The 559050-nt window shown below is 45.0% G+C and overlaps 48 protein-coding genes, 2 long non-coding RNA genes and 1 pseudogene across 78 annotated transcripts in view; 27 read left to right on the top strand and 24 right to left on the bottom strand.

Moving 5' to 3' along the window:
* The window catches only part of rpl35a (ribosomal protein L35a), a 3741-nt gene extending 509 nt beyond the window's left edge, over window positions 1-3232 (top strand). Inside the window, exons 2-5 of the mRNA XM_008426764.2 lie at window positions 289-325; window positions 499-651; window positions 719-863; window positions 3146-3232. Coding sequence (XP_008424986.1) covers window positions 315-325; window positions 499-651; window positions 719-863; window positions 3146-3169 — 333 coding nt within the window. The 5' untranslated portion in view covers window positions 289-314 and the 3' untranslated portion in view covers window positions 3170-3232. The remainder of the gene's footprint in view (window positions 1-288; window positions 326-498; window positions 652-718; window positions 864-3145) is intronic.
* Window positions 3233-4090: 858 nt separating this feature from the next.
* On the top strand, window positions 4091-18160 carry abcc5 (ATP-binding cassette, sub-family C (CFTR/MRP), member 5). 2 transcript variants are annotated; one of them, XM_008426762.3, is made up of 30 exons: window positions 4091-4225; window positions 4539-4692; window positions 5425-5516; window positions 6286-6441; window positions 6510-6654; window positions 7512-7745; window positions 7830-8003; window positions 8455-8602; window positions 8682-8830; window positions 8904-9011; window positions 9613-9776; window positions 9852-10050; window positions 10123-10194; window positions 10273-10397; window positions 10469-10541; window positions 11594-11797; window positions 11873-12016; window positions 12095-12188; window positions 12265-12434; window positions 12510-12656; window positions 12951-13080; window positions 13157-13439; window positions 13523-13709; window positions 14437-14526; window positions 14620-14809; window positions 14892-15051; window positions 15335-15413; window positions 16274-16387; window positions 16455-16619; window positions 16701-18160. In XM_008426762.3, exons 2-30 carry the CDS (start codon window positions 4603-4605, stop codon window positions 16800-16802), a joined length of 4188 nt encoding a protein of 1395 aa, XP_008424984.1. In that variant the 5' UTR covers window positions 4091-4225; window positions 4539-4602; the 3' UTR covers window positions 16803-18160. The 2 variants fall into 2 exon arrangements, with proteins under 2 accessions (XP_008424984.1, XP_008424985.1); XM_008426763.3 differs by having other exon boundaries at window positions 4103-4225; window positions 4559-4692.
* Window positions 18161-18732: 572 nt separating this feature from the next.
* rnpepl1 (arginyl aminopeptidase like 1) lies at window positions 18733-29108 on the top strand. The gene is made up of 11 exons (XM_008426766.3): window positions 18733-20190; window positions 21338-21478; window positions 21584-21735; window positions 22559-22675; window positions 23558-23793; window positions 25216-25329; window positions 25443-25555; window positions 26312-26420; window positions 26489-26716; window positions 26788-26930; window positions 28209-29108. The coding sequence occupies exons 1-11, from the start codon at window positions 19702-19704 to the stop codon at window positions 28509-28511; spliced, it is 2145 nt and encodes a 714-aa protein (XP_008424988.2). The 5' UTR covers window positions 18733-19701; the 3' UTR covers window positions 28512-29108.
* An 875-nt stretch (window positions 29109-29983) lies between these two features.
* dvl3b (dishevelled segment polarity protein 3b) lies at window positions 29984-46473 on the top strand. The gene is made up of 15 exons (XM_008426767.3): window positions 29984-30409; window positions 31483-31552; window positions 32355-32488; window positions 32570-32655; window positions 32725-32866; window positions 35045-35141; window positions 35405-35474; window positions 36766-36905; window positions 37030-37106; window positions 37232-37299; window positions 37383-37463; window positions 37537-37671; window positions 38400-38567; window positions 39085-39270; window positions 40036-46473. Exons 1-15 carry the CDS (start codon window positions 30246-30248, stop codon window positions 40329-40331), a joined length of 1914 nt encoding a protein of 637 aa, XP_008424989.1. The 5' UTR covers window positions 29984-30245; the 3' UTR covers window positions 40332-46473.
* Window positions 46474-50413: 3940 nt separating this feature from the next.
* LOC103475276 (olfactory receptor 11A1-like) lies at window positions 50414-52933 on the top strand. Its single transcript, XM_008426769.3, has one exon. It carries the CDS (start codon window positions 50557-50559, stop codon window positions 51508-51510), a length of 954 nt encoding a protein of 317 aa, XP_008424991.2. The 5' UTR covers window positions 50414-50556; the 3' UTR covers window positions 51511-52933.
* Window positions 52934-53276: 343 nt separating this feature from the next.
* On the top strand, window positions 53277-55068 carry LOC103475308 (olfactory receptor 11A1-like). The gene has a single exon (XM_008426831.3). It carries the CDS (start codon window positions 54046-54048, stop codon window positions 55006-55008), a length of 963 nt encoding a protein of 320 aa, XP_008425053.2. The 5' UTR covers window positions 53277-54045; the 3' UTR covers window positions 55009-55068.
* A 448-nt stretch (window positions 55069-55516) lies between these two features.
* LOC145554740 (uncharacterized) lies at window positions 55517-56299 on the top strand. Its single transcript, XR_014090731.1, has 2 exons — window positions 55517-55821; window positions 55893-56299. It is a non-coding gene; the product is annotated as an uncharacterized LOC145554740 (long non-coding RNA).
* A 2662-nt stretch (window positions 56300-58961) lies between these two features.
* LOC103475309 (putative olfactory receptor 1F12P) lies at window positions 58962-59900 on the bottom strand. Its single transcript, XM_017308209.2, has one exon. The coding sequence runs from the start codon at window positions 59898-59900 to the stop codon at window positions 58962-58964; it is 939 nt and encodes a 312-aa protein (XP_017163698.1).
* A 1862-nt stretch (window positions 59901-61762) lies between these two features.
* On the top strand, window positions 61763-62777 carry LOC103475310 (olfactory receptor 11A1-like). The gene has a single exon (XM_008426833.3). The coding sequence runs from the start codon at window positions 61787-61789 to the stop codon at window positions 62741-62743; it is 957 nt and encodes a 318-aa protein (XP_008425055.1). The 5' UTR covers window positions 61763-61786; the 3' UTR covers window positions 62744-62777.
* A 2174-nt stretch (window positions 62778-64951) lies between these two features.
* On the bottom strand, window positions 64952-67353 carry LOC103475312 (olfactory receptor 10A3-like). Its single transcript, XM_008426834.3, has one exon. It carries the CDS (start codon window positions 66246-66248, stop codon window positions 65319-65321), a length of 930 nt encoding a protein of 309 aa, XP_008425056.1. The 5' UTR covers window positions 66249-67353; the 3' UTR covers window positions 64952-65318.
* A 905-nt stretch (window positions 67354-68258) lies between these two features.
* Window positions 68259-70808, top strand: LOC103475275 (olfactory receptor 5BS1-like). Its single transcript, XM_008426768.3, has one exon. The coding sequence runs from the start codon at window positions 68360-68362 to the stop codon at window positions 69314-69316; it is 957 nt and encodes a 318-aa protein (XP_008424990.1). The 5' UTR covers window positions 68259-68359; the 3' UTR covers window positions 69317-70808.
* Window positions 70809-72730: 1922 nt separating this feature from the next.
* Window positions 72731-89582, bottom strand: abcg1 (ATP-binding cassette, sub-family G (WHITE), member 1). The gene is made up of 15 exons (XM_008426771.3): window positions 89474-89582; window positions 88104-88371; window positions 80325-80442; window positions 80107-80239; window positions 79726-79776; window positions 79504-79649; window positions 79164-79287; window positions 77627-77741; window positions 76533-76669; window positions 76352-76453; window positions 75359-75527; window positions 75147-75247; window positions 74628-74786; window positions 74430-74548; window positions 72731-73876 (listed from the first exon to the last, which is right to left on the bottom strand). Exons 1-15 carry the CDS (start codon window positions 89534-89536, stop codon window positions 73648-73650), a joined length of 2034 nt encoding a protein of 677 aa, XP_008424993.1. The 5' UTR covers window positions 89537-89582; the 3' UTR covers window positions 72731-73647.
* A 1271-nt stretch (window positions 89583-90853) lies between these two features.
* Window positions 90854-95917, bottom strand: spcs2 (signal peptidase complex subunit 2). Its single transcript, XM_081614342.1, has 5 exons — window positions 95802-95917; window positions 93745-93828; window positions 93443-93602; window positions 93197-93332; window positions 90854-91583 (listed from the first exon to the last, which is right to left on the bottom strand). Exons 1-5 carry the CDS (start codon window positions 95838-95840, stop codon window positions 91397-91399), a joined length of 606 nt encoding a protein of 201 aa, XP_081470468.1. The 5' UTR covers window positions 95841-95917; the 3' UTR covers window positions 90854-91396.
* A 521-nt stretch (window positions 95918-96438) lies between these two features.
* On the bottom strand, window positions 96439-101434 carry rnf169 (ring finger protein 169). 2 transcript variants are annotated; one of them, XM_008426775.3, is made up of 6 exons: window positions 101051-101430; window positions 99227-99294; window positions 99059-99151; window positions 98890-98990; window positions 98728-98821; window positions 96439-98050 (listed from the first exon to the last, which is right to left on the bottom strand). In XM_008426775.3, the coding sequence occupies exons 1-6, from the start codon at window positions 101331-101333 to the stop codon at window positions 96983-96985; spliced, it is 1707 nt and encodes a 568-aa protein (XP_008424997.2). In that variant the 5' UTR covers window positions 101334-101430; the 3' UTR covers window positions 96439-96982. The 2 variants fall into 2 exon arrangements, with proteins under 2 accessions (XP_008424997.2, XP_008424996.2); XM_008426774.3 differs by having other exon boundaries at window positions 99059-99294; window positions 101051-101434.
* A 970-nt stretch (window positions 101435-102404) lies between these two features.
* Window positions 102405-106002, top strand: lipt2 (lipoyl(octanoyl) transferase 2). The gene is made up of 4 exons (XM_008426776.2): window positions 102405-102491; window positions 102934-103248; window positions 103320-103446; window positions 105584-106002. The coding sequence occupies exons 2-4, from the start codon at window positions 102940-102942 to the stop codon at window positions 105841-105843; spliced, it is 696 nt and encodes a 231-aa protein (XP_008424998.1). The 5' UTR covers window positions 102405-102491; window positions 102934-102939; the 3' UTR covers window positions 105844-106002.
* An 845-nt stretch (window positions 106003-106847) lies between these two features.
* On the top strand, window positions 106848-118313 carry pgm2l1 (phosphoglucomutase 2-like 1). Of its 4 annotated transcripts, none has more exons than XM_081614340.1 (14): window positions 106848-107178; window positions 108703-108956; window positions 109040-109146; window positions 109296-109380; window positions 111644-111727; window positions 111913-112109; window positions 112215-112404; window positions 112477-112574; window positions 112642-112849; window positions 112928-113021; window positions 114229-114358; window positions 114839-115028; window positions 117060-117193; window positions 117269-118313. In XM_081614340.1, the coding sequence occupies exons 2-14, from the start codon at window positions 108708-108710 to the stop codon at window positions 117369-117371; spliced, it is 1869 nt and encodes a 622-aa protein (XP_081470466.1). In that variant the 5' UTR covers window positions 106848-107178; window positions 108703-108707; the 3' UTR covers window positions 117372-118313. The 4 variants fall into 4 exon arrangements, with proteins under 4 accessions (XP_081470466.1, XP_008425000.1, XP_081470465.1 ...); XM_008426778.3 differs by having other exon boundaries at window positions 106850-107178; window positions 108703-108870; window positions 112663-112849; XM_081614339.1 differs by having other exon boundaries at window positions 106850-107178; window positions 108703-108870.
* Window positions 118314-118511: 198 nt separating this feature from the next.
* On the bottom strand, window positions 118512-120468 carry LOC103461610 (olfactory receptor 8A1-like). Its single transcript, XM_008403873.2, has one exon. It carries the CDS (start codon window positions 120450-120452, stop codon window positions 119538-119540), a length of 915 nt encoding a protein of 304 aa, XP_008402095.2. The 5' UTR covers window positions 120453-120468; the 3' UTR covers window positions 118512-119537.
* Window positions 120469-122890: 2422 nt separating this feature from the next.
* On the bottom strand, window positions 122891-181543 carry LOC103475284 (olfactory receptor 52K1-like). Of its 3 annotated transcripts, none has more exons than XM_081614341.1 (2): window positions 181163-181543; window positions 122891-126095 (listed from the first exon to the last, which is right to left on the bottom strand). In XM_081614341.1, exon 2 carries the CDS (start codon window positions 126068-126070, stop codon window positions 125123-125125), a length of 948 nt encoding a protein of 315 aa, XP_081470467.1. In that variant the 5' UTR covers window positions 126071-126095; window positions 181163-181543; the 3' UTR covers window positions 122891-125122. The 3 variants fall into 3 exon arrangements, with proteins under 3 accessions (XP_081470467.1, XP_008425005.2, XP_008425007.2); XM_008426783.2 differs by lacking the exon at window positions 181163-181543 and adding an exon at window positions 131461-131583; XM_008426785.2 differs by lacking the exon at window positions 181163-181543 and adding an exon at window positions 129977-130462.
* Window positions 130462-131789, top strand: LOC103475313 (olfactory receptor 10A3-like). The gene has a single exon (XM_017308087.2). It carries the CDS (start codon window positions 130735-130737, stop codon window positions 131686-131688), a length of 954 nt encoding a protein of 317 aa, XP_017163576.1. The 5' UTR covers window positions 130462-130734; the 3' UTR covers window positions 131689-131789.
* Window positions 135082-136320, top strand: LOC103475283 (olfactory receptor 10A3-like). Its single transcript, XM_008426781.3, has one exon. It carries the CDS (start codon window positions 135361-135363, stop codon window positions 136300-136302), a length of 942 nt encoding a protein of 313 aa, XP_008425003.2. The 5' UTR covers window positions 135082-135360; the 3' UTR covers window positions 136303-136320.
* On the bottom strand, window positions 138214-139579 carry LOC103475314 (olfactory receptor 10A6-like). The gene has a single exon (XM_008426836.3). It carries the CDS (start codon window positions 139151-139153, stop codon window positions 138230-138232), a length of 924 nt encoding a protein of 307 aa, XP_008425058.2. The 5' UTR covers window positions 139154-139579; the 3' UTR covers window positions 138214-138229.
* Window positions 141307-142659, top strand: LOC145554670 (olfactory receptor 11A1-like). Its single transcript, XM_081614882.1, has one exon. It carries the CDS (start codon window positions 141585-141587, stop codon window positions 142512-142514), a length of 930 nt encoding a protein of 309 aa, XP_081471008.1. The 5' UTR covers window positions 141307-141584; the 3' UTR covers window positions 142515-142659.
* Window positions 146192-147520, top strand: LOC145554681 (olfactory receptor 11A1-like). The gene has a single exon (XM_081614896.1). It carries the CDS (start codon window positions 146464-146466, stop codon window positions 147388-147390), a length of 927 nt encoding a protein of 308 aa, XP_081471022.1. The 5' UTR covers window positions 146192-146463; the 3' UTR covers window positions 147391-147520.
* Window positions 148786-150561, top strand: LOC145554667 (olfactory receptor 11A1-like). Its single transcript, XM_081614870.1, has one exon. The coding sequence runs from the start codon at window positions 149067-149069 to the stop codon at window positions 149994-149996; it is 930 nt and encodes a 309-aa protein (XP_081470996.1). The 5' UTR covers window positions 148786-149066; the 3' UTR covers window positions 149997-150561.
* Window positions 153672-155244, top strand: LOC145554659 (olfactory receptor 11A1-like). Its single transcript, XM_081614842.1, has one exon. The coding sequence runs from the start codon at window positions 153946-153948 to the stop codon at window positions 154870-154872; it is 927 nt and encodes a 308-aa protein (XP_081470968.1). The 5' UTR covers window positions 153672-153945; the 3' UTR covers window positions 154873-155244.
* LOC103475282 (olfactory receptor 11A1-like) lies at window positions 156279-159134 on the top strand. Its single transcript, XM_008426780.2, has one exon. The coding sequence runs from the start codon at window positions 156542-156544 to the stop codon at window positions 157481-157483; it is 942 nt and encodes a 313-aa protein (XP_008425002.2). The 5' UTR covers window positions 156279-156541; the 3' UTR covers window positions 157484-159134.
* Window positions 165885-166905, top strand: LOC103475315 (olfactory receptor 52K1-like). The gene has a single exon (XM_081614705.1). It carries the CDS (start codon window positions 165964-165966, stop codon window positions 166903-166905), a length of 942 nt encoding a protein of 313 aa, XP_081470831.1. The 5' UTR covers window positions 165885-165963.
* On the top strand, window positions 168536-170271 carry LOC145554641 (olfactory receptor 52N2-like). Its single transcript, XM_081614819.1, has one exon. It carries the CDS (start codon window positions 168969-168971, stop codon window positions 169902-169904), a length of 936 nt encoding a protein of 311 aa, XP_081470945.1. The 5' UTR covers window positions 168536-168968; the 3' UTR covers window positions 169905-170271.
* Window positions 172871-174797, top strand: LOC103475285 (olfactory receptor 52N2-like). Its single transcript, XM_081614800.1, has one exon. It carries the CDS (start codon window positions 173854-173856, stop codon window positions 174781-174783), a length of 930 nt encoding a protein of 309 aa, XP_081470926.1. The 5' UTR covers window positions 172871-173853; the 3' UTR covers window positions 174784-174797.
* LOC145554658 (olfactory receptor 52N2-like) lies at window positions 178973-179995 on the top strand. The gene has a single exon (XM_081614841.1). The coding sequence runs from the start codon at window positions 179022-179024 to the stop codon at window positions 179955-179957; it is 936 nt and encodes a 311-aa protein (XP_081470967.1). The 5' UTR covers window positions 178973-179021; the 3' UTR covers window positions 179958-179995.
* A 2546-nt stretch (window positions 181544-184089) lies between the features above and the next one.
* Window positions 184090-185028, top strand: LOC145554476 (olfactory receptor 52N2-like). The gene has a single exon (XM_081614266.1). The coding sequence runs from the start codon at window positions 184090-184092 to the stop codon at window positions 185026-185028; it is 939 nt and encodes a 312-aa protein (XP_081470392.1).
* Window positions 185029-187478: 2450 nt separating this feature from the next.
* Window positions 187479-189943, top strand: or55e1 (odorant receptor, family 55, subfamily E, member 1). The gene is made up of 2 exons (XM_081614265.1): window positions 187479-187946; window positions 188042-189943. The coding sequence occupies exon 2, from the start codon at window positions 188055-188057 to the stop codon at window positions 189060-189062; it is 1008 nt and encodes a 335-aa protein (XP_081470391.1). The 5' UTR covers window positions 187479-187946; window positions 188042-188054; the 3' UTR covers window positions 189063-189943.
* Window positions 189944-190010: 67 nt separating this feature from the next.
* arrb1 (arrestin, beta 1) lies at window positions 190011-224036 on the bottom strand. 4 transcript variants are annotated; one of them, XM_081614263.1, is made up of 16 exons: window positions 223826-224036; window positions 211322-211352; window positions 208223-208283; window positions 208101-208145; window positions 207797-207993; window positions 207456-207515; window positions 207317-207384; window positions 207085-207220; window positions 204204-204288; window positions 204053-204125; window positions 201162-201299; window positions 200991-201074; window positions 199403-199426; window positions 199142-199212; window positions 198386-198434; window positions 190011-192996 (listed from the first exon to the last, which is right to left on the bottom strand). In XM_081614263.1, exons 1-16 carry the CDS (start codon window positions 223843-223845, stop codon window positions 192885-192887), a joined length of 1254 nt encoding a protein of 417 aa, XP_081470389.1. In that variant the 5' UTR covers window positions 223846-224036; the 3' UTR covers window positions 190011-192884. The 4 variants fall into 4 exon arrangements, 3 of the variants coding, with proteins under 3 accessions (XP_081470389.1, XP_081470388.1, XP_081470390.1); XM_081614262.1 differs by lacking the exon at window positions 223826-224036 and adding an exon at window positions 214679-214754; XM_081614264.1 differs by lacking the exons at window positions 200991-201074; window positions 201162-201299; window positions 223826-224036 and adding an exon at window positions 214679-214755.
* A 2576-nt stretch (window positions 224037-226612) lies between these two features.
* On the bottom strand, window positions 226613-241480 carry atg16l2 (ATG16 autophagy related 16-like 2 (S. cerevisiae)). Of its 2 annotated transcripts, none has more exons than XM_008426790.3 (18): window positions 240782-241480; window positions 240231-240288; window positions 240091-240151; window positions 239442-239515; window positions 235533-235784; window positions 235390-235455; window positions 235231-235320; window positions 234826-234879; window positions 234652-234757; window positions 231206-231311; window positions 231049-231119; window positions 230906-230977; window positions 230712-230832; window positions 230522-230627; window positions 229967-230116; window positions 229842-229889; window positions 229529-229630; window positions 226613-229144 (listed from the first exon to the last, which is right to left on the bottom strand). In XM_008426790.3, exons 1-18 carry the CDS (start codon window positions 240906-240908, stop codon window positions 229051-229053), a joined length of 1758 nt encoding a protein of 585 aa, XP_008425012.1. In that variant the 5' UTR covers window positions 240909-241480; the 3' UTR covers window positions 226613-229050. The 2 variants fall into 2 exon arrangements, with proteins under 2 accessions (XP_008425012.1, XP_008425014.1); XM_008426792.3 differs by having other exon boundaries at window positions 234652-234754.
* Window positions 241481-241598: 118 nt separating this feature from the next.
* wdr62 (WD repeat domain 62) lies at window positions 241599-259102 on the bottom strand. Of its 6 annotated transcripts, XM_081614170.1 has the most exons (33): window positions 258803-259101; window positions 258619-258719; window positions 256793-256884; window positions 256164-256284; window positions 255923-256090; window positions 255223-255360; window positions 254958-255140; window positions 254732-254892; window positions 254466-254655; window positions 254068-254199; window positions 253072-253235; window positions 252288-252379; window positions 252047-252172; window positions 251865-251935; window positions 249703-249824; window positions 249560-249635; window positions 249385-249496; window positions 248872-248935; window positions 248703-248798; window positions 248543-248634; window positions 248042-248094; window positions 247753-247950; window positions 247616-247686; window positions 247399-247541; window positions 245889-246002; window positions 245491-245814; window positions 244037-244177; window positions 243682-243827; window positions 243542-243618; window positions 242616-242794; window positions 242196-242303; window positions 242022-242119; window positions 241599-241937 (listed from the first exon to the last, which is right to left on the bottom strand). In XM_081614170.1, the coding sequence occupies exons 2-33, from the start codon at window positions 258700-258702 to the stop codon at window positions 241734-241736; spliced, it is 4140 nt and encodes a 1379-aa protein (XP_081470296.1). In that variant the 5' UTR covers window positions 258703-258719; window positions 258803-259101; the 3' UTR covers window positions 241599-241733. The 6 variants fall into 6 exon arrangements, with proteins under 6 accessions (XP_081470296.1, XP_081470293.1, XP_081470294.1 ...); XM_081614167.1 differs by having other exon boundaries at window positions 243542-243827; window positions 258803-259102; XM_081614168.1 differs by having other exon boundaries at window positions 243542-243827; window positions 254466-254652; window positions 258803-259102.
* Window positions 259103-259206: 104 nt separating this feature from the next.
* Window positions 259207-267275, bottom strand: LOC103475289 (scavenger receptor cysteine-rich type 1 protein M130-like). 3 transcript variants are annotated; one of them, XM_081614172.1, is made up of 9 exons: window positions 267156-267275; window positions 264673-264793; window positions 264380-264412; window positions 264005-264292; window positions 262232-262555; window positions 261858-262154; window positions 261424-261474; window positions 261253-261325; window positions 259207-261175 (listed from the first exon to the last, which is right to left on the bottom strand). In XM_081614172.1, the coding sequence occupies exons 1-8, from the start codon at window positions 267243-267245 to the stop codon at window positions 261276-261278; spliced, it is 1254 nt and encodes a 417-aa protein (XP_081470298.1). In that variant the 5' UTR covers window positions 267246-267275; the 3' UTR covers window positions 259207-261175; window positions 261253-261275. The 3 variants fall into 3 exon arrangements, with proteins under 3 accessions (XP_081470298.1, XP_081470300.1, XP_081470299.1); XM_081614174.1 differs by having other exon boundaries at window positions 267107-267215; XM_081614173.1 differs by lacking the exon at window positions 261253-261325 and having other exon boundaries at window positions 259207-261252.
* Window positions 267276-267828: 553 nt separating this feature from the next.
* Window positions 267829-274591, bottom strand: rffl (ring finger and FYVE-like domain containing E3 ubiquitin protein ligase). 2 transcript variants are annotated; one of them, XM_008426806.3, is made up of 7 exons: window positions 274192-274591; window positions 271911-272091; window positions 270986-271183; window positions 270639-270881; window positions 270354-270558; window positions 269534-269557; window positions 267829-269459 (listed from the first exon to the last, which is right to left on the bottom strand). In XM_008426806.3, the coding sequence occupies exons 2-7, from the start codon at window positions 272088-272090 to the stop codon at window positions 269272-269274; spliced, it is 1038 nt and encodes a 345-aa protein (XP_008425028.1). In that variant the 5' UTR covers window position 272091; window positions 274192-274591; the 3' UTR covers window positions 267829-269271. The 2 variants fall into 2 exon arrangements, with proteins under 2 accessions (XP_008425028.1, XP_081470292.1); XM_081614166.1 differs by lacking the exon at window positions 274192-274591 and adding an exon at window positions 272179-272456.
* A 186-nt stretch (window positions 274592-274777) lies between these two features.
* Window positions 274778-292113, bottom strand: LOC103475317 (uncharacterized). The gene is made up of 18 exons (XM_081614820.1): window positions 291883-292113; window positions 291614-291809; window positions 291282-291367; window positions 291096-291189; window positions 290865-290993; window positions 290121-290307; window positions 289877-290046; window positions 288570-288682; window positions 287771-287887; window positions 286326-286499; window positions 286081-286216; window positions 285208-285360; window positions 285026-285118; window positions 283533-283642; window positions 282905-283063; window positions 281135-281428; window positions 277433-280981; window positions 274778-274798 (listed from the first exon to the last, which is right to left on the bottom strand). The coding sequence occupies exons 1-18, from the start codon at window positions 292078-292080 to the stop codon at window positions 274778-274780; spliced, it is 5979 nt and encodes a 1992-aa protein (XP_081470946.1). The 5' UTR covers window positions 292081-292113.
* Window positions 292114-299367: 7254 nt separating this feature from the next.
* eif4h (eukaryotic translation initiation factor 4h) lies at window positions 299368-307697 on the bottom strand. 3 transcript variants are annotated; one of them, XM_081614711.1, is made up of 8 exons: window positions 307556-307696; window positions 304719-304912; window positions 303779-303843; window positions 303585-303681; window positions 302357-302440; window positions 301942-302091; window positions 301407-301522; window positions 299368-299843 (listed from the first exon to the last, which is right to left on the bottom strand). In XM_081614711.1, exons 1-8 carry the CDS (start codon window positions 307603-307605, stop codon window positions 299838-299840), a joined length of 762 nt encoding a protein of 253 aa, XP_081470837.1. In that variant the 5' UTR covers window positions 307606-307696; the 3' UTR covers window positions 299368-299837. The 3 variants fall into 3 exon arrangements, with proteins under 3 accessions (XP_081470837.1, XP_081470838.1, XP_017163626.2); XM_081614712.1 differs by lacking the exon at window positions 302357-302440; XM_017308137.2 differs by lacking the exon at window positions 299368-299843 and having other exon boundaries at window positions 301383-301522; window positions 307556-307697.
* A 799-nt stretch (window positions 307698-308496) lies between these two features.
* On the bottom strand, window positions 308497-327083 carry LOC103475293 (anoctamin-7-like). Of its 2 annotated transcripts, none has more exons than XM_008426811.2 (25): window positions 326999-327083; window positions 326462-326547; window positions 326247-326371; window positions 321619-321670; window positions 321257-321372; window positions 320836-320943; window positions 320628-320764; window positions 320483-320540; window positions 316392-316502; window positions 316154-316319; window positions 315712-315802; window positions 315482-315578; window positions 314775-314918; window positions 314559-314696; window positions 313705-313809; window positions 313466-313568; window positions 313019-313130; window positions 312802-312856; window positions 311542-311639; window positions 310170-310318; window positions 309880-310085; window positions 309662-309807; window positions 309453-309543; window positions 309189-309308; window positions 308497-309095 (listed from the first exon to the last, which is right to left on the bottom strand). In XM_008426811.2, exons 3-25 carry the CDS (start codon window positions 326334-326336, stop codon window positions 308961-308963), a joined length of 2628 nt encoding a protein of 875 aa, XP_008425033.2. In that variant the 5' UTR covers window positions 326337-326371; window positions 326462-326547; window positions 326999-327083; the 3' UTR covers window positions 308497-308960. The 2 variants fall into 2 exon arrangements, with proteins under 2 accessions (XP_008425033.2, XP_081470897.1); XM_081614771.1 differs by having other exon boundaries at window positions 309880-310100; window positions 310188-310318.
* A 724-nt stretch (window positions 327084-327807) lies between these two features.
* Window positions 327808-343460, bottom strand: LOC103475292 (anoctamin-7-like). Of its 2 annotated transcripts, none has more exons than XM_008426808.3 (23): window positions 342931-343460; window positions 340362-340413; window positions 339988-340112; window positions 339697-339804; window positions 339489-339625; window positions 339357-339414; window positions 338878-338988; window positions 338640-338805; window positions 337573-337663; window positions 335982-336078; window positions 335340-335483; window positions 335124-335261; window positions 334954-335049; window positions 334720-334822; window positions 333678-333789; window positions 333461-333515; window positions 331271-331368; window positions 330294-330418; window positions 329986-330206; window positions 329783-329913; window positions 329614-329704; window positions 328785-328904; window positions 327808-328678 (listed from the first exon to the last, which is right to left on the bottom strand). In XM_008426808.3, exons 1-23 carry the CDS (start codon window positions 343018-343020, stop codon window positions 328595-328597), a joined length of 2553 nt encoding a protein of 850 aa, XP_008425030.2. In that variant the 5' UTR covers window positions 343021-343460; the 3' UTR covers window positions 327808-328594. The 2 variants fall into 2 exon arrangements, with proteins under 2 accessions (XP_008425030.2, XP_008425029.2); XM_008426807.3 differs by having other exon boundaries at window positions 329986-330191; window positions 330276-330418; window positions 342931-343457.
* A 2793-nt stretch (window positions 343461-346253) lies between these two features.
* On the bottom strand, window positions 346254-373179 carry ece2b (endothelin converting enzyme 2b). 2 transcript variants are annotated; one of them, XM_008426814.3, is made up of 19 exons: window positions 372934-373179; window positions 365140-365226; window positions 362647-362782; window positions 360993-361208; window positions 360790-360914; window positions 359756-359902; window positions 359608-359673; window positions 358976-359164; window positions 356907-357049; window positions 356135-356249; window positions 354829-354939; window positions 354654-354752; window positions 354448-354525; window positions 354222-354325; window positions 353386-353496; window positions 353228-353295; window positions 350595-350785; window positions 350384-350479; window positions 346254-349282 (listed from the first exon to the last, which is right to left on the bottom strand). In XM_008426814.3, exons 1-19 carry the CDS (start codon window positions 372964-372966, stop codon window positions 349106-349108), a joined length of 2292 nt encoding a protein of 763 aa, XP_008425036.1. In that variant the 5' UTR covers window positions 372967-373179; the 3' UTR covers window positions 346254-349105. The 2 variants fall into 2 exon arrangements, with proteins under 2 accessions (XP_008425036.1, XP_081470597.1); XM_081614471.1 differs by lacking the exons at window positions 365140-365226; window positions 372934-373179 and adding an exon at window positions 363215-363550.
* LOC103475294 (uncharacterized) lies at window positions 363554-367102 on the top strand. The gene is made up of 4 exons (XR_014090500.1): window positions 363554-363647; window positions 364913-365125; window positions 366243-366363; window positions 366667-367102. It is a non-coding gene; the product is annotated as an uncharacterized LOC103475294 (long non-coding RNA).
* A 10510-nt stretch (window positions 373180-383689) lies between the features above and the next one.
* On the bottom strand, window positions 383690-386042 carry sst1.1 (somatostatin 1, tandem duplicate 1). Its single transcript, XM_008426816.3, has 2 exons — window positions 385788-386042; window positions 383690-384081 (listed from the first exon to the last, which is right to left on the bottom strand). Exons 1-2 carry the CDS (start codon window positions 385926-385928, stop codon window positions 383863-383865), a joined length of 360 nt encoding a protein of 119 aa, XP_008425038.1. The 5' UTR covers window positions 385929-386042; the 3' UTR covers window positions 383690-383862.
* A 12630-nt stretch (window positions 386043-398672) lies between these two features.
* LOC103475319 (uncharacterized) lies at window positions 398673-400914 on the bottom strand (annotated as a pseudogene). The gene is made up of 4 exons (XR_014090566.1): window positions 400730-400914; window positions 400470-400654; window positions 399360-399569; window positions 398673-398793 (listed from the first exon to the last, which is right to left on the bottom strand). The product of XR_014090566.1 is annotated as an uncharacterized LOC103475319 (transcript).
* A 4227-nt stretch (window positions 400915-405141) lies between these two features.
* LOC103475298 (uncharacterized) lies at window positions 405142-442482 on the bottom strand. Of its 3 annotated transcripts, XM_017308390.2 has the most exons (53): window positions 441630-442482; window positions 441362-441453; window positions 435642-435698; window positions 434231-434320; window positions 434067-434111; window positions 433656-433700; window positions 433448-433510; window positions 431600-431653; window positions 431499-431525; window positions 431336-431410; window positions 429442-429504; window positions 429303-429338; window positions 428719-428766; window positions 428523-428597; window positions 427832-427876; window positions 427692-427754; window positions 427077-427121; window positions 426221-426274; window positions 426104-426145; window positions 425687-425768; window positions 425015-425050; window positions 423401-423565; window positions 423174-423266; window positions 422996-423091; window positions 422806-422876; window positions 421374-421562; window positions 420573-420741; window positions 420409-420501; window positions 420076-420180; window positions 419895-419989; window positions 418424-418574; window positions 418076-418189; window positions 417838-418005; window positions 417605-417694; window positions 417394-417528; window positions 415287-415385; window positions 415097-415186; window positions 414860-414996; window positions 414146-414272; window positions 413993-414073; window positions 413203-413304; window positions 413081-413128; window positions 412826-413014; window positions 412622-412752; window positions 412466-412538; window positions 411754-411825; window positions 410793-410918; window positions 410621-410719; window positions 410261-410479; window positions 409662-409833; window positions 409415-409529; window positions 409117-409292; window positions 405142-408314 (listed from the first exon to the last, which is right to left on the bottom strand). In XM_017308390.2, exons 4-53 carry the CDS (start codon window positions 434276-434278, stop codon window positions 408230-408232), a joined length of 4821 nt encoding a protein of 1606 aa, XP_017163879.2. In that variant the 5' UTR covers window positions 434279-434320; window positions 435642-435698; window positions 441362-441453; window positions 441630-442482; the 3' UTR covers window positions 405142-408229. The 3 variants fall into 3 exon arrangements, with proteins under 3 accessions (XP_017163879.2, XP_008425040.2, XP_017163878.2); XM_008426818.3 differs by lacking the exons at window positions 441362-441453; window positions 441630-442482 and adding an exon at window positions 440817-441000; XM_017308389.2 differs by lacking the exons at window positions 441362-441453; window positions 441630-442482 and adding an exon at window positions 435872-436119.
* On the top strand, window positions 441215-479714 carry col4a4 (collagen, type IV, alpha 4). Its single transcript, XM_008426817.3, has 47 exons — window positions 441215-441348; window positions 445827-445966; window positions 446118-446160; window positions 449982-450053; window positions 456174-456308; window positions 456396-456440; window positions 456519-456635; window positions 456713-456781; window positions 456856-456891; window positions 456964-457026; window positions 457314-457349; window positions 457534-457575; window positions 458077-458157; window positions 459412-459456; window positions 459618-459680; window positions 459753-459797; window positions 459874-459927; window positions 460057-460117; window positions 460180-460284; window positions 460937-461089; window positions 461161-461250; window positions 461364-461521; window positions 461598-461667; window positions 462960-463066; window positions 463147-463330; window positions 463755-463820; window positions 463893-464000; window positions 464080-464148; window positions 467128-467277; window positions 468121-468300; window positions 468397-468555; window positions 468623-468766; window positions 468887-468994; window positions 469488-469666; window positions 470024-470087; window positions 470694-470768; window positions 470853-470960; window positions 471045-471152; window positions 471839-471910; window positions 473378-473515; window positions 473604-473711; window positions 473799-473954; window positions 474531-474779; window positions 474856-474972; window positions 475640-475828; window positions 476027-476313; window positions 477450-479714. The coding sequence occupies exons 2-47, from the start codon at window positions 445920-445922 to the stop codon at window positions 477684-477686; spliced, it is 4992 nt and encodes a 1663-aa protein (XP_008425039.2). The 5' UTR covers window positions 441215-441348; window positions 445827-445919; the 3' UTR covers window positions 477687-479714.
* Window positions 479715-481152: 1438 nt separating this feature from the next.
* exoc3l2b (exocyst complex component 3-like 2b) lies at window positions 481153-530116 on the bottom strand. 2 transcript variants are annotated; one of them, XM_008426821.3, is made up of 15 exons: window positions 529832-530116; window positions 511270-511773; window positions 510494-510735; window positions 495538-495788; window positions 495192-495458; window positions 494998-495116; window positions 494164-494278; window positions 493952-494062; window positions 493482-493582; window positions 492850-492966; window positions 491251-491386; window positions 489964-490086; window positions 486161-486316; window positions 485368-485489; window positions 481153-483839 (listed from the first exon to the last, which is right to left on the bottom strand). In XM_008426821.3, exons 2-15 carry the CDS (start codon window positions 511734-511736, stop codon window positions 483554-483556), a joined length of 2613 nt encoding a protein of 870 aa, XP_008425043.2. In that variant the 5' UTR covers window positions 511737-511773; window positions 529832-530116; the 3' UTR covers window positions 481153-483553. The 2 variants fall into 2 exon arrangements, with proteins under 2 accessions (XP_008425043.2, XP_008425042.2); XM_008426820.3 differs by lacking the exon at window positions 529832-530116 and adding an exon at window positions 523784-523909.
* Window positions 530117-537411: 7295 nt separating this feature from the next.
* On the bottom strand, window positions 537412-541645 carry LOC103475300 (claudin-1-like). The gene is made up of 5 exons (XM_017308098.2): window positions 539587-541645; window positions 539257-539421; window positions 539065-539146; window positions 538813-538926; window positions 537412-538713 (listed from the first exon to the last, which is right to left on the bottom strand). Exons 1-5 carry the CDS (start codon window positions 539801-539803, stop codon window positions 538620-538622), a joined length of 672 nt encoding a protein of 223 aa, XP_017163587.1. The 5' UTR covers window positions 539804-541645; the 3' UTR covers window positions 537412-538619.
* A 153-nt stretch (window positions 541646-541798) lies between these two features.
* LOC103475301 (presenilin-associated rhomboid-like protein, mitochondrial) lies at window positions 541799-547512 on the bottom strand. The gene is made up of 9 exons (XM_008426824.3): window positions 547356-547512; window positions 545218-545389; window positions 545018-545158; window positions 544883-544931; window positions 544174-544266; window positions 543824-544044; window positions 543641-543742; window positions 543455-543552; window positions 541799-543098 (listed from the first exon to the last, which is right to left on the bottom strand). The coding sequence occupies exons 1-9, from the start codon at window positions 547430-547432 to the stop codon at window positions 542975-542977; spliced, it is 1077 nt and encodes a 358-aa protein (XP_008425046.1). The 5' UTR covers window positions 547433-547512; the 3' UTR covers window positions 541799-542974.
* Window positions 547513-548774: 1262 nt separating this feature from the next.
* LOC103475302 (nucleotidyltransferase MB21D2) lies at window positions 548775-558335 on the top strand. The gene is made up of 2 exons (XM_008426825.3): window positions 548775-549184; window positions 553383-558335. The coding sequence occupies exons 1-2, from the start codon at window positions 548938-548940 to the stop codon at window positions 554645-554647; spliced, it is 1512 nt and encodes a 503-aa protein (XP_008425047.1). The 5' UTR covers window positions 548775-548937; the 3' UTR covers window positions 554648-558335.
* Window positions 558336-559050: the final 715 nt, after the last annotated feature.

Here is a 559050-nt window from a genome sequence, read left to right as displayed (position 1 = left end):
TGGGTAAATGCTAGAAAATGAGCAGCCGAATTTACCTCCAGTCAGTTTCGGTTCGAGTGGATCCTCATTTGAAACGAGCTCAGTTTCCAAATCATAGCAGCCCGGAATAAACGATCAAACAGCCCAGAGCGGAGGGAGGTTTAGCATTAGCTTCAGATTAGAGATGCTGCAGAACATCTGGAGGTTCTGCAGGGTCAAGACGGGTTTTCAGATCAGATGACATCCAGCTCTGTGTCTGCATCTCCATGATTTGCTCTAATGTGTGTGTGTGTGTGTGTGTGTTTGCAGGTGAACTCACCTGAAGAGGACAAACGATGCCTGGAAGGTGAGTTCTCTGGTCTCGTTTTTTTCCTGTAGGGTCTGAATGAAAATCTAACTTTTTTTCTAAAGATTCCCTCATTTTTCTGCCGAGGTTTAATAATTTAAAAGAAATTCATGAACTGGTGTTAGTTTGTGGGTTATGATGTGTCAAATGAGCCGTTGACCTCTGACCCTCAGACTTTGGAGTAAGGCCATCTTCACCGGCTACAAGCGTGGCCTGCGGAACCAGCGCGAGCACACGGCGCTGCTGAAGCTGGAGGGCTGCTACAGTCGGGATGAGGTCGACTTCTACCTGGGCAAACGTTGCGCCTACGTCTACAAGGCCAAGAAGTGAGCGCTGCCGCCCGCATCATGACGCAGCCACCGCCGCCTCAGCTCAAACTGTGTGTGTGTGCAGGAACACAGTGACGCCCGGTGGGAAGCCCAACAAGACCAGAGTGATCTGGGGGAAGGTGACCCGCGCCCACGGCAACAGCGGCATGGTCAGAGCCAAGTTCAGCAGCAACCTGCCGGCCAAGGCCATCGGACACCGAATCCGGGTGGTGAGTTCTGCTGCGGTTCTGTTCTGGTTCTGATCAGACTTCAGGTTCTGTCTGGTTCAGGTGGAGTCGTTTATTAGTTGGGATGACGCGGTTCCAAAACTCGCTCTACACCAGCAGCCTTGACATTCACCACAGAAGAGCTGAGCGATAAGTTGGATCAGGATTTATTGTAACAACGATGATAAATAGTTTTTATCTCTTTGGTTTCAGTTAACTGTAGGACTTTCATGGCCATCGTAGCTCCACAAACGCAGCTGTTGGAAAACATCCCTGTGTGTAACCAGCTTCTTTAGGCCTCCAGGTGCATCAAGGTGTGATTTATGTCACTGAACTGCTCACATGTCCTCAGATGGTCTCGGATATTTATTACAAAATAGTAAATCTAACAATCCCAATGATATAAACTGTTTTGTATTATCAGGATGATTTTTAATGTTTCATCGTGTGAACAAACTTATTCACGTGATTTTAAATTTGCAATCATGTTTTTTCCACATCAGTAGAATATGAACAGTTTTCTGCACTTAACGCAGCTGCTGCAGCGATTTGGTTCACATTTTCACTTTTCAATCCAGAAACCAATTTTTCTATTCATACTATTTATAGCAGGGGGTCCAAAGTGGGTCCTGGACGTTTTAGTTCTCTCCCTGGTCGTAGTAAAACCTTTTCAGTTTGTTCCTCTTGGGCCTCTAACGAGCCATTACTCGATCCAGGTGCGTTAAACCAGGGAGAGACCAAACCATGCAGGATGCCGGGCCTCCTGGACCCACTTTGGAACCTCCAGGACCCACTTTGGGCCTCCTGGACCCACTTTGGAACCTCCAGGACCCACTTTGGGCCTCCTGGACCCACTTTGGAACCTCCAGGACCCACTTTGGGCCTCCTGGACCCACTTTGGGCCTCCTGGACCCACTTTGGGCCTCCTGGACCCACTTTGGGCTCCACTAGTTTATAGTTTCTGGTTAAATGATGCGACTGAAAGAGAAAAAGGCTAAACAAAAACATTTATTCAAAACTGTTCTGTAAGATTCCATACAGGATCAAATTCAATCAGTTAAACAAAAATCAGTTTGTTCATAAAAATTGGAAACTTAATTTACCAGTGTGAGGTTTGCTTAGCTGCCCGGCTTTTCTGAAATAAAAATAAAAATCATAGAATTATTCAACATGGTGGATTCAGTAAACAACTGAAAGTCGATTTTTCAGGATTCCTAAGTGCAGAAGTTGTGATTTTGTGTAGAGTGTGAACTCGGTCAGAGTCCGCCGGTCACAAACCTGCAAACACTGGAGAGTTTGTTACGTCATCAACTTTGGATCCTCAACATGCAGCCTGGTGGACCGGTCAGCGCTTTGGCTTCTGCGCTGCTTTGCTGAGATATTTTTCTGCTCACATGTATTTGACAGAACAAAGTCTGGTAGTTTTCACACATGTACAGCGCAGAAAAACAACTAATTTTATTATTTTGCTTTTAAAAACTGACATTTTTTGCGATATTTCCACTTTTGCATTCAAAGCATGACATGCAGCAGTGAATTGTGGGTAAAGCACTTGGTCAGTTGAAGTTTTAAACGTCAGCCCAGCGTGCTGAGAACCAGTCGCAGATTTAAAGGAATCTGAAGTGAATTTCTTACTGGAAACAATCGTAGTTCTACAAATATTGAATTTAAATTTCTAGTTGATTGATCAGTGATCAGTTTGACTCCCATCTTTTGAAACCACAATCTGAAAATTGGACTCGCATCTGTTTCGACTTTTAATGCTTCAATGTTTGACTGAACCAGAATTTATTTATTTATTTTTCAGTCATCCGATTAAAAAAAAACTCTTGTTCTTTTTCCTCCAGAATTTCAAACGGCTGATTCTGATTTTCTAAATAAACCTCCAGCTTTAAGCTGCAATATCTACAGATTTTCTGTTTAATAAAAAACATCCAGAAATTATTAATCTGTTGAAAAATATTTTAGAGATGCACAATAAATATCGGCCGATTTTAACAGATGTTTATTTCTGTCCTGTTGTATTTTCTGCTTTTGTCAGAAGTTAAGGAAATATTTAAAATCAATAAATATCGGTATTGGCCCAGATTTTTCTTTCGGTGCATCTCTGGTTTTTATACGTTTCTGAATAAATTGAGTTTGATCAGATAAATCCTGATTTTATTTCTGTAGAACCAGAACTGGTTTCATGTTCTGATCCGTCACAGCAGGAATATCTGGTGTTCTCTTATTGTGAAGGAGCCGCGGTGCTTTTATTCTGACGGTGTCTCTCTCTGTCTCTGCAGATGCTGTATCCGTCTCGGGTGTGAAGACGATCCATCATGTTTGTACAGAAATGATAAAAACGGATCAATAAACTGATCAGCGCCAAACTGCTGTGTGTTTTTGTTCTTCTAACCGACTCGGTTCCACATCACCACTTCTAAAAACTGCTCAGTGTTACAATCTTATACGAAATGTTATTATATATGTTTTACCACTTCAAGGACTTTGTGTGAACTTTGAGCCCCTGAATTTCCTCTTTGGGTCAATAAAGGCCGTTTCTGTTCTCATGTAGAAAATATTGACACAAATATTGGCTTTTCAAACATCAATACGACTTCTGTTTTGATTAATCCGAATTACTACGTCTAGAGATTTTAAAAAAAATTAACAAGTGAATTTTCACCAAAAAACTCAAATTTTTAGATGAATAGATATTTTAGAAAAACAAGAACATTTGAGTTTGACATTTTTTTTTAGATAATTCTCCAAATTTCTGACTTTTCTAGTTATTTTTTGTCTTTTCAAACTCAAATTTTCTTGTTTTTTCTATAATTTTTTCCCCCAACAACTTTTAAATGTTACTTTTTTAGGATAAATAGTTTTTGTTTGCTATTTTTCATAAAAATTTTGAGACTTAAAAATTTTTTTCCTACAAATCTTCCAACTTTTCAAACATTTCTGCGTTTTTCCTATGAATTTTCTTAGATTTATTGGCGGAAATGTCCTGCTTTGTTTATTTCTACCGGTTTGTTTCCCGGCTGAAGATGCCTTCACCGGCCGCAGGGGGCGCCATTGCGTTATTTATACAGGATCTTTCAGGAATAGGATTTATTTCAGTGTTTCTGTCCAAACTGACATCGCAGAAGAAGAGGCTCTCTTAACTGTTCTCTACCTTAAATCCTCTCTGAATCACCTTAATAAAAGTTTAATTGATATAATTTTCCTTAACTTCCGGTTGTGACGCATATTTCGCGTCGTAACTCCATTTCCCATGATGCCCCGCCCCGCCGGCGCTGAGCCGCAGCATCACTTGAGCGAAGCTGCAGGAGGACAGAGAGCCGCGCGGACACGGACACGGACACGCGCGCACCCACGGACAGGTGAGAACCTGCGCAGGTGACAGCGGTCGACTGTTTGATCTCTGATGGGGTTCGAGCGCGCGCGCGGACGGCTCCGGTCATCAGCGCATCATCACAGGCCTTTATTTTGAAGGAGTCCTCCGTAGTACTCTGTAGCATCCGTACACAGTGTTCCAGCTGCTGTACTACAGTACCTGACACACACCTGGAGGTTCACCTGAAGCTGAAATTTGACCCCTGACCCCTCCGCGGTGTTAATGTGTTTCTCTTATGTTCTATGAAGTTTTATTGTAATATTCAGATGTTTTTCTTGGTTTATTTGCACGTTTTCCAGTATTTCCCCCTGTTGTTCAGCGTACCGGGGTCAGAGGTCACGCCTCCATGTGGTCTGATAGACGATGAAACAACATGACTTTGGAAGGAGCGAGTCGGGTCTACCGCAGAACTCCTGCGACGCTCCGCCAAGGTCAGAGGTCAGCCAGAACCAGGTGAGAACACATCACAGCAACCCGTCCAATCAGAGGAGAGGACAGATTTAAACCTCTTGAATGCTTAAAAAGATTTAAATTTAAAGTATATTCCTCAGAAAGGTCACCAAAAACATAGATTCATCCCTTTAACATGAGCAGAAAGATGCTCTGTGATGTTGATTAGTTTTTCAAAATAAAAGCCTGGGATGAGGAGTCTGCGGACAGGAGCTCAGAACAAAGCTGAAGTCTGTTTATATAAGAAGCCCCGCCCACTCCGTCACGCTGAGCGCAGAGCCGCGAGCTGATTGGCTGGGGTGAAGAAGCTGCGAGGCTCTAGATTGGCTGCTTCAGAGCGTGAAAGCGTCACGGGGCAGGAACGTGAGCTATGCACGTGCTCGGTCTGATTGACTCCATCTGAGCATGCTCAGATCATCCCTCAGCCCAATGTGATGCTCTTCCTGTCTGTGTTGGGACCTTCAGAACCAGAACCTGGTCCCGTCCGTTAGTTGTATAAACAAACTCGGAACCAGAACCAGTCTGTTTTTTCTATCTTTATGAGGACAATTAACTGTGTAAACACATTCAGATCCAAAACTCAGTCCAGTCCATGAGGACCGTAATCAGCTTAAACGCACTCAGAACCAGAACCAGGTCCAGTTTTGATGACAAAACCCAGAAATGAGCATGTCTTTGATTGACTTGCTGCTCAGGTGTGTGTGTGTGTGCGTGTGTGTGTGTGTGTGTTTCCAGATTATCCTCCTGGGTTTGTCTGAGGACAGACCAGCTGGTTGCCATGACGACGAGCTGGCAAAGGGCGGAGCCACAGAGCAGAAGGATGACAGGTGAGGAGCATGTCTGACCTGTGAAAGCTTAGCCCCGCCCCCAAACACATGTAGAAGCCAATACATACTGAGGGGCGTGGCCAAGTGTGGGTTAGACGGGGTGTGGTCAGGACAAGGGATAGCATTATTGCTAACTTAGCAACGTTGTAACTATATTTAGCAACTTTCAGACAATTTTAGCAGCTTTTTTCCCACAAGCAATAATTACTGACAAATCTACTAACTTCAGGAACAAAACGGCGACTAGCGACAAATCTGGCAATTTATTTATTACAATAAATCCCTACCCTTTTAAATAAATAAATTTAATAAATCCCTTTTCTTTCTTACGAGCAACAAATCTAGCAATGTTTTTTTTTTAAGTGACTAGCGACACATTTAGTGACAATCTGAAAAGAGCAACTTGCGAAATCTAGTGATGTTTTTTCTTCAAAACCAACCAGTATGCAGTCATAAAAATATATATATATATATATATATATATATATATATATATATATATATATATATATATATATATAAACAATTTAGGTGAAATCTTTTTTCTTTTCTAATTACAATTAGCAACAAATCTAGGGAGCTTTTGAAAAGAGCAACTTGTGACCAATCGAGCGACTCTTTTCAAACCCACACCTCTCCTCAGGTGTGTATCTGTCCTCAGGTGTGTATCTGTCCTCAGGTGTGTATCTGTCCTCAGGTGTGTATCTGTCCTCAGGTGTGTATCTGTCCTCAGGTGTGTATCTGTCCTCAGGTGTGTATCTGTCCTCAGGTGTGCCCACCCAGTCGACAGCGCGGGTTTCTTCTCCTTCATGACGTTTCATTGGCTGACTCCTCTGGCTCTGCAAGCTCGCAGGAAAGGGCAGCTCCTATTGGAGGACGTCTGGCCTGTGGCGCCGAAGGAGCGTTGCCATGACAACAGCGTGAGGTGGGTGGCACTCCGGCGTTTTCCGTGTGAGTTAGCTCAGCAGCTGAATGGTTGTTGTGGTTGTCCAGGCTCAGGACGCTGTGGGAGGAGGAGCAGAGGTCCAAAGGAACCGAGGCGTCCCTATGTTCGGTCGTCTGGACCTTCTGCCGGGCCCGGCTCCTCCTGTCCATCCTCTGCCTCACCGTCACTCAGATCGCCGGATTCAGCGGCCCGGTGAGTCTCCACCAGCTGACATCACACACCTTTAACGGTTACCTTTGCTGATCGCTAGAACCACAGTCTGGGTCTGTGCCAGTAGAGTCCAAAACCAGTCCTACCCACACCTGCTTATTGTTTTTTTTTAAAATAACATACACCTACTTCCTGCTTTAATCTCCACACCTACTTCCTGTTTTAATCTCCACACCTACTTCCTGCTTTAATCTCCACACCTACTTCCTGTTTTAATCTCCACACCTACTTCCTGCTTTAATCTCCACACCTACTTCCTGTTTCGAGCTCCACACCTGCTTCCTGCTTTAATCTCCACACCTACTTCCTGTTTTAATCTCCACACCTTCTTCCTGTTTTAATCTCCACACCTACTTCCTGTTTTAATCTCCACACCTACTTCCTGTTTTAATCTCCACACCTACTTCCTGTTTTAATCTCCATACCTACTTCCTGTTTTAATCTCCACACCTACTTCCTGTTTTAATCTCCACACCTACTTCCTGTTTTAATCTCCACACCTACTTCCTGTTTCGAGCTCCACACCTGCTTCCTGCTTTAATCTCCACACCTACTTCCTGTTTTAATCTCCACACCTACTTCCTGCTTTAATCTCCACACCTACTTCCTGTTTCGATCGCCACACCTGCTTCTATCTTTTCCCACACCTTGTCCCAGTTTTTAATTACCACACCTGGTTCTCGTCACCTTCTCACCCTGTTTCAATGGCGTCTTACGGCCTTGTAACCATCTTCCACAACCATTTATCCTCCTAGGTTCTGGTTCTGGTTCTCCCCCTGGTTTTCCTTATCATGCCGTTCTGTGTTCTGAGACTCACCGCCGCTCTGCTCTCTCTCCAGGCGTTTGTGGTGAAGCGTCTGCTGGACTACACCCAGCAGGAGGAATCGGACCTGACCTCCGGGTGGCTGCTGGTCCTGGGGCTCCTGACCACGGAGCTGATGCGGTCCTGGTCTCTGGCTCTGACCTGGGCCCAGAACTACCGGACCGGGTGCAGGCTGAGAGGAGCTGTGCTCAGCTTGGCCTTCGAGAAGATCCTGCGACTGCGCAGTGTCCGGGACAAGTCTGTGGGCCAGGTTGGTTCCCGCACCGCTTGGTGGCTTCACAGGAAGCGAGCGGCGCCGCTAACGGGTTTCCCCATGGTTATTCCTCACACTCAGCTCATCAACATGTGCTCCAGCGATGGGCAGCGGATGTTTGACGCAGCGGCGGTGGGCAGTCTGCTAGCGGGTGGCCCCCTGTTGGCCGTTCTCGGTGTCGCGTACAACCTGTACATCCTGGGTCCAACATCGCTGCTGGGATCCTCCGTCTTCATCCTCTTCTATCCCTCCATGGTGAGGAAAGAGCTGGGAATATTTTACTAACTCGGAATTTGATTCAAAATCAAACTCATAATAATTTCTGCTTTAATCCTGAAGGTCTTCTGCAGTCTGCTTTGCAAAGCAAAACAACAAATAGAGACACTAATGTGTCCAGTATATTACTGTCTTTTCATTTATTTTATTTTATTACATATTGAAAAACAGAAATGACCCATAAACAATAGAATAGAATGTACTTATTGATCCCCAATGGAAAATTCTTTATGTTGACAGCTGCTCCATGCAAATATTGGCAAATACAAATATAACCATAAGCAATGTAAAACTCATAAAAATATATACATAAAATAAATACTGGATCATAGTAAATTGGAATCAGGATTTTTATGCGAATCTGTGTTTGGCACAGCGTAGTGAGTGGGATCCCGCAGGAAGGCGACATGATCTGCGTTTCTGCTTCCAGATGTTCAGCTCCAGGATGACGGCGTACTTCAGGAGGAAGGGCGTGGCCGTCACCGACAGGCGAGTGCAGAAGATGAACGAGATCCTCAGCTACATCAAGTTCATCAAGATGTACGCCTGGGTGAAAGCCTTCTCGGGGCACGTCCAAAGTACGAGGCCTCCTGACAGCCCTCCTCCTGCCCGTTGCCGTGGTAACGCAGGCCGTGACCCGTTTCTGCTTCCTGTCAGGGATCCGGGACGAGGAGCGCCGCCTGCTGGAGCTCACAGGGTATTTCCAGAGCATCACGGTGGGCGTGGCTCCCATCGTGGTCGTCATCGCCAGCGTTGTGACGTTCTCCACCCACATGTTGCTAGGATACGACCTCACAGCCGCTCAGGTTCCAAACGCCTCCATATGTCAGACCTCCACTCACCTGTTCACCAGCCTGTTAACTCCGCCCTCTTTTCCAGGCCTTCACTGTCGTCACGGTGTTCAACGCCATGACCTTTGCCCTTAAAGTGACGCCAATTTCTGTCAAGTCCCTGTCGGAGGCTTCAGTGGCCGTGGAGAGATTCAAGGTACAGAAATGACCATCGGACACATCCTGCCAAATACCTTTCACTAAGCCGCTAATGGCACAGCTAATTTTTAGCTCAGTGCTAAGCTGAAAATTAATTCTCCTAGCATTAGCTGTGGTAATTTTTGGCTTAGCAGTTTAACACTTTTGCTAACTTTGAAAACAGTTCTAAATTCTAAAGCACTAAATTTACTCTGCTGTTTTGAAAACTTTCTGTTGAATAAAGTCTTGGTTATCGACTGTTAATTCCTCAAGCAGTTACATGTTTGTATTTATGCTCTTATTTTGAAGAGGGTGAAGCGTTTTTACACAGCGGTTCCATTTCTTCTGCACTTTAGCATTAGCTTCCAATAGATAGCTTCTACTCGATAACATGTTGATATAGCTAGCTTTTGATGTAATGCTTGTAAATACCTGTTGATGTGAAGCTTTAGCATTAGCTTTCACCAGATACCATGTTGACCTCGTACATCAGCGTTAGCTTCCACTTGATCCCATGATGTTGTAGCGCCACCTACCTGCAGAGTGACTGATCAGGTTGCTGAGGAGCAGAGCTGTGGTGCCAGATTCAGCTAATGTGACCGCTCTGTGTCTGCGTTCAGAGTCTCTTCCTGTTGCCAGAGATTGACAGCGTCCGAGCGTTGCCTAGCGACCCTCTTGTTGCCGTGGAGATGTGCGGAGCCTCTCTAGGATGGGAAGGCGCAGGGCACAGCGCCCAGGCCAGCCCGTGTGTCCGAGCAGCCGGCCGCCATCGACAGAGAGAAAAGTAAACCCAGACGGACCTGACAGAACCGCCTCGGTACCAACTTCAGGTTCAGGTCCAACATGTCCTCATGTCCAGGTGCAGAGACGCAGGTGTCCTCCAGGACAAGGAGGAGAAGGAGGAGGTGACCGGTTCCCTGTTGGGTGGAGACGCAGATTCAAGTCCTGAGGAGGAAGATGGGGATGAGGAGGACAGCTGTCCCCCCCTCCTGACGGCCCCCCATCCCTCCCAGCGTCCTCAGAGCACCCTGCACTGCATTACCCTGAACGTCCAGCAGGTGGGTGTGTCTCACTCTGTGCCTCTGTCCACCGTCCTGTCCTTTACTCTCTGCGTCTCTGAATGTCTCCAGGGACAGTTGCTCGGTGTCTGCGGCTGCGTCGGCAGTGGGAAGACCTCTCTGATCTCAGCCATCTTAGGACAGGTGACGTCTCCAGTGTGTCCCACTGTTCCCAGCAGACAGCTGGTGGGGACTGGTTTTGACTGGTTGGTGTGTTTGCAGATGACGATGCTGGAGGGCAGCGTGGCGGTCCGGGGGAGGATGGCCTACGTCGCTCAGCAGGCCTGGATCCTGAACGCCACGCTGAGAGACAACATCCTGTTTGGACGGGAATACCAGGAGGACAGGTGAGGCAGAGACACCTGGACTCAGGACTGGGCGGTCCACAGGTAGACTCACCGTCTCTGTGTCTCTGCAGGTACCAGTCTGTCCTCAGTGCCTGCTGCCTCAAACTGGACATGACTCTGCTGCCTAATGCTGACCTCACAGAGGTGATGTCATTTCCTGTTTCTCTGTTATGCAAATTTTGAACAAACTTTTAAAAAGAAAAAGCGAATTAGCCATGTTTCCGTTTACTGGTTTGGATCGAATGAACCAGGCTACCCACGCTAAGTATGGCTGCAGTAAACAGGAAGTAAAGGTTGCTAACTAGCATGGACCAGAGTGAGTCCTCCGCTTCAAGATGGAGGTCTGTACTTTTCAGCTTTTGGTGCCTCTGGTAAGGCACAGACCCACCAGTGGAGGGAGCTTTCTCTTTGTGATACTTACATGAGCATGATGGAAGACAACTGAGTTAAAAACTTCTTCAGGTTTTTTTTATACAAAGACTTTCCAAGAACATTCACAGCAGCTTTAATCGAACTCCAGTCGGTTTGCCTAGAAAGTCTGGTTTGTTAGCGGATGTGTGAATGCGTAATCATACCAACAAAGCGATCTCTGGTCCGTCTACAAACCTCAGTCTCGGTTCGGTTGAAGTGAACTCTGGTGCGGTTTGAAATCAGACCACTCCAAAAACAGGAAGTGGACTACAATGTAGGGCATGTGGGTAAACACAATTCAAACAAACACGCTCTAATGTTGGTTTCTAACAACCTGGTTTCATTGAAGGTTGTTGAGGTTAGGAACCAAAGGCAAATGGTGACCCTTCCCAGTCGGGTCTTAGGACCAGAACTGGACCCAGTTAGAACTCGTATCATATTCACTCCATGAACGACCAGCTCCAGAGCTCATTGTGACACAATAGCCGGTACCTCAGTCCTGTTTTTCTACTTTTTTGTTCCTTAAAGACCAAACTCGTCAATAGTTTGTATTGGTTGAGTTCATACTGTCCTTTGGACTGTGGGTTGATTATTCATCAGGTTAGGAACCAAAGGAAAGTGCTGGTCGTTCCTAGTTTAGTCTTAGAACCAGATCTGGACACAGCTAAATTTAGATCTGCTTGATATTTGGACTATGTTGCAAAATCATTGGTCACTTCTAATCCCTTTGACCCAAACAGCAACATTAACCTCGTCACTCACCTCCAACGCATCTGTCCAATCAGATCGGAGAGCGCGGCGCCAACTTGAGTGGCGGCCAGCGGCAGCGGATCAGCTTGGCCCGAGCGCTGTACAGCGACCGGGACGTTTACATCATGGATGATCCTCTGAGCGCTCTGGACGCCCACGTGGCCAATCACATCTTCCGCAACGCCATCAAGAAGCAGCTTCACAACAAGACCGTCATCTTTGTCACCCACCAGCTGCAGGTAGCCTTCCTCCACACTCTGACAGATGTCCGTCCGCTGGATAGGGTTACCATGGAGATACCTGTGTGTCCGCAGTACATGGTGGACTGTGATGACATCATTCTGATGAGGGAGGGGAGCATAGTGGAGCAGGGTAACCATGACGACTTGATGAAGCTGAATGGAGACTATGCAGCCATGTTCAACCACTTCCAGCTGGGGGACCCACCCGTCATAGAGGTACCAGTCTGTCTGAGTCCATCTGTCTTGAGTCCATCTGTCTGTCTGTCTGTCTGAATCACCCTTTCCATGTTTCAGGTCCCCAGCAGGAAGCAGGGTGGCTCTCAGAGGAAGCCGGCCGACACCAAACCAGGATCCGTGAAGAAGAGTTCGCCGGTTGTCAAAGACAACGGTACTGACTTCATTACCGACTCGTCTAGCCCTAACCCGGACTGTCCGGTTCTGACCATGTTCTGCTGTTCTCCAAGGTGAGGAGCAGCAGTACGGGGCCGTGTCCTGGCCCGTGTTCAGGGTCTACATGGCGGCTTGCGGAGGCTCCGCCCCCTGCCTGCTGATCCTGGTTCTGTTTGTTCTCAATGTGGGAAGTGCGGCTTTCTGCCACTGGTGGCTAAGCTACTGGATCAACCAGGGCAGCGGGGTGGGTCGCCTGACATCCTCCTCCTCAGATCACCTTCATCGCCTCTTCCTCTGACTCCTCTCTCCTGGTTTCCAGAATACCACGGTAACCGTGGGCAACAGCTCAGCAATGAGTGTCAGCATGAAGGACAATCCCAAGATGCAACAGTACGCCGTCATTTATGCCTCTTCCATGGGAGTGATGCTGATCTTCAAATTCATCCGAGGAATCGCCTTCGTCAAGGTCAGAGGCCAGACTCCTGGTCCGTTGTTAGCAGTGGTCAGCACTGCTGTGAAGGAATTAGACCCTAAGGCCTTTGAAGACCATTTTAGGTCAGAGTGAAACACGGTTCTCCCAGTGAGACTTGGCAGCCCGGATCTTTAGCATTCCTCAGTGTGAGGGTACCACAACGTGAGGAGCAGCATAGCGTCTTTCAGGAAGTCTGTTTGGTCTGCGCGGTCCTTTACACCAGATTAAGCCCAACAGACTGCAGGTACCGTTTCTCCCAGTGGTAACACCATGGTTGTGTCTTTCTAGGGAACTTTGAGAGCTTCCTCTAAACTGCATGACCAACTTTTCCACAAAATCCTGCGCTGCCCCATGAAGTTCTTCGACATGACTCCTACAGGACGGATCCTCAATCGCTTCTCCAAGGACATGGATGAAGGTAGGTTAGCAGGACTGGACCATTTTCTGGGGTTCTGGTCTTTGCTTGACTCGGTTTTGTCTCTGTCTCATTCCAGTTGACACCCGGTTGCCCTTCCAGGCGGAAATGTTTATCCAGAACGTGATCCTGGTCTTCTTCTGTCTGGGTGTCATCAGCTGTGTTTTCCCATGGTTCCTAGTGGCTGTTGGACCTCTGGTCTTGGGCTTTGCTGTTCTCCACAGCGTCTCTAAGGTCTTCATCCGGGAGCTGAAACGTTTGGACAATGTGACGATGTCGCCTTTCATGTCCCACATCATGTCCAGCATCCAGGGCTTGACGACTCTGCAGGCCTACGACCGTGGCCAGGACTTCCTCCGCAGGTCAGGGTCAGAACCAGAACCTCTGCCCTGACATCCAGATCTCATGAGGTCAGGACTTGATTACTGTGTTCTGGTTTATTTAGGTACCAGTTTTTACTAGACCAGAACCAGGCTCCCTTCTACCTGTTCAGCTGCGCCATGCGCTGGCTGGCGGTTCGTCTGGATATCATCAGCGTGTCTCTGATCAGCATGACGGCTTTGATGATGGTCCTGATGCACGGACAGATCCCCCCTGCCTACGCCGGGCTGGCCATATCCTACGCTGTCCAGGTAACTGAAACCTTTAAGTTCTGTCCTGTAAACCTGTTCCAACCAAACAGCAACCAAACCATCATATTCAGTAAGATCTGTGTTAACTGGGTCGTCTTTCCTGTATGAAAAATCTCTTTGAAGGAACAAGTGTCAGAACCGCTCTGTCTGGTGTCTTTTTCTAGAACAATGTTCTCCAAGCCCTGAACCATCTGATTCAGGTGGTTGCTTGACGCATCTAAAACATGCGGTTCTTGAGGACCGGGACTATGGTCCACTGCTCTAGAAAACAGGTTCTACTCAGTCCATCAGCCAGGGTCTTTTAGTGCGTTTCCACTTTCTTGAACTGGTTCAGTTCAGGTGCCTTTGAACTTCAGTACTTTGTTGACAGTCGTTTTCACCAGTTTGGGGAACCAAGCTTGGTGCCGCCAACAGTGGACATTTCACTGGATAACGAGATAAGAGCTTCTTAAGATAATTCAACCCCAAATAGTATCCACTGGTTCTGTAAAGGTACGAGTGGACCTTCTGATCTTTCAGGACTTCGGGCTCCTCTGCAGTTTGTCCAGGTTGTCAGAATCGTTGAGTTCTTCTCTTGCTGAACTCGTTTATCTGTGGTCCGGTCTCGGCACCAGGAGATGTTTTCGTTGCCGTTGTTGGGATCGGCTCTGAACCAGAGTTTAGGGATGTGTCTGCTGGACTGTTGGGGTTGTTTCGGATCCTGAAGGAGAACCTCTGTCTCTGCCAGTTAACAGGACTGTTCCAGTTCACGGTGCGACTCGCCTCAGAGACCGAAGCTCGCTTCACCTCTGTGGAGAGAATCCATCACTACATCCAGGTACTGGGAGCAGTTTCCTCACTAACTGGGAACACTGGTGTTCCTAGTGTCTCTGATGAACCCAGATGTTGGACTGATTTCTGTGTGCTTCAGTCTCTGTCCCAGGAGGCTCCCGCCCGGGTTAAAGGTCAGGCTCCTCCGCCTGACTGGCCCCAGCAGGGGGAGCTGGTGTTCCGGGATGTGGAGATGAGGTACCAGGAGAACCTCCCTCTGGTTCTGAACAAGATCTCATGCTCCATTAGACCAAAGGAGAAGGTCGGCATCATCGGCAGAACCGGATCAGGTAGGCAGGGCATTTGGGACGGTGAGACAGAGGAACTGGACCCCAGAGATCATGTTTTGAAATCAAGGGTTTGGTCCTGCAGGGAAGTCGTCTCTGGGCGTTGCCTTGTTCCGGTTGGTGGAGCGCACCGGAGGCTCCATCCTGATCGACGGCATCGACATCAGCGACATCGGATTGGCCGATCTGCGCAGCAAGCTGTCCATCATCCCGCAGGACCCGGTTCTGTTCAGCGGGACGGTCAGGTAGAACTTCCTGTCTTGTTTTTCTCAGCTGTCTCTTTCAGTCGCTCTTCTGTTATCCTGGCTGAGGGTTTTGGATCAGTCTGGTACGTCTGTGTGTACCGGACTGATCCAGTGCACAGACGTAACAGATCATGATTCATGTCAGACTGAAGGTTTTCCTAAAGCAAACAGTACATCAGTCGGATCTAGAACAAAACCTTTAACATGTCAGATTGTGTGGGAAAGTGAAGGGGTGTGAAAACTTTCTGCTGCTCAGATCAAACCAGAATTTCTGTTGCTGCAGGTCCAACCTGGATCCGTTCAACCAGTACAGAGAGGAGGAGATCTGGGACGCTCTGGAGAGGAGTCACATGAAGGAGTCGGTGAGTGGATCCTCACCGGAGCGGGGGAAACGTTTACATGTCCTGGAAGAGTTTCTGTTTCTGAGAGAAGAATGATATGATGATGCACCACCTTCCTGGTTGGACAAAACCTTTTGTTATTTCAAGGCGTTCAATCAGGAAGTAAAATTTAAGTAAAAGTCATATTTAATTTTTATAACAACCGAAGGTAACACGGTTAATATTAATCTGTCTGTCCTCCTGTATGTCCTCCTGTCTGCCCCTCCTGTCTGCCCCTCCTGTCTGTCCTCCTGTCTGTCCTCCTGTCTGCCCCTCCTGTCTGTCCTCCTGTATGTCCTCCTGTCTGCCCCTCCTGTCTGCCCCTCCTGTCTGTCCTCCTGTCTGTCCTCCTGTTTGTCCTCCTGTCTGCCCTCCTGTCTGCCCCTCCTGTATGTCCTCCTGTCTGCCCCTCCTGTCTGTCCTCCTGTCTGTCCCTCCTGTCTGCCCCTCCTGTCTGTCCTCCTGTCTGTCCTCCTGTCTGCCCCTCCTGTCTGTCCTCCTGTCTGTCCCTCCTGTCTGCCCCTCCTGTCTGTCCTCCTGTCTGCCCCTCCTGTCTGCCCCTCCTGTCTGTCCTCCTGTCTGTCCCTCCTGTCTGCCCCTCCTGTCTGTCCTCCTGTCTGTCCTCCTGTCTGCCCCTCCTGTCTGTCCTCCTGTCTGTCCCTCCTGTCTGCCCCTCCTGTCTGTCCTCCTGTCTGCCCCTCCTGTCTGCCCCTCCTGTCTGTCCTCCTGTCTGCCCCTCCTGTCTGTCCCTCCTGTCTGTCCTCCTGTCTGCCCCTCCTGTATGTCCTCCTGTCTGCCCCTCCTGTCTGCCCCTCCTGTCTGTCCTCCTGTCTGTCCCTCAGGTGTCTCAGCTTCCTCAGAGGTTGGAGTCGGAGGTGGTGGAGAACGGTGAGAACTTCTCGGTGGGGGAGAGGCAGCTGCTGTGTGTGGCCAGAGCTCTGCTGAGGCAGTGCAAGGTGAGACAGGACCATTGTCCCGCCCCCTGCCTGTGTGCTCCCCTCTGATTGCCCGGTTCTGATCCAGGTGTTGGTTCTGGACGAGGCCACGGCCGCCATGGACGCGGAGACGGACTTCCTGATCCAGGAGACGATCCGGAGCTCGTTCCAGGACTGCACCACGCTGACCATCGCCCACCGACTCCACACCGTCCTGTCGTCCGACCGCATCATGGTGCTGACCCGGGGACAGGTAGGAGCCAATCAGAACGCAGAACACCTGCTGCTCTCGAGACCCCGCTGTGACACGCCTGCCTGTCTCTGATTGGCTCAGGTGGCGGAGTTCGACGAGCCGGCCCAGCTGCTGGCCAATGAGAACTCTCGGCTGTGTTCGATGCTGGCGGCCGCAGAGAGCAAAGTGTCCGTCCGAGGATGAGGAGGATGATGAGGAAGAAGCTGCTCTCAGAAACCTCGGTGCTGCTCGGTTTCCATTTTATTTATTCATGTTGAACTCGTTTTGACGCTCTGAGGAGGCGGCACCGTGTGACTGGCTGCATGCGGAGGTGGGTGGGGTCAAAGGTCAAAGCCTGTGGTTTCCCGTCTGTACAGGTCAGGGGTTTGCAACCTGTGGCTCCGGACCCAAAAGTGGCTAAAGAAAATGCAGCAACAAGAATAATTTTTTTAAATTTAGATTTTATCAATTTATTAGGTTTATTTTTCTCACCATTACGTTGGAAACTAAGTGCTGCTTTGGTTTACGTCACATGACACAATATTGGGGCAAAAGATTTATAAAACTATGAGAATACACTTTTAAAAGAGAATTAAATCACATGAGAATAAAGTCAATATTCTGACAATAAACTTGTAATATTACAAGAATGAAGTTGAAACATTGCGCTTTGTTGTCATTGTTACATCATTTTATTTTAAAAGATGTTTATAGCGTGGCGCTAATACTCTGTGGTAACACCAACATCCCCTGGAATAAAATTAATCTATCCTGGGGTTTTAAATGTTAATTAAATGTTTTGGGGTTTTTTCTTTGTTTTAAAACATAAAAATAAAAAAATGAAATGTTGCTTCCTTAAGAATGGCCACAATTTTCCTATAGTATCTATTTATTTAAACGTTTTTGTTGTGTTTTCACTAAAGATGTAACATTTGCAGAGTTTTATTTATTTAGCTGGAGTGATGGTTGCAGACCCCTGGTATGAAGCATCTGCTGATGTGAAGTTGTTAATCCAATCGTCTTAGTTTTACTGTCGGAGGAGATCGGCAGAGACGCTTCTGCGTCTCCAGCTGTAGCAAATGATGACGTAATCATCTTTGTTATCCGCGTCAAATCCGTTATAATCAGCCTGATGCGCTTTAATGTGGAATGTAGAGAGCTTTTAATAATAATTTAAACGTCTGAGGTGCAGAACCTCTTTGCCTTTAAAGACTTTTGGCCTTTCAGAGGGAGGCATTGCCGCCCCCTGCAGGACAAACACTGTTACTGCACAGGAATCGGCCGTCATGATGCAGTTTCTGCTGTGTGCCTGTAGGGGGCAGCACGCACACGGTACAGAGTCACTGTAAATGAGCCGCTACGTGTTGAGAAGCGGAGCGTGGACCCGCTGCTGCTGCTGTGACGTCATGAACACGTCACCGCCTCGGTCATTGCAGAGCGATGAGATGTTTTCACTCTGAATCTTCTTGTGATAGATCAGTCTTTGTCAAAGTGTCTCCGTGTTGGTGTCTGTATTTTTATAAGAGCATGATGAACAAAATCAGTAAAAGCATTTTAACACACTCCTCCCGACCTGTGCCTTCATTTTGGGGTAAAACTGCGGGTACGGTGGCCGACAAGACCAAACGCAAAACCAGACCAGAGGCTTCGATGTCTTAATAAATCTGTTTTTTTTTTTTAAAGATCGAGTGAAAAGCAAAACAGAATTAAAAACTTCAGCTAACACTTCAAAAACACAGCGTTATATGTTCTGTCTACTTTCCAACACACATATTTTAGTAGATTTGAGATGAAAGAGCTGAAATATACATTTTCAATTTCAAAGCGTTATTTTAATTTTAAATCTTATAACTTTTCTGTTTCAAAAACATTTTTCAGTGTCAAATCTTTTGTCCAAACTTTATTTTCAGATATATATTTTTTTCTTTTGAACAAATTTACGCTCCTTTGTAGCTCCATACTGAGACGTGCGGTTCGGTCAAACAGGTAAGTGGTTCTGGAAGAGGTTCTTTTCCTTGTTTTTTGTTTAAATTTGTGTTTTCTTTTTTCCTTATTGGTGATAGTTGAACCGTAAGGAATTGATTTATAATTTCTTGGCAGGATGGACAGACCCCTGGATGGAGGTTTGTCCCCCGCAGCCTCTCCCGTCTCCCGGCTGTCCTCCTCTCCTCTCCCCGTCCCCACAGCGCCCTCTGGCGGCCAGCAGAAACTTTCTGGTACTTCCTGTTTGTCCTCCGCGGTCCTCCGGTCTCCGTCGGTCTTTGTCGGTCTTTGTTCTCCGGGGACACTCTGTCCTCTGGTCCCGGTCCACCGGAACCTTCCCACCCCTGTGAGCCGGACCGGGAGCGAAGGAGCCGGTGCTGGTCTGGTTCCGTCCAGATGGATTTTACTTAACGGTCCGGAACTCTGTCTGCGGGGCCGAGGCTCGCTCTGCAGGGAACCGGGTCAAGGGGACGGAACCCTTTAACCCAGTTCGGTTCGGCTCCGTTCTGCAGAACTCCTTCTGGCGTTGGGCCACTGCCGGACCTATTCACTGGGTTTTAATGTCGTCCGGACCGGAGAACTGGGCTGGACAGTTCGCTAAACTGTGTTTGGATCAGAGTTCAAGTGGGAAAAGTTCTGCTGCAGGTGAATTGGACTGGTTATCGGTTCGGTAGGCTGACTGGGTCCCGTAAACCAGACTACAACCGGACCGGTTTAACAGGGCTGGGTTCTAGTTCGAGGTTCTGGTTTATTGAAAATGGGTTCAATCTGGACTGGGTGTACTGGTAACCAGTAGATGCACTTCCTGGGTCGAAGGTCAAGCTTGTCCTGAACTAAAAAAACATCTGGTTCTGTTTTGGTCCAAATCAGGTAAAGTCAAACATAGTTGGGTTTAGTCCAGGATTTAGGAAGTTTAAGTATAAAATCGGGTTTGGTTCTGGTAACTGGGTTAATCCCAGTCTAATATGGGTTTGGTGTAAACCGGTTTCAGTCCAGGTCTAATCCAGGTGTGGTTTTGGTCCGAATTGAGATAATCCCGGGTTTGAACCCAGGTTTAACCTGGGACTGACCTTGGATTAGGGCATCTGCGGCCCGGTTCGGTTCTGCTGTCCAGCAGAACATGGCAGAACTCACGCAGACCTCTCCCTCGTTGTGCTGCTGCCGGAAGGCGCTGCCGGTGTCCGGCGGACGCTGCGCCGGCGAACCCAAGCCGCCGTCGGCCGGTCCGAGGTCCGGCGCCGCGCGCTGCCCCATGGTGGACGTGGCGTCGGCCTCCAACTTCAGGAGCTTCCGGCTGCGCCACTTTCACCTGGATCTGCGGCTCAACTTTGCAGCGAAGGAGATGAGTGGCTGGCTGGTTCTGGACCTGGTTCCGGTCCAACCGGGGGTCAGCGCCCTGGTCCTGGACTCCCACCCGTCGCTGTTGATCCACTCCATAGACTGTAAGGTTCCCGGGGACGGAAAGGAGGAGCCGGCGTCCCTCACCTACCGGGTCGACCCGTTCACCGATTACGGGTCTTCGCTCGTCATCAGCCTGCCGGCCGGAGCGCTGCGACCCGAACAGCTGATCCAGGTCACCGTCCGATACACGACCACGGACGGCCCGGCGGTGAGAACACACACCACTTCCTCTGACTGGTTCAGGTCCTACTGCATCACTGGGTTCAGACTGGTTCTAGGCTTTGTTTCAAACTGGTTTCAGATTTAGTTTAAAACTGGTTTCAGATTTAGTTTTAAACTGGTTTCAGATTTAGTTTTAAACTGGCTTCAGATTTAGTTTTAAACTAGTTTCAGATTTAGTTTTAAACTGGTTTCAGATCTAGTTTTAAACTGGTTTCAGATCTAGTTTTGGACTTGGATCTGTACTATGTTCACACTGTTGGAACAGGTTTGCGTTGCGTTCAGACTGGTTTGGAACTGGTTTCAGATCTAGTTTTAAACTAGTTTCAGATCTAGTTTTAAACTGGTTTCAGATCTAGTTTTGGACTTGGATCTGTACTATGTTCACACTGTTGGAACAGATTTGTGTTGCGTTCAGACTGGTTTGGAACTGGTTTCAGATTTAGTTTTAAACTGGTTTCAGATTTAGTTTTAAACTGGTTTCAGATTTAGTTTTAAACTGGTTTCAGATTTAGTTTTAAACTGGTTTCAGATCTAGTTTTGGACTTGGATCTGTACTATGTTCACACTGTTGGAACAGATTTGCGTTGCGTTCAGACTGGTTTGGAACTGGTTTCAGATTTAGTTTTAAACTGGTTTCAGATTTAGTTTTAAACTGGTTTCAGATTTAGTTTTAAACTGGTTTCAGATCTAGTTTTAAACTGGTTTCAGATCTAGTTTTGGACTTGGATCTGTACTATGTTCACACTGTTGGAACAGGTTTGCGTTGCGTTCAGACTGGTTTGGAACTGGTTTCAGATTTAGTTTTAAACTGGTTTCAGATTTAGTTTTAAACTGGTTTCAGATTTAGTTTTAAACTGGTTTCAGATCTAGTTTTAAACTGGTTTCAGATCTAGTTTTGGACTTGGATCTGTACTATGTTCACACTGTTGGAACAGATTTGCGTTGCGTTCAGACTGGTTTGGAACTGGTTTCTGATCTCTGTCTCAGCCTGGGTCACTGAGGCAGAAAACTCCGGTCAGAGTTTCTGGATGTTTGGACCCGTGTTCCTGCTGAAGACCAGATCTTCTCCTAATGACTGACATCCTGTCCTCTGTCTGACCTCTGTGTGACCTCTGACCTCTGTGTGACCTCAGATCTGGTGGCTGGACTCGGAGCTGACCTGCAGTCAGTCCCGTCCTCTGGTCTTCACTCAGGGACACTCGGTGTGTAATCGCTCCTTCTTCCCGTGTTTCGACACGCCGGCGGTGAAGAGCACCTACTCCGCCTCCGTCCGGGTGAGTTCTGCTCGGTTCTGTTCGGTTGGGACGGGTCCGGTCAGCGAAGTGAGGCGTGTCGGTTGGGGAAGACATGTTGAAAACTAAATGGAACTTCCCGCTCAGGTTCCGGACGGCGTGACGGTTCTGATGAGCGCGTCCCGGAGCTCTTACTCCAAACTGGACCGGATCTTCCAGTTCTCCATGGAGTTCCCGGTCCCGTCCTACCTGGTGGCGCTGGTGGCCGGAGAGCTGCAGCACGTGGACATCGGGCCCAGGTCAGAGGTCACCTGGACGCTCCCGAGCGCCGAGAAAAATATTCCAAATGTTTAAATTTATTCTCAACTCAGAGAATTAAAATTTTGTCAATTTTTGATATTTTTTCTGGGGGGGAAAAAATTACAAAAATATAAGGCAAAATATTCTAAAGTTAATTTTTTTTTCATCAAATATAGATAATCATCAGATATTCCTTAGAAATAAACATATTCAAGTACTTAAAAAAATGAATAGAGAACAAATTCAATATTTTTGTCACTTATTTTCAAAAGTGAAACTCATAAATTTGTCATGCTTAGTAAAATATTATAAATTGTAATATCTTGTAATTTTGATGATTCTGTCCTCAAGAAAAACAATATTTGAAAAATAAATTGTGTAAAAGATAAATATGGGAAAATAATGACTTCCCACACTAATCAGTTGAATAAGTCCAAACATTGGTGAGTACATATTAACTAATAGTGACACTAGTCTTTAGCGTAGCATTTATGCTAACAAGGAAACATTTAGCACAGTTAGCTTCTCCTAAATACATGTTTCCAGATAAAATCTAAACTTTAATCTAAATTTACCAAAATATCATGCTAACATTCTCAAAGTCAAGCTAGCATAGCTTCCATTTCTGTTATGTTTCTTAGTTATAACTTTTTCCTGACAATATCTGGTCGTCTTTTTCCTTCTATATATAAAGGTTAACATTTAATATTTAGTGCATTATATCAACAACTTTTTAGCTAAAGTGAATGCTAATCATCGTTAGCCAGCGTTTTTTTTCTTGGGGGTAAAAACATGTTTTTTTTTTTTTACTTTTTTCTGCAGGAGTCGTGTTTGGGCCGAGCCTTGCCTGCTGTCCTGCGCCGTGAAGAAGCTAGGGGGCAGCGTGGAGCGCTGGCTGGGCGTGGCAGAGGACCTGTTTGGACCGTACCTGTGGGGCAGGTGAGTCTGAAACCCAACGGACACAAACGTCGACCTGACAGCAGGGGGCGCCGGGCTCAGGGGGGGCGAGTATCCAAACTTTAGACTTTTTTTTTTTTAGGTTTTTGTTGGCCTTTATTTGAAGGCAGTTTGACAGGAGAGAGGGTTTATAAGGGAGGGGGAAATGTCGCCAGGCCGGGAATCGAACCTGCGACCACCGGCATGAGAACTAAGACCTCATTGTGCTTTGCCCCTGCGCCACCACAGCACCCCCAACAAACATTAGACTCAATTAAAATTAGAAATACTTCAACATATTTTTACTCAAGTAAAAGTAAAAATGTTTGGCAAAATATCTAATGAATTACTGATTACCTCATCAAATTATCAATTAATATTCAAAAATTACATCATCAGACGGACCAAAATATAAAGTTAAGCAGAAATTTGGGTATTTTAAGGACCAAATGGCAGAAATTGTATCCATCCATCCATTTCCTAACACCCTTGTCCCAGGTCACCTGGACAGCTCACCTGGACAGCTCACCTGGACAGCTCACCAGTCTGTCGCAGGGCAAACAACCATGGAAACTCACACACACCTAGGGAGAATTTAAAGAAACCAGTTAACAGTCATGTTTTTGGACTGTGGCAGGAAGCTGGAGTACCCAGAGAGAACCCACCACGCACAGGGAGAACATGGAGACTCCTCCAAATCAGTTTGTTTCAATGAAAACTGATTAAACTTTAACACAAACTGCAGGTGTGAGTCTGCGTTTGGTTAAAACATGTTTGTCATTCAGAGGGTCGAAAATCCAGAAATTTTACTCAAGTAGAAGTAAAAACACTCATAAAAGTGAATCTTTTTCAGAAAATGTAACTAGTTGCTACCGAACTCTGCAGGTGCGACATCGTCTTCCTGCCGCCCTCCTTCCCCATCGTTGCCATGGAGAACCCGTGCCTCACCTTCATCATCGCCTCCATCCTGGAGAGCAGCGAGTTCCTGCTGATCGACGTCATCCATGAGATCGCGCACGGCTGGTTCGGGAACGCCGTCACCAACGCCACCTGGGAGGAGATGTGGCTGAGCGAAGGCCTGGCCACGTACGCGCAGCGCCGCATCACCACGGAGGCGTACGGTGAGGCCACGCCCACCACGTCTACTCAGTCTGGTTCTACGCTTTATTTCACGTTACATGTAGAAATCCTGATTGCCCTTTCTGATCCATTTGAAGGTTTGTTGGAGTTTATTTTTCTCAGTTGCACTTTATTATTTATTTTTACTGCTGACTCAGCAGATTGAAGTATCAAATAAATCTGTATTTTATTGCATTTATGTCAGGGTCTGACGCAACAAATTTTATTGGACGATAAATTAACCCAGAAGTTATTGCAGTAAACGATAATATTATTGTTTTGAAACCATTTTAAACCTTAAATAATGATAATGATGCAATAACTCATTCTCAAATATCGATAAACTTTAAATTCTAATGAGCATTTAACACTGAAACTGGAAGACATTTTAAATTTCAAAATAAATGAAACAAATTAAATGAAGTCTCTGTAAACAGAGACTTTAAAAAAAGGTTTAGTTGAGACCAAAACACCAAACACAACTCAGTCACATGAAATCAGTAGATTTTGCTATAATTGTTTTTTTTTTTTTTCTTGGGATGATAAAAATGGAAGATTTTATCATCTTGATCGAGAAATGAGACAAAAATGAAAAATCATGCAAATGAAAATGTTTGAGCTCACTTTATAATACTGCTGATACATAATTATCATGTGACGTCACACTCTGTAACCGACAGCCATCTTGATAGGCAGTTACTATGACAACAATAAACAAGTCATAAACCATATCAGTACATTAAAGCTATTGGAGTACTCTACCTGCCTAAATATCAGTGATATTTACTGCAGTACTTACTACCCAACTAGTTAAAGTAGCTTAACTAATGTAGCTTTTATCTGCTAGCTAGACGGACATGTAGCCTACGTGTTTGTTGCTACGTGTTCTTACTCTGTCGGTCACCAGAACTTCGTCATTCACACCAAGAGTTTGTCCGTACTCTACAAATTAAACACTGATTGTCTGCATCCATATGAAGCTCTTCTTGTTCACTAAACCATAATGGGAGATCAGAGGCAGTTTGTCCACATCGTCTAAGATATTTTCCTTCCCCGTCTCATACGGGTCGATCCCAACAGCAGCCATTTTGTCCTGGTATTGTTCTCTAACACACATTTTCTTATTGCTGGTATTGAAGCCATGGGTCCGCTGTGCTTTGTGCTGCACTGGCCTACCAAGATGGCGCGGATCCCTTCCGGATTTATTGTGACAGGCGTGTTTATGTCTGTGTCTAAAATGAGAAACGTTTTATCGCCATTCAGCTCTTTTTCTGTATCTGATTGATATCAAACCTCAGATATCGGAAGTGAAATCAGTGCGTTCAAGGCAGGGCTTCATGTCCGGCCACATGGGTCATCAGGGATTATCAGAGGTCACCAGGGGTCATCAGGGGTCAGGGTTTTACTCTGAACTTTGTCTCCAGGTGAAGCCTTCACCTGCCTGGAGACGGTGGTCCGATTGGACGCTCTGCACAGACAGCTGCGTCTCCTTGGAGACAACAACCCTGTGAGCAAGCTGCAGGTCAAGTTTGAGCCAGGTACACACACACACACACACACACACACACCTACACACACACACACACACACACACACACACACACCCCGGTGTGCAGCTGTACAGGTGAGGGTCCTTCCTGCTCCCCTGCAGGTGTGAACCCCAGCACGCTGATGAACCTGTTCACCTATGAGAAAGGCTTCTGCTTCGTGTCGTACCTGTCTGAGCTCAGCGGCGACGTCCGGCGCTTCGACAGCTTCCTCAAGGTCAGTGATGCATTTAGAGCAGGGGTCACCAACTCCAGTCCTCAAGGGCTACCACCATCCTGCAGCTTTTAGATTCACCGCTGCTCCAAAATGTCTGAATTCCCTCCCCAGCATTCATTCCTCTCTGCAATAGGCTGGAAATGAGCAGGTTATTTGATCCAGGTGTGTTTGAGCAGAGACACATCTAAAGGTTGCAGGACGGTGGCCCTCGAGGACTGGAGCTGGTGACCCCTGATTTAGAGGCTGTTCCTCTGTTAGGACGGGGCTACATGTAGCTACATATGTAGCCCCGTCCTAACAGAGGAAAGCAGAACCGCCTCCTGGCCCTGATTGGTTGTTTGTGGTCAGCACTGTGAGAAGGCAGAGGAGTTTCTGACAGGTTAATAAATAAGTACAAAGACATGATAAACGTCACGTACTGCAGCTTTAAGGTCGTTGTCTTCATGTTTCTGTGGGTCAATCTGGATGCTGCTAAACTGTTGGGCTCTGTCAGGTTGGTGGGGATCAGGTCTGGGCTTTGACTAGGCCACTCCTGAACCTCCACCTTGTTGTTTTCAGACTGTCTCTGTGAACTACAGAGATGTTCAGAACCAACACTGATTTTGTATCTACGCACAGACTAACGTGTGTGTGTGTGTGTGTGTGTGTGTGTGTGTGTGTGTGTGTGTGTGTGTGTGTGTGTGTGTGTGTGTGTGTGTGTGTGTGTGTGTGTGTGTGTGTGTGGGTGTGTGTGTGTGTGTGTGTGTGTGTGTGTAGGACTACATCTCAGAGTTTAAGTTTCAGAGCGTTGTGGCTCAGGACCTCATCGCCTACTTCCTGCGGTGTTTCCCGGAGCTGCAGGACGCCGCCGTCTCCCAGAGGGAAGGTACGCCTGGCAGGTTTCACGCTGCTGCCTTCCGCTTCCTGCTTGGTGACATCACTTCCTGTTCTCAGGTCTGGAGTTCGAGCGCTGGCTGAGCGGTTGCGGCCCGCCGCCGTTTGAGCCTGACCTGTCAGCAGGGGGCGCTCTGATCGGGCCGGTGCAGGAGCTGTGCGACCTGTGGAGAGGCGGCGACCCGCCCGACCTGCAGGCACTCGCGACCTTCGACCTGTCGGCCTGGAGCACCTTCCAGGTGGTTCTGTTCCTGGACCGGATGCTGGACCACTCACCGCTGCCGCACGGTGCGTCTCTTAGCGTCGGCGGCAGCGCCACCTGCTGTTGGAGCGCCGCTGACGGCCGCTGTGTGTTTCAGACGTGATGGCGAGTCTGTCCGCCTGCTACTCGGCGCTGTTCGACGGGCTGAACGCCGAGGTCCAGATCCGCTGGATGCAGATGGTGGTGAGGAACACGTTCTACCCCGACCTGCCGCGGGTCCGAGCCTTCCTGCACAAACACGTAAGAACAACAGCCGACGCTTCGCTGCAGCTCCGAACCAGAGGAGCCAGAGTCTGAGTTATCTGAACATCTTGCATCAGGAACAGGCTACTGGTGTTGGGTCAATGCAGAGCTGAGCACTGCTAGCTAACAGCAGCGCTAACCCTAAAGCACTAATCATAAACGTTAGTTCCGCTAATGCTGAAGGGCTAAGCCATCATGGTATTTGGTAGAAAATAATGCTGTTGATAATGACTAGAGCTGGAATCTTTGAGTGACTCTCAGCTGTTGTAAACGATTAATCGAGTAATCGGATAAAAACAATTATGAAATAAAATATTGGTAAATCTTCCATAACACCAGTATTACTATCGGATATCAACATCAGTCTATTTTTTCCACCTTTGAGCTTCCCTACCAGTTACTTTTTTGTAGACCGGGGGAGAAACACGGGATATTTACGGCTCCTCCGTTCAGAAACTCATCTACCAGCCATGTTCCGCCTCCCGTTTGTTCAGACCGGGATGATATAAGTTTATTGTGCGGTTCGTCCGTAAAGCTGCTCTTACCCTGTAAGCATCAACCCTCAGCCGCCCGCCGTGTTCAGTCTCTCCGCTCACCTGTAGAAATCCTCCTCAGCTTCTTCCCGCCGTTCAACCAGCAGCTCCGGAGCAGAAAGGCTGCCGGACTCCCGGCATCGCGCCGGTCATTTTAAGGATGTTTATTGGTCCCACAAAAACGATGAAAACCCGGAATTATCACCAATCAGTAAAATCCCCGCGGGCCGAACTTGAAGATTGGACGTTATGCCGCTAACACGTAGCTTCCGTCAACAACTCAGAGGTGGAAGTCAGAGCTCCGCGCAACGCAGATAATGTTCCGGCTGAAACACGGGGCGCTAAATGATAAAACATAAATTAACGAAGCTTCGAGGCAGGAACATTTTCCTCGAGGAGTTTTAATAATCGAGGTACTCGAATCACTCGAGGAATCGTTTCAGCCCTAGTTTGATTAGATTTTTAGACACGAAATGATTTTTGGTTTAGAAACAACTTTTCTGTTAGCTAATGGAGCTAATTTTTACTTTAGCGCTTTGAATTTTATCCAAGAGGGGCAATCGCTTTCACACATAGCAAAAATGCTAAACGCTCTTAGCTTCCCCTATGTACATTTTCTGGACACGCTATGGCTAACCTCATTGAAACGCTGATGCGCTAAACCAACAGTTAGCTGCGCTGCTAGCAGCTTAGCGCTGCGTCAGTAACTACCAGGACATGTTTCTGTTGTTCCTCCCTGCAGACTTCCAGGATGTACACAGTGCCGCTCTATGAGGACCTGGTTGCCGGGGTGATGAAGTGCGTTGCCGTGGAGATCTTCTACCAGACACAGCGCCGCCTGCATCCCAACCTGCGACGGACGCTGCAGCTGATCCTGTTCCCCAACAGCTCGGCGCCGGCCAATCAGAGCGGCCCGGTTCCGCCCATCCTGACGGGCTCCGCCTCCTCCGGCTCGCCGCTGCAAAGCCCTGCTGCCACGGTGCCTGCCTCCGCCGCCGGGACGACGGCCGCCATGGCGCTCCGGGACGTTAATGTGTCGGCATGACGGCCGTCCGGGCCCCCGGGGACCCTGACGGGTCAGAACCAGAACAGTTTCCTTCATCATGTCCGCAAACAGCAGAACTTTCTAGAACTTCATGAAAACGATGCGACAGATTTCTCTTCTCCTCGGTTTGAGGAACCTGGGCTGGATTCTGATCCAGAACCAGAACTGGACCTGAACACCGGAGCGGCCTTATCGCCTCACTGTGAAACAAACCCGCTAACTGGACCCGGTCCAGCCACGTCCTCAGGAACCTGCAGACCCTGATCACACCACTGAAATGAAATGAAACCCGATCACATGACCAATAATCTGTATTGATTATCAACCAGCTTCACTCTGCAGACGGTTAATTATTCTATTTATTTTCCTCCATCGAAAACAAAAAAATCATGTTTTTTTCTGAAGAAAATCTTTAACTTTCAGAAAACAGATTTATTTATTTTGAAGGGCTCCTTTAATTTCCTGCGTTTATTTTGAAGTCAGACCGGAAATACAAGGTCTGACATGTTTAACGGGATCTTTGATGTCTGAAGGTTTTATTATTTAATACACAGGAAGCTGGTGGCTTTGCTTTCACAATAAAAGCTTTGACTCGTGTTCCACTGCTTCAGATTTTACATTTTCATTTCTCTTTTATTAAACTGATTTCTTATGAACAAACAGAAAACCTTTACAATCTTTTAACTGTCTAGAACTGTTTATTTGATCAAACTTTGTTTACACTGAACATTTTGTAAACGGGTTGAAGGTAAATCTGAATCAGATCCGGTTTGTGTTTTATGTCTGAAATTATTACTTTTTTGCATTTGTGCCATAAATTTTAAAGACATGTAAGCAATCTTTATAACTTCAACTAAACTACAGAACTGAAGCTGTTTTCTATGATGACGTATCAGGGCTGTCATAGACGAGGACAGGAAAAGGAGTACATTTCCATAAAACACTCAAAAATGTTTAATTATTCTCAGAAAAACATGGAAATTTATGGATTTCAAAAGTCAAAATATTTCAACTTTTGAAACTCAGAAATTTGCAAATGTCAAATTTTGACTAATCTCAAAATATGAGGGGTTTTTGTAGCAAATTTTCAACTTTTGGACCTCAGAAAATGTCCAAATGCTGAAAATGTTTGCCTTTTGAAACCAAGAAACTTTTTTTTTCTAGAAAACTTTTGAGATTTTTGACTCAGAAATCTCCCATTTTTTCCCCTGGAAAATTTGAGTTTGTTTGGTGCAAATTTACTGTCTAAATTGCTGTCGAACGTTTCTGGTGCTGAAACATCAGATGAACCTCAGAGTTCTGGAAAAGCAAACATGTCAGTCGCTTAATGAAGAAATATTAAACATAAACAGCAGGAATTTATTTTCAATAAATAAACCCGTCCAAATGTTCCTAATTCCAATCGAACAAGTTCAACAAAGTGATTTTATTTGGGTTCTTTAGGCTTCATTTAACCGGGGAGACCTTTATTTTGAAGCCCGTCACCGGAAGTTGCGTGTTTTAACGCGTGCAGTGTTGACTATCGGGAGGAAAGCATCACCGGAGCCCCTCTGCGGCTGGACCGACACATCTGGACCGGAACCGGCCTGGGACCAGCCGCAGCTCCTGGAGGTGGGGGCGGGGGCAGCGCACAGGTGAGGCGTCACGTGACCAGACCTCCGGAGCTTCACGGGGCGCGCGCAGGTGTGTCTCAGCATCCCCGTCGAAGCGCGTGCGGGGCTCCTCGGGGCCAGCATGGCGGAGGAGACCCGGGTCATCTACCACCTGGAGGACCAGGAGACCCCCTACCTGATCCGGATCGGCGTGCCCGCGCAGCGCGTCACCCTGGCCGACTTCAAGCAGGTGCTGAACAGACCCCACGCCAAATTCTTCTTCAAGTCCGTGGATGATGACTTCGGGTGAGTCACGTGACTGACGCCTCCATCAGGAAGATGACACAGACCCAGATGGGTTTATTGAGCATCAAAGGTCACGTGTTCCAGCGGGGGGGAGGCGATTCAGTCACATGATCAGTGATCAATAATCATGAAGAACAAGAGGAAGAGCTGATGAACACATGTATGGATCAGCAGGGAGGCTTTGTTTGTTTGTTTGTTTATATAATCCTCCTCATGCAGCTGTGATTATGTAACTGATGAAAACAAAAGCTTTAATATTCCCTCCGATGAGAGGATGACTGTTGGCGGTGAGCTCATGAGGATGACGATGATGATGAGGATGACGATGATGATGATGATCTTTTGTCTCTAGGTGTGGCAATTTAAAAACAAGAGAATTATGACTTTCAAAGATCAAATGTATAGTTCAAAACAGATAAGAAAAAAAAGGGACACATTTCTGATTCCTTGTCTGTCAAGAATTATTTGCGGCTGTTTTCCTACCTGATAGTCCGATAGACTCAACCAAACCCCCGTGAGCAACCTGTTCCCTTCCTGACCTCTGGGGGCGCTGTAACAAGAACCACTGAAGGAAATGACACTAAAACACCTGAGTGCAACTTCCTTCACAAAATGGAAACAAAGATGGAGGCGTCAGATTTCAGTGAAAGTCTTTTGTCGTTGGCTAAAGATCACAAACCATTTCTCCCGCTAGCGCTAGGCTAACATGTTTGCTTTGGTTGCTTTCTAACCGAACCAGAGTTAGCGTCAATCGAATACAGATTCAAGCTAACGCTGTAGGACCAGCGTTAGCTCGTTTGTGCATTCACACCTCCCCAAGCGAAGCGGACTTTCTGGACAAATTAACCAGAGTTGAATTAAAGCGGACTATACTGGCTGCTGGTGGGAATATTTTCAAGTTGCTAAAGCGGTTAGCACACCCTTAGAGTAGATGGGGCAGGTTTTACTACAACTTAATCAGACGAGATGGCAAATATTTTCAGGATGTTTCATATATCTTGCTGCACCTCTAGTTATGACATGATAGAGATGAAGATGATGACAGTAATGATGATGATGATGGTGTGTTTCAGGGTGGTGAAAGAGGAGATCAGTGACGATGAAGCTCGGCTGCCTTGTGTCAACGGACGGGTCGTCTGTTGGGTCAGAACCGCTCAGAACCTCTCAGATGGACGATCAGTCATGAAAACATCAGGACGTCCAGTTAAACACCCAGTTCTCTGAATCTCACCCGTAGAGGGTTTTGCTAATTGAAAAGTTCGATAAGCTAATCATAAACTTTACATTTAACTAACACCTGCACCGCAACACAGGTGGAAAAGGCCAGGAGAGGAAAAGGAACTGCTGCGTAAACAGATTTCAAAATAAGAGCATGAATATAACCAAAAGTTCAACTCAGATTTTTTACTTTATTCAACTAAAAGTTTACAAAACAACCAAGTAAATTTGTCTGGCACTATGAATTTAGGCAAAGCTAAGAGCATATTCAGAGTTAGCTAAACTGCTAATCACTAAATTAGCGAATTAGCGTCAGCGTGTCCAGCCACTGGTTTTGGAGGCTGCTAGCATCTTGCTGTGAGGTTTTAGCCAGACCTAAACATGCTGGAGGACGTGTGGAAGGTCAAACACTGGAAGGTTTGTCCGCACATCGAAACGTTCGATTCCAGATTCCTTTAAAGACCTTTAAACCTTTTACCAGACCAGAAGCTGCTCCAGTCTTCTTCCTGACTGCTTCTCTGTAGACCTCACCATGACGTCACTGCAACCGTCAGGATGACGGAACTAAACGTATAAACTTTAAACTGAACAAAATTCAGAAAATTATACATTTTGATTACATTTTATTTAATATCTAATCTGAATATGTCCTTATTTTTTCATGACTGTCTCATTTGGACATGTTGAGACACCTGGACTCTCTAAGATCCTGTCTTCTTCTCTGCAGGTGGTGTCTTCAGACGCCTGTCCTCCGGACTTCAGGGGGTCGGACACGCCCTCTGTGGCCACGCCCTCCAGCTTGGCCCCGCCCCCCATCGAGAGGACCGGCGGCATCGGCGACTCCAGACCGCCGTCCTTCCAGTGAGTTCCTACACGGATTAAGCTCCAGTAGTGCTGATGCGACCGCGCGCTGACAGGATGTGATGTGTCTGTCCGCTTCAGCGCTGCGGCCGTCTGTCACGATGACCTGCAGGGGTCAGAGGTCAAATCGCCTGCTCCATCTTCAGAGAAGCAGCGGCGGAGAGACGGTAAAGCTCTTCAACCGAATCAAACCGAATTCTTCCTGCTGTCTCTGATTGGCTGCGGTCCGCATACAGGAGGCCACCTGAACGGACACGCCCACCAGGCGGCCGACCAGAAGGGGGCGGGGCCAGCCGGCGGCGACAGCTCGTCCAATCAGCAGAGCAGCGAGTTAGAGACGACCAGCTTCTGCTCGTCTGAGGAAGACTCTGGAGGAAGGTCAGACCCAAACAGTTCTGGTCCGGTTCTGAGTCCACCTGCTGACCAGCAGAACCCTGGGTATCCGGGCTGCGGCGGTTACCCAGGGTGTCATTTCAAATGGGCGGCGCTCTAAAGCTTATGTAGCATGTTTCAGCAGCAACGCAGTTCAAGGTGGAAATTACATAGTTATTGTATTGTAATATGTCTTATCTGTCAGTTGTGCAGTGAGGCGTATGGAACAGGGTTAGTGCCAAAAATAAATAAAAGAATTTAAACTTTTTTCTCAGAATTTCTTTTTTTTTTTTTCTCAATTTTGAGTTTTTTTTATGAGAATTCTGACTTTGATGTAAACATTTTGACTTTAATCTCAGAAGTTGGACTTTAATCTGAGAATTCTGACTTCTTTTCTCAGAATTTTGAGTTTTCTATGCAAATCTTGACTCTTTTTTCTGAAAATTTTGACTTTAATCTCCAAATTCTGGCTTTTTTTCTGAGAAGATTAAAGTCAGATTTCTGAGAAAATAGTCAGATTGATTTATTGTTTTTTTACTGGCCCTAATCCAGATGCTTTCATCACTTCATTATTATAATTTCCAGCCATTCGTTCTGTCCAGATTTACCATCTGATTTCGTCTGGGGCAGAATTATCATGCATGTCTCATGTCAGCGTCAGAAAAACGGCGTTATGAGCGTCCAGACTGCTGTGAAAAAGCCGGATTAGGGTCCCATTTTCCTGTGTGAAGGTTGCCTAGATTACCTGCTTTCTGCGGATGGAGCATTTTAATTGACGGGGGATGTTGGCAGAAGGAGCGGATTACCTGCAGCACCAACAGATTTATTTTTATAAACTTTATAAATCTGCACCCTGGCAGATTTCAACGGTTCTTTTGTTGTTTTCGTCACTTAAATGTTCCAGAAAAAAATGTTGAGCTCCATAAAAAACAATCTAAGAGTTTTTTTAGTGACCTTTTAAATCATATTTAGACCCATGGTTTGACTAGGCCACTTCAAACGCTGTGTTTTGTTCTCTTTGACACTTTTTGATTGTTTTTGTTTTTTTAAATCATCAACAAACTGTTTTGTTTATTGTTTTATTTAATGATCTTAAACAAAGTTTGATAAAAAAGCAAATACTTTTTCACAGCAGCGTACTGCTGCTGGTCAGTCTGGAGCATTTCCAGTTAGGGGTGTGTCCCTGAATGCATCGCGGTGCGTTTGCTGCAGCGGCTTCAGGCTGTAAACCTGTTGAAGTCAGAACTCCTGGGAGAACCTGAACTCTTTCTCTGGTTCTGGTTCTGTGACGTGTAAAAACGGTACTGCTCCTTTAAAGCCTCTGTCATGTGACCCAATGACCTCAGCAGCAGCTCTCGCTGTGATTGGCCCATTCCTCTGACACACATTCACCTGCCTGCAGGTCATTTTTTCTGCCCCAGTAAACCTGTTCACGCCCTGGGCTCTGATTGGCTGCTGCGTGTCATGTGACCAGCGCTGCCTTTTGTGTTGTGCTGCAGATAAAGCCATCCCAGCTGATCTGAGAGCAGAAATAATGTGTTCCTGATCGATTTCCTCATGTAGACTCTGATTTCCATCAGTGATGGACTCCACCTGCTGCCAGATTTACAATCTTTACACGAACATTTTAAACCTTTTTCTAATTTTTAAACAGGTTTGGAGTTTTGCTGTCCTTTGTTTAATTATTTGTGAAGTCAGATTTTCCTCTCTTTGGAAATGTGTTGATTTTTTATTAAAAGTGATTCATTTCTGACAGGTAAGCAGGTTTGTTATTTGTTTTCAAAATTAGAAATTTGTTTTTTAAGACCTGAATTTGTTTTTTATTAAATAATTATTTGTATTTTGATTTTTTTTAATTCATTATTTTATATATTGATGTGATCTTTCCAAGTTGCAAATATATTTTTAGGAAATTATAGCAACTTTTTGTTAAGTCTCTGACTACTGGGAAGAAAATGTGGATAATTTGGAGCCACAGTGAATAATTGGGGCTTAACTATGTTTATATATTTATCCTTTTAAAAAGCTTTTATTTTTATTCATCTTTGGTTAATTTTACCATCTGCTTCAAATACATGTTTTAATTAGGATTTCCTGATTTTATATTTATATAAAATCTTTGTTGCGTTTTTAGATTTGTGTTTTTTTTGACCAATCAAAATTCTGCCTGTGATGTCAAACCAGATTCAGCCAATCAACAGGCCAGAGCAGCTCCTCGCCAAGACTCATCAGGCGACAGCGGCGTCGCCACCGAAAACCAAAAACTCCACGGATGGAAAAGGTAACCACACACACACACACACACACACACACACACACACACACACACACACACACACACACACACACACACACACACACACACACACACACACACACACTGTGAGGTCCTGGTTGTCTTTATAAGTGTGTCTTTATGACGCCTGATGCAGGGCGGCTGTTTCCGTCTGGACTTCCTGTCACTGACGTGTCCCTCGTCTTCCTGTCCTGTCTCTCTGTCCACCTGTCTCCCTCTCTGCCTGCCTCTATCCGTCTGTCCGTCAGTCGGCGTCTTTCAGCAGCGTCACTGACTCCACCATGTCGCTCAACATCATCACTGTAACCCTCAACATGGGTGAGTACAGAATGGGTCGGCAGCAGATTGGATCAGGACACACAGAGCCTTGGTTAGGTCTACTGCTGTCAGGTCAGGGTCGGGTCCGACCGAGTTCAGAACTGGCCTAAACGGTCTAGATAAGGACAAAGAGAGTCCAGAACAGATCCTGTCAGCCTGAATCCCATTAGTAAAACCCAGGAAAATGTCACAAATGTCTAGTTTGGGTTCATCGGCATCTGCTCCCCAGGTGTTTTGGGTCTGGGTCAGGTCCAAAACATCCTAAATTAGCTCCATCATAGTCCAAACTTGCTCCAGAGGTTCCCTTTGAGTTTCAACTCGGTCCAAACATCCTAAATTAGGCCAACTGCTGTCCAAATCTTTTTCAGAGGTTCCTTGAATCCACACTAGGTTCAAGACACCTTAAATTAAGTCTGTTACAGTCTAAAACTGCTCAGTGTGTTCCCTTTGAGTCTCAGCTTGGTCCAAAACACCTACAGTTTTCCTTGAGGGTAACCTAGATCCAAAACAGCCTAAATTACATTGAGCCCAATTCAAAACGTCTCCAGAAGTTTCTTTCAATTTAAACCAGATCCCAAAAAAACCCAACTTAAATTAGGTTTATTGAAGTTGAAAACTGCTCCTCATGTTCTGTTTGAGTCTAACCTACGTCCAAAATATCCTAAATTAGGTCTACTGCAGTCAAAGATTGGTCCAAAGGTTCTCTTGGACCGGATCAGGCCCACTACAGTGTAGATTAGGTCAGCTATCTGTCCAACACAGATCAGGTCCAGTTGGGGTTCTCATTCAGGTTCGTAGGTAGATGGATCGTATCAGAGTTCAGAACAATCCCTAAACCTTCCTGGTCTTTAGATCAGATCCAATAAGGTTTCAAACAGGCTAAATACTGTCTGGATCAGGTACAGTAGAATCTGAACCAGGTTCAGAACGGTGAGAATCGGATCCAGTAGAGTCTAAAACCGGTCCTCAGCAGCTTTGGCAGTAGAATGGATCAGGGTTCTGCTCAAACATGGCGGTTGGTTTACAGTTTGATTGGTTCTCTCCAGGTCCTCTGAACCCAATAAGACCAAGAACTAACTGGGTCGTTAGATACTGACCGCAGCGTGATCTGATGAGATCATTTAAACACCCAGTTCAGAGTTCTGGTTCTGTCTGGTTGCTGTGTTGTTGGGTTGAACAGAAGTTCTTCAGAAGGAGACCTTTATTTCATGAGATGTTTGCATCCTGAGTATGGTGCCAGTGAGGTTTGACTGTTCTGACGATGGTCAGACTAACGCCGCCTGTTTCTCAGAGAGGTATAACTTCCTGGGCATCAGCATCGTTGGTCAGAGTAACGACAGAGGAGACGGAGGGATTTACATCGGCTCCATCATGAAGGGAGGAGCTGTAGCAGCAGATGGACGCATCGAGCCTGGAGACATGCTGCTGCAGGTAGGGCCGACACCAGGTTCTGGTTTGGACCGTCTAGGCTGAAGCCAAGACTTTCTGGAGCTCTTTGGACTTCAGAGAGTCCTTTGTTACTCTGGTGATTCTCACTGTGATTCTGTTCACTCAGGTGAACGATATCAACTTTGAGAACATGAGTAATGACGACGCAGTCCGGGTTCTGAGAGAGATCGTCCACCAGCCGGGGTGAGGCTTAATTAAAACCACTGACCACTACAGTCTGTCGTCCTCTGTTCTGCAGCTCAGGACGACTTTTCATCCAGACACAACCTTTGAGACTCAAGCTGAGCCATTTCTCCCCTTCCTTCTAGTTCGGTGACATTAACTGTGGCAAAGTGTTGGGATCCAAACCCGCGAAGTTGCTTCACGCTGCCCAGAAGTGAGTCAGGCAGGATGTGTTGGTTTGGTTTGATACTATGTGATCCAGCTCGTTCAAACGGTCTGTCCTGTAAAACCGTGCAGGTGAACCGGTCCGCCCCATCGACCCGGCTGCCTGGGTGTCCCACACGGCCGCCATGACCGGGAAACTCCCCCCACACTACAGTACGTCTCGACTCTGCGCCTCTCTTCTATCGTTATCCCGTCCATCACATTTTAACTTCCTGCTGTTCTCCAGGTGTGCATGAAGAAAACCACCTCAACATCCACAGTGACATGACGGTGGTCGTCAAGGCGATGGCCAATCCAGAGTCAGGGCTGGAGGTTCGAGACAGGATGTGGCTGAAGATCACCATCCCCAACGCTTTCATTGGTGAGAAGATGTACTAGATCTGGATCTGAGAGTCTGAGAAATGTCTCATTCACATCAGTCCTGTTTAATCCACTTTTATCAAACTCTAATTCATTTGCGAAGGTGTGAATCGAATTCTTATGTGGACCAAAAAACTGAAATCTGGTCCATCTACAAACCTAAGTTTTGGTTTAGTTGAAATGAATTAGAAAATGGATGTGAACACCAAGCGGACCGGAGACCGCTCCAAAAGCAGAAAGTGGACTACAGCGCAGGGCATTCTGGGTAAATACAACCAAAAAGCTAGCCTAGCAGTAGCAGGAAAAATGGCTAGTGTCTTTCTCCAAACACAAAAGAGAAAATCTGATGCCACTTCATTTTTGTTTCCTTTTTATGAAGAAGGAAGTTGCACTCGGTGTCTTAAGAGGCTTTTGTGTCGTTTCCTTCAGTGGTTCTTGGTGCAGCGCCTCCACAGGCCAGGAGGGGAACATGTTGCTCAAACGGTTTGGTTGGTTTGACTCAGAGCAAAAAGAATGACCTCCACAGCAACTAAAAATGAAACAAATGTTGTTTTGGTCCCCACTCTAGCCGAGTTTACCGAACTATCAGGTGGAGAACCACCTAAGATTCTCACCAATAAAACATTCTGTTTAACCAACATGAAATAATCTCCGTTGTAGTTCTGGGGTATAAAGATTCCAGTCAGAACTGTGAAAGGAGACGGATATCTTTACGTTCTATCTGTCCAGGTTCGGACGTGGTGGACTGGCTCCACCGTAACGTCGAAGGTTTTACCGACCGGCGCGAAGCTCGCAAGTACGCCGGAAACCTGCTGAAAGCCGGATTCATCCGACACACCGTCAACAAGGTCACCTTCTCAGAGCAGTGCTACTACGTGTTCGGAGACCTGTGTGGAGGTAGGAGCTGGGGCCACAGAGCTGTCCACACTAGAGACCTAACTATAGTTATTGCTCTTTGAAATAAGAAGACCTTTAAATAGTCAGTGTGCTGAGATCACCTGGAGTCTGTGGCGTTTTGTCCTCAACTGATGTCCTTCTTAAAAATAAAAGGGAAACCTTCAATTAAATATGTTAATGGAAAGATAAGTTGTTTCAGTTCCTCTAAAGTGGTTGGTTGGTTGGTTGGTTAGTTGGTTAGTTGGTTGGTTGGTTGGTTGGTAAAACTGTTGCTGCTTTGGTGCAGTCTTGAACCTGCAGTACCGTCAATGAACACAAGATGGCGACACAGAAAAAACCAGTAGATCATGTTAAACTGTTTTATGTAATTAATGTCACTTTCAGAGGTTTATTGTTGTAACTTTATACATTTTTATTCAAAAGGTCTGGACTCTACTGTAGTCTGATGATAAGAAAATAAAAAGCAGCGTTTCTAACAGCATAAATGTTCCTGTTTCGCTGATGCTGCTCCTTTCAGATCTGGCTGCCATGTCTCTGCTCGACCGCGAAGACGGATCCTCTGGAGAAGCAGGAGGAGGAACTGACTGCGACCCCCCAGCCTTCCCCTACCAGTACCCCATCCCTCACCCCTACAGCTCGCCCCACCCGCTGCACCAGCTGCCGGCCTGTGGGGCAGGAGGAGGCAGGAGTCATCACAGCGAAGGTACAGGACGTTTTCTTATTTTTCATAAGGTTTGTGTCAGTATGTGGCATCCTGTATGTATTTGTTTAGCTAACACCGCTGCTTGATCATGTAAGTGTTATATGTTTCTGTATTTCCTTCATTTGTTGTACTCCAGAATCAATGACCAGAACGTGAAGAAAGGAAACGAACTGCAGCGTAAACAGATTTCAAAATAAAAGCTTGAAGCTAATTACTTGAAGAATTCTGAACAGACAATAACCAAAATTTCAACACAGATGTCAAGTAAATTAGTGCTTTAGAATTCATCTGGATAAATGTATTCAGGGGAAGCTAATTGTGCTAATCTTACAATTTAGCCAAAACGCTACACAAACAATTAGCTCCACTATTAGCAAATGCATTTATTGTTGTTTTTGTGACCCTTTCTTTAAAACGTTTTGCAGCACTGGGGGCCTTGATTCACAGTAGTCAAACAGACAACGCAGGAGCAATGGTTTTCTGGCTGGGAATTGAACCAGGGACTAATTGCCTGGGTTCCCCGCCCTGCCGCTTCACCGTGTGTCTGATCAGTTGCTATCTTGCCATCCGTCCTTGAATACTGAAAAGAAGTGACTACATTTGAGGGATAAAAGCAGATTGAATTGAACATCAGATTCAGTCGTGTCTGATATTTTAGCGCTCCCTTTATGAATAGGAGCTGTGTGATGGGATCACGTGTATGGGACTCAGAACCTCTCGGGTTCTGATTGAAACGATGACATCATGTGTTCATTGGTCCTGCAGGAAGTCGCAGTAGCCAATCGGACTTCAGCGACGATCAGAAGGAGGGAAAAGGAGAAACACAGCAGGAATCTGCCAACCAGGAAGCGAACGCTCAGCACAAGATGGCCGACTGTCTGAGTGATGGCAGCGCTCAGGGACCGCCCACCTCCTTCTCCAGTTCCCATGGCAACAAAGACATCCCAACACCGTCTCGAGGTCAGCACCGCGACTTTTCATCGATCCAACCGGAAATCTCTCGACAGTCCTTCCGTCTGGCCATGGGAAACCCCAGCGACCTCTTTGTAGATGTCATGTGACCCAGTGACGATGATGTCATATCCTGACTAAAGCTGAAACGAACTGAAAAAGATTGAGGCACATTGAGTCACTGTGAAGACCTGGACCTGAAGAAGGCCTGGATCTGACAAGAACGAGACCGGGCTCTGATCAAACCTGAAACTAGACAAAACCATCCTGAACCCGACTGAGAACTAAACCCGACTGAGAACCAAACCCGACTGAGAACCAAACCCGACTGAGAACTAAACCCGACTGAGAACTAAACCCGACTGAGAACCAAACCCGACTGAGAACTAAACCCGACTGAGAACCAAACCCGACTGAGAACCAAACCCGACTGAGAACTAAACCCGACTGAGAACTAAACCCGACTGAGAACCAAACCAGACTGAGAACCAAACCAGACTGAGAACTAAACCCGACTGAGAACTAAACCCGACTGAGAACCAAACCAGACTGAGAACCAAACCAGACTGAGAACCAAACCCGACTGAGAACCAAACCCGACTGAGAACCAAACCCGACTGAGAACTGAACCCGACTGAGAACTAAACCCGACTGAGAACTAAACCCGACTGAGAACTAAACCCGACTGAGAACCAAACCCGACTGAGAACTAAACCCGACTGAGAACCAAACCCGACTGAGAACCAAACCCGACTGAGAACCGAACCCGACTGAGAACCGAACCCGACTGAGAACTGAACCCGACTGAGAACTAAACCCGACTGAGAACTAAACCCGACTGAGAACTAAACCCGACTGAGAACCAAACCCGACTGAGAACTAAACCCGACTGAGAACCAAACCAGACTGAGAACTAAACCCGACTGAGAACCAAACCAGACTGAGAACCAAACCAGACTGAGAACCAAACCAGACTGAGAACTAAACCCGACTGAGAACTAAACCCGACTGAGAACTAAACCCGATTGAGAACCAAACCCGACTGAGAACTAAACCCGACTGAGAACCAAACCTGAGAACTAAACCCGACTGAGAACCAAACCTGAGAACTAAACCCGATTGAGAACCAAACCTGAGAACTAAACCCGACTGAGAACTAAACCCGACTGAGAACTAAACCCGACTGAGAATTAACCCGACTGAGAACTAAACCCGACTGAGAACTAAACCCGACTGAGAACTAAACCCGACTGAGAACTAAACCCGACTGAGAACCAAACCTGAGAACTAAACCTGACTGAGAACTAAACCAGACTGAGAACTAAACCTGAGAACCAAACCTGACTGAGAACTAAACCAGACTGAGAACCAAACCCGACTGAGAACTAAACCCGACTGAGAACTAAACCAGACTGAGAACCAAACCCGACTGAGAACTAAACCCGACTGAGAACTAAACCCGACTGAGAACTAAACCCAACTTAGGACAAAACCTGAGAACTAAACCCGACTGAGAACCAAACCCGACTGAGAACCAAACCCGACTGATAACTAAACCCGACAGAGAGCTAAACCTGAGAACTATACCTGACTGAGAACTAAACCCGACTGAGAACTAAACCAGACTGAGAACCAAACCCGACTGAGAACTAAACCCGACAGAGAGCTAAACCTGAGAACTAAACCTGACTGAGAACCAAACCTGAGAACTAAACCTGACTGAGAACCAAACCTGAGAACTAAACCTGACTGTGGACCAAACCTGAGAACTAAACCTGACTGAGAACCAAACCTGAGAACTAAACCTGACTGTGGACCAAACCTGAGAACTAAACCTGACTGAGAACCAAACCTGAGAACTAAACCTGACTGAGAACCAAACCTGAGAACTAAACCTGACTGTGGACTAAACCAGGTTTACCTGGCTCTAACTCGGCCCTGGATCTAACCGAGACCTGGACCTGGATCTGACTCGGATCTGGACTCTCTGAACTAACCAAATCAAAGCATGTGCTGCTTTTCTCTCTGAGCGACGTTCTGAGTCTCTCCTGCATCCTGGGATGGTTGTACATTATTCCTGACGTTCCTGTTTGTAAATCACATGCTGCCGGTTACTGAGCTGATTATTGTTTATATTTATTAATTATTTATTTAACATGTTTATTTATGAACTGTTTGTTCCAAACATTTACTGCAGAAACCGACGTGTGGATTATTTATAAGTCCTTGTTCTCGTCTCCTCCACGCCAGAGAAGCAGAGCTGTAGCTTTTCCTCTACATTCCAAAACCAATGAAACGGGTCAGCGAAAATTATTTTACATAAAGGTTAAATACGGTACCAAATCACAGACCGAAGGCTCTCAGACATTTGGGTTTTGTGAAGAACAAAGACTGTGATCTGTTTAGTGAAAGCAGTTGTATAAAATGTGTTCACTGTGTTATATGTACACAACCAGATAGTAAAACCTTAAATGATGAATTAGATTTGGAATAAAGTTCACATAGCTTTCATAGAAATCTGTGTATGGCTGTGATTTCCTCAGATCTTTAAAAGTCCGTGGTTTTTACCTGTTTTGACACTACAAAAGGTGAAAGTTTCAAATGAGAAGGAACAGATTAATTGTGACTGTTATTTAATGCAAACACCCTAATTATGCCTGCGTGTTTTTTTTACATTAGCAGAATAGCGACAACATTTTGCACATATTTCTAATGGAAATGTAGCTACTGACTGATTACAATGTGAATGTGGCACTTTGAATTGAAATGTGAATGATGGGAACAAATAACATCAATACAAGGTCTGTTTTATTGTGTCTCCTTTTGTTACTAAGGACAGCAACTACTGTATGCTAGTAGTTGTATACTAGCATACAGTATACAAGACCTATTACATGCTACCCCCTCATTATTCATTTAATTTATTTTTTGAAATATTTCTATCTTACATAATTGTTTTCCTCGTAATTTTGGCCCTATCTGCTTTCCATACCGTGGAGCGCCGCAGGGCGGTGCTCTGAATGGGACGCGGCCGGTCTCCATCAGCTGACGCGCCGCTTCTGCCGCCGACATCTTACCCCCGAAACGGCGGAGACGCAGAGTCCGAGTTCCACGGTCAATCACTCCGATAAAGTGATGACGGGCCCCGCGGAAATGAAGGACGGGGTCGGGGAACATCGTTGCTGCCACCGGAGGAGGTGAGGAGACGGAGGGAAGGGGACACCGACAGTCCGTTTGTGCGTCTGTCTGCGCTGCAGTGGCGGACTGACCGCCAGACAGCTGCGGTAAGGTTAGCAGATAGCCGCTAATGGCTAGCCCGAACTAGGTTTAAAAATGCCAGATTTTACTGTAGCGTAGCTCATCAAACCGGTTCTGACTGCTGTGAATTAAAACACGGTCCATTTTTAATCTGGAGAATCCCCCCTCTGGTTCGGCACTCAGGGAGAGTAGCTAACTCAAATAATTCCCATTATTTGGTGAATTTTAAGGTACTGCATTGTGGTTAGCGTTGTGTTTAAAAGGAGCGTCAGCTACGTGACTGGGCGGTGACTCCATTCGCTGTGATTCAGTCGTGAAGGGAAACCCGAACCAAACAGCGGCTCGGTGTCTCAGTGTGAGCCGAAATAACCGCCTCAGCTCCCGTCACCGCCCGGGGAAACGTCCGCGGGGAATAAATCAGCAGTTTTCCGGTGTGATCAGATTCCAGGAGGCTGGATGTTTTTCCTCAAGGCCTCTTTCAAAACCTGACGATGTTCTGCGAGGCTCATTTTATTCCAACGTTCAAATATATTAAACCAAATCAAACTGCTGCTATTCCTTACATATGGAAAGCCAAACGTACCAAATAAACAATAAAATATTACTGAGTCAATCTGTGAATAACCGTGATGAACTGGATTAGATCATTTTGATGATGCTTTTGGTATTTAAATGACCAGAATTTATTTATTAATATCTTTAAAATAAGTTTTATGTCCGTCTACGGTGTTATCAGGTGTTGAAAATTGGCATGTTAGCTTTAATGTGTAAACAGAATATATCTGGTTTACACCAATGTCTTTTGTATTTTAAATATTAAATAAATAATAAGAAACATTAAATCCCTGAACGTGAACATTACTGACAACGATTGTGATTCATAACTTCCCATATTTTTTTTAATTTAAAACCCAAATAATCATTAAAAACATGATCATATTGACATGTTTCTGCATGTTGGGATATGAGATATTTATTCATAAGGTTGTAGGGACTCGGATGAAACCGACGGCGAATTTTACGAGGGAAAAAAATCATAATAAAAAAATCTAATTTGAGATTCAAAGTTGAAATTCTATAAATTGGATTTGGTCCTTAAAGGTGATATTTAGATCTGACGTGATCAATGGAGCAGGAGAATCTGAACAAAATGGATGTTTTTAAGGTTGTGGGCAGTTTGTAAATTAGTTTCATCTGATTTTTATATGTTTTTAATAATCTGATTGAAACATGAAGATCAAATCTCCCAGAAACAGACTTTAAAAACATGTCGTCCTGCAGCAGAAATAAAATAAATCTAAATAAAAAAGAGACAAGTACCTCCTGCTAAATATGCTTGGAGTTTTTTTTTTTAACTAAATCTGTAATTTACTAGAAATGATTTTATTTTGCACATTTTCTACCTGTTTTTTCTTATAATCTGTGTTTTCTGTGTACATTTTGCTCGGTGAACTGGATCGATTGGATTTTGACATCAGAACTGACAGGAAACGACAAATCTGGAAACTTTTAGCAGATTTGGCGTCTGCAACATCGAACTATTATATGAAACATGATCAGAAAAGCAAAACATCAAGGCAAAAATCATGAAAAAGATGCTTATTAACAGCAGGGGTGCACCTAAACCCTGCAGGAGACCGGATCCGAACCTCCCTCCTCCCCCGGCCTCCATTTGAAAAACTAGAACCGGTCCGTCTGCTGCTGCCTTCAGGGTCTGTTTGGAAATATCAAACTCATATTTCACGTAGAAACTTGATCAGATCAGGGGACTTTCCATCTGCAGCCTCCAGGGGGCGGTGCTGCGCTGCAGCGAAGCCTCCAGAGCCGGTTCTGGTGAAAACCGGACAAAAACAGGCCCGGTTCTGCTGCGGCGGTTCAGAACCAGCTGGCGGTAGACGCCTGCTCAGGAATCAGACGCTGACGCAGCTTTACAGCCGCTGCTGCGCAGGGAGCCTGTTGCCAGGCAACAGCAGGGAGGCAGAGGAGGGAGAGTGATGTCACCTCAGTCTGCAGCGAGGCGTCCGTTTGGTCCCTCACTGTTTCGGGTTTAAACGGTTCTGGTTCTGTCTTTATTCGTGTTGATGAGATGAGAATAAATGGAGGATCGAAGCTGGAAGGATTTCACTTCCTGTTTCCTGCTGAGAGGAAAACGGAAGGAGGCCGAGGCGTCTCCTGCAGGTCCACCTCGGCCCGTCGTCTGGCAGCCGCCGCCGCCGCCGCCGGGTCGCCATGACGATGAACTCCGACTGACGGCGTGAAGAGGAGCGGGTTTGGTCCAGGTTTGTTTGTGGCGTTTCAGGGGGGATTCTTCCGGCCAGCAGGCGGCGCCGCTGAGCTGCAGCTCTGTGGTTTTTTTAGGTTTTGATTTTTGTAACGTTGGATGAGAAAATCAAAACCTAAAGAAAATACAGCGCTGAGTGGGAGAGCAGCGGGAACCCGGAGTAAACGCCTGGATCTCAGGGTGTCCAAAGTGTGGCCCGGGGGCCGTCTGTGGCCCTTCAGAAGGATTTTATTCGGTCCCTCACCTCAAGTTAAGAATGGGAAAAACACAAAACAAAAGACTATTTTCTTTTTAATTATATATTGGTTCAGAGTTTGTGTTCTTGCCATTGACAGAAGTTTATTTCTCTTCTAGTTTTATCCTTTTTTCTGCATTGTATGGTTTTTTTTATTTGTGGAAATGTTAAAAATTATTTTTTAAAGTAAAATAATACATCTGATAAGAATTTTGTGCACTGTTCACTGGTTAAAACTTAATAAAATAGTAAATTTTTTCTTTTATGCAATAAATTCTGTTGCCTGCCGGTAGTTTAAATTTTCCAGTTTAAACCAGTTAAACCACTGGTTTAGTCATTCTGAGGCTGAATTTATAGGAATATGAAAGATAAAAGTAAATAAAAAATTCAAATGTCTTGCAGCCAATCAGAGGCTGCCTGTAACTGCACTGTTTAACTGAATCTTTGGGGGTTTATTGAATAAAATGTTCTGCTCAGATGCCGTTGTTTGAGTTTTATTCAGCATACTTTGTCTTTCTGTAGATTAAATCTGTTTCTTCCAACAATCTAATGGAAAACAATTCAAGCTTCTTGATTTTAACTTAAAATTTTTTTATCTTAGTAGTTGGTTTGATCTATTTATTTTATTTTTTCAAAATTTTTGGGGACATTTTTAAAAATTAAGTAGTATGGATAAAGAATAATACTCAAAATGTCCCCATACACTAAAGTAAATATTTAAAAAGAAATTAATGGGAAGCTCATTTTATCAGATTTAATTTATTTGTAGAGTTATATTTATTTTTTGACGCTTTTATTTTATAAAACTACGTATTTTAATTTTCAGCTCCATGTTGTATTTAAATGGGTCTCTGGGTCTGCAGCTCAGTTTGATTCATGATGGCGGATCGATTACGTCATCATGCAGTAGCCTGATGCAGCCACCAGAGGGCGCCGCGCTAACAGCTGGATTTGATGTTTGTCTCCGGAGCAAACATGAGTCACGGAGTGAAACATAAAAATGTTTAAAATGCCTTTTATTATTTTAGTTTAGTTCAAACATTTACATTCAAACACAATGATGCACATTTTCATAAACATTTGTTTGAAAATTATGAAGAAATAAACTTTAGACCTACATTATTCTTCATTTTAAAGAGAAGATTTCTCAATAATTCATGTATAAAAACCAGCTTTAATTTCCACTTTTCTCAAAGATTCCCTGTTTTTAGATTATTTTGACGATTAATTGGATAAAATGCAAAAGTTGTTTAATATGAGATTTTAAAACCTAAACCAGGACATTTTTTGAGGAAGTGCAGCTTAGAATGTTTTCCCTCCTGATAGTCTCAGTTTGATTTGTTTAAAAAATCTGCTCCAGCTGCTGCGGTTCTCTTCCTCCTGCTCTGAGTCAAACCAACCTGTTCCCCTCCTGGCCTGTGGGGGCGCTGCACCAAGAACCACTGAAGGAAACGACACAAAACCTCTGAAGACACTGAGAGCAACTTCCTTCTTCACCAGATGGAAACAAAATGGAGGCATCAGATTTTAGCGGTTGGAAGATTTCTCTTTAGTTTTTGGCTAAAAACCACGAAACATTTCTGCTGCTAGCGCTAGGCTAGCATGTTTGTTTGGGTTATATTTACCCAGAATGCCCTGCGCTGTAGTCCATTCCCTGTTTTTGGAGCGGTCCGTGGTTTACTCGCTGTTCATATATCAAACCAGAGTTCACTTGTTGGTTGGAGTAGCATTCACACCTCCCCAAACAAACCGGACTTTCCATACAGACGGACTGGAGTTGGTTAAAGTGGATCAAACAGTTCCACAAATTGACCCCAAGCATCAAAGAAAAGATGGATTTAATCCAAACTTTATGCTTTAAACTTACTGAGACCAGGTAAATGTTTTGGATGGATCTGTTAGTCAGACACAAACGGGGTCACAGAGGTCAGTGGTGTTGATTGCATCGTGTTTATTGTGTCCTGTCTCTTTAATGAGCCCCAGAGGAGCTGCTCTGGAACAACACTGAGCCCAGAGGACGCAGTCTGTGCGGACGTTTGGACACTAACGGGACAATTAGCATGCATCAAGCAGCACAGGAGATCTCAGCTGTTGCTATGGTTACTGCCGCCTGTTTGTTATGAATAAGTTTTGTTTCAGACTTGAGGAAACTTCAGTAAGCCGACAGGTTGTGTCAGAGCTTAATGTGGATGACGCCTCTGCTTCTTTCTGCAATATAAAATCCTAAATTATGGAAAATCTCATGGGATCCCAACTGGAGAAACTGGAGAAAGAAAAGAAACATTTTATTATCATGGATGATTTTCTGCCTGTAGTTAAGAACGTCAAAGGTTTTCTGTTTGGATTCGATTAGTCAAGACCAAGACCAAGACCAAGCTATAGTCCAACATTTATGGGTCAATAACTGATTAAACTGATTACAAATGAAGGACAAAACATTTAATGGCAACGAGGAAAAGGAAACCAGGAGGATTTACTGAAGGAGCCGCCGACCAAAACCAGAACGACCCAAAACCAAACGGAGAAGGAAACCAGATCTAAAACAAATGATTTGACCAAACCGGTTCCAGTCGGACCTACAGAACTGAGTTGTCGACCGGTAATTTCTCATCCGAGCGGACAGAAGCCACATGAAGGGTCACTAATTTTACCGGACAGTAAACTGCCCCAGTAATTTTTGAGATAAATTGTATTTTGAGATCATTATCACATAAAAAAGCTTCATTTTGTAACGAACACTTCACACTGAAATATCCTAAATGAAACACGACCAAAAACAAAACAAACATAAAAACAACTGAAGCCGTGAATCACATGGATTATGTCTCTAAGCAACATTTCTCATAAAAATATTAATAATCAGAATGGAATTGATCAAATTCTTCATTTATCACGTAATAAGCTTATTGTGATAAGCAACTGTTACTACGCAGTTATTACTGTGTAATAACAACCAACAAGATTAGTCACCATAGCTGTGCAGACGATACACAGGTGACCTTTGAACCCAACCAACCGCTGAACTGATGCTTGGAACAGATAAATGTGTTGATGTGTCTAAACTTTCTCCAACAGAAACTGAAGATTTTATCTGGACCTAAAGAGGTTCCTCTTTAGGAATTATGGATCTAGAATTATAGATCTGGAGTCAATGCACAGCTTCAGTTCTTCCAGCTGGAAACTGGAAATCAGGCTGACCTCTGACCTGACCTCTGACCTCTGACCTGACCCTTCAGAGCAGAACATTTCCAGAGCAGCGGGTGGGGCGAGCTGGTCCAGAACCCTGTTGGTCCAGAACCCTGCTGCTGGTCCAGAACGCTGCTGGTCCAGAACCCTGTTGGTCCAGAATGTTGCTGCTGGTCCAGAACCCTGCTGCTAGTCCAGAACCCTGCTGCTGGTCCAGAACCCTGTTGGTCCAGAACCCTGCTGATCCAGAACCCTGCTGCTGGTCCAGAACCCTGTTGGTCCAGAACCCTGCTGATCCAGAACCCTGCTGCTGGTCCAGAACGCTGCTGATCCAGAACCCTGCTGCTGATCCAGAACCCTGCTGATCCAGAACCCTGCTGATCCAGAACCTTGCTGCTGGTCCAGAACCCTGCTGGTCGAGAACTCTGCTGGTCCAGAACCCTGCTGCTGGTCCAGAACGCTGCTGCTGGAGTTCTGACTAGAACCAGGAGAACAGACCCTCTGAGTAAACGACCAGAGATTCATCTCAGGCTCTGCAGGCCTCAGTTAGCAGGTTACAGTTCATGACTGAACAATCAGAAACGGACCAAAGTGGCATCAATCCCACCGGCTCTTCAATCCGCTTTAACCCGACTCCAGTCATTTGCTTAGGAAGCCCGTTTGGTTGGTGAGGTGTGAACACTAATCGACCTCTGACCTCTAGTAATCTAAACCTCGGTTTGGGTTCAGTTTGAATGTGAACGCCAAACGGACCAGAGACCGCTCCAAAAGCAGGAAGCACAGGGCATTCTGGGTAAATACAACCCAAACAAACGTGTTAGCCTAGCGCTAGCAGCAGAAATCCTCCAACCGCTAAAATCCTCCATCTTGTTTCCATCTGGTGAAGAAGGAAGTTGCTCTCAGTGTCTTCAGAGGTTTCTGTGTCGTTTCCTTCAGTGGTTCTTGGTGCAGCGCCCCCACAGGCCAGGAGGGGAACAGGTTGGTTTGACTCAGAGCAGCTGGAGGTGGAGCAGATGGTGAAGTTCTGGTTCCAGTAGAACCGGGTCAACCGGACCATCAGCAGGGAAAACATTGCTTAGTTTGGCAGCATTTTCCGTTTCCAGTTGGAATGATGAATGATGACAGAGTGACAGGCGACATGTAAACCCTGCAAGTAGGTGAAGTTTAGAAACATGAGTATTACAGTAAACCTGAAAATGGAAGAAATGTTGCTGTTTGGGTCCCAAATGGAACTCAGTGTTCCGGACTGGGAAACATCCGTAGCTCGTCAGTTTGTCTGGGAAGGATTCTCTCTCTCGTTGGTCTCTGCTGACCTTGGAGGATATAAAAGCTTCATGCTGTAACTCGGCTCCTCTCAGCTCGAAGCTGCAGCATCATGACTAACTCTTCACAGGTCCTATATTTCACTCTGACTGCCTACTTTGACATCGGGAGTTTGAAATACCTGTACTTTATGATGGTTATGTGTTTCTATGTCCTGATTGTCGGCTCCAACGTCCTGCTGATCGCGGTGATCTGTGTGAACCGGAGCTTACATGAACCCATGTTCCTGTTCCTCTGCAGCCTGTTTGTGAACGAACTGTTTGGCAGTTTGGGTTTGTTCCCCTTCCTGCTGGTCCAGATCCTCTCTGACGTTCACAGGGTTTCTGCTCCGCTCTGCTTCCTGCAGATCTTCTGTGTTTACAGTTATGCAGCAGTTGAAGTTTTGAACTTGGCCGTCATGTCTTATGACCGGTACGTGGCCATCTGTTTCCCTCTGCAGTATAACTCCACCATGACGGATAGAAAGGTTGCGTTGCTCATTGCCCTGACCTGGGCGTTGCCGGTTCTGGCCACTGTGGTTCTGGTGTCGCTCAGCGCCCCCCTGCGGCTCTGTGGGAACGTCATCGATAAGGTTTTCTGTGGGAATTTCTCCATCGTTAAGCTGAGCTGCTCCAACACCAGCGTGAACAACGTTTACGGTCTGGTTCTGACCGTCGTCTCCATCGTCGCGCCGCTCGTTTTAATCCTCTACACCTACGGAAAGATTCTGGAGGTGTGTTTCTCTGCGACCAGACAGACGCGGCAGAAAGCCGTCAGCACCTGTACGCCTCACCTGGCCTCCATCCTGAACTTTTCTTTCGGCTGCTGTTTCCAGATCCTGCAGAGCAGGTTTGACCTCAGCAGGGTGCCTCCGCTGCTGGCCATCGTTTTGTCGCTGTACTTCCTGACCTGCCAGCCGCTGTTCAACCCGGCGCTGTACGGCCTGAAAATGGCCGCCATCCGAGACGCGTGTAAACGTTTGTTATGTGGGGAAAACGCGGCTGCAGCAGCAGCTTCTCCTGCCTGACGGCTCATCTTCTGTTAGTCGTTTCAAAACTCAGGTTTCATGTTTTTGGCTAATGAAATATTAGATAAGGAATCATTTTTAATAAGTTGATGCTGACATTTTTCTCTGTATTGATGTTTCTTTGCTTTTGCGGATGTTTTAAAACAGGGACGTCAAACTTATTTTCATTTCAGGTCCATTAGAAACCATGAAGGTCTTCAAAGGGCAGCTGTGGCAAAACGTTCTGATAAAACTGTTAAACGGTACCGGGACAAATTTTACATTTATCATCAAAGTGATTCATAAACAGCTGTGGCCCTGCAGGCTCCAGACTGACAGAGAGAGAACATAAAGGTCATATTTGTCCTTTTAATTGTATTTTATTAGTCAAATTAAATCAGTTTGTGTTTTTATGAATTACTTGGATGCTAAAGACAAAATCTTTAAAGGTACCATTTTAACAGCTGGCTAATCGTTTTATCGTTTTATGTTTAAGGTCCGAAATAAAAAACTTCCACACAATATACAGGAAATGTTTGGTGACAGAGAGGGTGGTTATGATTTAAGAGGTGAAGGATATTTTAAAAAACAACATATTAGAACAACCAGGAAGAGTTTGTGTTTATCTGTTTGGAATGGATTGAATGATGAGATTAAAAAAATTACAAATGTAAACCAGTTTAAAAAATTGATTAAAGCAGAACTCATTTCAAAACATGCTATATAACATGTTTAATAGTTTATAATGTAAATGATTATATAAATAGTACTTAAAATAATTGTACATAGTTAAACATAATGAAAAATGGAAACAAGTTGTCTCTTGTTGATGTTCTGAAAGTTAATTGATAAAACAAAGACAAGTATGAAAGGGGCAGGATATTATAAGATGCATCTTCTACCTGCTCCTTTTCGAACAGAAAATATAAAATTGCATGTCACATGGGCAAAATAATTTGTTTTACATTTTATTTCTTAAGTTTGTCTCATTCTATTTTGTTTTCTTGTTCTTTTTTGACTGTTTTTAATGTCTGTTCGAAATAAATAAATAAATAAATGAATGAAATCAGTAGTTTTTGCCACATCTGGTCCTTTGAGGACCTTCATGATTTATGATGGAGCCTGAAATGAACTTCAGACATCCAGCATCTACAGTTTGCATTAATAATGTTGTGCTTTTGGCTCACTGGATAAATGATGAAAAAATGAATCTCTTCCTGTTTTTTCTCTATAAAACAATAAAATCAGATCCTGCAGAGCAGGCTGGACCTCAGCAGGGGGCCTGGTTCTTCAAATGGGTCCAGAACCGAACATTAAAACATTTATTAAAATGAATATGCTAGAGTAAATGATTTACTCTCAGCAGTGAACAAATGCAGGAACTGGTTTGATTATTTGGTTGGTTTATTATTTGTGGAAGCAATAAAAACAATTATTCAAGCAGGTTAAAATAAACTTAATCAGCTGGAAAGTCATGAAAATGCAGAAAAAATCCAGAATGTTTGGAGCAGTAAGATTTTTGTTTTGAAAAATGAGAAAGAAAAATAAACTGCATGAGTTTTACATTTTTCTATAAACCAGCGATCGCATCATGTTGAGCAGTTTTAATTTGTTGCAGTTTTATATAATTATTACACAATGAGCAATAAAAACAATGAGCAAAACCAAACCTTCAACCTTAAAGCTTCTTTTTGTCATTTATTTATCTTAATTTGTAGCAATAACAATAAAAACATCCAAACAAAATAAGGGAATTAGCATAAAAAAGCATAAAAATAATATAAATATCCAAATTTCACAGTGAATGTTAGAACCTTTTACATGAAGTGACATTTGAACAATAGTGTGTTCAGATGTTTCAGATGGAAACAGAGTAAAATTCCCCCAAAAATCCAATTTCAGAAAATTTCTATAGCAAAACATGGAAATTTCTGAAAAGTCAAACATTTGCTAGAAAAACCTAAATGATTTTTTAAAAACCTATAGTCACTATTGCATTAATCAGTTAGAGTAAAGATAAACACATGGATGAGTTTCTCTGGATCTTTCAGAGACATTCTGAATGTTCTCCAGCTGATAGAAGGCCGACTTTGTAACCGTCTTTATGTGGCTCTGAAGGGTCAGGTCAGAGGTCAGCCTGATCTCTAGTTTCCTGCTGGACTCATTGGGTCCAAACATAAAAACTTAAGTTTTTTTTGTTTTTGTAAACAATAAAAAGAAAATTGTGAATAACAAAGCTCCAGTGTAATCATCCCTCCACCAAACTTTCCCCTGTGCAGGGAGCAGCCAGGCAGTGGTTGCTGCCCATCGTTGTGCTGACGTTGGAGGCGGGATGCTGGGCGTCGCTCTGACTCTTTAAGTGAAGCTGAAGCTGATCTGAGCTCAGTTAGCTGTGGCTCTGATCCAACGGCTGCTGGCTGCAGCTGTGAGGCGTTTCCACCGTTTACCTCTGGATTCCTTCTTTATGTGGTGGAAAGGATTTCATTTGTTTCACTCTGTTCATTTCTATAAAGATGAGCTAGTTTTTCTGAATAGTTTCTCCAATAACTCACCTCTATGGTTGTTTTACAAACTAAACTTAGGATGAAATTAAATTCCTCTCAGGTTTTGTATTTCACTCTGACTGCCTATGTGGACTCTGGTTGGCTGAAATATTTCTGTTTCCTCATCGTCCTGTGTCTGTATGTCCTGATTATCGGCTCCAACGTCCTGCTGATCGCGGTGATCTGTGTGAACCGGAGCTTACATGAACCCATGTTCCTGTTCCTCTGCAGCCTGTTTGTGAACGAACTGCTCGGCAGTTTGGGTTTGTTTCCCTTCCTGCTGGTTCAGATCCTCTCTGACGTTCACATCATTCCTGCTCCTCTTTGTCTCCTGCAGATTTTCTGTATTTATACTTATGCTAGTGTAGAGTTTACTAACTTGGCCGTCATGTCTTATGACAGATACGTAGCGATCTGCCGTCCTCTGCAGTATAACTCCCTGATGACTTCACAGAGGATAGTTTTCCTGGTGCTCATCATATGGCTGCCTCCATGTTTGGCGGTCGGGGGAACGACGTTCCTGAGCTCCTCTCTGCAGCTCTGTGGGAACGTCATCAATAAAATTTACTGTAGTAATCACTCCATCATCAGGCTGACCTGTAATGACCCCACAGCCAACAACGTCTATGAACTTGTGATGACTTTCCTCACAGTCTGTGTTCCTGTTTCTGTGATCCTCTACACCTACCTGAGGATCCTTCAGGTGTGTTTCTCTGGGTCCAAACAGACCCGGCAGAAAGCCGTCAGCACCTGCACCCCCCACCTGGCTTCTATAATCAACTTCTCCTTCGGCGTTTCCTTTGAAATATTGCAGAGCAGATTCAACATGGACACGGTTCCCGGTTTGCTCAGAATACTTTTATCTCTGTATTTTCTGACGTGTCAGCCGGTTTTTAACCCGGTTCTGTACGGCCTGAACATGTCCAGAATACGCAGCATGTGTAAAAAGCTGCTTCTGAACTCTGTGAGGAAATGATCAGCATGAAGAAGGTTTTTATTTTGGTTTCTGGTCAAATTAATACTTGATCAAATTCACTTCTTTGACTCCAAAAGAGATTTTAATTATTTGTTTATACAATAAAAAGTTATAAGAATCATAATTACTATTGCAGTTATTTATAAAGAAATACTGAGGTTAACCTTTGACCTTTTGAAATAAATATAAGTCCTGTATGGTAAGTAGTAGATTATTCCTCGTCTGATAAATAATGAACATAAAAGCTGCAGGTGTTTGACTTTAGGTGGAGAATTTATTCAAAATAATTGAATCAATTTTAGTGTCAAATTGTCCATCAAAAATGACCAAATAAGGTAACACTTTATTTGAAGGGGTGTGAATAAGACTGACATAACATCTGTCATAAACATAAAGAAGTCTTCATGAATGTTTATGACAGTTGCCATGAAGTGTCATTCGGTAAATAATGACACTTTTAATGCAAAGTTGCTCTAAAAGTTGCATTAAAAGTCCATTAAAAATGCCAACTTTGTTTGGCGGGATGGTGTTCCACCCTCCCCAACTCTGTTCACCCGGCACCGTTGATTGGTGGGCGGGGCGAATGGCTTTACAGTTGGGTGGGCTGCTGCAGGGTGCCTGCGTCTTTGTTTCTCCTACTGTTGCTACGGTTGGCAGCTACATGTCGGCTTGTGGGTTTGGTCGACTCGTCTGCAATCTGTTGCTCTGATGGCGTTGGCGGCTGCAGGTGGGGTTTCTGTGGCGTGCGGCTTCCGTCTGGTTTTCACCTGCTGACCCGCTTCCTCCCGGGTTACGCTGTGTTTCCACCCCTGGGTAAGCTACCCGTTATTTAGGTTTTGATTTCTTTTATCTGGATCCACTGTTAATGGGTTTTTCTGTTTCAGGCAACTGATTGTTTGGAGCTGCAGCGCTTTGGACGCTCTGCTGTCTTGTCTTGTCTTGCTGTTGTTTTGGCCGCTCTCAACTAAACCCGTTGCGGATTGGGCAGGCTGTGTGGGCGGGGCGTTACTCCTGTGGCCCCATCGAAGGGCATTTGGAAGCGGATGACAACGATTTGTTCCATTGTTTTCTTTTAGTTTTCTTTTGTGATTGAAGTTACTAATTTGTTTTCTTTTTGGTTTGATTTACTAATTTCTTTTGCATGTTTTGTTTTATTTCCTTTGGAATAATTGATCTTGTCTGTCTTTTTTCCTTGTGTGTTCCTTTTGTTCCAGGGACCAAGTAGTGGGCCTGAAGCCTTGTTTTTAAAAATGTTTTAAAGAATTGTTAAATAAAATATTGTGCACTTAAATCTGTGTTCCGGTGCATCTCGTCACTTTTAAAAAGATCTCCACCTGCTGGTCACATTTGCATGATTTTGTAAATTATAAGTTCATGCAAAGTTTGCAGTTTTAATGGACTTTTAATGAAACTTTTAGAGCAATTTTGCATTAAAAGTGTAATTATTTACCGAATGACACTTCATGACAACTGTCATAAACATACATAAATATTTCTTCATGTTCATAGCAGGTGTTATGTCAAGTTTATGACAGTGTCAGGTCAGTCTTATGCACATCTCTTCAAATAAATTAAGCATACAAACTAAACATTTTTTTTTTTAAAGAAAAACTGGAGTAAAAATGTCTGCAGCTATATTTAGGTTTAAACTTTTAATTTGATTAGAAAGGATGTTAATGTGTCGGCATCAGGATCCTGACTGGAGTTATAACATCTCAACCTCCTGGAAAATCACCAAATTAAGTCACTATATCAATTATAGCGAAGGTGACGACAATGTTTGAGTTTTTCCTGTAATCGTGTTGTTGCTGGGGGTCAAAGGGCACAAGGGCGCTGTGGCTCATCAGCATGTGGCTCAGCGGCTGAATAACTGAATATCCTCTGGACAGAGAAAACAAACGCTTTGTTCTCCTTTGTGGTCTTTTGTCCTGTTTTCTCTTTTTGAGCCTCTAAATTACAATTCATGGATCCGGTCAGCTGGTCTCTGTCCCTGTCAGGACGCATGGAAACGGGATGGAAGACCGTGTGTCTGTCCACGCTGTCAGAGGACGATGTTGTTTGAGACCACTGGCATATCGATAAATTCAGAAAATGTCATCAGCTGTTGTAGCAATAGTTGAGCTGCCAGGCCGGTGTGAGGCGATGTGCCGTTCCATCAGTTCGGACTCCGTGGTTCTGTTTGCTGAGAAAACAACCTGCACAAGTTGCAAACTTGATCCTGTGGGACTGACCACAAATGTGGCTGTTTGGATTTCACCATCAAGATGAACCACTGAGACTTTAAGGCAGAAAGAAAATTGAAAAAAGATAATGTAGTTACCATCAAAAACAACCAATCAGAGCCAGGAGGAGGGGCTTAGTGCTGTCAATCAGGCTCATTTACGCGCTGCTAAATGTGTTTATGAGAGTAACAACTTACTGTTTCAGGAAAACCGTTTATTCGCCATCGGCAGCCATGCTAACTACCATTAGCATTTGTAGCAGGGCAGGCTATGTTTGCTGTAGCAGAGAGTAGCGCTAAGACTCTCCCCCTGGCTCTGATTGGTTGTTTATGACTTGTGCAGTTAGTACTGGGAGCACTGGGAGGAGACAGACACACTCCACTTTTTTAGATTATTTATTATACTGTCACAACATAATGATAATCATGTGAAAACCCAATTTTTTAAAATAAAAGTTACATTCTGCAGTTTTAACTCTTTTATCAACCGTTTCTCCTCTCCATCAAGAGGTTCTGTGTTTTTTCCAAGCCACAGTTGTTATTACTTTTAATAATTTATCTTTTCTGGTTAAATAAAAACGATTCTGAACCAACAAGGACTGAAAGGCGACTCAGAGAGGAGGAATCCATCACTGTTAAAGTCGCCTGTAAAGTCAGACCCCCTGCGGTGTAAAAGGCCTGACCTCTGAACCCTCAGAATATTTAGCTGAACTGCAGCGTTTGGTCATAATCATCACAGTTGGTGTTGCAGAAGCTAACAGACCTGAAAACAATGAAAATGGTTTCGTTTAGGATCTGCCACTAACAAGGCTCCGATTTCAGTCCAATAGAAAACTTTGTGGTTGGAGAAAATGTGGATGATCATTGTGTCCAAAAGCTGGACCAGGTTCTGACCCAAGTCCTCTGGTTCTGACCCAGGCTCTGATCCAGGTCCTCTGGTTCTGACCCAGGCTCTGACCCAAGTCCTCTGGTTCTGACCCAGGCTCTGATCCAGGTCCTCTGGTTCTGACCCAGGCTCTGACCCAGGCTCTGACCCAGGTTCTGACCCAGGTCCTCTGGTTCTGACCCAGGCTCTGATCCAGGTCCTCTGGTTCTGACCCAGGCTCTGACCCAGGCTCTGACCCAGGTTCTGACCCCGGTTCGGACCCAGGTCCTCTGGTTCTGACCCAGGCTCTGACCCAGGCTCTGACCCAGGCTCTGACCCAGGTTCTGACCCAGGTTCGGACCCAGGTCCTCTGGTTCTGACCCAGGCTCTGACCCAGGTTCTGACCCAGGTTCTGACCCAGGTCCTCTGGTTCTGACCCAGGATCCCCAGTTTCAACTTCTAAGATACAATAACTTTTTTTACCACAGCGCCACCTGTAGGTGAATCTCCAACATAAAACGAGTTGCAGGATTTGTCTAAATTAATGTCAACAGGATTAGAATAAACTAATGTAAGGAATGTAATTATATAGAAAATGTACTAATAATAACTAAGTTACTGTTTGATTTTATGTGACAATAACAAACATTAATTTAAATGTTGATTTTTACCATTTAAAAACTTTGATCTTAGATCTTTGTTAAAGGTTTTTTCACCGTATGCAGAGTTTTGCTCTCAAACTGCAGAAGAGATAAAAAATAAGAAGGAAAAAGCAACTGATACATTTTCACAGTGAATAAATGAACGAGAGGAAAAAAAGGAAAAATCTTTGTGTTGCAAAACTTTCTGTTTATTTCAGACAGATTTTTACCTCCTTTGGACAGAGAAAAGTCTCTTCCAGGCCTGTTGTATCTTGGACAGGTTGAGTCCGTACATCACAGGGTTAAACAGCGGCTGACATGTCAGGAAGTACAGGGACAGGAATATTTTTACAATATTTGGAACATACTTTGTGCTGAACCTGCTTTGTATAATGTCAAAACAAACACCAAAGAAGAAGTTAGTGATGGAGGCCAGGTGAGGTGTGCAGGTGCTGACAGCTTTCTGCCGGGTCTGTTTGGACCCGTAGTAGCACACTTTGAGGATCTTCATGTATGTGTAGAAAATAAAAATCACTGGACAAACCACTCCGACGGCAGTGCTCACAAGTCCATAAATATTATTGCTTGTTGTGTCTGAGCAGCTCAGCTGAACAATGGAGTAATTATTGCAGAAGACTTTATCGATTACGTTTCTGCAGCGGTGCAGAGAGAAACTCATGGAGGTGAAAATGCTGACTCCGCAAAAGGCAGTTACCCATTCAGCAACAATGAGAGCTGCGACTTTCCTCACCGTCATCAGGGAGTGATACTGCAGAGGACGACAGATGGCCAGGTATCGGTCATAAGACATGATAGTCAGGTTAAAAAACTCTACGCTCAGATAGGTGTGAAGACAGTAAACCTGTAGGAAGCAGAAAGGGACAGAAACGGAGTGAAGATCCGAGAGGATCTGGACCAACAGGAACGGGAAGAGGCTGGTGCTGCCGAACAGCTGATTGGCACACAGAACACACAGAAACACATACATGGGCTCATGTAAGCTCCTGTTAAACCCGATGACCGCACTGAGCAGAACGTTAGAACCAACTATTAAAATATACATACACAAGACAATCAGGAACAATAAGTACTTAAACTGCTTGGTATCAAAGTAAGCCCCCAGAATCAGATATGGAGCAAGAGTTGAGTTTAACATCTTCTGCATTTGTTGGAGCTGAAAGGAAAAATCACAGTGTTTAGGAGAAACTGTGAGAAATTCTTATCACAGCCTTCAGTAAATGTATGTTAAATCAGACATCAGCTGGAGAAACACAGCAGGCAGATTGAGGGATGGCAGTTCAGGTCCCGGAGTGGACGACCCAGTCGGTTCCTCTGCTTCTGCTTTTATCCTCTGGTTCCTGCTTCCTCCCCAGGCGGACATGACCGTCGAAGGGACGTTTTCTCTGTCCAATTAGTTTTAACATCAAGGCGGGTTTCATAAAAAAAACCCTCAACTTCAGTTTGCAGACAAAACAAAAGTTGCATCAATCAAGCAAGTTTATTTGTATAGAACATTTCAGCAACAAGGCAGTTCAGAGTTTCACATCATAACGACACAAATACAGTCAGAAACCAGGAGATCAGATTTAGCCATTATTTCACATCAGTCTTTAATTTAGTGTGAAGCATCTCTGAACAGGAGCAGTTTTAGTCTAGATTTAGTTTGTCGTCCTGGTTCTGGTCAGAACTCCAGCTGCAGCGTTCTGGACCAGCAGGGTTCTGGACCGTTGGTTTGTCAGTCAGACCTGCTGCAGGAATCAAAGCCACTAAATCCTGAATGAGTTTCTCTGGTTCTGAATGTTCTGCAGCTGAAAGAAGGTCCACTGTGGAACCGGCTTTATGTGGCTCTGAGGGCTCAGGTCAGAGGTCAGTCTGATTTCTGGTTTCTACCTGGAATAACTGAAGCTGTGCGCTGACTCTATATATATATATAACTATAACTCTAGATCTATAACTCTAGATCTATAAAGAATCCGGGTCTAGAGTTGTAGATCTATAACTCTCGCACAAGGTCCAATCACAGGATGGCAACCCATTCACCCTGGGTTAGCGATTCATTCTAATGCAGGCACTCTGTACTTTTGCGAACATTAGCAAAGAGATGCTAAGTGGTAGCATCTCTTCAAAAATGACCAATGACTAAAATCAGCAATGTCGTTGAAGAAATGTTTCCATTTACTTACAATTTTTTGCTAAGCTATAATATTTTTTATGTTAGAATATCTCAAAAATGTATCCAGCAGTTTTTAAATGCTACAATAATAAGTGTGATCTGCACTACATAAAAAGATCCCATTTATTGTTGATAAGTATCAGTTATTGAAACGCTGTGAAAGGTGAAAAGCCAGTCAGGTTGTGCTGATGTTTGAGCTTCAGATTTAACTTACCCCAAGATCAAACCCAGCACTGATGGTAAGTTAAATGGTTTTCCTCAGTAACAGATCCCATAAGCTAAGCTAATATCTATGCTAACAACAAGAAATGAATGAAATAATCCTTGTAATGGTTCATTGGGTTTGGTTGAATGTAAACGTTACATGATCCGGGTTTTGGGTCCCATAAGGAGCAGTCAGTCCCAATAATGTCGTATTTGTTAGGGAAATGGGTCTTACTCTGCATCAAAAACAAGGATACACACACACACACACACGCACACACACACACACACACACACATATATTTCTTACTAGTTCTTCATTCGTAGTGTAGATTAAGATTGTTTGTGTAAAAGTTTAATATAAAACTCACATGAACTGAAACTTTTGGGTCAATCAGTTGTTGAAGTGTAAATATGGTTTGGTGAGTTGATTGATTATTGGTTGTGTTGCTGTGGGCGTTTCTCTGATCTGACTCTTTAAGGGAAGCAGATCGGAGCTCAGTTAGGAGGCGTAATGCCATTCCTGACTTCCTGCTGACTGTACAGGTTTCCATATTCAACCCTTTGTTGTTTTTAATTAGTAAAGACACACGGATATTTGTGATTTAGTTCCTCCTTTATCTTGTCAGCATGTAGCATTTTTCTGTGATCAGTTTTTCAACTCAGTCATCTTCATGTTTGCATTACAAACAAAATTAAGAATGAAAATTAATTCCACTCATGTCTTATATTTTACTCTGAGTGCATTTTTAGACACAGACATGCTGAGCTACTTTTTCTTCCTCATCGTCCTGTGTCTGTATGTCCTGATTATTGGCTCCAACGTCCTGCTGATCGCAGTGATCTGTGTGAACCGGAGCTTACATGAACCCATGTTCCTGTTCCTCTGCAGCCTGTTTGTGAACGAACTGTACGGCAGTTTGGGTTTGTTTCCCTTCCTGTTGGTTCAGATCCTCTCTGACGTTCACATCATTCCTGCTCCTCTTTGTCTCCTGCAGATTTTCTTTCTTTATACTTATGGAAGTGTAGAGTTTGCTAACTTGGCCGTCATGTCTTATGACAGATATGTTGCGATCTGCCGTCCTCTGCTGTATAACTCCCTGATGACTGCAAGGAGAATAGCATTTCTAATATCCATCATATGGCTGCCTCCTCTTTTCTGTGTTGGTTTCACCGTATACCTGAGCTCCTCTCTGCATCTCTGTGGGAACATCATCAATAAGGTTTACTGTGACAATCACTCCATCATCAAGCTGGCCTGTAATGACCCCACAGCCAACAACATCTATGAACTTATCATGGCTTTCCTCACAGTCTGTGTTCCTGTTTCTGTGATCCTCTACACCTACCTGAGGATCCTTCAGGTGTGTTTCTCTGGGTCCAAACAGACCCGGCAGAAAGCCGTCAGCACCTGCACCCCCCACCTGGCTTCTATAATCAACTTCTCCTTCGGTGTTTCCTTTGAAATATTGCAGAGCAGATTCAACATGAATACTGTTCCCGGCTTGCTAAGAACAATATTTCCATTGTATTATCTCACCTGCCAGCCGCTCTTCAACCCGGTTCTGTACGGCCTGAATATGTCCAGAATACGCAGCATGTGTAAAAAGCTGCTTCTGAGAAAGATTTAGCTGTTTCTTTAGACTTTTTAAACCACTGGATCCTGATCAGAAGCTCAAACCACCTCCAGTTGTTGATGTGGAGGAGCAGCAGCTCTAAACCAAGTTTCACCAAATGATGGAGCCGGTAGAAAATGGGGTATGGTAACTTTTAATGCTTGTTTAAGATTTGTTAACTTAGGTGTGAGTGGAGGACACAGCCAAATCTCACACCTGCAGAGCAGCAGAGAAAGTCAGGCTGTGTTGGACAATTATTGGTCCATGTTTATGTAAAAATGATTTTTGTCTCCATAAGATTTCACATAATATCCTTACTATGAGTCAAACTGATTCAGGGCTTTTTGTGACTAATTTTCTTTGAATCTCATTGGAGATTATCAGTAAGAAAGTAGAAAAAACATTTAAAATATTAAATTTTAGAAAGCTATGATGGAGCTCAATACTATGTGCAATTAGTTCAGTGATAACATTTAATAAGCCTTAAATACATTTAATAATCAGATTCTGCAGATATTTTATCAGTTTTGTAGGGATTATTCTCAAAAACTAAGCATATGATGTGAAGTTAGAGAGATGTCAAATAAAGTGTTTGGCGTCATTTTATTTCAATGCTTTGCAGCAGAATACATAAAAATCTAAAATCTGAAGATTTTGTTTTTGAAAGTATTTCAATGAAATATAAATGTTACACATAATCCCCTGAAACGATTTTTAAGCGTTTTATCTTTTTTTTTGTTCTTTCACCATAAAATCAAAGAAATTCAATTTCTGACTTTTTGTTTCTTTTTAGTCTCATTGTTGAATTTTGTGAGCTGGGTCTCACAAACAATGAATAAATATTTTTTTATTGATATTGTAAAGTGTATGAGGAAAATTGTCATCAAGTCAGCCCATCAAAAAAGCAGAAGTAAAAAAGTACATTAAAACAGATAACATACATACAAATGGGCATTAATCTTAAAAATGTTGTGTATTGGTAGTGGTAACCATGGTGACTGCTTTGGGTAATTTTCAGGTTGCTACTTGTTTCACTGTACTTGAGGTAAGAGTTAATATTAAAGACACTGTAATAACACTTAATGACATCTTTATAATTGTTGCTACTTGTTTCACTGTACTTGAGGTAAGAGTTAATATTAACAACTCTGTTATTATGGCATTTCACAGTGTATTAACAGTTAATGACATCTTAATAACTATTAAGATGAACTAGTTCTACTTGTTCCAATTTACTTGATGTAAGAGGAATTATTATTAAATCATCTTACAGTGTAATAAAACTTAATAAAATCTTTATTATTGGTCCTACTTGTTCCACTTTATTTCAGGTAGAGGAAATATTAATGACTTTGTTATTAAACTTTTGAAACTGTAATAAAACTTAATGACTTCTGTAACTAGTCGAATATTTAAGGGAAAATATTAATCACACAATTATAATGAGCTTATAACTGTCACTGTTAGCACTATGTCATTTACTATGTCAAATGACATAGTAATGTAGTACACAAAGATATATAACATTTAAAATTTTGATAAGGATTATTCTTGGTTAAAGTCAAATTGTTATAACAAAGATTTTGTCTTAGTTAATGTCAGGTTGTCATAACAAAGACATGTTGAATAATGTCAACTTTACATTAAAATTACACTTTATGAAAACAGTCGTAAATATTCATGAGGACTTATTCATGTTCATGACAGGTGTTACGTCATGTTTCTGACGGTGTCACGTCAGTCTTATTCACACCCCTTCAAATAAAGTGCTACCAGTTGGGGTCAAAGTTCGCCTATGGCCATTTACACTGATTAATACATATTCAAAAAGAGTAAAATTTTTCCAGAAAAACATTTTTACTGTAGGGACTCTTTTGTTGTGCTTTCGGCTCTTACTAAAGAAAATGTAATTTGCAGGTGCCAGTCCTTTATAAATGTCATCCAACCATGTTCTATTAGAAACCTGGCATCAATATTATGCTCAAAGAGGAAGTCATTACCTATCAATCAATAGCTAAAGATTATAGCTCAATCAAGTTTATTTGTATTGATATTTTAGCAAAAAGGCAGTTCAAAGTGCTTTACATGATTAAACCATATAAATACAAAGCAATAGAAACACCATGCAGTCAACAATTGAGGAAACCAGTAAGTATCACATTTTGCCATCATTACAAATCAAAATGTTGATTAATGTTTCATTTATTATGTTTTGATAGCAACTTTACCAGGTGTTTCAAAGATTTCAAAGTTTTACGTTTTGACTCTTTTGCAGTTTTCTGGGAGTTTGTTCCAGATTTGTGGAGCACAGAAGCTGAAAGCTGTTTCTCCATGTTTGGTTCTGGTTCTGATGCAGAGCAGAGCAGTAAAAGTCCAGGAAATTAACTAATTATCAGAGCCAGATTACATGACGTGGTGGTAAATAATTACTAAGGGATTAATCTGTAAATATATATGTACATAAAGAATCAAATTAAATGATTACTTCTAAAATGTAAATAAATATCTCAGGGTTTGATGTTACTCTGAAGGCTGACTCTGTGCTCCAGTCACATTGGAAACAGACCAGATCAGCTGAATATAAACATGTTTACCTCATTTTTTTCCAAAACAAACGTTTCCACATTTTACGTATTTTGGACAGTTTCAGCCCGTACATCACAGGACTGAACAATGGCTGACATGTTACATAGTACAATGACAACAATACTCTGATAATATTAGGAACGCTGCTCATGTTAAACCTGCTCTGCATCACCTCAAAGCAAATACCAAAGGAGAAGTTGATGAGCGAGGCCAGGTGGGGGGTACAGGTGCTGACGGCTTTCTGCCGGGTCTGTTTGGACCCAGAAAAACAAACCTTCAGGATCCTCATGTAGGTGTAGAGGATTATCCCTACTGGACCAAAAACACAGAGAGCAGTGCTAATAAGGCCATAAATGTTATTGACTGTAATGTCAGAGCAGGCCAGTTTCACTATAGAGTAGTTGTCACAGTACATTTTGTTAATGACGTTTCCACAGAGCTGCAGAGAGAAGCTCAAAGATGTTGTACAAGAAACTACCAGGAAGGCAGCTATCCAGGCTGCTGTAATAAAAACTGCAACTTTCTTCAAGGTCATCAAAGAATGATAGTTCAGAGGATGACAGATGGCCAGATATCGGTCATAAGACATGATGGCTAAGTTAAAAAACTCTGTGCTTGCATATGTGTAAAGACAAAAGATCTGCATGAAGCAGAGCGGAGCAGGAATGATGTGAACGTCAGAGAGGATCTGGACCAGCAGGAAGGGAAACAAACCTAAACTACCAAACAGTTCGTTCACAAACAGGCTGCAGAGGAACAGGAACATGGGTTCATGTAAGCTCCGGTTCACACAGATCACCGCGATCAGCAGGACGTTGGAGCCAATAATCAGAGCATACAGACACAGGACAAGCATAAACAATAAGTATTTAAACTGTTTGGTATCAAAGTAAGCAGCAAGAGTGAAAAATGGGACCTGTGTAGAATTCAGCATGATTTTCCTTATTATTCATGAAATATAAAATATATGTACAGTGAGTCATAGATTAAATCCTCATTCTTGGAGATTTTACCCACAAAACATCATTGATATTCATCAGAAGAATCAACATAAATATCTAAAATAAAATTCATGACATTATTTCACAGACACACTGATCTCCACCGAACTGAACACTGAACCTTCCTCTGCTGCTCTTTAACCTGTCAGTGACCTACAACATCAACAGGATGATGTCATCATCAAATGGACGCTTCTGTTTCCAGTTGCTATGGTTGTCAGCAGAGCAGGGGCGGATCTACAACTGAGAGCCTCGCCACCCCTGCTGCCACCCAGCTGGCGACAATGAATTCAATAAATAGTTATGGCAAATCGGACATTAAGCGCATGGAACTCTTTTTTCCGTTAACATTGAATGCAACACAATGTAACCTGACACCTACTGCTGATTAGCGGGAAGTGCGAGAGAAACTATAAGGACAGAGCGCGAGGCAACAGCATTGATATGGATGAATATAAATTACTGGACTGGACATTACATGACTTATCATGCGTCATTGCTGTCCATTGGTCAGGAATATCTGTGGTCAGGAAAATACCACAATCACCTATAGAAAATGACAAAAGGACGTAATATTTAGTGGTTAATTCAACCCTATGACAGACATAGATAACAAGGTTCAAGGATTTCAGATTTAACAGGTGAGGAAAAAGTTTTAATTTGAAGAAAATATTGAAAAAGTGATCAGTGAGTTAGTTATGTTAGCCTAACTGTTGTTAGCCCGCTATTGACTTTGTTACACTTAGCATGTGCTGGCAGTTCGTTGTGTTTTGGTTCCGTTAGCATCAAACAGGTCAACCCGCCACCAAGTCATCAGTAGAGCAGCTGTTCAAATCAGCTAATCAACCGCCGCTGTGCTCAGGTGAAAATATATTAATAATGTCAATAAAGACATCAAGCCTGACAGCATAATGGTGTTTTTGCCACTTTTTCCCCGCCCACTTGGGAGTGGCTGCGTACGCGTTGTTTTGTGGAAATTGTAGTCGGCCGTTTTATGGAGCTACGGATTCATGATACACAACATTGTAAGAACTGTGATGTTGCGAGCTGCACATTATGTGAAAAAAATAAAATATATATATATATATATCATCTTTAATCTTTAATCTAACTCCAGTCCACTCTAATCCAACTCCAGTACACTTTAATCCAACTCCAGTCCACCTTAATCCAACTCCAGTCCACTTTAATCCAACTCCAGTCCACCTTAATCCAACTCCAGTCCACTTTAATCCAACTCCAGTCCACCTTAATCCCACTCCAATCCACTGTAATCCAACTCCAGTCCATTGTAATCCAACTCCAGTCCACCTTAATCCAACTCCAGTCCACTTTAATCCCACTCCAATCCACTGTAATCCAACTCCAGTCCATTGTAATCCAACTCCAGTCCACCTTAATCCAACTCCAGTCCACTTTAATCCCACTCCAATCCACTGTAATCCAACTCCAGTCCATCTTAATCCAACTCCAGTCCACTGTAATCCAACTCTGGGCTGATTTAATCCAACTCCAGTCCAATTTAATCTAACTCCAGTCCGTAAACTCCGGTCCGGTTGGTGAGGTGTGAACACTAATTGACGTCTGGTCCGGTTCGATTGGCGGTACCAGAGACCGCTCCAAAAGCAGGAAGTGGACTACAGAGCTTGTTTTGGAATTGGTTCCTGTTTGGTTTTTAGTTTGTTGCTGAATTGAGCCAAACAAATAATTTTAACTTGACTTAGAGAACAGAGCAAATAAATCTCCTTTTAGCAAAGATGTTGTGCCTTTCTGTGAGTTTAGGGAACATTCCAGGTCCAGGTCAGACGTTCAGGTGAAGAGCAGCCAGTTGGGCTGGACCAGGTGAGACGGTGATGATGCTGACTGGTCAGCGGGGCGGTTTCTCTGAAGGGCTGCAGCTATAAGTAGAGCGTCAGGCTGCGTGGCGCTGTGCAGACGGAGCTGGTTCTGTTCTGCAGCTGCTCCACATGGACGATTTGACTCTGTGCAGGAGTGAAATGTGAAACACGGATCATGTTTTCTGTCTGATTTACCGTGAAGCAGGATGATGATGATTAACTCCACAGAGGTTTTGTTTTTCACACTAACTGCCTACTTTCACTCTGATGTTCTGAACTATTTGTATTTCACTGTTGTTCTGTGTCTGTATGTCCTGATCATCGTCTCCAACGTCCTGCTGATCGCGGTGATCTGTGTGAACCGGAGCTTACATGAACCCATGTTCCTGTTCCTCTGCAGCCTGTTCGTGAACGAACTGTACGGCAGTTTGGGTTTGTTCCCCTTCCTGCTGGTCCAGATCCTCTCTGACGTTCACATCATTCCTGCTCCGCTCTGCTTCCTGCAGATCTACTGTGTTTACACCTACGCTCACATCGAGTTCTGCAACCTGGCCATCATGTCGTACGACAGATACCTGGCCATCTGCCGCCCCCTGCAGTACCGCGCCCTGATGACGCCGTCCCGGATCGCCGGGCTGGTCGCGCTCACCTGGCTCTTCCCTCTCCTTGAATCTGTGGCAGGAATATTAATGACCGTCTCTCTGCAGCTCTGCGGAAACGTCATCCATAAAATCTACTGTCACAACCACTCCATCGTCAAGCTGGCCTGCGCCGCCACCACAGCCAGCAACGTTGGAGGAATAGTTTACATGTTCACCATAATCCTGGGGATTATCGTCTTAATCCTTTATTCATATGCTGAGATCCTGAAAGTGTGTTTCTCTGGGTCCAAGCAGACCCGGCAGAAAGCGCTGAGCACCTGCGCGCCTCACCTGGCCTCCATCCTGAACTTCTCCTTCGCGTGTTTCTTTGACCTGTTTCAGAGCAGGCTGGACGTGAGCGCGGTTCCCGGGGCGCTGCGGGTTGTTCTGTCGCTCTACTTCCTGACCTGCCAGCCGCTGCTCAACCCTCTGCTGTACGGACTCAACCTGTCAAAGATCCGCAGCTTCAGCAAGCGGCTGGTTCTGGGTCGAGCTGAGCTTCCTGCACCGCAAAAACACTGAACGGTTCTGGTTTCCAGCCCAAATGTGTTGAGACTGAAACTTGATCTGATGATTACAGATTTAGCTGGACGATAAAGTTATTGCAATAAATGATAATATTGCTGCTTTTAAACCATTTTCAAGTCATAAGATGCTGATTGGATCCTCAAAGATAATTAACTTTAAATTCCAATGAACATGTAACACTGGATATGAAAAATATTAAAAATACCCAAAATAAATAAACAAAACAACAAATAAAAGAATCAGAGTCTCTGTAAAAATGATCCTTTAACAAACCTGAGACAGAAGCATCAGACTGAAGACTTTCATCATCATCCAGTTTTTGATAAACAATAAATTATTGTGCAAACGGGAATCAGAGAAAACGAACTTAAAGTAACTTTTCAGCAGGAGCTTCTTTTAGGTCAATAATTCATGTTTTAAAATTATTGGTTCCACTGTTTGATTATTTCACTTACATCAAGACGTTTCCCCATAAAAATGAAATCATCTGCCAGTGGATCTAAAATGTCAACCTTAAAAAATTATTTACTTAAAACAAGCAGCTGAAAAGTTACTTTTCTCTTATTTCAGGTGAACTAAGACTTTTGCTCTGGAAACTAAAGTACTTTGTAATATTTTGTGCTTTTTGCTGGATTCTTTGAACAAGTGTTTTATAAACTAAAGCTGCTTTTACCGTCTGTCAGTTGAGATAAACTGAGTTGAAATCTCTGTTGTTGGCCTGGTTTCGTGTTTTTCTGCTGTTTCTGTCATGAAGATTTCACAGCAGCTGAAAGTCGCAAAAAGTTTGACTCTGTCACCCGTTTCTGAAAGTCAGGCTTCCGTAGAGAGAAATATTTAAGCCTTTACTTCCTGTAATTTTGTTAACTACAACTTGTAGAGAGTAAAAATGTATTGGAGAGTCATAGAAAGTTAAGTGGAAGGAAAAAGAGTGGTTGGCAGTGTGATAACAAAAAATGAAAATCCAAAATTAAGCATCTCATAAAGTTTTGATATTACATGAGAGCAATAAAAAAGCTTAAGGCAGTTCAACAAAATATTAACGAGACTTTTGTTTTGGTGTAAAATGAGTGCATAAAATGTCTTTAGCAGCAAATTAAAAACTATATTTGTAAATGAACTGTTCAGGTGAACGCTCCTAATGTTGATGGATGGATTCTCTGTCTCTGTTCAACGGCTCCTCCATGTTGTTGTGATTTTTTTGTTTATTTTGCAAACAAAATCAGTAATACTCTTTAAAAAATTTCAAATATTTGTACATCATTTTGTGATATTTTTTTCTAAACTCAGAGAGGAAACCAGATTGGAAATAAAAACATTTCTATTCTTTAAAGAACTTAAGTAGATTTCTCTTTATTACTCACCACATCATAACGGAACATCAAGAAAAGCAGAAGTAAGAAACACCGTCACCTGCTGGTGGGAGTTGGTATTACTGAACGTTATTTTTTATTTTATTTTATTTTTTTACCATTTTTGCAGAAAACTTGCAATAAACTTCCAATTATGTCTCCTAATTATTAGCATCGGAAATGTGTGGAAATTTTGATTTTGCGTGAATTTACGAAATTATGAAAAACTTAAATACATAAAAACTGACTGCTAGGGGAAAAATATAACTAACTGATCCTATTTTGTGAGTTTATAAAACAAACATGCTGAAATTCTAATTTAATTATTTGTTTCATGTTTTTACGTGAACTGTCAGCAAATTATGGACGAAAGATTTTTGACTGTCCTCAAAACAGCGACAGCAAAAGAGAAAACGGCTGTTTGTTTGTTTGTTGTTACATAATTAATTACAGTTTTTGAAAATGGTTTCTTCTGTTGAGTATTGATCCCAATCGATGTAAATATAATCACAATAATATTTTGACATTTTTGAATTCTGCACCTAATGATGGAAAAACTCAAACTGCGACAATAACTTATAAAACCTTAACTAAAAATGAGTAACATTTAACAATAAAAATGATCAAATTATCTGTAAAAACTGAGTATAACTGAATAAGTGAAAAAGTGAAAAGTAAATTAATCTATAATAAAAACAGAAAGTCCTGCAGGAACAGGAACAATCAAAAGAAAAACTTCACTTTATTTGTTTTTAGTTTGGCTGAAAGTTTTAAATGTAATTTTCACTGCGCCTGTAAACAAAGTGAGCTGTTTCCCCTGTGAGTCTGCGGGGACGTGGTTAATGTCCTGAACCCCGGAGGACAGACGGACATGTTGCTGCTCTGTCCGCTTCAGAGGGAAAGACGGGAGCAGCTCGACTTCCTCTGGGATCAAGATCCAGCTGGAATGACGCAACTTCTCCAAACAAGTTTCTGCTTTTGATGCTGAATCTGATTTATTTATTTATTTTTAATAATCTGGAAATAGTTTCAACTGTTTTCTTCTGACTGAAAAACTCTCAGGTGTGATTAACCCTATCTTCATTTCTGTTAACCATAAAATTGCATGAATAGAAATTACGAAAATAAATTTGCTTGATAGAAACACGGCAATTTCAGAAAAACTAATTTTTTAATAACGGTTTTGAATTGAAATGAAGTGTTTGTTTGTTTTTTTCAGCTGTATCAAAGCTGATTTATTTTTGCTAAACTCCAAAATAAATCAGCAGTTTTGCAGATTAATTTTTGCAGTTTTTCACATCACGAGTCACATGATCAACAGCCGGATGTTACTACTGGCGGAAACGACAAAGACAACAGGAAGTGGTTGGAGAATGATGGTTTTTTTTCATCACATATTTTAAAAGTTGTGTTGAATCCATCGCTCTTTTGTGAAATGGCCGACTACAGCCTCCCCTTCACGCTGCATACAAAGTAGGCGGGGCTTGATGCTCCAGCGCCAACGTCTCCTCTGATTGGCTGATAGATGACTGCTGAAAAAGGAATACATCTCATTTAATTTAAGATTTTTAATGAAGGGATGAAGACAGACAGACTACTGTTAAACTAAACTAAAGATCCAAGTGCTTAAAGCTAACCAAGAAATAAACTGCTGAACTCCAGTGGTAATATTCTCTATTAAATATTTCTCTTACAATTTTTAAAACAAATTTTGATGAAAAGCTTAATTTGTGGGGGTAAAAATAAAACAAAAAAAGTTGAAAACCGTAAAGCTGATTAAGGTAATTAAAACTGTCAGACTTCCTGAATAAAAATCCCAACCATCCCAGCTCAGCTCTTATCTAACCTTTTCTATTTGTTTTGTTATTTGTTATAATTTAAACCTTTACTAACGTCTCATATATATGTTTTCCTTATGGTCATGTGCTGCAGAACATCATACATTTATTTAATCTCTTTGTTCTCAGAAATATTCCATATATGATTGATTAAAATTTTAAGTAGATTCAAACATTTTATTTATATATGAAATAATAAAAATTGGGCCGTCAAACTATACTGAGAAGAAAATTTATTTATTTGATATGTACATATACAGTTTTAATCAGATTATCGGATATATAATTGTTATTTACAGGAAAGTAATTTAGAACTTGTTCTAAGGAGGAAAATATAAAAACTAAATCATGGAGCAGAAAATGAGGAGATAGAAGAGAATAACAGTAACTGATGAACATACACGGACATGCGCTGACGGCGTTCAGCCACCAGGGGGCGGAAAATCACCCAAAATTGTCAGTTTCATCTTCTGAAGGCAAACATCTCCACCTGCTGGTCAAAGGAACATACTGCAGCTTAGCTTGATTCATTCCAAATAGGTTTGGCGTCACGATGATGATTCAGAAGATTTTAAATTAAATCTTTACAAAAGCTATAGCTGTATTTTATATCCTGAAATGTATTTATTAACCATCAACTTGATGAAATCTTTAATCTGGATTTAACAAGCAGCCATGGAGAGATGGAGTTATTAAAGATCTGAACAGGTATTTGCAGCCCCTTCAGTAGATTTGTGTGGCAACTTGACCGGAGGACAAATTTCAACCCAAACCAGTGAAAAGATGCTGATGCTCAGCAAACTCCACATCCAGCAGGGCAAAACTTCACGGAGAAAAAGAATGAAGACTCTGGACGTGAGACACGTTTATTTCTGAGACAGTTAGCGTGAGTCCACACTTCTCTGGTCACAGACTTACCCATAATTCACTAAAATCTCAGAGAAACTCTCCGGATCACAGTCTCAGTTCAGAGAGGCATTTATTCTGAAGAGTCCAGGCTGTGGCACAGTAACACCTTCAGAAACCAGGAGACCCGCTCCGGTCCCTGCAGAACCCAAACCGGACCAGCGTCTCCTCAGCGGAGTCCAAACGCAGGCCAACAGGTCGGGTCCGGTCCCCTCCTGTTTCTGGTTCCGGTCTACCTCTCAGAGCTGATCTTGTAGCGCAGGACGAAGTAGGCAATGATCCGCAGAGAGAAGAAGAAGATGGCGAGGACGATGAAGTCCAAGTAGAGTTTGGCGTCCAGCATGTCCAGCTCCTTCAGGATGGCCTCGGACTTCTGGAAGTGACACGCGTCGTCTTCGTCGCAGTGAAGATCCGGTCGGTCCATTCCGTAGATGGACAAGATGGCACCCTCAAAGCCGTACCTGAAACACAGCAGCACTGACGATGATTGGCTTTGGTTTTAGCATAACGCGTCAAATCTTAAATATACACCTGATATACAAAAGATAAAGGAACACAATGCTTTACTACTAATTGTCAACACTATGACAACCAGATAACAAGGTCAGGAAAAAGTTTTAATTAAGAAAAACAATGATGGAGATAGAAGTAGGCCGGCTATGCTAGCTTGACTTTGACAACCGTAACATATGGATGTGCTGTGGAGTTCAGTGTTTTAGTTCAGTTAAAAATAAATGAAAAAAAAAGGCAACCTAAACACCAACTCTGACACCATCAGTAGAGCAGGTGTTTAAATGAGCTAATCTACCGCCACAGTGTTAGCTTAGCTAGTAGCAGTGTTAGCTAATCTACCACAGCGATCACTTAATAATCGTAAAATAAAACTCAAGCCTAAAAACATAAAACTGTAACATCCTGAATGTTCTGTTCTTTGTGTGGGAACTGTCTGAGAGTTTTTGGTGTTGAGTCCTGAAACATGAAATATAAAGTTATTTTTGTCAACAGCGCCCCCACCTGACGTAGGAGATGTAAGACATCCACTGCAGGTACCAGGGGATGGTGTCGAAGCTGACGAAGAACCCAGAGAACAACAGGACTGGGATCGCCGTGACGGGTCCCACAAACGTCGCCACCTGCAGTAAACGAGCACACCTGAGCGCGGTCTCCATGGAAACGCACCAAACGGCGCAGACAGGAGGGCAGAGAAGCGACCTGCAGGGAGGTGGAGGCGGCGCCGATCAGCAGACCCAGACTCTGAGCCACCAGAGACGTAAGGACCCCCAGAGACAGGAAGAGGAAGAACCGGCCGGCGTCCGGAGGCTGAGCCGTCATCCAGTAAACAATGCTGCAGTAGACCACCGGGAAGACCACCTGCCAGGAAGACCACCCCTTTATTCAGGCCGTTCAGCTACCTAAAGTATCCAGACTTTCTCTGAGTGAAGCTGCGCCACCAACCTCCTTAAAATCTAAAGAAATTGGTGTCAAACGTTTGTGCAGCAAAAGTTTTTGTTTATACCGCTTTCAGTTTAAAGATCTTACCTCTGGAAGCCTTTCATTAAGATCTTTAAAATGTTTGCGGCACAAACACAACAGCGCTCATTGACACCAAATTTGTAGAAACACTGGGTTAAATTATTTCAAAGCAAGTGGGATTGGAAGAAAAAGCGTTTCTGTTGGTTTTTCCGGTCAGGTTGAGAAACACCTAGATGAGCGTCTGCTGCTGCGAGTTACCTGGAAGGGGAGGTCGGCCATGGTCTTCGCCAGGTAGTACGCCTTCAAACTGTACCAGTAGTTCAGGTGTTCCCTCAGGAAAACGCCCAACTCCAGAGGAACTGAGCATGAGAAGACAGAAACATGGAGGATAAGAACCTGCTGCTCCTGGTTCCTGCTGGAGGAACCAGTTTCTCTGGTTCTTCTTCTGCAGACTGGACCCGGCGACTCACAGGTGAGCACTGTGGGCATGAGAGCAGCGAACATGAGGAACAGCATGGAGAAGAAGAGGAAGCCCGAGTTGCTCAGAACCTTCTTGGCTTCGTTGCCGATGCCCAGGTACAAGAGGCCGATCAGAACCCCGATCCCGATGTGAGAGGAGATCCTGAGGTGGGTCAGCACCTGCTCAGCCAATCACAGACACCAGGCACAATCAGCCGGTCATAAAACTGAAAATCTACATAACATGAAATGTGAAGCAGCTGCTGCTGAGTCCAGATGCTTTTGAACGTGTTAAAACGGCAGAATTTATGGCTGTATAAAAATAAACCTGCAACCTTTTCTATCATTTTTCCACTGATGTTTGGACATTTATCCTGGATTATCATCAAACATTGAAAGGTCAAAGGGGCAGCATTATGTTTACCAGTTTATAGGATAATAACTGGTTGTCATAGATATATCAAACATGACTTAAAAGAAATTTTACTTCCTGATTTCACGCCCTGAACTTGGGTTTCTGTCTCTTTAAGAAGCTCCTGCTCTTCCTGAAGCTCCGCCTCCCAACATGGCTCCTCTATTAACCCTTCACCAATGTTTTCCCAGCACTTCACTGAGCAGTAGCTCCTGTAATGAGCTCAGCAGTTCCAACAGCTCTTTGCTAATTGCTGCTGGCTAGTCTGAAGGAGCTGAGAGGGGGAGGAGCTGCGGAGATTAAAGGTTTTCTCAAACATGCAAGAAAAAATCAAGACAGCACTCCAGGTTTATCTTTGTTGAGGGAAAAACATTACAACATGATGGAAAACTAAAAGAAAAGTTGATCTTGCATGACACGGCTACTTTAAACATTAATTTCTGTTAAAGGAAAAATGAAAACTCAGGTTTTGTTTTATATTCAGAAGGAGGAACCTCTGGTGTGGAATCAGCTAACCTGTTTGTTCCCTAAATGCTAATTTAAGTGAAAGTCAGACCATCATAAAATCTGAGTCGGTGAGAAGTTTCCTCACCGAGTCGCGGAGGATGCTGAGGAACGTCCGCCTGAACAGGATGCAGAACTGAGTCTTGCAGCTGGCTGAGAAGCTGTGGCAACCTTCAGACGAAGAGCTCTCCTATCAGGAGCAGAAACATTCAGCCGACAGAATCTGATCTCATTCCACCGCCTGATTATTCCTCTCCTTTGGTTTCTACCTCCTGCCAGAGGAGCGGATGCAGGTTGGCGTCTCCGTTCAGCTCCGTCTGATGCTCTTCCTCAGACTTCCTATCCTGAACCGCCTTCACCAGTCTCACCATCTGGTCCCCGTACTCCCCGGACGCCACCTCCATGACTGCAGAGAAGACAAGTAAGTTAATGTTTTAATTTATCTGGAAAAAGTCATTTTAGGGGAAGCTAAGAGGCCTAAATGTTTTCTAAGTTAGCCAAAATGCTAAAGCAGTAAAAAAAATTTATCTCTGCTATTGTGGATTAGCAGAGGTGTGCCCACCACTGGCTACATGGAGTAGCTATAGTTAGCCAATGACTATCTTGCTGCAGAAAGCATTTGGAGTGATTTTGGTTTAAAATCAGGACTGAATCTTATAATCAGAGATGATCAAACCTGCCTCTGGATTCTCCAGTCTATCATTTCCCAAAGCTTCTGACTTGTAGGACATTTACAAAAACAGCTGCTAGTTAGGGAACCTTTAGCAGAAACATCTGAACTGACGTCCTTTAGTGAGGAGAAGCAGTTATTCTGTGTTGAACTCTTCAAACATGTTAAGTATCTCAGGATACTGGGAGCCAGGCAGCTGCAGTAGGAGCAGAGGGTTGAGAATGGAGATCCCACCAAAGATAAAGCCAGTAAGACCATCCCAGTCTGCCAGGCCAAAGTCTAACCTCTATGCAAAACTCAGATAAGTCAACCAAGACAATATCACGGTTCTACCTTCAGAAAACCGTGGTAGATCTCGTCAACTAGTTTTTGTACTTGGTTATTTAGCTAGCTACCAGACCTCAGCACCAGTAATAGGCAAGATGTCTTCCACCCAGGCACCTCAATATGCAAGGACAAAATTCTTAAAGTTAGAAGAACATCAAGGTCTGCTTTCCAATACCTGCCAAAAAGTTTATCTGAGGTGAACAACACATTGCCTCCAAGGTAAACAAAGTTGTCAAGCATCGGACAGTAGGCCAGAACTGTTCTGATTCCTTCTCCTCAGGTCCAAACTGAGATTCTCTTTCTGCTGTCTATACAGTATAATGGGTCTTGGAAAGGGATTCATGCTGTGACTGTTGGTGTTCTCACTGAAGTCGGCCGGGTTGTGGTAGGTCGGACAGTTCAGTCCGAGTTCCTGCAGGTACGGAACCAGACTGGACACCTTCCCCCTGTAGATGCACTGACCCTGACTCAGCACATAGAGCTGTAACACACAGACAGAGTCCAGGCAGGTCAGAACCTCTACTCACAGCAAATCAGTTCATAAACAATATTCAGACACTTATTGAAATGTGTTTTTGTGAGAGACTAGTGACCTGTCCAGGGTGTACCCGCCTCTCGCCCGAAATGTTCTCTCACTGGAGATGGGCACCAGCACCCCTCCCAACCCCACTAGGGACAAGGGTGTTAGAAAATGGATGGATGGATGAAATGTGTTTTATTTATGTGCAAAAAAACTCAGAGTTTCTTGGTCATTTGATGCAAAGTTTAAAAAATGGAAAAAAAATTCAATAAAGCAAAAGAAGGAAGTTAGTGGCACCACCTAGTAGACCAAACTTTATATGGGCCTTACAGAACAGCGTCTGCCTTCAGGCTAACCTCTTTGTTCTCCTTCCCTAAATCCTAATTTAAACATAACTCTAACATTTTTTCCCCTGTTTTCTCTGTTTGGTGTTGGTATTAGAGTGGTGTTGGGTCTGAAAGTGATGTTGCAACTTAGGCTGGTGTTAAGTCTTAGGAAAGTGTTAGCTTTAAGGGAAATGTTGGTCTTTGGGAAGTATTGGGTCTCTGGGAAGTGTTGGGTCTTTGGGAAGTATTGGGTCTCTGCGAAGTGTCGGGTCTTTGGGAAGTGTAGGGTCTTTGGGAAGTGTAGGGTCTTGGGGAAGTGTTGGGTCTTTGGGAAGTGTTGGGTCTCTGGGAAGTGTTGGGTCTTTGGGAAGTGTTGGGTCTTCGGGAAGTGTTGGGTCTTTGGGAAGTGTTGGGTCTCTGGGAAGTGTTGGGTCTTTGGGAAGTGTTGGGTCTCTGGGAAGTGTTGGGTCTTTGGGAAGTGTTGGGTCTTCGGGAAGTGCTGGGTCTTCGGGAAGTATTGGGTCTCTGGGAAGTATTGGCTCTTTGGGAAGTGTCGGGTCTTTGGGAAGTGTCGGGTCTTCGGGAAGTGTTGGGTCTTTGGGAAGTACTGGGTCTCTGGGAAGTATTGGGTCTTAGGAAAGTGTCGGGTCTTTGGGAAGTGTCGGGTCTTGGGGAAGTGTCGGGTCTCTGGGAAGTGTTGGGTCTTTGGGAAGTATTGGGTCTTTGGGAAGTGTCGGGTCTTTGGGAAGTGTCGGGTCTTTGGGAAGTGTCGGGTCTTTGGGAAGTGTCGGGTCTTGGGGAAGTGTCGGGTCTTTGGGAAGTGTCGGGTCTTGGGGAAGTGTCGGGTCTTGGGGAAGTGTCGGGTCTTGGGGAAGTGTCGGGTCTTTGGGAAGTGTCGGGTCTTGGGGACATATTGGGCGTTAGGGTGGTGTTGGTTCTCAGATGAAAGTTGGGTCTTAAAGCAGTGCTGGACTTAGGAAAGTGTTAGTGAAAGTGGGTCTTAGTGTCTGCATCTAAATGGTGTATTGAGTCGGTGAATTTGTCCTCCTCATCTTGCCTTGTCAAACAGCTCAAAGAGTTTGGCGCTGGGTTGGTGGATGGTGCAGATGACCGTCCGTCCTCCTCGAGCCAGAGCTTTGAGAAGAGAGACGACTTGGAAACAAGACGAACTGTCCAAACCGCTGGAACGCAAACAGACGCAGGAACGAAGGTCAGTGTTTTCTCAAAAAAGACAATCTGAAGTTCCTCGTGATCCAAACAGTTCAAGCTTCTGCTCAAAGAAATCAACAGAACCAGATGGACGTTCACTAATAATTTAACTAACCATAAAAACTGGAAATTCAAAATAAATTGAAGAGAACTGGTTAATAAATCCATCTGAGGAACCTTCAGCTCACCTGGTGGGTTCGTCAAAGAACATCACCGGAGGATTGTTGACAAGCTCCAGAGCGATGGCCAGCCTCTTCCTCTGGCCTCCGGACAGGTGGGAGGTTCTGGTTTTAGCACAGTCCAGCAGACCCAGAGCTGTCAGGATCTCCTGGACCTGAACAGAAGCAGACCTGCTGCTCAGATTCTGAGGCAGAGTTGGAGCAGTGAAGCTGTTTGAAGCCGAAACCCACCATCTCCCTCCGAGCCTCCACCTTCTCCTGCAGCTTCAGGTTGGCTGAAACCTGCAGAAACACACAGATTTCACCTCCAGACCTGAACTGGAAACCCGTTTCAGCTCAGCAGAGAGGGACGGGGACTGTACCGGCTTCATCGCTGAGACCGGAAATGTTCTTTTGTTTGGTTGAATTTCAGATCAACTGGAGGGTTTTAGCTTTTTCACCATTAGTCAATATTAGAAAAATGTTAAATAAATCATAAAACGTGTTGTTTTTGTCAACTTTTTCTAAAAAACAACTGAAGGTCTGTTCCAAATAGAAAACAATGAAAAAAGAAATACAGTAATAATTTGTATTATTTTGACTCTGGGAAGCTGTGGCTGTGGTTGCTCCTACCATCATGGCCTCCTGCACGGTGAGGTGCGGCAGCAGCATGTCGTCCTGCATGATGTAGCAGGAAACCTTCCGGAAAGAGCGCAGGTCCCTGGGTTGACCGTTGATCAGGATCTCGCCCTTCATCCCCGTCTCCCTGTTGGAAGGACTCGGTGAGTCTGAAACGCTTTGGGAAAACTCGGACCGCCACAGGGCGTGTGCAGGAAGAGCCTCCTGCTCACCTGTATCCCGCCAGGATATTCATGAGCGTAGACTTCCCGGCTCCTGAGGGCCCCATGATGGCCACCAGGTCCCCGCTGGTAAATTTCCCAGAGATGGCTTTGAGCAGAGTTTTGTAACCTGAAACGAGGCGGAACAATGAATCTGCCGGTTCCCAGCAGCACCCAGAGCGGCTCTTTGTCCTGCAGGCCGGCTCCGGTTTCACACCGCTTCCCCTCTGACTGGGCTCAGCGGTTCCACTCCACCAGCCGAGCTCTGATTGGCTGGAGAGTTCATCAGACGAGAGGACAAGATCTGCTTCTGAACCAAACCAGACAACTGGAGGGGTTAAAGGTCAAAACGCACAAAAATAAACAGAAAAGTTCATTTCAGAACCCATCCATCCATCCATCCATCCATCCATCCATCCATCCATCCATCCATCCATCCATCCATCCATCCATCCATCCATCCATCCATCCATCCATCCATCCATCCATCCATCCATCCATCCATCCATCCATCCATCCATCCATCCATCCATCTCATTAATCTAAAACCCGAATAGAACAACGATGAAGATGATCTTCAGTAACCTCTGCAGTTTATCTGCTGATGGAGTCTAAACACTCCTTAATGGGATTATCATGTTTAATCTGAGAACGGGATTAAATCTCCGCTGGCCGACAGTAACCTCTGCAGCAGCACCAGAACCTGTACACCACGCTACGACTGGTACAAAACCCATAAAACAGAGAATACTACACCCTGTACTGTGGTGGTACTACAGAGTACTTCCCTGTTCTTGATTGGCTGTTTGCCTGTGGGGGCGCTGCACCAAGAACCACTGAAGGAAACGTCACAAAAACCTCTGAAGACACTGAGAGCAACTTCCTTCTTCACCAGATGGAAACAAGATGGAGGATTTTAGCGGTTGGAAGATTTCTCTTTAGTCTTTGGCTAAAGACCAGGAGACATTTCTCCTGCTAGCGCTAGGCTAGTATGTTAGCTTTGGTTGTATTTACCCAGAATGCCCTGTGCTGTAGTCCACTTCCTGCTTTTGGAGCGGTCTGTGGTCCACTTGGCGTTCACATTCAAACCGAACCAGAATTCACTTCAACCAAACCCAGACCGAGGTCTGGAGGACCAGAGGTCACTGGATCGGTTCGTTTACGAATTCACACTTCCCCAAGCAAACCGGACTTTCTAGTCAAACGGACTGGAGTTTGATTAAAGCGGAGTAAACAGAACCGGTGTGAATGCACTCTACGTTCCTAGTAGGACAATAAAACAACGATATCTATCAGGACAGAGCCGTGATCAATAGAAATACATCTGATAGAATGTTAACTTCCATCCAGAACCGCAAAGCATTCTGGGGCATGTAGGCAGAGGAAAGGCTTTTGCCGCTCAACCTTTGTTTTCGTCTGATACTCTCAATTGAATTTAAATCTTCATTTGAATTCAAATCACTTGGCTGAACGATTTGTACTAAGCTATTGGGTAGCAATGGATTTTTTATTTTACTATTTTAATTTGAATGTGTGCCGTTTGGGGCAGAACCGATCCGGTTCAGGTCTCATCAGGTTCTAACTCTAGAAAAAACAACAGTTCAAGACCTGAGTCAGTCTGAGGAAGATGTGAGCGGATGAGAGAAAAGCCATGAAAAGTTTGGGACGTACAGATGGAACCAGAGGAAACGCCCGTTTCAGCTTTATTCACACCTGAGCAGGTGAGGAATGTTCCCACTGAAACCAGGAGGGTTTACCCACAACAGAAACAAAGAGCTTAACCGCTGCTTCCAGAGAAATACGATCTGTGCCGACCTTTATTCCAGAGTCGCAGAACAAAACCGGCAGCAGCAGCCAGGGATTCGCAGTGAGACGAGTTTCCTGCTGCTGAACGCAGATCAGAGATTCAATTTTTAGAAAAACTCTGAGAAATGTTTCTGTCAGGTTGTGAGAAACAACCCGACTTTCTCAGATTTCTCCTCTAAAGATGCTTCACTCACAGATCCCTTCTTCTACACGCGAAGAAACCGAAGCTGCTCTGCATCTCAGCAGGGTTTGGTTGCCGTGGTAACAGGTCAACGGGGTGAGGTGATTAGATAATCCAAGAACATTTACATGAAACCTGTCAGGAAAACCCGCAGAAGACCTTCACCACTCAACTGAATGTATAAAACAGAAAACTGTTCAGTTCAAACATCATCGGTGAGCAGCTCAGCCTGTCAGACCAGGGGTCAAATCAGGGGTCATCCAGGAGATTCAGCTGGTCTGACTGGACAAGAGAAAGAAGCAAAGCAAAGCCAAGAAGACGGAGACGAGACAGGAAGATCAGGCAGAGCGGATCAGAGCGAGACCAGAAAGGAGCAACGTGAAGACAGTGGGGGAGAAACGCTGCCGGTCAGAGACTCGCTGTGGTCACTGCTGCTGTCAGCCTGACCCAGAGCAGCTGTTTGAATGGGTGAATGTTGTATGAAGCCCTTTGACTTCAAAAGTCCTAACATTATTTATCATTTTTTACTAAAAAATGGCGTCAGTATTCAGAACGTCACATTCGACCTTCTGATTACTTTAAACTTTAAAGTTTACAGTGTTTAATAAAATGTAATGATGGAGTCTCAGGAGTGACTTGCACCTTTTAACAGGATGTTTTATTCATAAGTTTGTTTTGAAGTTTGACTTGTTGACCTGGCAGGTCAAAGTGCTACGACTTACAATTCATTTACTCTGTTAATGTGCAGGAACAGAGATTTTCAGCTCCCTGGTTGCCGACTCGACTTCCAAGAGTCTGAATCTCTGTTTCTCTTTTCATTTCAATATTTAACCACTTCAACCTGTAAGAACTTAGACATTTATATTCCAGTTCAATTAGGACTAACCATTCAGATGTACAGTGGGTGGACTTAGCCCCGCCTCTGAGGCGCAGCTCCTCCCCCACTTAGCTCCTGCAGACTAGCCAGCAGCAATTAGCAAACATTAGCACATTAATAGAAAACACTTGGTGGAACTGCTGATCTTAGCGTTGCTGGTAAAAACGTTGTTAAAGGGTTAATAGAGCAGCCATGTTGGGATGACTTCCTGGAGGTGGAGCTCCAGAAAGAGCAGGAGTTTTTAAAGAGACAGAGGCCCAATTTAAAGGCGTTAAAGCAGGAAGTAATATTTCTCTTAAGTCATATTTGATGTACACAGAATTTTGAGGTGATATAGTTACTCAACTGTACTATGAAGTTGCACTTTGTGGCTGGAAAACACATAATTCTGCCCTTTAAACCAAGTAACAAACTGCAGTGATGTAATTCCTGTATAAATCTCTGTTGTCTAAACTTTTGCAATCATCCTGGATCGGTGAAAGCATCGGCGTTTGAAATGCAGCTGAAAGCCGTGCAGGCGGGTTTCCAGGCAGGTTTCCAGGCGGGTTTCCAGGTGGGTTTCCAGGCGGTTTTCCAGGCAGGTTTCCAGGCGTTTCCAGGTGGGTGACGCGGCGGGTTTCCAGGCAGGTTTCCAGGCGGGTTTCCAGGCGTTTCCAGGCGGGTGATGCGGCGTATCGCTGCTCAGATCCAGACACTCTGCTCTGCTTTGTTCTGCTCTGAAAAGCTGAAACTCAATCCCAACGTTTCTGTTCACATTCTGGGTTTTACAGTCACCGCTGCTCAGAAAGAGTCTTCTAATAATCAGAAGACTTAATAAAGCCCACTCAGATTATAATCTGACAGTTGGATCAACTCAGCGTTAGCGGTTTCTGGTTCTCTCCAGACTCATCAGATTGTTGTTTTCCTTCATCACAGAGAAATTCCTCTCAGCTGTGGGTGGCAGAGCTTCTTAATCTGACCTGCAGCTATTTCCAGCAGGAGATGCTGAGTGAGATTAACAGATTACAGCCTGTTAATCCAGCAGGAACACACCAACAGAGTGGGACCGGGACAATAACAAACCGCTGCTGGTGGCGTCTTCGTCTCCTGCTGGTTCTCCGTGCTTTCTGAGCTCAGACTCTGGAACAGATCGGAAATCCACCCATCTTTGATTATTCCCTGAAAATGCAGATTAGGAATACTTTTCCCATCCTGGTTTTGGCGCCTCTTCAAGCACGGCGCCCAATTTTTGCGCCACTGGTTGTAGTTTGTTGTTGGACCACAGATCAACAGTCTAATATCGTCCAATCAGATCAATTCATTCTATTTACATAAAAAACTGAACATAATCTGATCACGGCTGGTGTGGATCTGCGAGGTGGAGCAGATTCCAGTAAGACGGTTCTGTGTGGCGACCGGTCCAGGTAATCAGATCAAAATAATTCAATCCAATCACACAGACTGATCCCCGTTTGTTCCTGCTCCTAATGCTGTCAGGTTATTTACCTGAACTGTCTGATTTACAGCGTTCCTCCTCTGAACAAGCACAGGGCGACAGTGGAAAGAACAACTCCGGTTCAACAGGAAGAGCCCTCCAGCAGAACCAGAACCAGACTAATGGAAGGTTTCTCTGTATAAGTTCTTCTGAACTGAGATCAACTCTCACACATTGTGGTGCATAGAAGCAGCTTTCAGCTTCTATGCACCACAAATCTGGAACAAACTTCCAGAAAACTGCAAAACAGCCAAAACTCAGAGAGTTTCTTTAAATCTAGACTGAAAATCAACACAGCTGCTTTTGGACTCTGAGCTACTGGAAGTCCTGAGCTGTAATGAGCCGTCCGGCCGATCCGAACGAGGCGGCCGGTCCGAACCGTCTGTCTGGTCCGAACTGTCTGGCCGGTCCGAACAAGGCGACTGATCCGAACCGTCCGGCCGGTCCGAACGAGGCGGCCGATCCGAACGAGGCGGCCGATCCGAACCGTCTGGCCGGTCCGAACGAGGCGGCCGGTCCGAACCGTCCGGCCGGTCCGACCAAGGCAACTGATCCGAACCGTCTGTCCGGTCCGAACCGTCTGGCCGATCTGAACCGTCTGTCCGGTCCGAACCGTCTGGCCGGTCCGAATGAGGCGGCCGGTCCGAATGAGGCGGCCGGTCCGAATGAGGCGGCCGGTCCGAACCGTCTGGCCGGTCCGACCAAGGCGACTGATCTGAACCGTCTGGCCGGTCTGAACCGTCTGGCCGGTCCGAACCGTCCGGCCGGTCCGAATGAGGCGGCCGGTCCGAACCGTCTGTCCGGTCCGAACCGTCTGGCCGGTCCAAACCATCCGGCCGATCGGACCGAGGCGGCCGGTCCGACTGAGGCGGCCGGTCCGAGCCGGTCGTGTTCACTCAGCCTGTCATGAAACAAAATCTACTGGAGGATAAATTGTCCCAAAAGTTATTGTGATAAATGACAATGTTGTTGTTTTGAGATATAATTATAATATATATTATACAAAATACTTATAATAGCATAATTATGCTTAAAAATAAATAAGCTTTAAATTCTAATGGACATTTTAGGCTGGAACTGTTTTAAATATCCAAAATAAAACAACAAATAAAATGGATTATGAAGACTGTAAATAAAATGATCCTTCAAAAGACGAGACTAAAACAACAGGCTGAAGACTTTTCATCCAGTTCTTGGTAGAAAGAGAGAAAAATGATAAACCAAACAATTGAGCTTGTTTTAATCTGTCTCGTGATTAACTGAGTTATTGATTATTGGACTGAACGGCTTCAATCTGCTGTTCTTGTTTGGTCTAATTCATCTCACTGTGCCTGCAGGCTCCCATGATGCATTCTGATCTGGTGGAAACGCAGCGCGGCGTCTGGATGCTGACGGACTGTCGGGTCAGTTCAGACTCCAACACTAAGATGCTCCAGGCCGGTCCTGGCTGAAAGCCTCGTGTTGGTTGCTGTCCTGTCCCACGCGGTTTAACCGAGCGAGGTGACGGCAGTGACCTGAGCAACATGGCTGACCCTCTGGAGGAGGGAACTCCAGCCTGGTCAGGGAGGAGATGAAGCACACAGATCATCTTCATCCTCTGCATGCTGGGCTCACCGAGCATGAGCTCATGAATAAATCTGAATCAGCTCAGTGACCGAACGTCATGACTCTGACCAAGAAGCTCCGTTTCCATTCAGCTATAAATAAAATGACCAAAATAAATGATCTAAATGGAAACACTTTGAAAAAACACAGAAAAAGTGGGGATCAACAGCTGGGGATCAACAAGTGGGGGTCAACAAGTGGGGGTCAACAGGTGGGGGTCAACAGGTGGGGTCAACAGGTGGGGTCAACAGATGGGGTCAACAGGTGGGGTCAACAGGTGGGGTCAACAAGTGGGGGTCAACAAGTGGGGGTCAACAGGTGGGGATCAACAGGTGGGGTCAACAAGTGGGGGTCAACAGGTGGGGGTCAACAGGTGGGGTCAACAGGTGGGGTCAACAGATGGGGTCAACAGGTGGGGGTCAACAGGTGGGGTCAACAGGTGGGGTCAACAGGTGGGGTCAACAGATGGGGTCAACAGGTGGGGGTCAACAGATGGGGTCAACAAGTGGGGGTCAACAGGTGGGGGTCAACAGGTGGGGTCAACAGGTGGGGTCAACAGATGGGGTCAACAGGTGGGGTCAACAGGTGGGGTCAACAAGTGGGGGTCAACAGGTGGGGTCAACAGGTGGGGATCAACAGAAGGGGTCAATAGGTGGGAGTCAATAGGTGGGGTCAACAAGTGGGGGTCAACAGGTGGGGTCAACAGGTGGGGATCAACAGGTGGGAGTCAACAGGTGGGGTCAACAGGTGGGGTCAACAGGTGGAGTCAACAGGTGGGGTCAACAGAAGGGGTCAATAGGTGGGAGTCAATAGGTGGGGTCAACAAGTGGGGGTCAACAGGTGGGGTCAACAGGTGGGGATCAACAGAAGGGGTCAATAGGTGGGAGTCAATAGGTGGGGTCAACAAGTGGGGGTCAACAGGTGGGAGTCAACAGGTGGGGTCAACAGGTGGGAGTCAACAGGTGGGGTCAACAGATGGGGTCAACAGGTGGGGTCAACAGGTGGAGTCAACATGTGGGGATCAACAGGTGGGAGTCAACAGGTGGGAGTCAACAGGTGGGGTCAATAGGTGGGAATCAACAGGTGGGGTCAACAAGTGGGGGTCAACAGGTGGGGTCAACAGGTGGGGTCAACAGCTGTTTTGTCAAACAGCTGCTGATTTAGCGGCAGCTGGTTCTTCTGGGTCGCTGATCTCCTCAGAGGAACGTTGTCTGGTACCACTGTGAAGGCAATGTCAGTCCAGGCTGCTGAGGTTCCTCCACGGTGGTACAAACTATCAGTAATCAACTCTCGTCTCCAAACAACTAAACCAAGTCCTCTGACTTTGGGTCACTGGAGCGGTTCTACTGACTCCCTGAAGTCTCTTCTTCATGGACGTGGCATTAACCGGTTCTTCCTCAATCAGGCCTAGCCAGATTCATCTCCATTTGCAGATGCTGCGCAGTTCCTCCCTGTTTTTAGGAACCACCCAGAGGTGGTACCAGCTGGGCCAAGCTAGTTTGATTGGCAGCAGACTCCATTAGTGGACTGGAACAACAACATCTGAACCAATCATGCGACCACAGCAGTTGACGATGGTCAAACTTTGAGGTCCAAACCTTTTAATCGGTCCTGACGGCGTCAACTGGACGAGGCAACGAGAAAATATACCGAGAGAAGCTGGCCGCCCAACGGTATACACGCAAAATGACATCATTGGCGTGCCAACCACAGCGATGAATGGACCAATGGAGTCACTCCCAACTTGACCAGAACCAAACCAGACAGTCAACAGGTGAGACTTGACAACGTCAGTAAATCCTGACCGTAAAGTTATGCGTTTCCGTCTCTGCCAGGTTTGACTCTTACCTTTTTTCCTCCACCAGGGTCCCTCTCTGATTGAGTAAGAGACATCTTTGAACTCTATGTTGACAGCTGGTCTCCGTGGTAACGAGGAGAACCTCTGGGCCTCTGTCAGGGTGTTGTCCACCTTCTTCAGGGGTCCGTCCAGCTTCTTCTGGTGTTTCTGCAGCAGCGGTGTCTGCTGGGTTCCCCTTGGATGCTTGTTGGTCCCCTCCTCCAAACAGACGCACACCGTCCGGGGGTCCAGCATCAGGTCGGGGGGCCCGTTGGTGTTCTGCAGGCGAGAAGATGTTTCTTTCAAGCTCAGTCTGTTCAGCGCCGCCATTTTAAAAAGAAATTCAGAGGTTTTCTTTAAACTGCTTCAAACATAATTCTTCCAGTTGTGGATGGAAGACGTGAAGTGAGGTTGGTGCAGACTTCATGAGGACGTGTCGGTGCGTCAGCTGGAGAAGAGCAGTGAGCGCTCAGATTAGCAGGCTCCTGTTTATGTGGGACGCTTTGAGGCTCTAATCTGTCCAGGAGGTTACTGCTGGACAGACCGAGCTGGTTGCTGACCTGAATCAGCACCTGAGAACCGAAACATCACATACACCTGGAAAAAAACAATCGGCACATAGAGGAAAAGATTTTTTACAGCCAAAGATTAACTTTAGCTTCTTCTCTTTGTGATCAATCCCTGCTGTTGCTGGAAGACCGCAGTAGGGGGCGCACTGTGGAGACGTTCTACAAAGATGAAGACTAAAAAAAAGACAGATTATGCTAACTAACACTTCTGCACTTATGGGAGCTATAAACGCATTTCCTTAACACTGCCTCTAGTGGTCAGCTTTATGTTGCACACTATGAGAATGTCGCCAGAAACATTTAGAAAAAGCACAAAACGGATAAATCAGAGACTTGGGAGTTAATCTAAAACCAGATTTAACGACTCAAAAGCCACAACCCCACCTGCTGATGTTTCAGTTCAGGTTAAAGTCTTAATTTGTGTTTATTTGTGTTGCAGTGTTCAGGCGGTGGACAGTGGACACCTGTCCTCTGGTGGGTCAACCTGTCCATGAGCCACTGAGCGCGCTCAGTCTGCCAGAGGAACCTTCTGCAACGATTCAAACTCTGCTCAGTCTGACTGCTCTGTATCCTGATTACTAGAAATTATTTTCATTTCTAAAATACTATTAATAAGAAAAAACCAAATCAGATTCTGTCTCATATTAGTTTCTGTCTGTCTGAGGAACTGAACAGCTAAACTGTCAAGATGAGACAGAAACTCAGAGAACTGAAGTCGGGTTCAACCTTGTGTGTGTGTGTGTGTGTGTGTGTGTGTGTGTGTGTGTGTGTGTGTGTGTGTGTGTGTGTGTGTGTGTGTGTGGGGCACTCACCATGATGATGGAGTTGGTCACAGTGGGATTGTGCACAGACCAGGCGGCCATCAGACAGGCCATGGCAGACAGACTGCAGCTCTGTGAAGCTCTGCTTCTGAGGAAACTCCCCTCAGCCCGGCGCTGGGAAAGACTCCGCCCCCTGAGCTATAGCCCCGCCCACTTTAGGCCACACCCACTTCATGCTGATTATTGTTTAGGATGAATATGAATATCTATCCTAAAAGAGTTGGAAGCTAATTTAATTTCAATGCTGAAACCAGTGGTGATTTTTCTATGTGCAGCTGCCAAGAGCAGCTTTAGCATCGGGGGCTATTGCACACGCATCAGATAACATCAATAACAATAATAATAATAATAATAATAATAATAACAATAATAATAATAATAATAATGAAAACATATATATATATATAGTGTTTTTCAAGTTTTCTATCTAGCCATTTAATATTTAGTGAGCTTTATGATCTATAAACAAAATAAACAATTGAATATTTAGTTAACAATTTCAATATTTAGTAAGTAATTAAATATTTAGATTGAAATTAAATGTTTAGCTTTCAAACTAAGTGTTTAGAAAATATTTAGTTTTCTAAACTAAGTGTTTAGTTGGTGAGATAAGCTAAATGTCTGGCGTCTGAACTAAACGTTCCGTTTAGGAAACATTAGTTTTTTGAACTAAATATTAAGAAAGCTAAATATTTACTTAGCATGCTAAACATTTAGCTTCTAAACTAAATGTAATTTGCTAACTAAATATTTAGTTAAACTGAATACTTCAGTCTAAATATTTGGCCTGCATACTAAATATTCAGGTTGGAGTTAAATGTTTAATCACACGAGACATATTTTATAAACTAAATATTTATTTTCAATCTAAACATTTAGCTAAGTTTGAAACATTGACATTTATAAATGAATAACATAACATTTCAAGATATTGAAATGAACCTGAATTAAACATGTTTAGTTTGTTGAGCTTAGAGCTGCAGGACAGGAAAGTCCAGCTTTTTCACCATCAATAACCCAAATTATTGCCGTTAAGTTTGTTCCAATTCGTCTGTCAAACTTTATTCTCACAATTCTCAGCTGCAGCTTTAGACATTTCTCAGTTAAATCAGAATCAGCAGCCATTTTATTTTAAAAGCTCTACATGCTGATTTCATTGGTGAGAAAAATAAATTAGTTTCTTTCAGGAAAGTTAATCTTTTTAACTCGTTATTTACGATACATCTACCCCCCAAAACAACATGCATGTGAAATCTGGTTGCTCTGAGTTGATGCATTAAATCTTCATGAGCTTCACTGAGGTTTGTTTAAATGTGAGCTGCAGCGCCCCCCGCAGGTCCACAGGCAGAAAACAAAGAATCCACTCAGAAAGCCTTTAAACATCAAGTTTATTTCCTTACAAAGCTGCAAACTCCAACTGAAAAACAACAAAACATAAAACATTTAGAATAAAATAAAGGTTTGGTCGACGTTCAGTTCAGAGACGAAAATGTTCTCTCCACCTGCCCAGGTGTGTAGCCCCGCCCACCGCTGCATGCCTCAATGTGACCGGGTCTTCTGACCAGGAGATTAAACGAGTCACTTTACGGAAACGCATCTTAAACTCAAATTAAACTGTTGTGGAGGATGACGCTGATTTTATTCATTCTAACAGGAAACTACAGATGAACTGCTCCAGTCTGAGGAACCGGAACAGGAAGTTCAGGCTGCGAGGAAGAGGAAGATGAACGCCTCCCCCTGCTTCAGGCTTCCTTCCTCCTGGTTTGTTGGTTTCAGTTTGACTCCAGGCTTCAGATTCTGCCTGAACCTGCAGGTCGGCTTCATCGGGTCGGAGGAAGCTGAGGATCAAACCGAATCTGATCTGGAGACCAAACTGAAGCCAGCACAGCGTCGGCGCCGGCTCTGATCACCTCCTCATTTCGTCTTCTTCTCCGTGGCCAGCGTGTCGTGCAGCTTGGAGACGTAGGCCTCAAACTGGTCCATCACCAGAGTGCCCGACTCGTCGAAGAACGTCGACACGGACTTGGTGAACTCGGCGTCACGCAGGTTCCTGGTCTTCCCGTCGGTGAAGAAGACGCGGAGCGAGTACTGGTCATCGAACCTGGAAGAGAGTCGGAGAAAAAATGAGCTCAGTCTGAAGAAACAGAAACACTTCAGTTCCTTTTTCTATTTAGTTCCTGTTTTCTCAGTCGGTGGAAGAAAACAAGCTTCTTTTGCCACCTGCTGGTCCAGTCGACCCGGTTCTACTGGAACCAGAACATCTGCTCCACCTCCAGCTGCTCCGAGTCAAACCAACCTGTTCCCCTCCTGGCCTGTGGGGGCGCTGCACCAACAACCACTGAAGGAAACGACACAAAAACCTCTGAAGACGCTGAGAGCAACTTCCTTCTTCACCAGATGGAAACAAGATGGAGGATTTTAGCGGTTGGAGGATTTCTCTTTAGGCTAAAGACCAGGAGCCATTTCTGCTGCTAGCACTAGGCTAGCATGTTTGTTTTGGTGTTGTTTACCCAGAATGCCCTGCTCTGTATTCCACTTCCTGGTTTTGCAGCGGTCTCCGGTCCGCTTGGCGTTCACATATGCATTCAAACTGAAACAGATTTCACTTCAGCCGAATCCAGCCCGAAGTGTGGAACACCAGAGTTAGCTTAGCATTCACACGTCACCAACCGAACTGGACTTTCTAGACAAATGGACCGGATGAACCCAATGTGTGATCTGATGTGCAGCAGGTTCTGGTCTGAAGAGCGGGTCGTGTCCGTTTGGTAGTTTTCTATTTGGCTATTTAATGTTTTGCATTTAATGCAGCGCAGCATGTTGTGTAGTGTTGTGCAGTGTTGTGTAGTGTTGTGTAGTGTTGTGTTGTGCAGTGTTGTGCAGTGTAGTGCAGTGTAGTGTAGTGCAGTGTAGTGTTGTGTTGTGCAGTGTTGTGTAGTGTTGTGCAGTGTTGTGTAGTGTAGTGTAGTGTTGTGTAGTGTAGTGTAGTGTTGTGTTGTGCAGTGTTGTGTAGTGTAGTGTTGTGTAGTGTTGTGCAGTGTTGTGTAGTGTTGTGCAGTGTAGTGTTGTGCAGTGTTGTGCTGTGTTGTGCAGTGTTGCGCAGTGTTGCGTAGTGTTGTGCAGTGTTGCGCAGTGTTGCGCAGTGTTGCGCAGTGTTGCGTAGTGTTGTGCAGTGTTGCGTAGTGTTGCGTAGTGTTGTGCAGTGTTGCGCAGTGTTGCGCAGTGTTGCGCAGTGTTGCGTAGTGTTGTGCAGTGTTGCGCAGTGTTGCGTAGTGTTGCGCAGTGTTGTGCTGTGTTGTGCAGTGTTGCGCAGTGTTGCGTAGTGTTGTGCAGTGTTGCGCAGTGTTGCGTAGTGTTGCGCAGTGTTGTGCTGTGCAGTGTTGCGTAGTGTTGTGTAGTGTTGCGTAGTGTTGCGCAGTGTTGTGCAGTGTTGTGAAGTGTTGCGCAGTGTTGCGTAGTGTTGCGCAGTGTTGTGCTGTGCAGTGTTGCGTAGTGTTGCGCAGTGTTGTGTAGTGTTGCGTAGTGTTGCGCAGTGTTGTGTAGTGTTGCGCAGTGTTGTGTAGTGTTGCGTAGTGTTGCGCAGTGTTGTGCAGTGTTGCGCAGTGTTGCGCAGTGTTGCGCAGTGTTGCGCAGTGTTGTGCAGTGCAGTGCAGTGCAGTGCAGTGCAGTGTTGTGTAGTTTGCAGCGTAATGTGCTGTGTTGGTGCTGCGCTCGGACCGTTTGAGGGAGGACGACAGCTGCCAGACGTGGTCCGGATCCATCCCGGCCGGGTCTTTCTGCATGGCCACCAGGAAGATGTTCTTCTCCTTGTAGGACGTGTAGAGAGTCAGGATGCCCATCATGATGAAGTACGTGATGAAGGCGAGTTAGGGAACGTTCACCGTTTATCACCAAGTTTTAAACTTTACATTAGCGTGCTGCGGGGCTGTGGGAAAACCCGGACCGGAGCAGGTGAAGGATATGAGATGACGCAGCAGGCCAGGACGGGTCTGGACTCGGGGAACGGGTACAGGTAGTCCCAGACCAGCGCCAGCATGGCAAACAGACAGGAGACGGTGCAGATCAGCAGACGGCCGTCCACCAGCTGGAAGTTCTCCACGTAGCCGTACTTCTCCAGCAGCACCTGCAGGGGGCGCCGCAGCCACAGAAAAACAAAAGGAATGATGGTTAGAAAATAATCTTTCTATAAAACAAACATTCATTAGCAGCAGCTTTCTAGCCAATCGGCAAATAAGCCGACGGTTGCCATGACAACAGGACCAAACCTTTTTCGCCGCATCGTCCAGAGAGTTCTTCACCGCGGCTCCGTCCCACTTATCGATCTTCACCGGCTTCTCGTCGATCCGCCACTGAAACGACAAACGACCCGGTCAGGAACCCGACCATCCAATCAGGACGCAGATGGGATCCTGATGGTCCACTCAGGACGCAGATGCACCGCCGCTCCTCACTCTGGGTTGAAACATCCAACCTGCCGTCCATCAGGGCTCTGGCTCTGACCCCAGAGTCCTGATGGACCCAGAATGCCGTCCGTCAGGGCTCTGGCTCTGACCCCAGAGTCCTGATGGACGGCTCCGGTCAGAGCCTGCAGCCGAACCTCGGTGAGTTCGCTGCCCGCGGGTCTGCGTGGCGTTTCAGAAACCAGCAGCCTGCATGTGTCACTTCCTGTTTCCTGAACACAGCTTCATCATCACATCTTGTTCGTTATGAAATTAGTTCAAAGCAGAAACTCTGAGTTCAACGACGCATCATCCTCTGATCTCAGCGCTGAAACATTTTTCAGCCAATCAAACATCTTACTTTACATCTTCACTCGCTTCAGGTGATCATTGTGACTGAACCAGAGAATTCATCATTCATTTTATTTGTTTTGTTTATTTAAAATGTCTAACAGTTCCAGTGTTAAATGTTTATTGATCTTTGAGAATGTGTTCTTGGATTATTCTATTAGTTGAAAATTGTGTCAAAACAACATTATTGTTTATCCCAGTAACTTCTAGGATAAATTATCGCGACAGATCTATTTGAAGCAGATCAGTTTGTTGACATGGTTCCATCCTGGGCTTCAATAGATGATTAAATGCAGTTCAGGGATGAAAAAAAACTAAAATTAACATGTAAAAAAAAAAGAACACACTCACAGAGTTACCTAAAACTGAGGTAATAAATAGTTCTGAGCATCACTTTAATCATTATCACATTAGCAGCACAAAATATTGTAATAAAACATTAAGTCCATATCGCCTGGCTATACTCACTTCTAACCAGAATCATTTCAAAAGGAATGATTTCCCTGAAAAACTACATATTTAATATTCTCATTTTATGTTCTGTATATGGGTTAATCAGTTTGTTGCTGCCATTTTCACATTGCAACAACATTTACAAAACACCTCGTTTCACTGTTCAGCATTATTTGTGGCTGACTTGACAGGTTATCTACAGAAACAATCTTTGGATTTAAAAAAAAGGCTGTTACAAATAAATGAACTGACTGATATACTTTGAAAAGGGTCAAAAGTACAAAGAGCCTTTGTTGGATCTTGTATTGTTGTATTCAAAACACTAGTCATGTATTTTTTTGTTTTGTGAAGTTTTCTCCAGCTACCAGAGGCTGAATCCAAGTAAAAGAAAAATATGATCTTACTAAAATTTATTTTAGAAAGTTATTTACCTTTCAAGTTAAACTTTTTTTTAAATGCACTCTTTTACTCCTGGAGTTTTGCATAATTAATATCTAGTCAATAAATTGCATCTCAATAAGTATTTTTACTCATCTGCTGCAGAAGGCGTCATATATTTTAACTGAAAAGCTAGATAAATTTGATCCTTTTGGGATTCCATATAACTTGATGAAAAACTGATGCAAACATGTTGCATCGGCCTGTTTTCTTAAACTTTGAAACCGATCAATTCCACGGATTATACCTTTGGTGATGGTTATTGTCTCTTTTGCATATTTGGCAATCTGTTCCAAAATAAAATAAAATTAGTGATTTTTTGAATGAAGTCTGGCGCAGTGGTTCGTAACAGCTGCAAACACACACAACGAATTTCAGTCCAACTTGATTGATCTTCGATGCAGGAAGAGAACAGGAAGATTTTCTAGATTCAACAGTTTCATTTCATAAGTCTAAAAATAGTTTAATTTCATTTAAATTTCTTAGATTCAGCTCACCGGAAACCCAACATTAAAACTGTTGTTCTGAGTAACACCTGAACTCTCAGATCTGGATATTTGAACTATAGCTGAGAATAAAGCCATCAGCTTTCACCCAAAAGCAGAATAAAACAAAAAAACGTTAAAACTTTAAATCCTTACTTTCTCCAACAGCCCGCTCTTCCCGTTCCGAGCCGCCATCTTTAGCCTTCCAAATAAGGAAGTCGTGAGCTGGACCAACCTGATTGGCTCAGAATGCTCAACATTTAAGTCCCGTTAGTGCGTCTGCGTGGCGAGCGTAATTGCGTCATCATGTAAGTTGGACAACCAATAATGAATCAAACCGGAATATAAAAGTCAATTCGTTACATTTACCCGCTTATGGTCGCGGAGGACAAAATTACTAAACTCCTGGCAGCTTTAACATTGTTTAAAAAGTAAGTATTAATTTCAAATAACTGATTGGTGCTGATAACATTTTCAGTTTCTTTGTAAATAAGTATTTTTGAATTTGAATGTTGGGAGATATGTGTTTTACAGAAGGTATCTGACAGTAAGGTTTTATCTTAAATGTAAAAAAGAGAAAAAAAATCTAAAAATATATTTCTCATTTTTAAAATTCTATAAATGCTTCCTGTAATTAATAGTAAGTTTTTGTTATGTTAGGAAAAAATAAAAAAACACTGAAATAGAAAAAAACCCATGTAAAAACAAAGGAAATTTCAAATTAAAGTTAAATACATTTAAAAAAAACATTTTGAATTTTTGCTGACTCGTTAAAAAACATGTAGAAGACAGATTCCTGTTTTAGGAGGTTTATTTCATTCCTGCAGTTTCTTCTTCTGCTGTTTTACATGATGTACAGAAAGGAGCTTTATGGCCAGGATGTAGCTCCTTTTTTAATCCATTGCAGTAAATCATGAGTTTCATTGCGTGTTAGAGAAGCACCGATTCTCCAGCAGGTCCGTGAGGTCCAGGTTGCACCGCGTTCATCACAGAACCGGAACCGGGTTTGGAGCAAGGCTGTGACCCCAAACAGGAAGCTCTCTCTGCAGCGTTCTGATTGGTTGAGGGGAATAAGGAGTCGGGTCATGTGACACAGCGGCTCCTTCAGGACCGAACTGGTGCGTCTCCAGAACCGATCAGCTGATTATCGGGACTCAATTGTTGTAGTTTGATTGAATAAAAACAGTGTATTGATGATCAGAACCGGAATAAAGAACCAGAACCTGCTGTGGTTCTGTCCAGGTTTTGGTTCTCTGCTGGTGTTTGGAAGAAACGTTCCGCCTGGAAAAACTTTCCTTTGGTCTCTTTGCATATCTGCGTGGCCGGAGCCTGACTCCTCACAGCTTCTTGCTGATTGGCCGGGACGTCCTCAGGCCCCGCCTCCTGCGGTTCTGGGTGGACCTCCAGGACCGCAGGAAGTAGCGGTCGGGGCTGGCCCTGCGGACCTCCAGGTCGAACTGTCTCTGCAGTCTGAGGGCGAGCGCTCGGTCCTGCCGCTCCTGCTGGACGGGACACGGCGCCTCCTGCTGGCCGCTGGGCCGGCTCCTCTTCAGCGCCGGGTCCAGAGCTGGATCCAGGTGTTTGGTCTTCTGGTTCCTCTTCTTGCCCCTCCTTGAGGTAGACTGGTTGCAGATGCCGTCCCACTCCTTCCTGGGACTCAACGAGTCCTTTGGCACCAGTTTTCCGGGTCGGAACCCGGAGTTGTTGCACGGAGAAAACGAGTGTTTCCGTCCGAACGGCGCTGGGCCACCGCCGGGTTCCAGGGCAGCACCGGCCGACTCCAAGTCCGAACAGCCTCTGAGGGCGGCGCCGCTGCCGTAGCGGACGGCGGGGACGCGGATCTTCACCGACTGTTTCTGGAAGCCGTCCAGGTCTGGCGGCTCGAACAGCAGCCGCCTCCTGTTGGCCAGCGCCACGGCGCCGCGGTGCTGCAGCGCCTTGGAGGCTCCGCCCCCTTCAGGCTCAGGGGCCGGGCTCGTGAGCGTGGCCCTGGTGCTGACCTTCAGCCCCTGCCGGTCCAGCTCAATCTGCCGCCACTTCTGCAGGACGGCTGGGCTCGCCTCGTAGCTGGTGGCCTTCTGCAGGCTGCGGCTCAGGTTGCGCGGCGTCGCCTTGACGACGGTGGGCTCCAACAGGCGGCCGTCAGGCAGCCGCTTGGGCGGCGTGCACGGCGAGCAGACAATGGGCTTAAAGTGGTTGAGCTCCTCTGAGATGCTGTCGTTGCTCTCGGGGCTGATGGAGCGCTCGGCGCGGGCCGGCGGCGGCGGCAGACCCAGAGGCGCCGATGACGTCAGCACTGCCCTCCAGGTGAGCCTGCGGTCCGGCGCCGTGATGGGCGCCGAGATGGAGCGGCTGTTCTCCGACGACAGCAGGATGCCGGCTGCCGAGCTGTGGCTGATGCCCACCTGCAGGACGGTGACGGACAGCGTTACTGCAGGTAACCCCAACACAAAGGTCAAACGATTCTGACATCATGACAGGATGTGCAAAACACATGAAGGACATTTTTGTTGCTCTTGGCAGCAGCTTTGTGCTGCTCATGTAAGGAAAATGGGATATTGGCTCTCAGCTATCTAGTAGAGCCATATCTGCTAGCTAAGTATCTAGCTACTTAGCTAGCTAAAGAGCCGTATGCTAGCTGCTAATGGCTTGCTTGCTAGCTATCAAGAAGGTAGCAAGCAAACTGGCTACCTAGCAAGCATTAGCATCATGTTCTTGGTAGCCTTGAGTCAGTGAGTGAAGATGTCTGCGTGCGACTCGAACTTTTGCTTTATAGAATAATCCACCACAACAAGGCATATTTAAGGCCAACTTGTATTTTTTAAAAATGAATTTAAGACAATTATGAATAAAATTTAAGACCTTTATCTCAACAGAGGTTTACAAGAGAAATGGAACGAAACTGTGACATTTCACGACAAGTCGAGTTTAAAGTCAACTTACATTTTTTTTAAATGAATTTAAGAGTTTTTATGTCATTTTAAGGATTTGCTGACATTCTGACAGAGTCGGGTTCGAACGCATCCGTAGGCCTGTGATGACAAACATGGACTGATTTACTGTCCGGTACTGTCCGACCCACCTGCTCCATGACGGCCGCTGGCGGGACGATCGCCTTCATCTTCCCTCCCCGGTCCTCCAGGGGGTCGGTGCAGCTCCGACTCCTCCGGGAACCACTGCGGAGCAAACAGGAGGTCAAAGGTCGGACTCCAGGAGTGCCGATGCGTCAGGCGGCTCCGCTCACCTGCTGACGGCTGAGGAGTTCTTGGTTTTCCTGATGAAGGCGGAGATGTTCCGGATCCTCCTGCTGATGGGCTCCTCGTTCTCAGAGTCAGACAGAACCCCCTGAGAAGAGCGGCGGGTTGAGGAACAGAACAGGAAGGATGGACGGGTTCTGGATCCGTTGGACTCACCGGCTCCACCGCGCGTCGAACCGACAAGGATTCGTCCTTCCCCATCAGGCAGCTCCACCTCCGGATCTCCTCCCGGTCGTCGGACGCCAGCAGCTGGACAGGAAGAGGCGGGACAGATTCCTGACCATATTCGGGGCGCAGAGACTTCCTGAAAGCTCCCAGACTCACCTTGAGCTTCGCAGCCGGAGCCGCAGGAGCGTCCGCAGACTTCGGCAGGGTCGGACAGACAAAGACGCCTGGAAAACAGAGACGCTGTTCCTGAATATGATCCAACTAGGCCTCCGTAGCCGTCAGAACCAGAGAGCCAACAGGATTCTTTCTGCCTCCTCACCAAATTTAAAGGGGCGGTGTCATGGAAAATCTACTCTTTGAGCTTTACGTTATATTCCCTCATCATAAACACGTCTCGAGTGTTGCCTTGATTCATTCCTGCATTTTCTGCTGGTAAAACGTTGTTAAAGGGTTTTAATAGAGGAGCCGTGTTGTGATGACTTCCTGAAGGCGGAGCGTCAGAAAGAGCAGGAGCTTCTTAAAGAAACAGAGGCCCAATTTTACGGCGTTAAATTACAAAGTCAAATTTTTGTTAAGTCATATTTGAAATATATAGCATTAAACTATGTTGCAGTTAAAGATAACATAATTACTTGATTACTATAAGATGACACTGTGTGCCTGGAAAATGTTTTTACTTAAAGGGCCAGTGTGATGTGTTTTTCAAGTACCTAGTGCCATTTTATAGCATAATCAAATAACTATTAACTTAATTTGTTATAAAAATGCTTATATATATATATATATATATATATATGTGTGTGTCAAATATGACGTAAAAAAAAGTTTTTACTTCGTAATTTAAAGCCTTGAAATTGGGTCTTTATCTCTAAAAACTCCTGTTCTTTCTGAAACTCCGCCTCCAGGAAGTCATCATAACATGGCTCCTCTATGTTGTAAAAATCTTTACGTTTTTAACAGCTTTTCACTGAGCAGTAGCTCCTGCAATGAGCTCAGCAGTTCCACCAGCTGTTTGCTAATTACTGCTGGCTAGTCTGAAGGATCTGAGCAGGAGAATCAAGAGGGAGGGTTGAAACCTTTTCTGAAACTGTAGCTCTGAGGAGGAGCTGCTAACTGCAATCGGTGCACCTCAAGTTGTTTCACCTTAAATAGGCATCTAATAACATTATAATGTATGAATAATATGTGTTTAATGCAAAAATACAGCATAATAACAACTGAATCTCGTCATGCAGCTGTTAAACTAAAAGCAAATTATTAATTATTTAAATTAGGTAACAGTTTCCTTATTCTGAGATATTTAAAGATTTAGCTCCTGTTTCCAGGTCTTACTTCCTCCGGTAACTGGGACCAGAACTCCCAGTGGCTCCACCACAAACCTCGACAAATCCCAACAGAGAGCAGTACAGAGTGCTGTAGTACTACAGTACTACTGTAGTACTACTACCAGGTCTGTGTAACTGAGCTCCTCCTGTGTCTGTACATGTCTGGACAAGTCCTACATGATGCAAGCTGAACAGGCTGACCAGAACCGGTCAACAAACCAGAACGTATGACCAGAAATGTCCGTTAAACTGCGCAGAAAGTGTTGAATAAACCAGAAAACCCGAGAAAAAGCCTCAAACTGCGCAGAAAGAGGATAAACCGGGGCAGCAGCTCCTCACAGGACAGTCATGTGTTCACCTGATGTTTTCATTGATTTATCTGGGACTGATTGGTGGCTATCACATTCACACCGAACCGTCCGGAGCCCAACACGTCCGCAGTCCGAACGGACCCGGACCGCTCCGCAGCGGGGCAGAACCCAGGCTGCTGTAATAAACAGCAGGAATTTCACTGTTTATTACACACAACTTTATTAAAGTTCCGAATAAATCAGTTTATTCCCGGTTCTTTTCCAGCAGCTCTTTAGAGGACCGAACCCCGGCGCCGGAACAGATCAGCGCCTTGTGAGCTGCTCTCTCCCTGCTAAACACTCACCTCTCCGGCTCTCGCTGTCCCTCTTTCCCGCTCTGCTGCTGCCTCTCTCGGGGTCACTTCTTCTCCGGATTCGCTCCTCTCTGCCCGGGACTCTCCGGGCCAGGCACCGGGAACAGGCCGTCCCAGACCCAGACCGGCTCTCTGAGCAAGCTGAGCACTTCTCCGGCGGTCCGGACCCGGAGCGGCACCGGGCGGCTCCTGCCGTGCCGGGCCGTGACCGGGAGGTGTCTGCGGCGGTACCGGCCTGAGTGGATCGCTGTTCGGCGAACCCTGCGGTCGCCATCTTGTCTCTCAGGTCCGCTCCGAAAACAAACCCCGCCCCCTGCCGAAAACAGCGCGAGCGCGAGCTGGACGCGCGTGCAGCCCGCCAACGGAGGAGCCGGGACACAGCGGCGCGAGCCTACTGTGGCGGGAGTCAGAGTTTTCAAAATAAAAGCACAAATTCCCAACATAATATGATACGACGCTGGAAGAACATACTCAGAACTGAAATTATCCCAAAAATGTATACATTCTGCATCTAAGTAAAAAACAACAACAAAGAAAACGTTGTATGTGCCAAAACTCCTCAAGTGGTAAAGTTTCAGCTTCACCTGGTTCAATTTCTGCAAAAAAAAAGAAAAAAAAAAGAAGTGCTTTTCCTATCTAATCATGAATCGGTTAATTTAAAAAAAAATAAAATAATAATAATAATAGTCACCAAATCAGTCCTACACTCATTTTCACATATTGATGTAAGTATTTTTAGCTGCATGCTAAAGAAATGCTATGTTGCTGCATTTTAGGCAATTGTTACGTATAAACACGGAGTCATTTATTCGGAACACAGTAAAATGTTTATTTTCTTATTAAAACGGAATTTAATTAATTCTTTATTGCATCTTGAGTTGAATTGAATGACAATATACTCGGTCTATGTCTATCTTTTATTGCATTTCTAATATTGTATAAAAGGCTTAAGTGGTTAACTGAACAATCTACACAAAGTGCATATTTATTTTATTTGAAAAGTCACAATAATCAATTACTAATTGAGTCAGTAGTTGCTGCTCAATGGATTTAACAAATCCAATGGCTGAAATTGAATTATTGGGTGTTTCACTGAAGCAGAGAAACAATATGGTGTAGAATTTTTTTCAAGAGGCGTAAATATTGATTATCATCCCAAATTTTTGATATCGGTGAATTAAACCATAGTGCTGAGGAGCTGTTCCTGGGGCCAATGGTGATTTCTCTTTGAATTGCTCTTTTATGTTTTTCCTTCATATAAAACCACATGTAAACGTCCCCGAGAGCTCCATCTGTAATTCAAAATTGAACAGCTTTATTATGAAGGCCTCTGTGTGTTTCCGGTTGAAAGTGCGGCGGTAAACCGGAAGCCCACGCGGATTCCACAGCTGGCAGGTAGAGGACTTGGGCGAGCACGCGGTGACGTTGACAGGTGAGTCTCCTGGATCAGGCTTGAGGTTCACCTGCTGTCTTGACCGGACCAGAACCGAGCTTCTAGTTCTGCAGCTCAGAGAATCAGAGTTTCCTCCTGAATCAGCTGTTTTCTGACTGCAGCCGGTGAAACCAGGCAGCCGAACTCAGTGTGAGGTTCTGCAGGTTGGATTGGACCTGTTTGTTCCCACTGCAAGTTCTGGACCGGTGCGGTACCGAGGAAAGTCTAAAAACAAGTAGAATCTCAGGGGGATTCTGTATGCGTCCTTCACTTTGGCTCTCCAGCTTCTCTGAGCTGCAGGAACTTGACCCAGAAATGTTTTCAGCTTTTCCTGACAAAACATGTCAGAATATTTAGAAGAATCCTGAGATGACCCGTTTCTTGTCAAAATGAGCCAAACCTCTGAACTTGTTGGTTCTGACTAGATTTGGTCCCGTTGCAGTTCTGGATGCAGACCGCCAGGCCCCTGGTGGAGGTGGTCCGTCTGGGCCTGGTGTCCTATCAGGAGGGTCTGAGGCTGCAGCAGGTCTACACTGACCGGCACCGGTTCGGTCCGGCCCACACGCTGCTGCTCTGCCAGCACTCGCCAGTCTACACCACTGGGATCCGGCACAAACCGTACCCGGGTCCAGTACTGGACCGGCTCCGGCTGCTGGGGGCCGACGTCCACCACGCCAACAGAGGAGGACTCATCACCTTCCACGGACCGGGTCAGCTGGTCTGCTACCCGGTGCTGAACCTGGGGAGCTTTAAGAAGGTTGGACCTGAGCAGCCTGAGATCCGATGGCGCCTCTGGTTCTGGTTGTGACGCGGGTTCTGTTCCCTCAGAGCGTCCGGTGGTACGTGGGCCAGCTGGAGAAGACGGTCATCGCGCTGTGCAGCAGGTTCGGCGTGGAAGCAGCGACGTCTCCTCACACGGGAGTCTGGGTCGGAGACAACAAGATCTGCGCCATCGGTACGACACAACAGACTTACTTATTTATTTCTGTAAATTTAATTTTATTTTTCATAAACTCATTTATTTATTTATTGGGTTTGTTCTGTATATATTTTTATGACTTTAGCACGATTCTCAGGGGGGCTAATGGAGCTACTAGCATTTTCCAGAAGGGGCCTTGGGCCCCCCGGACCCTCTGTCGGAGTTGCCACTGTCGCCATGATAATCATGCGTTACATTAAATATGTCCATATTGATGTTGAGTTTTATGGCAGATATTTACTCCTCTGTGGCCAGATAATGTTTTTGTTCATTGATCTGCAGTAGCAGCTCTAAAACTCTGATGTTTGTTTCTGTATGGTAGTTCTGTTTCACTTTGATGGGTTTTTATTTGCCTTTTTTCTGCAGTTTTGCTTCTTTTCATGGTTCTTTCAGACAGTTTTGCTCCTGTTTGCTGTGGTTTAGTGCGTTTTTATGGTGGTTTTCAGTCTGTTTATCAGTTTCTGTTTATAGTGGTTTCTTCCATCTTTACATTCAGTTTTTGATGTTTTTTTTATGCTGCTGCAGTTTTACTTCTTCTCATGTTTTTTTGCTTGTTATGGAGGTTGTGTGATTCTTTCCAGCAGATTTGAACCTTTCAACAGATCTTTGCAGTGGTTTAGTCGTGGATGTTTAAACTAATCAAGTGGTTTCTTTCCTCTTTGCGTTAATTTTTTTGTCTTTCTTTGGTTATTTTGTGCCTGAGTATGATTCTTAAAAATCATACTGATTATTTTTTGCGTTTTTACTTAGTTCTTTGTCTCTTTCCAGCAAATTTTGTGCCTCTTTGTGGAAGTTTTGTTCTTTTCTACTTCTACTTTTAGATCATTCTTTCTTTCTGTGATTTTAAACCTTCTTATTGGATCTCAGGCTCAGCTGAAAGATCCAGGCACAAAATAAAAGAGGGTCTGAAGTCGACCCACCAAATTGGGCTCATGAACCCTGAACTAACACCTGATTGGGGAAACTGTGTGTCGCGCTACAAAGCAGCAGGTGTGGTGACATGATTCTGCTGCTACAGAAATACGGTGGCTCATGGTTGCAAACAGCTAAATGAACTGCAAACACATGAATGATGCAAATGCAAACAAAAACCAAATTCAGCAGAAAAACACTGCAACCACAGGAAATGGAAACAAAAAGGAAAATACCACAAATGGCAAAAATGACAACAACTCTGCAAAGTCACTTCGAAATCCTCCAGGCCACTAGGGGGAGTCTGGAGTCCATCAGATTACATATAATGCAAAAGACTGGATGTTATGAAATAAACATGACATAAAAGTCAACTTTTCTCTATTTTCTGTCTGTGTCTGGTTCTATATAGCTGGTGGTCGGCTCCCCTAGTGGTCTGGAGGACTTCTGCTTGGTCTGCAGGATTTAATACTTGCTGCTGTTTCTGCATTTTCTTTTCTTTTGCAACATTTTTCTGTTGTAGTTATTAGAGAATTTTTCTATTGGAGACATGAAAACATGTTGTCAGCCTGCAGTTTTTGTCGGATGTGAACAGAACAACCACCTGAGTTTAGAGAACTGAAGGCGATGGGCCCTGATGAAAGCTGAGAGTCGTGGGGTTCAGCTCTTACCTCAGTGATGTTGGGTCACGTTGTTGTTTCACCTTCAAGTCAAACAAAATTGGCGTCAGTCAACTAACTCTACTACATTTATGCTGGTTGGTGCTGCAAAAATAATTTGTGCTGCTTTTGTTTGGAAGTTTTATTTGATTTTGTAAACGTGGGAAGCACTGGTTGACCTCTGGAAATGTTGTTTTCGTTAATATTTTTAAAATGATAAGATATGAAAATGTTTGCAGCTCAAACATTTGAACACCAGCACAGTCTGATTTTGTGAAAGTCAGGGGATGGTGGACCTTTTAAAATGAAAGCGGCACAAACAACAATGTTTGCTGCACAAATAATTGACACTCAGATTCTGCTACTCCAGCTGCTGACGGTCCACTGGGCCCGTAATCCTGGTGGACTGAGTGGTGATGTGACAGAATAAAGCAACCTGTAACCAGTCGGTTTGCGGTTTATTCTCCATCGTGGTTCTCCTGTCATCAGCCTTTGCAGAGCCGATGGAAGCGCCTCAGTTTGACCAGCGTTTGTGTTCCCAGGAATCCACTGCGGCCGCTACGTCACGTCTCACGGCTTGGCTCTGAACTGCAGCACGGACCTGTCGTGGTTCCACCACATCGTGCCGTGTGGGATCGAAGGCAAAGGCGTGACGTCGCTGAGCAGAGAGCTGCAGAGACACGTCAGCGTGGAGGAAGCCGTCCCTCACCTGCTGGACGCCTTCAGGGAGCAGTTCGGCTGCCGGCTGGCGGAGGCAGAAACGCCAGAACCCGACCGGAACGGCGGCGCGTCGTCTGCGTAGAAACTTTCACTCATGATGCTGTTTTTCTCCTCCACTGACAACAAAACATTTTTAAGAATCATTAACACTAAAACTGAATTATACCTCCGTTGTGTTTTTCATATAAAATAAAGAGATCAGACGATGAGCCTGTTGTCTGATTCAGAACAACAGATGAAACCTGCTTGTTATGTGGAAACATCAGTCGGTTTAGTTTTCAGAGTTTATATTTGTATCAGTATTTTATGTTGAACGGAACCATCAGTGTGTTTCACTGGGATCAGGAAAAGGGCAGCTAACGTTTCTGCAGACCCCACACATCCTGGACACAAACTGATTAGACTTTCACATTCAGCTCAGAGCTACAGAGACGGTTTCTCCCTCCTGAATGTCTCTGATGGACACTTAACGGACAAGCAGATCAATAATGGGAATATTTGCACTAATTCAACGTGATTCCCTCTTTTGTAAAAACACTGGAAAATATACAAAAAATTTTTTTTAAATATTTTATCCTCCTTATACATTTTAAACGTCTTTATTCAAAGTAATTAGAATGAAAGTATAATTCCTTGCCTGTCTGCACAAAGCTTGTGAATAAAAATAATTCTATTTTATTGTGAAAGGATCCGGTTCAGTTTCATTTTTGACTAACATTTTTCTGCACTGAAGTCGGTATCTGATTTAAACAAACATGCCACTTTTGTCAAATAATATAAAACGCATTTGATCAGTTCTAGATCAGAATCCAGTAATAACCATACTGGTCACAATTGGATTGAATTCTACAGAAATGTTATTTTCTTGAATAATTTCAGATCAGTGAGACCTTTATATTACACATAAAACGTTTTTTAATTGGTATTTTCACCAAATGCTCCTAAAATATAAATAATTCAGTGTAGTTCTGAAGAGTCAACGTATTTTACAATGTAATCCATATCATATCTGATGTAGCCCAAGTATTTAAAAAAAAAATGGAATGATCCTTTAATTATACTACGAATCGGAAGCCAACTTCATGGAAGGTGCTAACAGCGGCTAGCTGTGGCTAACGGTACGTTAGCTGCCTGGAGGAAGAGGCGGACGGTGCTGACGCACTGCAGCTGCAACAACAACCCGGCAGTGACAGCGTGCTGCTGGGGGAAAGGCAGCAAAGCACAGACAGCCGGCAAACACAGCAGCTGTTCCCTCCAGTCTGATGGCTGAGCATTAGTTAGCCCGCTCCGGTGTGTTGGCATGGAAGACACAGCGGGAACCGGAGGAACCGGGGACCTAAACGCGAACCTGGGGTGGCGGAGAACCGGGGACCCAAAGCTGGACAAGGCGGTGCAGCAGTGGCTGGACTGGGACAGGGTGAGTGTCTGTCTACCCGTTAACGGCGACTCGGGCTCCAGGTTCTGCGGTTGTAGCCTGGCAGCGGTAACCGTTACCCGGGAGTTTCCCTGAAAACGCACAGCTTCACCGTTGATTCTCACACAAACGAGCTGAAAAACACAAAGAGGATTAAAAGAAACTGGGGAAACAAATATGACGCCTCCTGGAAAAATCGGCGCATTTATTTTCTAAAATAGAAACACTTTAGGTCAGAGCTTTAATTGGTGTTTGTTTAGTGCGTTTAAATGAGATGTTAAGAAAGATGAGATCACTGTTGAACGGACATTCCTGAACTGAAACAATGTATGCCGAATTTATCCTCAGGTCAGGTTAGTACAGAAAACTCGCAGACAGCACTGCTGGTTCTGATTGTTTCAGTCTGTGGACTAAGAAAGCTAAACCTCTGGGTCTGAATATGGGGGCTCTGAGTTAGGGCTCACCAGGGTTAGTGGGAACAGATTAAACAATGTGTGGGTAATCAGACAGCGTGACTAAGCTGTTTGAGTCATTACAGGCCCAGTGTTTGGATTTATTACCATCCTCAGCTCCAGCCTGCAGGAAAAGCCTGGAACCTGCCCCAACAGAGGCTGATTGAGGTGGATTAATGTGATAACTGTTCATGCATGTTCATGTTGTCATTTCATCTGCAGAGGCTCCAGTCATCGTTTAGGACAATCAAAATAAATCAGCATCAGTTTCATGTTCTGAAACTCATCAGCACACATTACAGCAGACCTGGAAGTAAAAGCAGTTGTTGCTGTTAAAGCTGCAGTATGTAACATTTACATATTAGAACTATCACAGTGTAATATGAGACAGATACACCCACTCCTGACAAAAAACAACCAATCAGAGCCAGGAGGAGGGGCTTAGCGCTGCAAGTCAAACTCGCTGCTCAATGTGCTACTGGCAAAGAAACAACTTATTGTTCCAAAAAATCATTTATCCACCGTAATCGATGGCCAAGCTACTTACACACTCACATACACACACACAAGGATGATTGACAGCGCGAAGACCCTCCTCCTGGCTCTGATTGGCTGTTTGTAGTGAGCGCTGGGTAAAGGCAGAGCAGAACGATTTATTTATTTTTTCCACAAATTACATCTCATCCCACACTGTCACCACGTAGTGACCGTTTCAACAAATATTTAACAAAATATGTTTTATAAAAGTTACGTACTTTAAACCAGATTACGAAATGAGACCAAATGAAACTCCTGATATTCCCTGATGTCCAGCCGGCCTCCTCCTGCAGTCAGAGCTCTGTGGGTTAAAGGTCACCGTGACCTGCTCTGTAAATGTCAGCAGCTGGGAAAAGCTTCCCTCATGTTCGGATTTCTATCTTTATCCTCAGAGCAGAAACACGCCAATAAAAGCCAATCAGAAGGGAAGCAGTCTGAAACCAGAACCAGATTGCAACTGGTTTGGGTCCAGTTAACCTAAACTGGTCAGAACATTATTCTGAACTCGGTGTCATCAGTCTGTGTTGACCTTCTGCAGAACAAATGGACTCGGGCTCAGGTGGAGTCTCTGGTGGCGGCGGGTCGCCTGGAGGACCTGCGGTCCAGACTCTGCAGCCGGATGAGCTTCGGTACGGCCGGACTCAGAGCCCCGATGGGAGCCGGATTCAACCGGATCAACGACCTGACCGTCATCCAGTCCTCACAGGTTACTCACCAGTTCATACACCAGTCCAATCAGGCTGCAGACCAGTAAAACCCACCCAGTCAGGGTCCAGACCAGTTACTACACCAGTAAGGACTGTCTCATACTGGTTGCAGACCAGTGTAACTGGTCCCGTTCCTGCCCATCTGACCTGTTGCTCCGCTCCTTTCAGGGCCTTCATGCGTACCTGTGCAGGTGTTTTGCTGACCTCGGCAGCCGAGGTGTCGTCATTGGATACGACACCAGAGGTCAGGAGGAGAGCGGCTGCAGCAGTCAGAGGTGAACAGCAGGAACTCTCCATCTGGTTTTGTTTCCAGGGATTTGGTACAGAGATGGAACGGCACCCAGACAGGAAGTGCAACAGGAAGTCCGTCCCCTGGACGCGTCCTGCTTCCTGATCCAGGTCTCTGTGTGTTTGTGCCTCCCAGGCTGGCCAAGCTGACGGCTGCAGTGATGCTCAGCAGAGACGTTCCTGTCCATCTCTTCTCCTCGTTCGTCCCGACTCCTTACGTGGTGAGGAAGCTCAGTGACATCACTTCCTGTAGAAGTGGCGTCACTGTTAAAGGAATATTCTGCTGATGGTGCATAAACAGCAGCAGTCTGAGCGCGCTCAGTCCGGTCGATTCTCTAATATCTCACACTGTATTCGCCTCCCTGGATGATTTATCTTTTCAGCTCATTTACTAATCAATCATGATCGGCATGATTTTTTAAAGTCAAAGTTAAAATGGATTTCTACAAAATAATTTAAATCAGATAAAAATGTGTGACATGAAATAAGTGATTCCATAAATATTCAGGCCTTTTTAGTGAGTATTTATGTCACTCATTGTGAGGCTGCAGCACCAAGTGACTGGACTTCTGTTGAATTAGATCAGTCAGTTAAATACTCATTTCATGCTGCATATTGTTTTATTTATGTAAAAACAATATACATAAATATATGTATATTTATGTATATAAATATACAATATATATATATATATATATATATATATATATATATATATATATATATATATATATATATTAAAAAAAAAAATTCCCTTCTCACCCTCCGCGGGTGGTCTGTTTCATCCTCTGAGCTCTGTCCTCTACCAGAGGCCTGGGAGCTTGAGGGTTCTGCGCAGTATCTTGGCTGTGCCTAGAACTGCACATTTCTGGACTGAGATGTCTGATGTTGTTCCTGGGATCTGTTTGAGCCACTGCTCCAGTTTGGGGGTGACTGTCTGCCCCGAGGGCCCCGATGACCACAGGCACCACTGTGGTCTTCACCTTCCAGGTCTTTTCCAGTTCCTCCCTGAGGCCCTGGTATTTCTCCAATTTCTCATGCTCCTTCTTCCTGATGTTGTAATCACTTGGTATTGCTACATCCACCACAACGGCTTTCCTCTGTTCTTTATCCACCACCACAATGTCCGGTTGGTTCGCCATTACCATCTTGTCTGTCTGGATCTGGAAGTCCCACAGGATCTTAGCTCGGTCATTCTCCACCACCTTTGGGGGTGTTCCCCACTTTGATCTTGGGGCTTCCAGTCCATATTCTGCACAGATGTTCCTGTACACTATGCCCGCCACTTGGTTATGTCGTTCCATGTACGCTTTCCCTGCCAGCATCTTGCACCCTGCTGTTATGTGCTGGACTGTCTCAGGGGCCTCCTTGCACAACCTACACCTTGGGTCTTCTCTGGTGTGGTAGATCTGAGCCTCTATTGCTCTGGTGTTTAGGGCCTGTTCCTGGGCGGCCAGGATGAGAGCCTCTGTGCTGTCCTTGAGTCCAGCTTTCTCCAGCCATTGGTAGGTTTTCCTGATATCAGCCACTTCCGTTATTTGTCGGTGGTACATCCCATGTAGGGGCTTGTCCTCCCATGATGGTACTTCCAGCACCTTGTCTTCTGTTCCCCATTGCCTGAGACATTCGCTGAGCACATCGTCCGTTGAGGCTTTGTCCTTGATGTATTTATGGATCTTGGATGTTTCATCCTGGACAGTGGCTCTCACACTCACTAGTCCTCTGCCTCCTTCCTTACGGCTCGTGTACAGTCTCAGGGTGCTGGATTTGGGGTGGAACCCTCCATGCATGGTTAGTAGCTTCCTAGTCTTAACATCCATGGCCTTCATCTCTTCCATTGGCCAGGTAATTATTCCGGCAGGGTATCTGATTACTGGTAAGGCATAGCTGTTTATTGCACGGATCTTGTTCTTGCCATTGAGCTGGCTTCTCAGGACTTGCCTTATTCGTTGGAGGTATTTGGCTGTGGCTCCTTTCCTTGTGACCTCATCGAGGTTGCCATTTGCTTGTGGTATTCCCAGGTACTTGTATATATATATATATATATATATATATATATATATATATGTATATATGTATAAATAAATTTATACATTTTTGTATAAATCAGTTTTTGATTTTAAAACTTTTTTTTGTCCAGAAAGCCAAAATGTTGAAAGCCAAAATTTCTAAAGCAATAAAAAGGTCAAATCTCCAGGAAGGTGAATATTTCTTTAGGTAGTTCCGTAATAAATGTTCCTGCTGTTGTTAAATGTGTGGATTGGTATAAATTAGCTTTGTTTGGAGTTTTTTTTTTGTTTTGTTTCTTTTACTGATGAAACATCTGACCTGGAATTAGCACCTCAGATCAGATGCTGAGGAATTGGATCCTCTGCAGACGAACTTCTGTAAAAACAGGAAGTCTTCTGTCAGCTGTGGAGACTTTCTGACCCGGGTTGAGGTGTCTCTTTACCAAACTGTTTGTTTCCACGTTTTGTTTCCCAGCCTTACGCTGTGAAGAGGCTGGGAGCCGCATCTGGAGTGATGATCACTGCGTCACACAATCCCAAAGAGGACAACGGCTACAAGGTCAGGCTGAAGGATCACTCAAACCAAACACAACCTCCTGCGGCGCTCATCCGGTCCGGAGAGTCTGTCCCAAACAGAAACCTTTAGATGTGGCTTAATGAATCCGTGTGATCCGGATCCAGAACCTCATGCTCTGTGGATCTGAACCGTCTGGAGTTCCAGCGTGTCTCTGTCTCCCCCTGCAGGTGTACTGGTGTAGCGGCGCTCAGATCGCCTCCCCTCATGATAAGGAGGTGCTGCGCTGTATAGAGGAGCAGCTGGAGCCCTGGAGCGCCTCCTGCTGGGACGAGGAGCTGGTGGACCGCAGTTCGCTGAGGACCGACCCCCTGACCCAGATCAACAGCTGCTACATGGACGACCTCACTTCCCTCTGCTTCCACAGGTAACTTCCTGTTTCCTCCCTCTGTTTCCCCCCAATAACTTCCTGTTCTCTCCCGACTTCCTCTGCTAACTTTCTGAACCCTTGACCCTGTTCTGTGTTTTCCAGGGATCTGAACAGCAGCTGCACGTTAAAGTTCGTCCACTCGTCCTTCCACGGAGTCGGTCACGACTTCGTCCAGCAGGCCTTCCGGGTGTTTGGCTTCGTCCCGCCCGTTCCCGTCCCTGAGCAGAAAGACCCCGACCCAAACTTCTCCTCTGTTCGCTGCCCAAACCCAGAGGAGGGAGAGTCTGTCCTGGTAACCTGGATCTCTGTGGAGTCAGAACTTCCTGGGTTTGCTCCGTGTTTATTGTCCTCCTTTGTTTTCCAGGAGCTCTCACTCCTCCTGGCCGAGCGGGAAAACGCTCGGATCGTCCTAGCGACCGACCCCGACGCTGACCGGCTGGCCGTAGCCGAGCGATCTGACGAGTATGCGACGCTCGCTGCAGTTAGACCCCCGTCCTGCAGGGGAAGTCTAGCTGGATTCACCCAGCAGGTTATGTGGGTCTGCTTTGAGTTGCAGGCGCGGGTGGAAGGTGTTCTCAGGAAACGAGCTGGCTGCCCTGTTGGGATGGTGGATGTTCTTCAACTGGAAGGAGAGCCATCCAGACCCAGCGGACACCAACAGCGTCTACATGTTGGCCACCACCGTGTCATCCAAGATCCTGCAGGCCTTCGCGCGCATCGAGGGCTTCCACTTTGAGGTCAGAAAAAGCTGAAGGCGACTGGCTCATCTGATGGATCTCTGCAGAAACAAACTTGTGACATTTGTTCTCCAACAGGAAACTCTTCCTGGCTTCAAGTGGATCGGGAACAGAATCCATGAGCTCTCCAAAACCGGAAACAGGGTCATATTTGCCTTCGAAGAGTCTATAGGTGAGAACTTTGATGGTCTGCTGTCTCTTTAAATCTCTCTGTGTTTGTGTGACTTCCAGAATCGTCATTGGTCCAATCAGAACCAGGATCCTGATAATCAGTGGTGGTCGCAGCTCAATACATCGAACTGCATCTCTGGCTCATTGCTACCACTTGTTGATGAGCGACTGTTGCTACGTTTCGTTGCTAAATTCATTACAATCAGACTGTGATGTAAAGCCTAATTCACACAGCAAGATCTCTACGGCTAATTTGTCCAGATTTTCCAGTTTCAACAATCTTAAGAGACATGCCTGCCATGTGTTCAGAGTGATCTGGTCCGCATGGAAGGAAGTCGGGTGGGACTTCTGTGACCTAAAAAAGAGGATATTCAACATGCAGGATTTTCTCAGCTCGATGAAATGTAGCCAGGATGAAAGCAATGTGACAGAAACACAAAGGGGAATTGAAAATACAGAAGACAGAACAGCTTCCATGGTGCAACGGAAAGTCCAGTGGAAGTTGGAGATCATCCAAGACATTCACTGTTGAATATCGTCCACTGACTTTCGCCATTGCTTCTTCCTCGTCTGCCATCTTTGTTTACTCTGAACTCATGTTTGGTTTCGAGAGGTTTTGCAAGATTTCCCGTCTGATAGTTAAATGTTGTTGAGTGAAATCAGTTTGTATGGCTGAACACCACACACTGTAAAACCAGGCCTGTTATAGCTAAGGTTTTTTATCACCCTGTGTGGTCTCAGCTTTTGAAAATCAGCCAACAATTTTAAATTCTTGCCATTTGAAGACAGCATAAGACAATATTTCATTTCAGTGCCACCTTTGAGTCCAACTGAATCAACTTGTAGTTGCATTAATCCGTCACTAGGGAGCACTGTAAACACTATGCTTCTTTTCTAGTATCTAACTTAAAGACATTTCCTGTTTTTTTGGGGGGGGGTTTAAGCAAAGAAATTTTCACAAAGGAAACTTTTGTGACTCAAAAGCTAATAAATGCTACTAGCCATGTTCTGATTTTCACTAAATTAAGAAAGTTAAGAAGCCTGACCAGCTGAAGTGGTGACACCTACTGGCAGATTAGCAGAACTACACCTAATAACAGGCTGCTGTATAAAGTCTCTTCTGGCTTCTCTTTATGGTTCATTCTGTGCATAAAAAATTGTGTTCAAACTGTAAAACAATCTGACTCAGTCAAAGTCACTGTGTGCAGGTTTCCTCTGTGGCAGCATTGTTCCTGAGAAAGATGGCGTCGGCGCGGCCGTGGTTGTGGCCGAAATGGCGGCGTACCTGCAGACCAGGAAGTTGAGTCTGAACCAGCAGCTTCAAAACATCTACAGGACGTAAGAGACTGCAGGACGCAGCAGCAGGTTGGGGGCTGAGGTGTAAAAATACGAGGAGGTTTGGTTCATCAGAACGTTCTCCCATTTCACCACCAGATGGTGGCAAACAGCAACAGTTCTGATCTCAGATCAGCCTCTGCAACATTAATATAAACATCAGGGTTTCAAAGCAGTGAGAAAATCACCTGAATAATCGGTAAACATTTAAAAATGTGCTAAATTACGCATACAACATTTCTTATCAAGGAACAGCATCATAATGGCAAGTATGAGTGAAATTCATATTTGACACGCAGTAATTTTTATACTCGAGCAACTCAAGTATGAAGGTTTAGGAAAGTGCTTATCTTTTAAATGTAACTTTATTTTGACTCTGAAGTAGGTTGTTCTGTTTGATGGCTGGTTTGAGACGTCGGTGTTTGAGGTCTGTTTTATTCTCTTATTTTGACACTCTAGTTTTTTGTCACTTCCTGTCTATAGGTATGGTTACCATGTGTCCAAGACCTCATACGTCACCTGTAATGACCCCCCCACCATCCAGAGGATCTTCAGCCGGATCAGGAACTTTGCCGGAGACGGCTCGTATCCAAAGGCGTGCGGCGGCATCCGGATCGTCCACGTCAGGGACGTAACCACGGGATACGACAGCAGCCGGCCCGACCTCAGATCAGTGAGAGCAGCTCTTCTTCTTCCACTGTGGAGGTTCTGATCTTATCCTGATTCCTGGAGCCGGTCTTCCTGAACTGAGCTGATTGTGTTTTCCTACAATCAGCTCAGTTCAGACCTCAGTATGATAAAAATGCTGTATGATATGTTGGAGCGTCACAGACCATTAAATACGGGTCACTAAGGTCTCTGCTTCAGTACTTCTGAATCCCAAAGATAGATCAGCAGCACCACTTGTGCCCATCGGTGGTTGCTAAATGCTAAATGGCTACACCAACATGGTACTCAGCAGAAACTAAAGCTAAAGTGCCAAACTCTGAATCCACCGTACGTCTATGACAGAACATTCTACAACATAGCACATGGTCCTCAGTCACATTTGTCATTACAGACATGTCTAAACGGTTTGAGTCTTTGGAACAGACCTTATAGTTGTCTATTTTGCCAACTCTGTTCCAGATGTCAAACTGTATTCCCCTGAAAGTTTGATAACCAGTCAAGTAAATCACCACTTAAGAATTTAACTGGAAAAATGTATTTAAGCTAATGCACCTAGCTGGTTAGCTAATTTAGCGCACTTAGCTCTCTAGCTAAGTGTGCAAACTGGTTTCAAAGTTTGCAAAAGTGCAAAGAAAAATTAGCTCCTCTGTTATATTGACAGCTTAAGTGCCCACAGTTGGTAAAGAGGCAATTTAGCTGTTTGGTTCGTGTGTGTTGGACCGCGTCACAAAATGAGCTAACTCTGCAGCCAAGGTCAAACTTCATTCAACTGAATATTTACAAAGCAGTCAAGTAAATTTTGTTTTAGAATTCATCCCTAAACGATTTATTTAGGGACACTGATGGGTATTTTTCTCGAACCTTCATTAAAAGAACCACAGACAACGTATATGAATTTTATGGCTAAGCTTTTGCAAAAGGAGAAGACTCAGCAAACTGCTCCTCCAAGCCGTTCACTGAGCGTCTGAAGACCTTTGGTTACAGCTTGTCTTTTATTATCAAGCAGAAACAGGGAGGATAGCTAAAGAAGACAGCAGAGACAAATTATTACTGCACACAGGCAGTTTCTAAGATAGGGAGTATCCCGGTTGATAAGAAGGAACTCAAGGTCTGGGAAACACACAGTTAACTGTTTCACATGAAGACAAACAGGCAGATGGGCCTTCAGGTCAGTTTATACACACAAAGGAAGAGAACACTTTAAACTGAAAATCTCAATAATCTATAGACTGAATGTTGATTAACTATTGATTAACATTAGACTGAATATGAACTAAAGTAATAACAAAATGATAATACCAAAAAATCTCTAACAGCCTTAAACATTTTCAAACTTAGCAAATCTTAAAAGTAAAAACTAGCTCCACAATTAGTGGATTAGCATGTTAGCATAAGTGAGCCCACCACTGGAAAAAATAAATTCAGCCATTTGGTTCAGGTGTGTTTGACCAGGAAGGTTTCAGGAGCCCAGACTTGGAGAACCGAAGTTAGACTCTAATAAGCTAAAGTAATATGGAGTTTTTCTGCCACAAGTTTTCAGAAGAAAGATGTATAGACATATATATATATATATATATATATATATATATATATATATATATATATATATATATATATAGAAAGTCCTGCTTTCAAAATAAAAATGTAAGCAAAAGTATTAAAAGTTTTGTGAACAGAAGACATGAAATCCTGCTTTCAGACTGAAAATGTGCTTTTGGATTATGGCAGAAAAATTCCCCCGTAAAGCAACATTAGACTGGACTGAGTTACTGGTCCTGAAGGAGGTTCTGTTGGATCCTGGGGTGTTGTCGGGTTCGGACTCAGTTTCACCAGAAAACGACGACCAGGCAGAATCTGTTGTTGTTTTTTAAAATAATTTCAGAACCTGGTTCTGAAAGTGGTTGGACTCCTGAAGCTCCATCTCAGATTGTGGTTCTGCTTGAGGGGTTTCAGTTCTGATCCGAGGTGGTTCTGAGTAAACTTCCAGGAAGTTGAATCTGAAGCCGTTTCCTGTAACTCTTGATTCCTCCGACAGGTGCTTCCCGTTTCCAGGAGCAGTCAGATGATCACCTTCACGCTGCAGAACGGCGTCGTGGCAACGCTGCGGACGAGCGGCACCGAGCCAAAGATCAAGTATTACACCGAGTTCTGCGCCGCACCGGGAGACAGGTCAGCTGAGGATTTATGTCATGACAGGTGTGGGCGGGGCCTCTGTGACATCACTGCCGTCTCTCCGTCCTGCAGCGACGTGGCCCAGCTGGAGGTTGAGCTCCGGAAGGTGACGGACGCTCTGCTGGACGAGTTCCTAGAACCCGACAAGAACCACCTGATCCGCCGCTCCGTCTAGCACCGCCTCCTACTTCCTGTGGAGACATCACTTCCTGCAGCTGGTCTCTGTCCTCTGATTGGCCGACAGGTGATCAGCTGTTACACTGCAGAAACAAAGGTTTATTGATGTGTAAAAGTAAAGAGAAACTCCAATGTTTCATTTAAAATATTAGATTTTATTTTATCTTTGAAATTTTCTTTAAAAAATATAAAAAATTCAGCTGGAGATCATTTTTTTTCAAGTTTTCCAGGTTTTAAAACAATTTAATTTTCTGTAAATGTTCAGTGCTTTAAGACTTCTGATGTTTTGTGAAGAGCAAAATTAAAAAAATTTTTAAATGAATATCAAACCAAAAACACAAAACAGCTGAAACTGGTCAGTTTTTGCTTAAGAATTTTATTTCTGTTAGAAACTTTGTGCCGACTCGTCAGAAATCGTTTGTTTTCAGAAATTGGTTGAAATGTTTTCCTGCTTTGATTTACTGTTGATCAACATTAAAATGGAAAAGTAAAAAAAAAATCCAAAGAAATTGAACTGAAATATCTGATTTCATTTGTTGACTCTTACTCAGGTGCATTCTGGGATTTTAGTGCATTTATAGATAAGAATAAATGTTTCCTGTGTTTTGCTGCTGAAATAAGACTTTGTTTTTTTCTGATAGTAAAATGAAAACCTGATTTTTTTTCCATCTCTGATAATATTTAATTTTTTCCAGATGAATTGTGAGAAAAGCCGCAGAATGTTCCTTTATCAGTGTATGAAGCTTTAGATGTGGACAGGTTGTGTATTTTTCTACTGGCAGAGGTGCAAATATATTTGAGAACTGTATTCCTGCTGCTATGAGATGCTGTTGAAGACTTTTATTTTGGTAAAGATTCAGCTTCCTGTTGCAGTTTCACTTTTATTTCAATGAACGCCGAGATTCTTGTTCCTCTGAGCTACAATAAAATAGAAAACTTGTGTTTGGCCTTCTTTTGTGTTCATTAGGTGACCATCTTTATTTCAAGATGGCTGCCTTCCTTATGCTCAGTCTGAGTACAGAGTTCAGTATAAACTGTAAATATTAAATAAACCAGACTTCAGAGGAGTTTGGAAATTGGGCCAAATTACTTTTTGACTGATTTGCACCAGAATATGTACAGACTAACGTATGAAACAACCCAGAATGATCTGTGGGAATATCACAGTCCAGTATGGATAAACACCAAGAACTGGTGAGGCACAATTAGTCCAAATTAATTAATGTTCATTTATATTACTTCACGTCATATGTGTTCATAATAACCATTTCATAAGCAAAAGAGAAAACTTCATTATTTAAGAGTCATGTTTATTAATGTTTGGTAAAATTACAAAAGGTTCATAATTTCTATCAGCCATCATGGTGACGGACAATTTCATGATTTGGACATAAAGATTCTAATCGTTTTAAACGATATCCTTAAGTCAAAACCAGCTTCGGTTTATTGACAGACTCTGGCTGTTTCAAATTTTGGGAATTATAATTTCAAAGTTCCTTCTACAGAATTCCGAATAAAATCTGGATCAATGGTTTATTCCTTTGCTCAGAAAATGCAGTTAGTAGATGCACCGAACAGGAGCAAATTTTATAATCAGTTCATTTTTAATGATACATTTGAAATATATATATTCAGGTGTAAATTGTGTAAAATGGTGATAAGCAACTTTTTTTTACTGAAGTGTTGCACATATACACACATCTTTCCTCTGTCTCAACAAATATGTCAATATTTTTTACAATTCTTTTATGAAATTTTGATTAACTATGAATGTTTATAATTTGGGTATCTCCGAACATGGTCACTTTTTATAGAATGCCAGATATAGAACAAATAATATTTTCAGGGATTTCTACTGTATTGTGATTGTATTGGATTTTTTAAAACCGAGTCCATATTGTAAAATATGCTGAAATCACAGTTCACATAGTTCCAGATACAGTCATGGTTGTCTGGAAATATCTTTGGGAGATTTAAGTCAAAGTAGGAAATTTTAATAAATTGTTGGAAATGTATTAAATACGTCCTACATCCAAAATGCATCCGGATGGGAAAACCTTTGAGCAGTAAACACTGTCCTGAGTGCGAACGTGAGACCCGTTGATAACAGCTTACAGGTAAACTTTGTTTTGTGATTTTACTTTAAGAAATCTCTATGACGGTTCTAAGGTCTAAAGTTGATCCAGAGGCTGATTCGGGTCCTGATCTGCTTCAGGTTCATGCCATAGATGATGGGGTTGATGATGGGCGGCACCACGAGAAACTCTGCAGCCAGTGCGTTCTGCAGCGCCGGCATGGAGCTGCCACCATAACGAGAGTACAGAGTATCAAACAGCAGTGAGGTAAAGAAGACGAGCAGAGAGACCAGGTGGGGCAGACATGTCTGGGCAAACTTTTTCCGGTCTTCCTGAGAGCGAGCGGCGGATCGGACCAGTTGGACATATGACACTAGGATCACTATGACTTGCACTGAGTGCAGAAACATTAAAGTGATGCCGTACAGATTGCTGGCGGAGGTGTCGGAGCAGGACAGCTTCACCACCTCCCAGTTGGTGCAGAAGATCCGGGGAATGTGGTGGCTGCAGAGCCGAAGTCTGGCCATCAGGCCGAGGCCCACAGCTGTTTCCACTAATGAGAGACACCAGGTGAGCAGCAACAGCAGCGCCACCTTCTGACCAGTCATCAGAACCCAGTAACGCAGCGGCTGGCAGATGGCCAGGTAGCGGTCGTACGCCATGACGGTCAGACTGCTGAGCTGGCAGAAGATATAAGTGTAAGAGATGAACATCTGAGTCAAGCAGCCGGTGTATGTGATGACATGAGCGTCAGCCAGAAGGTCGCTGAGCAGCTTCAGGTAGAAGCTGGACGCTCCGCAGATCCCAGTGAAGCACAGGTTGCACATGAAGACGTACATCGGCTGGTGGAGGGTTTTATCCAGACACACAGTGAGGATGAGGGTGAGGTTCACCAAGACGGTGAAGAGGTACGACGTCAGTGTGAGAGCAAAGTAGATCTGACGGTTGGTCAGCGAGTCGTTCAGACCGTGGAGGACAAACACAATCTGAACGTTCTCATTCATGTCCAGGAGACGCTGACGGTTTCAGAGCCGTAGAACGCTGAAGCAAACCCAACATGTGTCTCTGTGGTCCGAGCAAACCTGCAGCCATACAGAGTCACTCTGCAAACAGAAACACCGTCGTTCTGCAGAAACTACAGCCGAGGAAAATCTAAACTCTTCCTAAAAATCTACTGCAAACGTTTCACACGACAAGTAAAGTTCAACAGACATGCAAGAATCATTCATGATGCAAATATCTTGTTCAGGATCAAACAAAAAAACAGATTTCACTGGTTTTAGAATCTGCTTGTAGAGGGACAGAAAAACAAACCCTTTGCTTTGCTCAGCAGCTTCAATCAAACCAACTTTAGGAAAATCAGTTTCAGTTCAAACAGAATCACTTCACATCAGACCAGTCAGTTCAGAATCGACAGGAGAGCTTCAGTAACGCAGTGAAACTTTGAGTTTATCTGCATTTTCATTGGTTTTTCATGGTTTTAAAGGATTTCTGCTAAAAAGAAAACAGAGTCAAAACATCAGTAAAAACATCCTAATGCAAAGCTGTGAAGAAAAATAATCAAATATGTGACAGAAAACCAGTTCAGTTACATTCAGTCCCTCAGTAACTTCTCCAAACTAAAACAGATTAACAACACAGCAGCTCTGCACATACTGCAGCAGAGCTTCAGCTTTTATTCACCTGAACTCGACAGGTAGACGTCTGACTGAAGCCCCTCCCCCGTCACTGACATCACAATTTACTCCTATCAACAGTTTCAAAGTTTAAACAACTAAATTTTACTGAACAGACTGAAAATGGAGTTTATATGGCAGAAAAAAACCTTACTAATGTTCTCCCAGATGGGACATTAGTAAGGTTTCTCTGGACATGAGAAAGTTTCAGAGTGACGGAGAAAAGTTTGATGAATCCAGGAGGGTCAGCTCTGCTTCCCCATGAGGTCGTTCTGTTTGACCGTACATCAGTTAACGCTGGGCGTTAACTCCCGGATTAAGAACGGCTCGGTTCCGTCTGGAGACAGAAAATATGCTGGCTGTCGATGAAGACCACCACAGACGCTCCTTTAATAAACCTTTGGTTCATCAGTGCTGTACTTCTCGTCTCCAGGTCCAGCTGTCCGTATTGGTCCCCTGATCAACACCTTCGTTCTCAGATTTTCAGTCGCGCTTTATAAGATGCTGAAAGTCATTTTTCAGGATTTCTGATTTTTTTTTTTGTTTGGCCAGATCTTTAGTGGGATTATGTTCTCTGTTATATCACTGAGACATTCAGAAAGCAGAGCCTTCATTCTCATCCTTCCATCCATTTTCTTCCGCTTATCCGGGGTCGGGTCGCGGGGGCAGCAGCTTCAGAAGGGAGGCCCAGACTTCCCTCTCCATCCACTTCTTCCAGCTCCTCCAGGAATCCCAAGGCGTTCCCAGGCCAGCCGAGAGACATCGTCCCTCCAGCGTGTCCTGGGTCTTCCCCGAGGCCTCCTCCCGGTGGGACGCGCCCGGAACACCTCACCAGGGAGGCGTCCAGGAGGCATCCTGACCAGATGCCCGAGCCTCAACTGGCTCCTCTCGACGTGGAGGAGCAGCGGCTCTACTCTGAGTCCCTCCCGGATGACCGAGCTTCTCTCTCTAAGGGAGAGCCCAGCCACCCTGCGGAGGAGGAAACCCATTTGGGCCGCTTGTACCCGTGATCTCGTTCTTTCGGTCATGACCCAAAGCTCATGACCATAGATGAGGGTGGGAACGTAGATCGACCGGTAAATTGAGAGCTTCGCTTTTTGGCTCAGCTCTCTCTTCACCACGACGGACCGGTACAGGGCCCGCTTCACGGCAGACGCTGCCCCAATCTGCCTGTCGATCTCCCGCTCCCTTCTTCCCTCATTCCTGAACAAGATCCCCAGATACTTAAACTCCTCCACTTGAGGCAGGACGACCCCCCTGACCCGGAGAAGGCACTCTACCCTTTTCCGGCTCAAGACCATGGCCTCAGATTTGGAGGCACCGAGCCTCATCCAGGCCGCGAACCACTCCAGCGAGAGCTGCAGATCACGTTCCGATGAAGCCAACAGGACCACATCATCCGCAAAAAGCAGAGATGCGATCCTAAGGCCACCAAAACGGATCCCCTCAACACCTCGGCTGGTCTAGAGATTCTGTCCATAAAAGTAATGAACAGAATTGGTGACAAAGGGCAGCCTTGGCGGAGTCCAACTCTCACCGGAAACGAGCCCGACTTACTGCCGGCAATGCGGACCAGACTCTGACACCGGTCTGGTCCGGTGTCAGACCAGAAAGTTTGACACCGTCAGAACCCTCCTCCCAGAACCCTCCAGGACCTGCTGAGGATGTAGAGCTGGTCCAGTGTTCCACGACCAGGACGAAAACCAGAACCAATCCCCAGAATCTTTATAAACACTTTATAAAGATTAATTACACGCAGATTGAACTGATGTTTTCAAGACTTTATTGACATGATAATTCTCTGCTTTCAGCAAATGAACAGTAAACAAAAAATTTTCACACATCAATTAAAACATGTTTAAAACAGAATTGTGTTATTCATGAAAAGCATGTTTAATTTCTACTGTTATTTTCTAAATGTAAAATGATAATGAGTGGATGGGCGGTTCTGTCACTAACTCCCAAAGTGAAGGCCGTCTTTCCATTTCTTTAAAATTATATTGAGTTTCTTAATTTCACTGACCAAGTTCTGCTGGCTCCTCCTCTTTTTAGCATCCACACATCAAACTTAACGTCACTAACCCACCTGGCTCTGATTCCCCTCAGTGACCTCTGACACCGCCCGTCTTCTCCCAGAATGCATCTGGTCCCCTGGCAGTACGATACGACCGGACCATCAACAGAAAACTAACAAAAAACAGAAAAATTTAATACAGTGGTCTGAAATCAAACCTGATTCATGAACTATTGGAAACTGAGTCACTTAAACTGGTGCTGATAAACAGAAGATCACGATCAGCAAAATGATTATTAGTTATTGATTTCATCACTCAGCAGGATATTAAGGTTGTTCCCGACAGAAACATGGTTGGATGACAATAAAACATCACCTGTACTAAATAAATCAGCGCCTCCTCATAACATTTTCTAAGTGAGAACAGAAAACGGCACTGCTGCCATGTCAGGATTTAATCCAGATAAAAGGCTATAAACAAACTGACATAAACTTCAGATGAAACCAAAATGTGTGAAAAATTTCTCCACCGACTTTAATGAGCTTTTATATGCATTGATTATGACTGTTTAATAATTGTAGAAGATTTGAACATCCATGTTGACGAGCCTGAAGACAGAGGGGCAAAAACTCTGTGACGTTCTTGATGATGCTGGTTTGACTCAACATGTCAAACAGCCAACACACGTCAGTGAGGGCCTGAATATTTCCAGTGTCTCTGTAGCTGATGTCGCCCTGTCTGATCATTCCTGTTAACTTTGAAAGTACAATCAACATCGACTCACTTAGTAAAATTAGTCCAGTTTTCCAGACAATTCAGCAGAAACCTGTAATCAGATCAACTCTTCCAACTCAACATGGGCTGGTGGAGAACCTCCTTTCTAGACTTTCAGGTCTCACCCAACATGCTTTTGGGCGCTCAGGAGAGAAATGGGTGATCCATTTTCTCTTTAAAGGTAAGAAACATCAGTTCAGGTGATGAAACGTCAGATGGGCCGTCCTGGCCTTGATCAGACAAGGCTGCCTATCAGCTTCCAGAAAATCCGATGGACTGCAGGAGATGCTGGAGGATCGGCGGAGTGAAGCCCACACCAGCTTTGTTTCCATTTGAAACCTATTTGGGAGCAGTGAGTCTCTGTCCTTCTACAGTGTTTGCTGGGACAGTGATCTTATTGTTGTTCTGTGTCTGAGGCCTGACGTTAACAGTGATCAAAAGATTAGCAGCAAAAAATCATTTCCCAGCTTGATTAAAACCCCTTAACATGCACTGGAACGCCCACATGCCGTTTTTCCATTGTATTTTCCAGGTCTGAGAGTTAAGAGAATAAGCACGACTCCATTCTGTCTGAAACGATGATGACATTCCCAAAAGACCTTGTGGTTGTCAATGAAGGTCACTGAGCTGGCAGAGATTTTTCTGAATTTCGTTTGGCCATTAGCTCCAGTGTGTATGATTAGATTCTCAATGTTCGGCCGATCAGAGGTTAGTGGGATTATTTTCTTGGCGTCACTCAGAATGTAGAGAACCTTCATTCTCTCCAAAACAGTAGATTCCTTTTACCTACAATAAGACCTTTTGGCATAGATTTTGGTTTCTGGGTCACTTTGGGAGAAAGCTGGTTGATGTTTGGAGGCCAGATGTCTGTTGTAGTCAAACCTTTTTCAGTGGTTTCCAGTTGGACACATGATGGGATGTGTTACGTCTCGAGCTGGCTGATGAGTCTTTGGTACCAGGATGAAGGATAATGTAATCTCCAGCTGCTTGGTGACTTTTTTTTGGTGCAGCTGGTGGAAATGAGGTGACGTCTCTGTTCAATGCCGGCCCCGTTGTATCGTTTAGGTTGTTCCCGTTAGACGTCCAGTCAGATCTGATGGATGAGATTTATTTTTCGGTTTAGCTCTGAGGCAGTTCCAGGAGTGTGAGCTGCTTGATCAGGGGCTCAGAGGATTTTTATTTTGGAACAACTGGAGGTGGAAGTGGTTTCTAATGGTAGGGAAGGACCTGGACGAAGTGTTTCCAGTGCGTCAGTGTGTTGAGAATGTGCTGCCTGATCTCAGTGGTTCTAATGCCGTAGATGATCGGGTTGAAGCAGCTCGGGAACAACAGGTACATGGTGCTGAAGAAAACCCGGACGGCTTCAGGAAGTCCGCTTTTAACTCGATATGACAGGAAAGCAATGAGAGCTAAGGTCAGACTGAAGGTGAGGACCATGATGTGAGTGATGCAGGTGTGCAGTGCTTTCACACCAGAGCTGCTGGATCTCAACACAGAGCTGAATATCGCAATGTAAGAAGCAGCGATGACAAAGAAGTCAAAAACAGGAATGAAGAAAATAGCCATCAGTCCAGCCAGGTTGTTGATGGCGGTGGATCCACAGGCCAGCTCCACCAAGGCCATGTGCTCACAGAAACAGTGGTTCATCACATTCCTGCAGAACGACAGCTTTCCTGCCAAACTCACAAACAGAGAGATGAGGAGCATGTTTCTGACAACCAGCGGGACGATAAACTTCAGGAATCTCTGCAGCGCCATCAGTTCATGGTAGTGAAGTGGCGTACAAATAGCAAAGTATCGATCCAGAGCCATCCACACCAGGAAGGTGGTCTGAAACGCTCCAAAGAAGTGAATAAAGTGCATCTGAACCAGGCAGCCAATCAGAGAAATTCCCTTCCAGTCAAACAGGAAGCTGAGCAACATGTTGGGAACAAAGAACACTGGGAGGCAGAGATCAACACAAGCCATGCCGGCGATGAGGATGCTCATAGGCTGATGAAGGCTCCTCTGAGAAACGACGACATAAACCAGCAGGGAGTTGGCCAGCAGAGCCACGATGAACATGAGGAGGAACGGGACGAAGAGGACCGGCCTCAGGTCGCCCAGTTCTGCAAAACCGTTCAGGATAAAGTGCTGCTGTGAAGAGACGTTCTGCATCGTTCAAAGCTTTCATTCAGCCAATCTGCAACGAAATGAAGAACAAAGCAGAGATGACAAAAACATGTTTGTTTCCCAACCTGAAGATACAAAATTACAAAAGAAAACACAGAATAATTGTGCAGAAAAAAATCAACATCCATTAATTTATGTCAGGTTGAAATATATTATGTGTTTGGTCATAATCATAAAGTACAAAAATGGAAAACCCCTTATGATGAACAAAACCTTTGGAGTCAGTGTTCCCTCGCATAAACGTGGGTCACCGGGGCCCCACTCTGGAGCCAGGGCTGGAAGTGGGGCACATGGGCGAACGCCTGGTGGCCAGGCTTTTACCCACGGAGCCCGGCCGGGCACAGTCCAAAGAGGAGACATGGGTTCCCCTTCCCATGGGCTCACTACTTATAGGAGGGCCCAAAGGGGTCAGGTGCAGTGTGGAATGGGTGGTGGCCGAGGGCAGGAACCTTGGCGATGTGATCCTTGGTTACAGAAGCTGGCTCTTGGGATGTGGAATATCATGTCTCTGGTTGGGAAGGAGCCTGAACTAGTGTGCGAGGCTGAGAGGTTTCGGATAGAAAGAGTCGGCCTCCCCTTAACGCAAGGCTCTGGTTCTGGAACCAGTCTCATTGAGAGGAGCTGGACGTACTTCCAGTCTAGAGTTGCCCATGGTGAGAGGTTCCGGGCAGGAGTGGGCATACCTGTTGCCTCCATCTTGGTGCCTGTATGTTGGGGTTAACCCCGGTGAACGAGAGGGCAGCCTCCCTCCACTTACACGTGGGGGGATGGGCTCTGTCATTTGTGTTTACGCGCCAAGCAACAGTTCAGATTACCCACACTTATTGGAGTCTTTGGAGTTGGTACTGGACAGTGTCCCTCCTAGGGACTCCCTTGTTCTGCCTGGGGACTTTAACGCTCACTTGGGCAATGGCAGTGAGAACCGGAGGGTCATGGTTGGGAGGAACGGCCCCCCTGAAATGAACTCAAGTGGTGTTCTGTTGTTGGACTTCTGTGCTCGTCACGGATTGTCCATCACGAACACCATGTTCAGGCATAACGGTGTCCATATGTGCACTTGGCACCAGGACACCCTAGGCAGCAGTTCGTTGATCGACTTTGTCATCGTTTCATCGGATCTGCGGCCATATGTCTTGGACACGAGGGTGAAGAGAGGTGAGGAGCTGTCCACTGACTACTACCTGGTGGTGAGTTGGTTCCGGTGGTGGGGGAGGAAGCCTGTCAGACCTGGCAGGCCCAAATGTGTTGCGAGGATCTGCTGGGAAAGTCTTGCATCCTCTCCTGTAAGGCGGAGCTTTAACTCCCATCTCCAGCAGAACTTTGAACACGTTCTGGGTGAGGTGGGGGATACTGAGTCCGAGTGGACCGTGTTCCGTGCCTCCATTGTCGAGGCGGCTTATCGGAGCTGTGGCCGTAAGGTTGTCTGTGCCCTCAAACCCGTTGGTGGACACCTTCAGTGATGGATACTGTCAGGCTGAAGAAAGAGTCCTATCGGGCCTCCATGTCCATCAGAGACCCCGGAAACAGCTAATGGGTTACAGCAGTCCAAATGGAATGCGGCTCAGGTGGTCGCTGAGGCAAAAACTTGGGCATGGGAGGAGCTTGGAGAGGCCATGGAGAAAGACTTCCGAACGGCTTCGAGGAGATTCTGGTCCACCATCCTGCGTCTCAGGAGGGGGAAACAGTGCAGCACCAACACTGTTTATAGTGGGGATGGTGTGCTGCTGACCTCGACTCGGGACCTTGTGGGCCGATGGACAGAATATTTCGAAGACCTCCTCAATCCCATCAACACGCCTTCCATTGAGGAAGCTGAGCCTGGGGACTCTGGGTCGGGCTGCAGAGTGGTTAAAGGGCTCCTCGGTGGCAGGGCCACGGGGTGGATGAGATTCGCTCAGACTTTCTTAAAGCTCTGGAGGTTGTAGGGTTGTGTTGGCTGATATCGCATGGACATCGAGGGCAGTTCCCCTGGATTGGCAGGAGAGTGTGGTCCAATTACAGAGGGGTCACACTCTTAAGCCTCCCTGGTAAGGTCTATTCAGGGGTCCTGGAGAGATCAACACAAACACTGGTTTGTGATGTTTTATTACAAAATGCGCCACATTATTATGTTATATTTTAAAGAGAAACCTTTGCATAGCAAAATGTAACAGTGACCAACATTATGCATCAATTATTACATTATGCTGTTTTACTATATTTTAAAGTCAGATTTTTTTACATTTTTATTTCATGGGGTGGTATTACTGAAATGGTTTTTATAACTCAAACACTGTCCTTTCCTTGACTTCACATTGAGATCAGTTCAGTTCATTTTGTTGTAAATCATCAGAAATATCATCTGAATGAGTTTCAAAAGAAAAAAAACATCTAATTTACATATGGAGGTAAAAACTAAATGCAGTTTGGACATAAAGAGTAATTCAGGTTCATGTCACATTGACTGCATCAAGAAACTGACTTCTTGAAAACCCACTGCTAAACATCAGCTAATGAAATAAAAATACCTCAAACATTTTTTGTACAAATATTCTGCTTGTTTTTTCAGGGTTTTCCATGTAAAATGAATAACCAACATTTTAGCTGTCCTGCAATAACAGCTCTGGAATACATTTCCCTATCATGAACATAGTAATAGAGCCGCTCAAAGAGGAAGGAAAGTTGGTCTAAAGTTGAACTAAATGAGGGATTTTGTCAGTTTCTTGGATAAACAATGACAGAATCCTTCTTGAACAATCAGAGAAACAGCAGAGCTCTCTGCTCCTTCTGCACGTCGTCGGCTTTATGTGAGACAGAACCAGCAGAGAAACAATAAATTACTCTGTTGGTTCTTCAGAATAAAACTGCAGAAGAAACGCTGTGAAAGACAAAAATCCTGGTGAGGATGAGATACATTTAACTCACAGAAAAATGATGTTCTGCCTCAGTGACTCAGTATCAGCAGCAGATCCTTAAACATGGGAACTAAAACCTCAGCAGCAACAAACATACACAACATTTATAACATGAGATTAGTTCATAAACAGAGATTGTCTCTGTATGTTTCAGGCATGAATTATAAACCAATTCCTTAGAATTATTTGAAAATATTCTTTGTTAAAGAGAAGTTAAATAATCAAACCAAACACTTGCTGAGGACATCCATGAATCTGGAAGAACAGGAAAATAAAGAAAAGTTGAGGCAGCACAAAGAGAGCGATCCTTTTTCTGAGAGCAAATATTAAACATCAGTCACAAGATACAAAATTGGCCCCATTAAATGTTTTCCTGTTTAAAGTTAAAGCATCAGAATCATGTAATTAGGAACCTGAATCATTCACATCAACAACCAGAGCAAAAGGTGGAGATGGAAACCTTCATCAGGTGGAACTGGAGGAGCTGCAGACGGAAACCTGCAGGCTGTTGGACCAGAGAGACGATCTGCTGGCTGAACCGCCGACGCTTCGTCTTTATACCTTCAGCCTGAAGCTGCTGGAGGCTGGAAACGCCCCCAGTGCTCGGGTTTTACCTCAGAAAGTAAAAAATACACTAAAATAATTGGACACTGTAATCTGTTCATTGTTAACCAATGACATCGAAATTATTTTACTATTTTTTCCTCTTTCTTCTTATTTCCATTTGCTTGATTCTCTTCTTGTGTCCAATTAGCTGTAATCAGACTGAAGCCAGTTGGAAGCTGATTTCTCTTCCTGTTCTTCATCAGAAAATCTGAAACTTTAACGTGACCTGGGTGTTTTAACTGCAACAAGTTTAAACCATCACAAGCTTTAAAAACATCTGTTTGCATGTCAGATGTTGTACATTAACTGCAGTTCTCATTTTAAACAGCAGGGGTCGCTTCAGAAAGCAGGTTTAACAAACTGAGTGGAAGGAAGACCTGAATAAACTCACCTGTGATACTCGGGGTTTTCAGTTTCAGGTAACTCAGCTCAGACCTGATCAATGGAGCAGATTCACCATGGCAACAGGGGGAGATTAAACCTGAAATCCACATTTCTCACCACTGGAGTCAGAAATTTTAATGACGACATAAGAAGAATATCAAAACATATTTAATCAGGAAAAAAATTATAAAAACAATAAACAGTAATAATATTTGCTGCTACAAAATATTGAGTTAATTTCCATGATTTTTTTCCTGAAATTTTCTGAGATTAATCTCAGAATTTTTGAGTTTTTTGGTGGAAATTAACTTTTTTTTTATCTAAATTGTCCCTAACGCACCGTCACACAGAATACATTAAACATTGACTCGTCTTAAATGTGCTACAGAGAGAAACCGGCCTTTCCTTTAGTAAAGTTACAGAAACACAAAATGGTTTCATTCCTTAATGTTGCGTTGCTCTGGGCAACCAGAGAACAACATGGACCTGGTCGTCATTCAGCGTGAGAGGAAATAAAAAGCTGCAGGCGTTGCAGCAGCCGACAGTTAGACTGAGGTCCAGCTCACCTGGACGGATCCTCATTCACTAAATGAGTCAAAACACAGGAGTTCAGCTCATGATGCTGCTTCTCAGTTTTTAACTTGCTCTTTTTCCAGCTTTACAGAATTTGTAAGATTTTAGATTTGTTTGTTCTCATTATACAAAGGACATAGTTAGACTTATAATTCATCAATTTCTTTTCCTTGCCTTCTCACTGAATGAGCCATGCTGAACTCCACTTCTTCAGCTCTGACGTATTTCATTCTCGGAGCGTATGTGGACGTTGGAAGATGGCGGTACTTGTGCTTCCTGGTAACTGCGGTATTATACCTGATAATTGTTGCGGTCAACGTCCTGCTGATCGCGGTGATCTGTGTGAACCGGAGCTTACATGAACCCATGTTCCTGCTCCTCTGCAGCCTGTTTGTGAACGAACTGTACGGCAGCTCAGGCTTGTTCCCCTTCCTGCTGGTCCAGATCCTCTCTGACGTTCACAGGGTTTCAGCTCCGCTCTGCTTCCTGCAGATCTTCTGTCTTTACTCTTACGTAAATACTGAGTTTTGTACTTTAGCCGTCATGTCTTATGACCGGTACCTCGCCATCTGCTGTCCTCTCCAGTACCACGCCGTGATGACGCATCATAAAGTAGCAGTTGTGATTATTCTGACCTGGCTGTACTCCTTTGTGAAGTTTCTCATCACTCTGCTGCTGACCGTCCGCCTGACTCTGTGTGGAAACGTGTTGAACAGCACGTTTTGCCGTAACTACCTGGTTGTGAACTTGGCGTGTTCCGACACCAGCGTGAACAACGTCTACGGACTGTTTGGTACTGTAATCACAGTTCTGGTCCCGCTGCTGCCCATCCTCTATTCCTACACTAAAATCCTCAGCGTTGTTCTGTCCGGCTCCAAACGGACCAGGCAGAAAGCCGTCAACACCTGCATGCCTCACCTGGCTTCACTCCTCAACTTCTCCTTCGGCTGTTTGTTTGAAAGCCTTCAGAGCCGATTCGACATGGTCTCCATACCCAACGGGCTGCAGATCGTCATGTCTCTGTACTTTGTGATTCTTCAGTCTCTTCTCAATCCCATCATGTATGGAATCAACCTGACAAAAATAAGAAATGCATGTAAACAGCTGTTCAGTAATAGTTTAGTGGATGATAAACTACTTGCATAAATGTAAATGGCTGTAAATATTCTGCGTTTTTAGCCTTTAGCAATAAAATTAAAATACTGAACGAATGTTTCAGATTCCTTTTTGTGATGACGAATGACTGAACTTTAGATGTGGGTCCAATAAAACCAAACTAAAACTGCCGATGGAAACTTTAAAAAACTTAATTAAAATCCATGTTTTACTGAAACATTTTCCATGAGTGTTAAGCAGTTTGATGTGAATAATGAGACAAAAAATTCCACACCTGCCTTGGATCAGGACAGAAATTTCTTAAGTTCGTCTGGAGGACCGGGTTGGTGGTTTTCTTCTTCTGGTGTTTTAAAACCAGAAGACACCGCAGAGCTGACAGACGGAATGTTTTCTCCATTAACCGTTTCTGAAACAATCTACTTCATCTGACCGAGCAAAATGCACATCAACCGAAGAGAAAAGATATTCTCACTTTAGTTCAGGCTTCTGTCTGACAGGCCTGACAAAACACAAAACTTCATAAAATTCATCTCAACTAGCAAATGACGTCATCTTTACATAACTGTATTAGAATTTTTGAAAAGAAAAAACCCTTCTTAAAAATTAAAAGCTGTGAAATTTTGACATTTCCAGTTTTATTTGAAATCAGTTTCCAAAAATAATCTTGGTATGTTGCTAGGCAACAAAGCTTTTTGATTAGTAATCTTATCATAGTCTTGTATTTCTTTTAATTAATGTCCATTCTTTGTTTTTCACATTCAGTTGTCTACGATTCCTTGCATTGCTGTAGTGTTTGGTTTTTATCTTTATTCAGCTCTTTTTAGTGGTGGTTTAGTTTTTGGCGGTTCCCCGTTTCAGATCTGCTTCGATACACCTGAGCCAGTCAAGCTCTGAGTCAGGTTGGTCCATGCTGTATTATTTTAGATTCATTACTAAACTTTTTGCAAGAAGATGGATGGATATTTATTCAGCTCTACTGGTCAAGACCAAGAGATGCTGTGTCATCTCTGGACGTTCTCTTCCTCATAGCTTCTCAGAGTTTGTGGAAAACAGATTCTGTCCAAACCCGCTTAAACCTGGGGAGATATCCTAAATCTTATATTACAGCAGCTAATAAACCTCGTTGTGCAGAATGACAGAACACATTTTAGTTGGGACGTGAAGATAACTGCAGGAAATGAAATGCTTATGTTTACTGTAGTGTGAAATGTAGAAATCATTTCTGGGTTCAGGCAGTTCATCTAATATTCACGTTTGTGAGGAAGCGGGTCAAAGGCGTACAGGTACAGGGAGAACGTACGAACTCACCAACGTCGCCTCAGAGCTCGAACCCAGAACAGTTTTCTGTTTTTCTTTAGGGGAACAGAGCTAACCACCAGACCACCGTTCAGCTCTATCTGCACCGACCCGACGGGAAAAAGGCCTAATGTGAATAATTTAGGGTGCATCATTCATAATCCGGTGTAAACAAACTCCAGTCCATTTTTACAAACTCCGGTCCGTTTGGTGAGGTGTCAACATTAATCGACCTCTGACCTCTGGACCTCTGGTCCTCCAAACCTCAGTTTGGGTTCAGCTGAAGTGAACTCTGGTTCAGTTTGATATGTGAACGGCAAGCGGACCGCAGACCGCTCCAAAAGCAGGAAGTGGACTGCAACGCAAGGAAATCTGGGATACCACAACCAGAGCTAAAGTGCTAGCCTAGCGCTAGCAGGAGAAATGGTCTTTAGCCTAAAGAGAAATCCTACAGCCGCTAAAATCCTCCATCTTGTTTCCACCTGGTGAAACAGGAAGTTGCTCTCTGTGTCTTCAGAGGTTTTTGTGTCGTTTCCTTCAGTGGTTCTTGGTGCAGCGCCCCCACAGGCCAGGAGGGGAACAGGTTGGTTTGACTCAGAACCACAACAGCTGGAGGTGGAGCAGATGGTGGAGTTCTGGTCCCAACAGAACCGGGTCAACTGGACCATCAGGTGGAAACAGCCTTAGAAAAGGAGGCAGTGAATGTTTTCATATTTTCATGAATCTTCTGATTAATTTGAGATGATACGATGTCACCCAGTGACTGAAGCTGTTTGAAAACCAGAGTGTTCAGTTACTGTGAGAAACTGATTCTTTCCATTTGGACACGGTCAGAGTTTCTGTAACTTTCCTGGCACATTAAACATCAGATCTTTCCACTCTGAGCTGCTGGGTCTCAGTCGGAGGTCACTGGTGTGATTGCATCATGTTTACTGCGTCATCTCACCCTAACGAGCCCCAGCAGGGCTGGTGGCTCCCAGAGGATGCTGCCCATGAGGCGCTTTGGACACCAACAGGACAATTAGCAGCAAGAGAGGACACTCTGTCGTCCCCCTGGGCCCCGCGGGGCGGCTTCAGGACATTCAGGACCAGTTTATCCTCCCGGGTCCGGAGCGGACTCACGGTCTGAGGAAACACTTTTGTTAAAAAAAACACAGAAATTTATCAGAAAAATTTAATCAAACCGTTTTTCAGGAATATTTAATTCATCTCATTTTCATCAGACATCAGAAAGTCTCCATCTAAACCAGGAGTTTTCAGTTAAACTCATCCAGTTCCCAGTTACTAACATTTCCTCCCAGTTAAAGATCCGAACAAAAGTCAAACTTTTGTCTTTCATGGTCTTATGTTCACAACTTCTCTGTAAATCTGCACTTTTTAAAGAAGAACCAGCTATATTATAAAAAAAACCCTGAGAGTAGAAAACATCTTAAAGTACAAACAGAGCCTAAAAACACTTGTTTCTAAATACAAAGATAAAAAACAATAACATCCTTGTAAAACATTAAATAAAAATCAACTTTTTTAGGTGGGGATAAAGAGAGTTTGTCCTTTTTGATTGAAAAGCCCAAAATCTGGACTCAGACCTGAACCTTCAGAGCCACATAAAGACAGTCACAAAGTCGGCCTTCCGTCACCTGAAGAACGTCTCCAGGATTAGAGGACTAAAGTCTCCTCCAGGTATTTATCTTTAATCAGACTGATTACATTGACTGGTTAAAAACTTCACCAGAGGAAACTTCACAAGTTTTAGAGAAAGAAGGTAAACGATGCCACATTCATTTAAAATCTATAGATAAAACTGAAGATACGTTTTCCATTGGAGATTCTACAGCAGTTTGTGGATGTGGATTAAAAAACACAGAGGATCAGTGGGGACAGAGTGAACCTCCATCCTCCAAAATGTAAAGTTAGTGTTGAAGAATTTGTTCAAAAACCCACCTGAGGAACGATTGTTTCTCCAGGCAGGAGAAACTCTGATGACATCGTTACCAAGAAAGACTTTCCACTAACTTCCAAATTGTATTTGGAAGTTCTGGAAGTTGATCCAACATGATCCATGTTGGATATTAGCCCAGGCTAGAAGTTCATCCAAACTTTCTGGATGCTTTCTGACCTGCTGTAACACGTGTGCAATCTTTGAGACGTTTTGGTCTCCACGCCCCCTCCTGGTTGTCAGTCAGAGCCGGTGTGTAGCAGAGTGTGTGTTTTACTACAAACTGAAGCTCTTAAAAGCAGCAGAGCAGAACCTGAAGCCGCAGTCTGAAGCAGCTGCAGGAAACCAGTTGAAGGATGTAAAGTTCACTGGAACGGGGAGGAATGAAAAGTATCTGCATGTTTTCACGGTTCTGAATAATTTTCCTGCACCTGAAGTCTTTATCTCACAAAAACTGATTGTTATTAAGGATGAATGTTTCCCAGGTTTCATATTTCACTCTGAGCGCCTACTTTGACATCGGCCCATTTAAGTACGTCGTCTTCCTGGTTATCATGTGTGTTTATATGTTCATCATTGGCTCCAACGTCCTGCTGACCGCGGTGATCTGTGTGAACCGGAGCTTACATGAACCCATGTTCCTGCTCCTCTGCAGCCTGTTTGTGAACGAACTATACGGCAGCTCATCGCTGTTCCCCTTCCTGCTGGTCCAGATCCTCTCTGACGTTCACTCCGTTTCTGTTCCGTTCTGCTTCCTGCAGATCTTCTGTCTCTACATGTATGCGAACGTTGAGTTTTACAACCTAGCCGTCATGTCTTATGACCGATATCTGGCCATCTGCCACCCTCTGCACTACGGCACACAGATGCAGATGAGCAAAGTCAGCAGGCTGGTTGTGTTTTCTTGGTTCATTCCTCTGCTGAACATAATTGTGATGATTTCACTGAACGCGTCCTCTGGGCTGTGTGGAAACGTAATCGATAGAGTTTTCTGTGCCAATTATTATGTGACCAAGCTGCTGTGCAGCGGAGCGACGGCCAGTAACGTCTACGGACTGGTCTACACCTTCTCCGTGCTCCTCAGCCTCGCCGCTCTCATCCTCTACACCTACGTGAGGATCCTGAAAGTTTGTTTTTCTGGATCCAAACAGACGCGGCAGAAAGCCGTCAGCACCTGCTCGCCTCACCTGGTGTCGGTCCTGAACTTCTCCTTCGGTTCTTTCTTTGAGATTCTGCAGAGCAGGTTTGACTTGAGCACACTCCCTGCTGCCCTGCGTATTGTTTTATCTCTGTACTTTGTCACCTGCCAGCCATTTTTTAACCCGCTTGTGTACGGGCTAAAACTGAGAAAAATACGTCTGGCTTGTAAAACTCTCTTCTTTCATCGTAGAAAACCTGCTTCGAGATTTTAAGCAAATTTTAAAGCTTTGTAAACCAGAATGTTAAATAAATAATCTTCTGTGTTCGTGTTAACTTGTGTTTTGGTTGTTTTTTAAACAACGATGTTATATAATAAAGTGTAATAAAACCAACCTACACTATGAAGGAATGAATCTCATCTGAAAACAAAAATCATAACCTTCGTGGCAGCATGAAAACGATTTTATTTCTTAAGAGTTGGAATTAAAATTAACATGAATAATAAAGCAACATTTTCAGAGGCAAACTTTGAATCCCTCTAATAATTTGATAATGATTTTTCTCATGACACAAGAGGCAAAACCCTGAACCTAAATGGAAATGAGGTCAATCTGTGTGAACAGTAAGAAGATCCTCCAGCAGCATTTCTGTTCTCTGACGTTTGTTGATGTTTGGATTTTAGGAAACAGACGACTGGTGGAGGGCGGAGGGTGAAGTGGAGCTGCAACAATGTGCGACAGTTTTCAAAGTATTGGAATATTTTCCTAAATGTCTTTCTCTATGAAGGCCCAACTGGCTGGACGGCTCACGAAGCATTACACAAAAATCACCAAACATAAAAAATAACATTGAATTAGGCCAGTTTGTTTCTTGGCCTCTGAATGTCCGTTCAAACTCCGGACATGTTTGTCCAGAGTTTGTCTCCTCGCCGCCCTGCATGTTTCAGGTGTTTCCCTGCTTTAACATGCCTGATTCAGCTGATTCCACCTGTCAACTAAAGTCACCTGAACTGGAGCCAGGAAACACCTAAAACCTGCAGGGCGGCGAGTCTGGAGGACCAGTGTCGGGGACCGCTGGTCCAGATAAAGTCCTGCAGCAAATTAAATACCATTTAGCAGAAAAAGTCCTGCAGAAAGTAACAGAAAAGAGAGGAGATGAAATATTAAGCGGTGGCAGACATCACATGTTGGTCCAGGACAGTTTGAGCCACTTGGAGAAATCTAGTTTATCAGACAGTAAATCACCAAGCAGCTCATCAAGAGGGAGAAACGTTTGAGTCTAAATGTGTTTGAAGGGTTAATGAAGTCCTTCACCCTGAATCTGTCCACACAGGGACAAAGAACCGGCCTTGACTCGTTACACTGATACTAAACCCAAAGAGATGCAACTTGCTTTCCCTCGGTTTGGCCTTCCTCAGCCACCGTCACTGATTATATAAGACTGTTATTACCAGAGGTTTCTATGGCCCCTGTTAGCCTGGCTAGCATTAGCCAGGCTAGCATTAGCCTGACTAACGGGCCTTTTGTCCAGATATCGGACCGGACTCACGGTTTGTCGTTTTTCTGCCCTGCTGTGGTTTCCATGTCTGGATCTGATCCCATCTGAAGGTTAAAACCAGTTTAGAGTTTCCTTTGTTGGTAAACAGAATATTAATATAATGATAATTATTTCACAACAGACAATGTTTGTTTCATAATTCCTGTGATTTTACCATTAAAACACGCTGAACTGCCTCACTGCTGAAATGTGATGACAGTAAACTGAACTTGTGCTGCTGAAATCTCAGAGCTGAAGGAACCGATTCAGCTGTTTGGTGTTTAAATGGACATTTTAAAATAAATAGAAGATTGGTCGATTATGACTAATCTGGCTCAGATAGTTTGGAAATGACCTTTTAACCCTTCCCATATTGGTGAGTAGCAACAGTTGCCTTTACAGTCATTGCTGATGTGTTTTCAGAAAATAACTCCGGTTATTTGATGATTATCAGTTAATCAATGTATCTGATCAGCAACAACCTGATATTTTTATCTGTTATTCTTTATACAAGCAGATGGATTTTCTTTTTAAAATCAAGATTTTGTTTTATTCCAGAAACATTTACAAGGAAAATCACTTTATGAATATTGACATTTGTATGATTACAGTTTTATTTGGGTATTAAGCTGAACAATATGAACAAACACCAAAAAGAGCAGATTACTTTTGACCAAAGAAAAGAGTTCTGCAGGTGATCTGGATCTTATTCAGTCTGAGTCCATACAGCAGCGGGTTCAGAAGAGGCTGGCAGGTGACGAAGTACAAAGATAAAATGATACGAATCACGTTGGGAACTCTGCTCATGTCAAACCTGCTCTGCAGCACCGCGAAGAACGAGCCGAAAGAGAAGTTAATGAGCGAGGCCAGGTGAGGCGAGCAGGTGCTGACGGCTTTCTGCCGCGTCTGTTTGGATCCAGAAAAACACACCTGCAGGATTTTCACGTAGGTGTAGAGGATGAGAGCGGCGAGGCTGAGGAGCACGGAGAAGGTGTAGACCAGTCCGTAGACGTTACTGGCCGTCGCTCCGCTGCAGGACAACGACGCAACGTAATAATTGTTGCAGAAAACTCTGTCGATGACGTTCCCACACAGCGCAGAGGAGACATTCAGCGAAATCATGCCCACAACGGCAACAAATGGGAGACACCATGACAGCAGCACCAGCTTCACGACCATGCTGAAGGACATCTGTGTGCCGTAGTGCAGAGGGTGGCAGATGGCCAGATATCGGTCATAAGACATGACGGCTAGGTTATAAAACTCAACGTTTACGTACATGTAGAGACAGAAGATCTGCAGGAAGCAGGACGGAGCAGAAACAGAGTGAACGTCAGAGAGGATCTGGACCAGCAGGAAGGGGAACAGCGATGAGCTGCCGTACAGTTCGTTCACAAACAGGCTGCAGAGGAGCAGGAACATGGGTTCATGTAAGCTCCGGTTCACACAGATCACCGCGATCAGCAGGACGTTGGAGCCAATGATGAACATATAAACACACATGATAACCAGGAAGACGACGTACTTAAACGGGCCGATGTCAAAGTAGGCGCTCAGAGTGAAATATGAAACCTGGGAAACATTCATCACCTCTGCAGTTAAAGACGAAGGACGTGAATGATCGAGGTTCAAGTGTTTCAGTGAGAAACTATAAGGAATCTTCACAACAGAGATTTATTCTTCATTTTCCAGGTTTAAAATCTCATTTTTGTGCTGCAGAGACACAGACTGAGGTTCACAGCAGCAGAAGCAGATAAACTCCAGGGAAAACTCACAGGCATGAGAGAAACGCACCAAACACAGATTTAAATCCTGACAGATCGATTCATTCTCCTGCACAACATTAAAACAAATGAAACCTCTTTAGAAATTTCACTGGAACAAAACGTTAAGCCATTACAAACAGTAAAACAGTTATTCAGGAAAAATCAAACTGCACAGGAACAAACCTGATTTTTCTCTACAGCCATTAACAAAGTTATGGTTAAAATATTTCCAGCTGACTGTGGTACCACAGGCTGGAGCCTCAGTGTGCGGCAGCTGAAGCTGCTCTGCCTCCTTTAAATGCCACGCATGTCCAACACAACTGAAAAACACACGTCAGTTCCTGAACGTTTCCATGCCACGGCCTCCAAACAGCGTTAGCTTCTGACCCGGGAACGCACAGACAACAAAATACGTAAAAAAACATGTTTTTATTCGCTATTCAGTAATTATTCCATCCGTTTAGCCTCATACACTGCAAAAACACCAAACCTTACAAGTACTTTTGTCTGGTTTCTAGTGCAAATATCTTAGTGCATCTGAAATAAAACAAAACCAACTTAAAAGTAACTTTTCAGCAAAAAATAGGAGCAAATAAATGAAATAATTTGACTGCAAAACTATAGTAGTAGTTTTTAAAATCAATATTATGTAAATTATTTACTTAAAATGAGCTTCTACATCTTGCTGAAAAGTTTCTTGTAAGTTAGTTTTATCATATTTCAGATGTACTAAGATATTTGCACAGGAAACTAGACTGAAAACATAAGAGTGGGGGGGCGAAGATGGAGGGGGATGGGGGGGCGGGGGTCAAATGAGAGATGGTTGGGGGGGCGAAGATGGAGAGGGATGGGGGGGCGGGGGTCAAATGAGAGATGGTTGGGGGGGCGAAGATGGAGAGGGATGGGGGGGGTGTCGAATGAGAGATGGTGGGGGGGGAGAGGGGTCTAGCGAACCACTGAGCACTGGGGGGCAAACAGACGGTGTATTGCAAGAAGGTTGAGGAGGTCTGACTGTATGCCTGCCCCCCCCCTGCCCCCCCAGATATGCTATTTTATTTATAGAATTATAAATAATTTCCACTATCAGTAATGTGTCTACCAGAGGATTCCTCTGGTCATTATCTTTCATTAGAGCCTCATTGATGACTGTATGTTGAAGCACTGAGGAGTTACAGTCATTTGGAGTCTGTATATCAGGTGTTGTCCACGTGGACAACTTGGAGACGCCGAATGGCAACTTGGACACCTGTACATCCTCATAAATAAACATGTCCAAAATGACATTTATTTCTGTGCTATTTTGATCAATCTTGAAATCCATAAGCAGAATACTTTAATCTACAGATTTATTGTATTTTCCAGTCCATACATTCAATTTACAAGAAATAAAAATGAAAAATCTGGGTGAAGCAACATTTTTACAATTTTTGTGTTACAAACGTAATAGCTACAAACTATTTACAGTTAGAGTATTTTGGACTGTAAAAATGGAAACTCTAGCTTGTCTTCTTCATAAAGAGCCTTTGCATGTACTCCAAATTGTTCAAGAACAGCAGCTGATTTAATCTGGCTACGCCTTTTCAGCCATGTTTGGTGATTTTGGTACCACTAGTTAAAGGGCTAAATATTCATTTTCAACATTTTAGAAAGACAATTTTTCAGAATTTTTTACCGTAAATGTAATCAGAATATTTAAAAATAAAACGTTTGCATGTTTGGCATGCAGGCAGCCCGTATCGATCAAGCTGCTGCTGCTTCTCCCTGGGGAAGCGTCAAAAGGGAATCTGTATTGTATTGTTGTGTTATACTATTACCATTATCATTATTACTGCTGTTGTTGAGCTTCATATGTTATGGCCTTCCTAAACTTCAACAAACTTCCGTCAGTGACGTCCCACTGCAGCTGTGGGTGTCTTTCAGACTCCATAAAAGACGGTGGACATGAGCGTCTGCTCAGTCGTAGGGAGGGAGAAGCCGCCGACGTTTCCACACCAACTGGGAGAAGGAAACTGTGTTTTAATGAATCTCCAGTGTTCAGAGAGCTTCATGCTGCAGATGTTGGCTCTTATTTCCAGTTACTGTTGACTCAAACCTTCAGCCTGATCAGGACTGAGTGATGAAAATCCTCTCAGATTGTTGTCAGTATTATTACACTGTGTCCAGCATGCAGGATGGAGTTTGTGGTTAAATTCAGTTTTGTTGGTGAAATTCTTTAACTAGAGGAAGTTTTTTCATGCTCTAACTGAAATGTCATGATGGTCAACACTTCACAGGTTTTATTCTTCTTCCTGACTGCTTATATTGACTCTGGGGTTCTGGCGTATTTATACTTCACTGTGGTTTTGCTTTTGTATATTTTAATCATCGTCTCCAACGTCCTGCTGATCGCGGTGATCTGTGTGAACCGGAGCTTACATGAACCCATGTACATGTTCCTCTGCAGCCTGTTTGTGAACGAACTGTACGGCAGCTCAGGCTTGTTTCCCTTCCTGCTGGTTCAGATCCTCTCTCATCTTCACTCAGTTGCTGCTCCGTTCTGCTTCCTTCAGGTTTTTATTGTCCATTCGTACGGGGCTGTTGAATTTCTAAACCTAGCGGTCATGTCGTATGACCGGTACCTCGCCATCTGCTACCCCCTGCAGTACAACACCAGGATGACGCCAACTAAGATCGCAGCGCTCATCGCTGTGAGCTGGCTGTATCCGTTTGTTGTGATGTCCTTCTCTATGACTCTGATACCGGTGAAGCTGTGTAGGAACCAGATTAACAAAGTCTACTGTGACATGCACTCTCTGGTCAAACTGGCCTGTTCGGACGCGGCATTAACCAACATTTATGGACTTATTGCTACGTTCAGCACCATCTTCATCTCTTTGCTCCTGATCCTCTACAGCTACATCAAGATCCTTGCTGTGTGTTTCTCTGGGTCCAAACAGACCCGTCAGAAGGCTGTGAACACCTGCACACCTCACCTGGCCTCCATCTTGAACTTCACCTGTGCGGGAAGTTTTGAGGTTTCCCAGAGCAGATTTGATATGAGTTTTCTGCCAAATGTTCTGCGGATTTTTCTGTCGCTTTACTTCCTGACTGCCCAGCCTCTTTTTAACCCGCTGATGTACGGCCTGAAGATGTCAAAAATCAGAAATATTTGTAAAAGTCTAATTATGAATAGAGACTACTGACATGGTTTTTATTGTATTCAACAACCAATACAAACTGACATATTATAGAAACAATACTAAGTTTAGTGGCAGATTTTGAACTTTAAATCAATTCAAATCAGTAATGAAATAGTTATTTATTTTTAAGCAAAAGATAATTATAATATATCAAAAATATATATTTCATATACAAAAAGACTATAGAATGTTCAGTTTTTAAGTCAGTTTTAATGTCTATCAAAATTGTAACGGTAGAGAAATAAATGGCAATAAAAATCTTCCTGGAGAAACGCAACTATCATCCGACTCTTCTTTAAGTTCTGTGTTTCAGCCATTATGATTACGAAGAGAGATTAAATGTTAACTGTTTACCTAACTAATCAATGGACTTGATATCAAAATATCTGGTAAATAAAGAGAGGCAGAAGATAAAGATGACTTCTTCCTTGCTCTGGCCTAATTAAAAGCTGTTCAGAGTCTTTATGCATAGAGGTGGATCATCAGACCTACAATTTTTGGAACCTTTTGCACAAAATGGATGGATAAAATATTTACTGCTGAATTCACAAAATTAAAATGCAACTTTTAGCCAAGAGGCAGGGCGTTACGTTTTATTTCTGACAGATGATAATACGGTTTTCATGCTTCCTCAGTGAATAAAAGTTGATGAAATTATACCCAAGAATGAATGAGAGGTGTGGTGTTATCTAGAATGAATGTAAATATGTGTTTCCCCCTGTATATTCTTACAGGAAATAAATAAATAAATGTAATTTAATATTACTCTACATTCCTCGATGTATGTTCAAGTCAAAGCAGTTAGAGGTTCATTAGCCTGCTAACAACAGTGCCTGGACATCCACCTTTATTCTTAAAGAAAATCATGAACACATTTGAATAGATCTGTGGCAGTAGATTGAGCCCCAAATCTGTGTCCTAAGGCCTCTCTGAATGGGCCTTAGATATGGTGACCTATTCAGGTTGTTGTTCAGGGTGTCCGGCCTTTCACATAAAACTGGTGTTCATAGGCCTCAGGTCTCTCTGGAAAGATAAGTGGGCATGAACGATGGATGGATGTTCCAACATGACTGACCAACATGGTCATGTGCACCAGGGTATTTGGACCTGGAGGGTTATGAAGAATCGTGAGGATTCATCAAAACTTGAAAGTTAACACTGACTGATGCCAGATTCCCTTAGAGGCATTTAATGGTTACACAAGACCTTTTGATAAAAGGACCCAATCACTTCATGGGGCTTCTGAAGCTGCTAGAAGACCAAAAGAAAGTTCCATGGGTGGTGTTAACAACGTCCTGTTTAGACTCAACCAAGATATCCACATCTGTGCTCTGAATCTTAATCACAACTCTAGCACTTGGAGTCTAACCTCTCTAGGCTTTACCATTCGAGCAACAAGTTCAAGCATAACTATGCAGGTGCCAAGGCCACTGGCACCATCATGCCTTAAGAGGAATATGCATAAGTAGTCTCAGAAGAACTACCTTTGAACAACTCACACCGGTAGCATTTTCTCACCAGCTAATAACCCTTTTCGAATCTGTTGTTTTCAGAAGTGCAAACCAGACTCCCACATCTCACAGGGCAAAAGCTGTAACTTGTGCACTGACCACACTCTTCTCCCCAGACCCCATGTCTTCATAAAAGTAAATAGGTTCCTTCTGCATCAGAAGACCAGGAATCCTCTCAAGACCTGACAATGTCTCCTCCTCATGAATGGAAACCTGGACTTACCAAATGGCCCCCATTTTTACTCAAATTTTCAATAACTCAGATCAAGCAATAGGAGAACACACCACTTTAGTAGGAGTGTGTCTTGTAATTGGTGGGTTACTGGCTTGAATCCCTGGTCGGTCTGTCTCAGACATTGTGTCCTAGGGCAATGCACTTCACCAATCTTACCTGCTGGTGGTTGTCTGAGGGCCTGGAAGCGTCGGTACATATTAGCCTCTCTTCTGTCAGGTTTTCCCAGGGTAATATTGTATCTTGTCACCATCAGCATGTGAATGTGTGATGAATGAATGACTTAGTGTAAAGTAAAAGTCCTCTGGGCTTCATAAAACACTCGACAAGTACAGGCTATTTACCATTTATCAACTCTCCTAAGCTGTATGAGGTTGCCTCCAGCTTCATATGCCCTCCAATTACCCCTGTCCCCAGGAAGTGCACTCTGAAAGGACGGAACTGTCACTTGGGCCACGAAATCCTTTTAACAACCAATTTTAACGGATCCGAAGGTCATTGGAGGGCACATCCTGTGTTGTTGGCTTAATAAGCAAGCAGGTAAGGCAAGTGATGCAGTCAAATTGAGACACTTCATCTACCAACTCCATTACCTAAGGATGTAGCCAGAATCCTGTTTGTGAACTTCAGCACCATCATCCCTGACATCCATTATTGTCTTCAGTGAATCACTTCAGTGTTTTAGGAACAACTCTTTCCCTGGACTTAAGATGGCCCTCACACCAGGAATTATTCTGCAGAAGGCCTAGTAGAAACTGGACTTCCTGCAGCAACTTGACTATTCATAGGTGCTGCTGGTCATCTTCTCCAAAGCCATTATTCAGTCTGTCCTGTGTTTGTCCATCACTGAACGGTTTGGCTCATCCACAGAATGGGTCCAGTCTTCCTACTTCAGTCTCACATGGAGTTTTAGATGACCCAACTCTGTGCTCCACATGCTCCCAACAAAGGGTTTAAAAAGGAGAACCTCTACATCTCCTTGTTCTCTGTTAATCTCTCCAAGATTTGACTTGAGATCTTCTCAGATACTGTTCCTGAGCTTTCTCGAGGATTTCTTTATGATACCTACTATATTACCCTTTGCTTTTGAGTGGCTTAAAGGCTGACTGCGCCTTTATCAGGCTGTATGCCCGAATGGTCTGAAGACAAACAGATACACCTTAACCAATGGAATTCAACAGAGAACATCTGCATCTCCTTATACTCCCCAAGGAGTTTGATGATTGCCCACTGTGTGGATCTTCCTCCAGACACAAATGAAACTCTCTTTGCTTCCTAAGGTGTTTCAGGATAAACCTAACCTGTAACTCTCTGTGCTGGACTTCCTGCAGTAACTTGACTATCCACAGTGCTGCTGGTCATCTTCTCCAAAGCCATTATTCAGTCTGTCCTGTGTTTGGTCCAGGATCAGTTCAGAGGATGAACTGATTCTGTTTCTAGCTTTTGGTCCCTGACGGTTCAGAGCCAAACAGACTATGCACTTCCCTTTGGGATTTGAAGGTGACCATCCTAAACAATCAACCTTTTTATTATGTTATTGTTGTTACCCTTCCAAGATATACCCCAACACTCCACCAATAACACCCCTCAACCCAATAAGGTACAGTAAATAGTATGGATGTGATGGACAGATGGATGTATTAATATTCTTATTACTTTCATTATTAGTGAAGTACTATGAACATTACTAATATTACTCGTGGTTGTGTTTACGTGATGGCAGGAAATGCAGAAAGACAACCTCCCTGATGGGTCACCTGGCTACATTTCAAAATAGATTTTATTTCTTTCTTTCCTAAACTTTCTGAACTTAAACAAACTTCTGTTAATGATGTCCCACTGCAGCTGTGGGTGTAACAAAATAAAACACCACATACACACTCCCATTTTGGAGGAAGGGGAGAAGTCACCGGTGTTACTAAGAGGACTGTGGGAAGGAAGGTGTTGGTCTCTGTGCGTTAATGAATCTCCATTGTCCAAAGAACTTCAACTGGAAAAGATGCTGTAGATGTTGACTCCTTTTTCCAGATACAACTGACTCAAACCTTCAACCTGACTACGACTGAATGACTGAAAATGCTCACAGATTGTTGTCGGTGTTATTACAGTGTCCAACATGTAGGATCGATGCTGCGGTTACATTCAGTTTATTTCACTAAAGGAAACTTTTAACATTAGAACCAAACTATTGGGAATGTGAAACATTATAATGACAAACACTTCACAGGTTTTATTCTTCTTCCTGACTGCTTATATTGACTCTGGGGTTCTGGCTTATTTATACTTCACTGTTGTTTTATTTTTGTATATTTTAATCATCGTCTCCAACGTCCTGCTGATCGCGGTGATCTGTGTGAACCGGAGCTTACATGAACCCATGTACATGTTCCTCTGCAGCCTGTTTGTGAACGAACTGTACGGCAGCTCAGGCTTGTTTCCCTTCCTGCTGGTTCAGATCCTCTCTCATCTTCACTCAGTTGCTGCTCCGTTCTGCTTCCTTCAAATTTTTATTGTCCATACGTACGGGGCTGTTGAATTTCTAAACCTAGCGGTCATGTCGTATGACCGGTACCTCGCCATCTGCTACCCCCTGCAGTACAACACCAGGATGACGCCTAAAAAGATAACTGTGCTGATCGCTGTGAGCTGGCTGTATCCGTTTGTTGTGGTTTCCTTCTCAATGTCTCTGATACCGGTGAAGCTGTGTAGGAACCAGATTAACAAAGTCTACTGTGACATGCACTCTCTGGTCAAACTGGCCTGTTCGGACACTGTCATGTCAAACATTTATGGACTTATTGCTACGTTCAGCACCATCTTCATCTCTTTGCTCCTGATCCTCTACAGCTACATCAAAATCCTTGCTGTGTGTTTCTCTGGGTCCAAACAGACCCGTCAGAAGGCTGTGAACACCTGCACACCTCACCTGGCCTCCATCTTGAACTTTTCCTGCGGTGGGAGTTTTGAGGTTTCCCAGAGCAGATTTGATATGAGTTTTCTGCCAAATGTTCTGCGGATTTTTCTGTCGCTTTACTTCCTGACTGCCCAGCCTCTTTTTAACCCGCTGATGTACGGCCTGAAGATGTCAAAAATCAGAAATATTTGTAAAAGTCTAATTATGAATGCAATACACTGACATAAATGCACCGAATTAAAAATCTTCAAAAATTAAATAATTTAGAAATAATTACAATGTTTTACTGGCTGAAATTGAATTTTAAAGCAAATTAGGTCTATAATCAGACACTGATTTGTTTTTAAGCAGCTTTCTGTTTGAGAGGATAACATTTTAAAAAACTCATCTTTACTCTAATTTATTTCAGTAAAGTGTTTTACCAACACAAATACACTGAAGAAGGTATTTTTGAATGTATCCAGATGAACTTGTTTATTTTGACGCCTCATGTGACTGAAAATTTTCCCGACTTCAGAAAAGTTTCACTTCACATTTTCGAGAATTATACATTTTTAAATAAATTTTAATGTCTATCATATATTGAATTAAAGTGGAGAAATGAAAATAAAGTAAGATCTTCCTGGAGAAACATGACTGTTGCCTCTAAATTTTATATTTCAACCACTATGTGTTTTTTCGGTGTTTTACAGAGTCCTCTCAGTAACTGATTGGGGGATTTATTATTTATAACCCAATAATATGGACATAATTTACCAAATATCAATGATTTATTCCTTGACTAGACCTGTCTGAAAGTCTGTTACAGTGTCAACATGGACAGTGGCGGATTAGACCATTAAATCTAAATTTAATACTGATGAATTCACAAAATCACACCTCAACTCTTAGTCAATCTTTAAGCGATAACTAACATAAAATAACCGATACTAACAACTGTATTTGCCTCGTGTGTTAGTTTGAGCGCATTAGATTGATTTGTTTTGAATGCAGTATTATGTTAGTATAAATGAGTCAACTCCTTTTAATTATCTAAACTTTTATGCTCCTGAAAGTACTTGGTGCAGAGAAGGAGTAAAAATCATTTTTCCTTCAGATTTATTCTTTAATCTCAGCCCTAGTATTAGCTACAGCTGTTCTGAATGTTTTACCTTAGTCATCCAAACTGTAAAACACTAAACCTTACTCTAATATTTTTAGATCAGGTCTAAGATTTACTCTCTGAGTTTTAATTAAATCCTGGTAAAGTAATCATAGTGGGGGATTTTAACATCGTTATAGCCTAATTTGTTTTATGCTATCCTGTTCTAAATGGTGTTATTGTAAGAATCCACAGACCTACCCACTCCTGTCATCATGTTAACATATGACACAGCTATGAAGAAATAGCAGTACTTTCCCATGATACTGTAATGGCTGACAATTTCCATCACATCTTGAGTTTATTTCAGCAGAACCATAATGCTGTATAATAGTTTTGTTGTATTTTCTGCTGTTCCAAAACTTCCCAACCTTCAACAAGCTTCAGTTAATGAAGTCCCATTGGACATGAGAGTGTCTTAAAAACGTCATAAGGACCACAGAGGAGACACCGCTCCGTTTAGGAGGGAGGGACACTGATGATGTTCCCACGCTGGCTGTGAGGAGGAAGGTGTCTCCTGTGTTTGGGTGAATGTCCAGTGTCCTGAGATGATGTTTGAGATGTTGGTTCCAATCTCCAGTTACTGTTGACTCAAACCTTCAGCCTGATCAGGACTGAGTGATGAAAATCCTCTCAGATTGTTGTCAGTATTATTACACTGTGTCCAGCATGCAGGATGGAGTTTGTGGTTAAATTCAGTTTTGTTGGTGAAATTCTTTAACTAGAGGAAGTTTTTTCATGCTCTAACTGAAATGTCATGATGGTCAACTCTTCACAGGTTTTATTCTTCTTCCTGACTGCTTATATTGACTCTGGGGTTCTGGCGTATTTATACTTCACTGTGGTTTTGCTTTTGTATATTTTAATCATCGTCTCCAACATCCTGCTGATCGCGGTGATCTGTGTGAACCGGAGCTTACATGAACCCATGTACATGTTCCTCTGCAGCCTGTTTGTGAACGAACTGTACGGCAGCTCAGGCTTGTTTCCCTTCCTGCTGGTTCAGATCCTCTCTCATCTTCACTCAGTTGCTGCTCCGTTCTGCTTCCTTCAGGTTTTTATTGTCCATTCGTACGGGGCTGTTGAATTTCTAAACCTAGCTGTCATGTCGTATGACCGGTACCTCGCCATCTGCTACCCCCTGCAGTACAACACCAGGATGACGCCAACTAAGATCGCAGCGCTCATCGCTGTGAGCTGGCTGTATCCGTTTGTGGCGATGTCCTTCATGGTGTCTCTGATACCGGTGAAGCTGTGTAGGAACCAGATTAACAAAGTCTACTGTGACATGCACTCTCTGGTCAAACTGGCCTGTTCGGACGCGGCATTAACCAACATTTATGGACTTATTGCTACGTTCAGCACCATCTTCATCTCTTTGCTCCTGATCCTCTACAGCTACATCAAGATCCTTGCTGTGTGTTTCTCTGGGTCCAAACAGACCCGTCAGAAGGCTGTGAACACCTGCACACCTCACCTGGCCTCCATCTTGAACTTCACCTGTGCGGGAAGTTTTGAGATTTCCCAGAGCAGATTTGATATGAGTTTTCTGCCAAATGTTCTGCGGATTTTTCTGTCGCTTTACTTCCTGACTGCCCAGCCTCTTTTTAACCCGCTGATGTACGGCCTGAAGATGTCAAAAATCAGAAATATTTGTAAAAGTCTAATTATGAATAGAGACTACTGACATGGTTTTTATTGTATTCAACAACCAATACAAACTGACATATTATAGAAACAATACTAAGTTTAGTGGCAGATTTTGAACTTTAAATCAATTCAAATCAGTAATGAAATAGTTATTTATTTTTAAGCAAAAGATAATTATAATATATCAAAAATATATATTTCATATACAAAAAGACTATAGAATGTTCAGTTTTTAAGTCAGTTTTAATGTCTATCAAAATTGTAACGGTAGAGAAATAAATGACAATAAAAATCTTCCTGGAGAAACGCAACTATCATCCGACTCTTCTTTAAGTTCTGCGTTTCAGCCATTATGATTACGAAGAGAGATTAAATGTTAACTGTTTACCTAACTAATCAATGGACTTGATATCAAAATATCTGGTAAATAAAGAGAGGCAGAAGATAAAGATGACTTCTTCCTTGCTCTGGCCTAATTAAAAGCTGTTCAGAGTCTTTATGCATAGAGGTGGATCATCAGACCTACAATTTTTGGAACCTTTTGCACAAAATGGATGGATAAAATATTTACTGCTGAATTCACAAAATTACAATGCAACTTTTAGCCAAGAGGCAGGGCGTTACGTTTTATTTCTGACAGATGATAATACGGTTTTCATGCTTCCTCAGTGAATAAAAGTTGATGAAATTATACCCAAGAACGAATGAGAGGTGTGGTGTTATCTAGAATGAATGTAAATATGTGTTTCCCCCTGTATATTCTTACAGGAAATAAATAAATAAATGTAATTTAATATTACTCTACATTCCTCGATGTATGTTCAAGTCAAAGCAGTTAGAGGTTCATTAGCCTGCCAACAACAGTGCATGGACATCCACCTTTATTCTTAAAGAAAATCATGAACACATTTGAATAGATCTGTGGCAGTAGATTGAGCCCCAAATCTGTGTCCTAAGGCCTCTCTGAATGGGCCTTAGATATGGTGACCTATTCAGGTTGTTGTTCAGGGTGTCCGGCCTTTCACATAAAACTGGTGTTCATAGGCCTCAGGTCTCTCTGGAAAGATAAGTGGGCATGAACAATGGATGGATGTTCCAACATGACTGACCAACATGGTCATGTGCACCAGGGTATTTGGACCTGGAGGGTTATGAAGAATCGTGAGGATTCATCAAAACTTGAAAGTTAACACTGACTGATGCCAGATTCCCTTAGAGGCATTTAATGGTTACACAAGACCTTTTGATAAAAGGACCCAATCACTTCATGGGGCTTCTGAAGCTGCTAGAAGACCAAAAGAAAGTTCCATGGGTGGTGTTAACAACGTCCTGTTTAGACTCAACCAAGATATCCACATCTGTGCTCTGAATCTTAATCACAACTCTAGCACTTGGAGTCTAACCTCTCTAGGCTTTACCATTCGAGCAACAAGTTCAAGCATAACTATGCAGGTGCCAAGGCCACTGGCACCATCATGCCTTAAGAGGAATATGCATAAGTAGTCTCAGAAGAACTACCTTTGAACAACTCACACCGGTAGCATTTTCTCACCAGCTAATAACCCTTTTCGAATCTGTTGTTTTCAGAAGTGCAAACCAGACTCCCACATCTCACAGGGCAAAAGCTGTAACTTGTGCACTGACCACACTCTTCTCCCCAGACCCCATGTCTTCATAAAAGTAAATAGGTTCCTTTTGCATCAGAAGACCAGGAATCCTCTGAAGACCTGACAATGTCTTCTCCTCATGAATGGAAACCTGGACTTACCAAATGGCCCCCATTTTTACTCAAATTTTCAATAACTCAGATCAAGCAATAGGAGAACACACCACTTTAGTAGGAGTTTGTCTTGTAATTGGTGGGTTACTGGCTTGAATCCCTGGTCGGTCTGTCTCAGACATTGTGTCCTAGGGCAATGCACTTCACCAATCTTACCTGCTGGTGGTTGTCTGAGGGCCTGGAAGCGTCGGTACATATTAGCCTCTCTGCTGTCAGGTTTTCCCAGGGTAATATTGTATCTTGTCACCATCAGCATGTGAATGTGTGATGAATGAATGACTTAGTGTAAAGTAAAAGTCCTCTGGGCTTCATAAAGCACTCGACAAGTACAGGCTATTTACCATTTATCAACTCTCCTAAGCTGTATGAGGTTGCCTCCAGCTTCATATGCCCTCCAATTACCCCTGTCCCCAGGAAGTGCACTATGAAAGGACGGAACTGTCACTTGGGCCACAAAATCCCTTTAACAACCAATTTTAACGGATCTGAAGGTCATTGGAGGGCACATCCTGCGTTGTTGGCTTAATAAGCAAGCAGGTAAGGCAAGTGATGCAGTCAAATTGAGACACTTCATCTACCAACTCCATTACCTAAGGATGTAGCCAGAATCCTGTTTGTGAACTTCAGCACCATCATCCCTGACATCCATTATTGTCTTCAGTGAATCACTTCAGTGTTTTAGGAACAACCCTTTCCCTGGACTTAAGATGGCCCTCACACCAGGAATTATTCTGCAGAAGGCCTAGTAGAAACTGGACTTCCTGCAGCAACTTGACTATTCATAGGTGCTGCTGGTCATCTTCTCCAAAGCCATTATTCAGTCTGTCCTGTGTTTGTCCATCACTGAACGGTTTGGCTCATCCACAGAATGGGTCCAGTCTTCCTACTTCAGTCTCACATGGAGTTTTAGATGACCCAACTCTGTGCTCCACATGCTCCCACAAAGGGTTTAAAAAGGAGAACCTCTACATCTCCTTGTTCTCTGTTAATCTCTCCAAGATTTTGACTTGAGATCTTCTCAGATACTGTTCCTGAGCTTTCTCGAGGATTTCTTTATGATACCTACTATATTACCCTTTGCTTTTGAGTGGCTTAAAGGCTGACTGCGCCTTTATCAGGCTGTATGCCCGAATGGTCTGAAGACAAACGGATACACCTGAACCAATGGAATTCAACAGAGAACATCTGCATCTCCCTATACTCCCCAAGGAGTTTGATGATTGCCCACTGTGTGGATCTTCCTCCAGACACAAGTGAAACTCTCTTTGCTTCCTAAGGTGTTTCAGGATAAACCTAACCTGTAACTCTCTGTGCTGGACTTCCTGCAGTAACTTAACTATCCACAGTGCTGCTGGTCATCTTCTCCAAAGCCATTATTCAGTCTGTCCTGTGTTTGGTCCAGGATCAGTTCAGAGGATGAACTGATTCTGTGTCTAGCTTTTGGTCCCTGACGGTTCAGAGCCAAACAGACTATGCACTTCCCTTTGGGATTTGAAGGTGACCATCCTAAGCAATCAACCTTTTTATTATGTTATTGTTGTTACCCTTCCAAGATATACCCCAACACTCCACCAATAGCACCCCTCAACCCAATAAGGTACAGTAAATAGTATGGATGTGATGGACAGATGGATGTATTAATATTCTTATTACTTTCATTATTAGTGAAGTACTATGAACAATACTAATATTACTCGTGGTTGTGTTTACGTGATGGCAGGAAATGCAGTACGACAACCTCCCTGATGGGTCACCTGGCTACATTTCAAAATAAATTTTATTTATTTCTTTCCTAAACTTTCTGAACTTAAACAAACTTCTGTTAATGATGTCCCACTGCAGCTGTGGGTGTAACAAAATAAAACACCACAGACACACTCCCATTTTGGAGGAAGGGGAGAAGTCACCGGTGTTACCAAGAGGACTGTGGGAAGGAAGGTGTTGGTCTCTGTGCGTTAATGAATCTCCATTGTCCAAAGAACTTCAACTGGAAAAGATGCTGTAGATGTTGGCTCCTTTTTCCAGATACAATTGACTCAAACCTTCAACCTGACTACGACTGAATGACTGAAAATGCTCACAGATTGTTGTCAGTGTTATTACAGTGTCGAACATGTAGGATCGATGCTGCGGTTACATTCAGTTTATTTCACTAAAGAAAACTTTTAACATTAGAACCAAACTATTGAGAATGTGAAACATTATAATGACAAACTCTTCACAGGTTTTATTCTTCTTCCTGACTGCTTATATTGACTCTGGGGTTCTGGCGTATTTATACTTCACTGTTGTTTTATTTTTGTATATTTTAATCATTGTCTCCAACGTCCTGCTGATCGCGGTGATCTGTGTGAACCGGAGCTTACATGAACCCATGTACATGTTCCTCTGCAGCCTGTTTGTGAACGAACTGTACGGCAGCTCAGGCTTGTTTCCCTTCCTGCTGGTTCAGATCCTCTCTCATCTTCACTCAGTTGCTGCTCCGTTCTGCTTCCTTCAAATTTTTATTGTCCATACGTACGGAGCAATTGAATTTCTAAACCTAGCTGTCATGTCGTATGACCGGTACCTCGCCATCTGCTACCCCCTGCAGTACAACACCAGGATGACGCCTAAAAAGATAACTGTGCTGATCGCTGTGAGCTGGCTGTATCCGTTTGTTGTGGTTTCCTTCTCAATGTCTCTGATACCGGTGAAGCTGTGTAGGAACCAGATTAACAAAGTCTACTGTGACATGCACTCTCTGGTCAAACTGGCCTGTTCGGACACTGTCATGTCAAACATTTATGGACTTATTGCTACGTTCAGCACCATCTTCATCTCTTTGCTTCCAATCCTCTACAGCTACATCAAAATCCTTGCTGTGTGTTTCTCTGGGTCCAAACAGACCCGTCAGAAGGCTGTGAACACCTGCACACCTCACCTGGCCTCCATCTTGAACTTTTCCTGTGGTGGGAGTTTTGAGGTTTCCCAGAGCAGATTTGATATGAGTTTTCTGCCAAATGTTCTGCGGATTTTTCTGTCGCTTTACTTCCTGACTGCCCAGCCTCTTTTTAACCCGCTGATGTACGGCCTGAAGATGTCAAAAATCAGAAATATTTGTAAAAGTCTAATTATGAATGCAATACACTGACATAAATGCACCGAATTAAAAATCTTCAAAAATTAAATAATTTAGAAATAATTACAATGTTTTACTGGCTGAAATTGAATTTTAAAGCAAATTAGGTCTATAATCAGACACTGATTTGTTTTTAAGCAGCTTTCTGTTTGAGAGGATAACATTTTAAAAAACTCATCTTTACTCTAATTTATTTCAGTAAAGTGTTTTACCAACACAAATACACTGAAGAAGGTATTTTTGAATGTATCCAGATGAACTTGTTTATTTTGACGCCTCATGTTACTGAAAATTTTCCAACTTCAGAAAAGCTTCACTTCACATTTTCGAGAATTATACATTTTTAAATAAATTTTAATGTCTATCATGTATTGAATTAAAGTGGAGAAATGAAAATAAAGTAAGATCTTCCTGGAGAAACATGACTGTTGCCTCTAAATTTTATATTTCAACCACTATGTGTTTTTTCTGTGTTTTACAGAGTCCTCTCAGTAACTGATTGGGGGATTTATTATTTATAACCCAATAATATGGACATAATTTACCAAATATCAATGATTTATTCCTTGACTAGACCTGTCTGACAGTCTGTTACAGTGTCAACATGGACAGTGGCGGATTAGACCATTAAATCTAAATTTAATACTGATGAATTCACAAAATCACACCTCAACTCTTAGTCAATCTTTAAGCGATAACTAACATAAAATAACCGATACTAACAACTGTATTTGCCTCGTGTGTTAGTTTGAGCGCATTAGATTGATTTGTTTTGAATGCAGTATTATGTTAGTATAAATGAGTCAACTCCTTTTAATTATCTAAACTTTTATGCTCCTGAAAGTACTTGGTGCAGAGAAGGAGTAAAAATCATTTTTCCTTCAGATTTATTCTTTAATCTGAGCCCTAGTATTAGCTACAGCTGTTCTGAATGTTTTACCTTAGTCATCCAAACTGTAAAACACTAAACCTTACTCTAATATTTTTAGATCAGGTCTAAGATTTACTCTCTGAGTTTTAATTAAATCCTGGTAAAGTAATCATAGTGGGGGATTTTAACATCGTTATAGCCTAATTTTTTTTATGCTATCCTGTTCTAAATGGTGTTATTGTAAGAATCCACAGACCTACCCACTCCTGTCATCATGTTAACATATGACACAGCTATGAAGAAATAGCAGTACTTTCCCATGATACTGTAATGGCTGACAATTTTCAATACACCTTGAGTTTATTTCAGCAGAACCATAATGCTGTATAATACTGATATAACTTAGTTTTGTTGTATTTTCTGCTGTTCCAAAACTTCCCAACCTTCAGTTAATGAAGTCCCATTGGACATGAGGGTGTCTTAAAAACGTCATAGAGGAGACACCACTCCGTTTAGGAGGGAGGGACACTGATGATGTTCCCACGCTGGCTGTGAGGAGGAAGGTGTCTCCTGTGTTTGGGTGAATGTCCAGTGTCCTGAGATGATGTTTGAGATGTTGGTTCCAATCTCCAGTTACTGTTGACTCAAACCTTCAGCCTGATCAGGACTGAGTGATGAAAATCCTCTCAGATTGTTGTCAGTATTATTACACTGTGTCCAGCATGCAGGATGGAGTTTGTGGTTAAATTCAGTTTTGTTGGTGAAATTCTTTAACTAGAGGAAGTTTTTTCATGCTCTAACTGAAATGTCATGATGGTCAACTCTTCACAGGTTTTATTCTTCTTCCTGACTGCTTATATTGACTCTGGGGTTCTGGCGTATTTATACTTCACTGTGGTTTTGCTTTTGTATATTTTAATCATTGTCTCCAACATCCTGCTGATCGCGGTGATCTGTGTGAACCGGAGCTTACATGAACCCATGTACATGTTCCTCTGCAGCCTGTTTGTGAACGAACTGTACGGCAGCTCAGGCTTGTTTCCCTTCCTGCTGGTTCAGATCCTCTCTCATCTTCACTCAGTTGCTGCTCCGTTCTGCTTCCTTCAGGTTTTTATTGTCCATTCGTACGGGGCTGTTGAATTTCTAAACCTAGCGGTCATGTCGTATGACCGGTACCTCGCCATCTGCTACCCCCTGCAGTACAACACCAGGATGACGCCAACTAAGATCGCAGCGCTCATCGCTGTGAGCTGGCTGTATCCGTTTGTGGCGATGTCCTTCATGGTGTCTCTGATACCGGTGAAGCTGTGTAGGAACCAGATTAACAAAGTCTACTGTGACATGCACTCTCTGGTCAAACTGGCCTGTTCGGACGCGGCATTAACCAACATTTATGGACTTATTGCTACGTTCAGCACCATCTTCATCTCTTTGCTCCTGATCCTCTACAGCTACATCAAGATCCTTGCTGTGTGTTTCTCTGGGTCCAAACAGACCCGTCAGAAGGCTGTGAACACCTGCACACCTCACCTGGCCTCCATCTTGAACTTCACCTGTGCTGGAAGTTTTGAGATTTCCCAGAGCAGATTTGATATGAGTTTTCTGCCAAATGTTCTGCGGATTTTTCTGTCGCTTTACTTCCTGACTGCCCAGCCTCTTTTTAACCCGCTGATGTACGGCCTGAAGATGTCAAAAATCAGAAATATTTGTAAAAGTCTAATTATGAATTCTGAATATTTTAAAAAAGCATAATACATAATAAAAGTAATGTTTTTAGAGCCTGATGTTGACATTTATATCAAATCCAAGATTTTATTGGTTCCATAAATATGGCTTCCAGAGGATTCATAAAACATCTTTAAAAAGATTTATTTTAACCGTAGTTTTTTTCTCTAACAGGTCTTAAGCATAAAAAGACAGAGGAAAGTATTTTAGAGAGAAAGTCAGAAGAAAATCTGATCATTTTAACATAATGTAAAACCAACTCAAGGTTGTTTTTAGTTTTTATAAAAGCTGCATCTATAACTTTTAAATTAAATCCAATGTCTATCAAAATGGTGCAACAGTGGAGAAAAATATGAGAATAAAGAATTTTCTTCCTAGATAAATGTTTCATCTGGCTGCTTTCCAACATCTTTAGATCAACCATAATGTTTTTGTTTTTTTTTGCAGATTCTTCTCAGAAAGTTATAGTAGAGAAATTTATTGTTTATAATTTGCATATAGTTCACCAAATTAATCAACATGACATGTCCTGGTAAATAATTATGCATGAAGCTGTCAGGTAGCACAGTAAACATCGGTGGAAATGGTCGTTGTAGCATTTCATAACACACTGGTTCTGGGCTTGGGCCAAAGATTTACACTGAGGGAAACCAAAATGGAAGCTATGAATCCTGACTCTGCTTGTAGTTTACAGTTTTCGCTGAGGTAAAAACCAAACATCAGAAACTGTGTGCTGTGTGCGTCTTGTAGATTCGTCTACTTTCAACCCTGAGATCCCTTCAGAGCCGGTGCACAGATTTTTAATTTCCTTGTCGACCTGGTAAAAAAAAAAAAAACGTTCTTTGTTTAGTAAAGTCTGTGTAAATAGTGTAATCTTCATAGAGCTCGAACATTGACCTTTTGAAGGTGACACTGTGTACGACATGTTGGTCCCAAGGCCTGGCACCGTAACAAATTCTTCTGCATGATAAACTGTCCCAGAAGTTACGGCGATAAATGATAATGTAGTTTTGACACAAAGTCAAGGAATATAATGGTAATAAGGGCATTACGCAAGAATACGTTCTCAAAGATCAATAAATCTTAATTTCTAATGAACATTTACCACCAAATTAGTAAACAAAATAACAGAAACAGCAAATCAAATGAATTATGAAGTTTCTGTAAACAAATCTGTCCTTAAAAAAAGGTTTAGTGGAGACCAAAGCACCAGACTGAAGATGTTCATCATCTGGTTTTTAGCATAAAGAGAGAAAAGAGAAAAACGATAAATCATGCAAATAGAAATTATTAAGGTTGTTTTAAGTTATCATGCCAATAATTGATTTACTGATTATTGCAACAGACATATTGGTCACCTTTAAACTGCTGATATGAGGATGTTTCAGGAAAGATGTTCTGTGCATAAAAACAGAGGGTCTCCGTTCATTCCAGGCCCTAATTGCATCATACGGTTTATTGCACAGATCTGGATGAATCTTAGCTGAATCATAAGAGAGTTCCCAAAGAAATATGAACAGTTCAGATCACACAACTACTGCGTCTGGTTTTTGTTGTCACACAGGACCAGTCGATATGGAAAAACCTCCAGTTGAAGGTTCTGTTAACCCAAAACTCTCAGAAACAGGACACTATGAAACTCAGTATTTACTGTGTTCTGGTAAAAAAAACATCCCAATAGTCGTCCCACATCTGCTTTTTCTTCAGACATAGACTTCCTGTCTCTAATAGGAGTGAACTCATGATGAACTTATATTAGTCTCAAAGCCTGTCGGATCACAGAATGGGGTCAGTGGGATGTTGAGGCACTTAGTGCAGAGAGGTGGCCATCTTTCATCAGTCAGTGACCACAGACCTCCAGCACTCTTGTGCTGTTGAGATTAGCCAAGAGCAAAGCAAGAACAGCTTCATGGATTTGGTTTTCACTGTGAGCAGCTGAAACTTTTCTCTTGTTTGTTGTGAATCTTTGGGGCGATGGTGGTGATGGTGGCAGGAGTTCGTCCTGTAGCATTAGGGTTGGTAGTTCAAGCTCCGGTCTTTGTTGTGTCCTTGGGTAAAACGCATCGCCGACGCACTGGCAGGTGGTCAGAAGGGCCGATGGCGCCGGTGCCTCTGTCTGACTGCCTCCGGGCAGCACTGGCTACAATCCAGCAGCTATCAGCATGGTAATGTGTGCATGAATGGGAATGACTGATTTTATTGTAAATCGTTTTAGTTTCCCAAAAAGCAGATATACACATCTAATTTCATTTCATTTTCAAAGCCAAACTATCAATCTGACATCGCTGAGTTTTCATTGTCCATACAATTGCGCAATTTGACATTTAAAAAATAAATTTGCTTAAAGGAAACAAAAAATTCTTTTAAAAAATTCTCGTGTTTCGATTAAAAAATGTTGCCCCTTTGATGAGGCTGTATCAGAATTGGATTATTTCACAAAACTGCAATGGAAACTTTTTCCTTATCACACGAGTCCCATAAACAACAACTGGATGATTCCGCTGGCGCAAACAACGAAGAAGACGACGACAGGAAGTAGTTAGAGGATGATGATGCAATATGATTTTAAATAACTTGTCGCGTGAACAAATGTGCTTATGTTTGATTTTAATTGGGTTTCTTATTTAATGGAAACACCGCAATTGCAAACTTTTGTTTTTTCAACACGTAAAACAGACATTTATTAAGGAAATTCAGCTGAGAAGAGAAACTCCGCTGTCATTAGTCGAGTTGTCAGCTAAACTCTGATGACACTTTTAAGATTCTATAATGAAAGGTTTTTATCATGCTGCTTTTATTAGACAATCTTCTCTTCCTCTTTTTGGCTAAAAATTCAAAAAGTGAAGATACAGAAAGAAGGATTTTAAATATGCCAGATTAACATGAATCTTTGGGGTAAATTACCTAAAATGATTTGAGACTTTAGGAAAGTTAAGTTTCCAGTTTGATAGAAACCTAATGACTGATTGTCTATTTCAACTGGCAGACGTAAAGGTGACTGAAAAGAATCTTCAGATGATGTTGCTAAAACTAAATGAATTTAAAAGTTATATGGTGAGTTGCATCACCATATAATAAAGTTTGTCCTTGTTTTGCCATCCTTCCTCGGTTAAGCACAGCGGAGAATAAACACCCAACGCAGCAACTGGGAGCTGACTGGTGGTTACCATGGCAACAGCAGAGCATCCTCTCCTGGTTTCTCCCACTGCTGGCTGTACTAATTGTCCTGCGTCCTAATGTCCACACAGAGACGCCCTCTGGGCCCAGTGTTGTGCTCCAAATGGTGAAACTGGGGCTCTCCGCAGGGGCTCATTACCGATGCGACACAGTTAGCATGATGTAACCGCACAGATGACCTCCAGCAGTGACCTTGACAGCACCCTGCAGCTCAGAGTGGTTTCATCTGTTACTGAGGTTTAATGACCTAGAAAAAGAAAGTAATGGATGCAATCTGAAAAGGTCGAACAGAGCGGGCCTTCCACAAATAAACCTCACACTGCTACTCTGAACTTCAGCTGCCATTTTATTTAAAAATTATTTTACTTGTACAGTCATGGCCAAAAGTTTTTGAGAATGATTCAAATGTTAATTTTAACAAAGTCTACTGCTTCAGTTTTTATAATGGCAATATGCATATACTCCAGAATGTTATAAAGAGTGATCAGCTTAACAGCAATTAATTGCAAAGTCAATATTTGCCTAGAAAATGAACTTTATCCCCCAAAACACATTTCAACTTCATTGCAGCCTTAAAAGGACCAGCTAACATCGTTTCAGTGATTGCTCCATTAACACAGGTGTGGGTGTTGATGAGGACAGGGCTGCAGATCAATCTGTCATGGTTAAGTAAGAATGACACCACTGGACACTTTAAAAAGAGGCTGGTGCTTGGCATCATTGTTTCTCTTCTGGGAACCATGGTTATCTCTAAAGAAACACGTGCAGTCATCATTGCACTGCACAAAAATGGTCTAACAGGGAAGAGTATCGCAGCTAGAAAGATTGCGCCTCAGTCAACAATCTATCGCATCATCAAGAACTTCAAGGAGAGAGGTTCCATTGTTGCCAAAAAGGCTCCAGGGCGCCCAAGAAAGACCAGCAAGCGCCAGGACCGTCTCTTAAAAAGTGTTTCAGCTGCAGGATCGGGCTACCAGCAGTGCAGAGCTTGCTCAGGAATGGCAGCAGGCAGGTGTGAGTGCATCTGCACGCACTGTGAGGCGGAGACTCTTGGAGCAAGGCCTGGTCTCAAGGAGGGCAGCAAAAAAGCCACTTCTCTCCAGGAAAAACATCAGGGACAGACTGATATTCTGCAAAAGGTACAGGGAGTGGACTGCTGAGGACTGGGGTAAAGTCATTTTCTCTGATGAATCCCCTTTCCGATTGTTTGGGACATCTGGAAAACACCTTGTTGGGAGAAGACGAGGTGAGCGCTACCACCAGTCTTGTCTCATGCCAACTGTAAAACATCCTGAAACCATTCATGTTGTTTCTCAGCCAAGGGAGTCGGCTCTCTCACAGTCTGGCCTAAAAACACAGCCATGAATAAAGAATGGTACCAGAATGTCCTCAGAGCAACTTCTCCCAACCGTCCAAGAGAAGTTTGGTGATGAACAAAGCCTTTTCCAGCATGATGGAGCACCTTGCCATAAAGCAAAGGTGATAACTAACTGGCTCAGAGAACAAAACAGATTTTGGGTCCATGGCCTGGAAACTCCCCAGATCTTAATCCCATTGAAAACTTGTGGTCAATCATCAAGAGACGGGTGGACAAACAAAAACCTAGGAATTCTGACAAAATGCAGGCATTGATTGTGCAAGAATGGACGGCTATCAGTCAGGATTTGGTCCAGAAGTTGATTGAGAGCATGCCAGGGAGAACTGCAGAGGTCCTGAAGAAGAGGGGTCAACACTGCAAATATTGACTTGCTGCATTAACTCATTCTGTCAATAAAAGCTTTTATTACTCATAATATGATTGCAATTGTATTTCTGTATGTGATGAAAACATCTGACATACACACATGAAAACCAGAGGGCAGCAGATCATGTGAAAATATAATATTTGTGTCATTCTCAAAACTTTTGGCCATGATTGTAGGTTATTTTTTGGACACCTCTTTTGAATTTTGAAAGGATTTTACCGTTACTTGATAGCAACTTTTGATGACTGTACCTCTGCAACATGACTACAGTTCCCATAATGCTTTTCAGCACAGGATGTCTGGACTGTGCATGTTCCAGGGCTTCCAGTAAAGCATGTTATGATCTTACAGTATGTGGTATCCAGCATCCTCGTTATGCAGTACAGGCCTCTGGGTTTGGGTGGGATCATGGTATGGGCTTGTCTCGTGGTAAAGCTCATTTCCTTTTTATCTACACTACTGTGTTATAAGCATTTGACAGTGGGGTTACTAAACTTCATAACTTCTTATTCATGCTGCCAGTACTTTGGCAGAAAATAGCAGGACCTCTGATCAGGTCTCAGGGAAAGTTGTTCCTCTTTGCATCTTCACCGTTTTCTGGTCCCATCAACTCTCTGCTGGTTACATCTGGATGCTTCTGCTACTGGACACCTTTAGACTGATCTCTGTTCCAACTAACCCCTCAATCCAGCGACCTTCTGGTCATAGTACACACAGAGTTTCTGCATTTGGGCCCCATTCCTGCCTCTGAGTTGGTCCAAAGACTCCAGGACCTTCTACAGGCTCCTGCCGTGGCTGTATGAACTCTCAGCAACCCTCAAAGTAGCATTTGCTTCCCAACACATTCCTTCTGTTATGTAGGTTTCAAAGGCATTTGGGGATATCTGCTTAGATTGGGAATTCTCAAAAAACACCAACAAACTTGGATGTAGGCATAAAGTGGGAAAGTCCACCTTGACAGAGGTGGACTTCCCCACTGTGACATGAAGGGATTGTTGGAACATCCAACCAGCTCTGACGGACTCGCTACTGTTAGTCTGCTGCTATGCAGCTCCGGTGTGTTAATGGGTGAATGACTGAATGTAGCATAAAGTCCTTTGGAGTTCTCCGGACTAGATAAAGAACTATAAAAGAGCATGCCATTCCTACTTTTCGTTAGCATACCAAGTACTCCAATGTCACTTCTTCAGAAGAGAACAACCGTCCACAATGAGCCTGGTTCTGCTTCTGCTGGAGATTTTTTCCTGTTAAAGAGGAGTTTCTCCTCTCCACTGTCAGTAGATGCTTGCCCACGAATGGCTTAAATAATAAATTGAACATGACTGTGTTATGTAAATTGTAGCATCAGTCGGACTGGGTGTGTGACCAGATTGAATTGACTTTTCATTTTAAAATGCCCTGAGATGATGTTGTGAATTTACACTATAGAAATAAAGTAACTTGAATCAAACACCAAATTAAAAGTTACATATTTGTGGGCTTTTGTTCTACAGTTAGGTACAAATATTGACCAGTTTTAAAAAACATAAATTTGTTGATCAATATGCATCTTTAATCACGCAATGTTTGGTGCAATCAACAGATTGAAACATTCCTTGTTTTTTTGTTTTGTTTTGTCTGGTTTATATCTGATAAGAAGAGTCTGGCATCAACAAACATCCTGCTTTGATCTGGTTGTATTTGTTTCAAACATCCACGATGCTTTCATTTTACACTGTGTATTTTGTCAACAGTGACATATGGACGTTTTTAATCCATTTTTTATACTTTAGGATCCAGTGAAGCCTTTGCTGTTTAGCGTCTCGGTTTTGTTGCTCAGCGCTTTGTCTCCGTCGGGAGTTGGACCTCCAGCAGAATCAGAGTATAAAGCTGCAGCATCAGAGGTTTTTACAGTAAGAGATATTTTCACTTTCCAGCTGTCCTGTATCCTGTACTGTAGGATCCAATCTGTGGTTTCAGCTTTGATCTGTTGGGTTTTAATGATGCTGATGAGCTTTTCCAAACAGTCAAAGGATCTTATTGTAGTGGAATATTCTCCACCTGCTCCTCAAACTATTGTGTGCATTTAGTATTAATGTGGATTCCTTTGAACTTTAAATATAGTAAATATTTCACGTTACTGACTTGTTTCTTCTAAAAACTTCACATTGTTTAGTAAGTATTGATGCTCAGCTCTGCAGGTTTCCAGATATAATATTCGTCTAAAATCTGAGCTTCTCGTTCCTCTCATGATTGTAGATCTTACATGATAATCTCTCTGCTTTGCTCCGTTTTCTGATCAGTTTCTGCGTTTGACACAAAACCAACAGGGCTGAAGGTGAAGATTCAGGCTTCTCAGTTTTAGTGACAAGTTTGAACCGATGGTAGACAGTAGTCAGAAAAACAACAAATAATGACCTTTTTCCACGATGTCAGTTTATTTAATAACTCAGTTGTGGTTTCTATCTGACTTTCTCTTTGTTTGGTGCTCAGGGTTTATGGCTCATGTTTGCTTTCCTGTGTTGCTTCTGTTTAAAAAGGTTTGCAGACATTTGTTTCTCCACCGCCCCATGAAGGTCCAACCACAGCATTTCTTTAAGATTGAAGTCTGAACTTGATCTTAAACACAATGAATCTTTTCTTTTTTCAGCCATTCTGCCATAGATCTGGTCTGTGTTCGGGATCGTCGCTCTGTTGATGACCCAGTTTGGGACAAGCTTCAGCTGTGGGACTGATACACAAACACTTGACCCTACAATACTTTGGTTTAAAGTTTAAATTGAGGGCAGCGGGGCATCCTGGAGCTTTGGCTGCAAACAGTGGTCACAGGGTGAGGAGGTCTCAGTCCTTTGAATTAAATGTGTTGGAGCGGTGTCCAAGAATCGATGGACACCAACCCTTGAGGCCGTTGAGGGACACTGCTCTGCATGTTTGAGATGTTTCTCTGCTTCACACACCTGACTTAAATGAATGGTTCATTAACAGATTGTTGCAGAAGTTAGAGAGGGAATGGCCCTTAAAGATGGGCTCCGTTCTGCATCTTCTGTCATTTATGGGTCGTATTGTCTGCTGATTGACTGTCAGTCCAAATTTCGTGTTTTTAACTTCAGCATAATTCATGTTGCTATGTGCAACATGACAGATTGACAGATTTTCAGCCTTGCACAGATTTTGTGTGCCCCACTGGTATCTTCCAGTTTTGGACTATAAAGCTTTTGTTTTGCCTTTAACCCTCCCTGTCTTAGCGAGACGCTCAGGCAAAGCGCAGCAGATGTCACAATCAAACAACGAGAAAGTTATGGGTATGTCCTGTCAGTTTGTCAGTTCCCATCTTTGAAAAAGCGTACGCAGGGTCAGTGCAACCCTGCCAGGACTGCGCACAGAGTAAAAAAAATTCACACAGAGTCCACTGGACCCACTCTTGGGACTGCAGGAGGGTTTAAAAATGATGTGAAGTTTTGTGATGTGAAGACTTGGCATGAAAGTCAACTAAAAACAAAAGTATATTGATATGTTCATAGTATTCATGAGACTGAAAGAAACTAATGTTTCTGTCTTTGTTTTCAGGCATCAAGGCTGTAACAGGCAGGATTAAGTAAAAAGAAGATGCAGAACGTCTCTTCACAGCAGCACTTTATCCTGAACGGTTTTGCAGAACTGGGCGACCTGAGGCCGGTCCTCTTCGTCCCGTTCCTCCTCATGTTCATCGTGGCTCTGCTGGCCAACTCCCTGCTGGTTTATGTCGTCGTTTCTCAGAGGAGCCTTCATCAGCCTATGAGCATCCTCATCGCCGGCATGGCTTGTGTTGATCTCTGCCTCCCGGTGTTCTTTGTTCCCAACATGTTGCTCAGCTTCCTGTTTGACTGGAAGGGGATCTCTCTGATTGGCTGCCTGGTTCAGATGCACTTTATTCACTTCTTTGGAGCGTTTCAGTCCACCGTCCTGGTGTGGATGGCTCTGGATCGATACTTTGCTATTTGTACGCCACTTCACTACCATGAACTGATGGCGCTACAGAGATTCCTGAAGTTTATCGTCCCGCTGGTTGTCAGAAACATGCTCCTCATCTCTGTGTTTGTGAGTTTGGCAGGAAAGCTGTCGTTCTGCAGGAATGTGATGAACCACTGTTTCTGTGAGCACATGGCCTTGGTGGAGCTGGCCTGTGGATCCACTGCCATCAACAACCTTGTAGGTCTGATTACAGTCTTCCTCATCCCTGTGTTTGACTTCTTATTTATCGCTGCATCTTACATTCTGATAATCAGCACCATGTTGAGGTCCAGCAGCACCAGCGTCAAAGCATTACACACCTGCATCACTCACGCAATGGTGATCACGGTTAGCTTAGCCGTGGCTCTCATTGCTTTACTCTCATATCGGATTAAGAATGAACTTCCTGCAGGCGTCCGAGTTTTCTTCAGCACCATGTACATGTTGTTCCCGAGCTGCTTCAACCCGATCATCTACGGCATCAGAACCACTGAGATCAGGCAGCACATTCTGAACACACTGACGCACTGGAAACGATTGGTCCAAATTGAACCTTAGTGTTCCTAAATACTCAAATAAAGATGCTGCTGTTGAATTTAAAAACACGTTGATGGGAGACGGAAGGCATAAATATTTCAAACACTAACATCACTACAGATCGTTATTCTTTGGTTCAAGCTGGGATTAGTGGTTAGCATTATGTGGTTATATATTAAACCAAGTGGTTCAATTCAATTAAAAAATACTTTATCGATCCCAAAGAGAAGCTACATGTTGTAACTGATGGCTGTGAGCAGAAAGGGCCTCCTGTAGCAGTCTGTATTTCAGCGGCTCTGAATAAGCCTCCAAGAGACACTCTGTTGTTGCATCACAGTCTGATGAAGAGCATAATCAGGGTAGTGCATAACCTTCTATGTATGTTAGAATATTTATTTTCTTCCTTATTTTGTAACTTACTCCAGTCCTAGTTCAGCTCCTCTGTGTCTATTATTCACATTTCACCCAAAAATAATCAAATAATCAATCATGTTGGGTAAAATATTCCAGACGGTCATGCCAAGGCCACCATCTGTTAAGTTCAACCCTGCAGCGATCGCAGGGACGGGCGAGCAAACCTCCTATGAGCTGCCCCCGAGTGACTCAGGAAAGGAAACGTGCTCAAACTTTTCTTTAAACTGTTGGAGCAACTGAACATATAAAAGGTCTGAGTCAGTGGGAGTCTGGTTTCACAGCCAGGTAAAGGAGGTATGAGCAGACGTTCAGTAACAGGTGAAACTATCAAAGCTGAACTGCCAGCAGATTATCATTTAAATTCAAATCATTTCTGTTGTTCTAACTTTGGTCTCACTCCATTTGTTCTCCTTCACATCTTTCAGGGATTTGAGTCTAACACAGAAACATTTAATGATCTTTTTCAGTGTTTTAGCATGTGTGTGTTTTGAGATCAAAACTTCTCTTTTTAACAGGTTTGTCTGATGAGAAAATTCCTCTTCTGTGGTTGTTTCAACATGCATGTTTAAAATGTTGCTAATATGTTTTCTTTCAAAGTCACAATCTGAAGTCACTGATGTAGTTCAGGGGTCAGCAGGGAACCAGAACTTTATTCCTTTAAGCATACGTTTCTGATGTGCAAAATTAGTATTTGTGGTATTTTCAATTTACAATACAATTATGTTGGTAAGTTTAATTTGTTTGCAACTTGTTCAGCATTGAGCTGCTTTTCTTCTCAAGTTGGATGTCATATTAAAGAAGATGAAGGTGTTTTCCTGCTATCCTAAACTCTGAATGTTTTCAAAAGATAAAGAAGTAAAAACTTCCAATGAGAAAATGATTGATTACATTTCAAATCTTCAGGATCACTTTTCACTCTCCACTGTTTTTGTTTCAGTACAAAAAGAAGAAATGTGAGAAACTGTCGGTGCAGAAAGTTTATTTAACAAATACTTATTGTTGTGAGGTATTTTAATGACAATACAAGTTTATATAGATGCAAAGACACTTATCTAACAAGTTAAATAAAATACATGTTGTAAATAACTCATAACCTAGCCTAAAAATCTTCAGGTAAAAATCAAACATAATTATCTAGAGAAAACCTTCTACAAATCAAGTGATGGGTTTTGCTCCATCAGTGATAAAATATCACAAAACATAATTATGACTTCTAAAAAATGTCCAAATTAATTTTTCATGAAACCAAAGTATTTTAAATACATGTTAATATCTCTTTTTTTTTCCTATGGAATATGGAGAGTTTCACAGTTGGCTTAGATTGAGGTTTTCTTGTATTTGTTGTGCTGTTTATGCTGAGGGGTTTTCTACAGTTCATTGCATTTATTTGATTCAGGTGTGTTGGCTGCATCTAAATGTTGCAGAGTAGTTTTCAAGGACGCTAATGACAGGACAACAGGCCATGAACAGAAATCTGTCAGTGCGATAGTTTCCAACTGCAACTTAAAAACCAAAACTTTAGGATGAGGCAGCATGTCTTCAACATCAGAAGTAAATCAACTGCTTTCATTTATGTATGGTTGGTTGGCTGGAAATGAATATTGACCTGTTGTTTCTTTGTTTTCAGGCTGACCCTGAAGCTCTGGACCAGGACGGTTTGGTAGAAGACGATGATGGAACCATTGAAGGGAAACATTTCTTCACATGAATACTTCCTCTTCAGTGGCTTCAGTGAGCTTGGAGCTCTGAAATCCTTCATTTCTATCCCCTTCCTGATTCTGTTCTTTGTGTCTCTGTTTGCCAACTCCCTGCTGATCTATGTGGTCATTTCACAGAGGAGCCTCCACTCCCCGATGTACATCCTCATCGCCTGCTTGTCATTTGTTGATATGTGCCTGCCACTGATTCTCATCCCCAACCTGTTGCTGGACGTCTTGTTCAACGCGAGTGGGATCTCTCTGAGCGGCTGCCTGGTTCAGATGTTTTTGATTCACATGTTAGGAGCTTGTCAGTCGGCTCTTCTGGTCTGGATGGCTTTGGATCGATACTTTGCCATCTGCAGGCCCCTTTCCTACCATGACCACATGTCTTTACCTGGATTCCTCAGGTTTATCATCCCTGTTCTCATCAGGGATGTGATCATGGTGTCAGCGGTTGTGATTCTGGCAGGTAAAGTGTTGTACTGCTTCAGGAATGTGATAAACCACTGTGTCTGTGAACACATGGCCTTGGTGGAGTTGGGCTGTGGCAGCACAGCCATCAACAGTCTGGTTGGGTTATTAGGAGTTTTTGTGGTCACTGTAGTTGATTTCTTGTGCATCACCGCTTCATATATAATCATATTCCGCTCTGTGCTGCGTTCAGGTAAATCCAGTGCTAAAGCTCTGCACACCTGCTTCACTCACATCATCGTCATCATCATTAGTTTGACCTTGGTGCTCACAGCTTTCCTGTCGTATCGGATGAACAGTCTCCCAAACGCTGGTCGTGTTTTTGTCAGCATCATGTACCTGTTCCTTCCCAGCTGTATAAACCCGATCATCTACGGAGTCAGAACCACTGAGATTCGACAAAGTATCCTCAAAGTGCTGTCTTCTCATCGGTAGGTAAGAACTGTGAAACATTTTTTAAAACTAAAAAATGAATTTTAGTAAAGTACTTTTTCAGTCATCCTACTACATCTCAAAATGAGAGGATCCGGTTTGGTGGCCTTAGGATCGCATCTCTGCTTTTTGCAGATGATGCGGTCTTATGTGGGCTTCACTGCAGCGGTTTGCAGCCAAGTGTGAAGCTGATTAGGATCAGTGCCTCCAAATCCGAGGCCATGAGCTTGAGCCAGAAAAGGGTAGAGTGCCTTCTGCGGGTCTGACACTTCGAAGAGCCTCTGACACGGGGGACGATGCAAGGAATTGAACTGAACTTGGACTACAAAATTGCTACAAAATAAAAAGCATGGTGGATTCCTAAAACTGATTAGCAGGAAGTCATGACCTTGTTTAGCAGTTACACAGCAAATGCTGTGATGAGACAATAAAACATTACAGACAATAGAGAAGAATGAACAGATAAAGATATCTATGCAGCAGCGAAAGAATAAATCTACAGTTTGCATTCCTAGACCCACAAAATATAGTTAACGGCTAGAAAGATTGGATTTTGAATGATGTTCCCTTTAAGTGAAAAATCTACAGGAAGCACCAATTTCTTTTATTTGACTAATTGTTGGAATAACCAATAGAATACTTGATTACTACAATGTGGAGTCTAACACCATTTTAAAGCTAATGCTAAAAACATCAAGCTAGCAGACTAACCCATAGAAATGCATTAGAGTGGCATCAACAACAAACTGACCAATTCCAGCCAATATTTTATTATACCACAGAACCAAACGGCTTCTAAAGGCATCAGTCGTCGACACTACATATTGTCACATGATTAACTTAAGAGTGCCTTTAGCGTGGAATATTCCACAAATTTCACAAAGTGCTGAGAAGACAGAAGGAGTAGTTCGACACAGAGGAACATCATTTTTTAACTCACCCCTGAATGGAGGGGACACCGGTAACCGCCTTGGCACCAACATCAGGAGCTACAATGGGAAGCCAAGCTAGGCTTTGTGTTTTCTACAATGATAATGAAGTTCATCATGAGCCCACCATTTAGTCTTCTGATCCCGGCTGGAATCAGATGGCACCTGACTCCAGCCGGGCTTTAAGCCTCATGAAGCCGATCTTTATTGGACATTTAGTGTCCGTGTTAATGGAGCTAATAAATGTCCAGAAAGGAACCAGCTGACTCGTCTCCTTAATCAAAACCGGCACAAAGCTCAAATTTTAATAGGGCAGGGAAACCCCAACACCGACCCACAACCACCAGAGACATTTACAGTAAATGGCATAGAGAGCTGAGCCAGTGGATGTCTTTGCTAGCTTTGATCATTTTCTAAATGAAAACCTAAAATATTATGTGGCCCAAAAACGTTTCACTCGATCAAACAAGTCAGAGTTGTAAGGAAGTGGTTGTTTTCACTCTGTATGATGAGTGAAGATGAAGAGTACAACAGGAGTGTGTCACATTTTAGGTAAACCCCATTTGAGATATCGGTACAAGTTTTACCAAGACTGTAACTGTGTTAAAATCTCCAATCTTATCGGATTTTTTATCATTCAGACAAGAAGTCTGAGAACTAATCCAGAGTGCCATAAGATTGATCAAAACTGGAAAAACAAGAATGGAGGACATTTGAAGATGCAGTTAGATAAAATTGATGCATAAATGATCTTTCATCTTTATTGGCTCTGAATGAAAGGTCAATAAAATGTTACGTTTTGTGTTGTTTCCTATCCCAGCTTTTACGTCTCAGGTTGTAAAAGTTCAGAGGTTTGCTCTAACTTTTCTCTAACCAATAGCAGAGCATGACAGAAGATATAAAAGTGCTGAGTCAGAGGGATTTTGTTCTCACAGCTGGATGAAGGAAAGATGCCCAGTCAGCAGAGACGGTCGCTACCAAACTCCAAACAGGTGAAACATTCAGATGTCAGTGGATCAAACGTTAACTTCCAGTTTAACCATTTCTGATGTTTTATCTTTATTTATTCTCCTTCGTTTCTCTCAGGCACTCGAGTCTAATACAGAAACGTTTTTCTGTTTTCAGCATTTTTGTTGATGTGATCCAAACTTGAGAAAACTTTTGGTCTTCTGAAGGTTTGATTTATAAATTCCTCTTTTTCAGTTTAACTGATATTTTTATTTTTAAGTGCTGCCACAAAGTTTAGTTTCTTTTCTTTGGAGTTTTGAAATTTGTAAAGTTTGGAGTCCAGCAGGAAACCGGAACATTAACACAGTATATGAGTTATTTTAGATTTTAATAGCTTACAACCCGGTTATGTTGCAGAGTTTGATCTGTTGTTTACCTGCTCAGCCTTTAGCTGCTTTTCTCCTTTTTTTTTAAATCCACGTAAAAACATATGAGAATACAAAAAGGGGTGAAATCTTTTCTTGTATTTTTGTTTTTCACTTTTTGAGGACTTTATTAAAATGTAAGGATTACATTAAACTGGAGATTTACGTTCTTCCGAGCGTTCAGTGTGTGAACAGTTGATCAATGTGGGGAGTCGGTTACAGCCGTCAGCCTTCAGGCCGAAACATGATTTTTTACAGAGTATTTTACAGAAACAGGAGTTTATCTTAGCACACATTTAATAAGTAAAATAAGATTTAAAGACAAAGTCACTGTGAAATGTTATTGTGGACATAGATAAAAATTTGTGAAACTTGTAAGATGAATAAAACTACAAGTGTCAAATGCCAAAGAAAATGATGTAAAATCTAATTATTTCTGTGAAGGTGAAAAGTTTTATTATTGAGATGTAAAACCCATGAAATGTTTTGTGCCTATATACCTGACTAACCCCACTAAAAGAAGAATTTAATAACCCAAAACTCTGTCATGTTTCCTCTAAGATGGCATTAATTTCTCCTGAGACTAAGGTGTTTTAAATGTTTGTCTTAATAGTTTCTTTTTATCTGGAAATATCAATTAGTGCATCACAGGCGAGGTTAGCAACAGAGTCTGTGTGCTGTTCCAAATGTTTATATTATCATTATTATCATTATTATTATTATTAAATTAGCTGTTAATAATTCCAAAACGATTTTCTTTTTTCTTGAGAAAAGAAAAGGTGTGAAAGTGTTCAGATGATAAATTCTTTTTGCTGCTAGAATAATAAGTTAGTTTATAGTAAAATGTGACTTTTCATCCATCTTTAAAAGCATCTGTGGATTTTCTGTTCACGAAGATGAAACTGCCTGAAATTTAATGATTAAGTTCATCAAAGTGTTCACTTTATACACTTTAATCTTCATCCTGCCTGATTTTGCTCTGAGGCGGTTAAAGGCCTTCAGATAAAGGAAGATGTGAGCAGAGTGCTGAAAAGCTTGGTGCGAAAATCACATCTCCACAAATCCATCATGTCTGCCCGTTCTCTTTACAAACTCAAGTTTCAGGTCAGAAATTTTTATCCAAACCTTGAAATAAATGCATGAACTTGTAATTCTTGCCCAGAATGGTGAACCATGTTTCTAGACAGAGGCGAGACTCAAACATCCAGCTGGGTGTCGGTGCTCTCCCCTGTGAAACGTGTCCCCTGACAGATGAAGGAGTGATCTTTGTGGTAGGGAATCCTTCAGCGGCTCAGATTACTTCACCTTTTTAACATTTCTGAATGTTTTCTTCGTCAGGCCGCCATCTGGAGTTTGTCCTGTTGGGAGCCTTTAATGCCCAGGTGGGGAATGATAAAGTTACCTGGAGAAAACAACAAGGTGAACCTCCGTAATTTTAATCTGAAGGAATGGGTGGAGGCCGTGAAGAAGGACCTTTGGTTGCTGAACCACTCAGTACCCTGGAAATGAAAAGCAGTTTCCATAGATGCTGTTTGGTTAAATGGATGATGGGTGGATTGATGGATGGGCATTGAGAAATGAATATTGACCTGGTTCTTTGTTTTCAGGCTGACCCTGAAGCTCTGGACCAGGACGGTTTGGTAGAAGACGATGATGGAACCATTGAAGGAAAACATTTCTTCACATGAATACTTCCTCTTCAGTGGCTTCAGTGAGCTTGGAGCTCTGAAATCCTTCATTTCTATCCCCTTCCTGATTCTGTTCTTTGTGTCTCTGTTTGCCAACTCCCTGCTGATCTATGTGGTCATTTCACAGAGGAGCCTCCACTCCCCGATGTACATCCTCATCGCCTGCATGTCATTTGTTGATATGTGCCTGCCACTGATTCTCATCCCCAACCTGTTGCTGAATATCTTGTTCAACGCGAGTGGAATCTCTCTGAGCGGCTGCCTGGTTCAGATGTTTTTGATTCACATGTTAGGAGCTTGTCAGTCGGCTCTTCTGGTCTGGATGGCGTTGGATCGATACTTTGCCATCTGCAGGCCCCTTTCCTACCAGGATCACATGTCTTTACCTGGATTCCTCAGGTTTATCATCCCTGTTATGATCAAGGATGTGATCATGGTGTCACTGGTCACAATTCTAGCAGGTAAAGTGTTGTACTGCTTCAGGAACGTGATAAACCACTGCTTCTGTGAACACATGGCCTTGGTGGAGTTGGGCTGTGGCAGCACAGCCATCAACAGTCTGGTTGGGTTATTAGGAGTCTTTGTGGTCCCTATTGTTGATTTCTTGTGCGTCACCGCTTCATATATAATCATATTCCGCTCTGTGCTGCGTTCAGGTAAATCCAGTGCTAAAGCTCTGCACACCTGCTTCACTCACATCATCGTCATCAGTTTGACCTTCTTACTCACGGCTTACTTGGCGTATCGGATGAACAGTCTCCCAAACGCTGGCCGTCTCTTTGTCAGCACCATGTACATGTTCCTTCCCAGCTGTATAAACCCGATCATCTACGGAGTCAGAACCACTGAGATTCGACAAAATGTCCTCAAAGTGCTGTTTTCTTATCGGTAGGTAAAAACTGTGAATTATTTTTTTAATACTAAGAAAATTTTCTACAAATGTCAATAAAGTACTTTTACAGTCATTCTGTCGTACATGTACTGCTTCATTCGGGATCATTGTTTGGTTTACGACCCAAACTAGACCAAGTTTCAGCCGTCAGACCAATTCCCTCCCTCTGATAAAGAAGTCACATTCCACTCAGTTTTTTGTCCTATAGCCACAAAACAGATCAAATCTCCAGTCTTAGTTGAAATCAAGTTTTGTTCTGATATCCGTATCACCATAATTGGCCATCATGGTGTGCACAAACTACGAATTTGGGAAGTCCTGACCAAACGTTTTACATCAGTAGGACTAGATAAACCCGCCGGGAGACCAAACCCTACTACCAGCCCACAGGTGACCTTCCTAGACGACATCATGATGCACCCAGGTGCTCAAAGATGGCGACTGTGCATCAGTGTGTTAGGGAACAGTCTGTTGAATGGATGGTTTGGTGATTTCTCCAGTATTTATCCACAGATGGTCCATAAGCATGTGTGAGGACAAATGTGCATCAAGACAGCAATTCTTACCAAGCCAGCAGAAATTCTTGACTATATATGTAGTAAACAAATTATAAGTAAATTGTATTATTTACTTGGATTCGACTCATTTCCTTACATTAAAATGAACATTCACAATCAGATCAACATACGTTGCAGAATCTCTAATCAAATATTGTAAACAAACCACAATAAAAATTTTAGCGCAAGTTTGCAACATGGTTCATGAAACAATTGAGTCTTGTCCTTAAAGTGAAGTCCTGCATAGAACTATGAAACCTAGAGCAAGGTAGATGTCAGTTTTACCATAAAACAATCAACAAATGATCCATTTCTGATTATGTGAAAGTTTGTAAGTTGGTAGAAACCTTTGACCTGCAGATCAGGATATCTCATCATGAAATCATCAAAGCCTCTGTCCAGAACAAACTACAGACTTTAACTGCTAAAGACAGCTGGAGTTCAGATTGGTCCAATCCAGTGACAGATTTTGGTCTACTCTCCTTTGCAGAGTTGTGTTATTCAGTTGCATTTAAGGGTTTTTGAGCATGATTTGCCTGTTTAGGGTTATGCCACATCATCTCAATCAGATTAACATCAGGACTTTTCACGTTAATCTACAGAACCTTAATTTTTCTGCTTTTAGGCACTCAGAATTAAAAGTTTGAAGGAAGTTGCAGAGTTTATGTTGTTTTTTTCTCATTTCCCTTCCCAGCATTTACACTTTTGGAGTTGTAATAGTTCGGCGATGAGCTCTATTTTGTCTTCAGCCAATGGCAGCGGGCCAGAAGGTATAAAAGTGCTGACTCAGAGGAAGTAGTTTCTCACAGCTGGGTGAAGAAGAGATGTTTAGTCTGCAGAGACGTTCAGTAGCACACGTCCAACAACAGGTGAAGCATTTACAACATTATGTTAACTTCTAATTTAACCACTAGATCATTTCTGTTCTCACTCAGGTTTTAACTTGTGTGTCACTTTATCTTTCAGGGACTTTAGTGTCCGATACAAAATCACTATTTCTTCCTGTGTTTTCAGCATATTTGTTGATGTGAAGTCAAACCCGAGGAAATAACTTCTGCTTTTTCTAAGGTTTGTCTGACAAAATGGTCACTAAAGTTCTACTGATTTCTCTAAAGTTCTGCTAAAAGGTTTATATCAAATGTCTTTTGAGGTTGAAATCTGAAATCACTGGAGTTTTGAGTTAAGCAGGGAACTGAGTTTAGATTTTATTTTAGTTTTTAACTGTTGTTCAGTTTTTATTTATTTGAAACCAGCTCAACCTTTGTCTGCTTTTCTTCAAGATCATAAACTCAAGTGAAAGCAGAAGATGATGCAAAGTCATTTTTCTTTATTTTTAACTTATTATAAAAGGTAACAAAGAGAAAAATTCCAATGAGAAAATATTGAATAGATCCCAAATTTGTTTCTTTTTCAACAACTTTTCTTGTTTCAGTGAAACAGGTGAACTAAGTGTGAGGAGATGGAGGTTGGGGAGTTACTTAAAGCAGCTTTCCATCACAATCGCTTCATTTTGCCAAGAATTTTACAGCAAGAAGGAGTTTTTCTTGGCATAAACTCACATATTTAATAAATCACGCTGAAATGTTGTCAATATAAGTCATGCAAATTCTGAAATGTCCAAGATAAAATTATGGATATAAAATTCCAAAAATATAATTTAAATCTTTCAGACATCCGTTTCTGTTAAAATAAAAATGAAAGATTTTGTTACTGAGATAAAAAAAAATCTGTGATGAAGCAAATGAAACATTTTTTTCCTCCATTTCTGACCAAAAAAAGCTTTTTTTTCCTGCAAAGTTAATTTCTCATGAGACTGAAGTATTTTAAATGTTTTTATTAATAGATATATCTATTGATTTAGTTTTTTAAAACGTTGCAGATTTACAGCTGTTATTTATCTCCTTGCAGATTTCTTTAGTTTCTTGCTTTTCCAGGCACTGCACCAGATTTTAGCAATAGGTAATCCACCAGTTATTGATAAATTTGTTCAGAACATGAATAGTTCTTTGCTCTCAACTCCAAGAATAAAATGTTTTATAGTTTTATTTTATATGTGTATTTAAAGCCATTTGTGAATGTCCTGCACAGAAAGATGAAACCGTCTGGAATTTAAGGATTATATTTATCAAAGTGTTTTCTTCTTTTCTGTAATCTTTGTCCTGTCTGATTTCGCTCTGCGGCTGTTAAAGGCCTTTACATAAAAGGAAGCTGTGAGCAAGGTGCAGAAAAGTTTGGCACAAAGAAACTAAGATATCAAAATATAAATTGATTTTGAAGTGTAATCGTGCTCCTGGTGAGAATGAAATGCATTTGGAGAGAAACTAATGTTACAAAAAGCTTTCGGTTTGTCCTCCAAGCAGCGTAAGCCTCAACTGTAGAGGAAGGTCTAGATAACCTAAACCAGCATAACTACAAGCTTTAATAAAAAATGAAACAGGTTTTAATCTTAAAAGTAGACGGGGTGTCTGCCTCACTGAACAGGAGTTTAAAAGATCTGCCTCCTGTTTTACGTTTAGAGCCTCCAGGAACCAGCAGTGATCCTGTTTTATGAAATAAGAAAGGTTCAGTTAGGAACATCTGGACCAATCAGATCTCTCATGTATTGTACAGATTGATTATTAACAGCTTTATAGGCGAGAAGAACAACTCCTAATTCTCTTTTGAAGGTTTATCAGAAATCCTGGTGCTGTGTTTTAGGTCAGCTGAAGGATTTTAGGACTTCTTTATAGTCCTAAAAGAGCCTTGAAACAGTGAATGCCTGGGCCATCTTGGCCAGACTGGTCAGTCAGCTTCCTATAAGACTCAGGGCTTTGGATACACCAGTTCAGATTACGCATACTTCCAATAATTTGGTGTCTTTGCAGGGCTGCCATCTGGAGTTTTATCTTCTTGTGAGGCTTCATTGGCTAAGTGAGGAATGATAAAGTTACCTAGATAATACAACCAGGTGAACCGACTCCTTAATCTGAAGCAGAGTCATGTCCTGTTGTTGAATATCTGATCTTGGGTGATGCATAGTCAACACTATATTTATCATAGAAGCTTTTATCTCGTTAGGATCTGGTCACCATAGGACTAGACGTCAAAAATCAGTTCACCTACAGACATTTGTCTAACAAAGCGACAGAAGGTTAAATCAATTATTGACTGGTGTTAAATTGGAGGTGTAAATGACTTGAGACATTGTGAACCCAATCAAGCTGTTTTGATAAGCTACAAACACATGGAGATCTCTTTGCCTAAGATGTTCCACTTAATCCTCAGAGTTTTGTTCTTGTTGTAGTTGGGAATTGAAATGGGCCATCTTCAAGACTTTGTTGTAGATGTAGCTTCCAGGAAGGTACTGGTTGTCTGTCTTGTTGGAAGTTGGACAACAGGCAGGAAAGGAAAACAAAAGGTTTGTAGTAGTCAACCATCCAACAGACCTTGTAATGCAAATGACTGACCTCAGGTGTGCGGAAACTAAAGCAAAACGAAACTAAAGGGACGTGTGGAGGCCGTGAAGAAGGACCTTTGGTTGCTAAACCACTCAGTACCCTGGAAATGAAAAGCAGTTTCCATAGATGCTGTTTGGTTAAATGGGTGGATTGATGGATGGGCATTGAGAAATGAATATTGACCTGGTTCTTTGTTTTCAGGCTGACCCTGAAGCTCTGGACCAGGACGGTTTTGTAGAAGACGATGATGGAACCATTGAAGGAAAACATTTCTTCACATGAATACTTCCTCTTCAGTGGCTTCAGTGAGCTTGGAGCTCTGAAATCCTTCATTTCTATCCCCTTCCTGATTCTGTTCTTTGTGTCTCTGTTTGCCAACTCCCTGCTGATCTATGTGGTCATTTCACAGAGGAGCCTCCACTCCCCGATGTACATCCTCATCGCCTGCTTGTCATTTGTTGATATGTGCCTGCCACTGATTCTCATCCCCAACGTGTTGCTGAACGTCTTGTTCAACGCGAGTGGAATCTCTCTGAGCGGCTGCCTGGTTCAGATGTTTTTGATTCACATGTTAGGAGCTTGTCAGTCGGCTCTTCTGGTCTGGATGGCGTTGGATCGATACTTTGCCATTTGCAGGCCCCTTTCCTACCATGATCACATGTCTTTACCTGGATTCCTCAGGTTTATCATCCCTGTTCTCATCAGGGATGTGATCATGGTGTCAGCGGTTGTGATTCTGGCAGGTAAAGTGTTGTACTGCTTCAGGAATGTGATAAACCACTGTATCTGTGAACACATGGCCTTGGTGGAGTTGGGCTGTGGCAGCACAGCCATCAACAGTCTGGTTGGGTTATTAGGAGTTTTTGTGGTCACTGTAGTTGATTTCTTGTGCATCACCGCTTCATATATAACCATATTCCACTCTGTGCTGCGTTCAGGTAAATCCAGTGCTAAAGCTCTGCACACCTGCTTCACTCACATCATCGTCATTGTCATCGGTTTGGCCTTTACGCTCACGGCTTTCTTGGCGTATCGAATGAACAGTCTCCCAAACGCTGGTCGCATTTTTGTCAGCATCATGTACCTGTTCCTTCCCAGCTGTATAAACCCGATCATCTACGGAGTAAGAACCACTGAGATTCGACAAAGTATCCTCAAAGTGCTGTCTTCTTATCGGTAGGTAAGAACTGTGAAATATTGTTGTAAAAAAAGACCACAATAAAGGACCTTTTCAGTCATTCTGCTGCTGTTTTGTTTGGGATCATTGATCCGTTTGGACCAAACTTCAGCCGTTGAACAGAATCACTCACATTTGACTGAGCAACACAGAGGAGGTTATGGCTCACTGGCTCACTCCTTAAATGACAAAAAAGCTCAAATCACTGGTTTTTCACCATACTTGATATACAAATATATCGATAATAATGGATCAAATGAAGAGTATGTAAGTTTTTTTCTTTTCCATTTAAACTTTAAAGAAAAAGTACACAAAAATAGCGAGTTGTGGTAGTGGAAGTTTCTGAAAGTGACTGACTAAATCCCTCCCTCTTTAGGGGATCAATAAAGAAATATTATTATTACCATTATTATTATTACTACTACTCAGCGTAAGGTTTTCATTTTGTTAATTATAGAGAATTAACTCCCTCTCTGGCAGCTAATTTTTGTAAATTACTCTGTAGCGTCAATCTAAAGATACAAGTCTTAGGAGTGTCTGTGTCCAGGATGTGTGGGGTCTGCAGAGATGTTAGTTGCCCTTTTCCTGTCTCCAGGCCTGTTCAAGTCCTGAATGATCGAGCTAAAACTGAACATTTCCACTTTTTTCTCCACCATTTATATGTTGGATGTCTCAGGCTGTCAAAAAGTGTCCATATAAGTAACAAAAAAATTTAATCAAGCAAAATAAATTATTTTTCCAAATCAGTTTTTTTTTTAATAAAAAAAAACATGAAACTTTAACAGAAACTGCAGGTGTGTCTGTATCTGGTGAATTTTTGGTTCAAACATGTTTGTTTTTCATTCAGCGGGTATAAAATCCAGAAATCAAACTCAATTTAGAGTAGCAATACTTTATAATAAAATTACTCACATAAAAGAAAACAGCACAACGTAGTAAAAATACTCTGGAAAGTTGTTTTTTCCAGAAAGTTATTCAAGTAAATGCAATTGAGTAAATGTAACTACTACACAAGTATACACAAAACCTCCTTTAAACTGAAGAAAATGAAGAAAATCCAACGATAAAAAGCAGACTGGAGAACTAAATTAATCTATTTCACATATTTAGTCTCTTTCAGGAATAAAGCGATCCATTAGCTGTATGAATTTAGCGTACGTTCGTGTTATGCTAGTCCTAATGATGGCGGCTCCCACCAGGTTACTTACCCCACCGGGAATTTCCGGTCCGGCATCAAAACTGCTCCAACTCCGGTCCAGCTGTCCACTCCGGCTCACGGTCCGGTTCTTCAGTTCCAAAATCCAGGAAAACATCCAGAAAAACTTTATAGCTCCAGCTATTTAGTTTTTTTTTTTTTTTTTTAAGTCTACAACAACATAGAATCCAGCTTCTTCCGGCGTGAACAACAGTCCGTATCAGCGGCCACGTACAGCTTCGTTATTGTTCCCACTATAAGTATTAAAAATAAAATAAAATACTTTGTACAATAGCGCTTTATATAGCGTTCCGTTCATTCACTTGTATTCTGTATTAGCTTACTCGCCGATCTGTCACATCCAAAATGGCGGGCGCTGTGACGTATCGCAGTTCTTAACCCCCGTTTCTTTTCCGCCCCCCCCCCTTCCCCCCAAAGCCATCATAGCCAATCAAATTGCTTAAACTTGATATTAACCTTGACTGACCAATAAGGTAGAAGCAACCACAAGGATTTACTGGCGGTAGTAAATGGCTGTTACTAGCAAAAAATATTTTAATGTGTATGGCTATTAAAGGGCATAAATAATAAATGTTTAAATGTAAAACACCAAAAGTTAAGTATTACTGTTTGAGGTGAATAGGTGTACCATGAATTGCAGTTAAGGAAAGATTTAAAGTGTGTGAGAGAAACCAAAGATATGACTAGTTTTCAGAAAAAAAACAGACAAGTTAACAATCAAAGCTCTTTATTTCTTCGTTTTCTCAAGGTTAGAATGTGAGAGAGAGAAAACAAACTAAATAAAATTTTTTACATTGAAACAACTTTTTATGGATTTTGTACCAAAGATTGATTGATTTTACCAGAAGAAATAAAGTTAGCAACACAGGAAATAATTTATTTTCAAACTGTATAAAATGTATAAAAAGATTTTATTGGTGTTGTGTTAATTATTTTTAGCATGTTTTAAGTTATAATCTTAGCAGCCAATGGTGACTTGACAAGAGGGTATAAAGGTGGAGATTCAGTGCGTTTCCTTTGACTGAAGTCATCTTCGGTCTGCAGACATTCAGCATCAAACTCCAGCCAGCAACAGGTGAGACATTTAGAGCCGAACTGTCAGCAGAGCTTCAGTAACTCCCAGTTCAACCATCAAATCTTTGATTTTGTCTGCTTATTATTCTCATAATGCAGGACGGTTGGTGTCTACAACAGGGCAGCTGATCTGAAGGACTTTGAACGTTATAATTTATTTCTTCAGGATTTGTATTGAAGTGAAGCTAAAATACAAACAGCTGCTTCTTCTGCTGCTGCTCTTCCTTGTTAATTTTTGTAAATTTTTGTTATTTATATATAACCTGTTTCCATTTTTTTTCTTTTTTATGCAAGTCAGAAATTTGGAGTCAAAAAGGATTTCTTTAAAAATGAAGCTGTCAGTGATTATTTTTTGTCAGGGATCAAATTTAAATTCGCAAGAACTGATAAAACACAAGATTTTCTGTTTTGTGATCATTTGTGGATCTGTTTTGCTTCCAGATCAGTTTTATGTCCTTCATGTTCTCTCCCGCCGTTGTTGCTTTGTCAAAAGTCATAAGTTTATCCTTCAAAGTGCAAACGCAGGACATAAAGTCCTCATAAAGATACAAAAACGCAACTTTTTAAAAGCAGGAACGTGTCAGTGGCCTGGTTTTGTTGAATATTCAACACATTTAGGGTGAAATTACAGCCTGGATGTTTCAGGCTGCAACATATTCTGCATCTTATTTTGTTTTAAATTTCAGCTTAGAAATTCTGTATCTTCAGGTCTCAACTAAGATATTCTTCAATATAATAATTAGTTATTTTCTACAAACTCCAAAGATACAAACTTGTGAAAAAAAGACCAGTTGAACTCAATTAAAAACTGACCATAATGTAACTGGAACACTGAGAGTGAAACTCAGAAATGACTGGATAGAACTGCAACAATTTATTGGCACATAGATATGAATTCGTTTGAATCGGCTGGAGAGGGAAAACAAAACTCAGTAGAATAGAATAAAATCTTTATTCTCATTGTCACAATGAAGCACAACAAAATTTAGGTGCAACTCGACAGATAAAAAATATTAAAGTTAACTTAAAGACAAAAATAGGCAAACTAAACTCTTGGCAGCAGTCACGATGGTGAGGGCTAATGGGTTAAAACTGGTTTTTATTTTGTTGGTTTTAGTCTTTATAGATCTGAAATGTTTGTCTAACGTGTCTTGAAATGTGAGCCGAAGCTTTCTGACATTCACAGTGCAGCAGAAGGGCCTCCATCGCTGGAACAAGTAGAATAGAATAGAACAGAACAGAATAGAATAGAATAGAATAGAACAGAACAGAACAGAACAGAACAGAATAGAATAGAATAGAATAGAATAGAATAGAATAGAATAGAATGCATTTTATTATCATTAAACAAGCATACAACGAAATTAAAAGCCCTTTTTCCAGTGCAGACATGTACATTAAAAAGAAGAAGTGCACGTAAAATGTATATTTACAAAAATTTACCAAATTTAGAAATACAGAATATGAATAAATATAAAATATATATAAATATTGCACAGTAAATATCAGGTACCAGTGGAGGTGAGGGGTGGAAATAACATGAGTGAATTTAGGATTGTTACAGCTGTTGGGAAGAAACTGCTTTTGAATCTGAAACATCTGCAGACATGAGGCGGACAGCATCACTGCAAAGAAAACTAAGTGATTGAGTTTGAATTGGCTGGACGTTTCCAGGGGCCAAGTTAGGAACGTCTCCACTGGGAAGAAAAATCAGATCATTCAACTGGTTTTTGAAAAGCTGTAATAAACAATGGATGGATGAACATTGAGAAATGAACATTGACCTGGTTCTTTGTTTTCAGGCTGACCCTGAAGCTCTGGACCAGGACGGTTTGGTAGAAGACGATGATGGAACCATTGAAGGAAAACATTTCTTCACATGAATACTTCCTCTTCAGTGGCTTCAGTGAGCTTGGAGCTCTGAAATCCTTCATTTCTATCCCCTTCCTGATTCTGTTCTTTGTGTCTCTGTTTGCCAACTCCCTGCTGATCTATGTGGTCATTTCACAGAGGAGCCTCCACTCCCCGATGTACATCCTCATCGCCTGCTTGTCATTTGTTGATATGTGCCTGCCACTGATTCTCATCCCCAACCTGTTGCTGAACGTCTTGTTCAACGCGAGTGGGATCTCTCTGAGCGGCTGCCTGGTTCAGATGTTTTTGATTCATTTCTTGGGAACATGTCAGTCCTCTCTGTTGCTCTGGATGGCTTTGGATCGATACTTTGCCATCTGCAGGCCCCTTTCCTACCATGACCACATGTCTTTACCTGGATTCCTCAGGTTTGTGATTCCTCTTCTGGTCAGGAATGTGGTCATGATCGTGACAGTGGTGATTCTAGCAGGTAAAGTGTTGTACTGCTTCAGGAATGTGATAAACCACTGTGTCTGTGAACACATGGCCTTGGTGGAGTTGGGCTGTGGCAGCACAGCCATCAACAGTCTGGTTGGGTTGATGACCGTGTTCCTGGTCACTGTAGTTGATTTCTTGTGCATCACCGCTTCATATATAATCATATTCCGCTCTGTGCTGCGTTCAGGTAAATCCAGTGCTAAAGCTCTGCACACCTGCTTCACTCACATCATCGTCATCGTCATTAGTTTGACCTTGGTGCTCACAGCTTTCCTGTCGTATCGGATGAACAGTCTCCCAAACGCTGGTCGTGTTTTTGTCAGCATCATGTACCTGTTCCTTCCCAGCTGTATAAACCCGATCATCTACGGAGTCAGAACCACCGAGATCCAAAAACACATCTGGAGGATGCTGTCATCTCGCAAGCTGTGACTTACAGCTGAAACACGATTTACATTTTTTGGTTCCATATTGTTTATTAATAAAAATGTTTCAAACGTTTGCTTGATAACATTTCAGTGTTAAGAGGATTGTGATGTTTGTAAGGAATCACTTTAAGTGTAAACTTTGAGCCCAGGTCACATTTATTGTAGAAGCTGTTATTTAAGCAGCTCAGAGACTCCCAGCAGGAGAGACTAATGAAGCAGAGCAGAAACCAACGCCAGAGGAACATGAAGGCTCCCAAATCAACTCACCTTAACATCTGCAGAGGAGGAAATCTGACCTTTTCTGGTTCAACATCAGGAAGGAAAACGTACGGAAACCTCAGTGATGATAAACACATTTTATGAGTTTAACTTCACCTTTATGCTGGTATGGAGAATAAACTCTGGAGAATCTGATTTAAACCTCCTGCAGCCAATCACAGTGCTGCTGCCTTCAGGGTCAGCCGTCCTGTGGGACGTCTGGACGTCGGCTATAAGACGAGCTGAGGGGAGACTCAGCGTCCTGATGAGGATCCAGCAGCAGGTAGGACATTTAACTGGGTTAATGTTTCAGTTTCCCTCTGAACGTTTCCACACAGAAACTGGAGTTTATTGATTTAAGCAGATCAGAGGTCAGACCTGGTTTTACCATCAATACCTGATCAATAGCTTCATGTTTGCTCAGCTGCTTGGTTTTAATTTAAACCAGTCTAACGAACCAGACACAGTGTTGTGGTGAATTTCTCTGGTTCTTCTATTAATCCAGTTAGTGATGGAATCAGGATTGTGTTCACATTCTTGCAGTTTTGTTTCTATAAAACTGTATTTTTACTTAAAGTTCCTAATTTAATGTAATTAGGGTTTAGTTAGAAGTTGAGTTTTTTTCCTTCATTTTTTAAATTAAAATGCAAAAAGTAAATTGAATTTAACAAATATTTATTTGATTTTCCTGCATAATTCTTTGTCGATGTTAGTTTACATGATTATTTGTGAAGGAGGCGGTTTTGTTCGGTCACTTTGTGTTTTCTGTCGACTTAACAACGATCCCAAAAACTAAAGAAACATTTTAACACGAACTTGCAGAAGGATTTAAAATCTGAAGTCACGACCGTCACGACCGTCCCAGAACTTATTGCGATAAACAATAATATTGTTGTTTTAAATGCAAAACTGAAGTTTAAAACTCCAAATCGTTTCTAAATCTGGGTTTTGCAGTTTTCTTGACCAGGTTCTGGTTTTGATCCAGAATGTTTTTTCATTTCCTGTTGATCCTAAACAGGGATTTTATTTTTCCTTCTCTCTGCTTTTATTTTGAAAATGAAGCTTTGATCAAAGTTAAAACTAAAAATGATCTAAATCATATTTTAAGCAGTTTTTTCTGTCTGGTTTGAGGTAAAACTGATGATTCTGTTAGTTAATAGATTTTATTTTGTCTGTTTTTTATTCTGAGCAGTGAACTCATCACCAGAATGACTGGAAACCAGCAGAAGAAGAAACACTTTATATTTATATTAATTATCTAAATACAGACAGTAAATCTAGTTCTACCTCCTGAGACGTGTTTCAGTGTGAAATTAAATTAAATAATGCAGATTTAATTCATGCGAACTGACAGGAAATAACTGAACCTTTTTATTTTTCTGTTTCGCACCAAGTTCTTGTATTTAAGCAGTTTTATGATAAATGTTTCTGTAATAGTTTGAAGGATTTATAGATGATAAAATCTGTTCCACTGAGTTTAATATCTAAATATTCAGAATGTATTCAGAGCCATAAAATCATAATCATTATGGGGGGAAAAAATCTGAATTGTTTTATTAGTATCTGCATCCTGCTGTGATTTTGTTGAATAGATGTTTTATTATTTCACAGACTAACAAAACTAAGTAAGACTTTAATATTTTTATATAACTCGCTTGCAGAGTTTGGTAGTAAAATTACATTTACTTGAGCAACTTTTTAAAAAAAGAATAATTTAAGAGTATTTTTACTTTTACTTGAGTTATTTTATTATGAAGTATTTCTTCTGTTACTTGAGTAAAATTTCTGGATTTTGAGTAAAAACAAACATGTTTTAACCAGAAATCCACCAGACAGACTCACACCTGCAGTTTCTGCTAAAGTCTAATCAGTTTTTTTATTGAAAGAAACTGATTAGAAATATTTTGTTTTGCCTGATTTTGTTATTTTGTATTTATCTAAATTATTTTAATTTCGGTCCTTAAAATACAAACATTTTAACCCTTTAACTTTATATTTTGGTTCGACTGATGATGTGATTTTTAAATATTAAAAGATTGATCATTTGATCAGGTACTTCAGTAAACTTTTTACCAAATACTTTTTCACTCTTCCTGGAGTAAAAACATGTTGAAGGTTTTGGGTTTCCTGCCCCCTCAGCACAAAACGGCAAATAAAAATAGATTCTGTTAGTTAAATTGTTCTGAAACATCTCAGAATGAGGAATGTCAGCAAAAAAAACCAGATTATCTGAATTATCTGGTCAGATTGGAGAAAATCAGACAATATTTTCACAGAATCATCTGTGAAAACCTGGGAGTAGTGATGAACCTGAACCTTCAGCGTCACATAAACACAGTTACAAAGTCGGTCTTCTATCACCTTCCACTGAGAGAAAATACTTTCAAATGCTGTTGGTGGTTTATGAATCACTGAACAGCTTAAAGATCTGCTGCTGATCAACCTTCCAGATGAAGCAGCTTTCAGCTTCTATGCAAACTTCCAGAAAACTGCAAAACAGCTGAAACACCGAGTTCCTTTAAATCCAGACTAACAGCTACATGTTTAGAGTCGCTTCTGAAACTAAATGAAACGTTGATCAACATTCTGATGTGTAACGACGGCAAAATGTAATGTTTACCAGGCAACGTGTTTTATGAGGCTGTATTTCTGTTTTGTTGTTTGGTAAAGCATTTTGAAGTGTTGCTGAAATGTGATATACAAATAAGGTTGATTGGTTGATCGACTGATTGATCTGTCCAACCTGTTGTTGTTTCCAGGTGAGGCGGCGCCATGTTGGACGCTCCGCTCAACAGGAACTTGTCCCACTCCAGCTTCCGGCTCAGATGTTTTCCGGAGCTGCAGGACCGCCGCTGGACTCTGGCGCTGCTGTTCTTCCTCTGCTTCCTGTCTGTGCTGCTGGGAAACTGTGCGCTGGTCTACGTGATCCGCAGGGTGGCGCGCCTGCACAGCCCCATGTACGTCCTGGTGTGCCTGCTGTGCGTGGTGGACGTCCTGCTGGCCTCCGTCATCCTCCCCAACATGCTGCTCAACCTGCTGTTCGACTGGAGCCACATCTCGCTGGCCGGATGCCTCATCCAGATGTTTTCCACGCACTTCCTGTCGTCGCTGGAGTCCACGCTGCTGTTGGTGATGGCGCTGGACCGCTACGTCGCCATCTGCAAGCCGCTGCGCTACACGGACGTCATGAGCTCCTCCGCCCTCCTGAAGCTGCTCGTCTTTGCGCTCCTGCGCAGCGTCTCCATCATGTCGGCGCTGGTGGTTCTGGCCGGTTCTCTGTGGTTCTGCGGCTCCAACGTCATCCAGCACTGCTACTGCGACCACATGGCGCTGGTCCGCCTGGCCTGCGTCAGTACGCAGAGGAACCACGCGGCTGGGCTGGCGGTGATCGTCTGTTTCGTGGGTGTGGACATCCCCGTCATCTTCTTCTCCTACGTGAAGATCGTGCAGGTCGTGGTGCGAGCGGCGGCGGCCAGCGAGGAGCGGCTGAAGGCGCTTCACACCTGCAGCACGCACCTGATGGTCATCGTGTGTTTCTACCTGGTGGGCACCATCACCTTCCTGTCCGGCAGCCTCAACATTCCCATAGCAACGGGCATCAACACCCTGATGGGCGTCGCGTACATCCTGATCCCCGCGACGGTCAATCCCATCATCTACGGCGTTCGGACCACAGAGATCCGCCGAGGCCTTCAGAGGATGTTCAAGCTCAGAGAAAGGAAGATCTCGTCTCTGACGGTTTCTTCTGGAAAACGACAGACTCTGAGAACATCCGGTTAGGAGCCCACAAGTCTGACTCTTCAAAAGTAACGCAGTACAAAGTGTTCATGAACCAAAGGCCTCCATCTTAATATCGTGACTTTAACTAATACTGAAGACAAATTAGGAGCGTCCTAAGTAATCCGGCTCTCAAGGGCCGCACCTGATTGGACCAGCAGGTCATTGTGGGCGGATCCCAGTGTGAACGTTAGAGTTTCTCCATAACAGGAAGTGTTTTCAATGACATCAACTATTGGTAACAAATAAAAACCATTTTAGTTGTGCTAAGCCTGAAGCACTAATCATAAACATTAGCTGGGCTAAAACTAAAGCGCATTAGCTTCTGATATTTAGCAGAAGCTAATGCTAAAGTGCTAAATTCCACCATGTTGGATATCCAACATGGCGGAAGAGGAAGTGGAACTGCTGCGTGAACAGTCCTCATCCACTTCAAAATAAGAGCATTAACATAAACATTAACTAGTTGAAGAATCTGCAACAGTCAATCTAAACCTAGACGTTTAACTTTATTCAACTGAAAGTTTGCAAAACAATAAATCAGCATTTTAAAATGTATCTGGAAGATTAATGAAGTGGAAGCTAAGTGCTAAACGCTAAAGTTAGCCAAAATGCTGAGGAAATAATTAGAAGTGTGCCCACTGCTAAAATGAATGCCCATCATTTCTCCTTTTCTTAGATTAGGACTAATTTACTCCTCTGGCATCAAACTTTCATTTATTTCTTCAGCGTCACACGCAGCTTTTTAATAAGTAATGCTCCTATTTGATTGTACACAGATATTGATGAGCAGGAAGGTCTTAATAACACCATTATATTTAAAAACTAAATCAATTTTGTAAGTGAAATAATGTGAAACTGGAAAAAGCTGTTAAAAAAATAAAAAAGTTTTGATCACAAATGTCATCAGGCTGTGTATGAATATCATGGCTGACAGTGAAAACACTCACAGAGCTTCTAATAGTGTTTTTATTAAAGACTGTGGGGAATATACAAGTTTTCTGACAATATCAAAATAAAAGACAACTGGAACTAAAGTATAAACAGATATGATGCATTTCTTCCTCATCCTCCGACTTCCAGTCTCCAAGACAAACTGGTGTCTGTCCGTGTTTCAGACCCAAACACCTGCCAGACTTCAGGAAAACACAAGTTCAGGAATCTCACTTCATATTAAAATCAGCAGATAATAAACAGAAACCGTCATGAACGGCCACAGGGCTGACGAACAGAAAACTGTTAACATTCAACACACAGCTGAGCAGTTCACAGATCATCATCAGGAGGAACAAATCCTGCTTTTAAAAAATACAACTCACAGGAATCTACAGTTAATTATAGATTACATTAATTATTTTACTATATATTAATATGTGGAAAATATTGTCAAAACTTAAGCAATTTAAGGGGTTTCCATCTTTTACTTTATCTGCTGTTCAGGCCACCACCAGCAGGTGGCGGTAACACAGCAGGTTGTGCAATGTTGTGACAAAGTATTCACCCTACACATTTTTAATAAGTATTTTATCACATTTAATTGAACTCATCCACTTATCAGACAAAGATGATTTCATTTTACTGAGGGGAAATAACAATAATAACCACCTGAACCAGATCAAACAGTGATGCCACTCCATGTCTGTTCACTGCCACTGAGCTTCTGCTCAGCAGAAATCTTCTAAATCACAGACGGGATTTTTCTAAATCACTGTGGAAGTATGGGAATTGTTTTAGAACCAGATTTTAGCTTGAACTTTGACTTGGCCACCCCAGAGCTTTGGTTTCTGTTTTACATGTTGATCAATAGGGCTGCACAGTGGTGCAGTTGGTAGAGCTGTTGTCTTCCAGCAAGAAGGTTCTGGGTTCGATTCCCGGCCCTGGTCTTTCTGCATGGAGTCTCCATGTTCTCCCTGTGCATGGTGGGTTTTCTCCAGGTACTCCGGTTTCCTCCCACAGTCCAAAAACATGACTGTCAGGTTAATTGGTGTGTCTAAATTCTCCATAGGTGTGTGTGTGTGTGTGTGTGTGTGTGTGTGTGTGTGCATGGTTGTGTGTCTCTGTGTTGCCCTGCGACAGACTGGTGACCTGTCCAGGTGACCGTTAGCACCAGCAACCCTCCCGACCCACTAAGGGATGTTGATCAATATCCTGCTGCAAAACCCAAAAGGGCTTGAACTGATGGTCAGAGCTTCCTTCAGGGTTTTTCAGAAAGCAGAAATTATGGTTCCATCAATTTTAGTAAATCACCAGAGTAACAGGAGACCAACAGCCTGACACCAAATCCAGCCGTAGCTCCGTCTCTGAAAGGCTGCGTTGGTTTTACTCCAGATGAAACGGGACCAACTTCCACGTTCGACTCATCAGGGTGTCAGCGGTAAATGTGAGGAAAACCTTTGTGTTCTTCTGGATCAGCTCTGGTTCTGGAGTTGGAACTCTCCCATTTTCTCTTTTTTCGTCATCAAGCATGACCTCTGACCTTAACTGGGGCAGTGAGGTCTGCAGAGCTTTAGGGTCTTTTCCCTCCTGACAGTCCGGTAAACTCGGTGCAGCATTTGCTGCATTTCAGCTGGTGCAGTTCGCCTCCTCCTGAACCGTCAGGTGTTTGTGTAGCAGCAGATCACTGAGACCCACCTCCTGAAGCTCCTGCAGAGAACGCACGAGCATCAGAACCAAAGCTGGTCTGATGGTCTTTTCCACCACATGGACTCTCGGCTTCATGTAACTCTCGATAAGCCGTGGTTTCAGGGCGCATTAAGGAAAGACGTCCAATGAAACGCTGTTCCAGCTGGTCAGCAGGATGAGGCTTCCTGTCACACAAGCCTGAAAACACCAGCAGGACGTCTGAGCAACACAACAACCAGCCAGAGGAGGCGCTGGCCTCCGATTCGCCCAATCACAATCCAGTCTAGAATCTGTAGGCAACCTATTAAAGTTAGGGTGGTCATAATCTTATGGCTGGTTGGTCTGCATACCAGCTGTTGGGACCATACATAAGAAATGTCATTAATTAAGGCCACTTTTCACTGATCTTGCAGGACTGTCTTCACCTGGATGTCAGAACCGCGGCTGGGTTTTAAGAAGAACCATGAAGTACAGCAGAACTGTGTGGAGTTGGACTCGTAACGATCTCTGGTGTCATTTAGGAGCAACATGCATGTTCCAGTGGGTCCCACAGCATTTCTTTAACTATACCACTGCTTTGGTTTTTCTACGACTGGTGAGCTGGGCACAGCTTTCAGAGCTGGAAGATTATTTCAACCCAATGATGATGATTTGGGAAATGATCAACGTGTCGGAACAAACCAAGGATAACTTCATTATTCATGAGCTCAATAAACAATAAAATACTGATATATTTCATGCACTGGTTCCTTGCTGATCGTTGGGTCGGTGCCTCTTCACCACCTGCAGATGCAAGCTGAAGTCCCTGATGTTGATCTGGGGGGGAACCGCTGCAAGTCATCCGAATGTGGCAGTGTTTTTGTTTTTAAAAGACCCTTCAACATAAAACACTGAAGCTAACCTCAACACAACTGAACTCCTGACCGGTCTCTAATGGAAATACGAAGAACAAAGAGAGGCATGCTTCCAGCGACCGCCGGCTCTGAGTTCCTGCTGAGGCTCGGCCTGACGACACAAGGCTGCGGTATTCTACACCCTGCGGGACGCAGAGAGAGGACGGATATGAACAAACACACAAACACGCCACCACCGAGTGTTTGGAGGGTGTCCAGACTGTGGCTCGGCCTACAGGTAACCTCTGCCGGCTCCACACTACAAACAGCAGCAAAACAACAACAGTGACGGCCGCGGCGCCCGTCGCCTCTATCTGTCGTCGGGTTTGGGTGAGTCCAGCGGTTCCTCGTCTTCCTCCTTCTCGTCTTTAGCGCCAATGAGCCGCTGGCGGGCGAAGTCCTCGAATATGATGTCATCATCACTGAGGGACGGAGAACGTGACTGAGGTTAGTTCAGAGCTTCGGTGCAACATCATCAATCTGCTGCCCACACAAACAAACCGCTGCCCAAAAGTATTCATACCCCTGGAACATTTAAAGTTATCGCCTAACTCCAGAAATATTTCCTCTTGCTGCAACTGAAACTACGTGGGTCAGAAGATTAAAAAAAACGTGTTAGTCCCACTTTTATGCAAATGATCATTTTGACCTGCTAAATATTTTGGGATTTTGTGACTTTCCTGCGTTTTCATTGATCCAAATAGTCTAACCAAATAAACACGGTTTAATGTGCGCGGATGACTCAGAGGGAACAGCAGCAGCTTTATGCACTTGGTTTGTATTCAAGTCATGGCTGCAACAAAATGCTAAATTAGGACCTGTGATACGAATTATGGCTGAGTGCAACTCAAGAAACGGCTGCAAGGGAATAATCAAAAGTCTTCAACTCCCAGTGGCCGCAGCACAAAACATCATAAAAACTAAAATCAAAGAATGTTGCAGAAAGTCAAAGAACAACTGGTGATGCAAGAAGTAAGTAAGTAAGTAAGTAAGTAAGCTTTATTTCTATAGCACTTTTCACAGACCAGGATCACAAAGTGCTGCACAAAGTATAAAAATAAAACAATTTAAAACAACATACAAACAATAAAACACAGTAGTACACTAAAAGCAAGTTTAAAAAAGTGGGTCTTAAGTTGTTTCCTGAAAGTGTCTATACAATGTAGAGATCGAATGGTGCAAGGTAGCTCATTCCATAGGCGGGGCGCCACAGCTTTAAAAGATCTGTCTCCACGAGTCTTAAAAAAGGTCCGAGGAACCGTCAACAAGTTCAGATTCGACGACCTGAGGCTCCTAGTCGAAACATAAGGCTGTATGAGGTTCTTAATGTAGTCTGGCGTCTGTCCATGAAGAGCTCTGAAAGTCAGTATCAGGATTTTATAGTGCATCCTGTAAGATACAGGCAGCCAGTGCAGGCCTTTGAGGATGGGTGTGATATGTTCCCTCCTGTGGGTGCAGGTGAGCAGGCGTGCAGCAGAGTTTTGTACTACCTGCAGACGCATTAACTCCCTCTTATTAAGACATGTAAACAGACTGTTACAATAATCCAGTCTCGATGAGACAAAAGCATGAACAATCATCTCAAGCTCACCATAAGTCACCATTTTACGGAGTTTAGAAATGTTCCGAATTTGGAAAAAACAGTTTCTAACAAGCTGATTTGTGTGCCGCTCCATCGACATTGCTCCATCCATGAAGACACCCAAGTTGCACAGGTTGCTCTTAACTGTGCAGCTCAAGTTCCCAAGATGCTGCTTAATTCCAGGCACAGCACTGTCAGGAGCAACAATCAAGGTCTCAGTCTTACTGGAGTTCAATAATAGGCTGTTTTCAGTGAACCATTTTGTCACTTCGGCCAAGCAACTAGTGAGAGCGCAAAGTTTATGCGGCTCACTAGGCTTGAAAGAGCAGTACAATTGAAGATCATCGGCATAGAGATGATAGGACACCTCACTAAACTTCTGAATGACCCTGCTTAGAGGAAGTAGGTACAGCAGGAACAAAACAGGTCCCAAGACCGATCCCTGCGGCACACCCCACAAAAGCCCTGCAGAATCAGACACTACATTTCCCACTGACACACTAAAAGTTCTACGAACCAGGTAAGAGGTGAACCATTTCAAAACGCAACCCGACATACCAACCAAATGTTGGAGCCTATTTATCAGGATGCCATGGTCCACTGTGTCAAACGCCGATGACAGATCCAATAAAACCAGCACAGAACATTTACCGGTGTCCGCTGCTATCATGATGTCACTGAACACCTTCACCAGGGCTGTTTCAGTAGAGTGAAACTCACGATACCCTGATTGAAAAGTGTCGAAAATGTCATTCGCCTGCAAAAATGATCTAAGTTGGATGCAGACCACCTTTTCCAGGACTTTGGCCAAGAAAGGGATCTTGGATATTGGCCGGAAATTCTTGAGTTCAAAAGAGTCCAGTCCCGGTTTCTTTAACTGTGGCTCCACAATGGCATGTTTAAAAAGACTAGGAAACACACCGCTAAGCAAAGACATGTTAAACATTTTTGTAATATAGGGCCCAATGGAATCAAAAACCCTCATAAACAGTTTAAAAGGGAGAACATCTAAAGTACCAGAAGACGGTTTCATTTTTTTGATGATGATGAAGATGTCTTCCACAGTAACGGGCTCAAATGAGGTCCAGCTCTGAGTGGGAGGTTCAAAATGCTGTAAACTATGGCAAGGCGGCAAGCTGTCCTTTATTACTTTGACCTTATCAATAAAGAAATCCAGGAACTCATCACAGGTAATTGTTGAATTATAAAGATTTACAGCAACAGGTGACACAAGAGAGCTGATAGTATCGAAGAGCACTTTAGGATTTCTTTTATTTGAGGCAATTAGACATTTAAAATAACTTGCCCTGGCCTCCTCAATCCTCCTATTTATGGACAATATTAAGTCCTTTAAATGCAGCCTGTGGACCTCCAATTTAGTAGATTTCCATAAGCGCTCAGTCTGGCGGCATGTTCTCCTCAGAGACCTAATTTCATCATTTATCCATGGGCAGAGACTTTTCTGTAGTGCCTTCCTAGCCTTAACTGGCGCTACTTGATCCAAAATATCAGCACATTGGCTATTAAAACCATTCACAAAACAGTCCGTTTCAGTGAGATTATTAAGAAGTGAAGGATCAAACTTATCACAGAAAAGCATGGCTGTCGCCTCCGTGATGATTCTCCTCTTTACCTCAGTAAGTACAGGCCGAGGTTCAGACGGCACCATCAAGTCAAAGAAAACACAGTGATGGTCACTCAGAAACACATCCTCCACACACACATTGGTAATTTGCAAACCCAATGCAAATACCAGGTCCAACGTATGACCCTTGTTGTGTGTGGGACCTGAGACATACTGTGTAAAGTTAAGCGACTCTGTCAGCGATATAAGGTCTCTTGCTGGAATAGAAGTAACATCATCAATCTGCAAATTAAAATCACCCACAATCAAGACCTTTCCCAATCTAATTATAGAAGATAAAAAGTCAGTAAAATCCTGAAGAAAAGTCCCAGCAGAGCCAGGAGGGCGATATATCAAAATAGTATAAAATGTATCTGAGGAACCAACTTCCATCATAAGGATTTCAAAAGAGGTGATGTGGCTTGTTTCTGACAGTCTACATGTGGACCGGTCACGGTGCACAGCAGCCAGTCCTCCTCCACGGCGTCCTGAGCGAGGCTTACCTACCGCCAAGTAACCAGCAGGACAAAGCTCATTTAAGTGAACAAATTCATTTTCCCTCTGCCACGTCTCTGTGAGGAAGAGGAAGTCCAAGTTTTTCCTAACAAGGAGTTCATTAATAGAGAACGATTTATTTGAAATTGAACGAGCATTCAGTAATCCAATCCGATTTTGCGATGACAAAGAGGTCAGATCAGGAGTAAAGTCAGCTGGGCACATCGGGATCGGCTGAAGACATCTCCCACGGTCACGTGGTAAACAGCGGTACTGGCATGACCGATACTGCCCTCCTGTTGTATGAAAGAACCGTTGAAATGGACCTTGGGCCCGGGTAACTCGTCCATCGTTGGTCCAGCGATGTCCACTTCTAGCTCCACAACCCGGACGAGTGGCGTGACGCGTGGATGGGGCAGCACCACCAGCTGTAAGGCCGCGTACGAGTGGGATCTGACGCAGCCACCTGTAGCTCCGATTAGCTTTAACCATACGCCTCACGCCACGCCTGATCCGAACTTGGACACCCGCTCGGCAGCCTCTTCTCCTCCTCTTCGGACTTCCCGGACGTCGCCGGGAAGTCCGGGAAGTGCAGGAGAACCAAAGCATCAGGCGTCCGGTGGAAACGGCGCAGCGGCCAGACGGTCCAACAGAGACGAGGCAGAAACACACTTTTCAAGTAAGTTTGCACCAAGTCTTGGGTAAATCTCTGGGGAAAGAAATCTGGCCTTCGTTTGAATCTAAAATCGAATGTTTGATGCTAAAAAGTAAAAGCGTTTATGATTAAATATGGTGGTGGAAACATGACGGTTTCAGTCAACAGAAAACCTAATTACAGTAAACAGCAAAATAATCATGGTGAGAGTTTCGCTGCTGTGTTACCTGATAAATATTTTTACTCATTACTGAGAGATGAATGGATTATTTTGGTTTTGCCATTTCCTGTTGATTAACTTTAAATCCTCTTCCACCTGCAGTTTGAATAATTTGGCATTTTGCTGCTGCCGTCTGTAAATCTGTCAGATGTTTCTCTGTTAGAGACGGTTGAGGTGAAGATCACCGTCAGCCACAGGGAGTATGAGCTTCAACACCTCATCCCCGCCACGCCTGGAGGCTCACAGCCATTTCATTCCCACCATGTGATTGGCTGATGTGCTCTTCATTTTCACCTTTTGTTGAACAGGTGTCTCTAAAAATGAACCTTGAAAAACCAGATTATTCAGACAAGAAGCACCAACATCACAGCCTTCATCTTAAACCTTCAGAGGAAGGTTGTAGGTTTGATTCCAGATTCCATGTCGACACACGTTAACCCAAAGCTGCCTACGAATTGGTGAATGGGTGAAACCCGGTTTGAACATGGCTGTCCATTTACCTTCTTAAAACACCTGATAATCTTTGACTTTGTCCAGACAACAATACATGTTTGGCGAGTTGAGAAGAAGGCAGAAAGCGAAGTGGAATCGATATCCAGAGCAGATGCAAGTCTAGCCTGATGAGAGGATGAATTTTAAGTGAACAAACACAGAGATGCTTCTGCTGACTCCCGTTAGGTAATATAGGGATGAACACACATTTTACATATGTAGAGTAAAGCCTTCGATAAAACCCGCAGCGTGCTGCACACCATGAGCCTGGACGCATTTTGAGAAAATGAAGCCAACAAACCACAATCTGCTTGTTTTCAACATTTAACTGATGGTAAATTCATGCGCAGGCTTAATGAGACTCATTAGACCGAGTCGCGGCTTGTTCAATTAAAAAGCTTCCAAAGAAAACATCAGAAAGGGCATTAAACTGAAAATAAAACCAGTAATGAATCCCTCTGAGCAAGGCAGACCTCCTAATAGGGTCTTAAAGCAATCTCACTATCACAGTAATAATCAGAGAGATCCAGAGTGGCTGCTGACAGCCAGAAGAGTTTCCAGTTTAAAGCCCATTTCCTGCAGCTCCCACAGCAGCACGCATTAGGATGCATTAAGGCTGAGTCTCTGGAGACGACTTCAGAGCTGCTAATGCGCTAACGGGCCGAGAGGAAACCCTCTCTGCTGCCAGCACCGTCCAATCAGAGAGCCAGCTGACGAGCAGGAAAGACGGGAGGGCTGCTTACTTTGTGTCAAACTCAATCAGGTTAGTGTCGATCGGAGCTTCATCTGGAGCTGCGGAGAGTCAGAAAGAGGCAATCAGAGCTCTGTCATCACATCACAAACCAACATGATTCACTGCTCTTCTCCATGCAGGGTTTCTTCTTCTTTTTTCTAAGACAACGTTGGCGTTGTGGGCAGGATTTCTGTCAACAGTGCAAACAGAAGTGAGACACACCGGATTCGTTATGGAATCCGATCCGACAGAAAAATGTTTTCACCGTTTCTGTTGACATTATATTGACATTCTACAAATAATCTGCAGGAGAACATAAAACTCACTCTAAACACACATTTCAGTAATGACAGCCGTCACCGTATTACCAGTGTAGATGCTAACATTAGCAGATGATCACACATCAGAACATGCTAGGATCGTTATACGGCAGATCGCTTCCATGTGGGAGAAAAGGAACCCCAGACCATGAATATTAACCATAGTAACTACTCATGTATTCATATAGAGGGCATCAACAACCAAGAAATAAGATGTCAGATGGGAAATAACTTTTGGTTTTCAGCCTTTAAGGTGAAGGAAATTCCTCCTGTTTGATTTCTTGGGGGCTTGTCCGGGATCATCAGGCTGTTTTCTATCCAACGATGTAATCTAAGCCATGATGGAGAACTTTAGCAGATTTAACAGTTTTAATCCAAAAGGCAGGAAGGTTTTTTATTGAAATAATTCAGTTTATTATCGAGTCAGAAATGTGAAGACATCTCACCGTCTCTGTAGATGGACTCCTCCAGCGGCTTCGGGTGCATTAATGTGAAGGGCAGCTCAACAGAGACGTCACTGGAAAACAGATCATCCAGGTGCACTGAAGCTCATAAAACATCACTTTTCAACTGCAGATTCATTAAGGGCTTTTATTAAAGTGGATGCATGTCACCACCAGAAAGGCGGTGCAGTAAGATGTTCGGATGACCTTTGGTAAATCTCAGCATGAACGTTTCCATCCGTGACAGAGTGAAAGGTTGGTTACCTGGAAGCCAGATCTCCGAGAAGCCTGAAATCAATACATATTTAACATCATCAGTTTCAGAGCAGCATCATTTCCAGCTGTTTAAACTGAGTCGTCTCTTCATTTCATGTTGTTATGACGCACTTAGTCACTTCTACAAGCTGATTCTTTCACCAAAGAGTGCATGTTAGAAACTGGAGTCAGAGATGAGAGAGTTTTCTCTTAGGAGCTATAGCTCAGGGGTGAGCAGTCCTGGTCCTGGAGGGCCGGAGTTCTGCAACTCTTAGACGTCTCCCTGGTCCAACACACTTGAATCCAGCAGCTGAATCTCCTCCTCAGTGCAGTCTAGTTCTCCAGAATCCTGCTAACGACCTCATTATTTGACTCAGGTGTGTTGAAGTAGAGACGCATCTAAAAGTTGCAGGAGGCCCTCGAGGCCTGGAGCTGCCCACCCTGGAGCTAGCTCCTTTAGACTTAAAGTCGCAGAGACCCAAACTGTAACTGTGGCTCATTTTCTGAAAGGATGCATGAAAACTGCAGGATATTTTTCTTTTAATAACTCTAAAGCTGAATATTTATTAAAAGTAATTAAGAACTCCAGAATCAGTTCCCATTTTCCTTTCCTGTGGTTCTTCAAAGTTTTCCTAATTCACCCTGAGAAACACCAGGTTTTCAGCTAAATCACTCTGTTTGATCTGAAATCCTGTTTCCTGTTAAACGTTTAGAAAACAACTGGGATCAGATTGCATCAACCTGTGGCAGGTTGTCTTTAAACGAAACCGATGAAGTTTCAGGATTTCTCTGTGGAGCTTCGTCCTTCCTGGACTGATGTGGCGTTGTTGGCAGGATTCCCAGATTTATTCAGGTTTTTATGCTGAAGTTACGCAGCCTGCCATGAAACTCGGGTTAAAGATCCAACACGTCCCAATGGTTGGGTTTCAAGGCAACGCCTGCCGCCTACAGCAGGGGTGTCCAAAGTCGGTCCTGGAGGCCCGGCTGGAGGCCCGGCTGGAGGCCCGGCTGGAGGCCCGGCTGGAGGCCCGGCTGGAGGCCCGGCTGGAGGCCCGGCTGGGGGCCCGGCTGGAGGCCCGGCTGGAGGCCCGGCTGGAGGCCCGGCTGGAGGCCCGGCTGGGGGCCCGGCTGGAGGCCCGGCTGGGGGCCCGGCTGGAGGCCCGGCTGGGGGCCCGGCTGGGGGCCCGGCTGGAGGCCCGGCATCCTGCGTGTTTTATTCTCTCTCTAGTGGTGGCAACAACCTCCTCAGCATGTCAGTGTTCTGCTTAGGCCTCTAATGAGCATCATGTGGTCCAGGTGTGCTAAACCAGGGAGAGACTAAAACATGCAGGATGCCGGGTCCCCAGCCAGGCCTCCAGCCGGGCCTCCAGCCGGGCCCCCAGCCGGGCCCCCAGCCAGGCCTCCAGCCGGGCCCCAAGCCGGGTCCCCAGGACCAACTTTGGACACCCCTGATCTACAGACTACAGATCAAAACCAGCGTTTTAGCTCATCCTGATGCATTCCCGGTAGTGTTTATTAACGTGTTCATTCCCGGTAGTGTTTATTAACGTGTTCTTCCCGGTTGAATGAGTGAAAGTAGAGCTGAGATTCAACCCACCCGCCTCGTGACACCACCAGCTTCACTTTGACTTTGTAGGACACGATGATGCCGAGGATCTCCCTGTTGGCTCCTTCTCTCAGGCTGCCCAGGAGAGCAAACACGCCGTCAGACACCAGCAGCCACCTCTCCAACTGACAGTGAAGGCACCACGAGGGTGGCGGGACTCACAGAGTGCTGGAGGCCAGGTTGGTGTCTTCGTGCTTCAGTTTCCCGTCCAGGGCGAGGCCGCGCTTCTCCCGGTTGTTGGCCAGGAATGGAGTGAGGGTGAAAACTTTGCAGAACGTTGAGCTGGGAGCCACAACGTCACTGCAGACACAAAGGCAGAGTTACTGCTCAGCCGCCGGCGGGCAACACGTTCTGCCATGCAGGCCGACGAGGAGCCGAAGGAAGAAAAAACTAAGACCAAGCAAAGGAAGCGTCCTGGTATCGACCGCAGAGACAAAACCTGAAAGGGATTTTCACGACGCGCGATGGGACCAATGTAGGACGGAAACCGGCACACTCAGGAATGTTCTCTGAACATTTTTGAAAAGAACATTTTTGAAATTAAGAAATTTCCAAGTTTTTGTAGAAAATTTCTGATGTTAATTTCAAAATCATATTTTCTAGCAAACGGAGACTCTGAGTTTCTGCAACGGCCCAAAACGCTGCAGCAGGTTTAGCAGGTTTTCTGTTTAAATGTTTTTCAGTTTCTTTTGGGCTCGTTTGAATAAATGTATTTTCAGGAACAACTGGATTTGGGTCACTTTGTTTCAACACGTTTGCCATTTTTATCCAAGTTTAAGAGAGAATAAAAGCTGATTTTCAGTAAAAGTCTCTGGATAAACTCGGTTTTATCTTTTATTAAAACCTGGTTAGAAAACGTGAACACTTTGTTTTATACTTTACATTTTCCCATGTAGGAAAATTAACATTTTTAATTCTGCGTCTGTGGGCCCAAACCGGCCGGTTCTGGGTTTCCAGTCAGTTTACGGGTCTCTACTGGGTCTGAGTGTGTTTTTAATTTAATGCATATTTTAAACTACATCTGTCACAATAAGTAATTAATCCATTAAGTGCATCATAAATTAAAATGTGCTCAATAATTTCCATTCTGGTTTCTTCAGTTATGACATTATCAATTTGCTGTTAATGGTTTAATTTCTGTTTTATTTACTGTTTTTGATTTTTTTATAAAATTAAAGTTTAATGGTTTGAAGTGACAAACTTTCATTATTATACTTTTTTATCAATATATTACATGAAAATGGTCCAAACGAACAATATTATCACTTATCACAATAATTATTTGGGCAATTTATCAACATTTATTGTCATGACGGGTTTATTATAAACTAAATATTTATTTTAACAAAGTACTTCCATTTATTTTGATTCAGATCCCAGTTTGGACCAATTAGCTTCTAAAATATGAGACTCTGATGCCTGATTAAACTAAAATAACATTAAATGACACCAACCTGCTGGCAGGAATTAATATTAATGATAATAAAATATTTCCTTACAGCAAACTCTAGCTCAGTGGTTCTTAACCTTTTTTGAGGTACCAAACCCACCAGCTTCATATTCACTGAACCCTTCTGTAGTGATAAATAAAATATGATTTTTTTTCCTCCAAATTCAAGACATAGGGGTGACCTAACTAGTCTAGTCGGGTCACTGCATGATCACCAAGTCTTCTTAAAGGTAGAGTCTCTGAGATCAGTTCTTCAACATGTAGTCAGTGTTTTCAGTAAAGCTGATCTGACTGTCCAGGAACGACCCAGGTATTTAAAATCTTCAACAAGTTGGCCATCGGGAGAAGCTGGAACCACTTTAAGGTCTTTACATCATTTAATTAGCTCTACATTCTTAAGAGAATGAAAAATTAATAATAAATAATAAAGACTTTGCGGTATTCTGATTTAGTAATGTAATTATATTAGTTGTGTTACCACCCCCACGCCACTAGAGGCAGTACCAACCCCGAAAAGATGCGACTAAGGAGCAGATTTAGAAGTTCACCGAAAGCTACAGAATTTGGTAAAAACTGTGAGTTTTGCTGAAGTAAATAAAGACACAAGTTCAAATCCCTGCTGAGAGGAGCTCCTCCAATCAGGGCTCCTCCACAGCTCTGATTGGCTAAGCAATGTAACGTGATCCTCTGATTGGCTAAGCAATGTAACGTGATCCTCTGATTGGCTAAGCAATGTAACGTGATCCTCTGATTGGCTAAGCAATGTAACGTGATCCTCTGATTGGCTAAGCAATGTAACGTGATCCTCTGATTGGCTAAGCAATGTAACGTGATCCTCTGATTGGCTAAGCAATGTAACGTGATCCTCTGATTGGCTAAGCAACGTAACGTGATCCTCTGATTGGCTAAGCAACGTAACGTGATCCTCTGATTGGCTAAGCAATGTAACGTGATCCTCTGATTGGCTAAGCAATGTAACCTGATCCTCTGATTGGCTAAGTAATGTAACCTGATCCTCTGATTGGCTAAGTAATGTAACCTGATCCTCTGATTGGCTAAGTAATGTAACCTGATCCTCTGATTGGCTAAGCAATGTAACCTGATCCTCTGATTGGCTAAGTAATGTAACCTGATCCTCTGATTGGCTAAGCAATGTAACGTGATCCTCTGATTGGCTAAGCAATGTAACCTGATCCTCTGATTGGCTAAGCAATGTAACGTGATCCTCTGATTGGCTAAGCAACGTAACGTGATCCTCTGCAGCAAGTGATGGCAAAGCGGGGCGTCATCACGACTTTCCACAAGTGTGTCTTTACCTCCGCGGTCAGCAGAGGCTCCGCCGAACCCCTGAGACCGACTCACTGAACCCCTGGGGTTCGACCGAACCCAGGTTAAGAACCACTGATATAAAGAGAATATAGAAAATTATTTTAAACTGTTTGTCAAAAGACTCCGTCCTGGATTAGATTCATCTGTGAATCGGCTGCATCTTGTTCTTTGGTTTGTAATCAGAGACTAAATGTTGCTGAGCTGAACTTTGATTTGAGTGATTGGAAAATGTTTTCTGATCCCAGTGTTTGTGTTTGTACTGAGTGAGACTCACTCCGACTCTTCCACGGCGACGGGACACTTGTACTGCGCCGTGTTGAACAGGCAGATGTCCGCGTACTGCCGCACTGCACACACACAAACCAGAGTTAAACAATCCAACATGGCCGCCCGCCGCTGCAGGAGCCACAGGAAACGGCCTGAACCTGAGATCTTCATCTTCTTCACCGTCTTGTTGGTGTTGTTGGTGACGTGAACGTTGACGCTGATGGGCTCGCCGTGGTAGTAAATCTGAGACAGAGCAGAAGAACTTCCATCAGAACGACGTCTGGACAGGAAGCTACTGTTAGCGCAACCTTCTGGACAGGAAGCTACCCTTAGCGCAACCTTCTGGACAGGAAGCTACTGTTAGCGCAACCTTCTGGACAGGAAGCTACCCTTAGCGCAACCTTCTGGACAGGAAGCTACCGTTAGCGCAACCTTCTGGACAGGAAGCTACCGTTAGCGCCGCCTTCTGGACAGGAAGCTACCGTTAGCGCCGCCTTCTGGACAGGAAGCTACCGTTAGCGCAACCTTCTGGACAGGAAGCTACCGTTAGCACAACCTTCTGGACAGGAAGCTACTGTTAGCGCAACCTTCTGGACAGGAAGCTACCCTTAGCGCAACCTTCTGGACAGGAAGCTACTGTTAGCGCAACCTTCTGGACAGGCAGCTACCCTTAGCGCCCCCTTCTGGACAGGAAGCTACCCTTAGCGCAACCTTCTGGACAGGAAGCTACCGTTAGCGCCGCCTTCTGGACAGGAAGCTACCGTTAGCGCAACCTTCTGGACAGGAAGCTACCCTTAGCGCAACCTTCTGGACAGGAAGCTACTCTTAGCGCAACCTTCTGGACAGGAAGCTACTCTTAGCGCAACCTTCTGGACAGGAAGCTACCCTTAGCGCAACCTTCTGGACAGGAAGCTACCCTTAGCGCAACCTTCTGGACAGGAAGCTACCCTTAGCGCAACCATCTGGACAGGAAGCTACCGTTAGCGCAACCTTCTGGACAGGAAGCTACCGTTAGCACAACCTTCTCGACAGGAAGCTACCCTTAGCGCAACCTTCTGGACAGGAAGCTACTGTTAGCGCCCCCTTCTGGACAGGAAGCTACCGTTAGCGGCGCCTTCTCGACAGGAAGCTACCGTTAGCACAACCTTCTCGACAGAAAGCTACCGTTAGCGCCGCCTTCTGGACAGGAAGCTACCGTTAGCACAACCTTCTCGACAGGAAGCTACCGTTAGCGCAACCTTCTGGACAGGAAGCTACCCTTAGCGCAACCTTCTGGACAGGAAGCTACCGTTAGCGCCGCCTTCTGGACAGGAAGCTACCGTTAGCGGCGCCTTCTCGACAGGAAGCTACCGTTAGCACAACCTTCTCGACAGAAAGCTACCGTTAGCGCCGCCTTCTGCACAGGAAGCCACCGTTAGCGCAGGAAGCCACCGTCAGACCGAATATCTGGAGACTTCAATGTGTCGCCAACAAATAAATAAAGTTTATCTAAAACAACGCCCCAAAGCTTGAGGAATAAAATAAAACGTTTTTAACCAACTCCACTAAACCAGTCAGGCAGCAGCTAATTTATGTTTATTTGAGTCATTTTGTTAGAGAAAATGTACTTTCAGGAGTATTTTTTACTTCAGTAATTTCATTATGAAGTATTTCTGGATTTTCTTCCCACTGAATGAAGAACAAACATGTTTTAGCAGAAATCCTCCAGAAACGGAGACAGTTAAAGTTTTATCAGTTTTTTATTGAAGGAAACTGATTTGGATTGAATGTTTCCTTTACCTGGTTCTGTTCATTTCTGATTATGTTATTTATATTCATTATTTTCATTTTGGTTTGTAAAATACCAAAATGTCCACTTAACTTTATACTTTGGTTTGTCTGATGATGTAATTTCTAAATATTAAAGAGGATCCGTTATCAGTCGATATTTTACTAAACACTTTGTTGCTTTAATCTGAATAAAAATATGATGAAGTTGTGCGACTCTTGCTTCAGAATCACTTTTGGCTAAAGCTAAGCTAACAGCTGATTCTGAGGCGACGCGTCCGTCTGTGAATCCACTGAAATCAGACGACCTGGAGGGTTTTCTAGCCGAGCAGGTTCACCTCGTTCATGCATGAGGGCCTCAGCGCTTGCTCAGCTCGGCGCTCAATGCTAACCTCTGAAAGCTCAACTACAGCAGCCGTACGCCGTCTGGCCCAGCCAAAGTAAGAAACCATGACTGGAGGTGTTGAGGATCTGAGGACGCTCCACTGCCCAGCAGGAGGCAAAATGTTTTTCTGTAAACCATCTCATCATGTGGCGCTGCGCGTTGCTTCAGCAGGCGAACCACAGAGAAACATGGACACAACATGCAGCAATATCTTAAAGGGGCAGCGCTGTCTTAAAGGGGCAGCGTTGACACAACATGCAGCAATATCTTAAAGGGGCAGCGCTGTCTTTTCCAGCCACAAAGCTCCATTTTAAAGCACAGTACAACTATTTTAACATCAGTTGATAAAAAAAATGCTGTATATTTCAAATATGACTTAAAAGAAATTTAATTTTGTAATTTAACGCCTTGGAATTGGGGCTCTGTCACTTTAAGAAGCTCCTGCTCTTTCCTCCATGAAGTCATACCAACATGGCTCCTCTATTAACCCTTAACGACGTTTTTACCAGCGTTTCACTGAGCAGAAGCTCCTATGATGAGCTCAGCTCCACCAGCTGTTTGCTAATTGCTGCTGGCTAGTCTGAAGGAGCTGAGAGGGGGGGAGGAGCTTAGCCTCGAAGGCGGGGCTAGGTCCAACCAGGCGTTCTGTAAAGCTGAATGGTTGCCATGGAGATTAAAAGATTTCCCAAACGTGCATGAAAGAATCAAAGCAACACGGCAGAGAAAAACTTTATAACATGATGGGAAGATTAAAAAACGGCTGATTCCACATGACATTGAATAGGTAAATATTTTCCCTGGCCTTGTTTGACTGCAGCCCAAATCAAACGGCTAAAAGAACCTCAGCGTTTCATTGGCCCAAACTGCCCAGGTGTCTCAGGTGTTACCTCCTTGTCCAGCGACGCCTCCAGGTGCAGCGGTTTGTCCGACATCAGGAACTGCCTCGTGGTCTCGGCCGTCGGCTGCGGGCCCGGTTTCTCCGGGGCGTACTGAACCTTCCTGATGACCAGGCGCACCGAGTTCCTGAAACAACCAGAACCAGAACCAGAACCTAATCCCAGCAGCCCGGCAGGAATCCGCCGTCCTGCCTTACCAGGGGCCCGACAGCGACTTTTATACCTCTTGTGGATTTTCTCCTCCAGGTTTTCCGCGCAGAAAGCTTTGACCTCAAAGTCGACTCCGCAGGCCTGAGGACAGCAACAGGAGGAGACGTCGGTTTGACTCCTTCTGATCAGAGGGGACAGAAACATGAAGCTACCTTCCCGGTGTCCTCCAGTCCCGGCTGCAGGGTGACGGAGCACGGCAGGTTCAGAGGGATCTGGAAATAAAGAAATGTGAACTTCACTCAGACATTCATGACTCAGCAGCAGGAGGAACAGCGTCTCTTCTGACTCCAGAGCTGGCAGCACCTTTAAGGTGAGTGGGCGGAGCCTATCTGCCTTTTAAACAGCCTGGGTCCAGCAGATCAAACATCTACAGTGGTCAGCGTCATTTATGAAACAGATGGAGGTCAGAGTGCAAAACCAAGTCTTTCATCTCTAAAAAACCAAGCGGAAAGTGAAACTTCTTGACAGACCAGAGCTGCGGTCTCTTCGGTACCTCGAAGGTGAAGGGGTGGGCGTGTTCCCCCAGCTTTTTAATCAGGCGTTCCTGAAGACGAGTCAGACTCTTCTTCTCTTCAGGCAGCGGAGGAAACGCCTGGATGTTCGCCACAAACAGGTCCTTCCTGAACGTCAGCCCCAGGACGTCCAGGTCCTCCCGGCCGTACCGGAACGCACAGGTCAGCGTGACGAACACTGGACAGAGCAGAAAGATCAGCAGCTCCAGGACACATCCCAGAGGAACCCCGCCAAATTAAAGAGCGCTCCGGTTCCTCACATCCAGCGACACTCAGGGGCCTCACCTTTCCTCTCCTTCAGGTATTCTGGGTCAATTAACACAACACCATCTGCAGAAACACACAGAGTGAACACAGGAGCCTGATGGTGCTCAGGGTTCATCTCACAGCCTGAACTAAAACCTCACCGACGGGCTCCACCAGGTCCACGTGGTCCACAAAGTCTCTCTTCCCCAGGTAGACCGTGAGCTGGAGGAGAAATAAAACCTTCAGCTCCATCTTCTGATGTGAAACGTAAACCGAGCTAACGCCGCAGACGGTTTTTACTTTGCTTCTATTTTATGTTGTTTTATTGTGCGACATTTGGTTAAAAGTAATTTCTGTTCATGTGCTTAGAAAATAAAATATATGATACATTATGTTTTGGTATGACAAGATATGCTATGCTATGGTATTTTATGCTATGGTTAGTTGTGCTACGCTAAGGCTTTTTATGCTATGGTTAGCTGTGCTAACCATAGCATAAAACCAGCTATGGTGTGGTTAGCACACCATAGCTGTGCTGTGCTATTCTATGGTATTTTATGCTATATTAGCTGTGCTATGCTATGGTATTTTATGCTATGGTTAGCTGTGCTATGCTATGGTATTTTATGCTACATTAGCTATGCTATGGTATTTTATGCTATGGTTAGCTGTGCTATGCTATGGTATTTTATGCTATGGTTAGCTGTGCTATGCTATGGTATTTTATGCTACATTAGCTATGCTATGGTATTTTATGCTATATTAGCTGTGCTATGCTATGGTATTTTATGGTATATTAGCTGTGCTATGCTATGGTATTTTATGCTATGGTTAGTTGTGCTACGCTATGGCATTTTATGCTATGGTTAGCTGTGCTAACCATAGCATAAAACCAGCTATGGTGTGGTTAGCACACCATAGCTGTGCTGTGCTATTCTATGGTATTTTATGCTATGGTTAGCTGAGCTATTCTATGGTATTTTATGCTATATTAGCTGTGCTATGCTATGGTATTTTATGCTATGGTTAGCTGTGCTATGCTATGGTATTTTATGCTACATTAGCTATGCTATGGTATTTTATGCTATGGTTAGCTGTGCTATGCTATGGTATTTTATGCTACATTAGCTATGCTATGGTATTTTATGCTATGGTTAGCTGTGCTATGCTATGGTATTTTATGCTATGGTTAGCTGTGCTATGCTATGGTATTTTATGCTACATTAGCTATGCTATGGTATTTTATGCTATATTAGCTGTGCTATGCTATGGTATTTTATGGTATATTAGCTGTGCTATGCTATGGTATTTTATGCTACATTAGCTATGCTATGGTATTTTATGCTATGGTTAGCTGTGCTATGCTATGGTATTTTATGCTACATTAGCTATGCTATGGTATTTTATGCTATATTAGCTGAGCTATGCTATGGTATTTTATGCTATGGTTAGCTGTGCTACGCTATGGTATTTTATGCTATATTAGCTGTGCTATGCTATGGTATTTTATAGAATTCAACCTTTATTTAATAACCAGGATAAAATCTTCTTGAGATTAAAAATCTTTTTCCAAGTGTTGTCCTGGCAAGTATCAGCAGCATAACTACAGTATTTACTTACCGATGGACACAGTTTCACTCGACATGCTATGCTATGCTACGACATGAAATCGTATGCTATGCTAATTTAAGCTATGACTGTGCGATGGTTGAACTACGACAGCTTTTGTGGCGTCAGAATCGCGTTGTCAGTTTTTGAACGAATGGAAGGAATGAGAGAGAGAGAGAGAGAGAGAGAGAGAGAGAGAGAGAGAGAGAGAGAGAGAGAGAGAGAGAGAGAGGCAGAGAGAGAGAGAGAGAGAGAGAGAGAGAGAGAGAGAGAGAGGCAGAGAGAGAGAGAGAGAGAGAGAGAGAGAGAGAGAGAGAGAGAGGCAGAGAGAGAGAGAGAGATCCGATTCCTCGGATAATTGTAAAAATATGCTATAAAGTACTCGATTACTAAAATATTCTTTTACAACAGCCCTGCTTTGTTGGTCCGTATGGGGCCCTCTGTCTGCTCTGAGTTTAACTCAGTGGTTGTTGCCCTGAGACGCAGCATTTCAGTCCAGGTTTCCTGCTAATCTGCTCATCAGCGTGAGTGAAAACCGGGAGACTAAAAACCGTTTAATCCCATTTAAGCAGCCGAGTGGAAACGTTACGGTTTTCAGTCTGGGTGTCAAATATGAGTGAAAATCTAAAATCTGTCTTCTTTAAGCACAGCTGACGGCATGTTCTTCTGTTCTGAGTTCAGTAAAATCCAGAAAAAACTGAATTATAAACTGTAATCTGTTAAAATCTGGTCCAGAGGAACTGAGGAAACGGGACGTGAGGATGAATTATGGATGAGATCAGCAGAAAAACCAAATCTGGCTGCATAACTTCAAACATTTCATGTTTATTTAGACATGAAATTATGTTTTACTAAACATTTTATTTTGTTGTTTTAGAAAAAACATGATTTTATATATAAATATTAAATTAGTGGACTAAACCAAAACCATTTTATATTTGAAAAATATTTCAGTTTTCAAATATAAATATTTATAGAAAATGAGGATAATATTCAATGTTATTGGACGGTTTCAGTGTAGGTCAGGGATGTCCAAACTGCGGTGCAGGGGCCGTTTGTGGCCCTTGGATTGATTTATCGGCCGGACTTTATTTTTATTTTCTCGGCCTGTCGGTTCTTTAGACTCGATGATTTTGGCCCCTGGTGTAGATAAATGTTAAGTATTTTAAATAGTTTAATTTTAAGATTCAAATTAGCTTGTTAGCGTTGTACAAGTGCAAAGAATAATCATTCTTTGATGGTTTTGTTACTATAGTAACAATCTGATGATACAAACTCAAACTTTTCTTTGTGTTTTGAAATTCTGAGGAACTTTAAATATTTATTTTAACAGATTCCAACAGTTTTTTTTGTTGCTCAGTTTGTAAAAATGTCATTTATTCAGATTTCAACTAGAAGAAGCAAACAGATCCTGATCTCTCAGCAGCAAACTGTGCCGCCCACATTCTAATGCCGCCCTGGGCTTCTGCCCATGAGGCCCATTTCAACCATCTGAACCTTCAGTTCACCAACATGTTCATTTTATAACTTCAGTTCATTTAGTTCAGTGGAAATGGAGTGTAATACTTTTAATACTTTGCTGCCTGCAGGACTCCGGGCCTCCAGAACGCGTCGCCTTGAAATAAAATGGAGGAGGATTTTCTGAGACTCACCTTCCCGTTGGGACTGGCCTTCTTAAACACTCTGTGGGCAGACAGAGACGGAGACGGAGACGGGTCAGGAACCAAATAAACCAGATCAGTTCAGTTCAGATCAGATCAGTTCAGTTCAGATCAGATCAGATCAGTTCAGTTCAGATAAGTTCAGTTCAGATCAGATCAGTTCAGATCAGATCAGATCAGTTCAGATCAGATCAGATCAGTTCAGTTCAGATCAGATCAGTTCAGATCAGTTCAGATCAGTTCAGTTCAGTTCAGTTCAGATCAGATCAGTTCAGTTCATTTCAGTTCATTTCAGATCAGTTCAGTTCAGATCAGTTCAGATCAGTTCAGATCAGTTCAGTTCATTTCAGTTCAGATCAGTTCAGTTCAGATCAGTTCAGATCAGTTCAGTTCATTTCAGATCAGTTTAGTTCAGTTCAGATCATTTCAGTTCAGATCAGTTCAGTTCAGTTCAGTTCAGTTCAGTTCAGATCAGATCAGATCAGTTCAGATCAGTTCAGATCAGTTCAGTTCAGTTCATTTCAGTTCAGATCAGTTCAGTTCATTTCAGATCAGTTCAGTTCAGATCAGTTCAGATCAGTTCAGTTCAGTTCAGATCAGTTCAGATCAGTTCAGATCAGTTCAGTTCAGATCAGATCAGTTCAGATAAGTTCAGATCAGTTCAGATCAGTTCAGATCAGATCATTTCAGTTCAGTTCAGATCAGTTCAGATCAGTTCAGATCAGTTCAGATCAGTTCAGTTCAGTTCATTTCAGTTCATTTCAGTTCAGTTCAGTTCAGATCAGATCAGTTCAGTTCAGTTCAGATCAGTTCAGTTCAGTTCAGTTCAGATCATTTCAGTTCAGTTCATTTCAGTTCAGATCAGTTCAGATCAGATCAGTTCAGTTCAGATCAGTTCAGATCAGTTCAGATCAGTTCAGTTCAGATCAGTTCAGTTCAGATCAGTTCAGTTCAGTTCAGTTCAGATCAGTTCAGTTCAGTTCAGATCAGTTCAGTTCATTTCAGATCAGTTCAGTTCAGATCAGTTCAGTTCAGTTCAGTTCAGATCAGTTCAGATCAGTTCAGTTCAGTTCAGTTCAGATCAGATCAGTTCAGTTCATTTCAGATCAGTTCAGTTCAGATCAGTTCAGTTCAGTTCAGATCAGATCAGTTCAGATCAGTTCAGATCAGTTCAGTTCAGTTCAGTTCAGATCAGATCAGTTCAGTTCATTTCAGATATTTCAGATCAGTTCAGTTCAGATCAGTTCAGATCAGTTCAGTTCAGTTCAGATCATTTCAGTTCAGATCATTTCAGTTCAGATCAGATCAGTTCAGTTCATTTCAGTTCAGTTCAGTTCATTTCAGATCAGTTCAGTTCAGTTCAGTTCAGATCATTTCAGTTCAGATCAGTTCATTTCAGTTCAGTTCAGATCAGTTCAGATCAGTTCAGATCAGTTCAGATCAGTTCAGTTCAGTTCAGTTCAGATCAGATCAGTTCAGTTCATTTCAGATCAGTTCAGTTCAGATCAGTTCAGTTCAGTTCAGATCAGATCAGTTCAGATCAGTTCAGATCAGTTCAGTTCAGTTCAGTTCAGATCAGATCAGTTCAGTTCATTTCAGATCAGTTCAGTTCAGTTCAGATCAGATCAGTTCAGTTCAGTTCAGATCAGTTCATTTCAGTTCAGATCAGTTCAGTTCAGTTCATTTCAGTTCAGTTCAGTTCAGATCAGATCAGTTCAGTTCAGTTCAGATCAGTTCAGTTCAGTTCAGTTCAGATCAGTTCAGTTCATTTCAGATCAGTTCAGTTCAGATCATTTCAGTTCAGATCAGTTCAGTTTAGTTCAGTTCAGATCAGTTCAGTTTAGTTTAGATCAGTTCATTTCAGTTCAGATCAGTTCAGTTCAGATCAGTTCAGTTCAGATCAGTTCAGTTCAGTTCATTTCAGATCAGTTCAGTTTAGTTCAGATCAGTTCATTTCAGTTCAGTTCATTTCAGTTCAGTTCATTTCAGTTCATTTCAGATCGGTTCAGATCAGTTCATTTCAGTTCAGTTCATTTCAGTTCAGTTCAGTTCAGTTCATTTCCGTTCAGTTCAGCTCAGTTTAGTTTAGTTTAGTTTAGTTCAGTTCAGTTCATTGGCCGCCTATTACCAAATTGTCTAATTTATTTTTACAAAATGCTGTAATCAGATGGAAAAGATATTAAATTATGTAAAACTTTGCCAGAATTTTAACATAAATTCAAACGTCTGAATCATTTTCCACAAAATAAAACCAGTTGCTGGGTTTCAGTCACGTGACCCGGATGACGTGTGAAATCCAGACGGAGGTCCGGAAGCGGATTTCGCTCAAAACGGAGCGAAGTTGATCACAACAGTAGCTGATGCCCTAAAGAGGCTGGAAGGCCGAGACATCTCGAAAACGTATGTGTATATTTAGGATATGATCCGTGTGATCTCTGTAAGAAAGATTTCTCTAATAATCTTGAGGCGATCAAGGTAACCAACTACCTGGAGCTGCAGACCTCATGTCACACGACGAGCCAGAGGAAAGTTTTCAATCCCTGCAGAATCAATCGTTTGGTTTCCGGTTGGGTCAAACGTTCAGGATTTAGATGGACGTCGACTCGTTTCTGCCGGGTGAGAAGCGAGTCGTGCTACGACAGTGGTGTCAAACATATTTTTATTTTGGGCCGAATCAAAAATCTGAATGTTCTTAAAGGGCCGGTTGCACCAGAATCTATTGATAAAACCAATAAAACTGTTAAAATATCAATAAATAGCTGTTCCTCCAGGATTTGTGATTATTTTAGTGTTTATTTTTGCAATCAAAATGACAGATTTTGTGGTGAAAATTAAGAAATATTTATAATTGTTTTTTTTTTTTACAGTATTTGCGATAATGTATGATGTCAAATGTGACTCTATCACTCGCTGTATCAGTTACGGATTCAATGTTTTTGACCAATTTTGAGAAAATTAGCAGTAAAATCAGGACAAAAATTTGGAAATGTGTTGACTTTGTGTGATTATTGCAGATTTGTGAAAAACTGGAAGGACTCATTGATGTAATTTGGAGTCCAGAGGGCCACATAAAAGCTACGGCGGGCCAGATTTGGCTCCCGGGCCTTGAGTTTGACACCTGTGTGCTACGATAACGAAGCTATCGCTACAACAAACTACCCATGTTATTTTATGAGCTTGAATCTCCTGGTAAATAATTTATTTAGCTTCTTTAAACCCAAATTCATGCTGGATTTGAACGTTAATGTTGAGTCGCTGCTGGATCTGATGCAGGTCAACGATTCGCTCTGATCTACAGAAACCCAGAGTTCAGGTCTGTTGGTGTCCAGACATGAAGTAACGGCTCACTGTGACTGTGGCTGGTAGGTTGTCCGTCCATCCATCCATCCATCCATCCATCCATCCATCCATCCATCCATCCATCCATCCATCCATCCATCCATCCATCCATTTTCTTGCACCCTTTTTCCCTCAGTGGGGTCGGGAGGGTTGCTGCTGCCTCTCCAGCCAACGTTTCGGGCTAGAGGCGGGGTCACCCTGGACAGGTCACCAGTCTGTCACAGGGCAACACAGAGACACACAACCATGCACACACTCACTCACACCTAGGGCCAATTTGGAGAGGCCAATTAACCTGACAGTCATGTTTTTGGACTGTGGGATGAAACCGGAGTACCTGGAGAAAACCCACCATGCACAGGGAGAACATGGAGACTCCATGCAGAAAGACCGGGAATCGAACCCAGAACCTTCTTGCTGCAAGGCAACAGCTCTACCAACTGCGCCACTGTGCGCCACTAGGTTGTATTTAACTCATTTACCTTTTTCATTTTTTAGCATTAAAGTCCCACTGAATAAACATTATATTTTCTGTCCGTCACTCCGCTCTGAGCTAGCTGCTAACAACGTTAGCGCTGCGAGGACAACCAGGCTGCGGCATGAAAACAATATATCTGACCTTACATATGAATGTCTGTGTTTCTAAGTAACTGTCCAATAAAATATCTGAAGATACGATTTAAATGATTGTTTCCTGTTAGAAAGTGGTGCTGCAAACTGAGGAGATCCACTTTTCTCCTCTGTTTTCGGTAAGTTTTTTTTAAAATGAACTGATGGTTGGAGCCAACAGGGGCCCTAAAAGCTGCTGCTGCGGCCCTGCAGGGTTCAAACCAGGCTGGTCCTCCTGCTGTCCCTCCCCGCCCCCCGCGGGCCCGCGCCCCGCCCCCTCCTCTGAGGTAATGCGGTAATAAATTAGCTCCAGCGGCTCCATTAGCTCGGCGTGTTACCGGAAACCGGAAGACTCCTGGGAGCTCAGCGCCATCAGCCGCTCGCCGTAAACTCACTAATTATTCCAATTACACTTTAACTCCTCGGATCCCTCCGCCCTGAGCCGCTGCACCGCCTCAGATCCCTCCGCCCCGAGCCGCTGCACCGCCTCGGATCCCTCCGCCCTGAGCCGCTGCACCGCCTCGGATCCCTCCGCCCCGTGCCGCTGCACCGCCTCAGATCCCTCCGCCCCGTGCCGCTGCACCGCCTTAGATCCCTCCGCCCTGCAGGAGGAAACTCCTGTTCACTGCACTTCTTGTTGGATCTCCTGTAGCTGTCAGTATTGCAGCGGTGCAGAATAAGCTCCTGATTTTCAAATAGGAAACATCCAGATTAATTAAATGTTATTTAAATTGGAACGGCTGAAAATGACTTTATGTCTGAATATCTGGATGAGCTGGAATGTCTTTATGGATTACAGCAGATTATGTTGGAATAAACTGGAATGTGATGATTATAGTGAATTATTTAATGTTTAAACATGGAGAATATTAGACTGAGTTGTGCTGAAGTGTCATTATTTAAACTGGAATAAATCTGGTTTAAACTCATTTAAAGATTTTAGATCAGAAATGGATCTAGATTAATATAAAAGGAAAATTAACATTTAATTTGATGGTTTATAGTTTGGTTGGACTGAGTTGGTTGAAATTAAACAAATTTGGTTAAAAATGCATTTTTAAAGAAAGCAGAGAATATTGGTTAGAGTCGAAGTGGAATCAGATTAATTACTGCGGAGTTGATTGGTCTGCAGACAGAAGTGACCTGATCGTGGAGGAAACGCTGCTGCCGTCCGTGGAGGAAGAACGAAAACACATGAAAGATTCATCAGACTCAGCTGACCACAGCAGACAGGAAGTGATTAGAGCCTCAGATCAATCACTGATCAATGCTGGTGTGAGAACCAATAACTCCTGACGCACAGACCAGTGAAACATTTAAAAGGTGGATTTGTCCAGCAGACAAGCCAAACAAATGATCCGCCATGTTTAGTGTTGTTGGTGCCAGCAGGGGGCGCTGTGGCAGAGCCACAGGAAGAAATCTGGCATTTTCAGATCAAAGAAACTTTCTAGAAAACATTTCTGAAAATGTTTGGCTTTTTGCAACTCAGAAATTTCTGAGAGAAATTTTTTAATTTTCAAGCTCAGAAATGATTTAGTTTTTATGATTAATGTCAAGACTTGGCAGAAATGTGCTGCTGCTTTTTTATTTTCTACACCGCCTCAGACTCTACTGCACCGTTGTAAAGGAAAATGTCGGCCATTTTTTTATTGCAGAGGCAGAAACAAGCTACCAGGATGATGAGTAATTTCTCAGAACTCAGCGAACTGAATGAGGATCATGGAAATTATGTAAATTAGGTTTGTTACTCATTAATCCAAATGAGTAACAAACGTGGAGGATTCCATCCATCCGTTTTCTAACACCCTGGTCCCTTAATGGGGTCAGGAGGTGCTGGTGCCTCTCCAGCTAACGTTCCGGGTGAGAGGCAGGGTCACCTGGACAGGTCACCTGTCTGTCGCAGGTCTGTCACACCTAGGGAGGATTTGGAGAGGCCAGTTAACCTGACAGTCATGTTTCTGGACTGTGGGAGGAAACCGGAGTACCCGGAGAAAACCCACCATGCACAGGGAGAACATGGAGACTCCATGCAGAAAGACCGGGAATTGAACCCAGAACCTTCTTGCTGCAAGGCAGCAGCTCTACCAACTGTCCCAAATGTGGAGGATTATTACAGAAATTTAAATTATTTCAATGTTGAAGAAATTTCTGGACTTCAGGTTGTGTCCCAGTTACAACATCTTTAAAAAACTAAATACAAAGTTCAACTTTGACCCCAACATAATCTCTGCTGACAGATTGAGGTTTCAGTGTCGTTTGAAGCAGAGCTGATTAGAATCTGTGGGTTGTGACTGTGGCGTTCCTCAGGGCTGTGTTGTCAGACTCTTATTCTATGTTTACTACATATTGACCGTTTTGTTTCTTCCCATGTTGAAATAATGAGCTGATCTGTTGATCTGTGACACGTTTTGGTGAAAATCCCACTCCGATGCAGTGGAGCTGCTCAGTGTTTCATTTCCTCTGACATCAGCCGCCCGGCTCTGCACTTTGACCTCTAATGGCACAGATGGCTAAAAGTCAGAGACCAATCAGAGCGCTCCGACCAAACGGGACCAACTGATTCGCCGACTCTCTGTCTTCCTCAGGTTTTAACCTGCAGCTGTTTTCCATCTGCTGTAGTTACATCAGCTCAGTCAGGTGATCAATGGGAGCTTCTGTGTTCAGATTGATCTGATCGATCAGGACGCCCAACACTGAGGGAACACTAACCGCCGGATCGATGGCTGATGTTTGTGTCAGCCTGAATGGATCCTGAAGGCTCCCTGGACGCTGTGGAGTCGCATCGGCCCGTTTACGCCTGATCAACGGACGGCGGATTCGTTCACTCGACCTGCAGCTCCCAGAGTCTGCAGGACAGAAAGACGCCAAGCTGAAGGTTCACTTCCTGCTTGGCAGCAAATCTCCCACCAGCTCCAGATCCAACACCCAGAACCTCAACCACGCTGACGCTCACGGAAGAATGTTTCTGTTTCCAGGAGGATTTTTTTCTCCTCCCGTCTTGAAAAGCTCAAACTTCAGCACCAGAACTTCACTGAACCGGATCAGAACCTGGATCTGTTTTCACACAATCACAGCTAAAGGCTGAAGATTTTGTACAGATTATTCAGACTGTGAGTAACTAAGAAAAAAATATGTGGAAAATGACAAAGTTTGATCATTTCTTTCTAAATTTTTTTCTATTTAAAACATTAAATTACATTTCAGGCCGAAAACTTTGACTTTTTGGACAATTCTTCCCTCTGGTTTCAGATGCTGTGCAGCTGGAAGAACATTTGCTCTTTCTTTCACGTTAGCATGTCAGAAGGTCAAAGAATGCCTGAACTTTGACCCCAAATCCCAGAGGCTTCAGGATGCAGAGAGAGGAACTTCAAACGTTCGTATCCCCGACAGAATTAAAGAGGAGCAGCAAAAGCAAAGGAGGTCAGTTAGCAGAGATGGAGTCATCCAGGTTCCTGTGGAATACATCACTTCTGCTGCCTGGATGTCGAGCCGTTAGCATGTGATGCTAACGTTAGCATGTGATGCTAACGTTAGCATGTGATGCTAACGTTAGCATGTGATGCTAACGTTAGCATGTGATGCTAACGGCCACAGCTAGCCTGATTCTGTTGGGGGATAAATTGTCCCAGCAGTTTTTGTGGTAAATAAAAATATTTTTGTTTTGAAACAGTTTTTAAGTAAAATGTTGGTAATTCAAGTTTCCCTCTCAAAGAACAATAAACTGTAAATTTGTAAAGATCAAACAGGAAGTGGAAATTAATTTAAATATTTTAAAAAAACAGAAATAAACAGCACAACCAAAACTAAATAAATTATAAATATTGTGTTATTAATTGATTTATTGTAACAGGTGAAGCCACAGTGTCTTCAGTCAGAAGCTTCTTGAGATTTGCTGCAAGACTGACTGCTACTGGAGATCCTTCCTGCACACACACATTTTTAAAGATAAAATAATTTATGATATTTCATCTGATGATCTGTTTCCAGCTGAATTCCTGCATTAGTTTAGACTTTCCTCCATGCAGAAATAAGAACGTCTCCGTTCTCCGTTCTATCACGTCTCAGCGGATCTATGGAGAAACTCTACGTTCTGCTGATGAGGAGCAGCATCCATCCAGCCTGCCGCTCCGCTGGCGGCCTGACAAACTGCACGTTAAGGTGACTGCAGCACCGAGCGACTGCAGCACTGACTGACTGCAGCACAGAGCAACTGCAGCACTGACTGACTGCAGCACCGAGCGACTGCAGCACTGACTGACTGCAGCACAGAGCTGTGAGCCAAAAACAGGAGGAAGGAGCAGCAGGACAAACACCAGGAAATAACCCAGATCCTCACAGCCTCCTGATGATCATTTATTAAATGCTTCAGTGACAAACTGTGATGGTGACGATGTGACCATCAGCTGCAGGTTTCTGCTTCGTTTACTGGTTTTAAGCTGCAGAGACCAGCAGCATGCTGGGATGTCACCAGTCACACCAGTAGACCTGATTCCCAGTTGAGGCTCTGCTGAAGTTTGGATTAAAGCAGCTTGTTGTTGTGATGATTGCAGAGCCGCATCACTCTGAGCTGCTCTGTATGTCGGAACCGTCGCTCTGAGCTCATTAAGATTCTCCCGACACGATCGGCTCAGATCATCGAGGCCGAGAACACAGAGACACGGAGAGTCAGAGAAACCCGAGAAGGCCTGCAGACACAGACCCAAACCCAGAGGCCCAAACCCAGAGGCCCAAACCCAGAGGCCCAAACCCAGAATCCCAAACCCAGAGGCCCAAACCCAGAGGCCCAAACCCAGAGGCCCAAACCCAGAGGCCCAAACCCAGAGGCCCAAACCCAGAGACCCAAACCCAGAATCCCAAACCCAGAGGCCCATCCCAGAGACCGAAAGCCAGAGGCCCAAACCCAGAGGCCCAAACCCAGAGGCCCATCCCAGAGACCGAAAGCCAGAGGCCCATCCCAGAGACCGAAACCCAGAGGCCGAAAGCCAGAGACCCAAACCCAGAGGCCGAAAGCCAGAGACCCAAACCCAGAGGCCGAAAGCCAGAGGCCCATCCCAGAGACCGAAAGCCAGAGACCCAAACCCAGAGGCCCATCCCAGAGACCCAAACCCAGAGGCCGAAAGCCAGAGACCCAAACCCAGAGGCCGAAAGCCAGAGACCCAAACCCAGAGGCCGAAAGCCAGAGACCCAAACCCAGAGGCCGAAAGCCAGAGACCCAAACCCAGAGGCCCAAACCCAGAGGCCCAAACCCAGAGGCCCAAACCCAGAGACCCAAACCCAGAGGCCGAAAGCCAGAGACCCAAACCCAGAGACCGAAAGCCAGAGACCCACCAAAACATCCATAAACCCACTAAACACAGAGACATTACAAGGTCTGCAGAGACCCGCCCATGAGACTCAGAGAACCAGGTGAGTTCTGGACCAGACTCGGACCCGGCTCTCCAGTTCTGAAACAGCTGCTGCAGATCCATGATCCAAATGAGGCCCGGTTGGTGCTGATAGGTCCCACAGTCAGGCAAGAACCGCACCAGTACCACCATGATACCAGGAGGAGAACGGAGGAAAAGAGGGAACCGGAACAGAACGACTGTTTTAACTAACAGGAAGTTCCATGAGGATAATGGATTTCAAAGTAAGAGCTCAGTCAGAAGAACCTTTTGGTAATTTAAAGGCCTCTCCATGCCGACGGGTTTCCTCCCATGCTAAAGAGCGAACATGCGGCGCTCCGGCATCAGGATGGAAGCAGAGCATGAATTATTGATCCAGCATCTCTGACATGACAGGAAACCAGCAGCGTCATGGAGACGGAGAAGGAGCGGGTCTGGGTTCTCCTCTCCCGGATCCCTGGAGCGAATCCCAAACATCTTCACCATGTTCAGTCGAACGGCTCAGTTTGTCCAGATTCAGTGATGATGAGGTGCTGAAACGGTCTTTAACCCGTAGAACTCCATCCTTCATCGGCTCTTCGCTCTCTGGATCCCTGATTCTTCCACTGCGGCCCGGTTCTCCATCCTCCTCTGGCCCAATGCAGCTGGACTTCAGCGTCTCAGTCTTTGGGTTCTTCTGAACCGTTCAGCTCCACTGACAGGTTCCTCAGATCATCTGCTTCTCTCATTGGTTTGAATCTTTCTGATCCAACAGGAAACGGTTTACCTCCACAGGAAACTCTCTCCATGGTCCAGCCCCAATCAGTCAAGGCGTTCCTCAAGGCGTTGTCTTCAGACCACAGCTGTTTATCAGTCAAATGATCCAAACAGCTCAAATTATCCCAAATTTCCTTCATATCTTTATGAAACAACATTTTCCCACCCATTGAGTTCCCACCACACAAACTCTTTGCTCAACTTTCCGCTGAGAGTTCAGGAAACTAACGCCCCGCCGACACAAACGCCAACACCGCTACATTTACATTAAACACAAATATTTAAAACATGTGAGCCCAAACACCAGGATGCAGCACCTCTGAAAACAATGCAGTAGGTCTGCCGGGCCAATAGGTGGCGCTGTGTCAGAACAAAAACACAGAACAGGGTTTGATGATCTGCGTCTTTTTGAAAATGATCGCATTGTAGCTCCATCTCTCACTCAAACAAACAAACATGGCTCCGTTCTGTGGTTTTTGCGTTGCTGTGACTGCGCTACAGCGCCACCGAATGGCCTGGAAAACCTACTGCATCATTTCAAATAGGTTCTGAATCCTGCCGTGTTTTTTTATTAGTTCAGAAATGAGCCTAAATAAACTGATACTGAATTCTACGTCTCAGCCAGTTCCCTTCATGGTTCTACTCCCCAGATCCTCTCTGGTCTCCTTCACCCTTTCATTCCTGCGCTGAACATCTGGACCCGCCTCTGTTCTCATGCCAGACTGGAAAACATCTGGAACATTCCTGAATCCATCCTCTGACTCACCAGCAGTTCACTGCTGTTGATGCTTCTCTTGGTTACTGCTGAGGTTTTATGGGTTTTACTGTTTGCTCTTTTCTGCCCAGATGAAAATGTCAGATTTAGTAATTATACATTAACACGGATTAAACCGGATGTTTAATCCGTGTTAATACCAAGATTAAAACTTTCCTTTCTGATAAAGCTGATAGACCGGCTGAGTTTTTCCAGTTCTGCTGCTTTAGGCTGCTGGAGGACCAACTGGCCACTTTCTTCTTCTTCTACTCTCCAGTTTGCATCGTTTTCTCTCCAGAGAAGCTACACCTGCTCTGCGTTCTGATTGGCTACGGTGCTGCCATCACCTAATGTTCTCCTTGTTAATGTTTTACTGTTCATGAACATAGAAAATAATCCTAGATCAGTTTTATTCCTTCTGTTTGTCTCTTCAAACCTCCAGACGGCTGCTAGTACTGAGCCCGGTTCTGGTTCTGGTTCTGCTGGAGGTTTCTTCCTGTTAAACGGGAGTTTTCCTCTCCACTGTCGCCCCCTGCTGGTCAGGAGGAGCGAACCAGCAGGTTTCCAAGTTTCCTCAGATAGAAACTTTGACACTAATTTGAATAATTAACTTAAAGCATTGACTGGTGGCTGAGATCAATCTGAACATGTCTGACTGAGTTCAAATGGCTTTTCTGTGAACTTCCTGGAGAAACGACGCTACAGAAACAAACTGAATTCATTTAGCATTTTTGCTGCAGCTGCAGCTTTAGCATGGAGCTAACGCTGGATCTCTGGCAGAACTAGAACATGAATAAAAGATTCTCATCTGCATAAAAACGGACTTTTAGCTCATTTCATGCCGTTTGTCGTCATGTTGGAGGAAATGACGTGATAAACAAACTCAGAGCCCTGAGGAACCTCAGAATCTGAATATTTAACAGATTAATTCACTGATTGACCTGAAGTTGACCTGTTTGGATCGGCCTGCAGAAATATGGTGGGAATGAGCTGGAAGGAAAACCTGCAGAACTCTGCCGGAACCGAACCTGCATCCTCAACGTTTCCCCAAAAGAATCAAAGATTGAACAGGAAGAACCGAACCGGGTTCAGGCACTGAGGCTAGTAAAGGTTTGGATCGGCACCAGAAACGATCAGGGGATGGTTCTGGAGTTAAATGGACCTAAAGACGTTTAGATCACATTTATTCACCAACTCAGATCCGTGGGCAACTTTGGGTTCAGAGCCGAGAGGAACCAAACCTACAACCTTCTGCCTGCAGCTCGGACCGGACCGGACCGGACCGGATCTGAGCAGAACTTTGGTTTTCTGTCCAGGTTTTACTGATTTGACTTGAATCTCAAAGTTTGGTGTTGTCAGAACCTCCAGAACCTCCAGAACCTCTGACTGATCCATTCAAAACAAAGCCTCGGTTCTGTTCCGCTCGTGCATTCAGACTTAAAGGTCCAGCGGTGACACAGCAGCGCGGATTCACCGAACCGAACCGAACCCGTCCTTCAGCTTCCCGTCTCAAAATGAGACGCAGAAATTAGGAAAATATCACGCAGACGTCACTGTCCTGCAGGTTCCGATCCGTTACGTAACACCACGGCACCGCGCGCGCCCGAACAGAACCGGAGCAGAACCGACACAGAGAAACGGAACAAATCCCACCTGGTTCCTTTATCTCCCATCCTGACGAGCCGACGGAGCCGGACAGCGAGCGATGGGCGAGGAAGAGGAGCAGGAGGAAGAGGAGGGGGGGGGGGGGATGCCGTCACCGTGGAAACAGAGGGGGGGACGTCTCACAGGAAGCCGCCGTCAGATCAGAGGAGGAAAAAAACCTTCTGATGTCTGAGACACGCCGCTCTTCCTCCTCCTCTTCCTCCTCCTCTTCCTCCTCTTCCTCCTCCTCTTCCTCCTCCTCCTCCTCTTCCTCCTCCTCTTCCTCCTCCTCTTCCTCATCAGCAGTTAAAACATGAGGCTCGTTTTATTTTTGTCTCCAGCTGAAAACCGATCAGGTCAAAACAAAGGAATCATTTTATTCATCATTTATTATTTTAAAGGTTTTTTTTTCTGTTTCATCAGATTTTTGACATTAGAAGCAGCTGTGCAGATCCATCCATGCTGAGGAAAGACCTGCGGAGAACCGCAGGGCTGTGCGTCAGGACCTCACGTTGTTCGTTACGGAATTTCCTCCTACATGACGACATGACGCAGGAATTAAGGTGAAATGTTAATCAGTGTTTGGAATAAAGATTTAAATGAACAAATAAAGACAATTGAGTCATTTTTATGCAGATGATAATCTCTTCATTTTGTAATTTTCTCCTGAGATCCAATGAAAACTTCAGCTGCTGCAAATATAGAAATTTAATTCATTTATATTTTAAATGATTCTGCTCAGTATATTTTTCTCTTGCATATTTTTAGTTTGAATCTGTTTGGATTTGTTTGACTCTGCTGAAAATAATAAATATTATTTTCAGGCTCATTTACCTTAAATTCAGACGAAACTGGTAAAAAAACCAAACATGTAGATTTCAGTACAAATTAATCTGCAGTTTATGTGAAAAACAATCCGTTTTAAAATTCGTTGCGTTTGGATGATTTTCACTGACGGGTTGACTGACGCCCCCCCCCCCCCCCTCCTGCTGCTACTCCTCTTCCTCCTGCTGCTCCTCTTCCTCCTGCTGCTACTCCTCTTCCTCCTGCTGCTCCTCTTCCTCCTGCTGCTCCTCTTCCTCCTGCTGCTACTCCTCTTCCTCCTGCTGCTCCTCTTCCTCCTGCTGCTACTCCTCTTCCTCCCCCTCCTCCTCTTCCTCCTGCTGCTCCTCTTCCTCGCCCATCGCTCGCTGTGAAATGATGGAAACTTCTGAGCAGAACTGAAAACATTTTCACAACCAAACTGATTTCAAAGAGTAAAAGCCGACAGATGAAGCTGCTGCTGCTGCGAACGGAGGAAAAGTTTGCAGTAAATTAAGGCGCGTCGAAGGTCAAAGGTCGCCTGTTTGGAGGCAGCAGCTGGTCCCTCATTAACGATGTTGGTGTGAAGCAGCCTGCAGGCCGAAGCTCCTCCTCATCATCATCATCATCACCTGATGCTTCAGCAGTTTGTCCCGGAGGCGAATCAGTTCAGATTTATTAAAATCATTTTTCGTTTTAATTGGACAGAAAACCAAAGAGGAATAACGGCCATTTTATGATCCACTGGAGGAGAAGAAGAAGAACGAATGAAGCATTTCGAGTTTTTATTTTAGAGACATTTAGACAGAAACGATTCAAAATGAAAGAAAAACTTATGAATTAGAAAAAAAACTAAATTATACTTCAGCTAAAACGGTTTACCATAAATTAAAAAAGGTTATTTTATTTTATGAGTTTGCCGAACATGGAGGCTTTGGAGATGTTTTAGAAAATCACAAAGATTCTGGATTTTAATTAAGCTTCATGTATAAAAATTTGAAAGTGTAATCTTTCACTTTTTTCAGGTTGTGGTTTTGTAATCAACAGGAGTTTAAATATTATTTCTGTCGTTTTTTCAGCCTCGTGTTTTTTGTTTCGACTCGTTTGAAACCAGCAGAGAAACAAAACAAACCGGAAACATGAACGATGCAAACAGAAAACCAACAGGAAAATCCACCAACAGCGGCAGATAGAAAAGCTGAAACTCTGAAGTCCTCCAGGCCTCTAGGCGGAGTCTGGAGCCGGTTTTTAACCCTTTATTCATGCCTGGGAGTTGATGTTTCTGCTGTTTTTACTAGAGCTGCAGCATTTCTCCTGGTTCCTGGTGGCAACATTTTTTTTGCTGCATTTGTTTTTGAGTTTTTTTCATTCTGTGTTTTGCCATTTGCTCCGTTTTTACACCTTAAGAAGATGGAGTTACTGATTAATGAAGAGGAAGATTTGTTCATGTCTCGACAGGAAAAGCTCCTGGAAGCGAACGGCGCCGTTATCTGCTGCTGCCGCCGGTTTGGGTTAGAGATGGATCCATCAAACACGGTGGGTTTGGACCAGATGATGCTTTAAACTGCGCATGGTGTCCTGGCTAGGCTGCACGGTGGAGCAGTTGGTAGAACTGTTCTGGGTTCGATTCCCAGCCCCGGTCTTTCTGCATGGAGTCTCCATGTTCTCCCTGTGCATGGTGGGTTTTCTCCAGGTACTCTGGATGGGTGGATGGATGGATGGATGGATGGTTGGATGGGTGGATGGGTGGTTGGGTGGTTGGATGGGTGGTTGGATGGATGGTTGGATGGTTGGATGGATGGATGGTTGGGTGGTTGGATGGATGGATGGATGGATGGGTGGTTGGATGGATGGATGGGTGGTTGGATGGATGGGTGGTTGGATGGTTGGATGGATGGATGGATGGATGGATGGATGGTTTCCTGGCTGTAGAAACACGTTCTGATCATTTTATCGCTGGTCCAACAGAGAAGAACCAGATCAGCAGAAACCATCTGTGGGTTAAATTCAGGATTTATTTCTTTATTTCCGGACTCATTAAGTTGAACACGGCTTGCCATACAGTCCCAGTTAATAAGCTGTATAAATAAATGAAGGATAAAATCAGATGATCCCTTTAAACCCGGAAGGTCCAACAGAACCGAACAAAAGGCAGAGCAGCAAAAATACAAATATTTCACATCATCTTCCCTTTTCAACCAAACATCATGAGAACAGAACCATCAGCAGGCCGGACAGAACCAGAACCGGAACCAGAACCAGATGCGTTTAATCCGAGAACCCTAGAGTCCAGATCGGATGAAGAACCAGTTCTCATCTCCACAGCTGGTTCTGATCCAGTTTAACAAACACACAAGATGAAACCGACCAGAAACTGGTTCCAGAACAGAACTGGGTTGACTTCAGAACCTCTTAAGTTTTCCTTAATCGGTTGAGACCTGGTTCTGTAGAACCTACCCGATCCCAGCCAAGATCTGAACTGGAACCAGAACCTGTTTTGCAGCACCTGCAGAACCAATGAGCTTTGAGTTGAAGCTTCATGAAGCCCAAACCCGGTCCAGTTCTGATCCGATCCGAATGTTCTGGTCCGACTCGGAGTAAAACCAGCAGAACCGGTTTCAGCCGCCAGGGGAAGCTGAACGCTGTGGAGCAGCGCCCTCTGCTGGCAGGACGCCGAAACGGCACAACTCAAAATTATTTTGTTAAAGAAATGTAGCATATTTTCAAACCCAGCAGCAGGGGGCGCTGCAGGCTCCTGATGGATTCCAGGAAATTAAAGATTTATCGGCTGAATTTAGTCGCGGTAAAAAAAACAAGGAACAATTTGCTACAGGACGCAGCGGCGCCGCATAAGATGGTGCAGCATGTCTGCCTGGCCACTGGGTGGCGCTGTAGCGCCGCCACAGGAGCCATGAAGCAGCGAACGGCGCCATGTTTGTGAGTGATGCGCCTGCGGGAGCTGAGCCCAGAACCTGAAACGGGTCAGTTCCGTTAATTCATCATCATCCTGCAGTATTTTTTATTTCCCCAACATTTGAGTCGCAACCAAGTAAACAGGATTTAATCAACACAATGTTTCTTTTCCTTACGCCTCCTGGTGGTGAAGGCGTCGAACTGCAGCTTCAAGCTGCCTTCATTATGTAAATTTAAAACTAAATACAAATCTGCATTTTACTTATTTATAATTAAACGTGATTAAAACAGCTGAGATAAATTGATCTCATCTCCATGTCAGGAGCTTTGATCTCATCATTCACAGATTAAACTCACGGATTGTTTTGTAGATTTAGAGTCTCTTATGTTTTATAAAATAAACTGTTATAGTTGGCAGCGACGCCTGACTGGAGGACTCATTCTGAGACTCGGAGCGTCGCTGCTTCCTACCTCCTTAAGGAGAGCAGTGCCATCTAGTGTTTGTGAATACAAATTGCAGGCTGCAGTCAAAGTCCGGGACAATTGGGCTAAAAATACGCGACAGTTGGCAGCTAAAACCAGCCTGGAGCCCCGATTCAAAAACAATCGTTCCTGGAAACGATCCGTGTGGACGTCCTAAAACCTAAAGTCGTCTCCGTGTGGACGGGGTTTTGGTCTGCAGTTCATCCGATGTTCATCAGGTTTTCAGAGCTGTAATTGTCGGTCAGAATTAATCAGGAATTGCTCCTCGTCGTCCGTCATGTCAGATGAACTCCATCAGCTCCAGCTGGTGAGTCCGGTCTGACCGTGTCATGACCCGGTCCGATCTCAGGAGAACCACATGGGACCCGCCTGCAGCTCTGGCTGTTAATCAGATTCCTTCAGCACCAATCAGAGCAAACTGACTGTCTGCTCTGTAACCCTGAAGTCTGAACGCTGGTTGATGCTCCGCCATTTTTATCCCTTAAATTAAAGAACCAGTTCAATCCGGGGGAACTTTTCGTTCGTTGGAAGGTTCTGTCCGTAAAGTGCTGCAGAAGACGAAACATTCTTCTGCCTGATTTCCACTCATCTCCGACTTCCAGAGACTTCAAGTTTAAACAGAGTTTTACCTGTGTCAGGTGAGCACACCTGTCCAGTGAACGCTCCTGATGTCCGTCTGGTCCACTGACTTCTGACGAAGCACCAATCAACACATTCGCTCAAAAGTCAATAAAACCTGCTGGTATTTTCCACCCTGGGAGTTTGTTCTGCATCTCAAAGCTTAACGGTTTTCATGTTTAAAAAGCTGAAAGTTAGTAAAACGTCAACGTTCCCTTGTTAAATCTGTTACCGCAGCAAAGGCCTGTTAGAAAATATTTAAAATCTCCAAACTTCCCTGTTTCCCCTCATGAACACGGAGATGAGGGGAAACGTTCCCTGAATCATTTCTCAGACCCATCCATCCTCAGGCCGTGAACTGCTGCTGGATTGGCTGGTTCAAATGCGTGTCCACAGGAAGTCCCGTGTGATTGGCCGGTTCAGATGTCACTCCAGAGGACGGCCCGCCGGCTCCTGTCCACGCTGACGAAGTGTTCTCCGGAGAGAGACCAGGACACGGCGGTGATGGACGAGCTGCAGGAGGACGGACGACGAAACGGAGACGCCAACGTCAGGAAACTGATCATAGCTGCTGCTAAATACTGAAGATAAACATTTAGCTTCCCAACTAAATATTCAGTTAGCAAGCTACGCCTTTAGCTGGAAGTTAATTTAGTTAGCAAACTAAACGTTTAGCTTGAAAAACAAGCGCCGTTTTTCAAGCTAGCTTGCTAAACATTAGCATTGACATTATTTTGCATTAGCTTTGCTCTGAAATCTCCATGGAAACCATCATGGATGCCGATGGCTCCTGTTGGATTCCAGGAGCCATCCTGACCCAGATCGGTTCAGGTGACCGATCTGGACCCAGGTAGCGAGCAGAACCCGACCTGATGACCTCATCAGTCAGCTGATCACCTGTGCTGGTCGGGGAGGCGGGCCTCCAGGCCCCCGGTGGAGACGTTCCAGATGTAAACGGCTCCGTCAGCGGACCCGGCCGCCAGGTAGCATCCGTCCGGGCTGCGGAGGCCAAACATGACGGTTAGAACCAGCAGAACCAGCATGGAGCTGCTGCTGTTGTCATGGAAACAGCAGTTTGGTGCTGAACACAAACTGCGATCAGAACCTGCTGTCTGGTGGTTCTGGTTCCATCTAACTAAAGCCTGGTGATACTCTGGTACCGTTTCAGGCCCCGGTCGGGTATTGGACCGATGGCTGGCGCCAGACTGACCTGATGACCGCCTTGGTGCTGTCGCCGCCGCACTTGAAGCCGTCGGCTCTGAAACAGACACAGCCTGCGTCACCAACAGGAAGCCAGCCCAACAGGACCTCGGAGCAGAACCGGGCCGGCTCTACCTGAAGCACATCCGGTCGTTGGTCCAGCGCAGGTCCAGCAGCTGGAGGCAGTCGTCACGGCAACAGCTGAGCAGCTGGCGCCGGTCGGAGCTCAGGTCCAGCGAGGTGACTCTGCCCTGAGAGGGAAGCTCCTGAACGCAGCTCACCGTCCTGATGACCAGAACCGGGTCAGAACCGAAACCAGACCAGAACCGAAACCAGACCATTTAGCTACGCTAATGTTAAACCACTAAACATAAATTTTGCAGACGCTAACACTAAACAGCCAAGTATAACAAAGATTTGTGGGAGCTAACGCTAAACTGCTACACAGAAAGAAATTAGCGGAAGCTAATGCTAACTGTTAAGATGCCTCTCTCTCTCACTCTCTCTCCGTTTGTCTCTCATCTTCATCTCCTTCCAGTTGATGATTGAAATCAAAATGTTGCATGAAACAGATGAGCAAAGTCAAAAACACATTTATCCATAAAATCTGTAACGTTTTATGACAATAATCGGTTTAATAAAACGGAGGCCATGTTGGAAATGGCTAATATGAAGATGAGGAAGAGGAACCTGCTGTCCCAGACTCTGATCTTGCAGTCAAAATGTCCGCTGATGATGCGGCTGTCAGAACAGACCAGGTCGCTGCAGAACGACGCCACCTCCCCCTGCTGGACACCTGCAGACACATCGTCCGCCTTAAACACCCCGGTACATCTGCAGCAGCTCGGCCAATCAGAGGAGAGAACAGACGGACACTCACAGGCGGCTCTGTTCAGGTCCCAGAGCCGGACGGTCCGGTCGGTGCTTCCTGTCACCACCTGGTGGGGGACGCAGGTGAACCTGGCCGCCGTCACCTTCCTGCTGTGACCCGTCAGAGTCACCTGACCCACAAACACACATTTAGATTTCCACCTTGACCAGGCCGCTGCGGCGGGTTTCATTTTGGTAGGTTACCTTGGGGACGGAGTCGTCCAGGCGCCACAGCAGGGCGGACTTGTTGTGCGACGCCGCCAGGATCCTGCGGCCCTGCGGACACAAACAGGCGTCAGCAGCGTTCCGGTGGCGCCAGGTGAGCTCCGGCTGAGGCGTCCGCTCACCGTGTGGTCGAACTCCACGCAGGTGATCCCCTCCGTGCTGCCGTCCAGCGTGGCTCTGTGAGTCAGCGAGCCTGGTGACATCATCAGCCAGGTCACAACCACAGGAAACAAGAAACAGACCCGGGTCGGTCAGCTGACCCAACCGGAGCCGCCTTACCTGCCCGGACGTCCCACAGCTTGATGACCCGGTCCGTCCCGCCGGTGGCCAGCAGGTCCGAGCCGAAGCTGAACCGCACCGCGTTGATCCCTTGCTCATGGGCTTCCTATGGAGGACGCAGCTGTTACTACGGCAACACCCACCAGTCAGCATGTAAATGCATGAAGGTCGGAGAGGGGCATGCTGGGATACAGCTGAAGATAGAGGAGCTCTTTATGGGGCGCAGAAACACTCAGAGGACGTTCGAAGGGCTGCTTCGAATTACCGACCGCAGAGACGAGACAGGTCAGAGACCCAACGAGGTCCAACCACAGAGACCCAACGAGGTCCAACCACAGAGACCCAACGAGGTCCAATCAGAAACCCAACGAGGTCCAATCACAGAGACCCAACGAGGTCCAATCAGAGACCCAACGAGGTCCAATCACAGAGACCCAACGAGGTCCAACCACAGAAACCCACAACGACGTCCAACCACAGAGACCCAACGAGGTCCAATCAGAGACCCAACGATGTCCAACCAAAGAGACCCAACGAGGTCCAACACAGAGACCCAACGAGGTCCAACACAGAGACCCACAACGAGGTCCAACCAGAGACCCACAACGAGGTCCAACCACAGAGACCCAACGAGGTCCAATCAGAGACCCAACGAGGTCCAACCACAGAGACCCAACGAGGTCCAATCAGAGACCCAACGAGGTCCAACCACAGAGACCCAACGAGGTCCAACCACAGAGACCCAACGAGGTCCAATCACAGAGACCCAACGAGGTCCAACCACAGAGACCCACAACGAGGTCCAACCACAGAGACCCACAACGAGGTCCAACCACAGAGACCCACAACGAGGTCCAACCACAGAGACCCACAACGAGGTCCAACCACAGAGACCCACAACGAGGTCCAACCACAGAGACCCACAACGAGGTCCAATCAGAGACCCAACGAGGTCCAACCACAGAGACCCACAATGAGGTCCAATCACAGAGACCCAACGAGGTCCAATCACAGAGACCCAACGAGGTCCAATCACAGAGACCCAACGAGGTCCAACCACAGAGACCCAACGAGGTCCAATCACAGAGACCCAACGAGGTCCAATCACAGAGACCCAACGAGGTCCAATCACAGAGACCCAACGAGGTCCAACCACAGAGACCCACAATGAGGTCCAACCACAGAGACCCACAATGAGGTCCAACCACAGAGACCCACAACTAGGTCCAACCACAGAGACCCACAACGAGGTCCAACCACAGAGACCCACAACTAGGTCCAACCACAGAGACCCACAACGAGGTCCAACCACAGAGACCCAACGAGGTCCAATCACAGAGACCCAACGAGGTCCAATCACAGAGACCCAACGAGGTCCAACCACAGAGACCCACAATGAGGTCCAACCACAGAGACCCACAATGAGGTCCAACCACAGAGACCCACAATGAGGTCCAACCACAGAGACCCACAATGAGGTCCAATCAGAGACCCACAACTAGGTCCAACCACAGAGACCCACAACGAGGTCCAACCACAGAGACCCACAATGAGGTCCAACCACAGAGACCCACAATGAGGTCCAATCAGAGACCCACAACGAGGTCCAACCACAGAGACCCACAATGAGGTCCAACCACAGAGACCCACAATGAGGTCCAACCACAGAGACCCACAATGAGGTCCAATCAGAGACCCACAACGAGGTCCAACCACAGAGACCCACAACTAGGTCCAACCACAGAGACCCACAATGAGGTCCAACCACAGAGACCCACAATGAGGTCCAATCAGAGACCCACAACGAGGTCCAACCACAGAGACCCACAATGAGGTCCAACCACAGAGACCCACAATGAGGTCCAATCAGAGACCCACAACGAGGTCCAACCACAGAGACCCACAACGAGGTCCAATCAGAGACCCACAACGAGGTCCAACCACAGAGACCCAACGAGGTCCAACCACAGAGACCCACAATGAGGTCCAATCAGAGACCCACAACGAGGTCCAACCACAGAGACCCACAATGAGGTCCAACCACAGAGACCCACAATGAGGTCCAATCAGAGACCCACAATGAGGTCCAACCACAGAGACCCACAATGAGGTCCAATCAGAGACCCACAACGAGGTCCAACCACAGAGACCCACAACGAGGTCCAATCAGAGACCCACAACGAGGTCCAATCAGAGGGAACTGCTGGTTAAATGGGTTAGAAAATATAATTGGTTCCTGCAGTTCTTCCTTTCACCACCAGATGGAGACAAATATCAGATTCAGATTCTGCCTGTTCCTTTAACTTGATGTTATTAAATATTAGACGTAATGACCTGAACATGATCGATGTAAATTCTTCTGAATTTACCGTTTGCAGAACAATAAAGGATTTTTCTAAAATGGAAAAATAGTTTTTGGCTTTAATTTTTTCTTTCAGTGTTTCATGGGATGAATCACTGAGATCTGCAGAGATTTTACTGTAGAAACAAACAGTAATATTCCTGTTTTACTGTTCAGCCCTGAATACAGAGCAGTTCACAGTCCACTGTAGGACGACGGTAATAAAACGAGATGATGCTCATCAGGTTAGATCTCACTTGCTTTAAGAGACGATGAGGAACATCATATCATTTATTCTGTCCTGAAATGTCCAACCTTAAAAAGACGCAGCAACTTAAGCCGTCTGAAGTCTGATGGCTCCTTCTTTTCTCACCATCTGAATGGATTCCAGCAAGTTTGATGAGCTAGTTGGTCAATTAGCCTCGAATAATTAACATTTTAGATTTTGACCAACTGATGAGGTCGTCCTGCAGCCATTTCACCGTCACAGTTTGGTGTCAGAAGGTGGGATAAGTCCCGCTGATGACGCCCTGCCTCATCCGTCAACTTCATTATGGCTTCAGTCATTAATATGATTGGACATGTTGACCAGAGGCTTTAACTGGGCTCGTTCAGTCGACCCATTTCTCCTCTGCACTGCAAAAACACAAAATATTACCAAGTATCTTTGGTCTAGTTTCCACTACAAACACCTGAGTACACTTGAAACAAGACAAAACCAACTTACAAGGATACAGAAGTAAATAATTATCCTAATTCTGATTTTAAAAGGTTTTGTTCCACTGGCAGATTATTTCAATTGAAACAAACATTTTTAGGGAATTATTGACCTTAAACTTCTTGTTTCATTTGCACTAGAAACTAGAACAAAATTACTTGGTTAACTTTTGTTTTCAGGCTTCAGAGGCTCCTGCAACCGATCCTTTGTGTAAATTTAGTCTGTCAGAAGAGATTAAAAATAAAATAATCTGATGCATAAATTAGGGTTTAGCTGGAAACATCTACAGAAAATGTTCAGGCCGACAGTAAAGTCAGAAAAAAAGCGTTCAGGGATGGAGGGTCAGCAGGTTAGGACAGAAATGCATCATGGGAACTGGAGTTTTACCAGGACTTGCAGCGGTCTGACAGGAACTCTGGCTGATAGACAGATTCCAACGGGAAACGGCAGGTCCTCCTCCAGGCTGCGGACCGAGTGACCCCTTCTCTTCCTGCTGAGGTCAAGCACTTTCCATCAGAGACACATCAGCCAAACGCAAACAACCCAAACAAAAAAACTCACTCAAACATCTCTCTGATGGAGGAGAAGAACCTCGGCGAGGAGGCCGACGCCGACCTGAGGAGAGGGCTAGCGTTAGCTTGTTGCTAAAGTGTCCATCAGGAAGGCAGCAGGTTTGGATTAGTGAGACTTTACAGAATCAGATGTATGAGAAATATAACCTTTAAATAAAAAAAATCTGTTTTCTAACATCTTTAAAGAGTTTGATTAAAAATTTCACTTTTCAATTCGACTCAGTTTCCCTCTAAATTTTTACAGTTTTCCTATGAAACACTGAATGAAGACATTAAATTGTCCATCCGTTTTCTCTCAGTCTGGGCTGAACTAATGATTCTGACACAGCCCGTCATGTGACAGCTGAAAGGTCGCGGTCGGAAGCGGAGCAGTGGAGCAGCGGAGCGGGTCGACCTGAAGAGGCGAGTCGCTCCTCGGCCGCCGGACTTGTCCTGATCCTCCGGCTTCGGAGACGTGGACCTGGAAGTCGGAGTGCTGGGCGAACTGGAAGACAACGTTCTGAGGTGACTTCCATCCTGTTAAACCTCATTGATCGTTTAGTGAAGTCCTCACCTGTCGACGATGACCTTTGACCTGGCAGCCGTCTGCAGCTGCTTCTGCACGGTTGCCTGTCGAGCTCTGATGGAGACAATCATTAAAAAATCTCTTAATGCCTCGTCTTGCTGCAGCAGGCGTGGAGTGGGAGCGTTTCCCACCTGGAGCGCCGTTCGTTGCGGTGGTTCATGCGGGCGGCGGCCTGCTTCTTCTGGTGCATCATGTCCTCCAGGACGCGCTCCTCTTTCTCCTTCTCTTCCCTGAGTTTGGACTCCGCCTCCCTCTGGCGCTGCAGCAGCGCATCGTACGCCGCCTTCAGCGTCTTGTTCTTCTGTCTCACCTGCTCCACCTCATCCCTCAGAGCCCGTTTAGCTTCGGACGCCTCTGCTAGCCGACCGCCCTCCTTCTGTAGTCTGAGAACAGAGGAGGAGAAGCGTCTTTAGGCCGATTTCCTCCTGATGGTGCAGTTGACCCGGTTCTATCAGAACCAGAACCTCCTTCAGCTGCTGTGGTTCTCTGAGTCAAACCAACCTGTTCCCCTCCTGGCCTGTGGGGGCGCTGCACCAAGAACCACTGAAGGAAACGACACAAAAACCTCTGAAGACACTGAGAGCAACTTACTGTTTCACCAGATGGAAACAAGATGGAGGATTTTAGCGGTTGGAGGATTTCTGCTGCTAGCGCTAGGCTAACACGTTAGCTTTGGTTGTATTTACCCAGAATGCCCTGTGCTGTAGTCCAGTTCTTGCTTTTGCAGCGGTCTTCAGTCCCCTTGGCGTTCACATATGCGTTCAAACCGAACCCAGACGAGGTTTGGAGGACCAGAGTTTGATTTTTGGTCTGATTACGCATGGACACCCCCCCAAACCAACAGGACGTTCTAGGAAAACGGACTGCAGTTGGATTAAAGCGGACTGAACTGGACCAACCCTGAGAGCCTCCTGTTCTCACCCGTCATCGAGGACGAAGATGGAGGAAACAATGACACAGCTCCCCCACACCAACATCTAGAATAAACCTTTAGAGCAGGATGCCGGCCCGGATGAGCAAATCTTTCTCTCGCATGTCGTTGCCCCCTAGTGGTCCGTGGGGTACTGCATGTAAACGACCATTTATTTGATGTGACGTGAGCTCAAAATGCGACAGTTTAAACCGAAAAATGATGGTGAATAAATGTTAAGACCGGGTCCCTCAAAGAAAAGCTAAAGGTAACAGTGGAAAGAAAATGGCAGGATGAGTTATATGGTCAGAGGAATCCAAGTCTGCAGGAATATTTTTCAGTTTCTCAGGGTGAGTTGCAGAACTTTTGCTTTTTTTAACGTGTTATGATGCGTAGCACGGCACCGGCACACAGATCCAGTCCGACATGCGGTGAGCAGCTCTGCGCCCCGCGCTGACTAACTGCACCTTAACACCTAAAATGAAATAAGTTTATGTCAGGCTGAGAATCCACACTTTGAGTCGACTTGGTGGTGGTTTTCACACATCCAGTCACATTCACAAAACAGCAGAACTATTTTCATTAGGAAGAACAAAGATGACAACAATAAGCGAGTTAAAAAAACTAACATTTTCATTTCAGGTTCTGTTAAATCAAGACGTTGTTTGGATCCATGAGTGTTTGCTAAATGTTCAGGAGGAAAAACTGCATCAGGTTGTTAGAATCAGCACCAAACGAAAGTAAATTTAAATTAAAGGTTGTTGGTTGAAGCAGCTGCAGCTGCACCGTCGGAACAGGATGTCCAGGTGCAACAGGTGAGCTCAGGTGTGTGTGTGTGTGTGTGTGAGGTGAGCAGGCGGGCTCAGGTGTGTGTGTGTGTGTGTGAGGTGAGCAGACGGGCTCAGGTGTGTGTGTGTGTGTGTGTGTGAGGTGAGCAGACGGGCTCAGGTGTGTGTGTGTGTGTGTGAGGTGAGCAGGCGGGCTCAGGTGTGTGTGTGTGTGTGTGAGGTGAGCAGACGGGCTCAGGTGTGTGTGTGTGTGTGTGTGTGAGGTGAGCAGACGGGCTCAGGTGTGTGTGTGTGTGTGTGTGAGGTGAGCAGGCGGGCTCAGGTGTGTGTGTGTGTGTGTGTGTGTGAGGTGAGCAGACGGGCTCAGGTGTGTGTGTGTGTGTGTGTGTGAGGTGAGCAGGCGGGCTCAGGTGTGTGTGTGTGTGTGTGAGGTGAGCAGGCGGGCTCAGGTGTGTGTGTGTGTGTGTGTGAGGTGAGCAGACGGGCTCAGGTGTGTGTGTGTGTGTGTGTGAGGTGAGCAGACGGGCTCAGGTGTGTGTGTGTGTGTGTGTGAGGTGAGCAGGCGGGCTCAGGTGTGTGTGTGTGTGTGTGTGTGTGTGTGTGAGGTGAGCAGACGGGCTCAGGTGTGTGTGTGTGTGTGTGTGTGTGAGGTGAGCAGGCGGGCTCAGGTGTGTGTGTGTGTGTGTGAGGTGCGCAGGCGGGCTCAGGTGTGTGTGTGTGTGTGTGAGGTGAGCAGACGGGCTCAGGTGTGTGTGTGTGTGTGTGAGGTGAGCAGACGGGCTCAGGTGTGTGTGTGTGTGTGTGTGAGGTGAGCAGGCGGGCGTGGGTGTGTGTGTGTGTGTGTGAGGTGAGCAGACGGGCTCAGGTGTGTGTGTGTGTGTGTGTGAGGTGAGCAGACGGGCTCAGGTGTGTGTGAGGTGAGCAGACGGGCTCAGGTGTGTGTGAGGTGAGCAGACGGGCTCAGGTGTGTGTGTGTGTGTGTGTGAGGTGAGCAGACGGGCTCAGGTGTGTGTGTGTGAGGTGAGCAGACGGGCTCAGGTGTGTGTGTGTGTGTGTGTGTGTGTGAGGTGAGCAGACGGGCTCAGGTGTGTGTGAGGTGAGCAGGTGGGCTCAGGTGTGTGTGTGTGTGTGTGTGAGGTGAGCAGACGGGCTCAGGTGTGTGTGCGTGTGTGTGAGGTGAGCAGACGGGCTCAGGTGTGTGTGTGTGTGTGTGTGTGTGGTGAGCAGGCGGGCTCAGGTGTGTGTGTGTGTGTGTGTGGTGAGCAGACGGGCTCAGGTGTGTGTGTGTGTGTGTGTGTGTGTGAGGTGAGCAGACGGGCTCAGGTGTGTGTGTGTGTGTGTGTGAGGTGAGCAGACGGGCTCAGGTGTGTGTGTGTGTGTGTGTGAGGTGAGCAGACGGGCTCAGGTGTGTGTGTGTGTGTGTGTGTGAGGTGAGCAGACGGGCTCAGGTGTGTGTGTGTGTGTGTGTGTGAGGTGAGCAGACGGGCTCAGGTGTGTGTGTGTGTGTGTGTGTGAGGTGAGCAGACGGGCTCAGGTGTGTGTGAGGTGAGCAGACGGGCTCAGGTGTGTGTGTGTGTGTGTGTGAGGTGAGCAGACGGGCTCAGGTGTGTGTGTGTGTGTGTGTGAGGTGAGCAGACGGGCTCAGGTGTGTGTGTGTGTGTGTGTGAGGTGAGCAGACGGGCTCAGGTGTGTGTGTGTGTGTGTGTGTGTGTGAGGTGAGCAGACGGGCTCAGGTGTGTGTGAGGTGAGCAGGTGGGCTCAGGTGTGTGTGTGTGTGTGTGTGAGGTGAGCAGACGGGCTCAGGTGTGTGTGCGTGTGTGTGAGGTGAGCAGACGGGCTCAGGTGTGTGTGTGTGTGTGTGTGTGTGTGGTGAGCAGGCGGGCTCAGGTGTGTGTGTGTGTGTGTGTGGTGAGCAGGCGGGCTCAGGTGTGTGTGTGTGTGTGAGGTGAGCAGACGGGCTCAGGTGTGTGTGTGTGTGTGTGTGAGGTGAGCAGGCGGGCTCAGGTGTGTGTGTGTGTGTGTGTGTGAGGCGAGCAGACGGGCTCAGGTGTGTGTGCGTGTGTGTGTGTGTGTGTGTGTGTGAGGTGAGCAGACGGGCTCAGGTGTGTGTTTGATGCATTGTGGAGACCATTTTCCTGACACACATTACGTTGTGAGGACCAAAGCCTGGTCCAAACAAGGGGAAATGCTGTGTTTGGGTCAGGGGTCAGGGGTCAGGTTTAGGATTCAGGTGTAAATTGAGTTTTGGTTTAGGGTTAGGCTGTAGAAATGAATGGAAGTCAATGGAAAGTCCCTGAAAGACGGTGTGTGTGTGTGTGTGTGTGTGTGTGAGAGAGACTCACCTGGTCTGTAGTTCCTGCAGGTCACACTCTTTGACTGTGATCTGCTGCTGCAGCTCCCACACCTTGTAGGCCAGCTGCAACGACACCAACGGTCTGAGTTCAGCTCCCATCAGTCGCCTCCAAACTGCAGGCTACATAAATCTCATGTCCTGCTGCAGCAGATGAACTAAAACATGGAGTTAAATTCAGGAAACGATCCCTTCAGGTGTTCCTGCCTGCAGTTCAGAGAGAAAACCTCAAACTGAACAGAAAGTTTTCGTCTTGCTGGATGACTTGGAGCTGATCCTCCGTTTAAACTATGACCAGTTCACCGGCTCTGGCCTCAACTCAAACGTTGGTCCACTTGGACCTGAATTGTTCTCCTGTCTGTGTCTCTGGACTCTGCTGCCACAATGGAAACTGGAATTACAAGCGAAACTTAAGCCAAAGTTTGGAAATCAGGGAACATTTTCCTAACTGATCAGAAGTTGGGAAGACTCTCTGGAGGCCGGGCTTCCTGGTCCACCAAACCCAGAGCTTCAGTCCGCTCTGTATTCTGACCAGTTTGAGCCGAACTTCAGTTGTCAAACTCGACAGGATCGTTATATTTTGTTCATCTTAGATAAATAATGACGCGTTTCCCGTTTATCTGCAGGTGAGCATTTCTCACCTCGCCTGTCGTCTTCTTCAGCTGCTGCAGAGAGGAACGGGCGCAGCTCTCAGCGGGAGGTCTGGATGCAGAAACCAAACACACCGTCAGGCACCGACACACCTGCACACCGAGGAACAGCCGGAGCTCAGGTGAGTTACCTGCCGGAGCCGCTGAGGAACCCTTTGGTCAAACTGGTTTTCTCCAGCAGCCCAGTGTCTGAAAAGATACCAGACTTGGGTCAGAACTTGACCAGTTTCAGCTCAAAGTAGTTTAACGGTTAGGAAACTGCAGGAACACCTGTCACCGCCTGCACCGAACCCCATTCAGAATCCGGCCCGTTTTAGACCCATTTCCGCCAGGTAAACCTCCGTGTGACCAGCTGCTCAGGGCAGATGATGAACCAGCTGCAGATTATCTGTCACACATGAGTCACTTCCTCGATAGAGGAAGTGAACCAGCCTGTGGTTTGGGTTTTAAACCACTTCCTGTACCAAATGTCGGCAAAATAGTGGAACTTTCTGTTTGAGATTCGGTTCGGTTCTCAATTCTTTCGACTGCTGCAGATCTGGTTCTGCAACGGAACCAGACTCTGTAGAGATAAAGTCAGATTTAAGGTAAAAAACGAGTCGTTTGAGTGTGCCGTTAAATCGGCCTTTTTTTGAATGGAGTTCGGCGCCGACTGGAGCCAGCAGTTCTCCGAGGTTCTTACAGAACCGGATCAGGTCCCGGAACATGGCGCTCTGGATCCGGTCCCGGTGCTTCAGCTGCTGGATGATGTGCCCCCTCCAGGTCTCCGCGGACCGGCTGCTTCGCCGCGACGCCCCGCCAGGATCCATCCCGAATCACTGCCGCCATGATCCGCGCTGACCGAGCCGCCTCATGCCGCTCCCCGCTGAGGGACGCTCTCACACCGGCCTGGTCCTCAGGGCCTCCCCGCTCCTCCGGTGCCCTCCATGGTCCCCTCTGTTGTTTGTCGCCTTCAACTTTATTTTAGTTTTTCAACTTTTTGTTGTTACTTTCACATTCGTCAGTTGAATGGGGCGGGGCGATAGTTTATTCCAGCCAATCAGAGCCCTCTTCCTGATTTGCCATAATAGGCCACGCCCCCAAAACTTCATCTGCCAGATTTATTTCTGAATACAGGGACAAAATATTTATGACAAAAGAAAAACCTTTTGGCAAAACAAACAAAAGAAACCTTTGGCTATTATTTTAGAAAAGTAACAGTGTGGAAAAATAAATCCAAAAGGGGAAATGATGAAAAAAAATTAACAAAAAAAGGGATAAAAGCGAAGAGGCATGAATTAGGACAGATTCAGGTTTGGACGCCTGCAGTTTGTCTGAAATCTGCTCTTTTCTCGGTGCTTCATCATCATCATCATCATCCTCCTGCTTTGGGTTGACAGAACCATAAAGTCCGTCTCTGCCTGATGTTTCGTTTTCTACCTGAGCTGCAGCAAAATACAGTTTTCTGAGTAAAATCTGAATTTTGAATCCTCTAACAGGATAAAAATCAGTTCAAAATGTTCATTAAAACAGTTTATTCCGAATTTAAACGACAGTTTCAGTTTCAAAAACAGTGATTTAAAAAGTCAAGATAAAATACTGCTGGTAAAACAATAAGGTGCTTTTAGTCCGGGGGGTTGTCGGCTTCGTACCGTTCAGATTTTATTCAGTTTGTTTTGAGTCATCTGAACCAGAAGCTCAGAGTATTTCTCCAGCAGCGACATCGTCTGCTCGTCCTGCGTCTGACCAGAGGGGGCGCCGCTGCACGGCGCCGGCAGCACAGCCTGCAGCTCCCTGTGAGCGGCGGCGGCGGCTTCCTGCAGGACGGAGCAGCTCTCTGATCGCTCAGAGCCGCAAACCTGCTGGGAGAAAACGGAGAATCAGAGAAATCAGACCAGTGATCCAAATGGTCTAAACATGGCCGCCGTCAGAACGACGCCAACCTGGCGGTACAGGAGGACGGCTCGCTGTGTTGCCTGGCGCAGAGCGATGGCGGCCTGCTGACACCGCTGCAGGCTGACAGGCTCCGCCCCCTCTTCATCTGAAGCAGAAAGACAAAAATAAAAACCTGATTTCAGAGCGAAGAGCGTCTCCATGGAGACGATCCGAGGACTCACCTGTCAGACAGGTGCCACTGTCTGCCTGGGGGCGGAGCCTCTCTGACATGGGAGAGGAGGAGGAAGTGGGCGGGGCAAAGATTGACGAATCAGGTGCAGCAGAAATATCTAAAAAATAAAATAGTTACCTCGCACTTCATCCGGGTTCGTTTCCAAACATTTTTCAGTTTAAAAATATTTTCAGATTTCTAAAATCTGAGGCGAGCCGGATCGGACCGAACCGAGGTCGGCTTCAAAGTTAACATTTTAATCTTTTTTTTTTCCTCAATCTTTAGAGAACTGACAAAAAAGAAACAAAACAAAACTGGATTTTACTCAAACTCTCTTTCAGTTCATCAGAACTAAAAGTTTAAATCAATAAAAGCTTTAAAAGACGCCGGGGAGACAAAATGGCCGCGCTGACAAACTACGGAAGCTCACCTGGATCAGTCGGGCTTCCTGGCTCCGCCCCCTTCAGTCCCCCAGGTGGCGCTGGGGGGGCGGGGCTCTGGATTAGTGTCCTGTTGGGATTGGTCGGCGTCTCGTCGAGGCTGCCGGCGCTCCACCCACTTCCTGCACGCCGTGATGTCACTTCAGGGGGCGTGGCCAGAACCTGCGTGCTAAAAAGGACAAAACTGATAAATAATAATGTTTAATAATAATGTTTAACTTTAAAACAATGTTTTTAAAGTTAAAATCCAGGGTTCAGACACTTTCACAGAAAAATTCAAGCACAAAACAGAAAAATAACATTTAATTCCCTGATATTTAATATTTATCAATTATTAGTAATGTCTTGTCAGTTTTCTACATTCTGCAGCAGGAACAGTATGAACTAAAATATATCTTCAAATCATACTCTGAATAGGAATAATAAAAAATATGTTTGGCAATTTTTTAGAATTTAGCAAATTGAAATAATTTTGGTAAATATTAAAAACGTAAAACGAGAAAAGTTTGTTCTGCTTGAACTTCAACAGCGAGAAAAAAGCTGTTAGGTGTGAAAACATCTGGTTTCAACTGTAAACGTTTCCAAATTTAGTCAAACGTTACATTGAACTTCACTACAAAACTGTGCAGTTTGAATATGAAGCACTTTCCAATCCTTGAAAACATTGAACCCAAACTAAAGCATTTTCAAGGATTTCAAGGACCTGCATGGACTCAGAGTTTAACATGATCGGGCCGCCGTAGATGGGGGGGAAAACAGGAGTTTAAAACCCAACTTAAACTAAATATGAAAAATAATCTCAAATGTTTAAAAAAAACATTTTTTTTTAGAATCAGTTTTCTAGTTTTATTCTAGAATTAATTTAGAAATTAATTTCTGGAGGCTGCTGCCATGTTGGGTGACTGGAGCTTCATACCTGCTGCTCTGCTCCTGCTGGGAGTGGGGCGGAGCCTGTGGGGATGTGGGCGGAGCCTGTGGGGATGTGGGCGGGGCCTGTGGTGATGTGGGCAGAGCCTGTGGGGGCGTGGGCAGAGCCTGCATGGATGTGGGCGGGGCCTGTGGGGATGTGGGCGGGGCCTGATGGTTCTCCTTGTTCTCCTCCAGGGGGCAGCAGGCGGGTTTGGCGATGTCCAGGTACGCCAGGCGGGACTCCTCCGTTACTGAAGACGCGGCGCCGCTGTTGGCCGTCCTGGACGTGACGTCTGATTGGTGGAAACAGAAACGGGTGAGGCAGGGAACCTGACTCAGGTGAGTCAGAGAGGAAACGCCCAAGTTGTGCTCTGTCAGATGATTATCAGACCGATTTGGTTCTGATGCGACTGATTGGAAATCATCTGCTGATCAGGAGAGAAACCTTCACCCAGAAGCCTCGGCTGCACCGTGAGAGACACGCCGCGAGCCGCTCACACACCTCCCAGCGTCTTCTTGCACCGCAGCACCAGCACCGTGTGTCGTCTGCGGGCCGCCCGCCGCCGGGGCTCATGGGAAATCCCACAGGAAGCTCTCCTACTCAGGACCGCTCTACCTCCCACTGCGGTCACACAAACACTCCCTGTTGGCGAACGGCACATGTGAATGTATCTGGAGTTCCTCAGGGAGGCGCTCCCGGCCCCCTGCTGGACGGACCACAAACTGATCCGTTAAACCCGACCGGCGCCTTCCAGTTCTGATCGGTATCGGCACCATGGGGGGGACCATCCGAGTGTTCAGAACCGGGCTGAGCTCAGTCACGCCAACCTCCATCTGATCTGAAGCAGAACCGGTCCAGCCGGTCCGGCTGCCTGCGTCCAAACAAAAGAGTTCCTGAAGAGGCTCAGGTCCCTCAGAGTTCAACGAACCCGGGCAGAACCGGACCGTTTGGGTCAGACGAGCTGAAGTTGGCCTTCAGCTCATGAATCCAAACAAACCGACCTGCTGCTGCTGCTGCTCACCTGCTGCCTGGTTTATGACCAGCAGGTTTAACCAAAGAAAACCTAAAACTTTTCCTCACTTGTTTTTTATAATATTCTGTAGAAACTATGAACTTCAAGCAGAGAGTTGAAGGTCCTGAAGCCACCAGAGTAACATTTAAAGATTCTTTATTATGTTAGCCCTGAAATCCATCCTGCTGTGTATTTGAGTCCCTGGGGGGGCAGGAAGGTTGAATCTCGTCTCTCCAGAAGTTGCTTAGATACGGTTTTATTTTGTTTGGGTCACATTTTTCAGTCCGTTCTACATTTTTTTAACCATCACATCATAGTATTTGCTGCCAACATGTTCCTTTAATCTGCCATCTTCATGTCTTAAAGTAATTTTATAACCCAAGTTCAAGGAAGCTAAAAGTGATTCAAACTATATTTTAGACATTTATTGTGTGTGACATTCTGGCTGCTGTTTTGCTAGCAGTAGCATCACACCTTTGCTAACGTTAGCAATGTATGCTAGCTGTTAGCTCCTCGGGGACAGAACAGAATCATTTGTTTTAAATTATTACGTAAACAGTCCAGCATCATTTTCATCTTGGGGAAAACATGATCCAAACGCAGTCAGTGACGTAGCATTAGCATTAGCTAACTCACTAACAAGCTGTGGAGGCTGGATGGCCTTAGCTTCGTTAGCTAATTGACTTGAACCCCTTCAAGCCAGCAAAATGGCCGAAGGGGTTAAAGTGGAGGTTTAAAGAACCAGTAAAGCAAAGTGAAGCTAAAATAACCAGGATTCAGACTGAATCACTTTAAACCACAACTGAATGAACTAAATGTGGAAATGAAGGATTCATGCGTTCAACCACTTTAACCGGTTACGATTAGTGAATATGTTCAGTTCTACCAACAGTTAAATAGGAATCCATGTAATAAACGGAGACCGGACCGGATCAGAACTCACCTTTATCACCGTTTTCTCCCCGAGTCGAACTCGGAAACCCGATGGCGCCGCTGGGCTCAGATCTCATCTGGAGTTCTGATCCAGTCTTCAGGTTCGAGTTGCTCTCCTCAGAGATCCTGCCTGTGATCCGGCCGGGTCGGACCCTGGAGCACACCAGAACCAGGTCGGTATCAGTGCGGCGATCGGGCAGCGCCGGGCCGCGGGGAATGGACCGCAGTCGGTCCTGGAAGCGGGACAGGAAGCGGGTGGAGATGCTAAGGCGCGGGTTCAGGAAGGGCTTCTCCTGGGCCGGCCGCAGCGCCGTCAGGTCCGTATTGAAGCGTTCTGCAGAACCGCACGGCACTCAGAACGGGAAGCAGCAGCAGGAATCGGGTCGGGTCGGGTCGGGTGGTTCTTACCTTCAGCCAGGCTGGAGGCCAAACTCTCAAAGTGGTTCTTCAGAGAGTTCCGGTCCTCGTCGTCCTCCGGACCCAAACTGCCCACAGAGCTGCACTGGCTCAGGGAGTCGGTGTCTGACGGAGAGGAGCAGTTCGGATCAGAACACATCCTGCAGCAAAACGCACTTCTGCTCCTCAACATGACGCCTTTATTTTGAAAACCCAAATTAAACTCCTATATTTTGGTTCTAAACGTTAAATTCTGCAGAACCTTTTGTGTTATTTTTTGCTTCAGGCAGCCATGATGGATTCTTTGAAAGGCGACAGATTCTGTTTCCTTTAGCGGGTCAGTTGTGGCTCAATACGTTTTACACAAAATCATTCTTAGAGATTTCAAACCAGCTGCTGCTGGCCACGCCCCCAACTCACGTCAAAATGGCTGCAAACAGATGCACAATCACATAACCGTTTGAAAAGCAGAAGTGGAGCCTCCCGCACAACCAATTAGAATGCAGCAAGTGGTTTCTGGATGGTGAGTCAACACCAAATGCTTCGTCTTCTCCAGCAGCCATTGTACAGCAGGAAAACCATCTGACCAAACCTGCTATAACTCACCTTCGGTTGCTAGGTAACGGGCAGCTGGGTGGACTTTGCTTTCAGAAACGGCAGAAGGACAAACCGGGCGAAACTGGAGAAGAACCTCCGGCGGGTGGAAATGACAGCAGCTCAGGTTTAAAGTATCTCAGCCTCATGCTGAGCTAAACACCATTAAACGGAGGATTTTAATGAGTCCAAGGTTCGATTATTATGGTCTGTTAACACGTCAGGCAGCAGTCACAATAACTCGACTCTCCCAGGATTTAAACTTCTACTAAAATAAAAAAGAAATAAAAGTTTATTATATAGTCAATCTATGAATAAAGTTTCATATGGACTGAAATTAAACATCAGCTTCAATTCTCCACCATCGATTCTGTCTGGGTCAAAGGTCACGTGAGGGCAGAACATCCCCCAATTCGGTTTGTTTTATTCAGTGTGGAAAGCGAAACTCCAGATGCTTCCTACATGTTAATAATTCTGGCTGGCGACCCCCCCCCGCCCCCCCTATGGGCCCTCTGGCTGGCGACCCCCCCCACCCCCCATGGGCCCTCTGGCTGGGCCCTCTGCACCCCCAATGGGCCCTCTGGCTGGCGACCCCCCCCACCCCCCATGGGCCCTCTGGCTGGGCCCTCTGCACCCCCAATGGGCCCTCTGGCTGGCAACCCCCTGCCCCCCCCATGGGCCCTCTGGCTGGGCCCTCTGCACCCCCAATGGGCCCTCTGGCTGGCAACCCCCTGCCCCCCCCAATGGGCCCTCTGGCTGGCGACCCCCTGCTCCCCCTATGGGCCCCCTGCTCCCCCCATGGGCCCTCTGGCTGGCGACCCCCTGCCCCCGCATGGGTCCCCCCCCATGGGCCCTCTGGCTGGATCCTCGGTCTCTTGGATCTTCAGGTTTTGGTTTGTAACTCTGCAGATGGACCGGCGCCCTTTACCCGTGTCGTGCTGCGGCTCCAGACTTCCTGTCGACCCTTCGGAGCAGGCCGAGTCCGGACTGGGGTGCGTCCTCCACACAGGCTCCGCCCCCTGACCTCTGACCTCCAGCGCGGGATCGGCCCCAGCCTCCACCTTGAAGTCCCTGGAACAGGAAGTCCAGGTTCAGATCCAAACAGAACCGGAGCGCCGGGCCGGGGCCAAAGGGGCGGAGCTTACCTGTCGGACAGGGAGGGGCTGCAGTCTGATTGGAGGATGAAGGTCTGGTTTCCCCTGGATGTCTGCAGCACCTGAACGCCACACAGAGTTCACACACACACACACAGCTGATGACATCACCAAGGTGTCCAGCCCACCTCCTCCTCCTCTTCGTCTCCCAGCAGGCTGTCCAGGCTCTGAGGTTGGAACTCTTCCTCCTCCTCCTCTTCCTCATGGCTCCCGCTGGCGTTCAGGCCGGAGCAGAAGGCCAGCGGGTTCAGAGGCTCCGCCCACCGGCTGCGCACCTGGCTGGGCTCCGCCTCCGATTGGTCGACAGAGGAGGCCTCGGCGTCGGCCTGCAGACAAAACCCGACGTTACAGAATCCACACAGAACCAGTCCGGTATCCAGAACCGGTCCGATGCGGTCGGGATCAGAGGGAACCCACCAGCTTCCGGAACCACATGGGCATCTTCCCGTTGGTCTCCAGCTGCAGCGTCTCTGAAAAACAAAGTTTAGTTCATGAATGTGGAACCTTTCAGCAACGAGGCAGATCCAAGTAATCTAAACGATCCAAATGATTCACCAGCTATGAAACAAACATTTAGTCTTCCTGATGGTTCCAGTTATGAATCTCCAGCCCTGATCTAAAGCCACCATCGTGATAAATCTAAATATTTTAGGAGGTTTTCGTGGTGAAGCTCAGAGAAGCAGAGATTCTCCAGAAGCTGCTCTGCCAGCAGCAGGTTCTGCTGCGTGGAAATATATTCAGTTTGTTTCGTCTACGTGACAAAGCGTTCTGGATCCAGTCTGCACTTCCATGTCCTGATCACTGGGGAATGTTTGAGTTTTTTAATCCCTCCATCTATATATTTTATTTTTAAAAACTTGTTAGAAATAAATGAAGTTATTCTGTCTCCTGGGTTCTGGTCGATCTGCTCAGACTCACCAGCAGGGGGCTCCGGTCTCCCAGGGGTCCGCTGATCCTCCTCCTCCTCCAGAGGCAGCTGGGGGGCGGGGACAGTGATGAAGGTCTCCCTCCTGGAACACAGACAGAGCAGCTGAAGCGGCCGACGCCCCCTGCTGTCGCCTCCGGGAACGCCACCCACCTGATGCTGGGCTGCTGGGGGCCACTCGGCCCCGGGGCCCGCCTCTTCCTCATGGTGCTGCTCATCTGGGGGTCCAGGCGCCACACGAACACGCAGCTGCAGAACAGCAGACGGTGGTCAGAGCGGGGTCAGAGGTCACGGCCGGACGGGCTGCCGTGTCGGAGGTTACCTGTCTCCAGACGCTGAGATCAGATGTCTGCAGTCCTGGCTGAACCGCATGCAGCTGACCAGCTCTGAGCAACACACAGAGGTCAAAAGGTCAGCAGGAGCCGCCGTCGTCTGCAATGGAGTTAGCAGCCATCCTGTTTGGGCACTATTTCCTTCCACTCAACTTTCTACCAATACACTGAAACCTGTTAGTAACATTGTGGTCATAATCATCTGAATCACTAGAAACTTTTCCGTCACTGTGTAACGTCTATAAATGTAAAAAAATATTAAACTTTTTTTTTTTACCATATTCTCATTTTTTAAATATGAAAACCCATCAAACAAACCAGTTCAGTTATTCTGTGGAGTAAAGAAGCAACTAGACTTTGAGTAACTTTACTGATTTAGTCAGAAATGCATCAGTTCATGTTGGAGTGAGACCTCTCGTTCATAGACCAGCTTTGATGGGTGCAGCTCTAGTTTCTAGAAGCTTCAGTCGGAACATTTCTGTGCTGATCTTCCTCTTCCTCACCTGAGTGACCGAACAGCGTGGCGACGCACTCTCCGGTCTCCGCCTCAAAGATGGTGATGTTCTTATCAGAGCAGCTGGTGGCGAAGAACGATCCGGACGGGTCCGAGTGAACCTGCAGACGGCCAGAGGTCAGCCAGAGGTCAGCCAGACCCCGGACTGAGGCGGTTCCTGTTACCTTGAGCAGGGCTCCCTCGTCGCTCGCAGAGCCCTTCAGGCTGCGCTCCAGCTTCCCCGTCTCCACACTGTAAACTCTGAGGAGGCAGCGCCGAGTCAGAGGGTCAAAGGTCAAACAGGCCGAGCGCTCCGGTCGGTCTTTACCTGACGTTTCTGTCCTGACACGCCACAGAGACGCGCGTCCCAGTCGGGTCCAGGTCCATGTCGTACAGCATGGTTTTCTCCACCACATGGTGGCGCCGAGAGAACAGCGACCCGTCTGGCGTCTGGGAAAGAACCAGAACCAGAATCGGACCCAGTGGAGCGGCGCAGCAGAGCATCAGGCTCAGGAGCCACGAAATCCTTTTAATGAGACTAAAAGGTTCTGGTGCTGTAAAATAATCATTTCAATATTTACTAAAGTGCAGCTACACAACATGCCCAACGTCTCAGCAGCAGCTTCCATCATCATCACATCATTTCCTCAGCATTGTGGCTTCATTCCAATTAATTTAGTTTCATTCTTATCCTGGTCATTTGATTGATTTTACCCTATTTGTATCACTAAACTTATTCTATTGGTTCAACTCCTGATTGACTAAAACAGACTGAAGCTGCACCCAGCTGCAGGAAACAGGAAACATGAAGCTCAGCGTTCCTGCTGCTCAGACAGCAACACCTTCCTGAGACGCAGCGAGACGCAGTAAAACGCAGCGAGACGCAGTAAAACGCAGCGAGACGCAGTAAAACGCAGCGAGACGCAGTAAAACGCAGCGAGACGCAGTAAAACGCAGCGAGACGCAGTAAAACGCAGCGAGACGCAGTAAAACGCAGTGAGACTGAGTAAAATGCAGCGAGACGCAGTAAAACGCAGTGAGACGCAGTAAAACGCAGCGAGACTCAGTAAAACGCAGCGAGACGCAGTAAAACGCAGCGAGACTCAGTAAAACGCAGCGAGACGCAGTAAAACGCAGTGAGACTCAGTAAAACGCAGTGAGACTCAGTAAAACGCAGCGAGACTCAGTAAAACGCAGTGAGACTCAGTAAAACGCAGTGAGACTCAGTAAAACGCAGTGAGACTCAGTAAAACGCAGTGAGACTCAGTAAAACGCAGTGAGACTCAGTAAAACGCAGCGAGACTCAGTAAAACGCAGTGAGACTCAGTAAAACGCAGCGAGACTCAGTAAAACGCAGCGAGACTCAGTAAAACGCAGCGAGACTCAGTAAAACGCAGCGAGACTCAGTAAAACGCAGCGAGACTCAGTAAAACGCAGTGAGACGCAGTAAAACGCAGTGAGACTCAGTAAAACGCAGTGAGACTCAGTAAAACGCAGTGAGACTCAGTAAAACGCAGTGAGACTCAGTAAAACGCAGCGAGACGCAGTAAAACGCAGTGAGACGCAGTAAAACGCAGCGAGACTCAGTAAAACGCAGCGAGACTCAGTAAAACGCAGTGAGACTCAGTAAAACGCAGCGAGACTCAGTAAAACGCAGTGAGACTCAGTAAAACGCAGTGAGACTCAGTAAAACGCAGTGAGACTCAGTAAAACGCAGTGAGACTCAGTAAAACGCAGTGAGACTCAGTAAAACGCAGTGAGACTCAGTAAAACGCAGTGAGACTCAGTAAAACGCAGTGAGACTCAGTAAAACGCAGTGAGACGCAGTAAAACACAGTGAGACTCAGTAAAACGCAGTGAGACGCAGTAAAACGCAGTGAGACTCAGTAAAACGCAGTGAGACTCAGTAAAACGCAGCGAGACTCAGTAAAACGCAGCGAGACGCAGTAAAACGCAGCGAGATTCAGTAAAATGCAGTGAGACGCAGTAAAACGCAGCGAGACGCAGTAAAACGCAGTGAGACTCAGTAAAACGCAGCGAGATTCAGTAAAACGCAGTGAGACTCAGTAAAACGCAGCGAGATTCAGTAAAACGCAGTGAGACTCAGTAAAACGCAGCGAGACGCAGTAAAACACAGTGAGACGCAGTAAAACGCAGTGAGACTCAGTAAAACGCAGCGAGACTCAGTAAAACGCAGTGAGACTCAGTAAAACGCAGCGAGATTCAGTAAAATGCAGTGAGACGCAGTAAAACGCAGCGAGACTCAGTAAAACGCAGTGAGACTCAGTAAAACGCAGTGAGACTCAGTAAAACGCAGTGAGACTCAGTAAAACGCAGTGAGACTCAGTAAAACGCAGTGAGACTCAGTGAAACGCAGCGAGACTCAGTAAAACGCAGTGAGACTCAGTAAAACGCAGTGAGACTCAGTAAAACGCAGTGAGACTCAGTAAAACGCAGCGAGACGCAGCTGTTGTGCGTTCAGGGTCCAACCTGCTCGGCCGTCTGAACGTAGATGCTCTTGTCGGCTCCACAGCTCACCAGCTGGACCTCTGGACTCTGACCTGAACCGAAAACAAGCAGAAGCTGAAGGTTCCCTGAACGCATCGCTGGCTCACAGGAGATTGAACCGGAGCAGCCAATAGGAGCGGGCGCCTTGCTGGCCCCGCCCTCACCGGTGAACTTGACGGCGGTGATGGAGGCGGAGTGGTCGTTCAGGGTCTGCTGGAGGTTGTAGTTCTTCTCCTGGTTGAAGACGTGGATGAGCCGATCTCTGCTGGCTGAGGCCAGCAGCTTCACTCCTGAACGTGTCGCAGGAAGTAAATAGGAAGTAAACAGGAAGTCAGCCTTTCTACAGGATCCGGTTCTGCGTTCAGACATTACCATGGCAACGTGGAGCAGCAGCTTGAATCTCACCTGAGGACAGAGGAGAAAACTCCAAACAGAGAACCTCGGAGTCGTGAGCCTCGATCTTCAGCAGCTCAGTCAGGCTTTCCAGATCAAAGATCCTGAAAACAGGAGGCACCACTCGGTTACAGAAACGGATCCACATGGCGGCTCACAGGAAGGAAACCTGATGAACATCAAGCTACAGAACAAAGTCTCTGACTCCTCAGGAGAACGTAAAGATTTCATCCTGATGGCGTTTCTAAACTCATCAGCTCATCAATTCATCGGCCAGCTGGTTTCCCTAATTTTGGGAGATCAGTGATCAGCCAGTATTTATATGTAAAGCTGCTCTTTTCTACCTTAACGGTCTGGAAACCAGCCTCTGTCCTTCTGCTCTGCAGCGAGACGTTTGACTGATGTCTGATCAACTGCACTGTTCCTGACTCAGCGTCTGTCTTGCTACATTTAGCAACAGATCAGGCAAAACAATAAAAAATAAAAAGCTATCAGTGCAGCTGATAGGAGGTGAATCAGTTCAACACTTTAATGCCAAACAGAAAAGGACGAGTTTCAGCAACATTTACCGAATCCTGGATGAAATTACATTTTGATTTTGAACAACTGTAAAAAGAAAAGTAAATAAATCATAAATGATTAAATCAAATCTCCACATCCAGACCGAGTTTCTCTGAACTGCGGCGAACCTTCAGAACCTGAAGTTGCTCCGGTTCTGTTAGCTAACGGCTAAAGTCCGGTTCTGATCAGAAACATGAGGCTCTGCATCTTGAGGGTCTGCGCTGCGGTTTCTCACCTCAGGTTCCCACAGCGGTCTCCGGCCGCCAGGTGCTTCCCGTCCGGACTGATTCCCAGCACCCGGATCCCGGCCTTCCCGTCCGGCCCGTCGGCCTCGGCCCGCTCCCCCGCCGCCTGCAGGCGCTGCACGTCTTCCCCCACATACAGGATCTTCAGCAGGTCCTGGAAGCAAAACGACCCGCTGCAGCTTGAGGAGGAACCACGAGGTCCACTGACTGGACCCGGCAGAACCAGAGAGTCAGGCAGAACCGATTCTGGTTCAAAGCCAACTCCCTACCGGCCAGAACCCATCAGGTCCTCCTGGATAAAACCCAAACCGTAAGAGAAGTTTGTTGGTGGATAAATATCTATTCTGACTCAATAACCGCTCACTCTCTTAAATTCACAGCTGGACCTAGAATCGGTCCAAGGGAGCTGCAACACCGTCCACTGATTGGAGGACAGAAAACGTCACACTGGCATGACGCAGCGTTAGCCTTCTGGGTTCAACCAGCTCTGCCAGGCTGAGTCTGTTAGCGCTGGAAACGCTCCTGAAAATGAACTGAACTGCAGCGAACCGCACCGCAGCGGAGCAAGGCTTCACTAAGCCAGGATTTAGGCCCAACATTAGCTAGCAGCCCGGCTAGCATCCCAGCTAGCCGCTCAGCAGGCAGTACAGCTAGCAGCCCGGCTAGCTGCCCAGCTAGCTGCAACAGTCCTGGGATATTTTTTTTTAAATTAAACCGATGTTCTTTAAAATCCGTCTGGCACGAAACTGCAAAGTTCAGGTTAAAATGAAAGAGTAGAATAAGCCTACTTAGTTTCAAACTGATGTTTTTAAGAAGTTTACAAAGATTAAAAATACCAAATAAGGACATTAAAAAAAGAATCATAACTAAAGTAACGTCCAGTTCAGCTTCGACTTTCCTTCAGTGTTTTAGCTTGAATAAATTTTGATTAATGGAATCATTTGAAGCCACTGTGATGAGCTGAGCCTGAACCGGTCCGGTCTCACCTGGCTGTACTGGTTCCTCTGCCTGATGGGGGCGTCAGAGTGCCACAGTCTGATGGTGTTATCAGAGGAACAGGTGAGGAAGGACGATGGCGGCAGACGGGCCTGAGACGGATCCTGCAGCTCCGGATAAACCTGGAGGACAAAACATTCCCAACCGTAACTGGATCAAAACTAAAACATCATCTTTCAGTTTCCTGATTTATTAATAACTTCATAACGTTGATATTTGATCGACCCGGTTGGTCCAGTCCAGGTTTCTCTGCTTCCAAATCTGAACATTTTCTGCTGCCGTTATGACATCAGACCTTCGTATCGGTGATTTAGATGAGAGTGAATATGAACCAACAGGAAGATTACTGATTGATGATCGATCAGAATATTGATGATGCGTTCCTGACCTGGATGTTCCACACGCAGCTGCTGTGGTACAGAGCCGAGTGCAGCCTCCCGGCGTTCTTCACGTCCGCCACGTCCCACACGTACACGCTGTGGTCCGTGTACACGCAGCTGAGCCGCTGCCCTCTGGGGTCAAAGGTCAGCGCCAGGGTGTCGGGATGCGCCACCTCGGAGCCGGCGGGGGGTGGGCTGCTGGGGGAGCAGCAGGTCAGAGGTCAGAACGGGTGTGACGGCGCGGGGTGAGAGGGCGCGGCGGCGGCGCTCCGACCTGTGCGGCGCGCTCCGGGTCAGATCCACGCCCAGGCGGTGCGGCCGCGGCAGCGTTCCCACGTACTGCAGGTCGGCCGGCCGGAAAACCCGGATCACTCCGTCTGCGCAGCCGCAGAACACCCAGTCCTCGCTGACCGCCAGGCCGCTCGCCGCCGCCGTCTGCAGGAGAAGAGGCGGAGTTATCCCTGGAACGCCCCCGACATGCCAACATCACGACCTCTGACCTTCAGGTTCACAAAGGCCTCCAGCTGCCGGCTGCTGTTGAACAGACACAGGACCCCGGCGGCGGTGACGCAGTACGTGTTGCTCGCCGCTTGGCCACGCCCACACGCCACTCCACAGAACACGCTGTTCTTATGGTCGCCTAGCAACCCAGACCGACCAATCAGCGGCACGGTGCTGTTCACCTGGGAGCAGAGAAGGAGCAGGTGAGAGCCAGGCGAGCGGCAGGGAGCCGGGCTGTGATTGGCTGAGGAGGCGTCAGCTGACCCGCCGGTCCTTGGAGCCGTCCAGGTCCCAGAACTTTACGTGTCGGTTTCCCGCGGTAACGAAGTAGCTGCTGTCCTGGGAGACGGAGACGGAGAAGACTCTGCTGGACACCTTGTTGGTGGCGATGATGGAGCCTTTCTGCTCCGGGTCAAAGGTCGAGGTAAGGCAGAATGTTAGCAACAAGTAGGGATGGGAAGACAAACAATGACATAATAATGCAGCAGAAAACCTTCAGCCATCAGCATAACTCAAATATAAGAATATTTATCACCATCATAAATGAAATGTAAGATTTATATGAACAGAAAATGAAGTGATAAAACTTGGACTGACCCACTGACTGAGCCAAAGAACATGTGACTAACACATTTAATGGCAACTTACCGTTTAAAAAATTAACCAAAGACATTTTAAGACTTTATAGATACAAGAATTTAAAGCTGCACTGACATCCTGGATATCTGAAGAAACTATGGTAAGTCTTTTCTGGAGGGATATTTTTCTAGAGAACCTGTTTCTTTCACTTCCTGTCATCAGGATCGGACAATCAGGTTTTGTCAAAATGTGACTTAATTCATCAAACGTACAGATTTAACTCCCAGTAAGGAAACCTGGGTGTTTTACAGGCTTTAAAGGAAACCAGCCAGGATTCAGAGCTCTGTTTGTGTGTGTGTGTGTGTGTGTGTGTGTGCGTCCTCACCCTCCAGTCCCACACACTGATGGTCCGGTCATGCTGGAACCCCACAGAGACCACGTAAGAGCCGCTGCAGGAGAACGCCACGCAGGCCACGCCGTACTTATGGGCCTGGACCTCGGCCACCTGACCTCCACCCACCTCCCACACCCGGACGCAGGGCATGTGGCCGCTCTGGAACAGCAGGGGGCGACGTGAGGAGACCAAAACCACCCAAACACCAAGAGGCGTGCGGTTTGTCCCTCACCTCTCCGGTCACCAGGTGCTTCCCGTCAGGAGAGAAGCTCAGGGCGGTGAAGGGCTTCCTGGAGGCGTTGATGATGTGATCCTGCTTGTTGTTCAGTGGGTCCAACAGCACCACCACACACCTGGAGGAGGAACAGCAGCATCATCACACGCTGCTCAAACCTCGGCAGCTGCCACCGTTTATGTGGCAGTTTGGATATGAATAAGTTCATTCTGAACAAATCAATAAAAATATTAAATAAAACAAAAAAACACCAATACATGTACATAGAGAACGCGTCACAGAACGCGTGGCGGCTGAATGTCTCCACTGGAACCCCCCGTCTTCAAATCAAACTAAATTGGTGTCAAATGTTTGTGCAGTAAAAGTTTCAGTTTGTGTCGTTATCATCTTAAAGATGTTTATTAATAAAGTTTACAGATTTCATGATCAATATTTTCAAAACGTAGGCGAATTGATTGATTGGCACCAAATTTGTCTGAAGTGAATTAGGTGAGGTTGACCTTTAATGACCTCTGGACACATTTAACATCTTTGACATTTTACTGCGACACAAACGTTTGACACCAGTTGAGTCAGATTTGACGAAGACGGTTTGAGGAGGAGATGGAACCTGACGCGGCACTCACCCTGCAGGATAGGCAATACGGCCAGAGTTAGGGTCAGAGGTCAGGAAGCTGCTGACCACCGGGCTGATCCCAAGAACCTTTTCCAGAGTCACCTGAAGCAAACAGACCAGACTGCTAAAGATCAAACCGCTAAACCTGCTGGTAACCAAAACAGGCCTGACTGAAGACTGTCACCGTTTACAGACATGCTAAGCTAACGGTTCCAGAATGTATTTCACAGTGGCGTGAACAACTGCTAATCCACATCACCTGCTGTTGCTGCTCATTTTAGCTACTTTTTAAGCTTAAAAACAAACATCTAGAGCAGAGGTCCCCAAGCTTTTTCCTCTGAGGGCCACATAACTTTTACCTTCTCTGGTGGGGGCTGGAGTCAGTTTGTAACAGAGAAAGTGTGACACGTTCATCACCTGCGCTGCCGATTTTTACCCAGCAAGCACATGGGCAAATACCGTTAGTGAAACGGTCACTGGGACTGACTAGTATATATTCCATTGAGGGAAAGTAACTTTCACATATGAATTCCTCATATGTTAACATAAAGGCTCGTTTTGAAGTATAAGCTGTTCATAACAAACACGTGTGTTCATCTGCTCTACCGCTAGCAAACAACCATACTGATTAAATAACATAAAAGTCGAGCAGTTCCCTAAAAGTCCAACAGATGGCAGCACAAAACACCCACAGTTTACAGGACACACTTCCTGCTACAGAGCCCCCTGGTGGTTGAAGAAAAATACACATATAAACCGGAAAATATATAAAATATATGAAAACAAATCTGAATGGTCTCTGGTATTGTTCAGGGGGCCGGACCAAATGTGGAGGCGGGCCGGATCTGGCCCGCGGGCCGTAGTTTGGGGACCAATGGCCGGATCTGGCCCGCGGGCCGTAGTTTGGGGACCAATGATCTAGAAGAATCTCATGACAGACTGTCGTCTCGGGGTCAGGATTTAAATACAAAACAAAAAAACTGAAAAGGAATTTACAACTTGGTGGAAAATAAATAGATTGATACAAATTTCAGATAAAGAATAAAATCTGTAAATATTTTCTTCATCCTTTCCAGACTTGAAAAAAACTTGAGCGCACAACAATGAAACTGATGATATAGTCATGGTACTATTAGGGGTAGGCGACAATTTCTGACCTCCATGTACTAATTTAACTATTTAGGTAAATAAAATGGAGATTGGTGAGCCTAAATAATCCCAATTTAAAGTTATAATATGGGAAAATATATATATATTTAATTGTTAAACTGGCTTCAAAGAGGATAAATAATTGTCTTGCATGATGAGGATGGAAACTCTCAATGGCATTATGCAAAAAAGCTATTGATAACTAATATTTCCAAAGCTTTAAAAGAGCCTTTTGTGTTCAGTGGATGCAAGTGGAAAGGTGAAGGAAGCCCAGATGTTGTTATAAACTGAAAGCATAGATATGATTTTAACTGGTTTAAAACATGGGAGATGTGGAAAATACAAACACCGAAGCTGCTCTCAGCTTGAAAAGAGTGAAACATCCCTTTAACTGGATCCTGAACCCGAAGCTGTTTAACTTCGGATGTGAGGGAGACGGAATTTACCGCAACACCGGTGGCCTACATGTGTGTTGTTGTTTTAACTTTCCCTTGTTGCTGCGTTAAACTATTTAACCAACTTTTTTTTTTTTTTTTTTTAACTCGGACAATTGACAAAAGCTTTTTCTTTTTGCTTTTCAAAAGATAATTCGGTTCTAGCTTCTCAGAACGGTTAGAACATCTCAAAAACGCCGCGGAGCCAAAGCTAACGGTCCTAACTGCTAACGGTTGTAGCTCAAGACTGTACCCGGGCGCTGGAGCTCTTCCTCGGCTGGCTCTGCCGGCTCTTCCGCCCCGCTGGCTGCCTCCTCCTCTCCGCTCTATCAGCCATACCGGCAAGTGGCTAAACTTTCAAAAGAAAACAAAAACATAAATAAAACGGCCTCGGAAATGGTTTTAATGCCCAGCAAAAGCGCAAAAATTAATCTCACTTGGTTCAGAAAGTTTTGTTCACAACAAGCTTCTGCTGGTCGCCATGATGGCAGCAGGAAATTTGATACCGATGTAGGCGGCGGGACTGTGGTTCAAACTGAGCCCCGCCCACTGAATTGACAACCAGCCAATCAGCTACTAGGGATTTATTCAAGTGAAGCTACCAGCCAATGAGGATAAAGGAAAAAATCTTTGGAACTCGTGAAAATCTATCATAGCTAAAGTGCCAAAACAAACAACTGCCGTACTTCATTATACCTTTGCTAAAAAGCTGAATATCTGATAATGTCATCAGATGGAAAAAAAAATTATTTTATGTGCAAATTGTGATAATCCAAAGACTAAATAAGAAAAATTGGTAGAAAAAGCACTTCTTTTGAACATAAAACGTTTGAAACCAACATTACAGATACTAAAAAGACATGTTATTTGGGGGCGCTTTTCTCTGCACTCAAGGACATTTTACAATTAAAAGAAACAGTACAACAATGAAATCACTTGAACAGAAAGAGCAAAATGCAGCTCATAGAATAAACAATTGCCAACAAATGTGTTGTGATTTGAAACGCTGGAGTGAATTGATATTTCAGAGTTGAGATCAGTGGTGGGAAGTAACGAAGTACTTAAGTACAATTTTCGTGTATCTGTACTTTACTTAAGTAGATTTAATAATGGCTACTTTCTACTTTTACTCCACTACATTTTACAGTAAGTATCTGTACTTTATACTTCACTACATTTCTACAAAACTGTCGCGTTACTCGTTACATCCAAATCGCGTTGTGCTTTTTTTCCGTTAAAATGTGAAGTTCAGGGACTTAAGGTGGCGCCGTAAAATCCGAGCAATAACGTAACTTACGTGTCTGTTGTCACCCATCGCCTCCACCTTTACTCGCACGCGGAGCTCCAGACATGCGCAGTGGTTTCCTCTGAGCGAGTCTAATCATCAGTAATATAATAGCTGCATAAATTGATATGGCTACATGTAAAATCAGCAGCGCTTTGCTTTCACAGACGGTGGGACTTTGTCCAACTTTTAGCGTCACTTGGAAGGAAAGCTTAAAGAAAGGTAAGATCTGTGGACGTGATGCTAGCTAAGCTAGCTGTACAGAGACACATGTTGCATCTGCGATATGGGACAACGCTGGTACATTCAGGAACGATCCGATTCTTGTGGACTGATCTTTACTGATTACATTTATTTAAGCTATAAGTATTTAATAACTAGTTTTTTATGGGAATGTGGATCTTTCAGATCAATTTGAGAAGCAATTTTGATAAGTAAAGTAAATTTTTTTGTGTCACGTAGCGCGGGGTGCTGGTCTTGACTACAACTCTGCTACGTGGCTCCTTGGTTGCCTGTCCTCCCCCACCCACCTTCTTTCCATCCCCTTTCTGTTGGATTTCTTTAAAAAATAAATGCCACTAGCAGCAAAAAAAAAAAAAGAAGTTCCTGTTATGTTTGGACATGAGACAAGATGTTTCCATCCCTGAAACTATGATGCATAGAATCACATATCTAAGTCTAAACCATGTTACAGAGAGTAAACATAATAAAAACATGCTTTATCTGTGGCATTGTTCATTAAAATGGCACATTTCTAAAGTATTAAAATTAAATACGATCGGTTCACTTAATGATATTAGCGATTAGGTAACGCATTCAGCAAGCACTTTTACTTTTAATACTTAAGTATTTTTAAAAGCCAGTACTTTAAGTACAAATGCTAATGTGGTAGTTTTACTTTTACTTAAGTACATTTTCTGAGTACTTTCTCCACCACTGGTTGGGATGATAATGAATCGCAGAGACGATGACAGTTTTGGTGCCGTTTAGTTTAAGGATATTTAGGGTGAACCAGGTTTTTATTTCAGAGGTGGAGTCAGAGAAGGTCATGGGTGGAAGAATGGACAAGGGATTAGTGGTGATGTAGCGCTGGGTTTCATCAGCATGACGGTGAAAATCAACATCAGATTCACACAATATAAAGCACCAAGGGAAAAACGTAGATGAAGAGAAGCGGTACCGCAGAGCGGCTGGTACCGCACGGTTTTGCAGCTGAATGGTTGCCATGGAGATTAAAGGATTAATCTAACATGCATGAATGTATCAAGGAAAGGAATAACATCATAACATGTAGAAAGATCGAAGCTCATATTACTGCCACTTGCACAGGAAAATATTTTTTATAGGTGAAAAACTAAATGTAATTGATTTAATAAGCAGCCATATGTGTTACGACTGAGGTGAGGAGTTCAGGAAACTGAACATTTCCTCTGAGGTCAGGGTGAAGCGAACATCTCCATCAGCAGAACTCGTCCATCGTTGCTGCATCTTCAGCTCACTGGCCTGACTGCTGCCACCTGGTGGGCTGCAGAGACATGGCAGCACAGTTACTGAGGGGTTTCTACAGCTCAACATGTGCAGGAGCTCTGCAGCGAGGAATACCTGGTAGGTGAGGAAGGTGACACTCAGTACAGCAGCAGGAGAACCAGACAGAAGATAAAAACTGGTGTAAACACTGAAAGTGAACCAGAATCAGACAATTATCAGGAGAACAAGTGAGCTAGCTGGTGACTTCAGCTGGAGCAGATCTTCTCCTCCTCTGCATATAACCACCTGTGAGACGAAGGTTCCCATCTGTGGTTCTTTCTGGTTCCACTCTTGGTTCTGGAAACACGAAGCAGAGGGAGATTATTGGCTGGATGAACCATTTATGACTTTGTATTTTTATGATTTAAAGAACTTTGGACTGCCTTGTTGCTGAAATGTGCTATACAAACAAATTTGATTGATTGATGTGAAATCAGGACCGATAGCAACCTCTGGTTTATTTAGCATTGACAGACTGTTGTTCCTTTGGAAATTTGGAAAATCCAACATTTTTCCATAATTGTCCGGACCGGAAGGAAAATTAAAGCGAACCTTCAAATGCTGCTAGAGGAACCTGCTATCTTCCTCTACCAGCCTGACATGTTCAGGCTGGTAGAGGCTGAACATGTCTCTACCAGCCTGAGACCCAGTTAGAGAAGAAGTGCCACTGTTTGACTCACCTAAACAGTTGAGTTTGACGGTTTCAGTTGAAAATACTTTAAAAAACCGACATTCCCTGACAGAAGATACTCGCTTAATGCAGCGATTATAGATCAGAGACATTTCTTGCTGGGATGTCTCTGTGTTTCTTTCCATTGAAACAGCAGAGCCACAGCCCAGCCATTTGCAGATAATCTCTGTGTGGTTCGGGGTCCACTCATTGTGTTCCGAAAGCGTTCCCAGTCGCCATTTTCCCTCCTGTTTTATCTGGAGTCTACCTTCACAACGCCTGGGTCCCTCCACCAACCTCAACGGTTCTAAAGAGAAAGCAGAAAGTCATCAGCAAAACATGGAGCAGAAATTAAATCAACAGTATCTGTGGCTCCTCCTCTACCTGAGCAGGTGAGTCCAACAGCTTTTCCAGGTGAGCAGGAGTTTCTGGCTGAGTCGGACCTTCTACAGTCCAGGAGAGAAGACTCATTTCCTCCACACTGGAACTGTGGCGTCCATGTTGGAGCCTCCACCTCTCCATAGAGCCCTCCCGTTAGGACTGTAGGAGACCCACAGTGAAACTCCCTACACACCACCTCTGCTTCCTGGTGGTCAAAGTCAGCTTCACACACTGAAGACCAGCTCTGGTTAGACTGGTCAGACTGGGAGACCTTCACCTCCAGTCTGCCTGAACAGCCATCTCCCCCATTCACCAATTTGACAGACTCTGCAGAGACAAAGAAAATATTTTATCCACAATGCTGTGCATGAACGGTTTCTGCTGACCATTACTGTGCTGACCAAGGCCAGGGAACCCGAAAGCTCTCTGGCTTTAAGAGCTGAGAGCTGTGTGGGCCCTCAGAGAGCCCCCAGGAAACCCACACAGAGTGGTGGTCCATGAAGCCACAGCGGTCAGGGAGAACCCGGGCCGGCCAAGCAAAACCCGGCACCCAGAGATCCACCGCTCCATCCAGGCAAAACCCAAATCCCTTGACCTCAAACCCTATTCCACCCCATCGTCCTCGACTCCAGTGCTACCGTTTGTCTGGAAGTGAATGGATCCTAACCTTTGACATCATAGGGACTCCCCAACTGTGTGAAAATCCCTTCTTCATAGGAGCACATGATGCCCATTGGTTAATGGTAACAATTCAGGGATTCCCAGTTCCCTGCTGGTCTGGTTGGTTTTTTGTGTGCAGTTCAGTCCTTGTTCTCCATGCGGCTGTGGTGGGTTTCCAACACTGCACTCACATTATCTTTGTAGGAGTTATGGCACTTCACATCATGCCAAGCAAACCACACTGCTGGTGAATTTTTGGAACATCATTGTGAGGGATTAGCTTTAGAAAATTATGCAAACTTTACACAATTGGAGATAAAATAGACCAGGACTAAGAGCTGGACTATAAATCAATGACAATATATATCGAGGTAGGTACATGATTAATGTCAGTAGATTATATGTCTAGTGGAATATTCAATAATTTCATTGAACTCTGATCCAGAATCGCACAGCATTCTGGGGAATGTAGGCAGAAGAAAGACATTAGCTGCTCAACGTCTCACAGTTAGCTAAGCTAGGCTGCTGAAATCTTCACTCACTCTTTGGTTATCTAGAAACAACCTGTTGAGTAACTTGTGTAGCAGCAGTTTCAAATTTCACCATTGAGCCTCATGACTGCTTGAAATTAAAACAACAACATGGAGGAAGCAGGAAATGTTTGGTAGTATTTCAGATTTTTAAAATCAAAAAAACAAATCAATAATTATCCATAATGACCGATATGAAACGCCATATCGTCCAACTCTACCGGGACTTTGGAACAGACTCTTAGCTAACGCCAAACATCACCAACCTGACAGGAGGAGACACACAGGAGTGTGAAGACGTAAAAGTGATGCCGTCACTTCTGAGATAAAACCAGTCAAGAAGAACTGGTCACATTCACTGGTCAAGAGAAGACCAGTTAATATGGTCTTCCCTTGACGTCTTCTCAGACGTTCTAAAACTGTAAGTTTTAGTTTACTGATTTATTTGACCTGTCAGGAAATTTGATTCCTTACATTTAACAAAGGTTAAATGATGAAACTGAGACCCAGATCCAGTCTTCACATAGCTCAGCATCTCAGTCAGACTCAGCAGTGAGGAAGAGGTTGATGTTTGTGACAGACTTACCTGAGCAGGTGAACCATGCAGAACCAAAACTTTTTTCTTTTTTTGCACAGTCCTTGAGATCAGATCCAGACAGAAGACACTCTGAGGTGATCATCCATACAGGGATTAAAGATGAAGGCTCATGATCTCTAGCTGAAACAGCTGAGCCACAGTCCAGCTGTCTGCAGATAATTGAAGCTTCTTTCAGGTCATAATTAAAACCTTCGATTTCAACTGGTCTCCATTCTCCCAGATTCAACTCCCATTGACCGTCACAGCGTCTGGATCCTCCCACCAACCTGATGGACTCTGAACAGAAACCAGACAGAAGATTCATCATTTTACTGTTGAACAAACTAAGTTTGATTTTGAACTCAAGTCTAGAACTGAACAAACCTTTCAGGCTGCGGGTTTCATCTGCATGAACACCTGGGACAAATGTCAGGAAGGAGAATCAGAGATGAGACGATCAGGATCTGAACCACAGTGAGATTTTCCTTTTCTGGTCATTTATCTCTCCTATCTCAGTACATTTCAGCACAACACATCTCATTAGCAACAACAGAAGACTCTGCCTTCAAAAAAAGGGAAAGCAGCTGCAGACAGAGGCTGAACTTTGGATGATATTTCTTGCATGACTTTGCTGAACTGAGCCAAACATTGTTTAATGTTGCTGTTTAATCAGCTACTTGAACAGCACAGCCACAGCAGGAGCACCATCAGGGTCTGGTCCATGTTCAACAAGAGGCTCCGAAAGGAAGACGTTGGTTTCTGTCTGTCTGTGTTTCCAGCTTTTATTTCAGATCTGAGCTGTGAATCAGAAAGAAACAAAAACAATTAGAGCTGAAGCAGCCTCGTAGGGCCCTGGCAGCTCAGCGCCGCTCCGGCCTCATGGCGGCCGCCTGTTCTGCCACCCCGTTCCTGTAGAACCGTCTCACAACATATTCGACTAGGCAATTTGGCGAACCTTCAAAACAGCCTTCATTCCAGGTCAGTACGAGTCCAGCAGCAGGTCTTTAAAGTTAGGATGGAAACCAAGACAGGAGTTATTATCACTTCCTGATTTATGGCGAGAACTTCCTGTAGGATTTTTAACATGTCGAGTGGTTATCAAGGTTGTTATCAAGAGTTAGTGGATGCATTTTAAATGTTATTCATCCACTGCGGTGCTGGAGGAGACACCAAATAATATGAGTGGGCGGGGCTTAAGAGGTGTCATTAATGCACCACACCAGTGTTCAGCAGTACTTCCTGATGACGCACAAAAAATTGGACTGGTTTGTTTATCAGGAAAACATGAATGTTGGGGGCGTACTCGAATTCCAATATAATCCTATTGGCCTGTTTAGAGGTTAACAAAGGTCATTGACATTCAGTTTGGTGTAATTCGGATGATACATGTGTTATTTAGAGCCAACCGTATGCGTACAGCATTCAGCCACCAGCCAGTGACGAGAGGACTCAGCATCATGTTATTGCTGACCTTTATGAATCAAAGAGTAAAAGGAAGACACCCGTCAGCACCCGTCCTGTTTAAGGGGGGCGGGGCTAATGTGATGTCACCAAGTGACCATGTGATCAGCGCAGCTCGGTAATGACACACAGTGGAAGTTTTTACACCTTGATGTTTTATGGTCATATTTTGCTCTGCTGCAGCCAAAAGATTTTGATAACTTTTGATCCTCAAAGCCTCAAGACTGTGCTGAGTGATTCTAAAGTCTGCATGTGAAAAGCTGTAGGAGGATTTCGCTCAGATACAACATGTCCAAACGAGACAAAAGATGGCTTTGATCCAAAATGGCCGACTTCCTGTTGTGTATTGACCATGTCTCCGAGAGACTTTTCTTGTAGGTCTTGGCATGATATATGTGCAGCAAATTTTACAGGACAGGACAGGGTTAGATGACACCAGAATATGACCACATAGGATTGTCATCCAACATGGAAGACTCATATCAGTCTTGATGCAACTCAGCCTGAAAGTTATTGGATTTTGTTTGGTCAAGTTTGCTGTATGGCCACGCCCCGTAAACATGCTCAAAAACTCAACATTTTGATAACTTTTAATCTCCCATCCCTTAACTGCATACTAACAGAAAATGAAGTTGAAAGCTCAAAATCCAAGGAGTTTGTAAAAGTGAGTAAACATGAAAATAGCCAAACATTACCCTTTGACCTAAAATGGCTGCCTTCCTGTACTTCTCCAAGAGACTTTTTTCCCCCCCAAAGTTTGGTGAGTTTCGCTAGATTGGCAGAATATAATAAGAAACCTTTTGATTACAAAATACCTTCTTAGCTCTTTCACTGCTCTGGTCTATGGAAGAAGCAGCTTTTTCTAGTTTTATCAGCTGCTGATTTGTAGATAAACAGCAGAATCTGAAAAGATAATTTCAGAATATTGAGTTACTGAGCTGATGTTGGTTGCTTCAGTTCTGGGTTATGAAGAATGTAAAGGAAGAAATTATTAGGTCATAACACTGGAATGAGAAATGTCAATGTTTTCTAAAATGGGAGTTCAGCTGAGGTGCTGAACTGGAGGCCTTGGTTGCTTTAGGCAGCTTTCCCTGGGAGGAGACTCGTGGGCAGAGCCAGAACCCACTGAGAAAATAGGGTGTTACACAAAAACCAGCCAATCTCACGTCAGTGATCCAGTGCCTTGAGGCATCTAGGGATAGAACCAGTCCAGACTCGTCATGTCCCAACAGAACAAATGTTCTGGTTTCTGCTTGATGGTTGAATCCCTGAACCAACATCCAAACGCTCCGTTTCTTACAGTAACGCCCTGACTGAGTAGTTTAACTCAGGAAGGAGTGGAGATTTCCCCCATGCAGAGGTTGTTGGTGCATAAAGATAATCAGGTTTCAGCATTTTCTGTCCACTGATCCCGAGTTGGTGAGCCCTCAAACGCTGCCGTCCATCTCTTCCTGATCAAATAACTTTCTCTCAGTCCAATCATTCACAAATAGTTCAAGATAGTTCAGTTCCTGAACAACATGGCGAGATGAGAGGCTGCAGAAACGCAGCCAGAGCCTGTAAAATTTTACCAGGCAGCACCAAGCACAGGGAGGAGACACATAAACACAACGCAAGAGAGAAAAACTCTGCTGAGGAAGGGAAACAGACCTGCAGAGAGACGGGTCTTCATGTGTTCAGGCAGTTCGGATCAACATACCTGCAGCCGTCCGTGGAAACGCTCCGTCTGCTCAGGCTGGAACTCTGAGCTCACATCAGCAGCTGCAGGCTCCGCCTCCTCCCGTCCCATCCTGGCACCTTCTGCTGCTCTGCATCTGGACAGTTCCCATTTATTGTCAGCATTGCCAGGTAAATCCATTTAGGTCTCATCATAAAGGTCGTTTCTGTAGGTGTGAAAATTGTCCTGGGAGTTGTTGGATCCAGCAATGGGAGAAACAAAAAAAGAAACAAACAGCAGCTGGAAGCTAAAGGAAAAAGAAAAAACTCTGAATCCCAGAAAAGGCTCAACAATCAGATGAAGAAAGCTGCTGGTTCTGTTCTGGTTCTGTTCAGGGACGACTGTAGACTCTTTGGGGATTATGATGCAAAGACTGATTTTACATAAAATTAAGGAAATTACAGAAAAGTGTCTTCCGTCAGAGGTTTCTTCAAAGTAGTTGGAACAGAGACTGCTACAGGAAATGTCCTACCAACAGCCTTCAGCATCTAATTTAACTCTGAAGAATATTGAATTAATAAGTTACATTTAATTTCCTTTTCAGATCAATATTAAATTGAATAAAAGGTTCCAACAAATACTTCCTCCAAAATACCTTCAATTTTATTTTAATCATTTTTAAAACGCTGCCTGAATGAAAACACGACGACTCAGATCCGTTTCATTACAAATTTATTCTGCGCTCAATCCACAAACTAAAATCTTCTACAAATAATCCCTCTGATTCCAGGATAATCTGGACGTTTATTTAGCTTCCAGCTTCATTTGGAGTATCTACAGAGGTTCTCAACCTGTGGCTCGAGGCCCCTGTGAGGGCCGGACGCTGGATCAGTTTAACTCTGCAGCTGGAGGGTCCGGTTCTGATCCAAAACCAGCAGGCAGAAACGACAGATTTAACACAATCAGAGAAAAATCAAAAGCAAAATAAAACCCCAGAGAAGGAAGTTTAAAGTGATTCAGCATCAAAAGGTTTTAGTGCAAACAGAAGAAGAAGAAAACTTCACACTGGCTGCCGGTAAACATCATAAAATCATCTGTTAGACTTCAGACATTCAGCAGAACCTCCCGGTTCCTAAAGGTCCAGAGCAGGAAGGAACCCGCTCTGAACATTCCCAGAAAACTTCTTTATTCCCTTTAAATGCAGTAGGGCCACCTCTGCTGCCCCCTGGTGGCTCGGCAGTGAAAACCTGATCAGATTCTAGTTTCCCTTTCGTTCAGCGATTCATTAAAAGTCGTAAGAGGTCAGAAACTTCACTTACACATTTTAAATCCCATAATTTCAACATAAATAATGAGAACAGATTGGTTAGATTCAGACTCTTCCTGTTGAGCCCATCATCTGAGGCTGGGGGCGGGGCTACACGGCACACCTGGAGCGTGTTACCTGAGAGCTGAATCAGTTTATTACAGACTTTTAAAAGGTCCTGCATCCGTTGGTTCTGTTGGGAGTTACCAGCACCCCTGGTGACAGGTTTCATAAGGAAATGCCGAGTCACTGGTTGCCATGGTGACTCCCTCGCAGCATCAGAACAGTTCTGACCCGTGAACAATCTGGAAAGCAAACTGACTCTGGAAAAAAAAAAGTGCTGGTTTGTTCAGGTAAAGTCCAACTTTCTGTCTGGTTCAAAGACTCTTCTTTGTGGTTCTGAGTGAGTAACGGGTCGGATAGCAGCACATGCTACAGACTCTGTTGCCATGGAGACGCCCCCCTCCACTGGCCGGTTCCAGTAGCGGGTCCGTTACACCTGGACTGTGGGAACGGTTCCCAAAAGGCACTTTGAAGGAAGAATTAACCAGAAACATTAAAAAGCTCAGAGTTCTGACCCGGTTGGGTCCAATCGTGACCCAAACGTGATTCAGATTAAGGCAAAGCGGAGAGTCTGAGCAGCTGCAGGATTCCTGCTCCATTTGTTCTGGGTTTCTGGTCCAGGACCTGAAAACGGGTCGGATCCGATCTCACAGTGTCACACTAGTACCAAACGCTTCGATCACAGCAGAAGAAAAGAGGAAGAAGTCATCAAGTCTCCTCAGCAGGTTCTGGTTTGCAGCTTTAGAGGTTCTGAAGAGGAGGCGAGGGCTGGTTCTGGAGAACCGCGGCTCAGGACCGGAAGACGTGCACGGCCCGGATCACGTACTGCCGGCAGATGGGACACTCGCTCATCCGCTTGCCGCACTTGGTGCAGGTGACCATGTGACCGCACTCCAGCAGGACGCAGTCGATGGGCGAGTCCATGCAGATCTTACAGAGGTTCTCCTCCTGGCCCGGCGCCGGCCCGCCGCCGCCACCTGCAGGAGGACCGGGACAGCGTCAGACATGGAACCATGCAGCGGTTCCCCCGGACCCACAGAACCACACTCACCTGCAGGGTTCACAGAGTTAGCCGCTGAAACAGAAAAACAATGACATCATCAGAGAAGCAGCCAATGGGATTCCGCGATCCAGAAAAACATCAGCTCTGCTAATGATGACTATTTAGCAGAAGCTAATGCTAAATCACTCTAACACAGTGGTTAGCAGAAGCTAATTTTAGTGAAAGCTAATGATGAAGCACCAACTAGAATTCAAATTACATGTTTGCCATTGACAGACAACAAGCTGCAAGTTAATTTTGTCATTATTTCCATGTCTTGTAAAGCCCTTACATACAACATTTACATCTTGTTCTCTACTGTCCATTTTATTTTGTTGCTGTACGTTTCTTGATATACAAAAAGTTATCGGGGGAAAATAAGAGAGAAACTGTATAAACAGTCTTCAACCACTTCAAAATAAGAGCAGGAATATAAAAGATCAGCTGCCTGAAGAATTCTTAATAAAAAATTCAAAATATATATTGAATTGTATTAAACTGAAAATTTACCAAAAAAAGCCAAGAAAATTAGAGCTTTAGAATTTACTCTGAAAATTAATTTGGAGGAAGTAAAGTGCTCGAAATAATTTTAAAGGTAGCAAAAACGGAATTAGCTAAGCCTTTATTACGGAGCTAATTAGGAGCTAACAATTAGCTAATTGCTAAGCTAACATTAGCTCTGCTACCAGAGGGTTAGCATAAGTGTGCCACTGAGGATCACCAATCAAACACTTCCTGCTCAGTTTGGAACAGAACCTGAACCTGATACTGGATCAGAACCATTAGAACCCAGATGTTCTGATGGTGAAACTTGTTGGTCTCTCCTCACCCAGCAGGTTCTGCTGGTCCTGGTACAGCCGGGTCACACGCTCCATCAGCTCCCACTTCTCACAGCAGCCTTTGTAATCCACGAAGTTCCGGGCCAGAATCTCCTTCAGCTGCCGGACGCTCAGGTCCTCGATGTCGTCCACGCTCTTCAGGTCCGACAGCGAGGCCCGGCGCCCCGACACCGGCGCCTCCTCCGGGTCCCAGGCCTGGAAGACATGAGTCGGTTAGCAGAACCGGGTCGGTCAGCGGAACCGGGTCGGACGTCCAGATCTTCTACGGAACTTACCGGGTCGTCGTCCTCCAGCTCAGCATCAGAGGGTGGAGTCTCTGAGTCAGGGGGCGGAGCTTCGGGCTCCGGAGTGGGCGGGGCCGGACTCGATGCATCAGAGGACGAATCAGAAACAGAGATGCGAGGAGTCGGGTCCGGAGGGTCAGAGGTCACGGTGGGAGGCTGGACGATAGGGGTGTCGGGGGCGGAGCTGCCAGAAGGCGAGGACTGCCGACTCAGCACCAGCTCCACCAGCTCCTCCTGGGGGACAGGAAGCACTGGCTTAACTGGAGGGAACCAACACGTCCACAACACCTGCAGCCGCTCTCTGATTGGCTGCTGCTGAAACCACGACGACACGTCACCTTCTCTCTGCACAGGTGGGTGGAGACCTCATGCAGGTGCAGGTAGTCTCTCAGCTCCTTCACCTTCAGCTTCATCAGCTCCGCCCGCTCCAGCATTTTGCCATAGAAACGCTGACAGGTGTGACAGAGGCGTGGCCGCAACCCCTGCTGGGCGGAGCAGCCGCTGCAGTAGTTCTTCTTACAGTCAACACACACATGCTGGGGGACGGGTGGAGACAGGTGGGGACATAAGTGGACAGCAGGAAACTCAGCCAGTTTAACATGAAAAATCAGTAAAATCAGAACTGTCAAACCGAGGCTGCTCCTCCAGAGGGCGCCATTTCACCTGAAACATTTCAGTTTTACTTCAACTAACCGTCAGTTTCAGCTTACACCATTTACCACCTGGAGCAACAAACTCAACTTCCTGCATTTCTAACTTTAATCTGTCTGTTTAACCAAACTCAACAGATCGGCTCCTGAACTCATCGGATCGGCTCCTGAACTCATCAGATCGATTCCTGAACTCATCAGATCGGCTCCTGAACTCATCGGATCGATTCCTGAACTCATCGGATCGATTCCTGAACTCATCAGATCGGCTCCTGAACTCATCAGATCGATTCCTGAACTCATCGGATCGATTCCTGAACTCATCAGATCGGCTCCTGAACTCATCAGATCGATTCCTGAACTCATCAGATCGGCTCCTGAACTCATCGGATCGGCTCCTGAACTCATCGGATCGGCTCCTGAACTCATCGGATCGGCTCCTGAACTCATCGGATCGGCTCCTGAACTCATCAGATCGATTCCTGAACTCATCAGATCGATTCCTGAACTCGTCAGATCGGCTCCTGAACTCATCAGATCGGCTCCTGCATTGAGAGTCCATGAGGTTCAGGAGAAAAACCCTCCAGACTGCAACTGATGGGGGCGGAGTTACCTTCCTGGCAGGTGTGTCGAAGGAGCCGCCGCAGGCCTTACAGGTGTGCTCAGGTGGAGGCGGAGACGGCTGGGAGTTGAAGGCCGAGTTGGTGTAGGACTGGTGTCTCCTGTCAGCTCGGCCTGACGGGTCCACATCCGTGGAGTCCATGCAGAGCCAGTTACAGCAGCAGGCAAACATCCTGACCACAACAAGCAGAACCGTTAGCCCGACCCGGGGGGTCACAGATCTGGACCGGACTCCTGGTCCAGAACCATGAAGCACTCACGTTATTCCGTACACAGGAAGCCTGACCAGAAATGTGTCATCAGCTGCATAGGAACCAAAAACGAGGTGGGAACAATCCCAACGCAGAGCTTCCCTCAGAGCATTATCAGCCTGGCGAGCTCCAGGCTCCATTCTCCCCCCAAACCCCCGCCAGGCTTAACTCACAAATTATGATGCCTGCTTTCACACATCCAAATTCTTGTAACTTAACATTTTTTGACTCAAAAACACGGTGGTCTGCACCGTGGTCTGCACTGCTGGTGGACTGCACTTACACCCCAACCACCAAGCCTGTCGGAAGGGGAAACCCTTCCGACAGGCTTTGACTAGGACTAGGGGCAACCACCTTCATTATGAATCCTGAGCATGAAGCAGGCTAAACAATGCGTAGTTTGGTGTATCCCAGAGTTACTTCAGGAGTTCTGGTTCAACTAAACCCACCGGCGCTGGATTGGTAAACCCATAGTTTCTGACTCTGGATTGAAGAAACTTTTGTGTAAAAAGCCAATCACATTGAAGCAGCAGATCAATACACATCGATAAATTAAACTGGGTCAATGTTAATCAATATTGTTTTCCATCTTGTTGCCATTTGTTTCTAGAGGTCATGGGGGGTCATGTGATATTTGTTTGGTCACGTGACAGAAGAAACGCATCAACCAGCTTCATGCTAACCAAATTAAAACATGATTCTACACGTCTGCATTCAAAACATGTCACAAATCATGATGAGCCTCTACCGTGCTTTATAAGTAGATTGTCTGACCTCTGACCCCCCCTGTTAATTTTTAGTTACTATTGTTTCTGTTTATTCTGTCATGTTTTAGACGTATTACTTTACTGTCCCTGGTTTTGTCATAGGAGCTTGAATCTTACCGTTTGTCAGTCAAACCTTTTGTCAGACAAAGATGGCAACTTTCAAACAAATTAGTTGCCAAAGAAAAAAGAAAAAGGAAAACTTTAGAAAATTTGGAAACTATCAATCTAAAGATTTTAGATGATTTCAGAGAAACCTGAAGGGAAAGGAGTATAAGGCTGACCTTTGGACGCGATTCTGTTTTAATATTTGCTCTCAGGACTCATTTATGAGAGATAAAATATTTTACTTCAACTATAGTTCCGACTTTTATTACAACTGAAAGACCTTTATCGCTTCCATTAAGCACACCGATATCTCTTATGTGAATTTATTTACATAACTTAATGGCAGGAGCCCATATTACATAGTTGAACAAGAAATATCACTTCTATTTATTGGTTATAAAATTCCTTATAAGTTTTTGTTTTTTTTAATTAATAGTAATTTTGTGAAATCTAATAAAAACAGATTTATAAAGTGGGATTTTACAGGAATTCCCCGTTCATTACCATACAGGCTGAAACGGCTGCTGTCATTAAATATAAAAGCAGATCCGTTTTACCGCAAACTGGTTTTGTTTACAGATGACGTCACGCTAAACCACTGAGAGAAAACTTTTACTTTCATTTTTTTAAACAGAAACCGAACATTTGACAAGACCTTTTAAAAACGAATACACCTAATGAAGTCAAAAATGTCCTTGGATAAATTCGGCTTGATATTTTAACGAAGATTATCATTATTTAGTAATTATTATGCAACACTTATATCCATCTAAAGCTGATGGAGGAAACTTAATACAAAAATGTTATTGTTTTACCTTAATTTCAAGTTTTATTTAAGCCGAATTATAACATATCCGCATCTTATCAGTCCTAAGTCAGTATGAACGTTTTACGTGAACAAACTTTTTACCGAAAGAACAAAATATTTAATGGAGTATTCTCTCAATGAAGTCCGGCTGGTGAGTCTGGAAATTACCCCAGGCTGCTAACAGGCTAACGCCAGGCTAATTAAACAAGTTTATAAACACCGAAGAAGAAGAAAACCGACTCAAAACAATAAAGAAGACTAACTTAGATCAGAGTCGGGGCGGTTTTAAAGTAACCTAGTTAAGATTAATAATAAAAAAGAAGCTTAAACCGAAATGCTTACCTGTTGGAGACAGGAAAGCCACCGCTAACAGTCTGCCTTGGCTAACTCAAGCGACTATTTAATGCTTTTAACTTGAACTAACCAGCAGTCTGAGCCTCAGGACGGGAATTGGTTAACGAGACTAGTTAGCATGACGAGCTTTGAACACGGAGGAGCTCAAACAATAAAGTCAAAGTGAAGGCAACGAGATAAGAGCAGAACCAGGAAGTTTTTAACCACGCACGCGCGCGCGCACGCACACACACTAACGCACACCCTGAGGCGTGTGAGTGTGTGTGAATAGGTTATACACACACACACACACACACACACACACACACACACACACACACACACACACACACACGCACGCACGCACACACACACACACACACACACACACACACACACACACACACACACACTGACGCAGTGTTTTTCAGCACTGGTCCTCAAGTCACACTGCCATGCATGTTAGGCAATCCCCTGCTTCAGAACTCAAATTTCAATTGATGACCAGCAGGGTTTTGCTGAATTGTAATCATCTGAATGGGATGTGTTGAAGCAGGGGAACATCTAAAACATGCAGGTCAGTGTGCCTCGACGATCAGGGTTGGGAAACACTGCACTAACGCACACATTGAGGCACATTAGAGTTGGGAGCTAAAACTTTAACATTCATAGTTTTCAATTTTTTTATCCAGGGGCGTTCCCAATACTATGCAGTACAGGGCTGAGCTGCTGCTGTCATTAAAATGACATTAAAATATATATTTATTTTCCAGTAATGCAAAAATAAAATTACAATCTGATCCAATCAAGCTTCAGTCATATAGTTCTTAAAATTATGATGCTGGACCAAAGTGCAACCCATAAAAATGTGGAAAGATAAAATGCATGAAACAGAAAAGGCAGTCAATAAAACCTAAAATAAAATTACATATGTAGTTTAAGTCATGCACAAAATTTAGAAAAAACTAATATAAAACCATGCCATGCGGTGTCAAAGGTCAGGCCCATTACAAGAGGCATCATGGTTACTAGTTACTTGTAAAAATGTTACGCTTTATCCAATTCTAAAAGTAGAATAGGAGGGAGATTTTTGGTCATAATGCATTTATTAATGCAGGCCACTGCAAGTAGTGGTATTGGCTACAATAAGATTCAATAAGATTCCTTCTGTTGAGGAAGCTGAGCATGGGGACTCTGGGCTGGGCTCTCCAATCTCTGGGGACGAGGTCGCCGAGGTGGTCAAAAAGCTCCTCGGTGGCAGGGCCCCGGGGGTGGATGAGATCCGCCCGGAGTTCCTTAAGGCTCTGGATGTTGCGGGGTTGTGTTGGCTAACGCGACTCTGCAATATCGCATGGACATCGGGGGCAGTTCCCCTGGACTGGCAGACTGGGGTGGTGGTCCCCCTGTTTAAAAAGGGGGACCGGAGGGTGTGCTCCAATTACAGGGGGATCACACTCTTAAGCCTCCCTGGTAAGGTCTATTCAGGGGTCCTGGAGAGGAGGGTCCGTCGGATAGTCGAACCTCGGATTCAGGAAGAGCAGTGTGGTTTTCGTCCTGGTCGTGGAACACTGGACCAGCTCTACACCCTCAGCGGGGTCCTGGAGGGTGCATGGGAGTTCGCCCAACCAGTCTACATGTGTTTTGTGGACTTGGAGAAGGCGTTCGACCGTGTCCCTCGGGGGGCCCTGTGGGGGGTACTCCGGGAGTATGGGGTACCGGGCCCTTTGATACGGGCTGTCAGGTCCCTGTATGACCGCTGTCAGAGTCTGGTCCGCATTGCCGGCAGTAAGTCGGGCTCGTTTCCGGTGAGAGTTGGACTCCGCCAAGGCTGCCCTTTGTCACCGATTCTGTTCATTACTTTTATGGACAGAATTTCTTGGCGCAGCCGAGGTGTTGAGGGGATCCGTTTTGGTGGCCTTAGGATCGCATCTCTGCTTTTTGCGGATGATGTGGTCCTGTTGGCTTCATCGGAACGTGATCTGCAGCTCTCACTGGAGCGGTTCGCAGCCGAGTGTGAAGCGGCCCGGATGAGGCTCAGTGCCTCCAAATCCGAGGCCATGGTCTTGAGCCGGAAAAGGGTAGAGTGCCTTCTCCGGGTCAGGGGGGTCGTCCTGCCTCAAGTGGAGGAGTTTAAGTATCTGGGGATCTTGTTCACGAATGAGGGAAGAAGGGAACGGGAGATCGACAGGCGGATTGGGGCAGCGTCTACTGTGAAGCGGGCGCTGTACCCGTCCTTCGTGGTGAAGAGAGAGCTGAGCCAAAAAGCGAAGCTCTCGATTTACCGGTCGATCTACGTTCCCACCCTCATCTATGGTCATGAGCTTTGGGTCATGACCGAAAGAACGAGATCACGGGTACAAGCGGCCGAAATGAGTTTCCTCCGCAGGGTGGCTGGGCTCTCCCTTAGAGATAGGGTGAGAAGCTCGGTCATCCGGGAGGGACTCAGAGTAGAGCCGCTGCTCCTCCACGTTGAGAGGAGCCAGTTGAGGTGGCTCGGGCATCTGGTAAGGATGCCTCCTGGACGCCTCCCTGGTGAGGTGTTCCGGGCACGTCCCACCGGGAGGAGGCCTCGGGGAAGACCCAGGACACGCTGGAGGGATTACGTCTCTCGGCTGGCCTGGGAACGCCTTGGGATTCCCCCGGAGGAGCTGGAAGAAGTGGCTGGGGAGAGGGAAGTCTGGGCCTCCCTTCTGAAGCTGCTGCTCCCGCGACCCGACCCCGGATAAGCGGAAGAAAATGGATGGATGGATGAAGATTCAATAAGACAACTCTCAATTGTAAGTATATTTGTTTATTTAGTTGACAGCATCATTTTAACAGTTCTTGCATGAATTCCCCCTCCACCTCTCAAACAAAAAAGACAGGCATATTAAACAGAAGCTAAAATAATAAAAATTAAATGCAATTTTAACAGTGATTCGTAAACTAAACTATGCTCAAATTATTTACTCCCAAACAGAAATCAATAAAATTTTCTAAATTAATATAGAGCTGATTCAATACAAATATTTAGTCCATTTAATCCCATCACAGAGACACATTAAAGTCAATTATATACATTTCAATTTGCCTAATTAAAGAATAATACTTGGATTGAACAAAACATAACTGCAATGCACAGAAAATAGGACAAGCATACAGGTTCCCCTCCAGTGGATGTTGAGTTAGTTACAGTTTCGAAAACTGTAGTGACGACAGAGCTGCTGGTAGTTTGGGCAGGAGTTGAATTATGAAGGACATTTTTACTAACAGGAGCAAGTGGAGTTCCATGGCTGGTGTTGGTTGCAGCTACTTGTGTAGTTACAGGAGTGGTGTTGGTCACGAGAATTGGTGTCGTTACAGGAATGGTGTTGGTCACGAGAATTGGTGTAGTTAAAGGAGTAGTGTTGGTCACGAGAATTGGTGTCGTTACAGGAGTGGTGTTGGTAACGAGAATTGGTGTCATTACAGGAGTGGTGTTGGTCATGAGAATTGGTGTAGTTACGGGAGTGGTGTTGGTCACGAGAATTGGTGTTGTTACGGGAGTGGTGTTGGTCACGAGAATTGGTGTCATTACAGGAGTGGTGTTGGTCATGAGAATTGGTGTAGTTACGGGAGTGGTGTTGGTCACGAGAATTGGTGTTGTTACGGGAGTGGTGTTGGTCACGAGAATTGGTGTCATTACAGGAGTGGTGTTGGTCACGAGAATTGGTGTAGTTAAAGTAGTGGTGTTGGTCACGAGAATTGGTGTTGTTACGGGAGTGGTGTTGGTCACGAGAATTGGTGTTGTTACGGGAGTGGTGTTGGTCACGAGAATTGGTGTAGTTAAAGGAGTGGTGTTGGTCACGAGAATTGGTGTCGTTACAGGAGTGGTGTTGGTAACGAGAATTGGTGTCATTACAGGAGTGGTGTTGGTCATGAGAATTGGTGTAGTTAAAGGAGTGGTGTTGGTCACGAGAATTGGTGTTGTTACGGGAGTGGTGTTGGTCACGGGAATTGGTGTAGTTACAGGAGTGGTGTTGGTCACGAGAATTGGTGTCATTACAGGAGTGGTGTTGGTCACGAGAATTGGTGTCATTACAGGAGTGGTGTTGGTCACGAGAATTGGTGTCGTTACAGGAGTGTTGTTGGTAACGACAATTGGTGTCGTTACAGGAGTGGTGTTGGTCACAAGAATCGGTGTAGTTAAAGGAGTGGTGTTGGTCACGAGAATTGGTGTCGTTACAGGAGTGGTGTTGGTCACGACAACTGGTGTCGTTACAGGAGTGGTGTTGGTCACAAGAATTGGTGTAGTTAAAGGAGTAGTGTTGGTCACAACAATTGGTGTTGTTACAGGAGTGGTGTTGGTCACAAGAATTGGTGTAGTTAAAGGAGTGGTGTTGGTCACGAGAATTGATGTCATTTCAGGAGTGGTGTTGGTAATGAGAATTGGTGTCATTACAGGAGTGGTGTTGGTCATGAGAATTGGTGTAGTTAAAGGAATGGTGTTGGTCACGAGAATTGGTGTCGTTACAGGAGTGGTGTTGGTCACGAGAATTGGTGTCGTTACAAGAGTGGTGTTGGACACGAGAATTGGTGTAGTTACAGGAGTGGTGTTGGTCGTGAACATTGGCGTAGTTACAGGAGTGGTGTTGGTCACAAGAATTGGTGTAGTTACAGGAGTGGTGTTGGTCACGAGAATTGGTGTCGTTACAAGAGTGGTGTTGGACACGAGAATTGGTGTAGTTACAGGAGTGGTGTTGGTCGTGAACATTGGTGTAGTTACAGGAGTGGTGTTGGTCACAAGAATTGGTGTAGTTGAAGGAGTGGTGTTGGTCGTGAACATTGGTGTAGTTACAGGAGTGGTGTTGGTCACAAGAATTGGTGTAGTTGAAGGAGTGGTGTTGGTCGTGAACATTGGTGTAGTTACAGGAGTGGTGTTGGTCACAAGAATTGGTGTAGTTGCATGAGTGGTGTTGGTCACAAGAATTGGTGTAGTTACAGGAGTGGTGTTGGTCACGAGAATTGGTGTAGTTACAGGAGTGGTGTTGGTCACGAGAATTGGTGTAGTTGCAGGAGTGGTGTTGGTCGTGAACATTGGTGTAGTTACAGGAGTGGTGTTGGTCGTGAGAATTGGTGTAGTTGCAGGAGTGGTGTTGGTCACAAGAATTGGTGTAGTTGAAGGAGTGGTGTTGGTCACAAGAATTGGTGTAGTTGCAGGAGTGGTGTTGGTCACAAGAATTGGTGTAGTTACAGGAATGGTGGTGGTCACAAGAATTGGTGTAGTTACAGGAGTGGTGTTGGTCACGAGAATTGGTGTAGTTGCAGGAGTGGTGTTGGTCACAAGAATTGGTGTAGTTACAGGAGTGGTGTAGGACACGAGAATTGGTGTAGTTACAGGAATGGTGTTGGTCACAAGAATTGTTGTAGTTACAGGAGTGGTGTTGGTAACAAGAATTGGTGTAGTTGCAGGAGTGGTGGTGGTCACAAGAATTGGTGTAGTTTCAGGAGTGGTGTTGGTCACAAGAATTGGCGTAGTGTCAGGAGTGGTGTTGGTCACAAGAATTGGTGTAGTTACAGGAGTGGTTTTGGTCACAAGAATTGGTGTAGTTACAGGAGTGGTGTTGGTCACAAGAATTGGTGTAGTTGCAGGAGTGGTGTTGGTCGTGAGCGTTGGTGTAGTTACAGGAGTTGTGTTGGTCACAAGAATTGGTGTAGTTGCAGGAGTGGTGTTGGTCGTGAGTGTTGTAGTTACAGGAGTGGTGTTGGTCACAAGAATTGGTGTAGTTGCAGGAGTGGTGTTGGTCACAAGAATTGGTGTAGTTACAGGAGTGGTGTTGGTCACAAGAATTGGTGTAGTTGCAGGAGTGGTGTTGGTCGTGAGCGTTGTTGTAGTTACAGGAGTGGTGTTGGTCACAAGAATTGGTGTAGTTACAGGAGTGGTGTTGGTCACAAGAATTGGTGTAGTTGCAGGAGTGGTGTTGGTCGTGAGCGTTGGTGTAGTTACAGGAGTGGTGTTGGTCGTGAGCGTTGGTGTAGTTACAGGAGTGGTGTTGGTCACAAGAATTGGTGTAGTTGCAGGAGTGGTGTTGGTCGTGAGCGTTGGTGTAGTTACAGGAGTGGTGTTGGTCACAAGAATTGGTGTAGTTACAGGAGTGGTGTTGGACACAAGAATTGGTGTAGTTGCAGGTGTGGTGTTGGTCGTGAGCGTTGGTGTAGTTACAGGAGTGGTGTTGGTCGTGAGCGTTGGTGTAGTTACAGGAGTGGTGTTGGTCACAAGAATTGGTGTAGTTACAGGAGTGGTGTTGGACACAAGAATTGGTGTAGTTGCAGGAGTGGTGTTGGACATGAGAATTGGTGTAGTTGCAGGAGTGGTGTTGGTCTTGAGCATTAGTGGGACTACTGCTGTGTTGTTGGTGATAAGCATTGGTGTAAATGCAGAGGTGAAGTTGAGTACAGGAATGATTGTCGTTATGTGACTGACGTTAGTCACAAGTGAAGTTGTGCTACTTGGGGCAAGTGTAGTAAGGGCTACAACAGTTTCTGCACATGTACCCACATTTCCCACTCTGTCTACAGCAGCTAGCTGTACACTCCGTGAACAGCAGGTGGAGCTGTAAAAAACTATTGCTATATTCTCTCCCGCTTCTCCAACCACATTCCTGGTACTCAAAGTACCATTCCCTTGGCGGAGAGAAATGGTTTCAATTCCAGTCCCATTGATTCCATCTGTGAATTTAGCAAGAAGTTCCCACTGAACAGATGCACAGAGGAGAGGAGAGGCCGGACAAAAATCAGAAATTTCGACTACCTGGCACACTGGAGCAGACAGGTCAGTTACCTGGACAGAGGAGGAGGTAAACGAGGTTAAGGAAAAATAATTTTAAAAACCGATAACCCTCCAATTTGTTGTTGTATTCAAGACAAGTTGTGTGTTCAGAAATCAGATGCAAGTATCTGATTTCTGAACATTCCCAGCTGTATCACGTCTCACCTTGGTAGCTACTGAAAACCTGAGCACAACGTAGTTGATGTCAGTCTGAGCAGCGTTCTCAGCAACAATAGTGAGGGAAACATCTGTTCCTGAAGCAGCGCTATCTGTAGCTGTTAAGGTCCCCATGCCATTGGCTCGACCATCTGCACCGATGCTCACCAAGGAAGGCCATGCAGTGGCAAAGCCACGGTTGTTATTGGCTTGTATGGTGAATGTCCCAGTTTCCTTTGAGGATATGGTGAAAGATATGGAGATGCTGGAGCCAGGTTCGATGCTCTGGCGGTCAGCTTGAGCCTGGCATAAAGGAAAGGAAGAAAAATGTTTGGTTTTAAATCGTTGGAGTAATTCTGCTTAAAAATGGTAACTTGAATCATCTTTTGTTGTGGTAACCACAGTAATCAATTCGACCAATAATAGAACTGATTTCAATTAAATTAAATTCTAAAGTCTTGATCAAACATTGATTCAACTGATTCAACTTAATCAAATCACATCTGAAGTCAGCTCTATATTGTCCATTTTATGAAACTCCAGAGTAAAACGATGTATGTGCACATATATGTTATTTTATTTTGTCTTTTAGGAAATGTACTAAAAAAGTAACTAAACCAAACCTATTTTTCCAGTGCTATATGCCTAAAGCTTTCAGGCCAAAGACCACTTACCCCATTTAACAAACACTCATGAACCACCTAACTTGAAATTGTCCCCGCAATAACACAACATCTTAATATATACAACCTGAAATGTATAAGTCACTGTCTTTGTGTGAAGGGTGGTGCTGTTTCATAAGTGTGATTGGCCATAATAAAACCATGACAAGTTTTGGATTGTAAGGCTTCCAATGATAGAGAACACATGGAAGTCAAAAAAGCTCTTTAAGTGTTTAAGTGTTGTGTGCACTAAAAACATTTTAGGGCTATTTGTAATTTAGAAGCATAATAAAATAAAAATAGACTTGAGTAGAGTTGGAAAAAACAAACATTTTCTTTCAGTCAGTAGGTAGCCCAACATCCATCCATCCATCCATCCATCCATCCATCCATCCATCCATCCATCCATCCATCCATCCATCCATCCATCCATCCATCCATCCATCCATCCATCCATCCATCCATCCATCCATCCATCCATCCATCCATCCATCCATCCATCCATCCTTTTTCTTACACCCTTATCCCATTGGGGTGGTGAGGGGTGCTGGTGCCTCTCCAGATGTCAACGTCCGAGAGGTGGGGTGACCTCTCGGACGTTGACCCATCACATGTATCCCAACATAAATAATTTTATTTGAGATTTTCAGATGCAGTTAGTCAGCGTGGGGTGCAGCGGTGTTCACCGCCTCGTCACCATCACATCGCATTCAGACCTAGATCTGCATGCATAGGACATGCTATGTATCGTAATAGTGTTCAAAAACGAAAGCTCTGCATCTCACCCTGAGAAACTTTCCACTGAAATCTTCTGTTTTCTTGTGACCCAGTCTTAAGCCGTTTATCCATTACTATTTTTAAACACAGTACTTTGGTAAGCTAACTGTAGCGTTACACTTTTAGCTCAAGTCACGACAAATTAGCAGTTGTTTACATGCAGTATCCCGCGGACCACTAGGGGACGCTCACAGACCACCAGTGGTCTGGGAACCACAGTTTTGAGAAAACCGCCCTACAGGGAGTGTATCCTTTAGATAACCATGGTGTTAGTCCCTTCTTGTATATTTCACAGTGGTGGACACACCTTTCAGACCGGAGTGAACATAAAGGTACTGACGGTAACAGAGAGACTGGAGGTTCTGATCTGTGTGGAAGCCTGTCTCTGGAAGCTGGTTGGTGAGGAGGAAGAGTCCGTCTCCTGTCCTGTCAGCTGAACCAGGAAGCTCCCAGCCGGGACTTTACTGAACACCACCAGATAGTCGCTCTTTCCTATCGACTGTCCAAAAAACAAAACACAAAAACATGGTTCCTCATTCAGCTACCAATCTATTCAGAGTTTCCACCAAATTATGCATTAAAAACTGTATTATTTACATCCAGTAAAGTCTCTTTATTATGCTTTGTGTGTCTTATACATCAGAGAATTAGAGCCACTGAAAAGAAACAAAACTCTCAAGTTAATTTAATAATTTTAACTTTTTTCTCAGAAGTCGGACTTTAATCCTTTGAGATTAAAAGTCAGAATTTTGAGGAAAAAAGTCAGAATATATTTTGTTCTCGTTGCCTTAATCCTCTTCTGTAATTTTACCAGATTTACCTACTTGAGGTATTCCAGATTAAGACTGTTTCCTGCTGAATTGATATTTAATTTCTGTGATTTTACTGCAGCCTGAAAGGAGTTTGGTCATAATCTGGAGTTAATCTCTTGAAGACGTGAATTGATCTACAAAGAGAACGTTGCATACCTGGACTGATCCATTGACTTGTGTCGATCTGGAGAAGTCGAACAGAGTGACGTCTCTGACTGTAGCTGTGTCACTTCCTGTGACGGTGACCCACAGAGTGACGTTACTGCCTAACGATGAGAGAAGAGACGAAATCACTCAGAGAGTTTACAGAGGTGCCCAAACTGAAATACAACAAATAAAGTAATTTGATTGTTTTTTTTTGTTTGTTTTGTAGATGTTATTCACTGTAGATCTGAAGATTGGAAAAGTTTTGCATGTTTGCTGCATTAATTAAACCTTCGGATCGACTCGCTGCCTCAGCTTATCTGGGTCCAGTTAACAAACACACAACACGACAGCATCTAGTTTTCAAATTATTTTCAAGTTGTTTGAACAAATTATAAAATCAAAATTTGGGTCACTTTCTTTCAAAATGTTTTCTAAATTTAGCAAAGTTTAATCAATTAAATAAAAGCTGATTTAGGTGCAGCCATGTTGGTTTTTCAGCAAAAAATCCTGGATAGATGTGGTTCTACTTATTATAAAAGTTGTGTTGTAAAGAGACGAATACTTTGTGTTGTCCGCAATATTTTCCATTGTAGGAAAATTATGTTGGGAATAATAAAAATTAAATCTTGAACTGCAGTTAGGGGCCCAAAAAAACAGTCCAAGGACCACAAATGGCCCCCGGGCCACACCTTTGACACCCCTGGTTTAGGATAAGACCATTCCAACAAACTTTAAAAATAATCATGCAGGTGATCGTTCTGAGAAAATGAAGTGAGTATTGAGAATGGAGGCTTAGCCAACACAGGTGATGAGTTTTAAATTCTGAGTTTCATTTGAATGCCACTGAGATCAGAGACCGAGTCGCTTCAGGAGCGTTAATGTCTGAGAACAGAGACCGAGTCGCTTCAGGAGCGTTAATGTCTGAGAACAGAGACCGAGTCGCTTCAGGAGACCGAGTCGCTTCAGGAGCGTTAATGTCTGAGATCAGAGACCGAGTCGCTTCAGGAGACCGAGTCGCTTCAGGAGCGTTAATGTCTGAGATCAGAGACCGAGTCGCTTCAGGAGCGTTAATGTCTGAGATCAGAGACCGAGTCGCTTCAGGAACGTTAATGTCTGAGATCAGAGACCGAGTCGCTTCAGGAGACCGAGTCGCTTCAGGAGCGTTAATGTCTGAGATCAGAGACCGAGTCGCTTCAGGAGCGTTAATGTCTGAGATCAGAGACCGAGTCGCTTCAGGAGCGTTAATGTCTGAGATCAGAGACCGAGTCGCTTCAGGAGCGTTAATGTCTGAGAACAGAGACCGAGTCGCTTCAGGAGCGTTAATGTCTGAGATCAGAGACCGAGTCGCTTCAGGAGCGTTAATGTCTGAGATCAGAGACCGAGTCGCTTCAGGAACGTTAATGTCTGAGATCAGAGACCGAGTCGCTTCAGGAGCGTTAATGTCTGAGGTCAGAGACCGAGTCGCTTCAGGAGCGTTAATGTCTGATATTTTGGGTTCTGACCTGTGGAGGGACGTCCTGCCATGGGAATGACGCTGCCGTTGGTGCCCTCTTGTGGCTCAACGAGGTTGTAGACAAAGTTCAAGGAACTTCGACCTAATGCATTCACACAAAAAGAAAAAAAAATCTCACATTGGGAAAAAAATAAAGATTTAAAGCCTCTTAGCAGACCTTTATTTCTTCACCTGTGACCTTGACTGTGTAGGCGGTGCTGGACTTGATGGTGATCGCCCACTGTCCTGCCTGGATCTCAGGGTTCAGGCTTAACACCCACAGGGTTCCTGCTGTAGAAATCAATCCCAGGGAGCCTCTGGACTCACTGGAGCGCTGAGAAACTCCTGCAAGTTACAATAAATGTCAACAAATGTAGCTGCTCATATAAGCAGAAGAAGTGAATAAGTCAGAACTGCCTAAAAAAGTTAGTTGTAATTTAGGTGTGTTTTATTTCAAGTGTGCTAAGATATTTTGGTAACATCTTGTTAGAAGGCCTGGAGACTGATGTCACCTGAACATGAAGGAATTTTCATGAAAGTTAAAAGTATTGGGAAAATGTTTACTCAAGTCCTGAGTAACTATAATTAATTAATCAATCATCTAATATTTAAGAATTACATAATCAGTACCAGAATATAAAGTTAAGTTTTTGGTGTCTTAAAGACCAAAAGGACTCATATAAATATAATTACAAAACGACAAAATCAGGCAAACATTTTTCTGAATCAGTTTCTTTCAATAAAAACTTTATTGAAACTGCAGGTCTGAGTCTGTCTGGTGGATTTTTGGTTGAAACACGTTTGTTTTTCATTCAGTGGGAAGAAAATCCAGAAATTTCACTGAAGAATAGAAAGAAAAAGTAAAAAGCACAGCGCAGTAAAAACCCTAAATACTCCTAAAAGTACATTTTTCCAAGTAAATGTATCCAGTTACTACCCAGCTCTGCCAGAGATGCACATCCCTTCAGATAAAGATAAAACACTTGGTAACACTTTGTGTTATTACAACAGGCCACCAACAGATGGAGCCGTACTCGGTCAAAAGCAGATGGTATTGAACTGAACCTGTTGAGCTTGTTAGAGTGAAGGTGAGAGATGAGTCTCCGGTGATGTAAATCAGGATGTAGCTCAGAGTCGTGTCAACGAGGAAGGTAAAATTTCTCGGCGTGCCGGGATCCACCACCGCCTGGAGAACGGTGACCTGGAGGAGAACGGGAAGGAAACCTGCTGCGCCGATGAAAAACAAAGCAGCAAACGACATGGAGACTTGTTGGTTCCTCCATATCCAAGGTTCAGACTCAGAGTCTCACCACAGCTCCGACTGATAAAGGCTTTATAACAGTAGTTGCCACAGAAATCTGGGACTTGCTGATTTCAATGGCCAGACCTCCAGATGCCTGGGCCAGATCCAGATACAGCTGGTTGGAAGGAACTACAGCTCTTCTGCGACGTCTGGCAAAAACATTGGTCAGGATAGGAAACACCTGGAAGAAAAGAAGGATTAATAAACACCAGCCATAAATAATGTGTGCATTTTCAACAAAGCGAAGCAGAAAGAAGGAAACAAACAAATCACTTCCTGATCTCAAACTGAGGTCTATCAGTCTGGATTATAGAACAATTTCTAAGACTTTCCTGGAACAACATCTCAATGTCTGCAGGCGTCACTGTTGACCCCGAACAACCCGATCTGAAACTGACAAACATGCATCCTGATGATTCTCAACACTTTTGGGACAAAATGGACCTTTCTGGAAAGTGAGTGTCTCAATACATCTGATGGGAAAAATTTAGGATGTTTCCCTCCTGATAGTCCAGTCGACTGGGTTCTATTGGGACCAGAACATCTGCTCCACCTCCAGCTGCTGTGGTTCTTTCTCTCTGCTCTGAGTCAAACCAACCTGTTCCCCTCCTGGCCTGTGGGGGCGCTGCACCAAGAACCACTAAAGGAAACGATACAAAAACCTCTGAAGACACTGAGAGCAACTTCCTTCTTCACCAGATGGAAACAAGATGGAGGCATCAGATTTTAGCGTTTGGATGATTTCTCTTTAGTCTTTGGCTAAAAACCAGGAGACATTTCTCCCGCTGACGCTTGGCTAGCACATTTGTTTTGTTTATTTTTACCCAGAATGCCCTCTGCTGCAGTCCACTTCTTGCTTTTGGAGCGGTCTCCGGTCCGCTTGGCATTCAAATCAAACCAGAGTTCACTTCAACAGAACCCAGACTGAGGTTTGGAGGACCAGAGTTAGCTTAGCATTCACACCTCAACTGATGTTGATTAGGGTCCTAGTCAAAGTTTAAACTCTGATTAAGATTCTGTGGAATGATGTCAAACATGCTAAAAAAAATGTGTTTGAATTAAATCAGTTCTGCAAACCAGAGTGGGTCAAAGCTCCTCCACTGAGACATTAAAGCCTCACTGCCAGGTATTAGCTGCTGTTGCTATGTAACGGTTAGCAACAGCAGCTAATACCTGAACAGGTTCAGGTAGAGCTGGGTGATACGGACAAAAAAATCTACAAATTTTCTGTATTAAGTAGTTTTGATAATTATGCCAATTTGGTTTATATTTCAATGAAACTTAAATAACAAATCCACATAAGTATAACATTATTGTTGTTGTTTAATTATCTTAAATGAGTTGTAGGAACTGGAAAACTGGAAAATAATGCAATTAAAGTTCCTACTGGCCATTAGGCCTCATCTGTTGCCTGCCATTGAATCTTAATGTGTGGATTCATCTGTATTTTACCTTAGACTTTGTGGTCTCTATCAGAGCAGTCACAGCATTTTTCAGAGTCGCGTCTTTGGCGGGAGCATCAGTGAACAAAAAAATAAAGGAAGAAGGAGGAGCTTCTGTCAGGGCAAGCTGTCAGAAAGACAAGAATCATTATTTACAGGACATGTAGAGACCGAAATTTTACCCTCCAGTAGCACAAATTCAGCTTACTTTTATTTGAGTAACAATGAGAAAAGTGAGAAAAATCACTTTTCTTATGAGTAACTGATTCAATTATCATTAATACTTAAACATTATACAGTTATCTATTATTATTATTTAAGAAATATAAAATTATCAGATGGACCAAAGTATAAATGAAAACTTTGGTATTTTAAAGACAAAAATGTCAATAATTCATATAAGTACCAAAAAAATTAAACAAAAAAAATTTAAACTTTTCAAAATCAGTTTCTGTGAAAAAATTTTTTTACATTCACTGTTTTCCCTTCAGTCTGTTTCATTTTCCAGAACTTCTCCTGCCTTCGACAAGATTCTCTTATTTAGGAAAGATCTCAATAATTCAATTACTTTCTAACGAGTTCTTGCTAAGATTAATTATCGCAAGTATCAGAGATTTGATCCACTGAAATGTTAGTGGATCAAATCTCGTTGGTCCGATCGTGATCCAGACCTCACGGGTCAGAACCCAGACAGACCGGCAAACCGAGAACTTCACTGTTTGGCTGAGTGGAAACGTTTTGGATACATGTGCAGTTGGGTTTTTGGAGATGCTTTTGATGGAGGCTGTTAAAATCCCGTGTTGACTCACTCTCAGTCCAGACATGCTCATCTCCGGTAAGTCTCCACCTCCATTAGGAGTCAGGCTGTTTATCTTGGTCTTCATTTCAGCTGCATCAGTTGTTCTCGTCACTGGACCATATTCTGCAGAGGAGGTAGAACTGTGAACTCTCCAAAATGAAGCTGATTTTTAAAAAAATATTTTTTAAAGTAATTTCTGTGATTATATTAACAGAAACACAAAATTTCATTATAAAATTGTGATTTTTTTAAACAATAATATATTTTTAATCAGGTAGAAATCATCCTTTATGCGGGCCAAAATAAAAAATGAATTGCTCTTGGGGTCCCCCTAGTGGCCGGTGATCTGAACTGCCGTGCAATGTACCAATCGCGTCCAAACCTCCAAATCACCGATAGAAGATAAATTTGCAAATCAATGTCCCAAAACAGACAGAGACAGAGAAAAGAATGAGGGAGAATAGAAAAAGCAAAGCTAAAGGTTTGCTTTCATGTCTCTTGGTAATGCAATGTTTATCAAAAAGACTCGTGGAGCTGCTAACAGAACATTAGCTTGATATCAACCCTATCAAACATCATCAACCAAACATTTATGCTAGCGTCTTTGTGTTAGTGTGAAACTGAGTTTTAACTTTAAATAAGTTGATTCTTGTGGTTGGCCCTAAATGTTTCTGAATGTTTTTGGCTTCATAACGTTTGGTAACAATAATTAAAACTTCTCAACGTTTGATCTAGTGAAATGGTTCTACATCAAGCTACATGGCTACTGCGCCTTGCTAATGACCTAATAATTCTATTCAGGTGTGGTGCAGCAGAGGCTCATCTAAAAGTTGCAGCACGCCGGCCCTCCAGGACTGGAGTTTGTTAATTTGTGTGGATGAAACAAACATTATTTTCACAACAACATATAAGTTAAAGGAAACTAATCCAATTGAAAGGTTATGAAGGCTCAGAATCAGCCCAGTACTGGTTCACTCACCAATACCTAAAAACATAATTTAGTTTCAAGCTATTTGAATTACACCTAAGATAAATTGATTTAATAAAGGGTGTCATGAATATGATTGCATGTATTCCATATTTAATCCAGTGCATTCTATCTTTTGTTGCTCTTATTACCAGTAGATGATTCAGGCATATAGCATAATGTAAACAAGACTATCAGAGATGCAACAAGTTTATAGCAGGTGTGTGAACTATCTAATCATCTGACTGTTGATTGCAGCCATCCACATTATTATCAGAAATAGAGGGGAGACTTGAATGCAAACCTGGGAATAAATTAAAACTGTAATTTTTCCTCTGCTGGTTGGATACCTGGATCATTGAAAGGGACCAAAATGTATTCGAAGGGCTCAATCGGTGTTCCTCTTCTTTCATCTATGATTGTAGCAGTGACTGTTTTGACATAATTTATGTCATAACCCATACTACCCGTGGTGTCCACCACAAAAACCAGCGCAGGTGCTTGTGAGATGTCCATCAGTCTGTGGGGACACAGGAACCAATCAGGTTTCATATGTGGACGCTGGGACACAGCAGACTTCGCTGCGTTTCCTACCTCAGGAATGTTCTGTCTCCGATAGCGACTCTAATGTCCTCCAACAGGTCCACTGTGGCGTCCACGGCCAGGTCCGCCGCTTTTCGGTGCAGGTGCCCGTGAGAAGATGAGTCTGTGTCCTTGTTGATACCGCCGGTTGGCTCGGTTCTGCTCGTCTGGTCATAGATACCACCGTGGCTGCACTTGCCTTTAGAAAATACACATAAATTCAGATCAGTAAGAGTTACGGAGAATCTGGTGAAACGAGGCGACCATCAGTCAAATGATCACCACCAGCAGGAAATGAGGGTCAACTCAGACAATGGGACAAATATGTCGGTGTGTGTCTGTGTGTGTTTCTTCCACTCCACATCTCAATTGCGGCTCTTACAGTCATAATATTTGGAAATGTTCCAGGGTTGGTGGAGTAATGTCCTCATAAGTCACATAAAACAATGTCCCCATAAGTTACATAAAAATCAGATACCAAAATATAGCTAACTAAAATCTCAGTAGATGAATGTTTTCCTGGAAGTGTGGATGGAAAAACATTTGATTCTCTGGCCTCTAGAAGCTTTGGAAGGGTGTGTACCCATTTGTCCTGTTTCTGTCATGTGTCCTTATATTTCATGAAAACATGTTTGTGTGTGTGTGTGTGTGTGTGTTTCTTCCACTCCACATCTCAGTTATGCCCCTTACAGTCATAATATTTGGAAATGTTCAGAAGAATCTGTTAGTTTTTTCCAGAGGAATTAAAGTTTCTACCTGCAGGTTTTGCTGGAGATTCAGCGCTGTAGTAGCCTGAGGTGAGAAGTCCGTTCTCCAGGACTGCAGGCAGTATGTTGTCTTTGCAGCTCAGTCCAGCACAGCTCCTACAGGTTGGAACATCAGGACCTGATGCATTCAGAATGCTGGTTACTTATCATGTTCTTCACTTTAATAGAAGAGTTGTTAAACCTCCAGGTCTGTTGCTTTAGATTCCCTGCAGCGTTTTACCTGCCAGGTTCTCCAGAGGCTGATCTGGCCTGATCAAAGCGCTGTAAGGAGCGGCTCTTCCCAACTCCACCCAGTTACTGTGGCTGTAAAAGTCCTAAAGACGGAAAAACAAATGAAAATATTAACAATGTTGTTAAAAGTATCTTGGTTTCAAAGACAGAGGATTCTGTCGTTCCCAAGCCTCACCTGGAGTGTGTGGCAGATTCTTCCAAGAGTGTTTCTGGCTGACTGGAAGTTTTGCTCCCTCACAGAAGCTTTTAGAGCCGACAATCCTGAAGGATCGACAAAAGATTCATGAAAACTAAAGGAAAGGCGTAGAACAGATGCAACGTCCCTGAAGCCATTTGGCGTCACGAACTGGATTAAGTTTCAGTGAAGAAGTTCTGTCTGCCTCACTATGAGCGTTTATCGTTGCTTCTTTCACACCGTGAATAATACGGATTACTCACACTGAAATATCTCCAACCCTTATCTCTGTTAATCACATTTCTCTGATTAACTGTGTGCTGCAGTTCTACCTTGAGTGATGAGACCCCTGCCGGTGAGGAAGGCCTCGTTGTGGAAGTGGAAGGCCGGGTCTGGTGTCAGCAGGGCGTCGCTGCTGTCGTGAACGCTGTTGATCGCAGCTTGGAACATCTCGCTGGAGACGGGGAAGTCGGGCAGCGGGACAGAGCAGGCCATTTGCACTTTGTTAACCGACAGTGTGTCGGTTATCTGGGGGCAAAAGTGAAACTCAGACCATGTTGAGGATGTTCGAGCAGCAGAAGACCACTTCCAGGTCAGTCACCTCCAAAGTGAAGCTTCTGCCCCCTGCAGCAGCAACGTCCCGGCAAACCTCGGCTGTTTTCCTCAGAATCGCGATCTCGGTGATGTCACGATGACTCAGCGTCCAGAAGAAGAAGGAGTTCGGCATGAAGCTCTGAGCAAAGCCTGGGAGGCTGAGAAGCAACGCAGCCAGAAGGCGCAGAGAGGCTCCGACTGCCATGGTGGAACTGCAACGACCACAAACTTTATCTGTTCCAGCTGCTGCAGCAAACAGGACATGGAGGCAGCTTCATGCGGAAAATAATGTTCTTTCTAAAAATTACAAACTGCAGTTTTAAGAACCTCCAATCAGTTAATAAAAAATTATATTTAGTATTTTTTAATAAATATCTGGAGGATATTGTCACCTTATAAACCCAGCGTTTCTGTTTAATACGTTAAAAATCATGTTTAATCATAATAAAGCTACAAACACTGGAAAGAAATGGTTCTGTGCCTTTAAAGTCTGGATTATTCAGAAAAAATTCTGCTGGACATTAAAACATCGTTTTGGCTTCAAGGGAAACCGTTTTTATTTTCTAAAGCTTCTCAAACATGTAAAGGAAACAAACAGCTGCTGGAAACCAAATGATGAATTAATGTTTCCGAACTGATGAGTCTCTGGTGAAAACATGAAAGTGAAGCCAAAGTTAAATCAGGTTATCAGTTAATCTCCAAAGAAAATTAATCTAAGGAAAATGATCAGAACTGTGTGTGAAGGTGTGACTAAATGTTGTCATTTGGTGAATAATGACACTTTTAATGCAACTTTTTAAATGTCATTATTCACCAAAGACAACAGTCACAGAAACTTCATGCTTCTGATGCAAAAACACAAAATCTGATCAAGTTTTCTGCTCTGGTTTCTTTAATTAAGACAAAAATAACTGAACCGTAAATCAGCAAGACAGAAACTTGTTCTGAGTCAATGATTCTGGATCATTGGTGAAAAAGTTCTGGTTCTTTTGGCAGATAAATACATTTTTGTCATGTTATAAGTAAACTAATCTGCTAATCAATCAATATCAATTATTATTTACTTTGTAAAATCTCCTATATTTTGCTGATAAGTTACTTTTTGCAGCAGAAACCAGACCAGAAAAACTTGATCAGATTGTTTTTTTTTTTTTGCAGTGTAATCAACTAAAGTGTTACAGGAAAATTAAACAGATAAAACCAAACTTAGAATGTAATTTAAAAATCTCTTTTTTGCTAAATGTTTTTTTAAAAAAGCCAGGTAATGTTTAGCATCTTCAAACCTTTGGATGTCGCAGCGTTGAGGCAGATCGGATCCGACGCGCCGTCTGATCGTTTATATCTCCATCAGGCGCGTGACGCGGCGCGCAAAAACACTTTACATCCTCATTCATTGTTCACCTCAGAGAAAAGGCTTTTCTTTGGAATCACCTGGAGATGAAATATTTATTCATGGTTTTCAGTGACAGACTCGTCGTTCCGGTGTCTGTTGGAAGACGTTACATTTTGTTAAAAGTGTTAAAGTTTAAAACTCGGGAAATTAAATCTCCCGTTTTTAACGGATGCTTGGTCAAAGTCTGTGACGTTTCATCCAGTGTTTGAGAAATGTTTTAAAGGATGTTCACTGCAGTGAGTAGATCCATTTATGAATGAATTAAACAGGAAGTGATGACTGAGTGAAAACCAGAGGAGGAAAAAGTATCCAAATATTATTTATTATACTCAAGTAAAGTATTTGATCAAATTGTCAATAATTTAGTATTTAGGAATTACATCATCAGGCCAAAATGTAAAATTAAGTTGACATTTTTTGGTATTTTAGAAAACAAAATGACAATAATTTCTATAAGTAACAAAAATAAATAAAATTTCCCAAAATAAAATGTTTCCAAATTCTTCAGTAAAAAGCAGACAGGTGTGCGTGTTCGTGGATTTTCAGTTAATTTCTGTTTCATTCAGTGAGAAGAAAATCCAGAGATTTTTCTGAAGTAAGACAAGAAATACTTGATAAGAAAATTACTCAAGTAAAAGTAAAAAAAACTTCTTAAAAGTACATTTAAAAAACATTATCCAGGTAAATGTAACGTGTTAATAACCGACTCTGGGGTTAAACTCCAATTCAACAGGTTTGAATGGAGACAGACTGACATTGTTTTACATCTTTGACAACAGAATGGATTATTTACTGAGTTCATATATATGTTTGTCTTTAAGCTGTAATTATTTTGACCAAACCAAGGTGAGACAACAGCAATTTGTAGACAATAAACATTAAATGTTGGACCGACTGGAACCTGGTGGGACGTTTTGGTGAGAAACTAAAACCTGGAGTCAGATTTACGTTTCTGGAAGAAACAGACAGAAAGGCTGGATTTCCCAGAGCTGAAGGTTTTTAACCAGAGATTTTACTAACATGACCAAGATCTGCTTCATCTCTATCGCTGTTTCCCTCAATCATTGAATCCAGACAAAATGCGCAGTTTTTATATTTAATTTGGAAGAAGAAGGAAAAACACATCATCAGCAAAACAACGACAGGAATATAGAAGTCAGTGGGGCTGAAAACGGAGCCCTGCGGAACGCCGCAGTGAGCAGCGCGGGTCGGGATCCGTTGGGCCCGTCCGCTTGGTGCCGGGTTAACAAAGTTCATCCCAGAGATCGTTTCTGTGCAGCAGGAACCGCGGCGGTGCGCGGTGCGCCGAGTGGTACGCCCGGAATGCAGAGGCAGGACAATAAAAGGTCACTGTGTTCATCCTGTCACAATGAAAAGGGGATTTTAAGACGTTTTCCTTCCTTGTTTTTTGTGTTTGCTCAGCTTTCTGTCTTATTCCATCTTCCTCCTCATCTGTCTTCACGTCAAACACCATTTTTCGCTTGAGTGCACACATTACCCCATCACCTGGTTCCGGTTCTTCTTAAGGTTTGGGTTTAACTTTAACTCTCGTGTTTTCTGACGTTTCCAGAGAAGCTGATCACAATCAGCTGCAGTGACGTCAGACCTGCTGCAGCGCTGACCGGGAGGCTCCGTGACCCAAAGAGAAATTCATTTAGGATTAACCAGAACAAAAACATCAACTTTTTACCATTAAGTTTACAAACAACTGTTTGAAAACTCGCCTAATGTTGTTCAGGTTTCTTCACTTTGTGTAAAATCACAGCCACATTTACTGCAACTCTGTGGGCTCCAACCCTGACTTCCTCCTGCCACGCAGCGTTTTTACATCCAAATAATGACAATTAGTTTCAAATCAAACGTTGCGATTTTCTGGATTACATGAAAATAGTAAACGGCTTTTATCCGTTTATCGTTTTATCAAGCCGGTCGTTCCCCGGCTTGATAAAAAATGTTTTTATCAAGGTTTTTATATAAAAACCTTGAAATGAGTTTAGACTTTACAACATTTATAATTTATTAGGACAAAGGATAAGACGTAAACTGGACAGGAGAGAGAAACCAAAGCAACGTTCAGCTGCCTGGAACAACCTTCTGAAGACAAAACCATGAAAGTGTTTAGCTTTTATATCTGCTTCAGGCAGCAGCTGCCTGAAGCCTGATAGCTTCAGGCAGCTGAAGCTATCATGGTAGCTTCAGCTGCCCTGGCACGGGGCTGCCTCCAACAGCGCCACCAGCAGGTGAGCTGGGTGAACTGCAGAGGAGGCAGAGCATCCAAGAATGATACTAAACTAAGAGTAGAAATACTTCATCATGTTTTTACTCAAGTAAAAGTAAAAAGTAGCCGTCCGAGAAATTACTCAAGACTAAAAAAGTATTTGGTAAAAAGTTTACTGAAGTACTGAGAAACTAAATGATCAATAATTTGGTATTTAAAAATTACATCATCAGTCAGACCAAAATATAAAGTTAAGTTTTGATATTTTAAGGATCAAAATGACAATAAATTATATAATTAACAACATCATTTTTTCTAAATCAGGTTCTTTCAATAATATAAATAATTAAACTTTAGCAGAAACTGCAGGTGTGTCTGAATTTTGGTTAAAACATGGGAAATTTTACTCAAGAGTAGAAATACTTCATAATAAAATTACTCAAGTAAAAGTAAAAAGTGGTAAAAAAAAATAAAATACTCCTAAAAGTACATTTTTATTTGAAAACAGTTTCTTAAGCAAATGTAACAGAATAAATGTAACTGGTTTATAAGAAGGGAAACGTGTTGAATATTTATTTTCCCCATTAGAATCGGATCCTAAAGTAAAACTGAATTTACTGATCCGTCCTGGATCAGAACCGATGTGGATCGTCACCAAACCTTCAAGAATAAAGCCCAGTCAAAGGTCAAAGGTTACGTGGAGCCTTGGGCGGGTTGTTCAGCGGAGCAGACTGAGCCATGCAGGAGTTTGTGCGTCATCCAAACAGGAGCTGCAGGTTTTCATCGTCACTCTGAGCGTAAATAATCGGACCCTGAAGGCGAACCGGCGCCGGTATGAGGAAGTCCAGCTGGTTGGAACGGATCTGATCATTTTTAGAAAAATCAAGAAAGCAGAGAAACATTAGAGATGAAACCAGGCCTGGCATCCATCGGGTCAAAGTTCATCCCCTGAGGGTTTGAACCGGGAGCAGAACCGGCTCCTGACGGACTCTTTGTGTTGGGTCAGAACCATAAGGAAGAAGGTTTCTGGACCTCTCAGCCGACAAAATAAAATAATAATAATAATAATAATAATAATAATAATAATAATAATAATAATAACAATAATAATAATAATAATAACAACAACAATAATAATAATAATAATAATAATAATAATAATAATAATAATAATAATAATAATAATAATAATAATAATAATAATAACAATAATAATAATAATAATAATAATAATAATAATAATAATAATAATAATAATAATAATAATAATAATTCCCCAATTCTCTCCTGTTCTGCATTTCAATTCAAATCGTTCAAAAACTTGAATCGGTGCGAAGCTACCTGCTGAACTACCAGATGTTAGAAGGATGAAGTAACTGAATATTTTCAGGGAGCAGAAAATGAGTTTAAATTCGTTTAAACATTTAAATCTGTTCTGTAGCAATGCAGCTCCAACATTCGCTGTTTTTCACTGCGCTGATGTCCGCCGGTCACATCCGACCACAGATCAACTTCTACGTTCTGCCTGGTGTCAAACGGTACGATGCTCGGTGAAAAGCGTCGCTCACATTAAATGTGTTGAATGAGAAAAGCCTGAGAGTCGAACCGCGGATCGGCGAGGCGCCCAACTGTCATCAAACCGGCCAGCATCCATCAGTGCATCTGATAATCGCTCCTCTAAAGTATTGATGTCGCCTGCGGACACAGAGACCGGAGCCTGGAGTCGGTTTCTGCGACCTTTTCAGAGGGGGAGGCGTCCGGAACCAAAATGGCTCCCACGGCCTTCTGCAGGTCAGGGTTCACCCTGAACCAAGTACTGACCCAAAACTCACATCCAAGTTGTGCCAAAACTTGGAGGTGAAACTTGGAGTTGCCTTGAAACTCATTTCAAGGTTTTTATATAAAAGCCTTGAAATGAGTTTAGACTTTACAACATTTATCATTTATTAGGACAAAGGATAAGATGTAAACGGGACAGGAGAGAGAAACCAAAGCAACGTTCAGCTGCCTGGAACAACCTTCTGAAGACAAAACCATGAAAGTGTTTAGCTTTTATATCTGCTACTTCGATGAGCCAAACGTCTAGAACCAATTCTGGTCCACAAATTGATTTTACAATTTCTTTTGTTTCAGAGCAACGAGACATTAAGCTGCATCACTTTATATAAAAACCTTGAAAAATCTGAACTGTTCTAAAGCTTTTGCTCTGTAGTGTAAAGACTGAAGCTCCTGGAGGAGCCATCTTGGTCTTGAGGCACTTTGGAGAGACTTCCAGGAAGGACCGAGACCGAGAACTTACAGGAAGTGGAGGATTTCAGCTAACAGGAAGCAGTAACCGAGACTGAGACGAAGGTTTTCATTTTATTATAATCACTGGTTGAGAACCGCTAACTAAAAGGCTAGCTACGCTAACTAAAAGGTTAGCTACGCTAACTAAAAGGCTAGCTACGCTAACTAAAAGGCTAGCTACGCTAACCTTAAAACACTGAACATAAACATCAGTTCTGCTAATGTGCTACATTCAACAATGTTGACACTCAGCACGTTGCGTCGCCCTCAGCAGGGCATAATGTGTAACTGCGGCCGTTTCTGAACGTTTGCGCTCCAGGAAGTGATTCTTTGAAACAGGTTTCAGTTTTATACTTCTTGAGTTTTGGCTAAACAAATAACTGTTTTAAACTGATTCTATATTCTTTCAATAAAGTTTTGGAGAAAAAAAATGAGAGGAGAGGAAATGGAACTGCTGCTTAAACTACTTCAAAATAAAAGCACATATGTGAATCCTTGATGAAACTTCCAGCACAGATATAAAACTTTATTCAACTAAATTGTTACTCAACAAATCAAATTAGATCAGAACATTTATTTAGATAATTTTGCCAAATCTTTTTGAAATGATCAAAAAGTAGCTCAGCTGTCAGTGAAAGTGAGCCCACCGCCTATTTAAATGTTTCAGTTATATTAATAAAACATAGAAATGTGGTCGACTTTGATGCTGCTTTGACCTTGAAGATCATCACAAGGTTACAGTGGTCCAGGTTTTAGGAGCAGAGAACCAAAAACTGGTAGAGTAGAAATACTTCAAATGTTTTTACTCAAGTAAAAGAAAAAACAAGTAACGAGTAAAAAGTATTTGGTAAAAGTCTATTTATGTACCAACTGATGTCGCCTGTAGGCGTAAATTCACGCTGAGACTCTCTCCAGCCTATTGGTCACCACGCTTCCGCCTCAGCCAATCAGCAGCAGCTTGTCGCTCCGCTCCAGCCAATCAGCACGCAGCTCCTTGAACAGGCCGAACAACTTCCTGCTCCAGCCGCGCTTCGACCCTCATCCTCCCGGGCATCTTCCAGGCTCCGCCGGTGTCCGGGCCCCGGACACGCCGAGCTCCCCGGGCCGATCAGAACTTCGGGCCAATAAAACTTTCTAACTGCTGCTTTTCTCTACAGATGGAACCAAATTACCAATCATTTAATATTTAAAAACTACATAATCAGACGGTCCAAAATATAAAGCAACATGGAATTTTTGTTACTTTAAGGATGAAAATTGTAATTCATGTAATATTTAAAAAGTTTTTCCAAATCAGTTTCTTACAATAAAAAAACTTTACAAACAGAAACTGCAGGTTTGTCTGTCTGGTGAGTTTTATTAAAACCTGTTAGTTTTTCATTCAGTGGGGAGAAAATCCAGAAATTTAACTCAAGAGAAGAAAAACTTGATCATAAAATTACTCTTTTCAAAAAGTAACTAAAGTAAAGGGAAGCCGTTACTACGCAGCTCGTTGGTAGGAAACTGCGGCCGGTTCTGCTGCTCGTCCCACCGGACCCGGCAGCAAGCCGCCCTCCTCCTCCGCCATGAAATCAAACTCACCCGGGTCGGTGTTGGATGATGATGACACAGTTTTATTGCAATAAACAGATTGGGTCAAGAAACGAACAAAAAAAGTTTCAGATTAAGTAAAACGTCGTCCTTTCACCGTCCCGCTAAAGAAAAACCGCTCTGTCAGACGGGAAGCGAACCCAGACCCGGTCCAGGTCCAGGTCCAGGTCCAGGTCCAGGTCCAGGTCCACACCGACACCCAGACCCGGAGGCCCGGAGACCCGGAGACCCGGCGACCCGGTCTGACAAACCAAAAGAAGCACACGCTACAGTTGGAGCTACAAACCAAAGATCCAGCTTTATTGGACAGGAAGAGTTTGGACTTTACAACATTTATCTCGGTGGAAGTCTGCGTCTGATCCACACTGAAACAAACAAAACTTCTAATTTCTTCTTCTGGGTTGGCATGGCAACAAGGCGTGTTAGCGCCACCGTCTGGTCGGGGGAGTCTGTGGCGGCGGCTTTAAACGAGTCAGTGCTGCATTCAAAGACAGGTGGAAGAGTCGGGGAGAGGAGACGCAGCAAGAAAGAAGGGGGAAAAAAGCAGATGAGAATTTAAACAGAACATTTCAGAATCTCTTTCTTTCCTCCTTCATTCACGGTCCGTTCAGCTAAACACCAGAACTTCACAAAGTTCTGCTACTCAGACACTTACAACGGCACCGTGGAGTCAGAGAACAGGAGCACATTCCCACCAGAAAACTCAAACTTCGAGAATAATCTAAAACATTTCCTAGAAAAGAAGTCGAAAAGTCGGATTTCAAAAATTTCAAAATTTCAAGTTTTTTCTAAAAAAAATCTCCAACTTTTTGATTTATTTTCTGTTTTTAAAAAGTTTTGATGGAGTTAAGAAATTAACTCCTTAGTTTTTCTAGCAAATTTTAGACTTTTGCAGATCACAAATTTTCTTTTTCTTTTTTTTCCCCAGAAAATTTCTGAAATTATTTTCAAAATTTCTGAGTGTTTGGCCAGAAAAGTGCTGATTGTTTCTCTATTGAAAATGCCGTCATAGGAACCAGCGTAGAGATGAAGGAGCCGGTTCTGCTGGTCCACAGTTGGTGCTTCAGGACTTCAAAAAACCAACTGCAGCAAATTTAGAACCAGAACCGACTCAGAACCAGAACCAGTAATGAAAGCTGTTTGTAAAAACCTAACCTTCCAGAAAGCAGCATGAGCGCCACCATGTGGGGAGAAATGAAACTGGAAAATGAAACTGATTGGAAAACCGTTCCCGGCTGATTGGAGGGAACAAACTTCCCAGATACGATTTAACGAAGACGGGAAAAGCCGGAACGTTCCTGTTTTCAGTGTGGATCAACGGACCAATCAGAGAAGAGCTCTTCCTCTGAGTGGATGACATCACTGCCTGACACAACCAATGAGAGCGGGCCGCTTAGCAGGCCACGCCCCTCAGCGGTCACCATGTAACCTGTGAGTCGGCGTTTCAGGAAATCCTGCGGACAGTGAAGGCAACGTTTCTCTCCACCTGAGCAGGTGAAACCAGGGGATCAGCCTGAAGGGGCGGGGCCTGTAGCGTAAGCCCCGCCCCTTCAGGAATAAAAGCAGATAAATAAAAATTGAAGATCAGTCACCATGGAAACATAAAAAGGTGCGGGGCAGAGAGAGAATTGTCTATGCTCCGACCAATGAGGTCTAAGGGGCGGGGCGTGGCGCAGCCTGCTGGGGGCGGGGCTACGGGAGGATGCAGGTGTGACATCACAGTAAGCGGAGGTGAAACCCAGATTGGACATGCATTGGTGAGCTGCTCGCTGTGTGTGTGTTACTGAACAGAGTGTCAGTGTTTCCCATTTATTCCCACTAAGAATAAATAATCTGCTCCAACACTAAGAGGAGGAGGAGGAGGAAGAGGAGGAGCTTCTCCTCGCCGTCCGTCCAGCCGTCTGTCTGAAGGAATGCTAACTGTGCCGCTTCAATCATTCTGTGTTTGTAACCCAGAGTTCAGTCATCCTTTGACTCCGCCCCCTGCCCCCCTCCCCCCCCCCCTCCCCCCAGTCTCTTATGGTTTCTCCTTTGGGATCACCTCTTCTCGCGGCTTCGCTCCGCCGAAGATGGCGGAGTTCGGGTTGGCGACCTGGTTGAGCGGTTCGGAGACGGTCCGGGGTTTCAGCTGGAGGCGGGGCCGCTGTGCACGCTCCTCTGCACACACACACACACACACACACACACACACACACACACACACACACACACAGGTTATTCAAACTCAGGCTGAATTCAGTTTGATGTTAAAGCTGGGACTAACTAGATGTTAGATCAGGGGATGTGATGTGATCTGGGGTCAAAGTTCAGGCATTATTTGAGTTTTTGTTCCTATTTTATACTCGTGTGGATCTAACTGATGTTTGAAAGAAGATACTGAACAGCTGGTTGCTATGGTGATTCCCTCCTGTTCCCAGGAGATAATTTCAGACTCCAACAGTCACAGGGTGTGAAAACTTTCCTGTTATTGGAGGATTTTCAAATTCTATCATCCGTTCAGAAAAGTTTAAATTTGAGCTAATAATCATTTCCTGTTCTGATCTGTAGGGAGCCCAGTGAGCAGCAGGTGGCGCCACCTTCAGACGGTTCCCTGAAGTCTGTCGTTCCGCCGCGCGGCGGCCCGTCTCTGAAGCGCCCCATCCCTCCTCCGCCTCCCCGCGGCCGGTCGCCGGGACGACTGCTGCCGCCTCGACTCCGCCCCGCCATGTAGTCGTCGTCTCTGAAACCTGCGGAGACGAGCGGACGGTCAGTCGGCTCAGCGCCACCAGGGGCGCCGTGAACATGAGATGACAGAAAGGGATGATGGGAAGCAATACGGGGGGGAGGGGCTTCCGCGAGCTTCACTGCCACCTGCTGGACAAGTAGAGCAGCTCTGACGCTGCTTGGATCTGATTTCAGTTAGAAAGCCGCCACTCAAACTACCCCGCTGCCGTCTGATTGGCAGCAGCCCAGCTAGCAGCCGTCTGATTGGCCAGCATCATCTGACCCCACCTCCTCCTTGCTGGTCGTAGAAGTCATCTCGCGAGTCCCGTCCTCCGCCTCCTCCTCGGGAGCCTCCTCGAGAACCTCCTCGTCCTGCAGACGACACGGGAGTTTAACACCGACAGGAGAGAAGAGGAGGAGGAGAGGAGGAGAGGGGGAGAGAGGAGCAGGGAGGACAGCGAGGAGGAGTCGGCACCTCCTTCTAGAAGCAGCTAGTGAGGGGGCGGAGCTTGTTAGTGGCCCATCGGCCAATCAGAGGAGGCGTTAGAAGCAGCAGCAGTGAAGCTCAGAAACAGAAGCTGTTATTGGTCAGAGGAAAGGAGGCGAGAGAGGGAGGATGGAGGGATGAGAGGATGGAGGAAGAGGAGCTTCAGAACCAAAAACACCTAAAACATTTTATCTAAATAAATTAAACTCTCATAACTTCATTTATTATTAGTAATGATTAATTATTGTCTGATGTTCTCCTTTGTTTCCCACAGTTCAGTCCCGATCCGGTTCCGATCCAGTTCTTCCTGTGGGTCAAAGGTTCTCCAGGCTGCCCCGTTGCTGCTGCACACTGCCGGCCAGCTGGCTGAAACACTAATTCACCTGTCTGAAACGTTCCTGTCATGGTGCGCCACCTACAGCACGAACCCTGTTACTACAATCAGCTGCTTTTCATTATTTACTAACTTCCTGTTTATGGAGCCAAATAATAGATTAATATTAAATCTGCAGCTTTACTGAACAGCATGGTGAGCTGGAGTCAGGCTCGTCGCAAAAATCAGTAAATCAACTGATCAATTGATAAATTAAAACAAACTCAATAGTTTCCGTTTGCATGATTTATTGTTCTTCTCTTTCTTCAGCCTTCAGCAAACATTTCAGGACAAGAGGAAGGAGAATAAAGTCCTGGATCATGAGTCAAAGCTGCAGCCTCATTAAAACACCAGGACGACGCAGAAAACCAGAACCAGAACCAGAACCAGGCCCGGCCCGGCATGAGGCGTGGGCGACACGTCCTGCTCAGCTGGAATCAGCAGAAACATGTCAGCCAGGTAAACCCACCTGGCTGAACCAGCGGCTAACAGCTCATCTGATCGGTCATCTGGATGTTTCCCTCTGCGCCTGTTCTACATAACCCTCGTCTGTTTGTGACCTGACTGGGGGCTCGTCCGGGTTCTTTAAACCCTAAACAGGTGCTGCTGGTTCTCCAAACACCTGGCGCCATCTGCTGGTGTTTCGGTGCTCATACCTCTGCCGTCGTCTTTCCTGAAGCCGAAGCCACTCCCTCCTCGCTCTTGCCTTCGTCCCTCCGCGATGTCCACCCTCAGTGACCTGTCGCCTAGCAACTGCAGAGGTCAAAGGGTCAGGTTAGCCTCACAGGACGGCACCACCTGCTGAACTCCTGATCGTCCCCCGGCCAGCCTGGAGGCAGCAGATACTCACCGCGCCGTCATACGTCAAAGCTTCTTTTAAGGATTCCAAATCATCAAACTCAACATAACAAAAACCTGAAGAGACGAAAACAAACTGAGTCAGGAGTCTCACCGACTTCAGAGTTGATGGGCATCATCATAATCATCATAATAATAATAATGTTGAATTGCTTTAAAAATCAAAGCAATTTTGATTGCTTTGATTTCTGGAAAAAAGTTTATTTTTTTCCAAAATAAACTGTTAATGTAATGAATGTGTTCAGAAATGTATTTATATTTATTGAGGAAAGTATTTTATTGGAATATATTTTAACGTACCGTTTCCCTGCTGAGCTCAGTTTAGATGGCTGCCAGGTTTTTGAGTTAAAAAATGTTTAAATGTTAAAATGTCACTTGATAATTTCATGTTATTGGAAGATTAATACCTGAACATCAACTATAAAGTCTTAAACTGTCAGGCAGTAAAAAAGCTGGAATAAATAAACAATGCTTATCATAGTGGGGACAGAATAAAGCCTGGCGACCCGCCAGGCTGATGATCCACGGGGCGAAACGCTGAATATAGCAGATTATTCATATTTTAGAATTTATTGTTTTACGTATTTATTTTATTGACAGAAAACTGTTTATTAGTCTTCATAATTAAAATATTTCTTTTTAAAAATATAATTTTTTTATGTTTTAAAATATTTACTTGAATATGTTTTTATTTTATTTACTAAAAAACATTCTACTTGTTTAAATACACTGTCATACTATTTATTTAAAAACAATTATTCTCATTATTAAGTAATTAATTCAAACCTGAGATTCATGTTCTGACCAGAAACCTGATCAATGTTTGAGTTTAGTCAAAATAAACTTTCCTTCATCGCTAAGCTGTTGAAGTGAAGAGTCGAACCTCCACGTTCCCTAAACGTTCCCGGATCAAAACAATAACATCCGCTCACCTTTGAACTTGTCTGTCTCTTTGTCTCTGACCAATCGCACGCTGCGGATGCTGAGCTCTTTGAAGATGACGTCGATGTCGCCCTGCACCGTGTTGAAAGGCAGGTTTCCCACGTACGCCGTGAACGGCGGCTCTGTGGGCAGCTCCTTCTGCTTCCGGGGGCCTCCGGGCCCGCCGCCGCCGCCGCCGCGCGGCCTGAGGGGGACGCAGCACAAAATCTGGCTCAACATCCTGACCACCGTTTCCTGGCGCTCCTGAACAAGCTGACAGTTTTCTGCAGACTGAACCATTTCAGGACCAAACTGTCCGAATCCGGTTTAATCCTGGAAATAAACCTTAAAGAGGAAAATCGACCGACTCAGGATTCAGGAGAGGAACGTTTAGATTTGATCTCATCGGAATAATAATCCGTTTCATCAGGCGTTTCGCTGAACAAACTCCATCAAGCTGCTGCGACGCACACAAAATGTCAAAAAAACTATTTTAATAAATACATCAAATGAATAAAAACACATTTAATAAAAGAAAATTAAATATACAAAAATGAATAATGAAAAATCAAAAAATATAAAAGTGAATAAAAAGATAGGCAAAAAATTATTTAAAAAAATTATGAATGTATTTTAGTAAAATGCTTTTCAAATTTATTTCACTTCAACGGTGAAATAATATGAATATTAACACCTGTAATTATGCAAATGACATAAAACTGTCCATTAATTTTTCATTGCCAAATAAAACATGGAGCATCTTTTTTTTCCAAGACACTAAAACATAATTAAAATCCAGACAGATTTTAAAAACGCACTCATATGAAAATATGTGGTGATAAACAGTCATGAATATTAAATGTTTCCCAAACCTTTTGTCACCATGAGAACCAACCAGAACCGCTCACTTCGCTTTTCTGCTCCCGTTAAACATCCCATAATCCTTTGCTGCATCAGCGTCACATGACCAAACAAATACCACCATCCAGAAACACAAACAGCAGCAAGATGGAGACAAACTTCGGTTGCTAACCAGTTTCATGCGTCGGAGCGACGAAGACATCATGGATCCCCAGCAGGTTTGATTATATAAATAATAATCATAACGCACTGAAACAGCAGTTATTCTCAGATAAATAAATATCGTTTGAGGAAAAATAGGAGCAAATATTAAAATGAGCCTCTGTTCTTGAGCTGCAGTCTGGTTCTCCTACGAACACGTTTGGTCCTTTGGCTATGAAGATAATAACATAAAGTTCTGACACAAAACTCTGAGCCAGCAGAGCTTAGAGCACTGGAGGCATCTCCACTGGTCTCTGCAGGAAACCAGTTTAAAGATGGCCGACCCAAAGGTTCCCTCCAGAACGCTTTTGCTCCAACTTCTTTACTTTAAGGCAGCTGTTATGATGTGTAGCCATGGCAACCGGGTATTTTTTTACAACAGAGCAGCAGACTGGCATCTCAAAAGCTGAAACAAAACCCAAACTACGACCCAAAATCCCAGAGGAGAAGAAAAGGAGGCTTCATGGATGCAGACAGGAGCAGGAAGTCCAAACCGTCTCCTTCCTTCATCGGATTCCCTACTCCAGCGTCTCTCCGCCCGGTTCTAACCATGCGGCCAGGCAGAGGTTTAAAGACAAGCGGCAAAACCAAATTAGTAGTCTTCAGTCAGAGGCATATTCAGGTTTAATGCAAAACTGACTGCTGCTGGAGATCCCACAGCATCCACGTCCAATCAAAGAGCTGCAGGATGTAAAATATGATCCTGAGGTTACCTCACTCCTGAAAACTCTTCCTGCATCACATCATCACAAAGCGCTCTAACCAATCAGCACAGATAAAACTAGTATTGATCATGTGATCAACTGTCCAGTGACAGTTGCCAGGTTACAACATTTCCAGCTGAGTTTTCCATAACTGGCAGATTTAAGGATTTATACGTTTATTGTTCATGTTTTGTAGGTGAATGAGAATATTTTCTGTAAATGTCACATATTTAAATAGTGATGCACTTCTCTACTTTTATTTTTTATTCCAGCAAACTGGAATAAAAACCGTAGGCACAAACTTCCAAACTTTGTGTTTATGTAAAAGCACAAAAAAAGGGAAACAATATAAATAAATCAAAGGATTTGGGGGGGTTGGGAAATTCACCTATTTATATTTAAAAACGTAAATTTGTTTGTTTATTTTGAATAAAAATATCGATTTCAGGGCTCTGAATGTAACTGAAACGGGCATTTGAATGAATAATCTGAGTGAATGGGAACCTACAGGCGCATCAAGCCGTCCAATGAAAGATGCAGACATGCTGAAGAAAACCAACTGGTTTCCAGATAAAACCATTGAAACCAGCAGCATCCCCGACCAGGACCACGAGAACCGCCCGGTGTCGGTATCTGATCGCAGCGATCGATCCTCGGGCTCACTGTGGGACCTGTGGATGCCTCTGCGGACACATGATGCAGCCATGCGGGCAGCCTGCAGCAGCAACCCGGCTCCACCTCAGCCTCCACCTGCTGCGCCTCTGGTGCCGCCCGGCACCGGAACCCGATCACTGTTACAAACACCGATCAGAACCATGCTGTTCTGGTCGGTGACAGATGCGCCACATCACTGCATTCTTTGAAGCGGTTAGCTCCAGGATCCCCGGTGTTTCCCGGCCGCCCTCGCCGGCCTCCCCACACCCCAGCGCGGCCTGCTCACAGAGCGCAGAGGCTCAAAGAGCTCCGAGCCGATAGTTATCAGAACCGGTCCAGTCAGTGTGTGCGGTTGGGGTCCGGAGCCTGGATTCAGAAAAGGCCGGTCCGGTCCGGTTGTACGTTAGGGCTTCGGAACGTGGACTCACCCTCTGCCGCCGCCGAAGCTGCCATAGGCCCGATCATCGTAGTCCGCCATTACTGCTGCTGTGTCGGAGAGGAAGGTCCTACACGTCACAGCCGAGCGGGTTCAGCTGCCCGCTCAGCGCCTGACCGGAAACAACAAACTAAACTAAACCAAACCAAAATAGTATAGTACGTGTCCTACAATTCAGTAAATGACGCTGAACTAATGTGGATTGAATTAAACAAATTAAATTACATGAAATAATAAAATTAAACAATGAATCAATACTTACTAAAGTACTCAAGTACTAAAGCACACACACATACACACAGTTCTTGTCTGATGTAGTAGATCCTTACCCTTCAGGTGGGCTCAGTAAAGCTTTACTTTTATGTGTAAGTTGTTATGAACCTATCACACAAACTGAAATGTCCTGAATAAAACAAGCTTTATTTGTAGATTGTGACAATATTCAATTATAAATTGGTTGAAATATTTCATAAAGCATAGGAGCCCAAGTATGACTTCTACAATTTGTTGATCAATACAAGAGAAATATGCTTTTGCATTTTGACAGAACTAACATACACCAAACTGTTTATCGATTTATATAGAGGTAGAAAATATATTTTTTATCAAAAAATTGGAAATGTCCTCAGCTTTAATTTAAGCCATATTTTATAGAAATCAGATAAGAATGTAGGGCGCTACAACAATTTTTGTGACAGAATCCTACTTATACTGCATTGTGGACATTACTCAATGCCTAGTAATGGCGCCTGAGGATCGTCATCAGGCGCCATTACTAATATGCAAAGTCCTGTCCAGTAATATACCGACTTCCAGAGCATCAGCTGAACTACAGGATCACCATCCAAAGACTTTCATTGACTCTAGAGTTTTTATTTATAGGTCAATGACCCTATAACTGCAAAATGAGGAGAAAATATGAGAAAAACAATGTCAATATCAGTAGTTTAATGCAATAACAGAAGCATCTCCAAAATTATTTCCAAAATATTATAAAATATCACAAACATTTGCTTAATTACTCAACGAAAGCTAGTTAAGGAGCAGGCATTAGTTCTCTCTAACAGCAGCGACTTGGATCATTTCCATTTTCAGTGGTTCTACTTCAAGCCTCTGTTTGAGGAAGTTCCTGAGAAGCTTTCAGCTCTGGGTCGGTCCAGGTTCTGAGGAGAGTGACTCAGAAGTCTCACAGGTCTTTGACTCCGGTTTCAGAAGGTAAAGGTAGGAAGATACAACTTCTCCACCGGCACACTGTTCTATGACAAGTTGGAAAGCCGGATTATTTTATATAAATCCAGTAAACATCCAGAAGATCCATGAAGAAAACCTCGTTCTGCAGGCTGTAAAACCTCCACATGAACTGGTCTCATAGCCTCCAGTTCTGATGCAGTCGGGCTTCAGATATGAGTTTTTGGGACCTTCTTCAGATTTGGTCGGCGGTCATTCAATAGAATTACTGCTCTGGATCCACGACGATGCAAGTCACCTGACATGGCGTCCTTATCATTTGGAACAGAGGTTCTCCCCAAAGCCTAGAGGCACACAACAAACGGTGTCTAAACGTATTCCTGCCAAACACACAGTTCAACTTAAAGGAAATAAAGCTCAAACAATACATGTTGGACCTTATTCTCAGCCAGCGCCTGTTTAGCCATGTAGTGCTCCCTCTTCATCTTAAGCTCCACGTCTTCAGGGATGTCAGGAACTACCAAGTCGATTAGTCGGTGGATGAAAAAGACCACATGCTGAGGTACAAAGATGGTGAAACACACATCATCAAACCCAGACATGCAACATCTTCTTTCACTCACATCTCACGGATGTCTCTCTCTACTCAAAGCTTCATGAGTGAAGGTCCATGAAATGAATGGCTTATGAGAAACACTGACCTCAAAGATGATGACAAAGCTAAGTCGTATAACGAGGAGTTTATAGAACTCTGGCAGGTATTCACCTTTCTCGTCCCTCATACCTCGATACCTGCAGAAGACAATAAAAACCGACATCAAGATTGAAACCTGCAACCATTGGGAGGAAAACAGTGTTGAATGCATGGATGAGGATTGTTTTTCTCTCAAAATGAACCTCATGCCATTACCTGCAAGAGATGTTGTGGTGCTGATGCATGTAGCTCTGTGAGGCCGTTGCCAGGGTGAAGTTAACGAAGCCTCTCAGGGTGCTATCTCTGGTGTAACGGTAGTACAGCCGAGGCACAAAGGACGAGGTGAAGGCAATGAGAAAAGCCTGGAAACAGATTTTGGGAAAGTCTTTTCTCTCTCTCAGGAAAGCTGCTCCACATCAGGACCGGAGACTCACGTTGCTGATGACGGCCACGTGTGAGATGAACTGCAGGATCTGAAACCAGATGCCGATGTCCTGAGCTCGCTCCACCACCGGGCGGCGAAATTCCTTCACATACTTCTGAGCGTCCAAACGGATTTCCACCCAGTTGTTCATGAGAGCGAAGAGAGGAGCGAGAGGACACGCCGCCACAAAGATGGTGATGAAACCAAACTGAAGCACTGAGAAGAGCAGCGCTAGATTTCAGAAACAACCCACAGTCATGGAGGCTCTTTGATTTTGGAGCAAACAGAGGCTTTGGTTACCCATCTCCAGATATTCACCGAAGAGTCCCTCACAGACCAGCAGCTCGTAATCTGCCTCCCAGGGGGAAACGTTCATCATCGTCTGAGTCCCCTGCCCTGCCTTCAGGAGAGGTTGCAGTTTGTTTCTCTGCCACCACGCCTTAACCTTCCTGCCAGAACAAGAGTCTTCTGCTTAATGCGTCTTTCAGTCTAGTCTGAAAGCTGCTGTCAGACTTGAGAAACTCTTTTGGAACATGATTTACATAAAGCCTTTGTGAAGTTATCAAATCAATACTCTTCAAATTTCTCCACTATTGGAGTAAGTAGGGTTTAGAAAATTTCCAAATCGTCTTGAAAAAGGGTAATATTGGTACATCTCTTTTACTTGTATTGTGCTTTATCAAATCCAGAGGACCTTGAAGCTTCACAGTATATTCAGTCATTCACAAGCTGATTGTGATAAGCTACTGCATTGTAGCCACAGTTTGCTATGCGGCACCTCCGGCCCCTCTGGCTCACCACCCACCAGCAGGCAAGGCAATGCCTGCCCAAATCAGATCCAAGTTTGTAATCCTTCCCACTGAGGGAACTCTGTGCCTGCATCTGCTGTTTAGCCTCATTGATGCAGGTGGATGCTAGTTCTGGGTTGCTGAGTTTCTGTCAGAAAAGAAAAGCTCTGAACTTTTAAAATTTCATTTAAGATGTTCCCCAATGTGCAGCACTTGGCCTCCTTAGCAATGGATAATATTTCCCTCAGTTTCCCTCGTCATTATTCTGCAGGTGAAATACCATCATGCCTCGTTTCCAATGGGTGGTATCGCATGGGTCGGTGTAGTTTGCAATGCTGTTTTGCCTGTTTCTATGTTAAAATTAAGACCCGCACTGCACCACTCCTGGGCCCCCTTCAGTTGAAGGTCCAGAGGACGATGGTGCAGTTCGGGCGACACAACAAAGTCCACTGACTGGGAGAAAGAAAAATGTCACTGCTAGCAACAATCAAGAGAAATATTAATGTGTCACATTTGTCATCACACTAGTATGATACCCAGTTAGGCATTTGGGCTCAAGTCCGCCTGCCAGAGGAAGATAAAAGATGTCACCACATCAAGACAACACCTCAAGCTGGATTTGGAGTTACTCTACTATTTTTAAACTGGTTTTAATTTTGGCACCAGTATTTCTCACTGCACAAAAGCTTTAACCTCACTTCTCACTTACAAGCTGTTGAAGATCCTCTGTGTCACTGCTAAATAAGCTAAATCTGGATTTATTTTTTGGGCTCTTCCAGGACCTGGAATGCTTGTTTAAATTCCTCCGTCAGTTACGACCAGCAGAGGACTTATTACATTTTTATTGATGGTGTGTTGTTTGTGTGGCTGTGTGTGTCACTTACGGGGTGACGAACTCCTCGATGTTGTTGATGATCTGTTTCCCCACCATGATGACCAGCAGCTCCTGAGCCAGGTCAATGAGACACCCGCCGGCTCCACACTGGAACAGAGACACGAACATCATCTTCTCCATCTATATTAACGGCCTCTGGAAGAAATCTAACTGTTGGAGCTATGAGTTACGGTGCAACATCAGCAGGTTGAAATGTCCAGGAGGCAAACCCAGACTTCACTTACGCTACATTCACACTGCAGATCTGAAAGTGTCTCACATGCACAGTAGAGGGCGGAATAACATCAGACGTAGAGTGTTTTGCCATAAAAAAGTAGTGGTCAGGATCTGCACAAGTAAACATGGAGGCTACGGCGGAGCATATCTTACGAATTTTGAAGTTGCTGTTCAACGGAGCAGCACATTAACAACTTAATCCTCATTATTGTCCACCATGGTTGTTTTTCTTACCACTTGCTTATCAGGACACAGAATAGTGACGTTTATGGAGAATCATTGACGTTGGGGACCTGGCCGTTAGGATTCAGGTCACATTTGAAAAGACTGTAGATGCATCGGATCTCATAAAAAGGTCAGATACAGGACGCATTAAGGCAAAAAAATAAAAAAATAATTAATTGGGTCACTTCCTGCTGCAGTGTGAATGAAGCTCAGTCAGAGGATCTCCTGAGTGGTACGGCTCTGTTTCCATTGGCCCATGCTGCAATACTCCTGACCCATTTCTGTTGTAGGTCCTAAGGACAATGGTACCGTCCAGTTTTGAGAATCTACTGGCGTCACGCAATACAACACAACATCGTCTATTGATTGGGGGACAGAAAGACGTCAAACATCACATCCATCATCGCACTCGTATGACGCAACTTTATGGATTTGGGTTTAACCCCGCATCCTCAGTAAGAGTCCAACTGACGCTGGAAATGCTTTTCTAGACGGGCTGGACCATAAAATAGTAAACTGCATTGACCCATGCTGTAACGTCAGTGGAAATAAGGCATACGCATTCATAGGCCCTTCAGAAAGTTCTGGATCAGCCTGAGAGTCTGAACCCAGTGGGATGAGCCCGGAAAGCCTCCAAGTTAAGCCTCCACAGGAGGTCTTTTAATCAGATGAAGTTCTGATCCATCTATCCTCAAGAACCTCAGGATGCTTGAAGACTTTCTCTATATAAGGCAGCACCTTGAAAAAATAATTTTCTGATTAAGGAAATATTTGTCTTTCTTTCAAACATGAGCAAAAACAAACTCACAGCTTCATTGCGAATGCCAAACAGAGTGTGGTACATTCCAGGGTAACCGACGAACCTGAAGAGACCCACAAACAAGCTAGTTAGCACAAACACAGGCTAAGTCTTTGGAGAGAGTCAAACAACTCTATGATTAGAAGCAGAACCACTCAAATACTTCATAAAAACGCTACACTGAAGCAGCTTGGAGTCCGTCGTGACTTGCTGGAGCAGCTCTCACCTGCCTTTGAAGAAGGCGATGTAGACTGGAGTTGAGTAGAAGTTCACAAACTGGAATATGAAAACTTTGAGGATGAACATGTCTTCATATTTGGTTTGAGTGCGATGCATTTCTGAATAGCAACAAACACACAGGCATGAAGATGGTGAAGACGGAGAGGTTTCCACCACATGAACACCTGGTCACTGCTCACTTTGAAAAACCTATGTTATCATATCAGCCACTTTAATCAGGAAATCCTGTTTAAGCAGAAAGGAACGACTAAGATATTCACAGCTTTTTTTTACTTTGGCTCAGTAGAATGTTGATTTTATTTGAGCATTGAAAACTTTAAATTAAACTTGGTTTTACTCTCTTTCTGTTGTTGGTGCATTCTTTAAACTGTCAGTAGATAAAGGTGCAACAAAACCCATTTGTCAGACTCTACTTTCGAGAACAGAGACTCACCCCAGCGTGTGAGGATGTCGGCCAGCGAGGTGTAAACCTTGGACAGCATGAGGATAACAAGCAGGTTCAATACTGAACCTGAAATGCTGGCTATCATCACAGCCTGAGAGCAGAAACCAGGTAAAGCTCATTCAGAGTTCTTGACAGGATCAGAACATAAGGTGTCCCTCAGGGCAGCGTACTCGGGAATCTGCACTTTCTGTATATATTGTGAAAACATCTGAAGTTATTGGACTCACAGACAAGCCGAAGATACTGTCAGTTCTACTTGACTTGTAGATGACGACGCTGATGATGGTACGGTACAAAATAATGGCAATGAGGAACATCAGCACCACTGCAACCTGCACACAGGGAAGTCAAGTTCAGCCTCTTATTCTCACCTTCATTTGGTCAGGTAATTTTATTTATATAGCACATTTTCAGCAACAAGGCAATTCAAAGTGTTTTACATTAATTAAAAGGAAATACAAACAAAATAACGAACCAAAGGAAAGACAAAAAGATGAAAGAGAGCAAAATGTTTTCTGGGTTAAAAGTAATATAAAGCTAAGCCGTGATGTTCCTGTTGAGTATTTCTGGATTCTGAGTTCGTAGTTATTCTAATTCTGATTCTGATTCCATTTCTGGGCTGTATAATATTAGTGCTAATAGTTTGGTACTACGGTGCAGTATCTTACTGTAAAACTCTACATCCTAGCATAAATGTTTGCATGCTCTCTCCTCAGATTGTAGGTTTTTCCCATTTCCCATTGGCCACTTGAATTTCAAGATGTCCGTTATTTTTGAGCTTTTTAAACCAACTATTTTTCTAAAATTGTTATCCATTTTCATGACTTGGATTAAATTTGTCACATCGCATGTTTTCAACAATAGACATCCAATTTACGTAACTTTAAGGGAGCAATATTTAGGAAAATCAGATGATGAAACTGAAACAGGACTGAGTTTCAGCTCAGTCGTCAACTGGAAGGAGATGAAGATGTGAGACAGACTGAAAAACAATCGTCTTTATAGTTAGCAAATTATTTTTCCGTACTAATTAAGACAACACCATTATTGTTAGGATTACGCTGAAGATCAGGAGGCTTACCATGATGACGATGACCATGCATCCAGTGGCAGTTCTGTTCAAGCGTTTATTCTCAGGAAAGTAAGGTTCCTCAGCCCCGGTGACCGGGTTCCTCATGGTCATCGGCGCCATGGCCGAGAACTCTGGACGCGGACGCTCCTGTTCGGGGAAGGAACGGACTTACAGAAGCTTCTGGAAAGTGGAACCATTTCATAGCGAGGCATCGTGGCATCTGACCTCAATGTCCTCCAAGTCAGCGCAGTCCCAGCGGTGGGAAAGATACGAACAAGTTCTCTTCCAGTACTCCAGGAAGGTGACGGCCCACAAAGACATGAAGATGCTGAGAAACACTGTCCCCCAGTTGTCAAACAGGAGACCCGCCTGCAGAGACACGAAGGACACGCTGAGGCAGAGCCGTGGCACCGAAAACACTGGAAACGCTGGGAAATCACAGAGTTTGAGTCAACATAAAACATAAGCACAACGCTGCGCTAGAGACATTAAATCAGGCGAGTCAAAAGTTACCACCCTGAGAAAGATTGTGTGGCCACCATGACACTTAAAGAAAGAGACGAACTAGGCCTGCCTCCAGCTCAACGCCCTTCAGTTTAGTTACTTTATTTAGCTCCTCTTCACAACACGTGTCATCTGACAAAAAAAGGTAAATTCAATCCAATAAACAATTTCAGTAGATCCTAATTATGAAACAATTCATTAAGTTTATCATTCAATTTAGCTTAAAAAGTTTTTTTTTGTCTAAGGAAACCCAGGAGAACGTTGAAAACCCAAACCTGAGAGCCAATCAACTGAGCAGCAGCAGACAACCAGTTGAAAGTCACTAAAAACGCCGTTAAGAAATGAAAACTCTTAGTTCTGACAATATCTTTAGGCCAGCTTGGGCCGACTGAGGCTGGTTCAAGGAAAGCAAGATGGCTGACAGGTACCTTGTAGGTGAAGCAGATGCTGGAATAGTTCCAGGGGGAGCAGAAGTTGCAGAGAGGACACATGATGAAAGCGTCTTCGCTCTCACACACCTCCTTCCTGCAGGTACAAAGAACATCTTCTGTAGAAACGATACAGGCTTTTGTTTGGGTGGTGAATCGTTTTCACTACTGCAGTTGGGATTGTTACGAAAACATAAAGCCTAAACAACAAGAGTAGAATGTGTTCTTACGCTGGGACGTCGGAGGACACAAGCACAAAACCCAACAGGAAGATCAGAGTCCCAACCAGAGATGCAGGCAGCAGCCAGGCAGTGTAGAAACCTGCAGACACCCACTGACTTAACACTGAGTAGAGTTACAGTCATGAAGTCTGTGTTAAATCTGCCTTCTGACGAGAAAACACGCCAAAATCTCATAAAGTGGTGCTGTTTTGTTTTCCGTTCAAAGCTACTGAGAGCCACGCTGCACACAAGCCACATTAGGGACTCCTGTACACATCCCTGAGGAACTCCTGATCCCACAGAAAGCTGCTGAAATCCACTGAAAATCTCTAAGAAACATCAAGTCTGCCAGAAAGACCAGAGGATCACAGGAAAGTCTGGATCACAGCAAGGAAAACAGGGAAAGACAATCCGGATTGGATCAGGACATTTCAATCATGACTGTAATTACCGATCCATGCAAAGTAGAAAGCTATCTTCTCCCCAAAGTACTCCCTTATGTGGTCCAGAGGTTGGTAGCGTCTCCAGCAGGACCACTTGGACCAGTACCTATGCAGGATCTGCCTCGGTCCTAAAGACTCGGGGGACACTGAGCTGTCCTTCATCTTGTAGTTCCCCTGAAAACAGAGCTGACATTGTAAAGGTTCGTCTCTAAACCATTTTAAACTGTCGGAACGTCAGGTTCAGACCTCGTGCAGTGGGTACGCTGCCGTGAAGACTTCCTCACTGATCAGCCGGTCGATGCCCACCTCGCCCCGGTTCACACAACCGTACGGAGTTCTGGCCAGGATCTCGTACAGCTGCAGAGACACAGAGAGACTTTTCAGGTTGAAACTCAAACTGACAGGTGAGGGACACCAGGACACGCCCCTGAGGAACTAATCAATATTTCATGTTTTATGAGAAAAACACCTCATAAAACATGAGGTGTTGTGATATTTACTTCAATTTATTAAACAAAACACAACTAACTGAAAATAGTTTTTAATTATTTAATTTCCTGGCATCCGTCCATTTTCTTTTTTTTTTTTTTCCTTTTTTTTTACATTTTTTATTTAGAAAGACAGATTTCCATTACAATCGCTAATTACAACAATTTTCTAACTGTCCGTAGTGGGTCAGGAGGGCTGCTGGTGCCTCCAGCAACGTTTTGGGCGAGAGGCGGGGTCACCTGGACGGGTCACCTGTGACCTCGACAGGTCACCTGGACGGGTCACCTGGACAGGTCACCTGGACAGGTCACCAACCTGGACAGGTCACCTGGACGGGTCACCTGGACAGGTCACCGACCTGGACAGGTCACCTGGACAGGTCACCTGGACAGGTCACCTGGACGGGTCACCTGTGACCTGGACGGGTCACCTGGACGGGTCACCTGTGACCTGGACGGGTCACCTGGACGGGTCACCTGTCACCTGGACAGGTCACCTGGACGGGTCACCTGGACGGGTCACCTGTCCGGCACTGGTCTCTGTTTTCTGCATGTTTTTGCTGCTCATCTAGATGCAGAGCTTCAGTCTCATCCATGTTGTTTTCATATTGAAAACATGACAAACTGATTTATTTTTAAATAAAATATATTATTAGAATATTATATAATTAAATTAAAACATTAATTTTCAATGAAAATTCAAAATGTTTCGGAGTTTAAGGACGTTTGAGAGGAAAAATGCTTCTTATGTCCTTAATGTCTTAATTATTAAAAAATAACATACACATATTTAAGTAATTTTTCTAAATGATAACAATATTCCAAGTTTAAGAATACAGTTAAATGTTAAATGCAAAAGAAAATCATAATCTAACATCTGTGTTTTCAGCTTCTTTTGTCAAATGCAGCCCCCTACAGGTCTGAAGAAGTACTGCACCCTTTTATAATCACTTCATACTCTAAAATTAGTTTCTTGCAAACAAAGCAGCTTATAAAGAGCCAGACAGAAAAAAAACCTCAGATTTTATGTACAGCAGCAACATTATGTCTATTTTCAGCTCTCTGCTCTGGATTCATGCTCCTGTTTGCGGTTGATGGTTAAATTTCTGGAACTGGTTTCCAGCAGCATTTCCAGCTCTGTTTGTGTTTGACTGGAAGTGTTTGCAGAAGGAGGCGTTGCTCTCTGCAGCATCCGTCTGCTGACGGATACATCCTGGGTCTGAGGAGGAATGAGGAGCAACCTGGGACCTGATGATGGGACTGGAACCAGTTCACAGAGTCCAGTTCACTGGAGCTCTGCTGGAAGTCTGAGTGGGATCTCAACTGGCAGCTGTTGCTGCAGCTGGAACTGTTTTTATCTGTAAAAATAAATTATTTTTTAAAAAAATGTCTACAGGCGTATTGTTATTGTAGGATTTCACATTTTTCTTGGGGCTTTGGCTGAAAATTCACCAAACTTTGCCCAAAATTGTCCTCTGCTTGATTGGATTTTTATAGAATAAAAGGTGGTCGTGGCCAAGCGGCTCAACAGCGCCCCCTATGGTGAGATAGGACAAACTGTACATTGAAACTGCTTCATTTTTGTTCAGTGTGCAGTTAAGGGATGGGGGATAAAAAGTTATCAAAATCCCAATTTTTTGAGTATGTTTAGGGCAGGGGTGTCCAAAGACGGCCCTCATCCTGCATGTTTTAGCCTCTCCCTGGTTTGACACACCTGCATCAAGTGATGGCTCATTAGAGGCCTAAGGAGAACACTGACTTGCTGAGGAGGTTGTTACAACCACTAGGGAGAGAACTAACACATGCAGGATGCCGGCCCTCCAGGACCCACTTTGGACACCCCTGGTTTAGGGGGGGAAGCTAAGCACTGAACTTTGCATACGCGCCAAAACAAAACACTGTAACTTTCACAAAGCAAGGGTGAGCTGAACCAAACGATCGATTCTAATCTACCCCCAACAGGAGTGCGGTCCAGTTTTTGGTGGGTGTGGCTTAATTCCTCCACAGTGCCCCCTGGAAATCTGTAAAAAATAAATAAATCAGCCCCGTACCATGCTTTGACATAGAATTATGTAATTTTGGCACTATGTGTCATGTCAGAACCAACCACAAAGTCTCTTAGAGCCATTGTCCAAATCAAACAGAAAGTCGGCCATTTTGGATCAAAACCATCTTTCAGAACAGGAATATTTAGTTAATTACTTTTACAAATTTAGAGCATAGATAGGGAATACTTGCTTACTTATGTTTATCTAGCCGCCCAGAAACGGGATGAGAAGAAACTTAGAATCCAAAACAAACTACCTGAGCAACTACTTTTTAGACTCCTTTCCTTCCAACTGGAAGTCACCAGAGGATACTTACTTATACTTATCTAGCAATCCTGAACAGGAGTTTATTTACTTTGGATCAACGTTATTAGATTATTTTTCTTCTTTTGCTCCTTCCTTTGGTTTGTTATTTTGTTTGTATTTCCTTCTAATCCATGTGAAGCACTTTGAATTGCCTTGCTGCTGAAAATGTGCTACATAAATAAAATTACCTCACCTTACCTTTTGTCTCTTTTGGACATGTTGTATCTGAGCGAACTCCTCCTACAGCTTCTCACATGCAGACTTTAGAATCACTCAGCACAGTCTTGAGGCATTGAGGGTCAAAACCTATCAAAATCTTTTAGCTGCATCAGAGCATGTGGGCGTGGCCAAGTGGGCGTGGCCAAGTCTCAACATCAAACCATTAAACATGGAAAAACGTACACACTGAAGGGCCCATCTGGATCAAAATTTCTCTGTGCCGTAACAGACCAACACTCATTACATGAGTCAATAGGTGACATCACCATAGCCCCTCCCACTTTGAACAGGAAGTCACCTGTTCTGGTGCTGGAGGTCTTCCTTTTACTCTTTGACTCATTAAGGTTCATACTTGCACCAACTGACATAAAAAAGACACGATGCTGAATCCGCTCATCACTGGCTGCTGGCTGAACCAAGGGGGTGTGGCTGGATGACGAATTCCAATTCCTCGCTGTTTGCATACGGTTGGCTCTAAATCACACATGCATCCTCCGATTTGCACCAAACTGGATATCAATGACCTTTGTTGACCTCTAAAGAGGCCAATCGGATTATATTGGAATTTGACTCCAGTGCGCCCCCTAGATTATCCCAACGTCTGTGTCTTCCTGATACAGCATCCAATGTGTACCAGAGAATCATCAGGAAGCACTGCTGCACACATTGACATGGTACATTAATGACATCGCTTAAGCCCCGCCCACTCAGAGAAGAAACTTTAGATTATTGGGTGACTTGTCCTGCTTTTCCCTGTGATCGAATCTGTATCCTCACCATTTATACATCACCAAAAAGAAAGTGACAACAACTATCGTGTGTGGAAAGTTAGTTTTCAGCCTGTCTTTAAAGGTTTGCTGCTGGACTCGTACTGAACTGAATTGAAGGCTATAACTGCGTCGCCTAGTAAAAAAGTGTGGAAATGGCATGAGAGCGTTGATAACAGCGACGAGTTGGTGGTGCCGGAGCTCACAGGAACGGCATTAGGCCGGAAAGGCGCAGAGCGGCGAGGAGCATTCAAAGCTGCTTCAGCTTGAACTGAACTTATTCTGTGGACGGTTTGATCTGAAATACCGTCTGAATGAGACAGTGAGGTAATCTGCTGGTAACTTCAGGCTCCATTGAGTATCATCTGCATATGATGATACAAAACTCAACATTTTGCTCACTTTCTTAGAGAAGGTGTTAAAGGTAATTTGGTGGAATGCTACATTTTTCAAATCTGAGTAAAAGAAGATTCTTTTTTTCCCACGAAACAAATAGTGCCTGAACTCACCACTATGTGCCTCTGGGTGGTCTTAAAGAACGTCTCTCTGTTGTCACTTCCCAGGAACCTGCAGACAGAGGACAGGTGATGCTGCAGCAGGAACTAGTCTGGTCCCAGACTGAGGACGAAGACCGAGGACAGAGACACTGCAGACCTCCCCAGCTTGTTGTTCCTGAACTGACAGGTGTAGTATTCCTGCGGTGGGTTGGGGACGCTCTGGGACAGGGGACTGGGGAGGGACAGCTTGGACAGGAAGCTTTCGGACCAGTTAGTGAGTGGAATGTTGACCACCTGCAGGAGGACGAAGGACACGCTCAGAGGACGTCCACTAGAGGCGTGACAGCTGCATGGGAGGGTTCTACCTGGAGGGGCGCTCTGAGACTGATCTCCTCGGCGTAGTAGCAGAGGAGATTCCAGGGGGCGCTGAGGAGGATGAAGTGGATCCTCTTCTTGACCTGGGAGACCACAATCTGTGGACAACAGGACAGAACCACCAGAGTGATGCTGATCCCACCAACCCCACAGAAACTCTACAGGACACACAGGGACAAGTGAATGTTTGGCACAGCAGGAAACAGAAAGCCGCCACGGTGGTGGAGGGCTCATGATGTGGGCTTGGACCTGCATATCTCTCTTTACAAACATTTATGGCCTTTCTGTTCCTTGAACTGTTTACATTGAGGCATCACGTTTCTCATCGCAGCCAATCAGAGGCAGCCGTTTCACTCACATGTCGCTCTGTTTGGGTTTGACTTCACTCTCAGGTGTGTTTGTTTTGCTCACCTCCTCCTCCAGCAGGCCTACTTGTTTCAGTCTCCTCAGAAACTGCTCCCTCCACTTCCTCTGGGTGGGGCCATTCTCATTAACACCCCGAAGCTCCTCCCACACCAGGACAAAATCTGACCAATAGAAAAACAGCTCTCAAAAGTTCACTCATGCAGATGGAAAAAGATATCCCTAATTCCTTCTTTATGAACAAATGAATGTTTTACTAACAACATAAAGCTGTAGAATTTAAACAGTAAGCTGATTTACAATATTTTAATCATTCATACTGAAATTAATCTCAGCTTTTTCCAGTGAAAAGATGTTAAATGGTACCTAACATAAATTCTGGTAAAGGGCTTCAGTAAAATCCATCTCACCAATTCGAGTCTTTCCGTCGCTGAACACGTTCCTGTCCTGAGTCGCTGCTTTCTGGAAAACAAGAAGAATATTCTGTAAACTAGAGTTTCTATTACATGCCATAATGATCACAAACAATAAACACATTGACATCAAGTTACGTCTGAGGCAGCATTGTAGTAATAAATACTGCCACCTGGAGGTGAGAGTTAGCAGTCTCTTAAACCCAGTATTTTTGACAATTTTTGCGGAAAATTTACAATAAATTCAAAATCATGCAAAAATGCGAGAAAAAAAAAACACCCTAGTGATTTTGCATACATTTTCCATAATCACAGGATCGCAAAAAACTGGAGGGGCTGCTAAACGTAACAACCACCTGATAGTCTGGTTCTACTGGAACCAGAACTTCACCATCTGCTCCACCTCCAGCTGCTGTGGCTCTGAGTCAAACCAACCTGTTCCCCTCCTGGCCTGTGGGGGCGCTGCACCAAGAACCACTGCGGAATCACAGCTCCTCTTGTGGTCTTTGGATAAAGACCACAATATATTTCTCCTCCTTCCACTAAGCTAGCATGTTTGTTTTGGTTGTATTTACCCAGAATGCCCTGCAGTGTAGGCCACTTCCTACTTTTGGAGCGGTTTTCGGTCCGCTTGGCATTCGAACTGAACCAGAGTTCATTTCAGCCGAACCCAGATCAAAGTTTGTAGGCAGACCAGAGTTCGTTTTTTGTTTTTTCTGGTCTGTTTCAGGGTTTGATAATACATTCACACCTCCCCAACCAAAGAAGACTTTCTAGGCAAATGAACTAGAGTTGGATTTAAGCAGGCAACAGTCAACTTCAAATCTTGCTAAAGTGGTCTGACCCCTTCAAGGCTTTATCTGCCCCTCCTTAATAGTTAGCTGATAACATTATAAGCATGACGCATGCTGCTGATTGCACCGAAATCTCATCTGACTCCTTTTCATCGTGGTATATTTTGGTCTGTTCTCATGAATTCTGATTTTTAGTTCTTTATCATTAGTAATGATGCTGATGACAGACGTGTCACTGATGAAGAAAACAAAGATCTCATTTCCTCACACAGACATCCTGTTTCCTGCTGAATCACTGTTCCTCATCAGTAAGAAGGAGAAAGCCTGACTTCACTCTGAGTGACCAGCTTTCCTCCAGTTCCAAGCTTAATGCTAAGCTATGCTAACCCTGCTTTACTGAGGTCACATCATGCTTTTAATCATGAACTGTAATCATATGAATCTTTAAAAAACAGACACAAAGGCTGAAATGGAGGCAAGGAGCTCAAATTTGTTTGATGTTTGCATTTTAGATATTTACATCTCAGACTTTCTTCATATTCCAAGCTTTGACTAAATCATAAAACTAAAACCAATAGAGTTTTTAGTCAGTATCAGGTTCATCGTTGTGGGTTTAACTGGCAGTCAACACCTGAGAGAAAGAGAAATTCACAGGGACTGAATCGGCAGCCCTGCTCTAACACACCTGAACCAAAAGGCTGAATCACCTCTTTGGCGAGTAAGCAGGTTTTCCAGAGGCCTGGTCATTAGCCATTCATCTGATTCAAGCGTGTTGGACCACGAATGCATCTAGAAGTTTTGAAACATCTCTGCTGTGGTGTTATGGTCAAAATTAAGACTGTTGTGCAGCCAGTAGTGACTACTTTGTTGTAGCAGGAGGATATACCCATTCCGAAGCTACTGATCTGGTCGATAGGCTGGCACCGGTAACTGAGCGGCCGGCGCTGGCCGATGAGAAGAGCAGACACTTCAGTAAACTTTGGAAAGGCTGGTGACATTCTAGAGGATGTCGACTGTCAGCCTAACAACGAGCATCTCTAGGTTGGTCACCCTCTGTCATGATCCGTGTTTCTGTGTGTTTATTTTGAGATTTTCTGTGTTTAGTCCTGTTTCCCTGCGAGTCTCTGTCCTGTCCTCCCCGTTGATTGATCCCAGCTGCGTCTCGTTCCTGTGATTACCCTCCCAGTGGATTTAGTCTCACCTGCTGTCTGTGTTCCTCGTCGGATCCTTGTCAATTGTCTAATCTTGTCTACCGTCTTTGTTAGCGTCTACGTTGCTTTCCCCTCAGTAGAACTGTTGAGTCCTGAGGTTGTTTGTTTCCACGTCCAGTCCTTTGTCAGTTGCTACCGGTATAAGCTACGTGCTAATTTGCTGCCATGCTGCCTGAGCCAGGACTGTGTTCTTCATCATTAAACATCATCATCTTCACCATAACCTGGGTCTCGGCGTTCTATCCTCACCACCACCACCAACCACACCCTCCACTTGTTCTTTATTCTTTAAAGGACTTTATCAAGAACCATGGTTGGCGTAAAGCACTTGTAAGCGACACACGTTAGATCCATTGACATGAGCTTTTTGAAAGAGACATCAAGAACAAACAAATTGTATCATACGGAGCTGAAATAAGCTTTCGATTCACCAATTTGTGAGATTCCACCTAATTTTTCACTTCCTGGAGCATCTTTAATTTGTCCAGTTTAAAAACTTCAATACTTACACTCTGCAAACCTGGACTAGGTTATACTTTTAGTGTAATAATTACATTTCCCAACATGGGTCTTTTATTTTATCATGTTTGTATTAAACTTTTATTTAACCAGATAAAAACCCATTGAGGTCAAGACCTTGTTCACAAGGCTGACCAGCAGCACACAGTAAGACAGACAATCACAGAAATAACAAAAATAGACATTAGAAATATATAAACATGACAGTGAAGGCCGTAGTTGTGACAATACTAATACGAAATATCCATCCATCCATTTTCTTGCACCCTTTTTCCCTCAGTGGGGTCGGGAGGGGTGCTGGTGCCCATCTCCAGCCAACGTTTCGGGCGAGAGGCGGGGTCACCCTGGACAGGTCGCCAGTCTGTCGCAGGGCAACACAGAGACACACAACCATGCACACACACACTCACACCTAGGGACAATTTGGAGAGGCCAATTAACCTGACAGTCATGTTTTTGGACTGTGGGAGGAAACCGGAGTACCTGGAGAAAACCCACCATGCACAGGGAGAACATGGAGACTCCATGCAGAAAGACCCCAGGCCGGGAATCGAACCCAGAACCTTCTTGCTGCAAGGCAACAGCTCTACCAACTGCGCCACTGTGCAGCCCTAATACAAAATAGTGGCAATTTAAGATTTAAAACACTTGACAGAATATCCGTTCTTAGTCTTTGGAATATTAAAATAGGCAATTATATTTTATCTTTAGCACATTTTCATTTTCAACAACAAGGCAGTTCAAAGTGCTTTACTTCCTTGAGCTTCTTTAATTTATGCACATTTTGGTTTAAAACAGTTACTCTCAGGTGCAGATGCATGGTGGCTGTGAATCAGAACCCCGGTGAACACAGACAGCCCACTGTTCTCTAATTTATCTAACTTATCTAACTTTGACTTTTTTCAAGAGAATGTAACGCAAAACTGTTTCTTTCACTTAGTGGTCGGGTCGAGCCATTTATTGTCAAACAGCTACATTCGCTCTTTTTGAATGGTAAGGACAACAGAAGCTACCTAAACGACTCGGATCAAAAGTTTACATACCCTGGTGATTTTGGCCACAGAACGTGCATTCATGTTGACACAAACGAGTGTGAACAGCTGAGCGAGTTACCGGGCTCCAGACAGACCCGAGTATCTTTCATCCAGTCCTGCACTGACGCTTCTGGTTTCTGAGTCTCCAGGAAAACAGAGCAACTACAAAAGCAGCTCACAGACAAGGAACTCGAGGTTCTGGACGAGCTGGTGGGAAGAGCTGTACGGTCTGTAGAGGACATTCAGCAAACCGACAGCCATTCTGAACAACAGCAGACATAGTTGTTCTCTCTTCAATACATAGCTCTCATGTAACGTCAACTTTGTAGTTGACAGCCATCTTGGTAGGCACCGTAGCTAACAGTTATGACAGTTGCTATGGAGTTGCTATGACAACAATAAACAAGCCACAAGGTTTGAACCAGCTCTAGCGTCGTCCCTGTCTAACAACAATTATTACTCGAGAACAGTTTTTGAGTCTACCCTCCTACTTGCCTACTAAGATGGTTTAGACTTGTAGGAACTACCTATTAAGTTTTTATTATATTCTATTTGCTCAAAAATGGTCAAAAAATCCAAAATCCCACCAGGGTATGTAAACTTATGAGCACATTTGTAAGAAGGTTTACTGGTTCACTTCCTGCCGAAAGCTGAACACAATTTAAACATTTCCTGTGTCTGAAGGGAAATGTTCAGATTTCCCTACTGCAACAAGGGCTTCAGTGTAAAAATAAGAGTTACACTGAGTTATGAATTAGCTCCCAGCAATAGCTTTAACTTCTAATCAGGCAGAACATTTAGCATCTCGGTGGGATAATCGATGAGCACTGACCAGGACTCAGGAGCAAAACCAAGGCAAGCAGAAGTTCTGCAAAGCTTTTCACGGAGACACATTATTCTTCTGTTTTTTCTGAACGATGTGTTAGCCTGACAAAAACTGTAAGTTCAGAACTTCAGGGTAAAATAAAGTCCAACTGAAAAAGCAGGGACTCGAGCAGGACACCGTGAGGAACTACAGCTTCTGAATGTTTGAATTTCCTCCTCTGTGGTGTAAGGAAAGCCGATACCTTGGTGATACTGTCGTAGTTCATCTCAGAGGTCGTTTCCATGGCAATGAGGGTGCTGCTGTCCTCTCTCTTCTGCTCGCTGTTCTTCATCCTCGCCCACCTTTCTCCTCCTCCTCCTCCTCCTCCTGTGGAAACCCACAAACCCGCTCAGTAGCTCACAGCTCACATCCTTCTCTCGTCCTCAGGTCTGCGGTCGCGCTGTTCAGGTGTCTTACCTGCTTAAATGAGCGCTTGCTCCGCTTTCCCCAGTAAATTCAGCGCAGCTCAACGTGCTGGAGTCGTTTTCCAGGAGCTGTTGATTCTTCAGCAGAAACACGCAGAGGTTTTTATTCAAAAACTGCTCAGGTCGTGGTTTTAAATCCAGAAACCGTCTAAAAGTTCTGTTGCTGTTTAGATTTAATTTTAAATTGAAGCCACCGATTAACGCTTGTAGTTTTGATTCTGAGGATCAGAGAAAATCCAACAAATTCAAATTATTGTCCTTTATTCCAGTTTAAAGACAAAAAAGAACGGCTTGAATAAACAACCAAAAATTAATTCAATCTCAACTCGTATCACTGCTTGATCATTGAAAAGTATATAGTGATCAAGATAAGTTGTTAATCACTATAAAAGAATAAATATATACAAGAAGAATAATTTCCTGAATCAATTTCATGTTTCGCTGTCTCTCAAGAAGATAAATGATTTTCCTGTTTACACTAAAAGTGAGTGAAAGTGATGTGAAGGATCAGTTTCCTCAGGCTGCTCACCTGCAGACAGTCCAGTTCTCCTCTGCAGCTGTCTGGACCTGCAGCTGCTGACCCAGACCGTGAAGCTCCGCCCCCTTCACGCTAACCCCGCCCACATGTGCGCCATTAACAATTTCACTTTTTAAAAGATATTCGTTATTAGAAGAGTCAGGGAAGAAAATCTGACAGTTTTCAGAACAGATCGCTAAGTGAGTAGTTTTTATATATTAACAAAAAAGAGGAAAAATGTGTCAATAAAAAAGAGCAATATGCCATATTTAAAATAATTATTTTATAAATCATGGCAGTTATTTTTTGCATAATACATATTAAAGTGATGTGAAATATTTAGTTCAGGATCTAAAATGAACCGGTCACATGAGGCAACATGCTGCCACCTGCTGGCGCCGCAGAAGAACAGCAGCTTACCATTAAACATTAATCATGTTTCTGCAGCTCAAAGCCTTCAGGTCAGAGGTCAGAGGCTTTTTTCTTCAATCTGCTGCAGCTTCTTTACCAGTTCAGGAGTCAAAGAAAGCAGGACTGTAAAGATTTTCTACATCGTTTCCATGTCCTCTGAACTCTTTGACTTTTCATCTCCCACTTTGACTGGTTATGATCTTCCATTTGCTGACCTGCGTTTCACACCAAGCTGTTTTTGTCTGGACTGTATGATGAACAATGTTTCTGATATCAGTTCTTGTCTGATGTGGTCGGCCCTGACCCTTCAGGTGGGCTCAGTAAATCTTGACCTTCATGTTCAAATTATTATGAACTAATCAGACGTTTTGTGAATCACATGAACTGAAATGTCCTGAAAGAAACAAGCCTTCAAATCTATGGTTTCTTTATTGTAACAACAAAATGAATCATTTCACATGTAACAATTACATTTAATTTTTAATCAAGCATTAGCAAAAATACAATAAAAATAAGACACCACATCTGACCTATAAAATAAACATGTAACATTCAGAATTTTGCAGTAAATATTTACTTTTTCCTCACTAAGACAAGTTGTTGTTGCTTTGAAATGAGCTAAACTTAAAATACTTTTAAAAATCTACATTAATTGACCAACAGTTGAGCAGCTGGAAGAAATGGAAATAATCTACTGCTCCAAAAGCAGATTAATTTATATCTCTGCAAGTGACCAAAACACAAACATTCATAGCCTAAGCGAAGCCTAATTTAAGTTTCCACATCCAGAATGCCTGTGCTGGATGGAGGTTGTTCTAAATATTATGGTACATCATAAGCCCCTTGGAATAAGCTTTAGCTCCCTGCAGCAGCAGAAGAAAAGACATTTTCATTTTCAGTGGTTCTACTTCAAGCCTCTGTTTGTGGAAGTTCCTGAGAAGCTTTCAGCTCTGGGTCGGTCAGAGTTACTCTGATTCCGGTTTCAGAAGGTAAAGGTAGGAAGACACTTCACCGGCACACTGTTCTATGACAAGTTGGAAAGCTAAATTATTTTAAATAAGTCCAGTAAAAGTCCAGAAGGAGCCCCGCTCTGCAGGCTGTAAAACCTCCACATGAACCGGTCAGTTCTGATGCAGTCGGGCTTCAGGTCAGCTGGATCCGTTTTCTCTGGGATCGTGTTCAGATTTGTTGGTAATGCTACGCAGTGATCGTATTATATTTGGATCCACGATGACCTGACACAACATCCTTATCATTCGGTGTCATGGCTGTCCCTAAAGCCTGGAGGTACACAGGAAAATGTATCTGAAACCATTCCTGCCAAACACACGGCCTAACTGAAAGGAAATGATGCTCAAACTAAACTTCAAGGACTTAAATGTTGGACCTTATTCTCAGCCAGTGCCTGTTTCGCCATGTAGTGCTCCCTCTTCATCTTAAGCTCCACCTCCTCTGGGATGTCAGAAACCGTCAGGTCAATCAGTCGGCCGATGAAGAAGACCACATGCTGAGGTACAAAGATGGTGAAACACACATCATCAGACAGGCAACAGCGGCTTCTTTCACTCACCTCTGATGGCGCTCTCACTCAACTAAAGCTTCTCCAGTGAAAGTCCGTGACACTAACAGGGCATTCAGACCAAACACGTTTCACACGTCAAAAAGACGGTCAGCGCCTCAAGTTGGACTCTGAAGTCAAACCCTTGATACTGAGCATCAAAATCGCTCTAGAATCGCAACTGAGCAAAGTGTGGAAAGGGAGGAGCCTCTTAACTTTAAGTTGTTTTTCTCTTTCAGTCAAAGGCAGAGGAAATTGAGAGAGTGGCTTGGCTTTATTTTCTGAAAGCAGGAAAACCTGGCCCTCTGCACTGTGTATGAGTTTCACCACCTAATCCGCAGCTGCGTGCTGATGAGGGTTGCTTTCAGCACGTCTCAGCCCAGTTTGACGACCTGCTGATCTTCTTCTCCTGCCAGCCCACCAACTCAAGTCTCTATGATAGGTTGACACTCTGTGTCCACCTGCAATAGTTCAGATTTTCTAACTCTAGTGTTTGCTGCCAGACACGCTTCAAAAGGCGCAGCACCAGACGCGTCCGAGACTTCTCGATGCCCCTCGACGCGCATCCACCATGGACCGAGGTTGTAAACCAGACACCCCTGACGTTCAAGTTGCGTTCGGTCTGGATGCACTATTAGAAACTGTGAGAGACACTGACCTCAAAGATGACGACGAAGCCAAGTCGTATAGCAATGAGGTGAAAGTACGCCGGCAGATATTCACCGTTATCATCCCTGAAACCTCTATACCTGCACAAAACCAATGTTAAGGTCCAAACTTGCTGCTATTGGGAGGACAACGGTACAACGGCGGATTGAGGTCATTACTTGCAGGTGGAGTTGTGGCTGAGTGGGGCAGTTGCCAGGGTGAAGTTAACGAAGCCTCTCAGGGTGCTATCTCTGGTGTAACGGTAGTACAGCCGAGGCACAAAGGACGAGGTGAAGGCAATGAGAAAAGCCTGGAAACAGATTTTGGGAAAGTCTTTTCTCTCTCTCAGGAAAGCTGCTCCACATCAGGACCGGAGACTCACGTTGCTGATGACGGCCATGTGTGAGATGAACCGCAGGATGTGAAACCAGATGCCGATGCCCTGAGCTCGCTCCACCACCGGGCGGCGAAATTCCTTCACATACTTCTGAGCGTCCAAACGGATTTCCACCCAGTTGTTCATGAGAGCGAAGAGAGGAGCGAGAGGAAACGCCGCCACAAAGATGGTGATGAAACCAAACTGAAGCACTGAGAAGAGCAGCACTAGATTTCAGAAACAACCCACAGTCATGGAGGCTCTTTGATTTTGGAGCAAACAGAGGCTTTGGTTACCCATCTCCAGATATTCACCGAAGAGTCCCTCACAGACCAGCAGCTCGTAATCTGCCTCCCAGGGGGAAACGTCCCTCATCGTCTGAGTCCCTGCCTTCTGTGGAGTACGGATTTTGCTTCTCTGCCACCACGCCTGAACCTTCCTGCCGAAACAAGAGGCATTCTGCTTCATGCGTCTTGCAGTCTAGTCTGAAAGCTGTTGTCAGACTCTTGCAACTTGATTTACATAAAGTCTCTGTAAAGTTATTGAATCAATGCTGTTCTAACAAATTTCTCCACTGCTGGAGTAAGTGTGGTTTGAAAATTGTCCATTCTTGGAACTGAAATAATCTTAGAAGCTGAAACATTGAAACACTGGCTTGGTGCGCAAATCTGACCTATTTTTAAGTAACTAGCTTCTACTTTACATTGACCAGAACTAGGAATGGCATGGAGTCATGAGTGCATGAGCAAATAAATGGTACTGACACTGAAATAAGCTATAACTATTAAACCCTCTTTTTTACTTGTTTTTTACGATCCTATTTAATTCTTCACGCAACAGCGCTCCTGGCTCGCTCGCCAAATTTAAAGCTGGCTTGGTGCACAAATCTCACTTGTCCTTTTTTAAGTAACAATTTTGTACTTTACATTGACCAGAACTAGCATTAGCATGGAGTCACGAGTTGAGTGAATGACCTGGACCAGCACCGGCGTAATGTAACTGGTGTTTATTATTATTATCAATAAAAATGATAAGTTAAAAATAATTAAATTCTTTTATATGACAACAACACATCAATGCCATTTCAGAAACTCAAAACAGTACAAGGTATAAATTCAGACCTGAAATGCAAGTGGACATTGCTTGCTAAACAAGCTAAACCTGGATCTAAGGTTTTGGGATGTGAAAGGACTCTGAATCTGAATACCAGTTTAAATTCTCCTGCCAGCCGTGAACAGCAGAGGATTCATTAGATTTTGGTAGATGGTGTGTGTCTGTGTGTGTCGCTTACGGAGAGATGAATTCATGGACGTTGTTGATCAACTGCTTTCCCACCATGATGACCAGCAGCTCCTGAGCCAGGTCAATAAGACACCCGCCGGCTCCACACTGGAACAGAGACACGAACATCATCTTCTTCATTCATATTATCTGCCTGTGGTAAAAATCAGCCCGCTGGAACTTTTTGCAGAGTTCATTACAATATTTACAGCAGCTTCTGTCTTCTAACATATTTAAACTAGAGGTGTGCCGATCGATCGGCGACCGATCATAATCGGCCGATTTCCGTGAAGAAGTTTATGATCGGTGATCGCCGATCACGGTCTCTTGTTGCCGATCACACAAACCGATCACCTGCATCTCATTTTGCAGCCTGCCTGTGCAGCTGGTCTCCTCTTTCCCTCACTCTGCACAAGTGCGCAGCAACAAATCCTAAGCCATGTGGAACTATAACGCACTGAGTGAATGGGGACGTTTGCGTGTTGCGGTGGAAAATTGAAGCACGTCAAAATGCATCAACACGACAAATCTAATACGACATAAAAACAATGGTATACTTGACGAAGTTTGGCTACATCGAGGCTCACTGCAGTAAAAAGACATATGGAGGATCAGATAGCAGGTAAATCAGCGCAGCTACAAACACTCATCCGGATTAGCATGACGGTCAGAAAGCTAAACAAATAACCCGCTAAATTATTTAAGTCTTCGAGCTGCGATGTAAGACGCTGGTTCTGCTCTCGCTGTTGAACCGCTGCTACGCTACAGGTAGTAATATTTGACAGACGGAGCGACGCTTCTGCTCCACCTGGTAGTGACTCTCACACCGAACCTCTGCTTAAAGCTGCAGCATCTAACCTAAAAAAATACATTTTACATACGTATTAAAACTTTCGCTGTCCTAACGTGAGACAGATAATCTCTAAAAAATAATCGATCTCCTCCCTGCTCTGCATAATTACTCCGCTCAGTCAGAAACAGCCACTCAGAACTAGCAGTAATCAGCTAGCCGCCATGCTAGCAGGAAGGTTTCATTCAGTAACTCTGGATTGTTTATTGTAATGGATCCTGTATTTGACTTTGAATGTTAAGTTTTATACTTGAATTTTTTTAGCAATGTTGAGAGGTTTTATTTAGACTCTTTGCATTATTTATCCTCTTCAGAGCCTCCATATGTTATCAGTCTGTTAAAGATAGTATTATTGATAGCAGGACAATTTGCACAATGCCTGTTTTGTTTTGTTCTTGGAAAAAGTTGTTAAAAACAAGTTTTTGTCTAAATTAAGGTGAATTCATGGTTTCTTTTTCCACATAATGTAACCGGTAGTGCTTATGATTAAAAAAATAATAATTATGTGATCAGTATCAGTGATATGAATCGGAATCGGTAGGAAAAAACCTGATCGGCACATCTCTAATTTAAACATAACAAACTGACAGATCCTATGTCCATATGGTACAACATCAGCAGGTCCAAAAAGTGCAGGAGGCAAACCCAGACATGACTTACTGCAGCAACACTCTCAGGCTCAGTCCGAGAATCTCCACTGAGCACTACGGCTCAGGTTGGTGCACTTCGGTTCACTGTTTTGTCTGTTTCCATTGACCCATAGAACCGACCCATTCTGCAATACTCCTGAGCCCATTTCTGTTGTAATGGGCTCAGTACGGTCCAGTTAGGGAACAGCTACTGGCATCACACAACACACCACCATCTACTGATTGGGGGGATGGAAAAATGTCCCTGCTTGTGACAAACATCACATCCATCATCCCACTAATATGATGCAACGGTAGGACTCGGGTTTAACCCCAAATGACCAGTAAGAGTCAAGCTGGTGGTTAAATGCACTCCTAAACACGTCAGACTATAAAATACCAAACTGCACTGGTGTGCTATATTGGAAATAAGGCATAAGCATTCATAGGCCCTTCAGAAAGTTCCAGATCAGCCTGAGAGTCTGAACCCAGTGGGATGAGCCTGGAAAGCCTCCAAGTTAAGCCTCCACAGGAGGTCTTTTAATCAGATGACACCAGGCGTGGATCAGAACTTCGTCCTGGTCCTGAAGAGCCTCAGGATGTTTGGGGTTGAGGTAGATACAACCCCTAACATGACATTTGCAGGCAGCCCCTTGAAAAAATATTTTCTGATTAAGGAAATATTTGTCTTTCTTTCAAACATGAGCAAAAACAAACTCACTTCTTCATTGCGAATGCCAAACAGAGTGTTGTACATTCCAGGGTAACCGACGAACCTGAAGAGACCCACAAACAAGCTAGTTAGCACAAACACAGGCTAAGTCTTTGGAGAGAGTCAAACAACTCTATGATTAGAAGCAGAACCACTCAAATACTTGATAAAAACGCTACACTGAAGCAGCTTGGAGTCCGTCGTGACTTGCTGGAGCAGCTCTCACCTGCCTTTGAAGAAGGCGATGTAGATTGGAGTTGAGTAGAAGTTCACAAACTGGAATATGAAAACTTTGAGGATGAACATGTCTTCATATTTGGTTTGAGTGCGATGCATTTCTGAATAGCAACAAACACACAGGCATGAAGATGGTGAAGACGGAGAGGTTTCCACCACATGAACACCAGATACAGAGTCACAGCTGTGACATATTGGCTGATCAACCATATGATAGCCTGACATCCGAGGCTCTGTTCTTACAGAATCTTGTCATGCAATGCAAGTGTCAGAGAATCTCTATGGTCATCTGGGATTCATCGATCCACAGCTACATATATAAGTTTTGTTCAATTTCATCCCTACTGACCACCAGAGGACGTTGCTGAAAACCCTGGTGACTGATACCAGCGATGTCACAATGAGTCCCTCTGAGCGTGAGAACATCCTCCTGACGTCAGCTGAAATCGTGTCAATCTCATTGGCTGGTTCCAGTGACAATGAGGTGACATCATAGCCAACAAAACCCATCTGAGACAGAGAGAGCATGTAGCTCTCCACTTGAAGTCTGCCTGCCTCTAATGGAGGGTAGAACACACCTTCCAGAACCAGGGCAGATCCCAAACTGGTGCTTGTGGAACCGACTGTTGGTGCAACTTATGAGCACCAAGCAGAATCAGAGAAGCCAGATAGTTCCCCCCACCATACAGCCACCAATACCAGAATGATGACATTGCCACTCCTAACATTGAAGGAGAGTCAACACAGTGCATAAAAAACAACCAAAACTGGGAGAGGAAAACACTGCCATCAACAATTAAAGCAAAACACCAAAAAGAGAGAGGCTAACACCGCTAGCTCAATTCAAAAAAAGGTTGATGCTACACAAAACGAACCGCATACGAGAAGAGGAAGAGAGCCTCTGAAGATGTCAGGCTATGTATCCCCTGGTTGATCATTCTGTTATGTTACAGGTGTGATTCATCACTACTGGAATGGTGAAAGCCTGAAGGGGCCGTTCAGTGATTTCATCACCAAGAACAGAGACTCACCCCAGCGTGTGAGGATGCCGGCCAGCGAGGTGTAAATTCTGGACAATGTAAGGATAATGATCAGGTTCAGCACTGATGCTGAAATGCTGGCTATTGTCCCAGCCTGAAAGCAGAAACCAGTTCAAGCTCAGGAGCAGAACATTAGGTGTCCCTCAGGGCAGCGTACTCAGAAATCTGTACTGTCTGTACAGATTCTGAAAACACTGGAAGGAACGCCCCAGCTGTTAGACTCACAGAGGCGCTGTCAGTAGGAGTTGACTTGTAGAGGACGACTCTGAGGATGGTACGGTACAAAATAATGGCAATGAGGAACATCGGGACCACACAAATCTGCACACAGGGAACTGAAGTTCAGCCTCTTATTCTAACTTCTGATGGTATACGCTGAAGATCAGGAGGCTTACCATGATGACGATGACCATGCATCCAGTGGCAGTTCTGTGGAAGCGTTTATTCTCAGGAAAGTAAGGTTCCTCAGCCCCGGTGATTGTGTTCCTCGTGGTCATCGGCGCCATGGCCGAGAACTCTGGACGCGGACGCTCCTGTTCGGGGAAGGAACGGACTTACAGAAGCTTCTGGAAAGTGGAACCATTTTAGAGCGAGGCATCGTGGCATCTGACCTCAATGTCCTCGAACTCAGAGCAGCCCCAGCGGTGGGTAAGAATCGAAGAAGTTCGCCTCCAGTACTCCAGGAAGGTGACGGCCCACAAAGACATGAAGAGACTGAAAAACACTGTCCCCCAGTTGTCAAACAGGAGACCCGCCTGCAGAGACACGAAGGACACGCTGAGGCAGAGCCGTGCTGCTTATTTATTACTTGTTATAACCTGAGCTAGCAGGAGCACAAGGATATGAAAGTTACAGGAAAGAGGGATCATCAGTCATTGGAAACAAGGTCTAACTGACTGTAGGGAGTTCAAATGGCCCTCGTTAGGTGGCTTACAGCTCCATTCCTCCAGAGTACTAACTAGAAGACAACCAGCTCATGTAAGTCTTTTCCTTCCCCGTTAGGTCAAAACGTCCTATTTATACTAAAATGTTGAATTTCTAAAATCAAAGACCAATAGAAAATATATGTAAAAAATATTTAATCCAATCATAAGACCCAAGTCAACTGACCTAAAGCAAACTGTTGAAAGACATTAAAAGCACCGCTAAAAAATCGAAACACTTAGATTAGACAACCTCTGTACCTGAGGATGCTTCGGTTAAGTTAGGCTGGTTTAGGCAGAGAAAAGAGGAATGAAGTGGCTCACAGGTACCTTATAGGTGATGCAGATGCTGGAATAGTTCCAGGTGGAGCAGATGTCGCAGAGAGGACACATGATGAAAGCGTCTTCGCTCTCACACACCTCCTTCCTGCAGGTACAAAGAACATCTTCTGTAGAAACTATACAGGCTTTTGTTTGGGTGGTGAATCGTTTTCACCACAGACAAGTCAAGCAGTACAGAAATTGGGATTGTTACAAAAGCATAAAGTCTAAAACAGTGGTCCCCAACCTTTTTATTACCGCGGACCGGTCAAGACTTGGAAACTTTGCTGCGGCCTGGGTGGGTGGGGGGAGGTGCATGTTGGTGTTCCCACTAAATCCTGAATATACCCAATTTGGGTTGTTTTGGCCCTTTTATCGCAGCCTGTGGGGTTTTTCCTGACTGGGAACGAGAACAACCTGCTGAATGTGACGGGTAGCCAATCAGAAAGCGCGGTGACGTCAGAGCAGAGGGGAATCCCAAACAGCTGACATATCTGAGAGTCTGGTGGATATTGGAGATGATATGTGAAAATGTTTATTATTAAATCTAAAGGTCATTAATTATATATGTTTATTCAGTTAAAAATGTTAACTGTGAATAAACATTCACCTCCAAATCATAGTGCAGCAAATAGAGCAGCTGCTCCCGCCGTCTTTTATCCACCACCTTTTCTTTTTGTTACGCATTTTATCTCTTAAAATGACTCCACAAACTATCACTGTTGCTTCTACATCGTCATCCGTGTTTGGTTATTCTAAATTCCTGCTATGTTGGGGGTTTTACTGGATTATCCTCTGGAATCGGGATGTTCTGACTGGAATCGGTTCGTGTTGCTCCTGCCTTGGACACACGAACCGATCAAACCTGTTGTTCTTTATCAGCTCTGTGGTCACAGAGGTTTGGAGAATCGGCCGACATTCTGAAATCTTTCCGTCTAAACCAGACTTAAGACTCACAAGCTCTACTCATCTCCTCTCGACCACTGCCCATACGCTCTGACTCTGGTCACTATGGTAACATTTATATATCCTTTCAAAATAAGATACAGATGCACCACAAAAACGAACATTTTACTTTCGTGAACATTTTAACTCACGATACTGTCTAACAGGAGCCCTGAGCTTGTTTCTCTGCAACCAGACGGTCCATCTGGGAGTGATGAGAGACAATAACACCCGATGTGTTGCTTATATCCACAGCCTGCTTGGTCTCTATGTGGCGAAGCAGCTTGAAGCTTCATTGCCTATTTAGCAGCTGGTCGCCGCATGTTACGCAGAGCGGCTTGTAATGTGGGACTCACCTACCGGTTCAGGATAAATCCATCCTCCTGTCTCTTCTCTGGGCCTTTTCCCATTTGCAAAAAAACTTTCCAAAGACATCTGATCTGTTTCTGACTCATTTTGCTGCAGGTAACCGAGAGAATCCGGTTAAAGGATTTTCAAAATAAAAGATCCTTCAGACTCAAATAATACATAAAACGGAAATATTTCATTATTTCTTGCGTGGCCCGGTACCAATTGGTACACAGACCGGTACCGGTCCGCGGCCCGGGGGTTGGGGACCACTGCTCTGAACAATAAAGGTAGAATGTGATCTTACGCTGAGACGTCAGAGAGCAAATCTGCAAAACCCAACAGGAAGATCAGAGTCCCAACCACAGATGCAGGCAGCAGCCAGGCAGTGTAGAAACCTGCAGACACCCACTGACTTAACACTGAGTAGAGTTACAGTCATGAAGTCTGTGTTAAATCTGCCTTCTGACGAGAAGGCCAGGGACTCCAGTACTCATCCATGGCAACTCGTCATCCTAGAGAAAGCTGTTTGTCCACTGAAAATCTTAAAGACATCTCATATCCTCCAGTCAGACTGGTGAATGGTTTGTTTAGACCACTTTAAAGGATTAAGGGGAAAACTGGATCATAGCATGGAAAACAGGGAACGACGACCGCCTCGTTTCCACTGAGCAGTGCGGCCCGGATTGGTGTGGCGATTCCTCCGCCGGTTGGACCATTACGTCATACGAGAGCAATGACAAACTTCTCGCAAACAGTGATGTTTTTTGTCTCACAATCAATGGACTGTGTGGTGTGGCGCCATGCTAACCGTACCGTACCGTTGTCCTATGGACCTACACCTGAGGGGGACCCAGGAACGGTGCACTAGGGGTCGGTGGAATGGGCCGGCTTTACAATGGAAACAAACAGAACAGTGTATCGAGCCGTACCGCTCAATGAAACGAGGCATGTCTGGACTGGATCAGGACATTTCAATCCATCCATTTTCTTTACACCCTTGTACCTTAGTGGGGTCAGGAGGTGCTGCTGCCTCTCCAGCTAATGTTCCCGGCGAGAGGCGGGGTCACCTGGACAGGTTGCCAGTCTGTCCCAGTCTGTGTGCATGGTTGTGTGTGTGCACACAACCATGCACACAGACACTCACACCTAGGGACAATTTGGAGAGGCCAATTAACCTGACAGTCATGTTTTTGGACTGTGGGAGGAAACCGGAGTACCTGGAGAAAACCCACCATGCACAGGGAGAACATGGAGACTCCATGCAGAAAGACCGGGGCCGGGAATCGAACCCAGAACCTTCTTGCTGCAAGACAACAGCTCTACCAACTACGCCACTGTGCAGCCTGACATTTCAATCATGACTGTAATTACCGATCCACGCAAAGTAGAGAGCTATCTTCTCCCCAAAGTATGCTCTTATGTGATAAAGAGGTTGGTAGCGTCTCCAGCAGGACCACTTGGACCAGTACTCATGCAGGATCTGCCTCAGTTCTAAAGACTGGGGGGACACTGGGTTGTCCGGCATCTTGTAGTTCCCCTGAAAACAGAGCTGATATTGTAAAGGTTCGTCTCTAAACCATTTTAAACTGTCGGAATGTCAGGTTCAGACCTCGTGCAGTGGGTACGCTGCCGTGAAGACTTCCTCACTGATCAGCCGGTCGATGCCCACCTCGCCCCGTTTCACACAACCGTACGGAGTTCTGGCCAGGATCTCATACAGCTGCAGAGACACAGAGAGACTTTTCTTCACAGAGAAACGAGTTTCTTCAGGACGTCAAACTATTATAAACCAGAGATGAGGGACACCAGGACACGCCCCTGAGGAATGTTCCATGAGAAACACAGCTTAAGATATTTTGACTGGGAATAACTGTCACCAAACCCTGGTAAATTATAACAAGTTAATTTGTTTCCTCATAAGTTATATTTTTGGGGATACAAAGCTTCTGTCCGACAGCAACAACTTGTTGTTTTGTTGTACGTCAGATTATCAGGGATGCGGGGCTCAAGACTCGTCTTGAACTCATTTTCTTCTTGTCCTCATCTCAGAAGAAGAATAATTAGATGTTCTACGGTGCCTGAACTCACCACTTGGTGCCTCTGGGTGGTCTTAAAGAACGTGTCCTTGTCACCGCTTCCCAGGAACCTGCAGACAGAGGACAGGTGATGCTGCAGCAGAAACTAGTCTGGTCCCAGACAAAGGACAGAGACACTGCAGACCTCCCCAGCTTGTTGGTCCTGAACTGACAGGTGTAGTATTCCAGCGGTGGGTTGGGGACGTTCTGGGACAGAGGGTTGGGGAGGGACAACTTGGACAGGAACTTTTCGGACCAGTTAGTGATTGGAACGGTGACCACCTGCAGGAGGACGAAGGACACGCTCAGAGGACGTCCACTAGAGGCGTGACAGCTGCATGGGAGGGCTTTACCTCCAGCGGGACTTTGAGATTGATCTCCTCGGCGTAGTAGCAGAGGACACTCCAGGGGGCGCTGAGGAGGATGAAGTGGATCCTCTTCTTCGCCTTGTGGACCTCCCTCTGTGGACAACAGAACAGAATGACCTTGAAGGGGACATGTTAGGACATAGAGCACCTGTCCAGCACGTCATGATGTGGGACGCCTTCCATCCCCTCATCACAGCCAATCAGAGGCAGCCGTTTCACTCACATGTCGCTCTGTTTGGGTTTGACTTCACTCTCAGGTGTGTTTGTTTTGCTCACCTGCTCCAACAGCAGGCCTACTTGTTTCAGTCTCCTCAGAAACTGTTCCCTCCACTTCCTCTGGGCGGCGGTGGCGGCGCCATTCTCATTAACACCCCGAAGCTCCTCCCACACCAGGACAAAATCTGACCAATAGGAAAACAGCTCTCAAAAGTTCACTCATGCAGATGGAAAAAGATATCCCTAATTCCTTCTTTATGAACAAATGAATGTTTTACTAACAACATAAAGCTGTAGAATTTAAACAGTAAGCTGATTTACAATATTTTAATCATTCATACTAAAATTAATCTGTTTTTTTCCAATAAAAAGTTGTTAATTGAACAAAGTTTTCTAACAAATTTTACAAAGAACTTCAGTAAAATCCGTCTTACCAATTCGAGTCTTTCTGTCTCTGAACACGTTCCTGTTAAGAATCGATGCTTGCTGGAAAACAATAAGAAATTCCTATTTAGAGCCAACATACGTGTTTGCTCTAAACAAACCACTATTCAATGAACAGAAAGCATTGAATGGTTTCAATGCATTCTGAGAGTCTCTGTGGCTGATTTGTGTCGGTTTCCTCATGAAAAACTTTAACTTTCTGTGTTTCCTTGTTGGTTTTCGGCTCCCAGTCGTTTCCCCGCCAGGTTCAGGGTCTGTAGAGTCGTGGGATTTTAAATCAGTCACTCCAGGAATTTATGATTTATCATATATATATAAAAAATTCCCTTCTCACCCTCCGTGGGTGGTCTGTTTCATCCTCTGAGCTCGGGTCCTCTACCAGAGGCCTGGGAGCTTGAGGTTCTCCTCCAGTATCTTGGCTGTGCCTAGAACTGCACATTTCTGGACTGAGATGTCTGATGTTGTTCCTGGGATCTGTTTGAGCCACTGCTCCAGTTTGGGGGTGACTGTCTGCCCCGAGGGCCCCGATGACCACAGGCACCACTGTGGTCTTCACCTTCCAGGTCTTTTCCAGTTCCTCCCTGAGGCCCTGGTATTTCTCCAATTTCTCATGCTCCTTTTTCCTGATGTTGTAGTCACTTGGTATTGCTACATCCACCACAACGGCTTTCCTCTGTTCTTTATCCACCACCACAATGTCCGGTTGGTTCTCCATTACCATCTTGTCTGTCTGGATCTGGAAGTCCCACAGGATCTTAGCTCGGTCATTCTCCACCACTTATTCTACATGTAAAACATATTCTGCACAGATGTTCCTGTACACTATGCCCGCCACTTGGTTATGTCGTTCCATGTACGCTTTCCCTGCCAGCATCTTGCACCCTGCTATTATGTGCTGGACTGTCTCAGGGGCCTCCTTGCACAATCTGAGGTAGATGGTAGATCTGAGCCTCTATTGCTCAGATCTACCATCTATATATATATATATATATATATATATATATATATATATATATATATATATATATATATATATATATATATATATCCTTCAATCAAAATCTCTAATTTTGTGGTGCTACTTTAGAAATACTAACAAATTTTCCGATATTTGTGCTTATGTATTATTTGTGCTTATGTAATGAGAGTTTTTGTTACTCGCCATAACTTAGTTATGGTTCAAAAGCAGCTCTAAGCAGGCAGATTTTCTAATCTCAATACAAAGGAACTCAGTGTTTCAGCTGTTTTGTCGAAGTTTGTCCCAGATCTGTGGTGCACAGAAGCTGAATGCTGCTTCTCCATGTTTGGTTCTGGTTCTGTCAGTGCAACCAAAGACAAACAGGTGCAAGAGTTTCTCTAGATCTTGCTGGAAAATTAGTCTTTTAACCCTGGAGATGTTCTTCGGGTGATAGAAGACCGACTTTGTAACTGTCTTTATGTGGCTCTGAAGGTTCAGGTCAGAATCCACCGCCACACCCCGACTGTGTTATTTACTGGAGTTTATTGTGGCGTTCTATGATGGGAAAAGTCTGGATATGATGTTACGCTGCAGGGCAACAAGATCTTGGCTGTGTGGACATTTTGTTCAAGGAAGTATTGACTGAAAATATGTTTATACAAGAAGAATAACTGAAGAAAAAAATAGTGTATTTTGATGAAACACCAGAAGAAATGAGCTCCTGTTGTTGGTGCGGTTCTGCTTGGAAACTACGATTCCTGATGCCCAACCAGCATTTCCCAGTTGAGCTCGTTGATAACATTATCGGCATGACTCATGCTGCTGATCGCTCCATTAATCAACAGTTTTATGTGTAGAAATCTCATATGATTCCTTTTTATCATGGTATTTTTTTTTTAAATCAGCTCCGTTCTCATAAACTCCGTTTTTTTATGTCTTCGACGCTGATGAGACACGTCGCTGATGGAGAAAACAAAGATCTCATCCCCTCACACAGACTTCCTGTTTCCTGCACGGCCGACCAGTTTTCCTCCAGTTCCAGGCTTTATTACAGTTATACCTATAATTATTAGTTAATAATAAGTGAATACATAAAATCTTATGTAAGCATTACCTTGAGTAAAACTAGTTCAGCTTATATATTACAGAAAAATAGAGCAGTTCAATTATTAATGGCATACCCTTTGATTAATTGCTATGATTTATTTATCTATGCACCTTTAAACAAAGAGGCTTTTGTAAATACTAATATGTCTTCCTGGTACTTGTTGATATTGTCCAGGTTAATTTAGATACTTCTATATACATGTAAAACTAAATTATAGAACTGTTCTGCAGTTTGGTTACCTGATGGACCTTTTAGCTACTTCAGCATTAAATACTTGGATTTGAACTAAAGAAGCTTTTTTTTTTTTTTTTTTTGTCCAAAATGATGCAAGTCCTCTCCACTCTCGTATTTGTCCTCAAATGTCCATGTTTATCTTCCGTCTTCTTCTGCCTCTTCGGCATGTTAGGGGGACTAGCAGGTCTAACGGAGCTAGCCAAAACACCGGAACCGTCTGGCATGGAGTCAGCTAACTTAACTGTACATTTATATTCACCTGAATTTGACTTTTCCTCATTTTAGTAGGCGGTGTCTTCGTCCAACACTGAACAGCGGTTGGCTGTCCGCTCTCTGGCGCTCTGCTCATGTTTTCTAACTACATCCACTTGACCAGCAACTGCCCCGGCAAGCAAACTGTGAAGACGCCGCCGCCACTGTTGCCATTGGCAACCGGTCAGCAAGCGAAGCAGCTATTGGCTATTCTAAAATTCGACGAATTACGTCATCGAATAACTTGCATATTCGGTCAAGTGTGACCAGGAAAGGTGATTAAAAATAGTCGAGACATTTGGAACTACAAAAGAACTTTATGAAATAATTTAATAATGTCAGTTAAATGCGACCCCGGCGACCCGACCCCGGATAAGCGGAAGAAGATGGATGGATGTCAATTAAATAATATAAATAAGTTAGTTGTCTGAACCTACATAAATCAGTTTTGTATAATATCAAATTTAACCAAAAGCCATCTATCGGCGGTGAATCTCTGGCTGAGCATGTTTTTGAAAATGCAGGACTACATTTTTAGGAAAAAATAAAAAAAGGGAAAAAAACATTTATGCAACATGAAAAATACATTTACTGTAATCCGGCAGCTTTGCGTATGCGTCAATAACTTGCATTACCGAAACCGTGGTGTTTCCTCCCCATAGACATAATATAAGGATAGACGCCTCATGGCTGCTCTCTCCTATTGTCGCTGACGAGATTTAGGGCGGCCATCTTGGAGCGGTACACCACTCCACTCAGCGTTATGTGTTTAGCAGCACAATGACGTATGAGCGCATTTCATCGATCATAACACGATTTTTTTATGACTGGAAACCATATTCAAACATCTATTAAAGCTACATTTATAAACAATTGTATTATTTAAGTATGTTTTAATACATAGTTCAGCATATTTAAATATGCTTAGTGGCTATAACAATAGAATAGGAATGGAATATTCTGATATTGATGTATGATGAGCATATTACAAAGCATACAACCGTTCATAATTTATTTAATAAATTATTTAGTAATGTCAATATATATTTATATAACAAAACAAAAATAATGATTAATACTGAATAATATATATTGGTTACATGTTTATATGTATCCATATGGATACAGATATCTATCTATCTATCTATCTATCTATCTATCTATCTATCTATCTATCTATCTATCTATCTATCTATCTATCTATCTATCTATCTATCTATCTATCTATCTATCGTTGCTCCCCAAGTGGACAGTTTGATTTCACAGACGTTTGATTTACTTGGAGTTATATTGTGTTGCTTAAGTGTTCCCTTTATATTTTTGAGCAGTGTATATCTATTATATAATAGATAATTATATAAGATATATAATATATATCTATTATATATTTAATAGATATGTATCTATTACATATATTTATTACAGATATATTACATATATTTATTACATAGATATATGTAATACATCTATTACATATATCTATGTAATATATCTATATGTAATGCATATATATATATGTAATACATATATCTATATGTATTACATATAGATATATGTAATACATATATCTATATGTATTACATATATATAGATATATGTATGTTTTTCAGCCGACGAGTTCTAGCTTCAGAGATTCAGCAGCTGAGATTGAGTCCAAAATCCGATGCGAGATTCATCCGTGCTGCAGTGAATCCGTCTCTCTTTATAGATATATCCTTCTTCTTCCTCACATCGCGTCTTTAGGAAACTTTCAAAACAAAAACGGAAGATTTGGGATGTATCTTACTAGTGAAAGAATTACATTTAAATAATAGTCTTTACCACCTGTGTAAACTTTGCTGGTGAATGTTATAACACATATACATTTTATAATATATGTTACATTGTTTAATTTCTAATATAGGCTCTTGTGTCAGATAATCTAAGTCAATGTTGGAAAAAATATATATATATTTTTTTGATTTACGGAATCTCAGTGAGCCTTCATAGCGGGGCTGAACCCGGTATTACACCAAGCACTGTAGCTAATATTAAAACGCGAAAGTTTAAATAGCAACTACACCTCGCTGCAGCAAACAGAAACAGGCGGGAAGGACCACATAGCAGTCTCATACCTTATCAGGAAATGGGACCATTGCACTCCGGAAGTGAAGGGGGCGCTATTTCCTATGTTATCCGCGGCTCAGAATAACTAATCTGGTTGGTTAAACCAGGGTTGCCAAACGGATGCAGGCAAAAATTCCCATTTTTGCTTTTACGGTGCCATATATATTATTCTGTGAGACTTTTTGTTGGCAGAGTCATATATATGAAAAAATAAGATGACACTATTTAGTCTATCAAGGTGTAAATTTTCCTTCAACTCTAAAATAAAATAAAACATTCATAGGATCACAATATCAATCATTTGTGCATATATTAAAACAGTTAGCATGCTATAGCTAAATGCTATCATTTAGTTTGGTTAAGAATAATTATTGTACCGTTACTAAATGACTTCTAATCGATGTTCCTAGGTGCCGGACACAATAACGCCTTCATGATCTCACAGGTTCAAACCGACAAAAAGAGGATGGATGCTCTCTGCTAAAATATTCCTTGCCATCCTCCATGTTCTTTCATCAAACAGTTGAGACAGAGTTGTTTTTGGTTTCTCTGTAAAAATGCTTATAACTGCCCATTAAATTAATTCAAGCATTTAACCATCTAGCTCCATGCTAAATAATCATCTTATTAACTAAGCATTTAGTTTGAATATGTGGAATTTGTAAATAAACAGCATAGGGAAAACAGGACCTTGAAAAATAAGCATTTTTTTACCATTATGACAGGCTAAATAACCTAAATTATTGCTTGTAATTTTAGACAGTGTGACTTTACAGTTTTACTCAATTTGATGGGTTGCTTAGTAAAATCCTTAAAAACTGATGAAACTCATGGAACTTTCAACCTAGATGCTCATTTACTGGCAACATTAAACGTTAGCTGGGGAAGCTAATGTTTCCCCAGCATGACATTACAAAACCTAATGTAATCAGCAGTGAGAAAGACTTTGGGAAAATGACAAAAACTTTCAGAATCAAAGCAACATTTAGTGCAGATACCATTAAGGCCACATTTCTTAACTTTGGCTTAAGCTCTTCTGTTTTTACTCAATGTTTCTGGTGTTCTTGGAGGCTGAGAAAAATAATCACTAGCAGTTATAGTTCATGAAACATAATCAATATTTAATATTTTCATGCATAATTAGAAGTTGGCTTGGATTCAGACAACCAGCAAGCAAAAGGCAATGTTTGGATGTTTTGTTACAGTTAAAACTAACATTTATTAAAAAAAAATAAACATTTGAAATCAGTTTTTAATTTTATTAAATGGACGCTGAAATGAAGCATTTTTACTTCACTTTATTGATGTTGGAGGGTCTCTGTGGGATGCTGTGTGTTTAAAGACAGAAAAGAAAAGTGATTTATTGTGTTTGAGAGAAAACATCTGCTGCCCCCTTCAGGCCAGACAGATTACAACAAGCAGCGTTATTCTACATCAGTTTTGTCTCATTGACAGATAATTATACACACTGTGACTGTAAGGACCATTGTAGACTCCAAAAACCGATATAAATATGAGCGTATGAACAGTCCCAGTGAATGGGTGAAGAAAAGGTTTCAAACACAAGTAGGTCCTCACAAACCCAAATTTAGGAATGTGGACATACATTCTGTTTTAATGTCTCTGGGAACCCTTTAAATCTGGAGCAACCCCAGATCCCTGAACTGAACCTGACCCTGACTGAAAGCCCTTTAACTCAAACAAGTGGGGATTGGATCTATCTTCCCCCACTCTCCAAAGCGTCCCACATGCTGTACGATGAAGACAGGTCCTCACAAGGATGGATGAAGTGCGCGCACACACACACATAGACACACATCTTTGGCAGGAAGCAGCTTTCTTAAACAAATGAGATGCTGCACAGTAAGGATGTCATCAGGAAGTGATGGAATGTGAAGGTGTTATAACATTGACTAAGTCTTCTGGTTATGTTTTCAAAGCAAAAGTTCCTGAACCAATCATTGGTGGTACTTTGTTCACTGAACGCCTCTCGCATCTTGAGTAGTCGGTACATAAATATTTCACGCTAAACTCAACTCTTCTTGATTACAAAAACTTTAGATTGTAACCACTTTCCTACTGTGTTAGTTTCCAAATGTCTCTCAGTCAAACCCACTCTGCCCTTGAGGATGTCAAGCAAGTTCTCACAATGCCTTCAGATCCAGTTGCATAACACCTGTAATGAATTTTTTGCAACTCTTTACCAGTCTTCATTCAATTCATAGACCCAGACTAGATGGTGAATGAAAATCCTGACAAAGCTGCAATTGGTGGCTCTCAAGTACCACCATCCTGCAACTTTTGGATGCAGCCATGCTCCAACACACTTTAATCAACATCGAGTCAAATGACCAGTCTTTTATGAAACGTACAGATATGCCATCTATCCATCATCTTCTACTTATCAGAGTTGGGTTACGTGGGACATCAGGGCCAGGAGCGAACCCCAGACATCCTTTTCCCAGCAACATATTTTAAGTCATACTGGGGAAGGCATTTGTAGGGTATACAAGATACACAGTCCTTTTGGTGAGTTCTAGGTCTTCTGAGGGGAAACCTTCCAGTGGGACAGAACCAGAAAACCTCTGAAGAGAGGCACTGAGATGGTATCTTGATCAGATTCCCAAACCACCACAACTCACTCCTTTTGATCTGGAGAAGTAGTGACTCTAGTTTGAGCATCCCCCAAATGACGGTGCTCCACACCTCTAAAGCAGAATACAGCCACCCTACAAGAGGACACCGATTCTGTATCCATGTCTCATGACCATAGGTGAAGATCAGACTGTAGCTGAACTGGATGACATGCCAGGAAGGTAATTCGGCCTCATGATTCAGGTGTATTGGAGCACAGATGCATCCAAAGGTTGCAGGAAAGTGGCACTCGAGGACTGGCATTGCAGACCCCTTGTGGAGAACTTGCTTCTCCCTTAAAGACCATGGTGAAGGAGTCTTGGGGATGTAGGCTGTCGAGTGCTGGGCATGTCAGCACTGCGAGTGCCTTTTCAAACTGGCTGTAATCCAGCCATGTTCTAATAGATCATGGAGTCTATCTTGGTCCTCATTCGGTGTGAAATTGACCCCCAGTAAGACCTCAGCCTCCCCAAGGGTTACGTCTTTCAGAGACTTTAGGTTTCATCTGTGAAATATAATTTCTTTACTGAAGCTCCCATGCTTGATACCTGCAGCCGTTTTTGTCTAAGCCACACTCTCTGGGTCTCATTTAATATTTCAACACTTTATTTTGGACTTTGAAGGCAACATTCTGGATTATGGCACATTGTTCCTCACAGCTGAAGAGATAAGTCACTAACCTCTGGGTATAACATGGATTCTAGGTAGAGTGGACTATAAAGGACTCAACTGTGAAACTGGCACAAATAAAATGGTGATTAATTCCACTTGGATTCAAGGTGACAGACAAAAGAAATTATTTTTAAAATGGGGATCAACGACAATGAAAAGAAAGGCAAAACTCACATTTATGATTAAAGCCAAAAGACTAATGCCAATTACTGTCCGTTCAATTGGCCGTCAGTGGGATTAATGAAAACATTATATAGATCTTTAAACATTAAAGCGATTTGGTGTATAATAAAACCTCAGACTGTACAGATTGATCATTTAAATCCTCTGATTTCTTACAAATGTACTCATCCACCTCCCGACATCCAGCCAATCAAACGACAGCTTCCTCACACAGAGTGAAGTCATGGGCCAGTTTGGTATGAGGTCATCACAGTGATAGACGAAGATACAGAGATCTCTCATACAAAATACAACCACAAATACCCATTAATATTAACGGTGATAAAGCAAACATTAGCAACACTGCCCCCCCTCCAGCGGCTTCATCGCCATCGGTCCGTCACATCTCTGAAGTCCAACGACGCCGTTCGGTTTCCAGACAGGAAGTCAGTCTGATCGTCGCCGAGTAACTGATGAACTAAAGATTACACATGGGCCGCGAACGCAACACGAGGTCGTGCAGAATCTAAGACACTAAAACAGCGGCCAACCTGGAGATTGACCTGATTAACCTCTCCGTATCACCACCACCGGTCCTCTTAGCTCCTCTACCAGACCTCGCAGGGCTTCCCGGTGTTCATGGGCGTGCCCTTTGGACAGTTGAAGTGGCGGCTGAAGTCCGGAGAGTTGGCCAGAGTGCCGATGACTCTGTATTTGGGGGGGCTGTGAGGGTCAGTCACCAGGCCCTCGTGAGCGCTCTCTGGTGTTCGAACCGAGCACCACACCTGAAAGAGAGACAAAGCGTTAGAGATGGTTCATAGGTCAGGACAATATATCCAACCTCAGATGACCAGCATAACTTGCACTTGTTTTCTGTTTGACTTTCTAACCTCTCACATTGTTTTTAGTTGAAATTGCCAACTTGGGACTAAACTTAATCCTGAACCAACAGGGCAAAACTCCAGGATCCTGTTTGTGGACTTAATTTCGCTCTTCAGCATGTCCTCCACCAGACGCTCACACTACCCGACTCCACCAGGCTGGGAGAATCTGCTCCTGCACAAGAACCATTAGGATACTCCAGGGGTCTGTTCTCTCCTCTCTCTCTGATTGGATCTCAGCGACTCGTCTGTGAAACTCTTAAAGTTGGCAGATGATACCTCCATCAGTCGGTGATGAGTGCAGACTAAAGGTGGATCATCTTGTCTACTGTAGATCACTTCCCGTTGTCACTAGAATCTGACCCTGAGATTGTCCGCACACAACGACGCTGTTCAGAAGAAGATGCAGCAGAGACTAGACTTTCTACAGCAACTCAAGAATTCAAATCTTCCACAGAGGCTGCTGGTCGTCTCCTCCATAGTCATTATTCATTATTGTGGTTTGGATCGTCCACAAAAATCATCCAGACTGCAGGGAACAGTCAGATCTGGAGAGAGGATCATCTGGACTGACCTTACCGCAATCCAGAACTTGAACTGGTCTAGTGTCAGGAAAAGGGCAGCTAGCATCACTGCAGACCCCACACATGTTGGACACAAACTGTGTAGTCTTTTACTTTTAAGGCAGTGCTGCAGAGACTGCAGCAGTCTCTGCAGCACTCAGCAGTCTCTGCAGTTTATACTTGTCTCTTAACATTTAAGAGACAAGGATAACCAAAGTCAAATTGCTTGTTTACATGCACAAACTTGACAAATAAATCTCTGTACATCTCTCTGAATCTCCTAACACAGAATTTCAATCAAATTAAGGACTGAACAACTGTGACTCCTTTCATTTTCAGTCAATCATTCTGTTGTAGATTTTTTGCCGAGTATCAATACCTGCATAACTCAATTTTACTAGAAAGATAAGCAAGTTTTTATTGTGTTTTGGAAGAAACTCACCTGAGCAAATCCTAGAAAGAATAGCTGGTCGTTAGTTAGGTTGACGGCAGGGAGTCTCTTTTCTTCTCCATTTTTCTGGATCCATGATCGGTACGCCTTAAGAAAAATCAACATCAGCTTGGAGATGATGCCAAATAAAAGCATGGACATTAATAAGAAAACTCAGCGGTTTGAGGTTCTTGTAGTAGGTACAGCTTGTGCGCATACTAACATGATAAGCTGCTTTCAGTCCGCCGTTGTCAGCAATGTTTTCTCCTAGCGTCTGTTTTCCGTTGATTGGCTCTCCGTTGACGGTGTAGTGGTTGTACTGTTCCACCATGCACTCTGTTCTCTGACGGAACGCCTCCACTGAGGAGTTTTGCCACCACGGCCTCAGGTTCCCCTCTTTATCATACTCCCGACCTGATGAACAAGAAGATGGTGTCAAATAGCCTGGTGTTGCATCAGAACTCTAAAACACAACATGCACTCTGAATCAACTTCAACCATTTCAGACTGAAACTCATTCTGGACCTCAGCATTGAGGGCTTGTTCTTCTTCCACAAGGACCATCCACGTTGCTGCCAATGGAGACGCACCAAACTTGACTACAACCCAAGGTATGAAAGGGTCCATGTGGCATGTTTGTCCTGTTCTAGTTCCAAACATCTTAGAATGGGGGTTTCCTCACATCTCTGACTTTCACATCATCCATCAATCTCCTCTGGGAACCAATAAGGACTGCAAGAAGGGAGGTCCAACAGCCGTACCCTCTTCTTCCTCAGTCGAGGGTTTGGGATGTGGTCAGACTTTCATTGGCATCTGAATGACCCAATTCTGATGTTTTCATTTCATGTATCCAATAGTTTTCAAAGTGTCTGCAGTCTGAATGGTCCTGTCAAATTCTATCCAACTTTTACGTTCTTGATGTGAGACATGAGTTATAATTCGTCACCAGAAGAAACCAGATGCAGTAAATCCAGGCACAAATAATTTATAATTATAATAATTATGAACTTAAGAAAAAAATCTCAATGACGTGCATCGGATCCCAATCCCACCACTCCTGGTCCATCTCCACATCCAAACAGACTTCTCTCCAGAAGCTGCAGTCAATGCTCCACTAAAGGCCGTTGCTGTTAGCTGGGCTCTTTTTACCCAGTTTCCTTCGTCTTGTTCTGATCTGATGACCATGCTGTCGGCTCCCATTGCTGAATAACTTTAGAAATCCATCCATTGACGGTAGCATCCATTATTACTTCCGTAAAAAAGCGCTGATGTGCGACATCTATGCTTGGTGGGTTTGCTTTAGAGTCGTGAACTGTTCACACAGAAGTCATATAATTAGTCTGATCGACCAAGCAAAAAACAAACAAATACAAAAATTGGTGCCAGGAAAAAATTGGAATTGAGCATCAAGTCCTGCAGTCCGGACATAACCCTAGTCAAGAAGTTTTCTCTGATGATACCACAGCCTGAATTGCAGGTAAAGAGATTTCTTTTCAACTACCATCAGACTGCTGAAGTGGAACATTGATCAACAAAACTGATGTGTAATTGCTTCATTATTTTGATGATGGCATTTGACAAAATGTAATGTTTATGCATTACAGTTTGTCAAATACATGATGTTTTTTATGAGGTCAAGCAATTTGATCTGTTGTTGCTGAAATGTGCTATAAAAATAACTGGACCAGCACAGAAATGTGCACTATTCTGTAGATCACAATGTTCTACGAGTCTGTCAATCATGTTCAAATATTCATTTCTAGAGTTTTAGGATTTAATATTTGGGTTTTCATGTACAGACTGGCTCCCTGTCCAGGTGACCCCACCTCTCGCCCAGAACGTTAGCTGGAGAGGCACTAGCAACCCTCCCGACCCCACTGAGGGACAAGGGTGTAAAGAAAATGGATGGATGGATGTTTTTATGTGAGCTTGTGCATTTCATCTGCACCGTCCGATAGGGTGCCAAATCACTCAACTTCCTAACTTTGGCCACCAGATGGAGCTATTCGTCCTTTTTTCTTAAATGTTTTTACTTGAACTCTACTTACATTATTAGGACGATATGCTCCGAGAAGCTTGTCAGAATATTAGGAATTGATAATAATATTGCAGTTACAGTCCAATCATGTCACCGTCTGGTAGACTTCAAGCTGGTCACAAGCCTGAGCTGAGATGGTTAAGAATTGCCTTTATTGAGATCTATCTGGATTCAATTAGCAGGGCCTGTACAGATTAAAGGGGGCTGTTATTTTAACATGTTAAAGCTGCTCATTTTCCACCTCGACCCAACTGTTCCCTCCAACTGCAAGGCAAAATCCAAGCTGCCTTTTCTATCCAAAGTTTTGGAGAAAGAGGTTTTTAATCGACTCCTAAAAGTTTTTAAAAACTCGTGACATGTATGAGGAGTTTCGTTTTTAATCTCAGCCCTTTTAACAAACATTCTTATAACTGAAATCAAGGGATTCTGACATTTTAGTGCTTTAGCAATATGTTCTGGTTAGAACATATTGCTATTAAAAGGTACAACTCTTTCCTGTGTGGGTCAGACCTCACAGGCAGGAGCCTCTCTGTTAATCTAAGGGCTTATTCTTCTTCCATAGGGCTCCATATTGGGATCCTCCCAATATGGCTGCCAATGGACACCAATGGCTAGAACCCAACCAGACATTAACCGGCTACAGTGAGATCTGACAATGGAGAACGGACTAACGCGTGTTTTGGTATCGTACCATGGATGCCCTTTTTCCTCAGTCTCCTCTTTTTTAGAGCAATAAAGTGAAAGGACAACGTTTGTGGAATATTTCTTAAGACATACAGGGCTTCAGAGAAGCCCTCACATCAGGTAGGTGCCCTTACCCTGATCATCAAAGGCGTGCGTAAGTTCGTGACCCATCACAACCCCAATACCGCCAAAGTTCAAAGCTCTGAAAAACAAAAACATTTCATTCAGTTTAAAATATTTCAACAACCAGAACTGAAATTCTGAAGACGGGTGGATGTGGAGGTAAACGGACTTGGGGTGGTCGTGGGCGTAGAAAGGAGCTTGCAAGATCCCGGCAGGAAAGACGATGCCGTTCTTAGTGGGCATGTAATAGGCGTTAACTGTAGGAGGAGTCATGCTCCACCTGCAGGAGGAGAAGAGGGCGAACTGGAGTTAATTCAATCTGTCTGGTTTCAAACATTCTTCATTTCTGCAGAAGCAACAGTGTGCTGCTGTGTTTAAGTCCAGTTCTTGACCAAAACATCAGGAGATGGGTTTACAGTCCGTCTTACAGATTTTCCATAGAGAGGCAATGCCTTTTGATTTTCTTGGCTCAACTGAAGTCAGACCCTGATATGATCACAGAACAAAGGCTCAATTCCCTGAAATGAGCCCGGTTTCACATCAGCACAATGCTTTGTTACCTAGAAACCCAAGAACAGGGTAGTGGTGACCCATGAGATGAACTGAAACTGTGACTCTTCACATCGTGTACATTTTCTCAGTCCAGTTCCCGCTCCCATTCCTGGCTGGTTGTGTTCGCAGCCGTTTGTCATGACAGATTTAATGCATATCAGTAAACAGTCATCTCCACTTAAAGATTACAGATACAAATAAGAATTAAATCAGTGTGTAGCTGCAGGTTTTGCATAAAATGGTTTTTTGTATTGTTCCTACTTTGCTGTTGACCTGGAGTCAGTCTCAAAATAAGTTAAAACAATCTGCTGGGAATGGACTCAGCCTACAAGAGCGTGTGCTCAGGTTTTATCAAGTTGCTTCCTGATTTTCGGATGGTGAAGCTACGTGGTTGGGTGAAACTGGGCGAAAGGAGGATCTGAAAATGTTCTGTGAGGTGCGTTTCTGGGTTACTGGTCTTTGTTGGGAGTCTTCCTCAGCTGGTCGGCCATCACTCGGGCTGAGAAGTTGTAGAAGTTCAACATGTTCTGGAAGAAGCTATCGTCCGACACATCATACTGAAACAGAGCCAAGATTAAGTAATGACACGTCTCCAACAGCAGGGGGCAGAGGAGGTCCACTTTAACATCTGCACCAGAACATGAGTGAGCCATGATCGGTCCCGACAGCCGTCACTCACCCCGTCGTAAACGTCGTCCAGCTCTTTGGGATCCAGGATGAACTCTGGGAAACCGATCATGTCGTAGATCGCGTCTGCCTGCCAAGAGACACAGACACCACCAGTCCCTTCAGGACATCATGTCTCCATGACAACAACTCATCAGGCAGGCGTCATCGAAGACATGTCTGAATGTTGTTGGTAATCCTAAGACTCGACCCACGCACCTTGTCTTTAGCAGCTTGTCGCGTCTCATCATCCATCCAACTGAGACGGTCGAGAGAGTATTTAAACGCAGAGCGGATCTCGTTGATCATCTCCTCCGCCTGGCGGGAAGAGAGCTGACGTCAACCAGGTGGGACCTCCTGGACCAACCAAGGCCAAGGCAACACAGGGACTTACAATCTCTTTGCTGTGCTTGTCAAACGTTGCCTTGACGAAGAGAGCGCCAAGAGCGAAGCCCAGAGTGTCGTCAGTGTTCCCGATGCAGGTCTGCCAGCGTGGGGTGCAGGACTGCAAAAAGATGACCAGTTACAACCGGCCGGAGCCAACTGAGGCCGACCGCGACCAGCTGGAGCCGACCGCGTCCGGGTGGAGGTGGGTGCAGCAGTTACAGGCAGTAAGAGAGAAAGGTAGGGGCAGCTGAATGATGTTCAGCCAAACCAGAGGTGAGGCCACGCCTGCCAGCCTCTAAGAGCCATTGGGATGCAGCAATGAAAGAAGAATCCAGTGTCCAAAACCAGTTTCAACAAAAACATTCTTCACTTTGAACCACAATTGTAAAAACCCAAATTAGACAAGAATTAGAGTCCATTACAGAAGACTATGCCCACTGATGGACAGGAGAGGACTGAAGAGACCGAGTGACTTCAAAAACCCAATTAGTGTAAGAGTCTGAACAGCCCAATCCAAGACCAAACCTGAAGAAGGTTTCATGATGAGAACCACCTTCAGGAAGACCAGTTGCCTTCCAAGGAAGCTTCAGTGATTCCCAATCAACCAGAGGAAGATGATCCTCAGGGCCTGAGAAAAACAGCTTCAAGAGACGTCGGGTTCAGCTGCAGCAGAAATGTAGGCCAGTGACCGTTAAGTCCAGCAGCAGACAGGAAGAGAGAGGAAAAGGTCGTCTGGACTGGTTCTCACAGGCTAATGGGGTAAAAGTGACCGTTTCAATTTAGGAACTAAACTTAATCCAAGGCAGAAACGTCCACCTTCAATAAGCAACTGAAACCCAGGGGAAGCAATGAGTGCTGAACAGATCCAATGTGAGATAAAGCACTGAACAAAATATCAGCTCCACCGTTGGCAGATTAGAGGAAATCTACCCACCACTGCTGAGGACTTTATTTTGATATCACCTGTCACAGTTTAAGAAGGTTGGAGCTAATTATTTACCACTGAATCAATAAACACCCTCTCAGACTTTCACACAACTGAAATTGGGTTTAACTCCTGCTTTCCACCAAGAGCAGAGCGGAACCAGTGAGAACCAGTTACAACAGGAGAGAGTCAAGTGTTCCCAGTAAATACAGAACAACTGGACCAGTTGGAACCATCAACACACACAGGAAACCACTTTAAACCAGTTTGGTTTTTCCAGGGATAAGGATTACCAACCGTGGGGATTCCTACCTCCATCTGGAAGAGACAGGGCCGTCAGCAGGTGAACTGAGCTCAGGTGAGGTGGCGTTAGCGTTAGCAGACGTACCTTCTTGGTGCCGTAGAGACTCTCCAGCAGTTTGTCCTGAGCGTTCTCGAAGCGCTGATCCAGGGTGGCGACGCCCTTCTGGACCAACGTCCACATCATGTAGTTGTTCAGCAGACTGGAGGCAGAAACAGGAGGGGGAAGGTCAGCGACTGAAACACCAGGTAGAGCAGCGTTTCTCAAAGTGAGGGGCGCAACCCTCTGGGGGCCGCAGGAGATGCAGGGGGAGGCTGTAAAACACTGGAAAATAATAATTTTAATCATAAATTTAATCTGTTTTTCAATCATTATTATAAAATACAGTTTAAATCATTTATTAAAGATGGAGATAGAAGTTAGTAAACCTGTATTGTCCCACAGAGGGGAAATTTAGGAAAATATTTTTTATATTTCCATCTTTCTGATTGGCTACCAAATTTATTAAGATGCTCCTCAACCTAGAAGTGGAAAACTAAAGTGAAGAGATTTTAAAAAATGATGGGATTAATCTAAAAATATTACATATTTTCTTATCAAGACAAAATTAGTTGTGCTAAAGCTAAAGCGCTACATCAACACGGCACAACATGGTCTGATTCAACATCAGATTAATAAAGTCAATGTCTAAAATTTGAAGGTATAAAGCAGCATTTGTGCTAAATGGATAACGATAATAAAAGTGAGAAGAAAAACCAGTAGATTTAAATGTTTTGCACATATTTTGTCTGTGGACCAGAAGCTGGACGTGTGTGGTCTGGTCAGGGGGCCGGGCCCTTCCAGGACCGGCAGCTGATACCTGCGGTCCGTCTTGTTGATGAGCTCGGACACCTGCTGCAGGTACTCTCTGGCGTACAGAACCACAGGCTCGGTGTCGTTCAGGTCCAGAGGAGCCAGGGAGAACGTCAGGAAGTCCAGCCAGTCCACAGCTGGAGCCAGCAGCTGCAAAACAAGAGGCCGCACTCAGCACTGCGTTTCCCACGAGCCTCGGCTGCAGGGCGCCATGGAAACCAGACATGACGCTGATCCAGACTGCTCAGTAGTATGAGCGAGAGCAGACGGCGCCCCCCGCAGGCAGACACAGGTGTAAAAAATAATCCCTGCCGAGGCAGAACCTGAACGTTCAGGGAAAAACACGAGAAGGTTTTCTGCTGTTTCCCACCAGCAGGAGGCAGTAGAGCTGGACCTGACTTCAGACAGGGCAGCAGCCCAGGGCTGCAGGTTTTTGGGGGAGGTGGTCGCACAGACTTATTAAAATTTTATTTATTTTAATTGTTTACAGATGCATGTTGTGCAATCAGCTGCAGTATGCGACTTATTTTAAAAAATGAGTTGTACATATTTGTGGAACCCGTCACAATCTGTGATAAAGTAAAAAAAATGGCCGCTTGAAAATTAGGACGCCGTGAAATACGAGGAAAATCCCATCTGGAGGTTTTAACGCCATTTTAAGAACGACGCTCTGAACTGTGAAAAAATATCCAGGACATTGAGCGTTGATCAACAGCGCTAAGCCCCGCCTCCTGGCTCTGATTGGTTGATTTTGGTGCTTTTCTTCAGACAGCAGCAGCTCAGGAAGGAGATCAAACTTTTCACAGATCATTTGTCTCAAACTATCATAACATGGTTTCAGTTTGAACAAATGTGTAAAAACATTTTTTTTTATTATTATTTTTACATATTTTGGGATTGCTAAGAATGTAAACAATATTCAAGCATTTGAAAACTATTAAGTTATAATCAATATCTTTGGGAACAACGTGGAGCTACCGGCTACAACAGGGTTCTCAAAGTGGGGGTCGGGATCTCTGGTGGGGTCGCAAAACAACAAGCGGAGGGTCGAAAATCAAATGTCTTAAATAATGCGCAATGATATGCCTTCTAATAATTTTTAAAAATAAAAAAATCACTTAAAAATACTGATAAATATCTACATTTATTTTTACGTAAATAGAGGGAAATTACTAGATGCACTTTTAGGGGTCAGATGCTGAAATGTGACACAGTTAATCTCCCATTCATCCGTTCACACCTGCTGACGTAGAACATCATTTACATTAATCTTCTGTAATTTGAATTAATAAAATAAGTTATTTAGTGGCTCACATTCTTGTTAGAGGTCACATGACTTCTGATAGATAATCGATTGCAGTCGTTTTTTTCCCCCTGAGCGGCGCTGATGTTTAATCCCAATATTCTGGATTATTCTGATGCAGGAAGCAGATTAAGAATCAAATCTGATCAGAATCTGCAGGTGAAGCATCAGCAGCACAGTCCAAAACAACCAGACTGACTCCGGCTTACGCAACAAGCTGTTATCTAACAGATACAGGCGCATAGCAACGGCTCGTGGCAACAGTTGCCATGGAGACCCTGAAGCATCAGCAGGCCTGAAGGACGGAGGATGCAACGCGGCGCGGAGCTGAAAACTCTCTGCTCTCCCATCAGATTAGAGATTAAATCCTGCAGAGATCAGAGGGAACAAACACGACCTTTGACCCCAACCAGCGGTGGCCGACATATCGCTTTTCACGGAGACGATATCCGACCCGGATCAGAATTTGGTCTGTCACAAACACGAAAAAAAAAAACATTAACTGGTCGAGTCCGACTTACAGCTGCTGAAAAAAAAACTACAAATAAACTGGATTATATCAGATCAGATCCACTGCGGTCCAAACTGAAGCCACAGGAGGGCGCTGGTTAACATTTATAGAAGGGGAAAGTTGAGTGGAAGGAAGAAGTCTGTTACAGCCTTCAGCAGCAAAATCCATTCCAGAATCTGGTTGAGCTTCAGCAGGACTGGACCAGAACTGGTCCAAAGTTCTCTTTCAGGTTATTTAGAACCAATCAGAACCGGGCTCTCACCTGCAGCTCGGCGATGGTGACCTTGTGGTAGATCTTCTCCTCGTCGCGGCGCTGGTCCTGTGGGACGGTGATGTTGGCCAGCGCCGTCTCAAACTCCAGGATCTGCTGCATCTGCAGCTGGGTGGCGCTCTTCTCTCCGCCCAGCAGCGTCCCCAGCTCCACCATGTAGTCCAGGTACGCCGCCAGCACCTGCAGGGCACAGGCGGACCGGGTCACCGACCGGGTCACCGACCGGGTCACCGGGGATCACTGAACCACAGGCGGACCGGGTCACCGACCGGGTCACCAGAGATCACTGAACCACAGGCGGACCGGGTCACCGACCGGGTCACCAGAGATCACTGAACCACAGGCGGACCGGGTCACCGACCGGGTCACCAGAGATCACTGAACCACAGGCGGACCGGGTCACCGACCGGGTCACCAGAGATCACTGAACCACAGGCGGACCGGGTCACCGACCGGGTCACCAGAGATCACTGAACCACAGGCGGACCGGGTCACCGACCGGGTCACCAGGGATCACTGAACCACAGGCGGACCGGGTCACCGACCGGGTCACCAGAGATCACTGAACCACAGGCGGACCGTTCCGGGCCACTGAACCCCCCCCCCCCTGCAGGGACCCTCACCTTTTCATTGGCCGTCTTGTTGAGGTAATAGTCCCGGGACGGAAGGAAGAGCCCTGATTGGTCCACCTGCAGAGCAGAGCACCAGGTGAGCAGTTTTACCTGCAGGTCAGGAATTCGACGGTCTGAGTGTCTCGAACCGGATCAGAACCTGGATGACGTTACTGTTGGAGTTCTTGGGATCGGTGCTGACGCCCACACTGAAGAACGGCTGGGCTCGGTACGGACCCGACACCATCTTCAGAACCTCCATGAAGTTGTCTTTGTCCCACGGACCCGTCATGTTCCAGCCGCCGATCTGCAGACGGACCACAGGGTCAGAGGTCAGGACGGCGGTGTTTCACCACAACACCAGGGTGGAAAGATGGCAGCCACCGTTACTGGAAGGGTTAAAGGTCATCTCCATAACGATCCAGAGAGGAAGACTACTGATCTTCCTCCTGTTGAAACGATCTTCATGGAGGTCAAGTGGGTCGTGATTTTAGTAATGCAGTTACTATGGAGACGGCTTAAATGGGCAGTTACCAGTGGTGGGCACCGCTAACTAAAAGGCTAGCTGTGCTAACCCTGGAGAGCTAATCATAAATATTTCATCTGCTAATGCTAACGCTCGCTTCCAACATCGCTGACCTCAACCATATTGATGCCAACTAAAAAAATCTATTTTAACATTTTCAAAGTTAGCAGCAGCGCTAAGATAGAAAAAGCAGAGCTAATTTTTAGCCTAAGAAATTATCCAGAAAAATTTACCTAGCGGAAGCTAATTGTGGTAAATATTTTTGAAGTTTTCAAAACGCTGACAGAAACTTTCCTGCTTAGCATTTTAGAATTTCCCCAGAATTTATTTTGTGGAAGCTAATCATGGTAAATGTTTTCAAAGATACCAAAGGTGATATGCTAAAAATATTAATAACTAAAAAAAAGCTCCTCTATTATTAACAGAACAAATTATTTTTTTTGGCTTTAGAATTTCTCCAGGAAAAACTATTTAGAAGAAGCTAAGAGAGCTAAATATTTTCAAAGTTATGCTAAAATTAGTTCTGCTCTTATTTTGGGCGCTAAATTTAGCGCTTTAGATTTTATCCATAAAAATGTAATTAATTCAGAGGAGGCTAATATTAGCAAAGTTAGAAAGAACGCTCATATGTAAAACAGAAAAAATGAGCTCCGCTGTTAGCCCTGCACCTTGGCTATCAGGTCTATGAGCGGCTGAGAGCCGAGCTCCTCGATGCGCTGCGTGTTGAGGCAGGACAGGTAGTAGGACTGGGTCTTCCTCTCGGCTTCACTGGTGCCGTTGAACGTCCCGTTCTCTGCACAGGACAAGAAAACCCGTCAATGTGTTCAGCTGGTTCCGGCCGGTTCTGGCCCACAGTTTTTATCTCATTTACCCAGCAGGTGTTTGAGCAGCGCCTGGTTCTGCTCCCAGATGCTGTTGAAGGTGGACCAGCGCGAACGTCCGTCCGGCAGCGGGTTCTTCCTCATCCACCCGCCGCAGGCGAACTGGTAGAAGTCCTGGCAGGGGTCGGCGCTGCGGTCCATCGCCTCCACAATCTGACTGGCCACGGTGACGCACGCCTCCGACAGGCACAGGCCCCGCCCACTGTCTGCAAGACAACACGGAGGGCAAAACGGTCACGGCTCAGAAGAGGCTGAACCCGAGGGAGAGGAAGAACCACGGAGGAGAACAATCGGAGGATGACTGAAGATACAGACGGGTACCACAGGAAAGAACCGAAGAGGCTCGGCAGGAAACAGGAAGCTCTGCCCGTGATTGGCTCTTTTTCGTCCAGGGAATACTCTGATTGGATGTGAGCGATCTGTCTGCGCTCAGCTGGTGGTGTGGCTCCTTTACTTACCCTTTAACTTGTGAATGCAATTTTAAAAAAGTTGCTTTCGTGTTAAAAACGCATGAACAGTTGCGTATTTTTGGCCCTAATGGCATTCCAAACGTACGGAGCAAGAGCATTAGAATGGAGGGCAACATAAAAAAATGTTTTTTTTATGCAAGGACATCGTAAAATATGATGAAAATACTGTCATAACACCATGTTCTGAACAATAAAAAAAAGTACAAGCCAAAAGTGACAAAATTCACCACTTTTACCACCTGCTCAATTAAAAAGTCAAATAAAAAATGGCAGTTTGAAAATCAAGATGCCATAAAAATAATGCCAAAGTCCAATTTAAGCATTTTACACAGTTTTAACACCAACCTTCTGAACTGTGAAGAAAATAAAAAATCATGCTTATTCTGAGCTGTTTTTATATCTGAAGGTGTACTGCAAAACAATAGTGCCAAAAATCACCACTTTAGCTGCCAAATGTGTGGCTAAAAACTTGCATAAAAAACACAGGACAACGTAAAATATGATGAAAATCTCATCAAAACGACAAAAAAAGCAGCAATTACTTATTCAATAGATTAATTGAGCACTGTCGCATGTAAAAGAGGCGTTTAATGCTCATAAAAATTAAATTAAAGTAATTAATAAACTCGCTTTTCCACCGTTCAGAATGTGGTCACAACATTTCATGGCCTTAACTTAGAAAACAGTTTTTTTACCTTCAGTTTTTAACCAAACTTGTGGTAAAAGTTGGGTTAAAAGTTGGTAAAAGGTGCCAAAGGGGACTTGTGGCACCTTTGGCTTCCCAAAGGTGAGCATTAGTTTGTCAGAGTTTAACGATGGCCAGAACACACATGGAGTGAGCGAGTGCGATGTTTGAACGCTCAGCTGAGGGAAAAGCGAGGATGTTTCAACACAGAGGCGACGCCCATGCTGTGGTACGGACAGAAGACAGGAGCAGAGAAGAGGAAGGATGAGAAGATGGAACCAAAACCAAGAATAGGAGGAGGAAGAGGAAAAGAATCAGGCGTGGGAAAGAGAGGAGATCAGTCAGAGAGGAAAGGAGGAGGCAAAGGAGGAAAGGTGGAGACCGGAAAACAAGGAAGCTTTAGGAGGAGAGGATAAGGAAAGGGAGGAGGTGGAAAAGAGGACAAAGAAGGAGAGAGGGAGGGAGAGAGAGAGGGAAGGGACCAGTTACCTGAGCTGAATCCCAGTCCCAGAACCACCAGGCAGGCGAACAGAGCCAGCAGGGCGGCCAGCAGCATGACGGAGAGCAGAACCTCCAGCTGGGTCCGCCGGCCCAGAATGTCCACACCGCCCTTCCTGAAGCCCACCTGGGACACAGAGAGGCGGCTTTACCTGGAGAACCTGGAGAACACCTGGAGAACCTGGAGAACGCCTGTCCAATCTACCATGGTGTGTATTGTTGATAGAAAAAGAACGAGGAGTAAATTTCTGCAAAAAAACTCAAAAATTAGAAAAAGTTTCAAAAGCCAAAAATGTCCTAGAAAAAAAGCCTCAGAAATATTTATATAAATCTCAAAAACATTTCTAAAAAAAAAAAAATTGTGGAAATTTCTGAGTTTGAAAAGTTGAAAATTTGCGAGAAAAAACCCTGAAATTTTGAGATCTCACAAATTTTCTAGGAAAACAAGAAAATTTATGGAGTTAAAAAAAAAATCCAGAACATTTCTTAGATTAATCTAGAAATTTCTGAAATTTCCAACTTTTTTTCTACAAAAATTCTGAGATTGTGGGACACCAACCTGTCCCACCTGATCTCCAGATCCCTTCCTCTGGATTTGCTCTGCAGCCAAACAGATTGGGATCGAGACAAACTGCTGACCGAGCAGAAACCTGCAGGATGTTCTGTTTGGCCCTTTTGGGTCGGGAAGCGTCTGATTGGTTCCTGAGGATTATCTTCTGCTTTCTTTCACCCTGATGGGATTTGTTAATCCCGCTTCTTTTCTCTTTTTTTACTTTCCCTCTGGTGTTAAAGCTGCAGGTGAGCGCGTGCTGTCAGGTTTTAAACAGGCCACGCCCACTCGTTGTGACGTCACAGCTCGGCTCCAGGTGGAGCTCATTTGGTTTTTCTCTCCTGCTGCTGATTTCTGTGTTTCTCTGAAGCAGCAGGGCGGGCAGAACCACGTGGATCCGTCCGGAGACGGTGGAGTTAAAGCGATTAGAGACAGAAAACATGTAATCAGGCTGATTCGCCTCCACAGACTCATTTCCTGCAGCATTTAGTCAGAGCAGCTCCGGGTTTCTTCAGACTCTTGCTTTTATTCTGGGCCAATTATACAGGAATGTTTTCCTTCCTCTGACCTCCAGCAGAGGCAGAAGCTCCTGAACTCGGAATGATTCAGCATTGTGTTGATAACTGACCAAAGAAAAATGATTTTGTCTCGAGAGCAACTGGAAAACAGAGTCTGCTGGTCTTCACCCAGTCAAAATGACCAAGTAGAAATCTACCAGGAGCTCCATTTATATTTAGTGTTTGTAGTTAATCTAGTTAATCTGCAGCAGCCTGGTTAACTCAGGTTAGCTTGAGTGGTTTTAGCTGGGTGCCACTTGGTTTCGCTCAACTTAGCTATGATTAGTTTATCTTGGTTTGTTTTTTTATTATTTTAGCTCAATATAACTAACTTTTGTCTTTTCTTGCCTTAATTTAGTTTGACGTGTTTATTTAGACTTGGTGCAGTTTAACTACAGTTATATTAGTTTAAGTTTAATTTATCTAACCCTATAAATGTATCTAAGTTTATCTGTATTTAGCTTGTTTTAAATTTACTTTAGTAAGATAAAATAATCTAATCAGTTTAGCTACTTGAGGTTAGCTTAGCTGATTTTAGCATGGTGTAGCTCAGATTAGTTTATCTTGGCTTACTTTAGCATAAGCATCTTATGAATGTTAGCTTGATTTACCTGTTCATATCAAACCTAAGCTAACATAAGCAAAGATAAGTTACCTTACTTAACCTTTTGTTAGCATAGAGGAGCATAAAGCTACAAAACAGTGAATCTGTCAGCCGGCCATTTTTAGAAAATGACAGAAGCCAACCATTAGTTTTTTAATTTCTATTTTTCCATGAATGTCTATATATTTTGTTTAGTTTGTAGCTTTTGCTAAGCTAACTGGCCGATCTGTCGTAATCACTGTTGACATCTCAAAAGAAGGTTGGGTCAGGAGGTTTTTATCGCACTGAATAAAAGGTTCCTGCATATTTTCCTGTCAAATATTCCACATTTTTCCATTTTAAAAGCTTCTTTAAAATGTTTTGTAGACCACATTGAGCGAAACCCAACTGAGTTAAGAAAAGAGTTTGGCTGAAACCAAAAACACAAAGAAGCAGCAGCTTGTGTGGAGGATACACTGTAAAACCGAAATTACAGATTCTACCTGAAGCTTTGCTGTCGTTGGGAGAAACTTTATGATTTATGATTTTCTTCTCTCTCTCACACAGAAAGCGTGTTTGTTTTCAGGGCCCGGCGGCACTCCAGGCCCCCTGCTGCTACTCTGTGTTGGTGGCTGTGGCCCCCCGCTGAGAGGCCCCCCGCTGAGGACCCCCCTGCGGAGCTTCCTCCCTACGAGGCCCCCGTCTGTCCGTCCATCCGGTCAGGACTTCACCTGGACGCTCACAGGATCCCTCGCAGCCTGGCTGCTGTTTGTTTGTGCGGTGCGTTCACTGACCTCCACTCTGTCGGGAGACGAGGCCGCCTCGGCCGGCGTGTCGGAGCCCTCCTCCTCCTCCAGCGTAGCTCGCTTGTAGCTGGACATCTGCAGGGAGACAAACAGACCCGGGATCAGATCAGACTCAGCGCTCCGGATCGCGGTTCCCATCGATCCGCCGTCGGTTTGCTTCAGGCGGGAAGCTGGATCGCTCCGCTGGGACTCGAACGCATCGTCCCAAACAAACACTCTGGATCTCTGGTGCAAATATCTCACTTCAAATAAGATCAAACTAACTTAAATTAACTTTTCAGCAAGATGTAGAACTTTGTTTTAAGTAAATAGTTATTAATATTTAAAAAGTTCTACTGGCAGATTACTTCACCTAGAATAAATTTTTCCATGTTATAAGTGGACAAAAATCTGTGGAACCACAACGTTTTCATCAATATTAATGAATTATTACTATCCTATATATGTATATGTAGTTTAGTTTTATATTTGCATTAGAAACCAAACGATAAGATCTTGTGTTTTTGCAGTGTTGTCAGCGTTTCAACTGTTTCATGTCTCATCTACGTTTAAAGGTCGGGTTGTTCCAGGCGAAGCTTTTCGTTTGTCCTCCATTCTTCTTAAAAATGGGACAACTGACTCTCCCACTGCTCAGGCTGGGCAGTAAAAAAAATAATCTTATTTATTCATAACGATTTTAATTGAAATCAGAGCTCCATAAAACCAGAAACTTCTCCAGTGAAGCTACAGGAAGCCCCTCAAGCTGAGAGGAAAACACAGAACATGTCAAATAAAACTGATTTCCAGATTTTCAAATCAAACAATCCGGCCGTAGGATGTTAGAGGAGATTTTAGTTTATGTGTTCACACAGTTCTTGTTGCATTCACAAATCAACAAAGCTTGCTTTTTATGACAAAAATGTGTTTCTATTCACCAAGTTGCATTTTGAGTCGGAGTATTCCAGTTAAAGATTAATCGATCACTAAATTAGCTGATGATTATCTGAATAAGTGATGAATCTGATTAATCGCTCTGAATCAGTCACAACCTGTTTTCTTGTCGCTATCAGTTTGTTGTCTTGGCTTTTTAACTCTGTATGTGAATATTTCAGCCCTGTGTGAAGCTGTGGCGGCCTTGGAGGCCTCGGCGGCGGCAGCACACTGCTGCAGCAGGTCCTGCAGCACAGCTTCCCGTCGGCCTGCACAGCGTCGGTGTCCTGCAGGAAACAAAAGGTTTCCAACTGTTTCCTTCCTCAGGACCCGCACTGAAACCTGTCTCCCTCTCCCTCCCTCTCTCTCCGTTTGTGTCGCTCGCCCCGTTGTGTTCTCTTTAATTGATGACGCACGCAGAGTGGGGGGGTCAGCGATCAGGTTGCCAGGAGATGGGAGTGTGTGTTGTCTCTCCCTGTGAAGCCTGATGTCATTGTGTGTGTGTGTGTAATTAGATAATGTGTGTGAATCATCTCCATTCAGCTCTAATGGAGTCCTCTGCAGCTTATATAACATCTGTCTGTCTGCTCTTTTGTCCCCTGCCAGCCTCCATACTCTGACCTGAGACAAACACTCAGAGCGAGACGCTTCGTCTTTCAGCCAAACGGCAGGAAAAACCCAAGATCCTGCAGCTCCGAGATGTCGGAACTGGATCCATCAGGTTCTGGTGCTAAACATCTACAGGAACCAAAGCTGGGAAAATGTACAGATCCGCCTTCAGAGGAGGAAGAGAGCCATTGGAAAAAAGAAGTCCCTTTAAAATCACAAATTTAACTTTTTATTTCAGCAGACTAAAGTAAAAATCTGGAGTAAATGTGAAAAATTCCGAGAAAAAATCATAACTGAGGGGAAAAAAGTTAAAATTCTGTGGAAAAGTGAGAATTCCCTTTTTTCAGGGACCCTAAGCCTCTTCCATATCCATCCACATGTAAACTCTATGTAACATCACTAATAACGATCATTAATAAAAACTCTGACCTAAGTGGAGATTTGAGAATCCGTCTCATCTGCGTTTACGTGTCTACGTTGGAAAGCAGACATGTAGAGGTCCACGTATACAGCCTGCGACAAATAATGCACCGCCGCAGATGTCACATATACAACCATTGTTGATTTCCAAACCGGTGAGACCGACTGGGAAGAAGCAACGCCGGTAGTGGACGATGCTCACAGAGAAAAACACACTAATGTCTTGGATGATCTCCGACTTCCACTGGACTCCCTGGTGGTTTGGTTGTGCAACGTGACAAAACGCAGCGCACCAACCCGTTTCACTCACCGTCACTCAGTCGGATGGGAAATCTCACAAAACTCCTCAAGATCAAACGTGAGTTCAGCGTAAACAAACATGGCCGCCCATGGCGATAATCAGTGGACAACAATACAAAGAGATGTTGGATGATCTCCAACTTCCACTGGATTCCCTGGTTCGCCATGGCAGCTGGTTTGTCTTTTTTGTGTTTTGGATTGTCGTCCATGTTTCCGTCTCGCCATCTGATTGGCTACGCATCACATCCAACAGGCTGCCTTCTCGTTTGACCTTGAGTGAACAATGCATGCTGCAATATTGGACCAACGTGTTGAATATTCCTGATTTTAGATCAGAGTGGTCCCGACATCTTTCCTAGCAGACCAGATCACTCTGAACACACGGCAGGAAGATCTAAGATCATCTCTTGAACAAAGTGAATGAAGTTGTTTTTGCCAGTTTATTCATGGCGTTTACTTGTTTGAGTCGAGCTAATTAGTCTGTGAATGTAAGAGACCTGGTTGGGCTTCATAGATTGAAACAGCTAGCTTAGAAACCGGGTTCAGGTTATCCCAGCACCACGCTAAGTCATCAACATCTCTGTTGCTTTATGACATTAGCCTAAATGCTATGTGCAGTAAGAGTTAAAGGAAAATACGTAAACAAAGCAGTAATGCTTACAGCTTAGCTAGCGCCACAACACATTGCCTAACTCCCACTGACACAGGCTGGTTTCCCCAAACTGGCAGAAATGGGCACCAAAGTTCAAAGGTATCCGAACTTGAACCAGTTCAAGAATGAGTTTGTTTAGTGGAAATGTACGGAAGCCTTCAACTACCAGATACAGGAGCAGTCATTATATGTCATTATAACTAGATTTATAGCTCAAGAAAACCAAAAATATTTTCTATGTTAAACAAGACAGACAGCAGTAGTAAAACAGAAACAACTCTTGGATTTTTAGAAGAAATGGTGATAAGAAGGAGAGTCTTGGCGAGCTTCTTTATGGCTTTTTAACAAGTTGTGTTGTGATATTTTCATATCTTGTTACAGTGAAAAACTTTGACATTGTAATGACATGAAATTGCCTCATTTTAATGAGAAAGTTTCTCATTGCAATGCTACTGAATTTATTTTCCAGCTGTGGCAGTTTAATGCTTCCATAGAAACACGCTGTGAGTGCTTGCCCAACATCAGTGTCTGACCTCAGAATTGGTCAGAAACTCCTCTAAAAACATGTCAGCATCCCAGAGGAGATGAAGCTGCTGGGTGTCAGTAGAGGTCGCGTGTGTGAAGGCAGACGAGCAAATGATTGTGGTTCTGTGTCTAACGGTGGATCTGAAGAGAAGCTGTGATCAGAACCGGTTCTGAAGTTGCAGCTGAATGGATCCCGCGCTGCTCTGTGGCTCCGTTGGGAAATATTTTTCTCTCATGGAGATGAGTTTTAATATCATCACCAGAAACAGACGAAGCTTGATTAGATTGAGTTTATTAGCGACAGTCATGGGTTTATATGTCCCTGCTGCCCATCCGGTTCTGATGAAACCGGTCCCAGTTGGTCAGTAAGTGTTCGGTTCATTTCCTGAACCTGCAGCCAGAGACTCGTTGAGCCGGTGGAGTCGGCGCCTGAACGGGCCCGACAGGTTGTTCCGGTAAGCTCCGCAGGTTCCTCTGCTCTCAACGTGTCGCCGAGCACCGATGCAGGAAGTTTCATTTCCTGCTGGGAACAACGGCTTTAATTAGCAGGAACTCCAGGGAGCGCCGCATCTGAGAGGAACGCATTAACCTCCTGACCCGACGGGCCTCAGGAGGGAGTTAAAGCTCCTCCTGGAGGGGTGGGGGGGGGGGGCATTCACCAAACCTCAGAAACCAAACTGACCTTCTTTCTGCAGAGAATGAGTCAGACAAGCACAGAGAAAGTTTCCAAACCCTGAACTCAACCTTGATATGGAAGCAAAACAACATTTTTAACGATGTGTAATCTGAAAAGTGTGGCAAGAATTTGCATGAAGCTCCTTTTCCTTCTGACACCCCGAAATAAAAAATCATGTGTAATTAATTTCTAGTTCACATGGCAAAATAATTGATCAGATTTCCTCAGGACGCGCCGACCGTCGTGATGCTGTCACGTGACGTTTAGCGAGAGCTGGGCCATCTGTTTTTTCAAGAAATGTTTTCCAAAAGGGTGTTTTATTAATTTTTCCTTCTGTGAGTTGAACATGGACTATTAATGTTGGTCTATGATCATTTTTGTCATGAGAATAAAGTTACAATGTCTTAATGTCTTAAAAAGAAGTGGAAAAGTCTCTTTATGGAGAAAATAATTTAGATATTTAATTTTTTAATTTTTGCGTTGGGGTTCTCATAGAATTACTAATTTATTCTTCTAATATTACGGATTTATTATCATATTAGTATGACTTTGTAACAAAAACACACAAAACAAACTGTAGTCTGTCTTTAATACTCCAGTTGACATGAATTCAAAGTCCAAATAAAAATAAGCTGTAAAACATGCTCATAAAGCAAGATGGCCGCCCTGGGCGTGATGACATCACTCAGATCGCATTGGGGCAAAAAAAACACATTTTTTAGAAAAATTAAATGTTTGAAAACCAAAATGTGATTAATTTATCAAATTGATTAATCACCCAGCCAATCAGAAAGTGAGGTGACGGAAACATGGTGGACGTCTACGTTTTGTTTTTTCCCTGTTGAATATCATCCGACCTCCCAGTCAGCCATTTTGTTTTCCCTGAGCTCACATTTGGGAGTTCTGGGAAAATCATCCCAGAATTTTAAAATTTTTCCAGGGATTACAGACATCATATCACCTGATAATTAAATCGAGCCTGACTGTCTGAAGGCCTCAGAGGTTCAGAGCAACCAGCATCACCGCAGTGGTGGCAGCATCATACTGCGGGACAGGGCCAATGGATGGAGCTAAAACCTGTTAGAGGCTGCAGAAAGCCTGAGCCTGGGCTGGAAGTTTGCCTTCCAGCAGGACGACCAGCCAGAGACATTATGGGATGGCCTAGTCAAAGTCCAGACCTGAATCCAGCTCAGAATCTGTGCAGAGGCTTGAAAACAGTTGATCTCCATCCAGTCAGACTGAGCTGGACTCACAGAATGTTCTGATAAAACGACGGGTCAAAATCTGGTCGAACACAAACAATTAAAGAAAAGCCCATTCCTGCTGCTGGGAACGTTCAGTGGAAGGAAAAACTCATCATCATCTCAAACTGTTTATCCCTTCCTTTGCAGCAGGATCAAAGTGACGCAGCGGGTTTTCTGTCCCCTGAGCTTGTCTGCTCAGGCTCCTGGACAGAACTTCAGCCGACCCAAACGGGTCGAATGAGCAGAACTGGAGAGACCTGATCCAGAAGGTTCTGAAACCAGTCAAAGCACTTCTTATTTGGCTGTTATAAAAATAACCAGACCACACTCATATTTATGTTTTTCTCTCTGAGAAAATTGATTTTTAACTATAGAACCGAATAATAATCAAAAATAATTTTTAAACTGGTTAAAATTAAACAACAACCAGAATCCAGCTGAGTCGGACCTGCGCCAACGTCAGGACACTAAATGATAAACCAGCTTGCCGTATTTGGAGCTTTTTTTTAAGGTGGAAATCTTGTTGCCGCGAGCAACAAGTCCACCGTTGTTTATCTTTTGAAAACAGATTTTACACCAAAACAGCTCTCAGGTAGCATGACTAAAATAATGAATCACAACTTTATCGGGGCCCCCGGTACGTTGGGGGTCCCCATACGTTGAGGTCCCCATACGTTGAGGGTCCCCATACGTTGAGGTCCCCATACGTTGAGGTCCCCGGTACGTTGGGGGTCCCCGGTACGTTGGGGGTCCCCATACGTTGAGGTCCCCGGTACGTTGGGGGTCCCAAGATGTTTGGGGTCCCGAAACGTTGGGGGTCCCGAAACGTTGAGGCCCTCGGTACGTTGGGGGTCCCGGTACGTTGAGGTCCCCGGTACGTTGGGGGTCCCCATACGTTGAGGTCCCCGGTACGTTGGGGGTCCCCATACGTTGAGGTCCCCGGTACGTTGGGGGTCCCAAGATGTTTGGCGTCCCGAAACGTTGGGGATCCTGAAACGTTGAGGCCCTCGGCACGTTGGGGGTCCCGATACGTTTGGGGTCCCGATTCGTTTGGGCCCCAGGTACGTTGGTCGGACACCGGAGCAACACGAAGCTCCACAGAAAGTCATTTCTGCCTGTTGACCAAGTCTGTGCTAATTGATTACATTTTTTCTCATTTATAGGTTATTTATTGATTAATATATTGCCTGTAATTGCTTGTCATTTATTTATTTAATTTTTTATTTGTTTATATCCAGTCATTTTGAACTATCACTCTTAGGTATATATATATTTTACAAACTTTGTATTCATTACCTAAGATGGAAAAGCTTTCAGCAAATAAGCAATTCCCCCTTAGGGATCAATAAAGTATATTGTATCCTAAATGGCTGTTGCAGGAATATTTACTTTAACAGGCCGTTCCTGCGTCCATGATGGATGGAGACGGCTCTGTCTTCTGCATCGTCTCCGACCGTTCAATGAACTCTTATATCTTCTAGCAAAATAAGATTTTACCATTTTAAGCTACATTTTCAGCTCCTTTACATCAGAGGTGCTCAACATGGGGGTCGCAACCCCTTGGTGGGTCGCAGATGTACAACCACAGGCGTTGAGAAAGTTTTGTTATGGAGACACTTTTGATGTTTTTCTTTTAAAATTTGATGCTATGTCTTAAAGTACGGACTAGCATGACTCTAAAGTGCATCAAGACGAGGAATAAAGTATTTTAGTGAGAAATGAAAACATCCAGCGAGTGAAAATCTGTTCATTGTGTTGAAAGTTAAAATATATTGCAAAATAAAAGTTTTTTCATGACAGCAGGCCTGATATTAATGTTTGTAATAAAAACATGAAATAAAGAAAAGATGTGTTATTTGTATTAAATACACAATAACAACACGGTTTTAAGTTTAAAAGCTTGATGCTCCTGGAGTCCCACCTGGCCGAGTGTTTGGACTCCTGGAGTCGTTCTGCATCAGTTACTGCCAACAGCCGTTTTTATTCAGATCAACTTCCTGCCAGCAGCCAGGAGGTTCTGGTCCGGTTTGAAACCAGCAGAACTGGTCTGTCTCAGAGTCTCGGTCCAACCTGGAAACCAGCAGCTGGACTTCCTGGAGCTGGACTTCCTGGAGCTGGACTTCCTGTGGGAATGTCCTCCAGGTCCTCAGCTTCCAGAACCAGAACCAGAACCAGAACCCAAACCCATTCTGCTGAGGAGACCCTGCAGGAAACCATTCCAGCATCACCTGAGACTCTGCAGAAGAAGGTCAAGCTCTGATCTCACGTCATCTAACTGCTCAGTGACGTCACCAGGAAGGTGATTACAGGCCGGAAGCTGCGCGCTAATCAATCTCAGTGACTGACAGCTGATCGGCATCCTCAGCGCGTGCGCTGTGACGCTCACGCGGGCCGGTGAACGCGTGCGTATCTGCGCGTGCGTGTGTGCGCGTGTGCGTGTCTCTCACGGTGTTCCGGAGGTCCTGCAGCGCTACGCTCATCCTGGAGCTGCGAGCCGGAGAGCAGCGCGCTACGGCCGGCCCATCCTCCCCGGGCTGTCCGCCTGTCCGCTGGCTCCGCTGGGTCGGTGTGTCCGCCGCTGCCGCTGGATCAGAACCGGGACCGGGAGCAGAACCGGGACCGGGATCGGGATCAGGACGGGTTTCTGCTCTCTCCTCTCCTCTGCCTCTCCGTGACTCCTCAGACCCCGCCCAACATCCAACCAGCCGCTTCCTCTCACAAACAAACACACCCCGAGACACACGGGGACTGACGTCATCACACGACCTACGTCACCTCCTCCAGCTCCCACATCTAGTTATCCATCTATCTGTTCTGGTTCTGGTGGGTCCGGGTCAGTTGGATCTATGCAGTGATGGTCAGAACCTCAGTAGAACCTGAAGTTCTGTTAGTTTTACTCCGGAGCAAAAAGATGTAAACTGAGATTTTTCCTTCATTCTGCTGGTCTTTCATGTTTTCTCCTTTATTATTTTATTATTTTAATCTTGATTTTATTCCCTTTTTACACCAATTTCATCTTCATTCTGACCTGGACTTTGTCCTAATTTAAACCTTTTTATTTATATCTTTATTTATTCATTTATAATTGAACTTTATTCCTGTTTTTATTCCTGATTCTGTTTGTATTTTCTGGATTATTCAGATTCAGTTCCGTCTTTATCCGTCTGTTTGTTTTCACATGCAAAGTGATTTGTTTGAGTTTTTATTGTTTTTATTTGTTATATTCTTGGTTGGAACCTGATTTAATTCAGGTTTTATTCTGGTTTTCATTTGAAATCTTTCCTTCTGACCGTCTTTGTTGATGTAATCATGAGGAGAAAGTTGGGATTTCTCAGCTGTCAGTGAACCAGAACCCGGTCAGGGCTCTGGACCAGGACCAGGACCAGAACCAGAACCAGAACCAGAACCCAGTCAGAGCCTTGGACCAGGACCAGAACCAGAACCCGGTCAGAGCCCTGGACCAGGACCAGAACCAGAACCAGAACCCGGTCAGAGCCTTGGACAGAACCAGAACCAGAACCCGGTCAGAGCCTTGGACAGAACCAGAACCCGGTCAGAGCCTTGGACAGAACCAGAACCAGAACCCGGTCAGAGCCTTGGACAGAACCAGAACCCGGTCAGAGCCTTGGACAGAACCAGAACCAGAACCCGGTCAGAGCCTTGGACAGAACCAGAACCCGGTCAGAGCCTTGGACAGAACCAGAACCAGAACCCGGTCAGAGCCTTGGACCAGGACCAGAACCAGAACCCGGTCAGAGCCTTGGACAGAACCAGAACCCGGTCAGAGCCTTGGACAGAACCAGAACCAGAACCCGGTCAGAGCCTTGGACAGAACCAGAACCCGGTCAGAGCCTTGGACAGAACCAGAACCAGAACCAGAACCCGGTCAGAGCCTTGGACAGAACCAGAACCAGAACCCGGTCAGTGCCTTGGACAGAACCAGAACCCGGTCAGGGCCCTGGACAGAACCAGAACCAGAACCCGGTCAGGGCCTTGGACAGAACCAGAACCAGAACCCGCTCAGGGCCTTGGCAGGGATTTGAACTTGTCAGGTCCAGTTCCAGCAGCTGATTGTTCTGGTTTGAGTTGAAGGTTCTGCAGAGTTCTGCTCACAGCTCTGACCGTGTTTCTGCATGAAACCACCAGTCCGATGAGTCAGAGCGGCTACTTCCTGCTTCCTACTTCCTGCTTCCTGTCACCTGGACAGGTGCGGCTCTGCAGCAGGGAGGAATGCCACCCAGCGGGACGCATAAATATCCTGATTGCACCTGAAGGCATCAGGGGGATTCCGTCAGGAGCCTCTGAGATGATCCAGAAGCATAAACTGCCCCCTTCCGGCAGAAAGCTGGAACTGCACCGACGGAAAACTTCAGACTGGGTCTTATGAACATATTTAATCTGATTTAAAGTGAATAAAAATATATTTGTCTGATAAAAAGACGATATTTTCTTGGTAATTTTATGTTTCATGTTTGAGCTCCAGAGGAGATTCTGGTGAAAAATATTTAAGGGTTACAGTTAGCAGAGTTAGCTTAAAGCTAAATATTTAGATCCAAGACAAATGCCTGAAACTTGAGTGTTTATCTCTCTAGCTAAATATTAAGATAGTGAGATAAATATTTAGCTTCAAACACAATACTTAGCAGGCAAGTTGAATATTTAGTTTGAAGCTAAATATTTAGTCTGCCAACTAAATCAGTTTTTGGTTCCGACCCGCTGATCTGAGCTGATCCAGGAAATCTTTACTCTGTGGCTCATTGGCTGATTAGCTGGGAATCAGTTAAATCTTAGAAACCCAGAACTCTTCCAGTTTGGACCCACAGGTCTGATATTTGGTTCATTTATCAGAACTTTCCGTTCAGTTCTGCTCAGATTGTCCCAAATCCGGAAAAAGACCTGCTGGTTCTGATAGTTTCAGAAAACTGAAGTCACAACAACAGGTCCAAAAGAAAAGGTTGTGAGTAAAGTGTTGCCTTACGGCTCCCCCTGCTGGCCACAGACCCACAGCGCAGCCTGAAGGGCAGGAAGCTTCACAGCAGCTTTACTCATCTGAGACGATCCTCCTCATCCTCAGAAGGATCTTCATCTTCTCTGACAGGAAACACCAGCGTCACGTCGTCCTGCAGCTGCTGAGTCAGGAAAAGTTCTGAAGAAGGAGGAGAAACAAGAAGGAGGTGAAGAAACAAGGAGGAGAAGAAACAGAAGAAGAAACAGAAGAAGAAGAAACAGGAGAAGAAGAAACAAAAGAAGAAGAAACAGAAGAAGAAGAATAAATCTGCTGCTGCAGACGAACTCAAAGCTGGAGGTAATCAGAGAGTTCAGGCTTCACAGCTTTTAAAGGGTGAGATGAAGAGTGAGGTCAGAGGTCAGATCAGTCCAATGCAAGTGGAAACAGCTCCACCTACTGGACATAATAAACTCACAGTCAAACAGCATCCATCCATTTTCTAACACCCTGGTCCCTCAGTGGGTCGGGAGGAGCTGCTGCCTCTCCAGCTCACGTTCTGGGCGAGAGGCGGGGTCACCTGGACGGGTCACCTGGACAGGTCACCTGGACAGGTCGCCAGTCTGTCGCAGGGCAACACAGAGACACACAACCATACACACACACACTCAACAATTAACCTGACAGCCATGTTTCTGGACTGTGGGATGAAACCGGAGTACCTGGAGAAAACCCACCATGCAGGGAGAACATGGAGACTCCATGCAGAAAGACCGGGAATTGAACCCAGAACCTTCTTGCTGCAAGGCAACTGCTCTACCCACTGCACCACTGTGCAGCCCCCTAACAGCAATAATTTGAGTTATTCAGAATGAAAAATTGCTTCATCTTCAAAGAAACTAAATATATAATCAGCTTCATGTGTTTAGCTCCAAACGTTTAGTTTGATAATTAAATGTTTAACTCAAAGCATTTTATAACATTTAGTCCGACTGTTGGACTGGAACCCGGTTGGTTCTGTAGGTATTAAAACAGCAAACTGTTGGACCTGGAGATGTTCGGTTCTGTTTGGTTCTGTTTGGTTCTGTTTGGTTCTGTTCCACTGCAGCAGCTGGTTCTGTTTGGTTCTGTTTGGTTCTGTTCGGTTCTGTTTGGTTCTGTTTGGTTCTGTTTGGTTCTGTTTGGTTCTGTTCCACTGCAGCAGGTGGTTCTGTTTGGTTCTGTTCGGTTCTGTTTGGTTCTGTTTGGTTCTGTTCCACTGCAGCAGCTGGTTCTGCTTGGTTCTGTTCCACTGCAGCAGCTGGTTCTGCTTGGTTCTGTTTGGTTCTGTTCGGTTCTGTTTGGTTCTGTTTGGTTCTGTTTGGTTCTGTTCCACTGCAGCAGCTGGTTCTGTTTGGTTCTGTTTGGTTCTGTTCCACTGCAGCAGCTGGTTCTGTTTGGTTCTGTTCCACTGCAGCAGCTGGTTCTGCTTGGTTCTGTTTGGTTCTGTTCCACTGCAGCAGCTGGTTCTGTTCGGTTCTGTTTGGTTCTGTTCGCTGGCCTCTAGCTCAGTAACACCATCTTGACCACAACAACCAGCTTTATGTTCAGATTGTGAGATATTTTCCTGTTAGTTACTCGACTTGTCTTAGTTCCTGAAGGCCGTTGGTTCTGATCGGTTCTGCTTGGTTCTGATCGGTCTCCGTCAGTCTGGGTCTCAGCCCAGACCGTCTTGGTATCGACTTGGACCCGACATATTCTGGTCTTGGTCTGGACTCCTCACCCCAACCCGCAGTGTCCCTGTTTTCCTGTTCTGGTCACAACCAGAACCTGAGGTTCTGCCTCCGGCTCCGAGGGACGGCGGGTTCGGTTTGGACCAGAACTCGGCTGAAGCCACTGAGGACGAGGATCAGACGCACACGCATCATTTGAATGAAACTTCCTGAGAGCGCCAGCCGCTCCTCCTCCCAGCCGCTTCCATCCTCTGCTGCTCTTCATCGTCACCTCGGCAGAAGAAAAGCAGCAGCTGCGTCTCTGAAAGAGGCGAAGATGAAAACCTTGGCGGTGGCGGCGTCTCGCAGCTCTTTGTTCTCAGAGACGGAGGCGACAGGAAGCTGAGTCATCCTCACCTGTCAGAGCCTCGTCTTCTGCAGTTCGACAGAAAAACGCAGGAACTCGAACAGCCTGCTGGCGTCTGGAGACGGCCCCTGGAGATTTTAACGGCTTCCAGACGACAGGAGCCTTCTTCAGGATTCATGGAAACATCAGGTTCTGGTTCCGGTTCTGGTTCTGGTTCTGGTTCTGGTTCCGGTTCTGGTTCTGGTTCTGGTTCTGGTTCCGGTTCTGGTTCTGCTCTGCATCTGAACCTGAACCAAACACGGAGAAGCAGAATTCAGCTTCTATTCACCACAAATCTGGAGAAAACTTCCAGAAAACTGCAGAACAGCAGAAACACTGAGATCCTTCAGGTTCAGACTAGAAACCTTGTTAGAGTCGATTCTGATCCATAATCAATGGAAAATCAATCAATATGTTTGATGGGTATCAATGATTTTGATCATGTCGCTTGTTTGTTCAGTTGTGGACTGTATGGTGCTTCCTTTAGATTGATTGATTGATTGATTGATTGATTGATTGATTGATTGATTGATTGATTGATTGATTGATTGATTGATTGATTGATTGATTGATTGATTGATTGATTATTCCCTCTGGATTCTGTGCAGCTGTTAGCTGGAGAATGATCATTTCTCAGTTTAAGGATGGCTAGAGGAAGATAATGACCACTCACAGCTGCTCAACAGAACCAACCTTAAGAGTCACCTTGTAGTGCCACCTACTGTTGGATTGGTGTAACTGCAAGTGGCACTAGACGTTTTTGTAAAGCCTGGTTCACATCGAAAGGTTTAAAACTGTTGGCCAGTTTTCAAAATCTGATAATAAATAATTTTAGCTGCGACAGGTTTGGTTATTTTATTAAAACGTTTATTTTAATTGAATAAAAGTTTAATTATTTGTTGATTGTAGATTTGAACCAGCAAAGCAAAGGAAACAAACGGGGAGGAGGGGGGCGGAGCTGAACTCAGAGGGGAGGAGCTAAACTCAGAGGGGCGGCGCCAAACTCAGAGGGGAGGAGCTAAACTCAGAGGGGCGGCGCCAAACTCAGAGGGGAGTGGCTAAACTCGGAGGGGAGGAGCTAAACTCAGAGGGGCGGCGCCAAACTCAGAGGGGAGGGGCTAAACGCAGAGGGGCGGAGCTAACCTCAGAGGGGTGGCGACAAACTCCGAGGGGAGGAGCTAAACTCAGAGGGGCGGCGCCAAACTCCGAGGGGAGGAGCTAAACTCAGAGGGGCGGCGCCAAACTCAGAGGGGAGGAGCTAAACTCGGAGGGGCGGAGCTAAACTCAGAGGGGAGGAGCTAAACTCGGAGGGGCGGAGCTAAACTCAGAGGAGCGGCGCCAAACTCAGAGGGGAGGAGCTAAACTCAGAGGGGCGGAGCTAACCTCAGAGGGGTGGCGCCAAACTCCGAGGGGAGGAGCTAAACTCAGAGGGGCGGCGCCAAACTCAGAGGGGAGGGGCTAAACGCAGAGGGGCGGAGCTAACCTCAGAGGGGTGGCGACAAACTCCGAGGGGAGGATCTAAACTCAGAGGGGCGGCGCCAAACTCCGAGGGGAGGAGCTAAACTCAGAGGGGCGGCGCCAAACTCAGAGGGGAGGAGCTAAACTCGGAGGGGCGGAGCTAAACTCAGAGGGGAGGAGCTAAACTCAGAGGGGAGGAGCTAAACTCAGAGGGGCGGCGCCAAACTCAGAGGGGAGGAGCTAAACTCGGAGGGGCGGAGCTAAACTCAGAGGGGCGGCGCCAAACTCCGAGGGGAGGAGCTAAACTCAGAGGGGCGGAGCTAACCCCAGAGGGGTGGCGCCAAACTCCGAGGGGAGGAGCTAAACTCAGAGGGGCGGAGCTAACCTCAGAGGGGTGGCGCCAAACTCCGAGGGGAGGGGCTAAACTCAGAGGGGCGGAGCTAAACTGTATCAGATTCAAACTTTAAATCTCCCAGTGTTTGTTCCTTCAGGAAGCAGAACCAAACCAACTTTATTTATAAAGCACTGATACAAAGTGCTGTACATTAAAACACAACATAACAATAAAAAAAATAAAAACTTAAAGTTTAAAACCAAAAACATACAATTTAAAACTAGATCCTGCTGGAGTTAAAAGCCAAGTAAAATAAATGTGTTTTAAGACGAGCGTTAAAAGTGGACAGTGAAGGAGCCTCTCTGACCCGCCAAGGCAAGTCGGTCCATAACTTTGGACCCAGGACAGAGAAGCTCTGACCCTCTGAGCCTCCTGGACCTCTGGACCTCCAGGAACCTCAGAGGTCAGCCGAGGCAAGATTATGTAGTGATTTAAAAACAAACATAAGAATTTTAAATGAATCCTAAAATATACAGGCAGCCAGTGAAGTGAGGTCAGGGGTCAGGGGTCAGGGGTCACATGCTCCCTCTTTCCAGTTCCTGTTAAAAGTGGTGCAGCAGCATCTGAACCAGCTGCAGCGACTGACTGACTCCCAGATGAAGGGAGTCACATTAATCCAACCGAGTGGAAATAAAAGCCTGGATCATGTTTCAACATGGAAAGAAAAGATTTCACTGACGCCCATCGCCTTAAAGGATAAAAGCTGGACTTAACCACGGCTCTGATTTGGCTGTCCAATTTACAATCCACCTTAAAACCAAGATCTGTAATAACAGGTTTAAAATAAACCTCCAAGGGTCAAAGGTCAACAGAGGAGGACTCACAGGAGCCACTGGGTCCAAACACCATCACCAGACAGGCCAGGAGATGTTTGATGGACGTCCTTCTGCTTCAGGGGCAAATAAACCTGACAGTCATCAGCGTAACAATGAAATGAGATCTGATGTTTCCTGAGGGTGGAACCCAGAGGCTGTGAATACAGAGAGGAAAGCAGAGGGCCCAGAACTGAGCCCTGCGGGACACCATAAGGCAGATGATTCCGAGTCACTAATATTCTCCATGTAGGACCAGAACCTTCCAGAACCTTCCAGAACCATTTCAGAACAGCCTCTCAGGTCAAACTGTGGCTCCGCCCACTTTCTATATCGCCGGCCTGCAGACCGACCCGAGGGCATGGCGCTTTACCCACAATGCACCAGGGTTCAACTCGGATCCAAATCTGCCGACACGCGATAACGTAACCATGGCGACCAGCTTTGTTTCTGCTGCTGTCCCACTAGTGAGGGCTGACTGATGGCAGCTTGACCTTTGACCCCTTCGAGATGGGATGACGTTGTCATGCTGTGTGTGTGTGTGTGTGTGTGTGTGTGTGTGAGTGTGTGAATGAGATGCTTCCTCTTGCTGCTGATTAGTCGTCTTTTTGTTTCCAATGAATCGACTTTTTAAGGTGAAACAGCATCAGCATCTATTCACACACACACACACACACACACACACACACACACACACACACACACACACACACACACACACACACACACACACACACACACACACACACACGCTGAGCTGAAGTGTGTGTGCTCCAGTAAAGCTTTCAGCTGTAATTAAAGCTCATCAGCGTTTATTAGAGCGTTTGAAACGCAGCCGTCTGATTGGCTGCTGGGCTCTTTGTGCGCCTGCAGCTGCAGCTTCCTGTTAGCGGGGAAACGCTTGGCGTGCGAAGACACCTGCAGCGCGCCAGCGGCACCGCAGGAAGACTTCAGAGTTCAGCTCTGGACCCACTGAGCAGCAGAACCTCAGAACCGGCTGTAATCTACTGACATGTTACGAAACGCATCGTCCTGCGTTTTAATTCCTGACATTCGTTCCACGTGTCCACAACGAGCTTCTCAAACCGAAACTGACTTTTACATCCAACATTAGGACGCAGTAATAAGGCCAGGCTAAGAAAACCACAGAAATAAAGTCAAAGTACAAAGAACAGTAGAAACTCTGAATGTTACAAGAATAAACTCGCAATAATAAGCAAAAGAAAGACGTAATAATTTGAGAATATTATGTGAAAACAGTCAATTTAATTAGAATTAAGTCATAATATAAGAATAAACTCTGAATATTATGAGAATAAAGCGAAATGACATATAATGTCTTAATATTATGAGAATAAAGTTCTGAGTTACCTGTGAAAAGGTGAAAAGCTCCTGCTACTGGAGGAGGGGCTTAGCGCTGTCAATCACCCTTGTGTACGCTTCTCAGTGCGCTAATGGTCGGACACATCAGACCTGTGCAGATAAACTGTTAACGCACTGTAAGTGGCGGCTATGCTAACTAGCCTAGCATCCTGATGGTGTGTTGAGGGGAACCAGCAGAAGACGGTCTCCATGACGACCTCACAGGTTTCCATGTTGCGGTTTGCAACGCCGTCATTTTGCCTTTGTGTCATTCTAATGTCGTTTTTTTCTGTATTTTTGTGTTTTTTGCTGCTGAATTTGATCACTGAGGAATAAAAAAATGATATTTATTGGACTTTTGTGTTAATATTCTGATCATCAGTTCTTGTTTTTGACACAAAATGACTAAATAAATGTGATTTTCTGGATTATTCTGGATTGTTTTCTCACTCATTTCAATTTGATAATAATTATAAACTTCAATACTCTTATAAACCTGATGAATAATTACTGGGTTTTCCTGCCACATAGTGAATCCAATGTGTGAAAAAGTGATTCTTTCTCCTGCAGAACGAGGATTTGAACCGTTTCTCTGTTTTATTAGAGTGAAACTTTAAATTAATTCTGTTTCCATCGTCTCTCCCTGCAGCGTCTTTCATTAAACACACGAACAAGAGGAAAAGCTTGGAGTCGCCGAAACGTCGTCAAGATTTACCTGAGCTTCGTTTATGTTTGTAGAGGAACTGCAGTAATTTGGGCTTTTTTAACGTTAGAGATAAAACTGGGGCTCATCTTTTAACGTCATATTTGTCCTATTTATTATTTTATAAATGCAACATTGTAAATATTTAGTTTGAGGCTAAATGTTTAGTGAGGAGCTAATAATGTAGCTCCAAACTACATATTTAGATCTGAGCTAGCTAATCGTTTAGCTCTACATGCTAATTCAGAGCTAAATGTTCAGCTAATGTGCAAATTAACTTGCTGATAAGTGTGGAGGGTGTGGCTTTACTGATAACACTGCACACGTAAAACATCTCACCAGGTAAAATTGGTCATATTTTTTAGTGTAAATATGAAATAAGACAAAACTAACAAGCAGCTTTTCTGTTATTTCACATATAATAAGACATTTCATCATAAATTAAACAATCTGCTAATAAAACCAGAACTTTTTTATTAGTTTGTGAGAATTATTGAGCTCAAATAACCCACTGAAAAGTTTCTTTTAAGGTAGTTTGGTCTTATAACTGCAGTTAACCGTTAATATATTTGCACTGGAAACTGAACCAAACCGATACTTGGTAGGATTTTGTGTTTTTTTACTGAAAGTTTTGAGCAGCTTTGATTACGTTTATCTGTAGCAATTTTATGTAAAACTATTAAATATTTCATGGAGCTCAAGAAATGTTGAAATGTAAACGTATTTGTTTGCTTAATTATAAATGTTTAGGCCACAAAATTCCACCTATGATTGTTTGTTTTTCATCCAGCGACTATTTCGATCAGATAAAACCAGCTGTGATTTTCTGGTGCTTCTTTTAACTTCAGTTTAATCTGTGAACTTTAAAACTTACACATCAAATGTTTGTTTTTTGGCCCTCCTGGGCTTCCATACATGAGGAGCAGCAGAGTCACTGGAGCCGTTTGGAGCAAATGTTTGACATCTAAACTAAAAAAACACAAATTGTCGTTTGCTTACATACATTTATGAGCTGGAATCAGTTTCACTGAACACACAGATTCAGTTTGAGAGAAAAAACTGGAGGAAAAAGCAAAGATGTTAAATTATCTCACTAGGAAAACTGGGAGTTCAAACCCTGTCGACGATAATATCTGGAAGAAACAGAGTAATTTAAGCCAAATAGTTCATTAAATCAGGTTCTGCTGGTTCATGGAAGAGATCAGAAACGTAAAGTTCATTTGGCTGCAGCGTTTAAATGTTTGAATTCAATTTATTCTTTTTTTAAAACTGCCTGGAGATGATATTAGTAATAAATTGGCGCTAAATAAAGTGAAGTGAATGGTTCCTGTTCAGAGAGCTCAGATCTGATCTGTCATCAGCTCCTGGTTGCCATGGAGACCCCTGATGAAGGCCGACCCCGCCCCTCGTCTTCCTCAGCAGACACAGGAGGTTTTCTCAAACAGATTTTATTCAAACCAACAATTAAAAATAGCTTCATGGAGTTTACATTCAGAAAGAATCAGCTCAGAAAGGTCAGAACGTTTCACCCAAACTGACCAGGGATCAGTTTCTGTACAGCGTCAGGAGGAGAAGCAGGAGGAGCAGGAGGAGGAACAGGAAGGCTCAGCAGGACGTGAAGGTCTTCCAGAAGAAGTTCTTGCAGCCCGCCTTCCTCTCCCGGGGGGCCAACAGCGGCCCGCTGCTGGCGGCGCGCTCCAGGTCCACGCGGATGTCCTCCGGCTCGCCTTCAGGGAGGCCGAACCCGTCCTCCTCCAGAGCCTCGTTCTCCATCTGCAGGAGGTCGGAGAGGAGCAGCTCCGCCAGCGAGGAGCGAGACGCGTCCTGAGGGACAGAGGACACGGTCACTGCAGGGTCGTCCTATCAGAAAACGCCCTGCCACCAGGGGGCGCCTGCTCACGCAGCCTCCACTAAAGCTCGGACATTTGGACCCACTGGAACCAAAGGGAAACATTTCCGCTAATTTGCTAATTGCTAATTTAGCCAAGCTAATTTTTTGGGCTAGCACTTTGCGCACTGAGCTTCCTGCGTTTATTTCTCATCATAAACCCAAAAGCATTTTTACCTGGTAGTTCAGCAAACCTGTGTGACGTTTTGGTTACAAATTCTTCAAGTAGTTAGACGATTGTTTTTGAACTTTTATTTTGAAGTTCCGTTTCCTGTCCTCATGGGTTTCAGTATGATGTGAATTGAAGTTAGCACTTTAGCGTTAGCTTCTGCACAACGCAGTGTCAGTGTAGCGCTTTAGCTGAACTAAGGTTATGATTAGCGCTGCGGTGTTAGCACAGCTAGCCTTCCAGCTAGCGGTGTCCATCACGGGGATATTGTTGTTATTAATTATTCACTGACGTCTTCAGTTTAAAAGCCAGAATTTAAACGACGAGACGTTTCAGAGCTTCAATAACAACGAGAGCTGGACCTGAACTGATCACACGGAGGTCAAAGTTCACCTTTTACCTGATTTCCTTCTGGATCTTCACAGGAAAACAGATTCGAGTTCTGAAGCTGCAGAAAATGAACAGAATCCTGTTTTCCTCCCAGTTCAGCTCCACTGAACTGGTTCATCCTGGGATGAAACCAGGAAATTCAACTGATTCATTCATTTCATTTTTAACTCAGTTGGAGATTCTGAGGCGAAACGTCGATGAGCCAGAAACCAGCAGCTTTGACTCATTTCATTCATGAAAACTCTAAAAACATTCAGTTAAAACATTAATTTCAGTTTGTTTTACATTTTCACTTCTAGTCTGAAACATTTACAGTCTGCCAGATAAATAAAACTCATTTCAAAACGTAAAAAAAAGCCTAAATGTTTGAAACGATATTTGTAAATTATTACAACAAAACAAAAACCAGATCTGGAATAAAATGATTTTAGTTTGATTCTGTTGAAAACATCAACTGCACAAAGAAACAGCTTAAAAAAAAAACTTTTACTGTATTTTAAAAAGTTTTGGATGAAAATAAAGAAACGTCATAAAATCTGAATTTCCTCATATTTCACTGAAGACGTGTTGAAATATTCTTCTCTTCCTGCTGGTTTCAGATTAACTGATGGGATCATTATTCTGTTAAAATCCATGTTTTTGTGGTAAAATAAAAAAGGAGATGCAATTACAATATTTAATAATATCAATAATCATGATTTTCAACAGCAAAAATGGGATTTTAGTCACAAATTAAATAAAAATGTTTCTAAAAGTGATTATAAGGTTCAGATCATATTTTTAAATTTACAAAATGTAAACTGTAATAACGCAGATGTAAAATACAGAATATTTATTCTCTATTAGAAATTACTAACAACTTATGATTAAACTAATAAAACTAAAAACTGCGGAGTTTTTGTCTTAATTTATTGACTTCAGAGAAATAAAGAAACTTTTCCGATGATTAAAATCATTTGTTGCGCAAAATTATTAATCAAATATTCAAACTTTACTTTTATGACCCGGGATCATTTCAGATGTCTCTGTAACTTTAAACAGAACTTTGGTCCAGTTTAAAGCGCGGTTCTGATCGGTTCCGACCTGTTTGGAGCTGAGCAGCGGGGTCCGGTGCAGCAGCAGGCGGAGTTTGGAGTCTCTCTGCGCGGCGGAGGAGCCGCTGATGGAGGCGCTGAGGGAGAGAAGGAGCAGGAGGAGGCAGCGCAGGCTGAGGGAGGAGAGCATCTTCACCCGCTGAGTGTCTGTCTGTCTGTCTGTCTGTCTGTCTGTCTGTCTGTCTGACTGTCTCTCTGTCTGTCTGTCTGTCTGTCTGACTGTCTGACTGACTGTCTGCGGCGCGGCGGATCTTCTGCCTCCGTCCCGGGAGAGAGCGGCTCTTATAGCCCTGCTGGCGTCACCCGATGGACGGAGGGGGTGACTGATGATGATGATGATGATGATGATGATGATGATGATGATGATGATGTTTCCATCTTTTTAGTGAAATGATCCGTTTTTAAGTTGCTCTTCTTCTGTTTCCCTGCTGATCGCTCCGTGGGTTTGTCAACCTGAGGCCCGCGGACCCGCAGCAGGACGCTCAGAGACATCCGGGGTTCAGAGTTCAGGCGTTTTCCTGACTCGGTTTCCCTGCCAGGATGCCTAGGTGGGCCCCATGTGGGGAAAAGGAGGGCTGAGATATGGGTCCCATATGGGTTTGTCCATATAGGGCCTCAGCCCACATGGGCCCTACATGGACAAAGCCATGTGAGACCCATCTGGTCTGCCCTCCTTCGTCGTCCGAAGAATCTAGAACCAGAACATCCAGAATGTTTCAGCTGAAGCATCAGGAGCAAAACTGGTATTTAAGGTTCCAGATGTTTTTGGATCTTAAATGTCTTAAGAGCTTCTGGAAAGTCCAGAAACATCTGGAGCACCAGGGAGTTTAGAGAATCTGAAAAGTGTGGCAGATCTGCGAGCAAGAGGCTCCTCATTAGGGAAACATTTAATGCAGTTTTTAGATGGTTTTCAGTTTAGTGAATAAATCAGAGCTGAGTTTAAACTCGGTTTTCTCTCGGCGCCGTCTGAAGCCGTCGGCACCAAACCAGTCAAACTGACATCATGTTGCAGCATTAATGAGCATTTTTGTCTCTTCCTGCAGAGATGATCACATTTTCACCCATTTTGAGGCTTAAACGGTTTGAGGACCCAGCGATAAACGTCACGCGTTCAGTGAAGCGTAGAATCTGCTCTCAGTCATTAGTTCCTCCTCTTCCTCCTGGTTCCCAGTTGGGTCCGTCGCAGCGAGCCGCCGGCCACGCCGGCCTGTAATGGCCCCGATGCCTGCAGGTTGGTCATTAACTCGCTGTTGCACAAACACTCACAGCTGAACACTTGTTGTTTCTCCTGATTAAATCCTCTCTTGTGTTTGTAGGACAGATGAAGGAAGAACCAGGAACTTCGCTGAGCCTTTACTTCCTGTCTGAAGAGCAGCTCCTCGTTTTGTCTAATTAGCTTCATGGTTTCTCTTAATATCCACTTCAAGTTCCAGCTGCTCATTTGTCTCATTATTTCTGAAAAAACATCTAACGAAGTTTCCTCCTGCTTCAGTCCGGTCGACCCGGTTCTACTGGACCCAGAACATCTGCTCCACCTCCAGCTGCTCTGAGTCAAACCAACCTGTTCCCCTCCTGGCCTGTGGGGGCGCTGCACCCAGAACCACTGAAGGAAACGACACAAAAACCTCTGAAGACGCTGAGAGCAACTTCCTTCTTCACCAGATGGAAACAAGATGGAGGATTTTAGCGGCTGGAGGATTTCTCTTTAGGCTAAAGACCAGGAGCCATTTCTGCTGCTAGCGCTAGGCTAGCATGTTAGCTTTGGTTGGATTTACCCACCAAAATGGATCCTCTCAACGCCTTGGGGTTCCCCTGGAGGAGCTGGAAGAAGTGGCTGGGGAAAAGGGAAGTCTGGGCCTCCCTTCTGAAGCTGCTCCCCCGCGACCCGACCCCGGATAAGCGGCAGAAAATTGATGTATTTACCCAGAATGCCCTGCGCTGTAGTCCACTTCCTGCTTTTGGAGAGGTCTGTGGTCCGCTTAGCGTTCACATTTGCATTCAAGTTCACTTCAGCTGACCCCAGACCGAGGTTTGTCGGCGGACCAGAGTTCGATTAGCGTTCACGCCTCACCATCCGAACTGGACTTTCTAGGTAAACGGACTGGAGTTGGATTAAGCCGAACTGAACTGGGCTGGTGAACCCTTAACGTGTCCACAAGTAGAAACTACTCATCATCCTCACATTGTAAAACATGACTCTGACCTGAGTTCAGATTATCAGGTCATAAATTTAGGCGTCATCTGCATAACAACTGACCTTTTGGTTAAAAAACATTAGAGAGCTCAAGACGGAGCCTGGGGGAACACCATGGTTTGAGATTCTTGATCCAGAATAAAAACTGAACATACCTGTTACTCAAGAATAACTAAACCAGTTAAAGAATCTGGTTTATACCCACAAAGTCTCACTTTCACTTTTGGTGACCTTTTTGTGAAAGGTCACCAAAACCTGATCGCTGCTTCTGGACTCTGACTGGTTGGGAAATGAAGAAATCGTTTCTAATTGTCGCAGATCACAACATTCTGTTCTCACTCTTTTTGTCACAACCGGTTTTGACTGAAAAGTGATTTTGTGTTTGGTCAGAATTTTATTGGTTTGTTTTTCGTGTGGAAACGATCCTGTGTGACCTCTGACCTCTACAGAAACCAGCATGTTGGGTGTTGGAGGAACAGGGTCATTAAAACAGGACACAGATGAAGTGCACATCTGTCGGACCAGAACCTTGAACTCCCTCTCCTCGGTTCTGGTCCGACGCGGCGTCCGGCCGTCCCATGATGCTCTTCGCTTGTTCATGACCTCCTAACAGCCGTTCCTCTTCCGTGAGCGCCGAGTTCATGAACCCGAAGCTGGAACACCGTGGCGCGTTTCTGCAGCGGGGCTCGGCCCGGTGGGTCGGCCCGGTGCGTCGGCCCGGTGGGTCGGCCCGGTGGGTCGGCCCGGTGGCTCGGCCCAGTGGGTCGGTGCGTCGGCCCGGTGGGTCGGCCCGGTGCCGGTGGGTCGGCCAGGTGCGTCGGCCCGGTGGGTCGGCCCGGTGGGTCGGCCCGGAGCGTCAGCCCGGTGGGTCGGCCCGGTGGGTCGGCCCGGTGGGTCGGCCCGGTGGGTCGGCCCGGTGGCTCGGCCCAGTGGGTCGGTGCGTCGGCCCGGTGGGTCGGCCCGGTGCCGGTGGGTCGGCCAGGTGCGTCGGCCCGGTGGGTCGGCCCGGTGGCTCGGCCCAGTGGGTCGGTGCGTCGGCCCGGTGGGTCGGCCCGGTGCCGGTGGGTCGGCCCGGTGGGTCGGCCCGGTGGGTCGGTGCGTCGGCCCGGTGGGTCGGCCAGGTGCGTCGGCCCGGTGGGTCGGCCCGGTGGCTCGGCCCAGTGGGTCGGTGCGTCGGCCCGGTGGGTCGGCCCGGTGCCGGTGGGTCGGCCCGGTGGGTCGGCCCGGTGGGTCGGCCAGGTGCGTCGGCCCGGTGGGTCGGCCCGGTGGGTCGGCCCGGTGGGTCGGCCCGGTGGGTCGGCCCGGTGGGTCGGCCAGGTGCGTCGGCCTGGTGGGTCGGCCCGGTGGGTCGGTGCGTCGGCCCGGTGGGTCGGCCAGGTGCGTCGGCCCGGTGGGTCGGCCCGGTGGCTCGGCCCAGTGGGTCGGTGCGTCGGCCCGGTGGGTCGGCCCGGTGCCGGTGGGTCGGCCCGGTGGGTCGGCCCGGTGGGTCGGCCAGGTGCGTCGGCCCGGTGGGTCGGCCCGGTGGGTCGGCCCGGTGGGTCGGCCAGGTGCGTCGGCCCGGTGGGTCGGCCCGGTGGGTCGGCCAGGTGCGTCGGCCCGGTGGGTCGGCCCGGTGGGTCGGTGCGTCGGCCCGGTGGGTCGGCCAGGTGCGTCGGCCCGGTGGGTCGGCCCGGTGGCTCGGCCCAGTGGGTCGGTGCGTCGGCCCGGTGGGTCGGCCCGGTGGGTCGGCCCGGTGGGTCGGCCCGGTGCCGGTGGGTCGGCCCGGTGCGTCGGCCCGGTGCGTCGGCCCGGTGCCGGTGGGTCGCCCCGGTGGGTCGGCCCGGTGCCGGTGGGTCGGCCCGGTGGGTTGGCCCGGTGCGTCGGCCCGGTGCCGGTGGGTCGGCCCGGTGCGTCGGCCCGGTGGGTCGGCCCGGTGCGTCGGCCTGGTGGGTCGGCCCGGTGCCGGTGGGTCGGCCCGGTGCCGGTGGGTCGGCCCGGTGGGTCGGCCCGGTGGGTCGGCCCGGTGGGTCGGCCCGGTGCGTCTTCTGGACCCTGCAGGCTGAAGTTGTTGGCTTTACTTGAAAATGTCCTGCGTGTCTCTTTGCTCCCAGCTGCCCTGAACTCATCAAGGCTGTAATCATCTTTAACGAGGTGAATCTGTGGGAGCTTCAGTGATGGATCAGCTCCTGCTGCTACAGCAAACACTAATCAACCTCGGCGCTGCGAGAACAAACATCTCTGCTGTTTGTTTGACTGTGAGCTGTGTTTAAACGATTTATCAGCTTCTATCTGGAAACAACAGACTGAAGAGGCCATCACAGAGAACATCAGGGGTCCCCAAACTACGGCCCGCGGGCCGGATCCGGCCCGCCTCCACATTTGGTCTGGCCCCCTGAACAATACCAGAGAGCATTTAGATTATTTTTCATTTACCGTATTTTCTGGACTATAAGCGGCTTATATGAAGATTTTTCTTCCACCACCAGGGGGCTCTGTAGCAGGAAGGGAATCATTGGAAGTCAAAACTGGAAATAAAAGAAGAAGAAAGCGCCCATTAAAACGGAACTAGGTTTTAATAGGGAATTGAAATTTGAGAATGTCGTTGATCAGTTAAACAGCATTGAGGGGAAAAAGAAGATTTTTCGTTTTTTTAAATAACACTGGGATCATTATGAGAATTAGAGGTATAGATATTAGGATCCAGTAGGTGGCAGTAGAGCAACAATAATGGATGCAAGCTGCAGTTGAAATCTAAAGAAGAAGCAGAAGAAGACGAAAGCGCCCATTTTCTTTTAGCTCATGCTAGCAGCAACACGAAGGATCAGCACTTTTACTGTTAGAGTTCGGAAACTAATCAGTTCAGATAAATCTAAACTTGGCAACTTTTTCTTTTTCAACCGTAATAAATGTGATATTAATTGACCTGTTATGACTCAAACGTTGGCTGCCCGCCCCTCTGCTGCTGCTGCATCGCTGTGGCAAACCTGTAGCAGCAGAGATATCTGAGGCTTATAGTCCGGAAAATACGGTATTTATTTCATAAATAGTGTTATTTCCTGGATTTTTTTCTGTGAAGAACCCAGAGAGGGTTATTTGAATGTGCTTTCTGGAAAACAATATATTTTTACATTGAGTCTCTCCTGCAATCGTCACACTGTTTCTGTTACAAACTGACTCCGGCCCCCAGCAGAGAAAAGTTTTGTGACCCTCACAGGAAAAGGTTTGGGGACCCCTGGCGTACATCCATCCTGCTGACCTTCCCCCCGAAAGGTTTGGCGCAAATCAGGCAAATGTTTCAGATTTTAAAGCTTTTCCTGAATCACAAAGAGGAAATTTTAACATCCAAACTTCTGCTGGATCCTGATTTTCCCATAAGACTCATTTGTCAACTGCACCAAGATTTAGTTTTTATGGACAAGAGAAACATCTTTGGAAACGTTGGGCACTGCTAGCTGAAGATGTAGCTACGCTAACTCTGAAGTTATAAACATTAGAGCTGAAACCCGATTCCAATATTATACGTCACAAAAACATGTCGAAACTTGTGATTACACAACGAACAACACAGTTTGTGATTCTTAGTAACAGACATTTGACTCATGGTTTCAGTTTTATAGTTGCTGAGTATTGCTAACTGTTGCTAATTTTTATTTTTTGTGTTTCTTCTTATTTTTGGCTAATATTTTACTTTTATAAAATACGTGTTAAAAAAAGAGAACATGAAGAAAAGAAATGGAACTGCTGCAAAACAAATGTCAAAATAAGAGCACTGATATAAATGCCAAACTACTTGAAGAATATTTAATAACTAAAACTTCAACACCGATGTCAAACTTTATTCAGCTGAAAACATTAACGTAACTTAAAAAGAAACCTGTGTAGAGGCTAATTGCGCCAAGTATTTTTAAATTTAGCAAAAGCACTAAAGTGAAAATTAGCTTTGCTATTACTAGAGGAGCTCATTTTTAGCATAGCGTTTTATAATTTATCCTATAAAATCTATTCAGCGGAAGCTGGGTGTGCTAAATGTTGTCAAAATTAGCAAATTTACAAAGCTAAAAATTAGTGCCGCTAATATTAGCAGAGCTAATTTTTAGCTTAGTTTTTTATAATTTATCCAGTGAAATGCATTGAGCGGAAGCTAAATGAGGTAAACGTTTTCATAGTTAGCTAAAATGTTAAGCTAAAACTTAGTTCCCCTATTATTAGCAGAGCTAGTTTTTTTTAGCTCAGATATTTATAATTAATACAGAAAAAAAATATGTAGGGTAAGCTAAGTGTGTTAAACATTGTCAAAGTTTGCAAAAACACGAGTGCCAAATTAAAAATTAGCTCCGCTAGTGGCGCATTAGCGGAATCGAGCCGAAACACAACAGCCTTTCCTTCTCGCCAACATCAGTGAATTCTGTGAACTTTCGTGTTTTTTGTGGACTCCATTTTCTTCCACATGCCCCCGCAACGTCCCTCAGAGCTGCGGGAACGTTAAACTCCAACAGGAGGACACCCCCCCGTCGCCTCACCTGGTAACCATGGCGAAATGTCTGGTTGCCTAGCAACGTCCTGGATCTGCCTGCAGCCGTGTCCGGAAGATAAACCGCAGCGGACACGTCGAGCGTCACGCCCGTCCCGCCATGTTACCGCGGGAGACCGCAGCCTCCTGTTCTGGCAGCTGATTGGTTCAGGCTGCCAGTGAGTCAGACTCGCACCGACCTGCTGGACAATAAGGTTCCACTTTTTATCTTCTCTTAAAAGAAAACGCTCACCTGTAAAACTAGCAGATGTAACATAACTATATAACACCGTGTTGCTGTGTATAAACACCAAATATTAACACGCATTAATGCTACAGAAGCTAAGCTAACGTCTACAGTCTTTCTGATACTCAAGAAGCATTGATGTTTTTGTGGCCTCCAGCTGTGAATTAAGAATGATACGGTGGTTGATGCAGATTCATTTTAATTTGTGTAAAAGTATTACTGACATTTTTTTTTTCTTAGAATGGAAAAGTAAAGCACAAAATATTTTCATCTTTTTACAATTAAGATTTCATAATGAGAGCCGCGTTTATTCAGACTTTTACTGAAAAGTTGCCTTTGCTGCGTCACACTGCAGCCTGAAGTGACCAATTTGACGTAATGCGACCTGAATCCGATCTTTTCATGGCGGTGTGAGCAGCGCAGGTCGGATTCTTTAAGAATGTGACCCATATCCGATACTATCCGATTCAAATGCGACCGTAACGTCCAGGCCGCGTTTATCTGAACAAATCTCACTAAGAAAAACAAACATGACGGATTATATGAGGATTAAGTTGTTAATTTGCTGCTCCGGTTGGACAACAACTTCATATGTGTAAGCTAAGCTACACCGTTAGCCTCCATGTTTACTTCCGCAAACTCTGAGCTCTTCTTCTTCTTCTTCTTCTCATGGCGGTTGGCAGAACGCTGAGAACGCTGACGCTATGGCGCCCTCTACTGCGCATGCGGGACACTTCAGGTCGCATTCACTGGCAGTGTGAACGGCCCCAAATGAGCTTTTACTGACTTTATGAAGGCATTTTGAAAGATCCTGCTTTTGTAACTGATGATCAATTTATTACTTTGAGCCCAAAACAAATAATTTTCTTCCTTTTAATGTGGCAAAATTCTTTTTCTGCTGTTTGATTTCTTGCACAAAAACATTAAAATTAGACTTTATTTGCTTGATTTTAGCTTAATTTCCTAAATAATCTTGAATCTGAGCTCCGTGTTCATAGAGCTGATATTGAGCTGCTCAATCGGCCACATTGGGATAAATACTTTTCCACTATTTTAAAATCTAATTTACACCGTTAGTGAGAGACTTCCTGAGGTTCAGTGAATGCATCATCTTTGGTAAACAGATCTGACATATCCTGGATGTCCTCTGATGAAATGAGTCAGAAAATAAAAGCATCAGCTGAAATGTTTTGATTGAAGCTCAGGGATGCAGAAGGAACCCGGTTTATCTCCGGATGTCACCGTTGGACACCGTCTGCCCATAATCAACACGTTAATATGTGTGAAACGCTCCCTTAATGGGTTCAAAGGTCAAGCCCGAGTGTTGTCGACGGGAGGCTGCGCGTCCAGCCGAGGTCCATAGAGGACGGGCCAATCAGACGCCCGGCTGGAGGCGCCGTGCCCGTCAGTCCGGACTAATCGATGAGCGGAGACTCAGCGGGCGAGTGTCGGTCAAACGCAGACACGCTCACCCGAACCGAGTCACCGAACCGAGTCACCTCGCCATCCATGATTAGCCCGTTAGCTCAACGCCGCGTGACGCCCAGCGGGATTCTGGGTAAGGCTGCTTATACGAGGCGACGGGGAAAACATGTTGTCACGACGGGATGGAAACAAGGAAGAAGAGACGGAAAATAAAAATAAGAGAACAGAGAGAACAGAAGGAGGCTGCAGAGGAGAAAACTGACGGAAATCTGGGAAAAGTTATTTTTAGTCACTTCATCAGACAAAATGATGAAAGTGACAAAATGAAACCAGTAACAGAATGGAACCAGTGACTGGTTCCATTCTGTTACTGGTTCCATGAGGAACCAGTAACAAAATGGAACCAGTGACAGAATGGAACCAGTAACAAAATGGAACCAGTAACAGAATGGAACCAGTGACAGAATGGAACCAGTAACAGAATGGAACCAGTAACAGAATGGAACCAGTCACTGGTTCCTAATGGAAAGTTAATTTCTTAAATATTCATATCAATAGAATATTTATCAGAGTGAAAAATCCTGAACAAGATAAACTGATTCATCATGTTTTCATTATTTTTCACTCTGGATGTTTGTTCCAGGTCAGGAACGTCAGAACTTTGTGACATTAAAGACCTGATGGTCCAGTCGACCCGGTTCTACTGGAACCAGAACATCTGCTCCTCCTCCAGCTGCTCTGAGTCAAACCAACCTGTTCCCCTCCTGGCCTGTGGGGGCGCTGCACCAAGAACCACTGAAGGAAACGACACAAAAACCTCTGAAGACACTGAGAGCAACTTCCTGTTTCACCAGATGGAAACAAGATGGAGGATTTTAGCGGTTGGAGGATTTCTCTTTAGGCTATCACTAGGCTAACATGTTAGCTTTGGTTGTGTTTACCCAGAATGCCCTGCTCTGCAGTCCACTTCCTGCTTTTGGAGCGGTGTCTGGTCCGCTTGGTGTTCACATTCAAACCGAACCCAGACTGAGGTTTGGATTACCAGAGGTCAAAGGTCAGTTAGCGTTCACACCTGCAGTCGGGTCAAAGCGGCTGAACAGAGCTGAGGAACGGACCGATGTTCTTGTCTCCAGTTTGCTGAAGCAGCTTGACGCCCGAACATCTCGTTTTTCTCTCCTGTGATTCTCACGGAGGCGCCGATGAGCGACGAGCCGCGGCTCGCATGTCCGGACATGAAAATGGAGGTTGGTGGTTTGGCTCTGGAGCAGCAGGAAAAATGAATGGAATGTCTTAGTTTCCGTGAAGTTTTTTATTATTTGTCGTTATTTTCTATCCCTCTGGCAGCAGGAGAGATTAGCTGATTTGTTCTGTTGGTTTCTAAAGACGCGAACGTCTTGAGGTCACCGTAACAAAGCCGTGCAGCACCTGTCAGCTCGTCACCGTGGAAACAAAGGGAGGCTGTAACTGAGGAACCACCTGAGAGCCTGAGATAACACACACACACACACACACATACACACTCACACACACACACATACACACTCACACACACACACATACACACACACACACTCACTCAACTGATAACATTTTAATCAGGATTCAATTATTTCCAATTTCTTCCACTTTGCCGTCGGGTCGCTTCCTGTTTATTCATCAGAACTCGTTTCGTCCCGTTGGGTTTCTGTCGGATCGCTCGGGAAAATGGTGGTTATGAAGCTCCTTCTGCTGGGAAGCAGGAACGTTCCCAGCAGAAACTGCTTCCCAGATCCAGAATCAGTCTCACGCTCCAGAACCAGAATCAGTCTGGTTCTGGAGCGTGAGACGCTCCAGAACCAGAGCGATCGGACTTTTTTAAACGAGATGAAAAGCTTTGGACAGAAAAACACCTGCAGTCTGATTTCATGTCGGCTTTTAGAAAACGGTGACAGACTCACGACGAGCGAAGGACGGCGCAGTGGGTTGGACGTCTGTCAGGAGATGAAATCATCCGGAGGAGGAAAAACGTTGTTTCAGAAAAACAGAAACTCGGTTTTTCATTCTGGACGTAAAAAAGCAGCGACAAGCTGCGACTCTAACATTTCTGCTGTGGAAAATAATCCACAAGTTTCTCCCGATTTATCTCATCTGTCAGTCGACATTTTGAATTGAAATTGTTGCTCAGGTGTTTTTATGACCCCTGACCTCCATTTCATCTGTAAAACTCTGAAAAGGTAAAACGATGAACCAGCCAATGAAAAGAGAGCCAGGTGAGGAGCGAACCAGGTGGCGGAACAGAAAGTCCAGAACTGAAGTAACCCGGTTTCAGGGGGAAAACCCTTGGACTGGTCCGCCGCCTGGGGATTGGCTGCTCAGTGACCAATCAGAGACAGAAAATAAACACAAACATAGTTAGCAAGGAAGCAGAAATCTGTGCATCAACAGCGACACAATAAGCTGATAGTGGAGCTCATGTTTTTGTTTAGTGCTTTTGAAAACATTTAGCGCGCTTAGCTTCCTCTAAATTAATTCTTTGGCATAAATTCTGAAGCACTAAGCTAAAATTAGCTCTGCTAATATTAGCTTAGCACCTTTCCAAACTGTGAAAATGTTTAGCATATTTGCCGTCACCTAAGTACATTTCTCCTGATAAATTCTGAAGCGCTAAAAATTAGCTGAGTCATTAATAGCAGAGCTAATTTTTTACGCTTCTGCTAACTTTGCAAACCTTTAATTAGCTTCCATTAAATACATGTTGGTGGATAAACGCTAACTGCTTATTTATTCGGATGTTTTGTAAACTTTCAGTTGAATAAAGTTTGTGTTTTGATTATTGGCTGTTAAAAACTCTTCAGGTGGTCACACAGTTATTTACGCTCTTATTTTGAAGTAGGTGAAGTTCCATTTCCTCCCCACGTTCAAACTTTCAGGAACAAATAAAACCAACAGTAGAGAACAAGACGTGAACATAACAACATCATCGTTATAGAACATGTAAATTATAACGTCAACATTAAATGCTTAAAGATTTTATGGTCTTTATTTTATACAGTCATAACTGAAGATGAGAAAATTGAGAAATTACTACTATTTTATTTATGAAGCACTTTAAAACATCAACAGTTGTGACAAACTGCTTTACAAACATTTAAAATATGAGGACAAAAGACATTAAAACCAATAAAATTAGCTTTTTGTTGCAGATGTTTGAAGGTGTGAATATGACAGTTAGCATGTTAATGTTGAAGCTTTAGCATTAGCTTCAGCTAGATACCTTGTTGGTGTAGCGCTTTATAGTTAGCGGAACTAATGTTTGTGATTAGCGCTTCAGGGCTACTGCAGCTAGCTTCTGGTATTAGCATGAAATGTAGCCCAGTTTAATAAATAAGTTCTTACTTTTGTAGCTCCGTAAGCCGGTGGAGGAGCTGCTAGCTAGTAAAGCTGAACATGTTCAAACCCCCCGGGGGTTTTTCTGCACAGAGCTGCAGGTTCTCCGTGTGTGGATGGTTCTCTGGTTACTCCCCTGTCCGGGGGGTCGCCATCACTTTGGGATAACGACCTGCTGATGACGCTCAGATGCTTCCATAATGAGAGCCGCCTGAATCCACAACCCCCCCACTGCTACCCCCCCACTGCTGCCACCCCCCCACTGCTAACACCCCCACTGCTAACACCCCCACTGCTAACACCCCCCACTGCTACCCCCCACTGCTACCACCCCCCTACTACCACCCCCATTGCTGCCACTCCCCCAGTGCTATCACCCACCACTACCACCCCCCACTGCTGCCACCCCCCAGTGCTACCACCCCCCCTGCTACCCCCCCCAGTGCTAACACCCCTCCCTGTTAGCTAAACCCACTTAGCGCCCTGAGTGTTTGCAGATCTCCAGTCGTTTGAACTCAGTGTTTGCTCTCTCTCTCTGTTCCCCATTAGAGGTTAATGAAACTCGACTCTCTTTCTGTTCAAACAGGAAAACCTGCTGCTGTTTCCACACAAACACTCCCAGTGCTGCAGCAGCAATTCTGGCTTAAAGGGCCAGTGTCATGTAAAATCTACTTTAAGCTATACATCATGTTGTCATGTTATTGTTGTTGAGAAATCCTTTAATCTCCATGGCAACCATTGAGCTGGATGGACCCAGCCCCGCCTTGAAGGTGCAGCTCCTCCCCTGCTCAGCTCCTTCAGACTAGCCGGCAGCAATTAGCAACCAGCTGAGCTCATTATAGCAGCTGCTGCTCAGAGCAACGCTGGTAAAAACGTTAAAGGGTTAATAGAGGAGCCACGTTGGGACGACTCCCTGGAGGCGGAGCTTCAGGAAGAGTAGGAGTTTTTAAAGAGACAGAGGCCCAATTTCAAAGACCTAAATTACAAAATGTAATTTCTTTAAGTCGTATTTGATTTATAAAGCATTTCAATAGTAACTCAGTCAGCAGAGTTCCCTGATGAATCCATGAAATGATTCTGTGGCTGGAAAACGTGATGCCCCTTTGACCCCTGACCTGGTTTTGGTTCAGATTAAAGGAGGCGGAGCCACCAAACTGATTGACGTCGTTCTTTATTGGACAATTACAATAATTACTCAGGCAAGACTGCTGATTGGTCGGTTCAGCCACCCCTGGAGGTGATTGGTCGTTTGGTCCCAAGGGGTGTGGCCTCAGCTGGGAACACAGGAACAGGAACCAGTTAGAAACGAGGCTCACAGGATGTTAGCATGGCTTCAACAGGAAGTCAGTTACCTGCTTCCTGCTTCAACAGGAAGTCAGTTACCTGCTTCCTGCTTCAACAGGAAGTTAGTTACCTGCTTCCTGCTTCAACAGGAAGTTAGTTACCTGCTTCCTGCTTCAACAGGAAGTCAGTTACCTGCTTCAACAGGAAGTCAGTTACCTGCTTCAACAGGAAGTCAGTTACCTGCTTCAACAGGAAGTCAGTTACCTGTTTCCTGCTTCAACAGGAAGTCAGTTACCTGCTTCAACAGGAAGTCAGTTACCTGCTTCAACAGGAAGTCAGTTACCTGTTTCCTGCTTCAACAGGAAGTCAGTTACCTGCTTCAACAGGAAGTCAGTTACCTGCTTCAACAGGAAGTCAGTTACCTGCTTCCTGCTTCAACAGGAAGTCAGTTACCTGCTTCAACAGGAAGTCAGTTACCTGTTTCCTGCTTCAACAGGAAGTCAGTTACCTGCTTCAACAGGAAGTCAGTTACCTGCTTCAACAGGAAGTCAGTTACCTGCTACCTGCTTCAACAGGAAGTCAGGCCCTTCCAGTAGAAGTTCTTGCAGCCGGCTTTGCGTTCGCGGGCCGTGGTTTCCACGGACCGCTCCAGGTTCAGTCTGGACCCGGTTCCTCTGGAAGCCGCCTCCGGATCGTCCTGCTGGGCCTCGACCTCCGACCTCGACATCTGGGCCAGCAGGTCCTCCACGGCCCGCTTGGACCAGTCCTGCAGAACCGGACAGAACCGGAACCACGTGGTCGGTCAGCTGCAGCCCGACTGGAATAATTTGAGGAACATTTGACGTTTGCTTCTGACCAACTGACTGGACCAGAACTTTGCCTTCAAACTGAGAAAATATTTTTATCCAAGATTCAAACATGGAAAGAAAAACAATGAAAGCATGAAAACTAAAGAAATAAATAACAAAAACAATGAAAGCATGAAAACGCAGTGAAACCTTCCAGACATCAGAGCTTCGATCAGGAAAACAACATATTTAAAAAACATTTTTAAATTAACTGTTTAAATCAGTTCTTGTCTTTTTTTTAGTATAAATGTTTAGATTTAGTTACACATTGAAATTAATCATAGTTGTAAATCAGATGTTTTGAATCTCTTCCATCAAAACGCTGCAGATGATGGAGGATTTATTTATTTTCAGCCTCGGAATCAATATGAAATATTTGATTCATTTTGATCAATAATCATCGTACAGCCAGTCAGTCAGTGTTTTACCAAATGAACGCAGAACAGCAGCCATTTAAATTGATTGGTTGAATCTGGAGTTCCTCAGGGTTCCGTCCTCGGGCCTCTAAAGGTTCTCGTCCATTAAAGCAAATTTAAATCTGGATTTGAACATTTAGAGATGAAGGTTCAAACACAAGCGGCCAATCAGGAGCTGCACTGGTTTCTTTCATCCGATTGGTGGAAAAGAAGCAGCTGAAACCAGTAACTGGAACTGGAACCAGCAACTGGAACTGGAACCAGCAACTGGAACTGGAACCAGCAACTGGAACTGGAACCAGTAACTGGAACTGGGACCAGTAACTGGAAAACGTCCCGTTTTCTAAAAACGGAGCTGGTTCTCATCCTGAGGTCAAAGGTGAAGCCAGAGGTGGGTTTTACCTGCGAGAGCAGTCCGGCGCTGCGGGCTCGCTGCAGCAGCCGGTGGTGACGCAGCTCCAGGTCCAGGTTCTGGTTCTGGTTCTGGTAGGGGTCCTGGTCTCTGTCGGCCTGAGACGAAACGCCCAGGCTGAGCGCGGCCAGCGCGGCGAGGACCAAGATGGCGGGACAGCGAGCGTGATGCATACCTGCAGGAACAGGAGAAGAAGAAGGAAGTGAGCGAGGAAGAGCTGAGGAGGAAGAGGAGAAGGAGAAGGTCCTACTGGGTTCTGGTCGGGTTTCTCCTGCTGGTCCTGGTGCTGGCTCTGGTTCTGAGCTGCTGGTTCTGCTGCTGCTGCTCTTATGAGGCCTCCCCCCCCCCTGAGGGTCACGTGACTCGGTGCGGCTGATTGGCAGCTGCAGGGCGATGAAGGAACGTTAAACAGAAGTCCATTAGTCCTCTTCCTCCTCACACGGAGACAATAAAAGCAGAAGCCATCAGCCGCCGCGCCGCGTCTCCACAAAGACAACGGCAGAATGTGGGGATTAACGGAGCGTTCAGAGGGGCTTCATTAGCCCTCACTGATGTCTCCATTAAACACGGCGCAGAGACGCCCACGCTCCAGAGGCCACTTCACAGAACCTGCTGCTGGAAGTGGCATCAGGGAATCCCACACTTCCTGCTGCTGTGCCGCCGGATCCCGATCCCGATCCGGCGGCATCACGACCAGCAGATTAAAATCATCAGCACTTCAAAACACAACCGACTTTACATGGAATAAAAGGTTCAATGATGAGATTCAGATCTTCAGGATCAAACTGGATCCTGGGAGGGAAGCTGAGGTCACAACCCGCTTTTCAGTTTCACCATGTCATTCATTCATTCACTCATTCATTCATTCACTCATTCATCTGTTTTAAATTATAGTCAGCTAAACATTTAGTCTGAAGCCTAATGCTGAACTAAATATGTCCTTCCAAAATAAACATTTATAAATGTTCAGTTTGCAGCATCAAATGTACCAAGACGAAAGCTAATTAAATATTTAATTTATCTCAGAACTAAATATTTAGTTTGGAGCTAAACTTAATATGAAGTTAAATATTTAGGCTACTGCTTAATATTTTGTTTTAAAACTAAATATTATGTTTGAAACTTTATAAATGAATAAGAACATTAAATGTATGACCTCACCTTTTAGAACCTCACCTTTTAGAACCTCACCTTTAAGAACCTCATCTTTCAGAACCTCACCTTTAAGAATCCCACCTTTCAGAACCTCACCTTTAAGAACCTCACCTTTCAGAACCTCACCTTTAAGAACCTCACCTTTCAGAACCTCATCTTTCAGAACCTCACCTTTAAGAACCTCATCTTTCAGAACCTCACCTTTAAGAATCCCACCTTTCAGAACCTCACCTTTAAGAACCTCACCTTTCAGAACCTCATCTTTCAGAACCTCACCTTTCAGAACCTCATCTTTCAGAACCTCACCTTTAAGAACCTCACCTTTCAGAACCTCACCTTTAAGAATCCCACCTTTCAGAACCTCACCTTTAAGAACCTCACCTTTCAGAACCTCACCTTTCAGAACCTCACCTTTCAGAACCTCATCTTTCAGAACCTCACCTTTAAGAACCTCACCTTTAAGAACCTCACCTTTAAGAACCTCACCTTTCAGAACCTCATCTTTCAGAACCTCACCTTTAAGAACCTCACCTTTCAGAACCTCACCTTTAAGAACCTCACCTTTAAGAATCTCACCTTTAAGAATCCCACCTTTAAGAACCTCACCTTTAAGAATCCCACCTTTAAGAATCTCACCTTTAAGAGCCTCACCTTTAAGGTGTCTGCAGGAGAATCGTCCTTCACCAGATGATATCAATCAAATATCAAATTATTGTTGCCAAGAAACTTAAATTAGAATAAAGTTGTCGGAGGAAATCCATCGGATTTTTCTGATTATTTTTGCTGATTGTTGAGTTGGAGCCGTCAGTCGTCATGCAGGCTAACAGTTAGCATCGCCCTGCCCTCTGTGAAAATACAGGCAGTGGCAGCATCATGCTGTGGGGATAAGTTTGTCCAGCAGGATCAGGGAATCTGGTCAGAGTTGACAGGAAAACAACGGATGGTTTAGATCAAAGCAGATTCATGGGTTAGAGTGGCCTAGTCAAAGTCCGGGTCTTAATCCAGCCGAACTCTGTGGTAAAACCTGAAAACTGATGTTATCAGATTTTCTCCATCCAGTCTGAGGTTTTTTTGAGGTCCAATCTGTTTTACAAAGATTGGAGACGTTCAAAAAAACCTGCAGCGTTCCGACTCAAGACAGGCTTCCTGCTGATGCATGTCACACTTTTCAGATTTTCCTTGTGAAAACATTGTGAGCAGTTACCAGCTCTTCATAGATCACATCATGTGGTTCAAAGTCCGGCCAGTCAGATCATTTCTGCCCGGATGACGAACGCTTTACATTGGTTAAAGTCTAAACGGTTCATGTCCAGCATATGCGTGGTCTGCAACTGGACTGGCAAATCTGCCAGACTTTCAATTCAAACTTATTTTTGTTGATTCTGCAACAATTCAGAAAAATGAACTCAGTTCAACTGCATCTATGCCAAATGAAAATGAGTTTTAGATTCATTACGGCTGACGGCCAAAACGGACCTGTGATCTAGAACTTCTCTGATTTAAAAAAAAAACTGTTTTTGTTTGAAAACACATTTTATTGTTTATTGATTGAACAGATTCCTGCCAGAGATCGTAAAGTCGTCAAACATTTCCGTCTCCAGCGTCTTCATCATCTCTGCTAATAAACAGCACATTAACAGCAGGTGGTTGCCGTGGCGACACATTAGCAGCGAGCTGCCGTCACTAGGGACCCGCTGGCATCAACACACACACACACACACACACACACACGGACATGGAAGCTTGATGGGAGAGCGATGACATCACCGCTCCTCGCTGTGATGCGTACAGATGTTTCAGACTCTGAGTCACTCCGACATGCAGATGATTAAATGTAAAGTTTAATTCGCTGTGAAGAGAAGCGGAAGGAAACATTCAGACGAATCCAGAAAGTTTCAGATTCTCCTGAATGCAACAGAAGCTCCTCCAGGTTTTCCGTTTTTTCTCATCCCGTCGCCGCGAGAAGGCAAAAAAATCAGAAAACCGGCCAGGATTGAAACGTTCAGCTGATCCAGAACGCAGCGACGATCAGCCTGTTCACTCATTGGTGAATTATTGATAAATTATTGGTTTGTAATATATTGTTTTAATTCGTTTTCTTTTTTGTAATGTAAATTTACTAAAGTAAAGCTACTCTGAATCTGAAAAGTGTCAAAAAAAAGTTTATTTCTCATTCCCATGTTGGCGTGGTGAGACGTTCAGGTGGATTTGGTTCGTGGCGGCGTCAACAGGGCGATACCCAGAGGAGGGGCGTCCAGAAATCAAACCCGTTTCATCTTCGTGTGACGGTGCTGCTGTTTACGATTCCACGTCCGACACACGGTGAGGCAGCGACGAGTGGAAAACCGGCTCAGAATGACCAGAAATGGCTCCGCCTTCGGCTAGCATTGGGCTACGTCAACGCCGGCGATCTGCACCGACGTTCCCACACAGCAATCCGATTCCAATGTTTTCACCCCAAAGACATCTGGTCAGTTCCACGATCCGGTAGTTGTCAAATCGCAGTCTGAACGGCCATGTCGCATTTTATACGGCTTCAGTTTCTTTTTGTCCGTTTTCTCAAACCATTCATCCATTCATCCATACTTCATCGCTTCCGGTAAGAGTGAACGCTGCCGTTCATTGTTTAAGGTCTTTCAGTGATTTTGTACTTTACTTTTTACCATGTATTTAAATTTTGTGTTTTCTTTATGTTAAATAATGTAAGGTGGCCTTGAGTGTTAAGAAAGGCGCCTACAAATAAAAGGTGTTATTATTAAACCTCCAAATGGCCGTTCACCCTGGTTCTGGTTCTGCTGCAGGTTTCTTCCTTTTAACAGGGAGTTTTTCATCGCCACTGTCGCCCCCTGCTGGTCAGGAGGACTGAATGCTGCAAGCCAGAAACTCTGGGCTCTGCTGGGGTTTTTTCTTACACGGAAGATCCATTTCCTCCAGCTGTTTACTCTCTTTACACGAACGCCAGTCTGTTTGCCCATGAAGTCCAGTCCAGTTGGTGAGGTGTGAATGCTAATCAACCTCTAACCTCTGACCTCTGGTCCTCCAAAGCTCGGCCTGGGTTTGGTTGAAGTGAACTCTGGTCCCATTTGATATGTGAAAGCCAAGCGGACCAGAGGCCGCTCCAAAAGCAGGAAGTGGACGACAGCGCAGGGCATTCTGGGTAAATACAACCAAAGCTAACGTGTTAGCCTAGCGCTAGCAGCAGAAATGGCTCCTGGTCTTTAAAGAGAAATCCTCCATCTTGTTTCCATCTGGTGAAGAAGGAAGTTGCTCTCAGTGTCTTCAGAGGTTTTTGTGTCGTTTCCTTCAGTGGTTCTTGGTGCAGCGCCCCCACAGGCCAGGAGGGGAACAGGTTGGTTAGACTCAGAGCAGCTGGAGGTGGAGCAGATGTTCTGGTTCCAGTAGAACCGGGTCGACCGGACCATCAGCAGGGAAAATAAAACCAATTTACATAACAATCTGAATTTTACGTATGCATATAATTTCTCAGGTGGAAAAAAGTAGACCAGGTGAACATCATAGAAGACGATTTTAATAAAACAGAGAAACGAGATCAAACACATTTACATGAGGATGAACTGAACCAACAGACCTGAAGCACGAAAACACGATGAGACGGGAGGAGAAAAACGTAGAAAACTGAAAGTCCAGCAGATAATTTTACCGCCATGAGTCAAGAACACTTCTTCTTCATCGTTGCTCTGAAAACTTCTGCTCTCTCTCAAATATTTTTCGTCAGAATTTGAAGTAGCAATGGTTGCCACGGCGACTGGCGAGCGTTGATGGACAGCGTTACTCGGCTTTACATCACGTGTGGTTTATGTGCAGCGTGGCCACAGAGTGAAGCGAGTCTGCTCTGCTCCGACTGCTGGCGAAGGTTGAATGTTTGCCTCAGACCGAGGAAACGGCAGAAGCCGATAGCTGCTATTAGCCGCTTTAGCTGCTCAGGACAGACGGGCTGCAGAGCATTAAAAGTCTACAGCAACACAGAATAAGACTTGCTACATTTATCATTAGCGAAAAATTGCTAAACATGGTGGTGATCCCCCCTCCCCCCTTGCCCCCCCATCCCTCTGCTCATCCCCTCACTTGGCCGAGTCTCTGCGGGGGGCGGTTTGGCTTTCACACTTTGAAAAGTCGCAGCATTCTTTCAAAATGGCTGCTGAATTTCATCAGTTTGACGGCTTTTCTAGTAACATCTACCTAGATGGATTGTTCCCCATCTGCAGATGGAGCACACCCACTAGAGGAAAACAAACGCACCCCTAGGCGGCTCCCAGCGCCCAGTACAACCATTTCGTTCTATTGGCTGAGACGTTGCTAGGCAACAGCACTCCTTTGTTTTGAGAGAGAGCAGAAAATAATTCACAAGCGAGCAGCGGAGAGTTAATCCGCGTAGAGAGAAGTTTTGAGCCTGAGGAGAAAATCTGAGCACAAAGATAAAATCCTGCTTTCAGACTGAAAATGTGTGCTTTCGACTTATGGCAGTGAAATTCCTCCATAGATAATCAGACTTATGAGCCATTCTGGACCGAATGAGAGCGTCACGCTGCGGTCAGCCATCTTTAAAGATGATATTTAACAGATCTGTTGGATTTAAAACCTCAGAAACAGCAAATATGTTTTACAAAAAGGCCACAGGAGAAAACAGCTCCATGTTTTCTACGTGTTCATGTTGAGTCCATAAATGTTTTCTAAGCTTTGGGTCCATTTTCTGCTTGGATGATAAAACAACAACAAAACATTTAAACATAACATACATTTAGGGATTTATCTACAGTTTTAACAGCCACTGTGAGGGAATATATGACAGTGGCAATAATAATAATAATAATAATAAAAATGTAATTAATCCCACAGCACATTTCATATCGTCCAACTGCAGACCTCAGTTTCCAGACTTCCTGTCCTCTCAGCCAATCAGATGTGAGCATGATGTCAGCCACAGACGGTTTGTTGTTGAAAATGTTTGGTTACTTCAGGGAAACTGCACTGAACTGTTAACCTGAACAGAACCTCAACGACAACATGAAGTAGGCAGAAAACCCTAACAAGGCGCTGCGTTCAATAAAGCTGCGTTCAATAAAGCTGCGTTCATTAAAGTTACGTTCATTAAAGCTGCGTTCATTAAAGTTACGTTCATTAAAGCTGCGTTCATTAAAGCCGTGTCTCGGAGGCGGGGCTAGGTCCATCCAGGGGTTCCGCAGCTGAATGGTTGCCATGGAGATTAAAGGATTTCTCAAACATTAAAGAATCAAAGCAACACTCCAGGTTTGTTTTTCACGAGGGAATAAAACTGTGACATGACAGAAAGATTTTAAAAAATTGATTTTATATGATACTGCCTCTTTAAGAACCATCCATGCATGGCGGCGGCCATCTTTAGTGCCGAACACAGAACGCTACTGGGTAGCGGCTACGTTGTTCTTTGGGGTCGGAAAACGTTCAACCAGAAATCTGATCACATTTAATTAGTAAAATGAACGACAACAGAAAAAACATCAGATTTCAGCTAAAAACATCTAAACCTGCTCTGTGAACGTAGCTTTAGTCTGGAAAAGATCCACAAAAACACCAAAACTCACAGAAAACAGCCAAACATGGTGGTGGCAGCATGATGCTCTGGGCCTGGACCAGGAAGTCCCAAAATGTTCAACCAGTTTGTGACTTTAGGCTAGATTGGTGCTGCAGCAGAGACCAGCCGGCCTCTGATTGGCTGATGTGGTTAGGTCCAGGCCGCTCTCTGATTGGCCGATGTGGTTAGCTTCAGGCTGGCCTCTGATTGGCCGATGTGGTTAGCTTCAGGCTGCTCTCTGATTGGCTGATGTGGTTAGTTCCAGGCTGCTCTCTGATTGGCCGATGTGGTTAGCTCCAGGCCGCTCTCTGATTGGCCGATGTGGTTAGCTCCAGGCTGCTCTCTGATTGGCTGATGTGGTTAGTTCCAGACTGCTCTCTGATTGGCTGATGTGGTTAGTTCCAGACTGGCCTCTGATTGGCTGATGTGGTTAGCTCCAGGCTGCTCTCTGATTGGCTGCTCTCTGATTGGCTGATGTGGTTAGTTCCAGGCTGCTCTCTGATTGGCCGATGTGGTTAGCTCCAGGCTGCTCTCTGATTGGCCGATGTGGTTAGCTTCAGGCTGCTCTCTGATTGGCTGCTCTCTGATTGGCTGATGTGGTTAGTTCCAGGCTGCTCTCTGATTGGCCGATGTGGTTAGCTCCAGGCTGCTCTCTGATTGGCCGATGTGGTTAGCTTCAGGCTGCTCTCTGATTGGCTGATGTGGTTAGCTCCAGGCTGCTCTCTGATTGGCTGCTCTCTGCTGCCTCTTCATAAACTAAACTCTCATCCTGAAGTTTTCTCAAGTCTCACATTAAAGTTGCTGATAAGAATCGTGACACAAACCCGACAGGAGGAGTTTGTGAACCGGCTGCGGCTCTTCACCAACCTGGCAACGCGACGTCTTCCTGCTCAGAACCAAACGGCACCATAACTGGTTCTGGTTCTGCTCGTGTCTGACTGCCTCAGAGGACAGGAGTCCTGGGGGACAGATGTGCTGTTGGACCGACCTGTCCTCTGACCCTCAGAGGTCACAGGTCAGAGGTCACATCTGCATGATCTTCATGCAGACTCTGCAGCGGCTGATGTTGTCCGGGTTGTTCCCTGGAAGGATCCAGCTGCTGGGCCTCCTGCAGATCCAAACAGAATCAGAATCAGGAGCTGGTTCCACAGAGAATGCTGCCACCTGCTGGCCGTCAGGGAAACTGCAGGCTGACGGTGTCTCTGAACGTTTATTCATTTAAACTCGGCTCAGTTCTGGAGCTTCTGAGTCTCTCCTGGTCGTTTGGGTCCGACTGAAGCTGCTCACCAGTTTTTATGGATTATTGATATTATTTATTCCTAATTTTACCTCAGGTTATTTATTTCAGTAATATAGCTGCACATGTAGTTTGGCTTTAATTTGATTTGAAAGTATTTCATTAATAGTTTTTCAGTTAGTGGAGAAAAATGTCTTTGTTCAAAATGCTGCTGCCAAGTTGATGCAGGTCAATTTAAGAATATTTTATCGACTTGGAGAAATCATCATGTCGCAGAACCTTAGACGCCCTAGTAGCTTATAAAATCTGACTTTTATTAACTTATCTTGGGTTTTATACACTGTTGACTCTTGTAAAATGTTTTGTGATTTTATATCTAAAAATAAAGTTTTACTAACTTATGAAATGTCAGTGCTAGAGATGAATGACTTTCTACTTCATCCTTATGTTAAAGTAAACCAGGGATGTTGGCTTTACACCTCCATTCATTAACAGCTGGAGCATTTGCTGCACGACCTTTGACCTTCTGAACATAAACGGGAGAAGAAACCAGCATCTATCATCAGTGATTTACTGGCATCGTTACTCTGACGACGTGTTGAACCTGTGAGTCTGAGGACAGCAGGGAGTCGTTAGCGGTCAGCATGTCGTCAGCAGGTGAAGGCAGGTTTACCTGAACATGTTGTCCGGGTCCAGAGCAGCCAGCCAGTAGCTGTACAGGCCGTTGTCGTACTTGCAGGTCCCCGAGCTGCCGCTGCACTCCATGAACGGCATTCCTTGGAAGTTTTCCAGGCAGGATCCGGGAGAAACCAGAGGCTGCCCCGAGCCCTCGGCGCCTACACCGGTCTCCTGAACACAGAAGACGTGAACGCAGCTTTAACAGGGGGACTCAGACTCAGGTGACTCGGGTGACTTGAGTCTAAACGTTGCAGTTCTGGACTCGGCAGCTGGAAGGGAAACGTCCCACTGACCATCACAAAGGAGAATCCGGTCCAGAGCGACTGCCAGTCCGCGGGGCAGGGCGGGACGGCGCTGGTCTGGCTGTGGATGGCGATCACGTTGGCTTCAGACTCACACACCGAACACCTGAAACCCAGAAACACCTGAACCAGGTGGAACGCCTCACCTTCATCCTCAGTCTTCTTCACGAAGCTAAAAACATTGATTTCTGGTGATCAGATGTGAATCAGGAGGTTTTCCTCTCAGTGCTGTGGCTACTTGCTGATCTTGGCCTCCAGCGCCGCCTCCGGGTCGGTCTGGTTCGGCGGGCTCCTGATGTTGGACAGCCAGTAGGAAAAGTCGTTCCTCTCAGCGTATCGACATTCCTCTCCGACCTCACAGATCAGGAAGGGAGCGGTGCTGAAACGCTGCAGGCAGCTGCCGACCGTTCCTGCAGGGACAGCGTCGCCGCGGCCAGAAACACATCATCAGGATAAAACTGGAACGTTAACAGAATTAAATGATGTTACATCAAAGAGCAGTAAAATTATGAGAATTGAGACATAATATAGGGAGACTAAAGTCAAAATATTTTCCTGTAAAAAGTGGTAAAATTACGTCACCAACTGAGGAAAAACATCAGAAAATAAAAATATTACAGAGAAAAGTAGAAAAATGACCAGAACAGAGTCTGAAACTGTCATAAAGTCATAATAATAAAGGAATGAAGCCGAACTGATAGTTTGTATTTGAGTTTTTCCTGGTGGCTCTAGAACAGCGTTGCAGAACATGGAGGCCTGTGATCTGTATTTCTGAGGTAGGCTGTGACCTCTGTGACCTCTGTGACCTCTGTGACCTCGGTGACCTCTGTGACCTACCCAGGTCCTGTCCGTGAGCGCGGCTGTAGCCGTTGATGAAGAGCAGCGAGTATCCTCTGAATATGAGCGTGGACTGGGCCGGGCAGGCCGGGGCGGCGCTGTCCTGGCTGTGTCTGCTGAACAGGAAGCCGTTCCTCCGGGGCGGCGGCCCGCCGCCTGGCTCACCTGGCTCACCTGGAGGACCCTTGGCTCCCGCTCTGCCACGATCGCCGTCCGCACCTGGAACCAAGCAGATGGTTGGACTTCATCTGAACTCAACACGCAGAAACTCTGAGCCTCCAGACGGACCAGACAGATCGACTCTGTTGACGTTTAACTTGTTGCCATGGTGATTATAGGACGAGTCAGACGTTTTCATACCTTTCCGGCCGATTCGTCCTCTCTCTCCATCCTCTCCTCTCAGTCCATCACGCCCAGGTATTCCCGTCCAACCCGGTGCTCCAAGTGAGCCTTTTGAACCTGGAACCAGGAAAACGTCACATCAGGAAAGAGCTTCGGGTGTTTCAGCAGTAACCATGGCAACATGACTGACCATCAGCTCCCCTCAGTCCAGGGAAACCCGGGAATCCGATTCCTCCCACTTGGCTTAGAGCTCCTTCTTCACCTGGGTCTCCTGGTTCCGGCCACACAGAAATATACGAGTCCTTCCCATTTGGTCCTGCAGGGGGCAGCAGGAGGGCAACGTTAGGGCAGGATTATGGCAGGATTAGGGCAGGATTAGGGCCGTACTGGGGCAGGATGATGGCAGGATTAGGGCCGTACTGGGGCAGAATTATGGCAGGATTAGGGCAGGATTAGGGCCGTACTGGGGCAGGATTATGGCAGGATTAGGGCAGGATTAGGGCCGTACTGGGGCAGGATTATGGCAGGATTAGGGCAGGATTAGGGCCGTACTGGGGCAGGATTATGGCAGGATTAGGGCAGGATTAGGGCCGTACTGGGGCAGGATTATGGCAGGATTAGGGCCGTACTGGGGCAGGATTATGGCAGGATTAGGGCCGTACTGGGGCAGGATTATGGCAGGATTAGGGCAGGATTAGGGCCGTACTGGGGCAGCATTAGGGCAGGATTATGGCAGGATTAGGGCAGGATTAGGGCCGTACTGGGGCAGGATTATGGCAGGATTAGGGCAGGATTAGGGCCGTACTGGGGCAGGATTATGGCAGGATTAGGGCAGGATTAGGGCCGTACTGGGGCAGGATTAGGGCAGGATTAGGGCCGTACTGGGGCAGGATTAGGGCAGGATTAGGGCCGTACTGGGGCAGGATTAGGGCAGGATTAGGGCCGTACTGGGGCAGGATTAGGGCCGTACTGGGGCAGGATTATGGCAGGATTATGGCAGGATTAGGGCCGTACTGGGGCAGGATTATGGCAGGATTGGGGCAGGATTAGGGCCGTACTGGGGCAGGATTAGGGCCGTACTGGGGCAGGATTGGGTTAATCAAAGCCGATCCAACAGCTGGCCTGTCTCAGGTCTGCCTGCTTCCTCTTACCTGGGTTCCCGGTTCGTCCTGGTGGTCCATCTGGGCCGCGGTTACCTGGCGGTCCTTTCCCTCCTTCCATACCTGAAACACACACCAGGGGGCGCTGTGAGGTCAGTAAGAACGTAGATCCTGTTTAACTTTGACCAAACATCAATGAGTTACGTCTCACAGATCAGATCAAGAAATTAGTTTGACCCGATTTTGACCCAACATTTCCCCCAAATATTCTCTACCCAGAATGCATTGCTGTCGGTCTACAGTCCTGTCTGTTTCCTGACCACGTTAGGCCAGAATCAGCAACAGAGTTGGCAAAACGCAGCAACTATGAACTGAAACCACAAATGAAAAGTCGGTTCTTGAAGCTCAAATAAAACGTTTCTGTAACAAACCTGAGAGCAAGATGCTACGATGTAGCATGCTAGCTACTGACATGTTAGCTTCTGCTAAATACAATGATAGCATTAGCTAAAGCTACCATTTTGGTAGCTTTAGCATTAGCTTCTGTTAGATACCATGAATACATGCTGCTTTGTATCTTAACTGGTCAAACTGGAACCCAAGAAGCTTCATGGGAATCTTATTTGTGCTGATCTGACATATTTATGGAATCAGATCTTTCTGTTCTGTAAAGTGGCTTCAGATGAGATCCGCTGTGAATTTGTTGACTCATAAACAGGAAGACAAACTGAAAACGATCAGGCTGCTCCCCGCCGGTTCTTACCGATTTGACCTCTTGGTCCAATCGGTCCTCTGCAGGCTTTCTCTCCAGGACATCCAGGCGGCCCGCGAGGACCCTGAAGGCAAAACGAGTAACTATGACACTTCATTCAGGTTTCAGTTTGTTTTTCTCTTAACTTCCCCTCTGGGCGGGACTCACAGGAGGTCCACAAGGACCGGGGTCACCGGTTGGTCCGGGTGGTCCTGGGCGACCCGGTTCTCCTTTAACGCCTTTATGGCCTTTGTAACCAGGGCCTGGCGGACCTGGCGGACCGGGCGGACCCTTAGGGCCTGCAGTGACAGATTTTATTGTTTTATTTAATCCAGAGATGAATCCAGCTGTCAAACAGACTAAGCTCTTCACCTTTCGGTCCTTTAGGTCCAGGAAATCCAGGATATCCCTTCGTCCCATCAATGCACTCTCCCCCTTTCTTCCCAGCACTACCAGGAGGCCCTGGGGGGCCCTTAGCGCCTCTGTAACCCGGGTCTCCTTCAGGCCCAGGGGGTCCAGGAGGCCCACAGCATCCCGGAGGGCCCCTGTCCCCCACGCATCCTGGGGGAGGAGGGTGGCAGAGTTACAGCTGAACCCACCCCAACCAGAATTAAACCAAAGCCTTACCAGGGGGACCTCTTCCTCCTGCCGGCCCCTTAGGTCCAGGTAGACATGCTGCAGATGAAGAAGTAGATCAGTGAAGGTTCAGGGGGCAACGTTTTGGTTCCCACGTCTCTATTGACTCTTACAGCCCACATCTCCTTTCTCTCCGTCAGGCCCGGGGATCCCGTCCCGGCCCTGGTTTCCTTTGGGTCCCGGTGCACCAGGCGCTCCAGGAGACCCCTGGCATCCTGGAGACGAAGGTCGGACAGAGGCTTAAAGCTTCATTCACCATGGAAACGCGCAAAATGGAATCAAATCTGGTTAAAGCCTCAGAATGTAGCTTATGAAAAATGTCTTGTTAGATGATGTGTGAAAAGTTTGAGTTGCTTCTGCACCAAAAACAACCAATCAGAACCAGGAGGCGGGGCTTAGCACTAAATCATCCTGATGTACGCGCTGCTAAATGTGCTAATGGTGGAGAAACAACTCACTGTTACAGGCCAGAGCAGCGCCACACAGAGGATGACTGACAGCACTAAGACCCGCCTCCTTGTACTGATTGGTTGTTTTCTAATTAGCACTTGGAGAACGCAGAGGATTTTTCCAGATTATCTGCTTACAGTTTCAATAAATATGTAAAAAATATATTTTTAAAAAGTTACAACTTGCAGCTTCAATGGATTTTCAGAAAGTTGTTTTTCGGTAAAACGTTTTTCAGCTGTATTGAAATTAATATTTCATAAAACTGCAATGGAAACATTTGTTTTTATCTCAGAAGTCACATGAACGACAAACGGATGTTACTACTGCCGGAAACGACGAAGAAGACAGCAGGAAGTGGCCTGATGGCGGCGTTTTAATGATTTTAATCTTTACTTATTTAATGGAAACGCAGCCAGTGAGTCTAAAGCTGCTGGTAAAGCGGCTCTGGTGTACCTGGACCTCCAGGAGGCCCTGGAGGGCCACAGTTCCCAGGAGGGCCGTCCAAACCTTTCTGCCCGGCTCTACCAGCACAACCTGCAGACAAAAGAAACGTTTTCATTCCAGATCTCAAACTGAGAGGAGAAACGATGATGCGACCAGCCAGACCTTTGGATCCAGGCGGCCCTTTGGGTCCCACAGGCCCACAAGGACCGCAGGGCCCCGGAGAGCCAGCGTCTCCAGCTGGTCCTCCTGCTCCTTTTGGACCTGGAGGTCCTGGAGGTCCAGGAATCCCCTGTGGGAAAAATAACAACAGGAATGAATGAATGTACTTTATTAAGCATTAAACTGAAGCCCTTCACAGAACCTGGACTTTGGTTCTAGAACTGGAAATCATCCAGCAGCATCAACGCAGGAGAACGTTACTTTGACTGTTCCCTCTCCGTCCATGCAGGAACCAAAAGGCTTCGTTCTGTAATCGGACCCGACTGCAGAGACCCGGTCAGAACTTTCCTTCTCTTTTGTTCTAAAAGACCAAGAATGTGGATCCCTTTGGCCCCAACGTTTTGACTTTCAGTTTTTTATTATTGAGCTTCATGAGTTCATTCCAGAATCTGTTTAAATCCAATCAGACGTTTAGTTTGGGGTTACGTGGCGATTAGTCTGACATTTTCGCACAACAACTGATTCTTGTTCATTAAATACAGTTTGGATGGAGTCAGGTTGTTAGCTGTAAACCGTTGAAGCTACCAGGCGACGGACAGAACAGAACCGAGCGCTGACCTTGCAGGCGGGTCGTGTTGGCTTTGTGTTTGGGCCAATCCACCAGAACCGGATCAAATGTCATGTACGGGACACAGTGGGTGTTTTTCTGTGCTGTACCTTCATTCCTTTACAGCCTGTACCTCCCCGTCCAAAACCCGCTTCTCCTTTACGTCCCTTATCTCCGGGTTTCCCTGGCCCTCCATCTGAACCAGGGACCCCATTGGCTCCCTGTGCACCTTTTCCACCTGGATCACCTGAAGGAAACATCGGAGGAGCTGAAACTGCCGCAGTTCTCCTGGAGTTCGTTGTCATTTCTGACATTTCTGTCGGATCTTTGGTGGCGTAGACGTTTACCTGGTCTGCCGGTGCGTCCCTTGTCCCCGGGGGGTCCAGTGTAACCACAAGGACCTCTCTCTCCATCTCTACCTGGATCTCCAGGACGTCCTGACACCCAGAGACATGAAACATTTCATTACCTTCAGTAAAACCAGGGAAACGACCTCCACTGCTTCGCTCTGTCCACTCAGCGCAGCCAAACGTTCACCTGGCGGCCCCGGACCCCCAGGTTTTCCATCCATGCCCCCTGGCCCTCGGTTCCCTGGGGGGCCTCCTTCTCCTTGTCCCCCAGTGAGACCTCTGGGTCCTGAACAAGAATCAGGAAGTAAACAGAGAATTAATACTCCACATTAACGTTTTTCTTCAGTCAATGGAGATTCGTGACCAAACTCATCCTGAGTCCTTTAGTTTAACCCAAGTTATCATCTCTGAACCATCTAGAGTTATTAATCTAGTTATTCCAGGTAGAAACCAGAGATCAGGCTGACCTCTGACCTCTGACCTGAGCCCTCAGAGCCACAAAAAGCCGGTTCCACAGTGGACCTTCTACCAGCTGCAGAACATTCAGAACCAGAGAAACTCATCAGGCGTTTAGTGGCTTTGATTCCTGCAGCAGGTCTGACTGACAAACCAACGACCCAGAACCCTGCTGGTCCAGAACCCTGCTGCTGGTCCAGAACCCTGCTGGTCCAGAACCCTGCTGGTCCAGAACCCTGCTGCTGGTCCAGAACCCTGCTGGTCCAGAACCCTGCTGCTGGTCCAGAACCCTGCTGGTCCAGAACCCTGCTGGTCCAGAACCCTGCTGGTCCAGAACCCTGCTGGTCCAGAACCCTGCTGCTGGTCCAGAACCCTGCAGCTGGTCCAGAACCCTGCAGCTGGTCCAGAACCCTGCAGCTGGTCCAGAACCCTGCTGGTCCAGAACCCTGCTGCTGGTCCAGAACCCTGCTGGTCCAGAACCCTGCTGCTGGTCCAGAACCCTGCTGGTCCAGAACCCTGCTGGTCCAGAACCCTGCAGCTGGTCCAGAACCCTGCTGGTCCAGAACCCTGCTGCTGGTCCAGAACCCTGCTGCTGGTCCAGAACCCTGCTGGTCCAGAACCCTGCTGGTCCAGAACCCTGCAGCTGGTCCAGAACCCTGCTGGTCCAGAACCCTGCTGGTCCAGAACCCTGCTGGTCCAGAACCCTGCTGGTCCAGAACCCTGCTGCTGGTCCAGAACCCTGCTGGTCCAGAACCCTGCTGGTCCAGAACCCTGCTGGTCCAGAACCCTGCTGCTGGTCCAGAACCCTGCTGGTCCAGAACCCTGCTGGTCCAGAACCCTGCTGGTCCAGAACCCTGCTGGTCCAAAACCCAGCTGGTCCAGAATGCTGCTGGTCCAGAACCCTGCTGGTCCAGAACCCTGCAGCTGGTCCAGAACCCTGCAGCTGGTCCAGAACCCTGCAGCTGGTCCAGAACCCTGCTGGTCCAGAACCCTGCTGCTGGTCCAGAACCCTGCTGGTCCAGAACCCTGCTGCTGGTCCAGAACCCTGCTGCTAAATCATGCAGAGCAGGGGGGCGGTGAGGACCAGGGTTGAGAAACACTGCCAGAGTTGCTGGTGTCTCAGAGTTGCTGGTGTCTCAGAGTTGCTGGTGTCTCAGAGTTGCTGGTGTCTCAGAGTTGCTGGTGTCTCAGAGTTGCTGGTGTCTCAGAGTTGCTGGTGTCTCAGAGTTGCTGGTGTCTCAGAGTTGCTGGTGTCTCATAGTTGCTGGTGTGCGTTGCCTCTTGTCCAGTGAGCACTACACAGAGGCAGATGAAGCCTCAGGCTTTCTGGCCCTTAAAAGGACTTCAGAGTGTTGGACCTGGTCTTGGGATGTAATACCCATTACAGCCTATAGAGGGAGTAAACGGAGCACAGCGGCTCAAACACACATGAACTGTATATTCTCAAAAAGCCGATTATTCCTCTTTTCTTGTAGGTCTTCACCATGCTGACCGTTTTTGCAGGGGTTGATGTGAGTTTGGAGTCCGATGGCTCCACTCAAGGCGCTGGTCCAGGTAGCGCACATCAAGCTGACCGTCTCACATCACAAGAACCTCGTGCTGCGTTTGTGCAGAAGCTGAGGCTTTCCTCGATTGCTCGGATAAACGTCTCTTCTTGGCTTGTTCAGCCACTGTGATCTGAAGGAGTCTGTAGCTCCCGACATTTTGTTGATTTACATTTCACTGACCCATTGGTCAAGAGTGTGAATTTACTTTCTTTTTGTTGGTCTGGAAGGTTCATCTATGCTTTGTGCTGCTCTTGCCTACCAAAATGGCCACAATGCAAGACAATACAACACCTGGAAGTCCAGGGTCTCCGGGATCCCCCGTTGTGCTAATGACTGTTGGGAACCCTTTTGGTCCGGTTGCCCCTTTGTCCCCTGGCTCTCCTGGAGGTCCCTGAGAACCTCTTGAACCATCTTGACCCTTCTGACCTAAGAGACAAATGATGAGGGTTCAGAGAGAAACAGTTACAAGATGAAACCTGATCCAGCCGCTCTCTAATAAAACCTTTTGGTCCCGGTTCCCCGCAGGGCCCAGGCGGTCCGAAGTTTCCGGGACGCCCCATCGGCCCAGGGACACCCATGTCTCCTCTTCGCCCTAAAACACAAACATACAGACAAGGCTCCGTTCCTTCGTCTTTCAGTAGAAACTACCGACACCAAACACCCAGAGAACACAAGAAATCCTCAACAAAAGTCCAAATGTTGGTGCTACAGCCAACCATGTGACTGGTGTCTCACCTGGAGCCCCAGGGTCTCCCGGATTCCCTCTCCAGCCTTTGGGTCCCACCTCCCCGGCCGGCCCTGGACCTCCATCAGGTCCCGGTGGCCCTGGGGGCCCTCTGGGCCCGGGGACTCTGGGGCAGTGGGTCCCAGGATCTCCCTTCAGACCCGGCGGGCCCTTCGTTCCTGCAGACGGCGCGGTGTGAACACGGTGTGATCTCTAAGATCACACCGACTTTCGTCTGATTTTAATTACCTGTGGGTCCAATTGGACCGGCCAGACCTCGCGGTCCTGGAGGTCCTGGAGGTCCGGGGACGCAGGGCCCAGCCGGACCCCTGGAGCCGGCTTCCCCATCAACGCCACGGTGACCTGATGGAGATTTCAGACCAGTTCGGTTTTCCTTCATCCGGCAGCAGAACGGCTGGTTCTGGTTCTAGAAAAGTTCTATACCACATTATGCAACTACAAATATTATTTCAGGCTAATTTAAACATTTATTTAGAAAATGATGAGGTAGAGTTCCTAAGTGGGACCTGAATAAAAGCTGAACTTTGGTCATGTCTGCTGATGACGGACAGTTTGATGGCTGAAGGCCGAGCGTACCTTTGGGCCCCGGGCGGCCATCTTGTCCTGCAGGTCCCTGAACTCCCGGCCGTCCCGGCGGTCCCGGATCGCCTGGAGGTCCGTCACAGGCATCCTGCCCCGGAGGGCCTAGTTTACCCGCCTCACCCGGCCGCCCAAAGCCTCTGTTCCCCTTTCACCACACAGAGCAGGGAAACGAGCAAAATCACTTCAAAATGTTCACATTTAAAAAGGCAGAATCACCTCCAGTAGCTCAGATTAGTTCAGTAAGACGCTAATTACATGAAGACGTTCAGTTTATGAAAACAGTTCAGTCAGTAGTGAACAGTTCAGTCAGTCAGTCAGTGAACAGTTCATTCAGTAGTGAACAGTTCAGTCAGTCAGTAGTGAACAGTTCAGTCAGTGAGTGAACAGTTCAGTCAGTAGTGAACAGTTCAGTCAGTAGTGAACAGTTCAGTCAGTCAGTAGTGAACAGTTCAGTCAGTCAGTGAACAGTTCAGTCAGTAGTGAACAGTTCAGTCAGTCAGTGAACAGTTCAGTCAGTAGTGAACAGTTCAGTCAGTCAGTGAACAGTTCAGTCAGTAGTGAACAGTTCAGTCAGTAGTCAACAGTTCAGTCAGTAGTCAACAGTTCAGTCAGTAGTCAACAGTTCAGTCAGTTAGTGAACAGTTCAGTCAGTAGTCAACAGTTCAGTCAGTTAGTGAACAGTTCAGTCAGTTAGTGAACAGTTCAATCAGTAGTGAACAGTTCAGTCAGTCAGTCAGTGAACAGTTCATTCAGTAGTGAACAGTTCAGTCAGTCAGTAGTGAACAGTTCAGTCAGTGAGTAGTGAACAGTTCAGTCAGTGAACAGTTCAGTCAGTCAGTGAACAGTTCAGTCAGTAGTGAACAGTTCAGTCAGTCAGTGAACAGTTCAGTCAGTAGTGAACAGTTCAGTCAGTCAGTGAACAGTTCAGTCAGTAGTGAACAGTTCAGTCAGTCAGTGAACAGTTCAGTCAGTCGGTGAACAGTTCAGTCAGTCAGTGAACAGTTCAGTCAGTCGGTGAACAGTTCAGTCAGTCAGTGAACAGTTCAGTCAGTCAGTGAACAGTTCAGTCAGTTAGTGAACAGTTCAGTCAGTAGTCAACAGTTCAGTCAGTAGTCAACAGTTCAGTCAGTTAGTGAACAGTTCAGTCAGTAGTGAACAGTTCAGTCAGTTAGTGAACAGTTCAGTCAGTTAGTGAACAGTTCAGTCAGTAGTGAACAGTTCAGTCAGTAGTGAACAGTTCAGTCAGTCGGTGAACAGTTCAGTCAGTCAGTGAACAGTTCAGTCAGTCGGTGAACAGTTCAGTCAGTCAGTGAACAGTTCAGTCAGTCAGTGAACAGTTCAGTCAGTCAGTGAACAGTTCAGTCTAACTCGTCTCTGTTCTGTTTGGCTCCATTTTGTCTGATATTCCAGAGAAAATGGAAACGGACTCAAACTGTTGGTTCTGGGCATTCGGGTCTTCCTCTACCTTTGGGCCGACGGGCCCCGGGGGGCCGGGCGGCCCCGCTCGCCCCTTCATGCCATAACAGGGGGACCCTGGCTCTCCTCTGGACCCCTTGTCTCCTGATGGCAGAAGGACGTTTATTGAAGGTTCTGTTTTGGTTCTGAATAAACGCTGAAAAGCTAACGAGCGGCGTTCTGGATCTGACCTTTTGACCCCACGTTGCCCTGGTTACCCATTTGAGAGGAACCGTCGCAGCCCTTTTGACCTTTTGGACCAGGCCATCCTAGGAGACCCGGAAGTCCAGCCTCACCTGGGACCGAAGGAGAACAGAGACAACATGGAAGAACAGAACCGGACCAGGACCGGACCAGGACCGGACCAGGACCGGACCAGAACCGGACCAGATCAGAACTGAATTATAATATTATCTATGAAAACGGTTGAAGTATTTTAATCTCATAAACGAGTCGGAGGTAAGATGGCTGCCTGGGTGAAGCAGGAAATGAAACCAGAACCAAAGAGTGGATCCGTCTCTTACCTTCACGTCCCGGTTCCCCCGGCCGTCCTCTGCAGCCTTTCGGTCCCGGATCTCCTGGAATGTTCTGGATGTTCCCCTTAGAGCCTTTCTCTCCTGAAACAAGCAGAGCAGTCAGCCTTCGCTCTGGGCTCGGTTCCGGTCCAGGGCCCTCCTGACGGACTGACCTCTAGGGCCCGGTGCTCCACGATCTCCCATGTAGCCGTTGGCTCCTTTGGGCCCTGTCGGCCCCGGACGACCCACATGGTCGCGACCCGGTGGGCCCAGTGGCCCCGTCGCTCCTCTGGCACCAGGGGGGCCCAGCGGGCCCCGGTGACCTTTTGACCCTTGACGCCCCTGGACGAAGGAATCACATGTTACCATGACAACAGAGTAGATGGTTTCTTACAACCATCAGTTTTACTGATGAACACAAAACAAATCAAATCAGAGATCGATTGATCTGATATTAATATCTACAATCGGTCCCAATACTGAAAACTAGATCTACTCAGTCTAGTTCTATGCTTTGTGCTCTGAGCCCTTTTACGTCATGGTTAGAATAACTAAGAGTCGTTTAAAGGTTTCTAGTTCATCCTTTATCTTCATGTTTTACTCCAAACTGCTGCGACTGAACAGATTCACGGTTTTACATGTTGATCAAACTTATGAAGCTGTTTTGTTTTTAAGTTATAATATAAATTTGTCTTAATCCAGAAGATTGGACCAGGCTGTGGAGGAAACCTCAGATTTAAAGGAGTTGGAAACATAAATACGTCTGGATGATGGATGAAGGTTAAAATGTTGTCAGGTAAAATATCCGCTTTGTTTGTCTTTGTAGAAATTAATAAAAATCGACGTCTCTTTAAAAAAGTGTTAAATAATTCAGTATATTTGTGTTTTAGAGAAGAAACATTTGTTTTTCTCTGTCCTCTGGTCTCGGTAGTGAAAACATGGCTCGGTCCAGTCCGGTCCGGTCCGGTACTCACCGGGTTTCCTTTCTCTCCCGTTTCGCCTTTGGGACCCGGAGGTCCTGGGAACCCGTCCTGCCCCGCCCCTCCCTGGGGCCCCGCACCGCCCCGGTCCCCGGCCTCCCCCTTCGGCCCCGGCCCGGGGTTTAAGCCCGGCTCGCCTGGAGGCCCCAGGGGCCCCGGGGGCCCCGGGAACCCCTGGGGCCCCTGAGAAGAAACAGGCAAACAGGCTGGAGATTCATTCATCCCACGGTAAAATAGGACAGGATCAGAGCCAAACTGAGGAATGTTTTACTATCCACAAGAAAAACGTCAAAATTATCCACAAATAAAGTTAAAAAATAAAGTCATAACATCACCTGAATAACAATACAAGAATAAAGTTGCCTAAATCGTGACAATATGAAAACAGTTCACATAATAATAGAATAAACTGGTAATAATACCAGAAAAAAATCTAAATAAAATGGGAATAAAGTTGCAATATTACGAGAATAAAGTGATAATAAGAGAATAAAATCATAAAACACGTCATAATATCAGCTGAATTAAGTTGTAATAGAAGAAAAATGTCCGATAATAAAGTCTTAATATTCTAACCACTGTAAAACTAAGGTTGTAATATTAAAGTAATTATAATATCAAAATACACAAAACAGATTAAAATATGAGAACGATGCTGCAGTAACGCCTGAATAAACTCATAATAACACAAAAAGCTGTGATAATACAAATAATTTCACCAAACTGGTTGTAATCACATCACAAAGTAAAATAGTCTGAGAATAAACTCGTAAAATTACAAGAATCAAGTTATTTTACGAGAATAAATAAAATCTCTCCTCATATTATCTGAATAAAACTGTAATATTACAAACAGCTCTAATATTACAAGAATAAAATTTAAATAATATAAGAAAAATGTCAAAATATCACATTAACAATGTCACAGTAATAAACTCAAATAAAAAAATTGTGATAATATAATAAAGTTATAATATTCCCAGATTAAAGTTACAATTTTATAAGAATATAGACAAAATATTGCTGGAATATAATCCTAATGTTAGTAGAATTAAGTAATTTTATGCAAAATCCAACACTAAAAATAATAAAAATAAAAATGTTGAGCATGTTGTGAAGTTCTGCTTTGATGTCAGTTTCACAAATAAAGAAATATTTCATATTTTAACACCTGAAGTCATTTTCAGCAGTGAGTTTATTCAGTGGAAAAACCACATGAACTTCCTGAGCGGTTTTAATAACTTTAATAACTTTAATAACTTTTACATTAAAACTCATTTATTCTCATAATTTTACAACTTTATTCTCAAAACTTCATTCTTACAAAAAGAAATCCCAGTGTGGCTGTGAAACTCTGCTGTACTAAATGTTATGAGTCTGAACATAAAACGTAGCGTTCAGCGCCAAGCGTCGGGTCAGAACTCACCTGTACTCCAGGTGGGCCTGCGGCTCCTTTGAAGCCTTTATTACCTGCTGGTCCTGGAGATCCAGCTGCACCTGGAGCCAGGTGACAGAGGGGTGCGTTTGATTTCTACACGCTGGAGCTTCTCCAGGCGGGTAAAAACAAAAAAGCTGCTGCCTGAATAACCAGGTGGAAAGACTGGAATCCTTCTTACCTGGCAACCCGTTCTGACCTGGCGCCCCTGGTGGTCCCTGAGGTCCAGGAGGGCCAGGCTGAACACGGCAGTCTGTACAAGCCTCCCCTTTCTGACCTGAGGAAACGGGTTGCATTCTGCAGCTACTCGCTGAGACACCAACGGCCCATCTGGACTAATAAATCTGACATCTGCTCACCCTGTTCCCCAGCCATCCCCGTGTCCCCCGGAGGGCCTTGAGAGCCTTTTGAGCCTTTCATACCGGGAAGACCCCGTCCTACGATGTCCACGTCTGAGGACAAAATGACAAAGTTTAAACTGTGGGGAGGCAGATTTGTGTTTCATAAAACAATTACCAATTTTCTTTCAATGGTTTGAAAACAAAATCAGCCCAAAAACCGAAAACAAAGAAGAACGTCGGTGTACTTGGTATTCCAGGCTCTCCTGGTTCTCCCTGAAGTCCAAGAGGTCCTGGGGCTCCGGTCAATCCTGGCGGTCCGGTAACCACCGGGCCCGGCGGTCCTGGTTCCCCTTTGGGACCATCTGAGCCAGTTGGACCAGGAGAACCTGGCGGTCCGATGGAGGCCTCGCCTTCAAGGACACACGTGTTGGGACAGAGAGGTTAAAAACCCAGTCGTGATCCAGTCCAAAGTTCTTGTCTCTTACTGACGAGTCCAACTCAAGTCTGCAGAGGAAAGTTGCCCACCGATTGGGGTGTACTTCACTCAGGATGGACTCAAATCGGACCTCCATCGGACTCGTCCGCACAAAGGTCAGATTTTATGGCGGGATGCTTGCAAACTAAGCTGATCCGGTTGAGGGTCGATGCAACCAATCGTGGGAACAGCAGCAGCTGCTGGTGTTTGCTCTGATGGAGAAACGGGCGAGGCGCCCAACCGGGTCAGTCAATCTTGCTCGTGTCCATTCAGATCAAATGACAGACGGTGTGGCGGCGTCGGCCCAGTCCTCCTCTACTGAGGCTTCTCTCCACCGTCTGGTACCGCTCTACCCGGCTGACGCCCGGTTCGGCTCTAACCAAGCCGGGAGCCTCTATTGGCAGTATCATGGTGGGAACACGGGCGGGACATGCCGTCTCCCGTGTGAACCGTTGGTCGGCCAGCTTCTCTGAACTCTCTCTATAGGCGTATGTTGCAGGCTGCCTCTTCCGGGTGAGGTTTGGACCTCGTGGTTCAGGCGTTATTGATTTCCAGCTACAGTTTCATCTTGGATTGGTGGAACTGCTGGCAGTCGAGGAGGAATCCACCAACCAATTAAATTCAGCTGCTTATGCCACTGCCACACCGGGTTGGGTACAGCTTGTACCACCACCAAGGTGGTTCCAGAAAACCTGGAGGAACCGTGCGGGATTTGCAAATAGAGACGAATCTGGCCGAGGCAGACTGTGGAAGAACCGGCTAGAGCAGGGCTGGGCAACCCTGGTCCTGGAGGTCCGGAGTCCTGCAGCTCTTAATGTCTCCCGGGTCCAACACACCTGGATCCAACAGCTGAATCTCCTCCTCAGTGCAGTCAGGTTCTGCTAACGACCTCAGGATTTGACTCAGGTGTGTTGAAGTAGAGACACATCTAAAAGTTTCAGGAGGCCCTGCAGGCCTGGAGCTGCCCACCCCTGGTCTATAGCCACATCCAAACAGAACCGATAGGAGAAACTCAAATGGGTCGAGTCTGGAGGAAAATTCACGTCTCATCTTCTTCCGCCGGCGTCAGCGCGTAATGTGAAAGTCTAACTCCAGGCCAGTTCTTGGGTTTAGAGAGAAGCAATGATAGTGAAATCCTTGGATAGATTTAAGTGTTCATAACTTACTGCACTGAGTCGTCTGGACTTATTTTTGGTCAAAATACAGCAAGTCTCAATTAGTCAGTTGGGTTTTCCTGCCTTGAAAATACGAGTTAAACCATAAAAACTGAATTTCTACATTCAGTCCAGGTCAAACAGGTCAGAAAGGATCAGTTACTAAAACATCAGATATGAATCATGTTTGGATCAGTTTAAGGTTCAACAGGAACTCAGTGGTTCTGTACCTGACTCGCCCTTCAGTCCCGGGAACCCGATCAGACCTGCGACAGATCAGAGACGTTTCTGTGAGTTAATTCACTGATGCACTCATGACACACATCCATCATTCAACAGAGACCATGTGAGACAAACAGGCAGACAAACGTCTGGTCTTTCCTGCAGGAGGGAAACTGGCTGACAGAACCACGTTCTCCTCCAGTGGCTCGGTTCTGAAATGTTCAACCCGTCTCTGTCCTAGACAAAGTAACGGGCTCCAGCTGCCCTTAACTCTAACACAGAACGTTCTCCTGGATCAGAGCTCCAGTCTGAAACCTGCAGTCAGTGGAGGCAGACGGCCGTTCACACCGAGCCAGGTTCTGGTTCTGGTTCTGGTGGACGTTTATTCCTGTTAAAGGGGAGTTTTTCCTCCCCACTGTTGCCCTCTGCTGGTCAGGAGGAGTTAATGCTGCAAGTCAGCGACTCGATGCTCTGCTTTTAAACCAGTTTGACCACGAAGCTGAATTTGGCCGTATTGTTTAATAACTGGGATGATTCTGGACTGATTTACATGTTTGGACTGAAGATAGTTTAGTTTTAGTTTCTAAACAGTGAATTAAATCAAGCTAATTATGACAGAAGCAACTTTAATGTTTATTTTCAATCCTCTGAGCCGTATGAATGAATTAAAATGTAGATACCTTGAATCCCGGGGAACCCGGCGGGTCCCAGGGGCCCGGGGAATCCTGGCTGGCCCTTCACCAGGTTGTGATTAAAGACGGTCTAATAAAAACACAAGCAGAGTTTTCTGGTCAGTCCAGCAGCAGAACGTCAGTCGTTGCCCCCGGACGGTTCCCGGTTTCCCCCCGGATGGTTCCCCCCGGACGGTTCCCGGTTCCCCCCGTACGGTTCCCCCCGGACGGTTCCCGGTTCCCCCCGGACGGTTCCCCCCAGACGGTTCCCGGTTCCCCCCGGACGGTTCCCCCCAGACGGTTCCCGGTTCCCCCCGGACGGTTCCCCCCAGACGGTTCCCGGTTTCCCCCCGGACGGTTCCCCCCGGACGGTTCCCCCCCGGACGGTTCCCGGACAGAAACACCTCCTCTCAGCTGAACACTCACCTCTCCTGGGGGACCCGGAGGCCCTCGGTCGCCTTTTTCTCCCTAGAGGTTGAAACAACACAACCAGGTGAACGGGGCCGCTGAACGGATCCGAGCCTGTAAATCTGATCAACTCACCGCGGCGCCGTCGACGCCGGGCGGGCCGATGAAGCCGAAGTCTCCGGTGTCGCCCTGCACACAAACCAAACTCAGAACGTCTGAATCGGCTGGAAACGTTTAAGTTCTGTTGACCCGGTTTTACTGGACAGCAGAACAATTAGCAGCCAGTTTTGGTTTTTACTGAGTTCCCAGGAAAACCGAGCTGGACAGGAGCCTCACAGAGGTCAAAGTTCACAAGATGAAGCCAATAAGGCACAAATCTCTGTAAAGTTTAATTTATTTAAGATCCACGTTTAGCTGCAGCGAGTTATTCACACATTCATTAAATTACTGAAATAACTGAGAAATAAAACATCTACAGATGAAACAGCAGAAGAAGGAGAGCTGTGATTGGTCAGAAGGTGATGTTGACATTTTATTCAACGCTGTGAGGATTTACATCGTTTTTTACGGTTTTTCACTAAATAACCTAAAAAACTATCAGATGGTTAGAAACTCCTGGATAGAAACTGAAAGGTGATGGAGGCCGTCTGCAGAAAGGTGGCGCTCTCTGTGACGCTTCGTTAAAACAAAATGGAGGATCAGGGAGGAAGTGACTCACTAAGATTAAGGTTTAAAACCTAACAAATGTGGAAAAGACACTTTATTGTCTCCATCTGCTCGGATCTGAGCAGCAGGAAATCAAATACAAACTGAACGATCCTGGACGGCTCCCGGTTCGAACCAGGAGGTCAACACTGATGATGAAGTTTGAATCGAATCCTTTTCTTCTGATCAGAAGACGTCTGTTCATTTATGGTTTAATTTAAAACACAAACTTAGATCTAAACCTGAAGTTTACTTCAGCAGTTAAAATAAAGACTGCAGTGTTTACCGGCTGTCCCAGTTCTCCCGGTAATCCCGTCTTCCCTGGTTTTCCCTGCAGCAGAAACAAAAACACTCAGATTAGCTGCCGGTTGTCCGAGTCACCAGCAGAGGGGGGTAGAGAACATTATACTGAAGTAAGAGTAGAATTACTTCTACGTATTGTTACTCAAGTAAAAGTAAAAAGTATTTGGTAAAACGTCTAATCAAGTACTGAGTAACTGATCAACTCATCAATCATTAATATTTAAAAGTTACATCATCAGACAAACCAAAATATAAATTTGAATTGAAGTTTTGTTGTTTTAAGGACCAAAAGGATTCATAAAAATAACATAATTACAAAATAACAAAGTCGGGTAGAAGAAATATTTTAAAATAATTTTCTTTCAATAAAAAACTGATGAAACTTTAACACTGATGCTGCTGAGTCTGTCTGGTTCATTTCTTTTGTTCATTCAGAGGGTCGAAAAATGTACTCAAGTAAGAGAAGAAATACTTCATAAAATTACTCAGGTATAAGTATAAATACTCCTAAAAGTATTTTTTCCAAAAAAGTTACTGAAGTAACTGTAACTGATTAAATGAAACTAGATCCTGGTTGCTGGTTGTTTTTGGTTCTCACCAGTGAGCCGGGTTCTCCTCTGTCGCCCTTCTCTCCTTTTGCCCCCGGGCTCCCCGGCTCCCCCTGCAGGCGGAGGTCAAAACATGAGTCTGACAATCACATCGGCTGAAATCGTTTGGCTGGTTTCATGACGGACTCACAGCAAGACCGGGGAAACCTTTCTGCCCCACTTCGCCTGGCTCGCCCTGAAACACAGTAGCAGACGGTTTCACGAGACTCGGGGCAGTCAGGGGGCAGAATGAGACTCGGGGCAGTCAGGGGGCAGAATGAGACTCGGGGCAATCAGGGGGCAGAATGAGACGTGGGGCAGTCAGGGGCTGAATGAGACTCAGGGCAATTAGGGGGCAGAATGAGACGTGGGGCAGTCAGGGGCTGAATGAGACTCAGGGCAATTAGGGGGCTTAATGAGACTCGGGGCAATCAGGGGGCAGAATGAGACGTTGGGCAATTAGGGGGCTTAATGAGACTCGGGGCAATCAGGGGGCAGAATGAGACGTGGGGCAGTCAGGGGGCTGAATGAGACTCAGGGCAATTAGGGGGCTTAATGAGACTCGGGGCAGTCAGGGGGCTGAATGAGACGTGGGGCAGTCAGGGGGCTGAATGAGACGTGGGGCAGTCAGGGGGCTGAATGAGACGTGGGAAAGTCAGGGGGGTTGAATGAGACTCGGGGCAGTCGGGGGGCTGAATGAGACTCGGGGGAATCGGGGGGCTGAATGAGACTCGGGGCAGTCGGGGGGCTGAATGAGACTCGGGGCAGTCGGGGGGCTGAATGAGACTCGGGGCAGTCGGGGGGCTGAATGAGACTCGGACTCGGAGTGGAAACAGACGCACCTTCAGCTCTTTGGGTCCTTCAGCGTAGAGTTTGATGCCCTGCTTCCCAGGGATCCCCGGAGGGCCTCGATCGCCCTGAAAATCAGTCACATAACCAATTAGCAGGCTGTCACCGTGGCGACACGCCCGTCACCGTGGCGACACGTCGGCCGTCACCACGGCGACTGTTTACAGCGGGTCAGAAGCGGATGGTCACCTTCCAGCCCTGCGGACCGGGACTCGTTGGACTGGAACCTTCCTGTCCCTGAAACAAAACCAGGAAGTTTCAGAATGAAACCTTCAACTCCAGGTAAGTTAGTTAATCACATCACCATTAATAACCGTTACTAACCATTAATAACCATTAATGCAGCTAATTCAGATTAAAGAACCCAGAGAACAATAGATCAAATGGAAATAATGATTCCATTTGGATGATTTGTCGTTTTGAATCTTCAGTCTGGCGTTTTGTTCTCATCTAAAGATTTTTTAACAGCAGTTTTGTTTACAGGAGCTTCATAATTCATATTATTTGTTGTTTCTGTTTGTTTGTGTTAAGTTTTTTCTAGAGTTTAAACTTCATAGATCGTTGAGAATGTCATCTGACGTTACATTATCTGAAAATAGTCAATATTATAATTTACAACAATAAGCTGAGGGAGAATTTAAGGTCCAGCTGACGGATCCAGTGTTACAGCAGGAACCACGAACGAAGCTGCTGGGTTCAGAGGACAGCAGCAGTAAAACCATGAGATCAGCCTGTAACTTCAGGAAACGTCTCTCTGACTCAAACTTACAAACCTTTTCTCCTTGGATTCCTGCAGGTCCTCGTCTTCCCTGGAAAATAAAGACTTCCTGGTCACTTTAAGTGCGATACAATATGTAGTTTTGTTCTTTAAATGCTGTAAAATAGGTAGTTTTGTTTAACGTTAAGGCCTACAGGAAGTCCAGGGGTCCCGATCCGTCCCGGTTCGCCCGACTGTCCTCCATGTCCACTTTGGCCCTGAAACACCAAGCAGTCGTTCAGTTAATCAAACCCAATGATAAGAGTTTAGGAGCCATTTCTCCATATTTTAATTTTAATTATTTCGTTTATTTTTACTTATTTACTTTCTCGTTAATTCATAATTAGAATTTTTGTTTAATTTTAGTTATTTATAATAAGTTTGCTGGCCAGTAATTTGTTGGGACGTATAAATCCGTCGTCATTAGGGAGTCGGTCGGTCAGTCAGTCAGTCAGTCAGTCAGACAGACAGTCAGTCAGTCAGTCAGTCAGTCAGTCAGTCAGTCAGTCAGTCAGTCAGACAGTCAGTCAGTCAGACAGTCAGTCAGACAGACAGTCAGTCAGTCGGTGAGACAGTCAGTCAGTCAGACAGTCAGTCAGTCGGTGAGACAGTCAGTCAGTCAGTCAGACAGTCAGACAGTCAGTCAGTCAGACAGTCAGACAGTCAGTCAGACAGTCAGACAGTCAGTCAGTCAGACAGTCAGTCAGTCAGACAGTCAGACAGTCAGTCAGACAGTCAGTCAGACAGTCAGACAGTCAGTCAGTCAGACAGTCAGTCAGACAGTCAGTCAGTCAGTCAGTCAGTCAGTCAGACAGTCAGTCAGACAGTCAGACAGTCAGACAGTCAGTCAGTCAGACAGTCAGACAGACAGTCAGACAGTCAGTCAGTCAGTCAGACAGACAGTCAGTCAGTCGGTGAGACAGTCAGTCAGTCAGACAGTCAGTCAGTCGGTGAGACAGTCAGTCAGTCAGTCAGACAGTCAGACAGTCAGTCAGTCAGACAGTCAGACAGTCAGTCAGACAGTCAGACAGTCAGTCAGTCAGACAGTCAGTCAGTCAGACAGTCAGACAGTCAGTCAGACAGTCAGTCAGACAGTCAGACAGTCAGTCAGTCAGTCAGACAGTCAGTCAGACAGTCAGTCAGTCAGTCAGTCAGTCAGACAGTCAGTCAGACAGTCAGACAGTCAGTCAGTCAGACAGTCAGACAGACAGTCAGACAGTCAGTCAGTCAGTCAGACAGTCAGACAGTCAGTCAGACAGTCAGACAGACAGTCAGTCAGACAGTCAGACAGACAGTCAGACAGTCAGTCAGTCAGTCAGACAGTCAGACAGACAGTCAGACAGTCAGACAGTCAGTCAGTCAGACAGTCAGTCAGTCAGTCAGTCAGACAGTCAGACAGACAGTCAGACAGTCAGTCAGTCAGTCAGACAGTCAGTCAGTCAGACAGTCAGTCAGACAGTCAGTCAGACAGTCAGACAGTCAGACAGTCAGTCAGTCAGTCAGTCAGACAGTCAGTCAGACAGTCAGACAGTCAGACAGTCAGTCAGTCAGTCAGTCAGACAGTCAGTCAGACAGTCAGTCAGACAGTCAGACAGTCAGACAGTCAGTCAGTCAGACAGTCAGACAGTCAGTCAGTCAGTCAGTCAGACAGACAGTCAGACAGTCAGTCAGTCAGTCAGACAGTCAGACAGTCAGTCAGTCAGTCAGTCAGACAGTCAGACAGTCAGTCAGTCAGTCAGTCAGTCAGACAGTCAGACAGTCAGTCAGTCAGTCAGTCAGTCAGTCAGTCAGTCAGTCAGTCAGTCAGTCAGACAGTCAGGCATAGAAACAACAGGCTCCGGTGAAGTTTTTCATGCTTTACCAGAAACTATGGAATAAATAAACACAGACTGTATTTTTGGAGCGATAAGCCAGAAACCTGCAGGGCATCAAGTGGCTATTTGAGTTAAATCACTTTTGCTTTGATCACCTTGAAATCTTAAATGTTTTATTTTGGAGTTTCTGGACAAATAGTCACTACAACAATAACAACAACAATAAATGGTGCACCTCTCTGCCGGTTGGCCCTTGTCGTCCCGCTGCTCCTTTGATTTCCTGACTGTAGGGAATCACGACCGAGTCTCCCTGAAGCCAAGCGCAGTTTGAATCCTTCATTAATGAATGAATCACTGCAGATCGAGCCGAGTTTCTGCAGGCTGAGAGTGAGGCTCACCTTCAGGCCTCGTGGCCCCGAGGGCCCCTGAAACACACGCACTCTGTTAGCTGTGACGTCTGGTTTAATGTGTTTGACCTGAACCGAGTGAGAGGACGTACCCGTGGTCCCGGCGGTCCTGAAGGTCCAGGCAGCCCTCGGTAGCCGGCCTCCCCCTGGCAGACGACAGCAGGCCTCATTCTGTTAGGACGCTAACAAGCTATCGGCTAAGTGTTCACTTAGCATTTCAGCGTTTTGCTAACTTTGAAACATTTGCTGCACTTAGCTTCCACTGAATTATTTCTTGGATACATTTTAAAGTGCTGCTTTGTAAGCTTTCAGTTGAATAAACCTTAAAATAATTTCTCACTGATAGCTGAAGGGTTTACGACGCGTCAAGACGCGATCGGTTGACTCGGTGATCGGTCGAATCGGTGATCGGTCGAACTGGTGATCGGTCGACTCAGTGATCGGTCGACTCAGTGATCGGTCCAACCAGTGATTGATCGACTCGGTGATCGGTCGACTCAGTGATCGCTCGACTCGGTGATCGGTCGACTCGGTGATCGGTCGACTCGGTGATCGGTCGACTCGGTGATCGGTCGAACCGGTGATCGGTCGAACCGGTGATCGCTCGACTCGGTGATCGCTCGACTCAGTGATCGGTCGACTCAGTGATCGGTCGACTCGGTGATCGGTCGAATCAGTGATCGGTCGACTCTGTGATCGGTCGAACCAGTGATCGCTCGAACCGGTGATCACTCGACTCAGTGATCGGTCGACTCAGTGATCGGTCGACTCAGTGATCGGTCGAACCAGTGATCGGTCGACTCAGTGATCGGTCGAACCAGTGATCGGTCGACTCAGTGATCGGTCGAACCAGTGATCGGTCGACTCAGTGATCGGTCGAATCAGTGATCGCTCGAACCGGTGATCGGTCGTCTCGGTGATCGGTCGATTCGGTGATGGGACGCTACATATAGCATTCTGTAACCACAGTCTTCCACTGTGTTCAGCTTTAGCATTAGCTTATGGTAAACATCTAGTTGGCTTAGCTGAAGTAAAGCTTATGATTTAGGGTTAGCACAACAACTTTTTGGTTAGCAGTGCCCCCTGCTGGGCCAATGCAGGGGAGGAGCTGCAGCGGTAACTCATGTGGATCAGAAATCTTTGTCACAGAGTCTAAAAGCAGGATTGTTGGATCCTAAAAGTCCCAGATTGCTTAGCTTCAAATAAAAATATGGTCTGAAAACACAAACCTAACTAGATATGGCTGTGGCGTACCTCAGGGCTCGGCTGAAAACTCCGCCATTCCCTTTAAACTCTGAGTGGGTCAGAAAAAGGACCAAACCCGCCGCTCCCTCTCTACGCTGATGATGAACTCGTTTATCTTCCAGACACCCAACAACTGCTGAGTTTTATTTCTTCACACTTTCTTTGAGTAGTAAAATGTGAACTGCAGCCAAACTTCAACTTCTTTTTGAGTTAAAATACATTTTGATGATGCGAGTAGATTTATGATAGATCTAAATCTACTCTCATTGTTATTATAATGTAAACCTCATTATCATAACCTTTAATCTTCACATTGGGGAGCCGATTGTGAAGTTAGTCTGAATTTAACAGCAATAATTTGGGTTATTTAGCCTGTCAGAAGAGAAACAAATGAGTTAATTCTTCATATTTTCAACATGGATTCAGTTTATAAACATCACAGCTTCAAGCTAAACAGTTAGCATGCTAACTAAATGTGGGAAAAATCTGACTTGATTTGCCTTGGTTTCTTTTTTCTTCTTTGACATTTTAAATTTTAACGTTGCGAAGACTTTACAGGCACAGTGCATGTTCACATCTAGGGTTTTTATTTCTATGTGAATCTGTCTTAAATGACTTTTTGTAGGGATTTAATGTAAATAAGCTGCATTGGGTCAAGCTGGACAGAATCAGTTCTGAAGTAAATCCATCTGTACTTTTGTCCCATTGCATCCTGGGAGTCCGGGTCGACCCATTGGCCCTTCATGCCCAGGAATCCCCTGAAAAATAAAAACTGAATCATTATCTCAGCAAATGTATTTGATCAAAAACAAGATAAATGATCCTTTTCAAATGTTTAGCAAATCCTTCAAATGTCTGTTAATTGTTTTAGAAGTTATGATTGCTTTGTTCCTTAAGACTTACTGGGAGACCTGGAGGTCCTGGAAAACCTGGTCTTCCAAGAGGCCCCTGGAAACAAAACAACAAAATATTAACTGGAGGATTAGAGCCACTGCAGATTCAGCTACATTTCCACAAAAAAAAAAACCTCAAAAACTTTTAGATTAATCTCAGAAATTTTAAGAAAAAACTTTCTGAGCTCAAAGTTGAAAACTTTTGACTTTTGGAAACTTCTGAGACTAATCACAAAGTTTTGGCAACAAGTTACTCCTTCTTTTACTATTGTTATTTTTATTTTTTGTTATCTACAACGGCTTCAATCCGCCATCGAGAAACATAAAGATTCCAGTTCGATTCCAGATTTCAGTTTGGTTCTGATGTCGACTCCAAGATGTTTGACCTCAGCTTCATCATCATCATCATCATCAGTCTTACCCGAGAGCCCTTAATTCCTCGACTGCCTGCATTTCCTGGGTTACCCTGAGCAAAAGAAAGAGCAGATTAGATCATCCATCCATCAGAAACAAAAGGAAAAAGTCTCTTTAAATTGTCCAAATTCAAGCTGCATAATAACAGTAATGATTATAAAAGGATTTTACCGTTTCTCCTGGTGACCCTAGGTGACCTTCGCTTCCAGGGAATCCCATTACTCCAGGAAGTCCTGGGTCTCCTGGGAATCCTGCTTCTCCCTGGCGACATAAAAACAGGTGAAGTTCTCCGTCTGTCCACTGAGGGGCAGCAGCGCTCCTGAACTCAGTGTTTGTCCCGAGTCAGAGGAGAATTTCTTCAGATGGACGTTTCAAGTTCAGCCAACAGGAACCAGGCCGTTCAGGCGCCGACACCTGGGTGGTCCCAGGTGTCGGCGCCCTGGACCAATCAGGCGGCAGCATCGACAAACCGCTGCACACCTCACACTTTTATTCTGTTGGTCTTTTTTACAGCAGAGATGAATAGAAAGGAAGTGTGATAAGATGAGAGCGAACTGCCAATACATGCAGAAAATGACTGAATGTGGTGATAAAAACACATTCATTCCCTTTTCCATGCATCACACGTTGACCCCGTTTGACCCCGTTGGACCTGGAGGTCGCGCCACGGCGGCACGGCAGCGCAGACACAACAGCAGCAGATTAAAATCGTTTTGCTCTCCGTGTTTGAGGCTCAGCTCATTTATCAGACCTGAGATTTGATCTGATGTCTGCAGCGAAAGCATCGTTTGCTTTCAGAGTCCGGTTCCAGGCAACTGTCTGTGCATCTGCTGCAGAGCCCACAGCATCACCGCCGCCACCTTACCAAGACACTGTTTGGAAAATGTTTGTTCAGCAACAGAACCGCTGATTCTGGTCCGATTAATCCGCTGAGAGCAGCAGAACATTTCCTCAGGAAAACAAACTCAATTCTCTAACATTCTGGGCAATAACATCTTTATTGTCCAGAGATGTGGAACTTTATTTGAAGCTGCTGTTTGTAACTTTTATAAAAATTGTTTTTTACATGTTCGTTGAAGCTGTCGCCATATTGTAAGTTTAATATTAGACAGATAATTCTCTGTTTTCTCCCAGCACTAACTGCAAAAATACACAGTTCAATCAGAAACAACCAATCAGAGCCAGGGGGAGGGTCTTAGTGCTGTCAATCATATTCGTGTAGAGACACACAGGACAAACAACCATGCACACACACTCACCAATTAACCTGACAGTCATGTTTTTGGACTGTGGGAGGAAGCTGGAGTACCCAGAGAGAACCCACCATGCACAGGGAGAACCTGGAGACTCCATGCACAAAGACTGGGAATTGAACCCAGAACCTTTTTGCTGCAAGGCAACAGCTCTACCAACTGCACCACTGTGCAGCCCCATTTCCCTTTGTGTTGAATGAATAAATATATTAAGATCGTTGAATTGAAACCACATTATAGCCCCCATGTTAGAGGTGAAGGCTTCTAACCGACCTGGCAGAAACAAAAACGTTGACGAATAAAACAACTTTTTAAAGAAATCTGCTCACCTTTTGACCTTTAACCCCCTCGCAGTGACAGCGGGACTTCCCGGTGCAGTGACAGACCTGAGGAGGCAAAAACAGGCTAATTTTATGTTAGAACAGATAAAACTAAAGGTGATTTAAGCAGAACCAGCAGAGGTTTCAGCTTCACGTTCGTCTGATTTATGTTTCTTCATTTGCAGCTTAGCAGCTGAAAAACGTTCCGAGTAACAGAAACAGCTAAAATCAACACAAACCAACATAAAATATCCTGCAGAAACTGAAACAGATCAGTCTTCAGAAAGGAGACGGCCCAGTGTACAGCGGCGACCTGCGGAGGCCGAGAGCCGCCTGGGGCTAACGGCGACCTGCGGAGGCCGAGAGCCGCCTGGGGCTAACGGCGACCGGCGGAGGCCGAGAGCCGCCTGGGGCTAACGGCGACCGGCGGAGGCCGAGAGCCGCCTGGGGCTAACGGCGACATGCGGAGGCCGAGAGCCGCCGGCGGCTAACGGCGACCTGCGGAGGCCGAGAGCCGCCTGGGGCTAACGGCGACATGCGGAGGCCGAGAGCCGCCTGGGGCTAACGGCGACCTGAGAAGGCCGAGAGCCGCCGGCGGCTAACGGCGACCTGCGGAGGCCGAGAGCCGCCTGGGGCTAACGGCGACCTGCGGAGGCCGAGAGCCGCCTGGGGCTAACGGCGACCTGCGGAGGCCGAGAGCCGCCGGCGGCTAACGGCGACCTGAGAAGGCCGAGAGCCGCCGGCGGCTAACGGCGACCTGAGAAGGCCGAGAGCCGCCGGCGGCTAACGGCGACCTGAGAAGGCCGAGAGCCGCCGGCGGCTAACGGCGACCTGAGAAGGCCGAGAGCCGCCGGCGGCTAACGGCGACCTGAGAAGGCCGAGAGCCGCCGGCGGCTAACGGCGACCTGCGGAGGCCGAGAGCCGCCGGCGGCTAACGGCGACCTGCGGAGGCCGAGAGCCGCCGGCGGCTAACGGCGACCTGAGAAGGCCGAGAGCCGCCGGCGGTTAACGGCGACCTGCGGAGGCCGAGAGCCGCCGGCGGCTAACGGCGACCTGCGGAGGCCGAGAGCCGCCGGCGGTTAACGGCGACCTGCGGAGGCCGAGAGCCGCCGGCGGTTAACCTCAGAGACAGCGAGGAAAAAATGGTCGAAGCAAGTCAGAGAGACGAGGTGGGGTGAAGACATGACGACTTTTAAAAATATATATAATGAATTCTGTGGCCGACAAGGAGCTGGTGAAGAGCAGCGAGTAGCTTAGCTTCGCCTAGCTTAGTTTAATTTAGCTTAGCTTAATGTAGCTTAGCTCATTGGAGTTGTCTAATTTAGCTTAGCTCTTAGCATCCCCATTAGCCCATCCTGTAGCAGAGAATATCCGTCCTGAGTTCGGCACAAAAAGCAATATAATAAAATCATAATATTACAAATATCACAAATACAGACATGACAGAAAACCACAAATTAAAACCGAAAAACAGAAACCTAAAATCAATAACCAGAACCATTTCAAACAATGTTCAACATAAGCAGCAGTCTATATTAAACATGTAAAATGAAACGCATTCATTCAAATTAATATTTTATTAAATATTAGAGATTTCAAGACTTGGAAAAAGTTAAAAATAAAAATAAAAACCTTTTATGGTCACCAATAAAAGTGAGCGATTTGTTCTCGCCTGAGTGATCCGGTTAAAAGACGAGCTGCTTAAGTAAATAAAGGAATGAAAATAAATATAAAAAAATAAAAAGATGCACAGCTAAGATAAATACAAATAATGAATGAATAAAAAAAATAAAGACTGGAGGCTAATATAAAACAGAAAAAATAAAAAGTAAAGGCAAAACAGATGAGCCGTTAAATGAATAAATTAAAAAACAAATAAAAAATACTAAATTAAAAACAGGAACGATAAGCAGCTGAAATATATAAATAATAAAAAAAGATACAGTGCGTTTTGGACGAGCTGAAGGTCAGAGGTCAGGCCTCCGCGGTGCAAACATAAAGCTGTGGAAACAAAAAATCTCCAAGCTTTGATTTCATTCAGGCGTTTAGGAGAGAACATCGTGTTTTTCAAAGGAATGTAAACGTGACAGTTATCACAGTCATCATCAAGCTGCCAGAGGCAGGAGATGCAGGAGGAGAGAACGGGTCCCAGAGCGCAGCCCTGAGGCACGCCTCCTGCTGAAACACCGTCTGTAACGGCGGCGGCTGCATTCAGCTCCTCCATGAAGTGTCTGCCGTGCATCGGAGCGTGCGTTCTCACGACGGCGGCGTCCCAGGGGCCAAACCCAAACACCTTGTGTAACCAGCAGGTGAAACTGTTCGGACTGCGATAACCATGGCGACAGACGGATCCCGCTCTGATCTGCTCTCTGCAGTGTTTGCAGCAACACGCCGCGCAGCCTGGATAAAAACTCATGACGTTGCATTTTTCCCTCAGATTCACGTCGTCATGATTTTTATGAGGATTCATCAAATTTAGATGAATAAAAACGTCTTCAGTTTGAGTAAAAACCTAAAGTTACCGTCATCCCTTTCCATCTTTAGAAGTAAATGTTTTTCTTTATTTTTCATTTTTCACATTTTCTCTCATCTTGATTTTTCTTTTTTCTCTTTTTTTTATAATTTTTTTCCTTCATCCTTTTAATTTTTTTGTCTCCCTTTTTTTGATTTTTAAAAATCATTTTAACTTTAATGTTTACACTTTTTGTTTTAAAATTGTTTCTAACTTCTTTTTAAGTTTGCAGTAAATGTTGGAGTCGTTTCGTGTGAAACGTCTGAGGTAAACCTGCGAGAAACGAATCGTGACGAAGGCCTGGCAGCAAAGATCAAACCAGTGGAACAACCGGAAGCTCTGTGTGTGTGTGTGTGTGTGTGTGTGTGTGTGTGTGTGTGTGTGTGTGTGTGTGTGTGTGTGTGTATGTGTGTGTGTATGTGTGTGTGTGTGTATGTGTGTGTGTGTGTGTGTGTGTGTGTGTGTGTGTGTGTGTGTGTGTGTGTGTGTGTGTGTGTGTGTGTGTGTGTGTGTGTGTGTGTGTGTGTGTGTGTGTGTGTGTGTGTGTGTGTGTGTGTGTATGTGTGTGTGTGTGTGTGTGTGTGTGTGTGTATGTGTGTGTGTGTGTGTGTGTGTGTGTGTGTGTGTGTGTGTGTGTGTGTGTGTGTGTGTGTGTGTGCGTGTGTGTGTGTGTGTGTGTGTGTGTGTGTGTGTGTGTGCACGCTCTAATAACAGCAGATCAGGACAAAGGGCCGACCCAGAAACAGATTAACTGAACCAACACAGAGTTCAGAACCAGACGGACTTAAAGTCTGATCTTCTCTCTTCCTGCAGGACGTTCAGCTGAAAGGACAGACATTAAATCTGTTCTAGTGTTAAACCAGTTCCAGATCTAAACCAGTTCCAGTTCTAAACCAGTTCCAGTTCTAAACCAGTTCCATTCTAAACCAGTTCCAGTTCTAAACCAGTTCCATTCTAAACCAGTTCCAGATCTAAACCAGTTCCATTCTAAACCAGTTCCAGTTCTAAACCAGTTCCAGATCTAAACCAGTTCCATTCTAAACCAGTTCCAGTTCTAAACCAGTTCCAGTTCTAAACCAGTTCCAGTTCTAATCCAGTTCCATTCTAAACCAGTTCCAGTTCTAAACCAGTTCCATTCTAAACCAGTTCCAGTTCTAAACCAGTTCCAGTTCTAATCCAGTTCCATTCTAAACCAGTTCCAGATCTAAACCAGTTCCATTCTAAACCAGTTCCAGTTCTAAACCAGTTCCAGATCTAAACCAGTTCCATTCTAAACCAGTTCCAGTTCTAAACCAGTTCCAGTTCTAAACCAGTTCCAGTTCTAAACCAGTTCCATTCTAAACCAGTTCCAGTTCTAAACCAGTTCCAGTTCTAAACCAGTTCCAGTTCTAAACCAGTTCCAGTTCTAAACCAGTTCCAGATCTAAACCAGTTCCAGTTCTAAACCAGTTCCAGTTCTAAACCAGTTCCAGTTCTAAACCAGTTCCAGTTCTAAACCAGTTCCAGTTCTAAACCAGTTCCAGTTCTAAACCAGTTCCAGTTCTAAACCAGTTCCAGTTCTAAACCAGTTCCAGTTCTAAACCAGTTCCAGTTCTAAACCAGTTCCAGTTCTAAACCAGTTCCAGTTCTAAACCAGTTCCAGATCTAAACCAGTTCCAGTTCTAAACCAGTTCCAGATCTAAACCAGTTCCAGTTCTAAACCAGTTCCAGTTCTAAACCAGTTCCAGTTCTAATCCAGTTCCAGTTCTAAACCAGTTCCTGTTCGGTTTCCTTTGTCTTCCAGCCCGAAGCAGCAGTTAGCTTAGCGACTTTAACTCTAACATGGACCAACTGTATGTTTTGTTCAACGCAGAATAAAAAAAGTCGAAAAGATTTTGGACAGAAATTATCTGACAGAACTTATCAGAAAATTATTCTCTTTTATCATAGATTTATTATAAATTATCACAAAACATCTAAAAATATTCAGAAATATTAAGCAGTTGCCTCGCATTTGGCGAAGTATCGTCCTCAACGCTTCCGGTGCCTTAACCAATCAAAATGTTTCAAAGAACATATTTTGACAGCCAACCAATCAGTGACGAGCTCTTATTTTAAATAAAAAAATAGGTATAAAAATAGGTAAGAATTATTTTTAAAAACAGCAACAAATCTGCTAACTTAGAGAAGCAGGATGGCAAAAAAAATAATTTACGATTTTTACTGGATAATATTAAAATAATCAATAACCTGTTTACCAAGACTGTTTACTGCATTGTTACCGTTGTACTTATTTTCATTATTAATGTTATTACTCTGTAATAATTTTAACTATTCTGATATTGTCAATATCATATTTTCATTATATTATTTTTTGAACTTGGAACTTTTTTATTTGAATTTATTTTTATTTTTTTATTCAACTATTCTTATATTTAATAGTTTTAGTTCATAATAATCATCAGACCCAAACTCACCTGCTTCAGTGTAAATGATTATCCTAAAGTTACACACAGAAAGTTACTGTCTAAATAAAACCTGAGAGTTTTCAGAAAATCTGATCATCAACTAATGACGTAATAACGGATCAATAAGTTGGCCTAATTAACAACCCAGCGTGAGAAGCAGCAGAACCAGAACCTGGACTGGTGTCCCAGCATCAAGGTGAGCTCACAGCTGGACCAGTTTGCTCACCAGTTTGCCGTTGGTCAGCAGCGGCAGCGCGCCGAGGACCAGCAGCAGGACCAGCAGGCGGGGGATCCTCCGCCTCGCGGCCGCCGGAGACGCCATCCAGGCGGGCAGAGAGCAGCGCGCCTCCCGGCTCGGAGCACCGGCTTGGGTCGGTTCTCCTCACAGGGTGAGGATTGGGAAAGTGAAACTCCAGCAGCAGTGGAGGGAAGCCCCGGTCCCACCTCCCACTGCGCCCCCACCTCACCGCCACCCTGCGGTTAAAGCCCGGCTCCGTCAGACCGGACAGTTATTATAAGCTGAGAACAGATCAGTCCGCTTTATGGAGGGACCTTCATATATTTATGCTCTGAATATTTGCGTTTTATGGTAAAAAAAAAAAAAAAAAAAATTCAAACGTTCACATTTTGTTGCTGCGTGACGACACTGCGTGGATTTTCCTGAGGAATGAACTCATGTAGGACAAACGTCCCGCTTTCACTTCCTCCGCCTGAGGAATGAAAAGTGCGTGACGCTGCGGACTCACGTCTCCCCGCAGGTAAGGAGCTCACCTGGGCTGCTGTCTGTGTGCGGTGATGGCGCTAATTAGCGGCTGATTGGACTGGAATCACGCCGTGACGTGGGAAGTTTTACTAATGAGCCGCTGATGGAGAGGGAGAAGTTTCAGATGAGTATGAATGAAGTGAACATGGGAGGAAAATGTCAAAGTTTCAGGATTTAATTAGTAAACTGAAAACTCGGTAATGATGACTCAGCTTTAATGGATCAGCTGAGTCATCATGCAGAAACATTAAACCTGTCAGAGCAGCAGGTTCTCACCTGGTCGGGACCACCGGGCTTTTTATGGACTTTCTCACTCCAGAACATTTCAGACGGATTTCTGTTTGACTAGATCTTTGCTGGATTCCCCCGTTTCCTAAAGTCATAATGTTCTGTCCTCCAGATTTTTAAGTTCAAAGCTTTCTGACATATAGCGAAGATATCAGGTGCCTCCTAAAAATAAAACTCTCAAATCTGAGTTAATTACCAACTTTTTGCTTTTCTAAGATAAAGACCTTTGTTGGGTTGCTTGGTCAAGTTCCGCTCCGTCCGTCTCCATCTTAGTGTCGTTGCTAGCTAAGCTAGGCTAGTGGCTTCAACTAAAGCTACATTCACACTGCAGCCGGAAGTGACCCAAATCCGATTCTGGTTTTCCTTCATTGCGACCTGTATCTGATATCTGAACAACATAGATCGGATTTTTTCCGAATGCGACCCAGGCCACTTGGATATGTGGTTCTTCTTCTTGGTTTTACTGTTGGTTGCAACAAACTCAGTAGCATTACCGCCACCTACTGGTAAGGAGTGTGGACCACATGACATGAAATAAATACGTGGTTCTAAAATCAGGTCGGATATTTTCAAATGCGACTTGAATCTGAGCGGCCAGGTGAGAAGGACCTCGCTGCAGCAAACAGAAAGGGGCGGAACTGTCAGTTACATATCTTATTATGAAATGGAACCGTTGCACTCCGGAAGTGAAGGGGGCGCTATTTCCTATATTATCCACGGTCTCCCGTTTTTATATAATTTCACCTTTAGGAAGGAGTTTCACTCTCAGAATGTATTTGAACTTCTCTCTTTTATTTTCTTCAGCGCAGCTCACAGTTTAACAGATTCCGTAGCTTTCGGTGAACTTCTAGATCTGCTCCTTAGTCGCATCTTTTTGGGGTTGCTACTGCCTCTAGTGGCGTGGGGGAGGTAACACAACTAATATAATTACATTACTAATCAGAATACCATCAAGTCTTTATTATTTATTATTAATTCTGACATTACTGGAATCGAAAAATATTGTAAAAATATTTAGTTTACTATTTAAATGTTGAGGTTGGTACCCAAATGCTTAGTTAGCAACTTATTTAGTTAGCAAGATAAATGTTTAGTTTGCAAACGAAATATGTATTTTAAAGCTAAATATTTAGCTTGCTAACTAAACATTGGACTTCTTAAATATTTAGTTGCAAACTAAATATCTAGCTTGTCAACCAAACATTGAGTTTACTCCCTAAATATTTTGATTGTAGTAAATTAATTAGCTTAAGTAAACATTTATTTTTTAAACAAAATAGTTAAAGTACTAAGCATTTAGTTTGCTATATAAATGTTTAGATCTGGGCTAATCATTTAGTCATATTTTATTTAATGAACCCCCATTTTTTTTCTCATACTCCAAAATTTTGTTGATACTTTTTGACTGTGTAACTATGGAAACGGCTGAGGAAGTCGGTCCAAAGACTCGTTCAGGTTCTGGTTCTGTTCAGGTCTAATCCGTCTCAGTCACAGAAGATTCAAATGTTCTGGATCGTTTCTGGGATTTACATTTAAAATCTGAATTATAACTGATAGAACATTAATTTATTTCTGCTGTGAAATAAAAAGTATTAAAAAGAGGGAAATCATCCAGGTTCTAATTTCTCTGCAGACGGTTCATCAGCCCAAAGTCGGTTCTGGAGGCCCGGCATCCTCCATGTTTTATCCTCTCCCTGGTTTAACGCACCTGGACCAAATGACGGCTCATTAGAGGCCAAAGGAGAACTTTGACCTGCTGAGAAGGTTGTTGTCACCAGCAGGGAGAGAATAAAACCTGCAGGGTGCCGGGCCTCCAGAACCCGCTTTGGGCTCCACTGGTTTGGTTTGTTCTGCTGTTGTTGAGCCTCCTGATGGTCGTTTCACATCTTCTCACTCCCATCTAACCTACGGTCCAATACAAACACTGCTGGCCCCCTGATCCGACCGGGCCCCTGATCCGACCGGGCCCCTGATCCGACCGGGCCCCTGCTCCGACCAGGCCCCTGATCCGACTGGGCCCCTGATCCGACCGGGCCCCTGATCCGACCGGGCCCCGGATCCGACCGGGCCCCTGGCCGACCGGGTCCCTGATCCGACCGGGCCCCTGATCCGACCGGGCCCCGGATCCGACCGGGCCCCTGATCCGACCGGGCCCCTGATCCGACCGGGCTCCTGATCCGACCGGGCCCCTGATCCGACTGGGCCCCTGATCCGACCGGGCTCCTGATCCGACCGGGCCCCTGATCCGACCGGGCCCCTGATCCGACCGGGCCCCGGATCCGACCGGGCCCCTGATCCGACCGGGCCCCGGATCCGACCGGGCCCCTGATCCGAACGGGCCCCGGATCCGAACGGGCCCCGGATCCGACCGGGCCCCTGATCCGACCGGGCCCCGGATCCGACCGGGCCCCTGATCCGACCGGGCCCCGGATCCGACCGGGCCCCGGATCCGACCGGGCCCCTGATCCGACCGGGCCCCTGATCCGACCGGGCCCCGGATCCGACCGGGCCCCTGATCCGACCGGGCCCCTGATCCGACCGGGCTCCTGATCCGACCGGGCCCCTGATCCGACCGGGCCCCTGATCCGACCGGGCTCCTGATCCGACCGGGCCCCTGATCCGACCGGGCCCCTGATCCGACCGGGCCCCTGATCCGACCGGGCCCCTGATCCGACCGGGCCCCTGATCATATCTAATCCCTCCACTGCAGCAGAAAACGTTCCAATGCAGAACCGGACAACATGGCCGACAAATTTCCGGGAATAAATTCTTACTGGGCTGCACAGTGGCTCAGTGGTAGACCTGTTGCCTTGCAGCAGAAGGTTCTGGGTTCGATTCCCGGTCTTTCTGCATGGAGTCTCCATGTTCTCCCTGCATGGTGGGTTTTCTCCAGGTACTCCGGTTTCCTCCCACAGTCCAGAAACATGACTGTCAGGTTAATTGGTCTGTCTAAATTGCCCCTAGGTGTGAGTGAGTGAGTGCATGGTTGTGTGTCTCTGTGTTGCCGAGCGACAGACTGGTGACCTGTCCAGGTGACCTGTCCAGGCGACCCCGCCTCTCACCTGGAACGTTATCTGGAGAGGCAGCAGCACCTCCTGACCCCATTAAGGGACCAGGGTGTTAGAAAATGGATGGATGGAAATTCTTTACTTTGATGTTTTCCCAGGTTTTCCCAAAATTAGACTTTGCAAAAGTTTTCACACCCCTCGAACTTTTTTACGGTTTGTAAAGGAATCGGTCGGATCGGTTCCAACAGTTTGTACAAATAATCGGACCACAGATTCTCAGTTATTAGGTCTGGACATTGACCAGAACTCGTCGTTCTTCCAGTCGTCCCACTTGGACGTCTTTATTGGTTTATAATTAATTATTTACAAATTCCCAGACTGACGGTGAATCGCTGGATCCCAGGAAATGTGCAGAAAACTCTGAACAGAACCGTGTCCAGATGGCAGATTGGTCAGTTTAACTCTGCTTTAAACCTCTATCAGAGAGAAGCTGGCCCACAGCATCATGCAGCCTCCACCGAACTCTACTTAACTTTGGACTGAGCAGTTTTCCTATTGGAACCGACACAACTTATGAAATATAACTTGGAAAAAGACGTTTTCCGGTTGAACACGTACCGTCCAGAAACGCAGCGAAGAGATAATTAACAGAAACGTTTTGCTCCCCACTGAACTCAACTGTGATTAACTTCTGCTTCACGTCGAGTCATGAAAGCTACGATGATCGAACTCGGCATCAAACTGACAAGTTGGTTGAATCATATGGAGCTAAATTGGGGCCATTAAGAATGTCGGATTTTTTACAAACTGTAAATAAGTGTGGGGACTGAAAAAAGGTTTTGAAGCTGAAAAATAATTTGCATCTGGAAATTTTTTTTAAGCGTAATTTTGAAACGGAAAAAATAAGTTTTAATACTTGGGGAGGGGGGGGGTTGGGGGGGGGGCAAATGTTCAGATTCACGGTTCAGTACAATTTTTGTTTATTTTTCCCCCCCACAAACTTTTTGGCCCCAATTTTGCTCCATAGAATCCCCCAAACATTCTCTCGCTGTGCATCAGTTTGTCCACAGCCTGGATTTTATCAACGCAGTCTTTACTGAGACAATGTGTTGGTCCGTCTTTTATTTTCTGCCCATGCTGAAGGTGGCGCCATCACGTCTTCTGTCTGTCTCTGCAGCAGTGTGGAGCGCGCTCACTGGTGATCACCTGCTGGAGGCGGAGTCAGACCGACGGGGTCATGTGGTAACCAGGACTCCACTCTGAGGACAAGATGTCTGCCGGTTCAGGCTCCGCCCCCCGGCGCCATCCATGGATCTGGTAAGAAAAAAAAGCAGCGAGACGAAATGATTCATGTTCAGAGTTTAACTTCCAGAAATGGGATCAGATTTTACATTGCTGAAGTCAAACATTGGACTGTAGCCATGGTAACAGGCTCCGTCTCGTCTCACCTGTGTCTCTTCTTCTACAGGTGTTTCCTGGCTCTGATCACAGCTCCTCCTGGAGGTCAAGGGGTGAGTCCAACTTTCTGTTCCAAGAGTTAGACAAGATGGATGGATGGATGGATGGATGGATGGGTTGTTTCATGAATGGATGAATGGATGGATGGTTTCATGAATGGATGGATGGATGGATGGGTTGTTTCATGAATGGATGAATGGATGGATGGTTTCATGAATGGATGAATGGATGGATGGGTTGTTTCATGAATGGATGGATGGATGGATGGTTTCATGAATGGATGAATGGATGGATGGGTTGTTGGATGGATGGATGGATGGGTTGTTTCATGGATGGATGGATGGATGGATGGATGGATGGATGGATGGATGGATGGATGGATGGATGGATGGGTTGTTTCATGGATGGATGGATGGATGGATGGGTTGTTTCATGGATGGATGGATGGATGGATGGATGGATGGATGGATGGATGGATGGATGGATGGATGGGTTGTTTCATGAATGGATGGATGGATGGATGGATGGATGGATGGATGGGTTGTTTCATGGATGGATGGATGGATGGATGGATGGATGGATGGATGGGTTGTTTCATGAATGGATCAATTACTGGATGGTCCTCATTATGTCCCCTATGTGGTTGCCATGGTGACGTCTCTCATCCTCAGACCTGCAGAGCAGCAACTCGTTTCCTGCGGTTTATTTGTGGAGGATCTGAAGCTGCAGGAGGTTTCACAGAAACGTGAACCGTATCCATGGAAACAACCGAGCGTTGCACAGGGCCAGGTGTTCCTCCTGGATCACACACCGGTCGTCCATCTTTCTGCATGATTAACTGACTAGAAGACGGAAACAAAGGAAGACGAACATTTGCAGATTAGATTCATTTTGTGAGCAGCAGCCGGTTAGATGCATAGAGCCAATCGGTGGGAGGACGACAGAGGGCTGGTGCTGGTCAGCGGTTACTGGGTCCAGATTGGGGCGCAGTCGGGACATTAGAGCAGTGATGGAGGATAACTGGGTGGAGGGAGGATGGTGTTCTCTGAACAAAGTCATGACAGCAGATAAACCATGCCTCACTGATAACCTCGTTTACACAACGCTGCAGGAATGCGGCTGCTACACAAACACTGCTGCATGCGAGGAAACTCACCGTCTGGGGCCCACAGGGAAAAGAAAACACAGTCAGGACATCAACAGGGACACTGAGTGTGGGACATATGAGCAGGGACAGCCCAGATTAGCTCCTCTCTGTCTGATGTTGTTTTATTACCGGCAGGAGTCGGGACAGAAAGTCCCGCTTCAGACGGACTCTTCAGGCCAGAACGTTGGGTTCAGTCAGAACAGCTACAGGAGACCTTCGGATGTAAAACTTATGATCCCATCGCTCCGAGACAAACCTTCCATCGCTGCCCTGCAGTGAGAAGGTTCTGGGTTCTCACCCGGTACTCTGGCTTCCTCCCGCAGTCTGAAAACATGACTGTTGAGTTAGCTGGTCTGGGCCGGGCTGGGGACCCATCCAGAGTGAACCCTGCCTCTCGCCCAAGAACTGCTGGAGATGAGGCCCCTTGAATCCTGAAGGGACTCCTGGAAGCATTGGGCTTCCAGGAGCCCCAGGAGCTTCCAGGAGCTAGCGCTGAACCAGATTCAGCGCTAGCAAGAGTACAAACTACAGGTTTAGCTAAGAAAAGGCAGCTGCGCTAACACTAAAACAATCATAAACATTAGCTAAAGCATTATGCTAATATTTAGTGAAAGCTAATGCTAAAGTGCTACACTCGCATGTTATTTACTGGAAACAATGCTAATGCACAATAGAAATAAGCAGAAGTTAATGCTAACGTGCTATACCAATATGGTATTTAGGGGAAGCTATGATAAGATGCTAAATTCAGAGAACATAAGGAGAAAAAACAGTACTTTCTTCCCACACTTCAAAATAAGACATGAATATAAACGTCTAACTACTTGAATAATTTTTAGTATCGATACCCAAACCTTTATGTCAAACTTTCTTCCCTCTTCACTGCAGAAGTGAAGAGAGTTTTGTACATCTTTGTTACCAAGAAAAAAAAGGTTTTTATTGTTCAAACAAACTGGATTTGGTGGTTCTCCTCAGGAAGGGACCTGGATATTGTTGTCCTAATGTAAAGCAAATAAAAAAATGGTGGAAAAATACTATCGGAGCAACTTGATAATTTTGCAACTTTAATATTACAGATATTAAAGTTGCTTCGATACCAAGTCTACAATGGAGTATTACACATTGTGTCGCTCTTACTTTAGTTTACTCTTTAAACCTGGTTTTATTTCTATAATCCTTTCACCTTTTGAATGATTGTATTTTCCTCCAGAGCCGTCTCGGTCTTATCAAAGCGTCGGCAGAAGGTAGCGCGTGTTGTCGTGTGTTTAGTCTGTGAAACGGCCCACATGAGCAGCCGTTCTGTCTCCACCGGTTGATTTGGATCAGAGGAACATCTGTCCTCATTCACCTTTTTTTTTGTTGTTGAAAGAGGTAGAAAAAATAGAGCGTGATTGTCTACGACTGATCTGATCAAAAAACCATCAGCTGTCTGCTTCCTAAGAAAATGGGGAAAATCTTTTTTGTTTACATTCTTTCTGTGGAACAAGACACACCAGAACAAAAACATGAGGACAAACTGCGCCTTGTGTTCGAGTCAAACCTTTTAAACTCACCAAAAACAACCTGCCAAGGTGCAGAGAGTCACTTAAAACAGGCGTGTTGAAGGAAACTTACAGGAACCAGAACCCAGCAAAGAACCGATGAAAAACCAGGAGCTGAAACCCTGAGGGAAGGGAAACGAGACGGGAACCGGAGGAGATAATTACAGATGATGTGGAACAGCTGTGGCAGGAAGACCGCAGGAAAACTGGGATTAACACAGACGGCAAAGAAAATATAAGAATACAAAAATAAACTGAGACTAAACATACAGTTTATTACCTGATATGAAACATGCTAGTAATAATAAAAACAGATAAATTAACTGAGTACAGCAGGATAAACGGAAAATAAATAAACATAGCAAAAAGTAAATGATCAAAACAGAAAAATGAGATTTTAAAAGGAGCGGCTAAAGCAAAGGAGGTGGATAAGCAGATTCAGGGCAAAACTTCACAATAAAAGCCTCAAACATTTGATTTTGAAATGACCTCTGGTTTCCAGCTGAAAACCTGAAGCTGTGCGTTGACTCTATAAATCTAGATATGAAACTCTAGATCTATAAATCTAGTTATGAAACTCTAGATCTATAAATCTAGATTGCTCTTTAATAAGTTTTTGTTCAGCTGGAGGAAGTTTTGGCACATCCACACGTTTCTCAGCATCTGCTCAGTGTTTGGATGGGGTGAAAGGTCACCTGGTGACATCATCACGTAGAGCTGTGTATCATCTAGTTATGCTAATGAAGCTAGTGGCAGCATACAGGTTGCAGGCGTCCTGGGATTGAACCTCACCACATGTGACTTTGCTTCAGTGAGAAGTTTCCCATTCTTCTCTCTTTGTGGGTCAGACTGGAACCGGTCCAGTTCTGGAACCGGTCCAGTTCTGGAACCGGTCCAGCTCTCCAATTGCCTTCAGGCCACATGTTCTTCTGGTTTTCCATGAATTTTCCATCATGGATTGCCACATTCTGCACAACGCCCTGCTGCTTGACGGAAGCGGGTCGGGTTTCAGGTTGACCTCCAACTGGGACGAAGCTGGACCGCAGGAAGAACGAGACGAAATGAGAAAACTCTTCTGGATTTGAATGGTTTAGAAAGTAGAACCTGAACTAAAACGAAGCAGAAGTCAAAAGATTCGTGAATCATGTTGAATCATCATGACTTCCTGTCCTCTCCTGGTTTCCAGGGCGACCTGATGGAGCCGTGTGACGGGCGGGACTGCACCACCTGCCAGTGTTTACCTGCCAAAGGAGCCAGGGTGAGTCCTGATCCGGCCAATCACAGCGGTCCGTTTTATATTCCAGTTACTGGAGAGGCGACACGTTCACTGGCGGCTTGGAAACCAGAAACACGGAGCGGCTCTTAGCTACTGGACCGGCGGAGTCGTACAGGAATGAGGGGCTGTTCAGTTAGAGGACAGCAGATTGAACACACACACACACACACACACACACACACCTCCATCACTTCAGAGGACTTAACAACATGTAGCTGCAGGTCAAACTGGAGTAAATGATTTATTTAATAGAGACTCCACAGGTTCAAATCCCAGCCTGGAGTCTCCGTACAAGCATGGCGTCTCTCTGGATACTCCAGCTTCCTTCCTCAGAAACCTGGTGGGTTAACTGGCTGCTGTCTCCGACTGGCTGTATGCATGGATTGTTCTGTCTCTCTGACTGGTGTCCAGTGGCTGCTGGATTTAAAATTACAGCTCAAAGATTAAAATATCACAAAGAAAAGAAGTGATATATTTTTGGTGAAGTTCAAACATTACTGAAACATTTCAATACTTTATTTCTTGTCATTTTTATGATTCCTGTTCACAGAGAATGAAAACAAAAATCAGTTACTCAGAAAATTACAATATCGTGAAAAACTCTTAGCAATTTCATAGAAAGCTGAGTGGAAGGAAAAAGTGTGGTAGAAACAGGGAGAATCTGTTCAGTAATCTGATCTGGATCCACTATGCTCAGATGGGTCCAGAACCTTGGACACTGGAGAGAACCAGGACCAGAACCGGGCTCTTACTCAGAGGTCCAAACTCCAGACGAAAGTACTTTTATCTGGACCTCAAGGTCTCAGTCTGATGGGAGAAAACCAGAACCACAGTCCTGCAGGTCCAGAGTGAAGTTTTCTCAGTCAGTGATGATCTGGGTCACCAGCTGGTTCTGGTTCACTGGGTTCTGTCCGGTCCACAATCAGCCCAGCCATCCTCCAGAACAATTTAGAGTCCTTCATGCTTCCTTCTGCTGGCCCGATTCATGGAGATGCTGGGTTCATTTCCAGCAGGACTTGGTTCTGACCCACACAGCGGTACCAGAATCTGGTCTAAAGACCAGAGTGGTACTGGGCTTGTTGGGCCAGCAAACAGGCCTGACCAGAACCTAATAGGGAACCTATTGAGGATTAGCATGGAAAAGGTGAGAGACGCCAGATAGGATGAAATATTCAGAATCATCAAAATTATGAGACATAAAGAAAATATTCACTCCATGTCTGGTGGGTCTTATATTATTTATTTCAGCTTCAATAAAAACACTGAAGTTTTTTCTCCATTTTGGTTTGTGGCCCTGCATCCTGCTATGACCCCATAAGGATGCGCGGGACCAGGCGACCCACAATGTACCGAAAACAGGAACAGTTAGCAGCCAATGAGACGACAGAGAGAGCGTCATATGACTGTTTGCTTCCTGCTGTCAGGTGCCGAGTAAACAACAACAAAAACAGGACGTCCAGGTCCTAAGCAACCCACTGTGAGTGGCTCAGGATGGCGCTGCGTGTGTGTGTGTTTGTTCAGCTGGGGGCAGCAGACAGGCAGGGGGTTTGTGGTTTGACGTCTGTCTCGGTGATTTCACAGCCAAACGGCTTCAGATAAAGGAGGGTGGACTAGCAGAGATCATTGCTGTCACATCCCATCACACACACACACACACACATTCCGTTCAAAGCTCTTTCACACACACACCTCGGACCTCTGGTCAGACAAACCGAGCTGTATCAGTAAACGCTTCTCCCACTGTCAGGCATGGTGGTGGAAGCATCAATGAGGCTCTAAGCCAGTGGTTCTTAACCTGGGTTCGGTCAAACCCCAGGGGTTCGTTGGAGCCTCTGCCTCTGAGGTAAAGACACACTTGTGTAAAGTCGTGATGACGCCCCGCTTTGCCATCACTTGCTGCAGAGGATCACGTTACATTGCTTAGCCAATCAGAGGATCACGTTACATTGCTGAGCCAATCAGAGGATCACGTTACATTGCTTAGCCAATCAGCACTGAGCTCCTCTCTCAGCATGGATTTGAACTTGTGTCTTTATTTACTTCAGCAAAACTCAGTTTTTACCAAATTCTGTAGCTTTCAGTGAACTTCTAAATCTGCTGCTTAGTCGCATCTTTTCGGACCTGCTACTGCCTCTAGTGGCGTGGGGGAGGTAACACAGCTAATATAATTACATTACTAAATCAGAATACCGCAAAGTATTTATTATTTATTATTAATTTTTCATTCACTTAACAATGTAGAGCTAATTAAATGATCTAAAGACCTTAAAGTGGTTCCAGTTTCTCCCGATGGCCAACTTGTTGAAACTGTGGCACATTTTAAATACCTTGGGTCGTTCAGTCAGATCAACTTTCCTGAAAACACTGACTATATTTTTGAAGAACTGTTCTTAGAGACTCTACCTTTAAGAAGACTTAGTGATCATGGGGTGACCCAACAAGAATCTAGTTGGGTCACCCATATATCTTGAATTTGAAAAAAAAAAAAATCATTTTATTTATCACAAAAGAAGGGTTCAGTGAAGGCGCATATGAATCCGATGGGTTCGGTACCACAAAAAAGGTTAAGAACCACTGCTCTAACGTAACTGATGGTGTTACCGGTTGCCGTGGTAACCATGGTAACAGTGGCCGTTGCAGCATTTTCTTTGGTTCTGTTTTGAAAACCCGATCCATCCAAACGCAGTTGAAGCCATACTGCTGCTTTTTAAATTTCCGCCTTTTAAAATGAGGCTTCCTGAAATTTTCAAAATAAAAATCTTTTTCCTTACTTGCCTTTTCTGCTCTTAAAGCTCATAAAAGACATTTTGAACGGGACATTCAGGCTCTTGGAGCAAAGAGTTTTTCTATCTGTTCATCTTTCCAGAGTTTCTCCGATCATTCCTGAAGCTTCTTTATAAATGTTGACTGTTCACATTAGCGTTAGCTGCTACATGTTTAGCATTGAGCTGCTAGCATAGCTCCACCGATAGGCTAACTCCTTTTAACTTAAACACAACAATAATCTTTTCCAACCGGACTGTTTAGAAGCAGAAGTGAACCTCAGAGGGAAAAGAGAAGACGCTTCATCTCTGCTGTTAGCGGACGTAGCTGTGCATCAGATTTACAGGCGAAACAGAAACACACAAAGGTTCCCGCTCTCAACTTTTTCATATATAAATAGAATATTTGATTTATTGTGCAAAAATTACTTTCAGATGCTGGTAAGTCTTTCCTGGTAACAAAAAGCAGCCAGTAGCGGAGGAGCGCTAGATGAGTCAGTGTTGTGATGTAAACCGACCTGTGGTCAGTAAACACCTGATCCAGGTGATAGCAGCAGTTTCTTCTGCTGAACATTGAGTTACATTAATAATGTAGGCAGCCCAGGTCAGCCGTTTCCCCGGGGCTCACCTCCTCTACGACTCGGTCTCAACATGCTCATGATGGTAGTTTTTGTTTTCCGTTTGAAGCCTCATTACCGAGCAGATATTCCTGCTTCCTCACTGAGCTGCATGGCTCCTCCTGAACTTCTCACCTCCAACAGCAGAACCATGCGGCAAGCTTTCAAAATGGCCGCAAATGCTTTGGCATTTCTGCCACTTGCAGAAGTATTTTGTAGATTCGCAACAATTGTGTTGAATCGATTATTGAAATAATTGTCAACTAGTTTAATAATCGTTCAATCTGCCAATCAGCAGTTAAGTTAAACTATACAACAATATGTGCACATTTTGCATTTAAGATAAAAAAGCTTTTCTCTGTATATCTGTTCTACCCAGAACTTTTTTGTCAGGTTTAGCTTCACCTGGTTCCGAATCTGTAAAAAAAAAAAATCTGCCTTTTGCATCCAATTATTACACAATCCAGAAAATAATCTCCAGATCAGACCTACGCTGTTTTGATGTTCAGTCCAGCAGAAATGCCAGAACCTTTTACAGTTTTTGGCTGCAGATTAATCCTTTGGTATCAAGTGTTTTTACTAAATGACTTTTAGCCAGTAAAATATATATTTTAATTTAAAAAAAAGAAATTGAATTATTTGCATCTTTAAATGTGTTTCCAAATATCTGCATGACGTCAAGATTTTTTAAAACAATTCTCACAATAATTGATAGAATAATCAATTTACTAAAATAATCATTAGTTGCAGCCCTAAAATGTTTATTTGCTAGATGTGATTTTATCTTTTTCATCCAATAAAAACTCAGTTTAGACACAAACCAAAAGTCTGTGGCATTAGATTGTGAACACAGTTCTTTATGTGTGAAAGACACATCAAATGTTCTGGTTTTTGGCCCTTTTGGCCTTCCGTACACGAGGAGCAGGCGATGCAGAGGGGAGATGTTTTTATCGAACGCCTGTGAGATTTAAACACCCCAAATTATTGTTTGCTGACATAGATATATGTGCTCAGAATAGTCTCACTTCCTGCTCAGTCTGGAGTCACATATATGGAGTTAATGAGCAAATAGGAGGGAAAGCGAAGGTGATAAAACGCCCACGGCCCTCACGGAGGTTCAACTGCAGAGATCAAGCAGGGACATGACTGCTACTTTCAGGACAAACATATTTACAAGCACGCCTCAAAAACATTGAATGACATGAAAAATTAAAGCCGTTTTGTCCGGAAATGAAACTACTGGCTTTGTTTTCTTCTTGGAGGTTTTTTGGGCGCGAGGAAAAAAAAAAATCTCCTCAGAACTCAGTCAAAATAAAACTTTAATCTCTTTATGATCAGAAAGAATCATCTTTGTTTTCATCTTCTCTGCATTCATCAGTCTCTGGATCTAAAGCACTTTCCTTTCAGATATAGTTTGTTTTATAGAATCGACAGCATTTTACCCACTTTGGATCATTTGATTAAAACATTATTTATAGTGCTTAATTTTTTCCACATTTCATTATGTTTTAGCCTTTTTTACAATTTAATACGTACATTAATGTGATTTTTCTATTTCTAATAAATTTACAAAAAGTTTAAACTTTTTTTCCACGTTGTCATAATGAAATATTTACATGTAGAACTTTTAGATTAATTTAATAGTTTTGAGAAAAGCTAAACTTCATTTGGGCTTTAACTCTGCTGCAGGTTCAACAACATGCCTTTCTTTGGGGATTAAAATGATTCAGAAAATATTTGTGAATTTGTCTTACAGAAAGGGAAAAACGGTTTTAGTTTGCTTATCGTTTCTCTTTATATTTTTTTTATATGAGAAACTGCAGTCTGTTTGCTAATTTTAGTTTAATTTCTATTAATTTTACAGAATAATAATCCTGCCACTCTTATGTATTATTTTGAGAAAACTGCTCACAGTCAGCTGTGCTGAATTCAAATTGAAACTTTTTATCATTAAATATGTTTATGACATATTTTTTTATTTCTGATTTTGATCTGCAGGTTAACTTCGGAGCTGCTGATCTCAGTTTGCATTTGGCTTGATTTGTGTGACACTGCCCCCGTGTGGTCAGATGATGTCATTGCAGGTTTGGCTCGCTGGACTCTGCTGCAGCAGCTGGTTTGGGCTCTGCTGGTTCTGTCTGTGTGAACAGAACCAGCTGATCGCAGTTCAAATGTGGGTTCATGTTCTGGCTCTCTGTCTCGGTTGGGTCAGTATTGGCTCTAACAACATTCCTTGCCACCAAATTGAGATTTTTAAATGTTTTTTGTTGTGGACCAGGTTCTGTTGGTTTCATTGCCTTAAATCCGTTTTCTGCCGGACACGCTGTTCAAACTGTAATTTAGGTGTCGCACAGTAAACGATCACATCGATCTGTTCTGTATGCGAAACCCAGATGATGAGAATCAACGAGACGAGATTAGGAACCATCAATACTTGTAGGACAGATTGCTGAGGGGAATGTAAGGACTTTCAAAGCATGAAAAATACATGGGAGGAAATGACATGGCCTTGGGTAAGAATTAGGGACTGAATCTTACCCAGCTGACTGGAATTATGGGAAACGAAGGAATTTGTCTTTTATGACGTAGGAGCAAGGTTGCATCTAAAACCAGCAGGACGGTAACTCTCCAGGACCGGGGCTGGACGCCGCAACGTTTTGCTTGGTCATGGGTCACTGTGTTGCATCAGGCGTTGAAGCTTCTAATAGTTTTATGTTCTGCAGGGTTTCCCAGGTCCTCTGGGTCTGCAGGGGCCTCAGGGGCCTCCAGGCTTCCCGGGCGGACCGGGACTTCCAGGGCAGAAGGGCGGTAGAGGAGCCGAGGGGCCGATGGGAGGTTTTGGGGCAAAAGGAGATGCTGTGAGTAAACAACCGTTCTAACTGTAAAAGCAGAAAACCCAAGTAACATTCTTGAAGTCCAACATGGTGAACGTCTTGTGGGTTCAGGGCCCCGCCGGTCTGCACGGTTTTTCGGGTTTGGACGGAGTCCCGGTAAGAGTCCTCGCCCCTATCGGCATCCCACAGCCGCTGGAGCGCAGAACCCTTCAGCTTCTCTTTGTGTCTGTTCAGGGCCTCCCCGGCCCGGCTGGAGGGCCTGGTCATCCAGGTCTGGACGGATGCAACGGTACCAGAGGAATCCGGGGGAATCCGGGGCTTCCAGGGGAACAGGGCCCTAATGGAGAACCGGTAAAAGCACTGGCTGATTGTCACTGTTTGACGCCATGTTGAGGCAAAAGGATCTCACGTCCTGTGCTGCTGTGCAGGGTTTTACCGGTCCGAAGGGACGTAAAGGAGAGCCATCGGCCAACTTCACCCAGTACCCCGGAGCTCCTGTAAGTACAGCTGACCCGCAGCATCATGTTCTGGTACGTTCAGCCCGCCTGACCGCAGTGTTTGGGTCCAACAGGGCGACGCCGGGCCCAGCGGACTGCCGGGTCTGCAGGTGAGTCGGCCTGAATGCAGCCGAGTGCGTCATTGTTCTGCTTCTGCTTCAGGTTTCTGTCTCTGCCTGCAGGGGGAAGATGGTCTGCCGGGCCCAACCGGACCCGCCGGTCCAACCGGATCAGCTGGACCCGATGTGAGTCACTCCACTTCATTTCAGCTCACCGCAGCTAAACTCAGTTGGAAACATGTAATTCAGTTCAGTCCACCTTAAATCGATTTATACATTTTATTAACTTTTAATGAAACACCTTCAGTTGAATTCAGTTCAAATAATTTTTCGTTCATTACAAAAAGTAGTTCACTTCTGTTCAGTTTGACTTGTTGTAGTTCAGTTCAACACAGTTTGGATCAATTCCCTGAATTTGAGGTTTGGTTCCCTGGTGAGTAAATAAAACGTTTAAACTGATTGTGTCTCCTCAGGGCCCTCCTGGTTCACCCGGATCAAGGGGCCCGCCTGTGAGTCACAACCTGCCAGCTATTAATTCATGTTATTATTTTAGGACCACAGTCAGCAGTTTTAACTCTTTTTACAGTTTTAATGTGATTTTGAAGCATAAAACTGTTTACAGCTTTCTGTCAGTTATTGATCGATTATCTCTCCAGCTGGATGTTCTGATGTCGGCTCATGTTTTTGTTTTAGGGTCAAAAAGGTCGATTACTGCCGGGACCGAAAGGAGACGAGGTACAGAGACTGTTTACAGAGTTAATGTAGCGCCACCTGGTGGTTCATCCATCAGCCCACGCCCCAGAAATATTACATCACATTGGCCACGCCCCCTTCACGTCACAGCCCTCTTATTCCCTCTTTTCATTGCGGCTCAGCAGGTAAAGTTGTTGTCTTGCAGTCAGAAGGTTGAAGGTTCGATTCCAGTTTCCTCTTGCCCCACGTCCATAAGGCGCTCACCTGCTTCAGGCCGTCAGAATGACTGCAGCAGCTCTAAATACGTTCAGTCCATTTACCATTGACCACGCCCCCTTTGGACCGCCCCCTGTGGCCGCGCCCCTCAGTTACACCACAGAATAATATGTTGAACATGGCCGACCTTCCTCAGGCCTTGCATTGCCCCCTATAGGTCGGTCAGTGCATTACATCACTGCTGATCTTTACTGGGGGTCAACTGAGCTCTGTTCCAGCTCTGACCTGCATTAACCAAACTTTTTCCGTTTCCTGTGTAATCCACAGGGAGACCAGGGCCCCCAGGGGCCTCCGGGGCCCTTCGAGTACATCGACCCTCCAGAGGACTTGTACATAAAAGGGGAGAAGGTCAGAGGACATTTAGTCTTCCTTTGCTTTATTTTGTTGTGTTTTTGTTGGTTTTAAATGTTCTGTATTTTTTATTTAGTTTATTTAGTTCTAACGTTTTAAATATTCTGTTCTCATCGTCGGGTTCCCATGTCAGGGTAGAAAACTGGAGTCTCAGTTCTAGTTTCACTTCCTATCGCTGGATTTTTATTGAATTTCTCTTTATAAACATGACATGATAAAAAAATTAATGGAGTTAATTCCAGGGTCTGAAATTAATTATTCATATTTTAATCAGCAGCTTTTTACATTTTTGCTGCTAAATGATTGACTACACTCACCGGCCACTTTATTAGGTACACCCGTCCAGCTGCTCATTAACGCAAATGTTGAATCAGCCAATCACATGGCAGCAACTTGATGCATTTCGGCACGTAGACACGACCGAGAAAATCCGCTGCAGTTCAAACCGAGCATCAGAACGGAGAAGAAAGGAGGTTCAAGTGACTCCGAACGTGGAGTGGTTGTTGGAACCAGACGGGCTGGTCTGAGTATTTCAGAAACTGCTGATCTACTGGGATTGTCACCCACAACCATCTCTAGGTTTTGCAGAGAATGGTCCGAAAAAGACAGTATCCAGTGAGCAGCAGTTCTGTGTGCATAAATGTCTTGTTGAGGTCGGAGGTCATAGGAGAACGGACTGGTTTGAGCTGGTAGAACGGGAATAGTAGCTCAAATAACCACCCATTACAACCGAGGTCTGCTCTCTGAGCAATGTTTCCAGTACCTTGTTGAATCTCTGCCACTGAGGATTAAGGCAGTTCTGAAGGGGGTCCAACCTGGCACTAGCAAGGTGTACCTAATAAAGTGGCCGGTGAGTGTAAATGGCCGTATGAGCTCAGCAACAAAGAAAGTTTTTAATCTTCATCCATCAGATTGGCGCAGTTTCAGGAAGTCCTGATCATCCCTGGAGCTTCTTTAGAGCTAGCTGCTACATGTTAGCATTGAGACGCTGTTTTAGCCTAGCATAGCTTCGCTGCTAGGCTAACTCCTTTTAGCACAACTTGAACACAACAGTAGTCTTTCCAGAATCCAATCAGATCGTTCAGAAGCGGAAATTAATGCTCAGTGGGCAAAGAGAAGATGTTGAAAATGTTGCTAAACAGAAGCTGAAGCAGATTTTCTTAGTCTGATTAATGAACCTTCGCTCCAGGATTTAAAAAGGGTGGACATTTTTTAAGGTTGTCCTAAATGAGGTCTGGTTGTTTCTCTCAGGGATCTCCGGGGGAACCAGGACAGCGTGGCGTTCAGGGACTCCCGGTAAGGTAGAATATTTATCAACCCGCTGACCGTTTATGTTTGAAGAGAATTTCCCCGATTCTGATGTTGATGCTGCTAAATATGCCAGAATAAGAGCCATTTTGGATCCTGTAGTGACCACTGGTGTGGGCCGTGATCAGGAAGTTCTGTTCTGGTTTCAGAGTCGGGATGCGCCGCCTGGGATCAAAGGAGAGATGGGGATTGTTGGATTTCCAGGAGCCAGAGTACGTTTCCTTCGATCCGTTCCAGAAGTTTACCCAGCTTCGGTTGCTGCTTGAGTTTGGTTTTTCTTCCAGGGGGATTCTGGTCGACCCGGTCCGTCCGGACGGAAAGGCGCCTGGGTGAGTCAGAGCAGAAACGCTGGTCCAGTCTGATGGTTCCGGGTCGGGTTAATTAAAGGTGTTTTGGGGTTTTCAGGGGACGAAAGGGAGCCAGGGTCTCCCAGGACTGATAGGTCAAGAAGGTTTTAAGGTCAGTTGGGTTTGTTACCCAGGTTCTGAAACTGAGTCCAGTCAAAGTCGTTATTCTGGAGGAAACAGGACGGATTTAAAGGAACGTCTTATTTAAGCTCTTTGTTGTGATATGACTCTTTGTTTCCAGGGCTTTGCTGGTGATCCGGGCCCTAAAGGCCCCCCTGTGATTGATGATGTCACTCACATAGGTACGGATCAATACACCAATCAGCGAACGGTCAGTTTGGTTTCTGAGCTTCCTGTCTTCCAGGTGACACCGGGGACCCTGGGTTCCCTGGGGGAAGGGGCCCTCCTGGTGACATGGGGCCAATGGGAACGCTTGGTCCCCCTGGATTCCCAGGATCATCAACACCAGGTCAGTAAAATCATTCAGCATTAAACATCAAAGCTGATTTTCAACAGGAAAGCATCCAATCAACTATCAGAGCCAACGATTGTAGGGTGATGTCATAAAGAGGGATGATGGTGGTCTAGTCAAATCCATGTTACTATGAAGGACTGAAGGCAGCAGGACAGTGTTGGTGTTAGCTGCAGTAAATATTTGCTCACATTCAGGATGAATATGAACAAAAAGGCTGTTAATTATAAAGTTAGTCAAAATGAACAACAATTATTTTTTGGGTTTTTTTACAAGAGAAACAAAATGGCCTTTCAAAATTATATTAACACAATTTTATCAATTAATTTGCTAGTCACAGTTTCAAACTAAACGTTTAACCAACTAAGTATTTAGGTCCAAAGTAAATAAACAAATTCTTCAATTTGAAGCTAAACTTGCTAGCTAAATGTTTATCTCCAAAATAAATATTAAGTTAGAAAGCTAAATATTTAGCTAGCAAACTAATATTTTGCTTATAGACTAAATATTTAACCACTAAATTAAACATTTAGCTAGCAAGACAAATATCCCGCTAGCGCTAGCTTACTGTTCAGACTGTTCAGGTTCAGGTGGGATGAGTTTCGTGTCTTAGGTCCATCTTCAGGACAGTCTCTGTGGTTTTCTTCAGGACTTAAAGGTTTTGATGGTCCGAAGGGCGAACCTGGGTACAAAGGGGAGAGAGGAGATCCGGGTCAGACTACAGACGAAGTGGCACATGGAGAACCTGGAAAACCGGGACGGCGGGGACATCGAGGGCCGAAGGGACTGCAGGGCCTCCCAGGTACCACATCGGTTTCTGGTCCCTGCGGCTTCCAGCGGTCAGTCCTCCATGTTTGGCCTCCCTCTCTGCAGGAACGGTCTGTCTTAAAGGAGACAAAGGAGGCAATGGAGAGCCAGGTGATGGGGGCATTCCAGGGCCGAGAGGCAATGATGGCAGTAAGGGTGAGTGATGATCGTTTCTTTTTTTAAACGTGTCTGAAATGAAAGAAAAAACATGCTCCTGTGAGGAACCCCTCAGTGTCAGATTAGCTCTGACCTCAACCGTTGCGTTTCAGGTGTTCCTGGTGAATGTCTATGTAAATCTACTGACCTGAAGGGCCCTCAAGGGCCTCCAGGGCCTAAAGGGCTTCCAGGGTCAAGAGGACAGCCCGGACCCCCAGGCCTCAAAGGAGAGATGGGTTACTCTGGAGACTCGGGAGCGGAGGGGGTCCAGGTGAGTTTCTCAACAAAAACATGGGAGGAAATCTCATATGAGCTCAGACTGAAGCGGCAGGTTGTTTTTCCTGCAGGGAGCGAAGGGCTTCAGGGGCCCCAACGGCCAGAAAGGACGGAAAGGTTTCACTGTGGGCGGCTTGAAAGGCGAGTTCATCACATTTACAGTTTTATTCCAGATAATTAAATTAAAGCAAATTGAGAGAATGTGAGGAACGTCAGCAGTCTCTGAACTTCCCGTTTCCCTCTGGAGCTTCACGTTTGGGTTTTGTTTCCTTACTGCTGTAGATGTTTCAGTTTATTTAAGTTTGACATATCACCAAACTTCTGACCTTTAGCAGATTTTTTTTTTCTTTCCTTTGAATTATTTTGTTCAAAAAACAAAGTTTAATGTCTATAAAATACTTTAATAACACATTAATATGACAAACAGAAAGAATAATAAACCAAAAAACTGCAAAAATGATCAATAAATCATTTTCAGGAAGAGTTGAGAAACTATGATACAAAAATAAAATGAAATTTCAAGATGAAATCTGAAACTAAATTACTGAACTCACCACAGCGTTATCGGTCCGATTCAATACTGACGTCGTATCAATATTTGGATCAATCTGCCCACTTCTTCCCACCCGCAAAATCTCACCAAGTAAATCTGGTCTAGATTCCAGTGCAAGAAAATAAAGGAAAACAGAAAATCAGCACGAAGCAGCAGCTTGTTTTAAATCAACGATTCCTTAATATTAAAGATTCTGGTTCCACCGGCAGATGTTTTCACTTGATTCACAATCAACAGGTCATGCACCGTTACCTAGCAACCCCGGCCAAGCCCAGACGTTACCTAGCAACCCCGGCCAAGCCCAGACGTTACCTAGCGACCCCGGCCAAGCCCAGACGTTACCTAGCGACCCCGGCCAAGCCCAGACGTTACCTAGCGACCCCGGCCAAGCCCAGACGTTACCTAGCGACCCCGGCCAAGCCCAGACGTTACCTAGCGACCCCGGCCAAGCCCAGACGTTACCTAGCGACCCCGGCCAAGCCCAGACGTTACCTAGCGACCCCGGCCAAGCCCAGACGTTACCTAGCGACCCCGGCCAAGCCCAGACGTTACCTAGCGACCCCGGCCAAGCCCAGACGTTACCTAGCGACCCCGGCCAAACCCAGACGTTACCTAGCGACCCAGTTGTAGTTCCACCGGCAGATTTTTCCCATACCGTTAGTGACATAATCAAAGAGTGAAAATATTACTTCTTCATCAGTATTACATCTTTAATTACTAAAAACAAGTTTCTGAAAAGTTACTTCTGTTAGTTTTGTCTTATTTCAAGTTTATCAGGACATTTGCACTGGAAAGTGGACCAAAAGTATTTTTGCAGTCCGATGAATGAATTAATCTTGTGTTCATGTTTCAGAGATTCTCAATATGATTTTGTTTCCAGGTGAAAAGGGAGAAAAGGGCAAAGTGGGCCCTGAGGGGGCCCCAGGAACCTGGGGCACAGACGGACCCTCGGGGCGCCCAGGACCACCTGGAGATCCAGGACTTAAGGTCAGCCATAGAGGCGGAGTCAGGAAGCAAACCGGACCAGAGCAGAACCGAACCTCTCTCCTGGTTGTGTTTGGCTTTAGGGGGACAGTGTCTCTTGTTTCCCTGGAGACAAAGGCTTCCCTGGACCCCCAGGACCGAAAGGATTCCCAGGACGGCTGGGCCCCCCTGGAGTCAGCGTGGAGGGACCCCCTGGAGAGCGCGGGCCCCCTGGAAACCTGGGACCCGATGGATTTCCTGGACCGCCTGGACTGAAGGGAGATCCAGGTAAAGCTGTTGGTGAAGTCAGATAAAATGAGTGCAGTGAAATTATTTCACAACATTTCCTGTTTTTCTGCACCAGATGCAGAAAACGATTTGCTCTGAACACAAATCAATTCACTCCAATTCAGGTTCTCCCAGTTGTGGCAGCCAAATTATAAAGGCAAACGTGTGATTTGAGGTGACCTATGACCCTGTCCAACTTTGGGAAAATGAAAATACAGAATATAAATTCAATTAAACTGCACTTGTTTCACATGAAGTCTTTACAAATATACTGTAATAACTTTGCAGTTACACTGAAAAAACACAAACTCTTACCAAGTATTGCCGTTTCTAGCCTCTGGTGATCAAACGTATTTTCTGCTCCAGAAAATTACCCTCCATTTGATTCACGCCTCCTTTTGTTTGACTCCGCCTTCCCTCGTAGGAGACCGTGGCCCCTGTTTTTCGACCCCCGGCCCTCGGGGGCCGAAGGGAGACCGTGGACCAGCAGGTAAGCCTCGTCTGAAAAACCCGTCTCTTCGCCTGTCAGTGCAGCTTCCTGCTCACCTGCCTCCATCTCCAGGTGCCTCAGGTCCTCCAGGTGCTAAAGGCACCGCTGGCATCCGAGGGCCAGACGGGCCTAAAGGGGACAAGGGACTGTCTCATGCTCGAGGACCGCCTGGGGACCGAGGTACCTCAGCGTTGGGTAGACATGTCACACCTGTCCTGTCTGAGCCGACGGCTCCATGTTTCTTCTTCTGCCCCTGCAGGACGTCCAGGTGCTGATGGAGATCCTGGGGAAGACGGAACCGACAGTTGTTGTTACAATGGAAGTCCAGGTAAAAACCAGGATCAGCTGAACAGTTTCTGGTGGAAAGGAAGAACACAAATCTACCAAAAGAAACTCCCACTTTCCTGATTCAAAAACATCTGGACTGGTGGGAATCAGCCGATTCCTCCAGAACACTGAGAACTTTAAATTTATTAAACAGACAGTGTGAGCCCACAAAGCTTTTCCCTAAAACTCACCATGTCGGCCATTTTGGGTCTAACTGAGCTACTGAGTCTGTTTTCTGATTGGTGAAATAAAACAAAGATTATGATCAGTTCAAATGTTTTACTACACCTGAAATAAAACAAAACTAATTTACAAATAACTTTTCACTAGCAGATTATTTCACAAATAACAAGGCATTTTTCCCACGTTATAATTTAAATCATCAGCCAGTGGATCCAGAACGTTTTAGTTATTAAGGAATTATTGACTTAAAACAAGCTACTGTTGCTGAATAGTTACTCGTAATTATTGTTTTATTTCAAATGTAGTAAAATATTTGCACTGGAATCCAGACCGGAAGTTCTTGGTAAGATTTTGTGTTTTTTCAGTGTTAAATATCTGGAAGCATTTTAGAAATGTAAACTAGAAAATTCCTGCAGAAATTTTACGGGGCATGCCAAAGTGTGCCCGTCGGTTGGAACCCAGCGCTCTGATGCTTAAAATAATCATTAACGCTAAGCTCAGCTAAATTGTAGTCAATAACCTGTGGACAGCATGTTGACTAAGCTGTACTTGTACCATTATGTTAAAATTAATGCATAAGCTAAAATTAGCCAATATGCTAAAGTTAGCCTAAATGATGGCAGTAGCATGTGGAGCAACACGACTATGTTTTAATTTTACTTGCTTAAACATGTGTAATTAATGAGAAAATTAGCTAATAGCTTTCTTTGGGTAAAAGGCTAGTGATAGTCAAGGGCAGTGAAATGCTAATGTTTGTGCTAATGTTAATAAGCACAGCAAGGCAGTTCACTATCCTGAGAAAAAAAACAAACATAAAAAAGGCTAATATTATTGCACCGCCTATGGCGGTGCACTAACCTGAGGGGAATATGCAGACTTTTATTTTGAAACTTTCAGTAAGCTTCATTTTGACTACCTCACCAATTCAATGTGTAACAGTAGTTTGTTTAAACCAGTCACATAAAGGCCAAAAGAGTAATTACCTGATGTGAAAATGCCAAGGCTTTTATTTTGAAATTTTCAGTAAGCTTCATTATTGTTACACATTGGATTAATGGCCACATTAATCCAATGTGAAACAGTCCAGCTATATAATGCCCAAAACAGCAAGTAGTTGTAAATGCCAGCTCAGTCCTAATGTGTGGTATGTGAGAGTTCCGCCATGTTGTAGTTCTGACCTTCAGTCATTGTAGTTCTAAAGAGCAGCTCAACCATCATGTGAGTGAGACACACAGGGAGAGATTGAATTCTAAGCAGTTAGTTTTTCTGAACAAATCAGTCCAAACAGCTCCTTTCTGTTCAGAATCCGCAAGAGTGATCAGAAAACCGTTTGAAGCATATAAGAGGGAAATTTCCTGTCTCCGAAAGTACTGCAATTTATATCTGTAGCTCTCTCTGCATTAACCTGAGAGAAAAACATAATAAAGGCCTGAGAGAAGTATACAGGCTTTTATTTTGAAATGTTCAGTAAGCTTAATTTTAAATGGCCACACTATTCCAATGTGTAACAGTGGTTGGGTTAAACCAGTGATATAATGCCCAGAAAGTTCTGCCCTGCCTGTAGTTATAACATTCTGTTCACCTTCCTTCTGTAGTGACTCAGTTCCACCATGTTGTAGTTCTAACTGCCAGCTCAGCCCTCCTCTATAAAAACTGAGTGTTCCGCCATGTTGTAGTTCTAACTGCCAGCTCAGCCCTTCTCTATAATAACCGAGTGTTCCACCATTATGTAGTTCTAACTGCCAGCTCAGCCCTCCTCTATAATAACTGAGTGTTCCACCATTATGTAGTTCTTAACTGCCAGCTCAGCCCTCCTCTATAATAACTGAGTGTTCCACCATTATGTAGTTCTTAACTGCCAGCTCAGCCCTCCTCTATAATAACTGAGTGTTCCACCATTATGTAGTTCTAACTGCCAGCTCAGCCCTCCTCTATAATAACTGAGTGTTCCGCCATGTTGTAGTTCTAACTGCCAGCTCAGCCCTCCTCTATAATAACTGAGTGTTCCGCCATGTTGTAGTTCTAACTGCCAGCTCAGCCCTCCTCTATAATAACTGAGTGTTCCGCCATGTTGTAGTTCTAACTGCCAGCTCAGCCCTCCTCTATAATAACTGAGTGTTCCGCCATGTTGTAGTTCTGACCTTCTGCTCAGGCCTCTGTATTAAAGTGTTCCGCCATGTTTGGAACTACAGAGGCTGCATTCACACTGCAGCCTGAAGTGACCCAATTCCGATTTTTTTTTACGTAATGCGACCTGTATCTGATCTTTTCATGGCAGTGTGAACAGCTCAGGTCGGATTCTTTTAGAATGTGACCCATATCCGATACGTATCCGATTCAAATGCGATCTAACGTTCAGGCCGCATTCATCCGAACTGAACGTCACTGATTCTCAACAAATCTCACTATTCTGCTCCTGATACGCGCAAATGGGAAGAACAACAACCATGACAGACAATAATGAGGATTAAGTTGTTAATTTGCTGCTCCGGCCGGACAACAACTTCAAATATGTAAGCTAAGCTCCACCGTTAGGCTCCATGTTTACTTCTGCAAACACTGAGCTCTTCTTTTTATGGCGGTTGGCAGAACACCGAGAATGCTGACGCTACGGCGCCCTCTACTGCGTATGCGGGACACTTTCAGGTCATTTCCCCGTCCAGACTGCAGAACACATGTAATGCCTATGTAATGACATAGCATTACGTAGGGCAGTCACTGCTCTTCCCTATGTAATGCTAATGGAAAGCCCCAATAAGTCAAACTTTTTGTCAGTGTACCCGACTCTGTGCTCCAGGTTATCCGGGGCCGCTCGGCCCCACTGGACTCCCCGGACCAAGAGGCAACACTCACAGTGGCCCCCAGGGGCCCGAAGGCCGGCCTGGACCGCCGGGGTCCCCAGGACGTAAAGGACGCCTCGGCCCCCCGGGCAACCAGGGAGTACCAGGTGAGTTATGGGTCTGGGTCAGAGGTCGGCACATAACTGCATTATGGTGGCGATGTGAAGTTACCGTGTTTTTTATAATCAAACTCGCCTCTTATTGGCTGATACCATCAGCAATAGCATGAGAAGAGCCAATAAAGAGCGGTATGTTAATCAGCTGCGTGTTTCCCCCCAAAATGGTTCAGATTTACTCTGTAAACAAACCGAATTCAACACAAAGTTCACATTTAAAAACCTTAGAAGCTGCGATTTAAAACATGGAGCAGTTTCTTCATGAGTTGAATCAGTTTAATTAAAGCAAAAAACAAAAATTTTCTCAGAAGTTGACCTTTTTTATCTTTTTCTCTGTTTCTGCTCTGTCAACTTGTTCCTGGTTATGCAGTTGAGCGTCACAAATGTTTGCTAGTTTAAAGATAAACAGAAAACTGTACAGTGGACCAACACCAGTTCACACATTTTATTCATAGAGCATATCTATAATATTGAAAAGAGCCTGAGATTCTTTGGCCCAGCACTACCTGGGCCAAAGGTAGTAAAGCAACCAATCCTAGAGCAGCATTCATTTTCCTTGGTCCTGATTGGCTGAGCCCTGGAATGTAGGTAAGGAAGTCCTTAGTTGTTAGCTTCACTAAATGTAAGACGGTTTCCACTGTGTGTATTAATGCATATTAAGTTATATTTAGTAGTATAAGCATTTTTAGAGATCTCAGCCTGTAACCTCTGCAAATACTGGGAGTCCAGTGAATTATTTTACCACACCCAAAACCACATGCAGTATGAATCACACTGCAGATGAACCATGGTTGAAGGTCTAGAAGAGATGAAGACTTGAACATGTTCCCACAGGTCCCCAGGGGCCTTCTGGCTACCCTGGAGCGAAGGGACACAAAGGAAATGTCGGGGCCCCTGGTCGACCAGGCCCCCTGGGGCCCACATCAGACGATTGTAAGGCAAGGACGCCTGATGGCATGGGCCCCCCAGGCCCTCCGGGACCCCGTGGCCCTCAAGGACCTCGTGGCCCTCGCGGTAATCATTTACCACTTTTCTTTCTTGACCTGTCTTTATTTGTTTTGCTTTAGTCATTTCCTGTGTTGAACAGTCAGTCTAACTTCATTTTTTTAGGTTATAAAGGAGAAATTGGGGATAAAGGTCTTCCAGCTATTGGTCCAAAAGGCAATATTGGAGAACCTGGATTTCCAGGGTCTCCAGGGACTCAGGGATGTAAAGGGCCCCAAGGCCCAGTTGGGGACCCTGGCCAAATGGGGCCCTTTGGTAGGAAAGGTGAGTTCCTACCAGAACTGAAGGAATGTTCTTCTGTTTGAAGTCCTTCACTGAGATCCTGTTTTAGGTCTGACTGGGCCCGGGGGCTTTGAAGGAAGGCCAGGTTTTCCAGGAAACAAGGGCATCCCTGGAGGCCCAGGCAAGCCCGGAGAGTGGGGGCCTAAAGGACAAGATGGAGGTCAGGGTTGTGCAGGCCCAAAGGGACCAAAAGGTACTACGGTGGTTATAGTACTACGGATTAAACCGTACAATACCAGGATCATGTTCCTCATCCAGATTGCAGTTTTTGCTAACCTGCTACAGATTATGGACAACATGTGTCCTCCTGCAGGTCACAAAGGTTGTGCCGGTCCTCCAGGAGAACTCCTTCCCAGACCTGAAAAGGGCCCAAGAGGACCACCAGGACCCTCCGGCAAGCCCGGATTCTCTGGACCACGAGGTGAGAGAAACTGGAGACTGTGAAAGTCTCCCTGTTGGTCAAACTCTGGTTCCATCTTAGACAACAGAGGACAGGAGCGTCCAACTCTCGTCCTCAAGAGCTACCGTCCTGCAGGTTTAGATGCAGTGTCACCTGGCCTTTACCAAACTTGATGGCAGATAGTTCAATCATTTGATTCAGCTGTGTTGGACAGTTGGAGGACTGTGGTTGGAGACCTCTGCTGCAGACGGACCCCCACTGTCCAGGTCTAGTGGAAAAAGACTGAAACCATCTGCAGGTCATTCAGTCCAGATGACTAAGAACTGTTCGCTTCCCTCTGATACAATCTGTAAGCAGCATGACAAAATCCACTAACTTGATGCTTAAAAGCTTGAGTAGCGTGGTGCTGTCTCCATGGAAACCAGATGGCAACAGTCAGATTTCCATCCAGCTCTAGGTTTGGGTCTCATCCTTTGCTCTGATCTCTTTAGTATCAACTTTGTCTTTTCCACAGGAAACAAAGGTGAGGCTGGTTGTCCAGGGAATACTGGGTATCTGGGGCCCAATGGACCCCCAGGCTGTAAGGGACCTCAGGGACCCCAAGGGCCCCAGGGTAAGCAAGGCCTGCCCGGACCTCAAGGAACCAAAGGACATCAAGGATACTTCGGATTTCCTGGGCTGAATGGAGAACCGGTGAGATGAGCTTTCTAGAGCTAGAACTGGGTCGGAGTTCTGTTGGGTCAGACAGAATGTAGAGGTCTGAGGTTGGATCCAATTGGTGTTATACTGGCTGGAATAAAACAAGAGACCGTTGTTAGAGATGTCCATCCGTCCATCCATCACCGGCTCTGGTAATCAGCTCCGTTGTTATGGGGCGGTTGCTACAGAATATCTGCTGTCTCTCTCTGAAACCAGGATTCTGAATTCATCAGGGAGTTCAGGGTCCTGCCGGAGGCCCCATGAGAGGCAAACAGATGTTGTTGTGTTTTGTTCATAAATAAAAACTGTCTGACAGTCAGAAAACATAATGACCTCTGGTTGTGACTACAGGGCGACCCAGGATGTCTGGGACCCCCTGGGAGACCTGGTAATCCAGGATGTCGTGGACCTAAAGGTACCTGCTGACTACCGCATTTTCCACGCTATAAGGTGCATAGAATAGACGCTACAGTAGAGGCTGGAGTTATGTTATGCATCCACTAGATGGAGCTGCACTAAAGGGAATATCAACAAAACAGTCCAACTCCGGTCGGCGAGGAGAGCCTTCCGTGACTGGGCCGGACGATGGTCACCCTTCTCCGTTCGCACACAGCATGTTGGTGGAGAACGTGGTGCTAAATGACCTGCAGACGACCTGATTATGAGGTCGTAGGTAGATAGGTCAGTCAAACTTTATTAACAAACCAGCGTTCTGACAACTATCCCATCATGCACCGCAAACGTCTTCTTCTATGGCGAAAATGAAGTCGGCGGCTGCTTACCGTAGTTGCTAGACCTGTTGTGGCTCAATATTGGTCCATATATAAGGCGCACCGGATTATAAGGCGCACTGTCGGCTTCTGAGGAAATTGAAGGTTTTTAGGTGCCTTATAGTGCGGAAAATACGGTACATCGCCATGACTTAGAAAGTCTTACTTCAGTTTACCAGGGATTATTTTTTTATTCCTCCTGCATAATTAAGCAACATTGGTTGGTTTTAACACGACTTTCTGCGTTTCAGGTGATAAAGGAGACGCCCTTGGTGGTTCTGGTCCACCTGGAGATAAGGGCCATCCTGGGGACAGAGGCCCTGATGGTGACAATCTACTTTAAAATTGTTTGAATCTTTTGGAAAGCTGCAAAAACCTATTTCATTGATGATCTGCTTCATGCCTCTCAGGCCCTTGTGGCCCTCCTGGAGATTGTGGTCCCAAAGGCCTCTGTGGGCCACAAGGACAAAGAGGATGCAAGGGACACAAAGGATTACAAGGATACCCTGGTGAACCAGGTACAAAGACCTTCCTAAATCTGTGACGGAAGTGGAGGAGGAGGATCTGGGATCACGGGGACTCAGAGATGTTGTCTCCTTTAGGTGTGGCTGGTCCTCCAGGGCACAGAGGTTACCAGGGGCTTCGAGGGCCTCCTGGTCAAGATGGAGTGGACGGTCCTCTGGGGAGGGATGGCTACGCAGGGAACAAAGGTCAAAATCTTTCAAAGATGAAAACATAAAGTTATGAAAATACAAAGATGCTGTTTTTAGTGATAATTCCCACGATTCAAGACTTTAAAATGCTGGAGCCATAAAGTCCAACTCCAGTCCTCAGTGAGTCTAACCCAGGGGTGGGCAACTCCAGGCCTCGAGGGCCGGTCTCCTGCAACTTTTAGATGCATCTCTACTTCAACACACCTGAGTCAAATAATGAGGTCGTTAGCAGGATTCTGTTCTGGAGAACCTGACTGCATTTAGGAGGTGATTCAGCTGTTGGATTCCAGTGTGTTGGACCAGGGAGACATCTAAGAGTTGCAGGACACCGGCCCTCTAGGACCAGGATTGCCCACCCTTGTTCTAACCGCCCTGTGAAAGCAAAACACAAAATTCCACCAAAGTGGGTGGAGCCAAGAGACTGGGGACTAATTGTTGGGATAAACCAGGTGTTGCGAACTTCAGGACTTTGTCACCATATTAGTCACTTTTCAGACCCTCTAGATAATTTTAAAAAAGTTAATTTATGTGTGAATAATCCGTTTGGCTCGTATCAACCAGAGGTTTGAAGGCAAAATGTCAGCAGTGGGCCAAACACAGAGCCCGGAGGCACACCAAGGCCTAACAAAAATGGACGCCACAGGTTGGTTTTCTTTTTTAAATTATTTATTTTGTTTCTTCAGGAGCTCCGGGGTCACCAGGGCTTCATGGATTAGACGGACTGAGTGGACAAAAAGGAGCCAAGGGGTCAAAAGGTGTGAGGAGCACTGGACACATTTTAAGAAGGAAAACGTAGAAAATTTAATTCAGTTGGCTGTTTTGTAAACTTTCATTTGAATATAGTTCAACCAAACACTAGCGCTTTAGCATTAGCTGAACTAATGTGTATGGTTAGTGCATCCTGGTTTGCACAGTTAGCTTTTTGGCGAGCAGTGCAAAGGATTATTCTGATGTGTTTTTACTGTTCTATTCGGCTGGATGTTATGTTGGTAGTAAAGCCTTTTAAAAACCACCAGAAAGCCACCAGACGGACCTGCATGTTGCAGTGAGCCAGGCTAAGATCCACACTGAGGCTAGGTCCGATTCAGAGCAGCTCAAACTGAAACTAACAGGCCTGTTATGTTTGTAGCACCTTTAGCCATTCATGCGAGGAAACTAAAATGGAGGCTGCTTGGGTTCGATATCAATCTGGTACCCCAATCGGTGTGCGGCACCAATGACCTAGTTTATGACAAATATGACCCAAAGAAACATTAAAATTAAGCAAAATGATTCAGCCTAACATTAATGGCCACCTTTTTCCCCGAACCAGAGCACAAGAAATGTCCACTTATATCAATATACAGTCCTAAACAAATGTAACCCAGTCAGTTTGTTACCCACGACCTCCAGGAGAGTGGGAAAACGTTGCAGGCCTGTTAGAAAAAAGCGGAATTGAAATCCCAGAGGAAAACACTGAGAGCGTTGTCCTCTCCTCCAGACCGCCATTGAACGCAGCAGACCACGTGGGGCTGAAGCGGCTAGCTCGCTTAGCTCAGCTCAAAGCTCGCCCTCTTGCGTCTGTCTCCTCTCGTCCCGTCCCTCTCGTGTCGACCAAGCTCCTCACATTTCTCCCGAATTCCGTCCTCTCCCGTGCTTTGTCCGGTTTTCTCTCCCTTGAGCCTGTTTTTCTTCACTTCTTGTCCGCTCTCTAACTCTCCGTTCCTCATGTTTCTCCTCTCCTTCTTCCTCCCGCCTCCTCTTCTCTCAACCAATCATGAGTCACGCACCGGACGGACTGTCTCGGTAACCAATCAAATGGCAAAGCGTCTTACGTCACACTAATACTACTTTCAATTGCTATATTTACATAAAATAATGCTCTTAGTTGATTTACAAACAATACAGTTTAATTACTAAGTAAGCAAATTACTTAATAATGACCTTTACTCTTTATATTATTTAAATATTAAAGTAAAGGAAAATACTAGTGTATTTCTTTCAGAAACAATATGAAATCCACAGCTATCGCCATGCTATGCAATAGTAAATAAAGGTTTTCTTTTAATATATTTGTGTCCTGTCTTGCACTATGTAAGATTTCTATTAACCTTAACATACAGTCATTACAGTAACCTCAGTTCACCACTGGGCTACATGTTATTACAGGTTGCTTGTTATTTAAGTCATGCTCTCATTTCTGTGGTTTCTCATAAATTACTCTGAATGCTTGTCATCCTCAGGTGTATGTCAGGGCAACAGTAAAAGTGAAAAAGGCCCTCCAGGCCCTAAAGGTTCTCCAGGTCCTCCAGGTCCTCCAGGTCCCACTTGTCCACCCAAGAACGGCCCACCAGGACCGAAAGGCCCAACGGGACCCAAAGGTCTGCAATGACTCGTAATGCAAATGAATTCATGCTGCGTCAAACCAAATCAGACCGTAAAAGGTTCACCTGTGTGTTCGTCTTACAGGGCCTCCAGGTGATAATGGACCGCCAGGTCCGCCTGCAAGCGACTGTAAAAACCCAAAACCAGGGCCACGGGGGGATCCCGGTTATATGGGCCCAGATGGAGACCCAGGTCAGTGATGGTGTTACTTTAACATTTCCTCTTGAAGGAATTTCAGTCTGAATCTAGTCCGACACTCGCCTGGCGTTAACCTTGCAGGTTGTCCTGGGGAAATGGGAGATCCTGGTCCAAATACACCAAACTGTGGGGACAAAGGAGACACCGGTGATCCAGGGTACTTGGGGCCAAAAGGACGCCGTGGATATCAGGGGCCACCAGGACCACCAGGCTACCCTGGAAACCAAGGCCCCAAAGGTCAGACTGCTTAGACCGTCAGCACTGAGGTTCTGGTGTTGGTTCTTATGAAGCTGAATGGAGACACTGTAGGGAAAACTGGGGGAAATCTTAGGCTTCAGAGGTTTTAAGGTGAAGTTAAGCCATGAAACCTGATGGTTCTCACTTCGTCTGTTTTGTGAGGATCAAGTTGAACTTTCAGGTTGACTAATCAACATCTCCAGACAACAAACGACTGGTTCCACTCTGCTGCCATAAACCCCTTCAGCTAATAACCCCAAACCTCCAACCAGTCCCGGGTTGGTTCTTCTGGGAGTTTCAGCAGCAGTTCTGTGTGTTTCAGTGCTGCAGGTACAGCCAATCAGCACCAAAGAAAACAAATGGCACTCTTCGATTGTCTTCTTCACAAATAACAGCCAATGGCGTGTCAAGTGACAAAACGCCAAATTGTTTCAGACTTTCAGCTGTGCTTTCTTGATGTTAGCTGACATGCTAGCTGATCGCAGATGGACCGGTCTTACAGTCAGGGTAAACCAAAAATTAGGGTTCACCCTGATTGGTTAGAGCCGACAAATTAATGTGTGTTTGTCTGAACAGGTATGAAAGGCGACTCGGGTTTTCTGGGCATACCTGGAGAACGGGGTGCGAGGGGTCATCCGGGTCGCCCAGGGCCCAAAGGAAGGCCTGGAGGCAAAGGATCAGATGGTCCAAAGGGGCAGAAAGGCCGAATTTTACCGAATGGCCCTCCTTGCTCACCGGTTACGGGCCCTAGAGGGCCACCTGGCCCTCCTGGAGCTAGCGGAGATCGGGGCCTGAGGGGCGAAATTGGCCCCAGAGGGAGGAATGGTGAGGAACTTTGTCTGAAAGGCCAGTTTGGATCTGACTGCATCTGATTTTCCTGATGGTTGACAATGTGCTTCAGGGATGAAGGGGGATCCTGGGACTGATGGAGCAGTGGGCCCCCGGGGACGAGAAGGCTCCTTGGGACAGATGGGAGAGCCAGGCCAGCCTGGAGAGAACGGAGTTCTGGGAGAAAAAGGTATGACGTCTCACCTTCAGTTAGGGGCCAGTATCATCACTGTGGGGTATCTGATCACTTGTTTTACGCCTGGGCAACATGTTTTTGCGGCGGTGCACAGCAGAGCGATGGGTATCGAACCCAGGACCTTCTTAGGTCCTTGCAAGAAGACAAGAAGGTTCTGGGTTTGATTCCTGGCCTGGGGTCTGCCTGGCTTCTCTCTGGGTACTCCACCATTTTTCTTGATAAAGGTTTCTTAAAGGAAAATGCTTGAGTAACGTATGACTAGGCATGCTAGTTGTTAGCATTTTCATGCTAATGGGCAGCAGAGAAAGCAGGCAATCCAGTGGGTTGCCAAACTAGTCATGCTAGTCATTAGCCTCTCTGAAGCTAATGTTAGATAGTACTCTCCTTCTCATTTGTCAGTGCTGGTTGCTCATTTCCTGCTGATCTTTAATCAGATCAGTAGGAAATGGAAACAGCCTCCTGCGCTTTGGGTGAATAGTCTTATTTTTGGCCCTAATATTGCTCCTTATATTGGAAGGCTTGTTGCTTACTTTCATAATCTTTAACTTCTTCAAAGTCCTAACGCATTCTGCTGCTCACAGGTCCTTAAAGTGTTGCCCAAACACAACCTGACCAATCAGTGCTCGGCTTTATCGCCTGCCATGCTCTCTGTGTATCGCAGGCGATCCGGGTCCCCCCGGTGACCCAGGTCCACCTGGACCGACCGGAGGCATGAAACCAGGGTTCCTGTTGGTGAAGCACAGCCAATCAAAGGTTGAACCAACATGTCCGCCAAATACGCATCTGCTTTGGACTGGATACAGCCTGCTGTACCTGGAGGGCCAGGAGAAGGCGTACTCCCAGGATCTGGGTAAGGAGACATATTTAGATATAGACGCCCTCAGGTCTTCATCCTGGGTGGATGAAGGGCAAGGCAGGGCACAGGCTCCTCCTCAGTGCCATTACAGCCTGGCAAACTTTCCCCCACATGGAGGAGAAGCAGTTTTGGTCCAGAAATCAGGGTGGCCATGCTGTAGTACAGTCATCCGATTCTCCTGCATGTTCCCAGGTCAGGCCGGTTCCTGCGTTCCCGTGTTCTCCACCTTGCCGTTCTCGGTCTGCGAGACCAAAAAGTGCAAATACGCCAATCGAAACGACAAATCCTATTGGCTGTCGACGATGATGCCGCATCCAGACCATCCATTCAGAGGAGAGACCATCAAGGAGTACATCAGTCGCTGCGTGGTGTGTGAGGCGCCCTCTGCTGCCGTGGCCATGCATGACCCCAACTCCAGCGAGCCACCAAGCTGCCCCCCCAACTGGAGCCGCCTGTGGACCGGATACTCCTTCATCATGGTGAGGCATGCTGGGTAAAAAAACATGGCAGAGAGGTACACTGGTCACGCTCTGGTTGTTTTGTCTTTTGTGTCTCTGTGTTGTCGTGGTAACAAGTCCAGGGTGTCCGCTGCCTCTCGTCCAATGACTGTTGGAGAAGGGCACCAGCTAACATAGGCAGATGATAATAATAATAATAATAATAATACATTTGATCTTTTTTTAATACTCAAAGATGCTTTACTGGAGTTCAATATAAAATCAAACGTTGCAACAGAACAGAAAAAGGACTAATTACATGTAGAGGAAAGAAATGATGAAGATTCACACTGAAGTCGTGTGCAGATATCAGCTGTGGGAATACTTGGTGAGATTGTTAGGAGTCTAACAGCTGCTGGGAGGAAGGATCTGTGATAACGCTGCTTAGTGCATTTAGGACGCAGCAGTCTGTCACCGACGGAGCGCTGCAGTTCAGCAACAGCTTCACGTGTGGGAAGAGGGGCGCTGTCCACCAGCATGGAAGATGGATGATGCCTCCGTAGAATGGATCTAGTTAAAGGAAATGTTATTTTTAGGTTAATTTCCTCAGTCGACCCGGTTCTACTGGAACCAGAACTCCACCATCTGCTCCACCTCCAGCTGCTCTGAGTCAAACCAACCTGTTCCCCTCCTGGCCTGTGGGGGCGCTGCACCAAGAACCACTGAAGGAAACGACACAAAAAACCTCTGAAGACACTGAGAGCAACTTCCTGTTTCACCAGATGGAAACAAGATGGAGGATTTTAGCGGTTGGAGGATTTCTCTTTAGGCTAAAGACCAGGAGCCATTTCTGCTGCTAGTGCTAGGCTAACATGTTAGCTTGGGTTGGATTTACCCAGAATGCCACTTCCTGCTTTTGGAGCGTCTCTGGTCTGGGAGGAAATCTGGAGGATTCGTCAAATTAAAACATGAAGACACATTTAAAGGCACAGTTCTAAGTTTTTCAAGTTCAGACGTTCACTTCATAGAGGAAATGGTTTAAAAACTGTTTTTTGCCTAATTATGAACTAAAACCAGGATGATTTCATTCTGTCCTGTGTGTGCGTGCGTGTGTGTGTGTGTGTGTGTGTGTGTGTGTGTGTGTGTGTGTGTGTGTGTGTGTGTGTGTGTGTGTGTAGTTTTCAGGTGGCGGTGATGAGGGCGGCGGCCTCTCCCTGGTGTCGCCGGGCAGCTGCCTGTCGCAGTTCAAAGCCCAGCCCTTCGTGGAGTGCCAGGGCGCCCGGGGAACCTGCCACTTCTTCGCCAACATCTACAGCTTCTGGCTGACCACCCAGAGCGGCACCGAGGGCGCGCTGACCGACGCCGACCAGCAGAGGGCGCGCGTCGCCCAGTGCAGCGTCTGCATCCGCATGTGAGGCGCAGCGGGGCGGCGCTGGAGAGACTGGCGCCTTAAAGACCGGGGCGGGGCGCAGGATGGGGCTTTTATTTTGAAGAGGAGAAACTGTGATGATCCCGGCGGCCGAAACGCTGATCAGGAGTGACTGGGAGCGCGGAGGGGTCCTGTACCAACTGGAAGATGAAAGAATATTTGGTTTAATCTTTAAAATGGCCGAGCTTGTGCTGACTTACCAAAACAATTCAGAGAATAAATCCAGTAGGATGCTGACTGTCCTAATTATTATTATTAAAACAGTCGAATTTAACCAGATTAAAGGTTAAAAACAATAACATAACAGCTTTAATGACTTCATGTAATCCTTTCTCTCAGTTTTCCCTCATCAGGCGTTAAACCGGATCAGAACCAGAACCTTCTCTAAAGTTCACTTCATACCCAGAAACTCTGGAACTTCTGGAGCTTTAAAAGTTCACAGTTCTGACAGTTCCAGCTAAAAACAGTTTAAAGTTTCTTAAGGCGAATCATTTCCTGTTTAAATATTCAGCTTAAATATTTTTCTGGTTTTTATCCTCCTACTTTGTTCATTCAATTAATTTTAATTCAACTGAATTCTTCACTGATCCCACAGAGAAATGAAACGTAACTCAGATCATCCAGTTTCTGAAGAGTCGTGTTGATGCTGCAGGCAGGAAGGATCTCCAGTAGCAGTCAGGGTTCCAACAAATCTGCAGCGGCATCTGACTGAAGGCTGCGGCTGTGTGACATGCTAACATGCTAACACGCAGGCAGCAGAGACGACATTCCACAGCAACATGTCCTGGATGACATCTCCAGTCATTAGCTAGCTATGCTAATCCACCTCTTGGTTTTGCTGCTCCTCTCCACGTCTCTGCCTGGCCGTTTGGTGAGAGAGATGTTGGAGTAGAGGATTCAACCCTAAACTCTGTTTGGAGTTTGAACTTCATCCATTTTGTTTGCCAAAGATCTCTCATTGGCCGGGACGATGGAGGGAAGAGATGGTCTGAACTTCCTCCTTTACAGCTCCTCTGGAGCCTGACGCCCAACCCTGGCAGCCCATTGGCTGTTGTGACCTTTCTCTCCTCCTCTCAGGCGCTAAGCCCCGCCCCCAGCTGCACCAGCAACCGCTCTGATTGGTTGGATGGGAGGCAGCAAACGGTAAACGAGTCTCTGTTTTGTGTTTTGTTGAGAACTGCGTAAAAAGCTGTGAATATTTTTTCATATCTTTGATCTGCTTTAATGTTTTTAAACCAGTAGAAACAACTTCCTGTTTGTTTGTGTTCAGGATTTTCAGAGTAAAACAAAAGAATCAATTTTAAACTCAAAGTTCAGAATGTTATGCAGCAGAAAAGACCTGAGGTAAAAAAAATAAGGAAAAACCAGAACCAGAACTGCTTCAGGACCGGAACCAGAACCGTTTTAGAACTGGGAATGGCGCTCGTTGTGTTCCGCCTGCGTTCCTGTTGCTTTAAATCTGGGTTTTGGGTTTTTGGTTCAGTTTTCTGGTTCTGGTTCTGTTGGATTCGTTAGTGACCTGTAAATATGTTTGATCTCAACTGTTTTATAAGTTTTATGTAAATTTCATGAGTATTTATTTAGCCTTGAAAATAATGCTGGTGCTATTTCATTTTTGTTTTTGTCTCTTATTTTGGTAAATGATGACAGGATGTAACCCCGCCCTGATCCTCCGCCAAAATAAAGCAATCATCTGACAAATAATGGATTTCTAACAATTTTTCAAGTTGTGAAGCGCACTTATAAAATGTACAAGTTACATTAAACTGGATAATGCCCAGAGGGTTTTACAGGATGAATAGTGACTGAAATTTAGATTTAGGAACTAAATCTGGAGGAATAACTGTTGTAAGACTACAGTACCCATGATCCTCCTGTTTTTATTTTGTTTTCATTCTAATCAAAGCTGCTGGATATATTTTATTCTCTGTAGGAGGAAACTTCCCACTAACACTCCTGAAACATTTCTACTTCCTGTGGATGGAAAACTCAATAAACTGCATCAAAATGTCAATCTGGCTTTTTGTTCTTTACTCATAAACCTTAAAACCATGAAAGGTGAATATTTATGGAGCTAAAACGGTCTCATAATTCCCAAATGCTCTGGACGAGATTTACACTTGTATTTTTGATGCAAACACAAAACTATGTTGATTTACCAGCTGCTTCTGGCCTGTGAGTTGCTGCCTGCTGTGTGTGAATTTTGAGTTTTTCCCGTTTCTCAATCCACAAATGTCTTTTTTAATAAATGGTCTATCTGATTGGGTGATCAGTAACAAATCACATAGCTTCCTTGTTTCAGCCAATCACATTAACCCATTCCAGCAGCGCTGCAGCTGTGACGAAGCACCGACAGTGGTCCTCGGCCTGACTTCTGGCAGCAACAGAGGAGCGGTAAGAGAAATATCTAATATATTTATGTCTATATTATGATTATTAATGTTAATTGATTTAATTAGAGACGCTGCCTTTCTTTCGGCCCATATTTTTACATTCTGCAGTTTGGGCTTCCATTCTGTTGCAGTTTTACCTTCTATGGAGCTAAATTGGGGTGATAAAGTTTGTTCAAAAGAAAAAACTGACACTGGGAAAGCAAAATTTTAAACTGAGAAATTACTTAAAACCTGAAAAAATACGTTTGAAACTAGAAGAAAGTAGTTTTTAATTTTTTTTCAATTTCAAAACTATTTTTTTTTTTGTTTTGTTTTTGAACAAACTTTATGGTTCCAATTTAGCTCCATACATTTCTAGATTGTTTAGTTTCAGACTTCTGGGCCTGTTTGGCTCCTCCGAGGACTGAAGGTGGAGAATCATGACTGACAGTATGGAACCAAATTGAGGCCATAAAGTTTTTTTCTGTTTTTTTTTCATTTGAAAATAAAAGATGCTGAAAAAAATATTCGAGAATAAAAACTAGTTTTTAAACTGAAAAAAACTTGATTTTTTAAAAACTGAAATCTATTTGAAAAGTAGATTATTTCAAATTTGTTTTTGAATTCACAATTATTTTTGTTTAAAATTTATTTTTCATTTTCAAAATTTTCCTTTTAGTCTCAACATTTCATTGCAGTTTTTTTTTTTCCACAAACTTTATGGCTCCAGTTTGGCTCCATACCGTCAGTCTGAGGCCCCGACCCGGTGACAAACAGTGCCAACAGTTTGAGGCAGAAAAAACCTTTGGATTAAAAAAATTTAAAACTATTTTGAAAAGTTTTTTTTGTTTGTTTTTTTTCTAAAAATTTGTTCAGTATCAATTTTTTTTTACATTTAAAAAAAATTAATTTTCAAAAGAAAAAAAACTGAATTAATTTTATTTCAGTTAGAACATTTTCCTCTAATTTTTAGTTATTCTGAATTTTGCATGTTTATATTAGGCAAACATTTCAGCATTAATTAAAAATTAAAACCAATAATTTCACACCAGATCTGTACACGAGGTAAATAAAGCACAGTATGATTTAATCTGATTTTATTGTCTTGTTAATCTTATCTGGACAAACGATTTATTCCAAACATTCAACACAAAGTAACAGCAGCAGAGAAATATGCCGTTAATCTGAATTCAGTCTCCAGAAGAAGCTGCTCAGTCTTTCTGAAATGTTTCAGCTCAACAGTAAAAACATCAAAATCTCCTAAATCGTTTAAATTTAAAATGTTATTTTTATTTCTCTGCATCTAAAATCAAACAGACGTCATGAATCAAACAGCTGAAGGAATAAAACACATAACAAACCTCATCGTCGCACCCAGAAGCTTCAACACCAGAATTAATGCTTTAAATACAGAAACTCAACATCAAGTACCTTTGATTAGATTCAACTTTTCACTCTCTTTCCTTTTGAGCCTCAGGAAAACTCCGACGCTCCGGTTTCTGGATGTCTGGGCGTTTCATGGGAACCAGACGGGACAAAACTCCGAGCGGCCAGCAGAGGATATTAATCACATTTTATTAGCAATAATTGGAAATAATATTTAAGCCCTCTAGATTAAGATGTGAAATTGTAAATCACTTATTAGACAAATTTGATTAACAGACATGAAAAAAGACAAAAGGTCATGAAACTTAGAAAAAATGAGAATGGGACAAAAGTCCCTGAATATGAGCGTAGCATGCTAACGTTGTTGACTGCAACATTGCAATAGCAATGTTAGCATAAGCTACATTGCAGTAGCTCATGCTAACATTGAAGTAGCTCATGCTAACGTTCCAGGTGGCGCTCTGACTCTAAATTCACCCTGACTGAGGGAGTTGAAGCGTCGACTCAAAGCTGAAATGTTTGTATTGCGTCCAACAGTGCTAGCCAAAATGTTCTTGATGCTAAAATAAAGCGCCGACTAGCTACCAGTGGTGGGCACCACCAACTGCTACGCTAGCTGCACTAAGCCTGAAATGCTAATAATAATCATCAGTTCTGCTGAATCGTTTCACCAACACAGTACTTAGAAGAAGCTAATGCGCTGTGCTAACATGTTGTTTAGCATGAGATAATACCAAAGTGCTAATTTCAATTCAAATATCTTCCCTTGAAAGGCTACAAACACCAACATTATAATTTACACACATATTCTAAAACACCCTTAAAGTTGCTTTTATATCCATGTTTCATTTTGTTCCTGTATGTTTCTTGTCTTAAACGATTTTAGGGAGAACTTTAGGAGAGGAAATAGAGCTGCTGTGTAAACAGACTTCAAAATAAAAGCATGAACTCCTTCACCTAACTGCTGAAGAATTTGATAACCAAAACTTCCACACAGATGTTGAAATTATTCAACTGAATGTTTCTAAATCGAAGATTTAGCTCTTTAGAATTTATCTGGAAAATGTGATTGAGGGGAAGCTAAATGTGTCAAAACTAGCAAAAGTGCCAAAAAATGAAATTAGCTCCACTATTAGCACATTAGCGGAAATGTGCCCACTACTGCTTGTTGACTGCATTGCACGTTTTTTCATTAACATTTCACTAAAAGGAATTTTGGTGACTATGTTTGTGTATTGGGGTCAGAGGTCAGAGGTCAGGGGTCGGAACTACAGGCGATAAAATTGATTAAAAAAAAAATCTACGCAATAGTTTCAAAAACGACGGATTACTGCGACCAGGCAAAAAAAAAAACACTAATTATGAGGATAAAGCCTAAGATTATTAAAGTTGTAATAATCTGAAGAAACTTTATTTTCGTAACTAAATGTTTTTTTTTTAGTCTGGCGCTAAAACTGCGTCACTTCCTGTTTGAATCGAACCGGGATCCAGAGGTCCGACCGGATCACGAAGTTCTGGTGATTTTATCTGACTGGTCCGGCACCGGGTTCTCCAACACTGACCCGATTCGCACTTTCAGTTTTTATCTTTATAAATCCTGAATCCGCCCGTCCGAATCCCAGATTCCAGGTTCTGAGTCCATCTGAGCCGGACCTGGGATCTGGGTCAGAACCTCAGAGGCTTTGGGAAACAAAACGTCCGTTTCAGTCAGAACCAGAACAGGTCCCACAGAGATCCGTTCTCCTGGTTCTGGTTCCAGATAAAGTGCTTCTTTTTCAGAGGTTCTGCTGGACGACCAGCAGGTCCAACTGGTCCTGCTGGCACTGATTCTGGTTTCCAGCTCCAACCGGCCTCTGGTTCTCATCTTTAACCGGGTCGGGTTAGTTCTGATCCTGAAGGAAGTCCGATCTGGTCCGGTCTGGGTCAGAACCTCAGAGGCTTTGTGAAACAAAACGTCCGGTTCAGTCAGAACCAGAACAGGACCAGGGTCCAGAAGCAGCATCAACTCCAGCTCCGGTTCCGACCATCTGGACCAGCAGATCGGAGTTGATAATAAAAGTGAGAGTTCTGCTGGTTCTGCTGGTTCTGGGCCCGGTTACAGAGCGTCGTCCGGGTTCTCCTGCGTGGCGGTTCTGGTTTTGCGGCGGCGCGGTCTGAGCGCGCTGACGCAGGACGAGGCGGTCAGGGCGATCCGGCTCAGGCCCACGTTCAGGCAGTGGACCTCGGAGGTGACCGGAACCTCGGCGAACAGGGCCCGGTCCCGGGACAGCGGGCCCGGTCCGCCGTCGCTCTCGATGTCTTTGACGATGTTCAGGATCTCCTGGCGCTCCGCCTGCCGGGTCATCCCGCGGATGTTCAAGATGGCCGACACGTGCTTCTTCCTGGAGGCGGAGCGAAGAGAGGAGGAGAATCAAACAGCAGAAAATTCTTCTGACACCAGAACCGCCGACGCGTCCTGGTAAAAACCCAAACAGAGACAACCAGCACCTCCACTGTCTCACATCTGGGATGTTTTGCGACCAAAATCACAGATTTTTGGCTCAACTTTGGAAATATTTGCAAACGAAATTGTGATAATTTTTTTCTGATTAGAAAAAAAATCACTTTTTAACTTTCATAAAGAAAATGTTTTATACGTATTTCTGGACATGAGACAGATAATCTGTGAAACATCAAACTCCTGCTACCGCCGTCAACGAAATGCACCAAAACAACCAATCAGAGCCCGGAGGAGGGGCTTAGCGCTGTTAATCATCCTCATGTACTTAAATGTGCAAATGATGGAGAAACAATTCACCATTCCAGAGAAACCATTTATCCACCATCATGCTAACTAGCTAAGCGTAGCAGAGAGAAAGAGAGAAATACGCAGGGGGATGAGCAACACCACACACAGGGTGATTGGCAGCGCTAAAGCCTGCCTGGTTGTTTCTAGTTAGCACTGGGAGAAGACAGAGGAGATCAGTCTCAAATTACAAATGATCTGTCTCATAACAAACCAACATGCTAACAGCTTGAACAGATGTGTAGAAAATATTTTTTAGAAAAGTTGCTGCAGCTTTAAAACCCTGGAAACACAGAAATCCTCCTGACCACCAGGAAAAGAAAATATCGTCCAATCACCATTTTTTTCAGTCCCACGGTCTTTGTAAAGTAATAAAAGGTTTTATGCTCTTACTTTGTCTCTTCCCAAAAAATGTGTTATTACTGATAAATGCCATTTTTATGAATTAGGAAAAGGACAAAAGTCCTGAATGTCTCCAGATACCAAAAGGAATGAATTCAGTAGAATGCGGGGTGTGGGAGATATTCAAGTTTAGAAATGTCCTCTACAGAGGACAGAAATGAACTGCTGGTAGTCAGGAGGTTTAAAAAAGAGCTAATTAATTGGTAATCAAATATCTCAGGGGTTTGATGTTGATCTGGGTCTATCGGTGCCTCATCAAAGTTTGGAAATCAGGGAACATTTCTCAGGAGTTTGAACAGCTGGAGGAACTGAGTGATTCGGTTTGTCAGTTAGCTTCTCTTCAGCTGCTAAGAACAGATTTGAATGGAAATCAGAATTATTTTTATATGATGCCAACAAATGAAAACACGAAAACCTTCTGACTGTTCAGAGGCAACTGAGCCAGAAAATCCTGACAGGAAGATTCGTTGGATCGAAACCAAAGATCTGCAGAACCTTTTCACATCATATTATTTCACATCAGCAGATTTAAGTTCAAAATAAATCAGTTTGGAAGCAGAAGGGATGCAACAGGCTGATCATTTTTCATGTTGCTTCTGTGTTCATAATTGTTGCCGTAGTGAAAAACTGCATGTCACATGATGCTTCGCTGCTTTGTTTTGTCTACAACAGTAAAATAACTGGCAGCTCGTCTCGTCTTGCTGGAGGAACGGTTCATGTACCTGACGTCTGGAAACTCCCTGACCAGGACTCCCATCTCCATCTGGATGGACGGGACGTCCTCCAGCTGGATGAGCTCTGAGACGTGGGACAGCGCGCCGTCCAACCAGCTGGACGGAGACTCCTGCGACACACACACACACACACCGCACTCATCTGGACACTTCCTGTTCAGGTTCTTTTGAGTGAGACGTGAGTGGAAAGAAGCTGCACAGTCCTCACTGTTTTCATCCACTAGAGGGCGCCACCGTTCGGGGAGGCGGCTAGTTTCTTTCAGCGTTGCCAGATTGGGTTGCTTTTTGTGGAATATTTAAATGTGAGCTGCTTTTCACAACATTTGTTGGGTTTTTAGAAAAGTGAGGAAAATTCTTTAAAATCTTGGTTATGTGGCAGAAAAGCACAAAATGTTTAATAAAATGCTGCATTGCTGCACTTACTTAGTTTATTTTGAAATCTCTAGAACCTGTAAGATGTGACATCATCAGTGATTTGTCAGTGTCACTATGTGGTAATAATGTAAAACAGAAATCCAACATCATGATTTGAAAGGTAACATCAATGTTATCTGGTTCTGGTCAGAATATAATAAACCAAAAATGTGAATTATCACAAGTCTGAGTGCAGTGGACGACGTCAGGTTTTAAACGTGCCGTATTTAAATGACTTTTTCTGGAGCTATCCTGAATGTTGAGGTTTGGCTTTAGGAGTTTTTTTATGTTGTTGAGCTGGAAACGGTCAGATCTGGCAACCCTGGTCTCTTTATTGGGTATACTCAGATCTTCCTTCAGGACTCACCAGGTCTTTGAAGAGCGCTTTGATCTGCCTCCCTTCGTCTCGGAGCCGGCCGGCCATCCTCTTCCTCATCTTCATGGAGGTGCAGATGATCCGGCCCCTCATGACGGAGCGGAGGTACTCCATCACCACCCGCCGGTGGACTTCAGCCACCAGCAGCTGAGGGACAGACAGCGTAGATGAATCCAGCAGCTCCAGCCTGCGGGGGGCGCTGCAGCAGCTCCTCTCATACCGAGGTCATTACAGTTAAATAAAACAAACGAAGCAGCAAAAACTGAAATTAAGAAAGCAACTGAAATGAATAAAAACGATAATTAATGGCAGAAAACCATAACTGGTGAAGCTGATGATGATATCTGGGCACAGAATAAACTAGAAGTTAGTTTATAAAAGTGACAAACTTTTAATAAATGCTGTGTTTATAGAAACTAAAACACATTGTAATTATAGATATAATACTCATAGTTTTTGTGTTTGTGAATCTATTCTTCAGTCTTTTGAATTGATGTGAAATAGATGTTTTTCCCGACACAGGCGGTTTATGTCAGCTGTCTGTAAATTACGGAGCTCGGTTCTCCTCCTAGCGGCTACGCTACGCTACGCTATGCTATGCTACGCTATGCTATGCTACGCTATGCTATGCTACGCTAGCACACAAAATTGCGACAGTAAAAACTCCACAGTCAGCTGGATAAATACTTTGAAAATGGTTTTTCAGTTAATTACCCAAATTACCTTTTTGAATCCTGCACCTAAAAAATAACCAAAGAAAAACTATGAAAAAACTAAAACTACATTCTAAACAAAAAAACTAAACAATATTTAACTAATAACAACTGATAAAACTAGCAAATACACTCTAAAAACTAATTAAAACTAACTGGATTAGACAAACAAAAAGTCCATCCATCCATCTTATCCGGGGTCGGGTCGCGGGGTCTGCAGCCTCAGGAGGCCCAGACTTCCCTCCCCAGCCTCTTCTTCCAGCTCCTCCAGGAATCCCAAGGCGTTCCCAGGCCATAGAGAGACATCGTCCCTCCAGGTGTCCTGGGTCTCCCCTCCTCCCGGTGGGACCTGAACTCCTCACCAGGGAGGCGTCCAGGAGGCATCCTGACCAGATGCCCGAGCCTCAACTGGCTCCTCTGGACGTGGAGGAGCAGCGGCTCTACTCTGAGTCCCTCCCGGATGACCGAGCTTCTCTCTCTAAGGGAGAGCCCAGCCACCCTGCGGAGGAAACCCATTTCGGCCGCTTGTTTCCGTGATCTCGTTCTTTCTGTCATGGCCCAAAGCTCATGACCATAGATGAGGGTGGGAACGTAGATCGACCGGTAAATCGAGAGCTTCGCTTTTTGGCTCAGCTCTCTCTTCACCATGACGGACCGGTACAGCGCCCGCTTCACGGCAGACGCTGCCCCAATCCGCCTGTCGATCTCCCTTCTTCCCTCATTCGTGAACAAGATCCCCAGATACTTAAACTCCTCCACTTGAGGCTGGACGACCCCCCTGACCCGGAGAAGGCACTCTACCCTTTTCCAGCTCAAGACCATGGCCTCGGATTTGGAGGCACTGAGCCTCATCCCGGCAGCTTCACACTCGGCTGCGAACCGCTCCAGTGAGAGCTGCAGATCACGTTCCGATGAAGCCAACAGGACCACATCATCCGCAAAAATCCGGGCGGATCTCATCCACCCCCGGGGCCCTGCCACCGAGGAGCTTTTTGACTACCTCAGCGACCTCGTCCCCAGAGATTGGAGAGCCCAACCCAGAGTCCCCAGGCTCAGCTTCCTCAACAGAAGGCATGTTGGTGGGATTGAGGAGGTCTTCAAAGTATTCCGCCCACCGGACCACAACGTCCCGAGTTCAGGTCAGCAGCGCACCATCCCCACTATAAACAGTGTTGGTGCTGCACTGCTTCCCCCTCCTAAGATGCCGGATGGTGGACCAGAATTCCCTCGAAGCCGTACGGAAGTCTGTCTCCATAGCCTCTCCAAACTCCTCCCACGCCCGAGTTTTTGCCTCAGCGACAACCCGAGCCACATGCCGCTTTGCCCGCCGGTACCCATCAGCTGCTTCTGGAGTCCCATAGGCCAAAAAGGCCCGGTAGGACTCCTTCTTCAGCTTGACAGCATCTCTCACCGAAGGTGTCCACCAACGGGTTCGAGGGTTGCCGCCGCGACAGGCACCAACAACCTTGCGGCCGCAGCTCCGATAGGCCGCCTCGGCAATGGAGGTACGGAACATGGTCCACTCAGGCTCAATGTCACCCACCTCCCCCGGAACGTGTTCGAAGTTCTGCCGGAGATGAGAGTTGAAGCTCCGTCTCACAGGGGACTCCGCCAAACGTTCCCAGCAGACCCTCACTATACGTTTGGGCCTGCCAGGTCTGACCGGCTTCCTCCCCCACCACCGGAGCCAACTCACCACCAGGTAGTGGTCAGTGGGCAGCTCCGCACCTCTCTTCACCCGAGTGTCCAAGACATACGGCCGCAGATCCGATGAAACGATGACAAAGTCGATCAACGAACTGCGGCCTAGGGCGTCCTGGTGCCAAGTGCACATATGGACACCGTTATGGCTGAACATGGTGTTCGTGATGGACAATCCGTGACGAGCACAGAAGTCCAACAACAGAATACCACTCGGGTTCAGATCGGGGGGCCGTTCCTCCCAACCACGCCTCTTTGTGCTAAAAGTCATCACTGAAGCTGTGTCCTTTCATTTATTTGTACACACGTGTGTAAGTATCATCCAACATGTCTGTCTTCTTTCTGCCGGTGTAGAGTGCAGACTTTTCTGTGCTTTTTTTTTTAACAGTATTTTGTTCACTGTCACTGTCGCTCACTGCCATTGCCCACGTGAGCGTTGAAGTCCTCCAGTAGAACAAGGGAGTCCCCAGGAGGGGCACTCTCCAGTACCCCCTCTAAGGACTCCAAAAAGGGTGGGTAATCTGAACTGCTGTTTGTCCCGAAAGCACAGACAACAGTCAGAACCCGTCCCCCCACCCGTAGGCGGAGGGAGGCTGCCCTCTCGTTCACCGGGGTGAACCCCAACGTACAGGCGCAGAGATGGGGGGCAACAAGTATGCCCACTCCAGCCCGGCGCCTCTCACCGTGGGCAACTCCAGAGTGGAAGTACGTCCAGCCCCTCTTAAGGAGACTGGTTCCAGAACCAGAGCCATGTGTCGAGGTGAGGCCGACTATTTCTAGCCGGAACCTCTCAGCCTCGCACACTAGCTCCGGCTCCTTCCCCACCAGAGAGGTGACGTTCCACGTCCCAAGAGCCAGCTTCTGCAGCCGAGGATCAGACCGCCAGGGTCCCCTCCCTCGGCTGCCGCCGGTAACACAACGCACCCGACCCCTTTGGCCCCTCCGACAGGTGGTGAGCCCATTGGAAGGGGGACCCACGTCTCCTCTTCGGGCTGAGCCCGGCCGGGCTCCGTGGGTAAAAGCCCGGCCACCAGGCGCTCGCCATTGTGCCCCATCTCCAGGCCTGGCTCCAGAGTGGGGCCCCGGTGACCCGCGTCCGGGCGAGGGAACGCCAAATACAAAGTTTGTGTCCATCATAAGGGGTCTTCAGGCTGCGCTTTGTCTGGTTCCTCACCTAGGACCTGTCTGCCTTGGGTGACCATACCAGGGGCATAAAGCCCCAGACAGCATAGCTCCTAGGATCATTGGGACACTCAAACCCCTCCACCACGATAAGGTGGCAGCCCAAGGAGGAGCTGCCACCTTATCTGCCAAACAAAAAGTCACAACAAAATAAAACTAAACTACAATGAAAAACCCGTAACCAAGCAACCGTGTTACCTGATAGGGAGGATTGTCCATCCTGCGATATTTCTTAAAATCCTCCTTGATGGCGGCTTCAATCTGATCGTACGGCTCCGCGTTGGTCAGCCACTTCCTCTTCACCAGGCGCTCAAAGAACAGCTGCAAAAATATAGCCGTCATCATCATCATCATCATCATCATCACTTCAGATATTTAGCCGCTGAGAGGATCGGCTCTGGATGACACTCCAGTGAAAAAAACACAAACTAACAAGTTTGTTTCAATAAGTCTAATCATAAAAAGCACTATGCTAACATAGCTACCAGAAGCTAAAGCACTAATTTCAGCCATGTTATAACATTTCTCCTTCAACATAGCCACATTGAACCTTTACTCTTCTTCCTGTCTGCTTTGTGTTTCAGGAAGTGACCTTTCACCCATGGTTTCAGTTTTACAGTTAATGAGTTTTGCTAACTGTTGCTAATTTAGCCTAATTTACCAGAAATCTGCAAATTTTAAACCACTTGCTGTTGAACTGCAGCGATGCATTCTGGGTACAGAATAAGCATCATTACGGGTTGAGAACATGAGGAGTCTCAACATAAAGGCTCTCAAAATAATTCATTTAAATACATTTGGATTTTTCCATGTATTTGTTTAGTGAACTCCCCTGTTTGTTTTTCATGTAAGAGTTGTATTTTTCTATGAACCTCATTTGCTCGTTTGTTGCATTCTTGCCATGTGCTTAAAGTTTAATAAAATCAGAACGTGAGGAGAGGAAATGGAACTGCTGCGTTAACAGACTTCATAATAAAAGCATGAATGTAAACTACTTGAAGAACTCTTAACAATTGATAACCAAAATTTCAACGCAGATGTTGAACTTTATGCATATGTTTTATAATTTCTATGGAAAAAGTAATTTAGAAGCTAACTGTGCTAGATGGTTTAAATGCTAAAGCACTAAGCAACAGAATCAGCTCTTCTATTATTGGAATGATAAACGAGAAGCTGGAAGGGTGGAGGTTCTGAAGGTGGACGAGTTTCATTCCCAACAGAACAGGCAGAAAGTCAGAGACATAAAATAAACTGAAATAAATAAGAGAAATAAAACATCAGTTCTAAACAGAGCAGTGATTTCTGAGTTTCTCTGTCAATATTAATACCAGATATTAATACATTTAATGCATCTGAGATGTAGTCTCTTAGACTCTGTGTGTGTGTGTGTGTGTGTGTGTGTGTGTGTGTGTGTGTGTGTGTGTGTGTGTGTGTGTGTGTGTGTGTGTGTGTGTGTGTGCGTGTGTGTGTGTGTGTGTGTGGTACCCTGATGTGCAGGTAGAGTCGCTCAGACAGAACCCTGACGCCCTGCTGGACGATGTGGTCCAGAGACTTGTTGGCTCGCCGCAGGGAGTCCTCACTGACTGACGGGTCACACTGTGCACAGCGCTGCACAAAGCCTCTGCACACACACACACACACACGCACACACACACACACCCCCACACACACACACACGTTACATCTTTCTATCATCACAAGGAGTTTACATCGACTTCCATTATTTTCTATAGCCTGACCCCATCCATCCATCCATCCATCCATCCATCCATCCATCCATCCATCCATCCATCCATCCATCCATCCATCCATCCATCCATCTTCTTGCACCCTTGTCCCTTAGTGGGTCGGGAGGTGCTGCTGCATCTCCAGCTAGCGTACTGGGCGAGAGGCGGGGTCACCTGGACAGGTCGCCAGTCTCTCGCAGGGCAACACAGAGACACACAGGACAAACAACCACACACACACCTAGGGACAATTTGGAGAGGCCAATTAACCTGACAGTCATGTTTTTGGACTGTGGGGAGGAAACCAGAGTACCCGGAGAAAACCCACCAGGCTCAGGGAGAACATGGAGACTCCATGCAGAAAGACTGGGGCTGGGAATCGAACCCAGAACCTTCTTGCTGCAAGGCAACAGCTCTACCAACTGCGCCCCATTAACCCAAATCTAACCTAAACTCTATTGACTCCTTAGACCTAAATCTGACCCTTGACCCAAAAACAGCGTTTCCCCTTGTGGGGCCCAGGCTTCGGACCCCACAGCGTAGTATGTGTCAGGAAAATGATCCCCACAAAGTATTACAAACAAACAAACACACACACACAGCAGTGCAGTGTGTGTGTGTACACACACGCACGTACATGCAAACACTCATACAGGTATTCATGGTTTATGACACCACTGTGATTTTTGGGGTATTTATAGGGACTCACTTTTGTGGTGAACACAGAAATTATGTCAAAAATCTTTATTTATCCCAAAATACAAATTTCACTTAAAAATACAAATAGACTTTCAGAATAAAGAGACATTGTGGAGTCACATTCAGTTTTCTGTTTCCTGCCAGTTTATGGTTTCAGGGGACATTTATGCAGAATTAAACAATCTGAACTTATTAATCCCAGTAGTTCTCATAACTGGAATAAAGCAAACAATGAGATATATTACAGTAATAAACGATGCTGGTGGCCAGGGAGCATATACAGCATAACACTGGAGAAAATTTAAGTTGAATCATTTCAACACCAAACTGAGGCCTCTGGGCCCCATTAACTCCTAATTTATGTCCCTAACTCAGTATTTCCAAAACATGCCTAATATTGCTGAACAATGCCATTTCATAATTCATTCATAATATTACCAAATATTTTCCAAACATAAACATAGCACAGAAACAGAAAACATTAGCATAACGTTCTTAAAAGAAAGATGGAAAAATAAACGATCCTGGTAATAAAAATATGTAGCAATCAGACATACAGTTTAAATATCTCCTCATTTAAACTGGGCTTGTATGGGAAGCCCACTTTAAATGTGGAGATATTTAAACTGTATGCCCCAAAAGTAGGATTGCTACGCACCGGAAAGGAGGGCAGCAGTTGACCATGGCGATGGTTTTGGACACGTATCCATCATCGTTGTCTCCAAACATGCCACTCTGCATCCCTTCATGGAACATCTCCACTTTACGCTGGAAGCTGAGGGAACAGAGCAACATTTTCACCCTGCCGCTCCACATCTTTAGGAATGAACTCTACAACATCCAGAGTAGCAAAAATGGAGCACCACAAATTCACTGGCTTCCAGAACTTTCATTGTTATTTAGAACTTTAAATGGTTTAAAGAAGATGGTATTCAGCCAACATGCACACAGAGCAGTGAGAAAAGTATTCACCCTCCTACAGATTTCTTCTGCTTTTTTCATCTTACTTAAATGTTTCAGATCAAACAAAGTTTTAAATATGATGAAATTAGCCTCAAGAAATACAAACATTTGTTTTTAAATTATAATTTCACATTTCAAAGGAACAAATATCCAAACCAAGCTGAAATTATGTGAAACACTAATCACAGCTCCTTGTTAAACCAGGAAGAACGACCGTCATTAAGATACATTTAAAAAAATCTCTGAGCAGAACCGGTCCTCAAATCCAGTCACATTTTGGTTCTGCAGCAGGAAGAGGATCCAATGCTCTGCAGCAAGTCGGCGTACCTGTACAGGAAGTCTGCCAGTCCGTTCAGGCTGCACTGAGCCACCCGGGAGCCCAGACTCCTGTTGATGGACGCTGACCGCTCCAGATCTACCTGCAGCCTCTGAGATGACAGCAGCAGATGGTTACCATGGTGAGGACTTTATTTATATGGAGCTGGAGCAGTAAAATGAGGCTTTCATGGTGTTTAATTGTGCTGAATTTTCTGATGTGCAGATGAAAACTGGTTTGGGTTGCAGTTATTTGCTTTGCCCACTAGAGAGCAGCAGAGAGTTGACCAGATGCGTGTCAGTGTGTGTAGGTGTGTGTGTGAAATCAGGAATTGCTTAATGTTGACTTTGGCTGCAGCTGAAGGACGGATCCAGAAAACAAAAGGAACTTCTTCATAATCAACTCATAATTAGTTCTGATTTGTTCACTTGGTCAGACAGGAAGCCCTATCCCATGTGCTGTAACCGTGGAAACGCTCTACCTGGATGACGGTTTTAGCCAGCGTGATGTGGTACTCTTCGACGTGCAGCGTCTCCATCCACCGTTTCTCCTCGTCCTCCAGAACCTGACTCAGCTCAGTGGTCACCTTCGCCTGCACAGGGAGGAGCCGGCCATCAAATCAAACACAACTCAGATCATCTGCCTTTGATGAGTGGGAATGTCGCCCCCCGCTGGTTTATTTGAGCGTCTCACCCGGACAGAGTTGAGGCAGTCCAGCTCCAGTCGGTCCACCGTCTCTGCAGGCAGCAGAGGACTCAGCTGGGAGCGGTTAAACGGACTGGTGATGCACACCGTCCCCAGAACATCTCTGGAAAACATCCAGCACACACACACACACACACAGAGAGACACACAGGGGTTCAGACTCAAGCTCAAAGCCCGATCCACTCGAGTTCAGTAAAACCCAGAAGATCAAACCACCTTCCTGGTCATGAACAGGATTAACAGTTTGAGTTCAGATTTTTATCGTCTCAGGACACTTTAGTAAAAGTGTATTCTAATATACAGAAATATGTTTATGTCAGTCATTCTCCAGGCCCTTGTTTCACATTGCACAATAGTTCAAATAATTCTGGATTTAGTTGGATGCAGCAGGACACACGCCTCCAAATTGCACCCAGGCTTGACTGTGCTGGTTGCTATGAGACCAAAGAAAGTAACGGCTTATTTTGGCCAAAAGGCAACGCAGCCAGGTTTGTGTTCAGCTACTTTTCTTCATGTTTTAGATGAAGTGAACTCTGGTTCAGATTGAATGCCCATGTGAACACCAAGCGGACCGGAGACCGCTCCAAAACAGGAAGTGAACTATAGCGCAGGATCTTCTCTACAAATGGTTGATTCAGCTGATCAGCTTCGGCCCAACAGTTCAGGTGACCCGGTCATGTGATCGGGTGACCCGTCATGTGATCAGGTGACCCGGTCATGTGATCAGGTGACCCGGTCATGTGATCAGGTGACTTGGTCATGTGATCAGGTGACCCGGTCTAGTTTGAAGGTTTCGGGTCTCCAGAACCAGCCAGTCCCTACCTGCTGTAGATGTTGTACAGCCAGTCCAGCAGAGAGTAGATGTCTGTGATCTCCAGCTGGTTGTCGGTGATGACCTTCAGGCGCCTGGCGACCGCCTGGTGGTAGCTCTCCACATACACCTGGTAGGGGTCAAAGGTCAGGGTGATGAGTGAGGGCCTGGAGGTGGACAGGTCCAGTTCGGTGTCCAGTCTCACCTGGAAGGCCTGGAAGTCTTCGGGGTAGATGGAGACGACGTTCCTCTTGGCCGCCCCCAGGTCCTCCACCGCCCTGGTGCGGAGCCGGTCCAGGTACTTGTCCAGCTCTCCGGCTGTGAACTCTGCCCTCTGGGGCAGCGAGGAGTCGGCCGCCTCCTCCACCGCCTCCCTCCACCTCTGCTTGAGGCGGCGAGGCCTTGGGCCCCCGGGGGCCGCCGCCTCACTGAGGGCCCAGGCTTTATCTGCTTCCTCTTCCTGCTGTAGCACCTGGGGACAGGAAGTTCTTCCTCTCTTAGGCCTGAAATTTCACAGGAATGTTCTCCCCGTCCACCTTGTCGGACCTCACCTGCACCACCAGCCCCAGGTTGGGCCCCGCCGTCGGGGCCCGGAGCGACTCCCTGACCACGGCCCACAGCTCCTTCTGCAGCTCCTCGTACAGCAGCTCCACGTCTTTCGCCTTCCTGCGGCCGCCATCTTTGACGGCGGGGCCGGCGGCGTCCTCGGGCTCGGCGGCGTTGCACTCCTGCTCCAGCTCCAGGATGTGGGCGTCGGCCAGGAAGAGGTCGCGCTTCTTCACCAGCTGCAGGATCTCCAGGACTGGAGGAGAAATGTTCCATTTCAAAAACAAACCGAGTCCAGAAGAAAACAGACAAAAACACTCCCCACCATGTTGGATTCCAAGATGGCCGCCAGATCTTACTGCAGCTGCTAAAATCTTACTGAGGGTGTTTAAACCTTGTAACCTGTGGAACTGGGTATGAACATAATGAATCGAACATTATGACAAATGGCAGCCATCTTGGATTTAAAGATGGCTGCCATTTAATCTTTTAATTGCTTTTGCTGAAACAAAGTGTAATTTAATTTCTTCTGCATGTTTTTATAAAACATCTTGGAAAACCAACAACAGAAAAACTTTAAACGGCTTTAAAGTTTGTAACTTTTATTGACATTTTTTTAAAAAACATATTTGTTCAAATTGTCTCCATGTTTAATATGAAACAGAATCTGTGAAAAGATCGATCTCATCTCCCAGCTGCAATTATCCTCTGAAAAATGCAGAGCTGCTCCAAGGTGACTCTTTCACAATAAAAGCCTGGAGGGTGTGCTGGAGGAAGCGGAGCTGTCAGATGTCGTCCTGGTTGGAGGAAGAGGTTCACGCAGAGGAAGAGCATCTTTCCAGGCAGAACAATGCCAGCGGATCCGCTCAGCTTCCAGCAGACTCAGTCTCAGAACCAGACTGATGCGTTCAGGGGCTTTCCGACGTTCCACATATCTGCATGTAGGCTGGGGTATGAGGCGGGGGGTGGAGGGTATGAGGCGGAAAACTGACTGATGCAGCATTAATTCCCCCAAATGTTGAATAAAGTGGGAAACAGGAGACGGTCAGCCTGAATGTCCTCACTTTGTCCCAACATGCCTGATGCCGAACCGGCCCGGTCCCTACAGGCTCTCTCTCACACACACACACACACACACACACACACACACACACACACACACACACACACACACACACACACACACACACACACACACACACACACACAGGGTGGGACTCTGGATGAGGGATACACACCCTCACATGGAACACACACTCCTTACGTTACAGTGTGTTAAAGCTCTTATTGTTCAGTTTGGGCCTGCAGAGGAAATCTGTTCCAGCTGGCAGCATTTAGCCCCGCCCACCTCCACCCTCTACCTCACCACCACCATCATCATCACCATCATCATCATCGCCATGGTGAAGTCAGAAATTCACTGACTTCATGTCAGAGTAACAACGTCATGTCTGGACCAATCAGAGCTGCCGCTTGTCTCGTCTCTACGCTCCCATTGGTCGGTTCTGTCCAGAACTAGGATCCTTTTCTACGGCGGTTCTGTCCCCTAAGGAACCGGGCCAGACCAAGACCAGCTGAGACCAGAACATCTGCTGGGTGAACAGAACCGGACCGACCCGACTCGGAGCGGGTCAGGAGCAGTCGTTTCAACTGACGTCAAAAAATCCAGAAAATCTTTAATTTTTACCAAGAAATGAGAATAAAGACATTTAGTCGCTTTTCATTTTCATTCAGTTTAAACTTCATGAAGCCGAACGGAGAATCCACATCATCACACATCTAGACGATAAACACACTCCAAGGCGCTAGCAGCAACATTCAGCTGAATGTTCAAACAGAGCATGTGGTTTATGACTAATATGTTATTTACAAACTAAATATTTAGCTCTAAGAACAAAGCAAACATCTCGTTTGTAAACTTATTTGTTTTGTAAGCTTGACAAACAGAAACATTAGCTCCAAGCTAATAATTTAGCTTGCTGAGTAAATATGTGGTTAGCTAACTAAAAGCTATTTTCAGCTTTGCAGCATCACGTTGCTGGAAGCTGCAGGTAAGCCGAATGTGGGTTCAAGGTCAGATTCCCCAGCGGGACGGAGCGGCCCGTCGTCACGGCGACGCTGCAGCAGGAGACAAACGGCGCTCTGTCTCTGGACCGGCTCTGACCTCGCTCACATGCTAGCAGGGCATTCTGCAGGCTGGTAACATGCTTGTGTCTCCAGGTGTCTCCACATGACCCCGGGTTGTTTTCTGCTGCAATCAAATGAATCTGAGGGATTTTCACAATAAGAGCGCATCATGGATCATGTGATCCTCCAGCAGAAAAGGTTTAGTTTGATTTCATGCAGGTTTGTGTTTTTCTGTCATGGAAAAGAGGATTAAAAATCAAAGTCGTATAATCACCACGTTCTACATTCATCAATTCAAACTAAACGTAGTTTGAGGCCAAATATGTAGTTCAGCTACTAAATATTTACAGCTAAAGATCTGACAGGTGGTGGAGACAACATGGCGTCTCTTTGGGCTGACAGATAAAACATGGCGTCTCTTTGGGCTAACAGATAAAACATGGCGTCTCTTTGGGCTGACAGATAAAACATGGCGTCTCTTTGGGCTGAAAGATAAAACATGGCGTCTCTTTGGGCTGACAGATAAAACATGGCGTCTCTTTGGGCTGACAGATAAAACATGGCGTCTCTTTGGGCTAACAGATAAAACATGGCGTCTCTTTGGGCTGACAGATAAAACATGGCGTCTCTTTGGGGTAAAAGATAAAACATGGCGTCTCTTTGGGGTAAAAGATAAAACATGGCGTCTCTTTGGGCTGACAGATAAAACATGGCGTCTCTTTGGGCTGACAGATAAAACATGGCGTCTCTTTGGGGTAAAAGATAAAACATGGCGTCTCTTTGGGGTAAAAGATAAAACATGGCGTCTCTTTGGGCTGACAGATAAAACATGGCGTCTCTTTGGGGTAAAAGATAAAACATGGCGTCTCTTTGGGGTAAAAGATAAAACATGGCGTCTCTTTGGGCTGACAGATAAAACATGGCGTCTCTTTGGGGTAAAAGATAAAACATGGCGTCTCTTTGGGCTGACAGATAAAACATGGCGTCTCTTTGGGCTGACAGATAAAACATGGCGTCTCTTTGGGCTGACAGATAAAACATGGCGTCTCTTTGGGCTGACAGATAAAACATGGCGTCTCTTTGGGGTAAAAGATAAAACATGGCGTCTCTTTGGGCTGACAGATAAAACATGGCGTCTCTTTGGGCTGACAGATAAAACATGGCGTCTCTTTGGGGTAAAAGATAAAACATGGCGTCTCTTTGGGCTGACAGATAAAACATGGCGTCTCTTTGGGGTAAAAGATAAAACATGGCGTCTCTTTGGGCTGACAGATAAAACATGGCGTCTCTTTGGGCTGACAGAAAAAACATGGCGTCTCTTTGGGTTGACAGATAAAACATGGCGTCTCTTTGGGTTGACAGATAAAACATGGCGTCTCTTTGGGCTGACAGATAAAACATGGCGTCTCTTTGGGCTGACAGATAAAACATGGCGTCTCTTTGGGCTGACAGATAAAACATGGCGTCTCTTTGGGCTGACAGATAAAACATGGCGTCTCTTTGGGCTGACAGATAAAACATGGCGTCTCTTTGGGCTGACAGATAAAACATGGCGTCTCTTTGGGCTGACAGATAAAACATGGCGTCTCTTTGGGCTGACAGATAAAACATGGCGTCTCTTTGGGCTGACAGATAAAACATGGCGTCTCTTTGGGCTGACAGATAAAACATGGCGTCTCTTTGGGCTGACAGATAAAACATGGCGTCTCTTTGGGCTAACAGATAAAACATGGCGTCTCTTTGGGCTAACAGATAAAACATGGCGTCTCTTTGGGCTAAAAGATAAAACATGGCGTCTCTTTGGGCTGACAGATAAAACATGGCGTCTCTTTGGGCTGACAGATAAAACATGGCGTCTCTTTGGGCTGACAGATAAAACATGGCGTCTCTTTGGGCTAACAGATAAAACATGGCGTCTCTTTGGGCTCACAAATAACACAGAGCGTCTCTTTGGGCTAACAGATAAAACATGGCGTCTCTTTGGGCTGACAGATAAAACATGGCGTCTCCTTGGGCTAACAAATAAAACATGGCGTCTCTTTGGGCTAACAGATAAAACATGGCGTCTCTTTGGGCTGACAGATAAAACATGGCGTCTCTTTGGGCTGACAGATAAAACATGGCGTCTCTTTGGGCTAACAGATAAAACATGGCGTCTCTTTGGGCTAACAGATAAAACATGGCGTCTCTTTGGGCTGACAGATAAAACATGGCGTCTCTTTGGGCTGACAGATAAAACATGGCGTCTCTTTGGGCTGACAGATAAAACATGGCGTCTCTTTGGGCTGACAGATAAAACATGGCGTCTCTTTGGGGTAAAAGATAAAACATGGCGTCTCTTTGGGCTGACAGATAAAACATGGCGTCTCTTTGGGCTGACAGATAAAACATGGCGTCTCTTTGGGCTGACAGATAAAACATGGCGTCTCTTTGGGCTGACAGATAAAACATGGCGTCTCTTTGGGCTGACAGATAAAACATGGCGTCTCTTTGGGCTGACAGATAAAACATGGCGTCTCTTTGGGCTGACAGATAAAACATGGCGTCTCTTTGGGCTGACAGATAAAACATGGCGTCTCTTTGGGCTGACAGATAAAACATGGCGTCTCTTTGGGCTGACAGATAAAACATGGCGTCTCTTTGGGCTGACAGATAAAACATGGCGTCTCTTTGGGCTGACAGATAAAACATGGCGTCTCTTTGGGCTAACAGATAAAACATGGCGTCTCTTTGGGCTAACAGATAAAACATGGCGTCTCTTTGGGCTAAAAGATAAAACATGGCGTCTCTTTGGGCTGACAGATAAAACATGGCGTCTCTTTGGGCTGACAGATAAAACATGGCGTCTCTTTGGGCTGACAGATAAAACATGGCGTCTCTTTGGGCTAACAGATAAAACATGGCGTCTCTTTGGGCTAACAGATAAAACATGGCGTCTCTTTGGGCTAACAGATAAAACATGGCGTCTCTTTGGGCTGACAGATAAAACATGGCGTCTCCTTGGGCTAACAAATAAAACATGGCGTCTCTTTGGGCTAACAGATAAAACATGGCGTCTCTTTGGGCTGACAGATAAAACATGGCGTCTCTTTGGGCTGACAGATAAAACATGGCGTCTCTTTGGGCTAACAGATAAAACATGGCGTCTCTTTGGGCTAACAGATAAAACATGGCGTCTCTTTGGGCTGAAAGATAAAACATGGCGTCTCTTTGGGCTGACAGATAAAACATGGCGTCTCTTTGGGCTGACAGATAAAACATGGCGTCTCTTTGGGCTGACAGATAAAACATGGCGTCTCTTTGGGGTAAAAGATAAAACATGGCGTCTCTTTGGGCTGACAGATAAAACATGGCGTCTCTTTGGGGTAAAAGATAAAACATGGCGCCTCTTAGGGGTAAAAGATAAAACATGGCGTATCTTTGGGCTGACAGATAAAACATGGCGTCTCTTTGGGTTGACAGATAAAACATGGCGTCTCTTTGGGGTAAAAGATAAAACATGGCGTCTCTTTGGGTTGAAAGATAAAACATGGCGTCTCTTTGGGCTGAGAGATAAAACATGGCGTCTCTTTGGGCTGACAGATAAAACATGGCGTCTCTTTGGGCTGACAGATAAAACATGGCGTCTCTTTGGGCTGACAGATAAAACATGGCGTCTCTTTGGGGTAAAAGATAAAACATGGCGTCTTTTTGGGCTGACAGATAAAACATGGCGTCTCTTTGGGGTAAAAGATAAAACATGGCGTCTCTTTGGGTTGACAGATAAAACATGGCGTATCTTTGGGCTGACAGATAAAACATGGCGTCTCTTTGGGTTGACAGATAAAACATGGCGTCTCTTTGGGTTGACAGATAAAACATGGCGTCTCTTTGGGCTGACAGATAAAACATGGCGTCTCTTTGGGCTGACAGATAAAACATGGCGTCTCTTTGGGCTGACAGATAAAACATGGCGTCTCTTTGGGCTGACAGATAAAACATGGCGTCTCTTTGGGCTGACAGATAAAACATGGCGTCTCTTTGGGCTGACAGATAAAACATGGCGTCTCTTTGGGCTGAAAGATAAAACATGGCGTCTCTTTGGGCTGACAGATAAAACATGGCGTCTCTTTGGGCTGAAAGATAAAACATGGCGTCTCTTTGGGCTGACAGATAAAACATGGCGTCTCTTTGGGCTGACAGATAAAACATGGCGTCTCTTTGGGCTGACAGATAAAACATGGCGTCTCTTTGGGCTGACAGATAAAACATGGCGTCTCTTTGGGCTGACAGATAAAACATGGCGTCTCTTTGGGCTGACAGATAAAACATGGCGTCTCTTTGGGGTAAAAGATAAAACATGGCGTCTCTTTGGGCTGACAGATAAAACATGGCGTCTCTTTGGGGTAAAAGATAAAACATGGCGTCTCTTTGGGCTGACAGATAAAACATGGCGTATCTTTGGGCTGACAGATAAACCATGGCGTCTCTTTGGGCTGACAGATAAAACATGGCGTCTCTTTGGGCTGACAGATAAAACATGGCGTCTCTTTGGGCTGACAGATAAAACATGGCGTCTCTTTGGGCTAACAGATAAAAAATGGCGTCTCTTTGGGCTGAAAGATAAAACATGGCGTCTCTTTGGGCTAAAAGATAAAACATGGCGTCTCTTTGGGCTGACAGATAAAACATGGCGTCTCTTTGGGCTGACAGATAAAACATGGCGTCTTTGTGGGGTAACAGATAAAACATGGCGTCTCTTTGTGCTAACAGATAAAACATGGCGTCTCCTTGGGCTTACAAATAAAACATGGCGTCTCTTTGGGCTAACAGATAAAACATGGCGTCTCTTTGGGCTAACAGATAAAACATGGCGTCTCTTTGGGCTGACAGATAAAACATGGCGTCTCTTTGGGCTGACAGATAAAACATGGCGTCTCTTTGGGCTGACAGATAAAACATGGCGTCTCTTTGGGCTGACAGATAAAACATGGCGTCTCTTTGGGCTGACAGATAAAACATGGCGTCTCTTTGGGGTAAAAGATAAAACATGGCGTCTCTTTGGGCTGACAGATAAAACATGGCGTCTCTTTGGGGTTAAAAGATAAAACATGGCGTCTCTTTGGGTTGACAGATAAAACATGGCGTCTCTTTGGGCTGACAGATAAAACATGGCGTCTCTTTGGGTTGACAGATAAAACATGGCGTCTCTTTGGGGTAAAAGATAAAACATGGCGTCTCTTTGGGTTGAAAGATAAAACATGGCGTCTCTTTGGGCTGAGAGATAAAACATGGCGTCTCTTTGGGCTGACAGATAAAACATGGCGTCTCTTTGGGCTGACAGATAAAACATGGCGTCTCTTTGGGCTGACAGATAAAACATGGCGTCTCTTTGGGTAAGATAAAACATGGCGTCTCTTTGGGTAAAGATAAAACATGGCGTCTCTTTGGGTGACAGATAAAACATGGCGTCTCTTTGGGTGAAGATAAAACATGGCGTTCTTTGGGTTGACAGATAAAACATGGCGTCTCTTTGGGGACAAGATAAAACATGGCGTCTCTTTGGGTTGAAGATAAAACATGGCGTCTCTTTGGGCTGAAGATAAAACATGGCGTCTCTTTGGGCTGACAGATAAAACATGGCGTCTCTTTGGGCTGACAGATAAAACATGGCGTCTCTTTGGGCTGACAGATAAAACATGGCGTCTCTTTGGGTAAAGATAAAACATGGCGTCTCTTTGGGCTGACAGATAAAACATGGCGTCTCTTTGGGGTAAAAGATAAAACATGGCGTCTCTTTGGGTTGACAGATAAAACATGGCGTATCTTTGGGCTGACAGATAAAACATGGCGTCTCTTTGGGTGACAGATAAAACATGGCGTCTCTTTGGGTTGGCAGAAAAAACATGGCGTCTCTTTGGGCTGACAGATAAAACATGGCGTCTCTTTGGGCTGACAGATAAAACATGGCGTCTCTTTGGGCTGACAGATAAAACATGGCGTCTCTTTGGGCTGACAGATAAAACATGGCGTCTCTTTGGGCTGAAAGATAAAACATGGCGTCTCTTTGGGCTGACAGATAAAACATGGCGTCTCTTTGGGCTGACAGATAAAACATGGCGTCTCTTTGGGCTGACAGATAAAACATGGCGTCTCTTTGGGCTGACAGATAAAACATGGCGTCTCTTTGGGCTGACAGATAAAACATGGCGTCTCTTTGGGCTGACAGATAAAACATGGCGTCTCTTTGGGGTAAAAGATAAAACATGGCGTCTCTTTGGGCTGACAGATAAAACATGGCGTCTCTTTGGGGTAAAAGATAAAACATGGCGTCTCTTTGGGTGACAGATAAAACATGGCGTCTCTTTGGGCTGACAGATAAAACATGGCGTCTCTTTGGGCTGACAGATAAAACATGGCGTCTCTTTGGGCTGACAGATAAAACATGGCGTCTCTTTGGGCTGACAGATAAAACATGGCGTCTCTTTGGGCTAACAGATAAAACATGGCGTCTCTTTGGGCTAACAGATAAAACATGGCGTCTCTTTGGGCTAAAAGATAAAACATGGCGTCTCTTTGGGCTGACAGATAAAACATGGCGTCTCTTTGGGCTGACAGATAAAACATGGCGTCTCTTTGGGCTGAAAGATAAAACATGGCGTCTCTTTGGGCTAACAGATAAAACATGGCGTCTCTTGGGCTAACAATAAAACATGGCGTCTCTTTGGGCTAACAGATAAAACATGGCGTCTCCTTGGGCTACAGATAAAACATGGCGTCTCTTTGGGGTAAAAGATAAAACATGGCGTCTCTTTGGGTGACAGATAAAACATGGCGTTCTTTGGGCTGACAGATAAAACATGGCGTCTCTTTGGGCTGACAGATAAAACATGGCGTCTCTTTGGGCTGACAGATAAAACATGGCGTCTCTTTGGGCTGACAGATAAAACATGGCGTCTCTTTGGGCTGACAGATAAAACATGGCGTCTCTTTGGGGTAAAAGATAAAACATGGCGTCTCTTTGGGCTGACAGATAAAACATGGTGTCTCTTTGGGGTAAAAGATAAAACATGGCGTCTCTTTGGGTGACAGATAAAACATGGCGTCTCTTTGGGCTGACAGATAAAACATGGCGTCTCTTTGGGTTGACAGATAAAACATGGCGTCTCTTTGGGGTAAAGATAAAACATGGCGTCTCTTTGGGTTGAAAGATAAAACATGGCGTCTCTTTGGGCTGAAGATAAAACATGGCGTCTCTTTGGGCTGACAGATAAAACATGGCGTCTCTTTGGGCTGACAGATAAAACATGGCGTCTCTTTGGGCTGACAGATAAAACATGGCGTCTCTTTGGGGTAAAGATAAAACATGGCGTCTCTTTGGGCTGACAGATAAAACATGGCGTCTCTTTGGGTAAAGATAAAACATGGCGTCTCTTTGGGTTGACAGATAAAACATGGCGTTCTTTGGGCTGACAGATAAAACATGGCGTCTCTTTGGGTGACAGATAAAACATGGCGTCTCTTTGGGTCTCTTTGGCTGACAGATAAAACATGGCGTCTCTTTGGGCTGGCAGAAAAAACATGGCGTCTCTTTGGGCTGACAGATAAAACATGGCGTCTCTTTGGGCTGACAGATAAAACATCGCGTCACTCTCGGCTGACAGATAAAACATGGCGTCTCTTTGGGTGACAGATAAAACATGGCGTCTCTTTGGGCTGACAGATAAAACATGGCGTCTCATTGGGCTGACAGATAAAACATGGCGTCTCTTTGGGCTGACAGATAAAACATGGCGTCTCTTTGGGTTGACAGATAAAACATGGCGTCTCTTTGGGCTGACAGATAAAACATGGCGTCTCTTTGGGCTGACAGATAAAACATGGCGTCTCTTTGGGCTGACAGATAAAACATGGCGTCTCTTTGGGCTGACAGATAAAACATGGCGTCTCTTTGGGCTGACAGATGAAACATGGCGTCTCTTTGGGTAAAGATAAAACATGGCGTCTCTTTGGGCTGACAGATAAAACATGGCGTCTCTTTGGGGTAAAGATAAAACATGGCGTCTCTTTGGGTGACAGATAAAACATGGCGTTCTTTGGGCTGACAGATAAAACATGGCGTCTCTTTGGGCTGACAGATAAAACATGGCGTCTCTTTGGGCTGACAGATAAAACATGGCGTCTCTTTGGGGTAAAAGATAAAACATGGCGTCTCTTTGGGTTGACAGATAAAACATGGCGTCTCTTTGGGCTGACAGATAAAACATGGCGTCTCTTTGGGCTGACAGATAAAACATGGCGTCTCTTTGGGTAAAGATAAAACATGGCGTCTCTTTGGGCTGACAGATGAAACATGGCGTCTCTTTGGGCTGACAGATAAAACATGGCGTCGCGTTGGGCTGACAGATAAACATGGCGTCTCTTTGGCTAACAGATAAAACATGGCGTCTCTTGGGCTAACAGATAAAACATGGCGTCTCTTTGGGCTGACAGATAAAACATGGCGTCTCTTTGGGCTGACAGATAAAACATGGCGTCTCTTTGGGCTACAGATAAACTGGGTCTCTTGGTAACAGATAAAACATGGCGTCTCCTTGGGCTAACAGATAAAACATGGCGTCTCTTTGGGCTGACAGATAAAACATGGCGTCTCTTTGGGCTGACAGATAAAACATGGCGTCTCTTTGGGCTGACAGATAAAACATGGCGTCTCTTTGGGCTGACAGATAAAACATGGCGTCTCTTTGGGCTGACAGATAAAACATGGCGTCTCTTTGGGCTGACAGATAAAACATGGCGTCTCTTTGGGCTGACAGATAAAACATGGCGTCTCTTTGGGCTAACAGATAAAACATGGCGTCTCTTTGGGCTAACAGATAAAACATGGCGTCTCTTTGGGCTGACAGATAAAACATGGCGTCTCTTTGGGCTGACAGATAAAACATGGCGTCTCTTTGGGCTGACAGATAAAACATGGCGTCTCTTTGGGCTAACAGATAAAACATGGCGTCTCTTTGGGCTGACAGATAAAACATGGCGTCTCTTTGGGCTGACAGATAAAACATGGCGTCTTTTGAAAGATAAAACATGGCGTCTCTTTGGGCTGACAGATGAAACATGGCGTCTCTTTGGGCTAACAGATAAAACATGGCGTCTCTTTGGGCTGACAGATAAAACATGGCGTCTCTTTGGGCTGACAGATAAAACATGGCGTCTCTTTGGGCTGACAGATAAAACATGGCGTCTCTTTGGGCTAACAGATAAAACATGGCGTCTCTTTGGGCTAACAGATAAAACATGGCGTCTCTTTGGGCTAACAGATAAAACATGGCGTCTCTTTGGGCTGACAGATAAAACATGGCGTCTCTTTGGGCTAACAGATAAAACATGGCGTCTCTTTGGGCTAACAGATAAAACATGGCGTCTCTTTGGGCTGACAGATAAAACATGGCGTCTCTTTGGGCTAACAGATAAAACATGGCGTCTCTTTGGGCTGACAGATAAAACATGGCGTCTCTTTGGGCTTTCATTGCAGCTCTGTGAAATATGAGGAAAATAAAAATGACTTTTTATCGGAAAGTTTTCTCTAAATAATCGTTTTTCTGTAAAGTGAATTTATTTTATCTGGCCAATGAAAACGCAGCTGCTGTCCGCCTGACTGCATTCTGATCGGGACGCTTCATCGGTCCAGTTCCTTTAGGATGAGAACCGCTCCGGTTCCAGGAATCATCCCGGTCCGGATCCACGCCTGGTTCCTGGAACCGGACCAGGAGGTGAAATTCTTCTCAGTAAAACGTCGCGGCACAACGGCGGAGCCTGACGTGTGATGAGTTTAAACAGGAGTAAAGGCTGTTTGGACCTGCATGGCGCGTATACACACACACACACACACACACACACACACACACACACACACCGTCAGCAGCAACCTGATCTGCTGAATCACTGCTTTTCGCGTCACCTGAACAAAAACCTGCTGATCTTCATCAACCTTCCCTCAAACGGAGATTTCATAAACATCCAGGCTGGAAATTCACTGGCGCTGTAGTTGGTGCTGTAGTTGGTGCTGTAGTTGGTGCTGTAGTTGGTGCTGTAGTTGGTGCTGTAGTTGGTGCTTTGTTGGTGCTGTAGTTGGTGCTGTAGTTTGTGCTGTAGTTGGTGTTGTAGTTGGTGCTGTAGTTGGTGCTGTAGTTGGTGCTTTGTTGGTGCTGTAGTTGGTGCTGTAGTTTGTGCTTTGTTGGTGCTGTAGTTGGTGCTTTGTTGGTGCTGTAGTTGGTGCTTTGTTGGTGCTGTAGTTTGTGCTGTAGTTGGTGCTGTAGTTTGTGCTGTAGTTGGTGTTGTAGTTTGTGCTGTAGTTTGTGCTGTAGTTTGTGCTGTAGTTGGTGCTTCGTTGGTGCTGTAGTTGGTGCTTTGTTGGTGCTGTAGTTGGTGCTTCGTTGGTGCTGTAGTTGGTGCTTTGTTGGTGCTGTAGTTGGTGCTTCGTTGGTGCTGTAGTTGGTGCTTTGTTGGTGCTGTAGTTGGTGCTTCGTTGGTGCTGTAGTTGGTGCTTCGTTGGTGCTGTAGTTGGTGCTGTAGTTGGTGCTGTAGTTGGTGCTTCGTTGGTGCTTCGTTGGTGCTGTAGTTGGTGCTGTAGTTGGTGCTGTAGTTGGTGCTTCGTTGGTGCTGTAGTTGGTGCTGTAGTTGGTGCTTCGTTGGTGCTGTAGTTGGTGCTGTAGTTGGTGCTGTAGTTGGTGCTTCGTTGGTGCTGTAGTTGGTGCTGTAGTTGGTGCTTCGTTGGTGCTGTAGTTGGTGCTGTAGTTGGTGCTGTAGTTGGTGCTGTAGTTGGTGCTGTAGTTGGTGCTGTAGTTGGTGCTTCGTTGGTGCTGTAGTTGGTGCTGTAGTTGGTGTTGTAGTTGGTGCTGTAGTTGGTGCTGTAGTTGGTGCTGTAGTTGGTGCTTCGTTGGTGCTGTAGTTGGTGCTTTGTTGGTGCTGTAGTTGGTGCTGTAGTTGGTGCTGTAGTTGGTGCTTCGTTGGTGCTGTAGTTGGTGCTGTAGTTGGTGCTTCGTTGGTGCTGTAGTTGGTGCTGTAGTTGGTGCTTCGTTGGTGCTGTAGTTGGTGCTTCGTTGGTGCTGTAGTTGGTGCTGTAGTTGGTGCTGTAGTTGGTGCTTCGTTGGTGCTGTAGTTGGTGCTGTAGTTGGTGCTTCGTTGGTGCTGTAGTTGGTGCTTCGTTGGTGCTGTAACTGTAACTGAGACCGAGCCAAGACCGGCGCCCCGCGCTACATGACTCGATAAAATGTGAAATATGATCAAAATGGCTTCTTAAAATGATCTGAAAAAAAATCATATTCCCATAAAAACATTTAGATATTAAACACTTAGAGCAGAAATAGATTTTATATATCATTATCGATTCAAACTCTTCGTTCTGCTTTGCTTCATCTCTGAGCCACAATCAGTTCTGGTGCCATCCCTGACAGGATGACGCCCTGGGTGGTCGCCCATACTGCATGTCAGAAACCACAACTGTCTGCTCTCTCTCTCTGTCTCTCTCTCTCTCTCTGTCTCTCTCTCTCTCTCTCTCTCTCTCTCTCTCTCTCTCTCTCTCTCTCTCTCTCTCTCTCTCTCTGTCTGTCTCTGTCTGTGTTTGTCCTTCAGAATCAAATACAATCAAGTCCAGAAGTATCCATACCCCCAGCAGCAGGTTCAGGTTGTTTTTCCCCAAACTGACCCGGTGTTTCTAGTGATCATCTCAAGGTCCTGGAGTTCTGCCTCTAATCTGTTCTGGGTGGGAATCATTAGGGTGATGGAAGGGAGGCCTTCCAGCCTCAAAGCTCATTACCACAGATAACGGGAATCTGCAGGGGTATGAACAGTTCTGGGCTTATCTGCAGCTTCAATCAGTTCCCAGAGTCACAGATGAAAAGCAGCAGCCGGACTCGGCCTGGCTGGGCAGGTGGAGCCGCTCTGCTCCTATCAGCGCCGGCTCTTTCAGGTAAACGTTGGCAGATGGTGATCACGGAGCTTTAAACACTCAAACATTGATTAAACCCACTTTGCTTCACTCCGGCACTTTCCACCGCAAACTTTCCCCTTTTCCGACCTTTCAGAGTCGGACAACTGACGGAGAAAATATCCGATTAATCATTTATGGAAACAAACCTGCTCTGGTTGAGGGTGTAAACAAGGGTGTGGAGGAACCAAACCCTCATTACGAAACAGCAGAGTCAACAGGCTGGGAATAAACAAAAGGAAGTCTCCGCATATTTACGATATCACACACTTCCCAGTCAGATTCCAGGCTGTCACTGGATCACCTTCAGCGGCAGTCGGCTGATTGTTGCCGTCGCGTCTAAGAAACGCTGATAAGATCGGCAGGGTGATGTGAAAACAAACCGGACGATAAAACGGCTTCCAGGGGAGGAAAACACCTGGAGAGCGCCGGGTTCGGGTCTGAACTAGAGCGCCTCAGCGGACCAGAGGAACGCCGCTGGATTGTTTCTCCGTACAAAGCCAGAACAAGGAGCTGAGCCTCAATCACGCCGCTGGACTTCCCTTCCTCACACTGAGCCACAGAAGACCAATCACTTCCCCTGAGCCCAAAATACTCAGAGTGTTTGGTAACCGAGTCGCTTGGCGCTCCAGTTCAGACTCACTCGACGGTTTCCCAGAGAAACTACGACCCGATTCAGAAGCGACAGTCTAATCCTGGGACCATTCGTGGTTTACATCAGTGGTGTTCGAACCTTTAAGCCTGGAGACCAAAAACTAACTCTAACTTCAACATGTGTTTCAGGTCGTTGGGACTAAATGGACCAAAGCCAATCGGCCTGTAGGGGGCGTTTGGTCGCCTCCAGCCCTTCCTCGTGGCTCTCCTACCTGACAGAGGCTCTCTGGGTTTGACCTCCTCCTCCACCACCTCCTCCTGCACCGGCTGGTCCTCGGGGCCCTGGGACATTCGGTCGGTGATGGACTCCCTCTTCAGCTTCCCCAGACCCACCATCTTCATGAAGGTCAGGCGCCGGCTGACGGAGTCGCAGTCGCTCTCCGAGCAGTTCAGCTCGCCGTTGGTGAAGGATTCCTTGCGGGAGCTCAGGGAGTCGCGGTATTTTCCTGCGAATCTGGAAGAGATGGCAGCAAGTCGGGATCTGATCTTTATTCATCACGATTTCAGTTGATGTCTGGAACCTCAACTCAATCAAACAACTCAGACCACAGCGTCTCTGAGACAGTCTTCCAGTTGGACATTGAAACATAGAAGACTTTAGACAAACTACTGTAACCTCTAAGTCCTGCATCCCTGAGGTCTGTAGAGAGATTTCAAATCAGAGGTGAAACATGTTAAAGAAACAAGAAGAGCCCGACTGTCGGCCAGTCAACCACTAGGGGTCGTAGGTTGAGCATCTCTGCTGATGTACCATTCGTCTGTTATCCTTCTTGTTTGTTCCTTTTTATTATGAAAAGGCAAAAAATCTAAAATCTACTGCCAAGTTTTATCAAAGTAGCTTTAGTCAACAAAACCAAAGAGAGATCAACGCTTCTATGACTAGATGAAACATAAAATGTTTTTGTCTCTAGAGGGTCTGAGTCATAAGTCCCTCGTTTCTGTCGTTTCTTGTTCGGTGAAATCTACAGAAGGGTAAGCGGTCTCTTACCTGAGCAGACTGCCCTCTGAGCTCCTCCTGCCTCTCTTCTTCTTCTGTGAAGGCGACGGCGTTCCCTGCAGTGACCCTTGTGGGGACGGCGTGTCGCCATCTTTGCTCTTTCCCGACATCCTCAGGTTCTTCCCGAGCTTTCCGAGACTCTTCAGCGGCGACTTAAACTTGAACGAACCCTTCACTGACCCTCCACTGCCGTTTCCCTTCTTGCCTTCGTTGGCCTCGTTCTCGTCCTCCTCGTCCTCAAATGGGTTGCGGTCCCTCGGCGTGTCGCCGTCCAACAGCGAGCTCCCAGGCGACCAGTGGCTTTCATGGCCGCCGTTGCCATGGATATTGTCATCCTCGTGTTCGAAGGGGTTGTGGTGGGGAGTGATGTTGAGACTCATCCTGCGGAAGAACAAGGCGTTGTCTAGAACTGGACCACCGCCTTTCAGGAGCACAGGGAGGTTCTTGAGGATAGGCATGATGGCGCTGGGGGTGGGGGGACTGGGATGGGAACACCTGAGGACGGAAGAAGAGACATTGATTGATCAATCAACCAACCAGTCAACCAATCAACCCTGGAGTCTCTAAACTCCCGATCTAAACCAAAATGAAATTAGATATGATCAACAATGTCATGTTTTAAAACCAGATCAGGTCAAAATGTTCCAGCTACATGTGCACCAACAAATCGGCTCTGATTTCCTTCATTTTGGGAGATCGTTGATCGACCGACACTTCCCTGAGAAACCGATTGAATCCACCAACCTTATAAGTCTTAGCATTCAGCCTCCTCCAGTGGCTCACATTGGCCACCCTATTGGTACCAACTTGGCAAAGGCAAATCGAAAAGTCAAACTTTTTAAAGGTCGCCGTTGGTTCATCCCTAGTTCCAAGGTCTTCAGCTTTACTACAGTTTTTCATCACGATGCCTTAACTGGACCAGCTACAGTCCATCTGGACACAAATCAACCAGTAGAGACATTCAATGACTTTCCCAGACTAGAGTTAGACAGCATGTTCACTTCCTAATGTCTAGCAGGGTTCATCAACCTTAACCTCTGACCTTTACCAGAGTCCAGACTGGAAACAAGACTTCTTGCGGTTGTTTAGTTAGCTTCTCCATAGCTTTAAAAACGGGTAACTCCTTTCTGGAAAGCCACAGATCTCTGAACAATAAACTGGTCAAATCTCCGTGCAGGAATGATCTAAACTTTATTTTGTTTCCAGAATAACTTCCTGTCCTCTGGACGTGGTGCCCTGAGGGACGATGGGACCTGATTCTGGTAGGTTTATCCTTTCTGAGAGCTGTTCAGACAACATGGAGGACCAGACTGACGGCGTTGGGGCAACATTGCTTCATCATCACTTCAAATCCTCATTTGTTGTGTCGTAAACTGGTTTCAGTCTGACGGAAAGACCGAGCAGGAACAGAAATCTCTACAAACATCGTCAACTTGCTAATTTTAACGGAAACATCTAAACAAATCAGACACTGTGAGACACACCCTGACTGACGCTGTTCGTTTTATTGAGAGTCCAGCAGGTAAATGTTTGATCAGAAGCTAAACGTTAACGCCTGGCTTCAGGACCGCAGAGACACTTCCACCCTCCTGACCTTTACTTTGCCTTTCCTGCAGACCTTCAGTCCAAAAGGAGCATTTTGAAAATCTGCTCTGAGATTCTTACTCTGCCTTCCTGATTGGCTGAAACACCAAGTCTCCAGTTTCACGTTCTGCTACCAGCAACTTCAATGACGTCCAGCTCAAACCTCTAAATATGGAGGACAGGTAATCACCATGAAACACGGTGGAACGCCGCGCAGATCGTTGGATCAGTCATAAACCGTCATGATCTCACAGTCCGAACGCCGGCGGGACAAAGAGCCATAAAGTCTGCAAACATTAACAGACGCTGGGCGGCTGCAGAGACCATCTTAGCGACACCGCAGTGGTTCCTAGGAAACACGTTAATGATTAAATCAGGTGAGGCGCGTCGCTGGTTTAAGCCCTTTCTGTCAACCTGAACATCCATCATGAGGCTTTTACACCGTCACTCAGAGACGAGGTGGGCGGAGAAACGTTCAGCCTGATCAAAGCTGAAGCATCTTATGCCAATCAGTCAGAGTCACCGAGCCAACAGCCATCAGGACCAGCATGATGGGTCTGAATGGATCACAGCAGCCGATGCCAAGTGGCTTCTAGATACTGAATCTCCGTAAAACTGTCATGAACCTTCTGGTGGGAAGGAAAATGTCTGAGAAGTGAGGATTGACCACCAACTGGTTAAGTGTCACAGAACAGCAACAGCATCCACTTTAAACCAAAGCGGTTTAAGGAACACCAGCCTGAACCGTCCGAACGCCGAGCTTTAGTGTGAAAACTGAAAACTCTTCATGCAGGAGGCCAGAGATCTACATTATTTATCTACAACGTACAGGAAACGCGTCGATGGCTTCCACGGATGAGTTTTTATTTTGGCCTGCAAACTGCAACAGGCGACGTTAATAATTACGTGTCTGAACTTCAACCTTCATTCGGCCAGACAAAAAAAAAAAGGTTTTGGCCATTTTCAAACTCTCATCTTGCAAATTTAAGACCAATACAAGTTTTTCAATCTAACAAAACTGCTTCAAAATAAGAGCACGAGCATCAAACTGTTTGAAGAGCTGATACTGAGCTGTATTCATCTGGAGGTTTGCAAAACAGCCAAATTCTAGAGTTTAAATTTAGGGAAAGCTAAGTGTGCTAACTGATGCAGCGCTACGCTAAGAATTAGCTCTGCTGCTAGCAGTTGTTAGCAGAAATGTGCCACTGGGTATTTGTTTTACAATTAAGGAAATACTTAACTTTTAAACACATAAATTCTGAAACGATTGTTTCAAAGAACCACAAACGTCAGATGCTGAAACTTTTCTCATTGGAAAAACTTTTTTCTCGTAATTTTACGACTTTCTTCTGCAAGTATTGGGTCATTAATCTGCTAATTCTCATGATTACATTTTTTAAACCATATTTTCTGTATTTATAAATGATGGAGCCCAGCGGCTGCCAGCTAGCATGCAGCAGGTTTGGATGCTAGCTAGCTGGTAGCGCTGCAGTCGGGTTGGGCCCGGATGAATGAGAGCAGCGGCCTCTGAAGCGGTAAACACCCTGGAGGTGGACTGGGAGCGGATGTTGTTCACGTTGCTGGTTTCCAGTCTCACCAGCTCAGGACGCGCGGCTGCAGCCAGGAATAGAAACCACTTCTGAGGGGGCAAACAGACTTTTAAAGGAAAGTCACACACACAGAGAGACGCTGCTGCAGGGTGAAGTGGGAAGTGATTCAGTGGCGGTTGCTTCCATAAATACCCAGCAGCCCCGGCGGCGCTCGCACAGCCTGTTTTCTTCCAGAGGGTCGCAGGGCATCGCGGAAGCTGCTGGACACAAACAATGGGGCGGAAAGGACAGCGATAGTGTGACGGACGGAGGCGAGGACTCCGGGGTCCCATGCTGCTCGCCGCAGGGCGGGGCCCGGGGCCCGGCTGGCACAATGCTCCGGGGCCCCTGGGCACGGCGGGGTCAAAGGGCACCGGTTCCCCCCCAACATCAGACAGCAGCTTCAGGTTGCAACCCGAGCGTCACATTCACTTTATTCAATTTAATAAAGTCATTGGTTCAGCGACGTCAGCTCTACTGAGCCGCTAACAGAGAAGCGCATGTTTGGGTTAGCATTTTCTGCTAACGTCGGAAACATTTAGCTCAGATAAATCCTAAAGAGTTAATTTACTTTCAGCTGAATAAGTTTTAAAATCTGTGTTGAGGTTTTAAGAAGAAGTTTGATAATTTTTTAGACCCAAAAACTTTATTTCAAAAAGGAACAAGATAAAACAACATCCAGGTTCGTTACCTGTCCAAACTCAACTGGTGCTGCAGCTGCAGGTTGTCATGTGAAGCGAAGCTAACACTTTAGCATTAGTTTTAGCTAAATACCTCGGTGATTTAGCACGTTAGCATTAGCTTCCGGTTTGCAGGGGTGTCAGACTCCAGTCCTCTGCTGTCCTGCAGGCTTTAGATGAGCCACAGGGTCAAAACCCTGGAATGAAACGGCTTCATTTCCTCCTCCTGGTGTGGATCAGACCAGGTGCTGCAGCAGAGGCTCATCTAAAAGCTGCAGGGCAGTGGGCCCCCCCCCGCCCCCCGCAGGGCCTGTGGTGTAGCGCTTTAGCATGGGCCTGCAGAGTTTTAGCACTAGCAGAGCTAATGTTTATGATTAGTGCTTCAGCGTTAGCAGGGCTAACATTTTAGCTAGCGGTGCCCTGAGAAGGAAACATAAAAACCCTGAAGAACCAGAAGCTTCCAGACGCCGACGGTTTGATTTCACTCGTAAACTATCAGCTTCGGATGTTCAGCTGGTGAATCTTTGGATTATTAATCTGATGCACTTTGGGAATGACATCAATATTACAGTTAAACGTTGCAGCAGCAGAATCTCTTCACGGTTCATTTAAAAGTGTCGGAGCTTCAGGATCTCCTGCTTTCAGACTCTCATCCTGACAAAGTCATGAAGATTTATTTATGTTGTGCAAATTCACAGAAAAATAAAACTCATCCTGCCAGCAGGACGTCGTGTCCAACAGGACGAGGTCACGACCTTTTATGGTCACCAGACACAAACAGGAAACCAGGAAGGTGAGCAGATACCCAATCAGGTTCAGCCCTGACCTGCTTCATGGCTGCAGAGATAATCAGACTGCAGCAGGAAAACTGGAATAGAAATCATTTCATAAGCTGATCGACTACTTCCTGCTTCCTGCTGATTGGTCAGAACCGCATCACTTTCCAGCAAACACAGCAGGAAAAACAGATGACAGAAGTCACAGGTTTATTCCTGGGTTCATCAGACAACTTGCTAAAAAAGACTTGAACACAGCAGAACCGCCCGGTTCATCTGTGGACATCTGGAGATTTAAAGTTTGTTCATCTGGCAGAAAACAAAACGAGACGTTCGACTCAGGATGAAAGAGGAAATTCAGCCCAACAGTCAAAACCGGCAGCATTTTGACGTTTACGCTGCCAGATTAATGTTTTAAAGGTGGAGCTTCGGTTTGTGTCCTGACGCCTCGGCTCCAATCCTCCTGGGTTTGATGAAGCCAGAGAAGCTGAACTGGACCGAAGGTTCTGCAGCGTTTTCCTGAAGTGACGGGAGGCGAACTGGATCATTTTGGGTGTTTTTCTCTCTGAGCTTTAATTTGACTCAAACGATCCTGTTTCCGCTGACGAACCGTCAGTTTGATGTGGACGTTTCCCACGGCGTCCACATCCAGCCGGGTCAGCCAGCTGGTTCTGGAACACGAGTCCAGTCAGAACCTTTCACTCATCCTGCGGGTCGGAACCTGAACTCTCCTCCGCAGCTTCATCCCAGCAGCTGCTTCTCCGCAGAAACGCTGCTGAGTCGGAGCTTTGCTCTAATCAGACACAGATGCAGCCCGGTCGCTTACCGGGCCGCGGGTTCTGAAAGCTCAGAACCGCCCTCATCCTTCATCCGCCTGCAGCCAGAGTTGCACAACCCGAACCGACGGTTCTGGTTCATATCCGGCTGGAAGGAAACGCGGATGGAGCCGCCTGAATGCAGAAGCTCCTCAAAAACATGGCCGCCGGCCCGGTCCGGTTCACAGCTCATCCGGTCCGGTTCAGAGCTCATCCGGTCCGGTTCACAGCTGACCGGGTCCGGTTTGCAGCCGGTTAAAAATGTGATGGAGACTCAAACCCAGCTGGCAGGAGAATCTGAAGAACTTCAGAAAAAACCCGATCAGCCGAATCCAAACTGTCCTTAAACATCAATTAACCAAATGGCTAAAGTGCAGCTAGGCGTCGCTAGCTAAAAAGTTAGCTATGCTAACCCTACAACACTAATCATAAATATTTGTTCTGCTAATGCTAAAGCGTTAAAACAACACTTAGCCACAATATTTAGCACTCAGCTGGTTAGCATTGACTATTGCTAACTAGCTGAGTGCTAAAGCGCTACAACAACATGGTATTAAGTGGAAGCTAATGCTAAAGCGCTAACTTCAATTCAAAACTCATCTGCTCCTGTGAGACTGCAGGGCAACAATTCACTTCTTCCATAACAACCTCAGATTAAATCTTGTGATTTTTTTGTTCCTGCATGTTTGTTGTTTGAAATAATGGAGAAAAGAGAGAAACAGAAATGCTATCAACAGTCTTCAAGCACTTCAAAATAAGAGCATGAACTTCAACGCACACATCGAACTTTATTCAAGTCAAAGTTTATAAAAGGTTAATCAATGCTTTAAAATTTATCTGGAAAAATGTATTTATGGGAGCTGAACTTTTACAGAGTTAGCAAAAATGCTAAGTGAAATTTAGCTAAGCTAATAGCGCGTTAGCCCAACTGGTTCCAGACGTTTGGATCATCACTGCTGTCCAGTAAACAATCCACAGAACTTCTCCCAGTTCCTTCTTAAACATAAATGAAGAGGCTGAATCAGCCAGACCAGAACCAGAACCAGAACCAGAACAAGAACCAGAACCAGAACAAGAACCAGAACAAGAACCAGAACCAGAACCAGAAGTTCTTCAGTGGATCAACTCACAGCAAACAGTTCATGGCTGTTTGTTCTTATGAGAAATCAGAATAAAGACGAAAAGAAACCCTCCTGCTCCAATCCAGGAGCAGAACCACCGTCCAGAACCAACGGCTCCAGAACCACCGTCCAGAACCAGCAGTGGCTCCAGAACCACCGTCCAGAACCACCGTCCAGAACCAGCGGCTCCAGAACCACCGTCCAGAACCAGCAGTGGCTCCAGAACCACCGTCCAGAACCAGCAGTGGCTCCAGAACCACCGTCCAGAACCAGCGGCCCAGAACCACCATCCAGAACCAGCAGTGGCTCCAGAACCACCGTCCAGAACCAGCAGTGGCTCCAGAGTTCGGATCAGCGGACGACGCCCGAATGAATCAGCCCGGTCTGACAGAGCAGCACCAAGACTTTGGAGCCAATAAAGGTTTTTATTGATCCTCCATCAGCTCCACTGGTTCCTGATCAGCAGCAGGACCAGATATTTACATACACTGTAAAAAATGACCATCTGACGTTAAATCAGAATAAAGCTTCATGTCTGTTGGGATCAACAAAAGGAATGAGCTAAACCAACACGGCTTTTAGCAGAAGCTAATGCTAATTTCAACCATTACTCCTCATTTGTTGTATTCTTGCCATTTGTTAAATAAAATTACTTGGAATAAAAGAACGCGAGGAGAGGAAACAGGCTTCAAAATAAGAGTAACAGAAAACTTCAACACAGATTTTGAACTTTATCCATTTGAAAGTATGAGAAGAATAAATTAGCGGAAGCTAAGTGCGCTAAACGTTAGCAAAGTTAGCAAAAACACTAAAACGGTAAATGAAGAATTAGTTCTGCTCTTAGTGCGTCAGCAGAAAGGACCTAAACAAAGTCTGATCCAGTCTTAGAGAAAACCAGTGGGCGGTAGAACTGGCCCAGAAACCCGACCCAGTTCTACCGGTTCCGTCTGGAGGAACGGGCCAAGAGCGACTGACCGGTTCAAAGAAAACGATGCAGGAAGTTTCATCTGACGGAGTTTTCAGAGTATGTAAATATCTGGTTCCTACTGTAAAAACTCAACAGTTTAAACCTGAAACATAAAAACCCAGAGAGTCTCAGTTGTTGCATCACCACAGACTCAAAAACTGGAAAAACGTCTCGATGTCGTGAACCAACCAAGCCTCCATTTTGATCTGCAGGCGCAGTGAGAGCAGCACCGGCTGCCATCAGACCGTCCAATCTGAGGCCTTTAATCACATGTTGACTCTAAACACGTCCAGGTGTCGTCAGATCTCCCGCTTGTTTGGTTCACCCTCATCTTAAGGCTCTAAATCTTGATTAAACTTTGTGTTTTGGTGTTCGAGTGAAACGTCAAACCTGGAAACACATAAAACTACAAAAGGAATGAAGACATTTTGTTCCTCTGAGTCACTTTAACATCCAGATAATCTTTACGAGGCCCGGATAAGAAGTTCCTCCATGATGGCCTCCATCTTTAAACTGAGACAATCCAACATGTCAGCACTGCTAGCTGACATGTTAGCATCGCTAGCCCTAAAGCACTCATAAACATTAATTCTGCTAACGTTAAACCAACATGGTATGTAGCTGAAGCTAATGCTAAAGCACCAATTTCAACCATTATAACTCATTTATTAATTTATTCTATACTTACCAATTGCGAAATAAAATTTCTTGTAAAAAGAGAGAAAATGAGGAGAGGAAATGGAACTGCTTTGTAAACAGACTTCAAAATAAGAGCATGAATCTAAACATACAACTACCTACCAAAACTTCAACTCAGATGTTGAACTTTATTCAACTGATAGTTTACAAAACAGCAAATTAAATTAGCGATTTAGGAATTAATTTGGGGAAAGATTTGTTAGCAGAAGGGCTAAGCAAAACATTTGTGAGGTTATTAGCACATTAGCTTCTGCTTAAACTGATTCCAGTTTTGTGGTTCACTTGTTAAATGAATCTCTGGTAGAATATCCTGAAATATCAACTAAGGAGAAGCAAAGAGCTCCTGGTTCAAACACCTCCTACCCCCTAGCTAATAAAAACCAACAGGAAAGCAGCCAGCAGCTAGCATCACTGCCTCAGTTAGCGTCACAGCTCCAGTTAGCATCACAGCTAGCATTGAGCATCACAGCTCCAGTTATTGTCACAGCTAGCATTGAGCATCACTGCCTCAGTTAGCATCACAGCTAGCATTGAGCATCACAGCTCCAGTTATTGTCACAGCTAGCATTGAGCATCACTGCCTCAGTTAGCATCACAGCTAGCATTGAGCATCACAGCTCTAGTTATGGTCACGGCTCCAGTTAGCGTCACAGCTAGCATTGAGCATCACAGCTCCAGTTATTGTCACAGCTAGAATTGAGCATCACAGCTTCAGTTAGCGTCACAGCTCCAGTTAGCATCACAGCTAGCATTGAGCATCACTGCCTCAGTTAGCATCACAGCTAGCATTGAGCATCACAGCTCCAGTTATTATCACAGCTAGCATTGAGCATCACTGCCTCAGTTAGCATCACAGCTAGAATTGAGCATCACAGCTCCAGTTAGCATCACAGCTAGCATTGAGCATCACTGCCTCAGTTAGCATCACAGCTAGCATTGAGCATCACAGCTCCAGTTATTATCACAGCTAGCATTGAGCATCACTGCCTCAGTTAGCATCACAGCTAGCATTGAGCATCACAGCTCTAGTTATGGTCACAGCTTCAGTTAGCGTCACAGCTCCAGTTAGCATCACAGCTAGCATTGAGCATCACAGCTCCAGTTATTGTCACAGCTAGCATTGATCATCACAGCTTCAGTTAGCGCCACAGCTAGCATGACATTCAGTTCTCAGTTTTCACAGCAGCTGCTGCTGCTGCTCCCAGTGGGTTTCCATAACCTCAGGCTGCTGTGGGTCGACCAGAACCGATCCTCTTGCTCAGGTTCTACTGACACCACCAGTAACATGCGCTGAAGCCACATGTTTACATCCACCCAATGAAAACACGCATCCACAACTCAAAGAAAGTTAAAATCTCTAAAGATGTTCTGGCCTGAAGCCGTTTGGATGTTAAAACGTGTTTTTGTTGGGGTGTGAAAACTTCTGGCTTCGGTTTGAGTTCTGGTGGATTTCTGTGACCTAAAACATCACAACACGGTTACATCTGCTGGGATCCGCTTTTGGACCCGACCCGCGCTGACCCATTCAGGCGGTCTGTTGGTTCTGCTTTTAGAAACGGTTCAGGAGGATCCCGACCTTCAGGTCCAAATAAAGACAGGGTAACCGAAACGGATCCCTGAGGAACTCCAGACCCTGACTGGGTTCATGTTACTCATTCATTCATAAATGTTTCAAACTAAGTGTGTTTACTAGCTAAATATTTAGTTTTTCTCCGACAGGCTGCAGAACCAGAGCAGAACCCGGTCGGTCGGATCTGAACTCAGGCGGTCCAGAACCGCCGGGGTCACGGCGTGTCTGCCTTCATGACGCCTCCGGACGTCCATCTTGGCGCGTTTCCATGGCGACTGCGGCTCCAGGAAACGTTTCTCCTGGAGTTTCTGGTCCGTTCGGCGGGACGGCCCGGTTGGATCGGCCGGTTCGGACGCGGACCGGAACCGACAGACTCCTGGGAACATTCCGGTCCATCTCAGTTCAAACTGGGTTTTTTTTTTTTTCCTCCAGGAGATGCTGAGGCTTCAAAGCAGCTCTTTGTCCATGAGCAGGACGCGGCAGGCCGTAACCATGACGACGCGTCTCCTCTTTCACTCCGGGCCACCAGGAAGTTCGGGCCGGTCGCTCCGGCGACCAATCAGAGGCCGGCGCTGCCGTGATGTCACAACGGGGGTCAGTTTGTGTTTCTGTCACCGACAGGAAGCTGCAGTGACAGAACCAGCTGGTGGTTCTGGTTCTGGTTCTGGTCCATTCATCTTCCTCTCGTGACTCCGTCCTGCAGAGCTTCAGTGAGGAAGAGGAGAAGGAGGAAGAGGAGGAGGAGGAGAGTGACGGATGAATGAACAGGCTTTAATCAGCCGCCATTATTCTGTTTGTTTGCAGGAAAATGCGTCCGGACTCGGCCGGGTCGGCGGTCGGAACCGGCCCGCTTCGCCCTGGAACCGGTCCAGAATCTGCTCGGTGCTTCAGGCGCGTCTGTGGGCCAGACCTGCTGCTGCTGCAGCTGCTGCTGCTGCTGCTCACATATTCCCTCAAATCCAAACCAGATCCTGGACTCATCAGCATCCAGCCGCTGGACGCAAACAGCAAACTCTGATTTCCTGCAGTCAGTGAAGGCACCACGTTCATTTCCCGCCTTTATCTAAAGTTTTCTATCTTTTTTTGAAGTTTGCATATTTGAGAACAGGAATCCCTCCTGACATGCGGACATGTTTCAACCTGATAGCTGATCAATACAAACTCCTCCAGGATGCAGGTGATCGATCAGATATCAGATATCAGATCAGATCAGATATCAGATCAGATATCAGATCAGATATCAGATCAGATATCAGATCAGATATCTGCCTTTACAAAACGTTCCTCTTTTTATAAACCCAACTTTGCAGATTTAAAATCAGAGAAAAATGACTAAATTACTCAAATGAAACATAAAAGTACAGATTCGTGGACGCAGTGGGCCAGAAGCTCAGCCCTGAGGGACGCCACCACCACGCGGCGCCTCAAACAAAAACTTTGTATCGATGTCAGTAAAACGGTTTGTTTCAGTTAAAGAAAAAACATCGAATGAATGAAACCTTCAGAAATCAGCCGACGTGCCACTGAGTTGGTTTGAACTGTAACACACACACACAGACAGCAGGAGGCGCCAGAGCTGCTGTCCGTTTCCCTCACGGCCACCTGAAGGAATATGTTTTTTATCCGGCTCCATTTTTATTCATCTGCCCACAAAATCCCCCCCTTTAACACGAGCATATTTATGAATAAATCAACTTTTTTCACTAAATCTTTAATGCGAGTCAGACGCAGGCAGCTGCCTGTCGTCCCAGGCTGGACCACCAGATGGCAGTGTGAGGCGCCAGCTGCACCTTTAAATGTCTTCTTGAAACCTGGTTACAGATTACATGAGTGAATAAATTCATAAAAGTTTTTATCAGACAAATCTGATCAGCTGCAGTAAAATCTGAATCAAATTAAAATTAAATTATGCCGGTAAATAAATGACCGCCGTGTTTTGGGGTTAATCAGTGACGCGACCTCCAGATCATTTCAATGTGACATCAAAGTCATTCAGAGAGCAGAAAGGAAACTCATTGATCTGCTCAGAACCAGCAGAGGTCCAGAACCAGAACCAGCAGAGGTCCAGAACCAGAACCAGAACCAGCAGAGGTCCAGAACCAGAACCAGCAGAGGTCCAGAACCAGAACCAGCAGAGGTCCAGAACCAGAACCAGAACCAGCAGAGGTCCAGAACCAGAACCAGAACCAGCAGAGGTCCAGAACCAGAACCAGAACCAGCAGAGGTCCAGAACCAGAACCAGCAGAGGTCCAGAACCAGAACCAGCAGAGGTCCAGAACCAGAACCAGCAGAGGTCCAGAACCAGAACCAGAACCAGCAGAGGTCCAGAACCAGAACCAGAACCAGCAGAGGTCCAGAACCAGAACCAGCAGAGGTCCAGAACCAGAACCAGCAGAGGTCCAGAACCAGAACCAGAACCAGCAGAGGTCCAGAACCAGAACCAGCAGAGGTCCAGAACCAGAACCAGAACCAGCAGAGGTCCAGAACCAGAACCAGAACCAGCAGAGGTCCAGAACCAGCCCGTCAGAACCAGCAGAATTCAGTGTTTTACAGCCTCAAATCATCTGGAAAATTCTGGAAATTTGTTGGTTTTGTCCACATTTGTCCACAAAATTCGCGGAACTGATCCACTCCAATAAAAACTCTTCCTTTATTTCTGTGCGTGGGAAAAACCTGCGCAGATTTCGGCCGTTTCTCCACTTACTGGTGGCGGACATGGCGGCGGCTCGGTCCGGCGTCACGACCCGGGCTGGGAGAGGGGAGTCAGCAGAGAGACCCGCAGCTCCGAACCGGTCCGAATCCCGCAGCTGGCTGCGCTGAATGCGCGTCCAGAGCTGCGCAACCGCGGGAGTCCCCGAGCGGCCCCGTGGGGCGTTCAGGGACACTCGGACGACAGGTTCATTTATTGCTCCGTGAGGGGCTGAAAGTCGAACCTGCCATCTATAAAAAAAACACTTAAAAACCAGATTTAAAACTTTTTATAGATAATATTAGTTTTTTTTTCTTTAATAACGACTTTCCTGAATTAAAAACTTGTTGTCATGGTAACAGATCCACGGGATTGACAGGAAGTGATTTATTTGCGTGTTTTCCGCAATCATCCATCAGGTGGCCCAAAAGCAACCGGAACCAAAATGATCTACAGGCTGTTAGCTGCAGCAGTTAGCAGCTGGCTCTCGGATGTCCCACGGTCCCTGAAGGGCTCTGCAGCAGGGCCAGAAAACAAACCCAGAAATAAAAATTAAGCCAAACTCCGGAAATGTTCCGGTTCTGGACTGAAAACTGTAAAATGAGAGGAAAGTTTGGATCAGGACGTTTCTGATGGGCTTTTAATAATAATAATAATCAGAATATTATGGTTTGTGTTTGTCAGGTTCCACCTGATGGGTCGAAGCCTGGGCGGTTCTAGACGGGGGCCAGCAGGGGGCCGGGCCCCCGCAGAACCGACCATCAGTAAGTCCTTATGGTGACGTGCGTTGCCACGGAAACCAGAGCAAATTAGTCCCGTATTGCACCGATTTCATTGTTTACCTTCAGTTTTACTGTAATGTTGGCCATAGAATATAAATATTATTTAAACAATGTTTTATCAAAGCCAGTTTTCCTTCATAGTGTTTCTGAATATGAACATTTATGCCATATTTCCACTGAACAGTGAGTTTCTCCCAACAGTCACTTCCCTCCTGATGCTCCAGTCTGCAGCTCAGCAGCCAATCACGTGTGGTTGCTAGGCAGATTTAATAAATATCTGGCCAGTCAGAGTCTTTCAATTAAATGTGGATAAAATTATTTGTTCTTTATAATCAGTTAATGTTGCTCTCGTTAGCATGATGCTAATTCACTTCTGGTTAGCATGATGCTAATGCTGCTGTGGTTAGCATGATGCTAATGTTGCTCTCATTAGCAAGATGCTAATTCTTCTCTAGTTAGCATGATGCTAATGCTGCTGTGGTTAGCATGATGCTAATGTTGCTCTCATTAGCAAGATGCTCATTCTTCTCTAGTTAGCATGATGCTAATGCTGCTGTGGTTAGCATGATGCTAATGTTGCTCTCATTAGCAAGATGCTAATTCTTCTCTAGTTAGCATGATGCTAATGCTGCTGTGGTTAGCATGATGCTAATGTTGCTCTCGTTAGCATGATGCTAATTCTCCTCTGGTTAGCATAATGCTAATTCTTCTCTAGTTAGCATGATGCTAATGCTGCTGTGGTTAGCATGATGCTAATGTTGCTCTCATTAGCAAGATGCTAATTCTTCTCTAGTTAGCATGATGCTAATGCTGCTGTGGTTAGCATGATGCTAATGTTGCTCTCATTAGCAAGATTCTAATTCTTCTCTAGTTAGCATGATGCTAATGCTGCTGTGGTTAGCATGATGCTAATGTTGCTCTCATTAGCAAGATGCTAATTCTTCTCTAGTTAGCATGATGCTAATGCTGCTGTGGTTAGCATGATGCTAATGTTGCTCTCGTTAGCATGATGCTAATTCTCGTCTGGTTAGCATGATGCTAATGGTGCTCTTGATAAATGTTGCTAATATTTCTTTATTTAAATAGTTAATGATGATTTGATGATTAAATTCTGCATATTTTGCTGGTTACTGAACAGACTGTTAGCATGTAGCTAATTTAACCCTTTGTGTGATTCTGCTGTGTGATGATACCGTCGTATCATCGTGGATTGTCTTCATTTGAACATGTAGACTCGTCCACGCAGCGAAGCGTAGCCGCACCGCTAGCCGCACCGCTAGCCGCACCGCTAGCCGCACCGCTAGCCGCCTCTGACTGAAGGCTGTTAGCTGCGGCTGATCGGCTCGTTTATTAAACCTCGACATATTTCCCTCTTCTTTGGTTACAAACCTCTGACTCCTCCTGGTGGATTTGGTGGAAGCATCAGGAATGTTTCTGTGCTGATGGAATCGCTGCGTCAGCCACATTCCTGTTAGCGGTCATTGATTAGCAGAGCGCTGCTCACACCCAGATCAGCACCTTATATTGACTTTCATCCATTTTGGTAAATTTACTTATGACTAGCCAAACAGTCACCCCAACATGACCTATGACCTGAGTCTGACTGACCCCAGGTTCAGCTCCGTTTCCTGTCCAGCTGTGATGCAGAGCAGCAAAAACACCATGTTGTCACAGCGCTAACACGTTAGCATAGCTATTGTTTACTATTGTATCTCAATGCTTAGCTGAGTTAGCTTTTAGCTAGCAGAGCCGCCTCTGGTGCGTTCCCAGCAGCAGCCTCCGGTTCCGGTTCTGGTCCCGGTTTGGTTCCGGTTCTGTTCATTTCTTAAACGCTGTTTTTAGTTACGCATGAGAACGTGTCTGATTACCCAACAACCGATAAAACGTTTTAGGCTGCAGATAAATGACCTCCTGGAAAACGTCTGCAGGGTTATTTTCATCCCTGAGACCCGATTGGGTCGTCCAGAACCGCCAGGCTCTGTCTCACTCCGGCTCTGGACATTAACAATGTTCCTGCGGACAGCAGAGGGGCTGAAATCCGTCATGGTGGGGAATTAAATGTGTCCCACAGAGACGCAGCTCCCAGAACCGGAACCGGGACCAGAACCCGGACCGGAACCGGGACCAGAACCCGGACCGGTGGACCTCTGGGGTCACAGAGAGCGCCGCCTGCCGTCCTCCATGCTGCCACCAGGCGGCGCTACACTGGGAGAGTAAAGTTTGAGATGCAACAAGTCAAAATAACAGAAACGACTGAAAAATCTTCAGGTCAGAGGTCAGAGGTCAGCTGTTCTTCTTCCTCCAGCAGTAAAGTGTTAAACTGATGCTGCTGTTCATGAACATCAACAAACTTTAGCCAAATAAAACCTGTAATTATGAATAAATCTAAAAGGACTTCCAGCCTACAGATCTCTGATCTCCGTGTAAATATTTTAAAAACTAAAGATAATTAAAATCAGCTGAAACGGGTCAAACAGCTCTGAACCGTTTCTGACGATCTGAACTCAAACTGCTGCTGAGTCGGCGGTTCTGATGTATTTAAAGGTCTGAATCGGGTCAGTCGGTCACAAAAGGAGAAGTTCTGACAGCTGAGAGCTGCTTTCATTGGTTCATCCTGGTTTCACAACATGGCCGCCGAGAGGAAGAATCGAAAGTTTCATCATCGACGCTTCACCAGAAAAAGGGTTTCTGCCGTTAACAACCATTCCTGGTTTCACAACATGGCCGCCGAGAGGAAGAATCGAAAGTTTCTGCTATTCCTGGATTCACCGGCTGAAAAACACGCGGCAGTTTCAGGAGGAAGGAGGTTTGTTTGTTTTCAGACCAGAAGAAAACTGAGCCAGAAACGTGTCAGAAGAAGAAGAAGAAGAAGAAGAAGAAGAAGAAGAAGAAGAAGAAGAAGAAGAAGAAGAAGAAGAAGATTCCTCCACCTGCCGGCAGGAAGGAAAACGCGTTCTGCTTCATGTCTGGAGGAAAAGTGGCCAGGAAAGCAGGAAACGGCTCGGCTCTGCTGAGTCGAGATAGAAGAACCGATGAGTCACTGCGGCCCAACGTCTCAGAACCGGCAGGCTGCGGTTTTACGCCTCCTCCAGGAGGAGTTAAAGTTCTGACCCGGGTCCAGCAGCGGATCGGATCCCAGACTGGAAAACCCGGCATGTGGATCCAGAACATCTGCTGGATGTGATCCTGCAGAAAGACCAACCGCTGTCATGATTCAGCAGCAAGGAGGAGAGAAAACCGGCCAGAACCAGAACCAGAACCGACCCGACGGAACCCAAAGGCCCGACTCGCCTCCAGAAAACATTTTCTGGATCCGCCACGAACGTCTGATGAGACGTTAGCGAACGTCTGGAAGCCGCTACATCAGAAACACAGTGACGTAGCTTCTGCTAATGCTAATCCGCTAAAAGAGAAGCTACTTTAGCGTCTCATACCTCAGGATGATTGTCAACATTCAGCTGGATAAAGTTTGACGTCTGGGTGGAAGTTTTGGTTCTTCAAGTATTTAAATGTTTATGTTTTTTATTGAAAACAAGAAACAAGCAGGAGCAAAATAAAAGAAATAAACATTCATGTCCCTTTCATGTCCCCATCATGTCCCCTTCATGTCCCCTTCATGTCCCCATCACGTCCCCTTCATGTCCCCATCATGTCCCCTTCATGTCCCCTTCATGTCCCCATCACGTCCCCTTCATGTCCCCATCATGTCTCCATCATGTCCCCTTCATGTCCCCATCATGTCCCCTTCATGTCCCCTTCATGTCCCCATCACGTCCCCTTCATGTCCCCATCATGTCTCCATCATGTCCCCTTCATGTCCCCATCATGTCCCCTTCATGTCCCCTTCATGTCCCCATCACGTCCCCTTCATGTCCCCATCATGTCCCCTTCATGTCCCCATCACGTCCCCATCACGTCCCCTTCATGTCCCCTTCATGTCCCCATCACGTCCCCTTCATGTCCCCATCATGTCCCCTTCATGTCCCCTTCATGTCCCCATCACGTCCCCTTCATGTCCCCATCATGTCTCCATCATGTCCCCTTCATGTCCCCATCATGTCCCCTTCATGTCCCCATCATGTCCCCATCACGTCCCCTTCATGTCCCCATCATGTCCCCTTCATGTCCCCATCACATCCCCATCACGTCCCCTTCATGTCCCCATCACGTCCCCATCATGTCCCCTTCATGTCCCCGTCATGTCCCCTTCATGTCCCCGTCATGTCCCCATCACGTCCCCATCACGTCCCCTTCATGTCCCCATCATGTCCCCTTCATGTCCCCATCACGTCCCCATCACGTCCCCTTCATGTCCCCATCATGTCCACTTCATGTCCCCATCACGTCCCCTTCATGTCCCCATCATGTCCCCATCATGTCCCCTTCATGTCTCCTTCATGTCCCCATCATGTCCCCATCATGTTCCCATCATGTCTCCTTCATGTCCCCATCATGTCCCCATCATGTCCCCTTCATGTCCCCTTCATGTCCCCATCACGTCCCCTTCATGTCCCCATCATGTCCCCATCACGTCCCCTTCATGTCCCCATCATGTCCCCTTCATGTCCCCATCATGTCCCCTTCATGTCCCCTTCATGTCCCCATCACGTCCCCTTCATGTCCCCATCATGTCCCCATCACGTCCCCTTCATGTCCCCATCATGTCCCCTTCATGTCCCCATCACGTCCCCATCACGTCCCCTTCATGTCCCCATCACGTCCCCTTCATGTCCCCATCACGTCCCCTTCATGTCCCCATCACGTCCCCTTCATGTCCCCATCACGTCCCCTTCATGTCTCCTTCATGTCCCCATCATGTCCCCATCATGTCTCCTTCATGTCCCCTTCATGTCCCCTTCATGTCCTGTTGGTCTCTCTCTCTCTTGCCCCATCAGAGGACATCAGTTTGTCTCTTTCCTTTAACCAGGTGAGTTTCTACCAATAAATTCTCTTAATGATCTGATGGACCTGAAGATCAAACAAACTTTATAATAAACAACAAACATCATCATCACTGTTGGAGCCGTAAAACTACAGAATCTTTAAAGGTCCGATTCGAACGATCAGAGTTTTATGTTTCTCCATGTTGGATTTGGGCCTGATGTGTTGCCATAGCAACGATAAGGATAAACCCAACAGACGTTCATTAGGAGGATCCTGCTGGTTCTGATCCGCCAGCAGCTGCAGGTTCTGGTTCTGCTGGTTAAAACCCGACTTTCAAGGATCTCACTGTCAGAACCAAACAGAACCACACAACCCGGCCCGACGCTGCGGTTCTTACCTTTTCACAAGGAGAAATCCAGTCAGGCGGAGGACATCTCTGGTTCTGGTTCCCCCTGATGTTCCTAAAGGATCCAAACCCGGTTCCTCCCTCAACCGCCCCAGAATACCAGGTCCTCAAGATCCTTCAGCTTCTTCCACCAGGTTCTGCTGGTTCCCCAGGTTCTGCTGGTTCCCCAGGTTCTGCTGGTTCCCCAGGTTCTGCAGCTCCGTCGGTCCAAAGCCTCCTCTCCTCCTGGTTCTGCTCCCTGTGAGTTCTGCTCCTTGTTTCCTGTTTGTTTTATTTTCTTGCTGCAGCAGGAAATGGTCATCTCTTCCCTTTCCTGTCATAGGAGCTCAGACACACACGCACACACACACACACACACACACACACACACACACACACACACACACACACACACACACACACACACACACTCCCTCATTAGAGCACTGGTTACCTAATTATCCACACCACCGGTCAGCTGCCTCATTGAACTGAGCTGTGATGTTTCAGACCCGGTTCAGACTCTGGACCTTCTGGAGGAACTAAAAAAATTAAAACGGTCTTTACTGAGGGAACACTGTGGGAACACTGTGGGAACACTGAGGGAACACTGTGGGAACACTGTGGGAACACTGTGGGAACACTGAGGGGACATTGTGGGAACACTGAGGGGACATTGTGGGAACACTGAGGGGACATTGTGGGAACACTGAGGGGACATTGTGGGAACACTGTGGGAACATTGTGGGAACACTGAGGGGACATTGTGGGAACACTGTGGGAACACTGTGGGAACACTGAGGGGACATTGTGGGAACACTGAGGGGACATTGTGGGAACACTGTGGGGACACTGAGGGAACACTGTGGGAACACTGAGGGAACACTGAGGGAACACTGAGGGAACATTGTGGGAACACTGTGGGAACACTGAGGGAACACTGAGGGAACACTGTGGGAACACTGAGGGAACACTGTGGGAACACTGAGGGAACACTGAGGGAACACTGAGGGAACATTGTGGGAACACTGTGGGAACACTGAGGGGACATTGTGGGAACACTGTGGGGACACTGAGGGAACACTGAGGGAACACTGAGGGAACATTGTGGGAACACTGAGGGAACACTGAGGGAACATTGTGGGAACACTGAGGGAACACTGTGGGAACACTGAGGGGACACTGTGGGAACACTGAGGGAACACTGTGGGAACATTGTGGGAACACTGTGGGAACATTGTGGGAACACTGAGGGGACATTGTGGGAACACTGAGGGGACATTGTGGGAACACTGTGGGAACATTGTGGGAACACTGAGGGGACATTGTGGGAACACTGAGGGGACACTGTGGGAACACTGAGGGGACATTGTGGGAACACTGTGGGGACACTGAGGGAACACTGAGGGAACATTGTGGGAACACTGAGGGAACACTGTGGGAACACTGAGGGAACACTGTGGGGACACTGAGGGAACACTGAGGGAACATTGTGGGAACACTGTGGGAACATTGTGGGAACACTGTGGGGACACTGAGGGAACACTGAGGGAACATTGTGGGAACACTGAGGGGACATTGTGGGAACACTGTGGGGACACTGAGGGAACACTGAGGGAACATTGTGGGAACACTGAGGGAACATTGTGGGAACACTGTGGGGACACTGAGGGAACACTGAGGGAACATTGTGGGAACACTGTGGGAACATTGTGGGAACACTGAGGGAACACTGTGGGAACACTGAGGGGACATTGTGGGAACATTGTGGGAACACTGTGGGGACACTGAGGGAACACTGAGGGAACATTGTGGGAACACTGTGGGAACATTGTGGGAACACTGAGGGAACACTGAGGGAACATTGAGGGAACACTGAGGGGACACTGAGGGAACACTGAGGGAACATTGTGGGAACACTGTGGGAACATTGTGGGAACACTGAGGGAACACTGAGGGAACACTGAGGGAACATTGTGGGAACACTGAGGGAACACTGTGGGAACACTGAGGGGACATTGTGGGAACACTGTGGGGACACTGAGGGAACACTGAGGGAACACTGAGGGAACATTGTGGGAACACTGAGGGAACACTGTGGGAACACTGAGGGAACACTGTGGGAACACTGAGGGAACACTGTGGGAACATTGTGGGAACACTGTGGGAACACTGAGGGAACACTGAGGGAACACTGAGGGAACACTGAGGGGACATTGTGGGAACACTGTGGGAACACTGAGGGAACACTGAGGGAACACTGTGGGAACACTGAGGGAACACTGAGGGAACACTGAGGGAACATTGTGGGAACACTGAGGGAACACTGTGGGAACACTGAGGGGACATTGTGGGAACACTGTGGGGACACTGAGGGAACACTGAGGGAACACTGAGGGAACATTGTGGGAACACTGAGGGAACACTGAGGGAACACTGTGGGAACACTGAGGGAACACTGTGGGAACACTGAGGGAACACTGTGGGAACACTGAGGGAACACTGTGGGAACATTGTGGGAACACTGTGGGAACATTGTGGGAACACTGAGGGGACATTGTGGGAACACTGAGGGGACATTGTGGGAACACTGTGGGAACATTGTGGGAACACTGAGGGGACATTGTGGGAACACTGAGGGGACATTGTGGGAACACTGAGGGGACATTGTGGGAACACTGAGGGGACATTGTGGGAACACTGAGGGGACATTGTGGGAACACTGTGGGGACACTGAGGGAACACTGTGGGAACATTGTGGGAACACTGAGGGGACATTGTGGGAACACTGAGGGGACATTGTGGGAACACTGAGGGGACATTGTGGGAACACTGAGGGGACATTGTGGGAACACTGAGGGGACATTGTGGGAACACTGTGGGGACACTGAGGGAACACTGAGGGAACACTGAGGGAACACTGAGGGAACATTGTGGGAACACTGAGGGAACACTGTGGGAACACTGAGGGGACACTGAGGGAACACTGTGGGAACATTGTGGGAACACTGAGGGGACATTGTGGGAACACTGAGGGGACATTGTGGGAACACTGAGGGGACATTGTGGGAACACTGAGGGGACATTGTGGGAACACTGAGGGGACATTGTGGGAACACTGTGGGGACACTGAGGGAACACTGAGGGAACACTGAGGGAACATTGTGGGAACACTGAGGGAACACTGAGGGAACACTGTGGGAACACTGTGGGAACACTGAGGGAACACTGTGGGAACACTGAGGGAACATTGTGGGAACACTGAGGGAACACTGTGGGAACACTGAGGGGACATTGTGGGAACACTGTGGGGACACTGAGGGAACACTGAGGGAACACTGAGGGAACATTGTGGGAACACTGAGGGAACACTGTGGGAACACTGAGGGAACACTGTGGGAACACTGAGGGAACACTGAGGGAACACTGTGGGAACACTGAGGGGACATTGTGGGAACACTGTGGGGACACTGAGGGAACACTGAGGGAACACTGAGGGAACATTGTGGGAACACTGAGGGAACACTGAGGGAACACTGTGGGAACACTGAGGGAACACTGAGGGAACACTGAGGGAACACTGTGGGAACACTGAGGGAACACTGTGGGAACACTGAGGGGACATTGAGGGAACACTGAGGGAACACTGAGGGAACACTGAGGGGACATTGAGGGAACACTGAGGGAACACTGAGGGAACATTGTGGGAACACTGAGGGAACATTGTGGGAACACTGAGGGAACACTGAGGGAACACTGAGGGAACACTGAGGGAACATTGTGGGAACACTGAGGGGACACTGAGGGAACATTGTGGGAACACTGAGGGGACACTGAGGGAACATTGTGGGAACATTGTGGGAACACTGAGGGAACATTGTGGGAACACTGAGGGAACACTGAGGGAACACTGAGGGAACACTGTGGGAACACTGAGGGAACATTGTGGGAACACTGAGGGAACACTGAGGGAACACTGTGGGAACACTGAGGGAACACTGAGGGAACACTGTGGGAACACTGAGGGAACATTGTGGGAACACTGAGGGAACATTGTGGGAACACTGAGGGAACACTGAGGGAACATTGTGGGAACACTGTGGGAACACTGAGGGAACATTGTGGGAACATTGTGGGAACACTGTGGGAACACTGAGGGAACATTGTGGGAACACTGAGGGAACACTGAGGGAACATTGTGGGAACACTGTGGGAACACTGAGGGAACATTGTGGGAACACTGAGGGAACACTGAGGGAACACTGAGGGAACACTGTGGGAACACTGAGGGAACACTGAGGGAACACTGTGGGAACACTGAGGGAACATTGTGGGAACACTGAGGGAACATTGTGGGAACACTGAGGGAACACTGAGGGAACATTGTGGGAACACTGTGGGAACACTGAGGGAACATTGTGGGAACATTGTGGGAACACTGTGGGAACACTGAGGGAACATTGTGGGAACACTGAGGGAACACTGAGGGAACATTGTGGGAACACTGTGGGAACACTGAGGGAACATTGTGGGAACACTGAGGGAACACTGAGGGAACACTGAGGGAACACTGTGGGAACACTGAGGGAACACTGAGGGAACACTGTGGGAACACTGAGGGAACATTGTGGGAACACTGAGGGAACATTGTGGGAACACTGAGGGAACACTGAGGGAACACTGAGGGAACATTGTGGGAACACTGTGGGAACACTGAGGGAACATTGTGGGAACACTGTGGGAACACTGAGGGAACATTGTGGGAACACTGAGGGAACACTGAGGGAACATTGTGGGAACACTGAGGGAACACTGAGGGAACATTGTGGGAACATTGTGGGAACACTGAGGGAACACTGAGGGAACATTGTGGGAACACTGAGGGAACACTGAGGGAACATTGTGGGAACACTGAGGGAACACTGAGGGAACATTGTGGGAACACTGAGGGAACACTGAGGGAACATTGTGGGAACACCGAGGGAACACTGAGGGAACACTGTGGGAACACTGAGGGAACATTGTGGGAACACTGAGGGAACACTGAGGGAACATTGTGGGAACACTGAGGGAACACTGAGGGAACATTGTGGGAACATTGTGGGAACACTGAGGGAACACTGAGGGAACATTGTGGGAACACTGAGGGAACACTGAGGGAACACTGTGGGAACACTGTGGGAACATTGTGGGAACACTGAGGGAACACTGAGGGAACATTGTGGGAACACTGAGGGAACACTGAGGGAACATTGTGGGAACATTGTGGGAACACTGAGGGAACACTGAGGGAACATTGTGGGAACACTGAGGGAACACTGAGGGAACACTGTGGGAACACTGAGGGAACATTGTGGGAACACTGAGGGAACACTGAGGGAACACTGAGGGAACACTGAGGGAACATTGTGGGAACACTGTGGGAACACTGAGGGAACACTGAGGGAACACTGAGTGGAGCTAATTTATCCATTTAGCACTTTTGCTAACTCTGAAAACATTTAGCGCTCTTAGCTTCCCCTACATTTATTTTCTTGGCTGTTTTGTAAACTTTCAGTTGAATAAAGTCCAACATCTGTGTTGAAGTTTGAGTATAAATACCTGCCACACCATTCAGATTATGAACTGAGATCCAGCTGGGTAACGTATGGATCTTTTAGCAGCTGAATTTAGGCCTGTTCCCGTTTCCCTGTGATTTACTGCTGGAATAACAACACACTCCTTTCCTCCTGCTTCCTTCAGGGAGCGGCTGGATAAGATTTCCCTCCATTAAAATGTGATGAGAGATTTCTGGGGCCTCCAGCCGACTGGACCTCCGTCCTGCAGGAACAGACGGAACCAGAACCGGCAGCTTTCTGTTGTCTCCAAAAACCCGTTTTACTTCGTCTGGTTGCTCTGAAACGGTTGATTCTGACCGTTCAGCTTGTTCAGGTGAACTTTGTGACCGAGACGGCAGACTCAGGCCCAGCAGTGAGGAGCGCCGCTAGCTAAACCCTAAAACTGGGAACTGCGGTTCTGCTAACGCTAAAAACGTAGCGGGAGCTAATGCTAGCACGCTAACTACAAATTATTCCTGCCTTTGAAAGATCACAACCCTCAAGCACCAGCTTAATTACCGCATCATAATCTACGTCAGTGACGTGATGACAGGTGAGTCAGAGCCTCACCTGTCATCATGAAAAAATAATATAAAATCCTTTATAAAGATATTTTCATCCTGTGGTTTGTACTATAAAGTACATATTTTTCATTTAATTTAACCAAATCTGATGATTCTTCTTCTTCAAAATCGCTGTATTGTCGCATTTTCCCATTCAAATGTCAGAAGCGAATCAGGTGAGCCTCACCTGGGATTACGCAACCTCTCTCTAACTGTACCGGTTTGCTCCTCCTGTCTGTAAATAAAATGGTTAAAAACATTTAATGTATGAACTGATTTTCCATAATTTAACTTATGTATTTAATGTACTGTGTTTCTATTGTCACTAACTGTGTGTGTATCGTGTTTCATGTGCTGAGGAGCGATCAGAAACGGCAGAGAACAGACTCCAGGTGAGGCAGGCAGTTCTACTCCCTCACCGCTGGGGGCGCTCATGATCCCAGACATTATGACTCCACAACTGCAGAGTAAGACACAGTAACAGAGATCTAGCCATACAGTAGCTGAATACAGAGAAAGACATGGTTTTGAGTTGAACTTTAACGGTTTCTCCCTTTGCTCCCTTTACAGCATGAAATTAACAATATCTACATGTCTAAGTTTGATTGAGATAACGGAATTATCCTGCTGCGCGGCTAAGCTTGTTAAAGTCTTTTTGCCCTCCAGCATTGTGCGCATGCGCGAAATTTCCTTATGTAAACAATAACATGCAGGGGTCTAGATTTGTAAATACGGATATAATTAAGTCGATGCCTCACCAGCTACGAACCTCACGGCACGTCACTGATCTACGTCACTGATCCACGTCACTGATCTACGTGTTCTCCAGCGCTCAGACATTCTGTGGTAAAACGGAACTGCTGCGTCAACACCCTTCAGAATAAGAGCATGATTGTAAACTTACAGTCAACCAAAACTTAAACAAACTTTAATCATATGAAAGTTTGCAAAACTAGTGAATTAGCTCTTGCTTTAGTATCTGTAAAAATGTATTTGTTGAACTAAGAGCGTTAAATGTTTTCAAAGTGCTAAACAAAAAACTAGCTCCACTGTTAGCACATTAGCACCAGAGTCACCGGACGTCTGAGAGCGTTTCTTCCGTCTGATGTACGAAGTAAAGAAAATGTAAATTTGATTTCTTGTTGCTTAATTTTACACCAAACAGAAACTTACAGAAATCTCTGCGCCGACCAGGAACTGTGCGTTTACTTTGACTGGGCCAGATTTCTTCAGTCTGCCACTTACAGCACACACAAACAAAACGTTTTAGTCACTTCGACAGACAGATGAAGTTTTAGTTCAATAAGGACAGGAAGACATTTTGGCTTGAACCGCCATGCTGCTGAAATGTTCTGCTCTGGTAAACCATCCAGAGGACAGAGAGGACATTTCACACGTCAGAGGAGGTTCATGGACGCAGAGGCAACAGAGACGCATTTCAGTTGTTTTTATTCCTCATTCATATTGAAACAAACCAATAAAAACAGTCGGGGCCAACAGAGACGGACACAAATCCATAATCAGACCGGAGTTCAACATTCAGACGTAATTATCTGCTGCCATCTGGTGGCGAAAAGAGGGAACTACACACCTTCAAGATGAAAGAGAAACAGGAGAAAATTTAAAAAGTGAAATTATAAAACACAAATTGCTAAATTTAGTTTTCAGAATAAATAAACGAGCTGCTTTAATGTTTTAATCTGACAAACTAACTGTGCTATTGCGCCTCTTTGGCGACACCTGGTGGACAAATGGTTCAACATCATGTTCTTCGGGTTGCGTTAGATGTTCTGTTGTCTGGATGACTGGGTCATAAACGGGCTTCTGCAGAACTTTATGGAGTTCTGAAGCTGTTGGACGGGTGAGAAGCCTGCGGGACTCTGCAGGGTTTAAACGAAGTTCAGATGAGGTTCAGATGAGGTTCAGGTGAGGTTCAGATGGGGTTCAGATGGGGTTCAGATGGGGTTCAGGTGAGGTTCAGATGAGGTTCAGGTGAGGTTATAACTGGGTTCAGGTGAGGTTCAGATGAGGTTCAGATGGGGTTCAGATGAGGTTCAGGTGAGGTTCAGATGGGGTTCAGGTGAGGTTCAGATGAGGTTCAGATGAGGTTCAGATGGGGTTCAGATGGGGTTCAGATGAGGTTCAGATGGGGTTATAACTGGGTTCAGGTGAGGTTCAGATGGGGTTCAGATGGGGTTCAGATGAGGTTCAGATGGGGTTCAGATGGGGTTCAGGTGAGGTTCAGATGAGGTTCAGGTGAGGTTCAGATGAGGTTCAGATGGGGTTATAACTGGGTTCAGGTGAGGTTCAGATGGGGTTCAGATGGGGTTCAGATGAGGTTCAGATGGGGTTCAGATGGGGTTCAGGTGAGGTTCAGATGAGGTTCAGATGGGGTTCAGATGAGGTTCAGATGGGGTTCAGATGGGGTTCAGGTGAGGTTCAGATGAGGTTCAGGTGAGGTTCAGATGGGGTTCAGGTGAGGTTCAGATGAGGTTCAGGTGAGGTTCAGATGAGGTTCAGATGGGGTTCAGATGAGGTTCAGATGGGGTTCAGATGAGGTTCAGGTGAGGTTCAGGCAGAGTTCAGATGAGGTTCAGGCAGGGTTATAACTGGGTTCAGGCTGCAGTTCATCCGCCAGGATCAGACGTACGCTTTGGTGCTGGCGCTCTCTGAGGCCGGAGCCGCTTTGTAGATGCTCTGACCGCCACTGGAGTTGGAGTGGTAGGAGAACTGCCTGCACAGGCCAGAGGTCAGAGGTCAGCAACAGCCTACTAAGCTTGTCACAGTGCCCCCAACTGGACACAACGCGGCGCTGCAGTCTGCTGGTGTTTACCTCGGAGTGGGTGTGTAGGCGCTCCGCCTGCAGCTGCAGCACAGCAGAGATCCTCCCAGTATGGCCAGACCAGAGGACGCCCAGCCCAGGTACAGACCAGTACCCATCTCAAACCTGCAGCACACACTTAGAGTTACACACACACACACACACACACACACACACACACACACACACACACACACACACACACACACACACACACACACACACACACTCAGGAAGGTACAGAGGCATCTGCAGGTCACTGACTTCAGTCCGGCGTGGAACGGGTCATAGAACTCGTTGATGATTCTGGCGGCGTACCAGGAGACCGCCGTCAGGGTGAAGACGCCTGGAGGATGAAACAGAGCAATGTAAAGCCAGCAGTACCGGTCCAGAACTCTGGTCTGACAAACTGATCTGGACCTCTGGTTCTCCAGACTTCCTGCAGGGTTTTCGTACCAGAGAGGATGAACAAGACGCCTCCGCTCAGGGCGACCTGCTCCTTGACCTGCTCCGCCATCCGGCCGATCTTCGTGCATTTGAGTCCGAGAATGGAGACGATGATGGAGGCGAGACCGAGGATCAGGGACAGGATCATCAGAGCTCTGCAGGCCTGCAGGTGAGCTGCAGACAGGAGGATCTCAGAGTGAGCGCTCTGACAGCCCATCCGCCCAGGAGTTTCAGAACATCAGTGTGTTTCAGGATGATTCTCCTTCTGACGGTCCGGCGGACTCGATTCTACAACAGTCTGGAGGAGGTTAGATCACGGAAAGCTAAGGTTTCACTCACAGTCGAGGCCCAGGACCGTCTTGAACTTGCTGCACTGGACGGACCCGAGCGCCGTGGCGGCGCAGCTCATCCACAGGCCTTCGAACTGCCACGAGCTGGTGGTGACCGTCTCTGCCTGGCTACGCACCTTCCAAGTGTGAGAGGTCGTAGAGCTGGACTGTAGACACCAGGACACGATGCCCAGAACCAGGCCCAGAACCTGGAGACACACCCCCATGCTGACCGATGTCCACGCAGAGACACACCCGGACAAAGAAGGGACCGCAGGGACTCAGCAGCTGTGGTCTTCCTCTGCAGATGTTGGTTTCTGGGGTTCCTCAGGGTGGCGTTCTTGGTCCTCTATGCCTTGAACTTAAAAGCTGTTAAAGTTAGGGTGCCATCGCCTTTGAGGTTTGTACCTGCTTCATCAAGCCCAAAGGACTCCAAACACTTTTACCCGACATTCATCCATTCACACCCTGATGGTGGAGGCTGCCACACACCGGCGCCAGCGGTTCCAGCAGGTGGAGTGTTTTGCCCAAGGACACGACGACTGACCAGCGGTTTGAACCGGCAACCCAGTCACAGCCCAGTGAAAGTCAGTAAAACTTTGAGGCAGCTCATGTGGAACGCTCCATCAGATCAGCGATGCTTTAACTGGTGGGTTGTCTGTTGAAACCCCGCTCTGCCCGTCTTTGCCGTTGTGTCCTTGGGAAAAGGCTCTTTACCCGGTTTGGTCAGAGCCGCTACGTCGTAGCGTGAATGTTTGGAGTCCTCAGACTCGATAAAGGACTTCAGGACATTTATTTACTCTCAGTTTCAGGAGATTAACTCTCTCCATGGTGGTGGGAACAAGATCAGACCTGATGATCCTGGTCTTTCTAGGTCAACGCATGTTTAACGCCCCCAGCATTATGCTCAACAGTAAATACAGCAAGTACAATAAATAACCCGACAGTGCATAGAAACACAAAACACTCTAAAAGGACGGGAACAGCAGATAAAGATGACTTTTTAAATCTGATGGTGGGAAACTGGACAGCGGAGGTTTGTCCTGAAACTGCCTGAGCTTTTGGTCTTCACTCGATCTGAAAATGGGTCATGAATGCAACACGTCCGTCTTTACTGCAGCCCTACAGAGGTTCTGTTGAGCCGAGCAAACCGGTGCCGGGTTGTTTCTTACCTTCTGCTCAGACTTCAGGGCTGATGAAGGGTTTCTGTTGCTTGGCGGCGCCGGATCTGAAGCGTCTCTGTGGAACCCGGCCTGATCGAGGTCTGCTGGAGGTCGATGAACTCTGGGAAAGGCTGAACACACACGCCAGTATCGACTCTCAGGGATCCCAGTTTCACCACCAGCAGCTCCCACGCTGACCTCTGGTTTCGGCTCTACAGAGGTTCTGCTGGTTCTAACAGAGTCAAGGCCGTTTTCTTCCCACTTCAGCACCATCGTTAACCTTTATCTGCTCATTTTTAATTCCCTGAGAACCAATTTAAAACCAGACAGAATGAATTCGATGTTCTGACAGTTCTTGTATTTCCGACATGAACCTTTGTAGCAGCAGATCGGACAGAAGAAATGTTCCTCTGGTTCCTGACGGACTTCAGACTCCTGTTTATCAAACTGGCTCCATGTTTGCACGCCTGCTTCGTCGCGCCAAACCGCCCACTGACTTCAGCATTGGAACAACAAAACTGGCTGATCTTCCTGAACCAGAAACATTCAGTCACTGAGGATCAGATTTTAGACCAGAGCAGAGACGTCGTTCAAACGACTCCCAGAGAGTCGGAGCAGACCAGCATTTTGATCGTTTCGAGTTATTCAAATATCAGTTTAAGTTTCAAGACTTTTTACCATGAATGTTGGAGAAGATTCCTTTTTACTAGTAATGGAAATCACTAAAACGTTAGCTGTGCAGTTAGCCGCATTAACCCTACAGCAGTAATCATGAGTTTAGCTAAAGCACAACACTAGCTGGCGCTAGTGCTAAAGCTGTACACCAACATGGCAATTAGCAGAAGCTAACGCTAAATTCATCCACCATATGCTACATCACAGTATATCGCCCCCAACTGGTCTAAATCTGCCGTTACACATCCTCCTGTAACTTCAGCGCTTTGGGAAGTGATTCTTTTGAACAGATTCAGTTTGATAGTTGCCGAGTTTTGTTAGTACTTCAAAATAAGAGCACGGATATAAACGTCACTCCACGCTCTGTAATAAAAAAATGATCTGTAGCATCAACTCATTTTTATTTCTTTTTGTATTTCATTATGATCATGGTTGAAAGAAAACAAAAAATGAACATAAATATGATTAAATTGCATTTTGTGATCAGAATAAAGGTGTGTGTGTGTGTGTGTGAGTGTGTCTGTGTGTGTGTGTGTGTGTATGTGTGTGTGTGTGTGGGTGTGTGAGTGTGTCTGTGTGTGTGTGTGGTGTATGTGTGTGTGTGTGTGTGGTGTATGTGTGTGTGTGAGTGTGTGTGTGTGGTGTATGCGTGTGTGTGAGTGTGTGTGTGTGTGGTGTATGCGTGTGTGTGTGGTGTATGTGTGAGTGTGAGTGTGTGGTGTATGCGTGTGTGTGAGTGTGTGTGGTGTATGTGTGAGTGTGAGTGTGTGGTGTATGTGTGTGTGTGAGTGTGTGTGGTGTATGTGTGAGTGTGTGCGCGTGTGTGTGTGCGTGTGTGTGAGTGTGTGTGTGAGTGTGTGTGCGTGTGTGTGTCTGTGTGAGTGTGTGGGTGTGTGAGTGTGTGCGTGTGTGTGAGTGTGTGTGTGAGTGTGTGTGCGTGTGTGTGTCTGTGTGGGTGTGTGGGTGTGTGAGTGTGTCTGTGTGTGTGTGCGTGTGTGTCTGTGTGTGTTAGTGTGTGTGTGTCTGTGTGTGTTAGTGTGTGTGTGTGTGTGTGTTAGTGCGTGTGTGTGTGTGTTGAATAATCAGATGTGAGTAAATATGTTATGTTAGTCTGATAGCAGCTTCAGCTAATCTCATAATCAATGTCGTCATTACAAAAATAAAGGTTTCTGTTGTTCGTAACGAGCCCAGCAGAGGGCGCAGTGACATGTTCTGGAAATGTTAGAGATTTATTTGACAGATAAATGAAGAGCCGACTGGACATGGAGCTCCGGCCAATCAGATCGCTGCTCCTCCGCCTCCTCTCATTGGCCGACTTCAGCTCTACAAACAAAGAAAGCTAGAAATGTGACTTTTTTCTAAAAAAACATCAGAACCTAGAGTTTCTGTTTAGCCGAGTCAGACGTCGAAGGTTGAAGAAATACTGGATCAGAACCCGACCAGCAGCGGTTCTGATCAGTCTGAACCCAGAAGACGGACGCGCAGGTTCCCGATGTGGAGCGATGGCTGTACATTTATACAACTTTACATGATTCTACAGTCCAGTCCGGGTGGTGGTGCTTAGACGGCGCCGCCCGGCCCACCGGGCCCACCGCCGCCGCTCCGGGTCCGCAGGTCGTGCCACAGCTTGACGAGCGGATCGCGGTTCTTCCAGATCAGCTCGTGTCCAAACAGGATGTACCATCTGAGGAGAGACAGGAAGGTCAGGCCAGAAACCCACAGCGACGCAGCGCTGCCCCCTTCAGGTCAGGCTGGGAACTACAGCCCAAACACACACACACACACGCACACACGCGCACAGACACACACACACACCACACACACACACCACACAGACACATGCACGCACACACAGACAGACAGACGCACACACACACACACACACAGACACACACACACGCACACCCACACAGACACACACACAAACACACAGGCAGGCGCGCGCACACAGACACACACACACTCACACACACACACACTCACACACACACACACACACACACACACACTCACACACACACTCCTTCTGGAGGAACTCACATCCCGAACAGAGCTCCTCCCAGATGCGCGGCGTGGTCGAAGAACCTCCATCCCAGCAGCAGGCCAGCTGTATCCATGGCAACGATGGCCTTCAGGGCCTGCAGACAAAAAGTGGGGGGGCAGAGGGTGAGGCGGGGGGTCGGATCCGGGTCAGCACCAGAACAGGAAGTGGGCGGGGCTTCGTACGTTGGCGGCGGTGAAGGTGAACATGGGCAGGAAGATGATGGCCAGTTTGGCTTCGGGCATCTTGGTGCAAACGAGGGCGAGGACAGCCATGATGGCGCCGGACTGCAGGACAGGAGGACATGTTGGACAGGGGGACATGATGGACAGGGGGACATGTTGCACTGACGGACACAGAGGACTGACCGCTCCGACAGACGGGCCGTAGCGTCCTGTGGCCGTCTTCCACAGGTAGCTGGAGAAGGAGGAGGTGACGGCGGCGGACAGGTAGACGGCCAGGAACTGTTCCCTGCCCAACATGGAGACGGCGCTGCTGGAGAAACTCCACAGGACGTACATGTTGGCCGCCAGGTGGAACAGGGACATGTGGCTGAAGGTGGACAGCAGCATGGGGACACACTGGGCCGCTGAGGGGACACGCTGCGTCACTGACTGCTGCTGCTGCTCTGACTGCGTTTCACTCTTTATGCTCTAGTTAATAATTCGTCAATATAATCGATAATCTGATCAGTAGCTGGCCCAGAGGACGGACTCACAGGAGGCGGGGTTGGAGGTGAAGTAGCGGAGCATGATGGGCAGCGGCACCAGCGTCCAGGCGCAGAACACCAAGACGTTGGCAACGATGATCCCTGAGGAGGAGGAGGAGGAGGAGGAGGAGGAGGAGGAGGAGGAGGAGGAGGAGGAGGAGGAGGAGGAGGAGGAGGAGGAGGAGGAGGAGGAGGAGGAGGAGTTCTGGATTAAATGAAGCGCCGAGTTGGATTGGACCCGACACGAGTTCTGCTCCAGAACCGGCCAGGAGGAAACGGTACTGGTCCGATCACTGAGCTCCAGAGACCACAACCTACGACTAGAGTAAAATCTTTTTATTCTGGTTTTTATCTCTTTTTAATCCCAGATTTAATCCCAGGTTTAATCCCAGGTTTAATCCCAGGTTTAATCCCAGGTTTAATCCCAGGTTTAATCCCAGGTTTAATCCCAGGTTTAATCCCAGGTTTATCTCCAGTTTATTCCAGGTTCAGACGGATTTTTTCTCCAGTTAATCTCACATTTAGTCCAGGATAATCTGGTTAATCCAGGTTTCTGACGAGTTTTATTTTATTCTCATTCTCTTGGATTTTATCCTGGATTAAATTTCTCCATGTTTCCTGTAAACGTTGCCCCTCCCACACCTGTTTCTGGATTGTTCCTGTCAGAACCTGATGGCCGACCTGCAGCTGCACCTGCTGCAGATCCACCTGGACTCACCTGCCACCGTCTTCTGGCCTTCCGTCAGGCTGTTCCACCATTGGTTGATCTGAAACAGTAGCAGCCAATCAGCAGGTTCCCAGGTCGATTCGGACCGACCCGATCGGACCGACCCCAACGGACCGACCCGCTCACCTCCTTGCGGACGTCTCCACGTTTCTGAGGCCGCAGCTTCTCCAGCCAATCAGCTTGCAGCTCGTTGAAGTAGCTCTGGACTCGGGACTTGAGCGACTCGTACTGCCAGATGGCCGCCGCGCCGAAGGAGCAGCCTGAGAACTGACCTGAAGTTAGAGCGACCTGTGACATCACCGATGAGGTCATCAGGCTCCACCTACCCCCACGGTGAAGAGGAAGGGCCTGACGAGGCGGCTGAGGGCCCGCGGAGGTGCCGGGGGCCGCGGGGCTGCGGGGGCCTGGTTCTGCAGCCCTGGACCCTCCGGCTGCTTTGGTTCCGGCGTTCTGGACGCTTTCTTGAAGCTGCAGCGCTGCTGGAAGCCGCCGGGCCACCTGGTGGACACACAGGGAACAGCAGGAAGCCAATCACACCGCAGACTGACGGACCAGGCGGCGGATTTATTTGGCTTTAACTGTTTTTACACTTTGTTTACTTTTAGTTTTAATTTAATTTTTAAAAAGTTTAGTTTTTTTATTTTCCCTCCACTTGTTTAATTTTTTCTCTTAATTATTTCTAATAATACTTTTTAAATTTTATAATGTAGTTTACATTTTAAATGCAAAAGTTCTCCAGGATATAAAAAACTAGAACATTTCTGAATTTAAAGGAACCAGCGTTCTGATCTGACCCAATCATGGCGACTGGTGCTGACAATTAGCAACAATGCTAAGGTTAGCATAAATGCTAAGGTTAGCAACAATGCTAAAGTTAGCATAAATGCTAAGGTTAGCAACAATGCTAAGGTTAGCATAAATGGTAAGGTTAGCAACAATGCTAAGGTTAGAATAAATGGTAAGGTTAGCAACAATGCTAAGGTTAGCAACAATGCTAAGGTTAGCAACAATGCTAAAGTTAGCAACACTGCTAAGGTTAGCAACAATGCTAAGGTTAGCAACAATGCTAAGGTTAGCAACACTGCTAAGGTTAGCATAAATGGTAAGGTTAGCAACAATGCTAAGGTAGCAACAATGCTAAGGTTAGCATAAATGGTAAGGTTAGCAACAATGCTAAGGTTAGCATAAATGGTAAGGTTAGCAACAATGCTAAGGTAGCAACAATGCTAAGGTTAGCATAAATGGTAAGGTAAGCATAAATGCTAAGGTTAGCAACAATGCTAAGGTTAGCATAAATGCTAAGGTTAGCAACAATGCTAAGGTTAGCAACACTGCTAAGGTTAGCAAAAATGGTAAGGTTAGCAACAATGCTAAGGTAGCAACAATGCTAAGGTTAGCATAAATGGTAAGGTTAGCAACAATGCTAAGGCTAGCATAAATGGTAATGTTAGCAACAATGCTACGGTTAGCATAAATGCTGTGTGGCGTCGCCAGCATGCTGACCTACTCCATTCTGAATGAAACACTGTGAATTGGCCCCAGCAGCTAAAAGCACCGAGATGAAAAATAAAACCAAACACTGTTAAACTGGTTTTCAATTTGTTTTATATTAAATTTTAAATGTGTACTTTCGGGGCAGACTTTTATCCTATCAGTTGTCATTCATAGTAATAAATTTCTTAGAATAATTCTGATTTATTGTTATGATAAATTCCAATCACTGACTTCTAAACTTCTAATACTCTATAAAACTGTCATTATTGTTTATTTTACTTTTTTATCCGCTGTTTGTTCAATAAAGGAGCATCAATAAATATCCAAAATATGTGAAAATGTGATTAAATGCGGTTACTGTGTGCAGTTTATTTACACAAATCAAACTTTTTCATGAATCTGGTGCCGTAAAGCAGCGTTTTTATGTATTAATGTTGGTATTTTGTTTCCACTGCTTTATGCTGGAACTGCCCTATTGAATAACAAACTGTGATAAATAGTAGGAAATTATATTTTTATGCAAGTTCTGAAAAGATACTCAAACTGTTATGGTGGTTGTTGACGTCATGGAGGAGAAATTAAATCAGATTAATTATAATTTATAAGCATTGCAATAATTAGCAAGTCTAGAGGAATTGGAAGACTGTTAAAGCTAATGCTAACTGTTACTCAGGAAGTAAATGAAATATCTTCGTTATCAAAATAATTTTAATATGAAACAAGGCCTTCACTTCACTTTGATTATTTAAATTAAAACGAAATGTTTTAATTTCAATAAATTAACTGAAAAACTGAGTCAAACAAGTAGCAGTTAGCAACAACAGCTAACTTTGTTATTAACCCAATAAGCTGGATCTGACTGTCCTTCATGCTAACTCATGCTAACAGATGCTAACTCCGCCCAGCGGAGCTCTCTGAGGCGCTGGCCGGGACCGGCTGCTCTCCCTCTGGCTGCCGAGTGCTGACTGACCTCCCGCCTTTCACGGAGCACAGGAACGGGTCTCCTCCGGTCAGTCTGCAGAGGACCGAGCAGCTCCTCCAGGCCATGTTGGAGTCCTCTGGTTCACCGGCAGGTACGCCACTACCGGGTCAGGAGGACCCAGCCCAGCAGCCAGAACGCCCCTGTGAGAATCACAGCGACACCTGGCGGACAGGAGGGGACAGCACACATTCAGACAAAAACAAAACAATAAAAAGTGTCATAAAGACACAGCATCACATCCGTCTACAATTTCAAAATAAGAGAGAAGAGCTACGTTAACGCCCTTCAAAAAAACGTAAAAAAGAAAAAGAAAATAATAATAGGAAAAATCAGCTACAAAAAGACAATTATTATTATTATTATTATTATTATTATTATTATTATTATTATTATTATTATTATTATTATAAACTAAATTGAACTAAACACAAGTTATTTGAATTTATTATAGAAAACTCAAAACAACAATACTATCACTAAAGTTAGTAAAATAAACTGTTTAGTTGCAACAAACTGAACTATTTCAATAAGTTCTGATTTAAACGTGAACCTCAGTACATGTCTATTTGATTCTCCACGTATTCATACTTTTTAAAATCAGCTTCAATTCTTTTTTACTTTAATTTTTTAAAATATGTATATTTTGTGAAACCCCAGAGCTACTGTCTGGTTTATTTATTTTTTTGTTATTTTATTAGTAATTTTCTTATCAAAAAGTTTATAAGAACATTTATTTACTGAATAAGAAGATATGGCACATTGAATGTTCAGTAGATGAAAATGTACATAAATATTTTTTAAATATTAGTAAACATCCCATAATCTTTGATTATTTTCCAATGAATGGAATAATAACACATTCTTTCACTTAAATTAGGTTTTTTTTATTATAACGTTAATAAAGTTCATTTTTCAATATATTTAACACCAGAATTAGGTATCTAGTTACTTTAACTCTACATTTACTTGAGCAATTTTTTTTTAAAATATACTTTTAGGAGTAATTTTACTGTAATTTTACTGCGCTGTACTTTAGTAATTTTATTATGAAGTAATTTTACTCTTACTTGAATAAAATTTGTGGTTTCTCTACCAACTGAATGAAAGTTTTATGTAGAAAGAAATTGATTCGGAAATTTATTTATATATTTTTTTTTTTGCCTTCTTTTGATTTTGTCTTTAAAATACCAAAATTTCCACTTAACTTTATGTTTTGTTCCGTCTGATGACGTAATTTTAAAATATTAACTGATCGATATTTGATCTCAGTACTTGAGTAAACTTATATAAAAAATATTTTTTTTACTCTAACTTGAGTTATTTGTTGCTACTTTTACTTTTGCTTGAGAAAGAATAAGTTGAAATGCTGCCACTCTCACTTGACAGTCTCTGTTCAACAGTAAATAATATTTTCATCAATCAGTTTTATTGATGAAGTGATTTTTCGGTGGGTGGGGCTTTTATTGTGAAGACGGCGCAGCTGCTTCCGGTGCTTGTATTTGTTGTGGCTCGGCTCGGTTCGGTTTGGCCCAGAACAGCCCAACGGCAGCAGCTGTAGAGAGAGAGAACCATGGCGGCGCCAGCGCTCTCCGGTCGGACCGGCTCGGCGGGCAGCCTCGGGAACAGCCCCACGTCCACGGCCGCGGGGAGGCCGCCCCAGGGCGGCTCCGGGCCCGAGCTGGACTTCAGGTCCGCGGCCCGCATGGAGGACCTGAACCGGCTCATCCAGGAGTTCAGCAAGCACGACCAGCGGGAGTACGACGACCAGCGGGCTCTGGAGATCCACACGGCCAAGGACTTCATCTTCTCCATGCTGGGTGAGCCGAACCGAACCGAACCGAACCGAACCGGCCCGGAGGCTGGAAGATGCTCTGCAGCGCAGCAGCATCCAGGGTGGCTGATCCGGGATCAGGTGCTCCGGTGTTTATCGGCGCAAACCTGCGGCTTCCTGCAGATCCGGGGTCAGATTCAGGTTCTGCCTGGTTCTCGATCATGAAGTTACACTGTAAAAAATGAACTCAAATAATTACAGAATTAAATCATGTCTATTAAATTAACAGTTTATTTTACAGCCATTTAACTGATTCAACTGCTGTTTGACTAACAGTTAAATCAAACTGTTACATATCGGGTTTGTTTATTAAACTGTTAATAAATAAATTAATTAAAACAAACATGTTTTTGACTTAAAAAAAAACCTTTTGCTGAACTAAAACACGTTATTTTACTGTCAGAAAAATAATATGTGGCTAATTTTTCACCATGTTAGTCAAACATTATAAAATTTTCTGATTTCATTCACACGATTTTGAAAGAATGTTTATTTCGCCTGTATTTCATCACAGTTTGCACAACAGAAACAGATTCAGATTGTTTTACAGACAGATGATTCATAAAAACGACTTCGCCTCCAGATTCAGCCATTTCTGAATACTTAATGTAGCAACTAAAGTAAATCATTAATGACAAACAGCAGAAGCTAAATCTGAGCTGGGAGATAAATATTTACCTTCAAACTGAACATTTAGTTCATTTACATATCATTATTTAGCTCAAATGTAATATTTAGTTACCAAACTGCAAGCTAAGCTTGTTAATATGTAGCTGAATAAATTCTTAGCTCCAAATTAAATATTTCATGTTTAGCTTCAAACTGTTTAGTCGGTTAACTAAACATTTAGTTCCAAATTAGTCAGATATTTAGTTTGAAGCTAAATATTTTCTTAATATATGAGTTCACTTACCAATAACAGGAAGTGGACTACCAAAATAAAAGCTGGGTCTTCTGAATCTCTTCCTGTTTCTTCTTCGTTTCTTTTCAGCTAAAAACAAAGGATGAGGCGTTTAAAGGCAATCCAGACGAAACGGTCTACACGCAGCTTTTATTTTGATAGTCCACTTCCTCTGATCAGGGAGTGATTATAGATATTAGCTAAATATTTAGTTTGGAGCTAATCGTTGCTAACTAAGTAAATAATCAGCATAAATATCAAACTGTTAAAGTTTTTCTTCCTGCTGCAGTACCAGCCCCACAGTATGACGCTGCCACTGCCATGCTCAATGAAATTGGGTCATATGTTTAACTTTGATGGTTCTGATCGGACCCAAACGGTCCCAGCAGAACCGGGCTCGGGTTCTCCCAGCTGCAGGCGGTCCGGTCCGGTCCGGTCCGGTCCGGTCCGGTCCGCGCTGACCCAGCAATGAGCTGAGAGGGGATTAGAGAACGATGCTAAAAAAAAGATGCAGATGGAGGATTTACTGCTGCAGCAGAGGGAGCCGGGTCGGATCGGGTCGGGCCGGGTCGGTGCCGTGCGGTCTGCTGTGTTCTGACGGAGAGAACCGGAACCATTCGGTCCTGCAGTCTGCCCACAGCTGTAACCCAGAGCAGAACCCGGAGCAGTAAAACGGGTCGGTTCTGACAGGAAGCAGAAGCTTTCGTTTCATTTGACGTTCCCGGTTGTTTGGATCGTCCATCCAGACCAGAACCGGTCCGGTTCTGTGTCCTGGTGGATTAACATTCCCGCTGAATCGTTTGGTTTCACTCAGCAGGAAACACGTCTGACGGATCAGAACCGGCTTTCTGCTCGGATCTCTGAAGGCCCCAGCAGCTCAGTCAGGCTCAGGTTTTGACTAGACCATTCCAACACCTCTGCTTCATCTGGTCCTGATGGCGCTGTGACCCCAAAACAACCCAAAGCGTCATGAATCCCCTTCGGATCCGGCTCATTTTGTGTCCCGGTTCGGTTCTTTGGGTTTCCTGCTGATACGTTTGGTTTTTCTAAAACACGTTTCAGCTGCTGCCTCACTTTTAAATCACTTAATTCATATTTACTTCATTCAATATGCAGCATTAGTCATAACTGACTTATGTAGAGTCGATCAGACAAACCGGTTCAGATGGATCCACGGCCCACAGCACCATCCCTCCACCACCGTGCTGTAAGCTGACCGAGGCGCCGCTCAAGTCGCTCTTCAGTAAAATCAGACTCGACTTGGACTCGTGGTCTGAGACTCGAGTTCTGGTCCCAGTTTTCATCGGATGTGATGAAGCTCTGCTCTGTGAATCCATGAATCCCAGGCGGGTCCAACGAGTTTCTGCTGGGAAAACCCAGTTCTAGACGACGCCACCCTGCGCCAGCGGAGCTCTGGGCTGTAAATGTCTAAAGACTAAGACATCATTGTGCATGAAAATGTAAAGATTTAGAAATAATTGTTTCATTTTCATGTAACAAATTCAACTTGAGGACAAGCTGGACCAGTTTGGTTCTTTCAGGACCGACTTGTGAACATCTTAGCTGCTGGTCCAGCCGCCTCACTGTCTCCCTGTTGTGACCTTTAACCTGTTCGGCCTGAGTTGGATCTGCTGCTCCTGGACAGATTCCCAGCTTTCCCTCGTCTTTCCCATCCACGTTCAAAGTACTGGATGAAAAATCAAAAGGACACTTATGGACGTCTAAAACTATGTTGGCATGACAACCGTTTTAATGAGCCACAAAGTGGCAGGAGGACAAACAATAAACATGATTTAGACTCCGCCTCCTGAACTGACCTCTGACCTTCCATCTGAGAGTGTCTGAGAAGCAGCCGGCGGCGCCGGTCCGCCTCACCGCAGCGCTGGAATGCATTCAGCAGCCTGGAGCCGGCTGAAGTTCTTTCAGCTCCGGACCCGACCGATCCCGTCCATCTGTGGACACAATGACCCGTCCAGACTCACCGGGGGTCCCAGAGAGGGGCCACCGGCCACCCTTAGAGAAACGCCTCCAAAGCCAGGGCTGGACCCAAACTGACCCAAAAGGAAACGGAGTTCGTTCTGACTTATGGATGATTCGTGGGACTGATGGTTTCACCTCCTGGTGGCGCTGATGAGACGGCAGAACTGATACAAATGTTTAAGGATTGGGAAAAAACTGAAAAAGAAACCGTCCGTCTGTCCAGCAGGTCCTTAGAAAGTCGGTTACTTCTGGTTATATTTGCTGCACTTGTTAGGAAAATGAATCTGGATTTTGGAGCAGAGCCATGAAAGATTTGATATTACCTCTTCCAACGTCAAGCAGCTTCTGCTGTCGACTCCAGATTTCTAATATTTATTGGTTGGATAACTAAAGTATGAAGAACCCAGGAGTACTGACGGGTTCTGTGAGATCCGTCCAGAACCACAACGGTCTGGCATCTCCTCCTCCTCATGCTGGTCACCCATATGGTCACACACTGCTGTGGGATGGCAAACCCATCCTTCTACCAGCGTTTATCACAAGTCAGCCCCTGTGTTGTGTTGGTGACTCCAGGACAAACTGGGCCTGCACCATTATGCTGCCTCCAACCAGTGCTGCTCGGCGTTGGTTGGAGGATTTGGTAATGGTTTTATAGCTGCTGTCCACTCTGCCCGTTGACCAATCAACACATTTGCTTACCAAATGCAGCACCACTTCAGTGAAGTTAAAAGTTTTCTTGTTTTGAAAGATTTACTGCAAAGAAATTTTCAACCAAACAGGAAATTCCTTCTAGCTCTTGCTTTGGCTCGTCCTTCGACCGGTGGGTTGCCGGTTTGAGACGCCGGTCCATCCGTCTGTCTCGTTGTGCGATTGGACACGTCGCCTACTGGTGGGGGTCAGAAGGTCGGAGGGCAAACTTGCCTTTGTCCCCAGGGCAACTGTGGCTCCTGTCCAGTAGCTTCCCACCATCAGTGGTTGATATTCCTACTGGAGAGTTGAGGGTTTCCCTGGGTCACTTCCCCAGTGACGTACATGACTTTAGATTGAACACAACCTTGTAGTAAGTTACTATACCTTCACCAGCGCAGAGTATTTTCACAAAAAGTATACAGTTTGGGAAGAATTTTAAACTCTGAAACCTTAAATATTCATGGCCCTTCACCTGGGGTTGTTTCTGTTGAAGATTTGTCTGAGACCAGGTTTCAGGTGATTGATTGGAGAAATGGGCACTGTTGCAGTTGGTCTTCGTTCTGTGCATGATGAGCTCATTCATTTCCTGATTGGTTCTTTCTTCCTGTCTTAGGAATGGTTCAGAAACTGGACCAGAAGCTCCCAGTGGCCAATGAGTACCTACTCCTTTCTGGAGGTGTTCGGGAAGGTGTGGTGGACATGGACCTGGATGAGCTTAGCGTCTACGCCCGCGGCACAGACTACAACATGGACTTCACTCTACTGGTCCCTGCACTTAAACTCCATGACCGGAACCAGCCGGTGACCCTGGACATGCGGCACTCGGCGCTGGGCCACTCCTGGCTCAGCCTGCGGCTCTTTGACGAAGGAACCATCAACAAGTGGAAGGACTGCTGCACTATCGTCGATCACATCAACGGGACCACCAACTACTTCTTCTCCCCAACACTGGTGGCCGACTGGTTCTACCAGTCCATATCTCTTGTGCTGCTGGAGGTGCAGAAGAAGCCACAGAGAGGGATGCCGAGGGTGGAGAAGGTGGATCGGAACGGGACCATCATCTCCGTCATCCTGGGGGTCGGCAGCAGCCGGATGCTCTACGACATCGTCCCGGTGGTGTCGTTTAAAGGCTGGCCCGCGGTGGCCCAGAGCTGGCTGATGGAGAACCACTTCTGGGACGGGAAGATCACCGAGGAGGAGGTGATCAGCGGCTTCTACCTCGTCCCCGCCTGCTCCTACAAAGGCCGCAAGGAGAACGAGTGGCGGCTGTCGTTCGCCCGCAGCGAGGTTCAGCTGAAGAAATGCATCTCGTCGAGCCTGATGCAGGCGTACCAGGCCTGCAAGGCCATCATCATCAAGCTGTTGTCCCGGCCCAAAGCCATCAGTCCCTACCATCTGCGAAGCATCATGCTGTGGGCCTGCGACCGTCTCCCAGCCAACTACCTGGCTCAGGACGACTTCTCCGCCCACTTCCTGCTGGGCCTGATTGACGACTTGCAGCACTGTCTCGTCAACAAGATGTGTCCCAACTACTTCATCCCTCAGTGCAACATGTTGGAGCACCTGTCCGACGAGACGGCCATGCTACACGCCCGCAAACTGTCTTCGGTGCGCTCTGACCCGGCCGAGCACCTCCGCACCACCATCGAGCACGCCAAGGCTGCCAACAGGTTGACGGTGGAAGTGCAGTGGCGAGGCAGCTCCACCAACCTGCCGTCGCCGCAGTCCGACGCCGGCGGTGAGAACCAGCCTGACGATCGGCTCGCCAAGAAGCTTCAGCAGCTGGTGACGGAGAATCCCGGGAAGTCCATCTCGGTGTTCATCAACCCGGACGACGTCACGCGGCCGCACTTCCGTATCGACGACAAGTTCTTCTGAGACTGAGACGTTTCCCTCCCCTCTCCTTCACCTGGTGCCCCCTGCCTCTGAAACTTTCTTTTTTTACTTTTTTTATGTTTCCTGCCACAAAGTGAAGTGATTGTCTAGTAGTCTGCCACAGTTTCTTATTTTTAGTTTTATTTTTCTACTCCCTTCCCCTCTGCCCCGGTTTTTCACTGTGTGCCCTGTGTTTTTTACCTTCTCAATGCCTTTTAAACTGACAGCTTGTTCTTAAAACTGAAGGAAGGGACTGAAATCCACCTCATGATCTGAGTGCTGGTCCTGGAAAAATGTTGATACTTATCAGGGATCCTGGAAAAGAGACAAACACATCAGTTTCCTGAATAAATCTGGTTTCTTTTGGGTTCTCTTGATTGGAGAGACTCCGTTGTTGAGTGAATATTGAAACGGGGCAGAAGTTGGTGTGTTGTCTTGGAACCAGGAGTGGACCCGGCAGAGATCCCTGTGAAGTGGATTCAGTCCCTCTGAGGAATGTCTTGTCCCTGCTGGGGGACGACGGTACTAAAGTCTTAGAAACTAACTGTAAATACGTAGAAGAAAAACTGACTGAAGAGTGTAGGCGGACGGAAAACATACTAATGTTAATTTGTGGGCTACTTTTTGTCTAATTTTGCACAGAATGTAAAAACCACCTCCTTTCCTCCTGATTGTGGACGTCCTGGTTTTAAATTGAACTTCCATGTGAGCGGAGAGGCGACACTGTGCCGATGCAGCGGCTGCCACTTCCACCGCGATTCCTCAGAAAATCTGGTTCATGTTGCGTTTCTTTGTGTTGTGAGGAACAAACAGCAGGAACCTTCAGACAGACGCTGGCCTCTTCCACCTTAAACGCTTTAAACTTGGAGAAAGCTGAGCTAGTCAGCCTAGAGCTGTAGCAGCGAAGTGTTGGCCTGCAGCTGCCTGGTTAGGACATGCTAGGCCAGGGGTGTCAAACTCCCGTCCTCAAGGGCCGCTGTCCTGCAGTGTTTAGATGCGCCACAGGTACAAAACACTTGAATGAAATGACTTAATTACATCCTCTTTGTGTAGATACGTTCTCCAGAGCCTTGCTAATGACCTAATTATTCTATTCAGGTGTGGTGCAGCAGAGGCACATCTAAAAGTTGCAGGACACCGGCCCTCAAGGACTGGAGTTTGACACCCCTTTGCTAGGCGGCTAACGTTGTAGCTGTGGCAGCTTTTAACCGGCAGCTCTTCTTCGGTGCAACATCACCAGTTTATTCACTCCCATAAGATGAAGAAGAAGATGAAGGAGTTACTGGTAGCAGAACGTCCAGTAACTCTGAAGCTACGCAACAACAGTGTTTACACCAGAGGTCCCCAAACCTTTTCCTCTGAGGGCCACATAACTTTTCCCTTCTCTGGTCGGGGTCAGTTTGTAACAGAAAAGTGTAACACGTTTATCACCTGCGCTGCCGGAAATTGTTGACGGAGGGGGTGCGTGCGTGTTTCTCGATTGAATTTTACCCAGGAAGCACATGGGCAAAAACCGTTAGTGAAACAGTCACTGGGACTGACTAGTATATATTCCATTGAGGGAAAGTAACTTTAACATATGAATTCCTCACATGTTAACATAAAGGCTCGTTTTGAAGTACAAGCTGCTACTAAAAGGTTTCGAAGAACTCGACCCGGAATGCGGCGTTCATAACAAACACGCGTGTTCATCTACCGCTAGCAAACAACCGTACTGATTACATAACATAAAAGTCGAGCAGTTCCCTAAAAGTCCAACAGATGGCAGCACAAAACACCCACAGTTCACAGGACACACTTCCTGCTAAAGAGCCCCCTGGTGGTTGAAGAAAAATACACATATAAACCATAAAATATATAAAATATATTTTCTCTATGGTATTGTTCAGGGGGCCGGACCAAAAAGTGGTAACTGGTTTACACGAATGATCAGCTGCTAACTGTTGAACCCCAGCTATAGTAGCGCCTACAGCGCCATCTGGTGACCAAACAGAAATAAAACGCACATTTGACTCCTACAGAGACGTATCTTTGACCAGGAGCTCTCACCCTCGGTGTAAAACGTACACTAAGGTACCTAAAGTCCTGGGACATTTAAACGCGACAAACAACCGCTAGCTCCCGCTAACGTTTCCTCATCGGCCACCGACACAGGAATGTCCGCTCCTCCCGTTACACCACCGTGATTTTTGTTTCCCTTGACGCTCAGTCGCTGCTGTGAAGCTTTAGAAATGTAACGGAGTAACTCTCATGACTTCTGACGCTGCATTTTCAGCTGGACTCTTTCAGCTCGTGGTAGCGGTACCGAATGGAGAACCCGACCCGTCCAGTTAGGTGAGTCGGTTCTAGCAGACGCCTCAGTAGGGACACCTGGTGGTTGGTCAGATAAATGAAGGCCACACCTTGCTGTTGCAATTAATGTGTCAATTTAAAAATGGAAGAATATTAGAGAAGAGAAAATGCCTGGAGAGTCAAAATCAAACCGGTTTCCATGGCGACTTCCTGCATCTCAGTGACGCTTCATTAACAAGTCGAGCTTTAAGCAGGAACTGAACCTAAAACTGAGTCGTACCAAAGTTTTCTTGAACGTTGAGTGTCAGAAGCTTCTGACTGAGCTGAAACATAACAGTTTGAGCTGATTGGACAGAAGAAACCGGCTTCCTGTGACCCGTTTCAACTGGTGGTTCTGCTGGGAAGGATGACTGACATGGAGATCCGAACAGCTTTTCCTAACATTTCTATTAAACTTTGAACATATCAGCGAATCGTCTGCAAACATCTTTACTTTCATAGCAGCTGAAACATTTTGAAGCATTTTTATCCTTAATGAAATCAGATCAACGTCACGAATACTTCACCGCTAATATATCAGTGTGACCTTTGACCCTGGAGTTACGTATTATCAGCGCATGTGACTCGGCTCTTGTCTTCTAGATGTTTTTCCAGAACCGATGACCCAGTTTGGTATCAGTTCTGCTCTTTGTAAGGTAATGTGTTTGAACAGAACAGAACCGGGTTAATTCGGGTTTAGGAGGTTCTGGGTGAGTTTTCCTGGGTTCGGTTCCGGTTAGCGTGAAAGTGGAAGTGTCAGTCGGCTCACCTGTCAGGTGGACCTGCCGGGTGACGGTCCTGCGTCGGCTACAGGGTCGCAGGTCGCCGCCTCCACATGCTCTCCGATGGTCACATGATTCAGGAACTTCCTGTTTGATAAGCTAACTCTCGTCTCCAGCTGCTTCTTTGTGTTTAAAGCAACGGGTCGGGTCCGACTTCCCGGCCGACCCGCTCCCACATCTGTGTCCCGAACATCACCACCAAAACAAGAAGCTTCTCCTGCGGCCGTCGGGCCGGTTATGTAGTCTCCACATATCCTCATCCTCAAGTGCAATTAGTGAATGTACACAAAGACACGTAGCATGAAGACACTCCAGGTCTGAGCTGCGCAGCTCCTCCACAGACTCACTCAGAGGCCCTGAAGCCATCAAAGTGCCACACACACACACACACACACACACACTCCTGCTCGGTGGAAATGTCGTCGGTGTTTTCTGACCTGGTCTCCTGTTGGGCTGTGACTCTTTCTGTTGTGTGTTTTGCTGCTTCCTGCTGATGATGGATTTTTGTTTTGAACTCAGACGGTTGAGAACTTCCTGCACTGTAACACCAGAGTCCTCATAAACACGTCCAACCTGAACGCACCGCCTCTGCTCCTCTGTTCGCTTCACTCTTCTTTACAAATCAGAACCAGAGAGGTTTGTTTTTTATACCGCTGCCTCCTTTAAAGCTCCTCGTGATTCTGGAGCCCCACTAAGAACCAGCTGATGTTTTTAAATCCAGACACAAATGAAGATTTCAGCAGATTTTCCATGGAATAATTACAATAAATATCTACTCATCAGTTTCTCTTATCAAGTTGGGAATTTAATAGTTTGTTTTTTCAGTGATTCTTGAGAATAGGGACAAATCAGGTCCTATGGATGAAGCACAAAATTTGAATAAAATATACACAAAATATAATTTTTTCAAATATCTGACTAAACTAACCTGGGTCATGTGATCACAACAATGTATGTTTTCCAGGTATTTGCTGAATATTTTTTATTTTAAACATTGTAGTCGGTGGATGATGCCTGTAAAATCCCTTTGTCCAGGAGCAGAACTCAATACATTATAATATTTTAAAACAAGTAAAGAAATACTAAAATTATATATTATGACAGTTAAGTATAAGTAGTCACATAAATAATTATAAAGGTATCAATAAATTTAATTAAAAGTCATTTTTATATATTTTCCAACTCCATTGAAATTTGTCCCTAGTTTTTTGTCAACACACACATGAAAAAAAATGTTTAAAAAAATCAGGCATTATTGGGGCACCAGAACTTCTGAGGACCCCATGACCGCTT

The sequence above is a fragment of the Poecilia reticulata genome, chromosome 13 (genome assembly GCF_904066995.2).
Source record: "Poecilia reticulata chromosome 13, P_reticulata-male-v2, whole genome shotgun sequence".
In the NCBI taxonomy this organism is placed as follows: Eukaryota; Metazoa; Chordata; class Actinopteri; order Cyprinodontiformes; family Poeciliidae; genus Poecilia; species Poecilia reticulata.
This window is presented reverse-complemented; position numbering and strand designations above follow the sequence as displayed.

Excerpts from the sequence above, each read along its gene's own strand:
- LOC103475276 (XM_008426769.3), top strand. The coding sequence starts at position 50,557 with ATGACTAACTCTTCACAGGTCCTATATTTCACTCTGACTGCCTACTTT.
- LOC103475285 (XM_081614800.1), top strand. The coding sequence starts at position 173,854 with ATGATGGAACCATTGAAGGAAAACATTTCTTCACATGAATACTTCCTC.
- LOC103475309 (XM_017308209.2), bottom strand. The coding sequence starts at position 59,900 with ATGCAGAAGATGTTAAACTCAACTCTTGCTCCATATCTGATTCTGGGG.
- LOC145554641 (XM_081614819.1), top strand. The coding sequence starts at position 168,969 with ATGATGGAACCATTGAAGGGAAACATTTCTTCACATGAATACTTCCTC.
- rffl (XM_081614166.1), bottom strand. The coding sequence starts at position 272,309 with ATGGAGCCTGGAGCTCGCCAGGCTGATAATGCTCTGAGGGAAGCTCTG. Across the intron at positions 272,092-272,178 it reads CTTCCTGTGTACGGAATAAC|GATGTTTGCCTGCTGCTGTA; the intron begins GTGAGTGCTTCA and ends TGTTGTGGTCAG. Across the intron at positions 270,882-270,985 it reads CCCACCTGTGCAGAGAGAAG|GAGGAGCTGGTGGAGCTGGT; the intron begins GTGACGTGTCGT and ends CCTGTCCCCCAG.
- col4a4 (XM_008426817.3), top strand. The coding sequence starts at position 445,920 with ATGTCTGCCGGTTCAGGCTCCGCCCCCCGGCGCCATCCATGGATCTG. Across the intron at positions 460,118-460,179 it reads TGATGATGTCACTCACATAG|GTGACACCGGGGACCCTGGG; the intron begins GTACGGATCAAT and ends CCTGTCTTCCAG. Across the intron at positions 470,088-470,693 it reads AGGATGTCGTGGACCTAAAG|GTGATAAAGGAGACGCCCTT; the intron begins GTACCTGCTGAC and ends TCTGCGTTTCAG.
- LOC103475310 (XM_008426833.3), top strand. The coding sequence starts at position 61,787 with ATGTTTGCATTACAAACAAAATTAAGAATGAAAATTAATTCCACTCAT.
- LOC103475312 (XM_008426834.3), bottom strand. The coding sequence starts at position 66,248 with ATGCTGAATTCTACACAGGTCCCATTTTTCACTCTTGCTGCTTACTTT.
- wdr62 (XM_081614167.1), bottom strand. The coding sequence starts at position 258,702 with ATGGCTGATAGAGCGGAGAGGAGGAGGCAGCCAGCGGGGCGGAAGAGC. Across the intron at positions 252,173-252,287 it reads GTTTTCTCCTCTGTCCTCAG|GAGTGAAGCTGCTGGCCTCA; the intron begins GTGAGATTCAAG and ends CGACACGTTCAG. Across the intron at positions 246,003-247,398 it reads GGAGCCGCAGCACGACACGG|ACACCGACTCCCTGAGCCAG; the intron begins GTAAAGGGCGCC and ends CCTCTCCGTCAG.
- LOC103475293 (XM_008426811.2), bottom strand. The coding sequence starts at position 326,336 with ATGAAGAACAGCGAGCAGAAGAGAGAGGACAGCAGCACCCTCATTGCC. Across the intron at positions 314,919-315,481 it reads GCATCTGCTTCACCTACAAG|GCGGGTCTCCTGTTTGACAA; the intron begins GTACCTGTCAGC and ends GTGTCTCTGCAG. Across the intron at positions 309,309-309,452 it reads GCTTTGTCATCATCTTTGAG|CATGTGGTCTTTTTCATCCA; the intron begins GTCAGTGTTTCT and ends TTTGTACCTCAG.
- LOC103461610 (XM_008403873.2), bottom strand. The coding sequence starts at position 120,452 with ATGAATGAGAACGTTCAGATTGTGTTTGTCCTCCACGGTCTGAACGAC.
- LOC103475308 (XM_008426831.3), top strand. The coding sequence starts at position 54,046 with ATGGTTGTTTTACAAACTAAACTTAGGATGAAATTAAATTCCTCTCAG.
- LOC103475302 (XM_008426825.3), top strand. The coding sequence starts at position 548,938 with ATGGCGGCGCCAGCGCTCTCCGGTCGGACCGGCTCGGCGGGCAGCCTC. Across the intron at positions 549,185-553,382 it reads CTTCATCTTCTCCATGCTGG|GAATGGTTCAGAAACTGGAC; the intron begins GTGAGCCGAACC and ends TTCCTGTCTTAG.
- LOC103475317 (XM_081614820.1), bottom strand. The coding sequence starts at position 292,080 with ATGGCAGTCGGAGCCTCTCTGCGCCTTCTGGCTGCGTTGCTTCTCAGC. Across the intron at positions 287,888-288,569 it reads TGAGCATGTCTGGACTGAGA|CTTGCCCTGACAGAAGCTCC; the intron begins GTGAGTCAACAC and ends TCTTTCTGACAG. Across the intron at positions 285,361-286,080 it reads CACTCTAACAAGCTCAACAG|GAGTTTCTCAGCGCTCCAGT; the intron begins GTTCAGTTCAAT and ends TGTAACTTGCAG.
- abcg1 (XM_008426771.3), bottom strand. The coding sequence starts at position 89,536 with ATGGCCTGTCTGATGGCCGCCTGGTCTGTGCACAATCCCACTGTGACC. Across the intron at positions 75,248-75,358 it reads CATGCCCACAGTGCTCACCT|TTCCTCTGGAGTTGGGCGTT; the intron begins GTGAGTCGCCGG and ends TCTCATGCTCAG. Across the intron at positions 74,549-74,627 it reads CCGCCTCCACCTCCCTGCAG|GTGGCGACGTTTGTGGGACC; the intron begins GTCGCTTCTCTG and ends CGTTTACTGCAG.
- atg16l2 (XM_008426790.3), bottom strand. The coding sequence starts at position 240,908 with ATGGATCCTGGCGGGGCGTCGCGGCGAAGCAGCCGGTCCGCGGAGACC. Across the intron at positions 235,785-239,441 it reads CTGCAGGAACTACAGACCAG|ACTACAGAAGGAGGGCGGTC; the intron begins GTGAGTCTCTCT and ends CTCTGTTCTCAG. Across the intron at positions 235,321-235,389 it reads TCAAAGGTCATCGTCGACAG|TTCGCCCAGCACTCCGACTT; the intron begins GTGAGGACTTCA and ends GTTGTCTTCCAG.
- LOC103475283 (XM_008426781.3), top strand. The coding sequence starts at position 135,361 with ATGAATGTTTCCCAGGTTTCATATTTCACTCTGAGCGCCTACTTTGAC.
- abcc5 (XM_008426762.3), top strand. The coding sequence starts at position 4,603 with ATGAAACAACATGACTTTGGAAGGAGCGAGTCGGGTCTACCGCAGAAC. Across the intron at positions 9,012-9,612 it reads TGGCCGTGGAGAGATTCAAG|AGTCTCTTCCTGTTGCCAGA; the intron begins GTACAGAAATGA and ends GTCTGCGTTCAG. Across the intron at positions 13,710-14,436 it reads CCATATCCTACGCTGTCCAG|TTAACAGGACTGTTCCAGTT; the intron begins GTAACTGAAACC and ends TGTCTCTGCCAG.
- spcs2 (XM_081614342.1), bottom strand. The coding sequence starts at position 95,840 with ATGGCGGCTCGGAACGGGAAGAGCGGGCTGTTGGAGAAA. Across the intron at positions 93,829-95,801 it reads AGAGCGGGCTGTTGGAGAAA|TGGCGGATCGACGAGAAGCC; the intron begins GTAAGGATTTAA and ends TTGTCGTTTCAG. Across the intron at positions 93,333-93,442 it reads CCTGGCCTGCTGCGTCATCT|CGTACTTCATCATGATGGGC; the intron begins CATATCCTTCAC and ends TCGCCTTCATCA.
- LOC145554670 (XM_081614882.1), top strand. The coding sequence starts at position 141,585 with ATGATGGTCAACACTTCACAGGTTTTATTCTTCTTCCTGACTGCTTAT.
- LOC103475275 (XM_008426768.3), top strand. The coding sequence starts at position 68,360 with ATGATGATGATTAACTCCACAGAGGTTTTGTTTTTCACACTAACTGCC.
- LOC103475292 (XM_008426807.3), bottom strand. The coding sequence starts at position 343,020 with ATGAGCAGAGCGCCAGAGAGCGGACAGCCAACCGCTGTTCAGTGTTGG. Across the intron at positions 338,806-338,877 it reads CAGCGTACCCACTGCACGAG|GGGAACTACAAGATGCCGGA; the intron begins GTCTGAACCTGA and ends CTCTGTTTTCAG. Across the intron at positions 337,664-338,639 it reads TCTCTACTTTGCGTGGATCG|GTTTCTACACTGCCTGGCTG; the intron begins GTAATTACAGTC and ends GGGTGTCTGCAG.
- ece2b (XM_008426814.3), bottom strand. The coding sequence starts at position 372,966 with ATGAGCGTAGCGCTGCAGGACCTCCGGAACACC. Across the intron at positions 360,915-360,992 it reads GCTGCTCAAACACCTGCTGG|AGAACGGGACGTTCAACGGC; the intron begins GTAAATGAGATA and ends TGTCCTGTGCAG. Across the intron at positions 354,326-354,447 it reads TGGACGACGTTTACGACGGG|TATGATGTGTCGGACGATAG; the intron begins GTGAGTGACGGC and ends GCTCTGTTTCAG.
- dvl3b (XM_008426767.3), top strand. The coding sequence starts at position 30,246 with ATGGCGGAGGAGACCCGGGTCATCTACCACCTGGAGGACCAGGAGACC. Across the intron at positions 32,867-35,044 it reads GAGGAAGACTCTGGAGGAAG|ATTCAGCCAATCAACAGGCC; the intron begins GTCAGACCCAAA and ends ATGTCAAACCAG. Across the intron at positions 38,568-39,084 it reads GTTCGGAGACCTGTGTGGAG|ATCTGGCTGCCATGTCTCTG; the intron begins GTAGGAGCTGGG and ends TGCTCCTTTCAG.
- LOC103475300 (XM_017308098.2), bottom strand. The coding sequence starts at position 539,803 with ATGGGGGTGTGTCTCCAGGTTCTGGGCCTGGTTCTGGGCATCGTGTCC. Across the intron at positions 539,422-539,586 it reads GACGGTCCTGGGCCTCGACT|CTCACCTGCAGGCCTGCAGA; the intron begins GTGAGTGAAACC and ends TCCTGTCTGCAG. Across the intron at positions 538,927-539,064 it reads CCGTTCCACGCCGGACTGAA|GTTTGAGATGGGTACTGGTC; the intron begins GTCAGTGACCTG and ends TGTGTGCTGCAG.
- LOC145554476 (XM_081614266.1), top strand. The coding sequence starts at position 184,090 with ATGATGGAACCATTGAAGGAAAACATTTCTTCACATGAATACTTCCTC.
- LOC145554681 (XM_081614896.1), top strand. The coding sequence starts at position 146,464 with ATGACAAACACTTCACAGGTTTTATTCTTCTTCCTGACTGCTTATATT.
- LOC145554667 (XM_081614870.1), top strand. The coding sequence starts at position 149,067 with ATGATGGTCAACTCTTCACAGGTTTTATTCTTCTTCCTGACTGCTTAT.
- LOC103475289 (XM_081614172.1), bottom strand. The coding sequence starts at position 267,245 with ATGGGACGGGAGGAGGCGGAGCCTGCAGCTGCTGATGTGAGCTCAGAG. Across the intron at positions 264,413-264,672 it reads GCTGTGGCTGTGCTGTTCAA|GTGTTCATGCAGATGAAACC; the intron begins GTAGCTGATTAA and ends CATTTGTCCCAG. Across the intron at positions 262,155-262,231 it reads TGTTGGACTCACCTGCTCAG|AACCGTTGAGGTTGGTGGAG; the intron begins GTAGAGGAGGAG and ends CTTTCTCTTTAG.
- LOC103475313 (XM_017308087.2), top strand. The coding sequence starts at position 130,735 with ATGCTGAACTCCACTTCTTCAGCTCTGACGTATTTCATTCTCGGAGCG.
- pgm2l1 (XM_081614339.1), top strand. The coding sequence starts at position 107,062 with ATGGAAGACACAGCGGGAACCGGAGGAACCGGGGACCTAAACGCGAAC. Across the intron at positions 107,179-108,702 it reads AGTGGCTGGACTGGGACAGG|AACAAATGGACTCGGGCTCA; the intron begins GTGAGTGTCTGT and ends GACCTTCTGCAG. Across the intron at positions 112,110-112,214 it reads ACTTCCCTCTGCTTCCACAG|GGATCTGAACAGCAGCTGCA; the intron begins GTAACTTCCTGT and ends TGTGTTTTCCAG.
- LOC145554659 (XM_081614842.1), top strand. The coding sequence starts at position 153,946 with ATGACAAACTCTTCACAGGTTTTATTCTTCTTCCTGACTGCTTATATT.
- exoc3l2b (XM_008426821.3), bottom strand. The coding sequence starts at position 511,736 with ATGCCTATCCTCAAGAACCTCCCTGTGCTCCTGAAAGGCGGTGGTCCA. Across the intron at positions 510,736-511,269 it reads TCAGAGGGCAGTCTGCTCAG|ATTCGCAGGAAAATACCGCG; the intron begins GTAAGAGACCGC and ends CATCTCTTCCAG. Across the intron at positions 495,459-495,537 it reads ACCTGGGGCTGGTGGTGCAG|GTGCTACAGCAGGAAGAGGA; the intron begins GTGAGGTCCGAC and ends TCCTGTCCCCAG.
- rnpepl1 (XM_008426766.3), top strand. The coding sequence starts at position 19,702 with ATGGCAGAACTCACGCAGACCTCTCCCTCGTTGTGCTGCTGCCGGAAG. Across the intron at positions 21,736-22,558 it reads CACGTGGACATCGGGCCCAG|GAGTCGTGTTTGGGCCGAGC; the intron begins GTCAGAGGTCAC and ends TTTTTTCTGCAG. Across the intron at positions 26,931-28,208 it reads GAGCCTTCCTGCACAAACAC|ACTTCCAGGATGTACACAGT; the intron begins GTAAGAACAACA and ends TCCTCCCTGCAG.
- rnf169 (XM_008426774.3), bottom strand. The coding sequence starts at position 101,333 with ATGGCGACCGCAGGGTTCGCCGAACAGCGATCCACTCAGGCCGGTACC. Across the intron at positions 98,822-98,889 it reads AACTCCTCAGCCGTCAGCAG|TGGTTCCCGGAGGAGTCGGA; the intron begins GTGAGCGGAGCC and ends TTTGCTCCGCAG. Across the intron at positions 98,051-98,727 it reads CAGCGGCCGTCATGGAGCAG|GTGGGCATCAGCCACAGCTC; the intron begins GTGGGTCGGACA and ends ACCGTCCTGCAG.
- lipt2 (XM_008426776.2), top strand. The coding sequence starts at position 102,940 with ATGCAGACCGCCAGGCCCCTGGTGGAGGTGGTCCGTCTGGGCCTGGTG. Across the intron at positions 103,249-103,319 it reads ACCTGGGGAGCTTTAAGAAG|AGCGTCCGGTGGTACGTGGG; the intron begins GTTGGACCTGAG and ends CTGTTCCCTCAG. Across the intron at positions 103,447-105,583 it reads CAACAAGATCTGCGCCATCG|GAATCCACTGCGGCCGCTAC; the intron begins GTACGACACAAC and ends TTGTGTTCCCAG.
- eif4h (XM_017308137.2), bottom strand. The coding sequence starts at position 307,605 with ATGGCGGACTACGATGATCGGGCCTATGGCAGCTTCGGCGGCGGCAGA. Across the intron at positions 302,441-303,584 it reads CAGGAAAGACGACGGCAGAG|GACGAGGAGGTTCTCGAGGA; the intron begins GTATGAGCACCG and ends TGTCGTCTGCAG. Across the intron at positions 301,523-301,941 it reads CTTCAGGGAACCGTCTGAAG|AGGAGCGTGCACAGCGGCCC; the intron begins GTGGCGCCACCT and ends GTGTGTGTGCAG.
- or55e1 (XM_081614265.1), top strand. The coding sequence starts at position 188,055 with ATGTTGGACGCTCCGCTCAACAGGAACTTGTCCCACTCCAGCTTCCGG.
- arrb1 (XM_081614262.1), bottom strand. The coding sequence starts at position 214,749 with ATGGATGGATGGATGGATGGATGGATGGATGGATGGATGGATGGACGG. Across the intron at positions 207,994-208,100 it reads ATACCTGAAGGAGAGGAAAG|TGTTCGTCACGCTGACCTGT; the intron begins GTGAGGCCCCTG and ends TGCTCTGTCCAG. Across the intron at positions 199,427-200,990 it reads CTGGTGGTGTCACGAGGCGG|GCTTCTCGGAGATCTGGCTT; the intron begins GTGGGTTGAATC and ends TATTGATTTCAG.
- LOC103475282 (XM_008426780.2), top strand. The coding sequence starts at position 156,542 with ATGATGGTCAACTCTTCACAGGTTTTATTCTTCTTCCTGACTGCTTAT.
- sst1.1 (XM_008426816.3), bottom strand. The coding sequence starts at position 385,928 with ATGCTCTCCTCCCTCAGCCTGCGCTGCCTCCTCCTGCTCCTTCTCTCC. Across the intron at positions 384,082-385,787 it reads CGCTGCTCAGCTCCAAACAG|GACGCGTCTCGCTCCTCGCT; the intron begins GTCGGAACCGAT and ends TCTGTCCCTCAG.
- LOC103475301 (XM_008426824.3), bottom strand. The coding sequence starts at position 547,432 with ATGGCCTGGAGGAGCTGCTCGGTCCTCTGCAGACTGACCGGAGGAGAC. Across the intron at positions 544,932-545,017 it reads GTGGAGACGTCCGCAAGGAG|ATCAACCAATGGTGGAACAG; the intron begins GTGAGCGGGTCG and ends CTACTGTTTCAG. Across the intron at positions 544,045-544,173 it reads CACCTCCAACCCCGCCTCCT|CGGCCCAGTGTGTCCCCATG; the intron begins GTGAGTCCGTCC and ends GTGTCCCCTCAG.
- LOC103475315 (XM_081614705.1), top strand. The coding sequence starts at position 165,964 with ATGCAGAACGTCTCTTCACAGCAGCACTTTATCCTGAACGGTTTTGCA.
- LOC103475298 (XM_008426818.3), bottom strand. The coding sequence starts at position 440,912 with ATGGCGTCTCCGGCGGCCGCGAGGCGGAGGATCCCCCGCCTGCTGGTC. Across the intron at positions 434,112-434,230 it reads TAGGGTCACCAGGAGAAACG|GGTAACCCAGGAAATGCAGG; the intron begins GTAAAATCCTTT and ends TCTTTTGCTCAG. Across the intron at positions 415,386-417,393 it reads CGGAGACCCTGGACTTCCAG|GACCCAGAGGTCTCACTGGG; the intron begins GTGTTGTATTGT and ends ATTCTTGTTCAG.
- LOC145554658 (XM_081614841.1), top strand. The coding sequence starts at position 179,022 with ATGATGGAACCATTGAAGGAAAACATTTCTTCACATGAATACTTCCTC.
- LOC103475314 (XM_008426836.3), bottom strand. The coding sequence starts at position 139,153 with ATGAATGTTTCCCAGGTTTCATATTTCACTCTGAGCGCCTACTTTGAC.
- LOC103475284 (XM_081614341.1), bottom strand. The coding sequence starts at position 126,070 with ATGCAGAACGTCTCTTCACAGCAGCACTTTATCCTGAACGGTTTTGCA.